The sequence below is a fragment of the Lasioglossum baleicum genome, chromosome 19 (genome assembly GCF_051020765.1).
Source record: "Lasioglossum baleicum chromosome 19, iyLasBale1, whole genome shotgun sequence".
In the NCBI taxonomy this organism is placed as follows: domain Eukaryota; kingdom Metazoa; phylum Arthropoda; class Insecta; order Hymenoptera; family Halictidae; genus Lasioglossum; species Lasioglossum baleicum.
In genome coordinates, this window is record NC_134947.1 from 8342689 (window position 1) to 8919404 (window position 576716).

The window sequence follows — 576716 nt, forward strand, 5'->3', positions numbered from 1 at the left end:
ATTTCAATGTAACAGTCAGAAAGTATCATACCTACAGGTGCCCGGTAGTGCCACCAGCCAAGTTTCTCCCACTACCTCCTTTCACACGAAACAACTTAGCCGTTTTTTAGAGGCTTATAACTGGGCACTGGAGGCAGATGGAGAGATGTAATTCCGTACACTTGTTAGATGCTATCATGTCTCAATATTGACAAAACATTAATCTTCCAACATTAGTAGGTTCCGAGATATAGGACCTCAAGAATCGCTAAATTTGTCACTGACTGACTGACTGACAGATCATCAAAACCTTTTGGGTACTTCCCATTGACCTACAAGCTTGAAATTTGGTACATATGTTCACCATAACAAACACTCAAAGGAATAATTATCAAAGTTTAAAATTGTACACCTTAAAGGGGTTGTATTAAAAAAAGAACATTACGAAGTAGGTTATGTATGGAGAAAATGAAATATCGCAACAAAAACATTCTGTAAACCTGAGCCAAGTTCTCATGGCCGTAAAAAGTTGTGAGATCAAACAAAATACGACCAAGGTCGTTAGCTTAGAAATACCTCTTGCCATTCTGAAAAAAGCGTTTGTAAAAATTAGTTTAAAAGAACGCTATTTAATTTTTAAAGAGTTACATGGAGGGCTAAATTATTCAAACTTGGCCGCTACCTAACACCTTTTATGGTCATTGGTTTAAAAAGTAACGGCCAAGTTTGAATAATTTAGCCCACCATGTAACTCATCTAAAATTAAATAGCGTTCTTTTTAACTAATTTTTACAAACGCTTTTTTCAGTATTGCAAGAGGTATTTCTAAGCTAACGAACTTAGCCGTATTTTGTTTGATTGTGTTATACAGGGTGTCTCAAAATTAGGTCCGGAGCCGAAAATGGGAGGTTCCTGAGATCATTTCAAGCGACATTTTCCTTTGAAAAAATGTCGGCCGCGGCTTCGTTAACGAGTTATTAACGAAAAACACGGACCAATCAGAGCGCGAGCTAGACGCGTGCAGCCCGGCGCGCCGGCAGCCGAGTGTCGGTGGCACGCCGCGATGTCGTAACGAACAAAAGTTTCTCGATGATGTGATTCCTCGCCAATTTCGATAAGCTTTGGATATGTTGTCAATACCATGATTCTGAACAACATTTCCCTTTACAGTTTCTGTCGATCGGCTTTAGTTTACGACATTATTGTAAAAATTTGTAATTGTAAATCGATCGATGTACTATTTCCTATCCGATTTCGATAATCTTTGGATATGTTGTCAATACCATAATTCTGAACAACATTTCCCTTTACAGTTTCTGTCGATCGGCTTTAGTTTACGATATTATTGTAAAAATTTGTAATTGTAAATCAATCGATGTACTATTTCCTGTCCGATTTCGATAAGCTTTGGATATGTTGTCAATACCATGATTCTGAACAACATTTCCCTTTACAGTTTCTGCCGATCGGCTTTAGTTTACGATATTATTGTAAAAATTTGTAATTGTAAATCAATCGATGTATTATTTCCTGTCCGATTTCGATAAGCTTTGGATATGTTGTCAAGACCATGATTCTGAACAACATTTCCCTTGACGGTTTTTGTCGATCGGCTTTAGTTTACGATATTATTGTAAAAATTTGTAATTGTAAATCGATCGATGTACATACTATCTCCTCGCCGATGTCGATGAGCTTCATTTCAAAGGAAAAAGATATTTAAAACATCGAATTTATAACATATTTCAAAGTCATCGAAATCGGTGAGGACCCACATCATCGGCAACTTTACCCGAACGATAGAAGAAGCACAAACTTATTGAATTAAAAACTCACTTATTCAGCCGTAAATCCATTTGACTACCACATACAACCACCACACTTTTACATAATCTTCGAATCGGTGTTTTCGAGAATCATATGATTCTCGAAAAATCAATATCTCCTTGGGAACGATTTCATTTGTTTTAAACGACGCCTTCATCGAATACATTGTACGCTGGGAGAGCACAGTTTCGCGCGGCATCGCAAAGAGCATCGAACTCTTTCCGCGTCGGAGTAAGTAATTTCGTTCGATATCGATACGAGTTATAAAAGTGTGCTACGAGTTCAACAATTATGTAAAAGTGTGGTGGTTGTATGTGGTAGTCAAATGGATTTACGGCTGAATAAGTGAGTTTTTGATTCAATAAGTTTGTGCTTCTTCTATCGTTCGGGTAAAGTTGCCGATGATGTGGGTTCTCACCGATTTCGATGACTTTGAAATATGTTATAAATTCGATGTTTTAAATATCTTTTTCCTTTGAAATGAAGCTCATCGACATCGGCGAGGAGATAGTATGTACATCGATCGATTTACAATTACAAATTTTTACAATAATATCGTAAACTAAAGCCGATCGACAAAAACCGTCAAGGGAAATGTTGTTCAGAATCATGGTCTTGACAACATACCCAAAGCTTATCGAAATCGGACAGGAAATAGTACATCGATTGATTTACAATTACAAATTTTTACAATAATATCGTAAACTAAAGCCGATCGGCAGAAACTGTAAAGGGAAATGTTGTTCAGAATCATGGTATTGACAACATATCCAAAAATTATCGAAATCGGATAGGAAATAATACATCGATCGATTTACAATTACAAATTTTTTACAATAATATCGTAAACTAAAGCTGATCGACAGAAACTGTAAAGGGAAATGTTGTTCAGAATTATGGTATTGACAACATATCCAAAGATTATCGAAATCGGATAGGAAATAGTACATCGATCGATTTACAATTACAAATTTTTACAATAATGTCGTAAACTAAAGCCGATCGACAGAAACTGTAAAAGGAAATGTTGTTCAGAATCATGGTATTGACAACATATCCAAAGCTTATCGAAATTGGCGAGGATTCACATCATCGAGAAACTTTTGTTCGTTACGACATCGCGGCGTGCCACCGACACTCGGCTGCCGGCGCGCCGGGCTGCACGCGTCTAGCTCGCGCTCTGATTGGTCCGTGTTTTTCGTTAATAACTCGTTAACGAAGCCGCGGACGACATTTTTTCAAAGGAAAATGTCGCTTGAAATGATCTCAGGAACCTCCCATTTTCGGCTCCGGACCTAATTTTGAGACACCCTGTATACGAACAGTATATACTATTGTAACTCACAACTGATAGACGTTCATTTCATTGTGTCGTAGAGTTTGAATAAATACTAAATATATAAGGTAATATTTGATCTCCCAACCTCGTTATCCCAACAAAACGCCCTCTCGCTAGGAGTGCGCGGGTTCCCGCATATACGGGTTCGGGTCGAGCCGGAGAAAGTCGAGCGAGCTCGAGCGAGTACTCGAGACATCTGAATGTTCGAGTAGCTTGATCGCATCGAGTAGCTTGATCGCATCGGGTAGCTTGATCGCATCGGGTAGCTTGATCGCGTCGGATGCTTGATCGTCACGGATAGCCGGAGACATTCGGATTACATTATTACATAGATTAGCCAAACTCGGACGCGATCTTTTTATACTCGTGATTAAATTTGATTTCGGTTTCGGCTATGATTCTGATGATTTTTTATAATGTTATACAAATCAACATTTTGAACAAATAATTACAAAAATTTGTATTATTATGTATTATTACCTATTATTATTCTTTATTTGAACAATTTTTTAAATAAGTAATCTTTTATAATATTTTTAAATAAGTAATCTTTTATAATATTTTTACAAGAACGCTAACGGTCGAATGATTTTAATGGCTTTGTTCACGCGACAGAAACGTGCAATTTCCGCACGTCGTTTGTTTTAGCCTTTCCTTTGTTTTGACGGTTAAAACGACTTTGTTGCATTTCAGATTATTGAGATACAGCTAATGTCCGATACTAGGTGCTGTCCGGGGCTAGGGGAACTCCCCCTATATAAATATATATATATTACAGATATTTATTTATTTAAATAATCGTTTTGACAATAAATCCTTATTGAAACAATAATTCAAATAATGTAAAATAAACAAGTTTCTATACATTATAAAAATTTATTTATTTAAAAATTGTTTAAATAAATAATAATAAATAGCTATATAAATAATAAGTATACAAACGGATTTGTATACATTATATTTTGCAGCATAAACATTTATTTAAATAATTGTTTAAATAATAAATACGTATTTAAATAATGAGTATATAAATAAAATTGTAAATATTACAAAAGATTACTTATTTAAAAAATTGTTCAAATAAAGAATAATAATAGATAATAGTTTAATAATACATAATAATACAAATTTTTGTAATTATTTGTTCAAAATGTTGATTTGTATAACATTATAAAAAATCATCGAAATCATCAGAACCATAGCCGAAACCGAAATCCACAACCGAAATATATATATATTGTATATTTCGTCTTATAAAACCGAGTACATAATTTAGGACCGCATTAGTGCGAATTACGAATCGTATGTTTAATCACGAGTATAAAAAGATCGCGTCCGAGTTTGGCTAATCTATGTAATAATGTAATCCGAATGTCTCCGGCTATCCGTGACGATCAAGCATCCGACGCGATCAAGCTACCCGATGCGATCAAGCTACCCGATGCGATCAAGCTACCCGATGCGATCAAGCTACTCGATGCGATCAAGCTACTCGAACATTCAGATGTCTCGAGTACTCGCTCGAGCTCGCTCGACTTTCTCCGGCTCGACTCGACTGTCGGGTTCCCGTAAATTTCGGGAACCCGCGCACTCCTACCTCTCGCGCATAAAGGAGCCTAACGGACATCGCGTTACGACTGGAAGTCGAGATCACACAGTTCAGTTTTACGCTCGAACGCCGCGATACTATATCCAGCCCTCGTGTAGACAAAGTACAACGCACGAGCCGTTGTCATTGTCAACCATTCATACGACTTACAAGACTTTGCACACCGGTAAATTCTCAAAATTTTCGATTTAAATGCGCCACGAACTTACCTGAAACTTCGCACACATTTTTTCCTCACGTAACGGAATAGTTCTGGATGGTGCAGTGCATTGTATCTCGATAAAAATTTTTCTCCAAGTATAGCTTAGGTCCACCCTATTACATATCCATCGAATAAAATTGCAGGCGCCCTCGTGCCCGTCGATACCGCGCTACGCCTGTCTTCTTGTCACGTGACGTGTCGCGAATTTCAGCTCGCGCGATGATCAACGATCAAAAAACGTTCCGCGCCGCGCGCCGTTCGCATAGATAAGCCCGCACGGTCGGGCACGTGCTCTAATTACGAAATTAACGTAATTGGAGAGTCGATGGTAAAACGGGAGGACAATTCGTCATCGCGGAAATTTATCGGTAGCGTACTTGCGCTCGTCCATCTATCAGAGTCCCGGTATCGCTGCATCCATCTTAATAACTTCATTTCGCGTCCGCGAATGACAAATGGCCGCCGAACGCTTCCGAACTATCTGGCGTGGAAAACCTCGGAACACCACAAAAATAAAAGTGAAAAGGATATGTATGTGGCACAGTGGCCCGAACAGCGATTCCAGCTAATAAAAAATCGTACAGCCAAGAACACGAGTGGCTGTTCTCGGATAGATGCTGGTGAGTGAATGGAAGAAACGGTCCTCCTCACCAGCATCCCGAGGAGAGATAAGGGAAGAACTAAAATCCCTATGGGAAGGAAAAAAAAGCTAATAAAAAATCACAAATCGAACGATCTGAAAGTCGGGACTTTCTGAGAATTACCTGTCTAGCATGACGTAATAGCATGATCTAATAATTTTACCGATTAAATTTCCAAAACAATGCCGTCAATCTCCTTCAATGATTGCATGTAATTAACCTTCCGAAGACCATGCCGAAGTCATTTTTGAATCATCGCAGCGCGCTCCTCGAGAGCGGTGCCGCACACATTGACGAAATGTGACGTAGTCGCTGATGATAGGTACAGTGGATAGCAAAAGTAAGTTAATACTCATATTTTCAATAATGAAATCACGATAACAGTAATATTTATTCACTTATTACATATTTAATGGTAATGTTGAAAACAAAATTTATCACGATAATCACTGTGATCTGAAGATTTCCCCGACGGCACACCGGCTCGGTTTCAGCCTGGCACCTGTGCACAAAAGGGCGCGATTTTCACCTGCCGAGGGCTCTAAGCCCAGGTCCTGCCGGCCGGGCTAGGATTCAGCCGATTTGCAAGATTGCAAGAGTGCGGGATTCGCGTTCTCATTGCGTGATAATACAAACACGGGTTTTTCAGTAGTCAAAAACGCCAGATAAAGGTCAATCTAGGCAGCAATCGCCCTCAAAGGTCTTATTTATTAACTTATTATACTTTTGTCGGTAACAAGGGAGACTGCTACGCATTTGCAAAGTACTGCCACATTGATGCAACCCGCCCTGTGTCGCGCATGCGCGAGAAAAGTTGGGCCCAATCGAAGCACTGATTGGCCACATTAGTGTGATACCGTGCTGCCCTCTCAAAAACAGGCTGAATCCCAGCCCGGTCGTCAGGCTCTGGGCTCGAGCCCCCGGCAGGTGAAAATCGCGCCCTTTTGTGCACAGGGGCCAGGCTAAATCGTCCTGATTTGGTCTCAACGCTGAGCCAAGCATTGCGTTAGCCCGTAACGTGTCGGGCTGGGGCTCGGCTAGCTGGGTCCGGCGGTGGGCTCGGGCAGACTGTGCCGTCGGGGTTATAAACTTTTTAATAAGTGCCCGTACCTTGCCTTTATGTTGTATTGTGGAAAATTCGTTAATTTCTTTTTTAATTTATTAGTTATATCGTTAAATTTCATTTTCTGCGAATAATTACCACAATACATATACATTCGTAAACAAATTTGGATTTTTGTACAAAATTTTGCCATTTGTCCGCCACAGAAAAATTGAATATTCGTGTATATCACGATATGAAATACATTTCTTTAGCAAAACATGCGTATTAGGGTGGAAATTGTTATTAATAATCATATAATAATCATTTTTATGCATAATACAATTTTGCAATAATTATACAGGGTGGACGATTTATCTGAAGAGATTGAAATATCTCGAGAAACGACAACAAAAAGCAAATCTTGCGATTTTACTGAAATTCATCAATATTTAATCAGAAATGTGCAAGATCACGGGATTGAATGATTCATTTTGGATCACATTCAAAGTACCGAGGATGACTCGGATAGCGAATAGCGTTTTGTTAAGTTTGTTAGTTTTGTTTATACTATTATAATTTGTCTAAGTTTATTATTATTAATATTAAATATGGTTCATTTATTATTAATTTCGTTTTAAATATGTTAGTTTTTAAAAATATATTTTTGTTTAAATAAAAATTGTTAATTTCTTAATAAATTTATTAATTATATTGGTAAATATCATTTTCTGTAAAAAAATTACCTATATATACATTAATAACCAAATTTAGAGAAGTGCCGAATATTAGGCCATTTGTCCGCACTGTGCGACGGCTCCACAGCAGGGAGCAGGGCTCCCTGAAAGAAAGGTCCCTTTCCCTAAAAGAGGTGGGGAGCCCACGGAGACCTTTTTTTCTGCCACGCACAGCAGGTAGCCCTGCTCCCTTGCCGCATGGTCGTCCATCGGTGGCTTTGGCCTTCCCGAGACTATCCGCGGCCTTCCCGCGACCCTCTAGTATGCGCTCACCTTTAGTCGATCGGCTACCACCAGTGAGGCCGGGGTTCGATTCCCGCGGCGGCGGTGCCCTCATTTTTCCTGAGATCCTACACAAGTAGTAAGAATGATTGACAAGACAAGGGCTCGTGCGTGTTGTACTTGTCTACCCGAGGACTGAAGAGTATCACTGCGTTCGAGCGTAAAACCCAACTGTGTGAACTCGACTTCCAGTCCTAACGCGATATGTTGTTCGTTAGGCTTCGCGATGAGGAAAGAAGATGCAGTGATTGGTTCCTGCAGAAAGTTGCATTTCCCAATCAGCACAGTTTTCACTGTTAGGACCTCCTTCCCGTAGCTCTGAATGAGGCCTTGGGAAGGAGGAGTGGTTCGATACCTAACTCGGTCGACGACTGGTCTCGGTAATTAGAAACCCTACTTAACGGTCGCGAGTGGTCCTTCGGAGGAACTAAATTTATGACCCGTTGTCCTTAAAGATGTACAAAAAACTAAATATCTGGCAGATGCCTCGAATGGGCGCCGAATGACCATAGTTTGCTTAATCCTCGAAGTAGATTTTTAGTCACGAACCCACCATAAATACTCAAATGCATTTTTTCAACATATTTTTTAGACATCATTTACTAAACTAATTCATCTAGCCGTGCAGAGAAACTGAAGTCGCGTTTGGTCCATTCATAAAAGAGTTATTCCGATTTAAAGAGAGAGTGTGCGTGGATTAGTTTTGCTCCTAACTAACGAAGTACTGTTGTGAGCTGACGAGAAGATCCCTGGCAGGAATGCGGTGACGTAGGCAAGAATGCGCACCCGATTGGTTGGCTTGGGGGGGGGGGCGCCTAGGCTCACACGCAGTTTCGACTAGAGCGTTCTATTGGCCGACGCAGTCACCCCCACTACTCGAGTCGCGTGACGAAGAGAGGGAATCAGACGTACCCTAGGGTACTCAGTGAGGGTACTCAACGGCGTAGGCACAAAATTCAGAATACTGCTGAAAAATTGTCATGACGTAAAACTTTCTTATTTTCCTATTCTTATTATAAAATGTTCAAATCAGTATTGACATTAACATTCTACAGCACATATTAATAATCGTATATATATTATAAGCTCTCTCTCTCCCGCTCTATCTCTCTCTCGCTCTCTCTCTCTCTCCCGCTCTCTCTCGCTCTCTCTCTCCCGCTCTCTCTCTCTCCCGCTCTCTCGCTCTCTGTCTCTAATGTAAAAAGCTAAAAAAAAAAGTATAAAAAAAGTTACCACGACGGGACTCGAACCCGAGTCCACGGCATAGCAGTTCAGCTCGCTGCCGCTACGCCACACCATTACTTACAATTAGTAAAAGAGTGAACTATGTAAACTGACATGTTGCGTCCACAAAACTTTAATTTGCAAATATCTTGAAAATTACTGAATAGTTGCCTCTATAATGGGGTATATTCGTAATCAGGGGAACGAGATCTGTAACTCTGTAAAGTCTCAACTAAATCTGTGACGCGAAGGCTTTGCATTCTTCTTGTGTAAATTGTCACTTTTCATGACTGCAATAGGATCCTCGTATTCACGGCATTGTATATTTGCTGTAAGTCGTGAAACATCGTAGCCCTCTGTAAATACGGGAATCCTACTACTATGCGTCGTGTGACGTAGCAGCTGAAAGGGCGTGGTCACGCGGCGAGTACGGGACCGTCAGAGGTGGGGGTAGGCGGCGCTAGCTGGAGACCCCTCTTGCCTCTGTGCCCCCCCGGGGATCTTCTCGTCAGCTCACAACAGTAGTTGCTTCGGTGGGGTGGTTATCCTTGATATTCAATCTCCTACATACTTGGTGGTATTTCCTGCATTCGAGGATCATGTGGTTGATGGTTATAGGAGTATTATATGTTTCTAATAGTTGTAGGGATTACTATCGAGGACATGTGGATGCGATAATCCGCTGTGTTCTGATACGGCCGAATGCCATTTGTTGCTTTTGATTAAATGTCAAGTTCGTTGTAAGGTGATGAAAATTATCAAATTCCAGGTCCTATTAGAAGAGTGCTCGAATTGGGCGAAGAACAACAGGATGCCCGGGTGTCTATGTTCAGTTTCAATAACGTTGGTATACAACAGAAATCTAGGTCTATGAACGAGCAGTTGTCGGAAGGAATGGGATTGGTCTAGAGAAATGAAAATCCACATTCGTAGAAATTCTGCGGAGTCGACGAGAATAAACCGTCGACGTCAGGCAGCGTCATCGTTCCTTTTCGATCCCGGCTCTGTATCAAATGTAATAAACCACTCCGGTGGAAATACACGAGCGCCGAGCGCCGCGCCGGAGCTGAAAAGAGTCCCGAGCGGAATTCATTATCCGGCACGTACGGGTTGTCAGCGCGTAGCTACTAACGAGAGTCCCGAAACAGGGGCGAAATACGTGGAAAACGAAAAATACCGGGCCGGAGGCACAGCCGAAACTAAATAGAAAGCAGCAGCCCGAAATGACGAGAAAGGAGGGAATTACGCGCGCGGTCTCGTCGTGTTCCTCAGGTCTCCGATATTTCGTACTGGTTGCGGCGCATGATCCTTGGGATCAAGGACGGTGGTTCACACGCGCAAATAAAATCAAAACTCTCCGGCGACGTCCTTCTTTTCATCGGGTTACGCGTGCGACCGCATTTTTCTATTTTTTTTTCTGTTCCTATTGAGCCCCGCGGCGCGGCGCGGTCAATATACACTCGCGTCGTTACGTTCATGTGCCTCACCGGTGCACGCGGGTTGCATACAACCCGGCCAGATTTGAATTCGCCATTGCACCTGCTGTCCCGCGAGAATCGCGCTTCGAATGCCCGACGATACTTTCGTACCACATGCTTTACTCACGTCAGATTTATTGTCTGAGGTATTGGTTCGCCGCGCCGATGCCATTTCTATTTGTCTTCGTTCTCTTCATCACTTTAATTTAATCTAAATTAAATGCAAATTCCCCCGTGAAAAGAAAGCCACCATACAATTTATTTCGCTGATCTAATTGGCTATTGTGCTACCTTTAATTTCGCGTCGCTCGTGAGTGAGATATTTATGTTTCAAAACGCGTACAGTGGTTGGTCTTCGACTTAAGGGGGAACTATACCCTCGGATTGTAACTAGAAAGGAACTATTTATCAATGTTATAAACCTCTGTGCAAAAAAAAAGTTTGCTAACATTGATAAACATGCAACTGCATAATGAATACGAGATGGAGTTGCTTGCTATTTCCATATTCTATTCAGCTCGTCGCGAATGCCGTTACACAGGGCAGGTCGCACTAATATTAGTGCCACCGATGAGAATATCTACCTCATCTGTGTCAGTTTTGCTATGATTCCACGATGACAGCAGTACAGCAGTGAAATGTTGCACAATATCACAGCACTGATTGACAGGCCTCCTGACTAGGCGCCATCTCGTCTAAACGAACTGAACTAAAATTGGCTCTAGACTGGCTCTGCATCCGGGAGGACCTCTGTCTTCATGGGGAAATCTATGCTAATGTGAATGAAATCACGCGCCTCGATTTTTTGACCTTATACGAGCATATTTTGAGCTGCACAAAGGTTCATTTGATAGAGGAAGGTTCATTACAAGGCGCTCTTCTCGTCATATCAGTCAAAAAAGTCTCTTTGAGACAGAAAAATACATTGAAATCTGCGGTTATTTTTCTAGATTTTTTCTCTACTTTGGGCACTCATATTATTAGATATAAACATAATCTCGTTAAATCATGAGAAGACCGCCCTGTATTTAACCTTCCTCTACAGAATGAGTCCTCACCCAGCTCAAAATATGCTCAAATAACGACAAAAAATCGAGGCGCGCAAACCCATGTTTCGACCAAAAATCTAGTAAGATTCTAGTTATTTTCTAGTTACAATCCGAGGGTATAGTTCCCCCTTAAGGGGGTAGTATACCCTCGATTTGTAACTAGAAAATAACTAGAATCTTACTAGAAAAATGGCTCGAAACGTGGGTTTGCGCGAATCGGTTGTTTGTCCTTATTTGAGCTAATTGTGGGCTGGGTGAGGGCTCATTCTAAAGAGGAAGGTTACATGCACAGCGCTCCTGTCATCTTATAAGTCAAAAAAGTCTTTTAGAGACAGAAAAATGCATTGAAATCTGCGGGTTTTTCTCTAGATTTTTTCTCTACTTTGGGCCCTCATATTATTACTTATAAACATAATCTCGTTAACCTCATGACCTAACCTAACCTTCCTCTTTAGAATGAGTGCTCACCCAGCCCAAAATTTGCTCAAATAAGGTCAAACAACTTCTGGGCGCAAACCCATGTTTCGACCCAAAATCTAGTAAGATTCTAGTTATTTTCTAGTTACAATCCGAGGGTGTACTACCCCCAAAGGTCATTCAAAGTCGTCACCACTGTTGAACTTGAACGATCTTGAATGACCTTGAGTCGAACGTCACTGTGCGCGTCTTGAAACGCGAAGTTGACCTTCATATGTTGCTCGCCCTGTGTATACTGTATGTACAGTGGATAACAAAAGTAAGTTAATACTCATATTTTCAATAATGAAATCACGTTAACAGTAATATTTATTCACTTATAAAAGTAAACAAGTTGATTACATATTTAATGGTAATGTTGAAAACAAAATTTATCACGATAATCACAGCGATCTGAAGATTTATCCAGATATTGATCTTTCTATACTAAATATACAAAATTTGGTGTGCCAAAAGTAAGTTAAAGTACCGTTTAATAACACTGTCCAACACCAAATTTGTTTCACAATTACATTGTGATGGTGGTACTTATAGAGTTTTATGTACTGATTCCAAATCTGCCCTTAATTTTTCTCCTAGACGAACAGTTCTTGAGAAACAAGACTTCGAAAAAAAAATATATTTTCCAACTTTAAACAAATATTGTGATGGTATTATAAAAGATATTGAATTGTTCTTTACAGCAAAAGATTCTGTAGACTTTCCCGAATACAGTGATATCTAATACCAATACATTATGAATGTTTAAACATGTTTAAACAATCATTAAAGGCGGAGAGACACCACTTTCGTGCCTACTTTTCAGGACATTTTTGAATTTATCTCAAAAAATAAGGGTTCAGAGGGAAATCGAACTATACCACGCGATAGAGCAGACTTTTATCTTGAGAAATCACCGTTTGAAGTTTGCTACGTCGCACAGTGTCGCGAAATGCCTGTTTTTTGGACAAAAATCAATAACTTTCGTTCTGTTCATGATAGAGACATGAAACAAAATGGGTTTTCTTCTTTATATTGAAAGCAATCTGAACATGTTATTATTATAAATATAGTAATTTATTTAAACAATAAAAAACGATTTTAATAAACAAAATTTAATTTTTTTGCGCGTTATTAGTACGTGATATTTACAATTTTTAAGTAGCATAATTAATATGTAAGTATAATAGAAATATAAGTATAATAGATAATAATAAATATATAAAAATAATAGATAATGATAAATACATAAAAATAATAGATAAAAATAAATACATATAAGTATAATAGAAAATATAGATATTAAAAAAACAATTGTTTCCCTTAAATTATTCATTTTATTATAAATTATTCATATAAATTATAAATTATATTTATATTTATTTACAATTATAAATTATAAATTATTCATAATTATTAGAATCTGAATCTTCGCTTTCTACAAGTGAACGACATACCTGATACCAGAATGCGTATAATACATTCATTTTACTGCGGGAAAATTTACACACGTTATCTGACTAGGAGAAAATGTGAAACGTGTTTTTAAAATATATAAAAAGTAGATTAATTTTTTTTGTTAATAACTTTTTTATAAACAATGACCAGCGAGTAACACCATTACAACATTATTCGGGGTGCTGACCTGGACAACATATTAAAAAATCAGCGTGATCAGAGGGTGTTACCTTTTTGTAAATAATTATCAATGATATTAGAACATTAATTTTTATTTATTTAATCATATCTGTAATTTATGTAATATAAACATTCTTTTATTTATTCAACAACCGTAGTCAAATCTCATATATCTACAAGAGGATATTCGCGTACTCGGCTGCTGACCGGTACTTGCTACATATTTTGTTAAATAACTCTGATGTTCGCCGGAAGTCGCAAATTAGACTTATATAATATCAAAATATACTATCTTAGGAATAGACACAACCAAAATCACCGATACGTTCGGATACGTTTTTTTTTATCCTCTGGTAAAGATTAGGGAAACCTATAAAATTTTATTGTTTCATTTCAGGTCAATTATTATGTTGCATATAAGTATTACAAAATTTTTAAAGTTGAATTACAATTAGCCAACCCCTAGCCATTATTTCCTAAAAAAATTATTTCCTAGAAACGTGTTTTGTTCATATCACAACGTAAACAAGTTACGCTGAGAATTGATGTACTATTTGATCTTCCTAATATTCGCTTATAAGATTCCCTGCAACTAATTTTCTACTGCATTTTTAAAATTTTTGTTTTCAAAAAATGATTATTTGGACATTTTAACATAGTATGAACATAGTTTTGAATCGATATCAAGATGTGACTTTTTCGATTTTTGTCCATGGCTTGCGACACTGTGCGTCGCGTCGACGTTTTTTCCCGAACCAGAAAGCAAAATATCTTCACCCGGCATGAGTCGGCCAATTTATGTTGAGATCGCGCTAGTGGTGAGCGCCACTGACGGCAACTTATTGTTAATGTTGTAATGGTGATGATATTTTGCTTTTTGGTTCGGGAAAAAACGTCGAAGTAGCAAACTTCAAAAGGTGATTTCTCAAGATAAAAGTCTGCTCTATCGCGTGGAATAGTATAAATTCAAAAATATCCTGAAAAGTTTCTGCAAAAGTGGTGTCTCTCCGTCTTTAATGATTCTTTAAACATGTTTAAACATTGGTAATGTATTAGTATTAGATATCACTGTGTTCGGGAGAGTCTACAGAATCTTTTGCTGTAAAGAACAATTCAATATCTTTTATAATACCATCACAATATTTGTTTAAAGTTGAAAAATATATATTTTTTTCGAAGTCTTGTTTCTCAGGAACTGTTCGTCTAGGAGAGAAATTAAGGGCAGATTCGGAATCAGCACATAAAACTCTATAAGTACCACCATCACAATGTAATTGTGAAACAAATTTGGTGTTGGACAGTGTTATTAAACGATACTTTAACTTACTTTTGGCACACCAAATTTTGTATATTTAGTATAGAAAGATCAATATCTTGATAAATCTTCAGATCACTGTGATTATCGTGATAAATTTTGTTTTCAATATTACCATTAAATATGTAATAAGTGAAAAAATATTACTGTTATCGTGATTTCATTATTGAAAATATGAGTATTAACTTACTTTTGTTATCCACTGTATAATCCCCAGTTTGTTCCTGACCACTCTAAAGGTTAAACATAAACAATTTTAGTAAGGTAAGAATTCCTTGAAACTCTAGTAAGGTAATTTCGATTGTGGCCTAAGAGCACGGGCGGATTAAGCGGTAAGCGAAAACTGGCTTGGAAGATTGTGCAACAGCCCTGGCCACCGTTAAGAAATAGTTTAGCTAAATAGAAAAGGTCATTCATTGTTCAATGTATAATGTATGGCCTCTAACGAAAATTGCACTCTGTGGGAATTCTGATTACTTTTCGTTTTTGGGTATAGCTTTATGAGAGTTTTTCTTGAAAATTTCTTTTAGGGGGACCCCGAAATTTTGACCGCTTAGGACAGCCAGTTGGCTTGATCCGCCACTGCCTAAGAGTCTCCAGACGATGTAAAGAAAGTGTTAACAATCACATTCCTGAGTACTGCGTCTCCGAATGGACCAGTGAATACAATTGCCAAGAATAACAATGTCGAGCGTGTGTCCCTTTGACAAATGAATGCAGCGCGCGCACTCGATATGCCATACGCATATCGAAACAATGTCGGCGTGCAACAAAGCAGCGATGAACAATTAATCCCGAAATAGTGGATCATTTGCCGATCGATCGTGCGAGGAATAAAAATAAGGGGATTTAGTAGGTACGACAGGGGTAGATGGAGCGGACGATAATAATCCCGGCAAACGAGCAATCATCCTCCTCTTCAGGAAATCCGCGGGCAAAGAAAAATCAGCGATCCATCAGCCCCGGTATTTTGTTCGATGTCTAGCCGAAAGGCACTGGCAAAAACACGGCCCTGCGTTTCACGAGGCCACTAATGCCGCCCGGGGCTCTTTTGCGTCGTTACGCGGTTAGCCCCCGTTTTCGTCCGCTACTTAAATATCCATTACTCTGAGCAGGAAGCCTGACCGGCCGCCCATGGCGAACAAAACAAGCCGTGGCTTGATATTCGGAAGGCCGGTTTCCACCTGACTTCTTCTCTACCCACAGTCGCCAGATTAAGACATTTCTCTCCACTCGAACTTCCCCTTCTACGACGCTACTCCCCACTAGGGTGGTCCAAAGCTATACCTGTGAAAATTTTTTATCGAGATACAAAGCACCGCACCCCCCAGAATTGTTCCTTTAGGTGAGAAAAAGATTTGTGCAAAGTTTGAGATCGATCGAAAAAAAAGGATCACGTGCCGCAAAGCGACTGAAAATTTTGAAAATTGTGAAATTCACCTCAACTATGGAACATGGCACATCGTTGGATTTGTCTTTTTGTTTCTGAATAGGAATATGGAAAAATTATATGACTTCCTTTAAATAATAATAACAATGACCTTGAAATTTCAAAAATATGATTTCCAAAAAATTTTTTTATTTTGCCATTATATTTACCTTATTGAACAACGCAAATTTCTCCTCTGACATTTTTTCGTACAATCACAAATAACAGAGATATTTCAACATTTCCATGTATTACATTTTATTTATACCTGTACTGAAACAAGACTTTAAGAAGCCTAAAGTGACAGTTTAGCTACATTAGCATTGAACAATAAACAAAATCAACTTGTACTTTCCATTACAAAGTACTTTTGTCAACTGTTAAGTAAAGTTGTTAAGTAAAACCATTTCTGTCACCACAATTTTTTGTCAATTGGCTTTGGTTTGCAAAATATGAGCTGAAAACGACTTTCGCAAGGCAGAAAACAGGTACAATTCCGTATCTGGGTACTGGGTACCCTCGATGCCGTCCATTAACATAAAACGCTATAAAACATTTCACCGGGATTAGGACCCCTCCAATGAGAGTAGCGAGGGGCAGCGGACCCGTTTACAACTCTCCGTACTGAACACTGGACCCATGACGCACAGTGGTCTAAACAGGCGATTTAGCTAGACAAAATTATTCTAGCATTATTTTAATACTTAAAGCCGTAGTTAAGTAGGTCATTGGATTCGTCTTGACACCAGCTACAACAATATGTAATAAAAAATACTTAGTGGTGTTTAAAAAATTAACATAAACATATTTTTACATTAAAAAAAAAAATTTTTGTAAAATTTTTTTATTGGGATTTATAGATGACTGAGTATCGATTAACTTTTGTTGGAAACATTTTCTTGCCAGATTATCCGAAATGTTCAAAACATCGTGGTGACAATTGGGCATTTGCGTCGAAAAGCTGATAGAACTACTTTTGCATCATTCTATTATTATTCTACTATCGCCTGTTGTCTCTTAATTGGTCGGCGTCTTTAATCGAAAAAATTTTTTTTTCTAAACAAAATCATTTTCAAAATTTAAAAAAAATTATAAATTTTCAAAATTGTTTGCATAAATTTTAGGGGCCCAAAAATACGATATCACTTTTACTCCAATCATGTTTTGATATCTTTTTGTCATTCGTGGCTTACGTAGAAGAGAATCATAGAGATGATTCGAAATATATCGACATTGAATTACTAAAAACTGTCTCAAATTCAAACGTGCAAGTTCGTGCAAATGAAATTGATTTTTTCGGACACTCTAGACTTCTATAAAGATGTTCCAACATGTTCCATCCTAAAGGTATTTAAAGGTTTTTTTTGCGAGACTGTCAAAGTTTGAATGCTATATACGTTTGAAGTATACTTTCATTTTTAAGCAAATAAACAATATATTTAAGTTTTATTTGAGTTTTGTCCTTTTGGTTCATGCTGGTATCCATCATAGAATGAAAAATTCCACAAATATTTCCACTACTAGATGTTCACAACGAGATATACTAATGAATAGTGAGGTGTCGAACGACGATGAAGAAATACGAAGTTGAAAAATGAGTTGTTCGTGGGGGTATATTTTATTGTGGGGTGATAAAAAGGGAAAAACAGCAGTGGTTCATCTTACCTGGTACCTTACCTCTCATTTACCGAAGCGGGAAATTTTCCTGCTGGATTTCCATTTTTTGGGTTTTGTCCAGCTAAATCGCCCGTTTAGACCACTGTGCGACGGTCAGGTACGAGGGACGTTTAGTACACGTGCACCCTCCAGGACAATTTCCCGTTGGTCTACCCCTGTTTTCCTGACACAAGGACGTGCCAATCAGAGACGCTACATCGCTTCGCGACACGAGGGGCACTTTCCAAGGTCCGCGCTCCTTCACGACTATTAGGCCCTTTCCGGACCCAGACAAAATTGTATAAAGCCCGTCCGAAAACGGATCATCAGTCATAGCTGATTTAACCACCGAACAGTGCACAGAAGTCCAATGGAGAGAGTAGAAATCACGGAAAACTGTTCTTATTAGAACATAACGAAAGTCAAATTGTAGGCGCTAAGTTGCCATCGATAGGACAAGTTTTAAGAGTTTTGTTTTACAATTTACGGAAAGTGAAATTGAACCTTCGATCTAGCTCATATCTTGCTGTGAAAGAAGTGGAAGTGTTGTGGGAAAAGGCAAATATTCCATTCAGGCAAAGCCATCACAGCATCGAGAAATTGGAGTCCTTATACCAGTCGTGGAGGCAGTTACAAAAGCATTCTACACGACGATCGCATCTACAAGATAACAAGGAACAACAGTTTCTTGATCAATTAGATGATCTTTTCAATATCGCACATGTTGATGCTTCGATCTCCTACAATCATCGATCCTGGTCGTCCTTTTTTTCTTTGGTTCAGAAGAAATTGTTTATCTTCATCGATCGTGATCATTTCTATGTACGCAATATGGGGGGTGCGGTAAAAAAAGCATGGAAAACAATAATTAAAATTAAATAATAAAAAAAAATAATAATAATTAAATTATAAAAATTAAATAATAAAAATAATAATAATTAAATTATTGTTTCCCATGCTTTTACGATGAGTATCATTCTGGGTCGTGTCATACTAACACGTAATTTTTTTTTTATTAAAAAAGGATGAGCAATAATAAAGTAAATATAACACTGTATTATTTTTATGTTTGATTTTTTTCAACACCCACAAATAAAAAACATGCATTTTCTATTTAAAAAATAATTGTTTAATGGCAGACTTCATTTTTAGGATTAAAACTGAAAAAAAGATTTTTTTTAAAAATACCGACAACAGCAAGACTCGAACCAGCGACCTACTGATTACCAGTTTTTCTCGTAGCGCCCTCGGCCACTGCGCTTTGTGTTCATAGGTTAACGGGAACTCCTTACGTACGCGTAAACCGAATTTTCAAATGCCATTTTCTCGGGAAATCTTGAGTATTGCGCGCTACTGCTTTGCTAAATTACATTTGGATACGTCATCTTTAAATGCTGCAAGTTTCAGGAAAATCCGGATTCCGACTACCCTGGACTCCCCTTGTTAGTACGACAGTAATGGTGTTTTAGAGTTATTAAAATTGAAATATCTCCTGAACCACTAACTTCTCGACATACATGGGTTAGTACTTTTTTATAACAAATTTCCAGCTGCATCGATTGATGTATTGAAAAATACCTCATTCCATTTGAAAAATATCGATGACCTTGAAAATGTTCTCCCTTACACCGTTACATGTGGCCTTTCAAACAGTGTAACTTTGTCCGAAGAAGTTTTTTTGTACAACGAAAAGTAACGGAGACATTTAGGTGTTCTGTTTCTTCGGCTCACCCTGTATAAATCGCGTGTCTCGCACGTATCACGTGTTCGAGTTCGCGAGAAACATACGGATCTGTCGATGAGACATCTCCGCGAGGAAGTTCTCCAATTTGCATTCAGGGGATCGGAATGGCCGAAGAGGAATCTGTAGTCGTTGGTAATACCGAAAGAATGAGGAGAGACTAGACCTCGTAGGAAACACGTTTGAAACTCGACTCGCCCGATCGACGAGCTCCTGAATCTCCATCGGTGGTGTGTTAAAGCCGAATAAGGGAACGCTGCACGTTCTATCCTGAGCCAGCCATCACTCCTGAAGCTCTGCCGAGGCTCGGAGCTGGGAACCGCACGTGCAATTCCGGCCTAGCGGCCTCTGAAAGCCTGGCGCATAGGTGCATAGGTGCAATTGCGACTCGCGGAGGATTCCACGGAAGGGGATTACAGCCCTCCCCGGGGAAGAGCTCTCGGAGCGTCTGACAGCGGGGACGAGGCACGATCCGTGCCGTGATTGCGGCGCGAATGCCAACGGTTAACGAAACTTGTTGACAAAACCAGCAGAATTCGCGTCGCGACGCGTTTCTTTCTGTTTTCAACGGCGCGGCGAGGTATGGCGCGGCGGTATCACGTGAAACACAGATAACTGTGGTATCTCCGCGTGCGTTCGCATTTCCGTGAAACTCTGCATGCGAACGCCCGTTGAATGCAGCTCGCACACCGGCTTTCCGCTCCAACCGGTGAGGATTATCGCGAAGCTCTGACATGAGCCGTATTCGCAACCTTATGCGGGGGGCTCGATATAATGGCCGCACGACACCATTGAAAAAGAGCCCGTTATCTCGTTCGGCTCCTTTCGCGGACTCACATCGATCCTCGGGGAGAATGGAAATCAGAGAAACTCGCAGGATTCTGAGAACGAAAGGTGAATGGAATTTGGTCCCGCGATAAGTAAAGAGTTTCAGAGCGCTGATTCGCTAGGGCTAGAGAATGGTTTAAACACCTGCGCGAAAGGATCGATGTTCCGTGGGCCAAACAGGAATAAGAAAATCGCACTCCTCGCCGGTAGTTTTCTATTGGGCCATTGGAACACTTGAGAGGTTATATCGTTATTTTTCTCAAATTTTTCAATATGTTTCCGCTGTGCGAACATTGCGTTCGTTTAAAACAATTGCAACATAAATACTGGAAGAATTTGTTCTCGACTGAAATAAGTTTTATCAGATACTTTTATGTTTGCGCTATAAAGGGCCCACAGACTTATTTCCATCGGCGTATTCATTGGTTTAGCCGTGTCATAATTTAACGATAAAGAGTTGACACTTTATTTTACACGTCTGTGAAACTAACAATTTCTAAGATTTCGAAAAAATCCTATGAGATACGCTCATATGTACATCATTAAAGAATACGACATACCCAAATTTGATGAAAGATTCGAGACACTACTGCGAAAAGTGTCCGATTTCCTGTGGAATGACTATTGCAGTCTTGTGACGGGGCAATTCTAAAGAGATTTCACGTGAACAAAATTTTCTTAGCAGTTCCCAGTTTAACCCTTGGAGCAGTGACGTACCCAGGATTTAATCTGGGGGGGGGGGGCGAGTTGAACGGATAAATTGTCGCGCAACGTGTCGCATATTACTCTGGTCGGGGCTGGCCCAGGGTGCTTTTCCGCGTGTTGTTGGCATAATAGGTGGTCCGGGACCCACCTTTATAAACAGTGCGCCCAAAAGGAAAAGAAAAAGAAAAAAGTTGGGAATTGATACGAACAACAAGGCCGGCGTAGCTGATACGGAGTCAATCCGAGGTGCAGCATTCCTCCTTTGAGGGGGATCGCCAATACTGAATGTAGAAGGGGAAGCATTTGCAGGGAGACGTTACAGGGGAATCTGACGGTGGATCTGCAAGCGGAAAGACTTTTTCTGGCAACCCCGTTTGCTTGGTGGTAGGGGCGGTACTGGCGCCTATGTAGGAATTTTTGTTCGCCACGATATGCACAGTGGGCCAGAATGGCTCGGTAGCTGTTCACGCCTGTGTCACCATTATTTCAAAACTTAAGGGGGCACTATACCCTCGGATTGTAACTAGAAAGGAACTAGAATCTTACTAGATTTTGGATCGAAACATGGGTTTGCGCGCCTCGATTTTTTGGCGTTATTTGAGCATATTTTGAGCTGGGTGAGGACTCATTCTGTAGAGGAAGGTTAAATACAGGGCGGTCTTCTCATGATTTAACGAGATTATGTTTATATCTAATAATATGAGTGCCCAAAGTAGAGAAAAAATCTAGGAAAATAACCGCAGATTTCAATGTATTTTTCTGTCTCAAAGAGACTTTTTTGACTGATATGACGAGAAGAGCGCCTTGTAATGAACCTTCCTCTATCAAATGAACCTTTGTGCAGCTCAAAATATGCTCGTATAAGGTCAAAAAATCGAGGCGCGTGATTTCATTCACATTAGCATAGATTTCCCCATGAAGACAGAGGTCCTCCCGGATGCAGAGCCAGTCTAGAGCCAATTTTAGTTCAGTTCGCTTAGACGAGATGGCGCCTAGTCAGGAGGACTGTCAATCAGTGCTGTGATATTGTGCAACATTTCACTGCTGCACTGCTGTCATCGTAGAATCATAGCAAAACTGACACAGATGAGTTAGATATTCTCATCGGTGGCACTGATATTAGTGCGAGCTGCCCTGTGTAACGGCATTCGCGACGACCTGAATAGAATATAGAAATAGGAAGCAACTCCATCTCGTGTTCATTAGGCAGTTGCGTGTTTATCAATGTTACCAAACTTTTTTTTTGCACAGAGGTTTATAACATTGATAAATAGTTATTTTCTAGTTACAAATTCCCCCTTAAGGGGGTACTATACCCTCGATTTGTAACTAGAAAATAACTATTTATCAATGTTATAAACCTCTGTGCAAAAAAAAAGTTTGGTAACATTGATAAACACGCAACTGCCTAATGAACACGAGATGGAGTTGCTTCCTATTTCTATATTCTATTCAGCTCGTCGCGAATGCCGTTACACAAGGCAGCTCGCACTAATATCAGTGTCACCGATGAGAATATCTAACTCATCTGTGTCAGTTTTGCTATGATTCCACGATGACAGCAGTGCAGCAGTGAAATGTTGCACAATATCACAGCACTGATTGACAGTCCTCCTGACTAGGCGCCATCTCGTCTAAGCGAACTGAACTAAAATTGGCTCTAGACTGGCTCTGCATCAGAGAGGACCTCTGTCTTCATGGGGAAATCTATGCTAATGTGAATGAAATCACGCGCCTCGATTTTTTGACCTTATACGAGCATATTTTGAGCTGCACAAAGGTTCATTTGATAGAGGAAGGTTCATTACAAGGCGCTCTTCTCAGCATATCAGTCAAAAAAGTCCTTTAGAGACAGAAAATGCATTGAAATCTGCGGGTTTTTTCCTAGATTTGTTCTCTACTTTGGGCCCTCGTATTATTAGTTATTGACATAATCTCGTTAACCTCGTGAGAAAAGCGCGCTGCGTCTGACCTTCCTCTTTAGAATGAGCCCTCACTCAGCCCAAAATTTTCTGAGATAAGGACGAAAACCGACAGCGCGCAAACCCATGTTTTGAGCCATTTTTCTAGTACGATTCTAGTTCCTTTCTAGTTACAAATCGAGCCTATACTAGCCCCATAAGGGGGTAGTATAGGCTCGATTTGTAACTAGAAAATACCTAGAATCTTACTAGATTTTGGGTCGAAAATATGGGTTTGCGTCCAGACGTTGGTTGACCTTATTAGAACAAATTGTGGGCTGTGTGAGGGCTCATTCGAAAGAGGAAGGTTAGACGCAGCGCGCTTTTCTCACGAGATTAACGAGATTATGTTTATATCTAATAATATGATGGCCCAAAGTCGAGAAAAAATCTAGGAAAAAATCCCGCAGATTTCAATGCATTTTCTGTCTCTAATAGACTTTTTTGACTTATGAGATGAGAAAAGCGCGCTGCGTTGAACCTTCCTCTTTCGAATGAGCCCTCACACAGCCCACAATTTGTTCTAATAGGGTCAATCAACGTCTGTGCGCAGATCCATGTTTCGACCCATTTTTCTAGTAAAATTCTAGTTATTTGCTAGATATTTGCTATTTACTAGAATCTTACTAGAAAACCCCCATAAGGGGGTAGTATACCCTCGATTTGTAACTAGACAGGGACTAGAATCTTCCTAGAAAAAGGGGTCGAAACATGGGTTTGCGCGGTTTCGTTTAATGCCCTCATACGAGTAAATTTTGGGCTGGGCGAGGGCTCATTCGAAAGAGGAAGGTTCACCGCATGGTGCTCTGGTCATGAGGTTAACGAGATTATGTTTATATCCAATAATATTAGTGTCCAAAGTAGAGTAAAAATCTAGGAAAAAAAAACCAGCAGATTTCAATGCATTTTTCTGTCTCTGAAAGACTTTTTGACTGCTAAGATGACCAGAGCACCATGCGGTGAACCTTCCTCTTTCGAATGAGCCCTCACCCAGCCCAAAATTTGCTCAAATAAGGACATTAAACGAAACCGTGCAAACCCACATTTTCGACCCAAAATCTAGTAAGATTCTAGTTATTTGCTAGATATTTGCGCGTCGATCTGGCCCACTGTGCGGTGTATCGCAACAATCTTCTCGGCAGGGGAGCGTGGAATTGCGGGCGAGAAAAACAGAGAGCCGAGAGACTACACCGTTCGTGTTCCAACGGTTTCGCCGCGCCCCTTCGCGCCCCGCCGTGCCGTTCCAAGCTGTTTGCCCACCTACAATCAACGCTGAAACGCTGAAAGGACCGCGTCGGCGAGCCATCGAAGCGCAAGTGAATTGCTCACGAGCAAGCGAGCATCGCGCCTCCACGAATGTTCCACGGATGACCGAGCAGCAGTCCGTGCCGTGTCGCGAACGTTCGCTCGTTCCCGGCGAACAGGAGGCCGTAAACAGTTGACAGGGACGCGATTCTGACCAGAATAGGAGGCCACAATGGCAACGAACAAACCGACAGTCCTTATCTGCGTGTACGCTGCCGGCCCTCGATCAGAGGCTGATGCTCATTCCGCTCTTGTACCGGCCTGACCGAACGCAATCATTATGAAGCCTGTCCGCAATTCTAATCGAACAACACAAGTCTGCTCGCGTTGAAACAAAGCTGAACGATGTTTGGTCTCGATGCAATAGGAGAAGACAATGCGAATAACTTGCTCCATGGTTCTCTACGCGAATTCCCATTGTTACGAATCAATTGTCTAATTTGGTTTAAGATTGTATGTGTTGCGAATCAATAGCTCAATTTGGTTACTACTAGAATGTCCTCTCTTCGTGCGAAATAACAGCGTGAAATGTAAGAGGCGAATTATGTATGTGTATACGTTGAACAAATATTGTAATAAATTAATAGCATGAATAAAGTTAAGTTCGTAGTGTAGCAATGGTGCGATGCGGAGCTACAGTCCAGTCAACGAAAAGTTGTAGAGGGAAATGGAAGGAACACTATTTTTACCACGCTTGTATTAGCTTGCCGAGTTTCGTTGTCGTTGTCGATGTTGTCGTTGTCGTTGTTGTATGCCTCAAATCTTGTAATCGAATTTTAAACCACTTCCTAATGAGGTAGAGACTTGAAGCTTTAAACATAGCTCAGAACTGGGTGACAATGCAATATTAAAAAACAAATTTTTTAAAAAACTATGCGTTTAGGAGATATATACTATTAAAAATTCAACCATTACACCTCCCCGCGCGACGCTCGGTAGTACGTCATCGCGGACAGCGAACCCCACTCAGGGGGTCCAAGCTGGCGTGTTAAAAATTTAACCAGTATTTCAGCGCCGCCTATGATCTGGGAACGGAACTAATAACAGTATATATAGATATAAACGCTATTCACTCATGCATGCTCATACACAGATACTCGCTTGACTCACACAACTCTATATGTCGTAGCTGTATTGAGCTGTATACAATAATACTTAAAGTGAAAAGGGAAATTAAAGGGAAAAGTAAATTTATACAGGTTCAAATGAAATTAAATGTTTATTGTAAATTTGGTATGCATAAACTATTTTGGTACACGTTTACGTTTACATTTACGTGTATAATAATTACATGCATTGTTAAATAGAGGATGTTGTGACGGTTCAACATTTTGTAATTTTCCAGTTAATAACTGGTTTACATGGTGTATGTACATATTTAAAATAATCTGTTCTCGAATTTTCTGTCCGAAGGAAATTTATGTAAACTGGTGTAATTGTCGGGGCAATTATGAACCATGCACCGTCTTACAACCATAGCTATTTTTTTATTCACTTTTAACAATTTTACGAAACGATATAAAGCCAAAAGCACGTGGACGCGTGGACGCGTGGACCAGAGACGCTAATCAACACTAATGGACGCCAATCAACGCTCATGGACTGTCATGGACGCTACATGTGATGCGCGTGGATCATCTGCGCATGCGACACCAACGCCGCCTGACATTCGGGATACGCAACTTACTGGTTAAACTATTCCCATTACAGCTTGGACCCCCTGACCCCACTCCGCGCGCCAGTGCTTACCTACTCCACTACGTGTTCCCACTCCGACTCATCCCCACTCCGACTCATCCCCACTCCACTGGCCCACTTCGCATCGTAGGACTGTAGGACCCAGTGATGCCATAATGAGCTCCAAACGGAGCTCCCGTACTCTCCTACATACCCCTTCCACTATTCCATTCCAGCAACGTGCGCAGGCGCACACTCCACGGTCCCCATCGCGCACGTGTAAGGGTACGCGCACAGTGGACCCGTTTTCGCCCGACGACCGACTTTTGCCCACACAGACGAGCGTTCGGGAAGCATGTGTTGGTGTCTTTTCGACCGATTTCGACCGAAAAGTGCTCACAGTGGAGCCGACATCGGGCAAAATGGTCAAGTTCAGCGGGGAGCCGAACCTTTTCGAGACCTTCGAGAAGGGTAACAATGGACAAACCCCATGGGGTCCCGACGCCGGTGGAGAATCAAATCATTTCGTTTTTCGCCCTACGTCGGACGGTGCAGCGTTCACTTTAAATAATTTTCATGTCGCCAATTTTCAAGTATCAGTATTTTTAAAAAGGGTCAGCACAGAGGACACTTGGGGCTATATTATCATTATTTTTATTTTTCCAATTTCCGGGCGGTATAATAGCAATGCGCCTGTTTAAAAAACAATTGCAAAATAAACTATGAAAATAAATATTTTTTCAACTGAAATAATTTTTATTAAACACTCTTATGGTTTCACTATGGGCACCCAAAACTAAAATTGTCATTGTTTTGTTAGTTTGGCCGTTATAATTTTATGAAAAAGTTGTGACACCTCATATTCCACCTCCGCGTAGAACCATCAATTTTCAAGATTTCAAAGAATTCTCTTTGAGATACGTTCATGACTTTTTCGGATTATAACGTTCATATTAAGGTCCAGTTCTAAACGAAAAAAATTAATAATTAGTTTTGTATTTTTTATAATTTAGAGTAATGCACTCACCGCACTGAATAATATCTACACTATAAATGTTTAGAAAATCAAGGAGTGCATATACATTATAACAACAAAGAAAGTAGAAAAAATTTTTTCCTTCAAATGGATGTCGCAGTTGTTTCCAATGTCAGCGTTTGTGCTTAGGCTCTATCTCTTATAATCTACATATGATCGATGTATTAATACTGTAATGTATTAATATTTTAATGTATTTCAGTACATATAGATTTTTGAAAATGACGTTACCATAGTAAACGAATTATTGCCACGTCTTGGGGATTTTGCACCACTGTGCGACGTACGATAGCGTAGCGGCTATCGGCACGTGCAATAAAACATTTGGCGCGTCCAATTCATAATTCTTTACTGTAAAGAAATTTTTAAATTACTTTACAACTGAGTTAAGTAAAGTACAACTCGTGTTGTCCGAGAAAGTGCCGACTTCCAGCTCAATAGTAATGATCTGTCATAAACCTCTTCATTGAGAACAGCCCCGGGAACGGCACATAAACAAATCGAGCCTATCATCTGTAGGTCTGCCTATCCCCCACCACAGCCGCGCCCGTGGTCCCAATGTTTTGACTTCGACGCTGTACGCTAGATAGTATGTGTGGCCGCCGTAGCCAATATTTCGACAACAGCCGAACATGCCTGTGAAACGAGGCCTGCCTCCTCCACTCTAATCCAATCGGGCGCGCATCGTACCTAGAGACACGTCACTGTGGTCCTGCCTGGGAACCTTCTTCTCACGCTCACAGCAATACAATGTCGCAAAGTCAGACCCATACGAGATGGCGCCTTGCCACCCCCTACAATCGTGTAGTAGTAGGCGGTAACGGTTTAATATCTTAACCCACTCAGAGTTGTGCTAATTCAATTACACTATTAAATTACATTATATTTCAATTATACAATAGTAATTCAACTACGTCATCACTGAATTACATATTACATGAAAATACAGCTCTCCAAATTATAGTCCAGAACTTTGAAGAAGTGCGGATACATTTTTATGTTTTTCTTTCATATGCTTGTTGGCTGTATATGCGGCGTAGTTTCTATTCCTCGTCCTCTATCCATTTCCTCTGCAAATGGTCGAGCCATTATAGAGCGATGGACAGCGAAGCTGTTTTTAAGAAAGCTGTTTATAGCTCGTCCAATGAATATTGTTGGGAAAAGTATGTTCCGTTCTGAGTTTTCTGCTGTAACTGTAAATCCTGGTACATATCATAAACCCCGAGTTTCCAAAAGGCTTCGCTGAACGTGGTTCGGCGGCCTACACAACTGTTCCGCGAGGGAAACACATCTGTTTCATTTATGATGTCAAGAAGCAAAGGTCTTGATTTATATGTCAAAATTGCGGGCCGGTTCCGAAATCTTTTTAACTGCTTTATGCCCACCGTAGCTCGACAACTGCATTCCAAAACGTCCTATAACCCGGACCTGCAATAGACCAGTGAACGACGACCGGCCATTAATCACGACATCGTCAACACGTGCGAATACGAAAAGTTTTTTATGACATTTTCCCACTGGCGGAAACTCATGTCGTGCGAAGATATTTTGCTTTCTGGTTCGAAAAAAACGTCGATGTCGCAAACTTCAAACGGGGGTTTTTCAAGATAAAAATCTGCTCTATCGCGTGGTATAGTTCGGTTTTCCGCTAGACCCTAATTTTTTGAGATAAATTCGAAACTATCCGCAAAAATTGGTGCAAAAGTGATATCTCTCCGTCTTTAATCATTGTTTAAACATGTTTAAACACTCATAATGTATTAATATTGGATATCTTTTGCTGTAAAGAACAATTCAATATCTTTTATAATAACATCACAATATTTGTTTAAAGTTGAAAAATATGTCTTTTTTTTAAACTCCATTTTCTCAAAAACTGGACGTATAGAAAAAAAATGAAAAACAGATTCGGAATCAGCGCGGAAAACTCTATAAGAATCGCATAGTGGGAATCGAAATACTTTTAAAAAGTTGAAATTTGTTGGACAGTGTTATTATCTTGTTCAAAGAGACAAATTCTTCACTACTTCGTCTATGTGTTTTCATTTAGTATATTAATATACCTATCCGCATTTATAATTCCGCCAATTTGTATGTGCTAGCAAATATTGCCCCGTTCCCGGGGCTGTACTCAATGAAGAGGTTTATGACAGATCATTACTATTGAGCTGGAAGTCGGCACTTTCTCGGACAACACGAGTTGTACTTTACTTAACTCAGTTGTAAAGTAATTTAAAAATTTCTTTACAGTAAAGAATTATGAATTGGACGCGCCAAATGTTTTATTGCACGTGCCGATAGCCGCTACGCTATCGTACGTCGCACAGTGGTGCAAAATCCCCAAGACGTGGCAATAATTCGTTTACTATGGTAACGTCATTTTCAAAAATCTATATGTACTGAAATACATTAAAATATTAATACATTACAGTATTAATACATCGATCATATGTAGATTATAAGAGATAGAGCCTAAGCACAAACGCTGACATTGGAAACAACTGCGACATCCATTTGAAGGAAAAAATATTTTCTACTTTCTTTGTTGTTATAATGTATATGCACTCCTTGATTTTCTAAACATTTATAGTGTAGATATTATTCAGTGCGGTGAGTGCATTACTCTAAATTATAAAAAATACAAAACTAATTATTAATTTTTTTCGTTTAGAACTGGACCTTAATATGAACGTTATAATCCGAAAAAGTCATGAACGTATCTCAAAGAGAATTCTTTGAAATCTTGAAAATTGATGGTTCTACGCGGAGGTGGAATATGAGGTGTCACAACTTTTTCATAAAATTATAACGGCCAAACTAACAAAACAATGACAATTTTAGTTTTGGGTGCGCATAGTGAAACCATAAGAGTGTTTAATAAAAATTATTTCAGTTGAAAAAATATTTATTTTCATAGTTTATTTTGCAATTGTTTTTTAAACAGACGCATTGCTATCATACCGCCAGGAAATTGGAAAAATAAAAATAATGATAATATAGCCCCAAGTGTCCTCTTTGCGGACCCGTTCTTAAAAATACTGATACTTGAAAATTGGCGACATGAAAATTATTTAAAGTGAACGCTGCACCGAAATACAAGCGCGCGGCGGGGGTCCTGTCGGTCGACGTCGGTCGAAGCTAGAAAGGTCTCACAGACGAGCCTACCCACACATTTGAAAGGTCGGGCCCGATGCCTCTGACGTCATAGTTCCGACCGATGTCGGCTCCACTGTGCCCGTACCCTAACGTGTCTCCCATTCGTTCCACTCATTCCCCGTCATCAGAGAGGGGGTACATCATTTCACCGTGACTCCCCGCAAATCACAATCGAACGCCTAACGCACTGAGCCAACTGAATTGTTGGAAACGTGATTTATATTTCTAGATGTAATGATTATACTGTAGAAATATTAATTAAGTTGATTTCATTTTTTAATTACTTCTGTAGAATGCTCAAGGTTTATCAGAGCCTGATAGACTTACAGAATAAATAGAACGTAACAATTTTAAGGTTAGCTTAGTTCTTCGCGGGAAAAACGTCGAAAAAATCGGTTTTTATTTTTTTTAACAACGGCGCACCAAACCGAAAAATCTGAAAAAATTCATGAACAATACTTATAACAATATACTGCTACTGTAAAAATATAAAAGTGGACACTCGAGAACTTCCATGTGAAATCTGCATTTTTTCGATTTTTTTGAGGTTTTTGATTTTTTACAAGCAGGATTTCCATTTTATCTTTACCATTTATAGATTTTTCGATTTTACCCCATAACTACCCTCCCGATCGAGATACAGGGTAGAAATTTTGCACAGTATGTTTTTTCTTGGTGCTCTATAGAATGGCACATCGTCGATAAAATTCGGTTCAAGGGCATTTTTGACTACCTTATCCGGCTATACCCTTAAAAAATATATAAAAAAACTTTTTAAAAACCACGCTTATATGAAATTGCACTAAAAAGGAGAAAATAAATTTTTTACACATTAGCGACAATAAATAAAAGCGTGGAGCGCCTACGAAGATTGCGTCAATACAGTTCAGCGCTCCACGCTTTTATTTATTGTCGCTAATGTGTAAAAAATTTATTTTCTCCTTTTCAGTGCAATTTCATATAAGCGTGGTTTTTAAAAAGTTTTTTTTTTTAGTTTGACTTTCTTTTTGAAATTACAATTTTTGTACAAATCCTACAATATGCTCGCCTGCGCTACAATTGACTCGGATACAATGGGCCAAGGTGTATCTATACATAGATATTTACTCTGTAGAAATATGGTCGCCCCGCTTACACCGATTCCACGGGCATGCAAGCGAACAAAGCGGCCGACTCATCGATGCATTCTATTGTCGTAATTACGCATTACATTGCATTACGCATACGACCGTGAGTACGTGATGTGGGTTATGGTGATTCTTGCTGTTTCGTAGCGCTCATTACCAAATTACGAGTAATTCCATCCACTTTGTCGTGTAGAAACATTATTCGCGTTCCTCTGCGTTCATTCGTTACGCAGCAAACAGCGAGCCATTACGCTCCCGATTTCGAAGCATTCTCAATAATCGCGTCAGCGCCGTTAGCCAGCCAGTCATTCCCAATATTTTCGACACGCTGCGTTGGGTCAGAGTAAATCGGATCTGAGTGCCCTCAGTTTTGAGCCGATCCATCCATTTTAATCGTATCACAAAAATTTTCGCGATAATGTTTATCGCATTTACGTGCCGCTAATGGCTTCCCTTTCAATCTTTGTATACTTCTTCCAACCCGGATATGCGCCTATTATCTTCTGCGAGGATTATTATGTTACAATAAAGCTCATCGAATTTCCAGCCCCATTTTTAAACTAGAGGGGTGTTGTTGCTCGCTCGCTTCGGGAGCTTCGCAAGTAGGGTTGTCGTAGCTCGCTCGCTCGACTCTCCAAGAGTCACACAAAGAACTTCCCGATTAGTTAGTTGTAGTATATTATTATCATTACTAAGTGTACGTTTTAATAAGATTATACGTTTTCAGGGAAATTCAATAGTTTTCTACTTATCAAAATGTTTGCTATATGGCGTCGCATTAAACGAACATCGCAGGCTCGTTGCTCGCTTGGTTCCTTGTTATAGCATACTAATGTTGCAAAATAAATTGTCTTAATTAGTTTTTCGCAAACGATATAACTCCTCATTATCCGGGTTTGCAGTATTGATCTTGGTTTTCTTCGATACTGTTAATTTAAATTGTCCCAAAATATATAAACCGCGCTCAATTTTGAAACTCTGCTCAGTGCTACATACAACATTTGTAAAGTTCGCCTTTTTGATTTTTTAAAATCCAAACATACTTTCTCCTATGTTTGTCCCTGACTTTTATGAATCGTAATCGCTTCAGCAGGAACCATTGGAAATTGACTACGTGTGATTTGATATTTTTCCTCACTCGACATATTTACTTGATTCGATATTTTTATTATTGGTGTTAAATTTTGATCAATATTTGCATTTTTCATATAATCACGATAACGAGTTCTTACTTTCACTCCTACTCTGGCCAATTGAAAATCTAACCACAATATAGACGGAATTTTAGTATTTTCTTGAAAAGTAATAAATTTTAATATTCCGCATGTGTGTGCTCCATTAACCAATCCGTTTTCAACATCAATGTTATTAATAATTATCATATAGTTTATATTATTTTTCAATTTAATCTCAGTTAATAATTCGTTTTGAACTGATTGTTTTTTTAAAGATTGTAATATCAATTGTTTTTGTACTTTCATCGATATTCTTTGAAAATGTATTCTCGGGAGTAGAGATGATTAACTCACTCTTGCATTGGGATAATTTTCGATTATTGTAAGCGGAAACATCATCGCAAGGTACAAAAAAAATTTTTTTTAATTTTTTTAAAAGGGTCTAGCCGGATAAGCATGGGCCAGCGGCCCCCGCTCCGATTTTCCTGATTCCTGTCGTGAAACGTCGCTTTATGTCTAAAAAAACATTGTGTAAAATTTCAAATGTCTACCCCTACCGATAGGGGTGATATTGAGGTAAACTCCCCCGCACTTAATTGCAATTTGCTCTAAAACGAGAAAAGATATCGACATGGGATAAACGGCAAACAAAAGATATAGATACACTCTATATTTCAGATTTTTTCAGAATTTTTTGCTAATTATTTATAGTTGAAAATAATTAATTAATTTTTTGGGAATTTTTTTCACTATCTTCCTCTGGGTTGACACCTACCAAAAAATTCTAAAATATTGCTATGATTTTAACCTATTTTGTAAAAAAATTTCAAGAGTGTCCGTTTGGTGGAACAGTGTCAAAAAACATAAAGTATGCCGGCGAACGCTCGGTTTGATCAGTAACGGCGCGGCGCAGCGGCCGAGTCCCCTTGCGGTGGCTAGTGACGGGAACGAACGAGAAGTCGGCGCGTGTACGGGAAAGCTGATACATGTAAAAATGCGACTAAATCTTCTAATATATGATTACAGTTGGAAGTCTAAACAAAAGCACGGAAACTAAATATTGTGTGTGAAAAAGGAGAAACCCAATCGTCAAAAAAACAGAGAAAGACTATGCATGTAAGCTGATTGAATCATCGACAGTTCGCAGACTCCGAATTTTCTGATATTACATATACCTGTTTACAAAATAAACACTAAGCTCGACCTTTTAAATACAGGAAGCGTTTAGCCGCGCTAACAATGAATATTCTACTAAATGATTCGTTTATCTGTTTTTTAATAGTTTTTCGGCTGACGTGATGCTATTATGGGAGCAATAGCGAGGCAGCAGACGACGGGAACGAGGCGTGCGAAGAATAAAATTTGTCTACAAATTCGTAATGGCGCGACGTGCATGCAAAGTGGCTTCCGGTGGGTACAGAACGACGTGTGCCGAGTATGCACTCGAGCATAAGTTTTCAAGTTTGAAGTCCCGGACCCGGTAAGTTTAAATTCGATCGGTAACTTTAAATTCCTCGTTAACTCGGTCTATCTATGGGTCGTGCATTATGCATTATTGTGCATTTCGTGCGAAAGGGCGTTCGGGAAGTAATGTAAAAAGAAAATTGATCCCGTCGAACGCTAACTAACTTTTGTCTTGAGAATGTACAATATTAGAGATTGCGAGTCTCTTTCGCGAGCTGTCGCATTTAAAATTCATTTAAAACTATTAGATTATGTAATTAAATAATCCGCACACTTTATATATAAATTAACTAAACGGAGTTTATTCAATAACGACAAAGGCAGCACAAGCAAAACACTGAAAATTGGACGATACTATAAACAAACAACCAACGGTTTCATAAACAAACTGAAATAAACTTATGTTCAATCGATCGTTCCTTGTGTGGAGTAAATTATACCCTCAGAGATTTTTGGGTATTTATCAGTATTACCAATCTCTGTTAGTCCAGTCAACGAAAAGTTGTAGAGGGAAATGGAAGTAACACAATTTTTAACTTTTGGTCTTTGTTTGGACTAGTTAGGAGGTAAACATACTAAAAGTCCCTACTCCTAGGTGGTGAGCGGAGTATAGGGGGGCACGTAGAAGGTTCCCTTTTCCGGTTTTCCGGTTATATCTCGGAAACTATGTGTCCTAGCGAGAAGACTATTCTACATAAAATTAAAGCTGACAAAATGTGCCACAAGATTGACTCTATTCAGTTTTTCGGTATCTTGCATAGTTTCCGAGATATCCGCGCTCAAAGTTCACTAATTGTGCTAAAGAGTTCTTTCTCACAATTAGTGAACTTTGAGCTCGGATATCTCGGAAACTATGCGTCCTAGCTATGGGACCATTCAATAAAACGGGAACGAGATGGGAAGCCTCGTATCATGTCGGAACGGGATCCCAAAAATCCTGAGTTTTTTCAGAGAATATTCGGGATTTCCGGTGGTGTTCGGGTTTCCCGTGAATTTTTTCGGGATTTCTGCAGGGGTGTGCAAGATTACCGAAAATGTTCAGAATTCGCGTAAAATATCAGGGAAAAAATGCAATGTTTTCATAGCAAGGGCATCTTTAATAATTTGAGACAAATTATAATTTAATTTAATTTACTACAATATATAATTTAGATCACCGATGTCTTTGTTTATAAATTTATGTATATTTCTTGACATTTATAAATTATATTACGAATATTTAGGATATGTTATCTGTCCTGCAAACAGATTTGTAAGTGCCAGCCCGTTCGCGTTCGTGCGCGCAAAAATGCGCGTGGCGGCGTTCATGGCACCGTTCGTGGCACCGTTCGTCGAAATGTTCGTCGAAATGTTCGCCAAAATGCGCGCGGCGGCGTCCCCATACCTGATGGATCGACCGTTCGCGTGAATGCGTGCCGAAATGCGTTCGTGGCGGCGTTCGTGGCAACGTTCGTCGAAATGTTCGTCGAAATGTTCGCCGAAATGTTCGTCGAAATGTCATAAAATATCCAAAAATTCAAGTCATTTAATCTCGAATCTGATGCTTCGTAGAGACCTGAACATTGCATCTAAATAAAGTGCCAACATTTTCGGTATTTCTTTGTGCAGTATACACCGCTGCAGCTCCCACAGTTGTTCGCAAGAAAATCTGGAAATAACACAAATCCGTTCCGATCGGCATTCGTCGAAACGTTCGTCGAAATGTTTGTCGAAATGCGCGGTTTGCGGCGCAGTTCGTCGGAATGTTCTAGTCTGTACGAAGCATAATGACATTGTGGATGGCTGACTAAAGCACGCCTCTGCTACTGACGCCGCGCCGCGCCGCTCGGAACCGGCCGATTCGTTCGTCATCAAACTAGCCGGGAAACAGCGTGTGTAACTTCCTTGCGCGACAGTGCACCGGCCCGGCCCGGCCGGCCCGACCAGTTTGCAGAGACAAAGTTTATGTAAGTGGACGCGTGCAGAATGCCGCCGGTAATTGAAACTAATTCTTATTCCTCGAACGTGTGCACCGTAAAGCCACCGGAGAGCCTGGTACCAACGGCAAACTCTCCAACGCTTCTTCCGCCCTCCCTCCGCCCCCCCGCCCCACCACATCACCTTCTCTTACCCGTCCGCGTTATGTTTATCGCCGTTCTTTTTGCTGTTCGCAATTCCCCGTTCGCTACTTTGTCTCCTGCCCCAGCTATATTCCTGTCCATGGGGCGGGAGAGTTCTCGCGAAACTCTCGCGTACCGAAAACACGGCAGATCGGTATGCAGAAGAGTTTTGTCTCTCAGGAGTCCTCCCTTCGTTTTGACAAACTGTAACGCGAAATATTGATCTGTCGATGAAGCTCTCTTCTGGCGAATCAATGCCTTTGCACACTAGACCGCCACTGTGCGGCGCACAGTGGGGAAACTTGACCTAACTCGATTCAAAATCAAAGAACTTTCGATAGACATGAGGTAGAGCGATGAATTGTTTTTAAATTAAAGCTGAAACTATGCAGAATATGGGAAAGATAGGGAGATTACGGTGTTACGAGCCAGGGCCGCGAGCAGCACGAGTGGCCGGCGAAGGGTTATTACCCTAGGAATATGATATAAATTTGTTAGTTAAGGAACGCGGACGAACCCAATGCGAAATTGGAGAGCCGCTAGGAATGGAGTCAAACGCAGACGAACCCGATGCAAAACCAGGGAGCTGCTAGGAGGTTGTATAATAGCACAGACGAACCTGATGCGAAATCAGGGAGCTGTTAGGATGCGGACGAACCCAATGCAAAACTGGGGAGCCGCTAGGTTGGATAAATCTCTGTTCGGACAATTGGAATGTCGCGAAAGAACCTGATGGTTAATCAGGCAATTGCTAGGATAATTAGTAAGCCTCGTAACTAGTATAATTTAATTGATACAATCCGAGTGGTAAGATTGTATCATGTGGGGACGTTCAATTACTTGGTTAGGATATTGGACGATAATTATGGGTTTAATGAATTTGAGTTAATTATCAAAGAAGACAAATATATTCTTACTATAGAATTTCGTTCTACAAGTGTATTTGTGTCGCGAATGGACTGAATTTGGAATATAAAGAATTGAAAGGTGATATTACCTAAGCTAAGACGCACGGTGTTGACGCACTGGCAATGCGGGGGACTCGGAGCAACCTTGTCACTGCCTAACAGATTTTAGACCGAACTCGCGGAATCTGTACGGTTAAACTTTGATTCAAAAGGAACGAACCTCCGATCTCACTGGTAGTTGACTTCCGAGATGCAGCACGACGCGACGCTATTCGTTATTACGACAGTACTAGCCCACGAGAGTAGAAATGTAAGGGCTTATATAGCCCTGCAATGACGGGTGGTACTTGTCAGTACCCTTCAAGTGAACATTCGTATTTTGTCAACGACCAGTTGGTCGTGCGTACGTTTGGGCCCTAAACTAACCTAAACAGTTATGTAGATTTATCTAGGGTAGCTCTGTTCGTTTATCTAGGACGGTTCCTGCCACAGATGATATTGAACACCTGTTCGTCATCCGTAACAACGGTACGAACGATTTTTAACCATGAGAAAGTTCGTTAAACTTGCACAACTTCAAGAAAATGTGGTTTCTCCGTTACCACGGGCGGAAAATTTTTTTTTTAACATGCTATATATCATTTCCCGTAGACTTTTTCACGCTGATTTCAAATCTGGTCTCAAAATTTGTCGACGACCTCTGGTTTTTTCAAGAAATCGATTTTTGCGACAAGAAATCATTTCAACGAAAACATGATTTCATTCATTTCTTGTCAATGTACATAATACGATGGCTTTGTCATAAAAATCGGTTACTTGTGTCAAACTTACAAAGAAAAACACTTGATGTCAGTAAAAACATACACGAGATATCTCGTCCATAGCATCGTTTCTTCGACATCGTGGAAGCGAGATATCTCGTTTACGGATGTCGAGATATCTCGGATTCCGGTAGATAAAGTGTTAAGAATTCACTTTTGCCCTGTGAGATGAAAATACATTTTCAGTTTGAAGGGATCTTTGTGGTGAGCTTGTTGATCCTTGCCTATTTCAACGGTATAAAAACGATTTGTGGAATGTTGAATGAAATCAACGCGCAGTGAACTGACCTGTCCGAGTCCGATTCAGAAATTTCGTTTGACGCGCGCATAACCAACCGTATTGTTCGTCGGGGCCGATTAACGAAGCCATTAATCGAGTCTACGTTTATAATACGGCGTCGTCGTACGATTCGCGAATCGCACAGAGCGCTGGCAGAACGAACGTCGCCGGAAGAAATATTACCCGGACGAGTATTATCGGGCCGTGTTACCGCGAAAGCACTTGATATTCGTCGGAATGGGGGAGGATCGGGATCGGGATCGGGCCGTGGACTACCCGTGGCAGAGCCCTCGTCATCCGACAATGACAAACGGCCCCGGACGCGTCGTCGAGCAATCGACTTTCCGAAACAACACGCCGATTAACCCATCAATGGGAATTACCGCTTTAATTGTCCCGTGGGTGTTCACGGGATTACGCCCGACCCGGCAGTTTTTCACGTTGACAGAGAAGATCACGACCTTTCCGGCCGGCCGACCGGAACAAATAAGCGGATTAATAAATTAGTTAATGGTCGTGACGATGAATCGACCGATTCCGGACAGGAAGTCCGCCGACTCGAAGGAAACGTCGTCGAGTCACGTGCCGGTCCAGTCGTGCTGAATTATCTCCCAGCGAAGACGTTCCTAATATCGATTTTATATTCTAGATAGCTCACAATTAAGTCTCATTCGTTGCTCATTCTTTAAATTTAACTTGCCCATTGTTCCTTATGGTAAATAATTAAGAAAACCACGCGCGGCAGAAGTGACACTTCTTGCAGTCTAGTAATGTTTAGAAATAAATTAAGATTGGAAAAGGTAAATAATCCTAATGAAGCAAAAAGAAGATAATGAACGATCAAAATTTGCGACGCAAAGAAGGAGAGCGTATGGGAAAGAAAGAGACATAGTTTATAGCATTTACAATACGCTCTCCTTCTTTGCGTCACAGATTTTGGTCGTTCATTACTATTTTATAATTATAATACTATTATAATAATATCTGAGCATATATTTCCGCATTTTGTGCGTCATGTATTTCGTACACGTTTGTTAAATATAATTATTACGATACAGTAATCGCGCGTTCACTGTCCAAGCTCTCCTTTTGTAACTCCTCAGTTGAGCATTGCTCCTCATAGATGAGGTTGGTGGAAGTTCAACAGATTTCCCTCAATCTTCGCTCAATATACCAAGTGGTAATACTTCCGGATTCAATCGACCTGAGAAGACAACTCCCTAAGAACACTCCCACTCCACAGAAAATTGTACAACAGTTTATCAATCCCTGTGACTTCAATTTTTTTTTACTTTGCCTTTTGTTTTTGTTTTTCATAAACCCACATGATTATATTCAACTATGTAAATAAAAAGCTTACCTTAAGGGGGAACTATGCCCTCGATTTGTAACTAGAAAATAACTATTTATCAATGTTATAAACATCTGTGCAAAAAAAAAGTTTGGTAACATTGATAAACACGCAACTGCCTAATGAACACGAGATGGAGTTGCTTGTTATTTCCATATTCTATTCAGCTCGTCGCGTATGGCCGCTATACAGGGCAGGTGGCACTAATGTTAGTGCCACCGATGAGAATGCCTACCTCGTATGTGTCAGTTTTGCTATGATTCCACGTTGACAGCAGTGCAGCAGTAAAATGTTGCACAATATCGCAGCACTGATTGACAGTCCTCCTGACTAGGCGCCATCTCGTCTAAACGAACTGAACTAAAATTGGCTCTAGACTGGCTCTGCATCCGGGAGGACCTCTGTCTTCATGGGGAAATCTATGCTAATGTGAATGAAATCACGCGCCTCGACTTTTTGTCCTTATACGAGCATATTTTGAGCTGCACAAAGGTTCATTTGATAGAGGAAGGTTCATCACGAGTCGCTCTTCTCATCATATCAGTCAAAAAAGTCTCTTTGAGACAGAAAAATACATTGAAATCTGCGGTTATTTTTCTCGATTTTGTCTTTACTTTGGGCACTCACATTATTAGATATAAACATAATCTCGTTAAATCATGAGAAGAGCGACCTGTATTTAACCTTCCTCTACAGAATGAGTCCTCACCCAGCCCAAAATAAGCTCAAATAGGGACAAAAAGTCGAGGCGCGCAAACCCATGTTTCGACCAAAAATCTAGTAAGATTCTAGTTATTTTCTAGTTACTTCAGTAGGGTATAGTTCCCCCTTAATGTTATTAGTATGCGTAATAATATAAAAAAAGATAATAAATAAATAATAACCTATGTAACCTAAATACATAGACCACATCGAAGAGTGCAATCCACTCAAACTACAAAAAAATAATGGCCAAATCATTTAAATTACATGAACTGCACAAACTTACCTCCATGAGTCGCGCGAATCGTACGATCCACGCGATTTTCCAACTTCGCTGCCGATCGCACGCGATTAGAATCGCGGCGATTTCAATGTGCGGCTCTTCATTTATTTTCATTGGAAATCACGTGGAGGCAGTGATGTGATCAGACCCACCGTAACTCGCGCATGCGCGGCCAAGACAGTAGCGTATCTACAATGACGCGCAGTGATGCGATCAGACTAGGAGTGCGCGGGGTTCCCGAAATTTACGGGAACCCGACAGTCGAGTCGAGCCGGAGAAAGTCGAGCGAGCTCGAGCGAGTACTCGAGACATCTGAATGTTCGAGTAGCTTGATCGCATCGGGTAGCTTGATCGCATCGAGTAGCTTGATCGCATCGGGTAGCTTGATCGCGTCGGATGCTTGATCGTCACGGATAGCCGGAGACATTCGGATTACATTATTACATAGATTAGCCAAACTCGGACGCGATCTTTTTATACTCGTGATTAAATTTGATTTCGGTTTCGGCTATGATTCTGATGATTTCGATGATTTTTTATAATGTTATACAAATCAACATTTTGAACAAATAATTACAAAAATTTGTATTATTATGTATTATTAAACTATTATCTATTATTATTCTTTATTTGAACAATTTTTTAAATAAGTAATCTTTTGTAATATTTACAATTTTATTTATATACTCATTATTTAAATACGTATTTATTATTTAAACAATTATTTAAATAAATTTTTATGCTGCGAAATATAATGTATACAAATCCGTTTGTATACTTATTATTTATATAGCTATTTATTATTATTTATTTAAACAATTTTTAAATAAATAAATTTTTATAATGTATAGAAACTTGTTTATTTTACATTATTTGAATTATTGTTTCAATAAGAATTTATTGTCAAAACGATTATTTAAATAAATAAATATCTGTAATATATATATATTTATATAGGGGGAGTTCCCCTAGCCCCGGACAGCACCTAGTATCGGACATTAGCTGTATCTCAATAATCTGAAATGCAACAAAGTCGTTTTAACCGTCAAAACAAAGGAAAGGCTAAAACAAACGACGTGCGGAAATTGCACGTTTCTGTCGCGTGAACAAAGCCATTAAAATCATTCGACTGTTAGCGTTCTTGTAAAAATATTATAAAAGATTACTTATTTAAAAATATTATAAAAGATTACTTATTCAAAAATATTATAAAAGATTACTTATTCAAAAATATTATAAAAGATTACTTATTTAAAAAATTGTTCAAATAAAGAATAATAATAGATAATACTTTAATAATACATAATAATACAAATTTTTGTAATTATTTGTTCAAAATGTTGATTTGTATAACATTATAAAAAATTATCGAAATCATCAGAATCATAGCCGAAACCGAAATCAAATTTAATCACGAGTATAAAAAGATCGCGTCCGAGTTTGGCTAATCTATGTAATAATGTAATCCGAATGTATCCGGCTATCCGTGACGATCAAGCATCCGACGCGATCAAGCTACCCGATGCGATCAAGCTACTCGAACATTCAGATGTCTCGAGTACTCGCTCGAGCTCGCTCGACTTTCTCCGGCTCGACCCGAACCCGTATATGCGGGAACCCGCGCACTCCTAGATCAGACTCACCGTAACTCGCGCATGCGCGGCAATTTCAGCCTCAGTAGCGTAACTATTTCGATGAAATCGTGTAGCTTGAGCACCCCGCAGACTTTTATAATTGAAACTTATTCTTTATTTTGAGGATGGGATAGGGAAAGAGCACTGCAATAACTACGCAAAAGAATACATAATCGTCTCTCGTCCATCAGTCGTCCCGCCAATAACACTGGTACATTCCCGCCAGAATAACTGCCTCAAGGCGTCAGGGCCCTGGCGGATCGGCTGTGTCATTGTAGATACGGTACTGTCTTGGCCGCGCATGCGCGAGTTACGGTGGGTCTGATCACATCACTGATGACGCGGTCAGGGCCCTGACGCCTTGAGGCAGTTATTCTGGCAGGAATGTACCAGTGTTATTGGCGGGACGACTGATGGACGAGAGACGATTATGTATTCTTTTGCGTAGTTATTGCAGTGCTCTTTCCCTATCCCATCCTCAAAATAAAGAATAAGTTTCAATTATAAAAGTCTGCGGGGTGCTCAAGCTACACGATTTCATCGAAATAGTTACGCTACTGACAAGGAGAACCCCCGCTCTGTCCCTCACGGATTTTGTTCAGACTTTACAGAGTTATAGATCTCGTTCCCCTGATTACGAAAATACCCCATTATCGGCTCAGACGCTCAATAGTTTTCAAGATATTTGCAATTAAAGTTTCATAACCGTAAAATATATACAGTTTAGTTCAGATTTTTACCAAGCAATGGTATGGCGTAACAGCAGCGAGCTGAACTGTTACCGCAGGCCCGGGTTCGAATCCATTCGTGGTAAATTATTTTTTATTGTTTTTTTTTCATGGAAAATGCATTTTCAATGTTAAACAAATTTTAAATAAAATATTTTTATTCGCTAAAGGACTAATTGAAAATGATACTTATCATTTTATAGAAGAAACACCAGATCTATTACTACATATACAAAAGATAATAATTATAAAACAATAATAATATTAAAATAATACATAACACACAGAAACAACAAATATAAATATGAATACAAATACAAAATAGAATAAATGCAATGAATAGTAATCAGAGCGGTTAATGTGGCTTGCCATCACGCTTCCTGTAGCTTGTATAATATAAACAATATACGTTACGTAGAGTACATATAGAAATCAAATACTTATAATTTTTGTTATGTGCAACAATGGTATTTATTTTAAAAGACAGTAATGTTAGTCGACGAAGATTTCGGTGTAGAGATCTATTGGCTACGATCTGGCAACGAGCTATGGGGCTTGCGCTCTTTAGAACTTTCGGTAAACTGTTGACGTTATCGTGAGATTTGATACTAGCTCTGCCTCTTGCATCTTTCAAATTCCAAATGCATATTTCGTTCGTCAGTCAGTTTCTTTTTATAGTCGTAGCATTTTGTGTTTTGTATTTTTCATATTTATTCCATTTTGTGTTTTGTATGTGTTGTTCTTATATTTGTTGTTTGTGTATTATGTATTATTTATTATTATTATTATTATTATTGTTTTATAATTATTATCTTTTGTATATGTAAATATGTAGTAATAGATCTAGTGTTTCTTCTATAAAATAATAAGTATCATTTTCAATTAGTCCTTTAGCGAATAAAAATATTTTATTTAAAACTTGTTTAACATTGAAAATGCATTTTCCATGAAAAAAAAACAATTAAAAATAATCTACCTCGAAAGGTTTCGAACCCGGGCCTGCGGCGTAACAGTTCAGCTCGCTGCTGTTACACCACACCACTGCTTGGTAAAAATCTGAACAAAACTGTATATATTTTACGGTTATGAAACTTTAATTGCAAATATCTTGAAAACTATTGAGCGTCTGCGCCTATAATGGGGTATTTTCGTAATCAGGAGAACGAGATCTATAACTCTGTAGAGTCTGAACAAAATCCATGAGGGACAGAGCGGGGGTTCTCCTTGTGAGACTGAAATTGTCGCGCATGCGCGAGTTACGGTGGGTCTGATCACATCACTGCGTGGAGGGGGAATCGCATGCGACTGTTCATGCGACGGACGCGATTTCAGTCGAGCCGATTTCAGTCGACCACGAATCGACCCGTGTGTGGCTCTCCATTCATTTGCATTGGTAGTCACGTGGAGGGGAATCGCATGCGACTGGAATCGCGTCGACCAAATCGACGATCGACCCGTGTGTGGAGGAAATCGCGTCCGCCGCATGAATCGTACATGACGAGCAAGACGTACGAACTTCACGACGCGATTACAATCGACCCGTGTGTGGACGGCCTTACTGTAATGGGTTGTCTCATCTCTTTGTTCCTGAGACTATAGTAAGGTGAAAGGCCATATTATGAGACAATGTCCCCATTTATGAAACATTAAAAACAAAAATGAAAGGGGATTATATTATAAATATATGCATATCACAATTTAAATAAAATTATATTTATATAAAAATATAACCCTTCAAATTTCTATGTGTACAAATATTAATGTTGATTTAACGTATTTAATATGAAAAAATGAAGTTGAAGTGTCCTCTCCAAGTTTGTATAAAATTACTTAGCTTACTCTGAGCTGAAGTACGAATACACTTAGCTTTTTGTTTTTAGCATATTTACAAATTTCAATGATTTTAAAAGATGTTAAATAACTTAATCGAAAGCTGAAAAGTCGTAGATTGTAATTAAATAAATACGATTAGGATTCTGGCGCAATTTTATTAATTATAAAGCTGTCTCATATTATGTACACTAGCCTTTTAGAAGTCCGTATTTATGGTACAATAATTTGGTTGTCCCATGTTCCATGGACCTGTTGATTCCCGCCTAGTGCCGATTTATGAGACAGCAATTTGAAGTTTGTGTAACTGTGTTATTTATTTGAAAATAGTTTTTAATTGTAAGTTTTTACCGTTTTCCTATTACTAATTACCTCATTCGACTTTTATTTCGTATTAAAGTTTTGAGTTGAAAATTGTAGACCTAACCTATAAAATATTGTCAATGTAAAATACAATATTTTTAATGTAGATTGAAATTTATATTTATTTATTAGAATAAGTTGTTTTAGGTACAGTTTTTTAGTATTTAAGTTTAGTATTAAGTATGGCAGGTACTAGAGAAACTAAAAAAAGGAGAGATAGGATAGAAGTTGGAAAAAAATCCCATAAAGAAAAGTGTGAATTGTAAGGTCAAAAAGAAGTCTACTGTATTAGTCAACAATTCAAATAAGAAGAAGATTAAGAGAATAAATTAAAGTTTAACAAATGCTATTAAAGCATTAGATACAGGCATTTCTCTCAGGAAAGCTGCTAATGCATATGGAGTTCCCGTAGCCACTTTAACCAGAAGGAAAAACAATCCAGATGTTAAAAAAATGAAAACTGGACCAGCAACTGTTCTAACAGAGGCTGAAGAACGTGAAATTGTTAACTGGATACTGTATCAAGCAGAAAGAGACTACCCGGTTAACAAAACAGATCTATTAGATTGTACTCAAAAATATATATATAATCAATGAAGAGAGGAACACCGTTTATTGAAAACCGTCCAGGTCGTCACTGGTACGAAGGGTTTAGAAACCGCCATAAAAATATATCAATTAGAACTGCACAGCACTTAAGTTTGAGTAGAGCTGCTGTAACAAGGCAAGATCTAAAAGAATGGTTTAACGAGCAAGAAATCTATTTAAATACTTATTATTTTATTTTACAGTTTATTTAATATTTCAGATACATTGTTATATTATATATTAAAAAAGGAATAAAAAACTAAAATATGAAAAAAAGAGTGATTTTTAGATTTTTTTATCTGTTCCATAAATAGGGTACATACAGTATGAGACACCAGGGACATGGTGTATCCAAGCTGTCTCATAATACGTACATGGACATTACTCCTATTTTTCAATCATATAATTATTTTTTAACGTTATAATTACATTACAAAAATTATTTGTACTTCAGAAAACACAAAAGAATGGAATAATGCACAAATTCGCAGCATTTTATGTTTTTAACTATTTAAAATCATTGAAAATATCATGTTCTTCTCTAGCATCTGTCTCATAATATGGCCTTTTACCTTACCTGAAAACAATAACAATACTAAATAATCAGGCGGACGGTGGTCCCAGGGGATACCGGACAGAGTCCGCAAGTTCTCCGGGTTCCCCTTAAACGGATTACCCCGTGGCCGGTGTTTGCCGTGGGGCCTGCGGATGGCGCTTCCGGTCCGCCGACGCTCGAAATTCAGCTGGAAACTTTTCGACTGCACGCCGCCGCGCCTCCGCGTTATGTGACGGCCCTTTGTGTCGAATCCCTTTGACCATCGGCTTATACCGTGCCGAAGAGAGACCAACCGGGGAGGCGAAATTGTTAAGGAAAATCAAGTCGAGACGAGAAACGGACGCGGGGGTTGGGTTGGGGCGCGGGACGAGTCGGGCCACACCGACAGAAGAATACCCGAAGACGACAACGACTCACGGATGGAACGGCGAGATATCCGAAGAAACTGCCGGAACCGGGAGGGGTGTGCTCGAGATGGAAATGAAAGGAGACGATCAGGGATGGGAAGACTGCGCGAGGCGAAACCCGTCGGACAGAGCTTTCTTTGGACTCCGCGGAGCCGCGAGCTTCTCACGACAAAAGCTCCGCGCGCTTTTCTAATCTATTTTCTCTCTCCGGCGCGGCGTGGAATCAACCGGAGGATTCCATATCCCCGATCCGATTTCTTTCCTATTTTTCGTCGGATCCCCGAGATGAAATTAATTTCCCGCGACTTCTCCGACGATCCTCCGCCGTTCGGACAAGGCCTAATTGCTCGCTCTAATTACGACATTCATGGGATCCGGCTGGTCTGACGTAGAGCCGCCGGAAAGTCCAGGGATGAGTGAAAAGCTCGGTGGGAGAAGGAAGTGTCTGCACATTGGCAAATAATTGACATTCCTAGATGATTGTAAGAAATAATTATAAGAAACTTAGAATAACTTTTGCGAAGTTTTATGATCGCGACATTATAACAACCAAGAAAGAAAATTTTTCCAAAGCTATTCTTAACTGAAAATAAGGCGGATTAAAGTTATCTTTGTATTGAGGTTAAGTTTTTGTTTTTTTTTTTTTTATAAGCAATAGCCGTGAGCAAAATATCACGATCCATTAAATCTTTTGCAAAACGCTTAAGTTCAAAAAAGACAGCTAAGAGTTCTAAACTGTTAATTTGTAATTGTTGATTCGTCTCATTCCAAACACCATGCATTTTTTCTCCCTTACTGTACACCCCCCATCCTGTTCGGGACGCATCCGAAAAAATTTCTAACTGGAAAGACGGTTTCCTGATAGGATTGAATGTTGTCGTAACCCAGGCATGGACACGGGTGGAGCTCCTCAAACGCCTGCTTCCCCCACCAAGCTTCCTTTCGGTGGCGCTCATCGTGGCTCCGATGCACGACGCCTGCGCACTGCTTGCGCAAGCGAAACGCATCCTTCCTACATAGTAACGACGGATGCTGGTGGGGGACAGTGGGCGCTATGGTGGGGACAGTTTTGCCTCAATTGAGGCAAATTTATTTATTTAAGTATTTAATCTTTTTAACTTACTTCTCATCAACAAATTCTTTAACTTGTGGTGATAAAAATAAGACTAAAGTATCACCACAAGTCAGTGGCGCACCCAGGGGGGGAGCCAGGGGGCCAAGTCCCCCACCAAGAAAAAAATGTTCAGCTTCCAAAATTAAAATCGCGGAATAGCCCTGGGTACCGTTGATAGATATTTTGGCTTAAAAAAAAGGTCATCACGCAAAACCTAGGGCTGGGTTCAACTCGGCCCCCCCCCAAGATTACATCCTGGGTGCGCCACTGCCACAAGTTAAAGAATTTGTTGATGAGAAGTAAGTTAAAAAGATTAAATACTTACCTTACTTACTGTGTAAATGAAAATATAATCATGGAAAATAGATATCTCATTTAAATTACATTACAGTCACACATAGCCTACAAGGAGTGCCAGCGGCAATCGCAGCGATACATCGGGTGATCGTTCGCGCGCGCGCGCGTCAAGTGATATACGTCAAATAAACGTTCAAATACTTCAGTATGTTTAATTCTATTGTGTTTTATATATGAGAATACAATATATACCTTCAAACTAGTGGGTTATCAAATTATTTCAACGAAAAATGATTACATTAGTTCTGTTCACAAAAATCGATTTCTTGAAAAAACCAGAGGTCGTAGACAAATTTTGAGACCAGATTTGAAATCAGCGTGAAAAAATCTACGGGAAATGATATATAGCAAAAATTGAAAAAATCTTTTTCTGCCCGTGGTAACGCAGAAACCACATTTTCTGGAAATTGTGAAAGTTCAACGAATTTTCTCAAGGTTAAAAACCGTTCGTACCGTAATCTCCCTATTTTTCCCATATCCTGCAAAGTTTCAGCTTTAATTTAAAAAAAAATCATCGCTCTACCTCATTTTTATCGAAAGTGATTCCTTTTTGAAGCGAGGTAAGTCATTTGTACCCTCCGTGCGGCGCACAGTGGGCCAGAGTGGCTCGGTAGCTGTTCACGCCTATTTCACCATTATTTCAAAATTTAAAGACCACATTAAATAGGTCATTGAATTCGTCTTGGCGTCAGCTATAATGTTATTGAATAAAAAATATATAGTTATAAATAAATATTGAAAGTGACCACAATTTTTTATTTAAAAAAAGAAATTATTCAAATTTTTTGTGTTGAGATTTGTAGAAGACTGAGTACTGATTACTTTTTGTACGAAACATTTTTTTGTCATACCACCGGAAACGTCTGAAAACTCGTGTGAATAATGAATAATATTTGAAAACTGGCTGTTCACCATTATTTCAAAACATAAAGACCACATTAAATATATCGTTGGATTAGTCTTGGCGTCAGCTATAATATTATTGAATAAAAAATATATAGTTATAAATAAATAATCAAGGTGACCACAATTTTTTATTAAAAAAAATTTTGTTTTTAAATTTTTTGTACTGAGATTTGTAAAAGAGGGTGTACTGATTACTTTTTGTAGGAAACATTTGTTTGTCACAGCACCGGAAATGTCTGAAAAATCGTGTGAATAATAAATAATAATTGGAAACTGGCTATTCAGGCATTCAAACAAGAGTAATCCATAATTTTTGAATGAATGAAGTTTATTACATTTAATGAAATAACAAAAATGTGTTATTACTGTCTTATATTTAAAGAATTACAAAAATTCAAACAAAATTAAGTATTATATTTTACAAAGTCACTGACTATATTCAATTGATCATACGAATTTTCCATTTGTAACTCTATTTATCTATGAATAAACAGAAATCTATACTATAATTCCTCTTAACAAAGGTAAAATACAGATCTTCAATATGGAAAAACTGCTGTGATGCTATACTACGATGCTGTTACTATAGTCTCTCAAATACAAATGCTTCAACTAAGCTAGCAACAAGTTCGAATGTTATTCAATGGCCGTATAATCAAAAAAATTCATAAGATAGGTCTGGGTTAGGTCTTTAGACCCCTAAGAGCCGCTGAGTGGTCGTCAATGCGTCTCGTGCAACGCGACTCGCCGCGGAATTGCGTGTCACGCGACCCTTTAAACCATCACAATTTTCACGTTGGTCTGAGGGGGGCCGCGAACTTTGCAGGATCATTTAGAGGAGATGTTGCTGAAAATGTTCCACGTTGTTAGAGCCATCACTTTTGATCACTTTTTAACTTATTCCTTGTCAAAGGTGAAAAACTTTGACGATTTTCCTCAGTTGACTCAGTATTTTTTTTTATAACAAAGTAGGAACAATAATGTTTAATTCCTGGTGCGTTCTCAACATAGATATACATTCTTCGTATAAAAAAAAATTGGGCACTTAATCATCAGTAGGTTTTTCAGAACACCGTTATGAAGAAAAGGAATTTTTTCGGCGATAAATCGTATCTGAAAAAGTTTGATCTTTGAACGCTTATTGTAACAAGAGTTTTTAATAACTTTAATTAATGTTATCGTTTTCGAATGTAATGAACATATAAGAATCACTGTAGTCCAGTCGCCAGGTACTTTTAATAGGAAAGTATTCTGAACTTAATGAAATTTTGACACGTCATTTAGGGGTACTCTGGGGTGTCGAATCTCAGTTTTCGACCTCGAGGACCCTGTGCTAACTTGTGGAGGGGGGAAAAACCACGATTTTTATTACCTTGTTTTGGTTTTTCGCCTATTACTCAAAAACTGTGGGTTCTATGAACTTTTGTCTTCCATTTTGGGAAAGAGCATTAAATTTCCTTCAAATTTCACCGGACAATCATTTTTTTCGACCAAATAGGCACCGAGAGACAGGCGTTCAAAATTAGGAAATTAAGTGGCAACTGACGAATATAGGGAAAGACGGAGCAAATTACACTGTCCAACAACAAAAATGTTTCCATATAACTGTTGGGTGTATCTTATACAGTTTTTAGCGCTGATTCCGAATCTGGTCTTAATTTTTCTCCTACACGCACAGTTTTTGAGAAATTTGAGTTTGAAAAAAAACACGTTTTTCGACTTTGAACAGATATTATGATGTTATTATAAAAGATATTGTATTATTCTTTACAGCAAAAGATTCTCTAGACTTTCCCGAATCCAGTGATGTGCAATAGTAACACATTATGATTGTTTAAACATGTTTATACAATCATTAAAGACGGAGAGCCTCACTTTTGTACACATTTTCGAGGATATTTTTCAATAAAAAAAAAAAAATAAGAGTCTAAGGGTCCAGCGGAAAATCGAATTGCACCACGCGATAGAGCAGACTTTTATCTTGAGAAACCACTCTTTCAACTTTCCAACGTTGACATTTTTTTCGATCCTGAAAGTCCAATCGCCAGGTCGAAAAGAGGGCGTCTACCTGCAAAGTATTCCGAACTTAATGAAATTTTGACACGTCATTTAGGGGTACTCTGGGGTGTCGAATCTGAGTTTTAGACTTCGAGGACCCTGTGCTAACTTTGGGAGGGGGAAAAAACCACGATTTTTGTTACCTGTTTTTGGTATTTCGCCTATAACTCAAAAACTGTGGGTCCTACGAACGTTTTTGTTTCGTTTTTGGAAAGAGCATTAAATTTCCTCCAAATTTCACTAGTCAAACGTATTTTTTGATCCAATAGGTACCAAGAAACAGGCGTTCAAAATTAGGAAATGTTTCTCAAAGTGTCATTTTGAGCCACACATTGTGACATTTAGCAGGAAATTGCAGGTTTTTGGCTCACAAATTTAGTTTTTCAACATATCTACAAATAATCTACATACCATGCACACTCCATACATTTTCACACCCCCCTTCGGACACCTCCCCCAACCCCCGGAACACGAATTTGAGAAATACGCAAAAAAAGTCTCTCTTTCTCCAAAAACCCTTGTACTCTTATCAATCTGAGTTCACATGGTTTGGAAAGCGGGGAAGGTGTCCGCTGACAAGTGCCTAATGTTATAATTGCATTTTATTCCCTATTCCGGGAGTTGGGGGGGGGTGTCCGAAGGGGGGTGTGAAAATGTAAGAGGTATACATAGTATGTAGATTATTTGTAGATATGTTCAAAAAACTAAATTTGTGAGCCAAAAACCTGCGATTTCCTGCTAAATGTCACAATGTGTGGCTCAAAATGACACTTTGAGAAACATTTCCTAATTTTGGACGCCTGTTTCTTGGTACCTATTGGATCAAAAAATACGTTTTAACAGTGAAATTTAAAGGAAATTTAATGGTCTTTCCAAAAATGAAAAGAAATAGTTCGTAGGACCCACAGTTTTTGAGTTACAGGCGAAATACCAAAAACAGGTAACAAAAATCGTGGTTTTTTCCCCCTCCCCAAGTTAGCACAGGGTCCTCGAAGTCTAAAACTCAGATTCGACACCCCAGAGTACCCCTAAATGACGTGTCAAAATTTCATTAAGTTCGGAATACTTTGCAGGTAGACGCCCTTTTTTCGACCTGGCGATTGGACTTTCAGGATCGAAAAAAATGTCAACGTTGGAAAGTTGAAAGAGTGGTTTCTCAAGATAAAAGTCTGCTCTATCGCGTGGTGCAATTCGATTTTCCGCTGGACCCTTAGACTCTTATTTTTTTTTTTTAATTGAAAAATATCCTCGAAAATGTGTACAAAAGTGATGCCTCTCCGTCTTTAATGATTGTTTAAACATGTTTTCGGGAAAGTCTAGAGAATCTTTTGCTGTAAAGAATAATACAATATCTTTTATAATAACATCATAATATCTGTTCAAAGTCGAAAAACGTGTTTTTTTTTCAAACTCAAATTTCTCAAAAACTGTGCGTGTAGGAGAAAAATTAAGACCAGATTCGGAATCAGCGCTAAAAACTGTATAAGATACATGCAACAGTTATATGGAAACATTTTTGTTGTTGGACAGTGTAATTTGCTCCGTCTTTCCCTATATTCGTCAGTTGCCACTTAAATTCCTAATTTTGAACGCCTGTCTCTCGGTGCCTATTTGATCAAAAAGAAAGATTGACCAGTGAAATTTGAAGGAAATTTAATGCTCTTTCCCAAAATGGAAGACAAAAGTTCATAGAACCCACAGTTTTTGAGTAATAGGCGAAAAACCAAAACAAGGTAATAAAAATCGTGGTTTTTTCCCCCCTCCCCAAGTTAGCACAGGGTCCTCGAGGTCGAAAACTGAGATTCGACACCCCAGAGTACCCCTAAATGACGTGTCAAAATTTCATTAAGTTCGGAATACTTTCCGAATAGACGCCTTTTTTTCGACCTGCCGACTGGACTACTGTGCATTGGTTAAAAATCGATATGAGGACTTTGATTTTTTGGTCCATGAACAGCTAGCGCGTCGATCTGGCCCACTGTGCGGCGTACCTACTACGCCTAATGGATAAAACAGGCTTAAACGAGTGTGCACGTGCTTTTTTTCCCTCGACTATTCGTTCGTAGGCGTTTGTGCGGCAGCGTCGGGCGGGGTTAATTGTGAAATTGACCTTAATTATCGGTCTTCCTGGATAGTCCATGCCTTCCGTACCAATTATCTAATTCGAACGGACGGCAATGTTGCAGGTTAATCCGGTGGCACCTGCGATTACGCCTTCCGTTGAAGGAGTAGCTTTGCTCGAGGATCTACACGGCGCTTACGCGTTACGTAAAACGACGAGGAGCTTTCCACCCCTCGATTCTTCGAGAGCTTTTCAGTATTCAGAGTTCACGCGCAAATGTGATCTTGTTAGTTCTATCTTTCTCGTCGCTTGGGAGCTTAACCGCGGCCGTTTTCAAAGGCATCCGGAATAAATTTGTTCATATTTTCATATCTGTCGGAATTTTGGATTGATTTTTTAACGCGTTCACTATTTTGGGAGTCACTGACGACACACTTACACAGAGGGTCGTCTAGGCGAAAATTTCACTTTTGAATCCGTGAAAATTTTATTTTTTCTTGATAACGGTATTAAAGAAGAGACTTGGATAATTATTCTAGAATTTATTCAGATATCTCTGGAAAGCCGAGAACAGAAAAAAATAGCATAAAAGTAAGTGTGCCGTCACTAGAGATGGTGTTCAAATTCACTCACGGTGATTTATCACATCGAAGTTATTGGACTTTGTAGATAAGGATTCTTGATTGTGAGAGTTAACGATTTTCGCGCAGCACGTCACCAAAGTATAGTCATTCACGAACATTTACAAAAAAATTCCAATTGAATCGATGGAAAACTGAGTTGTCGGCAGATTTTTGTCCAAAAAGATCGCGCAGTGGGCCAAACCGACAAAATCTGTGTCAAAATCAAAGAACTTTCGATAGAAATGAGATAGAGCCATGAAATTTTTTTAAAAAGAAAGCTGAAACTTTGCATAATATGGGATAATTATGGAGATTGTGGTACGAACGTTTTTTAACCTTGAAAGAATTCGTTAAACTTGCACAATTTCAAGAAAATTGTAATTTTTCCAATACCAGGCGCGGAAAAAATTTTTATTTAACATGCGACACATCATTTCCCTTAGATTTTTTCACGCTGATTTCAAATCTGGTCTCGAAATTTGTCTGCGACCTCAGGATTTTGCAAGAAATCGATTTTCGTGAACACAACTTATGAAATCATTTTTTCGTTGAAATGACTTGGTAAGCCACTAGTTTGAAGGAATATTGTATTCTCATATATAAAACATATTAAAAATAATCATAAAATAATCATACAGCGTGACTGTACTGCATTACAGTCAGGCATAGCCTACAAGGAGTGCCAGCGACAATCGCAGCGATATGTCAAATGATCACTAGTTCAAATACTTCATTATGATTATTTTTAATGTGTTTTATATATGAGAATACAATATTCCTTCAAACTAGTGGGTTACCAATTCATTTCAACGAAAAAATTTCATAAGTTGTGTTCACAAAAATCGATTTCTTGCAAAATCCTAAGGTCGTAAACAAATTTCGAGACCAGATTTGAAATCAGCGTGAAAAAATCTACGGGAAATGATGTGTCGCATGTTAAAAAAAAATTTTTTCCACGCGTGGTATTGAAAAAACCACAATTTTCTTGAAATTGTGCAAGTTCAACGAATTTTTTCAAGGTTAAAAAACGTTCGTACCACAATCTTCATAATTATCCCATATTCTGCAAAGTTTCAGCTTTCATTTAAAAAAAATTTCATCGCTATATCTCATTTCTATCGAAAGTTCTTTGATTTTGACACAGATTTCGTCGGTTTGGACCACTGTGCGCCGCTTAGCGGTGACGTCACAGCGAAGCTGTTTGGCTTTGTTCTACATATAGGTGGTGTGTTGGATAGGGCCGCACAGTGGTCCAAATCGAGAAATCCAGTGACTTTTTGTTATAACTTTTGTACCATAAGAGATATCGGGATGAAATTTGCACTAAAATTCATTTAAAAAATAGTCAATTTGAACTAAAGAAAAATTAATATTTTTAAAATTTTTTAAACAACAATTTTTAATTAATTTTCATTGATATTTTTCACTAAAAAAAAAATTGTTTAAATATAATCTTCCAAACCATTTTTTCTTTCTAAGTGTGTATTTTATATTTATGTTTCACACATGCAATGTTTAATGAATTGGGAAAAATGTAAATTTGAGGAGTCGGGTAAGGTAAAAACGTCACGTAACTGTGTCAAAAGATATTTTTTATAATAATTGATAATATTTGCAATATTGTATGTAATATAAAATAATTTAGTAACATTTTTGTAAATCTTTTGTGATAAAAATGTGATAACAATGATGGTTTTATAATATAATAATAATAACATGAAATATAAAAAAATAATATTTGTTTATACTTTGTCAGTCTCTTCATTCTCGAAAGGTTTTGTCTAGCATTATTTTTTATATTCCATCCATTTCAAAGCCTGCCTCTTCTATTATTTAATTATTAATAATTCAGCTTCTGGTAAGTAATATACAAAATAAGTAATATCTAAACTACAAAGAAGAAAATGTCAAATTTGGAAAACAACATACGTAAGAAATTTTTTAGTCATTTGTACTTACCAAAGAGAATATTAAAATTATATATTATATGGATGTAAAATTAAATAGTCCAAAAGAGTACAAAAAACACTAAATAATATAACTAAAATTTAAATCGCCCACAATAAAAACACTAATAAAACTTAAGTTTAGTTTAGAAAGTAAATTAAAACACTACGAACTATTAACACAAAACATAAAGTGATTAAAACGAAATAAAAATCAACAGCGGAAAATTGCTCCGAGAAGTCTCACTGTGGCAGCTCGAATGGTTCTGTCTAAACTAAATGCAGACAGAAAGTCGAAGACTCATTTGAAGCCTTATCTGCACCATAGCATAAACATTTCAAGTCCATTTCTAATCCAAACAGTTCGATGAAAAGAACTCTGTATTAGGGCTGTAACTTTTCCGAAGCTTCGAAGCTTCGAAGTTCCGAAGCTTCGAAGTCTTCCAAGTGCTCGAAATTTCAAAGTCTTCGAAACGTATGAAGTTGTAACTTATGAGTTCCATACCATGTCACGATTTTTGATAAATAAAAATATTAACTTTCAGTCACCGGTGACTGACACTGAACTTTCCGTTTTGATTTTTCGTAATTAAATTAAATTTAAAAGAGTGCATTCTATTAATAAATTTCGGGGTCATATCACGAATGTACTTAAAAAATAATACTTTGCAAACAAAATTTTAATGAGTTTTATTAAATTCGGTGAAATCGGATATCGCGGACTAAATGAAAAGAAAGGCAAGACAGGCTTGGCGCTTGACAAAACTCACGTATTCAGTAGGACTGTAACTTTCCTTCGAAGGTCGAAGATTTCGAAGCTTCGGAACTTCAAAGTATCTGAAATCGAAGCTTCGAAATTCGAAGCTTCGAAGCTTCGAAATCTTCGACCTTCGAAGGAAAGTTACAGCCCTACTCTGTATCGCTTTGGAAGTTTGGTCGGAGAATACAAGTGTAGTCCGTAAAACGTAAGGGGACGCGACGCGACGTAACATTGTCAGTTTTAAACTGCTATAGTTTGAAAAGGCGGAAGAGTGCGGAAATGATTTTTATACCATCATATAGAGGAAGGTGTACTGAAAATAGTCCAATTTGTTAGAAACTGGGACTTCCCGGGACTTTAAAGATATCCCTTACCGATTATAAAAATTTTTTTTAATTTTCTCCATTTAGTCCAGCATTAACTTTTAATACATTGTGCAGACTAATTAATAATGTAAGATACGATTTCTTATCGCAAAAATCTGCTCTTTAATTAAAAAAAAAAAAAAGCGCGAGAAAATATTAAATAGGAACGTCAGGGCATCGCATCAAAGTGAAGCAATTTTTCTCGTGAAAAATACTCTTCTGAAAATGTCCAACTTTCAACATTTATTACAACTATAATATTTAATAAATTGTACTAATTTCTCCATTCCCGAGGTCTATGGACATTTGGGAAGCAATGTTCATTGATCAGGTATCGATACAAGAAAGTTCATTTTCGGGCCAAAAGTCACTGGATTTCTTGATTTGGACCACTGTGGGCCGGCGAGGTGAGTTAAGAAAGATCCCTGGAAACCGTCCAAGTCGTTCTTTATTGTTTCATATTTATACACATAATAAGCATACGATTACATCGTATTATTAGGTACTATAGATCATTATATATATAGATTTATTTTTATATATATACATATATACCCAGATAGCAGCCAACGTCTCATAGACGTCTGTTTTACGTTGTTTTTACGTCTGTAGTGAGACAGGTTAGAGAGGTCTTTTCGTAGATCTTTCAGATGTCCGAATGTCTTGCGGCAGGCGTCTTGCAGATGTCTTCGAGATGTCTCAGTGCTATCTGGGTATATATATCGAGCATTCTGTACAATAAATAAAGACTCTAGAGCATTTTAAACATAACATGGCGCACCCTCTTGCGATTGCCGTCGAGTGTACAATAATTTAACGAGTTCCCCATATGTATATCATCATTTCCAAAATACTCGTCGGGCGCTGTGACTGCAACAGGCAATTCGATCCGAGGATATATATATACAGGACATCGTGTTCTCTCTTTCGTCGAATCATTAAACAAATCTTTAACGGTTACCCCACTCGTTTCTATCGAATATAATCGCATCGGCGCGAGAAGCTGCAGGTTTTAGAACACGTCGAACGTGTTTATTCGCCTTCGCGCGCGCGCGCGGACATCGAGGAGACATGCATATTGTACGTAACACGCTATATAAAATTTTACCATACCACCTGTGGGCTGCGCAGCTCGATATCGCGTCCCTGAAGTCGAATCTTGTTCCATTCGACTCGTATGTATCTCCATCACCTTTGACGACCGGGCTCGACGTTTTTCACGCCACAGTTGCAAAACAAACACCGAACTTCGAATTGCAGCTACTACATATTTCTTATCGTGAAATTATTCCGTCTATACACTGTTTCGTAATTATTTATTGTACAAAGAGGCACTCCTCTCCGACTTCGATGAAATTAACCCTTTGCACACTCGGAACTATTTTAGAATAATTCCATTCTGTATTATTCTTTCCATTTCATGCATGCATATACTTTCGTGTACATATACAGTGAACCACGGAAGTATTTGAAGGCACTTTAAAAAACAGCATAACTTTTTTATAATTCTACCAAACGACCTGATGTTTTGTAAGCAATTAGCAGAAAAGCATTTTTTCATTTTTATTTGGGCCCTTAATGAAAATTTAAAATATTGGGTAAACTTTACTCTACCGGACTCAAACTTTGTGCCTTTTCCCATTATAGATTATGATGTACAGTAGCGGACAAAAGTTTAAGACCGCTCTAAAGAAGACGATAACTTTTTTAATATTGTACTATACGATTTGAACTTTTTTGGGAAGCTAGAGCAATTAGTTTAAAGGATGTGAAAAGAAATTTTCTCAAAAATTGCAATCGATCGGAATTGTTGAAAAAATACTAAAAGTTGAATTGTTAACTTTTTTATGTGGGCCCCCATATTGAAAATTTAAAAAATACGTTTTGTAGATCTGTGTCAATTAAACATATTCTGAAATATTCGTCAAAATATGTTTAATTGACACAGATTTTTGTCATTTTTGATATGTTTAATTGAAACGTATTTTTTAAATTTTCAATATGGGCCCACATAGAAAAGTTAAAAATTCAACTTTTAGTATTTTTTCAATATTTCCGATCAATTGCAATTTTTGAAAAAATTTCTTTTCACATCCTTTAGTAAACTAATTGCTCTAGCTTCCCAAAAAAGTTCAAATCGTATAGTACAATATTAAAAAAGTTATCGTCTTCATTTAGAGCGGTCTTAAACTTTTGTCCGCTACTGTATTTCGTATGTAATCCAGTAGATTTAATTGACACAGATTTTTGTCATTTATGATATGTTTAATTGAAACGTATTTTTTAAATTTTCAATATGGGCCCACATAGAAAAGTTAAAAATTCAACTTTTAGTATTTTTTCAACATTTTCGATCAATTGCAATTTTTGAAAAAATTTCTTTTCACATCCTTTAGTAAACTAATTGCTCTAGCTTCCCAAAAAAGTTCAAATCGTATAGTACAATATTAAAAAAGTTATCGTCTTCATTTAGAGCGGTCTTAAACTTTTGTCCGCTACTGTATTTCGTATGTAATCCAGTAGATTTAATTGACACAGATTTTTGTCATTTATGATATGTTTAATTGAAACGTATTTTTTAAATTTTCAATATGGGCCCACATAGAAAAGTTAAAAATTCAACTTTTAGTATTTTTTCAACATTTCCGATCAATTGCAATTTTTGAAAAAATTTCTTTTCACATCCTTTAGTAAACTAATTGCTCTAGCTTCCCAAAAAAGTTCAAATCGTATAGTACAATATTAAAAAAGTTATCGTCTTCATTTAGAGCGGTCTTAAACTTTTGTCCGCTACTGTATTTCGTATGTAATCCAGTAGATTTTTACCCGGGGCGGCTGCAGATCGAAGTTTCGTTCCTCTAGGTTCAATGCTTCAGGAGTTATGCTTGCTTAAAGTTGAGCATTCTGCAGTGTTTTTTACGGGTAAGGCCGCCACCATATTGGTTTGTAGTGACGACCGCGAGCCGCTTACCGAGCAGAACCCCGACCTAATCCCAACCAACTCGGTAAGCGGCGCACAGTGAGGTATTTGGCCAGTTTAGCGCGCCAAAAGTCAATATTTTTAGTTTGTTCAAAATGACTAAAACTTCTTTCTCATAAACCTGAATATACAGGGTGTCCCAAAATTCGTGAAAATCCCGAGAGGGGGTGGTTCCTGAGACCATTTCAAGAGATATTTTCCTTTGCAAAAATGTTATCCGCGGCTTTGTTTAGGAGTTATTAACGAAAAACACGGACCAATCAGAGCGCGACCTAGAAGCGAGTTGCCACAGTCGGCCCGGCGCGCCAACTGTCTATTGGCCGACTGTGGCAACTCGCTTCTAGGTCGCGCTCTGATTGGTCCGTGTTTTTCGTTAATAACTCCTAAACAAAGCCGCGGATAACATTTTTGCAAAGGAAAATATCTCTTGAAATGGTCTCAGGAACCACCCCCTCTCGGGATTTTCACGAATTTTGGGACACCCTGTATATGCGAGTAATCTACAATAATATTTTTCCATAGAGAGCACTATTTAGTAACATTCAGATACATGAAAGTAACAGTTTTCGTGACCAAGAGAAGTGTCGAAAAACTTGTGTTAAAGAAATGATTTGTTTCACAAGTTTAGTGTATAAAATCGAGATAGGACCAAATCTAGGATGTAAAGGAAGGTGTATAGATTAAATTCATGGCTTTGTTTTATTCTCTTCGGTGGTTTTGATAGAATAAACAATCGAAAGTGATATATTTTTTTCAGAAAATTAATATAATGTAATAACTTTTTTTTCTCAGCATAACTCCCCTTTAATTTTTTGCGAGGTTAATCAGTAGACATTGCTTTATATAATCCATAAAAGTTTAGGTGCCAACAAGTGCCAACACAAAATATATTTAGCTTTTTGTGCGATACATATCAAAACTTTACCACAGCAAAGCGTTTGTTTGTAATAGTAATTTCTCTGAATCTGACGAAAAAATGTTTGAAATAAAAGTTTAACAGTATCAACGTAGGTATAAACTTCAATATATAAAACTTCGAAAAAATTTTGTTTAAAACAGAAAAACAAGGTCGCTTCGATTTTTTAAACATTAAGTTGTATTTTTGATTTGATAGTGTTGTAGCTGGTGTTGAGACGAATTCAATGATATATATAATAGTATGACCTTCACACTATTAATAACGTCGCAATAGTTTTGGCGCGCTAAACTGGCCAAATACCTCACTGTGCCACTGTGCGGCGCGCGACCGTCACTACCAATATGGCGGCGCCCTTACCTGTCAAAAACACTGCAGATTGCTCAACTTTAAGCAAGCATAACTCCTGAACCATTGATCCTACAGGATCGAAACATCGATCTGCAGCCGCCCCGGGTACAAATTTACTGGATTACATACCAAATACATCATAATTTATAGGAGAAAGGCAGAAATTCTGAGTCCGGTCAAGTGAAGAGCAGCCAAAATATTTGTTTTGTAGATCCATGTTAGTTATACACATGCTGAAAATTTCATCAAAATCGATTAACATACCCAAGAGCTACAAGTGGTTAAATATGGAGAAATTCATAGTTTTTTGCGGCTTTTGGTCAGTTTCTGCTTAAAATCCACAGATTCTTTTTTCTGCGTCAACCGATTTCGATGAAATCGACATCATGCGTATAACTAACGTATGTACAGCGACGAAACGCACATTTCAAATTTTCATTAAGGGCCGAAATAAAGAAGTTTAAAAAATTGCCTTTTTCATATTTGCATGTAACCTTGAAAATTATAATTTTTGGAAAATTTGTTTGCACATCATTTAGTAAACCAATGCTTCTAATTGCTTACAAAAGATCCGCTCGCGTTTGGTACAATTATATACAATTTATTCCGTTTTAAAGGGCGTAGGAACACTTTCGTGGGCCACCGTATACATATAACGGACGAATCTTTTAGAATCAATAATGAAATAGAGTTAATTTGGTCTATAAAAGATTTGACGACTGAAAAGATTTTGTAGGTACTAATCGAAGTTCTAACATTTCTTTTAGCACAACTTCATCTCCGAAAACCAACAATTTTTAACTTTTTTTATATATGATCTTGTAGATTTTGGCGAGAAAATGCCGTAAATCCATCTTTTAACGTTAGGAATTCACTGGTTGAAAAGTGATGCGTATGTAAATGTAAGTGATTTCAAGGGTTTTTAATAGGTAAAGACACCGCCATATTTTGTCCATCAAAAATCTACGCTATCGACATCACTGCGTGCTTGCGCTGCTATCTATCGGTGCCAGGTTGGTATTGAGTACATGCCAATATGGCGACGCCCTTGCCAGTCAAAAACACCTAAAATCGGTCAACTTTAAACACGGACAACTATCGAACTAGTGAATTCCTTACATTAAAACTTGGATGTTCGGCATGTTCTCGTTAGAATCTACAGGTCTAAATTTAAAGAAGTTAAAAATTTATGGTTTCCTGAGGTGAAGTTTATCTTTGTCCTTCCCGCGAGTCTGTTCAGTTGACGATTCGAGGCTGCGGGCTAATTTGTCTATCGGGCAGTCGTGTTTTGTTTGTGAAGCCCACAGGTATCGTGCTAACCGGTAGCGAAATAGAAACGTGTAGATAAAACGACGACAGTGGCGCAAGCATGAAAAAGTTTCTCGCAATCGAATTGTCTCGTGTAGGTTCGTATAAAAATGCATACAAGAAGACGGAAAACCGGCGGAATCGAAAGTTCATATAAAAAGATCGTCTGAACGAATCTCGATAAATATAAAAGGATACGATCAGCGGCGTGAATTCCCATTTGGAAAGCGAGTGCGATTTGAATCAACGACACGGCTACTCGATTCGATTAAACGATTGGGTCGCATCGGAGCGAGCTCTCGGGCTCGCCGGCGCGCGGCAGCTCGAATAACATCTAACGATAAGTTGAATTATCTTACAATCGTGCAACGCCTGTTCTTTTCCCCCGCGCCGAGAACTCTATCGGAAAAACAGAGTCCCCGCTATAATTGTAGCTCACGAGGAGAGATTGAAACGGCGGTTTCGCCAATTCCGATGGAACCTTTTTGCAGTGAATCTAGAGCGAGAACGAGAGGGAGCAGGTGCCCGAGCCTTTTACGCGAATGCGTGCCCTTAAATTTACAATCCGATCGAAAGTTGATGTATCGCCGTATAGCAGGGATGGGCACGGTGGCCACTATAGGAGTAATTAGGGACCTCTAATGGTGATTCTGAGGCACTGTTTGTACCCAAACCGCCGTTAGGGAAAATCCGGCTGGTGCAAAGGAAAGAGGGGGTCCGGCATAGCCTACCCCCAAAATTGGGTTAGGTTAGCTCCAACACAGCCTACACACGAGCCGAGGTTAGGATAGGAAATTTTTACTTTTCCGGCAAACTTTGGAAATACATGTTTAAGAGGGAGAGAGACGACCAAATAGGCAGATCTATGCGTGCGAGAGAGAGAGGCTAGACCACATAGAAGTCGTGACTTATAGCAAACGGTGCTAAAAAATAGCATCGTTTCTTCACTCGTGAGGAAAGGATTGGCAGGGACTGTAGGGTAACCCTTTCTGGCGAAACTAAAAAAAGGGTTAAAACATTTTTTATTGCTTTTTTGGACTTATATAAATTGGTGAGGGGGCGGGGGGAAAGTCGGAAATTTTTTTCGCTATCCCAGGACCCCCCGTGTGGGTACTCTTTCAACGGGTAATCACACGAGGAATCAATTTTAAAAATAATAATGAGGGGTTAATTATCCACTTAACGGAAAAGAATGGATTTTGAAGCATAAAAGATTAATACATCCCCTCGAGGAAATATTTAGGAAATCCTGCGTATCTGAATAATTTAGGCTAGCGATTAGAGGTTTTAAACTGTAAATAAAGAAAATAAGTGCGTGCGTTGATACTGACACAGGAGCATGTGAGAATATAGAGCGAGTAAGTAGTTATAAGGTGCCAGCGGGCTTAGGATAATATAGGTTAAAATTCTGTTATGTATTTGGTGTGATACTTTACTGTTCTGAAAGGTGTAATAAACGACGGGAAATTTTGCTAAAAAAAAAAGGGGGTGGGCACGGTAGGGGCCCCTCAAACTCCTGCTTCCCCCACCAACCTCCCTTTCATGCTACGCGCGCCTTTGCCGCGATGCACGAGCAGTGATGTCAGATAAGGGGAATCACGGTGAGATGATGTACCCCCTCTCTGATGATCAGACCAGTCTACGGCACGGGCGCCGTGGTCTACGGTCTTACAAGGAGAGGCCAAGGTAGTCGGGATCCGGAATTTCCTGAAACTTGCAGTATTTGGAGATGACGTATCCAAATGTAATTTAGCAAAGCAGTAGCGCGCGCTTCTCAAGATTTCCCGAGAAAATTGCATTTGAAAATCGGTTTATACGCGCGAGTTTTAAGAAGTTCGCGTTAAAAGGTTAACTAGAAGATGAGTAGTCGTGGGCGTAGCGAGAAATGCTAGTAATCGGTAGGTTGCTGGTTCGAGTACCCCCCCCCCGCTTCCGATATTGTTTTTGTTTCTTGAAATTGATACCTACCTCAATTTTAAGCCTTACAATCTATTATTTAGAAGTTATTTTTATTTTTTAACTAGAAATTGCATATTTACTTTATCATTGAAAATTCTCTCTCTGTATTAATTAGATGCCACAGATACCAGATGCTCTGTGATACTAGAGAGATATTTATAAATGTGAATGAAGCATGTTTTTCGCTAGAAATCACGAAAGCGGCGTGTTCTTGTACAAACGGTACATTTACAGTATGTGTGCTAGATGCCGAAAAAATTGTTTCCCATGCTTTTACGATGAGTATCACTGTGGGTCGTGTCATACTGACACGTAATTTTTATTTATTAATAAAGAACGTGCAATAATAAAATAAATATACATAACACTCTGTAATATTTTTATGTTCGACTTTTTTTTTTCAATACTCGCAAATAAAAAACATGCATTTTCCTATTTAAAAAATAATCGTTTATTGGCAGATTTCATAAATTTGAAGGATCAAAATTGAAAAAAAAAAATGTCGACAGCAAGACTCGAGAACCTACAGATCGCCAGTCTTTCTCGCAGCGCCCTCGCGGCCACTGCGGTTCTTATTTATAGGTTAACGCGAACTGCTTATGAACACGTAAACCGATTTTCAAATGCAATTTTCTCGGGAAATCTTAAGAAGCACGTGCTACTGCTTTGCTAAATTACATTTGGATACGTCATCTTCAAATACTGCAAGTTTCAGGAAAACCCAGATCCAGACTACTCTCCTTGTTAGTGGGGGACGTTGGAGTATGCACATGGTGCTGGAATGGGATAGTGGAAGACTGGCGGCACTGAGTCCTTTGTCCATGGTAACGAAGAATGCTAATAATAGGGGACACTGGGCGCTATGGTGGGGACGGTCTTGTCTGAATTGAGACTAAAATGCCCACCCCTGCCGTCTAGTTTCTTTCTAGACCCACCGCAAAAATGTTAGTCGAAATCGGTGGTGCGTCCACTGTCGCGAACCCTCCTCGCCAGTGAAAGTCGAAACTTCTTTACCCTAAACCAGCTCGAGATAGAAGAAAGACGTGTAGGACAGATCGCGATGGGATCGTTGCAAAACTACTATCTCTTTGTCAGTTTTGTTTTCTGTTGTTGGAATCCGAGAGATAACAAATTATCGATCGCAACAAACGCTCGATAGTCCGGTTGAACAGAACTCTGTGTACAAAATTGTAAATCCACGCAGACTTCCGTGGTTCTGTCGTGAATCTGAAGGGTCGATGTCTCCACGATCGATCCCACCGTCTTTTTGCGTTCGGATCCGGGCGCGGAGAAAACGCAGCTCCGGATTCCGCTATGCGTTTTCTGCGCGTTCGTTCGGCGAGTTTTAGTAGGACGAATCTTATAATCGGCTACTGTATCGATCTCCATAGAAGAGCGTGATCGCCTCGACACTGCTATTGTCTTCTTAAATCCATGAACCGAGATACATACAACATGCATTTCTATCTAACGCGACTAATGTTCAACGAGAACCGTTCCCTTCCGGATGAGGATCATCGTTTGCTGGAGGAACGGGCGATCAACTCTTTCAGCCCTGCGACGTTTACCCATCACAGACGAATCTCCGGCCCCGCCCCGTCTTTCACTATTTTCTTTACTATTTTCCTCTTCTGTTCATCGTCCTCTGAACTCTCTATCTTCCTAACGGTAATCAGGGGCGGATTCAGCGGTAAGCGGACTAAGCGGTCTGGGGGGCCCCCGTTCTTCTAGCAGAAAATGTTTAGCTTGGAAAATTGTGCAACAGCCCTGGCTACCGTTAACAGGTATCTTTGCTAAAAAAAAGGTGAATCATCGCTGAATGTATAATGTAACTTTATCAGAGTTTTTTCTTGAAACTTGTTTTTAGGGGGACCCGAAATTTTGACCGCTTAGGGCACCCGGTTGCCGCCACTGAGTCGGTAATCATTGCGCTGATATGTGTGTCGCTCCACGAAGGAAAGGTGTCGACGTTGTTACTCGCGGGAAAATATCCTGGACGATGTATACAGAGTGGGGCGTAATAAACAGTTCACCCGAATAACTCGCATGCTTTTCAAGCTAGAAGAAACTGCATCAGACTAACTTTTCATAGGTGAGGGGCGTCAAGGAGATACGAAGGTCAACTTTGTTTTTTTTTGTTATTTTAAACGGAACGGTATGTTTCAAGACGAATACAATGACTTATTATGACGGTCATACAAGGTCAACACAGGGTCATTCCATGCCGAATCGATCACTTTTTGCAGGCACCATCGCCGATTTTGTTCTAACTGAAATATGTTGTAGTCCATGCGAAATTGGGGGGGGGGGGTTTAAGTCATCATTTCGCCGGTTTCGAATTTTTTTAGAAATGGCAGGCCTTTCGGCGAAAACGGGCCTCACTTACGAATTTTTGTCTCAAGAACGGTTTGTCCGATTGGGCTAAATTTTTTTTTGTTTTATTCGGAAAGGCGTCCTTTACCAGCTCATTGTAACGCCAATTTTAAAGATACCATCTTGTTCAAGGGCTCATTTTAAAGGGGAAACTTCAAGGAATATAACAATATTTTTTCAAAATTTAAATCACTCCGCCCCATCATCGAAAAAAACGCAAAAGAAGAATTTGTTTAAATTTTTCGACATAAAGTTGATTGTCGAGGTTGAAAAAATTATTTTGTAATAGCCCAATCGTTTCCGAATAAAACAAAAAAAAATTTAGCTCAATCGGACAAACCGTTCTTGAGATAAAAATTCGTAAGTGAGGCCCGTTTTCGCCGAAATGGGCAAAAATTGAAAACTTTGAAGGCCTGCCATTTCTAAACAAATTCGAAACCGGCAAAATGATGACTTAAACCCCCCCTAATTTCGCATGGACTACAACATATTTCAGTTAGAACAAAATCGGCGATGGTGCCTGCAAAAAGTGATCGATTCGGCATGGAATGACCCCACAACTCTCCAAGAGTCACACAAAGAACTTCCCGATTAGTTAGTTGTAGTATATTATTATCATTATTAAGTGTACGTTTTAAGAAGATTATACGTTTTCAGGGAAATTCAATAGTTTTCTGCTTATCAAAATGTTTGCTATATGGCGTCGCATTAAACCAACATCGTAGGCTCGTTGCTCGCTTGGTTCCTTGTTATAGTATACTAATGTGGCAAAATAAATTGTCTTAATTAGTTTTTCGCAAACGATACAACTCATCATTATCCGGGTTTACAGTATTGATCTTGGTTTTCTACGATACTGTTAATTTAAATTGTCCCGAAATATATAAACCGCGCTCAATTTTGAAACTCTGCTCAGTGCTACATACAACATTTGTAAAGTTCGCCTTTCTGATTTTTTAAAATCCAAACATACTTTCTCGTATGTTTGTCCCTGACTTTTATGAATCGTAATCGCTTCAGCAGGAACCACTGGAAATTGACTACGTGTGATTTGATATTTTACCTCACTCGACATATTTACTTGATTCGATATTTTTATTATTGGTGTTAAATTTTGATGAATATTTGCATTTTTCATATAATCACGATAACGAGTTCCTACTTTCACTCCTACTCTGGCCAATTGAAAATCTAACCACAATATAGACGAAATTTTAGTATTTTCTTGAAAAGTAATCAATTTTAATATTCCGCATGCGCGCTCCATTAACCAATCCGTCTTCAACATCAATGTTATGAATAATTATCATATATTTTATATTAATTTTCAATTTAATCTCAGTTAATAATTCGTTTTGAACTGATTGTTTTTTCAAAGGTTGTAATATAAATTTTTTTTTTGTACTTTCACCGATATTCTTTGAAAATGTATTCTCGGGAGTAGAGATGATTAACAGAGTCTTGCATTGGGATAATTTTCGATTATTGTGTGTAAGCAGTAACATTAGCATTAGTTGCATAAATAAAAAAAATAAAATAAAAATTTTTTTTAAATTAAAAAAAAAATTTTTTATGTAATTACGTTTGTTTCTTCGGTGGAAAATTTCCGTCCTCTCGTATAAATCGCATTGTTGAATCAACTCCTTTCGAAAAAAAACTAAAAAACTACTTGACCAAAATGGACCAAAATCTAATCAGCTCTAAGTTACAGCGGGGCACATCGATTGCATCATTCATCATTCTGATCGCGCTGTTACTTTTTCAGAAAACGTTAACGAAAAATTTGATACCATACAAACATACAAACGCGCGCACACACACACACACACACACACACACACACACACACACCCACAAACATTTTGCTAAAAATAGACTAAAATCACTCCAATGACCATGCAACGTGAAGATCTGCTAGAAACTCGATTTTCGATTTTCGGGGTCATTACAGTAACTTCCCTATGAATCGGGAAGTTAATAAATTGTCTGAAAGCACTCTTCGAACACTTCGACGATTTACATATAACATTGAACACGGATACATAATCTGAACCGTGTCAATACTGATCGCGCAACTATCTGATGAGTATCATTTGCATCTATGACAGAGCAAGATCTTTATCAAGCATGTTCTTGCGTGTCAACTTTGGTTATTGGTTTTCCGCGGTACGAATAGAAATTTACAGGTGCCAGAATATTACGAAACCGTACTCTAATTCAGGCCTGGCCAACCCAAATGCTTTCACGGGCCACTTTGAACACGCGTAACGTTACAGCTGGCCGCACTTTAGGTAAACATGCTTTTAAAAAATCTGATTCATATACAAAATGAATAGAACTTTATTGTTATACGTCGCATTATAACAATGACGCATGCAAAAATTCATTTGGCCACACAATTTGACGTTGCGGGCCGCGTGTTGGCCAGGCCTGCTGTAATCGATAGTCGAACTACTAATAATATTTGTGGATACTTTTGTTTATGTTCTGTGACCTTTATCAATAATTACAGGAGCTGTATGTCAACAACCAGAGAAGTATACGAGTGCTTACAGACAGTTTATTTTTTATTGCAGTTGACCTTCAGTGACCTTGAATGATCTACATAAAATAGGTCATTGTATTCGTATTAAAACACTGTACCAGAATGTAAATAAATAACTATACCGTTCCATTTAAAAAACCAGAGTTGACCTTCATATGTCCTTGGCGTCTCCACTTATAAAAAAATCAGTGACATTAGGTTATGAGCATCTCGATACCAAGTAAGTTTGGTTGAACGCAATTTTTTCTATCTTGAAAAAAACATGCGAGTTATTAAGGTGACCTGTTTATAACGCCCCATCCTGTATACAGGGTGAGTCGGTTAAGATTTTTCAAACACAGCGTAATCTTGTCAAGTATTCGAGGAAGTCAAAGGATTCTGTTGGTATCTGTGCGAGCCTCATTTTACCATTCAACTTTTTCCGCAAGACATTTAATGTATTTTTGAAAACGATAAAGATATTTGAGGTACAAACGTTAGGTGACTCACCCTGTATATCGTAGAATAAAGGCGCAGTATTATTTTAAGCTGTTCAAAAATAATATATTTGCGGACTGAAAATAAATAATTCAACGCATATTGTATCTCCTTTTCCCATTTACGATTCCTTCGCGGTATATGTGCATAATATTTTATATGAACACAATGGTATCGTAAAAAATGTCGTTTCGAAAAACGCTGCGGATTTATGATACAGTGCGTTTATTTACAGCGTACGTAAATCGAGAAATTATTCGAATGTAATAACACATTCGCTACCAACAGAATTCAATCTTTCAAAACTGTCGACCCACCGTGCACTGAAAGTTATTGGGACGTATGTATGTAATACTCTCTTTGTAAGCGTGACAAGGTCGAAGTTATTTCGATTCTACAGGGTGTCACATAAATGTACTTCCTTGAAGAAGGTGGTTCTTGAGATCATTTAAAGTAACTTTTTCTATTGCAAAAATCTTCTCCCCCAGATAGCACAACGACGTCTTAAAGACGTCTGCAGTTGGACATTGAGACGTCTTCAAGATGTCCCGAATGTGCTACGAATGTCATCCGAACGTCTCCTGAACGCCTTGGGTTAGAAAACGGTACGTCTTAAATACGTCTTTGAGAAGTCTAAAAGACGTTCAGGAAACGTTCGTAGGACATTCGGGAGATCATTAATATGTTACTAAGATGTCTTAAAAGTCCAGAAATGTTAATTCAGTTAAAAGGAGGGAAGAGTAAAAATAGACTTCGGCAAAAACGAGTTTAAAGTTAAACCAATAAATATTTGGCTTTATCAGAAGGACGCATGTGGAAGTAATATGAAAAGTCTAATGAAAATAGCAGTTGCAATTAAAATCACAATAAACATAATAAAAATTAAAATTACAATTAAAATCAAAATGAAAATTGAAATTGGAATTGAAATTGGAATTGTAATTGAAATTGAGATTGGAATTGAAATTGAAATTGAATTTGGAATTGAATTGGAATGGAAATTGGAGTTGGAATTGAAATTGAGACTGGTATTTGAATTGGAATAGAAATTGGAATTGAAACTGGAATTGTAATTGAAATTGGAATTGAAACTGTAATTGTAATTGGAACTGAAATTGGAATTGGAATTGAAATTGGAAATGAGAATGGAATTGAGAATGGAATTGAAATTGGAAATGAGAATGGAATTGAAATTTCAATTGAAATTGAATTTGGAATTGAAACTGGAATTGTAATTGAAATTGGAATTGAAACTGGAATTGTAATTGAAATTGGAATTGGAATGCTATTGTAATTGAAATTGAAATTGAAATTGGAATTGAGATTGGAATCGGAATTGAAATTGAATTTGGAATTAAAATTGTAATTGAAATTGGAATCGAAATTGAATTTGGAATTGAAATTGGAATTGTAATTGAAATTGAGATTGGAATTGAAATTGAAATTGAATTTGGAATTGAATTGGAATGGAAATTGGAGTTGGAATTGAAATTGAATTGGAATGGAAATTGGAGTTGGAATTGAAATTGAAATTGCAATTAAAATTGAGATTGGAATTTGAATTGAAATTGGAATTGAAATTGAGACTGGTATTTGAATTAGAATAGAAATTGGAATTGAAACTGGAATTGTAATCGAAATTGGAATTGAAACTGTAATTATAATTGAAACTGAAATTGGAATTGGAATTGAAATTGGAAATGAGAATGGAATTGAGAATGGAATTGAAATTTCAATTGAAATTGAATTTGGAATTGAAGCTGGAATTGTAATTGAAATTAGAATTGAAACTGGAATTATAATTGAAATTGGAATTGGAATGCTATTGTAATTGAAATTGAAATTGAAATTGGAATTGAGATTGGAATCGGAATTGAAATTGAATTTGGAATTAAAATTGTAATTGAAATTGGAATCGAAATTGAATTTGGAATGGAAATTGGAGTTGGAATTGAAATTAAAATTGAAATTGAAATTGGAATTGGAATTAGAATTGAAATTGGAAGTGAGAATGTAATTGAAATTGAAATTGGAATTGAGAATGGAATTGTAATAGAAATTGGAATTGAAATTGGAATTGAATTTGGAATTGAAATTGGAATGCTATTGGAATTAAAATTGTAATTGAAATTGGAATCGAAATTGAAATTGAAATTGGAATTGGAATTGAGATTGAAATTCAAATTGAAATATATAAACACGTCTTAAAGACGTATTTTTAGGACGTAGACTTTGAGACCTAAAATGGACGTCTCTAAGACGTGTCGTGTGCTATCTGGGCCGCGGCCTTGTTACGGAGTTATCAAGGAACAACGCTGACCAATCAGAGCACGGCTGCAGCGGGATATGTCGCCTAGCCGGAATGCGTTTGCTGCAGCAGTGCTCTGATTGGTCCGTGGGGTTTTCGTTAATAACTCGTTAGCCCTTAGCCCTACAATATCATGTCTGACTCGTGATGAAGATTCTGAACAGAGTCTACTAAATATGGATGCTACTAGTTTCCGTTAAACCGTAATCAAATTCTACTTTGGTTTTATTAATGTACAGCTATTGGGGAATATACATATAAGCATACAATAGATATAAAGTTTCTCCTTTTTTTGGAAATTATTCGTACCACAAAAAAGTTCTAATCACTGAAACCGTAAAATATTCTATATCGTAGGGCAAGGGGTTACCGAAAAACGCGGAAAAAGTTATTTTAAATGATTTCGGGTATCACCCCTTTCAAGGAAATACAACATTTTTGGGACACCCTGTATATCATTTTTATTATAATATTTATTATATATATAATATTTATTATATATATATAATATTTATTATATATATATATATATATATATATATATATATATATATATATATATATATATAATATTTTATAATTGCTTGAATTGAAAACCTCAATACCATTTTTTCGAGAAATTCGTTTACGAAATGGTACGGGACAAGAGCTTTGCAGTCGCATACGTTACTGGATCACCGTGAACACTATGATAGAACGAAGCAGTGGTAGCGAACGCGTTAAGATCGACGGGTTTCGAAACTAGAAAGAATCGAGTCGCGTTTGAATTGCCGAACGATCCGGGGCTGACAGAGTGGATCCGCAATGACTTGAACACCGCGAAAGTCGCAATTCGATTCTGCATGGGAAATGAGACACGACTATTGTGGGTACACACGGTTTAGTTTTGAGCTCCGAGTACGTTTGTGTACACTCGAGGGACCGTTCTGTCGAGGAGGAAAAATGGTATCGCGATAACGGCAACGGAAAGAACTGGGACGACACGAGATCTACGTGATTCCGGACGAGACGGGACGAAACGAAACAGCATGCACTGTCCAACAGAATCGGTCCCGGTGGAACGACATTATCCCGGGAAACAGGAATTCGCGACGAGCTCGAGCAGCCGGAGCGCGGATCTTTGAATTTTCTTTCTGTACTTCGGAACGAGAGACGCAGAGAGAGAGGGAGAGAGAGAGATAGATACATAGATAGATAGAGAGAGGGAGAGAAACAGAGAAAGAGAGAGAGAAAGAGAGGGAGAGAGAAAGAGAGTGAAAGGAAGTCAGTAGACGTCGCCAGCATCGTGATTCCACGGCTGGTTCGCGTTTCTCGTTCGTTCGTCGGACAACCGAACCGAGATTCCTATTACGATTGCGTCGGAGACTAGGGCCGACCTCGTGGATTGGACACGAGACGCGGGATCGTTAGCTGCGTCGGCAATTAAGAGCTTTCTTTCGCGATCAAAAGCGGACTCGAGGATCCTGGTATATCGGCTACGTCGTTAAACGAGTCTGTCGCTTCGTAACAGATGCTTCCGCGCTGAATCCTTCTCTTCTTTCTTCCTTTGCGAGGAGAACTTCCCTTTCGAACGCGAGCAAGATCAACGTCTCAAGACAGCGCCGACAGACTCTTTTAGTAGATCCGACTCCATTGGATCCGGGAGAATGAACCTTGGAACCTTGTCTAATGATCTTTGTACCCGACCGGAAACACCAGTCTGCAGATTTGCCTAGCCAGCTAACGATCTTCCCCCGACTCGGGCATGCCTGAACCGGGGCTCGTGCGGGCCAAGAGCAAAGCGCGGAGCAAGCCCCGCTCCCCAGGAGCCAAGATACAAGCGAGGACCAGAGCCAGATGGTGAGGGGCTCGTGAGCAAGGCGCTGCCGCCAATTATTGCTGTCTCGCGATCCCTACCACTCGACTGGGCCCCTCGTGTGGCCCGCCAACCCCGGAAACAGCTCCTGCCCGCGAAAGCCCAGCTCTCTGGCATGCCTGCTCTATCTCGAAACCTCGAGAACCGTCGTCGCTTGGCGATCACAACTACCACGTGCCGAAGAGAACGGTCGTGTACAGGACACCTATCAGTGTCAACAAGCTGGTCAGGTTGAAGGACGCCCCCCTCCGTGCCGCGTTGTTCATACAGGTCTCCCGAATGCTGGAAATTTTCAAGCCCCGTCGGTTCAGGAGGTTGTGGACGCCTCGTTTGTCGCTCTTCTGCAGGATGTGCTCCCGCGCTAGCAGCAGAGAGTAGAGCTGATTATCCGGCCGTCCCGAGCAGAAAGTTAGCACCATGTCCGAGGACACCGCCTTCATCACGTGCACAGTCCCGGTGAACTGCTGGTACTTCCCCTCCCCGATGCTCGCCAGCGTTCCTGTCAACGATACCAACGATTCAATGCTTCAACCGAATCACTTACTTGTTAGCAGGGTTGTGCTAATTTAAATACATCGTAATTAAGTTAGATTGTATTTTATATACATATGTATGTATAAGGTTGAATGGTTTCGAGAGATGCATACTTTGGTGTTGTGAGTTTTTTTTTTTGTTGGTGCACGCGTAGTAGAGATGAAGGTCCATCAGTATTTAGTCCAGTCAATGAATGCTCATAAGGGAGGTATAGAGGGAAATCGAAGGAACACAATTTTTAACTTCGGGACTTTGTTTGGACTAGTGTTAGGAGGTAAAAATACTAAAAGTCCCTACTCCTAGGAGGTGAGCGGGATGCTTTTTCGGTTTCCCGCTTATATCTCGGAAACTATGCGTCCTAGCAATAAGACTATTCTATACAAAATTAAAGCTGACAAAATGTGCCATAAGATTGACTCTATTCAGTTATTCGGTATCTTGCATAGTTTCCGAGATATCCGCGCTCAAAGTTCACTAATTGTGCTGAAGAGTTCTTTCTCACAATTAGTGAACTTTGAGCCCGGATATCTCGGAAACTATGCGTCCTAGCTATGAGACCATTCAATACAAAATTAAAGCTGACAAAATTTGCCATCAGATTGATTCTATTCAGTTTTTCGCTATCTTGCATAGTTTCCGAGATATCCGCCCTCAAAGTTCACTAATTGTGCTGAAGAGTTAGCTAGTCAAATAAGGCAAAAAACTCGGAAACTATGCGAGATAGCGAAAAACTGAATACAGTCAATCTTGTGGCACATTTTGTCAGCTTTAATTTTGTATAGAACTAGTTTTCCCCCGCCACGCGTTGCTGTGGCTCAGTGTTTTTTAAAAGTATGCTTTTACCTGACAGATGTAAAATTGCTAAACATTAAATAAGGAAAAAACACGAACTAAAAAACAAAGAAATAACTTAATAATTTAAAAATACTAACCAAATATTTCAATTCAAACGCAGATCAATCTACTCAGCTGAATTCCAATGCAATGAGAAACTTACAGAACAAATCACTCCGAATAGGTCAATTTTTCTATTTTTACATATTCCACGATATAATTTGAAGCAGAATACTACTGAGGTGATTCTCGTCGTGACGCATTGGTGATAATAGAAATCAACACGAAGCCATAGCGGTTATTATACATCAGTGTTTTCGCAAACGCGCCACATTCACATAACTTGAAGTAAGCAGTTAGCGTTGTAACCGGTGCAAAAAGTCGTCAAAACTCTTGAACGAATGGACTTTTTCGCATAAACCTTCCCGAAGAAACGCGGCGTCTAATGGCTCAAACCCCAGCTTTTCACGTTCAGTCGTTACGGAGATGACCGATTACAAACAAACGCACATTTACATTTTTATTTGTATAGATAATTATTCCGTTTTGTCGTCAATATGATGGCGAGTTACAACAAAGTGGATAGCGCGAAAAAAATTCCTCGTGCTGAAATACCTATGCATATCAATTTTCATAGCGGTAGGTTCAACGGTATAGAAGTTGATGTATTGCAGCGCCATCTACAGCGGCGAGTTACAACAAATTGAATAGCGTAAAAACCTTCTATATGAAAAAATACATTTATGTGCCAAGTTTCATGTTGATCGGTCAAACAGTTTCGAAGTCTATTAATCATATATATACAAACATCCACTTTTATATATTAAGAAGATGATATCATCGCTAGGACGCATAGTTTCCGAGATATCCGCGCTCAAAGTTCACTAATTGTGCTGAAGAGTTCTTTTTCACAATTAGTGAACTTTGAGCGCGGTTATTTCGGAAACTATGCGAGATAGCGAAAAACTGAATAGAATCAATCTTTTGGCACGTTTTGTCAGGTTTAATTTTGTATGGTATGATCTTATCGCTAGGACGCATAGTTTCCGAGATATAAGCGGAAAACCGAAAAAGGGGACCTTCTACGTGCCCCCCCCCCTGCACCCCGCTCACCACCTAAGGGTGGGGACTTTCAGTATGTTTACCTCCTAACGAGTCCAAACAAAGTCCCGAAGTTAAAAATTGCGTTCCTTCCATTTCCCTCTACAACTTTTCGTTGACTGGACTAATTTGTTTAAATGGGATCTACATATGTATGTCTTTTCCTGCACTAATTGAAGAAGCTTCATATTCTCTACAAAAAAGTACTAACCTATTAATATCGAAAAACCACTAGTTAAGGAGATATACATGCACATACGATCCTATTTAAAGCAATATTGATGACCTTCATATCTCTTCCACGCGTCCACCTGCAAACAAACTCACAACTCCAAAGTATGCATCTCTCGAAACCGTTCAACCTTTTATACAGTGTGGACGATTTATCTGAAGACATTGAAATATCTCGAGAACTATGCATCGGATCAAAAAAAGTGGGTAATGAAAGTTGTTCGTCGCGAAGGTGGACATCCACAGTTTGAATAATTGAGCCCTCCATGTGACTCTTTAAAAATTAAATAGCGTTCTTTTTAACTAATTTTTTACAAACGCTTTTTTCAGTATTGCAAGAGGTATTTCTAAGCTAACGAACTTGGCCGTTACTTTTTAAACCAATGACCATAAAAGGTGTTAGGTAGCGGCCAAGTTTGAGTAATTTAGCCCTCCGTGTAATTCATTAAAAATTAAATAGCGTTCTTTTAAACTAATTTTTACAAACGCTTTTTTCAGTATTGCAAGAGGTATTTCTAAGCTAACGAACTTGGCCGTATTTTGTTTGATCTCACAACTTTTTACGGCCATAAGAACTTGGCTCCTGTTTACAGAATGTTTTTGTTGGGATAAACATCTACAGTTTACCGAAGACGCGGAGTGAAGTGTATGGTTGATTTCAACGTATCGAAGCGGCGCGGCGGCGCACAGTGGTGCGAAATGGCCATAGAGCGGAAAAAAATCTATAAAAACCAAACTACCCAACAAATCTGTTTGAAAATTTGTAGAAAGCATGCCGCAGGTACAACGGTTACGTGGCAACAATTAAAATTAAAAAATTGTATTAATTATTAACTAAAATGGGCTAATTGAAAAGCTTTGCATTACGCACATCCTTTATTGGATAAACTTCCGAAAAGCCGATACCTCCGATTTTTTTATACTCTGGATTCTTACGTATTTTGACGTGCTGATTACGAATATGATAGTGAAATTTGGCGCAATTGGCGTTTTTTTTATTTACTTCCGTAAATAACCCAGACCTAACCCGGACCTATCATTTTTCTCAGGAAGTATTATCTTTATGACAAAAATCAATAGGACATAAAATGTGTATTTTGATGAGGTCTACAACTTTTATCTGAAGTATTTTTCAAAATTCCCATTATTTACGGAAGTAAATAAAAAAACTATAATTTTTATTTGCGCCAATTTTCACTATCATATTCGTAATCAGCACGTCAAAATACGTAAGAATCTAGAGTATAAAAAAAATCGGAGGTATGGGCTTTTCGGATGTACACCCCTTTATTTCTTGAAGCATACAACAAATTCTTTATTACTAATTCTTTATTTTATTTCTTTATTAGAGTTGAACAAATCTCGACCACCTTCGGTCAATCTTCGCTGCAATTGGAGCGATAACTTCCCTTAATCCGTCATAATGGTCAGAGCCTCGGTACATTTATGTACGTTACGATTGCTTGTAAGTACAATCTCCACCAATTCTTCATTACTGATGTTGAAGGTTTCCATTATGTAAAATAAGCAACGCTACACAACACCTTAAAAAATACTATGCAACACTCTTCAGCACATTAACCTGACTATACGCCTTATATTAGGAGTCCTCTCCTCTAATTAGCGGTTGTCCGTTGTTTAATTTGCCGATGCCCGTCATTTTTTCATTAAAATGACCATAGAAGACTCGGACAAACTTCCGAGTGTTTTGCCCGTCGTTTTGGTAACAAATATTCCGAACATCGGAGCGTTGGCACAATAACAGTTGAAATATGCTAAAATAAATGATTTATTTTATTTATCATTTATTTTAGCATATTTCAACTGTTATTGTGCCAACACTGCGCATTCTCGAAAAGTAAAAATTTGAGTAATAAAAATTTGCATTGCGTAATAAAAAATTCTCAACTGTGACCCACTCACATTTAAAATTTATTAACATACACGTCTAATGTAAATGCTTTTCAAAAGTTTATTTATTTGGACCCGTAATGAAAGTTCAAAATATGCCTTTTGTAGATCTACGTTAGTTAAATATGTGCTGAATATTTCATCGAAATCGGTTGACGGTGGAAAGAACGACACGCATCGAAAGATGTACGAATCTGTGAATTTTGAGCAGGAACTGACCAGAAGCTGTACATACCAAGATTTTTACCACTTTTAACTTCTAACCGCTTATACCTCGTGTGTATGTTAATCGATTTCGATGAAATTTTCAGTATATATGTAACTAACATTGATATACTAAACATATATTTTAAATTTTCTTTACGGCGACAAATAAAAAAATTTGTAAAGTTCCTCTTTTTATGTTATTGCTATTTTTTTCAAAAAATTTGTTGCACGTTATTTAGTAAACAACTGCATCTAATTGATCACAAAAAATCAGGCCGTTTGGTAAAAGTTTAGAAAAGTTATTCCGTTTTAAAAGGCGTACACGGATACATGCGACTGACTATGGTTAGAAAAAATTGGTCGCAGAGCCAGGTTCGCAGGAGTTCGCAGCCAAAACCTGGTTGGATATATACTTTAAAGTGTGTTGCATGATTTGCAACAAGTTTTACCTTGGCGCGTTTTGGCGCAAACAAGTTATGTCAAATTAAACTTTAATTCTACAATTCAAAATACATCTTTTTCAATTTGTGTTTTAGATAAATAAATGACACTTACATTAATTAAAGCTACGTTAAATAAATCATCGATTATAAACATAATCAAATTATAATATTGTTCAAGTGTTTTAATGTTTTAGATTCTTGTGGCTGCGTTTATATGTAGACGCATTTATAAGCCAAAATCGCAGGTTTCCTGTTACCAAACTTTCATGTCATATCATTCCTAGAAATAAGTGATATTTATAAAAAATTTTTATTGGTTTAAATACTCGAACTATCTAGTAAACGAAATTGCAATGAAAAATCTATGTACCTAACATTCGAAAAATTGATTTTTTTCCCCGTCCGCACCACTGTGCGGCGCGGCGCACAGTGGGCCGGATTGGGGTAAACTGTGACATTCACCCCTAAAACGAACTTTCTCGTATTGATATCTAATATATGAATATTGCATCCCAAATGTCCATAGACCTCGGAAATGAAGAACATAGTACAATTTAATAAATATTAAAGTTGGAATAAGCATTGAAAGTTGGACGTTTTAAGAGGCGTATTTTTCACGAGAAAAATTGCTTCTCTTTGATGCGATGCCCTGACGTTGTTATTTGATATTTTCTCTCGCTTTTTCTTTTTTAAATTGAAGAGCAGATTTTTACGATAAGAAATCGTATCGTACATTATTAATTAGTCGGCATAATATATTAAAAGTCAATGCTGAAGTAAAAGTAATAAATTTAAAACATTCTTTATATTCGGTAAGGGAGATCTTTAAAGTCCCAGGATGTCCCAGGGTCTAACAAATTGGAATATTTTCAGTAAACCTTCCTCTAAATAATCGTGAAAGAATTAATTCCCTAGTCGAACCTATTCTCAAATTATTACTGTTTAAAGCTGTCAATGTTCGTATAGCGAGCGGAGTCGAAGCGGAGCGAAGCATAATTCATAGACGGGCGACGTGAGGTAGCGACGTAAGAGGAGCGCGCGAAAAGACGAATCGCCCTTAACGACTGTTGTTTATGTCACGTTCGCGGATAGTACCGAATTATTATAAACAGATGGTTGACGGAGGGACTCGGCCTTTATTCCCTAACGTTATCACTACAAGTGTGTGTCTATACAGGGTGTTTACCTACAGGTGGGAGAAAATTTAAGGGGTGGTTCTCGACGATAATATAAGACGAAAATGAAGAATAAAAAAATTGCGATTTCGGCTTTGTTATTTAGTTATTAACAATTAAAAATCCGCCTAAAATGCTGCAACACTTCTAACAAAAGTATACGTTGCGTACGTCAGACAGGCGCGCGACAGTCTCGTATCAAGTGACAAACGCATGCATACCTTGGTTCTCATTTGGAGCCCCAGCGAGGTGAAAATGTTTAAAAAATCGGTGGACGACATTGAACCTACCTACTCGTTAAAATCCACAAGGGCATTTCTAATATCCGCCCTATGGAATTATCGAGTAGAAGGGGTCAATGCCCTTTCACTTTTAAATTCTTCTCACAAATATCCACAAATCCTTATCCTGTACTATAATTGTTCATAACACCGTACTTAGTATACTGGAATAAACGCTCTAGCACTATTTACAATATCATACACACGCACTACGAGTTTACAGAGTCATGCGATTTCTGCGAACGGAAATCTTCGACGCGTGCGAGAAGAATCGTTCGTACAAGCTAGTATCCGTATGCACACTGATTCAAGACAGCTAATGTAGTCAATGCACACACATGAGATATTTCGCGGTCACAGACAGCATGAGAAAGAATCACGAAATTCGTGAAAACAGGATAGACAATGTATTGGTATAGCAACGCGCGATGTTTGGGCGGTAGTTTGCTGTAGATCTTCATTTGTTTTATCGATCTGGCATCGACCTCATCAGCTGTCTCGAATCAGTGTGCATACGGATGCTAGCTTGTACGGACGATTCTTCTCGCACGCGTCGGAGATATCCGTTCGCAGAAATCACACACGACCTCAAGATGTCCGTTTCGTCTGTGAGCGAGTCTCTCGCGACGTAGATCAAGTTCAATAAAGTGCAGTGTTTCAACATTAAAGGATTATACCAGTTCTTTACATTCTCCTCATTCACCTCAGTAAACTTGTACTCTGTAAACTCGTAGTGCGTGTGTATGATATTGTAAATAGTGCTAGAGCGTTTATTCCAGTATACTAAGTACGGTGTTATGAACAATTATAGTACAGGATAAGGATTTGTGGATATTTGTGAGAAGAATTTAAAAGTGAAAGGGCATTGACCCCTTCTACTTGATAATTCCATAGGGCGGATATTAGAAATGCCCTTGTGGATTTTAACGAGTAGGTAGGTTCAATGTCGTCCACCGATTTTTTAAACATTTTCACCTCGCTGGGGCCCCAAATGAGAACCAAGGTATGCATGCGTTTGTCACTTGATACGAGACTGTCGCGCGCCTGTCTGACGTACGCAACGTATACTTTTGTTAGAAGTGTTGCAGAATTTTAGGCGGATTCTTAATTGTTAATAACTAAATAACAAAGCCGAAATCGCAATTTTTTTATTCTTCATTTTCGTCTTATATTATCGTCGAGAACCACTCCTTAAATTTTCTCCCACCTGTAGGTAAACACCCTGTATATATATATTATTATTATTACTATTTATATATATATTATTATATATATGGTATAGTTTAAGTTATATTTAAAGTGTGTTGTGATTTCGTTTTGCTTCGATTTGGTAAGTATGGAAATGCTTAAAGATTTATTACAATATGTAACGTTTTAATATGTAAAACTTCTTTCTTTGCTATACATATAGACATTATTTGCTTAATATAAATGGAAGCTTATCGTAAAAATAAAGATTTATTCTTAATATTACGGAACAACAATAGAGATATGAACGATTACTTATTTCTATATGAGGAAATACAGAAAAATGTCCATATTTCTTCCATAGATTTGGGAAAGTTAAAAATTAGTTTGAAGAAGTTCGCTTTTAAATTGAAAGAAAAGTGGCGTAAATCTCGATTCACAGAAATACCATTTTTGCGAATGAACAACGATTGGTTACAAAAGGATTTTGTTTATCCGAGTGCAATATTATATGATATCCCTTCGACAAGTGCTGCAGTACAGCAAAACTTATCCACTGTGTCCATTTACAAAGGAAAAAAGCCATTGCTTGAATTGATCAAGAATTAATTAAAAGATTCTATATCATATTACAGGTATTTATTTTTTAAAAAACTTATATATTTTTAATATTATACGCAGAGAGAGAGAGAGAGAGAGAGAATACTCTGCAAATTATTTTATAATTTATTATGATTGATAATATTGACTTGTAATAAATTAATGTAATATTAATTTTAAAAATTCATATTTTATTGCAGATAATTTCATCAGTACATAAAATAGATATAGAAAAATTTCGACAGTATACGCAAGAAACGGCAAAATACTACGTACAAAAGTATAGCTGGTACTATATGCCACCATCTGTGCATAAATTATTAATGCATGGAGCAGATATAATTCAGCATGCATTAGTACCAATAGGGCAACTTTCTGAAGAGGCTCTTGAAGCACGCCACAAAGATTTCAAGGAAATTAGAACGAGAAAAACTCGGAAATCTTCCAGGATAAAAACGAACACGGACATATAATATCGCCTCCTTTTGACTTCAGATCCATACATGAGCACTATCAGAATGAAATCGCATACTAAAAAAATTAAGGAATTAGATACAGAGGCACAAGAATTAATAATTAAATAACAGGAAATATAATAATATTGATAATACAAATAATAATTTTGTAACACTAATGGCAATAATAATAATAATAATAATAATAATAATAGTAACATTGATGTATTTTTTCTTAACTAATCATTAATGTGTCATTACTACATTGTCTAGTCCAAATTTCGCATCCATACCTCTTACGAATCAAAAGTTACGAGGCAATGTCACAGTTCACCCCAATCCGGCCCACTGTGCGGCGCGCGGCAGCTGTTAACGGGAAAAGTGAATTTCCGCAATCGCGGCGCGCCTCGTCGAGTTCCACGTTCGAACAACGATGCAAAACGCAGTTTCGGAATATTTGGAGGTTCCGTGCCGAACTATGAAAATTCCATTTCGCTGGTGAAGCACGAGCGGCATTCGTCGTCGAGCGTATCGTGACAATTTGGAAGGGCGACGCGCTGCGCGATTCAGGTCGAATCACGGCGGAAATCAGCGAATCGGGGCTCTGATTATTGTCTGCGAGGCGGCTGGGAATGGCAGCGTGTCTCCCGTTGGAAATCTGTGGCATTACGCGCCATTATGTCGTTGACGATGTACTTACCGCGCTGATTAGGAATACGCGGAGACGGAATTATGGTGCGACACGTGCAGTTTACCGCGTGCGACGGGGGGCTCGTCGCTTCGCCACAGTGGAGTGCCATACACAGTACCTGCCATATTGTCATGTACAAAAGTTGTTGTGTTCTTACGCTAATAAAATATCTATTGTTCACGAATCCATCCTGAAAGGTTATCCACTGTCTAAGCCTAAATCCGTCAATAAGTTTTATTAATTCATTAATGTTGTAAACTCTAGCTATGGATTTGTGGTTAAGGAACAGAAGAGAAGATGTAACAAAGTATGGTTATAACAAAAGTGTTTAGCCGCGGAACTGTGGGTTCGCGACTGTTCCGGATCACTGCCCGCCAAGTTAATCTTGGGCAGCTAGTTCAAATGATAGAATGATCGCAAAAGACAATAATTGATTCGCTTGACTTGATATCGCATGAATACGTTAATGGAAGCGTTTCGTCCCGGACCTGCTAGTGGACTCGTCAGTAAGGCTGATCTAGCAGGTCCTGCCTTATACGCGCGCAGATGATGATATGAGGATTCGCGTTTGTGATTGAACGCACGCGAGGGATCTCGACTGATTTGATCCGGTTCGCGAGGGATTTCGACCGACGCGATCCCGGTTTGTCGGGTGTCCTGATCACTGGACGACGAACTACCGTGATGCTAACCTTGCACATGTAATGAACAATTGACAAGACAACGGCTCGTGCGTTGTACTTGTCGACCCGAGGACTGGAGAATGTCACGGCGCACAGTGGGGTATTTGGCCTGTTTAGCGCGCCAAAACTATTGCGACGTTATTAATAGTGTGAAGGTCATACTATTATATATCGTTGAATTTGTCTTAACACCAGCTACAACACTATCAAATCAAAAATACAACTTAATGTTTAAAAAATTGAAGCGACCTTGTTTTTTTGTTTTAAACAAAATTTTTTCGAAGTTTTATATATTGAAGTTTATATTGAAGTTAATACTGTTAAACTTTTGTTTCAAACATTTTTTCGTCAGATTAAGAGAAATTGCTATTGCAACGTTACTAATAGTGTAAAAACTATTGCAACGTTGTTAACAACGTTATTAATAGTGTGAAGGTCATACTATTATATATCGTTGAATTCGTCTTAACACCAGCTACAAGACTATCAAATCAAAAATACAACTTAATGTTTAAAAAATCGAAGCGACCTTGTTTTTTTGTTTTAAACAAAATTTTTTCGAAGTTTTATATATTGAAGTTTATATTGAAGTTAATACTGTTAAACTTTTGTTTCAAACATTTTTTCGTCAGATTAAGAGAAATTGCTATTGCAACGTTACTAATAGTGTAAAAACTATTGCAACGTTGTTAACAACGTTATTAATAGTGTGAAGGTCATACTATTATATATCGTTGAATTCGTCTTAACACCAGCTACAACACTATCAAATCAAAAATACAACTTAATGTTTAAAAAATCGAAGCGACCTTATTTTTTTGTTTTAAACAAAATTTTTTCGAAGTTTTATATATTGAAGTTTATATTGAGGTTAATACTGTTAAACTTTTGTTTCAAACATTTTTTCGTAAAAAAAAAAAAATATATTATAAATATTAATTAATTTTTATTAATTTTTTCTTATAATATAAATTAATATTCTAGCAATAATGACTTTCATTTTCCTTCATTTACTTCCAAGTATCTATCACCTACAGCTCAGTTATTTCATCATTATCAGTCATATGATATACGGTCGGTTCATGCCATACTGATCTAAATCGCATAAAAAGGTATGTTCCAGCACGAGATCGCACGCAAACTTTTCACGATTGTTTAAAGCAATGTCTAATGATTAACCCCTAAAAAAATTAGAGGGGTGTTTTGCGGAGAAAAAAAGTTATTACATGATACATATTAATTTTCTGAAAAAAAATTATATCACTTTTAATTGTTTATTCTATCAAAACCACCGAAGAGTATAAAACAAAAAGCAGTAAAATTACTCTATAAACCTTCCTTTACATCCTAGGTATGTTTTTATCTCGATTTGATACACTAAACTTGTGAGAAAGATCATTTCTTTAACACAAGTTTTTCCATGCTTCTTTCGGTCACGAGAATATGTTACTTTCAAGTATCTATAGGTTACTAAATACTACCGTTTATGGAAAAATATTATTGTAGATTACTTGCATATATATTCAGGTACATGGGTAAAAAGTTTTAGTCATTTTGAACAAAGTAAAAATTTCGACTTTTGGCGCGCTAAACAGGCCAAATACCCCACTGTGCGGCGTTAGAGCGTAAAACTCAACTGAGCGACTTCGTCTTCCAGTCCTAGCGCGATGCCCGTTGGATTCTCGAATATGAAATAAGATGCACTGATTGGTTCCTGCAGAAAGTTGCATTTCCCAATCAGTACACACTTTGACTTCTAGGACCTCCTTCTTCCCGTAGCTCTGAATGAGGCCCTGGGAAGGAGGAGTGGGGCGAGATCTTAGGCTGCGTTTATAGTTCCTGACTCGCGTGCTTTTCGTCTCGCGTGCTTTTGGTCTCGCGAGACAGCGGGTCAGAAATTTCGAGCGGGGTCGACGGGCCCACTGTGCCCCCCGCTGTGCGTGGCACAAAAAAAGGTCTCCTAAGATATCCTACCGCCTTAAAGGAAAGCTATCGGTAGTTTACCTAAACAAACCGTGAAGCCGTAGAGACCTTTTTTCGTGCCTCGCACAGTGGGCCCGTCGACCCCGCTCGAAATTTCTGACCCGCTGTCTCGCGAGACCAAAAGCACGCGAGACGAAAAGCACGCGAGTCAGGAACTATAAGGCTGCGTTTATAGTTCCTGTCTCGCGTGCTTTTCGTCTCGCGTGCTTTTGGTCTCGCGAGACAAGCGGGTCATAAATTTCGAGCGGGTCGACGGGCCCGCTGTGCCCCCCGCTGTGCGTGGCACAAAAAAAGGTCTCTACGGCTTCACGGTTCGTTTAGGTAAACTACCGATAGCTTTCCTTTAAGGCGATGGGATATCTTCGGATTGTAAGTAGCAAATAACTAGAATCTTACTAGAAAAATTGGGTTTGCGAATTTTCGCTTTATGTCCGTATACGAGCAAACACACCATCTAAAAATTTCATACGGTACACAGTGAGCAATTTGGACGAAATCTGTGTCAAAATGAAAGAACTTCCTCCTTATTTTTGCTATATTTTGCAAAGTTTCAGCTTTAATTTGAAAAGAAATTTCATCGCTCTATATCTCATTTCTAATAGAAAGTTCTTTGATTTTGGCGCAGATTTCGTCCAAATTGCCCACTGTGCGGCAGAAATGAGATGCGAAACACTCCAGTAACCACAAACAGCTGTTAGGTTTGAATTATTTGTTATTTCGGGTCCATAAGATTGCTGAATATTCTTTATTAACTTCCCGATTTTATAGGGAAGTTATTGTAATGACCCCGAAAATCGAAAATCGATTTTTTAGCAGATCTTCACGTTTCATGGTCATTGCAGTCATTTTAGACTATTTTCAGCAAAATGTTCGTATGTGTGTGTGTGTGTGCGCGTATGTCTGTTTCTATGTGATCAAATTTTTCGTTAACGTTTTCTAAAAAAGTAACAACGCGATCAGAATGATGAATGATGCAATCGATGTGCCCCGTCGTAACTTAGAGCTGATTAGATTTTGGTCCATATTGGTCAAGTAGTTTTTTAGATTTTTAGTTTTTTTCGAAAGGAGTTGATTCTACAATGCAATTTATTCGAGAGAACGTAAAGTTTCCATCGAAGAAACAAACGTAATTACACAAAAATTTTTTTTTTCATTTTTTTTAAATTTAAAAAAATTTTTTTAACAAAAAAAAATTTTTTTTCTGTACCTTACGCTAATGTTTCCGCTTACAATAATCGAACATTATCCCAATGCAAGAGTGAGTTAATCATCTCTACTCCCGAGAATACAGTTTCAAAGAATATCGATGAAAGTACAAAAAAAAATTTATATTACAATCTGTAAAAAAACAATCAGTTCAAAACGAATTATTAACTGAGACTAAATTGAAAATTAATATAAACTATATGATAATTATTAATAACATTGATGTTGAAAACGGATTGGTTAATGGAGCACACATGCGGAATATTAAAATTTATTACTTTTCAAGAAAATACTAAAATTCCGTCTATATTGTGGTTAGATTTTCAATTGGCCAGAGTAGGAGTGAAAGTAAGAACTCGTTATCGTGAATATATGAAAAATGCAAATATTCATCAAAATTTAACACCAATAATAAAAATATCGAATCAAGTTCATATGTCGAGTGAGGAAAAATATCAAATCACACGTAGTCAATTTCCAGTGGTTCCTGCTGAAGCGATTACGATTCATAAAAGTTGTATGTAGCACTGAGCAGAGTTTCAAAATTGAGCGCGGTTTATATATTTTGGGACAATTTAAATTAACAGTATCGAAGAAAACCAAGACCAATACTGCAAACCCGGATAATGAGGAGTTGTATCGTTTTCGAAAAACTAATTAAGACAATTTATTTTGCAACATTAGTATGCTATAACAAGGAACCAAGCGAGCAATGAGACTGCGATGTTCGTTTAATGCGACGCCATATAGCAAACATTTTGATAAGTAGAAAACTATTGAATTTCCCTGAAAACGTATAATCTTATTAAAACGTACACTTAATAATGATAATGATATACTGCAACTAACGAGTCGGGAAGTTCTTTGTGTGGCTCGTGGAGAGTCACACACCAAATCAAAAAAATCCTATCCGCGAGCTCGCGAAGCGAGCGAGCAAAAACAACCCTACTCGCGAGCGAGCGAAGCGAGCGAGCAACAATAACCTTCTAGTTGTTGTTGGGGTGTCTCGTACACTCCGAGTGTGCAGTGCAGCACAGGTTAATACCGTCCATAGAAATCGCCGGACGCGAAATGATTTTCTGATGAAATGTTGATTTAACAAATCGATGCAAATGGGTTTTTGGGAGTTTATAGTGAAAACATTTGACATCAGAATTCCTATCCGTAAAGACCTAACGATGATTTATCTCCTACATTGTTCAAAATCAATGGCTCCGAAAAGGAGTACTGCATTGATTATTCAGGTAAGTTCTTCCACTCGGCGAGGTATGGGGCACGTGGCAATAATGAAGGTAGAAGGCGTTGTACCGTTCGTCCGTTAGCCTCTGCCCTAAGCCCGTCAATTTTATTACGGGTAAGGACGGCTACTGGTGAGGCTGTTGTAAAGATTAGTTGCTTTGACGAGCATGAATTACTTTATGACCACCGTCCGACGAAAACACGAAGGAAAACGCGTGGCCAACGCGTGTTGGAAGGGACTTCCTCATACCAAATTATAATGCACATCGTATTGTTTATGTTCCGAGTAGTATGTAGTCGAATACATTGGCCCGTACGTGCGATAGCGAAACAGCAGTGGGCTAGGACCTAAGATATTAAACCGTTACCGCCCACTACTACGCGATCGTAGAAAGTGGTAAGACGCCATCTCGCATGGGTCCGAACTGTTGACATTGTATTGGCGCGTGCCTTTGAAGAAGGTTTCCAGGCAGGACAACGATGAACGGTCTAGGTACGAGTGCGCGGCCTATTGGACCAGAGTGGAGGAGGCAGGTCTCGTTTCACACGCATTTTCGGCTCTTGTCGAAACATTGGTTACAGCGACCACACATACTATGTAGCGTGCAACGTCGAAGTCAAAACATTGAGACTACGGACCTTATGATGGGCGCGATTTGGTTAGGTGTCGTTCCCAGGGCTGTTCCCTATGGAGAGGTTTATGACACAGGCACTTTTTTCGGACAACACGTGCTCACTGTAAAGTAATTTCTGTAGGCCCCGAGACTTCTCCGGCAAAATAAAAATGTGCTATATCCGCGCAATCTACGAAAAAGCACGTTCAGTAGTCCCTGTTATAAATATTCGCTGTTTCCACGTACCTGCAAAGTTAACTGTCAACCTTTTTTGATTGAATTATAACGGCTGTACATTTGCGGAGCTTCAAGTTGTTTCAGTTGAGAGCACATGTTTTTTTCGCCATTCACATTTGCCGAATATTTTAAACAGACTTGGTGTTTTCCTAGCAGGTAAGTATTTAACACGTTTTGACGACAGTTCGTCGTAGGAACATTGCTGGTCTGACCGTCAACCCAGGGCTGTTCTCTATGGAGAGGTTTATGGCACAGGCACTTTTTTCGGACAACACTTCTCCGGCAAAATTAAAATGTGCTATATCCGAGCAATCTACGAAAAAGCACGTTCAGTAGTCCCTGTTATAAATATTCGCTGTTTCTACGTACCTGCAAAGTTAAGTGTCAACCGTTTGCGGCGCTTCCCGCCCGGGAAATTTCACCCCCGCACCCGACGTCACTTAATGTATTTCAGCTGTCGAAAATGTATTTAAGAGACTGCGGAGCCAGATTCCGCACCATTTTTTTGGCCTCCGTCGAAACAGTAACCTCGTGCGCGTGTTTTCTCGATATGGATATGGATATGGATATGGATTTGGACTTGGACTTGGAATTGAATTCGGACTTGGACTTGGATTCTGATATGGATATAGATTCGGATGTGGATATGGATATGGATTCGGATTTGGATTTGGATTTAGATATGGATATGGATATGGATATGGATATGTGTATGGATCGTAGTAATGTGCTATGGCCAACCTTTCTATTAATGATATTGAACCTTTTACGCGATGATTACGCGGTGGACCAAGAGGATCCGCTCGAGGAGCAAGAGGGAGCAGGGCTAATACGAAGGCGAAGACGACGCTACGACGTGCATCCACTCTGGCAAAATCGAGGCGCCGAAGGCGATTTGCTGTTGTATAAACAGATGTCGATGAGCTACGAGGAGAAATTTTACGAATATTTCCGAATGAGTCGTGGCTGTTTTGATTTGTTGCTGAGCCAACTCAAAAACCAGCTGACTAAACCGACGAACAGCAAAAATCCAATTGGCCCGGATGAACGATTGGCCGTTTGCCTGCGGTAGGTGATTTTTCAATAATTGATTGCTATTAAGGCGGTAGACTGAGTTCCGTTAATTAATCATCTCTAATTGTTTTAGATACCTAGCAACGGGAGATTCGTTCAGGTCGATAAGCTTCGCTTTTCGGATAGGGGTTACGACCGTGCAAAAAGTCGTGAACGAGACATGTCGCGTTGTGACAGCCACGTTGCTGAAGAAAACGATTAGACTGCCCAACGGAGCAGGATGGGAAAAAATCAGACGCCAATTCTGGGAACAATGCAGGTTTCCCAATTGCGTAGGCGCAATAGATGGGAAACATGTAACAATTAAGGCTCCACCGAACTCGGGGTCGCTCTACTATAATTACAAGAAGACGTTTTCCACGGTGCTGATGGCCCTGACCGACGCCGATTATAATTTCCTTTCCGTGGTGGTAGGAGGGTATGGGCGAAACAGTGATGGGGGCATTTTTGCCAAATCAAAACTAGGGCAGCGACTCGAAAACGGTACGATACAATTGCCCGACGCCTGCTTGCCGGGCACAAATATTAGCGCGCCCTGCGTCATTGTTGGCGACGAGGCGTTTCCATTGAAGCCATACCTTCTCAGACCTTATCCGGGATCGCAAGCCGAGGAACATGAGGATAGAACAAATTTTAACACGTCCCTTTCCAGGGCAAGGCGCGTAGTGGAAAATACGTTTGGAATTATGGCACGGAAATTTAATATTTATAACCGCAGAATTGATCTAAGCCCCGATAACGTAGATTATGTAGTCTTGACCACATGTGTATTACATAATTTTATTAGGGCCTATGAAAGACCAGCATCAACGAGTAGGACAGAATCCCCACCCCCCCCAGAGAACCCCCGACGAGGCAACGGGGCTAGGGATGGTTTTGACGTCCGGAGGACGTTCAAAAATTTTCTATTTTCCCCCAATATTTGAAAACTCCGTAATTTTTATGTACTTCATTATTGTAAACTATATATGTAGCATTATATAAATAAATGTATTTCACAATTCCTTAATTGGGCTTATATTTATTAAGCGTGAAACTTTTTATTTCAGAGCGATTGAATACTTTCGTGACTCATCTTATGTTAGGATGCGGACGAACCCAATGCGAAACTGGGGAGCCGCTAGGTTGGATAAATCTCTGTTTGGACAATTGGAATGTCGCGAAAAGACCTGATGCTTAATCAGGGAATCGCTAGGATAATTACTAAGCCTCGTAACTAGTATAATTTAATTGATACAATCCGAGCGGTATGATTGTATCATGTGGGGACGTTCAATTACTGGATTAGGATATTGGACAATAATTATGGGTTTAATGAATTTGAGTTAATTATCGAAGAACACAAATATATTCTTACTATAGAATTCGTGTTACAATTGTGTGATTGTCGCGAATGAATTGAATTTAGAATAGAAAGAAATTGAAAGATAGCATTACCTAAACTAAGATGTACGGTGTTGACGCACTGGCAATGCGGGGGACTCGGAGCAACCTTATCACTGCCTAACAGATTTTACACCGAACTCGCGGAATCTGTACGGTTAAACTTTGATTCAAAAGGAACGAACGTCCGATCTCACTGGTAGTTGACTTCCGAGATGCAGCACGACGCGACACTATTCGTGATTACGACAGTACTAGTCCACGAGAGTAGAAATGTAAGGGCTTATATAGCCCTGCAATGACGGGTGGTACTTGTCAGTACCCTTCAAGTGAACATTCGCATTTTGTCAACCACCAGTTAGTTGGTCGTGCATACGTTCGGGCCCTAAACTAACCTAAACAGTTATGTAGATTTATCTAGGGTAGCTCTGTTCGTTTATCTAGGACGGTTCCTGCCAGAGATGATATTGAACACCTGTTCGTCATCTATAACACTCTATATGTATATGAAATTCTCGACGCTCGAAATACTTGCTGTTTCGCTCTGACCGTGGTAGGCCGCGACCTACCTTGCGTATGTATAGGCCGATCGCCACAACACCTACGTGCGAATCGGCTCTCGTATGGAGTTCGCGGCTGTCGCACCTTCGTCGCTTTCTCTCTCACACACACATTCACGCTCTCACTTTTTCGCACACGCTCGCTAGGGCATTCACCTGTCAGCTGTTTATTATTTCGTCGATACAATAAAGACAGGCTTTGAAAATATATCGAAAACTAATAACTTTTTCCATGGTACCCTAATCATTTTTTACGTAGAATGAATAAAAAGAAATTGAATAGCGCAACAAAAAATATGCATTCCTATTTAAAGAAATGATTATTATCAACTTTTTATTATTATCAACAAAATATTACCAACTTTTTATCTTAAATTATTTTTTCTTAGGAGGTACGAATACAGAAATGTATGGATTCGAGAGCCCCCGTTGGCAGTCCGAAAAGGATTGGAATTTGGGAGTGCTAGGGTCAAATAAACAATTCAACAACGCCTGTCTAGACTTTCAACTCTTTTTAATAAAATTTATTTCTTACGAATACATACGATGAAAAAGAAAATGTATTTTGAATAATAAGTTATTATTCGCGGTCGTGGAGTTCTCGTTGTCGTTCTTCTTCGTCCCGTTTCTCCGCTATATCCCGTAGGAGGTTCATTTTTATGGTGTCTTGCGTCCTCCGGCTCAATTGAAAAACTTCAAGCGCCATCGTCTTGAAAAACCTCACAAGCCTTACTTTGGCTTGGAAAGCTTGGCTCGCATTTTCGTCGTTCCCGGTTATCGATCTCTCGATTAAATCGGCACATCGATTTATGGTGTCCGATACATCCCCCCCTCTTCGTCCCCTTTTGGGCGGAGGTTCAAAATCGTCCTCCTCCCCCTCGCTTAGGAGGCCAGAAGCAGTGTCTGTGCTCGCGGTTGTAGCCGCTGTCACATCCTGGCTAAGGAAGCCAGAATCCGCGTCTTCGCTCGCGGTTGTAGCCGCTGTCACATCCTGGCTAAGGAAGCCAGAATCCGCGTCTTCGCTCGCGGTTGTAGCCTCTGTCACATCCTGGCTAAGGAAGCCAGAATCCGCGTCTTCGCTCGCGGTTGTAGCCTCTGTCACATCCTCACTAGTCCCGGAGATCTCCTCATCGTCCAGGCTGGACACCATAGCCCTCTCTTCAAAGGAAGGGGCCAAGAAATCGAGAATGTTCCCGAATTTGAATAGCCTCGCGTTGGCTGCCGCCTGCCCGCTCCGCGCTGCATTGTCGCGGGCGCGATGCTTTCTATAGCTGCCCCTGATGCACTGCCAGCGTTTTTTGCAATTGTCCGCTACAGAGAAAAATATTTTTTAATTAATCATCTGTCACTGTTTGTGGCTCATTGCAACGTCGACCGATTTCGATGAAACTTTCACAATGAATATTATTGATATCCATCTTTGGCAAAATCAAAGAACTTTCGATAGAAATGAGGTAGAGCAATGAATTAAAAAAAAAATTAAACGGACTTTTGCTAATCTCGAAAAAATTCGTTAAACTTGCACAATTTCCAAAATAATGTGGTTTATCTAACACCACGCATCCAAAAATTTTTTTGTCACATGCTATACATCATTTCTTGTGGATTTTCCCACGCTGATTTCAAATCTGGTCTCAAAACTTGTCAAGGAACCTCGCGATTTTGCAAAAAATCAATCTTTGTGAACAAGTAACCCACTAGTTTGAAGGTATGTTGTATTCTCATATACAGGGTGTCTCACCTGATTTTGACATATTGATTTTCTCGCTATTGTTACGCGTAGCAAAAAAATGTTTTTTACTGGAATGAGGTATTTTTGAATACATCAATCGATGCTTCTGGACATTCGTTATAAAAAAGTACTAACCTATGTATGTCGAAAAGTTAGTAGTTCACGAGATATTTAAATTTAAAAAACCCTAAAATACCATTACTGTCGTACTAGACGTTACATAAGTAAGTAAACACTAACGTCTAGTACGACAGTAATGGTATTTTAGGGTTTTTTAAATTTAAATATCTCGTGAACTACTAACTTTTCGATATACATAGGTTAGTACTTTTTTATAACGAATGTCCAGAAGCATCGATTGATGTATTCAAAAATACCTCATTTCAGTAAAAAAAAAAGTTAACCTTTATATGACCTTTACGCGTCCAATCACGAAGAAACTAATAACATCAAAATATGCTCCACTCGATACCATTCAAGCCTATGCTGCAAAATTTATTGCTACGATTAACAATAGCGAGAAAATCAATGTCAAAATCAGGTGAGACACCCTGTATAAGACACATTAAAAATAACAATAATAAGGTATTTGAACGTTTAGTTGACGTACAGTGGCTCACGAAAGTATTCGAACGCCCTTTAAAACAGAATAACTTTTTTATAATTGTAACAAACGACCTGATTTTTTGTAATCAATAAAAAGCACTGGTTCATGAAATTATATGCAAAAAAGGTTTTCCAAAAAATTACAAAGTTACATGCAAAAATAAAAAAGGCGGTTTTTTTATAACTTTTTTATTAGGGCCCTTAATGAAAATTTAAAATATATGTTTTGTAGATCTATGTTAGTTATACACATGCTGAAAATTTCGTCAAAATCAATTAACATACGCACGAGCTACAAGCGATTAAAAATGTTAAAAATCGTAGTTGTACACGATTTTTGATAACTTTCTGCTTAAAATCCACAAAATTATACATCTTTCGATGCATGTCATTTTTTCCTGCGTCAACAGATTTCGATGAAATTTTCAGCATGTGCATAACTAACATAGATCTACAAAGCATGTATTCTAAATTTTCATTAAGGGCCCTAATAAAAAAGTTAAAAAAATGCTTTTTCTATTTTTGCATGTTACTTTGTAAATTATAATTTTTTGGAAAATCTTTTTTGCATATCATTTCGTAAACCAGTGCTTCTAATTGATTATAAAAAATCAGGTCGTTTGTTACAATTATAAAAAAGTTATTCTGTTTTAAAGGACGTTCGAATTAATACAGAAAATCAAATTTCAAAAATAAACAATTTTCAAGCGCGATGCAGTACGGTTTCCCATTGCCCAATCGAACTAAAATTTTACACACATTTTTTCACCAAGTGTCATATTGGGACCTAAGGCCAAAAAAATTCGAAAGTTGCAAAATAAGGACCACCATAATGTATAAACGAAGTTGTTAATAAAATATAGTGAATACTGACCAGGCACACCCACTTCTTTCGCGATGTCTCTCCAGGCGAGATTCTTATATTTTGTATCCATGTATTTGGGATCTTTTAAAACGTACAAAAAGGGACGACGCCTCACTGCTTCTATCAATTTTTCGTCCTGCATGGCTTGCTGAGTTCACAGATATCGAGAAAACACGCGCACGAGGTTACTGTTTCGACGGAGGCCAAAAAAATGGTGCGGAATCTGGCTCCGCAGTCTCTTAAATACATTTTCGACAGCTGAAATACATTAAGTGACGTCGGGTGCGGGGGTGAAATTTCCCGGGCGGGAAGCGCCGCAAACGGTTGACACTTAACTTTGCAGGTACGTAGAAACAGCGAATATTTATAACAGGGACTACTGAACGTGCTTTTTCGTAGATTGCTCGGATATAGCACATTTTAATTTTGCCGGAGAAGTGTTGTCCGAAAAAAGTGCCTGTGCCATAAACCTCTCCATAGAGAACAGCCCTGGGTTGACGGTCAGACCAGCAATGTTCCTACGACGAACTGTCGTCAAAACGTGTTAAATACTTACCTGCTAGGAAAACACCAAGTCTGTTTAAAATATTCGGCAAATGTGAATGGCGAAAAAAACATGTGCTCTCAACTGAAACAACTTGAAGCTCCGCAAATGTACAGCCGTTATAATTCAATCAAAAAAGGTTGACAGTTAACTTTGCAGGTACGTGGAAACAGCGAATATTTATAACAGGGACTACTGAACGTGCTTTTTCGTAGATTGCGCGGATATAGCACATTTTTATTTTGCCGGAGAAGTCTCGGGGCCTACAGAAATTACTTTACAGTGAGCACGTGTTGTCCGAAAAAAGTGCCTGTGTCATAAACCTCTCCATAGGGAACAGCCCTGGGAACGACACCTAACCAAATCGCGCCCATCATAAGGTCCGTAGTCTCAATGTTTTGACTTCGACGTTGCACGCTACATAGTATGTGTGGTCGCTGTAACCAATGTTTCGACAAGAGCCGAAAATGCGTGTGAAACGAGACCTGCCTCCTCCACTCTGGTCCAATAGGCCGCGCACTCGTACCTAGACCGTTCATCGTTGTCCTGCCTGGAAACCTTCTTCAAAGGCACGCGCCAATACAATGTCAACAGTTCGGACCCATGCGAGATGGCGTCTTACCACTTTCTACGATCGCGTAGTAGTGGGCGGTAACGGTTTAATATCTTAGGTCCTAGCCCACTGCTGTTTCGCTATCGCACGTACGGGCCAATGTATTCGACTACATACTACTCGGAACATAAACAATACGATGTGCATTATAATTTGGTATGAGGAAGTCCCTTCCAACACGCGTTGGCCACGCGTTTTCCTTCGTGTTTTCGTCGGACGGTGGTCATAAAGTAATTCATGCTCGTCAAAGCAACTAATCTTTACAACAGCCTCACCAGTAGCCGTCCTTACCCGTAATAAAATTGACGGGCTTAGGGCAGAGGCTAACGGACGAACGGTACAACGCCTTCTACCTTCATTATTGCCACGTGCCCCATACCTCGCCGAGTGGAAGAACTTACCTGAATAATCAATGCAGTACTCCTTTTCGGAGCCATTGATTTTGAACAATGTAGGAGATAAATCATCGTTAGGTCTTTACGGATAGGAATTCTGATGTCAAATGTTTTCACTATAAACTCCCAAAAACCCATTTGCATCGATTTGTTAAATCAACATTTCATCAGAAAATCATTTCGCGTCCGGCGATTTCTATGGACGGTATTAACCTGTGCTGCACTGCACACTCGGAGTGTACGAGACACCCCAACAACAACTAGAAGGTTATTGTTGCTCGCTCGCTTCGCTCGCTCGCGAGTAGGGTTGTTTTTGCTCGCTCGCTTCGCGAGCTCGCGGATAGGATTTTTTTGATTTGGTGTGTGACTCTCCACGAGCCACACAAAGAACTTCCCGACTCGTTAGTTGCAGTATATCATTATCATTATTAAGTGTACGTTTTAATAAGATTATACGTTTTCAGGGAAATTCAATAGTTTTCTACTTATCAAAATGTTTGCTATATGGCGTCGCATTAAACGAACATCGCAGTCTCATTGCTCGCTTGGTTCCTTGTTATAGCATACTAATGTTGCAAAATAAATTGTCTTAATTAGTTTTTCGAAAACGATACAACTCCTCATTATCCGGGTTTGCAGTATTGGTCTTGGTTTTCTTCGATACTGTTAATTTAAATTGTCCCAAAATATATAAACCGCGCTCAATTTTGAAACTCTGCTCAGTGCTACATACAACTTTTATGAATCGTAATCGCTTCAGCAGGAACCACTGGAAATTGACTACGTGTGATTTGATATTTTTCCTCACTCGACATATGAACTTGATTCGATATTTTTATTATTGGTGTTAAATTTTGATGAATATTTGCATTTTTCATATATTCACGATAACGAGTTCTTACTTTCACTCCTACTCTGGCCAATTGAAAATCTAACCACAATATAGACGGAATTTTAGTATTTTCTTGAAAAGTAATAAATTTTAATATTCCGCATGTGTGCTCCATTAACCAATCCGTTTTCAACATCAATGTTATTAATAATTATCATATAGTTTATATTAATTTTCAATTTAGTCTCAGTTAATAATTCGTTTTGAACTGATTGTTTTTTTACAGATTGTAATATAAATTTTTTTTTGTACTTTCATCGATATTCTTTGAAACTGTATTCTCGGGAGTAGAGATGATTAACTCACTCTTGCATTGGGATAATGTTCGATTATTGTAAGCGGAAACATTAGCGTAAGGTACAGAAAAAAAATTTTTTTTTGTTAAAAAAATTTTTTTAAATTTAAAAAAAATGAAAAAAAAAATTTTTGTGTAATTACGTTTGTTTCTTCGATGGAAACTTTACGTTCTCTCGAATAAATTGCATTGTAGAATCAACTCCTTTCGAAAAAAACTAAAAATCTAAAAAACTACTTGACCAATATGGACCAAAATCTAATCAGCTCTAAGTTACGACGGGGCACATCGATTGCATCATTCATCATTCTGATCGCGTTGTTACTTTTTTAGAAAACGTTAACGAAAAATTTGATCACATAGAAACAGACATACGCGCACACACACACACACATACGAACATTTTGCTGAAAATAGTCTAAAATGACTGCAATGACCATGAAACGTGAAGATCTGCTAAAAAATCGATTTTCGATTTTCGGGGTCATTACAATAACTTCCCTATAAAATCGGGAAGTTAATAAAGAATATTCAGCAATCTTATGGACCCGAAATAACAAATAATTCAAACCTAACAGCTGTTTGTGGTTACTGGAGTGTTTCGCATCTCATTTCTGCCGCACAGTGGGCAATTTGGACGAAATCTGCGCCAAAATCAAAGAACTTTCTATTAGAAATGAGATATAGAGCGATGAAATTTCTTTTCAAATTAAAGCTGAAACTTTGCAAAATATAGCAAAAATAAGGAGGAAGTTCTTTCATTTTGACACAGATTTCGTCCAAATTGCTCACTGTGTACCGTATGAAATTTTTAGATGGTGTGTTTGCTCGTATACGGACATAAAGCGAAAATTCGCAAACCCAATTTTTCTAGTAAGATTCTAGTTATTTGCTACTTACAATCCGAAGATATCCCATCGCCTTAAAGGAAAGCTATCGGTAGTTTACCTAAACGAACCGTGAAGCCGTAGAGACCTTTTTTTGTGCCACGCACAGCGGGGGGCACAGCGGGCCCGTCGACCCGCTCGAAATTTATGACCCGCTTGTCTCGCGAGACCAAAAGCACGCGAGACGAAAAGCACGCGAGACAGGAACTATAAACGCAGCCTAAACGCAGCCTTACTCGGTCGACGACGCGACGGTTCCAGGTAATTCGAGACCCTGCGTAACGGTCGCGGACGGTCCTTCGGAGGGACAAAATTTATGACACCGTGTAATTTCGAGGGTGTAGAAAAACTGAACGTTAAACAGATGCCTTGGCTGGTCGCCGAATGACCCTAGTTTGTTTAATCCTTGAGGAGGATATTTAGGCATGTTCGCATCATAAATCCTGTCCGAAGGAAACCTACGAATTCTATTCCTTTGCGACGGAACAGCCCGAAAAGCTGGCCAAAAGTCAATTAAAAAATTTTGTCTACAATATATAATTTTTGCATTTTGAGATAGTTAAATATATACAGAATGATATTGCAATACTTTTTTTTAAATTTTATTCCCTCATGAAGTGTTATGCTTCGTCAAAGATGGAGAGTTTTCGTAGTCCTATTTCTCTCAACTAGTCTCTGTATTACTGTGCGCTCGTTAATGATTTTTCTGCACCGCAAAGAAATGAATGCCAACTTTTCCCTTTACAGATATTTTTTTAGGTAAGTATGTACTTTACTTCCATTTAAAAATTATGCGCTTTTTTACTTGTATTTTTGAGATTAGTGCTGTTAAAAACTGACCAATAATTCAGTGAAGTACATTAGAATTCGAAGAATTCAAATTGAATTTTAGTATGCTTCCAAGTGCGTCCAAGTGCTTGTTTTGGTGTCATTAGACGCGCCAAGGTTTCTAGTTTATTACATGAAAAAAATTGGCTGCCCCTTCGCGCCCCAGCGAATTTCCAAACGGTTTTTGTGGCAACGCTCGATACAATGTAGACCAGGCATGCACAGCTCTTTGCTCTCAGAGCAGCTCCCGTGCTCCCAAGTTGCTCCCCGTATGCTCTCAGAGCAGATCGGACGTATGGAAGGGGAACCCACTAAGCGTGACTTGTAAACAAAGCACGAGAGAAGACGAGTGGGAGGGGCGTGTGGAAGTGGAGAGCGCGCCGGAGTGGTCAGACTACAACAACGTAGACGCCGCCCCCACTCTCACACGCTTTCGTGGTCCCAAAGCGCTATTTCACTATTTTGAGAACGACAGAGCGAGTCCGATGTATACAAAACGGACGAGACAGAGCGAGCGATCAATCAATTGCCATGGTCGGCATAGGTGGCGTAGAAGTACATATACATATACAGTAAATGTTCTATAAACGCGAAAATCTTTCAACGATAAACGCGAAAAAAATATCCCCTCCAAACTAATACACCGACTCGGCTCGGTATATCGGTGTGAAATACTACAAACGCGACGCGGAGAGTTGCAGTTATCGGCAGAGTTCAAATGCGCCCGTGAGTCATCATAACATTACACCAACAGTCAAACTTCTTCATTTTCCATGATTCTGTTATGGGACTTTCACTACCTTATTTCTGGCATTTTTCTGATTAAAATGATACCAAACACGATATAATTTGAAAGAATTTAGTGGTTTAATTGACGGTACGTACATATGAAGTGACTTTAGAACATGAAAAAGAAAGAGAAATTGCGATCTCGACGCTATGCAAAGATTAAAAAACGAGAAAAATTACTTTATAAAATATGCTGAACTGTTTTATATTTTTATTATATTATTTTTTTGTCATTACACATTGGTTTACTTCATATCCTCATTACGGCACTGGTTGTTGTATCGCCTAAAAACAGAATGTTGTGAGGGCCAAGCGTTACGGTGGTCATAAAGTAACTAAACTTTCGACGGTAATTTCGGGATTAACGGTAAAACCTATTAAAAAGATTGCCGCGCGGAGTGCCAGATGTTTAACGTTCGGTTTCGCAAATATAAAGACGCGATGAACTATGACCGATCATGTCGCAAAACCGAACACCGTGTCAAGTCACGCGCGTCGCTCGCTCCATTACAATTTTTTGATAAGAAACAAAATTAAATAAATCTCAAATAAATCTTAAGTACATTACTTAAAACAGTTCAAAAACTACAAAAAGTGTGCCTTTTCCTGACGGATGCAAACGCTCCGATTCGATAGTTTTCCTTCGATGGTATTTAAACTGTAGAGGTTTAAATGACGATGGACGTTTCGGGCGCAAGGAAGGATAGCGCGTATAGAAAAGAAAGAGACGCGGAGAGTCGAAGTCGCCGGCACAGTTCAAAGGCCCGCGCGTGGTCTCGCTTTACACGCGCTGTCCTTCTCTACGTTCGGCTCGGCCTTTGAAGCTCGAAAAAAGTAGGACCACGATCGAAAAACGCGAATAAATCCCCCCGATGCGTTCGCGTTTATAGAACATTTACTGTAGTATGTTTGTAGCAATACCTGTTTCTACTCCTATAAACGGCGGAAGCCACGCGTGAGTCGAAAAGTGTGCGAGTGTCATCCGCGAGACTAGGGAGCGTAGACTCGTATTCGGTGTAAAGGAGCCCTCGGAAAGGGGCAACTGAATTAAATATATTTGTTCACAGTAAATCACAGTAAAAATATGTTGTTTAAATGTTTTTGAATACATTATTTTAATGTCACAGCTAAAGACATATACATATGTCATCATTTGAAGCAACATTTTCCTTTGCCAATTCTCAATAAAATGAGGTTCCTTGAGCTGCGTTCTGATTGGTCCGTGTTTTTTGTTAATAACTCCTTAACAAAGCTGCGAACGCCACTTTGGCAAAGGAAAATGTTGCTTCAAATGATGAAATATGTATATGTTTTTAGCTGTGACATTAAAATAATGTATTCAAAAACATTTAAACAACATATTTTTACTGTGAACAAATATATTTGATTCAGTTGCCTCTAGTCTCGCGGATGACACTCGCACACTTTTCGACTCACGCGTGGCTTCCGCCGTTTATAGGAGTAGAAACAGGTATTGCTACAAACATACTATACATATGTATACATATGTACTTCTACGCCACCTATGCCGACCATGGCAATTGATTGCTCGCTCGCTCTGTCTCGTCCGTTTTGTATACATCGGACTCGCTCTATCGCTCTCAAAATAGTGAAATAGCGCTTTGGGACCACGAAAGCGTGTGAGAATGGGGGCGGCGTCTACGTTGTTGTAGTCTGACCACTCCGGCGCGCTCTCCACTTCCCCACGCCCCTCCCACTCGTCTTCTCTCGTGCTCCGTTTACAATTGGTGGGTTCCCCTTCCATACGTCCGAGCAAGGTCACTGCTCCGACCCCTGCTCAGGAGCAGGGTCGATTGCTCCTGCTCCCAAATCGTCCACCTGTGCATGCCTGATGTAGACCAAGGATGAGCAACCCGCGGCCCGCCGCGCTTTCTCGTGCGGCCTGCAAATCGGAACGTTTTGAATAGACTTTTCTATCATCGGACCCATTCATATCTGGCTCCCGAAAAAAATTTCATAAAAAAGGAAAACCGTTTTCACCCGAAACATTACAACTTTTAATTTCAGAGGAACAAGAATCTAATACAAGTAGTAGAGACATAGAAGATGAGTAAGGATTAATGTAATACCTTAAAATAAAATAATATAAACAAAAATATGTTTATATAGAATTATAAATTTGTTTGCAAAGTTTCTATCCTACACATTCTTTGAATTGCAGAATATAATGGCATTATGTCATTCGCAAGAACTCTTAGCGTAATAAAAGCAAATAAAATAATTTTGTTTAAAAAAATGGTTTCAACAAAAGTTGAACAGTGTTCCGACATCTACAAACTTCGATATATAAAATTTCGAAGATATTTTCGTAGAATCGAAGAATTTAGGGACATTTGACCGAAAGTCGGTACCCTTACTCCGCCGCGGTAATTAGCACCGCGTCACGCTGGTACCTGCGCCACCTTTTTTAGCTGCTGATAAAACAATAAACGTCATGTAATCCAGTGGTATTGCTTAAAATACTACATACGTTTATACTAAATGCTTATATTTCGATAAAACAAGCCAGAATTCCCCCACACGCCAGGTGCAAGACTATATTCCATTATGCATAATTATTGTTAAATGGCAAAAAAAAGAAAATCCTGAAACATGTATCCCCTATTTTGGATCAAAGATCACGCACCCAAGTTTACATTAAAATTAACTAACAATAAATAAGAGAAACTACAAAAAGAAATCAAATTTTTAATATATTGTTTAAACAAAAAACTTTAGTTAAAATTTTCTTGCGCGACTACATTGCCCATTGAAAAACACACAATTTAAAAAAAAATTCAAATTTCTTCGACCTCTGGTTTCCGAGATATCTCAAAAAGTATGGTTTTGACCCCCAACTTTGAGGGCTGTTTTCACCCCTTCAAAGTGGATGGTTGCCGATAAAAAAAAATACGTGTGAAATATTTTTCAAAGAACTATAAACTCCCAAAGTTTGATCAAAATCCGAATTTCGCATCTGAATATGTTCCCTTGTCAGTAAGTAAACTGAGGTCCTATGGGGGATCGCTGTCCGCGGTGACGTACTACCGAGCGTCGCGCGGGGAGGTGTAACGGTTAAATTTTTAATGGTTTATATCTCCTAAACGCATAATTTTTTTTAAAAATTTGTTTTTTAATATTGCATTGTCACCCAGTTCTGAGCTATGTTTAAAGTTTCAAGTCTCTAGCTCATTGGGAAGTGGTTTAAAATTCGATTTCAAGATTTGACGCATACAACAACGACAACGACAACGACAACTCGGCAAGCTAATATAAGCGTGGTAATAAAAAGAGGCATAAACGAGGTTTTTCATTTGCCTTTTTGAGAACTCGACAGTGGTACTGTCGGCGCGTACGCGAGCGGAACGTTACGATATTAGATCCGAAAATGAATGTCACGCGTCTAGTACGTGCCAATCGCAATAACGTCGATGGGACGCGTACCGTCGCAATATTACAGCGCCGTCCATTAAACCCGTTTCTCTGTGTAAATGGGCACTAGCTCGGGGCGATATTGACGTTTAATCGCATGAAATTAATTGTATCCAGTTCGCGAGAACGCGCGAAATACTGATCAAGAGGCAACGTTTTCGTGTCCCCCCACTCTGCTGGCCCGGTCATTCAATCGTTTAACCATGCACGTATATTCCGTTGACTTTTGCCTGGCCGATGTAATCGGTCTGTAATTTATCCCTTTACTTCGCTCTGTTCAGCCGCCCTAATTGAAATCGCATGTGTCCCGCGACGTACAAATAACGAGACCATTAAAAGAATCGACTGTGGCGTGTTGCTCGGTCGCGTAGTAATGGCGAAGCACGAGACCGAGGTCCCGGTTCGCTCGTTTAACGACGAACCAGCGATTTTCGTGTTACTCGGCGAACGATACACCGCTGTTCACACCACGGTGCTTCATACAGGTGTTCCGACTAAGCACCTCTGTAACGTTGACGTTTTGTAATAGATAATTTTGTGCTAGTAAATTGGAATTTGTTGTGTATATACGTGGGTTTGTATAAATAATGAGCCGGTTATGTTCGTACTTTAGAACGTATAGTACTGTGCTTTTATTTAATGTCGGATAATGCTTACTAATTGACTGCTGACTACAGACCGTCTCGCGTATTACATTTTCTTTCTGCGTCGCTGCGCGCTACCGCCAGGTGGCGCACCGCCATCGTGGTTGCTCCTTATTCTGTCCTCGGACGCAACCACGCCAACAGAATTCTACTACTATTATACTTTTTCTCTAAATTGTCTTTTGAATGAATCGTTCGAGAAATGGGTTAAAATGCACTTGAAATAAATATTACGGAGGAGAAAATTCCCTAGTACTTCTCGTTCCGTAAAAGCAGCTTAAAAAGCCCTCATTGCTAACAATCGTACAGTCGCCAATAGACTGCGAATGTGTATGCAAAATAAAATTTTTCTTCATGTACTGCAACAGTCAGGATAGGGTGTCCCTTAAAAGACGAAGGTGCGATAAAATGTTAGGACGCCCTCTAATTTTATTCCTTTTCATGTTCTAAGTAAGTGTGTAAAATATTAGCCTCATCAGATTATTCTAAACCCTGCCTCAAGAGGCCCAAAGTTAGGAGATATATTCTGTAAAATTAAAAAATATTTAGTATTTTTGTCGTTTTGAGTGAAAAACTGCTTACAATAGATAAGTATCACAATAACAGAATATAATCACAGAATTTATTTATATAATACAAGATATAAATAAATTGTGTGATATAATTCTTGTTTTAAAAAACATTACAAACCCAACGATATATAATACTTCATAGTTACGACGAATTTCAAAATTTTCAGTTTAAATGCGCCACGTGATCCTTTTTTCCGATCGATCTCAAACTTTGCACAATTTTTTTTCACCAAAAGGAACCATTCTAGGGGGCGTCGTGCTTTGTATCTCGATAAAAATTTTTCGCCAAGTATAGCTTAGGGGTCATTCCATGACGAATCGATCACTTTTTGCAGGCACCATCGCCGATTTTGTTCTAACTGAAATATGTTGTAGTCCATGCGAAATTAGGGGGGGTTTAAGTCATCATTTTGCCGGTTTCGAATTTTTTTAGAAATGGCAGGCCTTCAAAGTTTTCAATTTTTGCCCATTTCGGCGAAAACGGGCCTCACTTACGAATTTTTTATCTCAAGAACGGTTTGTCCGATTGAGCTAAATTTTTTTTCGTTTTATTCGAAAAGGATTGGGCTATTACAAAATAATTTTTTCAACCTCGACAATCAACTTTATAATGTCGAAAAATTTAAACAAATTCTTCTTTTGCGTTTTTTTTCGATGATGGGGCGGAGTGAATTAAATTTTGAAAAAATATGGTCATATTCCTTGAAGTTTCCCCTTTAAAATGAGCCCTTGAACAAGATGGGATCTTTAAAATTGGCGTTACAATGAGCTGGTAAAGGACGCCGTGTACCTCCGTTTCAGGTAGAGGCGAGTCGTGCGCACGGCTATTATGGTCCGTTGTCTACAGGGTGTCCCAGAACAAGTGTCGTTCCTTGAAATGGGAGGTTCCTGAGACCATTCTAAGAGACATTTTCCTTTGCACCAATGTCAACTGCGGCTTTGTTTAGGAGTTATTAACGAAAAACACGGACCAATCAGAGCGCGCCCTAGCCCGGCGCGCCAAGCCGCGCCGGCAAGCGAGTGTCGCGGTACGCCGCACAGTGGTCCAAATCGAGAAATTTAGTGACTTTTTGTTATAACTTTTGAACCATAAGAGATATCGAGATGAAATTTGCACTAAAATTCATTTAAAAAATAGTCAATTTGAACTATAGACAAATGAAAATTTTTTTCATTTGTTAAACAATAATTTTTAATTAATTTTCATTCATATTTTTCATTAAAAAAAAAATTGTTTAAATACAATCTTCCAAACCCTTTTTCCTTCCTAAGTGTGTATTTTATATTTATGTTTCACACATACAATGTTTCATGGAATGGGTAAAATGTAAATTTGAGGAATCTGTTCTTAATCAACGTATACAAAAAGTACCAAGAAGGCAAAAACGCCTCATAACTGTGTCAAAAGATATTTTTTATATATAATTCTTATATATAAAAGATATTTTTTAATATGTAATGATTTAGTAACATTTTTGTAGATTTTTTGTTATAAAAATGTGATAACAATAACGGTTTTATAATATAACAATAGTAGCATACAACGAATAACATGAAATATAAAAAAAAACAATATTTTTAACAAAAAGAAAACAATAACAAATATCAATTTTATTTAACTGCATATCTTTTGAAGCTATTTAATAATTAATTTTATAGCTTCCGCATCTAATTGTTTATGTTCTTTCTTCAAGTTTATTCGTGCAGTGGATACATACGGATCAGATGTTAACAGAGAAGCCTATAAAATAAATCTTCATTCGTAATCAATCTGGAAAATTTTCTTGTATTTTTCAATCTAAATGTTTTAAAATCTTTGTGTCTGCTTTCTAAAGCTTCTTCCGTAAAAAAAAGAATCTAAACAAATCTTTCCAATGTCTTACGTCAATCTTTACAATGATCCAAACGTATACGCATAAGATGACATGCCGCGGATAGATTAAACTATAATAACTTTAACGCTGGGATAGCATGGGAAATGATATTTACACGATCTTATAGGGGAAGATCTACTGAAAATATTCTATTTTGTTACAATGCGCGATCCCCCGAGACAAAAAAGATACCCCTTGTCAACTGTAAAGCATTTTGAGATTTTTCTTTATTTCATTCAACATTATGTTTAAAAGACATTATATACAATAATTATTAATGACGTGCACGATTTCTTATCTCAAAGGAATGCTCTTCAAAACAAAAAAAAAATCGAAACCAAATATTAACTGAGCTCCTCAGGACACCACGAAGAAACAGAACAGTTTTTCCGCGTAAAAGATTCTAATTTTAAAATGTCCAACTTTAAGTGTTTGTATAATTTAAATCTGAATGATATTTGATTTATTTTCTTCATTTTCGAAATCTATGAACATTTAAGAAGAGATACATGTCGATCAGATATTAATATGAGAAAGTTGATTTTTGGCAGAATGTCACTGAATTTCTCGATTTGGACCACTGTGCGCCGTGACATCGCATCGTGACGGCGCGGCGCGGCGGCCCAGGGCGCGCTCTGATTGGTCCGTGTTTTTCGTTAATAACTCCTAAACAAAGCCGCAGTTGACATTGGTGCAAAGGAAAATGTCTCTTAGAATGGTCTCAGGAACCTCCCATTTCAAGGAACGACACTTGTTCTGGGACACCCTGTATATGTATACATATATCGCTGGTCTCAAGAAAATGCCAGCAGGCTGTATACGACTAAGGTACACGGCGTCCTTTACCAGCTCATTGTAACGCCAATTTTAAAGATACCATCTTGTTCAAGGGCTCATTTTAAAGGGGAAACTTCAAGGAATATGACTATATTTTTTCAAAATTTAATTCACTCCGCCCCATCATCGAAAAAAACGCAAAAGAAGAATTTGTTTAAATTTTTCGACATTATAAAGTTGATTGTCGAGGTTGAAAAAATCATTTTGTAATAGCCCAATCCTTTCCGAATAAAAAAGAAAAAAAAAGTTAGCTCAATCGGACAAACCGTTCTTGAGATAAAAATTCGTAAGTGAGGCCCGTTTTCGCCGAAATGGGCAAAAATTGAAAACTTTGAAGGCCTGCCATTTCTAAACAAATTCGAAACCGGCAAAATGATGACTTAAACCCCCCCCTAATTTCGCATGGACTACAACATATTTCAGTTAGAACAAAATCGGCGATGGTGCCTGCAAAAAGTGATCGATTCGGCATGGAATGACTCTTAGGTCTACCCTAATGCGCATTAACGAAACGGAACGATGTCAATGCGCGCATCGCATTGAATGCGATCTATGCGTCTGATGCGTGAAACGGAACGCACCCTTAGTCCACACTTTAAATGGGACACCCTGTACAACCGACCGGTGCAGAAGTTAAAAATGAAACAAAAGTCTATCAGCATTATACTAGAATAACCAGAACACCAATCATCAGACTAGCATTTCTTCGTCTAACCAACCACCCGTCGTCATCTTCATACAGTAGCTCTAAGGTAGCAGTCCCGCGTTGCACGTTCGCGCAGTCTCCGGGGAGAAATTTCGCGCGAATGGGACAGTGTCTTATCATTTTGTTCATCAGCGTAAAGTCTGGAGACTTGGAGGGTCCCTTCGCGACCTCGTTTCTCGCGCGGCAGACGCCATTTCTTCGAATAATTGAATGCCGAGCCGGGGGTTTCGGTTCTATGGTTCCGTAGCATACACATCGGCAGTGAAAACTCGTGCAATGAACGTCTCTGCATCTGCCTCGGGAGAATGAGAGAGAGAGAGAGAGAGATGAAGTGAAATGAACCAATACGATTCGAGGCAGCGAATTTCGCGTTCGGTTCTCTCTGTCGAGGTCGAACAGAGGAGGACGAGCTTGAAAGGAGCTTCGAGAGATCTCGATCCGCGACGGTAAACGGCGTCACAATGGCGCGGGGCATTCGCGGCATCCGGCCAGAAGAATGGGGTCGCGGGATTAAAAAAGAGGAGGGACGGCGCGCGGGTCTTTTGAAAAATTATTTTCCGCGTCGTCGGGCGCGTTGTCGGTTTCCCGCGGATTTTCTCGGCTCTCTCCTCCAACCTCTTCCTCCTCCTCCTACTCATCCTACTCCCGTTTTCCCGTTCAACGTCAGCCCGCCGTCCATAATTGGATGGGATGAGTTCGACGACGCGACTACCGACCCATCGCGCTGCTGACAGTTAACCGATAATCACGCCGGATACCTCGAATTCATTAAGATCCTCCTCGGGGCCACCTTACGACTTTAATTACCCGGGACTTGTTCCCACTTTGTTCGGCCCCGGCCGGTTAATTAACCGTTTATAACGCGGTCGTTTACGGCCAGCGCCGCGGAAACGGCTCCCCAACGACGATCATCGTTCCGTCGACCAATTCTCCCCACCAGTCGTCGGTCCTATTCTCGCCCTTCGGGAACTCCCGAATGCCCTCAAGACGCTCTGCTAAAAAGTTCTTACATAAACCTCATTTCGAACACTTGATTTGTCCCTTCGCCTTAACGACGCAGCGGCGAAATGTAAGGGACTGTCGCACTGTGGGTTGAAACACGAAAAACGCGGACAAAAGTCATTTTTCTGACTAAACGAAACATGTAAAATTGTATTATTAACTTGTCAGTAGATAAATGAGGCATCATTTTCTACATTTCATTTTCCAAAATTCCATTATCTATATCCTACAATTAAATGCTGAAGTTCAATAAAAATTCATGAGCTTATCTTCTCCTGAATTTTTTAGAATATCGTCTCATTTAGTACGTTATAACTTAATACACGTATGAGTAAGGATGTTTTGCATGTACTTAGCTGAAAGCGTGTTTCAAGACGAAAATAATAAGCATGGATTTGATATGCTTTTGTTGCGTATAGCACCTATAAACATTGATGAAACAAAGAGTAATTTTCAAGCTTTTTTTCTATTCAAATACAGTTATAAACCGAACGCCAACGATCGCCACAATAAAATTTATACAACGTTATTGGTAGACATGTGTACAATAAAACTAAAAAGGTTTCACCTGCAGATAGCAGCAGATGTGTATACTGTCTCACAAAAACGATGACGCGCGAGGTGAATGCGCGGTTGCGCCGCACAGTGGGTAAAACCGATGAATTCTGTGTCAAAATCAAAGAACTTTTGATAGAAACGAGATAGAACTATGAATTTTTTTTTTAAATGAAAACTGAAACTTTGCAGAATATGGGATAATTATGAAAATCGTGGCACGAACGCTTTTTTAACATTGAGAAAATTTCGTTAAACTTGCACGATTTCAAGAAAATTGTGGTTTTTCCAATACTAGGCACGGAAAAAATTTTTTCTTATCATGCTATATATCATTTCCAGTAGATTTTTTCACGCTGATTTCAAATCTGGTATCAAAATTTGTCTACGACCTCAGAATTTTGCAACAAATTGAATTTTTTGTGAGCACAACTTATGAAATCATTTTTTCGTTTAAATGACTTGGTAACCCACTAGTTTGAAGGCATATTGTATTCTCATATATAAAACACATTAAAAATAATCATAATGAAGTATTTGAACGTTTACTTAACGAATATCTATAACATACAGTAGCGGACAAAAGTTTAAGACCGCTCTAAAGAAAACGATAACTTTTTTAATATTGTACTATACGATTTGACAATAAAAAAAAAATCATAGGCCGAGTCCCTCCGTGAACCCTCTATTTATATAAATCCGTTACTATCCGCGAACGTGAAATCACATACACATACATACACATCGGTGAAGAAGACAACAGTGAAGAGGATGTAAATTATACTATAATTTATACTATAAATAGCTTAAAAATATACCATTATTAATAATAAAACAATTAATAACATGTACGTCCCAATTCGAGAAAACCGTTTCTAAAAAACCTTATATAACTTTTATGGGTTTGGAATTAAACAAAATCTGATTGTTAATTTGAATTCAGCACCTCAATATCTATAAAACGATACCATTTTTATTCATTTAAACTTAGAAATAGCTTCAGAAATGATTTTTGTCCGCGTTTTTCGCGTTTCAACCCACTGTGTGTCGTAAGGATTGAGACACGTTTTGATTTTTAGCTATAAAATTTCATAGGATAGGAATTACGCATAAAAAGCAGTACTACCTTTTCCTATTTAATTTTACCACGTTTTTATTAGCTCGCTTTCTTGTTTGTTTGTTTGTCTGTTTGTCTGTTCGGTGGCAAATTTTGCAATTGATTTTAAACTAACTTCCTGAAGAGCTAGAGACTTGAAATCGGTTACATGGCTCAGAACTGGATGACAATGCATTATTCAAAAAAAATTTTTTTTAAAGTCTATCCGTTTCGGAGATACAATTTTTTCTAATAATAGTCCACTCATCGAAAAGTTATAGAGGGAAATGGAAGGAACACAATTTTTTTACCACGCTTATATTAGCTTGCCGAGTTGTCGTTGTCGTTGTATGCGTCAAATCTTGTAATCGAATTTTAAACCACTTCCCAATGAGCTAGAGACTTGAAACTTTAAACATAGCTCAGAACTGGGTGACAATGCAATATTAAAAAACAAATTTTAAAAAAAACTATGCGTTTAGGAGATATAAACTATTAAAAATTTAACCGTTACACCTCCCCGCGCGCGGCTCAGTAGTACATCATCGCGGCCAGCGATCTCCACTCCGCGCGCAAGCGCTTACCTACTCCACTACGTGTTCCCACCAGTGTCGCCAGAAAGTGACCGAACCGTCACTCGAGGGGAATACAAGGTACCCCCTCTCTGATGACCAGAGTAATATGTGACACGTTGCGCGTGCGCGATGGAGACACAACAACGACTGACATTTCGCAGGTTTTAGGTTATTGCCGCATATCGTATCGTACCTATTATGTACATGTACCTACTTAATGAAATGAATCATGTGGGTCGTTCTAAATAGAGACTGTAAACATTCTTTATTATAAATAAAATTAATTGTAACATGTGGGAGTTTCAGTCGTGAAGCGAAGTATGAATGCTTACTATTTAGATGTACAATTGAAAAAATCTTGAAATCTGTATGTATGTAGTACTGAGTTACATTCCAGTAAAATCAATAAATCATAATATATTTTAACACTGTTAACCCACATACGCTCCACAAAAATAGTTGCATAAAAGAGACTGGGATAATAAATTCACTCATTTTTCTTCTACATGATAAATTGACAAATTATGTTTCATTTGTGTAACGTTACATTTTAAAGAAATACAACTCACAACATAGACATAAATGGATCAATAATTACATAGTATGTGAAATAAGTAAATGGGTGAATTTTACGCGGCAATAACCTAAAACCTGCGAAATGTCATGTCATTGTTGCGTCCCCATCGCGCACGCGCAACGTGTCTTCCATTCGCCCCACTAAATCTCCGTCGCGCACGCGCATGTACTCTGGTCATCAGAGAGAGGGTACATCGTTTCACCGTGATTCCCCTCATCTGGCAGCACTGGACTCATCCCCACTCCACTGGCCCACTTCGCATCGTAGGACCTCAGTTTACTTACTGTGTTGGTTAGGATCAAGTCGGGGTGGAGGGTGACAAGGACCGGCGATTCTGCTCGGTAAGCGGCTCGCGGTCGTCACTACAAACCAATATGGCGGCGCCCTTACCCGTCAAAAACACTGCAATAGTTCCTGAACTAATGATCCTACAGAATGGAAACTTCGATTTGCAGTCGCCATGACACAATATTTTTCCTTTTACAAAAGATGGTTGAATTTACAGGTTGAAGTGGTAATTAAAATCGATTACAAGATATGTAAAGACTAAAAAGTAGGAAATAAAAAAATATATAAAAAAACTTTTTAAAAAAATATATAAAATATATAAAAAAAATAAAAATATATAAAAAAACTTTTTATATTAAATTGCACTAAAAAGGAGGAAATAATTTTTCTAGACATTAGCGACAATAAATAAAAGCGTGGAGCGCTAAACTATATTAACGCAATCGTTGTTGGCGCTCCACGCTTTTATTTATCGTCGCTATCGTCTAAAAAAATAATTTTTTCCTTTTTAGTGCAATTTAATATAAGCGTGGTTTTTAAAAAGTTTTTTTATATATTTTTTTATTAACTTTGGGTCTTTGTTTGGACTAGTTAGGAGGTAAACATACTGAAAGTCCCCACTCCTAGGAGGTGAGCGGGGTGCAGGAGCGTAGAAGGGCGTAGAAGGTCCCCTTTTTTGGTTCTCCGCTTATATCTCGAAAACTATGTGTTCTAGCGATAAGACCATTCTTTACAATATAAAGCTGATAAAATGTGCCACGAGATTGATGGATTCAGTTTTTCGCTATCTTGCATAGTTTCCGAGACATCCGCGCTCAAAGTTTGCATTGGTATTATTTGTTCGAGTTAGTGTTTTTGCTTCAATTTCACTTTAACTTCAATTTCAACTTCAATTTCAAGTTCAAGTTCACTTTTTCAGTTTCCACTTCCATTTTTCAGTTTCAACATCAATTTCTCAATGCCAACTTCAATTTTCAATTTCAACTTTAATTTTTCAAATACAACTTCAATTTTCCAGTTTCAACATCAATTTCTCAATTTCAACTTCAATTTTTTTCAAGTTCAACTTCAATTTCCCAATTTCAACCTCAATTTTTTGATTTTATCTTCAATTTCAAAACTTCATTTTCAACTTCAATTTCAATAACAACTTTAATTTTTCAATTTTAATTTCAAGTTCACTTTTTCAGTTTCCACTTCCATTTTTCAGTTTCAACATCAATTTCTCAATGCCAACTTCAATTTTCAATTTCAACTTTAATTTTTCAAATACAACATCAATTTTCCAGTTTCAACATCAATTTCTCAATTTCAACTTCAATTTTTTTCAAGTTCAACTTCAATTTCCCAATTTCAACCTCAATTTTTTGATTTTATCTTCAATTTCAAAACTTCATTTTCAACTTCAATTTCAATAACAACTTTAATTTTTCAATTTTAATTTCAAGTTCACTTTTTCAGTTTCCACTTCCATTTTTCAGTTTCAACATCAATTTCTCAATGCCAACTTCAATTTTCAATTTCAACTTTAATTTTTCAAATACAACATCAATTTTCCAGTTTCAACATCAATTTCTCAATTTCAACTTCAATTTTTCAACTTCAACTTTAATTTCTCAGTTTCTACATCAATTTCTCAAATTCAACTTCAATTTCTCAGTTTCTACATCAATTTCTCAAATTCAACTTCAATTTCTCAGTATCAACATCAATTTCTCAAATTCAACTTCAATTTTTCAATTTCAACTTCAAATGCACGTAGAAGGATCCCCTTTTCGATTTTCCGCTTATATCTCGGAAATTATGCGTCCTAGCTATAAGACCATTCTATACAAAATGAAAGGTGACATAGTTTCCGCAAGCATAGTTTCCGAGATATCTGCGCTCAAAGTTCACTAATTGTGCGGAAGAGTCAGCTAGTCAAATAAGGCAAAAAACGTGAGGCAAAAATTTCTTTTTCACGATTAGTGAACTTTGAGCGCGGATATCTCGGAAACTATGCGCGATAGCGAAAAACTGAATGGAGACAATCTTATGGCACATGTTGTCAGCTTTAATTTTGTACAGAATGGTCGTATCGCTAGGACCTATAATTTCCGAGATATAAGCGGAAAACCGAAAAAGGGGATCTTCTACGTGCCCCTGCACCCCGCTCATCTCCTACGGGTGGGGACTTTTAGTATGTTTACTTCCTAACTAGTCCAAACAAAGTCGCAAAGTTAAAAATTATGTTCCTTCCATTTCCTTCGACACCTCCCTTATGAGCATTCATTGACTGGACTATAATTACTATTTACAAGAAAAACACTGGCTAGTGATAGTGTGAAAACACCCTTATACATATAAATATGTATAGATAGAATCTCCTGCAAAGAGTAATCTGCAATTTAAAAAAAATTCCAAAAGAAAAGAATACATTTTTCGCCAATACTTATCGATATAAAAAATGATGAAACTACAATTCAACTGTCAAATTTCAGAAAAAATTTTTGGATTTTGGTCCGACGTTTTTCTCGAATTTTTCGTAAAGCGTTTATTTTACGAAGAAAAGTGATACGACATAAAAGACACGGCTTATCCAGATCTACAGATTTTGTCTGACATATTTTTCAACGGGATAAATAGTTCAGAAGATATTCGTGAAAAACGATTTTACGAGCATTAAATTAATTGCGTTAACGTTTAAGCGCCTTGGGGCACGTTCTCCTATTATCCGATCGAGCACAAACTTTGCACAGATTGTTTTAATTATTTGGAACATCAATGTGGGGAGGGGGGGGGGGATGCGCGGCAAAAGAAACTTCACGCTCAATTTTGTGAGTAACTCTCGTAACGAACCTATTCAATCATCCTTTTGCGAATCCAAGAATGACTGTGATTGCTTCGGAACTAGCATTATCGAATGCAATGCAGGAATATTTTTACCAGATATTGGTCATTGATATCGACATCGGAAATGTAAAGTTACAAGAAAATTTTCAAGCTAGACGAACGAAAGACACACTTTACATTCGTGATTGGCAATTTAACCTGTTTCTTCGATCACATTGGTGTCGCTCCCGGCAGAAACGTCAACAAACACGACTCTCGTATAGAGGAAATGAAAGAATAATTCCCTCTCGAGTTTCCCAAGCTTCCTGAAAAAATAAGACTCGCAAGATTTCCGGCGCCGCGCCGCGCCGTCCCTTTCAGATTCGTTGCTACCTCCTCAAACTAACGAATGGGGTCTCGATAACTGTGAGCATCGGGTTCCAAGTTCTTTCAAAGGCGATTATCATAAGCCGACGAACCGCAGAATCGATGAACTTCGAGCCGACTTCCAGCGGAACAAATGAAAGGAAAAATTTGGTGAATCGGGTCCACTCAACCTCTTGACTCGGGTCGCGAGAGGAGGAAATTCGCTGTTAGCTGCTCGTTCTCCGCGTTCTTTCACTCTTCAAAGGCTCCTTTGCTCAAGAAGAATGACGATGACCCATGAAATTCTTCCGAAAGAAATTCCTTCTCGAATCCTAACGTTTACGGGAAAAGTGTACCTTTACTTTCTTGTTTAAGGACGAGAGTGTAGTTGTTGGCATTCGTTGAATTTGCCACGTGCTTGACACTTTCATTCTAGTCCAGAGTCAATGAATGCTCATAAGAGGGGGGGAGAGGGAAATGAAAGGAACACAATTTTTAACTTTGGGTCTTTGTTTGGATTAGTTAGGAGGTAAACATACTAAAAGTCCCTACTCCTAGGTGGTGAGCGGAGTGTAGGGGGCCACGTAGAAGGTCCCCTTATCCGGTTTTCCGCTTACATCTCGAAAACTATGTGTCCTAGCGATAAGACTATTCTATACAAAATTAAAGCTGACAAAACGTGCCATAAGATTGATTCTATTCAGTTTTTCGGGATCTTGCATAGTTTCCGAGATATCCGCGCTCAAAGTTCACTAATTGTGCTAAAGAGTTCTTTCTCACAATTAGTGAAATTTGAGCCCGGATATCTCGGAAACTATGCGTCCTAGCTATGAGACTATTCAATACAAAATTAAAGCTGACAAAATGTGCCACGTGGTTGATTTGATTCAGTTTTTCGCTATCTTGCATAGTTTCCGAAATATCCGCGCTCAAAGTTCACTAATTGTGCTGAAGAGTTCTTTCTCACAATTAGTGAATTTTGAGCGCGGATATCTCGGAAACTATGCGTCCTAGCGATAAGACCATTCCATACAAAATTAAAGCTGACAAAATGTGCCATAAGATTGATTCTATTCAGTTTTTCGGTATCTTGCATGGTTTCCGAGATATCCGCGCTCAAAGTTCACTAATTGTGCTAAAGAGTTCTTTCTCACAATTAGTGAAATTTGAGCCCGGATATCTCGGAAACTATGCGTCCTAGCTATGAGACTATTCAATACAAAATTAAAGCTGACAAAATGTGCCACATGGTTGATTTGATTCAGTTTTTCGCTATCTTGCATAGTTTCCGAAATATCCGCGCTCAAAGTTCACTAATTGTGCTGAAGAGTTCTTTCTCACAATTAGTGAACTTTGAGCCCGGATATCTCGGAAACTATGCGTCCTAGCTATGAGACTATTCAATACAAAATTAAAGCTGACAAAATGTGCCACATGGTTGATTTGATTCAGTTTTTCGCTATCTTGCATAGTTTCCGAAATATCCGCGCTCAAAGTTCACTAATTGTGCTGAAGAGTTCTTTCTCACAATTAGTGAACTTTGAGCGCGGATATCTCGGAAACTATGCGTCCTAGCGATAAGACCATTCCATACAAAATTAAAACTGACAAAATGTGCCATAAGATTGATTCGATTCAGTTTTTCGCTATCTCGCATAGTTTCCGAGATATTGTTTTATAATTATTATCTTTTGTATATGTAGTAATAGATGTAGTGTTTCTTCAATAAAATAATGAGTATCATTTTTAATTCGTCCTTTAGCGAATAAAAAGATTTTATTTAAAATTTGTTTAACATTGACAATGCATTTTCCACGAAAAAAAACAATAAAAAATAATTTACCACGAAGGGATTCGAACCCGGGTCTGCGGCGTGGCGCACAGTGGGACCTCATGTATTCTGCAAAGTTTCAGCTTTCATTAAAAAAAAATTTCATCGCTCTATCTCATCTCTATCAAAAGTTCTTTGATTTTGAATCGAGTCTGGTCCAAATTTTCCACTGTGTGCCGACGCACAGTGGTCGGAAATCGCCAAAATGTGGTCAAAATAGGAAGGAGTACCCCAATTTAGTTCAAAATTCATCATAGGTTTTTCGGGTCGCTGATTATAAATCTGAAGTCAAAATTACAAAAAACAAAATAGCGGCCGGTTATGTGAAAAAATTATTTATTTCCACAAATATTAAATTATTATCAGGTGACTTCAGATAGCAAAAAATGTAAGATTTTAGTGTTAAATATTGCATGCGAGGTAATTCTTTAGTACTAAAATGTAATAGAAGTTTCTCAGTTCTGTTTCGTTCTGATATTTCAGTCACCTCTAGTAAATTAAAAAGATATGTAAAAAAAAAAATTAAAATCTTACACTGTTGACTATCTGAAGCATTTTATTGTAATATATAACAAATATGTACCTTGCATTTGCGAAAATTAGTTTTATCTACGATTTAGGGCAAATTCGTCATTTCGGAACGTTACCGGTCGCTAAGGAAATGGCGATAATTCATAAGGTCGCAATAGGTCGCTGGAATATGAAACGTACACTTGTTTAATAGCCTTAACAGCTCCTTTTCCAAAAAAAGTGATTGCTTGATCGCGATTGATAAGCAACTTTTTCGTTAATGAAATGTACCAGATGTGTAGATTTCTCTTTTTCATCTACCAGAGTTTTAAAAAATTAAATAAAGCAATAAAATCAGAATATTATATTAAATTAGGACATGCCCAACAATAGCAAGAATGATAAACCAGCGTTACAGCGCTATAATAAGTCGCAGAGGTAATTTCAATTATGGTTGAAAATGCCGGTCTTCTAGAACTACTAACTTCGAACTTACGTATCTCCGACAGAAGTACGTATTAAATATTGGTTGTAACAAATGATTTGGCGATTTCCGACCACTGTGTGACGCGACGAACAGTGGGCCAAACCGACAAAATCTGTGTCAAAATCAAAGAACTTTCGATAGAAATGAGGTAGAGCGATGAAATTTTTTTAAAATTAAAGCTGAAATTTTGCAGAATATGGGAAAAGTAGGGAGATTATGGTATGAACGTTTTTTAACCTTGAGAAAATTCGTTAAACATGTAGAATTTCAAGAAATCGATTTTGCAATATCCTGAGGTCGTAGACAAATTTTGAGACCAGATTTGAAATCAGCGTGAAAAAATCTACGGGAAATGAAGTACAGCATGTTCAAAAAAAAATTTTCCGCGCGTGGTCTTGGAAAAACCACAATTTTCTCGGAATTGTGCAAGTTTAACGAATTTTCTCAACGTTAAAAAACGTTCTTACCATAATCTCCCTATTTCTCCCATATTCTGCAAAGTTTCAGCTTTAATTTTTAAAAAAATTTCATCGCTGTACCTCATTTCAATCGAAAGTTCTTTGATTTTGTCTCTGATTTGGACGAAAGGTCTCACTGTGCGGCGCGGCGCATTCTTTTTACATTTAATAAAGTAGATTTATTTTTTGTATAAATTTTCAACGGTGGTTTTATTTATTACTTGCATATAAAACTTCAAATTAACATATCTCGAGAAAGGCTAAAAATATCCTGAGATTTTGACATATTCGGATATATCACTTGTTGTAGTTTAAGAATTTCATAGTTTAGCCTGCAACTAACTGCTACTGTTAATTTTATAAACTTTTTAATAAGTGCCCGTACCTTGCCTTTATGTTGTATTGTGGAAAATTCGTTAATTTCTTTTTAAATTTATTAGTTATATCGTTAAATTTCATTTTCTGCGAATAATTACCAATACATACACATTCGTAAACTGGATTTTTGTACAAAATTTTGCCATTTGTCCGCCACAGAAAAATGCAATATTCGTGTATATCACGATATGAAATACATTTCTTTTGCAAAAAATGCGTATTAGGGTGGAAATTGTTATTAATAATCATGTAATAATCATTTTTATGCATAATACAATTTTGCAATAATTATACAGGGTGGACGATTTATCTGAAGAGATTGAAATATCTCGAGAAACGACAACAAAAAGCAAATCTTGCGATTTTACTGAAATTCATCAATATTTAATCAGAAATGTGCAAGATCACGGGATTGAATGATTCATTTTGGATCACATTCAAAGTACCGAGGATGACTCGGATAGCGAATAGCGTTTTGTTAAGTTTGTTAGTTTTGTTTATACTATTATAATTTGTCTAAGTTTATTATTATTAATATTAAATATGGTACATTTATTATTAATTTCGTTTTAAATATGTTAGTTTTTAAAAATATATTTTTGTTTAAATAAAAATTGTTAATTTCTTAATAAATTTATTAAATATATTGGTAAATATCATTTTCTGTAAAAAAATTACCTATATATACATTAATAACCATATTTAGAGAAAAGTGCCGAATATTAGGCCATTTGTCCGCACTGTGCGGCGTTGCAGTTCAACTCGCTGCTGTTAAAAACTGCTTGATAAAAATCTGAACTAAACTGATATTTTACGGTTATGAAACTTTAATTGCAAATATCTAGAAAACTATTCAGTGTCTACCCCTATAATGGGGTATTTTCGTAATGAGGGTAACGAGATCTATAGCTCTGTAAAATCTCAACTAAGTCCGTGAGGGACAGAGGGCGGGGGTTCTCCTTGTTCGAATATGACATTGCTGTACTTTCGTGATTTCAGTTCTCAACTATGAAAAATTGTAAAAATATCACTCGCATTAGGTTAGTATAATGTTCTCATATGAAATGATTGCCATTGTTGTGCCGAACTTCGATGCTAGAATACATTTTTGGTTCCGTTTTCACCTGACTATATCGAGCTTGCACTGTGTGTTTGCCATTTGTCTAGTGGACCAGGGGGTTGTATTTAGGTTCGTAGCTGGGTAACGATCGATGTGTCGCATGAATGCGATAGGACAATGAGAATCAGACAGGGTGAAACTGAAGTTAAGAGACGACGATTAAAACCGATACAGACGGGCAAGGGTACACAACTGATACGGAACTTGCGGCGTAAAGCTGGCATAACAAAGTTCAGGGGGTTAGACCGGAGTTGGTTCCGAGTAAGTCTGGGATTACTCGCAACTCGGCCGAATTAGGTCCGTACAAGATCCTGATTAGTTGGAAGTTCGCTTCGGGCAAACCTTGGCCCACCGAAAGCTACATTCGCGACGTTATCACATGACGTCTTTTATATTCACACTTGCTGGATGATTTCGCCATTAGTAATTGTTCACCTATTTTCTTTTCTACAAACATGTCCGCTCCCGACTTATTATTATTATTATTAAACCGCGGCTTTTTATGCAAAATAAAAACATGTAGTACTTTTCAATTGTAAGGTATGGGAGGGAACCATATTCTTTCTTTATAGTCCAGTCCACAGGTCGAAAAAAGGGCGTCTACCTGGAAAGTATTCCGAACTTAACGAAATTTTGGCACGTCATTTGGTATCCCCAGAGTACCTGGGGAGTCGAATCTGAGTTTTCGATCTCGAGGACTCTGTGTTAATTTGAGGAGGGGGAAAAAAACCACGATTTTTGTTACCTGTTTTTGGTATTTCGCCTATAACTCAAAAACTATGGGTCCTACGAACTTTTTCTTTTCATTTTTGGAAAAAGCATTCAATTTCCTTCAAATTTCACTGTTGAAACGTATTTTTTGATCCAATAGGTATCGTGAGACAGGTGGTCAAAATTGGGAAATGTGTTTCTCAAAATGACATTTTGAGCCACACATTGTGACATTTAGCAGGAAATTGCAAGTTCTTGGCTCATAATTTTAGTTTTTCAACACATCTACATATAATCTACATACTATGTATACCACTTACACTGTAAGGCTCAAAATGTCATTTTGAGAAACACATTTCCTAATTTTGACCACCTGTCTCTCGGTACCTATTCCGTCAAAAAATACGTCAGAACAGTGAAATTTGAAGGAAATTTAATGCTCTTTTCAAAAATGAAAAGGAAAAGTTCGTAGGACCTACAGTTTTTGAGTTACAGGCGAAATACCAAAAACAGGTAACAAAAATCGTGGTTTTTCCCCCTCCCCAAGTTAGCACAGGGTCCTCGAGGTCGAAAACTCAGATTCGACTCCCCAGAGTACCCCCAAATGACGTGCCAAAATTTCATTAAGTTACATTGTGTGGTTCAAAATGTCATTTTGAGAAACATTTCCTAATTTTGAACGCCTGTCTCTCGGCACCTATTGGGTCAAAAAATACGTTGGAACAGTGAAATTTAATGCTCTTTTCATTTTTGAAAAGGAAAAGTTCGTAGAACCCGTATTTTTTCAGTTATAGGCGAAATACCAAAAACAGGTAACAAAAATCGTGGTTTTTTTTCCCCTCCCCAAGTTAGCACAGGGTCCTCGAGGTCGAAAACTCAGATTCGACTCCCCAGAGTAGCCCCAAATGACGTGAAAAAATTTCATTAAGTTCGGAATACTTTCCAGGTAAAAGTACCTGGCGACTGGACTATTAATATCTTTAATTTGAGATTATACAAGTTGAGTCCGAAGAAACGGAACACCTAAATATCTTCGTTACTTTTCGTTGTACAATAAAACTTCTTAGGACAAAGTTACACTGCTTGAAGGGCCACATATAGCGGTGTAAGGAAAAAAATTTGGGAGGTCATTTTTTTATGAGATTTTAAGGTCATCGATATTTTTTTAAATGGACTGACGTATTTATTAATAAATCAATCGATACAACAGGACATTCGTTATAAAAAAGTACTAACCTATGTATGTCGAAAAGTTAGTAGCTCACTAGATATTTCAATTTAAATAACTCTAGAACACCATTACAGTCGTCCTAAGACGTTTAGCGTTTACTTGCTAGTGTAAATTGAAGAGTTGAAATTGAAATTGAAAAATTGACGTTGAAATTGAAAAATTGAAATTGAAGAGTTGAAATTGAAAAATTCAAGTTGAATGGTTGATATTGAAATTGAAAAATTGACGTTGAAATTAAGGAATTAAAGTTGAAAAATTAACGTTGAAATTGAAAAATTGACGTTGAAATTGAAAAATTGACGTTGAAATTGAAAAATTGAAATTGAAGAGTTGAAATTGAAAAATTGAAGTTGAATGGTTGATATTGAAATTGAAAAATTGACGTTGGAATTAACGAATTAAAGTTGAAAAATTAACGTTGAAATTGAAAAATTGTCGTTGAAATTGAAAAATTGACGTTGAAGTTGAAAAATTGAAACAGAAATATAAAAATGAAATGGAAGAGTTGAAATGGGAGAGTTAAAATTGAAGTTGAAATTAAAGTTGAAATGGAAAAAGTGAAATTGAAAACGGAGTTGAAGAGTTGATATTGAAATTGAAGTTGAAATGCAAAAATTGACGTTGAAATTGAAAAATTGAAATTGAAAAATTGAAATTGAAGAGTTGAAATTGAAAAATTGAAGTTGAAGGGTTGATATTGAAATTGAAGTTGAAATTGAAAAATTGACGTTGAAATTAACGAATTAAAATTGAAAAATTGACGTTGAAATTTAAAGATTGATGTTGAAATTGAAAAATTGTAGTTGAAGGTTTGATATAGAAATTGAAGTTGAAATTGAAAAATTGACGTTAAAATTGAAGAGTTTGAAATTAACGAAGCGGAATTGAAAAATTGATGTTGAAATGGAAGATTAAATATTGAAGTTGAAATGGGAGAGTTAATATTGAAGTTGAAATTAAAGTTGAAATGGAAAAATTGAAATTGAAAACGGAGTTGAAGAGTTGATATTGAAATTGAAGTTGAAATTGAAAAATTGACGTTAAAATTGAAGAGTTGAAATTAACGAAGTGGAATTGAAAAATTGATGTTGAAATTGAAAAAATTGATGTTGAAATTGAAAAAATTTATGTTGAAATTGAAAAAATTTATGTTGAAATTAACGAATTGACATTGAAAGAGTGAAGTTGAAATTGAAAAATTGACGTTGAAATTGAAAAATTTACATTGAAGGGTTGAAATTGAAGTTGAAGGGTTGATATTGAAATTGAAGTTGAAATTGATGTTGATATTAACGAAATGAAATTGAAAAATTGAAGTGGAAATGGAAGAGTAGAAATTTAAGTTGAAATGGAAGAGTAGAATTTGAAGTTGAAATGGAAGAGTTGAAATTGAAGTGGAAATTAAAGTTGAAATTGAAAAATTGAAGTTGGAGATGAAGTTGAAGAGTTGATATTGAAATTGAAGTCGAAATTGAAAAATTGACATTGAAATTGAAATTGAGGTTGTCGTTTACTTACTTGTGTAACGTATTAGTGCGACAGCAATGGTGTTTTAGAGTTATTTAAATTGAAATGTCTCCTGAACTACTAACTTTTCGACATACATGGGTTGGTACTTTTTTATAACAAATTTCCAGCTGCATCGATTGATGTATTAAAAAATACCTCATTTCATTTAAAAATATATCAATGACCTTGAAATCTTGTAAAAAAATTACCTTGAAAATTTTTTCCCTTACACCGTTAAATGTGGCCTTTCAAACAGTGTAACTTTGTCCGAAGAAGTTTTTTTGTACAATGAAAAGTAACGGAGATATTTAGGTGTTCTGTTTCTTCGGACTCACCCTGCACATACATATATCAGGCATGCACAGGTGGACGATTTGGGAGCAGGAGCAATCGACCCTGCTCCTGAGCAGGGGTCGGAGCAGTGACCTTGCTCGGACGTACGGAAGGGGAACCCACCAATTGTAAACGGAGCACGAGAGAAGACGAGAAGAAGAGCGTATGAGAGTGGGGGCGGCGTCTACGTTGTTGTAGTCTGACCACTCCGGCGCGCTCTGCACTTCCCCACGCCCCTCCCACTCGTCTTCTCTCGTGCTTTGTTTACAAGTCATGCTTAGTGGGTTCCCGTTCCATACGTCCGATCTGCTCTGAGAGCATACGGGGAGCACTTTGGGAGCACGGGAGCTGCTCTGAGAGCAAAGAGCTGTGCATGCCTGCTGTATATTGTTGAAAAATATGTATATTGGATTTCGAAGACGTGGTACAAAAATCGGCGAAGAAAAATTGATATACGTGAAGACTTGAATGGGTTTAACTATTGCTGCCATGAAATCGTCAAGACCGTTCTCCGTCCGTTGGTTAACGACAAAGGTTGTTCAGCCGACGTAGCTGTGAAAGAAACTGTAGAACAAAGGGGTTACGAAATAAAAGCAAATGGAGAACGCGGTCCCGATTGAAAAAAAAGCCATCCGTTCGATCAATTGACTTTCACGGGTAAGGAAATTCTATCGAACGGGAACGTATGACGAAGTTTTCCCGTGGTTCACTCTAGATTTGCAAAATTCGTCGAGGTGGAAGCGTATAGGACATGGGGGATACGCGGGATCCGAAATGGATCCCGACTCCCGATTCCCGATTCCCGTTTTCCCGAAGGGTCTTGCTCGCTCTTCGAGGTTCTCTTTCTCTCTCGAGGCCATAATCCTGAACGGTCTCTTACCGTTTTGCGTGGAGCTGGAGACCCAGACACCCGGGGTCCTGGATATGTCCGGTAACCGGAAAGTGTATTCGAGGTTCCCGACTTCCTCGGTCCACAAAAGCTTCAAAGAGGAGTACTTGAGGGCCGTCAGCTTGACAATCGGGCAGGAGTCGATGATGTACGTTCCGATGGCGGGCTTCTGCGAATCGGACCTGTGGTCCAACACTTCGACCACGTACCACTTGCCCATTATCTGAAATCAATAGAACCCGGCCTCTATGGATTTATTACGTTCACGCTCGGACGACACGTTATGACGCGTTCGAAATCGCTTTAATCTCGGCTCGGCTCGGCTCGGCTCGACTTGGACACGGATTGCGAGAGCAACAGAGGATTTCTATACTCGCAAACACGTTTGCCGCATCGCCGAGTAAATTATTATAAACCGACGAGCGGAGATTATAGTTCGTTTACCATGCCATTAACCTTTTAACCTAGCTCGTGGCGACCATTAACTCATTTCCATCGAATGGAAAGATGAAAAATAAAGCTGTTATCATCAATTTATTTTGTTATATTTGAACAGAAAAAAAAACAAAAAAGGACTGCAGTTTTTCACGATTTTCGGCCTCTAATTGCAATAAATCTAGGGATTCTTACATCTTCTAATGTCTGTTGTTTTTTTCTGCATCGACCATTAAATCATTTCTATCGAATGGAAGGATGAAAAATAAAGCTATTGTCATCAATTTATTTTGTTATATTCAAACAGAAAAAACAAAACAAAAAAAGATTGCAGTTTCTCACGATTTTCGGCCTCTAATTGCAATAAATCTAGGGATTCTTACATCTTCTAATGTCTGTTGTTTTTTTCTGCATCGACCATTAAATCATTTCTATCGAATGGAAGGATGAAAAATAAAGCTATTGTCATCAATTTATTTTGTTATATTCAAACAGAAAAAACAAAACAAAAAAAGATTGCAGTTTCTCACGATTTTCGGCCTCTAATTGCAATAAATCTAGGGATTCTTACATCTTCTAATGTCTGTTGTTTTTTTCTGCATCGACCATTAAATCATTTCTATCGAATGGAAAGATGAAAAATAAAGCTATTGTCATCAATTTATTTTGTTATATTCGAACAGAAAAAACAAAACAAAAAAAGATTGCAGTTTTTCACGATTTTCGGCCTCTAATTGCAATAAATCTAGGGATTCTTACATCTTCTAATGTCTGTTGTTTTTTTCTGCATCGACCATTAAATCATTTCTATCGAATGGAAAGATGAAAAATAAAGCTATTGTCATCAATTTATTTTGTTATATTCAAACAGAAAAAACAAAACAAAAAAAGATTGCAGTTTCTCACGATTTTCGGCCTCTAATTGCAATAAATCTAGGGATTCTTACATCTTCTAATGTCTGTTGTTTTTTTCTGCATCGACCATTAAATCATTTCTATCGAATGGAAGGATGAAAAATAAAGCTATTGTCATCAATTTATTTTGTTATATTCAAACAGAAAAAACAAAACAAAAAAAGATTGCAGTTTTTTACGATTTTCGGCCTCTAATTGCAATAAATCTAGGGATTCTTACATCTTCTAATGTCTGTTGTTTTTTTCTGCATCGACCATTAAATCATTTTTATCGAATGGAAAGATGAAAAATAAAGCTATTGTCATCAATTTATTTTGTTATATTCGAACAGAAAAAACAAAACAAAAAAGGACTGCAGTTTTTCACGATTTTCGGCCTCTAATTGCAATAAATCTAGGGATTCTTACATCTTCTAATGTCTGTTGTTTTTTTCTGCATCGACCATTAAATCATTTCTATCGAATGGAAAGATGAAAAATAAAGCTATTGTCATCAATTTATTTTGTTATATTCAAACAGAAAAAACAAAACAAAAAAAGATTGCAGTTTCTCACGATTTTCGGCCTCTAATTGCAATAAATCTAGGGATTCTTACATCTTCTAATGTCTGTTGTTTTTTTCTGCATCGACCATTAAATCATTTCTATCGAATGGAAGGATGAAAAATAAAGCTATTGTCATCAATTTATTTTGTTATATTCAAACAGAAAAAACAAAACAAAAAAAGATTGCAGTTTTTTACGATTTTCGGCCTCTAATTGCAATAAATCTAGGGATTCTTACATCTTCTAATGTCTGTTGTTTTTTTCTGCATCGACCATTAAATCATTTTTATCGAATGGAAAGATGAAAAATAAAGCTATTGTCATCAATTTATTTTGTTATATTCGAACAGAAAAAACAAAACAAAAAAGGACTGCAGTTTTTCACGATTTTCGGCCTCTAATTGCAATAAATCTAGGGATTCTTACATCTTCTAATGTCTGTTGTTTTTTTCTGCATCGACCATTAAATCATTTCTATCGAATGGAAAGATGAAAAATAAAGCTATTGTCATCAATTTATTTTGTTATATTCAAACAGAAAAAACAAAACAAAAAAAGATTGCAGTTTCTCACGATTTTCGGCCTCTAATTGCAATAAATCTAGGGATTCTTACATCTTCTAATGTCTGTTGTTTTTTTCTGCATCGACCATTAAATCATTTCTATCGAATGGAAGGATGAAAAATAAAGCTATTGTCATCAATTTATTTTGTTATATTCAAACAGAAAAAAACAAAACAAAACAAAAAAAGATTGCAGTTTCTCACGATTTTCGGCCTCTAATTGCAATAAATCTAGGGATTCTTACATCTTCTAATGTCTGTTGTTTTTTTCTGCATCGACCATTAAATCATTTCTATCGAATGGAAAGATGAAAAATAAAGCTATTGTCATCAATTTATTTTGTTATATTCAAACAGAAAAAACAAAACAAAAAAAGATTGCAGTTTCTCACGATTTTCGGCCTCTAATTGCAATAAATCTAGGGATTCTTACATCTTCTAATGTCTGTTGTTTTTTTCTGCATCGACCATTAAATCATTTCTATCGAATGGAAGGATGAAAAATAAAGCTATTGTCATCAATTTATTTTGTTATATTCAAACAGAAAAAAACAAAACAAAACAAAAAAAGATTGCAGTTTCTCACGATTTTCGGCCTCTAATTGCAATAAATCTAGGGATTCTTACATCTTCTAATGTCTGTTGTTTTTTTCTGCATCGACCATTAAATCATTTCTATCGAATGGAAAGATGAAAAATAAAGCTATTGTCATCAATTTATTTTGTTATATTCGAACAGAAAAAACAAAACAAAAAAAGATTGCAGTTTTTCACGATTTTCGGCCTCTAATTGCAATAAATCTAGGGATTCTTACATCTTCTAATGTCTGTTGTTTTTTTCTGCATCGACCATTAAATCATTTCTATCGAATGGAAAGATGAAAAATAAAGCTGTTATCATCAATTTATTTTGTTATATTCAAACAGAAAAAACAAAACAAAAAAAGATTGCGTTTTTTCACGATTTTCGGCCTCTAATTGCAATAAATCTAGGGATTCTTACATCTCCCAATGTCTGTTGTCCCTTTTTCCATCGACTGATTTCGATCATCTTTTCACAATGCATATAATTGACACAGGTCAATAAAATGTATTTTTTAAATTTTCTATGTAGACCGACATAAAAAAGTTGTAAAATGCAACTTTCAGTAATTTCTCTACAACTCCGACCAATTGCAATTTCTGGAAAAATTTCTTTTCACATCGTATACATTGTATAGTTAATTCACATTGTATAGTAAACACCACTTGCTCTAACTTCTTAAAAAAGTCCAAATCGTACAGTCCAATGTTAAAAAAGTTATCGATTTTTTGAGACCGTCTGAATACTAAAGTCTGTGCTAATGACGCAGATATGGGGGGAAGTTTATGTGTCCGTCTGTTTTAAAATAATTTCTCTAAGGCTGAATAATCAATAAGATTTATTAGGAAAATCATTTATAAAGTACACAGTGAAACATTTCGTACCCTATTTCTATACCGGGTATTTCACCTAACTTGACCACCTTAAATATCTTTGTTGTTTTCAAAGATACGTCAAATGTCTGAAGGACAAAGTTGAATGGTAAAGTGGGGCTTATACGACACCAAAAAAATTTTTTGTTTTTATGTAATATTTTTCAGAGATACGAAGGTTACCTTCATTTTTTTAAATGGAATGAGGTATTTTTTAATACATCAATCGATGCAACTGGAAATTCGCTATAAAAAAGTACTAAACCTATGTATGCCGAAAAGTTAGTAGTTCAGGAGATATTTCAATTTAAATAACTGTAAAAGTAATGGTGTTTTAGAGTTATTTAAATTGAAATATCTCCTGAACTACTAACTTTTCGACATACATAGGTTAGTACTTTTTTATAAGAAATTTCCAGCTACATCGATTGATGTATTAAAAAATACCTCATTCCATTTTAAAAAATGAAGGTGACCTTCGTATCTCTAAAGAAAATTACATAAAAACAAACATTTTTTTATGTATCGTATGAGCCCCATTTTACCAATCAACTTTGTCCTTCAGACATTCGACGTGTCTTTAAAAACAACAAAGATATTTAGAGTTGTCAAGTTAGGTGAAATACCCCCTATAATGTCATACAAAAAAGAAAGGAAGAAGAAAACGACTCGTGTAATTGTTCCAGCAGTGGATGGAATTATAAATATGTTAATATAACGGCCACGTATTTAACATAATATTATATAATACATGCAATACATACAATGGTCAATCAACGAATGAGAAATTTTTAAACAGAATGCTCCTTCGTGCACACTAATGTCTCACTTCATACATTTTTGCCTTTCATTCATTATGTTTCTTTCTCATTCTCGCCAGCAGACTGCGGATCTTTATGCATTTATAGCTTATGAAAATTTTCAAAAAAAAGGCTAGAATATAAAATTCTAAAGAATTTTGTACAATTTTTATTTGTTTTAGATTTAGAACGCTTTCTTGAAATTTGTCTAGAAAAATGAGGGAATGCATAAACATCTGCAGTCTACTCATCGCACCTATCCATCATTTCGTTTGCAATAAAAAGAATAAGTCTCATGCATAAGTTACTCCACAACAATAATTGATTTTCATAAATTACACGCACACTAGTGCACACTATTGCACACACATTACCTGCTATTATGCACACTCTGTTGCAAGAAACGTAATGAGAGGCAAAAATGTATGTATTGAATTTGGTTGGAAATTTCTCATTCATTGATTGATCATCGTTTGTGTTGCTTGTATTATGTTTTGTTGAATACATGGTCGTTAAATTAACATTTATAATTCCATCCACTGCTTGAACAGTAATCCTATTTTTGTTACATTCAGAGTTGGGCATTAATCCATTAAAATGTTAATCATGATTGATTGATTAACGTGTACGATTAAAAAAAGAGATCGTCGAAGAATCGACGATTGATTCAATCGATTGATAAAGTTAATCGTCAATCGTTGATGAAATGAAGAAATCGTCGAAAAATCGGCGATTCGTTCAATCGATTGATTTAATCGTCAATCGTTGATTAAAAAAAGGAATCATCGAAAAATCGGATGATTTAATCAATTGTTGAAGTTAATCGCCTCACGGTCTATCCATAAATTGTAATTAGGAGGGAGAGAGAGAGACAGAGAGAAGGAGCAGAGAGAGCGGATGGATAATTGATAGAAATAATAATATATTTCAACAAAAACATGTTTCAACAAAAACATGGTCGTAGTTTTCTAGGAATAATAACTTCAAACACATAAAAGCACGTGAACAGAGTTTGTATTATAGACCAAATGACAATACACCTAAACTCAGCTTACATTTTTTTTCAGTATTCATACAGTTCTGATTACGTATTTCATTTCGAAACAGCAGTTTATCATTAATCGATTATCCGATTGACGATTAATAACACTGTCCAACAGCCAAAAAGTATTTCGATTCCCACTATGCGATTCTTGTAGAGTTTTCCGCGCTGATTCCGAATCTGGTTTTAATTTTTTCCCTATACGTCCAGTTTTTGAGAAAATGGAGTTTAAAAAAAAGACATATTTTTCAACTTTAAACAAATATTGCGATGTTATTATAAAAGATATTGAATTGTTCTTTACAGCAAAAGATTCTTTAAACATGTTTAAACAATGATTAAAGACGGTGATGCACCACTTTTGCACCAATTTTTGCAGATATTTTCGAATTTATCTCAAAAAATAAGGGTCTAGCGAAAAATTGAACTATACCACGCGAAAGAGCAGACTTTTATCTTGAGAAACCCCCCTGTGAAGTTTGCATGGTCGACGTTTTTTTTCGAACCAGAAAGCAAAATATCTTCGCGCGACATGAGTTTCTGCCAGTGGCGCTCAGGACGGGATACGGCGCAGCGACGGGATACGGAGCGGCGAACGACCGTTCTGGTGGTGAGCGCCACTGGTGACAACTCATGTCGGGCGAAGATATTTTGCTTTCTGGTTCGAAGAAAACGTCGACCATGCAAACTTCACAGGGGGGTTTCTCAAGATAAAAGTCTGCTCTTTCGCGTGGTATAGTTCAATTTTTCGCTGGACCCTTATTTTTTGAGATAAATTCGAAAATATCCGCAAAAATTGGTGCAAAAGTGGTGCATCTCCGTCTTTAATCATTGTTTAAACATGTTTAAACAATCATAATGTATTAATATATATTCGGGAAAGTCTACAGAATCTTTTGCTGTAAAGAACAATTCAATATCTTTTATAATAACATCGCAATATTTGTTTAAAGTTGAAAAATATGTCTTTTTTTTAAACTCCATTTTCTCAAAAACTGGACGTATAGGAAAAAAATTAAAACCAGATTTGGAATCAGCGCGGAAAACTCTATAAGAATCGCATAGTGAGAATCGAAATACTTTTAAAAAGTTGAAATTTGTTGGACAGTGTAATTATAATCGTTAATCGTAATTAACGACTAAAGTAGAAATTTAATCGTTAATCGCAATTAACTATCAATAAGTATTTAATCGTTAACCACAATTAACGACTAAACGAGGAGATTAATTGTTAATTGCGATTAACGATTGAAGTAGAAATTCAGTCGCCAATCGTTGATTAAATTTTTGCCCAACTCTGGTTACATTTTCTTCTGGCAATGTTAAAATTAATTTCTCCAATGTTACAAAATGTTTCGCAGGGAAACAAAATTTTTGTAATTTTCATGTAAAATATTCGGTTTCAATCTTCGCGGGCATTCAAGCCAGTCCCTCCCGATACACGCCGCCTGATCGAATCTTTGAAATATAAAATTCGTCACGGAACGTCCGTATCTCGATCCCCTATCCCGACATTTCGTTGTTCCAATTTAAATATCAAGTTTTCTGGATCGGAAGGCGGGCCGCGCGAAATTTGATGCGTTTTTAAATCGGATATTAGCCCGAAATCAGATTCGTAGGCGTAATTTGCATAATTATTGGAACCGAATTTAATTCTACGGCTTCCTGGGATTACCGGTCGATCGACTGCGCCGCGCCGCGCCGGTCGACCGAGTAATTTCGCGGTTTCTCTCGTAGACAGTTCTGAGCTGTTTTCAATTGTAATTCCACGATCGACGATCGATACTCGACGCTTGAGTCGTATAGGGGAGACCGAGGTTGAAAGTTCGATTTTGATGTAACATTTAATTTTATTTTTATTTCATTTTATTTTTATCATTTTATAATGACGTAGAAATGGTACTAAGATAGCACAGGGCGTCTGAAAGACGTCCATTTTACGTTCATTGATTACGTTCATTCAATTACTTAATCCCCCCCCCCTAATTTCACATGGACTACAACTAGGGTTTGCAATACCGGACTAAAAATACAATACCGGTATTCGGTATTTTTTTAAACGTTGTACCGGTATTAGGAATTTTCATGAAGGTACAAAAACACAGTTGTTTAATAGAAAAAAACATTAACTAATTTATTAACTTCGTACTTTTGAAATGTGATTGTAAAAAACATAATGCATCTATTGAACTGTCATTAAGCCTTGAACGTATTTTTCTGCACAAATTATCTGCAGTTGAAAATGCTCTTTCCGCATCCACGCTGGTTGGTGGTACTGTTGATAATGAGCGATATACTTTCTCTTAATTTTTTCCTCGGTGACCATCATCTTCCAACAACTCGGTCTCTCGTCTGACGGATTTTGGATAAATCTATTTTTTGTATTATTGTTCGTGGCAATTTTTTTATTTATAGCTAATTGTAATTTCTTCTCGCGGGAGACAATTCTTTGTTGATATTAACATCAACATCATCTTCAACGAATTCTTCTGGATAGGTTTGTGTTTGGTTTTCGTAAATGTTTTTGTGGAAATTGACGACGAACTTAATTAAGTTTGACCTTGTTAGCTTCTTTTCTTCCTTTCCGTTTTCTTTTTTAAAGTCGTTATAATGATGTAAATACCTTAAAATATTTTCTAGTTCACTATGCCTTTCCTGTATACGAATTTTCGATGCACTGTATAATTCCTCAGACAGTGGCGTGTCCTGATCTTTAAGTGATTGCAACATAAAATTTATTGCTGCATTCGCTGTTAATAAGTTGGAATCCTTCCGACATAATGCTTCCACAGTCAGCTTTATTGGAAGCAGAGCTGATACAGTTTTTGATATTAAATCGAATTCACTATCGGAAAAATTAATTTGTAAATTTAAGTCAATTATTAATAACAAACTGTTCCAGCGTGTTTTAGAATCTAACATTAGCATAAGTTCTGTTTTTATTTCAGTAAGTATATCTTTTTGTAAAACGGAATTTTTAGTAGGGGAACGTTTAAATATTTTAACAACTTTTCAAATTTTCTTAATTATAGGAAGCAATCCTTGGTAAGTTAACCTCTTTTTTTATTTCAGTAAGTATATCTTTTTGTAAAACGGAATTTTTAGTAGGGGAACGTTTAAATATTTTAACAACTTTTCAAATTTTCTTAATTATAGGAAGCAATCCTTGGTAAGTTAACCTTGAATAAGTTCTCGCTGTTTCTTCAAAGATGGCAGTAGCAGTACCCCGTTCGTGAAATTTCGAATGGTAACACACATACAAGGCAGTAGTGTATCTAACCTTAAATTTCAGTGTATGGTAGTTCACTTTAGTGTAAACAAAGTAATTTTTTCTTAGTTCTGAAAATGTGTCTACTTTTGTGCCAAATAAAGTGTATTTGCGGGGAATTTTATTGCACTACTTTATTCAAAAGAAATCTGCAGCTGAAGCACATAGAATTCTTGTTGAGACTTATGGTGACAATGCTTTGTCGGATACGACATGCAGAGACTGGTTTCGACGCTTCAAAAATAATGATTTTGAACTTGAGGATAAAGAACGTTCTGGCGCACCGAAAAAATTTGAAGACGAAAAGTTGGAGGAATTACTCGATCAAGACCGATGTCAGACGCTAGCAGAACTTGGAAAAACATTACAAGTAGATGAGTCAACTGTTTCAAAACGTTTAAAAGTTTTAGGAATGATCCAGAAGCAAGGACATTGGGTACCGTATGAATTGAAGTCGAGAGACGTCGAACGGCGTTTTCTCACGTGTGAACTACTGCTTCAACGGCAGAAAAGAAAAGGTTTTTCGCACCGCATCGTGACTGGCGATGAAAAGTGGATACACTACGATAATCCAAAGCGTAGAAATTCGTGGGGTAAGCCCGGCCATGCATCAACATCGTCTGCAAAACCAAATATCCATGGTTCGAAGCTTCTTCTCTGTATTTGGTGGGATCAGCAGGGTGTAATTTATAAGGAGCTGCTCAAACCGAATGAGACTATCACGGGGGAGCGCTATCGACTTCAATCGATGCGTTTAAGTCGAGCCTTAAAAGAAAAACGGCCGCTATACGAGCAGAGACACGACAAAGTGATTTTGCTACATGACAACGCTCGGCCTCATGTTGCAAAACCAGTGAAAACCTACCTGGAAACGCTTCAATGGGAAGTTCTACCCCACCCGCCGTATTCACCTGACATAGCCCCTTCTGATTTTCACCTATTCCGTTCGATGGCACATGGCCTAGCTGACCAGCGCTTTCATTCTTATGAAGAAGCTAAAACATGGATCGATTCTTGGATAGCCTCAAAAGACATGTCGTTTTTCCGACGCGGAATTCGTATACTACCAGAAAGATGGGAGAAAGTGATCGCTAGTGATGGGCAATACTTTGAATGAAATGTTTTTGTTCCTTATAATTTAAATAAAGCTTTTATTTTGTAAAAGAAACAGCGAGAACATATTCAAGGTCCTAATAATATTTCGTCCTCGTTACTTTCAACAATTGTATTATTATTTTCTTCATTGTCACTCTCTTCGAAATCAGAATCAAAAGTTTCTAAATCCAGATTTCAGCGGCGAACGTATTTCAAATAAGAGTAGATGCCCCAAAAAAATATTTATTATTTATAGCTAATACCGAAAATACCGGTATTTTACCTTAGCAAATACCGGTTTCACGTAATTGCAAAATAGCACGAAATACCGATATTCGGGGTATACCGGTATACCGGTATTGCAATCCCTAACTACAACATATTTCATTTAGAAGAAAATCGACGATGGTGCCTGCCAAAAATGATCGATTTGGCATGGAATGACTCTGTTGCGATCTGTTAGCTGGAGAATCTCTGTTTGTCGCTGCGTGTGTCGAGCCAATCGTGGAATTTCGAGGAGCAAGAAGCCGAATTGTCGAGTAAAGGTCATTTCGAACGCTCAAGACGCATTAAAGTTAATTTATGATCGCGGCGAATCTGGGGACGTGCAGTATCGCCAGCAAGAGAGGGACCCTCTCTCTCTCTCTCTCTCTCTCTCTCTCTCTCGGCTTCGGCGAGATAATCCAGAGACTTCGGTGGCGGTATAGATAATTCCAGGAGGCGCTTAAACCCAATTAGGGACGATTTATTGGTCGGTCGGTCGCCGGTGATTAAGCCGAGGGAAATAATATCGGCCGGATCGAAGCCGCCTCAAGATTCCGGTCAGCAGCCAGCCTCGGTAGAAGTCCTCTCTCCTCTTTTCCCCTTTCCCGTCGGAAATTCCCACCGACGAAACGCGAACGAGAGTTTCAAGTTTAAAAGGAAACTCGCTGCTATTCCCTCGAGTGCCGCTCTACGCGGCTCGGTTATTTTTATTAATCGGCCCGAGACCGAGACTTTTCAACGTGGTTGCGAATTTGTAACTCCCCATAAATTCGAGTCGGAGCGGAGTCTTCGTCCGAATAATCCCATTTGCCTTAATGCTTTCATCCACGACCGAAACCATATAGTATCTACGGTGTTAGATCCCTCTCTTTAACATAATGACACTTCCGTAATTAGCTACTCGTTATAGATCTGGTTTTTTAAACTTTCGCGCAGTTTCGTCTCCTCGGCGAGACGCACTTAGAAGTAAGCACAAACATGTAGTGAGCTTACAAGGGAACATATTCAGATGCGAAATTCGGATTTTGATAAAACTTTGGGAGTTTATAGTTCTTTGGAAAATATTTGACACGTATTTTTTTTATCGGCAACCATCCACTTTGAAGGGGTGAAAACAGCCCTCAAAGTTGGGGGTGAAAACCATACTTTTTGAGATATCTCGGAAACCAGAGGTCGAAAAAATTTGAATTTTTTTAAAAATTGTGTGTTTTTCAATGGGCAATGTAGTCGCGCAAGAAAATGTTAACAAAAGTTTTTTGTTTAAACAATATATTAAAAATTTGATTTCTTTTTGTAGTTTCTCTTATTTATTGTTAGTTAATTTTAATGTAAACTTGGGTGCGTGATCTTTGATCCAAAATAGGGGATACATGTTTCAGGATTTTCTTTTTTTTTTGCCATTTAACAATAATTATGCATAATGGAATATAGTCTTGCACCTGGCGTGTGGGGGAATTCTGGCTTGTTTTATCGAAATATAAGCATTTAGTATAAACGTATGTAGTATTTTAAACAATACCACTGGATTACATGACGTTTATTGTTTTATCAGCAGCTAAAGAAGGTGGCGGAGGTACCAGCGTGACGCGGTGCTAATTACCGCGGCGGAGTAAGGGTACCGACTTGTATGTATAGCCAATTCGTCTGCGAATTTCTGCGGTCTAATAGACTTACAGAATAAATAAAACGTAAAAATTGAAAGGTTAACGTAGTTCTTCGCGGAGAAGACGTAGAAAAAATCGGTTTTTATTTTTTTTTAACTACGGCGCACCAAATCATAAAATCTGAAAAACTCATGAACAATAACTACAACAATATATCGGCACTGTAAAAATATAAATGTTGTCACTGTAGAACTTCCCTGTGATATCAGCATTTTTTCGATTTTTTTGAGGTTCTTGATTTTTTACAAGCAGGATTTTCAATTTAAAAATCTGAAACCGATTGCAGAATATGTATTTGGATCCTTGACTTGTGTCAGATTTTTCTCAGAATTTCTAAACATCATTAACTAGAAATAAAAAAATATATAAAAAAACTTTTTAAAAACCACGCTTATATTAAATTGCACTAAAAAGTGCACTAAAAAGGTGAAAATAATTTTTTTAGACATTAGCGACAATAAATAAAAGCGTGGAGCTCTAAACTATATTGACGCAATCTTCGTGGGCACTTTTGACCATCTTATCCATTGGAGTTTTTACTAGTAATCGGTAGGTTGCTGGTTCGAGTCCCGCTTCCGACATTTTTTTCTTCTTCTTGAAATTGATACCTACCTCAATTTTAAGCCTTAAAATCGATTATTTGAAAGTTATTTTTATTTTTGGATAAGGTATAATGAGTAAATAAGTATTTATTTGTGACCATCTTATCCATTCTAGTTTTTAATAGTAATCGGTAGGTTGCTGGTTCGGGTCCAGCTTCCGACATTTTTTTTTTCTTCTTGAAATTGATACCTACCTCAATTTTAAGCCTTAAAATCGATTATTTGAAAGTTATTTTTATTTTTGGATAAGGTATAATGAGTAAATAAGTATTTATTTGTGACCATCTTATCCATTCTAGTTTTTAATAGTAATCGGTAGGTTGCTGGTTCGGGTCCAGCTTCCGACATTTTTTTTTTCTTCTTGAAATTGATACCTACCTCAATTTTAAGCCTCAAAATCGATTATTTGAAAGTTATTTTTATTTTTGGATAAGGTATAATGAGTAAATAAGTATTTATTTGTGACCATCTTATCCATTCGAGTTTTTAATAGTAATCGGTAGGTTGCTGGTTCGTGTCCCGCTTCCGACATTTTTTTTTCTTCTTGAAATTGCTACCTACCTCTATTTTAAGCCTTAAAATCGATTATTTGAAAGTTATTTTTATTTTTGGGTCAGGTATAATGACTAAATAAGTATTTATTTGTGACCGACGAATAACTGGCCGCGGAATAAAATCGCGCGCCCGTTATTAGTTATTTACAAATTACCATAGTAGAAATGCATAGCAGCAATATCTGTTCCTACGCCTATGAACGGCGGAAGCGTCCGCAATGCCCTTCTTGCCCCGTTCCCGTCCCACTAGTTTACACTCTTTCTTACAGTAGTGTACTGTTGTGAGCTGACGAGAAGATCCCTGGCAGGAATGCGGTGACGTAGGCAAGAATGCGCACCCGATTGGTTGGCTTGGAGGGGGGGCGCCTAGGCTCACACGCAGTTTCGACTAGAGCGTTCTATTGGCCGACGCAGTCACCCCCACTACTCGAGTCGCGTGACGAAGAGAGGGAATCAGACGTACCCTAGGGTACTCAGTGAGGGTACTCAACGGCGTAGGCACAAAATTCAGAATAGTGCTGAAAAATTGTCATGACGTAAAACTTTCTTATTTTCCTATTCTTATTATAAAATGTTCAAATCAGTATTGACATTAACATTCTACAGCACATATTAATAATCGTATATATATTATAAGCTCTCTCTCTCCCGCTCTCTCTCTCTCTCTCCCGCTCTCTCTCGCTCTCTCTGTCCCGCTCTCTCGCTCTCTGTCTCTAATGTAAAAAGCTAAAAAAAAAAGTATAAAAAAAGTTACCACGACGACCCGAGTCCACGGCATAGCAGTTCAGATCGCTGCCGCTACGCCACACCATTACTTACAATTAGTAAAAGAGTGAATTATGTAAACTGACATGTTGCGTCCACAAAACTTTAATTTGCAAATATCTTGAAAATTACTGAATAGTTGCCTCTATAATGGGGTATATTCGTAATCAGGGGAAAGAGATCTGTAACTCTGTAAAGTCTCAACTAAATCTGTGACGCGAAGGCTTTGCATTCTCCTTGTGTAAATTGTCACTTTTCATGACTGCAATAGGATCCTCGTATTCACGGCATTGAATATTGGCTGTAAGTCGTGAAACATCGTAGCCCTCTGTAAATACGGGAATCCTACTACTATGCGTCGTGTGACGTAGCAGCTGAAAGGGCGTGGTCACGCGGCGAGTACGGGACCGTCAGAGGTGGGGGTAGGCGGCGCTAGCTGGAGACCCCTCTTGCCTCTGTGCCCCCCCGGGGATCTTCTCGTCAGCTCACAACAGTACACCTGTGTTGATATCAGGTTGCCGCATTTTGAGGATATTTTTAACTGTTAGTAACTAGAAAACGAATCCGAAATCGCAATTTCTGACTGTTCATTTTCGTTTTATAGTAGTATATTCGGCTCACCTGTGACCGAACACCCTGGATTAGTATTCTTATATTCTCTAAATGTTGTTACTGTTTCAAATTGCACCAACTCGTTTCTGTCGCGAGCGCATAAAATCCGGTTTACTTTTAATTTTGTCCAGCAGAGCCGTACTATGCGCAACTTTGATTCGCCTATCGCGGAGCAGGCAGTTCGAGTTTTCACAGTCGTCGGTGGTTGTTCGCGGCGGTACTAATCCGACAAGCGTAGAACATTTTCGGTAGCTGAGATTGCGGCCGACTCCGCGCATTAAAGACAACATTTGACCGCGCGTCCAGTATTCGCGAACAATAGCGAAGCCGCGGAATGGAACTCGGCGCGGGTAGTTACATCGCACGATATTCCGGTTAGGAACGACTGCGAGACGCTGCGCTGCGAGGACGCGGCATGCGGCAGTTACCCGGCTGAAAAATGTGCCCGGCCGCGTAACACGATATTGCGAAACATCCGCGAATAACGGAGGGCCCGCGCCTCGAAGGTATGCCTTTCATAAAACTGCGTCACGCAATTACGCGCGACTATGAACTCCGGTAAAGGTCCGTTTCCCGGCAGCAATTCCGCGCGGAACGAATTGTCGGGCTCTGTGTATCGGGGGCCCAGGCCGTGTCGCTTCCATAAATTCTACTGGTACTCGTATCTGAGTGTCGCCCCGCCCTAGCAACCTAGGCCATTTTCACCCCCGAATCACACCCCCTCCTCCCCCCGCGCCGGTATTTGTTATTTTAATTGTCGCGACACGCGGACACGAGCGTTTCGCCCCGACTCTTCTCGGCGCCCGATTCGAATAAGTTTCCGCGCGTTATCTCGCGCTCCCGGAAATAAGGGAAATTGGCTGGTCGGATTAAAATGGCGTCCACGGGACGATACAAGGGAGCGAGGAGAGATCTTTATCTCTTTCATCCCCCATGATTCACCCGTCAGCCTCAGCGAGGCTGCGCGCCATTGGGAAATGAAATTTTCGGATTATTAAAAAGCAACCGGCTGTGTCATCTGCCGCGAATGGCACAATACCGCGCTTGCCCTAATCCCGACGCTGACTGGTCCACTCGTTAATGCCCAGACCGGCTCTCCCGTTCTCTCTTTGATCGATGCTCGTTCATTCGATGGCCTGGAATCACGGCGCGGATGAGATTCCACGTTCCGCGGACCGTGTCCCAAACGACTTTTAATTACTATGCGCGGTGGCTCGTTGCCTTTGCCCGTCTCGCTTGCTGATTATGCAACTCGTTGTTGACGATTCTCGACACTCGAGCAGCTCTATGTCCAAACAATCAGCGACGAATGCGGATCGATCAGCCGGATTTCGATCTGAAATGGATTTTTAATGAGCAGCGGGACATTATTTGATTGGAGTGGCGCGCGCCCGCTTGGCTTTCGGACGACACGGTTTCAAAGAGTCGGATAGACTTTCAAGATGATTTCGAGGGGTTCCAATGCGAATTTTTAAACTGTCTCTACGTAAAGACTAACGTCTACAGCCGGTATAAGGAGGTGCCCCTAAACAAACATGCATTTGCAATAAGCCATTCGATAGCTTGTCCAAAGAAAATACTTTGTGCCAATTTTCAACCCCATTTGTCGACATTTCCCGTCATTTCTGTTATCCTCTTTCATTGAAAATTCTGCAAAAACATCAGGCATATTTCAGTCATTAGAACGCACATCTATGAATTTTTTCAGAATTTTTAGCTTCGAAACTGAACTTTCAATAATAAAAAAAACTTTTGAAATGCCGATTTCTGGTCCAGTCGGCAGGTCGAAAAAAGGCGTCCATTCGGAAAGTATTCCGAACTTAATGAAATTTTGACACGTCATTTAGGGGTACTCCGGGGTGTCGAATCTCAGTTTTCGACCTCGAGGACCCTGTGCTAACTTGGGGAGGGGGAAAAAACCACGATTTTTGTTACCTGTTTTTGGTATTTCGCCTATAAATCAAAAACTATGGGTCCTACGAACTATTTCTTTTCATTTTTGGAAAGACCATTAAATTTCCTTTAAATTTCACTGTTAAAACGTATTTTTTGACCCAATAGGTACCGAGAGACAGGTGGTCAAAATTAGGAAATGTTTCTCAAAATGTCATTTTGAGCCACACATTCTGACATTTAGCAGGAAATTGCAGGTTTTTGGCTAACAAATTTAGTTTTTCAACATATCTACATATAATCTACATACTATGTATACCCCTTACATTTTCACACCCCCCTTCGGACACCTCCCCCCAACCCCCGGAAGACGAGAAATACGTTTGAGAAATACGTAAAAAAAGTCTTTCTTTCTCCAAAATTAAGCCACCTAAATTGATAAGAATTTCCTGCTAAATGTCACAATGTGTGGCTCAAAATGTCATTTTGAGAAACACATTTCCTAATTTTGAACGCCTGTCTCTCGGTACCTATTGGATGAAAAAATACGTTGGAACAGTGAAATTTAATGCCCTTTTCATTTTTGAAAAGGAAAAGTTCGTAGAACCCGTAGTTTTTCAGTTATAGGCGAAATACCAAAAACAGGTAACAAAAATCGTGGTTTTTTTTCCCCTCCCCAAGTTAGCACAGGGTCCTCGAGTTCGAAAACTCAGATTCGACTTCCCAGAGTACCCCTAGATGACGTGCCAAAATTTCATTAAGTTACATTGTGTGGTTCAAAATGTCATTTTGAGAAACATTTCCTAATTTTGAACACCTGTCTGTCGACACCTATTGGGTCAAAAAATACGTTGGAACAGTGAAATTTAATGCTCTTTTCATTTTTGAAAAGGAAAAGTTCGTAGAACCCGTAGTTTTTCAGTTATAGGCGAAATACCAAAAACAGGTAACAAAAATCGTGGTTTTTTTCCCCTCCCCAAGTTAGCACAGGGTCCTCGAGGTCGAAAACTCAGATTCGACACCCCAGAGTACCCCTAAATGACGTGTCAAAATTTCATTAAGTTCGGAATACTTTGCAGGTAGACGCCCTTTTTTTCGACCTGGCGCCTGGACATTCAGGATCGAAAAAAACGTCGACGTTGGAAAGTTGAAAGAGTGGTTTCTCCAGATAAAAGTCTGCTCTATCGCGTGGTGCAATTCGATTTTCCGCTGGACCCTTAGACCCTTATTTTTTTTTTTAAATTGAAAAATATCCTTAAAAATGTGTACAAAAGTGATGCCTCTCCGTCTTTAATAGTAGTTTAAACATCTTTAAACAATCATAATGTATTACTATTGCACATCACCGGATTCGGAAAAGTCTAGAGAATCTTTTGCTGTGAAGAATAATACAATATCTTTTATAATAACATCATAATATGTGTTCAAAGTCGAAAAACGTGTTTTTTTTCAAACTAAAATTTCTCAAATACTGTGCGTGTAGGAGAAAAATTAAGGCCAGATTCGGAATCAGCGCTAAAAACTGTATAAGATACACCCAACAGTTATATGGAAACATTTTTGTTGTTGGACAGTGTAATTTGCTCCGTCTTTCCCTATATTCGTCAGTTGCCACTTAATTTCCTAATTTTGAATGCCTGCCTCTCGATGCCTATTTGGTCAAAAAAAAAACGATTGACCAGTGGAAATTTAATGCTCTTTCCAAAAATGGAAGACTAAAGTTCATAGGACCCACAGTTTTTGAGTAATAGGCGAAAAACCAAAACAAGGTAATAAAAATCGTGGTTTTTTCCCCCTCCCCAAGTTAGCACAGGGTCCTCGGGATCGGAAACTGAAATTCGACACCCCAGAGTACCCCTAAATGACGTGTCAAAATTTCATTAAGTTCGGAATACTTTCCTATTAAAAGTACCTGGCGACTGGACTATTCTTGTAGAACTTGATCAGTTGACCGTGACCTTGACTGACCTTGAGTAATTATATGTAGTGACTGAATTCGTAATGAAAGGGACTATCATTGAGGATGATTAAAAAAGAGTGGTTACATTTAAAAAAGCGAAGGTCACATTCACATCTCTAAAAGAATGACATGAAAACAACAATTTTTTTGGTGTCGCAGGAGCAGCCCCATTTTACCATTCAACTTTTTTGTCCTGAAGACATTTAATGTGTCTTCGAAAACAACCAAGATATGTGAGATGATAACGTTAGGTTAGGTTACCCTGTATGTTTTTCACAATAAAATATTTTTGTTTATTTACCAAATATATTGAATAGGTTTCCATGCTTACGCGCGTACGGTTGAGAAGTACTTAAGAAAATATATGTATACAGTGTGGTCATTTTATCTGAAGACATTGAAATATCTCGAGAACTATGCATCGGATCAAAACAAGTGGGTAATGAAAGTTGTTCGTCGCGAAGGGGGACATCCAATGATACCAAACTCGACCCCGCACACACACACACACCACACACACCGCCACCCCCTGGGGTGACATCTGTAGGACGTCTTGAATGTCCGACAACAGACGTCATTAAGACCTCTTTAAGACGTCTTTGTGCTATCTGGGTAACTAAATAAATGTCTCGTTAGAGATGAGGGCAGCTATACTATTTCTACGTAATTTTTTATATGTTTCTTCAAAATCGGAACTTGTAGCTCGGGTCTCCCCTACCGGTGACGACAAATTGGCCTAATTTCGAGACTGGTTACCCGTTAACGGGGCAAGATGCGGCTCCGCATCCGACACAATTGCGCTGTGAAGGGACGGAAATTTCAGTTGGCTACCGGTGCGGTGTCTTGAAAAAGACAAAGAGGCAAGGAAACCGTCGGGAACAAGCAAAGTATTATTGCGCGCACATTGCTCCGCGGACTATAAATTCCCACTCCCGTTGAATACTGTTGCATCGCAAGAAGCACCTTATTCTCTGGCGGTGGCGTTTCAGACAGCGGCCGCGCTCTTTTATGGAGGAAAAAGCGACCGGCGAAGCACGGCGAAACCGAGAGGAGAACAAGAAATAAAATTATTTAGAAATATTCGTGCGAACGGCCCGCGGAGCCCGGGCAGCCTTTTCGAAATTCAAATTCGGATAATGGGGATATTGCCGAGTATCCTTCTCATCTTCCCTTTGCAAAGGATAATGCATACCGCGTTTCGCATAGACATAGACGACCCACTGTTTCACGTTGAGGATGTTGTTCACATTCTTCGGCACCGAAATGGCCAAAATGGCGCGCGCGAGAGAGAGCCATTTTTCGTCGATATTGCTTCGCATAGAAAATCATCGTCCGCAATACGGTCAATTGTGTGCTTACTGGTTTGACAGGACAAGTGTTCATTATTTTAGTAAAATGCGAACATATACAGGGTGTAACAAAATTTAGTGTCATGGTTTTGGTAGATGGTTGTACACCTTCGGATCGGTGGTGATTTGTTAAAAGAAATTGTCACAAAATTGACTGACCTTGAAATTCAAGGTAAAATTTTTTTTATGTTTGTATCGCATTCTACTCACCATGGCGACCAAACTTGTCGAAGGAACCATAGGTCGCAACTCAACCGTTCTCTCATAAAAGAATGTTAAATGTTTTAACGTCGTTTTCCGTTCCTTGAATTGACAAACCATCATGGTTTATGGCTGTTAACAATCGTCCTTGAACAGCGGCTTCGATTTGGCCACCATTATTTTGTAAACGGAACGGATGTAAACAAATAGAGGACAGTAAAGCCGCGTAAATCCAAAAGAGTATGAGCACGAGCAAGTTCAATTATATCCTCCTCTTTCCTCCAATGAATATGAGGTCATTCTGCCCTCCGATGTCCAGGACTAGGCTAGTAAGAAAACGCTAACGTCTTTTAGTACGACAGTAATGGTGTTTTAGAGTTATTCAAATTGAAATATCTCCTGTACCACTAACTTTTCGATGTACCTAGGTTAGTACTTTTTTATAAAGAATATCCAGCTGCATCGATTGATGTATTAAAAAACACCTCATACGATTTAAAAAAAATGAAGTTGACCTTCATATGTCCTGTATGCCCCCTCGAAACCAAGCAATTTCCGTCTGATGCATTTTTTCCTAACACCAATAGAGCAGCCGAGTTATTCAGGCGACCTGTTTATAGTGCCCCACCCATTGTATATGTAGAAACCACACTGTTTACGGTCTTAAAGGCGTCTTTTTAGGACGTAAGACTTTCAGACCTAAAATAGACGTAAATGGACGTCTTGAAGACGTCGTGTGATATCTGCCCAAGTAGCCACGTGTAGCCACGTACGTCCCTAAAACGTACGCAGAATGGACGTAGGACGTTTGGACGTGAACTGGACCTGAAACGTACGTTTCAGGGACGTACGTGGCTACTTGGGTGGGAATGCATACTGTTGGATATACCGACAATTTCAAAATTGCCTCGACTTTCTAAAATGTCCTTGTAGTAAAAGAGGGTAGTATAGGGGCTGCCAGATGTGTCGCAGAAGGGTCTTGCCTGGAAAAACCCTTGACGCACCACGGCCACTAAAATAAGACAGAGGCCCGTAGATATGCTATACATATATATACATAGAACCCCGTTTCCTTTTTCGAGAGTCAAGTATCGTTCAGGTCAGTTTTAGTTAGTTCACTGCAGATCCTCTTCAAGGAAAGACGTTCTTTCTGTCGCCGATCAAATAAAGTAAATTTGAAAGGTTAAACTGCGTTTTAGTTGATTTCAACTTCCCATTAAAATCCAATACATACTTTGGAAGTTATTGAGGGTGAACAAGTTGCGTGGACCACCCTGTATAGTCCATAGCATCGCTTCTTCGACATCGCGGTAGCGAGATATTTCGTCCACGGTAGTGAAAGGGTTAATAATAACCCGCACTTTTTACGATTAGAGAACCGCTCCCTCGAGGTTAGTATGGGTTACAGCGGGGTGTCAGTAACCTTCCTCGGTTAACCGGGTTTGGGTTAGGATTAGGTGTCGGGTTAGAATCCCTGCTGATCATCTTGCTCAGATGATATCGCGTTCCGACGTTCCGACTCGAATAGACGACGAACCGACTTACGCCGAGGCGAGGGTGTCGTTCACGTTCTTGGCCATCGAAATGGCCAAAATGGCGCGCGCGAGCCATTTGTCACCGATATTGCTTCATTTACCGTGCAGCCGCGCGACGGGTCGTTCGAACAATGTTCTTTTATGGGCCGACTCGCGACAACGCCTCGTTGAAAAATTCACCGATGTTGGGTCGACACAGAACGGAACGGGCGTATGTGGTTACGCGCCTTTATTGCGCCGTAGAACTGGCGTAAATCAATGTCCACGTGCCGGACGGAGGAGCCACGTAGTTCACCCATGAACCGGCCTACCGGAATTAACAAGATAATAAATAGGATCCGCGTCGATTTACCCGCCCAGGAAGTCGAAATATCGTTTAGCCTCCTCCCTGGAACGTTTTCACCTCCGTTTGCCGGGGTGACGGTCCGAATTTGACCTTGGTCGAGCGACAGTGTGGTGGTACCCTTACACACCGCTAGACACTGTATACGTACACGAGGTTGCAAGGGTTCCGTACTTTTCAAACCATGTCTCGCTAATGCACATTTGGGGCCCCTACGTAGTCACAATCGATAGATAAAAGACCCATCAATTGCGGTCAGCTCCAAAAATGGCCTACTTTTGCGTTTTCGAGGCGTAATTTTCATTATTCGGCAGCATGCAGCGGAGTTCGACAAATATCGGGCGGCGCGACAGTGCTGCCACTGTCAAGACACATACATTTTCTTAAATATCGAGAGATTTAGGGTTTCTATAAAAAAAAACTGCCCGCATATTCAGAGACACATACAATGTCAATGCAACCTTTATTACGTTAAACTATACGTGTTTAAACACACAGTTTGATATTTACGAAGTACATCCCTAAACGGAGGGTTTCGGCACAAGTATCAGTTCCATGACATTTTTAGCTAGGATCGCTGGTGTATTTCTGAATTCGTACTCACCGTTTCACCGATCCAGTCACTGTATCGGTAAAATATCAAAGTAAAAATTCAGAAATACACTAGCGATCCTAGCTAAAAATGCCATGGAACTGATACTTGTGCCGAAACCCTCCGGTTAGGGATGTACATACTTCGTAAATATCAAACTGTGTGTTTAAACACGTATAGTTTAACATAATAAAGGTTGCATTGACATTGTATGTGTCCCTGAATATGCGGCCAGCTTCATTTTTTTTCTATAGAAACCCTCGGATTTACTTACTCGCGCGCGCGTCTCGCTCCCCGTGGCGGTCCTAGTTCGGAGCTCCTGAGAGGCGTGTTCCATACTCGCTATTAGTGGCACCTAAGAGAATTAGGGCCGCCACGGGGAGCGAGACGCGCGATCGGGTCGAAGAGGCGTAGCCCTCGAAACTCGGCAGTCACGAGTAAGTAAATCCGAGCGCTGCTCTAGGGTTACTGCGGGTTACAGTAACACCGTGCTTGGTAACCCAGATTACGATTCGGGTTAGGCGTTGGGTAGGATCCCTGTGACCGTCCGCTTTAACCTGCGTTTGTAAAATAAGAGTAGGCATTATCCCAGCCTTTTTCATGCCATTATCTCTGAGGAGATGTATTAACCCTTTCGAGTCCTTTGTCGAGTGTGACTCGACATCGGCGAAAGAAAAATTAAAATAAAACGGTTTTTTATTTTAATTTTTCGGAGTGTTATATTGAATACTAAAGGGAAGTTGTTGCTCGCTCGCCTCGCGAGTAGGGTTGTTGTAGCTCGCTCGCTTTGCGAGCTCGCGAGATAGATAGATAGACGAAATTAACTAACTGGCGAATGTTTATAATGTAGATAAAACAAAGGCGTCGATAATGTAAATTTCTATTGAAATATTGATTAAAAGCTGCGACGTTCTATTGAAATATTGATTAAAAGCTACGACGTTCGTTTTTTTTGTTGTATTGAAATACGATTCTAAAAGCACTTTTAGTTTTCCCCGAATTTTCATATTTCCGGGCAACTTTTCCAATTTTTTTAAATCTAAAAACCTGATTCGGACTACAACGAACATTAAAAAAAAGAATTAGCCAAATCGGTCCAGCCGTTCTCCCGTGATGTCGTGACCAACGAACAGCATTTGATTTTTATTATACAGGGTGTCCCAGAACAAGTGTATCTCCCGGAAATGGGAGGTTCCTTGGGTCATTTGAAGCGCCATTTTCCTTTGCAAAAATGGCGTCCGCGGCTTTGTTTAGCAGTTATTAACGAAAAACACGGGCCAATCAGAGCGCGCCCTGGGCCCCCACGCTCGCATCAGAGCGTTGGCGGTACGCCGCACAGTGGTCTGAAAGCGGCAAAAACCCCATATTTTCAAGTTTCTTAGAAAATCAAATTTTTTATATTTTTGACTAGTAGGTGAGTAAATTCAAACATTTCTAGGATGAATCAGTTCAAAATCCAAATTTACTTTGTTGTAGAACGTCTTAAAGTTGGCCATACCTAGGCATACCATTTGCATACCTAGTTTTCAGCATAAATTCAAGCGCATGTTTGAAGAAACCGTATGAGCCTGTAAAAATAGTAATGTAAATAATGTTTTCTTTTCTGACTTCCTTCAAGTACGAAGACCCGGAGTAAATCGCAATAAATGTTTATTTTTAATTTTTTCGAGTAGTTTTGCAGATAATGCTATTAAACGGGGAAAAGAGCAACGTTAATGAAGTATGAAAGACGATATCTCTCTTGCGCCAAACTGCGCCAAGGTGCCAATGGAAAAATAACGTTTGTAGATGTCTAAGTAAACAATAAATGCAAAGTTCATCTGCGGTAACCTGCGGCTTTGGGTTTTATCTCATGAAATGTCGGTGAGAACGCGTCAAAGAACGCTCCGCTTTCTGGAACACTTGACGTTCCGAACGTTGACAAAACTATTGTAGCGTTATTTGAAGGTTTAATGTTATATTATTATAGGTCGTTGGATTCGTCTTGATACCAGTTAAAATATTATGAAGTAAAAAATATATGTTAATGTTTAAAAAATTGAGATGACCTTCATTTTTTATAGAAAAAGAGATTTTTCTTTAATTTTTTGTATTGAAGTTTGTAGAAAAGTGAACACTGATAAACTTTCGTTTGAAAAATTTTTTGTCAGATCATCGGAAATATTTGAAAAATCGTGTTAACAATTCTCACAATGCATACTATTGAAAGAACCTGTGCGAACCCGTTACCCACTGTATGTAAAAGCAAGTGTAAAATGTATTATTTATCATTATTTTATTAATTACTTTTTAATTTATTTACTATTTTTCGTGACCAAAATGTAAATAAACCTTACCTGTATACTGTACATAATAAATTTCCATGAAATTATTTCATTTTATTTTAATTGACATGAAATTATTGTTTTTTAAATTAAGTAGTTATTTTATATGGAGAGGAATCATTTTTTATTATCTTTAATTTAAATTGAATTATATTTCATTTTAAATTTATTTTATATTTTCACAATTTAAGTGTAAAATTTATTATTTATTATTAATTTATTACTTATTTTTTAATGTATTTATTATTTTTCGTGACCAAGAACGGTTACAAACATTTTTTGTCGAGATTTTCCCCGAAATAAAGCTTTCCTAGGGTTTTTGCCGTTTTCTGCCGCTCTCAGACCACTGTGCGCCGTGACATCGCGCGGCGGCCCAGGGCGCGCTCCGATTGGTCCGTGTTTTTCGTTAATAAGTGCTAAACAGAGCCGCGGTCGCCATTGTTGCAAAGGAAAATGTCGCTTCAAATGACCCAAGGAACCTCCCATTTCCGGGAGCTACACTTGTTCTGGGACACCCTGTATAGAAGAAGAAAGAAGAAAGAAGAAGAAGATAATTAGTACAGAAAATTGTTTAAAATAAGTAGCGGTCAAGGAACTGTCCATTGAAGTAAATTTCAAAGAAAACACTGACATTAGTAGGGGGTTGTTGGCAGGAAAATTTAAAAATAATTTGGAGTACAAAGGGTTAACAGAGGTTAAAATCGGATTGCGGCGATAAAATTGCTACAGCACAAAGGGCATGACAGGAGGAACTCCTATCATCGTGGGAGTATCAATTCGGTAAAATGGCATCGGGATCGGGAAAAATAGTCGCATAAATAGACAACTCTATGTAGAAGCGCAGTTATGTCGTAACGTGGTCAGATTTATCGAGTCCGTTGCTCCCATTCGAAGCAGCGCCGCGCCGTGTCGTTTGCGACGATGTTTTCTATTAAAAGGGGGATCAATCGGAGGGAAAGAGGAAGCGACCATGACGCAACAGATCACTTATTTCCCCTCGCGGAAAACGTTTCCGTTCGCATTGCGGGAAAATGGATTCCGCGCGACCGTTTCGTTCCGGGGTTCGATTCTCAGCATCGCACGTTCTCTTTGAGCGGCTCTTTATGGACTTTTCTCTGCTTTGAGCTGAAGCCTCGATACTTGAGCAACGTTTGAACGCGTCTTTCATTGTGTAACTAAACTCTGATGGATTCGTAGACTATATACAGGGTGAGTCCGAAGAAACAGAACACCTAAATATCTCCGTTACTTTTCGTTGTACAAAAACACTTCTTAGGACAAAGTTACACTGTGTTTGAAGGGCCACATGTAATGGTGTAACGAAAAAAATTAGGGAGGTAATTTTTTTATGAGATTTCAAGGCCATTGATATATTTTTAAATGGAATGAGGTATTTTTTAATACATCAATCGATGCAGCTGGACATTCGTTATAAAAAAGTACTAACCCATGTATGTCGAAAAGTTAATAGTTCAGGAGATATTTCAATTTAAATAACTCTAAAACACCATTACTGTCGTATTAAGACGTTAGCGTTTACTTGCTAGTGTAAATTGAAGAGTTGAAATTGATATTGAAATTGAAGTTGAAGGGTTGATATTGAAATTGAAGTAGAAGGGTTGATATTGAAATTGATGTTGAAGGGTTGATATTGAAATTGAAGTTGATATTAACGAAATGAAATTGAAAAATTGAAGTGGAAATGGGAGAGTAGAAATTGAAGTTGAAATGGAAGAGTAGAAATTGAAGTTGAAATGGAAAAGTAGAAATTGAAGTGGAAATTAAAGTTGATATTGAAATTGCTGTTGAAATTGAAAAATTGACGTTGAAATTGAAAAATTGAAATTGAAGAGTTGAAATTGAAAAATTGAAGTTGAAGGGTTGATATTGAAATTAAAGTTGAAATTGAAAAATAGACTTTGAAATTAACGAATTAAAATTGAAAAATTGACGTTGAAATTGAAAAATTGAAATTGAAGAGTTGAAATTGAAAAATTGAAGTTGGAGGGTTGATATTGAAATTGAAGTTGAAGGGTTGATATTGAAATTAAAGTTGAAATTGAAAAATAGACTTTGAAATTAACGAATTAAAATTGAAAAATTGATGTTGAAATTGAAGAGTTGAAATTGAAAAATTGAAGTTGAAGGGTTGATATTGAAATTGAAGTTGAAATTGAAGAATTGACGTTAAAATTGAAGAGTTGAAATTAACGAAGTGGAATTGAAAAATTGAAGTTGAAATGGAAGAGTAAAAATTGAAGTTGAAATGGGAGAGTTAAAACTTAAGTTGACATTAAAGTTGAAATGGAAAAATTGAAGTTAAAATGAAGTTGAAGAGTTGATATTGAAATTGACGTTGAAATGGAAAAATTGATGTTGAAATTGAAATTGAAGAGTTGAATTTAACGAATTGAAATTGAAAAATTGAAGTTGATATTAACGAAATGAAATTGAAATTAAAATGGAAGAGTTGAAATTAAAGTTGAAATGGAAGAGTTGAAATTTGAAAAATTGACATGGAAATTGAAATTGATGTTAGCGTTTATACTTACTTGTGTAACGTCTTTGTACGACAGTAATGGTGTCTTAGAGTCATTTAAATTGAAATATCTCGTGAACTACTAAATATTCGACATACATAGGTTAGTACTTTTTTTATAACGAATGTCCAGTTGCATCGATTGATGTATTAAAAACTAGCTCATTCCATTAAAAAAAATATCGATGACCTTGTAATCTTATAAAAAATGACCTCCCAAATTCTTTTCCTTACACCGTTACATGTGGCCCTTCAAACAGTGTAACTTTGTCCTAAGAAGTTTTTTTGTACAACGAAAAGTAACGGAGATATTTATGTGTTCTGTTTCTGCGGCCTCATCCTGTATACAGGGTGTCCCAAAATTCCTGCACATCCCGGAAAGCATCATTATAATTTCAATAATTGTACGAGTAAAATGAAAAACCATAAACCGGTCATGGCTGACTGGCGGTGGTATGTTTAATGTTAAAGGTTTAACTGAATATGTATAACAGGTCTGGGCAACTAATTCCTCACGACCAGGGTTACCAGACGATGGTAAACTATTGTTTGAGGATATTCTAACTAGAGTGCGACTTCTCCTTTACAAGATATAAGGTAGTGCCATAATAGGGGACTATACCATATTTGGTCACTTTACCCTACTAACAATAAGAACAATAAAACTAAACGATGACTTGTTTCGAAAGAACGGTTGTGCCACTATTTCTACACACGATTGTGACATAAAAATCACGCTGATACATAAAAAGTCGCTGGAGCCGCAGAGAAACTGCGATGAAACTATATGAGAAAGCTTGTCACCGTATCAAACGAAAGAACAGGAGCAAAACTTTATCCAGCAAATAATCATTTCCACAGAGAAGTGTCTTATAACGGACACAATTGCACCTCGGATAGCTCCTGGTAGGAGAAAGCTCTCGGTTCTCGATAGCTCGGGGTAAATAAATCTTCTCTCTCTCCGGGAGCACAATATTGCCCCTTTAATCGGCAGCGAGGTCGCAAACAGACGTTCCTGACAGAAAACATCGTGTAACCGGAGAGCGTCGAAAATTCTGTCCTCGACAAGCGGTGGAAGCTGCTTTTTCCACGAGCTCCCTTTTTCTCGAATCGCCTGTCGTTGTTTCCCGCTATTTCTTTCTTTCTTTCCCTCCTTCGAACTATGCATAAACCACGCGTACTCGTTTCGGCGCGCTTTCCCGTTGGCCAGCGTGAACGCGTCGTAACGTTTACGTCGCGGCTTGGAAATAATTCCTGGAAAAAGGATACGTAGCGTAGGTTCGCGCAGACCCCTCGCAGCGCGCGACCGCCCGCGTATAAATTATTAACAATGGCTACAGAGACCGCGAACAATAAACGAAAATTTATCTGCAGCCCCCCGTTCCCAGGAGCGGCATCGGCACCGCTTGTTTATTCGCCTTCCATTATCTGCGGCCCGCTATAGACAAAAGGAATATTTATTACTTCCTCTTTTAACTGTAATTGCACGGCGTTGTTCGAACGATTCGACCGAAACTTTGTTTCCCACCGGCGCACTGTGGTCTAAAGGTCAGTTCTAGCGCGAATAAATTAAAATTACCAACTAACGTAAATCTGTTAAAATTTATACTCGTATGATAGTTTTTAACCGACTTCGAAAAAGGAGGAGGTTACTCAATTCGATCTGTATGTGCCTTTTTTTCGCTTTTTTTCCATGTATGTTCACCGATTAAGTACGCCGAGATGGATGGACCAATCGGAACGAAACCTTTTGCATCTTGTAGAGTATGTTCCCGGGATGGTCCTGTGCGAAAAAAAATTTTACATTTTTTTTTATTAATTACGATTTTATTTGCGGAAATGTAGGGTGGTGATACCGTTGTGAACTCCGCTGAATGTTAGATATTAGGAACAAACGTGGCATATCTCACTACACTTGTATATCACGATGTACGATAAATTCCTTTGGCATAACGATTTATTAGGTGGTAATTGATATTATTAATCATATAACAATCATTTTTATGCATAAATATTGTTAATTTTTTTTTTTAATTTATTAATTTTATTGTTACATTTTTTTGTGAATAATTACTATTGCATTGACATTAGTAACCAAATTTAGATTTTTATAAAAAAATTTTACCATGTGTCGCACCCTCTAGAGTCCCAAAAATCAAATAATATTACATTAATTGTAAATCAGTGTTGCAATAATAATTCTGTATAATGGAAAATGCTCGCCAAGGTATATGCATTCTTTTTACATTTAATAAAGTAGATTTATTTTTTGTATAAATTTTCAACGGTGGTTTTATTTATTACTTGCATATAAAACTTCAAATTAACATATCTCGAGAAAGGCAAAAAATATCCTGAGATTTTGACATATTCGGATATATTACTTGTTGTAGTTTAAGAATTTCATAGTTTAGCCTGCAACTAACTGCTACTCTTAATTTTATAAACTTTTTAATAAGTGCCAGTACCTTGCCTTTATGTTGTATTCTGGAAAATTCGTTAATTTCTTTTTAAATTTATTAGTTATATCGTTAAACTTCATTTTCTGCGAATAATTACCAATACATATACATTCATAACAAATTTGGATTTTTGTGCAAAATTTTGCCATTTGTCCGCCACAGAAAAATTCAATATTCGTGTATATCACGATATGAAATACATTTCTTTTGCAAAAAATGCGTATTAGGATGGAAATTGTTATTAATAATCATATAATAATCATTTTTATGCATAATACAATTTTGCAATAATTATACAGGGTGGACGATTTATCTGAAGAGATTGAAATATCTCGAGAAACGACAACAAAAAGCAAATCTTGCGATTTTACCGAAATTGATCAATATTTAATCAGAAATGTGCAAGATCACGGGATTGAATGATTCGTTTTGGATCACATTCAAAGTACCGAGGATGACTCGGATAGCGAACAGCGTTTTGTTAAGTTTGTTAATTTTGTTTATACTATTATAATTTGTCTAAGTTTATTATTATTAATATTAAATATGGTTCATTTATTATTCATTTCGTTTTAAATTTGTTAGTTTTTAAAAATATATTTTTGTTTAAATAAAAATTGTTAATTTCTTAATAAATTTATTAATTATATTGGTATATCATTTTCTGTAAAAAAATTACCTATATATGTATACATTAATAACCAAATGTAGAGAAAAAAGTGCCGAATATTAGGCCATTTGTCCGCACTGTGCGACGTCGCGTCGTTACCGTTATCGATTGCGGCTTGCAGATATTTATAAATTACGATTTGGAATGTGACGGATGACAGAGATAAAAAGTGTGAAAAAAGTGCGAAATAAAAAAAATTTTATAAAAAAAAAATTAAACCGACTTCGAAAAAACGCACTAAAAAGTATAAAATAATTTCCATTTAATTTATGTGAATACACACACTTAAATACAATAAAATCATTTCGGAGGCGGCGCAAAAATTAAAAATTTTCCAAATGACAGATGTTGCTGATTATGATTTCATTGGAATATGGTGGGCTTGGAAATCAGTAGGTGGAAAGAGAAGATATACATTAATATGTGAAAGCATGTAGAAGAATTTAAGGATTTTCGTAATTCCCAGTGTCGAAAATTTTCAATTTTGCTCCGCCTCCGAAAAGATTGTATTGTATTTAAGATTGTGTCTATTCAGCATTCACATCAATTAAATGGAAATTATTTTGTTACGAGCCAGGGCCGCGAGTAGCACGAGTGGCCGGCGAAGGCTTATATACCCAGGAATATGGTATCAATTTGTTAGTTAAGGTACGCGGACGAACCCAATGCGGAATTGGGGAGCTGCTAGGAATATAGACAGCGAGGACGAACCTGACGCGAAGTCAGGGAGCCTCTAGGAATGGAATCAGACGCAGACGAACCTGATGCGAAATCAGGGAGCTGCTGGGAAGGTGAAACTTCGTGAACGAATCCAATGGGAAATTGGGGAGTCACTAGGAAATGAAGCGCAGACGAACCCGATGCGAAATCGGGGAGCTGCTAGGAGGTTGTAGAACAGCGCGGACGAACCCAATGCGAAATTGGGGAGCCGCTGGGAGGTTGGATAAAAGCACAGACGAACTTGATGCGAAATCAGGGAGCTGTTAGGATGCGGACGAACCTGATGCGAAATCAGGGAGCCGCTAGGATGGTATAGTTTTCGTGGACGAACCCAATGCGAAATCAGGAAGCCACTAGGTAGGAAAAATCTCTATTTGGATAATTGGTAAGGCGAGGACGAACCTGACGCGAAGTCAGGGAGTCTCGAGGAATGGAATCAGACGCAGACGAACCTGATGCGAAATCAGGGAGCTGCTGGGAAGGTGCAACATCGTGAACGAACCCAATGCGAAATTGGGGAGTCACTAGGAAATGACGCGCAGACGAACCCGATGCGAAACCGGGGAGCTGCTAGAAGGTTGCAGAACAGCGCGGACGAACCCAATGCGAAATTGGGGAGCCGCTGGGAGGTTGGATAAAAGCAGAGACGAACCTGATGCGAAATCAGGGAGCCGCTAGGATGGTATAGTTTTCGTGGACGAACCCAATGCGAAATCGAGGAGCCACTAGGTAGGAAAAATCTCTATTTGGATAATTGGTAAGGCGCGAACGAACCTGATGCGAAATCAAGGAGCTGCTGGGAAGGTGCAACTTCGTGAACGAACCCAATGCGAAATTGGGGAGTCACTAGGAAATGACGCGCAGACGAACCCGATACGGAACCGGGGAGCTGCTAGGAGGTTGCAGAACAGCGCGGACGAACCGAATGCGAAATCGGGGAGCCACTAGGTAGGAAAAATCTCTATTTGGATAATTTGTAAGGCGAGGACGAACCTGACGCGAAGTCAGGGAGCCTCTAGGAATGGAATCAGACGCAGACGAACCTGATGCGAAATCAGGGAGCTGCTGGGAAGGTGAAACTTCGTGAATGAATCCAATGCGAAATTGGGGAGTCACTAGGAAATGGCGCGCAGACGAACCCGATGCGAAACCGGGGAGCTGTTAGGATGCGGACGAACCTGATGCGAAATCAGGGAGCCGCTAGGATGGTATAGTTTTCGTGGACGAACCCAATGCGAAATTGGGGAGTCACTAGGAAATGACGCGCAGACGAACCCGATACGGAACCGGGGAGCTGCTAGGAGGTTGCAGAACAGCGCGGACGAACCGAATGCGAAATCGGGGAGCCACTAGGTAGGAAAAATCTCTATTTGGATAATTTGTAAGGCGAGGACGAACCTGACGCGAAGTCAGGGAGCCTCTAGGAATGGAATCAGACGCAGACGAACCTGATGCGAAATCAGGGAGCTGCTGGGAAGGTGAAACTTCGTGAATGAATCCAATGCGAAATTGGGGAGTCACTAGGAAATGGCGCGCAGACGAACCCGATGCGAAACCGGGGAGCTGTTAGGATGCGGACGAACCTGATGCGAAATCAGGGAGCCGCTAGGATGGTATAGTTTTCGTGGACGAACCCAATGCGAAATCGAGGAGCCACTAGGTAGGAAAAATCTCTATTTGGATAATTGGTAAGGCGCGAACGAACCTGATGCGAAATCATGGAGTCGCTAGGATAGTTAGTAGGCCTCGTAACTAATATAATCTAATTGATACAACCCGAGCGGTAAGGTTGTATCGTGTGGGAACGTTCAATTATACTATACATATAAGGATTTTGGACAATAATTATAGGTTCAATGAATTTGCTCTAATTATCAAGAACACAAATATATTCTACTTATAAAATTCTGCAATACAAGTGTGTATGTGTCGCGATTGGAAATGAGAGTAAAAGATATAAAACGTGAAAGAAAGAATTTACCTAAACTACGGTGCTCTGTTTTCACGCACTGGCAATGCGGGGGACTCGGAAACAACTTCAAACACTGACTAATAGATTATAAACCGAACAAGCGGAATCTATAATGTTAAACTTTGATCCGAAAGGTACTTTAGCCCGATCTCACTAGAAGTTAACTTTCCGAAATGCAGCATGACGTGACGCGATACGTGTCTACTGAAGTACTAACCCCCGAGAGTAAGAATCTAAGGGTTTATATACCCCTACAATGAATAGAATACTCTGTTCATAATCTAATCGTGCTTAGAGATTAAGGCTTAGGGCCAGACTCTCATTTTTGTCACTTCTAATGAGATCGGAACCATAACTCGGTCCTAAATCAAAGGGTTCAATATGATATGAAAGGTTATCTAGGACGCTTCCCGCCAGAGACGATCTTGAAGAGATTCCTGATGAGAAAACGAACGGAATATATTCTCTATCCGTAACAATTTTATACTGTTTAGTGCGTTTTTTCGAAGTCGGTTTAATTTTTTTTATAAAAGTTTATATTTATAGTTTTTACAGTATGTCCTGTTTCGAAAGGGGAGGGGGAATGGGTTCCGAAGTTTTACCCTTGAGTCGGGTCGACTCGAATCAATTTAAAGAAGGTTAAATCCGTTTTGGCTTAGTCGACCGCTATCTATGACCCTCTCTCACTAACATTCCCGAGGTAGCGTTCGTCCAAGCTGTGTTTACATTGTCACCCGACGCTGGCGGTCGAGTGACAAGTCGGACTGAAACGAGCCCGAGCTTGAATTGGACCGATCGAACGAGAGCGCCGAACGGCTCAAGCAGAAAATGCTCAATGACCCATAACAATATTACTGCGGATATCGCTCGAACTTGAACGAGAAATAATCGAAACGAAAAAAGTCGGTAACACAAATACAGAATTCAGAGCCACATATGCGAATAGCTTTTCAATGCTCTTTGTTGGTTTTTTGGGAAGCAAGGTAATTTTATAATAAAGAAAACAGGCAGATATCTTTTAAACGATATTTATGTAGACGCTCTCTCTTCAGAAGTTAGGTTTAGACTGATGATGGTCCGGAACTTGCCGGTACATTTTATACCAAAACGTGAGTCATTGTCGTCATGCGGATTCAAAGGGCCGCCGCTCTATCTCTGTTTGTAAACCTAAGATATCGCAGAGATTAATGTAATAGGACCGGCAGAGATGGTCCCTGGAATGTTTAAAACAATGGTTCTCGGAACAGTATTCATTTCTGTATCATGACGTCACATATCGACACCCGAAGATATGGTTCCCCGAATGTATATGTACACAATAGTTCTAGGAACAGATAAACTACGTCATGTATCAATACTCTTCGACTTAAAACTCGTAAAATAAAAATGAAATCAGAATAAAGTAAATTAATTGTACATTCACGTCAAGAAAATATTCAACAAAAGGAGAACTCTGACAGAGTAAAAGTATCCCTTGCGAAATACCCTGTATATACATATTTGCAATATACAGTTTTGATATAAATGCATCTCGATGCAAAATTGTATTAATATGTTTCTACACTTCAGAACAACAGAGGCTAACAGCTTCGACTATACGGAAGAAAATCTGAAAAATCGAGACCCTGATCACCCTGCTTCTATCGTATTATAGTCCAGTCGCCAGGTCGAAAAAGGGCGACTACCTGGAAAGTATTCCGAACTTAATGAAATTTTGGCACGTCATTTGGGGGTACTCTGGGAAGTCGAATCTGAGTTTTCGACCTCGAGGACCCTGTGCTAACTTGGGGAGGGGGAAAAAACCACGATTTTTGTTACCTGTCTTTGGTATTTCGCCTATAACTGAAAAACTACGGGTTCTACGAACTTTTCCTTTTCAAAAATGAAAAGAGCATTAAATTTCACTGTTCCAACGTATTTTTTGACCCAATAGGTGCCGAGAGACAGGCGTTCAAAATTAGGAAATGTTTCTCAAAATGACATTTTGAACCACACAATGTAACTTAATGAAATTTTGGTACGTCATTTAGGGGTACTCTGGGAAGTCGAATCTGAGTTTTCGACCTCGAGGACCCTGTGCTAACTTGGGGAGGGGAAAAAACCACGATTTTTGTTACCTGTCTTTGGTATTTCGCCTATACCTCAAAAACTATGGGTCCTACGAACTTTTTCTTTTCATTTTTGAATAGAGCATTCAATTTCCTTCAAATTTCACTGTTCCAACGTATTTTCCTAATTCAAAATTAGGAAATGTTTCTCAAAATGACATTTTGAGCCACATATTGTGACATTTAGCAGGAAATTGTAAGTTTTTGGCTCATAATTTTAGTTTTTCAACATATCTACATATAATCTACATACTATGTATACCCCTTACATTGTAAGGCTTCGATTCGACTCTAATATTAATATTCTGGATTGAGCACGAAAGTCGAGCGACAGATCGAGCGAAACGTTTACACAAATGAACGTAAAGGGAATCAAAGCGAAACGAGTGTCGGTTTATCGAGTCAACAATGTACTGATCGAGCAGCTGGGCGCGTCGATCCACCGCGTCCGCTCCCCCTGCCGCGCCCGCGAGGCCCGAGCTGCTCGATCCACCCGTGGCGCTCGCGAGGAACGTCGGGGCGGTGCGGGACGGAGTCATTTTATTTAGACAATTAAGTAGTGTACAATGGGAAATACAAGAAAAATCTCAAACACAGGTAACAAAAATCGTGGTTTTCCCCCTCACCAAGTTAGCACAGGGTCCTCGAGGTCGAAAAAAGTCAGATTCGACTCCCCAGAATACCCCCAAATAACGTGCCAAAATTTCATTAAGTTCGGAATGCTTTCCAGGTAAAAGTACCTGGCGACTGGACTATTATGAAAACTGTTGCAGGCTATCTCCGAAAGCAAGCGACGTTCCAGCGGAGCGATTGAAAATTTATAAACAGGAAGCGCTTCTCACCGAAGCACACAGAATTTTTCGCAAGCTCCGTTGCGTACGTGTTTATCCGGTAACGTCGCGCCGCAGGCAATCCGCCTAGGCGCGGCGCGGTTCGATGCGACGCGGCAGCAATCCGCGAAACCCGATAAACGAAATCTTATTTTTTCGCATGCGATGCGCGTACCGGCAAGGAGCGTAAGTTGAACACGCTGCGCCGTGCACGCCAGCCTCGTCGCTATCGCCTTTTATCCTTCCCTACTCGGTGGTAATTAAATTTGCTCTCGAGGATCATTGAAAATTGTCTCGTTCGTTATTCTGTTTGGCGAACTTTTAATTGCTTCCTCCTCAATTTCTCCGGAGCCTTGGACACATCAACAATTGAACGCGCTCTTCGCTCACCTCTTTTTTCCTCTCGCAATACAACTTAATTTATTCCCGGCAGCCACTCTCGACGACTCGACGGGAACTTCAGTTACACCTGGCCCGCGACGACGCTCGAAATTGCTCCGTTATAACCCAGCCGGCGAATCACAGAGTTAATTAACATTCATTATATCCACCTTACCTCGTCGTTTCTCTTTTTTTCGTTTTGTTCAATCTCGTCACGGAAGCTCGGAGATCGGTCCGTCCGCTCGAGCAACAAGTATCAATCCGCGCTAGAGAAACAGAAAGAACGACCGAAGTCGTCCGGAGATAATTAATTAACCGTATCGAGTGTTCCCCGCATCCGGATAGAAATTTATCGCCGATGAGAAACTCCGAAGTTTCTAATTACTTTCGCTGCGGGCCAACCGAGCGAACGCCATCGACGCCGCGCCGCGCCGTCGTCGCGACGATAATACGCCGGAAGCCTATTTAATTTCCGCGAGGACTTATCGATTCGATGGGTTCGCAAGCGAGAATTTTGGAGGCTGCTTCGTCGCGTTCGAGCCGCGTTTTCGAAACGGATGCGGTCCCGGCCCTCGACGCGGAAACTTCGGTCATGTCGCCCGTCCGCTTCGATATCTGTGCTCGGTTCGTCGGATTTACTCCGCTCGATTATTATTCGCAGCAAAACTCTCTCTTGTAGCTGTTACAGCACAGCCGGCGCGGCGAGGCGATCGGACTGCGTCGATCGATCGAGCCTTCGCTCGCGATAGCTGCATCGTCGTTGGTAGCTAAGTACCTATCGCGGATCTAGTTGTTAATGGCTGTGTAACGCGATGCCCAACTAATCTAGATGTCCGCGGATAAGAAACTTTAACAATACCGGCTCCGAAATTGTAATGGATACACGATAGAACGTCAACTATGAGAACTAACACGAGAATTTGCGAGCACGTCAACCAACGAAAATAAACCTACCACGGTAATCTCGCCGTAACTGTTGAGCGGTTGAATCTCAAGGTCAAGATTGTTTTTTATTTCATCGTATAGTGCTCATTGCAACGAACAAAAATCTCAATTGAAACGTTTTCTTTAAAAAAAATATATAAAAACAACTTTTTAAAAACCACGCTTACATATACAGGGTGAGTCCGAAGAAACAGAACACTTAAATATCTCCGTTACTTTTCGTTGTACAAAAAAAACTTAGGACAAAGTTACACTGTTCGAAGGTGTACACATGTAACGGTGTAAGGGAAAAAATTTTCGAGGTAATTTTTTTATGAGATTTCAAGTTCATCGATATATTTTTAAATGGAATGAGGTAATTTTTAATACATCAATCGATGCAACTGGACATTCGTTATAAAAAAATACTAACCTATGTATGTCGAAAAGTTAGTAGTTCACGAGATATTTCAATTTAAATAACTCTAAAACGCCATTGCTGTCGTGTACGAAGACGTTACACAAGTAAGTAAACGCTAACAGCAATTTCAATTTCAACGTCAATTTTTCAATTTCAACTTCATTTTTAATTTCAATTTTTCCAGTACCACTTTAATTTCAACTTTAATTTTAACTCTCCCATTTCAACTTTAATTTTAACTCTCCCATTTCAACTTCAATTTCAACTCTTCCATTTCAACTTCAATTTTTCAATTTCTTTTCGTTAATTTCAACTCTTCAATTTCAATTTCAATTCGTTAATTTCAACTCTTCAATTTCAATTTCAATTCGTTAATTTCAACTGTTCAATTTCAATTCGTTAATTTCAACTGTTCAATTTCAATTCGTTAATTTCAACTCTTCAATTTCAATTTCAATTCGTTAATTTCAACTGTTCAATTTCAATTTCAATTCGTTAATTTCAACTCTTCAATTTCAATTTCAACATCAAATTTTCCATTTCTACTTCAACTTCAATTTTTCCATTTCAACTTTAATTTCAACTCCAATTTTTCCATTTCAACTATAATTTCAACTTCAATTTTCACTCTCCCGTTTCAACTTCAATTTCTACTTTTCCATTTCAACTTATATTCTTCAATTTCAACTTCATTTTCGATTTCAATTTTTCCAGTACCACTTTAATTTCAACTTCAATTTTAACTCTCCCATTTCAACTTCAATTTCAACTCTTCCATTTCAACTTCAATTTTTCAATTTCTTTTCGTTAATTTCAACTCTTCAATTTCAATTTCAATTCGTTAATTTCAACTCTTCAATTTAAATTTCAACATCAAATTTTCCATTTCTACTTCAACTTCAATATGAACTCTTCAATTTAAATTTCAACATCAAATTTTCCATTTCTACTTCAACTTCAATATGAACTCTTCAACTTCAATTTTTCCATTTCAACTTTAATTTCAACTTCAATTTTTCCATTTCAACTATAATTTCAACTTCAATTTTCACTCTCCCGTTTCAACTTCAATTTCTACTTTTCCATTTCAACTTATATTTTTCAATTTTTCAATTTTAACTTGAATTTTTCAATTTCAACTTCAATTTTTCAATTTCAACTTCAATTTTTCAATTTCAACTTCAATTTTTCAATTTCAACGTCAATTTCAATATCAACCCTTCAACTTCAACTTCAGCTCTTCAATTTCAATTTTTCAATTTCAACGTCAATTTTTCAATTTCAACGTCAATTTTTCAATTTCATCTTCAATTTTTCAATTTCAATTCGTTAATTTCAAATCTTGAATTTCATTTTCAACGTCAATTTTTCAATTTCAATTTCAACTCTTCAATTTACACTAGCAAGTAAACGCTAACGTCTTAGTACGTCAGTATGTAATGCTGTTTTAGAGTTATTTAAATTGAAATATCTCCTGAAGTTATATCTCCTGAAGAAATATCTCCTGTTAGTTCCTTTTTTTATAACGAATGTCCAGTTGCATCGATTGATGTATTAAAAAATACCAGACGAGTACGACCTTGAAACTCGCGAGGGGAATACAGTACTCCTTCTCTGATGACCAGCAATATGCGCAAGCGCGACGGGGATCGAGTAAGGCGTCAAGTGGGGCGAATGACGACGCGTGGCGCTTGCGCGATGGGGACGCAAGACGCAACAATGACAGATGACATATTTCACATATTACAAGTTTTAGGTTATTGCAGGTTATTGCCGCGTATCGAACCTATTACCTACATAATGAAATGAATCATATGAATCGTTCTAGATATTATCAACATTCTTTATTATAAATAAAATGAATTGTAACATGTGGGAGTTTCAGTTGTGAAATGAAGTATGCTTATTATGTATAATATGTATGTTGAAAAAAATGTTGAAATCTGTACTACTGAGTTACATTCCAGTAAAATCATAAATGTCCTAAAAATAAATCATAATCTATTTTAACACTTTTAAGGAATGGACATAGCAAGTTTTGAAACTACCTTTTTCAATGCATATCTTAAAAAGTTTAGTATTGGGAAGATGACACAAATTGTAGAACTAAAAATATTGTGTGAATATAATAAATTTATTATACATGATACAGTGATATACAATAAAATTGTAGGACAATATAGCCTATCAGCTAGACATATACGCTATGGCAAAGGATGACTGGCATGGGCGTTCAAATAAGAACTATTCAGTTATTGCCAGTGAAGCTCTCCGCCAAGAGTGAGATTTATTAATGAACTCTACGAACTGAACACTCAGAGCGTCACATAATACAATCATATACAATACGATACAATAAAATATAATAAACAAATACACACACACACACACCAAAATAAGCAAACAAATACTCAATATATATCACTGTCATTGCCGCTATTCTCAGTTTCACCAGCGAGCAAGGTTCCAGGTGATTTTTTTGGTATTTCTTCTCTATTGTACATTTGGACATTAAATAATTCTAACATCTGATCTGTTATTTGGAAGCTGGAAGCATTAATTTGTTTTGATTGCAAATATAATTTAATACGTGTAAGATCGCGAAGCGTGTGTGTATCTAACATGTTTCTTTTTTTATCTTTTATGTCTGTTATCATGGAAAAATATCTTTCCACATGTGCATTTGAATGCGGCAATGACAAGCATATAAACGCAAGTTTTGCAATTTCATCGTACAACAAATTATCAGATTCATCCTTTAAATTGCAAACGGTGCTCCAAAATTCAACAACGTCTAATCGTTTCAACTTATTTCTTTCTCGTCCGGTAGGTTTTATGCCTAATAAGAACCACTGGTGTAACGCTTTTTTAGCTATCACTTTGGATGGAAATTTATTTAAAAGAATGTCTATTTTAACTTCTGACTGTTTAGCGAAATATAAAGCTATTTCTGGACACACACGCTTCGCGATCTTACACGTATTAAATTATATTTGCAATCAAAACAAATTGATGCTTCCAGCTTCCAAATAACAGATCAGATGTTAGAATTATTTATTTAATGCCCAAATGTACAATAGAGAAGAAATACCAAAAAAATCACCTGGAACCTTGCTCGCTGGTGAAACTGAGAATAGCGGCAATGACAGTGATATGTATTGAGTATTTGTTTGCTTATTTTGGTGTGTGTGTGTATTTGTTTATTATATTTTATTGTATCGTATTGTATTTGATTGTGTTATGTGATGCTCTGAGTGTTCAGTTCGTAGAGTTCATTAATAAATCTCACTAACAACTTTTTAAGATATGCATTGAAAAAGGTAGTTTCAAAACTTGCTATGTCCATTCCTTAAAAGTGTTAAAATAGATTATGATTTATTTTTAGGACATTTATGATTTTACTGGAATGTAACTCAGTAGTATAGATTTCAACATTTTTTTCAACATACATATTATACATAATAAGCATACTTCATTTCACAACTGAAACTCCCACATGTTACAATTCATTTTATTTATAATAAAGAATGTTGATAATATCTAGAATGATTCATATGATTCATTTCATTATGTAGGTATGTAACAGAGTTGGGCAGTTGTAATTGTATTTCTGCAATTCCAATTCCAATTACATGTAATTGTAACTGTAATTGTTAGTAGCAGTTACAAGTAATTGCAGCTACCAGCTACAATTACTTGTAAGTCTTGTAACTGCTACTAACAATTACAGTTACAGTTACATGTAATTGGAATTGGAATTGCAATTACTTTCGCTCAACCAGTAATTGTAATTGCGGACCACAATTACAATTACAGTGATTCGTCAAGTAATTGCAATTACCAATTACAATTACATGTAATTGTAATTGTATTTCTGCAATTCCAAATTACAGTAATTGGCAAGTAATTGTAATTGTAATTGAAATTACATTTTGCCCAACTCTGGTATGTAATAGGTTCGATACGCGGCAATAACCTGCAATAACCTAAACCTTGTAATATGTGAAATATGTCATCTGTCATTGTTGCGTCTTGCGTCCCCATCGCGCAAGCGCCACGCGTCTTCATTCGCCCCACTTGACGCCTTACTCGATCCCCGTCGCGCTTGCGCATATTGCTGGTCATCAGAGAAGGGGTACTGTATTCCCCTCGCGAGTTTCAAGGTCGTACTCGTCTGGCCACACTGCCCTGTATAGCCTAAGTGAAATCAGCGGGTGCCTTTCAAAGAACGCGCGAATTCGCAATCCCCTCCGAATCGAACGCTTTAATAATCGGAGAGGGTCAAGATTTTACAACGCGATCGAAGCGATCCTATAGCGCCGAATACGCTGGAAAATTAAAAGTTTCCGTCGGTTTAAACGAGCAGTTCGGAAGTTGCGCGATTCGTATGGAAATCGTATAGAAAGGCCGCTCCGCGCCGCGGTGATTTTACGAAGCCCGGAGTCCGAATTAAACGAACCAAAGAATTAACGATTTCGTGGCTCTTCTTTTTTTTCGCGAGGACGTTCCAGAGAGATTCGACGGTGAATATACAGCCCGGGCCGGGAACCGCGACGAACAAAAGTTTCGCCGATACTTCTGCACTGATTTAATTGTTATTCCCGGGCTGATGGTGAATCTACGTGAAAGGGATCGCCATTTAAAAAAGGCAATATCGAACAACAAGGAAGATCCTCTCTTTTCCATGGACCGAGAGAGAGGGACAGAGGATTAGTGGAACTGTGTGGCCGGTACTAGTACTATGACCCGTGCAAAAGTCCGACCGGCAATTAAGTAGTACGGTCGTGTTGCAGTCAGAAATTATTTGCCAGTTGGTTACCAGAGGTATTTTCTCTAGATTGAAATGTTGGAGATAGTAGAAAAAGAAAACTTTTTAAAAACCACGCTTATATGAAAATGCACTGAAAAGGAGAAAATAATTTTTTTCCTGGTTCTCCATAAAATACCGAATCCGGTTAAATGATTGATAATATTTTTCCCGAAAATTTTAAGCAATTAGTTGAAAATTTCTTCCGTTATTAAATTAGTGTCGGAATAGATAGAAAAATTTCATATAAATTTCAATCAAATCACATGACATTAGTGACTATAAAAATAAAAGCGTGGAGCGCTAAACTATATTGACGTAATCTTCGTGGCCGCTCATGTCCGATGTAGGGTTATGATTTTCGACGAGAATATTTTTCCGGCGGCTGGTAGGCTCCACCATAGGCATCTCCTGGGGTCTAGAGGGGAGTAAAAAAGGTTCTGGGAACCTCTGGGGTTAGGGTAGCAAATGACACGATCTTTGGCACTTGGCCTTTGTGGCAGCATCTCGAAACCTCTCTCCTCAAGTTACCTCCGGACACTAACAGAAACGTATAAAGGTGAGCGCATACTAGAGGGTCGCGGGAAGGCCGCGGATAGTCTCGGGAAGGCCAAAGCCGCCGATGGACGTCCACGCGGGAAGAAATCTCTAGCGGGCCGACGGCTCCACAGCAGGGAGCAGGGCTACCTGCTGTGCGTGGCAGAAAAAAAGGTCTCCGTGGGCTCCCCACCTCTTTTAGGGAAAGGGACCTTTCTTTCAGGGAGCCCCGCTCCCTGCTGTGGAGCCGTCGGCCCGCTAGAGATTTCTTCCCGCGTGGACATCCATCGGCGGCTTTGGACGTCCATCGGCGGCTTTGGGCGTCCATCGGCGGCTTTGGGCGTCCATCGGCGGCTTTGGCCTTCCCGAGACTATCCGCGGCCTTCCCGCGACCATCTAGTATGCGTTCACCTTAAGGGTGCGTTTATAGTTCCTGACTCGCGAGACGTTGTCTCACGAGCTTTTGGTCTCGCGAGACAAGCGGGTCATAAATTTCGAGCGGATCGACGGGCCCGCTGTGCCCCCCGCTGTGCGTGGCACAAAAAAGGGTCTCCGAAGATATCCTACCGCCTTAAAGGAAAGCTATCGGTAGTTTACCTAAACGAACCGTGAAGCCGTAGAGACCTTTTTTCGTGCCTCGCACAGTGGGCCCGTCGACCCCGCTCGAAATTTCTGACCCGCTGTCTCGCGAGACCAAAAGCTCGTGAGACAACGTCTCGCGAGTCAGGAACTATAAACGCACCCTAAGTCAGCGGCAGATGTCTGGCTGGCTGCTATAAACTGGCCTTAACCCGGCAAACGGAGGTGGAAAAGTCCCAGGGAGGGCTAAACGATATTTCGACTTCCTGGGCGGGTAAAGGTCGTTGCCCACTAGACGCCTCCTCTGCCTACCTGCGCCATCGCTCCGTCCCCGTTTTGGGTTTCTTCTGTGTATTTCAATGGGACTGCGCCTACTATACCTGCCTATGGTGCCATTGCAGGTATAGCAGGCGCAGTCCCATTGAAATACACAGAAGAAACCCAAAACGGGGACGAAGCGATGGCGCAGGTAGGCAGAGGAGGCGTCTAGTGGGCAAAGACCCTAAATCGACGCGGATCCTACTTATTATCTTATTAATTCCGGTAGGCCGAGGAGCTCCGAACTAGGGCCGCCACGGAGAGCGAGACGCGTGGCCGGGTCAAGGGGGCGTAGCGCTTACTGTTATGCGGTATCATCCTTCCCGATAAGATTCCAAACTAATATTATCTTCGCCCTTTTTCCCAAAGCTGACTCAAATGCTTGGCTGGACTAAGAACGGCAGAGTTACATGTCCGGTGACACATTTGAGTGTAGACCAAAGGTCCTCATAGAGAATCCATATAAGGAACCCCCTCATTGAGCGGGACTCACTTTCGAGCCGTCAGTTATTTTGTAAAGACGTATACTTTCTGTAAGCGCGATTTTCTTGTGAACAATCTGTTGGTGTGGCCTACTCAATAAACTTCGAGTTATAAAGAAGAAAAAGGATTATTTCTCGAGGGAACCCCATCCTTTCCTTCTTCACGGCATAACACTACGAAACTCGGCCGTCGCGAGTAAGTAAATCCGAGCGCTGCCATAGAGTAATGGTTCCCAAGTAGCAACCAAAGCGGGTTACGCATCTTACAATTAATCCATAGTCCGGTTACGCCTCATTTTGTGTGACCCCAATTTACTCCTATTCACAGATTCGCCAGCCTAAGACTTGTCTCCCCATTTTACCTTCCCCTTCTATGACGCTATTCCCCACCACCACGGCCCGGTCACGTGACGTGTTCGATTGACCATTTTTTCGAGAAATGCGTTCCTCTCGATGAGTCGAACACGCTCAATCATTAAAAAATTTGGCCTTGAAAAAGTCTGACAAGGTCAATTTTGCACAAAACCTTCTTAACAGATCTTCGCCGCCCCTAAGCTGTAGAATCACGGTATAACGGTTTTTAAACATCATTTCTTGCCACCCTGTACGTATCGCAGTCTCATCTCTGTAAGTACAACTTAAAAGACAACTTGTCGTATCACCGGGTCTTCGTGTTGGAAATCAATTTTCCACTGTTAGTACAGTTTTTCTCGGTTCTTTTTCAGCAGTTCTCTGTGTAAAAACAGACTCGGATGCAAATTAACGTACTAACAAGCGAAAAAACTGCGAAGGGTCGGTCTTGTGCAATGTTCAGAACGCGCGGAACGACTCGTATGAAATCCTCGTGCGAACAGATGTGGCCTGTGGGGGCGGGTGAATTTTCCACGATCAAAATACAGCGACGATGAGAGCCGGGGGTCCCGAACGTGCTCGTCACGGACTTTTTTCGCCTTCCCTGGCGCAAAGTGCAGAACGATTCGCGACGATTTTTGTGAAATGCTCGTCAACGATCGCGCGGAGTCCTTTCTGGGAAACGTTTCGGGAGTTGAACCGTCGCGTCGCCCGCCGAAAACCGTCACGGAAACATCTCACTTCCAGCGACACGGCGGCATTTCCAGAGGAAAAAGTCACACGTACGATTCCCGCTAGTTCCGCCGTCCTTTCATTCCGAATTTAATGACCGGGGTCGCCGGGTTTTCGGGGAACAGGAAAGGGAACGCGATAAACTCGCATTCCGCGGGGATGAAATACGGTCGCGTATCATCCCCGAGGGCCGTTACCGTCGAACAAGAGCAGGATCGCCCGGCACACGCCGAGATTCCATCGACTTCGAGCTATTCCGAGAGCCCCCCGACAGCTGGCAATTTTTCCACGTAACGCGGCATTTGCATCTTTACGACTCGCCCGACGCGACGTTCCACCCCCAGTATTTTTTTGGTCCTACGCTTACGACGCGCGTCATGAATCCGATGACAAATCGCTGGTGAGAACCCGATCCTCCATGAGCAACATCCTCTTGTTCCGCAACGGAAGCAACTTTGCTATTTACTAGACCGAGCAGCTTCGTACAAACTGACTTTTTCAATTTTATTTGAGTCAACAATACTCAGCAAACCCATACAGGGTGAGGTACTTTAGACCAGGGGTGGCCAACCTGTGGCGCATTGGATCCTTGCGCCTATACTTACTCTTTTGAAGTAGGCGCCATAACTGAATCCATCTTCATATTTTCAACATCAGAGAGCGCTCAGTTGAATTTATACAGCCTTATTACTCATCGATTCGTCGCAATTTTTTGACAGTTTACAATTATAGGATTAGTCCAGTCAACGAAAAGTTGTAGAGGGAAATGGAGGGAACACAGTTTTCAACTTTGGGTCTTTGTTTGGACTAGTGAGGAGGTAAACATACTAAAAGTCCCCACTCCTAGAAGGTGAACGGGGTGCAGGGGGCACGTAGAAGGTCTCCTCTTTCGGTTTTTGCGTATATCTCGGAAACTATGCGTCCTAGCGATAAGACTATTCGATACAAAATTAAACCTGACAAAATGAGCCACAAGATTGATTCCATTCAGTTTTTCGGTATCTCGCATAGTTTGCGAGATATCCGCGCTCAAAGGTCACTAATTGTACTGAAGAGTTAGCTAGTCAAATAAGGCAAAAATTTCTTTTTCACAATTCGTGAACTTTGAGCGCAGATATCTCGGAAACTATGCGAGATAGCGAAAAAAAACTAAATGCAATCAATCTTATAGCACATTTTGTCAGTTTTAATTTTGTATGGAATCTAGGTGCACGGTAGTGCACCAGCCAAGTTCTTGCACTACCACCTTTTACACGAAACAATTTAGCCGTTTTTTAGAGGCTTATAACTCGGCACTGGAGGCAGATGGAGAGATGTAATTTCGTACAGTTGTTAAATGCTGTCATGTCTCAATAGTGACGAAACATTAATCTTCCAACATTAGTAGGTTCCGAGATATAGGACCTCAAAAATCGTTAAATTTGTCACTGACTGACTGACTGACTGACTGACAGATCATCAAAACCTTTTGGGTACTTCCCATTGACCTACAAGCTTGAAATTTCGCACACAGGTCTATCATAACAAATCATCGAAGGAATAATGGTCAAAGTTTGAAATTTGACACCTTAAAGGGGTGGTATTGAAAAAAAACATTACGAAATAGGTACGTAGGATAGAACATATAGAAAATGGCTGTATCTCGGGAAGGTGCGTCCTACCGCAAAAATAGCAAAATTTTCAAAAGGCTTAACCCAAAGCAAAAAAAAAATTTTTTTTTAATTTAAAAATGGCTGCATCTCGGGAACGGTGCGTCCTATCGCAAAAATAACGAAATTTTCGACAGACCTTACGCGGGGCATATGGGGTATGCCCAACCACATGACGTATGTGGTCTTTTGATTTTTCGAAAAAAAAATTATTAAAGATTAAAAAATGGCTGTATCTCGGAAACGGTGCGTCCTACCGCAAAAATAACGTAATTTTCAAAAGGCTTAACCGTAAACTTGATAATTGATGAAATTTCAACAAAAAGTGATGAAATCCCAACAAAAACATTCTGTAAACAGGAGCCAAGTTCTTATGGCCGTAAAAAGTTGTGAGATCAAACAAAATACGGCCAAGTTCGTTAGCTTAGAAATACCTCTTGGAATACTGAAAGAAGCGTTTGTAAAAATTAGTTAAAAAGAACGTTATTTAATTTTTAATGAGTTACATGGTGGGCTAAATTATTCAAACTTGGCCGCTACCTAACACCTTTTATGGTCATTGGTTTAAGAAGTAACGGCCAAGTTCGTTAGCTTAGAAATACCTATTGCAATATTGAAAAAAGCGTTTGTAAAATTAGTTAAAAAGAACGCTATATAATTTTTATAGAGTCACATGGTGGGCTAAATTATACAAACTTGGCCGTTACTTTTTAAACCAATGACCATAAAAGGTCTTAGGTAGCGGCCAAGTTTGAATAATTTAGCCCACCATGTAACTCATTAAAAATTAAATAACGTTCTTTTTAACCAATTTTTACAAACGCTTCTTTCAGTATTCCAAGAGGTATTTCTAAGCTAACGAACTTGGCCGTATTTTGTTTGATCTCACAAGTTTTTACGGCCATAAGAACTTGGCTCCTGTTTACAGAATGTTTTTGTTGGGATGGTATTATCGCTAGGACACATAGTTTCCGAGATATAAGCGGAAAACCGAAAAAGGTGACTTCTACGTGCCCCCTTGTAGCCTGCTCACCTCCTAGGAGTAGGGACTTTTAGTATGTTTGCCTCCTAACTAGTCCAAACAAAGTCCCAAAGTTAAAAATTGTGTTCCCTCCATTTCCCTCTACGCCCCCCTTACGAGCATTTATTGACTGGACTAATTGGCTAGTCCTACATGTACCCTTCCTACCTAGACTCAAAAATCTCTAAATCCAAACTCCTCTCAGTTCTCGTATCGCTGCCTGAACCTTGGCTCGTAACACTAGCATGATTACGTAGGGTCCCCAAATGTGCATTACGGAGACGTGATTCGTCGGAAGCCGGACCCTTGCAATCCTCGTGTACGTATACAGTATCTAGCGGTGTGTGAGTGTGCCACGACACTCTCGCTCGATCCAGAGCTACACCCTTACGGCTTATTAATTGAAACTTGCAAAGGACTGCCATGCCGTCGGACCTCTGACGGTGCGCGCAAAGGTTAGCGACGTGGACGGAGTAGCTGATAATCACAGAGTGAGTGACTTACTTTTTGTTTTCACGGTGATTGCCAACGCGTTGCGACGATCGCGGGACGCTGCTCGCGTAAAGGAACCGAAGAACTGTCATGTCAGCTCGGAGGTTGACGGCGCACCTGGCGTCCAGAGTGTCTAGGTTGATGGTTCGTGCGTGCAGCCGGAGCCCTGAATTTCAACTTAATAGCGAATACGCGCACCTGGGACCTGGCTAGGGTTAAAAATGGTAAAGATTCGAAAGGCCGTAGAGATACGGTGGTCCACCTCTCTAACTCTATCTTTCCCGGGATTGCCTTTTTATATTTAAATCGATACTTCACCGAGCGGGGAGCTCGGTCTTTTTTGTCGAGAGCGGGTCGGGAAATTTACCGCTCCTGTCTACCGCTCGTCTTTTTCCTCCGGCTTATCGACGTGCCTCTCTTCTCTCTCCTCCTCTAGACGGCTCTGAAGTCGAATCCTGTCCTTCCAGTTCACGGACAGCGCACTAAAGCAAACACTCCCGAGGAAATCCCGATTGCAAGGGTGAGTCTTTCTCACTCCCTCTTTCTCTCTCTCTCTCTCTCTCTCTCTCTCTCTCTGTCTGTCTCCCTCTCTCGGTTCGAGGAGAAGAGAGCAAGCTTTAAGGCTGTTTATAAACAGCAGCGAGCCTCTTGCACGCGACCCAGTAGCTTCATCGAGCTGGACGGAAGTTCCTCGAACTCCTTGTGCACTCGACCGAAGAGGAAGAAAGATTGCGGGCGTAAACGTGAGAACAAACAGCCTCCGCGTTCCAAGCGAAAGCACGAATAATTGTTCGCGCCGTTCATTTCCTCTTACCGTTTCATTTGAAGTCGACGGCCGGCGCGGCGGATGGTTTTGACGACTTCGTAGATTGCTGGCTCCTTCGAGGTACTTACTCGTCAATTTTCTTCTACCTCGTAACATTATTCCGTTTGCAGAAAGGTGTCGTGTCTCTACAGGGCTGGATGACCATTTCTATTGTAGATTCATTTTCTCCATTCTCTGAACCTGATATTGGATGCTCGCTTCGAAATGAATTACTTTTAAAGGTACCCTTTCTCTCTAAAACTTCCACAGCACTCTGTTGGACACATTAATCCGTTGACTTCGTTTCTTATCGCGAGGTTGCCGTCCTACTTTAAGAAATTGTAGTCAACCTGATTTTATTAACATACTAGCTTTTTCGCCCGCGGCTTCGCTCGCACAGGAAATCGTTTAATGCCCTCGGAAATTGATATTATTTCTCCATTTAACCCCCCATTCACCCCTATAGAGTTTTAATTTTATGTCAAGTCGCCATCTTAGATTTCAAAACCCCTTTTCACCCCCTTAGGGGATCAATTTTTTAAAATGCCGAAATAGGGGTTTGATTAATTATATCAAAGAGCATTAAGACTAAGTTTCGAGCAAATCCGACCACGAACAAAATATTCCTCATTCAAACGTTGCAACCACTTTTCACCCCCTCGGGGATTTAATTTTTTCAAATGCCGAAACAGGTGTTTGATTAACTATATCAAAGAGCATTAAGACCAAGTTTCAAGCAAATTCGACCACGAACAAAATATTCCTCATATAAACGTTGCAACCCCTTTTCACCCCCTTGGGGGTTGAATTTCGAAATATCCTTTCTTATCCTTTGTATAAATCATAAAGGAAACCCCTATGCAAAATTTCAGCTTTCTTGGTCCAAGGGTTTAAGCCTGGGCGTTGATCAGTGAGTGAGTGAATGAATCAGCACTGCATTTTTATATATAGAGATATAGAAGACGTTATAAACGTTGCATCCCCTTTTCACCCCCTTAGGGGTTAAATTTTTTAAAATGCCGAAATGTGTGTTTGATTAATTATATCAAAGAGCATTAAGACCAAGTTTCAAGCAAATTCGACCACGAACAAAATATTCCTCATATAAACGTTGCAACCCCTTTTCACCCCCCGAGGGGTTGAATTTTTTAAAATGCCGAAATAGGTGTTTGATTAATTATATCAAAGATCATTAAGACCAAGTTTCAAGCAAATCCGACCACAAATAAAATATTCCTCATTCAAACGTTGCAACCACTTTTCACCCCCTCGGGGATTGAATTTTTTTAAATGCCGAAACAGGTGTTTGATTAACTATATCAAAGAGCATTAAGACCAAGTTTCAAGCAAATTCGACCACGAACAAAATATTCCTCAAAAAACGTTGCATCCCCTTTTCACCCCCTTGGGGGTTGAATTTCGACATATCCTTTCTTATCCTTTGTATAAATCATAAAGGAAACCCCTATGCAAAATTTCAGCTTTCTTGGTCCAAGGGTTTAAGCCTGGGCGTTGATCAGTGAGTGAGTGAATGAATCAGCACTGCATTTTTATATATAGAGATATAGAAGACGTTATAAACGTTGCATCCCCTTTTCACCCCCTTAGGGGTTAAATTTTTTAAAATGCCGAAATGTGTGTTTGATTAATTATATCAAAGAGCATTAAGACAAAGTATAAAGTAAATCCGACCACGAACAAAATATTCCTGATACAAACGTTGCAACCATTTTTCACCCCCTCGGGGGTTAAATTTTTTTAAATGCCGAAATAGGGGTTTGATTAATTATATCAAAGATCATTAAGACCAAGTTTCAAGCAAATCCGACCACAAATAAAATATTCCTCATATAAACGTTGCAACCCCTTTTCACCCCCCTAGGTAAGTATGAAGTAAATCCGACCACAAATAAAATATTCCTCATACAAACGTTGCAACCCCTATATCGGATCAAAACAAGTGGGTAATGAAAGTTGTTCATCGCGAAGGGGGATATCCAATGATACCAAACTCGACCCCCAGGGGGTGGCGATGGGGAAGATAAGAAACTTAAATGGGAACCCCCATTTTTCATTGCAGATTTGGATTCTCCAGAAAGAAATACACAAATTCGACCTACAGTGGACGAAATTTCTATAAGAACACTACTGTTTTGAACAAAAAACAGTTAAGTATTTTGATAATACGATCAAATGAAGGCTAGAAAATAATTAAGGAACATAAGAATGCAGATATCAATATTCTGAATTCAAGAAAACTGCTTTATTTTTGTTGTAACCAAAATATTACAACTTAATGTACATAAGTATAACGAAATTTCTATAAGAACAGTCTAATAAATTCGAACAAAAAAACCAAGTTTATAATTATTAATATTTTGTACTTCCACCGTTACAGTTAATCACTTCAAATATTCTATTTTCCATACTGCAAACTAATTTTTGCAACGTTGTTTATGGATGTGATTCCACTCATATCTTACTGCGTTTTCTGACTCTTTAATGTTGTTATACTGCTTCCCATTTTGATATATTGCTCGTAATAGGATTCCCCATTTTTCTATTGGGTTTAGATTGGGGGAACGTGACGGCCAGTTCATTAGTTGCAAATTCTTTGGTCTAAACCACTCCCGAGTCTTCTTAGCATTGTGTATCGCTGCGTTATTTTGTTGAAAAATAACGTTGTCGTCATAATTTTCTTCGATGAAGCAAATTAAAGTGTCTTCTAATAGGGCAATGTATGTTTCTGCGTTCATTCCCGTACAAATTTTGCATATTGGTGTTTTTGAATTACAGCTAAACGCAGCCCACACCATTAAACTTCCACCGCCGAAATTCCTACTCATCGCTACGGCTTTATCATTACGTAAATCATGCCAATAGTATTTAAAACCGTTAGGACCGTCTAGATTACATTTTTTTTCATCGGAAAATATAACATTTTTCCACTCTTGACGCCAGGTCATGTGATCTCTTGCGAATTTTAATCTTGCAGTTTTGTGCTCCTGGGTAAGAAGTGGCTTCATTACTTTTTTACTCCATTTTAACCGTGTATCGTGTTGCAATATTTGCTGTACACGTCGCACAGTGAGGTATTTGGTCCGAAAAAGTGGAAAAAATTCGATTTCTAAATTTTTGCGTATGGGGCATAAAATTTTTGTTGTTCCTTGTAGTTAAAGGTCTGAAGAATGAGGCTGCAATATTATTTTTTCTATTTGTACACCCGTGAAGCAGAGTTGGGCAGGAATTAATTACATGAGTAATTAATTACATCTTCAATTACAATTACATGTAATTGCAATTACTTTCGCTCAACCAGTAATTGTAATAGCGGACCACAATTACAATTACAGTGATTCGTCAAGTAATTGCAATTCCAATTACAATTACATGTAATTGTAATTGTATTTCTGCAATTCCAAATTACAGTAATTGGCAAGTAATTGTAACTGTAATTGAAATTACATTTTGCCCAACTCTGCCGTGAAGTAGTAAAGTTCATCGAAAGTCGAGAGATTTTAAGCCGCGCTTGGCGTTCTTAAACAGTCTCTAAGACAGCGTCTGTTCATTGGCGATTTTCAAGTGTTTGAAGCAAAATTCTGTAAATTCTTGTATTACAAAAGTTGTTCAGGTAGGTATACAGAGCACTTTCGCATAGATTTTATTTTGTGTTATCATCTAAATTAGTATAGTTATTAATATTTGAATATTACCAATCATTCTGTAAGCTTTTTAAAAATGACAAAACTTTATTGACCTTTGTGTTATAGTATAAAGCTTTATTGAGTGCTCTTTTTGGTGTCATTACATTCGGTAAAGATTTGTGATTATAAGCCAACAAAGTTTGATTCCGGATATGTCCGGATTCAAATTTTATAGCTAATTTAGTATTAAGCGTTTAACAGCGTTTCGCGTACGCCTCCATGTTCGACTACGCTTGGCCTCAAATGAAGAAGAAATATTATCCGAGATAGAAATTTCTGATGTGTTTTCGGATGAAAATTAATGGTAACAATTTTAAAATGTTCTTATAATATATACCGGGTGAGTCATTCAAAGTGAAACAGACGTATATCTTCGAAATTAAGCATTTTGGTTAAAAAATGTTTCTGACAAAAGCTGTATGGTTTCGAGGGGGCCATAAAATGGCGTCATTGATTTGACCTTGGATAGTCGTTTGAAAATCACGCGAAGGTCATCTTCAATTTCTTAAATAGAAAACCCTATTTTTTTATTGCATATTCTTCTAGCTTGTTTTCAGAGTTTTCCAAAACGCTATAATGAAATATTTTTTTCTTAAATACTTTTAAAGTTACAATAGCGCAAATATTCCACTATCGCCTCGCTTTTTCAGGGGTTCTCGATAATCTGAGAAAAAAATGTTTCGAACAAAAGAGGAACAGTATTCAGTCGTCTACAAATTTCAATATATAAAAGTTAAAGAAATTTTTTTTTTTCAAAAAATTGAGGTAAATTTCATTTTTTAAACACTAAAATGTATTTTGGATTTCATAATGTTGTAGCTGATCTTAAGGCGAATCCAACGAGATATGTGTATAATATTATAACCTTGAGCCTATAAATAACGCTACAATAGATCTCTCCACTTTTTCAGGCCAAATACCCCACTGTGCGTCGTGTAGTCACTGGCAGATCCAAAACTCTTGTTACTTCACTGGCAGTGCTATTATTAGTTGATATTTCTTTAAAAATACGAGAACGATCACGCCTTGTGAGTTTTGTATTTCCACCTATATAATGGTTTTTGCCATATTTTTCACGCAATTTTAGAAAATGATGTATGCAAGTACTAGATCTATTAATTTTTTTGGCTATCTCTCGAATAGAGAAACCTGCATCGTGGTATGCATCTATTTTTATTCTTTCTTCGGAACTTAAAACTTTTCCGCGTGGCATTCGAATAAATAAAGAATTATTATATGTATGTGAAAAAATTTCGTATTTAAATTTCAATATTTACTCTGTCTGAGGTATGGACGATGTTTCTTGTAGTAATGATGATACAGAACTGAGAGAAACTTATCGTTCTTATACAAATTTCGTACTTACTATGATCAGCATTCAATTATTTTTGTTTACAACACTGAGGACTTTCGAATTTGTTTACATGCGATACTTTACGGTAATAATACATTGGTGTTCATAAGGTTTTCACACTATACTAACAACAAATTTACCGAATAAATGAACTTTTGGCAGTAAATTATGATGTTCTTATAGAAATTTCGTCCACTGTAAGAGGTTTTGCATTTTGGTTCACAGATGGCGCTGTAATGGACAAAAATCAAAATGGATAAGAAATCATTGAAAATTGGGGATATCTCGAGAAATAAACACCAGATCAGGAAAATAAAAGTAGACGTATTTGATATTTTTAAAAATGGTATCCAATAACACCATAATTGACCCCCCACCCCCACCTCCTGTGGGTGGGGGAGAGAATTATTTCAAAATCTTCAATGGGAAACCCTTTTTTACAGCAAATCTTGGTTTTCCATTGATTTGATATTATTGGTGTAATTTCTTTCACAGATGTCGCTGCAATCGAAATCAGTTGGAAAAATTCATTGGTTTGTTTACCAATAAATCAAAAACTACTTTTAGCGTTACCCAAGAACAACGACGTGGACGTCGTTGGTGTTATTGAATAGCATTTTTAAAAATATCTGTGAGGTTGTGAGATAAGTGACGATAGATGGCGCAGAGCGCGTCAGAGGAGGAGTTGCGATCGTCGACCATTGAGGGCGATCTTGTTGAGGCCTGACCGCCGAAGAGAGTGCAAGAACGTAAAGAGAGTACAAGCGTGAAGAGAAAAGCATTTATACATTTATACATTTTGTTCTTTTAATATATATATATATATATATATATATATATATATATATATATATTCACAGTATTTTGGTACAATATTACTGCTTCTCTGTTAATTACAACCACAATGTCAAATACGTCTACTTTTATTTTTCTGATCTGGTGTGTATTTCTCGAGATATCCCCAATTTTCAACGATTTTTTGCTCATTTTGATTTTTGTCCATTACAGCGCCATCTGTGAACCAAAATGCAAAAACTCCTAGGTCGAATGTGTGTATTTCATTCTGGAGAATCCAAATCTGCAATGAAAAATGGGGGTTCCCATTTAAGTTTTTTATCTTCCCCCACCCCCACCCCCAGGGGGTGGCGATGGAGGGTCGAGTTTGACATCATTGGATGTCCCCCTCCGCGACGAACAACTTTCATTACCCACTTGTTTTGATCCGATGCATATAGTTCTCGAGATATTTCAATGTCTTCAGATAAATCATAATGGTTCCTCCAAACCATTCAAATAGTACACAAAATATTTTTTGTAGCCCCACAATTGGAGGAGATATTTAGGTGGCCGTATTTAGGTGGACCACCCTGTATACATTAGTAACCAAATTTAGAGTAGTGCCGAATTTTGGCCATTTTTCCACAGTGCGTTGTAGGAATTCGCGTTACACCGTAGTGCTACCCTAATGGCGCAACATTGGATTTTCGAAGGCCAGGGACGAATTAGTTCGCCCACGTACGTGTGCGGGAGGATAGTGGCAACACTGGTCGCATCCAATTACTGTTCCCAACAAGTAAAAGCTCCATTGCTGTCTGTTGAACGAGACAGAAAGTTAGCGGGTCTCGTTGTTGTCTCTGTTCGCGGTTTAAGACGGAGTGGATATCGGCTTCGTTCGAAGTCTTAGAACATCGATTGCAAGATTGCACGATTCAAAATTAGCACGTTTCTTCGTCGAACCCGCCACCGCACCGCACCGCGTCGCGTCGCGGTGAATCTCTTATCGGATACGATTCTCACGCTCCGTTCTCTGATCACTTTCCAACCGAAAACCATCGGGCTCGTCGTTTTCGTTTTCCTACTCCCACGCTCGCCTCCTTGTCCTGGCACCGTTGAATTCCATTTCCGAAATACGTATCCTGAATACCGTGGCTTTCCACGGTTGCTTGTTGGCCTGGATATACAGTTTGATGGGAGATGGGTCGAGAAGCACGCCAAGAAATCCCTACTATTCTCGCGTTGCGGCGGCGCACAGTGGGTTGAAACGCGAAAAACGCGGACAAAAATCATTTCTGAAGCTATTTCTAAGTTTAAATTAATAAAAATGGTATCGTTTTATAGATTTTGAGGTGCTGAATTCAAATTAACAATCAGATTTTGTTTAATACCAAACCCATAAAAGTTATGTAAGGTTTTTTAGAAACGGTTTTCTCGAATTGGGACATACATGTTATTAATTGTTTTATAATTAATAATGGTACATTTTTAAGCTATTTATAGTATAAATTATAGTATAATTTACATCCTCTTCACTGTTGTCTTCTTCACCGATGTGTATGTATGTGTATGTGATTTCACGTTCGCGGATAGTAACGGATTTATATAAATAGAGGGTTCACGGAGGGACTCGGCCTATGATTTTTTTTTTATTGTCAAATCGTATAGTACAATATTAAAAAAGTTATCGTTTTCTTTAGAGCGGTCTCAAACTTTTGTCCGCTACTGTATGTTATAGATATTCGTTAAGTAAACGTTCAAATACTTCATTATGATTATTTTTAATGTGTTTTATATATGAGAATACAATATGCCTTCAAACTAGTGGGTTACCAAGTCATTTAAACGAAAAAATGATTTCATAAGTTGTGCTCACAAAAAATTCAATTTGTTGCAAAATTCTGAGGTCGTAGACAAATTTTGATACCAGATTGGAAATCAGCGTGAAAAAATCTACTGGAAATGATATATAGCATGATAAGAAAAAATTTTTTCCGTGCCTAGTATTGGAAAAACCACAATTTTCTTGAAATTCTACATGTTTAACGAATTTTCTCAAGGTTAAAAAACGTTCGTACCATAATCTCCCTATTTTTCATATATTCTGCAAAGTTTCAGCTTTCATTAAAAAAAAATTTCATCGCTCTATCTCATCTCTATCGAAAGTTCTTTGATTTTGAGTCGAGTCTGGTCCAAATTTTCCACTGTGCGCCGACGCACAATTGAGTTCCGATCCAATTTAGTTCAAAATTGATACTCATAGGTTTTTTGGGTCGCTGATTATAAATCTGAAGTCAAAATTACAAAAAACAAAATAGCGGCCGGTTATGTGAAAAAATTATTTATTTCCACAAATATTAAATTATTATCAGGTGACTTCAGATAGCAAAAAATGTAAGATTTTAGTGTTAAATATTGCATGTTATGTTATGTATTGCGAGTTAATTCTTTAGTACTAAAATGTAATAGAAGTTTCTCAGTTCTGTTTCGTTCCGATATTTCACTCACCTCTAGTAAATTAAAAAGATATGTAAAAAAAAAAATTAAAATCTTACACTGTTCACTATCTGAAGCATTTTATTGTAATATATAACAAATGTGTACCTTGCATTTGCGAAAATTAATTTTATCTACGATTTAGGGCAAATTCGCCATTTCGGAACGTTACCGGTCGCTAAGGAAATGGCGATAATTCATAAGGTCGCAATAGGTCGCTGGAAAATAAAACGTACACTTGTTTAATAGCCTTAACAGCTTCTTTTCCAAAAAAAAATGATTGCTTGATCGCGATTGATAAGCAACTTTCTCGTTAATGAAATGTACCAGATGTGTAGATTTCTCCTTTCATCTACCAGAGTTTTAAAAAATTAAATAAAGCAATAAAATCAGAATATTATATTAAATTAGGACATGCCCAACAATAGCAAGAATGATAAACCAGCGTTACAGCGCTATAATAAGTCGCAGAGGTAATTTCAATTATGGTTGAAAATGCCGGTCTTCTAGAACTACTAACTTCGAACTTACGTATCTCCGACAGAAGTACGTATTAAATATTGGTTGTAACAAATGATTTGGCGATTTCCGACCACTGTGCGACGCACAGTGTGACGAATGGCCTTTTTAGCTGGACAAAATTCTAAAAAAAAAAAATCGCCTATTTTTCTATATTTATCAATTGATATGTTTACAGTTGTATAAAATATGAATAATTATTAACTTTTTACAACATTTAGTTGGTTTTTGTTAATTAAACAATATATTTTAAGTGATTTATAATTAAATATAATATACAACGAAGTTAGTAATGGATCTATGTAACACACAGAATGATAACAAGTAGTAGATATTATCAAAGAAGACGTCATTTTTAATTATGGACAAAAAGAATGTTAATATAATTTACTAATTTACTTTTTGGAGATTCAGACATACGGGAAAGAATTATTCTTTGGTTTAGTATACGGTTTCAATCTATAAATAATCTGCTGCATATTATTGTTTATTATTTTAATATAATAGAAAATTAAAAATATAATAACATAAAAATATAAATAAAACAACAGAAATAACAGAGATCAAAATGAAAGTATTAAATAGGAGCGTTCGGTTGCTAGAAACTAATAACTTATAAACTAATAACTTATAAACAAATGTAAATTAATCTAAAAATTTGAAAAAAGGTATCACGTTTGATGTGATAACGTAACAAATAAAACACTAACAACAAACACAGTAATAATAACAATATCAATAAAAAACAACAACAACAATAAAAATAACGAAACTGAAAGATATATGAAAAACGCAAGGGAGATGTAGACTGCACGTTGATCGCTCGAAACTGAAGAAACCAATTTTCATAAGAAGAAAGTTCGGAGGAAAACCTGACGATTGTGTATTCATTACATTGTATATTCCTTAAATATACAATGAACGAAATCAATCCATAGGTTTCAACGAGTAGACTAAACAAACCGCTAAGTGATGACGGCATCGGCTGCGTTCGGGCCCGGCCCGGGCTGTGATTGTCACGAGCGTGAACGTAAAACGACGTAACTTCATTGTAAAAATTAGTATGCTATACCAACGTATAGCAATTTTATTTTGGTACTACAATAAACTAGAGAATCTCTACTTTATAATAATGTAAAAATCATCGCGTGGGGCGACGTGGGGCATATACTAATTCATTGACGAAGAGGAGTAACATGGGCGTTTCTGTGGCAAAATAAGTACCGTCTTTGACACTTAATTTACAAAAATAGAGGAATGTTATCGATAATTTGGAATTACTAAAATGAAAATACATGTTTTGAGATGCTATATCCATCATACATAGGAAATTTAAATACTCCTTCGTACATTTTAACATATTTCTAGCGCGTATGACAATGTGCCCATTCATTTATAGGTTAGGCGTCCGCCTTTTAGGTGAAGTTTACACGCTCTGTAAACATACAACAAAAGAATTTTAAGTTTTAATATTCAAGGGTTTTAATACATGGTTATTTTAGATAATATTGGCACAGTTAGTTTTTGTTTATTTGAAAGTTAATTTTGTCTAGCTAAAAAGGCCATTCGTCACACTGTGCGACGCGACGAACAGTGGGCCAAACCGACAAAATCTGTGTCAAAATCAAAGAACTTTCGATAGAAATGAGGTATAGCGATGAAATTGTTTTTAAATTAAAGCTGAAATTTTGCAGAATATGTGAAAAATAGGGAGATTATGGTACGAACGTCTTTTAACCTTGAGAAAATTCGTTAAACATGTAGAATTTCAAGAAATCGATTTTGCAATATCCTGAGGTCGTAGACAAATTTTGAGACCAGATTTGAAATCAGCGTGAAAAAATCTACGGGAAATGAAGTACAGCATGTTCAAAAAAAAATTTCTCCGCGCGTGGTCTTGGAAAAACCACAATTTTCTCGGAATTGTGCAAGTTTAACGAATTTTCTCAACGTTAAAAAAACGTTTTTCCCATAATCTCCCGATTTTTCCCATATTCTGCAATGTTTCAGCTTTAATTTAAGAAAAATTTCATCGCTCTAACTCATTTCTATCGAAAGTTCTTTGATTTTGTGGCGCACAGTGGGCTAAACCGACGAAATTAGGATCCTATCAGGAATAAGATAGAGTGATGATTTTTAAAAAGTTCAAGTTGAAATATTGCAGAATGTGGGAGAAATAGAGAGATTATGCTACGAACATTTTTTAACTTTGGAAATCGCTGTGTTAAACGTGCAGACTTTCAAGAAAAGTGTGGTTTGTCCAATACCATGTCTACCACCTTAGGATTCTACAAAAAATCGATTTTGTGAAAAAAAAACGAATGAAATCATTTTTCCGTTGAAATGATCGCCGTCTGGATAGAAGGTATGTATATTGCAGTCAGTGGTCGTCAACGGCAGTGACTTTTCAGCCCGATCTCTTCTCGCTACGCTTCCTTTCGCGTGCATTTCGAGCGTAGGGGTCGGTTTTTTAGATGAATTGACGGGATTACGCGTACACATTCGACTTCGAAACACGAGAAAAATGTTCGCACAACAAATGCATCGCAGCCAGTGTTCGAAATATTGAATACACGGTCCGTTGCTCGTGAAATTAATAAATCTCGCGAGCTTTTGGAATTTTTGGTCGGTTGACAATCGACGGGTGCAGGTCAACAGGATTTTCTGTAGGTCCCGGATGGAAATTTTCGAACATTATGCTGGGAGTCTAACCGCGGGGTAGCTAGGGACTACTACCGGTGATTTGATATACAATTTTGCGTAGGTTGTGCATAAATGCGGCGCGTTAGCAGGGCGGCTGAGACAAATGGCGGCTGCCACGCCACGGTTATATTTGCTCGACCGCGTACACGGCTAAACTGAAACCCATTGTTTTACGAGCCGCCTAATTATACATTGTGTAAACCGGCGTCACTTAACCGCCGTCGGTGTGTCGGTGACATAATCGAACAAGAAACGAGCGTGTCCGCATGATATTTTGTCCGACGCGACGCGGCGCGCGATTGTAATTCCGCGGCACGGTGGCCGCGCGCGAACGACAACTCTAATTAATAAACGCGTCACGAAGAAATTTGTGGACTTCGAAAATCGCGGTCGCGCGGCCAAATAGGGCTGGTCCGGCCACCGGATAAAGGTCAGTTTATAGTCGCCAGAACAAGCGAAGTGGGGGTATTCCATGAGAATGCCTGCTCGCGTGCTAGTTCTGGCCATGCCTGGTCTAATCTAGGTGCACGGTAGTGCACCAGCCAAGTTCTTGTACTACCACCTTTTACACGAAACAATTTAGCCGTTTTTTAGAGGCTTATAACTCGGCACTGGAGGCAGATGGAGAGATGTAATTTCGTACAGTTGTTAAATGGTATCATGTCTCAATATTGACAAAACATTAATCTTCCAACATTAGTAGCTTCCGAGATATAGGACCTCAAAAATCGTTAAATTTGTCACTGACTGACTGACTGACTGACTGACAGATCATCAAAACCTTTTGGGTACTTCCCATTGACCTACAAGCTTGAAATTTCGCACACAGGTCTATCATAACAAATCATCGAAGGAATAATTGTCAAAGTTTGAAATTTGACACCTTAAAGGGGTGGTATTGAAAAAAAACATTACGAAATAGGTACGTAGGATAGAACATATAGAAAATGGCTGTATCTCGGGAAGGTGCGTCCTACCGCAAAAATAACGAAATTTTCAAAAGGCTTAACGTAAAGCATATAGGGTATTCCCAACCACATGACGTATGTAGCCTTTTGTTTTTCTTTTTTTAAATTAGAAAATGAAAATTAAAAAATGGCTGTATCTCGGGAACGGTGCGTCCTATCGCAAAAATAACGAAATTTTCGAAAGACCGTACAGGATGCATATCGGGTATGCCCAACCACGTGACGTATGTGGTCTTTCGATTTTTCGAAAAAAAGAAAAAAAAGAAAAATTAAAAAATGGCTGTATCTCGGAAACGGTGCGTCCTACCGCAAAAATAACGAAATTTTCAAAAGGCTTAACCCGAAGCATATACGGTGTTCCCAACCACATGACGTATGTGGTCTTTTGATTTTTCGAAAAAAAAGAAAAGAATTGGAAATTAAAAATGGTATCTCGGGAACGGTGCGTCCTATCGCAAAAATAACGAAATTTTCGAAAGACCTTACGCGAGGCATATAGGGTATGCCCAACCACATGATGTTTGTGGTCTTTTGATTTTTCGAAAAAAAAATAATAAAAAATAAAGAGTGGCTGTATCTCGGAAACGGTGCGTCCTACCGCAAAAATAACGGAATTTTCAAAAGGCTTAACCTAAAGCATGTCAGGGATAAGAGTAATAATAACCGTAAACTTGATAATTGATGAAATTTCAACAAAAAGTGATGAAATCCCAACAAAAACATTCTGTAAACAGGAGCCAAGTTCTTATAGCCGTAAAAAGTTGTGAGATCAAACAAAATACGGCCAAGTTCGTTAGCTTAGAAATACCTCTTGCAATACTGAAAAAAGCGGTCGTAAAAATTAGTTTAAAAGAACGCTATTTAATTTTTAATGAATTACATGGTGGGCTAAATTATACAAACTTGGCCGTTACTCTTTAAACCAATGACCATAAAAGGTGTTAGGTGGCGGCCAAGTTTGAATAATTCAGCCCTCCATGTGACTCTTTAAAAATTAAATAGCGTTCTTTTTAACTAATTTTTACAAACGCTTTTTTCAGTATTGCAAGAGGTATTTCTAAGCTAACGAACTTGGCCGTTACTTTTTAAACCAATGACCATAAAAGGTATTAGGTGGCGGTCAAGTTTGAATAATTTAGCCCTCCATGTGACTCTTGAAAAATTAAATACCGTTCTTTTTAACTAATTTTTACAAACTCTTTTTTCAGTATTGCAAGAGGTATTTCTAAGCTAACGAACTTGGCCGTTACTTTTTAAACCAATGACCATAAACGGTGTTAGGTGGCGGCCAAGTTTGAATAATTTAGCCCACCATGTAACTCATTAAAAATTAAATAGCGTTCTTTTTAACTAATTTTTCCAAACGCTTTTTTCAGTATTGCAAGAGGTATTTCTAAGCTAACGAACTTGGCCGTTACTTTTTAAACCAATTACCATAAAAGGTGTTAGGTGGCGGCCAAGTTTGAATAATTTAGCCCTCCATGTGACTCTTTAAAAATTAAATAGCGTTCTTTTTAACTAGTTTTTACAAACGCTTTTTTCAGTATTGCAAGAGGTATTTCTAAGCTAACGAACTTGGCCGTATTTTGTTTCATCTTACAACTTTTTACGGCCATAAGAACTTGGCTCCTGTTTACAGAATGTTTTTGTTGGGATTGTAAGTATGCTTGAGCCCAAATAAGAAGGTACTTACTAGCCGACGAAATTAAGACTCTACTGCGCATATGACTCTAATAGTCCAGTCGTCAGGTACTTTTACCTTGAAAGTATGTATTCCGAACTTAATGAAATTTTGGCACGTCATTTGGGGGTACTCTGAGGAGTCGAATCTGAGTTTTCGAACTCGAGGACCCTGTGCTAACTTGGGGAGAGGGAAAAAACCACGATTTTTGTTACCTGTTTTTAGTATTTCGCCTATAATTCAGAAACTATGGGTCCTACGAACTATTTCTTTTCATTTTTGGAAAGAGCATTAAATTTCCTTCAAATTTCACTGTTCCAACGTATTTTTTGATCGAATAGGTACCGAGAGACAGGCGTTCGAAATTAGGAAATGTTTCTCAAAGTGACATTTTGAGCCACACATTGTGACATTTAGCAGGAAATTTCAAGTTTTTGGCTCATAATTTTAGTTTTTCAGCACATCTACATACAATCTACATACTATGTATACCCCTTACATTGTAAGACTCAAAATGTCATTTTAAGAAACATTTCCCAATTTTGACCACCTGTCTCACGGTACCTATTGGGTCAAAAAATATGTTTGAACAGTGAAATTTGAAGGAAATTGAATGCTTTTTCCAAAAATGAAAAGAAAAAGTTCGTAGGAAAGTGGGACCTTTCGTCCAAATCGGAGAACGCATACCCACTAAAACCCCACCGTCCAGGGGACTTAGAAACCCTTTCACCTCCTAACGTCCGGCGCACAGTGGGACCTTTCGTCCAAATCGGAGACAAAATCAAAGAACTTTCGATAGAAATGAGTTAGTGCGATGAAATTTTTTTAAAATTAAAGCTGAAACTTTGCAGAATATAGGAAAAATAGGGAGATTATTGTACGAAGGTTTTTTAACGTTGAGAAAATTCGTTAAACAAATAGAATTTCAAGAAATCGATTTTGCAATATCCTGAGGTCGTAGACAAATTTTGAGACCAGATTTGAAATCAGCGTGAAAAAATCTACGGGAAATGAAGTGCAGCATGTTCAAAAAAAAAATTTTCCGCGCGTGGTATTGGAAAAACCACAATTTTCTTGAAATTGTGCCAGTTTAACGAATTTTCTCAACGTTAAAAAACGTTCTTACCATAATCTCCCTATTATTCCCATATTCTGCAAAGTTTCAGCTTTAATTTAAAAGAAATTTCATCGCTCTATCTCATTTCTATTGAAAGTTCTTTGATTTTGTCTCCGATTTGGACGAAAGGTCCCACTGTGCGCCGGACGTTAGGAGGTGAAAGGGTTCCTAAGTCCCCTGGACGGTGGGGTTTTTGTGGGTATGCCTTCTCCCTAGTTTTATTTCGAGCAAGGTGGGCCCCATACTACACTCCCGACCGTTATCGGCAGGGGGGTGTGCGTGAATGCATTTCCTCCCCCTCCGCCCTTAAACAAAAATTAAAGGTCCGGGATTACAATGTCAGCAGTTTTTAGCTACGTCAGTATTTCAGGGCGCGCAGTCTGACAATGAATCTTCGGGAACATTTTCAGTCGAACTTACGAGCTGCGAACCTCCGGACGGTGATAAGGTTCCATGAAATAAACGTATCCCGTAGGATGGTCTGCGGCAGGCAAGCGTGAAACGGTTAAAGAAAACGCGCGTCCCTAATCGATGAAATTAATTTGACGGCGGTTATAAACGGGCTTGAATATCGTTCCGACACGCTTCAGAAAATTACGCATTCCCCCCACGCCGCAGAATGTGCACGGTATACGGTGCACCGTAAATTCTCCCCTTGCTGCGTGCAACCCCCGCTGCCACCTTAGATTAAACGCTCGAATTACTTTGGAATGATATTTACCCGTGAGTAATACGGCCCGATATCGACGCTGTCAATTCGCTGATCTGATTTCCACAGCCTGTCGTCCATACGATCCTACTCGAATCTTTACTCTATCCAGCCAGCTATTTAACCTTCTCTCTGTGTTATGGGGTATAAATGCACCCCAGGCTGATAAAAACGAAAATAAAAAGTTGTCGAATGGAAAATTCCCAAGAATTTTATTGGATTGCTATTTGAGATATGATTTAAAATTTTTAGTATTCTATGATCATCTTTCAAAAATCAATAAATGTTCAGAAATGCTTACGCAGACAAATTTTTTTAAACATAATAAAAGTCCCCACTCCTAGGAGGTAAGCGGGGTGCAGGGGAGGCACGTAGGAGGTCCACTTTTTCGGTTTTCCGCTTATATCTCGGAAACTAGGCGTCCTAGCGATAAGACCATTCTATACAAAATTAAAGCTGACAAACTGTACCACAAGATAGATTGGATTCAGTTTTTCGCTATCTCGCATAGTTACCGAGATATCCGCGCTCAAAGTTCACTAATAGTGCTGAAGAATTAGCTAGTCAAACAAGGCAAAACACTCGGAAACTGTGTGAGATAGCGAAAAACTGAATAGAATCAATCTTGTGACATATTTTATCAACTTTAATTTAGTATGGAATGGTCTTACCGCTAGGACGCATAGTTTCCGAGATATGTAGCCGGCTGTAGCCCGCTCACCTCCTAGGAGTAGGGACTTTTAGTATGTTTACCTCCTAACTAGTCCAAACAAAGTCCCAAAGTTAAAAATTGTGTTCCTTCCATTTCCCTCTACACCCCCCTTATGGGGGCCGTCTCCTAGCAGATGACGGTCGCGCGTGAACACTCACACACCGCTAGAGTACACTCACACACCGCTAGACCACGTATACGTACGCGAGAATTGCTAGGATCAGGGAAATGCGTTCTGATTTCTCGATAATGCAAAGACGGGGGTTTTTATTAGTCAAAATCGCTAGATAAAAGATCAATCTAGCGCGCTGTTTGCTTCAAAAGTCGTTCTTTTACGTTTCCGAGCAATGATTTTGCAATATTCGGCTGCATGTTGCCCGTCGCATGTTGCCCGTCAGAAGGCGCTACAGTCACGCCGGCGTACTAGCCTCTCCGACGGGCAACATGCAGCCAAATATTGCAAAATCATTGCTCGGAAACGTAAAAGAACGACTTTTGAAGCAAACAGCGCGCTAGATTGATCTTTTATCTAGCGATTTTGACTAATAAAAACCCCCGTCTTTGCATTATCGAGAAATCAGAACGCATTTCCCTGATCCTAGCAATTCTCGCGTACGTATACGTGGTCTAGCGGTGTGTGAGTGTACTCTAGCGGTGTGTGAGTGTTGACGCGCGACCGTCATCTGCTAGGAGACGGCCCCCTTATGAGCATCCATCGACTGGAGCACATGTTCAAATTCTAGAAAATATTAGGACCTTGAATAAGTTCTCGCTGTTTCTTCAAAGATGGCAGTAGCAGTACCCCGTTCGTGAAATTTCGAATAGTAACACACATACAAGGCAGTAGTGTATCTAACCTTAAATTTCAGTGTATGGTAGTTCACTTTAGTGTAAACAAAGTAATTTTTTCTTAGTTCTGAAAATGTCTACTTTTGTGCCAAATAAAGTGTATTTGCGGGGAATTTTATTGCACTACTTTATTCAAAAGAAATCTGCAGCTGAAGCACATAGAATTCTTGTTGAGACTTATGGTGACAATGCTTTGTCGGATACGACATGCAGAGACTGGTTTCGACGCTTCAAAAATAATGATTTTGAACTTGAGGATAAAGAACGTTCTGGCGCACCGAAAAAATTTGAAGACGAAAAGTTGGAGGAATTACTCGATCAAGACCGATGTCAGACGCTAGCAGAACTTGGAAAAACATTACAAGTAGATGAGTCAACTGTTTCAAAACGTTTAAAAGTTTTAGGAATGATCCAGAAGCAAGGACATTGGGTACCGTATGAATTGAAGCCGAGAGACGTCGAACGGCGTTTTCTCATGTGTGAACTACTGCTTCAACGGCAGAAAAGAAAAGGTTTTTTGCACCGCATCGTGACTGGCGATGAAAAGTGGATACACTACGATAATCCAAAGCGTAGAAATTCGTGGGGTAAGCCCGGCCACGCATCAACATCGTCTGCAAAACCAAACATCCATGGTTCGAAGCTTCTTCTCTATATTTGGTGGGATCAGCAGGGTGTAATTTATAATGAGCTGCTCAAACCGAATGAGACTATCACGGGGGAGCGCCATCGACTTCAATTGATGCGTTTAAATCGAGCCTTAAAAGAAAAACGGCCGCTATACGAGCAGAGACACGACAAAGTGATTTTGCTACATGATAACGCTCGGCCTAATGTTGCAAAACCAGTGAAAACCTACCTGGAAACGCTTCAATGGGAAGTTCTACCCCACCCGCCGTATTCACCTGACATAGCCCCTTCTGATTTTCACCTATTCCGTTCGATGGCACATGGCCTAGCTGACCAGCGCTTTCATTCTTATGAAGAAGCTAAAACATGGATCGATTCTTGGATAGCCTCAAAAGACATGTCGTTTTTCCGACGCGGAATTCATATACTACCAGAAAGATGGGAGAAAGTGGTCGCTAGTGATGGGCAATACTTTGAATGAAATGTTTTTGTTCCTTATAATTTAAATAAAGCTTTTATTTTGTAAAAGAAACAGCGAGAACTTATTCAAGGTCCTAATAAATGACAAAGTATGAAAGTGTATCGTGTCTAAAAATTTATCACAAATCACAAATCGTGTATAATCTATTTTAAAATATTCTTAGAGTCGGTGTGATTTACCGATGTCATCCCCGGAGGGTTAACATTAGAAGTACACAGAGAGTAAGTTAAAGAAAACACAAAATCTTTTACTATCTACTTATAAACTATTGTACCAGTCAATGACGTAATAACGATGACGCGAGTGGTCGTGCCAACAAAATTAATCAATACGCAGTAAGGTAACGTTGCAAGAAAATTTGCAATTTATCGACAAGACCGCAAATGAAAATGTCATCGCTTGAACAGTTACTCGAATTAGTCGAATTAATATTCGGACGCTCTAAACAAGACGATAATATTTTTAATATTGTACTATACGATTTGAACTTTTTTGGGGAAGCTAGAGCAATGAGTTTACTACAAGATATGAAAAGAAATTTTTTTCAAAAATTGCTATTGGTCGGAATTGTAGAGAAAATACTACAGTAAAAGTTGCATTTTACAACATTGTTATGTGCGCCTGTATTGAAAATTTAAAAGACACGTTTTGTAGATCTGTGTGAGTTATGTACAGTGACTCCCACAAATATTCGGACAGTCTTAAAAAGGCGATAATTTTTTTAATATTATACTATACGATTTGAACTTTTTTGGGGAAGCTAGAGAGCAATTAGTTTACTACAAGATATGAAAAGAAATTTTTCCAAAAATTGCAATTGATCGAAATTGTAAAAAATACTAAAAGTCGCATTTTACAACTTTTTTATGCGGGCATATATTGAAAATTTAAAAAATACGTTTTGTAGATCTTTGTGAATTAAACATATTCCGAAAATTACGTCAAAATCGGTCGACGTTCCAATGAGCTACAAACGTTTAAATATGGTAAAAATTGCAGATCTTCACGATTCTCGGCCTATAACTGCAGATTCTTACATCTTTCAATGCCTGTCGCTTTTTTCCGCATCAACCGATTTCGATGAAACTTTCACAATGCATATAATTGACACAGATCTACAAAACGTATTTTTTAAATTTTCAATATAGGCTCACATTAAAAAGTTGTAAAACACAACTTTTAGTACATTGTATACAATTCCGACCAATTTCAATTTTCAAAAATGTTTCTTTTCACATCCTGTAGTAAATTAATTGCTCTAGCTTTCCAAAACAGTTCGAATAGTATATTCCAATTGTAAAAAAGTTATCGGCCTTTTAAGAGTGTCCGAATATTTGTGGGAGTCACTGTATATGCATTGTGAAAGTTTTATCGAAATCTGTTGATGCGTTACTTTGATTTATCGCAGTTAGAGGCCGAAAATCGTGAAAAACTGCAATGTCTACCGTTGTTAAACGTTTGTAGGTCGCTACAACAGGCATTGTTGCGCAACATGCTTGAGGAACGGCTGCCGACCACTCGGAAACTGGAACGCACAGACTGTGAAACTATTCGGGGGATGATTGTTTGTTACCATCGTTGACGACGCAAGAAATTGGATAGGAAGCTCTCGTCCTAAGTGGCGCGGGTACTTTCGGATCTCCGATATCTGTCCCGGAGAATCTTCTCGGGGACTAATCATTAAAAGTTTCCCGGCGACCTCAAACAATGTCCTCCGACCCTGCCCGAGAGATACGGACCGCGGCGGACCCGAGTAACTTCCAAGGTTCTTGCGGCCGGAGGACGCTTAAAAGTCACCGAAAGTTCTGCGTAATTCTTATCGTCCTGGATGATCTTTTTCTCGAGAACAGGAATATCAGTTTATTAAAATGACTGACGGATCGTCGGAGTTCCGTAATCTTCGCGATTCCCGGTGTGTTGTTCCGCGATTCGTCAAATCGCTCGCCGGCGCGGCGCGGGGTGCAAATTGTAAATTTTCCCACGAAACCTCTGTCCAATGCAGCCGCAGGCTCTAAAGCCATTCGCCGACTCGAAGTTTTCCCAGTAACGTCACGAAACTCGACCGAGTTTCCGCCGGAAAAGCCGCTCGACTCGCCGCCAGTCTGCGCGTTTAATCAAGATTACGACTTCCCCGGGCTAGATCGAAATTCACCGTGATTAATTCCCGCCTACCAGCCATTTTACGTCCAACCGTCTATTTACTGCCGTGCCTCTACGATTTTTCGGAAATTTATAGTCCCTCGCAAACCTACTACCATGCTCCATTAACCCCTCATTTAATTATAATATCAAACAATTATAATATCGTAATATATGGTGCAGTGTTTCTTCGGACCCTAATTAATGATTCTTATCAGGAGATTAAGTCTCTTCTCGACCAAATAATCTCTTTTTAAACGCCTAGGCGTAGTTGGCCCATTCAGTTCACCACCGTGCGGTGTTACAAAAACTGAAAAACTTGTACGCGTGAGAGTTGAGAACGAATACATTCATCACAATGAAAAATTGATTACCCTAAAACTCCATTGCATCACGTTTCACACGAGAATTGTATAAAGTAAACATTTATCGCGGAAAGCACGAATTGCATTTTCATGCGACTACTTAATCTATGTACAGTGGGTGTACAAAAGTATTCGTACACTTTTTAAAAACTAATAACTCTTTTACAATTGTACCAAACGACCTGATTTTTTATAATCAATTAGAAGCATTAGTTTACGAACTGATATGCAAAAAAGATTTTCCAAAAATTACAATTTACAAGATTGCATAAGAAAATAAAAAAGGCATTTTTTGAAACTTTTTTATTTGGGCCCTTAATGAAAAATTAAAATATATGTTTTCTAGATCTATGTTCTTTACACGCATATTGAACATTTCATCGAAATCGATTGACACAGGTAAAAACAACAGGCATCGAAAGATGTACGATTCTGTGGATTTCAAGCAGAAACTGATCAAAAGTTGGGTGAAACTACGATTTTCACCATTTTTAACCGCTTGTAGCTCATGTGTATGTTAATCGATTTGAATGAAACTTCCAGCATGTGTATAACTAACATAGATCAACAAAACATATCTTTTAAATTTTCATTAAGGACCCGAATAAAAAAGTTTTAAAAACTGCCTTTTTTATTTTTGCATTTGACCTTGTAAATTATAATTTTTGAAGAATCTTTTCTGCATATCATTTTGTAAACCAAAGCTTCTAATTGATTATGAAAAATCAGGTCGTTTGGTAGAATTACAAAGAAGTTATTAGTTTTTAAAAAGTGTACGAACACTTTCTACACCAATAACTGTATATGTATTTACTACATTTTTCGTCACGTGTTCTACATAAAGAGACGGAACAACGCCAACAGTGATTGACTAATACATTGCAATTGGTAGGAATTATACAAAATTTTAAAAAATGATGTTTTGTCAACTTTTTTATCTGGGCCTGTAACGATAATTTAAAAAATGCGTTTAATAGATTTCGGTAACTTATATGCATACTGAAAATTTCATCGAAATCGGTCAACATTGCAATGAGCTACAAACGTTTAAAGATGATCACGTAAGGGCGAAATGCCCTGGCAAGGCTGAAAATCTGCGACTTTCTCCCTTAAGCTCTCATCTTTAAACGTATGTAGCTCATTGCAATGTTGACCGATTTCGATGAAATTTTCAGTATAGGGGAGAGTCGTGCAGTACCGACCGGCGTACTGTACCGACTAAAATTAGTTTATGACTTTCCAGGTCAAATGGCTACACTTCCTTTAAGAAAACAAATGAATATAACTATTGTGGGTAATATGTTTCGTTGCTACATTGTTCATTCGATTTTTGTTCGCAGTTCTGACACATTTAGCGTGAGCGTTGATATTTCGAGTGTTAAGAGTTATTTTCTAGATCTGATAATTTGTTTCTCAGGTAAGTAAACGACTTTGTTGAATTATGTATATTATATCTAGTCTATTAAGTATAATTAACGGGCCCTGTTTTGGAATTTTCTTTGTATATTATGTATACCATAACCTAAAATGTTTCCCCATGTTTGTCGTCCAGTACCGACCATCCAACTGTCGTGCAGTACCAACCAATCAACCGTCGACCAGTATAAGCCAAACTTTTCTTATCTGTAAGTTCAATCTGTTAGCATTTGAAATGAAGTTAGAAGATGTTTATTCAATCTTTATTCTACCTTTTACCACAGAAAAATGTCCGAAATTCCAAAGCAGAGAAAACCATCATCAGCGCTCACTTTAAATATTAACGATAATTTTTCATTAACTTCTTTACCTGGTGTAACTTCAAATTTCATGGAAATAGTGAAATCAATCTCTCCTAGAAACGACACATTAGAATCGCAAACAAAAAAGAGAAGACAACGGACGCAACAATCCGAAATCCTAACTTCGACCGTTTTTATAAACGAAGTTCAGAAAAAAAGGAACCTGGCTGAAGAAAAAAAGATAAATGCGGAGAAAAGAAAAGCTGCAGGAAACGAAAAAGCCAAAGGAGCAGAAAGAAGGAAAGCTGAAACTCAATTAAGGAAAGGAAATAAGGAAAGATGTAAAAACTAAAGAAAAAAATGACATAATATATAAAAATATATAATTATATTATTATTTGTATAAATAAAATTTGAATAAAAATGCGTATACTAACATCTAAATGTCTTTTTTTAACATTATTAATGATTTAGACTGAAAAATCTACTAAATACGTAATGGTCGGTACTGGACGACAATTCTTTGTTTCCTTCAAATTCTAATATCTTTATTCTTACAAATAATGAATACTAATTATTAAATTCCACAAAATTAATTTCTGGCCTTTTATTAAGTTCCCTTTGTGTTACAAATTCCTTTTTTTAATTTTAATTTTTACCGATTCTAGTCTACCTAATAACAAGAAAACTTAGAGCGGTCGGTACTGCACGACTCTCCCCTACATATAAGTTACCGAAATCTATAAAACGCATTTTTTAAATTATCGTTACAGGCCCAGATAAAAAAGTTGACAAAACATCATTTTTTAAAATTTTGTATAATTCCTACCAATTGCAATCGTAATAAATTTTTGTTTACTTATTCTCTAGCGAACTAGCCGGTCTAACATCTTAAAACAATTCAAGTCCTTTGGACCAATTTCTAAAAAGTTATGCGATTTTTAAGGGTGTCCACTTGTTATTGCCGCTGACTGTATGTAAACAGAACAGTTCAAAGGCCCAGTGCCGCATTCGCTTCCAGATCTCGCATTTTCAGATTTAAAGACCCGAAGACAAGATGTTGTTAGTTTCATTCATAATTTCTTCATTTTTAGTTCCACTTCTACGAAACTTTCATCAATAGATTTGTGAGATTTCCCTGTTTAAAAAAGACCAAACTCGACAGAGTTTCAATCGTATTTACCGATATCACAACGAGTTATCATCAGGCTTTAAATCAGTAAATATATGGTCCGAATTATGGCGTATTTAGACTCATTTTAATTAGAAAAATCTCCGAAATACGTTGGTAAAACTTTTGTAAAAAAACGAATGGGAAATAAGAACATTCCAATTTGCATTGACATTGTAATCGATACGCAGCCCTTTGAACTGTGCCGGCTGCCTCGACGTTTAGTCTCTCTTTGTTGTTTACGCGCTGTCCTTCTCTATGTTCGGCACACGTCAAAGAACGTAGTACCATTTCGTTTCCTGAGACTCGGTGCTACATAGCCCCGAGGTACTCACATCAATCGCGGGTACACTGTAATTTGTTCAAGTTATTGTACATTTGGAAAATAAATACTGTTCATTGAAAATACAACATTACCTTCTTTGATCGCCCCTGTGTTTCGAACACGCATTATCTTTAGACAATGAAGAAGTTATCGTAGTCATTCAATCTGTTTATTACCCTGCGTCACGTTCTTCACGAAATTCGCATTTCAGATAAACATTAATTGCGCAAAATCTATAAACACATTTTACAACAAGATGATGTCGCTGTCCACGCGTCGAAAGCGGCCACAAGAAATACTTTTCTTAAAAAATTATTCGCGTTTTGGAGTGGCCAGCAAGATCTCCAACCTCAACATTATTGAAAATTGTTGGGGACATCTTGCCAGAGCTGTGTACTAAAATGGCAGACAATTACAAAATATTAACGATTTAAAACATAATACATAGTGCATTTTGGACGAATGGGAGGATATTAGCCAAAACAGTATTAAAAAATTGTATAGATATTTACCAAACCGAATGATTAAAGTCGTTAGTTGTAAAGGAGGTCCTACAAAATATTGAGCATTGATTTTTGTGGATTAATTCTGTTATATTTCAAGTTTTTCGTTAAGTGTGCTATCATTTTGTACCTTTATATACAGGGTGTCCCAAAATTCGTGAAAATCCCGAGAGGGGGTGGTTCCTGAGACCATTTCAAGAGATATTTTCCTTTGCAAAAATGTTATCCGCGGCTTTGTTTAGGAGTTATTAACGAAAAACACGGACCAATCAGAGCGCGACCTAGAAGCGAGTTGCCACAGTCGGCCAGGCGCGCCAACTGTCTATTGGCCGACTGTGGCAACTCGCTTCTAGGTCGCGCTCTGATTGGTCCGTGTTTTTCGTTAATAACTCCTAAACAAAGCCGCGGATAACATTTTTGCAAAGGAAAATATCTCTTGAAATGGTCTCAGGAACCACCCCCTTTCGGGATTTTCACGAATTTTGGGACACCCTGTATTTCGTTAATAATTCTACTTCGTTCAATAAAAATAGATAAGTTAACGAAGCTTCCTTTCATTTCATTCATATATGTATGTTAAGAAAGACACAACAAAAATATGTGTTTAAACAAAATTAAATTTCTAATGTTTGATAATCAGAAATTACATTAATTTCAAAGTGTGCTATCTTTTCGTCCCGGAGTGTAACCGTAATAATAGGACTTCTGAGGGCAATCGCGGCCTAGATTGATCTTTTATCTAGTGATATTGACTACTGAAAAATCTTATCTTTGCAGGATTCGACTTTGCAACCATATGTATTGCTGAGAGCTGACAAGAAAATCCCTGGCAGGAATGTGGTGACGTAGGCAAGAATGCGCGCCCGATTGGTTGGCTTGGAGGGGGGGCACCTAGGCTCACACGCAGTTTCGACTAGAGCGTTCTATTGGCCGACGCAGTCACCCCCACTACTCGAGTCGCGTGACGAAGGAGGGAATCAGACGTATCCTAGGGTACTCAGTGAGGTTACTCAACGGCGTAGGCACAAAATTCAGAATACTGCTGAAAAATTGTCATGACGTAAATTTTCTTATTTTCCTATTCTTATTATAAAATGTTCAAATCAGTATTGACATTAACATTCTACAGCACAAATTAATAATCGTATATTATAATCCTATCTTTAATTAACACCATAAATTAAAATCTTTCTATTATATTATATTTATATATTTTTCTATTATATAAAATAGTTTTTCTCTCTCTCTCTCCCGCTCTCTCTCTCGCTCTCTCGCTCTATGTCTCTAATGTAAAAAGCTAAAAAGAAAGTATAAAAAAGTTACTACGACGGGACTCGAACCCGAGCCCACGGCATAGTAGTTCAGCTCGCTGCCGCTACGCCACACCATTACTTAGTAAAAGAGTGAACTATGTAAACTGACATGTTGCGTCCACAAAACTTTAATTTGCAAACATCTCGAAAATTAGTGAATAGTTGCCCCTATAATGGGGTATATTCGTAATCAGGGGAACGAGATCTGTAACTCTGTAAAGTCTCAACTAAATCTGTGACGCGAAGGCTTTGCATTCTCCTTGTGTAAATTGTCACTTTTCATGACTGCAATAGGATCCTCGTATTCACGGCATTGAATATTGGCTGTAAGTCGTGAAACATCGTAGCCCTCCGTAAATACGGGAATCCTGCTACTATGCGTCGTGTGACGTAGCAGCTGAAAGGGCGTGGTCACGCGGCGAGTACGGGACCGTCAGAGGTGGGGGTAGGCGGCGAGTAGGACCGTCAGTGGTGGGGGTAGGCGGCGCTAGCTGGAGACCCCTCTTGCCTCTGTGCCCCCCCCCCGGGGATCTTCTTGTCAGCTCTCAGCAATACTAACTCTTGTGGTCGCTAATGACATAGATGTTGATGCGACCTGAATAAATAAATAAAGTGAAAAAAAGACTAGGTCAAGGCCACAATGTCAGGGATATGAACGGTGGGAAAAGTGATTAGCGGACGACGGAATGAAAGAATTGGATACAAGGATCTCGAATACGAGGGAGAGGTCAGGAAGTTTGGGTACGCGAAGGAGCGGGATTACGCGAACGGATGAAGTAGCTAAATCTTTTACATTAAATTTCTTATTAGGCGAATGCTCGGCGAGTTTCCAGGACAGTGTTCTCGAGGGTGAAGCGGTGAAGGAGAACGGCGAAGAAAGAAGGTTCCTAGGTAATTCTGGCAGGCGGTACGCGACAAGATTTGCATTGAAACTCAGCCCGCGAACAGGCGGGCAAGTTTTCCACGGACCAAGGTGCCGGCAACACGGTAGACGATCCCATTACTCTGCACCGAGGCGTCATTATATTTTGTATTTAACCAAACTTAGATGGCTGTAAGTTCGTCGGAGTTACCATAACGATCCAGTGAAGAAGTTTCGCACAGCGGAAGTTCGAACGGCCGCCGCGCCGCGCCGTCTCGCTTCGATAACGAACGATTTCGGCGACGTTGCGTAAAACGATCTTCCTTTGACGCTGTGCATCTCGTGTCTTCGGCTGAGAGAGTGATAGGGTAAGATCTCGATACCGGTGTATCTCTACAATCTCTAGGTTACGACTTATCTCCTACTCTACCTTATTCCTTTCACAACTTTATTTCTCCTCAACTCTTCCATTTCAACTTCGGCTTCAATTTCCATTTCAACTCTTCGATTTCAACTTCAACTCGTCAATTTCAACTTCAATTTTTCAAATTTCGATTTCAACATCAATTTCAAGTTCAATTTCTACTCTTGTATTTCAACTTCAACTCTTCAATTTCAACTTCGCATTCAATTTCCATTTCAACTTCAATTCCAACTTCAATTTGCATTTCAACTTCATCGATTTCAACGTCAATTTTTCAAATTTCGATTTCAACATCAATTTCAAGTTCAATCTCTACTCTTCTATTTCACCTTCAACTCTTCAATTTCAACTTCGACTTCAATTTCCACTTCAACTTGAACTCTTCAATCTCAACTTCAATTCTTCAAATTTCAACTCCAATTTCAACTTCAATTTTTCAATTTCAACTTCGCATTCAATTTCCATTTCAACTTCAATTCCAACTTCAATTTTTCAAATTTCGATTTCAACATCAATTTCAAGTTCAATTTCTACTCTTGTATTGGAATACTCCAACTCGTCAATTTCAACTTCAATTTTTCAATTCCAACTTCAATATTTCAAATTTCGATTTCAACATCAATTTCAAGTTCAATTTCTACTCTTGTATTTCAACTTCAACTCTTCAATTTCAACTTCGACTTCAATTTCCATTTCAACTTCAATTCCAACTTCAATTTGCATGTCAACTTCATCGATTTCAACGTCAATTTTTCAACTACTCTTCTATTTCACCTTCAACTCTTCAATTTCAACTTCGACTTCAATTTCCATTTCAACTTGAACTCTTCAATCTCAACTTCAATTCTTCAAATTTCAACTCCAATTTCAACTACAATTTTTCAATTTCAACACTTCGATCTCAGCTTCAATTTTTCAAACTTAAACCTAGCTTTATCAGAAGAACACATGTGGAATTGACATAAAAGTGTACTAAAAATAACAATTGCAATTAAATCAATATAAAAATAATAAAAATTGAAGTTGAAATCGAAAAGTTGAAATAGAAATTGAAGTTGAAGATGAAATTGAAAGATTGAAGTTGAAATAGAAGAAGTTGAAATGGAAGTTGAAATTAGAATTGAAGTTGTAATGTAAATTGAAGTTGAAATTTGAAAAATTCAAGAGTTGAAATTAAAGTTGAAATCGAAGAATTGAAATTGAAGTTGAAATGGAAATTGAAATTGAAGTTGAAATGGAAATTGAAATTGGAAAAATTGAAGAGTTGAACTTGAGGTCGAAATTAAATAATTGAAGTTGAAACAGAAGAGCTAAACTGGAAATTTAATACGAAGTTGAAATTGAAAAATTGAAGTTGAAGTCGAAGATGAAAGTGAAAGATTGAAGTTGCAATGGAAATTGAAGTTGATATTTGAAAAATTGAAGTTGAAATCGAAGAGTTGAAATTGAAAAATTGAAGTTGAAGTAGGAGAGTTGAAATGAAAATTGAAGACGAAGTTGAAATTGAAAAATTGAAGTTGAAATCGAAGAGTAGATTGGTTGATTGACGAATGGTAGGGGCCCCTGAGCTGCCTGATACGGAAATGAAAATGTGTATAGAGTTGCATTGATAAAAAAAACTATGAAGCCTGGTGACAATGAATTTTGCAAAAAGGTTTATGAAAATAGAATGCTCGGTGCATTTAGGAATATATTGATTATTTTCAAATCAGAAGATATTATCTATGAGAATTATTGGTACAGTGAAAATCAATTTAGTAGAAAGTTTTTCATATAAACGCATGGAGTTGTACATTTTTCTGTTTTCTGAATGTTGCACGATGTTTTAGGATATCAAAATCCGAGCATGCACGCGAACTGCTGTGCGAGAGAAAGGAAGACATTGTCGCAGGGCTCGTTTGAAACAGGCGAACCTAACTCAAAAGCTCGGCCTAGCTCTGGAATAAAGAAATGGCTACGTGCCCCGTTGTCGATTCCCCTGCCGGCGGATTTCAGAATCCAATCTAAATGTGACTGGCAGTCACCGACAGATCCTCTCTCTCCAATTTTTTTGCGCCAGAGAAATGCGCATCGAGCGACCGACTGAAAAAAAGGGAAAAGTGGAGCGAGAAAATAAAATCATGCGCGGGAGCGCGACTACGGCATACAGAGGAAAGTTTCACGAGAGACTGCCGCCTAGATTTCGATTTTTATCGGTACAGTCTATCGCAGGCATGGAATTTAACAGCTCGATCCGAGGCTTTTTAGAAAATTTCAAAAATTATGTTTTCCATTGAGGTAACTGTACCGATTACTGCGGTATCATGCTTCGATCGTATTTTATTTTAATACTATTCCTAATTTATTATGGAATAACAATATGTGTCTCAATAAATGTATTATGAAAATATTTTCTGTAAAACTATTGTGTAGTTAAACGTGTAGAGTTGTCTATGGGTGTGAAATACATTCGATATTGACCCACAAGCCAGGTGGGGCATCTCTTATAAAGAAATATTATTTCTCCTGGCTTAAGCACTATCAGGCGATCGAAGGTTTCAGTTCTTCGAATGTCCGCTATTATTAACTTCCCGATTTTATAGGGAAGTTATTGTAATGACCCCGAAAATCGAAAATCGATTTTTTAGCAGATCTTCACGTTTCATGGTCATTGGAGTCATTTTAGACTATTTTTATCAAAATGTTCGTATGTGTGTGTGTGTGTGTGTTTCTATGGTATCAAATTTTTCGTTAACGTTTTCTGAAAAAGTAACAACGCGATCAGAATGATGAATGATGCAATCGATGTGCCCCGTCGTAACTTAGAGCTGATTAGATTTTGGTCCATTTTGGTCCAGTAGTTTTTTTAGTTTTTTTATTTTTTTTCGAAAGAAGTTCATTCAACAATGCAATTTATACGAGAGAACGGAAAGTTTCCAGAATATCGATGAAAGTACAAAAAAAATTTATATTACAATCTTTAAAAAAACAATCAGTTCAAAACGAATTATTAACTGAGATTAAATTGAAAATTAATATAACCTATATGATAATTATTAATAACATTGATGTTGAAAACGTATTGGTTAATGGAGCACACACATGCGGAATATTAAAATTTATTATACTTTTCAAGAAAATACTAAAATTCCGTCTGTATTGAGGTTAGATTTTCAATTGGCCAGAGTAGGAGTGAAAGTAAGAACTCGTTATCGTGATTATATGAAAAATGCAAATATTCATCAAAATTTAACACCAATAATAAAAATATCGAATCAAGTAAATATGTCGAGTGAGGAAAAATATCAAATCACACGTAGTCAATTTCCAGTGGTTCCTGCTGAAGCGATTACGATTCATAAAAGTCAGGGACAAACATACGAGGAAGTATGTTTGAATTTTAAAACATCAGAAAAATGAACTTTACAAATGTTGTATGTAGAACTGAGCAGAGTTTCAAAATTGAGCAGTTTATATATTTTGTGACAATTTAAATTAACAGTATCGAAGAAAACCAAGATCAATACTGCAAACCCGGATAATGATGAGTTGTATCGTTTGCGAAAAACTAATTAAGACAATTTATTTTTCAACATTAGTATGCTATAACAAGGAACCAAGCGAGCAACGAGCCTACGATGTTGGTTTGATGCGACGCCATCTAGCAAACATTTTGATAAGTAGAATGTCACGTCTGCCGACGTGTTGCCGTAGGTTATAAGCATAGCCAATAAGAGTAGGATATTGTAACCGTAATTATTAAGAACATTGATTAGTTATAAGTAGTCATACTTCGCTCCGTTCATCAGATCCGATTCTCACCTCATACCATATACCCATTCTTATCTTAACCCTTGTATAATAATCATATCTTAATGTATTCCCCGTAGCAGTATCACGTAGCATTCACCGTAATCATTAATCGCGCGCTTCTCATAACATCCATAGCGTTATGTCTAACGAGACATCCGGTAGAAAATAAGACACCTATGTATTCGACCTCACGATCCTAAAAAGGGTTCAGTTAGTTCAGTTCAATTCGGACAGCCAGTCTGACACGTTCGTTCAAGACTCCAGCGAGGTTCGCCGCCTCCTGGATGTCCCGGTCCAGACTCCGACGAGTCCTCGCTCTCATCCGCCTTTGAGGGGTCCTGCTATAACACGCGCTTCTAGTTCATTATAATTTCATTTCATACGTTACAAATATATTCCCAGTTATTAATTTAATAAGTGAGTCTCGCTTAGTTCTTCTCCCTACATCCTCGCGCTTGCAATACTCTCCTATTCAATTCGCGTTCATCGCTATCAATTACGAAAGCTCGTGCGCGTCAACGAACGCGAGACAGAGGACAACAGCGGGGTATCTCCCGCCAACCGAGGATCACCGACGACGTGATCTTCCCAGGACGAGTGAGGATCATCGTCCTCCCTACGACGATCCAGCCTGATTCGACTGCAGCCGTCAACGAGCAACGAAAGCAGTTCGCATAAACGAAGCCTGCCTGTATTCTCTCATCGATCGTCATACTCAACTGTCCGATAAGTCGCTAAATATTTCCCTGCGAAGATTCGCGCCGTCTCAGTTATCTCTGCTCTCGTCCGCCGCTTTGGGCGAATCTACTGTAAGCGTTAAGTAGAATACGCATGTTCGCGAAAGTCGTGGTTCCCAGTCAGACGTCGGACGTAACGTGTCGCGTGGACAAAAGGTTGTATCGCATTTGAGAGCGTCCAGTAAGGGGAATGGGTCGCGGAACGATAGTTTCGCGAAAGTCAGACTCCGGGACGTAACAAGAAAACTATTGAATTTCCCTGAAAACGTATAATCTTATTAAAACGTACTAAAAATAATGATAATAATATACTGCAACTAACGAATCGGGAAGTTCTTTGTGTGGCTCTTGGAGAGTCACACACCAAATAAAGAACATTAATAGCTGCAGGCCCTACTAGCCATGCGTACCACTAACACTCTCGCAAGAGCAGTCCTACCCGCGAGCAACAATAACCCTCTAGTTTTAATTCTAAATCAGTAGTGTAACTCAATGACAAGTTAGACGGGCGTAAATATTTGCGGAAATCAGTACAGTAAAAGCTCCTTCGTTGTCCAAAGGCCGGGGGTTTGAGCGGACAACGATCGTGCCCGGACACTATTTTTGATTTATGACTGTGTCTAGATATCGCGCCGACCGCGCCGAGCGAGACTTCAGTAGAGAGCCAAACATAGAGAAGGACAGAAAGGAATACGGATCGCGTGACCGAAGCGTGTCGCCGGCACAGTTCAAAGAATGTCCCATACGCTGTTCTTCGTTGCCTTCGAAACTTCCACCGTCGATTAAACCACTAAATACAGTTAAATTATATCGTGTTTGGTGTCATTTTAATCAGAGAAATGCCAGAAATAAGCTAGTCAAAGGCCCATAGAGGAATGATGAAAATTAAGAAGATTGAGCATTCGATACACTCGAGTCAATGTGTGGTGTTCACACCGATATACCCGAGCCGACATCAATCGTCGCCGCCCTGCGAAGCAACTCGGCGTTGACAGGCAGTGGAATGGGTAGGCACTGGACAACGATCGTGCCCACGATTCAGGACAATGAAGGAGCTTTTACTGTAGTCAGTGCGCCCAGATTCCACGCTTTTTTTCGCGCATGCGCGGCTATTCAGCCTCAGTAAAGTACGCTTCGCGAGGAAATGTGGCACCTTGAGCGCCATGCCGAATGGAACTGATTATGAAAAACGAATGAATGACAAGTGTATTTGTATATATATTCGTATATACATATGAAATATTGAAATATAATATATATATATATATATATATATATATTCAGATAATAATATAATTCCGACTTATTCTATTGTATTTAGAGGATGGGGAAGAGGGAAGGAGTGCTAAAATAATTAAGAACAATTACAACGAAACGTTTGTAGCTCATTGCAATGTTGACCGATTTCGATGAAATTTTCAGTATGCATATAAGTTACCGAAATCTATAAAACACATTTTTTGAATTATCGTTACAGGCCCAGATAAAAAAGTTGGCAAAACATCATATTTTAAAATTTTGTATAATTCCTACCAATTGCAATCGTAATAAATTTTAGTCTACTTATTCTCTAGCAAACTAGTCGGTCTAACATCTTAAAAAAATTCAAGTCCTTTGGACCAATTTCTAAAAAGTTATGCGATTTTTAAGCGTGTCCACTTATTATCGCCGCTGACTGTAGCTGCCTCAGGGCTCTGCTACATCATCGCATCGGCCGCAACATAGCTACGTTACCGTTTTGACGCGCATGCGCGAAAAAAAGCGTGGAATCTGGGCGCACTGACTGTAGTAGGGTAAAGTGCCCAAATATGAACCGCTTTTTGTTGATGTCAGTTTTTGATTATTATACCAAAATAATACCAATTGTAGATGTATTTCCTCCCTATAAGATTCTGGCGTCAAGCTTGTTCAAAAATTAATACAGCTTGGGAAAAATATTTTTTGTTGGTGGTGTGTGTGTCATTTGCAGGTTCCAGCGGAAGGGGACGAGCCAAGAACAGGTGTGGAGGAGAGCCCGAGCCGAAGCCGAGAGAAATGCGAGAAGCGGGGCCTCGGACTTCAACGGCTTGGGCACTAGAGAAGTAGAGGGGTGCCTCATGAATCGTCCCGGGAGTAGATTGGTTTTTTTTTTAGTGGGTATGCGAGCCCCGCACTACGTGCGTAATGCATTTTTTTGACCACTCCCTTATAAAAAAAAAAGGTTCCAGCGGAAGGGGGTCTTAATATGGCACACCTTGAATCCCTAATATGACACATAGTGCTATATTCATATCTATACCCATATCAGGGAACCCTTGGTAGTGTCATATTGGACTGATAATACTGGCTACTGACAAAGAGAAAATGGATTTCAGCCCAAACTTTTAACGGCTAAAAGAATACATTTGAATAAATAAAAGTTTTCCCGATAATAAATAACGATGACCTTTAAAAAACTATGGAAAAATAACCGCACAAAAAAAGTTGTTCCCTTATGATTCCTCCTTCGATACCATTTAAATTATGCCAAATATATTTTTTTTGTGCCATTGAAAATGAAGGAGATATTTACGTGGCCTCCTTCAGCTGGGACACCCTGTATAAAATAAGGTCGAGTTTATAAATCTTCAACAAAATGACGATTTGATGTTTAAACTTCATATTAGTCCAGTCAACGAAAAGTTGTAGCGGGAAATGGAAGGAACACAATTTTTAACTTTAGGTCTTTGTTTGGACGGCACGGGAGATGCGGGGGGGCACGCAGAATGTCCCCTTTTTCGGTTTTCCGCTTATATCTCGGAAACTATGTGCCCTAGCGATAAGACCATTCTATACAAAATTAAAGCTGACAAAATTTTCCATAAGATTGGTTGCATTCAGTGTTTCGCTACCTCGCATAGTTTCCGAGATATCCGCGCTCGAAGTTCACTAATTGTGCTGAAGAGTTAGCTAGTCAAATGAGGCAAAAAATTTCTTTTTCACAATTAGTGAACTTTGAGAGCGGATATCTCGGAAACTATGCGAGATAGCGAAAAACTGAATGCAATCAATCTTGTGGCATATTTTGTGAGCTTTAATTTTGTATGGAATAATCTTATCGCTAGGGCGCGTAGTTTCCGAGATATCCGCGCTCAAAGTTCACCAGTCGTGCTGAAGAGTTAGTGAACTTTGAGCGCGGATATCTCGGAAACTGTTCGAGATAGCGAAAAACTGAATAGAATCAATCTTTTGGCACATTTTGCCAGCTTTAATTTTGTATGGAATGGTCTTATCGCTAGGGCGCATAGTTTCCGAGATATCCGCACTCAAAGTTCACCAGTCGTGCTGAAGAGTTAGTGAACTTTGAGAGCGGATATCTCGGAAACTATGCGAGATAGCGATAAACTGAATGGAATCAATCTTTTGGCACATTTTGTCAGCTTTAATTTTGTATGGAATGGTCTTATCGCTAGGGCGCATAGTTTCCGAGATATCCGCACTCAAAGTTCACCAGTCGTGCTGAAGAGTTAGTGAACTTTGAGCGCGGATATCTCGGAAACTGTGCGAGATAGCGAAAAACTGAATACAATCAATCTTTTGGCACATTTTGTCAGCTTTAATTTTGTATGGAATGGTCTTATCGCTAGGGCGCATAGTTTCCGAGATATCCGCACTCAAAGTTCACCAGTCGTGCTGAAGAGTTAGTGAACTTTGAGCGCGGATATCTCGGAAACTGTTCAAGATAGCGAAAAACTGAATAGAATCAATCTTTTGGCACATTTTGTCAGCTTTAATTTTGTATGGAATGGTCTTATCGCTAGGGCGCATAGTTTCCGAGATATCCGCACTCAAAGTTCACCAGTCGTGCTGAAGAGTTAGTGAACTTTGAGAGCGGATATCTCGGAAACTATGCGAGATAGCGAAAAACTGAATAGAATCAATCTTTTGGCACATTTTGTCAGCTTTAATTTTGTATGGAATGGTCTTATCGCTAGGGCGCATAGTTTCCGAGATATCCGCACTCAAAGTTCACCAGTCGTGCTGAAGAGTTAGTGAACTTTGAGCGCGGATATCTCGGAAACTGTTCGAGATAGCGAAAAACTGAATAGAATCAATCTTTTGGCACATTTTGTCAGCTTTAATTTTATATGGAATGGTCTTATCGCTAGGACGCATAGTTTCCGAGATATAAGCGGAAAACCGAAAAAGGGGACCTTCTACGTCCCCCCTGCACCCCGCTCACCTCCTAGGAGTAGGGACTTTTAGTACATTTACCTTCTAACTAGTCCAAACAAAGTCCCAAAGTTAAAAATTGTGTTCCTTCCATTTCCCTCTACGCCTAATATCCTTATGAGGATTCATTGTCTGGATTATATCTCAAATGTCGCATTATCGGCGACAATGGGGTACAAAGGGTTAATTTACATTTGCAAAAGGGTGAATGTGAAACTGTGAAACCAGTATAACACGCGGGCTAGTAATTATTTTAGCTGGGCGATATCCTAAAAAATTCATAAAGATCTGCGGCCTAATCGCGAGATGTCGATACCCCTGGAACATTTTGGTTAGCGCTATTATTCTTGAATTAGACTGAAAGTTACGGCGCGGCGCCGCGCCGAGTGTACAAAACAACGAAAGCGGCCAACGAACGCGGACGCTTTGTGCTTACAAAGGACCTGCGAATGAAATGGAATCTCTTGTGCACCCACGGTCTGTGTATCTAATATTCAATTCAGAAGCAAATAGTGTACATAAATATGCGATTACAACAAGATCCGGTTTGTTCAAGGGACCAGCCGTAGACAATGGTCAAAAGTGTCCAAACCCGAGCGCGAGAATTTGCTGAATAGTGAGATAGAGGAACGCGCGCGAGGTTTTCATACGTACAAGTAGAATATCCCGTATTTGGTCAGACAATGTGTCTACATCGTCCCCGTGGAACACAGCTCCCTTAAATTGAATAGGTTTCTACGTAATACCTAGTAACCGTGTCCTCAAACACGCGAACCTTACCAATACTCGGGCAAGCATTGTTCGCGCTAAATATTCCGCGAGGTAAAAGCAGCAGAGTAATTTCATTCACGGAAGCTTCTATAATTAGAGGAGAGCACGGAATTAATTAACACGTTCGTTACCATCACACGTTCCACTCGCAGCCTTCAAAGTCATAATTATACGTCCTGCTTAGCGCAACACCAAGCGATCGGTGACTATGACTATCGTAGACAATAGCTTACTCCACAATGGACTCTATTTCATGTCTTTAATTGACCGCAAAAGTTCTTTATGGTCTCATTGTCAGTACGATGATGATCTGTTCCATCAGGTTCTGCTTCGGATCATTGGTTCACAATTAACAAAACGAACGAGAACCTCCAAAAGGATTAAGCGAAACAACGTAACCTAATTGCTCAAGCTTAGTAGCCGGTGCCGATAAAAAGATCAACGTGTCTCAATGACGTAGCTTGAACAATATGTCTCAAAGAAGTTTATTATTAACCGTTTAGCACTCGAGTGGTGACTCAGAGTCACCGCAAACATTGCTGTGCGATTCCCTCATAGCACTCGGACGTCTAAACAAAGGACAACATTTTTGGTCCCGGAGGTTATCTTCAAAATTTGAGTGCGCAGGTACTTCCTTGACCCACGGTGCAATTGCGCACACATAACCAAACAAAATAGTCAGGGGACACGTTAGCAGGTTAAGAATGACAATGATTAGATTTGCACACCTGCTGGTCACGGTAACGTAACTGTGACGAAGCTCGGGAGGATTCAGAAAACAGGATAAGGAATTCGGATGATGTGAAAAGGAGGAGACCAGGTATGGCTGCAATAAAAACAGCCTCGGAAAGCCGAGACGCGTTTAATGGCCGAGCGAACGTCGCCGGGAAGTGGTTTAAAAGAAACGTTTCGGCGGCGAACATTGTTAAACCCCTGGACGAAATTCTCGAGGTAATGGCCGCCGCGCAGCGCCGGTGCGGCAACGGTGGACGTTGTTTACAGGAAAGCACCGTACATGTCGGCACGGCTCGCTGCTCGCTGAGGGTTCTCTTACGGCGCGCTCACGCGTTTGCGGTAAATTTCGCACGGTGAAAGGATCTTGGCACCGAGTGCACCACGCTCATACCGAGCGAGACACACCGAAGATATTCCATTGGTCGTCCGATTTCGTTTTTTCGTGACCAGACGACATTCCTACGGACCTCCAGACCGAGCAGCCACTCTAACTTCTTCCTACGACCACGGCCGAAATCCTGACCGAAATTAATATCTCCACTTCCGGAATGATGAACCCTCCGTGGTCGTACCTGGTATTTCGAAATTATATGTATGCTGCGATATCACCACCGCGGATCTCTGCACCTTTGAATCGGTCGAGATTTTCGAGGTCGATTTCTTTTTCTTCCCACATTGCACACGACGTCTTGAAGACGTCCATTTTACGTCTATTTTAGGTCTGGAAGTCTTACGTTCTAAAAAGACGTCTTTAAGACCATAAACAGTGTTGTTTTTATATACCCATAATCCAGCAGTACTGGCATTGTTATTATTTGTTCGAGTCAGTGTTTTTGCTACAATTTCAATTTCAATTCCAATATGTACATATTTCAATTCCAATTTCAATTTCAATTTCAATTACGACTTCGATTTCAACTTTAATTTCAACTCTTCCATTTCAACTTAAACTTCAATTTCAACTTCACTTTTTCAGTTTCAACATCAATTTCTCAATTTCAACTTAAATTTCAACATCAATTTTTTAAATTCCACTTCACTTTCAACTTCCATTTTTCAATTTCCACTTCAATTCTTCAGTTTCAACATCAATTTCTCAATTTCAACTTATTCAATTCCATCTTTAATTTTTCATTTTCAACTTCAATGTTTCAAGTTCAACTTCAATTTTCCAATTTCAATTTCAATTTTTCGATTTTCTCTTCAATTTCAAAACTTCATTTTCAACTTCAATTTCCACTTTAATTTTTCAATTTCCACTTTAATTTTTCAATTTCCACTTCCACTTTTCAATTTCCACATCAATTTTTCAGTTTCAACATCAATATTTCAATTTCAACTTCAATTTTTCAAGTTCAACTTCATTTTTTCAATTTTCTCTGCAATTTCAAAACATCATTTTCAACTTTAATTTTTCAATTTCAACTTCAAATTTTCAATTTCCACTTCAATTTGTCAGTTTCAACATCAATTTTTCAATTTCAACTTCAAATTTTAAATTTCCACTTCAATTTGTCAGTTTCAACATCAATTTTTCAATTTCAACTTCAATTTTTCAATTTTCTCTGCAATTTCAAAACTTCACTTTCAACTTCAATTTGAACTTTAATTTTTCAATTTCAACTTCAATTTTTCATTGCTCAATATCATTTTTTCAATTTCAACTTCAAATTTTCAATTTCCACTTCAATTTTTCAAGTTCAACTTCAATTTTTCAAGTTCAACTTCAATTTTCCAATTTCAATTTCAATTTTTCGATTTTCTCTTCAATTTCAAAACTTCATTTTCAACTTCAATTTCAACTTTAAGTTTTCAATTTCAACTTCAATTTTTCATTGTTCAATATGAATTTTTCAATTTCAACTTCCATTTTTCATTGTCAATATCAATTTTTCAATTTCAACATCAAGTTTCCAATTTCCACTTCAATTTTTCTGTTTCAACATCAATTTTTCAATTTCATCTTCAATTTTTCACTTTCAACTTTAAATGCACGTAGAAGGTCCCCCTTTTCGGTTTTCCGCTTATATCTCGGAAATTATGCGTCCTAGGGATAAGAGCATTCTATACAAAATTAAAGCTGACAAAATGTGCCACAGGATTGATTAGATTCAGTTTTTCGCTATCTCGTATAGTTTCCGAGATATCCGCGCTCAAAGTTTACTAATTGTGCTGAAGAGTTAGCTAGTCAAATAAGGCAAAAAATTTCTTTTTCACAATTAGTGAACTTTGAGAGCGGATATCTCGGAAACTATGCGAGATAGCGAAAAACTGAATGGAATCAATCTTGTGGCATATTTTATCAGCTTTAATTTTGTATGGAATGGTCTTATCGCTAGGGCGCATAGTTTCCGAGATATCCGCGCTCAAAGTTCACCAGTCGTGCTGAAGAGTTAATGAACTTTGAGCGCGGATATCTCGGAAACTGTGCGAGATAGGGAAAAACTGAATACAATCAATCTTTTGGCACATTTTGTCAGGTTTAATTTTGTATAGAATGTTCTTATCTCTAGGACGCATAGTTTCCGAGATATAACCGGAAAACCGAAAAAGGGGACCTTCTACGTGCCCCCCTGCACCCCGCTCACCTTCTAAGAGTAGGGACTTTTAGTATGTTTACCTCTTAACTAATCCAAACAAAGTCCCAAAGTTAAAAAGTGTGTTCCCTCCATTTCCCTCTACACCCCGTTATAAGCATTAAAAAATGGTTTGCCGGCTTGTCGGGCAAGAAACAAACGAACGGAACGATCGCGCACATTTGCCGGAGAGCGTTCAGTAGCACGAGTCAATGTTATCGGGCCCAGGAAGCCGGCGGGTAATGTAAATCAATATTCTTGCAGCTCGCAGATAGGCTAGTGGTGTGCAGGTCAATGATTCCGGAAGCTTGGAGGTAATGAACACGGCAGTATGCTTCAGTTTCTACGAAAAGTACACGGGCTGTTAGTGTCCGCGGCAGCGGGCGACAATAATTTCATCGTTTGACGGTGGCTAGGGTCAATATTTAGTGTCTCCGAAGAGGAACAAGTGGAGCGAGTCAATGTTATCGCGTTCGCCGGAGATATATTCAGTAGCGCGAGTCAATATTATCGCGTCCTCGCGAGCCTGGCGGGTATAGCCTGGATCAATATTTTTACAGTTCGAGCGTAGACAAATAGCGCAACTTGGTAATTCGTGGTGTTAAGCGGACTCCGCCCCTCCCGGAATCAGAGGTTTCCCCAAAAACGCTCTCACGGGATCAAAGTCGCAAGATGAACGGGGACCTTTCAATGAACTCGGCGCGGCGCACAGTGGGCCCAGACTGGCTCGGTAGCTGTTCACGCCTATTTCACCATTATTTCAAAACTTAAAGACCACATTAAATAGGTCGTTGAATTCGTCTTGGCGTCAGCTATAATGTTATTAAATAAAAAATATATAGTTATAAATACATATTGAAGGTGACCACAATTTTGTATTTAACTAGAGGGTTATTGTTGCTCGCTCGCTTCGCTCGCTCGCGAGTAGGGTTGGTTTTGCTCGCTCGCTTCGCGAGCTCGCGGATAGGACTGCTCTTGCGAAAGGGTTAGTGGTACGCATGGCTAGTAGTACCTATAGCTATTAACGTTTTTTTTTATTTGGTGTGACTCTCCACGAGCCACACAAAGAACTTCCCGATTCGTTAGTTGCAGTATATTATTATCATTATTAAGTGTACGTTTTAAGAAGATTATACGTTTTCAGGGAAATTCAATAGTTTTCTACTTATCAAAATGTTTGCTATATGGCGTCGCATTAAACGAACATCGCAGGCTCGTTGCTCGCTTGGTTCCTTGTTATAGCATACTAATGTTGCAAAATAAATTGTCTTAATTAGTTTTTCGCAAACGATACAACTCCTCATTATCCGGGTTTGCAGTATTGATCTTGGTTTTCTTCGATACTGTTAATTTAAATTGTCCCAAAATATATAAACCGCGCTCAATTTTGAAACTCTGCTCAGTGCTACATACAACATTTGTAAAGTTTGCCTTTCTGATTTTTTAAAATCCAAACATACTTTCTCGTATGTTTGTCCCTGACTTTTATGAATCGTAATCGCTTCTGCAGGAACCACTGGAAATTGACTACGTGTGATTTGATATTTTTCCTCATTCGACATATTTACTTGATTCGATACTTTTATTATTGGTGTTAAATTTTGATCAATATTTGCATTTTTCATATAATTACGATAACGAGTTCTTACTTTCACTCCTACTCTGGGCAATTGAAAATCTAACCACAATATAGACGGAATTTTAGTATTTTCTTGAAAAGTAATAAATTTTAATATTCCGCATGTGTGCTCCATTAACCAATCCAAATGTTTTCAACATCAATGTTATTAATTATCATATATTTTATATTAATTTTCTATTTAATCTCAGTTAATAATTCGTTTTGAACTGATTGTGTTTTTAAAGATTGTAATATAAATTTTTTTGTACTTTCATCGATATTCTTCGAAAATGTATTCTCGGCAGTAGAGATGATTAACTCACTCTTGCATTGGGATCATTTTCGATTATCGTAAGCGTAAAATTCGTCGTAAGGTAGAAAAATAATTTAAAAAAAAAAAATTTTTTTTTTAGTTTAAAAAAAAAATTGGAAAAAAATTTTTTTGTGTAATTACGTTTGTTTCTTCGGTGGAAACTTTCCGTTCTCTCGTATAAATTGCATTGTTGAATGAACTTCTTTCGAAAAAAACTAAAAAAACTAAAAAACTACTTGACCAAAATGGACCAAAATCTAATCAGCTCTAAGTTACAGCGGGGCACATCGATTGCATCATTCATCATCCTGATCGCGTTGTTACTTTTTCTGAAAACGTTAACGAAAAATTTGATTACATAGAAACAGCCATACGCACACACACACACACACACACACACACACACACACACACACACACACACACACACACACACACACACACATACACGAACATTTTGCTGAAAATAGTCTAATATGTCTGCAATGACCTTGAAACGTGTAGATCTGCTAAAAAATCGATTTTCGATTTTCGGGGTCATTACAATAACTTCCCTATAAAATCGGGAAGTTAAAAATAGAAATTATTCAATTTTTTTGTATTGAGATTTGTAGTAGACTGAGTACTGATTACTTTTTGTAGGAAACATTTTTTTGTCATATCACCGGAAATGTCTGAAAACTCGTGTGAATAATGAATAATATTTGAAAACTGGCTGTTCACACCATTATTTCAAAACATAAAGACCACATTAAATATATCGTTGGACTAGCTTTTTCGCCCGCGGCTTCGCTCGCACAGGAAATGGTTTAATGCCCTCGGAAATTGATATTATTTCTCCATAAAACCTTTCAACCCCCCATTCACCCCTATAGAGATTTAATTTTATGTCATGTCGCCATCTTTGATTTTAAAATCCCTTTTCACCCCCTTACGGGGATCCATTTTTTAAAATGCCGAAATAGGGGTTTGATTAATTATATCAAAGAGCATTGAGACTAAGTTTCGAGCAAATCCGACCACAAATAAAATATTCCTCATTCAAACGTTGCAACCACTTTTCACCCCCTCGGGGATTGAATTTTTTTAAATGCCGAAACAGGTGTTTGATTAACTATATCAAAGAGCATTAAGACCAAGTTTCAAGCAAATCCGACTACGAACAAAATATTCCTCATATAAACGTCGCAACCCCTTTTCACCCCCTTGGGGGTTGAATTTCGAAATATCCTTTCTTATCCCTTGTATAAATCATAAAGGAAACCCCTATGCAAAATTTCAGCTTTCTAGGTTCAAGGGTTTAAGCCTGGGCGTTGATCAGTGAGTGAGTGAATGAGTCAGCACTGCATTTTTATATTAAATAGAGATTAGTCTTGGCGTCAGCTATAATACTATTGAATAAAAAATACATAGTTATAAATAAATAATCAAGGTGAACACAATTTTTTATTAAAAAAAATTTTGTTTTTAAATTTTTTGTACTGAGATTTGTAAAAGACTGTGTACTGATTACTTTTTGTAGGAAATATTTTTTTGTCACACCACCGGAAATGTCTGAAAAATCGTGTGAATAATAAATAATAATTGGAAACTGGCTATTCAGGCATTCAAACAAGAGTAATCCATAATTTTTGAATGAATGAAGTTTTTACATTTAATGAAATAACAAAAATGTGTTATTACTGTCTTATATTTAAAGAATTACAAAAATTCACAAACAAAATTAAGTATTATATTTTACAAAGTCACTGACTATATTCAGTTGATCATACGGATTTTCCGTTTATAACTCTATTTATCTATGAATAAACAAAAATCTATACTATAATTCCTCTTAACAAAGGTAAAATACAGGTCTTCAATATGGAAAAACTGCTGTGATGCTATACTACGATGCTATTACTATGATCTCTCAAATACAAATGATTCAACTAAGCTAGCAAGAAGTTCGAATGTTTATCAATGGCCGTATAATCAAAAAAATTCATAAGATAGGCCTGGGTTAGGTCTTTAGACCCCTAAGAGCCGCTGAGTGGTCGTCAATGCGTCTCGTGCAACGCGACTCGCCGCGGAATTGCGTGTCACGCGACCCTTTAAACCATCATAATTTCCGAACTGGGACGAGCTGGGACGAGAACTTTACAGGATCTTTTAGAGGAGATGTTGCTGAAAATGTTCTACTTTGTTAGAGCGCTTACATCCGGTTACATTCTAACTTATCCCCTGTCAAAGGTGAAAAACTTTTGCGATTTTCCTTAGTTGGCTAAGCATTTTTTAAAATAATAAATTATGAACATTAACGTTTAGTTCGTGGGGCGTTCTCAACATAGATATACATTATTCATAAAAAGAAAATTTGGGCACTTAATCTTCAGTAGGTTTTCCAGGACATCGTTATGAAGAAACGTAATTTTTTCGGTGATAAATCGTATCTGAAAAAGTTCGATATTTGAAGGCTTATTGTAACAAGAGTTTTTAATAACTTTAATTAATATTATCGTTTTCGAATGTAATGGACATTTAAGAATCACTGTGCATTGGTTAAAAATCGGTATGGGGTCATTCCATGCCGAATCGATCACTTTTTGCAGGCACCATCGCCGATTTTGTTCTAACTGAAATATGTTGTAGTCCATGCGAAACTAGGGGGGGTTTAAGTCATCATTTTGCCGGTTTCGAATTTTTTTAGAAATGGCAGGCCTTCAAAGTTTCCAATTTTTGCCCATTTCGGCGAAAACGGGCCTCACTTACGAATTTTTATCTCAAGAACGGTTGGTCCGATTGAGCTAAATTTTTTTTTATTTTATTCGGAAAGGATTGGGCTATTACAAAATAATTTTTTCAACTTCGACAATCAACTTTATAATGTCGAAAAATTTAAACAAATTCTTCTTTTGCGTTTTTTTCGATGATGGGGCGGAGTGATTTAAATTTTGAAAAAAATATGGTTATATTCCTTGAAGTTCCCCTAAAGGACGCCGTGTACCTCTGTTTCAGGTAGAGGCGAGTCGAGCGCACGGCTATTATGGTCCGTTGTCTACAGGGTGTCTCAAAATTAGGTCCGGAGCCGAAAATGGGAGGTTCCTGAGATCATTTCAAGCGACATTTTCCTTTGAAAAAATGTCGTCCGCGGCTTCGTTAACGAGTTATTAACGAAAAACACGGACCAATCAGAGCGCGAGCTAGACGCGTGCAGCCCGGCGCGCCGGCAGCCGAGTGTCGGTGGCACGCCGCGATGTCGTAACGAACAAAAGTTTCTCGATGATGTGAATCCTCACCAATTTCGATAAGCTTTGGATATGTTGTCAATACCATGATTCTGAACAACATTTCCCTTTACAGTTTCTGTCGATCGGCTTTAGTTTACGACATTATTGTAAAAATTTGTAATTGTAAATCGATCGATGTACTATTTCATATCCGATTTCGATAATCTTTGGATATGTTGTCAATACCATAATTCTGAACAACATTTCCCTTTACAGTTTCTGTCGATCGGCTTTAGTTTACGATATTATTGTAAAAATTTGTAATTGTAAATCGATCGATGTATTATTTCCTATCCGATTTCGATAATTTTTGGATATGTTGTCAATACCATGATTCTGAACAACATTTCCCTTTACAGTTTCTGCCGATCGGCTTTAGTTTACGATATTATTGTAAAAATTTGTAATTGTAAATCAATCGATGTACTATTTCCTGCCCGATTTCGATAAGCTTTGGATATGTTGTCAAGACCATGATTCTGAACAACATTTCCCTTGACGGTTTTTGTCGATCGGCTTTAGTTTACGATATTATTGTAAAAATTTGTAATTGTAAATCGATCGATGTACATACTATCTCCTCGCCGATGTCGATGAGCTTCATTTCAAAGGAAAAAGATATTTAAAACATCGAATTTATAACATATTTCAAAGTCATCGAAATCGGTGAGGACCCACATCATCGGCAACTTTACCCGAACGATAGAAGAAGCACAAACTTATTGAATCAAAAACTCACTTATTCAGCCGTAAATCCATTTGACTACCACATACAACCACCACACTTTTACATAATTGTTGAACTCGTAGCACACTTTTATAACTCGTATCGATATCGAACGAAATTACTTACTCCGACGCGGAAAGAGTTCGATACTCTTCGTGATGCCGCGCGAAACTGTGCTCTCCCAGCGTACAATGTATTCGATGAAGGCGTCGTTTAAAACAAATGAAATCGTTCCCAAGGAGATATTGATTTTTCGAGAATCATATGATTCTCGAAAACACCGATTCGAAGATTATGTAAAAGTGTGGTGGTTGTATGTGGTAGTCAAATGGATTTACGGCTGAATAAGTGAGTTTTTAATTCAATAAGTTTGTGCTTCTTCTATCGTTCGGGTAAAGTTGCCGATGATGTGGGTCCTCACCGATTTCGATGACTTTGAAATATGTTATAAATTCGAAGTTTTAAATATCTTTTTCCTTTGAAATGAAGCTCATCGACATCGGCGAGGAAATATGTAGTATGTACATCGATCGATTTACAATTACAAATTTTTACAATAATATCGTAAACTAAAGCCGATCGACAGAAACTGTAAAGGGAAATGTTGTTCAGAATCATGGTATTGACAACATATCCAAAGCTTATCGAAATCGGATAGGAAATAGTACATCGATCGATTTACAATTACAAATTTTTACAATAATATCGTAAACTAAAGCCGATCGACAGAAACTGTAAAGGGAAATGTTGTTCAGAATCATGGTCTTGACAACATATCCAAAGCTTATCGAAATCGGACAGGAAATAGTACATCGATTGATTTACAATTACAAATTTTTACAATAATATCGTAAACTAAAGCCGATCGGCAGAAACTGTAAAGGGAAATGTTGTTCAGAATCATGGTATTGACAACATATCCAAAGCTTATCGAAATCGGATAGGAAATAGTACATCGATCGATTTACAATTACAAATTTTTACAATAATATCGTAAACTAAAGCCAATCGACAGAAACTGTAAAGGGAAATGTTGTTCAGAATCATGGTATTGACAACATATCCAAAGATTATCGAAATCGGATAGGAAATAGTACATCGATCGATTTACAATTACAAATTTTTACAATAATGTCGTAAACTAAAGCCGATCGACAGAAACTGTGAAGGGAAATGTTGTTCAGAATCATGGTATTGACAACATATCCAAAGCTTATCGAAATTGGTGAGGATTCACATCATCGAGAAACTTTTGTTCGTTACGACATCGCGGCGTGCCACCGACACTCGGCTGCCGGCGCGCCGGGCTGCACGCGTCTAGCTCGCGCTCTGATTGGTCCGTGTTTTTCGTTAATAACTCGTTAACGAAGCCGCGGACGACATTTTTTCAAAGGAAAATGTCGCTTGAAATGATCTCAGGAACCTCCCATTTTCGGCTCCGGACCTAATTTTGAGACACCCTGTATACATATGTATATCGCTGGTCTTAAGAAAATGCCAGCAAACTGTATACGACTAAGCTACACGGCGTCCTTTACCAGCTCATTGTAACGCCAATTTTAAAGATACCATCTTGTTCAAGGGCTCATTTTAAAGGGGAAACTTCAAGGAATTTAACCATATTTTTTTCAAAATTTAAATCACTCCGCCCCATTATCAAAAAAACTCAAAAGAAGAATTTGTTTAAATTTTTCGACATTATAAAGTAGATCGTCGAGGTTAAAAAAATTATTTTGTAATAGCCCAATCCTTTTCGAATAAAACAAAAAAAGATTTAGCTCAATCGGACCAACCGTTCTTGAGATAAAAATTCGTAAGTGAGGCCCGTTTTCGCCGAAATGGGCAAAAATTGAAAACTTTGAAGGCCTGCCATTTCTAAAAAAAATTCGAAACCGGCAAAATGATGACTTAAACCCCCCCTAATTTCGCATGGACTACAACATATTTCAGTTAGAACAAAATCGGCGATGGTGCCTGCAAAAAGTGATCGATTCGGCATGGAATGACCCTATGAGGACTTTCATTTTTTAGCTCATGAACAGCTAGCGCGTCGATCTTGGCCCACTGTGCGGCGCGGCGAGTCGAATAATAATGTTTCAAGTTGCTCGGAGCGTTAATACGTTCCTGATGCTCGTCGTTAATTTAGTAACTTCCCGCCACGCCAGAAAGTACTTATCGCCCTTCGTCCCCCGCCTCTTCAAGGTTCCAGGCTGGTACACTCTTTCACCAAACCAGCGCGCAGCGTTTCGGAATGTCGTCAAGGAAGTTTCGCAATATCTGGCGCCGCTTAATTCTAGCCGTCGATTCGACGAGTATCTCGAGGGTTTCTCGTCGTTCGACTAAGAAGATTAGACGCGTTTCCGAGCGGCTCACTCTCTCGCTCGCTCCGATGAGAAACGATCGAATAAAAACGCGGTCCTTTGAAGTCGCTTGCAAAAGGAATGTAAATGCTCGCGCTATCCCAGGGGCACACGCGTCTCCGTGAGAGAGTGTGCCAATAGTTCTGCCCTCGTTTCGGGTCACCGGTACCTCTCGCGGAAACAACCCGCTCGGTTTTTGTTCCGACTCGCCTCTCGATTTTCGTTTCGCAGCGTTTCGCGAACGCCGCAACGCATCATATTTTTCCCACGCGCAATTACTGCCTCGCGCAACGCTGCTGCTTCGGAAATCGACCGGTTACCTCGAACGCCGTCCCATTTTTGTCGAGTAACGATCGTGACGGCTCGGCGTGTCGCTCGTAAAATCGCGACGGAATTGTATTCCAACGTTCGCCGCGATTCTTTACGATGTAAGACCGACTCGATCGAGGTGCATCGAGATCCGCGATATATGTATTGCGATATTTACTCCTTCATTCGTTTCAAAGCAGTCTCCATCATTTTCTGTGCGCTAGCTTTGCTAACCTATGCCCCGCCTTATCTAGGTTCACGGTAGTGCACCAGCCAAGTTCCTCGCACTACCTCCTTTCACACGAAACACCTTAGCCGTTTTTTAGAGGCTTATAACTCGGCACTAGAGGCAGACGGAGAGATGTAATTTCGTACAGTTGTTAAATGCTATCATGTCTCAATATTGACAAAACATTAATCTTACAACATTAGTAGCTTCCGAGATATAGGGCCTCAAAAATCGCTAAATTTGTCACTGACTGACTGACAAGATCATCAAAACCTTTTGGGTACTTCCCATTGACCTACAAGCTTGAAATTTGGTACATAGGTCCACCATAACAAACACTCAAAGGAATAATTATCAAAGTTTGAAATTTTACACCTTAAAGGGGTTGTATTAAAAAAAAAAAACATTACGAAATAGGTTATGTATGGAGAAAATGAAATGTGCCGATTTTTCCATGCGGAACCGTGTAAATTCCGGAAAGAATCATCCCAACAAAAACATTCTGTAAACAGGAGCCAAGTTCTTATGGCCGTAAAAAGTTGTGAGATCAAACAAAATACGGCCAAGTTCGGTAGCTTAGAAATACCTGTTGCAATACTGAAAAAGCGTTTGTAAAAATTCGTTAAAAAGAACGCTATTTAATTTTTAAAGAGTCACATGGAGGACTAAATTATTCAAACTTGGCCGTTACTTTTTAAATCAATGGCCCTAAAACGTGTTAGGTAGCGGCCAAGTTTGAATAATTTAGGCCTCCATGTTGTTCGGGATTCGAATTATGGGATTTGCCGGCCGTTACGCCAACCGTCGAGCTACACTTGCTCTGGCTGTTTTTCATAATGTTTAGAGTCGCGTAGCGATCGCTCGTTACCGTTGCGCACGGCCGCGAGTTGTTTGTAAGCGCCCATCACCGGTAACTCCCATAGTTTGAATCTCGAACGTTGCGTCTTCCCGGATCATGCGATCGATCCGGAACCAATCGCGTGCGACCCCGCCTGCCGTTTCGGAGAATATTTAAAGGCCCTCCTTCGACGGCGCCTCTTCTGTTCGATTCTCAGTTCTCCGAATCAAGCTTCTCGATCTATTTTCTGTACGTTCTGTGTGTTTGCGACAATCACTGCGCTTTCTATCTCGCAACTTTACTTCGAAGTTCTTTTTGAGTCGCCTTCGAGCCTTATTATTTCGCGTCGCGATCAGTGCGTCTGCCCGCGTCAAGATTTTCCTCCGAAAGCGGTGAAGATCTCCGTTCGCGGCGACCCTCATCAAGGAGTCGTACAAGATTTCCGTCGCGATTCAAAGGCAGAAATATCGCACGAGCAAGATTTCCGAATTGCGATTCGTCGGCGATTGTCGATCTCTCCATTTTTTCAATAAAGTGCAGTGTGAACCTCACTCTGAAACTAATCTCTCTCCCTCATTCTCACGATCCTTTTCATTGCCGTCCTCGCGCGCTCATTCCTGAGCGGTTCCAGCGTCAGGCGCCTCCGACCGTCGGTCGACGCCGAACACATGTGACTCTTTAAAAATTAAATAGCGTTCTTTTTAACTAATTTTTACAAACGCTTTTTTCAGTATTGCAACAGGTATTTCTAAACTAACGAACTTGGCCGTATTTTGTTTGATCTCACAACTTTTTACGGCCATAAGAACTTGGCTCCTGTTTACAGAATGTTTTTCTTGGGATTTCATCATTTTTTGTTGAAATTTCATCAATTATCAAATAGGTATCGAAGATTAACACTCTGCCGGCGAATTAGAACCCAACTTTACCTAGATTTTTTGTTATAATTTTAGTGTCATTTTCTACCTTATTGTAATCTAACAGTTTGAGCTTTTTGCCACTACCTCGCATGGCGCTATACGAACGTTTCAAGAGAGCAGATGATTCTTTCCGGAATTTACACGGTTCCTTATGGGAAAAGCGGCATATTTAATTTTCTCCATACATAACTTATTTCGTTTTTTTTTTAATACAACCCCTTTAAGGTGTAAAATTTCAAACTTTGATAATTATTCCTTTGAGTGTTTGTTATGGTGGACCTATGTACCAAATTTCAAGCTTGTAGGTCAATGGGAAGTACCCAAAAGGTTTTGATGATCTGTCAGTCAGTCAGTCAGTCAGTGACAAATCTAGCGATTTTTGAGGCCCCCTATATCTCGGAAGCTACTAATGTTGTAAGATTAATGTTTTGTCAATATTGAGACATGATCGCATTTAACAAGTGTACGAAATTACATCTACGAAATTACACTACCGTGCACCTAGATCTGCTCTCTTCAAACGTCCGTACAGCGCCATTGGAGGGAGTTGGAAAGAAGCTCAAACTGTTAGATTAGGTAGTTAATGAAACTAAAATTATAACAAAAAAAATCTAGGTAAAGCTGGGCTCTAATTCGCCGGCAGAGTGTTAATCTTTGATACCTACTTGATAATTGATGTAATTTCAACAAAAATTGATGAAATCCCAAGAAAAACATCCTGTAAACAGGAGCCAAGTTTCTATAGCCGTAAAAAGTTGTGAGATCGAACAAAGTACGGCCAAGTTCGTTAGTTTAGAAATACCTGTTGCAATACTGAAAAAAGCGTTTGTAAAAATTAGTTTAAAAGAACGCTGTTTAATTTTTAATGAATTACATGGAGGGCTAAATTATTCAAACTTGACCGCTACCTAACACCTTTTATGGCCACTGGTTTAAAAACTAACGGCCGAGTTTAAATAATTTAGCACTGCATGTAATTCATTAAAAATTAAATGGCGTTCTTTTAAACTAATTTTTACAAACGCTTTTTTCAGTATAGACCAGTCGCCAGGTCGAAAAAAGGGCGACTACCTGGAAAGTATTCCGAACTTAATGAAATTTTGGCACGTCATTTGGGGGTACTCTGGGGAGTCGAATCTGAGTTCTTTTCGACCTCGAGGACCCTGTGCTAACTTGGGGAGGGGGAAAAACCACGATTTTTGTTACCTGTTTTTTTGATATTTCGCCTATAACTCAAAAACTATGGATCCTACGAACTTTTCCTTTTCATTTTTGAAAAGAGCATTCAATTTCCTTCAAATTTCACTGTTCCAACGTATTTTTTGACCCAATAGGTACCGTGAGACAGGTGGTCAAAATTAAGAAATGTTTCTCAAAGTGACATTTTGAGCCACACATTGTGACATTTAGCAGGAAATTGCAAGTTTTTGGCTCATAATTTTAGTTTTTCAACACATCTACATATAATCTACGTACTATGTGTACCCCTTACATTGTAAGGCTCAAAATGTCATTTTGAGAAACATTTCCTAATTTTGAACGCCTGTCTCTCGGTACCTATTGGGTCAAAAAATACGTTGGACCAGTGAAATTTGAAGGAAATTTAATGCTCTTTCCAAAAATGGAGAACAAAAGTACTGAGGACCCACAGTTTTCGAGTTATAGGCGAAATACCAAAAACAGGTAACAAAAATCGTGGTTTTTTTCCCCCTCCCCAAGTTAGCACAGGGTCCTCGAGGTCGAAAACTCAGATTCGACTCCCCAGAGTACCCCCAAGTGACGTGCCAAAATTTCATTAAGTTCGGAATACTTTCCAGGTAAAAGTACCTGACGACTGGACTATTAGAGTCATATGCGCAGTAGAGTCTTAAATTCGTCGGCTAGTAAGTACCTTCTTATTTAGGCTCAAGCATACTTACAATCCCAACAAAAACATTCTGTAAACAGGAGCCAAGTTCTTATGGCCGTAAAAAGTTGTGAGATGAAACAAAATACGGCCAAGTTCGTTAGCTTAGAAATACCTCTTGCAATACTGAAAAAAGCGTTTGTAAAAATTAGTTAAAAAGAACGCTATTTAATTTTTAAAGAGTCACATGGAGGGCTAAATTATTCAAACTTGGCCGCCACCTAACACCTTTTATGGTCATTGGTTTAAAGAGTAGCGGCCAAGTTTGAATAATATAATTTAGCCCTCCATGTGACTCTTTAAATATTAAATGGCGTTCTTTTTAACTAATTTTTACAAACGCTTTTTTCAGTATTGCAACAGGTATTTCTAAACTAACGAACTTGGCCGTATTTTGTTCGATCTCACAACTTTTTACGGCCATAGGAACTTGGCTCCTCGTCCAGTCGCCAGGTACTTTTACCTGGAAAATATTCCGAACTTAATGAAATTTTGACACGTCATTTAGGGGTACTCTGGGGTGTCGAATCTGAGTTTTCGACCTCGAGGACCCTGTGCTAACTTGGGGAGGGGAAAAAACCACGATTTTTATTACCTTGTTTTGGTATTTCGCCTATAACACGAAAACTGTGCGTCCTCAGAACTTTTGTTTTCCATTTTTGGAAAGAGCATTAAATTTCCTTCAAATTTCACTGGTCCAACGTATTTTTTGACCCAATAGGTACCGAGAGACAGGCGTTCAAAATTAGGAAATGTTTCTCAAAATGACATTTTGAGCCTTACAATGTAAGGGGTACACATAGTACGTAGATTATATGTAGATGTGTTGAAAAACTAAAATTATGAGCCAAAAACTTGCAATTTCCTGCTAAATGTCACAATGTGTGGCTCAAAATGTCACTCTGAGAAACATTTCTTAATTTTGACCACCTGTCTCACGGTACCTATTGGGTCAAAAAATACGTTAGAACAGTGAAATTTGAAGGAAATTGAATGCCCTTTTCAAAAATGAAAAGGAAAAATTCGTAGGATCCATAGTTTTTGAGTCATAGGCGAAATACCAAAAAAACAGGTAACAAAAATCGTGGTTTTTCCCCCTCCCCAAGTTAGCACAGGGTCCTCGAGGTCGAAAAGAACTCATTGTCAGATTCGACTCCCCAGAGTACCCCCAAATGACGTGCCAAAATTTCATTAAGTTTGGAATATTTTCCAGGTAGACGCCTTTTTTTCGACCTGCCGACTGGACTATCCTGTTTACAGGATGTTTTTGTTGGGTACAGTAGACCGGGTCGAAGAAACGTTTTTTTTTACCGCGTCTATTATACAAGGTGAGTTATCGTATACAGGGCGAGTCACCTAACGTTATCACCTTAAATATCTTCGTTGTTTTCGAAGATACATTAAATGTCTTGAGGACAAAGTTGAATGGTAAAATAGGGCTCGTACGAGACCTAAACAATTTGTTGTTTTTATGTCATTTTCTCTTAGAGATATCGAGGTATCCTTAATTTTTTTTAAAATGGAACCACCCTTTTTCAAACATCTACAATGACAGTCCCTTTCATTATGAATTTAGTTAGTATTATTACTCAAGGTCATTCAAGGTCACGAACCGAAAAACGTATGTAACTAAAATATGGAAACAGAATACGTTTATTACCAGTGAGACCTGTAGTAAACATGCTAAGGTCCTTCAATGTTATGGAAAGTGGAAAAAGTCTGCAAACATCCTCTAGCCCAGGGGCCCAGGGGCAATCCGGCCCACTTTAATATTGTGCTTTACCTGAAAAAATTAAAATTAAAATAATCAGATAATCATTAAAAATAAAAATCAAATAACATAAAAAAAAAATTATGTAAAAATATCATTTCCTAGTAAGAGAATTCTGAACCTGTCTTTTTCTTTGCTCTAGTAGTAGTGTTACCCATGTAAATATTTATAAATGAAAACTTTACGATCTGGCCCTCTCCAAAAAAGTTTGCCGACCCCTGCTCTAGCCGATTACGCTGCGATTTATTTACGCAAATTAAAAAAAAAATTCTTGTTTTTATGTAATATTTCTAGAGAAGGTTACCTTCATTTTTTTTAAATGGAACCATCCTTTTTTAAACATCTACAATGATAGTCCCTTTCATTATGAATTCAGTGACTATAACGACTCAAGCTGGGAGGGGAGTTCACTGAAACGAAAGGGTGATGAAGTTTACCGCGTTTATGGCTTCCGTGTCCAGAGAGCGTTCCGAAGGGGTTGTGCGACGCCTATGGGGGTGTTACGCTTGTTCCTTGGTGTCTGTGACCAGCTATAAGATTTCGCGAAGTTGTACGATCGCAATCCGTCCCTTTCGTTTCAACGAGCTCTTTGCACTAGGCTGCGCACGCTGATTGGATTGTTCGGTAAGCTCTCTCCTTTTCTCTCTTCCTCCCATCCCCCGGTCCTCTCGCGATCGTTCTTGAAAAACTTGGTATACGAAGGTTCGGTGCGTTCTCCAGGGGTCTCGGGATTAAATAAATGGAAGTGGCGAGCAACAACGTGTTCCCATACAGCTGCGATCCGCTCGATCGCGCGCGAGCCTCTCGGAACATGTTTTCCCACGTGGAAATCGGCTACCGTCGATTATGTGTCGACGACGGCACATTTACTTTGCAACAACGGCTCGGCGGGCTTGTTATTAATATTCCCGAGATTGTTCCGTTTTTCTTGGTCGGTCGATTGATTCGCCGAGCCAAAGGAGAAGCAGCCGACCGGGGAAATTATACGAAAGTTTACAAGTACTGCTTCAAAGCGCCTTAAGTAGACGAGATGTAAAGCACCAGGCAGCGCCGAGATCTTAATAAGCTCTTAACCGAGAACTTGGGTCACTGTGCGAGACCGTATCAGAGATTACGAGTAGGTATAAATGAAAGTTCGCCGGGCGGGAATTTCGCGGAGAGCAATAAACGAAAAATCTAGAGCTTCCCTCGCTTCGTATTATTCAATGACATGCCGGCAACGTGACCGGCAAACGAATTCAGACAAATGACGCGACGACGCCACAGTGCGGACAAATGGCCTAATATTCGGCACTCCTCTAAATTTGGTTATTAATGTATATATAGGTAATTTTTTTACAGAAAATGATATTTACCAATATAATTAATAAATTTATTAAGAAATTAACAATTTTTATTTAAACAAAAATATATTTTTAAAAACTAACATATTTAAAACGAAATTAATAATAAATGAACCATATTTAATATTAATAATAATAAACTTAGACAAATTATAATAGTATAAACAAAACTAACAAACTTAACAAAACGCTATTCACTATCCGAGTCATCCTCGGTACTTTGAATGTGATCCAAAATGAATCATTCAATCCCGTGATCTTGCACATTTCTGATTAAATTTTGATGAATTTTAGTAAAATCGCAAGATTTGCTTTTTGTTGTCGTTTAACGAGATATTTCAATCTCTTCAGATAAATCGTCCACCCTGTATAATTATTGCAAAATTGTATTATGCATAAAAATGATTATTATATGATTATTAATAACAATTTCCACCCTAATACGCATTTTTTGCTAAAGAAATGTATTTCATATCGTGATATACACGAATATTCAATTTTTCTGTGGCGGACGAATGGCAAAATTTTGTACAAAAATCCAAATTTGTTTACGAATGTATATGTATTGTGGTAATTATTCGCAGAAAATGAAATTTAACGATATAACTAATAAATTTAAAAAGAAATTAACGAATTTTCCACAATACAACATAAAGGCAAGGTACGGGCACTTATTAAAAAGTTTATAAAATTAAGAGTAGCAGTTAGTTGCAGGCTAAACTATGAAATTCTTAAACTACAACAAGTGATATATCCGAATATGTCAAAATCTCAGGATATTTTTTGCCTTTCTCGAGATATGTTAATTTGAAGTTTTATATGCAAGTAATAAATAAAACCACCGTTGAAAATTTATACAAAAAATAAATCTACTTTATTAAATGTAAAAAGAATGCATATACCTTGGTGAGCATTTTCCATTGTACAGAATTATTATTGCAACACTGATTTACAATTAATGTAATATTATTTGATTTTTTGGACTCTAGAGAGTGCGACACATGGTAAAATTTTTTATAAAAATCTAAATTTGGTTACTAATGTCAATGCAATAGTAATTATTCACAAAAAAAAAATGTAACAATAAAATTAATAAATTAAAAAAAAAAATTAACAATATTTATGCATAAAAATTATTGTTATATGATTAATAATATCAATTACCACCTAATAAAACGTTTTGCCAAAGGAATTTATCGTACATCGTGATATACACGTGTAGTGAGATATGCCACGTTTGTCCGCACTGTGCGACGGCTGATCTTTTGCGCAGTCAATTTCACTGTCCAACGCCAAATTTGATTTCAATATACTGTTGGATCCTTCTTATAGAGTTTTTTGCGCTGATTCCAAATCTGCTTTTAATTTTTTCCCTATACGCACAGTTTTTGAAAATCATGGCTTTGAAAAAAAAACATATTTTTCAACTTTAAACAAGTATTGTGATGTTATTATAAAAGATATTGAATTGTTGTTTACAGCAAAAGATTCTGTAGACTTTCCCGAATACAGCGATATCCAATATTAATACATTGTGATGGTTTAAACATGTTTAAACAATGATTAAAGACGGAGATGCACCACTTTTGCACCAATTTTTACGGATATTTTCCAATTTATCTCAAAAAATAAGGGTCCAGCGAAAAATTGAACTATACCACGCGAAAGAGCAGACTTTTATCTTGAGAAACCCCCCTGTGAAGTTTGCATGGTCGACGTTTTTACCGAACCAGAAAGCAAAATATCTTCGCCCGACATGCGTTGACGCCAGTGGTGCTCTTCCACTAGCGTGGCTATAAGCGCGCAATTATGTTAGCTTACTTAAATGTAATATTTTATTAAATGTTATACTATTGTTATTTATTATTTATTAGTATATTTATTCTGTATAAATTATTTTATGTATTTTTTAATGTTAGTCTCTCGTTTATAGTATATTTAATACAAAAAATACCTTTTGTAACAAAGAAATAATTTATTCACACACTACACTATTACACTATTTACAATGCTAATATACATATATGTGTACACTATTCAGATATAATACACTATATCGATTTAATATGGAGCAAACTATTTTAATTATGTATTTAAGTCAACAAAAATAGTCCCATTTATATTGTGTTTGGACTTATTTTACTCGGACGAATCTCGAGTGTTCATTGGCACTATAATTACAATACATAGATAAGACGACAATTACTGAAAATAAAATTTTTCAGTCACCGCATTGCAGACTTTCCTTACATTGTATGTATTCCGTTGTCCGTAGACCGTCATTTATTTCAAAAAATCGTGTTGGTTCTTAAGGGGGCCGTCTCCTAGCAGATGACGGTCGCGCGTGAACACTCACACACCGCTAGAGTACATTCACACACCGCTAGATCACGTATACGTACGCGAGAATTGCTAGGATCAGGGAAATGGGTTCTGATTTCTCGATAATGCAAAGACGGGGGTTTTTATTAGTCAAAATCGCTAGATAAAAGATCAATCTAGCGCGCTGTTTGCTTCAAAAGTCGTTCTTTTACGTTTCCGAGCAATGATTTTGCAATATTCGGCTGCATGTTGCCCGTCAGATGGCGCTACAGTCACGCCGGCGTACTAGCCTCTCCGACGGGCAACATGCAGCCGAATATTGCAAAATCATTGCTCGGAAACGTAAAAGAACGACTTTTGAAGCAAACAGCGCGCTAGATTGATCTTTTATCTAGCGATTTTGACTAATAAAAACCCCCGTCTTTGCATTATCGAGAAATCAGAACCCATTTCCCTGATCCTAGCAAATCTCGCGTACGTATACGTGGTCTAGCGGTGTGTGAGTGTACTCTAGCGGTGTGTGAGTGTTCACGCGCGACGTCATCTGCTAGGAGACGGCCCCCTTAAGAAAACTGATGCCAGAGTTCAGTTTCGGCTTTTTGTTTGTTGAAATCAGTCGTGTCAAGCATTTCAAATCTGCATTGCTACGTATAAAACTTCATAAAAAACATTTATAGTTATTTATAGTATTTTAGTTGTTGTGTATATAATATATGTATTTTAGTAGTGTATTATATCTGAATAGTGTACACATATATATTAGCATTGTAAATAGTGTAATAGTGTAGTGTGTGAATAAATTATTTTTTTGTTACAAAAGCTATTTTTTGTATTATGGTATGGACATGATATTTGGTCCCCTCAGGGTTTCAAATTCATTTACCAATCCTCTTCCTTTTTCCACTCTCACCATCGCCTTTTCAGCGGGACCTACTGTTTATGGTGGGTTCCGAACCACCTTTTGCCAACAACACGTGAAAAACACCCCTGGTGGGTCACTTTCCGGTTTTTGACCAGACGGTCACCCATCCTAGTGCCGATCACGTTCCACGTTGTTTAACTTCGGTGATCTAACGAGAACCGGTGCTTTCAACGGGACTACGGTTGTTGGCATTTTTTGTATTAAATATACTATAAACGAGAGACTAACATTAAAAAATACATAAAATAATTTATACAGAATAAATATACTGATAAATAATAAATAACAATAGTATAACATTTAATAAAATATTACATTTAAGTAAGCTGACATAATTGCGCGCTTATAGCCACGCGCCGTTTCACCGCAGCGCGCCGCGCCGTATCCCGACGAACGACCGCGCTAGTGGAAGAGCACCACTGGCGTCAACGCATGTCGGGCGAAGATATTTTGCTTTCTGGTTCGGTAAAAACGTCGACCATGCAAACTTCACAAGGGGGTTTCTCAAAATAAAAGTCTGCTCTTTCGCGTGGTATAGTTCAATTTTTCGCTGGACCCTTATTTTTTGAGATAAATTCGAAAATATCCGCAAAAATTGGTGCAAAAGTGGTGCATCTCCGTCTTTAATCATTGTTTAAACATGTTTAAACAATCACAATGTATTAATATTGGATATCACTGTATTCGGGAAAGTCTACAGAATCGTTTGCTGTAAACAACAATTCAATATCTTTTATAATAACATCACAATATTTGTTTAAAGTTGAAAAATATGTTTTTTTTTCAAAGCCATGATTTTCAAAAACTGTGCGTATAGGGAAAAAATTAAAAGCAGATTTGGAATCAGCGCAAAAAACTCTATAAGAAGGACCCAACAGTATATTGAAATCACAAAAAAAGTTGAAATTTGTTGGACAGTGTTTTCAAATGTTCGTCAGAGTCGGCAGAGTGCGCGGGCGGCGCGGCGCACAGTGGTGCGAAATGGCCAAAAAGCGGTCAAAAATCCGTAAAACTGAAACTATCCAACGAATTTGTTTCAAATTTTGTGGACAGGTTGCCACAGGTACAACGCTTAAATGGCAAAAAAAAATGTTCAAAAAATTATTAAACATTAAGTAATATGGGCTAATTGGAAATCTGTGTTTTCGGCTCATTTTTTATTAATGGAAGCAAATCTTAAAAGTGTTAAGCAGCTTCGGTCTGGCACTAATCGTTTTGGCAAGGCATAATATTGAACTAACTTTGTGTAAAAAATCTTTGGCAACTTCGAACAACCTTGGTCACAATTTAAGTTTAAATATAAACTTTTAGAATTTCCAAGAATGAATCGCGCGGAAATTACGATTATTTGGGGTTTAGGGTAAAAATTTTTAAGGATATATTAGTTAGTATACAGTTAGTTAAAATGAATTGTGTAAATTAATTATTTTTAATAAATTGTTTAAATAAAAAAAGTTAATAATAATTTGTTATGCTAAATAAACAAAGTTTTCCTTCGTTGGATCTCTGTTTTTCCAAAAGGTGGCAAAAAATCCGTAAAGATGAAACTACGTTACTCGTACCGTAGAACCATCACTGGGATTTCCCCGCAATCTTCTCTAACAATACTTGGAAATTCAGAATAACTGGATTCTTGAATGTATCACTTTCAGGGAGTAAAAATTCATGTTTTAGGTGAAATTTTTAAGGGGCTGTTACGGATGACGAACAGGTGTTCAATATCATCTCTGGCAGGAACCGTCCTAGATAAACGAACAGAGTTTTTCCCTAGATAAATCTACATAATTGTTTAGGTTAGTTTAGGGCCCAAACGTACGCACGACCAACTGGTCGTTGACAAAATACGAATGTTCACTTGAAGGGTACTGACAAGTACCACCCGTCATTGCAGGGCTATATAAGCCCTTACATTTCTACTCTCGTGGGATAGTACTGTCGTAATCACGAATAGTGTCGCGTCGTGCTGCATCTCGGAAGTCAACTACCAGTGAGATCGGACGTTCGTTCCTTTTGAATCAAAGTTTAACCGTACAGATTCCGCGAGTTCGGTCTAAAATCTGTTAGGCAGTGACAAGGTTGCTCCGAGTCCCCCGCATTGCCAGTGCGTCAACACCGTGCGTCTTAGCTTAGGTAATATCACCTTTCAATTTCTTTCCTATTCTAAATTCAGTTCATTCGCGACACAAGTACACTTGTAGAACGAAACTCTATAGTAAGAATATATTTGTCTTCTTTGATAATTAACTCAAATTCATTAAACCCATAATTATCGTCCAATATCCTAACCAAGTAATTGAACGTCCCCACATGATACAATCTTACCGCTCGGATTGTATCAATTAAATTATACTAGTTACGAGGCTTACTAATTATCCTAGCAACTCCCTGATTAACCATCAGGTTCTTTCGCGACATTCCAATTGTCCGAACAGAGATTTATCCAACCTAGCGGCTCCCCAATTTCTCATTGGGTTCGTCCGCATCCTAACAGCTCCCTGATTTCGCATCAGGTTCGTCTGTGCTATTATACAACCTCCTAGCAGCTCCCCGGTTTTGCATCGGGTTCGTCTGCGTTTGACTCCATTCCTAGAGGCTCCCTGACTTCGCGTCAGGTTCGTCCTCGCTGTCAATAATCCTAGCGGCTCCCCAATTTCGCATTGGGTTCGTCCGCGTTCCTTAACTAACAAATTTATATCATATTCCTAGGGTAATAACCCTTCGCCGGCCACTCGTGCTCCTCGCGGCCCTGGCTCGTAACAGGGCATAACATAAATAATAAAAAAAATTGTGAAATTCATAATTAAAAGAATGTTTATTCTTTCTTTTTTAAAAATTGTTATTACAATTTTTTGTTAAATAAACAAAGTTCTCGTTTAATTTGCGACCACTGACGACGACAATATATAGTGACCTCTATAAAAATAATTTATGTAATATAAAAAAATTGTTATTAACATTTTTTATACAAAAAGGATTAATAAATCATATACATTTCACATTTTTCTTTTATTATTTAAAAATATTCCTTAAAAATTTTCACATTAAACCCCAAATAATCGTAAGTTCCGCGCGATTCATTCTTGGAAATTCTAAAAGTTGATATTTAAACTTAAATTTGAAGTTGGCCGACATTTTTTACACAAAGTTACTTCAATATAACACCTTAATAATACAAGTAGTGCCATACCGAAGCTCCTTAACACTTTTAAGGTTTGCATCCATAAATAAACAATGGGCGTAACGCAAATTGAAGCTTCCGATTAATCCATATTAGTTAATGCTAAACAACTTTATTGAAAAATTGTTTGTGCCAGTTAATAGTTTAAAGCATGCATAATAACCCCTATAAATTGCAGAGCTGTAAGTATTCAATTATAGACGCAATAATAATTAAATAACTATGGCGCTGAAAACTGATGATTTCCCAAGAGAGAAAAATAGGTTTACTTGCCATGCGTATATCTCCGTAAAAAAAATTTTTTTTTTAAATCGGACTTTGGCACATTATACATTCACTATTTGGTAATAAAAAAATAATATTTTCTTTTTTAAATCGAAAATTTATATATAAAATCGATTTTTGGCCGCCTCTGTACTACTGTGCGGCGCACAGTGAGACCTTTCGTCCAAATCGGAGACAAAATCAAAGAACTTTCGATAGAAATGAGGTAGATAGAGCGATGAAATTTTTTTAAAATTAAATCTGAAACTTTGCAGAATATGGGAAAAATAGGGAGATTATGGTAAGAACGCTAGAGGTTTACAGAAATATAATTTATTCGCGGCCGTGGTCGACGATAACAATAACAAAACAACGGTACCGTGCGTTGCGAAATCTGCTCGGCTAGATCGGATGCTGCGGAGACTTTAATATCAAATCCTTGGGAAGAGAGAGAGATGCAGAGAGCGAGAGAGTGAGAGAGGCGGAGGGGGAGAGCGAGATACGTGGGTGAACCCGAGGCGCTTTCTCCGAAAATCGGGCGGAACCTCAACGTTGAGCGCGTATGCAAATCGATTCGCATAAGTTAGCATAAATAAAGGACGGTTCCTGTGTACGCGGGGCCGGAGTTCAGACAACTGATTCCGCGATGAATAGGGGCAACTTTTCGCCGGTGGGATGGGGCAGATATCAAGCGCACGAAGACCGTCGTATCGCGAGCAGTGATTGAAACGCGAAATAATAACCGTTCTAGTTTGTGAACGTACAAACGCCCCGCAAAACTGCGCAACCGCTTGCTCGAATTTCACGATTAATTTGCATATTCTCTCTGATAATATGTTCCGCCATTGTGCATGGTCATATTTTCTGCAAACTGTCTTTCCACCACTTTATTCGGACAATTTGAACTTCGGCTAATACCTGAAATTATTTAATTCTGGCGAAATGTCTGTCATGATTTCTAAATGTTCATGATCGAAGAGTCGCACAGTTAAGGGAGGAGACCCGTCTCCAGGGTTGCAAAGATGGAGTTCTTCAGTAGTCAAAAGCACTAGATCAAATATCACTCTAGGCGGCGCGGTCGCCCTCAAAAGTTCTACTTTTACGATTACGAGGAGTAATTTGCATTATTCAGCAGCATGTTGCTGTCGTAGCTTTATGAAAATATTAGGTTGGCAACTAATGAGGAGACCTCGCATATCGAGAACGCCGGATCGCAACGAGTTTTTGTGTGGACATAGCTTACACACCCTCATGAACTATCCAATTGGTTTTAGCCACCAACGCTAACCCGCTTTCGAGAAAATCGATTTTGAAATGCGACATGTGCGTTATAGTCCATTAGTGAAAACCTCTTGTCACAGCAGTCGGTGACAAGATCATTTTTTATAAATATCTTTTTTTTCACTTTCTTTTTTATTTTTCTACGTGCTCTTCAATTTTTCAAATTTCAATTTCAGCATTAATTTCAACTTCGATTTCAATTATTCAATTTCGACCTCAAATTCAACTCTTCAATTTTTCAAATTTCAATTTCCATTTCGACTCCAATTTCAACTTCTTCGACTTCAATTTCAACTCCTCAAATTTCCCTTTCAACTTCAATTTCAACTCTTCAAATTTCCATTTCAACTTCAATTTCAACTCTTCGATTTCAAACTTCAATTTCAACTCTTCAAATTTCTATTTCAATTTCAACTCTTCGATTTCAACCAATTTCAACTCTTGAATTTTTCAAATTTCAACTTCAATTTCTATTTCAACTTGAATTTTCCAATTTCATCTTCGACTTCAATTTCCATTTCAACTCTTTGATTTCAACTTCAACTAGTCAATTTCAACTTCAATTTCAACTCTTCCAATTTCAACTTCAATTTCAACTCTTCGATTTCAAACTTCAATTTCAACTCTTCAAATTTCCATTTCAACTTCAATTTCAACTCTTCGATTTCAAACTTCAATTTCAACTCTTCAAATTTCTATTTCAATTTCAACTCTTCGATTTCAACCAATTTCAACTCTTGAATTTTTCAAATTTCAACTTCAATTTCTATTTCAACTTGAATTTTCCAATTTCATCTTCGACTTCAATTTCCATTTCAACTCTTTGATTTCAACTTCAACTAGTCAATTTCAACTTCAATTTCAACTCTTCCCATTTCAACTTCAATTTCAACTCTTCGATTTCAAACTTCAATTTCAACTCTTCGATTTCAAACTTCAATTTCAACTCTTCAAATTTCTATTTCAATTTCAACTCTTCGATTTCAAACTTCAATTTCAACTCTTCAAATTTCCATTTCAACTTCAATTTCAACTCTTCGATTTCAAACTTCAATTTCAACTCTTCAAATTTCTATTTCAATTTCAACTCTTCGATTTCAACCAATTTCAACTCTTGAATTTTTCAAATTTCAACTTTAATTTCTATTTCAACTTGAATTTTCCAATTTCATCTTCGATTTCAATTTCCATTTCAACTCTTTGATTTCAACTTCAACTAGTCAATTTCAACTCTTCGATCTCAAACTTTAATTTCAACTTCTTCGATTTCAACTTCAATTTCAACTCTTAATATTTCCATTTCAACTCTTTGATTTCAACTTCAACTAGTCAATTTCAACTCTTCGATCTCAAACTTTAATTTCAACTTCTTCGATTTCAACTTCAATTTCAACTCTTAATATTTCCATTTCAACTCTTTGATTTCAACTTCAACTAGTCAATTTCAACTCTTGAATTTCAACTTCAATTTTTAATATTTTTATAGTGATTTAATTGCAATTGTTATGTTTATTACACTTTTTATGTCAATTCCACATGCGTTCTGCTGATAAAGCTAGGTTTAACTTTGAAAAATTTGAAAGATTGAAGTTGAGATCGAAGAGTCGAAATTGAAAAATTGAAGTTGAAATGGAAATTGGAGTTGAAATTTGAAAAATTGAAGTTGAGATCGAAGAATTGAAATTGAAGATGAAATGTGTGTGTGTGGAAATTGAAGTAGAAGTTGAAACAGAAGAGTAGAAATTGAACTTGAATAAAAATAAATAATAAAAATTAAAGATTGAAAATTTCATGATAATTTATTTGATTTAGAATTTGAATATATTCCACTCTTGTCGGGACACCCTTTGGCAGCAAAGGCGACACCGTGACATTAATGGATTTGAGCTTTGCTTCAACAAAAACGAAAATCTGTAGGAGAATCTGGGAAAAGGGTGAATCTGGAGTAAAAAACCTGCAATCACCGAATTTCCCTGAACGGAACGTGAAGATTGGATGAAAAAGAAATGGTTGGCGTGGGCGGTTTAGTTGACGCGAGCACTGCCGTCGCATCGAGAACACCTGACGTGTGATATTAATCAGCCTAATTCGACTTCGTATCAATTGAATAGGACTCGGGTCGGTTGGCAGACCACCGGAAACGCGGACGGTTTTGTTTGGCCTGACCGCCGGCATCGCTCACGAGACACACGTGTAATTGCACGCGTTTGCCCGAAACGATGCGTTCGAACCGACGGGATTAATCAAATCTGGCCCGCGGGATTACGCTCCCGATATTTTCCGACCGATTAGGCGGGTTCAATTGGCCCTTTCACGAGCGGACTGTTCGCGGGTATTTTAATGTCTACGAATTAATGAATCCGCGATGCTTACCGGGAAACAACGCGGTCAAACACGCCGCTGTTCACCGTTAATTTAGACATTCGGCTACAAATGATGCGATCACCACTAGAGCGGTTTGCCTAGAATTTTTATCGCATTAAATTCCGTCCAATTAAGCCGCGCGGTCAATTAACCATTTCACTGTATACCTATACATTTCGTTTTGTTCCGTTATTAAAGTTCGATGCTCGGCCATCGGCGCGGCGGCACCGGACTTTTTAAAACGATCGTAATCGTTATCATACTTCTTCTCTCATTTCGTTCTATTCATACCCTTTTAAAACGTTGCGCCCCGTTGCTCGGTGAGCCAGAAACCGATCTTTTTCGACGAAAAATCTGCCGACAACTCAGTTTTTCATCGATTCTATTGGAATTTTTTTTTAAATGTTCGTCAAGGACTATATACATTCGATGACGTGCTGCGCGAAAATAATGAACGATCAAAATTTGCGACGCAAAGAAAGAGAGCGTATGGGAAAGAAAGAGACAGAGTTCATAGCATTCCCCATACGCTCTCCTTCTTTGCGTCGCAAATTTTGATCGTTCATTAGTTTTTCTATGATTTTCTACGATTCTATCATTGAAACAATTGGCTTGTGATAGCTAAAATATGATACAAATATTCTTGATTCCTGATCTTGTCGTCGCTTCATTAGGATTATCTTAAATTACTTCTAAGCATTAGTAGACTGCAAGAAGTTTCACTTCTGCCGCGCGTGATTTTCCACGCGTATGTTTTTTTTTTTTTGACATGATGTTTAATCACTATCTCTAGCTGTATCTTGACAACAAGCATGTACGACGCACGCAACACACGTGTCACACATTTAACATAAATTTATTTTCCCCAAAGCAAGTGAGTGTGTCTTTATGAACAACATTTCTTACATTCAATCATTCAATATTTCTGTTTTCTCAAAATTATTATAACATTCGCGATGCAAATCAATCTTGAGAAAGATCCAAACTAGGATCGAAACGTTGATTTTGTTTGACAATTAGCAAAATTGCTTTATAATTCGTAATAAACTGTTACGTACGGAGGCTTTGCCTACGTGACTTTTGCTCCCTTCTTGAAACCACGTGTTCATGCAGGAGGTCCAGCTCGCATGCCCAAATAAACAGTTTTTCCCCTTATGGGAAAGTGCATACATCTGGGGGAAACATAGACAATCTTCCAGATTTCCGCTTACCCCCACTACCATTTTCTGAGCAATTTCATTAGTATATAAAGGGCTCGAGCTTGGCCACCACGGGCTTAGCTGAAGACTGAACACGAATCTGTACGCGTCAAGTGAGATTGGGTCTGATTCCCTGTCGATCGTTTTAACTTGAAAGAAGTTTCGAAACGCGGTTCTTAAGTCAAGTCAATTAATTTACCCCCGCATTTCTCAGTGCGTGAAAACCTAGAAATCGGGAATTAGCTTCCGCGAATAATACAACACACTACAAGTGTATTCCATTTCTCTAGAGAATATCTTGTACTCTTTATATTAAATAATTGAGAGTCTTCAATATCTTTCCTACATCCTTTAAACTCCAGTAGCTAGCATTTCACTCATATCGATAAACCTTTACCGCTCGAGGTTTATCAACAATTCTATATAAAGTTACGAGAGAGAGAGAGAGAGAGAGAGAGAGAGATGAACTTCCTAATACCTTACCTCTTTTCGAAATCCTAGTGACACCCGGTGGGGAAACAGACATCGCACAGTGGGGTATTTCGCTGAAAAACGGGAATAAAATATTGTAGCGTTATTTATGGCCTCACGGTCACAAATAAGTAGGTCGTTGGATTCGTCTTGACACCAGCTATAAGATTATGAAATAAAAATTGTACTTTAATATTTAAAAAATCAAAATAATTCTTATTTTTTGGCGAAAAAAAATTTCTTTTTTAATTTTAAATATATAATTTTGTACATGTTTCAATACTGTTCAACTTTTATTCGAACCATTTTGTCGTCAGATTATCCGAACTCTTGAAAAGTAGTGATAATGGAATGCTTTGATTACTATGTACTGAGTTGAGATAGGTGTACAAAGTCTTCACAGATTTTATTCTGTTATCATCTAAATTAGTATTGTTATTAATATTTCAACATTACCAATCATTCTGTAAGTTTTTTTTCGATTTCAAAACTTTATTGACGATTTTGGTATACAATTGAGCTGAATTGAGCACTCCTTCTGGTACCATTACACTCTATAAAGCTTTGCGATCATAGTCCAACAAAAAAATCTTCCGAATTTTTCCGAATTCGAGAGTTATAACTAATTTAAGTAGAAATGAGCATGGAAAGTCGCAGCGTACGCGTAGTACACCTGCACCGCAAACTCTCGCGGTCGAACGCGTTCGCCCGATTCTCTACGAGATCTTACGAGGATCTTTGTTTACATTGTTGCTGCAAAGAAGCCTTCGATTCAATCGTTTCCTTGCAGTATTCAGTCAAAACAGTTCCATCATAGAGTGCTGAGCAAACTATTCAGAGCATCTATTATATTCTCTTATGTTATATTTTAGTTTTCCGTTAGACCGCGAGAGTTTGCGGTGCAGGTGTACTACGCGTACGCTGCGACTTTCCATGCTCATTTCTACTTAAATTAGTTATAACTCTCGAATTCGGAAAAATTCGGAAGATTTTTTTGTTGGACTATGATCGCAAAGCTTTATAGAATGTAAGGGTACCAGAAGGAGTGCTCAATTCAGCTCAATTGTATACCAAAATCGTCAATAAAGTTTTGAAATCGAAAAAAAACTTACAGAATGATTGGTAATGTTGAAATATTAATAACAATACTAATTTAGATGATAACAGAATAAAATCTGTGAAGACTTTGTACACCTATCTCAACTCAGTACATAGTAATCAAAGCATTCCATTATCACTACTTTTCAAGAGTTCGGATAATCTGACGACAAAATGGTTCCAATAAAAGTTGAACAGTATTGAAACATGTACAAAATTATATATTTAAAATTTAAAAAAAAATTTTTTTCGCCAAAAAATAAGAATTATTTTGATTTTTTAAATGTTAAAGTATAATTTTTATTTCATAATCTTATAGCTGGCGTCAAGACGAATCCAACGACCTACTTATTTGTGACCGTGAGCCCATAAATAACGCTACAATATTTTATTCCCGTTTTTCAGCGAAATACCCCACTGTGCGATGGTGAAACAGAGATTGGCTAGTCCACGACTAGGAGGGTCAGTGGCTCAGGTGGTAGAGTGTCTGATTCGTAGCAGGAAGGCCAGGGTTCGATTCCCGGGTGTGGCATAAATTTCCAAGGTGATTTTTTCTCCTGCTACGAACTCGGTACCTACTGTCGGGGTCATACGGCAACCAATGGCAACAATTTCCCCTTTATTCAGGGAATCGGTGAACTGTTGGAAGCCCAAGTTGACCATCCCGCCTCATAAGGGTACCCGCCGCTGCTCTATCTGCCCTGTTTGGAGGATAGAGTAAGGAAAGGGGAGTGGTCAGCGAACAAATGGTACCACTGTGGAAACTGGGCACGGACCCTACTAAAAATGGAATCAAGAAACGCAAACGGAATTTAAGAAACCTTTAAGGAAAAGGCCGGGTGGACGGAGCTAATTGCTGAACACCGACCAGAACCGAGGATGATGGTCACATCCAAACAATCAGCCATATTTTCTAGGATGTGTCAAGCCCACCCAAGAAGGAAGATCTCGATGAATCTGATATCAAAATCTCTCAGGAGACAGATTTCGGTGAAGTTGGTGAACCCTTCCTTCTCAACCCCATCGCGAAGTAGGTTCGACAGGTGAAGACCGAATGGAATTGATATCTCGGCGCAGCCGTGATTTCGTTGAAGTCGGATTGGATCCGAAGTAACAGTAACTTCTTCCCAATGGTCAAATAATACCCTGCATTTGTACTCCCAATAGACTCATAGCACAGGCGGAGGGGATTAACCCTAGGGGACGGTGTGGGCAGGTTTCTGGACTATCCGGAAACAGAGTAGAGACGGGCTTCAAGAACTTTACACATTCGACATGAAAATATGGTGAAGTGGGGGGGAGTCTGAAAGGGCAGGCGAGACACCCTGCAGGTCTGAAGGTGAGGGGGCCCGACGTTCATACCGACCCGTAAAACAGGTCAAAAACTGACAAATTAGGTAGCATGGCCCGTCATCATGAATGATGACCGACCCGTCTACTAAGTCGACGACTCTGAAAATGGCCCGAGCCGAATAAAACAGAGGGGACGGCTGAAAAACGTGGATAAATGTAACCCGCTAAAAAGGGCCGAGTGCCGGCAGCGCCAATTGTAATACTGGTGATCAGTGATGCCATATGAGGGGAGTCACGCTGAAATGATGTACCCCCTCTCTGATGACGGGGACTGAGTGGGGCGAATGGGAGACACGTTGCACATGCGCGATGAGGATCTTGAGTGGGGCGACTGGGAGCCACGTTGCGCGTGCGCGATGGGGACACGACGATGAAACGATGAAATGACATACATAATTGACATATCGCAAGTTTTAGGTTATTGCCGCGTATCGTACCTATCATGTACTTATACTTAATGAAATGAATCGTTCCACATAGAGATTATAAACATTGTTTATTATAAATAAAATGAATTTCAGTATATATTCTCATATGACACATGATTTTTCGAAACCCTACTTACAATTTTTGAAGTACATTTTTAACACATTTTAATCAATACAATCGCTTATTTCAATCGCACGATATTTTAGTACATCAACTTGCTGAAGATTGTAAAAAATGTATAGGATTCATAGGGACCCATTTCATTAAAACAGAATTTTTGGAGAAAGACAAATTTGGAACATTAAATGTGAATGATACAAACACATTATTACCATTACAAAGTATTTTTATTGGGCCAGAAGCGACCAAGTCAATACAAGAGTTAAGAGAAAGTAAGCCAGAGATAAATAATGAAATCGTAGAATTTTACAAAGTTATACAGAAGTTTTTTCAAACTGCGTATGTTGAGTCGATAAAAAGACTTCCATGTAATAATCAGTTTGTAGAGGCTTTAAATTTTTTAACTCCAGAGGTAGCTTTAGATTGTAGTAAACACATAGGTCAAATAGAAATTATTGTAAAACAATTTCCGTCCAAAGTCATAGCAGCAAAAGTGATTCGCCAATGGGTTTTATTAGCCACACACCCTTCCGGAGATGAAAGAGAATAGCTGAAAAAATTAAATGTCCCTGAATTTTGGTGCGCCGTTAGCGAATTAAAAGATACATTACGTAATTTATTGTACGATGAAGTAGCGAAACTCGCATTTATATGCCTGTCACTGCCGCATTCAAATGCAGATGTCGAAAGACTTAATTAGTTTCATCTTCCCAATACCAAACTTTTTAATATATGCATTGAAAAAGGTAGTTTCAAAACTTGCTATGTCCATTTCTTAAAAGTGTTAAAATATATTATGATTTAATTTTATGACATTTATGAGATTCTACTGTAATGTAACTCAATACTACAGATTTCAACATTTTGTTCAATATACCTTGTAATAAGCCATTCATACTTCAGTGCACGACTGAAATTCATTTTATTTATAATAAACAATGTTTATAATCTCTATGTGGAACGATTCATTTCATTAAGTATAAGTACATGATAGGTACGATACGCAGCGATAACCTAAAACTTGCGATATGTTAATTATGTTTGTCATTTCATCGTTTCATCGTCGTGTCCCCATCGCGCACGCGCAACGTGGCTCCCATTCGCCCCACTCCGCGCGACCAGTCTACGGCTAGAATGCTGGAACGGAATAGTGGAAGGGGTATGTAGGGGAGTACGGGAGCTTGAAACGGCGCTCAATATGGCAACACTGCTGGTGATGAAAGATCTGGTGTGCCTTGAGGAAGCGAGGGGCGGCCGAGCCGCCCCTCCCCGGCAGTAACTGTTACTACTACTACTACTAGTCCACGACTGGGGTACTTTCTCCTAACCTAGTGGCGACCCGGCGATGAAACAGGCATCGGCTAGACCACGAAAACCTATCCTGTGACACCCGGTGATGAAACAGGCATCGGCTAGTTCACGACTACCCCTTTCTCGTAACCTAGTGGCGACCCGGTGATGAAACAGGCATCGGCTAGTCCACGACAACCTATCCTGTGACACCCGGTGATGAAACAGGCATCGGCTAGTTCGCAACCTTCCATCTAGTGGCGACCCGGTGGTGAAACAGACATCGGCTAGTCCACGACTACCCTTTCTCCTAACCTAGTGGCGAACCGGTGATGAAACAGGCATCGGCTAGACCACGAAAACCTATCCTGTGACACCCGGTGATGAAACAGGCATCGGCTAGTCCACGACAACCCTTTCCCTATCTAGTGGCGACCCGGCGATGAAACAGGCATCGGCTAGACCACGAAAACCTATCCTGTGACACCCGGTGATGAAACAGGCATCGGCTAGTTCACGACTACCCCTTTCTCGTAACCTAGTGGCGACCCGGTGATGAAACAGGCATCGGCTAGTCCACGACAACCTATCCTGTGACACCCGGTGATGAAACAGGCATCGGCTAGTTCGCAACCTTCCATCTAGTGGCGACCCGGTGGTGAAACAGACATCGGCTAGTCCACGACTACCCTTTCTCCTAACCTAGTGGCGAACCGGTGATGAAACAGGCATCGGCTAGACCACGAAAACCTATCCTGTGACACCCGGTGATGAAACAGGCATCGGCTAGTCCACGACAACCCTTTCCCTATCTAGTGGCGACCCGGCGATGAAACAGGCATCGGCTAGACCACGAAAACCTATCCTGTGACACCCGGTGATGAAACAGGCATCGGCTAGTTCACGACTACCCCTTTCTCGTAACCTAGTGGCGACCCGGTGATGAAACAGGCATCGGCTAGTCCACGACAACCTATCCTGTGACACCCGGTGATGAAACAGGCATCGGCTAGTTCGCAACCTTCCATCTAGTGGCGACCCGGTGGTGAAACAGACATCGGCTAGTCCACGACTACCCTTTCTCCTAACCTAGTGGCGAACCGGTGATGAAACAGGCATCGGCTAGACCACGAAAACCTATCCTGTGACACCCGGTGATGAAACAGGCATCGGCTAGTCCACGACAACCCTTTCCCTATCTAGTGGCGACCCGGTGGTGAAACAGACATCGGCTAGTCCACGACACCCTCTGTCTTTCCTAAACTAGTGGCGACCCGGTGGTGAAACAGACATCGGCTAGTCCACGACTACACTTTCTCCTAACCTCGTGGCGACCCGGTAATGAAACAGGCATCGGCTAGTCCACGAAAATCTATCCTGTGACACCCGGTGATGAAACAGGCATCGGCTAGTCCACGACAATCCTGTTCACACGAACAAACCTCGGCCACGTCTATCCGCCAGCCCTCGGCTCGTAACAAAACGATCGAACCATTGCGCCGCGAAAACATTAAAAAATGTATTCGAGGTTATTCGCGAAATTTCGTCACTTCCGTAACGCTCCTGCGTCACTTCCGTTACACTAGAAAATTGTAGCCACCTCAGCAAAGAAGTTTCGCTTGAAAAATCGGCAGGCTAATTATTCGGGAATTATGGTAGAGAATAGGGTGGTGCGCTCGATTCGATAAAGTTCGACGATGAAGAGGTTCGCGATTCCGTTTGCAGACGCTGGACGATAATTCGAGCGTAAAGTAGCTCGCCGCGCCGACCGCGGCTGGACCAAAGATTCGCGAAAACACCGTTTATTTGACACCGGGCTTTGACTTCGTTCCTGGTTTGTAAGCTCGTTTAACCGGGTCCGCTATTGCACACTATTTCCCTCGGAATCAAATCCACGGGTTAACAAAGTTGCGCGTAATTCGATTACGTGACTCTCCAAGGCACCGTCATTGAATTCGCCGGTTTGCAGAGAACCCGGCGCGTTAAAGTGCGCCCGAGTCCCGGGAAACTCTTGCTAAATCGAATGAAAATGGAAAAGCAATATCTTCCTGACAGTACGAGCCGAGGAATTCATGTGTTCGCGCGCGTATAAATTCGCATTCACATGAAATTGAAAGAGACGTCCGCGGAAATACGGCGAGAACATTTTTAAAATGGCTTCGAAGCTTTCCGCCGCGGTCACGAAATATTTTAACATGCTGTTATTTTCAACTTTTCAAAGCACGCACGATTTCTCTTCGTAACAAGCTTCGTTTTCTGTCGGTGTAATAACCAATTCCCGAGTTATTGACGCTCGAACCTCGAACGGAACTTTTTCCTTATTCGTTCACTGTGTTTGTTTCGTTCGATCGGTCGGATCTCCTGTTTGCTTTCGTCCAAGATCTACACCACCCACGGTCTTAACACGTGCGCTGGTCAATGAGACACGCTGAGTCAGCGGCTTTTTACTATTACTAGAAACGTACCACCTGCGAATCCGCGATGAGTTCACGAAATCCTCGAAACTCTTACCTCGTCACGGCCAGAGACGCCAGATTAAGCTAGGTCTTGAAACTTCCCTTTTTGATCGTGCCGACACAGATTTTGCGAGAGTCATAGTCCAGTCAATGAATGCTCATAAGGGAGGTGTAGAGGGAAATGGAAGGAATACAATTTTTAACTTCGGGACTTTGTTTGGACTAGTTAGGAGGTAAACAATTAATAGTACCTACTACTAGGAGGTGAGCGGAGTACAGGAGGGCACGTAGGAGGTCCCCTTTTTCGATTTTCCGCTTATATCTCGGAAACTATGCGAGATAGCGAAAAACTGAATCGAATCAATCCTGTGGCATATTTTGTCAGCTTTAATTTCGTATAGAATGATCTTATCGCTAGGGCGCATAGTTTCCGAGATATAAGCGCAAAACCGAAAAGGGGGACCTTCTACGTGCATTTAAAGTTGAAAGTGAAAAATTGAAGATGAAATTGAAAAATTGATGTTGAAACAGAAAAATTGAAGTGGAAATTGGAAACTTGATGTTGAAACTGACAAATTGAAGTTGAAATTGAAAAATTGATGTTGGAATTGAAGTTGAAAGTGATGTGGAATTTGAAAAATTGATGTTGAAATTGAAAAATTGATGTTGAAACAGAAAAATTGAAGTGGAAATTGGAAACTTGATGTTGAAACTGACAAATTGAAGTTGAAATTGAAAAATTGATGTTGGAATTGAAGTTGAAAGTGATGTGGAATTTGAAAAATTGATGTTGAAATTGAGAAATTGATGTTGAAACTGAAAAATGGGAGTGTGGAAACTGAAAAAGTGAAGTTGAAATTGAAATTGAAATTGAAAGTGAAGTTGAAATTGAAGTGTTGAAATTGAAATTGAAGCAAAAACACTAACTCTAACAAATAATGCCAAAGTGAACTTTGAGCGCGGATATCTCGGAAACTATGCGAGATAGCGAAAAACTGAATCGAATCAATCCTGTGGCATATTTTGTCAGCTTTAATTTCGTATAGAATGATCTTATCGCTAGGGCGCATAGTTTCCGAGATATAAGCGCAAAACCGAAAAAGGGGACCTTCTACGTGCCCGCCTGCACCCGCTCCCCTCCTAGGAGTGGGGACTTTTAGTATGTTTACCTCCTAACTAGTCCAAACAAAGACCCAAAGTTAAAAATTGTGTTCCTTCCATTTCCCTCTACAACTTTTCGTTGACTGGACTATCAGTCTACTCAAACAGACATTGGAGGGATATCACATTGCAATAGTAACCTATCTCAATAAATGCACAAGTTATTCAGGTGATTTGTCATAGTTAACTCACCCTGTATATTATCACCCTGTATTTTTACATTTACTATTGTATTACTACATTCCGTGTGAATAAAATATGAACCTACACTAGGGTGGACCTTATTTTTCGACCATGAAATTTTGGGCACGACTCCCCCCAATATTGTCCCATTTCATGAAAAAATTATATATCCAAAGTTTTAGATCAATCGGACGTCGGAAAGACGTGCCACATTAGGGTGGACCATAGCTACACCTGGTGAAATTTTTTTCACGTCCCCTGTAAAATTGTGCCATTGTGTTAAAAAACTAGAGGGTTATTGTTGCTCGCTCGCTCGCCTTGCGAGCTCGCGGATAGGACTGCTCTTGCGAAAAGGTTAGTGGTACGCATGGCTAGTAGTACCTATAGCTATTAATGTTTTTTTTTAATTTGGTGTGTGACTCTCCACGAGCCACACAAAGAACTTCCCGATTCGTTAGTTGCAGTATATTATTATCATTATTAAGTGTACGTTTTAAGAAGATTATACGTTTTCAGGGAAATTCAATAGTTTTCTACTTATCATAATGTTTGCTATATGGCGTCGCATTAAACCAACATCGCATGCTCGTTGCTCCCTTGGTTCCTTGTTATAGCACACTAATGTTGCAAAATAAATTGTCTCAATTAGTTTTTCGCAAACGATACAACTCCTCATTATCCGGGTTTGCAGTATTGATCTTGGTTTTCTTCGATACTGTTAATTTCAATTGTCCCAAAATATATAAACCGCGCTCAATTTTGAAACTCTGCTCAGTGCTACATACAACATTTGTAAAGTTCGCCTTTCTGATTTTTTAAAATCCAAACATACTTCCTCGTATGTTTGTCCCTGACTTTTATGAATCGTAATCGCTTCAGCAGGAACCACTGGAAATTGACTACGTGTGATTTGATATTTTTCCTCACTCGACATATTTACTTGATTCGATATTTTTATTATTGGTGTAAAATTTTGATCAATATTTGCATTTTTCATATAATCACGATAACGAGTTCTTACTTTCACTCCTACTCTGGCCAATTGAAAATCTAACCACAATATAGACGGAATTTTAGTATTTTCTTGAAAAGTAATAAATTTTAATATTCCGCATGTGTGTGCTCCATTAACCAATCCGTTTTCAACATCAATGTTATTAATAATTATCATATAGTTTATATTATAATAATTTTCAATTTAAGCTCAGTTAATAATTCGTTTTGAACTGATTGTTTTTTTAAAGATTGTAATATAAATTTTTTTTGTACTTTCATCGATATTCTTTGAAAATGTATTCTCGGGAGTAGAAATGATTAACTCACTCTTGCATTGGGATAATTTTCGATTATTGTAAGCGGAAACATCATCGTAAAGTACAGAAAAAATTTAAAAAAAATTTTTTTTTTTTAAATTTTAAAAAAATCGAAAAAAAATTTTTTGTGTAATTACGTTTGTTTCTTCGGTGGAAACTTTCCGTTCTCTCGTATAAATTGCATTGTTGAATGAACTTCTTTCGAAAAAAACTAAAAAAACTAAAAAACTACTTGACCAAAATGGACCAAAATCTAATCAGCTCTAAGTTACAGCGGGGCACATCGATTGCATCATTCATCATCCTGATCGCGTTGTTACTTTTTCTGAAAACGTTAACGAAAAATTTGATTACATAGAAACGGCCATACGCACGCACACACACACACACACACACACACACACACACCCACACCCACACCCACACACACACACACACACATACGAACATACGAACATTTTGCTGAAAATAGTCTAAAATGACTGCAATGACCATGAAACGTGAAGATCTGCTAAAAAATCGATTTTCGTTTTTCGGGGTCATTACAATAACTTCCCTATAAAATCGGGAAGTTAAAAATTCCTGCAAAAGATAAAGTTGATCAGATCGGATAAGGGGAAGATGTGCCACATTGACGTTGAAGTTGCGAAAAACATGAAAAAATTTTATAGAAATGGTGTCATTTCATAAACCTCTAATTTCATACAATTTCATTTGTTACAATTATAAAAAAGTTATTCTGCTTTAAAGGGCGTTCGAATCCTTTCGTGAGCCACTGTACCTTCAAACTAGTGGGTTACCAAATCATTTCAACGAAAAATGATTACATTAGCTCTGTTCACAAAAATCGATTTCTTGAAAAAAAACCAGAGGTCGTAGACAAATTTTGAGACCAGATTTGAAATCAGCGTGAAAAAATCTACGGGAAATGATATATAGCATTTTCTTGAAATTGTGAAAGTTTAACGAATTTTCTCAAGGTTAAAAACCGTTCGTACCGTAATCTCCCTATTTTTCCCATATTCTGCAAAGTTTCAGCTTTAATTAAAAAAAAAATTCATCGCTCTACCTCATTTCTATCGAAATTTATTTCTTTTTGAATCGAGTTAGATCACTTTTCCCCACTGTGCGGTGTTGACGCGTGCGAGGTTACGGTGGAAGAGTGCGCGACCATCGTCGGGAATTTTAGAAAGCGGGTCCGCAAATGTATCGAATCAAAAAAGGTGGCAATTTTGAACATTTGTTGTAAATGTTTTTGGTTCATTTCATTGTTAATTGTTCAAAAACCTAAAGTCCGTTTTTGAAGAATTGCAAGGCTATCCCGAGCGATTTCTATTCTCGGCTAGTTACTTTGGACACAATCGACACCGGTGAGACATAAGAACGCGTTCGAGAGTTTTTGCTCATCGCCGCGGCGATATCAGCTGTGCGGATTTGACAACAACCGGCGAGGTGATCGACCGCCGATGTAAACCTTGCCGGATCGAAGCGTTCATCGAACCCGTCGAATTGTATCGTGGGCCATCGCATCATGTTTTCCTTACTCCAATTACGTTACCCTATTCGTTTCCCTCCTCCGCAGCACCGTGTATTAGGTCATTACCCTAACGAACGTTGCTGCGAATCTATACGTTTAATTTTACAGTCCCGTAATCCTTCCAAAACCGATGGCCCACGTGGGTATAAAAGTGAGCTACACGTGCCTATCGCCGAATTCTTGTAATTTCTTCTTGTCATACTGACACAAACATAGTATTCTTGCGCTCGTCATACTGACATTCATCACATTCGTGCGATCACTCATCGTTCATTATCTTCTTCTGTTAGTTTTCCTTTCGTATCTTTTGATCTTTCGTTAAACATATTTTCTTTTTGTTCCGTCGCACAGGAATAGAATTCGTAGGTTTCCTTCGGACAGGATTTATGATGCGAACGTGCCTAAATATCCTCCTCAAGGATTAAACAAACTAGGGTCATTCGGCGACCAGTCAAGGCATCTGTTTAACGTTCAGTTTTTCTACACCCTCGAAATTACACGGTGTCATAAATTTTGTCCCTCCGAAGGACCGTCCGCGACCGTTACGCAGGGTCTCGAATTACCTGGAACCGTCGCGTCGTCGCACTGTGGGGTATTTGGCCGATCTAGCTGGCCAAAAGTCGATTTCGTCAAACTCATCCGAGGTAAAAATGAGTTGTTACCTGGAAAAGTTGAATATTGGGGGGTCAATAAACCATCGGTGTTTTCCCGATTTGGCATTTCCGTACGGAGGTACGATCACTTGAAGTTTAGTCATTCAGTACAGTGCTTGTGCCTTTCGTCGTGTCGTCCGCATTAGCAACGTTCGAAGTGAAATATTTTTAATCACGAAAGTTATTTTAAGAAAACCGATGATGGATAGTGTTGTGGCAGGTAAGTGTGTGTATTTCACACAATTTTAATCAGATATGTGTTCATTTAAATAAATTAACATCAAGTGTAAAAGTCAATATGAAGGCAGGTTTAATCTCAATCTACATACAATCGGAAGGAATTAGTTGTACGCCAGGGTCCGTCCCGGTAATGTTTGTTTAGCCACTGTAAAGTGGAAGGTTTCAGCTTTATTTTAGTGTAAAAAAACAGTTGCGATAATTTGCGATTTCATAAGTTATCGTTAAAAGAAGATTTGTTGACGTGAATGATATTTTTTAAAGTGATGGTTTACCTGATTTAAATGCTTCATTTATTATTGTAGGACCATCTAATATTAAGATATTCATACGGAAGCAAATATGGGACATTATGCAGCATCTGAAAAATGCCAATCTAAATGCAAAATTGTCATACGCTGAGGACTACTTGTGTGATCAGGAGGATTATTCTGATGAATAGAAAGAGGAAATTCGAAGAAAATTTTCCCGTATAAAGTCAGAAATAAAGCATAGATGGACTGCAGCATCGAGAAGAGAAGGGGTTTTTTTAGAAACAAATCGAAATTGGCTTGACAAAACTTTTGAACTGCCACGCGTTGTAGTGAGACCGGGTCGGCCACCGAAGCAGTCATTCGATCAATCACGGGTAGCCCTCATAGACACGGAAAACACGACTGCCCCAGCAATATTATATATTATATTAGTTATTATATTATATATAATATTATATATATTATATTAATGTGGATGTATCATATGTTATATTATATTATATTCTATTATATTATATTATATGGTGAAATAGGAAATTTATATTATATTGTTTATATTATAGTAATTCGCGCATATTGTTAAGTCAGTGAAAAATAATACTTTCAATAAAAATTGTTCATTTTTATTTGTTTATAATTATTTTTTAAAGATAAAATACTATATATAAGTTAGTAGGTACATTTCAAACGCGTTAAGCAAAAAAAATAATTTTGGCCAGCTAGATTGATCAAATACCCCACTGTGCGTCGACCGAGTAAGATCTCGCCCCACTCCTCTTTCCCAGGGCCTCATTCAGAGCTACGGGAAGAAGGAGGTCCTAGAAGTCAAAGTGTGTACTGATTGGGAAATGCAACTTTCCGCAGGAACCAATCAGTGCATCTTATTTCATATTCGAGAATCCAACGGGCATCGCGCTAGGACTGGAAGACGAAGTCGCTCAGTTGAGTTTTACGCTCTAACGCCGTGACATTCTTCAGTCCTCGGGTAGACAAGTACAACGCACGAGCCGTTGTCTTGTCAATCGTTCATTACATGTGCAAAGTTAGCATCACGGTAGTTCGTCGTCCAGTGATCAGGACACCCGACAAACCGGGATCGCGTCGGTCGAAATCCCTCGCGAACCGGATCAAATCAGTCGAGATCCCTCGCTTGCGTTCAATCACAAACGCGAATCCTCATATCATCATCTGCGCGCGTATAAGGCAGGACCTGCTAGATCAGCCTTACTGACGAGTCCACTAGCAGGTCCGGGACGAAACGCTTCCATTAACGTATTCATGCGATATCAAGTCAAGCGAATCAATTATTGTCTTTTGCGATCATTCTATCATTTGAACTAGCTGCCCAAGATTAACTTGGCGGGCAGTGATCCGGAACAGTCGCGAACCCACAGTTCCGCGGCTAAACACTTTTGTTATAACCATACTTTGTTACATCTTCTCTTCTGTTCCTTAACCACGAATCCATAGCTAGAGTTTACAACATTAATGAATTAATAAAACTTATTGATGGATTTAGGCTTAGACAGTGGATAACCTTTCAGGATGGATTCGTGAACAATAGATATTTTATTAGCGTAAGAACACAACAACTTTTGTACATGACAATATGGCAGGTAAGTGCAGGGGGTGTCGACTCCTTTGTTAAAAAGTGGGAACGAATTTAGTCGTTTCTCGATCCTTACGCTTGGCCGCTTGGTGGCAGCACAGTAGCGCCCCTGGCGGTGGGGATAGAAGCTGTATCCCCACTTTGACGGCGTCCAGCTGTCCAGCTAAGTATTCAACCATTTTCCACGTGCTCATGTGCTCATCGACATCGCTGGACGCAATATTTGCCATTTCCGACTATTTTTGCGAATTCTTTCTACAGGGTTTGGCAGAAATAACTCCCACGTTTAGTTTTATTTGAGAAATAAAGTTTCTGGTAATACCTCGTACCACTATTTTCAATCCTCCTTTGAAATATGGGAGTTATTGCCGCACTCTGTATTTAATTCTTAGAATCTATGACTATTTTTATAATATCATAATTTTTTGAATAATTATACGTAGTATAATTTTTATACGTAGTATAACCTTTATACGTAGAAAATTAATTTTCTACGAAAACAGATTCATATAACCTTCAATAGCTAGCGAAGAATACGATTACACGTACATGCAAGGTTAACTATGTGTGAGTACACGTTTGTGTGATCACCACACACATATACGTTGTAGTTCGGCTTCCGATCTTAGCTGAGAGGGCGCCCTGAACAGTGCTTCGAAAAAGTACCAGAGTCGACACCCCCCGGGTAAGTGTAGAAGAACTGAGTAAGAAAAAAAATATAGAAGCAGCAACTGTGTAGAGCAAAAAGAACAGTACGCACACAGCGCCACATGGTGGTGACTCTATCAACTAATAAACTGACCAATAGCGATCACATATTCATATTAGGACAAATATCATTCTAACACTTATTATTCGGTCAAGTGTGTGGATTCATTCGTTTGTGCGGTATTTTTATGCTGCTGAGATGCTTGAAAAAACTCCGGGAACTTTTCAGCCACCCTGTAGAAGGATTACTGTATTACACATCAAGGAACGCTTGGGTGGATTGCAAGCAAGTGAGCAAACTGGCCGGCGCGGCGTGTCTGTGGTCGGAAACATTTAGCAGTGCTTTTGATTCGTGATTCAACGGGGGTTGTCTCGCGGCTCACAGTTTCGAATAAAGCTGGGTGGGTCGCCCCCGTGCGGGGGTGTACGGTTTCCGACGTTTTGCGCAACAACGCGGGTCGGCCTGTGCGTCGTCAGGTCGCGTCGTTGCGCGGCGAAGGGATAGTTTGTCGTCGTTACGTCCGCGTAACGCAATTGTCTCCGATGTCGTGGCAGGCTAAAAAGTTTCGGGGACGACCGGTGTACGGTTTGCGTTGGAATTACTACCGCGTAATTGCTCCCCGAGAGACCAATAAACGAGCGTGCACCGCGCGGAATACGCTCGCGGTCCCGAAATATCGGCGTCGAATCATTAACGAGGAAACTACGTTTCCGAACTCGGCGCCGTGGAATTAATCGGTGACCAACGGGGTACGGGGTCTCGTCGAGTTTGTAATCGCGCGTTCGCCGGCTTTCCCGGCCTGTTTGCTTTTTCATTGTCTCCACCTGAGTTTTTCGGAACAATGGCGCGTTTTCCGAGTTCTTTCCTTCCCATTTCACCGAACAATGCCAGAGACGCGCTTGTCCCTCTTTCTATCTCCCTCTCTCCCTTTCATCCGGCGAGCAGAACAATGCGAGAAGCACCTGCACTTTAACCTGTTCGAGTAAAAATACGAAAGGAAATAAAAAGGGCAAATCCGGTGCGGCGTAACACGCAAATCCTTTTTTCTTTCTTTCTTCGAATAGAATCCCGGCGCGGCGCCGCCGAATAATACGATTTCTCTCGTCGCGGGGGCAAAAGGTGCAGGAAAACCTAGACGGTGTTTCCTTTTCTAGCGTTTCTACACGCGGGGGTCGGTGCGGGGCGGTGTCGCGCGCAGAAATCTTCCAAGTTTCTTCCCGCGGAAAGACCGGCTAAAAATGCCTCGAGACTCGCGTGTGCCCGCGAACAAAGGTTTCGTCGGGGAAGAATGGCGAGTGCCGCGAGCGGACTTCGCGCTCGAAACAAACGCGTCTGGTTTGCCCGGGCGAGCGCGAGCGTTTATTAAAATTATAAATTAAAAGGAGCGCCGACCGCGGCGCCGCGCCGGTTTCGGTCGCGTTTCCGGTTGCTTCGCTATTCGGGTGTCAGCGATACGCTAAGATCCTTTGTGGATCGCCCGACTAACACGCCGCACCGCCTCGGGAAACCCTTTGAAATCGCCGCACAGAGGAAATTCATCTTACCTCTTTCGCTGAACGGAATATATCCACCGCGCCGCCGCCGCCGCCGCAGCTTAATAGAATTGATATTTCATGAATAACTCGATACGTCGACGGACCGATACACAGCTACCCTCATAAATATCGTACGAGTCCGTAAACCGCAGCCTGCGCCCGTTTAGTTCGCAAAACGAAGAAAACTTTCGAACAAAGATGATAATATTATACGCCGAACCAGCGCGCCGCGCCGGATTCTACGATCCACCGAATGCGGAATTTTAACGCGGGAGTTCCCCGTCAATTTTTCACGTTTCGGACTGTTATCAATTCACCATAAATATTATACAGGGTGGTCATTTTATCTGAAGACATTGGAATATCTCGAGAACTATGCATCGGACCAAAACAAGTGGGTAATGAAAGTTGTTCGTCGCGAAGGTTGTTTGTCCAATGATACCAAACTCGACCCCCCCCCCCGCCAGCTCGTGGGGGTCGGGGTGAGGGAAGATGAAAAACTTAAATGAGAACCCCCATTTTTCATTGAAGATTTGGATTCTCCACAAAAAAATACGGTAATTATTTACTTTCAGGGCTCTCTCACCGATTTTGATGAAATTTAAATATGTTATAGATTTCTACATTTGGAACAACTATTTCCTATACATATTAGCGCCGCTCGATTTTAGTTTTCGAGATCTTTGCGAAAAACTATCGCCAATAACACTGTCCAACACCAAATTTGATTTCAATATACTCTTGGGTCCTTCTTATAGAGTTTTTTGCGCTGATTCCGAATCTGGTTTTAATTTTTTTCCTATACGTCCAGTTTTTGAGAAAATGGAGTTTTAAAAAAAGACATATTTTTCAACTTTAAACAAATATTGCGATGTTATTATAAAAGATATTGAATTGTTGTTTACAGCAAAAGATTCTGTAGACTTTCCCGAATACAGTGATATCCAATATTAATACATTATGATTGTTTAAACATGTTTAAACAATGATTAAAGACGGAGATGCACCACTTTTGCACCAATTTTTGCGGATATTTTCGAATTTATCTCAAAAAATAAGGGTCCAGCGAAAAATTGAACTATACCACGCGAAAGAGCAGACTTTTATCTTGAGAAACCCCCCTGTGAAGTTTGCATGGTCGACGTTTTTACCGAACCAGAAAGCAAAATATCTTCGCCCGACATGCGTTGACGCCAGTGGTGCTCTTCCACTAGCGCGGTCGTTCGTCGGGATACGGCGCGGCGCGCTGCGATGAAACGGCGCGTGGCTATAAGCGCGCAATTATGTCAGCTTACTTAAATGTAAAATTTTATTAAATGTTATATTATTGTTATTTATTATTTATTAGTATATTTATTCTGTATAAATTATTTTTGTATTTTTTAATGTTAGTCTCTCGTTTATAGTATATTTAATACAAAAAATACCTTTTGTAACAAAAAAATAATTTATTCACACACTACACTATTACACTATTTACAATGCTAATATATATGTGTACACTATTCAGATATAATACACTATATCGATTTAATATGGAGCAAACTATTTTAATTATGTATTTAAGTCAATAAAAATAGTCCCGTTTATATTGTGTTTGGACTTATTTTACTCGGAAGAATCTCGAGTGTTCATTGGCACTATAATTACAATACATAGATAAGACGACAATTACTGAAAATAAAATTTTTCAGTCGCCGCATTGCAGACTTTCCTTACATTGTATGTATTCCGTTGTCCGTAGACCGTCATTTATTTCAAAATATCGTGTTGGTTCTTAAGAAAACTGATGCCAGAGTTCAGTTTCGGCTTTGTGTTTGTTGAAATCAGTCGTGTCAAGCATTTCAAATCTGCATTGCTACGTATAAAACTTCATAAAAAACATTTATAGTTATTTATAGTATTTTAGTTGTTGTGTATATAATATACGTATTTTAGTAGTGTATTCTATCTGAATAGTGTACACATATATATTAGCATTGTAAATAGTGTAATAGTGTAGTGTGTGAATAAATTATTATTTTGTTACAAAAGGTATTTTTTGTATTAAATATACTATAAACGAGAGACTAACATTAAAAAACACATAAAATAATTTATACAGAATAAATATACTAATATATAATAAATAACAATAATATAACATTTAATAAAATATTACATTTAAGTAAGCTGACATAATTGCGCGCTTATAGCCACGCGCCGTTTCACCGCAGCGCGCCGCGCCGTATCCCGACGAACGACCGCGCTAGTGGAAGAGCACCACTGGCGTCAACGCATGTCGGGCGAAGATATTTTGCTTTCTGGTTCGGTAAAAACGTCGACCATGCAAACTTCACAGGGGGGTTTCTCAAGATAAAAGTCTGCTCTTTCGCGTGGTATAGTTCAATTTTTCGCTGGACCCTTATTTTTTGAGATAAATTCGAAAATATCCGCAAAAATTGGTGCAAAAGTGGTGCATCTCCGTCTTTAATCATTGTTTAAACATGTTTAAACAATCATAATGTATTAATATTGGATATCACTGTATTCGGGAAAGTCTACAGAATCTTTTGCTGTAAACAACAATTCAATATCTTTTATAATAACATCGCAATATTTGTTTAAAGTTGAAAAATATGTTTTTTTTTCAAAGCCATGATTTTCAAAAACTGGACGTATAGGGAAAAAATTAAAACCAGATTCAGAATCAGCGCAAAAAACTCTATAAGAAGGACCCAACAGTATATTGAAATCACAAAAAAAGTTGAAATTTGTTGGACAGTGTAATCTATTGAATTTTCGGTAATTATACAGAAAAGTACTGCCCACTCCGATTTTGATAAAATTTAAATATGTTATAGATATTGACATTTTGAACAACTTTTTCCTTTTCCAATATAGGGGGGTCGCTTTTAGTTTTCGAGATGTTTGCAAAAAACTATCGCGAACACTGTATTGAATTTTGCGTATTCCTGCACGCTCCGCTGCAACGTAAACCTGTTTCGGTGCGGCGTTTGTTTACATTTTGACTCTGTAGACATGAGGTAGAAAACGGGAGGGTGGAACAGCCGGCCTGATACCACACACACCCACCCAGTGCTTAACACGCTCCCAGTGTTTCTAAATAGAAGGTTTCCGTTAAGAAATTAACGTTTGCGCAAATTTTCAATATTATATTCGTAATCAGCACGTGAAAATACGTATGTAAGAATCTAGAGTATAATTTAGAAACAGTGGGTGTGTGTGGTGTCAAGCTGGCCCTTTCCGCCCCCCTGTTTTCTCTCTCATCTCTACAGCGTCAAAATGTAAACAAACGTCGCACCGAAACAGACTTACGTTGCAGCGCAGCGTGCAGGAATACAAAAAATTCAATACGGTATTAGCGATAGTTTTTTGCAAATATCTCGAAAACTAAAAGCGACCCCCCTTATATTGGAAAAGGAAAAAGCTGTTCAGAATGTGTTGCTGCATAACATATTTAAATTTCATCAAAATCGGAGTGGGCAGTACTTTTCTGTATAATTACCGAATTTTCTGTATTCTCCTGCACGCTCTACGGCAGGCATGCACAGGTGGACGATTTGGGAGCAGGAGCAATCGACCCTGCTCCTGAGCAGGGGTCGGAGCAGTGACCTTGCTTGGACGTGTGGAAGGGGAACCCACCAATTGTAAACGGAGCACGAGAGAAGACGAGAAAAAGAGCGTATGAGAGTGGGGGCGGCGTCTACGTTGTTGTAGTCTGACCACTCCGGCGCGCTCTGCACTTCCCCACGCCCCTCCCACTCGTCTTCTCTCGTGCTTTGTTTACAAGTCACGCTTACAAGGGAACATATTCAGATGCGAAATTCGGATTTTGATAACACTTTGGGAGTTTATAGTTCTTTGAAAAATATTTGACACGTATTTTTTTTTATCGGCAACCATCCACTTTGAAGGGGTGAAAACAGCCCTCAAAATTGGGGGTCAAAACCATACTTTTTGAGATATCTCGGAAACCGGAGGTCGAAAAAATTTGAACTTTTTAAAATTGTGTGTTTTTCAATGGGCAATGTAGTCGCGCAAGAGAATTTTAACAAAAGTTTTTTGTTTAAACAATATATTAAAAATTTGATTTCTTTTTGTAGTTTCTCTTATTTATTATTAGTTAATTTTAATGTCAACTTGGGTGCGTGATCGTTGATCCAAAATAGGGGATACATGTTTCAGGATTTTCTTTTTTTTTGCCATTTAACAATAATTATGCATAATGGAATATAGTCTTGCACCTAGCGTGTGGGGGAATTCTGGCTTGTTTTATCGAAATATAAGCATTTAGTGTAAACGTATATAGTATTTTAAACAATACCACTGGATTACATGTCGTTTATTGTTTTATCAGCAACTAAAGAAGGTGGCGCAGGTACCAGCGTGACGCGGGGCTAATTACCGCGGCGGAGTAAGGGTGCCGACTGGTATGTATAGCCAATTCTCCTGCAAATTTCTCCGGTTGTTATTTGTTTCCTTGTTATTATTGCTGTGATATGTTTCCATCAAAATGTTTATAATGTTCATCAAACTATTTGAAGGATCCACAGTGTATTTGAAAAGGCTCCAGGTATATTTTGACCGAAAGCCCAACGACCGCAGAAATTCGCAGACGAATTGGCTATACATACAAGTCGGTACCCTTACTCCGCCGCGGTAATTAGCACCGCGTCACGCTGGTACCTGCTCCACCTTCTTTAGTTGCTGATAAAACAATAAACGACATGTAATCCAGTGGTATTGTTTAAAATATTATATACGTTTACACTAAATGCTTATATTTCGATAAAACAAGCCAGAATTCCCCCACACGCCAGGTGCGAGACCATATTCCATTATGCATAATTATTGTTAAATGGCAAAAAAAAAGAAAATCCTGAAACATGTATCCCCTATTTTGGATCAAAGATCACGCAGCCAAGTTTACATTAAAATTAACTAATAATAAATAAGAGAAACTACAAAAAGAATTCAAATTTTTAATATATTGTTTAAACAAAAAACTTTTGTTAAAATTCTCTTGCGCGACTACATTGCCCATTGAAAAACACACAATTTTAAAAAGTTCAAATTTTTTCGACCTCCGGTTTCCGGGATATCTCAAAAAGTATGGTTTTGACCCCCAACTTTGAGGGCTGTTTTCACCCCTTCAAAGTGGATGGTTGCCGATAAAAAAAATACGTGTCAAATATTTTTCAAAGAACTATAAACTCCCAAAGTTTTATCAAAATCCGAATTTCGCATCTGAATATGTTCCCTTGTTAGTGGGTTCCCCTTCCATACGTCCGATCTGCTCTGAGAGCATACGGGGAGCAACTTGGGAGCACGGGAGCTGCTCTGAGAGCAAAGAGCTGTGCATGCCTGCTCTACGGCAACGTAAGCCTGTCCCGGCCCACCATTTGTTTACATTTTGCTTGTAAACACGCTGCGGACATGAGAGAAAAACAGGGTCTCACTCTGATCATACATATATTGGGTGAACTTTCAGTTTTGAAAGACAACTCCTACATTTTCGTATGCGTGGTCGGGCCGGCCTGACGGCCGGCCCTCTCCGCACCCACCACCTAACCCTAACTAATTCTGATCTCATGATTTTTCCATTACCAGTTCAAATTCTGTATGACGGCTATATAGAATGAAAAGATTATGCCATCAGAATTAATTAGGGTTAGGTGGTGGGGGGGGGGGGGGGGGTCTTTCAAAACTGAAAGCTCACCCTATAGTATATGTATGGTCAGAGAGTGAGACCCTGTTTTTTCTCTCATCTCCGCAGCGTATTTACAAGCAAAATGTAAACAAATGGTGGGCTGGGACAGGCTTACGTTGCCGCAGAGCGTGCAGAAATACGGAAAATTCAATACAGTATTAGCGATAGTTCTTCGCAAATATCTCCAAAACTAAAATCGAGCGGCGCTAACATGTATAGGAAAAAGTTGTTCAGAATTATGAGTTTAACAACATACTTAAATTTCATCAAAATCGGTGAGGAAGCCCTGAAAGTAAATAATTACCAAAAATACACAAATTTGGTCCTAGGAGTTTTTGCATTTTGGTTCACAGATGGCGCCGTAATGGGCAAAAATTAAAATGGGTAAAAAATAGTTGAAAATTGGGGATATCTCGAGAAATACACATCAAGGTCAGAAAAATAAAAGTAGACGGATGTATTTGATATTTTTAAAAATGCTATTCAATAACACCACAATTGACCCCCCCCCCCCGCCTCACCTCATGAGGGTGGGTCAGGGAATTATTTCAAAATCTTACACATACATAGGTTAGTACTTTTTTATAACGAATGTCCAGCTGCATCGATTGTTGTATTAAAAAATACCTCATTCTATTTAAACAAATGAACGTTTGTCTTCATATTTCTAAAAAAAAATTACATAAAAACAAAAATTTTTTAGGTATCGTATGAGCCCCATTTTACTATTCCACTTTGTCCTTCAGACATTTGACGTATCTCTAAAAACAAGAAAGATATTTCAGGTGGCAACGTTAGGTGACTCACCCTGTATAGGGTGAGCAATATGTACGTACATCCTATTGTGTTATTTGAAATATACAAATACATCAAATGTGTTACCATTTTGTCCGGCAGTGTATCATCTCTCTTCACACCCTGTACAGGGTGTCACGAAATTATATGTCACGGACACCATAGCGCGATTCTACACCCCCGATCTAGTCGAAAATGACATAAGGAACCCCCGCGAAATTGACCTTGAACAAGAAAAACAAGGTAAAAAACAAATTTTCTTTAAGATTAGAAATCTTAAATCTTAAAAGTTAACTCTTTGATATAAAAATTTAAAAAATCTTAATCCTTAATAGTATCTGTGATTTTTAGGGTAGGGTATAGATCGATCAATCAGGGATCCTTAAGTTTTGTTTTTTTTTACCTTGTTTTTCACGTTCAAGGTCAATTTTGCGTGGGTCTTCTCACGTCATTTTCGACTAAATCGGGGGTGTGTAGTTTTGTGACACCCTGTATGTACAGTATCGGTAGTACCTACGTGTTCAAGTTTGCCAAAAGGAAACCGAGGGGGGTCTTAATCGAAAAAGGATCAGGATACGAGATGCTGGAAATGGAACGGAACAGCTGCAGATGCATTTCCAATAGCAGCGGCACCATAAATTGTCATAACGTCGGCTTTAATAATCGGAAGCTACTTAATTTGTAGAACCAGGTCATGGGTGCCAGGGCAATTGCATGGGCGCGCGCGTTAGTCTGCGACCTTATTAATGTATATTACTAGCGTGCACCGGGAGAGAGAGAGAGAAAGAGAGATATAATATTGTGTTGTAACGCGAGGGAGCAGACACCAGACCACAGCAAATGCATTTTTGTTTCCAGTTAAAAATTTTTAACGAATTCGGGCATTTCCGCCGAGCCTTCCTTAATTAATCCCACCGCGCCGCGCGCCGTGATTTACATTAACGAGGGAAGTCGAAGAATATTTTTAATCCCACGCGCGGGGGGGGGCCGTGCATGGCGCGCGTATTTAACACAGCATAAACGTTTATGAGTTATTCTTCAGCTACATCTACGTTTCTCCGCCAATTAATGAATTTTTATAAATATTTTTCATTAATCCCGCGAGACAAGCTCAGGTAAAAGTTGCTTTGCGAAAGCTTCGGCTTATCGTATTATTGTTATTGCCTGGTCTGCGTTCTGCAACGATTGCAGTACAGAGGATTTTTCAACAGGGTGGTACATCGGATATTACCACCTCGATTTTCGCCATTGTTATTATTCATAGCGAAGAATGGTTATACAGTAAATCCTCTATAGACGCGACAGCCTAGGGGGGATTTGGTCGCATCTATCGTATAGGGTAGCTATTTTTTATCTCCAAAGGCCGAGCCTTTAATCATCAATTAAACCATCATCGTCAATTAAACCACTAAATACAGTTGAAATTATATCGTGTTTGGTATCATTTTGCATTAGAAAATTGCCACGAATATGTTGGTGAAAGTCCCATAAGAAAAATAATGAAAAATAAGGAAGATTAAATATTGGTGTTACATTGTGATGACGCACGGGCGTTTGAACTGTGCCGGCGTCTGCGACTCTCCGCGTCGCGTTAGTAGTGGTTCATTAACATTTATTCAGAGCCATTTCCAAATATTACCCGAGGCCATGAAGAAACTGGAAACAATAGGATTACCTCTAACGGAATCTATAGATTTGGTAACTGTAGTTACAGAAAATTTAAAAATTATACCCGGTGATTATGGAGAGAAAAGGTTATGTACACATAAAATGGAATCTGTATTAAAACAAAATATACACTTTAATGTATTATTAAAAATAAGCAATATTGTGAAGGGTGAACACGTTGAAGGACCACGAGAGGTTCTGGCACATCATTGGGGTAAATTTAAATATGCCCCTGTAACATCATGTGATGTAGAACGTTCTTTTTCAGCGTATAAATTAATTTTAACAGACAAGAGGCATCAATTTACAATCGACACTGTAGAAAAAACTATTGTTCTATATTGTAATTTAAATTATAATAAATAAAACAATAAAATAATTACTATTTTACAGATCCGTACATGCATTCCCTATACATACAGGGTGGTCCACGCAACTTGCACACCTATAATGACTTCCAAAGTATGCGTTGCACGAAAAAGTTTTGTATACAAAAGTTGCATGGTCTGAAGGGGTACATTATGTAGTGTATTTATTTTTTTTACAGACGGACGCGTAGAGAGCATATGAAGGTTAACTTCATTCTTTTAAATGGAATGAGGTATTTTTTAATACATCAATTGATGCAGCTGGACATTCGTTATAAAAAGGTACTCACCTATGTATGTCGAAAAGTTAGTAGTTCAGGAGATATTTCAATTTAAATAACTCTAAAATACCATTACTGTCGTACTGAGACGTTACACAAGTAAGTAAACGTTAACATCAATTTCAATTTCAACGTCAATTTTTCAATTTCAACTTCAACTTCAATATCAATTCTTCAACTTCATTTTCAACTTCAATTTTTCAATTTCAACTTTAATTTCAACTTCAATTTCAACTCTTCCATTTCAACTTCAATTTCTATTCTTCCATTTCAACTTGAATATCAATTCTTCAACTTCATTTTCAACTTCAATTTTTCAATTTCAACTATAATTTCAACTTCAATTTCAACTCTTCCATTTCAACTTCAATTTCTATTCTTCCATTTCAACTTCAATTTCTACTCTTCCATTTCAATCTCAATTTGAAATGGAAAAATTGATGTTGAAATTGGAATTGAAGTGTTGAAATTAACGAATTGAAATTGAAAAATTGAAGTTGAAATTGAAAAATTGACGTTGAACATGAAAATTGGCGTTGAACTTGAAAAATTGAAATTGACGAGTGGGAATTGAAATTGAAGTTGAAGGGTTGATATTGAAATTGAAATTGAAGAGTTTTAATTAACGAATTGAAATTGAAAAATTGAAGTTGAAATTGAAAAATTGACGTTGAAATTGAAAAAATGAAATTGAAGAGTTGAGTTTAGTGTTTACTTACTTGTGTAACGTCTTAGTACGACAGTAATGGTATTTTAAAGTTATTTAAATTGAAATGTCTCCGGAACTACTAACTTTTCGACATACATAGGTTAGTACTTTTTTATAACGAATGTCCAGCTGCATCGATTGATGTATTAAAAAATACCTCATTCCGTTTAAAGAAATGAAGGTGACCTTCATATGTCCTTATACGCGTCCACCTGTAAAAAAAATAAATACACTACACAATGTATCCCTTCAGACCATGCAACTTCTGTATACAAAACTTTTTCGTGCAACGCATACTTTGGAAGTTATTATAGATGTGCAAGTTGCGTGGACCACCCTGTATTTTGCATATATTTTGCATATCTCGACATATTATAAATATATAAAGATCCGCAGTCTAGTCATCACAGTTTGGATATTTATGTATTCATTTTTCTTATAAATGCATAAAATCCGCAGTTATACAGGGTGTCCCAAAATTCCTTCAACAGCCGGGAATGGGAGGTTCCTGAGATCATTTGAAACAATATTTTCCTTTGCAAAAATGTTACACGCGGCTTTGTTTAGGAGCAGGGACTGAAACGGTTCTGGAAATAACAGTTTCAAACTGTTATACATCGGTTCTGATCGAAACAGTTATGAAGAACCGAAATGATGTTATAACTGTTACGAGAATATCGGTTCTGGTTACGGTTCTGGTTACTTATATCGGTTACGGTTACGGTTCTGGAGTAGGGATGCCGATTATTAATCGATTATTTAAAAAATCGATCATTTTCATAAAATAAATCGATTTTTAGAATCGATTCTTCAATATCCGATTTTTACAAATAATCGATTCTAAAATTGTATAAATAATCGATTTTTATGGCAAATTGTATGACTGTACGTGGAGACCGTGGAGTGTTTATGCGGAGACTGTATAAAGAGAATAAGAGATCCAACTAGCATCAAAAGTAACTATATAAGTGTTCCTAAAACACGAAAATTCTACTGCACATAATGATTCTAACGAAACTCGTTCATTGGTTAATTCTCTACTCGTACTCGGCCGACCACGCGACCATTGGTTGACGCGCAAAAATGTTCTTAACATCATTGCCCTTCGAAGATTGGTTATTATTAGACTGAATCTTTATGCAAAATAAAAATTTTCTACACCGGTAGCAAGAAATAGAAACTAAATTGAATGTTACCTCTTCCCGTAATGATCTTAATATATGTATAGAGGAGAAATTATATATTGATATCTTCAATTTTTTAAATTTTTGAACTTCTTCGATTTTCATATACTCAATTTTGCTATAAATGCATAAAGATCCGCAATATAATAATTATTATTACTTTATTTCTTTAATAAAAATGTCCAACAAAATTTTGATCTTCGTTTTTTTATCATTTTTAGACATTTCTAAAAAAAAATCGATTATTCAAAACATCGATTATTTGGAAACGATTTTTTAGTGGATCGATTCTTAAGCTTCGATTATAATCGATTCAGAAAAATCGATCTTTTTGAAAATAATCGGCATCCCTATTCTGGAGAAACGATATTATTTCGGTTCTATAACTGTTATTTTTCGGTTCTGGATTTCGGTTCTGGATTTCGGTTCCGGATTTCGGTTCCGGATTTCGGTTCTATCATTCTGTATTCTGTATTGTGTTCAGTTAGTTCGGTCTTATATATTTATTATGCAAGTAGATATTTTTCGTTATTTATAATTTAAACAATCTTTAAATAAATAAATTTTTATAATTTATTCCTATATTCGTTATTTAAATTGTTATTTCAATCATTTATTGATAAAAGAATTGTTTAAACAAATTTTTATAATTTGTTTCTATATTCGTTATTTGAATTGTTATTTCAATCATTTATTGATAAAAGAATTGTTTAAACAAATTTTTATAATTTGTTTCTATATTCGTTACTTAAATTGTTATTTCAATAATTTATTGTTAAAATAATTGTTTAAACAAATTTTTATAATTTGTTTCTATATTCGTTATTTGAATTGTTATTTCAATAATTTATTGTTAAAATAATTGTTTAAACAAATTTTTATAATTTGTACAAACTTTTATAATTTGTTTCTATTATTCGTTATTTGAATTGTTATTTCAATAATTTATTGTTAAAATAATTGTTGAAACAAATTATAAAAATCTGTACACAAAATTATTGAAATTCGATAAATTATTGAAATAACAATTTAAGTAACGAAAACAGAAACAAATTATAAAAATTTGTACAAATTATAAAAATTTGTTTAAACAATTATTTTATCAATAAATGATTGAAATAACAATTCAAATAACGAATATAGAAACAAATTATAAAAATTTGTTTAAACAATTATTTTAACAATAAATTATTGAAATAACAATTTAAGTAACGAATATAGAAACAAATTATAAAAATTTGTTTAAACAATTCTTTTATCAATAAATGATTGAAAGAACAATTTAAATAACGAATATAGGAATAAATTATAAAAATTTATTTATTTAAAGATTGTTTAAATTATAAATAACGAAAAATATCTACTTACATAATAAATATATAAGACCGAACTGACCGAACACAATACAGAATACAGAATGATAGAACCGAAATCCGGAACCGAAGTCCAGAACCGAATTCCAGAACCGAAAAACAACAGTTACAGAACCGAAATAATATCGGTTCTCCAGAACCGTAACCGTAACCGATATAAGCCAGAACTGATATTCTCGTAACAGTTATAACATCATTTCGGTTCTTCATAACTGTTTCGAGAACCGGAACCGATATCATAACAGTGTTCAGTCCCTGTTTACGAGTTATTAACGAAAAACACGGACCAATCACGAGTTGGCACAGTATACTCTATCCAAGGAGAGAACAGTACCGTGTGAAGACCAGTTTTCGTTCGTCGCTGCGCATCTTCGCCCTAATTGGTTCAAGAAAGTGGGGAGTGAGAGATGATAGGCTCGCTGCGCCCCACCATCTTCCAAGCTGCGCGTAACGGTACTGTTCTTTCGTTGGATATACATTAGTCATGGCGCGTCAACTGTCTATTGGCCGGCTGTGCCAACTCGCGTCTAGGTCGCGCTCTGATTGGTCCGTGTTTTTCGTTAATAACTCCTAAACAAAGCCGCGGATAACATTTTTGCAAAGGAAAATATTATTTGTAATGATCTCAGGAATCTCCCATTTCCGGCTGTTGAAGGAATTTTGGGACACCCTGTATTATGTCAGTGATATAATTTACCATTTCCGCGCCACTGTTCTACTTTCCCCGGAAGTGCATTTTTAGGGTGTTTCGAGGACTCCCGCCGGCTGTGCGAGGGAATCGATTGGGCAGTTCTCTCTCTCTCTCTCTCTCTCTCTCTCTCTGGCAAGCATCTCCTTTGATTAGATCCGGCCCTCGGCGTGCCTCTGCGTTCCTCGTCGCGTCGTTCACAGTCACAGGCCTGATCCGAGCGAAGAGTATCCCAGCGTATACAATGCGATGTCCGTACGCATCGGTGGCAACGCGGCCGATTGCATTTGCGGTGGGAAGCGGGCCGTATGTAGGCCATGGGACACAGCGAGTCCTTGTCCCTCTCTCGTACGATACTCGCCCTCGTGTCCCCCAATGTTCCTCTGTTCCCCGCGCCCCCAGCGTCGCCCAGCACCCTCGACAGAACCCCGCCGGGTATATTAGGGTGGTCAAAGTTGAGCTTCGCAGCGGCTAGAGATACGCTCGTTTCTGCGCGCCTCCCATCCGGTCGAATTTACGATTCAACTTCCGCGGTTTCGCGCCATTAAAAGCTGCTTTCACTGACGGAACTCGGGGGATCCCGATGGCCCGGACACGATACCGGCACGATTTATTATACCACCCCACCCCCGCTTTCGTCGCATGCTAACCCTCAAGAATTATGCAATTATCTGCAGCACGATATACATACCAAATAGGATTAGATAGAGGCGAAGGTGCTGTAGCTCTCTTTTACAGCGCCAACTAGTATCTCAGGAACCGAACTATACGTTTGAGTTCTATTCAACCCTTCTTATATTTTTCTTGTACACGCTGACTGAAATATGTACGCCATTTGTAATCAAATCGCTGTGAGTGGTTCATTGTTTCCTATATTTCCAAGTATTTTTGGTTTTGTGTTTTCGAAATTAGACAAAAATGCCTATACATTGCTGCATTTACAAGCAAAAAGTGGAGCATACCCAAAGAGTCACATATGTAAGTTGTGTCAATATGTATAAGTTGCTGTAAATATGTACATATGTATATACATATGTATACGTATATTTCTTTTGAGAATAAATGTAAATGTACTTTTCAATTGTATTTTATATTCTTCCCTCCTAACTATATAACATGTATGTATATGAATTAATGTTTTAAAATTTTTTAAATTGTATAGTCAGAAAAAAATTTAGTCTTAGAGTTTAATGTAGAGCGAACCGCAAAATGAGGTATTGAGGAGGGGACTGTTTTCGGGGTGCGGAACAAGGGGATAAATGAATAGTTCGGTTCCTGACGCGTGCTTTAGTATATCAAGCAGTAGAATCGGTAAGTCATGGTCAGACGCATCAGAGCATTCCGATCGAAACGATTTTCTTTCTTCTTTGGATAATATCTCATTAACTATTAGGTTTCGGACACTTTTATACTCAGAATTCGATACTCTATCGATCTGTGGTATAAAAAATAGGACATTCTATTTAAAAATGTTGATGTACACAGACGATATACACGAACAGATACACGGACAGCCCTAGCACACGAAGTTCTTTCCGTCTACCTGTATTTTATTGCAGATTAGGATGGACCTAAGCTATACTTGACGAAAAATTTTTATCGAGATACAAAGCACGACGCCCCCCAGAATGGTTCTCTTTGGTGAGAAAAAAATTTGGGCAAAGTTTGAGATCGATCGAAAAAAAGGATCACGTACGTGGCGCATTTAAATTGAAAATATTGAAAATTTTGAAATTCATCGTAACTATAAAGTATTATATATCGTTGGATTTGTAATTTTTTTAAAAATAAGAATATGGAAAAATTATATGACCTTAATTAAAAAAAAAATAACGATGACCTTGAAATTTCGAAAATTTGATTTTAAAAAACAAATTTTTTTGTGCCATTATATTTACCATATTGAACAGTGCAACTTTTTCCTCTGACATTTTTTCGTATAACCACAAATAACAGAGATATGTAATTTTGTATTGTACTATTGTACTATACATGTGAATGAATATTTTGAATATATTCTACAGAATAGAGTAATAAGGAACTATTTCTTATATTCTAATGTAAGACTATCCGCTTTTAGGATGGGAAGGACAGAGCGGGTCACCAAATTATACGCCGATCAACGGTGAAGCCGCTCGCCAAGAATGCATTTTATTAAATGAACAGACAAACAAAACAAAACCTAGAGAGAGAATCCAAACTTGACAACAGTCACTGGAAGAACGGGTCCTCAGACCCGAAGTGGCTGTAAGGACCCGCGCTGCCAGCGTATTTTATGACGCTACCCCTCTGGGTTTTTCCTGAGAGGGAGGTAGCTGTGTGGTTCGCCTGTGCTGCGGACCCTCGACGTTCGATTTACATGTTTTTCGTTATTATCGTTTTCGTTGCGTCAGGATATTGCTGGCGGTAATCTTTTACCATTTGCAGTACCAAGTGCTTTTCTTCTTCATTGCGAGCTAAAATTTGATTATAATCCTGCATTAGCTTAACGGCTCTTTCTGCCGAATCATTGACCACAGGTAAAGCCTTAACTATATCTAAACCTAGTTTGTAGGATTCTTCATCTTGCCAAACTATTGGATCTTTTTTTAAAAATTCTGTCAATATATTAAATCTACTAAAAAATTTTCGACTTTCGTCTGATATAAAACCTGAAATGTCCTCTTGCATGTGATCGGCCACATTAGTTGGTAAAATGACAAATTTTTTATAATAATCGCCGCTACTAAAAGATCACTAATTGATCAAGAAACTCTTGTTCCTGTTGATCTTGTATCTGGGATCGTCGTTTACAACTCTTTTGTAAGACCTTCCACTTGTGGTATAATGACTCCAATTTCTCGACGCAGCGACTGTTTAACTGAACTGGAATTTTGGCCTTTTCCCACAACACCTCCACTTCTTTAACAACAAGGTGTGCACTAGACCGAAGGTTCAATTTCACTTTCCGCAAATTATAAAATAGCACTCCTAAAACTTGTCGCTTCGATGGCAACTTAGCGTCAATTATCTGATTTTCATCATGTTCTAATAAGAACAGTTTTTCGCGACTTCTACTCTCCATTGGGCTTCTCAATTTATATAGAAATTGAGTAGTCTTCCTGTATGACTACTGTAACGTCTCGCGTCTGCCAAATCTGGATTGAACGACGATGATCACGAGTCCGATTTTGTAAGTTGAGGTGATAGTTGATCAAAGACAACACTTGGGGTTGTATGTTCGCTTACTCGATACTGATGATTACAGTTCGTTAGCTCAGACAGATCTAATCGGTGGTTCTCTGATACATCTAAATCTTACTACGATGTGGATGTCGTTTGTTTGAAAAAGCGTGATGATTGGTTGATGGAGTTGAAAGTAATTGGTGGAAAAACTTGTAAGGATAGGAGTAGGAATAGGAGTGGGAGTTTAAGTACGGGTTGTTTTAAAATTTATAACGAGGGTTTACATCTGTTTCCCGGGTGTGCGCTTACGAATTTCAAGATAGGTAAAATTGTAAAAAAGTGGACTTAAGGTCCACGGGGTACATCTGGAGGTAACGTAATAAATTATATTCGGTCACAGGTAATAAATGGATATGTTTAAATATCTGTTATTTGTGGTTCTACGAAAACATGTCAGAGGAAAAAGTTGCATTGTTCAATATGGTAAATATAATGGCATAAAAAAATTTTTTTTTTAAAATCAAATTTTCAAAATTTCAAGGTCATCGTTATTTTTTTAAAAATTAAGGTCATATAATTTTTCTATATTCTTATTTAGAAAAAAATTACAAATCCAACGATATATAATACTTTATAGTTACGATGAAATTCAAAATTTTCAATTTTTCAATTTAAATGCGCCACGTGATCCTTTTATCCGATCGATCTTAAATTTTGCACAAATTTTTTTCTCACCAAAGAGAACCATTCTGGGGGGCGTCGTGAAAAAAATTCGTTGGTCAAAAAATAAGGTCCACCCTATTGCAGATCTTTCCCTTAGTATAAAAAGACCCGCTGGAGACTAAGGATGGATTTATAGTGGAGCAGCGAGGTGAGCTGTGCGGTGAAAAAAAAAGAAAAACAAAGAAAATACATATGTACTTTTTCATTAGTATGTGTCGAAATGTTGTCACGAATGTTGGTTTCTTTTCACCGCGCCGCTATCATCGATGCTCGCAGCTCCACTATAAATCCATCCTAAGTGAGTGTTACTCCGAGGTCAGCCACAGTACAGCGCGTATCACGTCACTCACGATTTGTACATTCAGTATAATAAAGTACATACAGGATGAGTCCGAAGAAACAGAATACCTAAATATCTCCGTTACTTTTCGTTCTACAAACAAACTTCTTAGGACAAAGTTACACTGTTTGAACGGCCACATGTAACGGTGTCCGGTAAAAAAATTCAAGGTTATTTTTTTACAAGATTTCAAGGTCATTGATATTTTTTTAAATTGGATGAGGCATTTTTTAATACATCAATCGATGCAGCTGGACTTTCGTTACAAAAAAGTACTAACCCATGTTTGTCGAAAAGTTAGTATAGCTCACTACATATTTCAATTTAAATAACTCTAGAACACCATTACAGTCGTCCTAAGACGTTTAGCGTTTACTTGCTAGTGTAAATTGAAGAGTTGAAATTGAAATTGAAAAATTGACGTTGAAATTGAAAAATTGAAGTTGAAAGGTTGATATTGAAATTGAAAATTAATGTTGAAATTGAAAAATTGTCGTTGAAATTGAAAAATTGACGTTGAAAATGAAAAATTGAAACTGAAATTTAAAAATTGACGTTGAAATTGAAAAATTGAAATTGAAGTGTTGAAATAGAAATATTGAAGTTAAAATGGAAGAGTAAAAATTGAAGTTGAAATGCGAGAGTTAAAATTGAAGTTGAAATGGAAAAGTAGAAATTGAAAACGAAGTTGAAGAGTTGATATTGAAATTGAAGTTGAAATGGAAAAATTGATGTTGAAATTGAAAAATTGATGTTGAAATTGAAGAGTTGAAATTAACGAAGTGAAATTGAAAAATTGAAGTTGAAATGGAAGAGTAGAAATTGAAGTTGAAATAGAAGAGATTGAAATTGTAAAATTGACATTGAAATTGAAAAATTGAAATTGAAGCTGAAGGGTTGATATTGAAATTGAAGTTGATATTAACGAAATGAAATTGAAAAATTGAAGTTGAAATGGAAGAGTAGAAATTGAAGTTGAAATGGGAGAGTTAAAATGGAAGTTGAAGTTAAAGTTGAAATGGAAAAATTGAAATTGAAAACGAAGTTGAAGAGTTGATATTGAAATTGAAAAATTGAAGTTGAAGGGTTGATATTGAAATTGAAAAATTGACGTTAAAATTGAAGAGTTGAAATTAACGAAGTGGAATTGAAAAATTGAAGAGTTGAAATTGAAAAATTGAAGTTGAAGGGTGGATATTGAAATTGAAGTTGAACTTGAAGTTGAAATTGAAGAGTTGAAATTAACGAATTGAAGTTGAAATTGAAAAACTGAAATTGAAGAGTTGTAATTGACGAGTTGAAATTGAAATTGAAGTTGAAGGGTCGATATTGAAACTGAAGTTGAAATTAAAGTTGAAGGGTTGATATTGAAGTTGAAGTTGATATTAACGAAATGAAATTGAAAAGTTGAAGTTGAAATGGAAGAGTTGAAATTGAAGTTTAAATGGGAGAGTTGAAATTAAAGTTGAAATGGAGAAATTTGATATTGAAATTGAAGTTAAAATTGAAAAATTGACATTGAAATTGAAAAATTGATGTTAGCGTTTACTTACTTGTGTAACGTCTTAGTATGATGGTGTTTTAGAGTTATTTAAATTGAAATATCTCCTGAAGTACTAACTTTTCGACATACATAGGCTAGTACTATTTTATAACGAATGTCCAGTTGCATTGATTGATGTATTAAAAAATACCTCATTCCGTTTAAAAAAATATCGATGACCTTGAAATCTTATAAAGAAATGACCTCGAAAATTTTTCCCCCTACACCATTACATATGGCCCTTCAAATAGTGCAACTTCGTCCTAAGAAGTTTTTTTGTGCAACGAAAAGTAACGGAGATATTTATGTGTTCTGTTTCTGCGGCCTCACCCTTTATACACGGTGTCCCAAAATTCCTGCACATGAAAGCATCATTATAATTTCAATAATTGTACGAGTAAAATGAAAAACCATAAACCGGTCATGGCTGACTGGCGGTGGTAGGTTTAATGTTAAAGGTTTAACTGAATATGTTGAAGGGTTGATATTGAAAATTGAAGTTGAAGGGTTGATATTGAAATTAAAGTTGAAATTGAAAAATAGACTGAAATTAACGAATTAAAATTGAAAAATTGATGTTGAAATTGAAAAATTGAAATTGAAAAGTTGAAATTGAAAAATTGAAGTTGAAGGGTTGATATTGAAATTGATGTTAGCGTTTATACTTACTTGTGTAACGTCTTTGTACGACAGTAATGGTGTCTTAGAGTCATTTAAATTGAAATATCTCGGGAACTACTAAATATTCGACATACATAGGTTAGTACTTTTTTTATAACGAATGTCCAGTTGCATCGATTGATGTATTAAAAACTTGCTCATTCCATTAAAAAAAATATCGATGACCTTGTAATCTTATAAAAAATGACCTCCTAAATTCTTTTCCTTACACCGTTACATGTGGCCCGTCAAACAGTGTAACTTTGTCCTAAGAAGTTTTTTTGTACAACGGAAAGTAACGGAGATATTTAAGTGTTCTGTTTCTTCGGACTCACCCTGTATATGTATTTCACAAAAGATCTGTTCCTCACTTACAAATAATCAACAAAAAAAAATCTATTGATCTTCAGATCTCCTCCACCACTCCACTCTCAAGGAAATAATTAATACTACGTAATGTAGCCCGTGATACCAAACAACTTTTGTAGGAACACTTTTTTGATAACGACAACGTCTTCCGAGATATCCTGCTGATCTCACTTAAACAGGACATCCAGTTTTCATACATTACAAAGTTAATGAACTGGTTTTATCTTTTATTACTTTTACTACTTTCAAATAAGTATTTGATGTACATCCTTTCATTAAATAAAATGTTGAATTTCTTAGCAATTAATTAACATTTGATTTGACTTGTATAAAAATTTACTTTATAATGCTTTGTTCGAAAAAGGTTGAAACTGATTTGCAAAAGGGTGAAATAGATTTGCAAAATGGTGAATTTAGAGTGCAAACCCTGTATTCTTCAGTTTCGTCTCACCAATTGGTTGTCCATTGTATGCGGGACCCCTCGTATATACAATAGTTTGCCTGCGTCTGGTCCGAACTGCACAATTCAGGATGAAGTTTAACTCCTGCTACAGCTGACATTCTCCTTTGACGTTAATATTGTTTCCTATCTCTATGCTGTTCGTTAAATGAATCTTCTTGAAAATGACGTCTGGCTTCAATACATTTTATTCTACATTTTAAACTTGATCATACATTTTCGGAATTATAATCATTTTCTGAAATTCCTTTTGTGCCTTCGCGGTACATACTGTATTTCGTTCATATTCGTTCTTATAAATACATAAACTGCGCAGTCGAATTATTGAACACAATCAACCAATTAATTCTATTTCAATGGTTAAGCAGAATTATTTATAAATGAGTAAATTGTACGAAGTTCTCCATAATTAATCGGAATTAATTAAAAGCGTTTGTTCGAATAACGAATTGTACCCATAGCCATGCTGGAATTATCGGTTCGATAACGTTTTTTTTTTCTATAGCGTATTTTACAATTGAAGTCCAGATTTAGAAGATTAATTAACTGTTATTACCTCGAACAAATTTGTCCGATTGTTCCAGAGAATGATTATAGTAGAGATCGTGATTGTTAAATCCAATGAGAACAAAAGCGCAGCCAGTTTATAAGAGAAATTGCAAGATAGTCATTTTGATCATGTTGGTTTGGTAATTATTCTAGCGTTAAATCCGCGGTTTATGTCTTCCAGCTATCGCGTCAATAGAGAGCTTCTTATCGTTGACTGAGCCACAAACATCGCGTGTATCTATTCGCATAAGCGTATCATGGATGCCTTACCGGCAACCAGTTGCACACGCTTGTATGGACAGAGGAATTCCCGTGCTCTCGTCCGTGCTAAGCTGCACGCGATAACCTCCGACATGCGATCCCGAATAATCGCGATTAAACGAGGCTACCTTGTTTGATATTTGTCAGAAATGATGTTAGTCAATCCTGGGATCACGGTTCTTTAAACTTTAAACCTGTTAAGAATGTTCTGGAGGTAGGGTAACCGCACCAGTGAATGAACATGTAAGAAATTGTTCAGGAAGATATTTTATTTAAAAAAAAAATATGTGAATTAAAGGGATCTCATATATGCCAAATGGCTCCCTATAATTCATTTGTCAAAAATAAATGAACACAAATAAAATGAAATTATTATTATTTTTCTTTATTAAACGTTAAATATTGTATTGTATGTACTTTATTGATTCCCCTTAGGGTTACAATTTTCTTACATTTTCTTCGCAAACCATATTCCCTACTTTTCCCGTTTCCCGTCTTCCTAAAATATCTTCTATCCTACCTTATATCTATGCTTATAACTAAATTATCTATATATATATAGAGAGAGAGAAGCTTACTATATACAAAAGACGCTATGTACACTATTTACAATAATTTACAGATCTTAACCTATCCCTTATGCTTTAAATCTTACATACTAATCTTACATGCTAAAACGGACCTCCTCTTCCGGTTGCTTATCATTCATTCCATTCTTACCATTCTTACTCTCCATTCTTTCTCTCCATTCCTCAAATTTCCTCAACCACTCTTCCCCACCCCCTTCATCTTCTAGCACTTTCCCTATCCACTCCTGCCAGCCTTTTTCTTCATCCACTCTCATACAAACCTCCCATACATGTTCCCATGTTTCCCTCTCCCAACCACATATTCTGCATTCTTTCTCCTCTTCATCCTCCCAGTACTTCTCTTCCATCTACTCTCCCCCCACCCTTTCTTTAAATATCCCGGCAGCCCCTCCCCCTTAACCCTCCCATACCAACTATTAAAATTCGTGTTCCTAATTCTTTCCCATCTTTCTTCTCTGTGTTTTATTTTTTCCCTTCTTATTATTTCTTCACTTATGGACTCTTGCCTTTCCTCTATCAGTTTCGAAATCTCCTCTTCCGTCCACCCCCTCTCCCTAAAGAAATCCCATCTCTGTTTTTCCCATCCGTCCCTCTGCCCTCCCTTTCTATCTCTTCTTCTCAATTCCTCCCAGCATAGGCGCGCTAACTCCCCTCCCTTACCTTGCCCCAATTTACTCTCATACCCCCATGCCCTTATGCCTGCCCTCCCTCTAAGTAGTTCCCTTTCTAATTCCTCCCTTACCATGTATCCCGGCGTAAATTTACCTACTCCTAGCAGCCATCTCAAATATCTTTCTTGAAGTCTCTCTAGACCTGTCCTCTCCTTCCAGCCCCATATTTCTACCCCATAGCTTTTCACAGCCCATATTAATCTGTGGAACAGCCATAATCTCCTTCCCCAATCTTTGGAAAATCTCTTTTTTCCTATCGCCCATATTTGTCCCATAGCTGCCGCCCCTTTCCTTAACCTCTCCTCTACATGAGGTCTTTGACCCCCATCTCTTGTAATCGTGTAACCCAGATACCTGTATTCTTTTACCTCTTCTAACCTTTCCCTTTCCACCTCCAAGACATTTTTTTCCACCTCCCCCCCTCCTCTTCTGCATCTCATCACCTTGGATATTAAACGTTAAATAAAAAAATATAAAAAATACCAGTCAATGAACACTACATTCTAGTAATTGAACAATGATGGTCCAATGAATGAACAAATCACTAAATGATATTCTGCTATTTATTTAACTCTTTAATCACAAAAAATCCGCTAGAATTAATTTTCTTTGGCTCCGTTATCTTTGTTAAAACATCCTGTCTCTTGTACCAAACCGTATCTGGAATCTCTGGCCATTTCCATACCTTTCCTTTTTCACATTCTACCATTGTTGTCACTTCGTGAACACTCTGTTCATTTACTGGGCTATGAGTAATATCGTGGACCAGTGAATAGACACAACGAATTTTTAACGAACTATTCATTTTATAGCTATTTTTGTGATTTATATTCAATATTTAAACCCTCGTACATCTATATTGTTAGTAACTTTTATCTCATGTGTAAAAGAAAAGTATAAAGACTCATGTGTAAAAGAAAAGTTTTAGCTCTGTTGCACACACTCAACGCACTTAGCGAAAATAGGCCATCTTAGAAACTAATGGTAAATTGATCAATATAAACCAATATGAATACAGCTACGAAAAAAACGTCATACATTCCATTGGCCCAAGAGTCATTAAACATAACATACAAAAGCATTCATTTACTGGTGCCCGTTTATTCACTGGTGCAGTTACCCTACAATGGGAGACAAAATTGCAAGAAATTCGAAATCCATCAATATATTGCCAATGAAAACCATTCACGAGTATATTTTGCATTGAAAAAATAGATGAATTTAAAAATCTTTCGTTTAATTAGTGAATTTCATGTTATATTTATTTTCTAATCAAATTGTCTTCATATTATAAACAATTGTTAGTGGTACATACAGTCATTTGGTTCGAAAAAAGAGGTTACCTGGGAAGTTTTCCGGGAGTTTTGAGAATGGGTAATTTTATAGATTTCGATGTGCTCTTTCCGAATTTTAACTTTGCCACCTCGTACCAGTTTTTTGACAATATCTCCGTTCCGACTCATTTTACGATAAAAACATTTATATACAAAATTAAACTAGAGAAAATTTCCTACAATTTATGTAATAAAAATTTTTTTTGTAAAATCAATAGTTTTGGCGTACGAGCGCCGCAAAGTGTACTTCAACATGCGTTTTCGCTAAAAAAACTCATTTCATTTTACCATCTTATTGAGGTAGAGTAAGCGGCGCGTTTTTTTAATGCACAATTCTGAAATTTAGCGCAATCTTCTTCGCTTCGCTAAAAAAAGGCAAAAATCAAAAAATTCTTTTTTTTTAATTTTTTATTACGTAGCCCATCATACGCAACAATAACATTTGATTTTTATTACCCGCGCAACATTATCGGAGAAGCTGTTAAACAAAATTAAGAAATATTTTTATTCATGATTATTTATATCAATTATTACTAATGGCTGGACCACCGGAAGTGACACTTGCAATCCTGGAAAAAGGAGTCTACTCCCTTGTTACGGATAGAGAATACAATTCCGTTCGTTTTCTCACAGGAGTCTCTTCCAGATCGTCTCTGGCAGGAAGCGTCCTAGATAACCTTTCATATCATGGTTGATCCCTTTGATTTAGGACCGAGTTCTGAAGTGACAAAAATGAGAGTCTGGCCCTAAGCTCTAATCTCTAAGCGCGACCAAATTATGAATAGAGCATTTCATTCATTGTAGGGGTATATAAACCCTTAGATTCTTACTCTCGGGGGTTAGTACTTCAGTAGACACGTATCGCGTCACGTCGTGCTGCATTTTGGAAAGATAACTTCTAGTGAGATCGGGCTAAAGTACCTTTCAGATCAAAGTTTAACTACATAGATTCCGCTAGTTCGGTTCATAATCTATTAGGCAGTGTTGAAGTTGCTTCCGAGTCCCCCGCATTGCCAGTGCGTCAAAACCGAGCATCGTAGTTTAGGTAAATTCCTTCTTTTACATTTTATATCTTTTACTCTCATTTCCAATAGCGACACATACACGCTTGTATTACAGAATTTTATAAGTAGAATATATTTGTGTTCTTTGGTAATTAGAGCAAATTTATTGAACCTATAATTATTGTCCAAAATCCTTATATAGTAATTGAACGTTCCCACACGATACAACCTTACCGCTCGGGTTGTATCAATTAGATTATATTAGTTACGAGGCCTACTAACTATCCTAGCGACTCACAGTGGTTCCAAATCCCCAAAAGCTGGCCAAAACCCCAAAAATGAATTATGAGCTAGGACGTTTTTACCCATTGGGATGGGTACTCTAATAGTGACTCCGTAGTGGGGTAAACGGGAAAATGCTTGCATTTTTTTACCTGAGTTGCAGTCGTAGTCGAAACTTCGCTTTCGTTAGACAGGCATTTTTCACGCGCGTGAGCGTACGTACGAAATATAAGTGCAAAGTGTATAAGTTATATTGGAAGCTACTGATTTTTATACTACATAATGGATACAGTTTGTGGAGGTAAGTTCAATCGTTTTTAGTGCTGAATTGTTAATGTTAACCGGTTAAAAGTTACACGGAAGGGGAACGTAAAATTTGACGCATACATTTTAAAGATGTAGTGATAAGTTAAAACCTCCACACACCTCCAGCAAATAACTTACATAGGGTCTTAGATTATACTATTATCTTGCAAAATCTAAAATCTTAACTGCCGAGAACTGCCATTTCTCACGTACCACCATTTTATTTAACTCAGTGTAAGCATTTTATTAGCTTTCACCAAAATATCTCGGAAAGTATGAATGATACTAAAAAATGTTTCAAATAAAAATTTTACGGTCTGAAGGTACACATTTGACGATGGTATGCGTTTGACTTATTAGTGACCTTGAAACGTCCTGCGAAGGTCACGGGTCAATTTTTTAAAAAAAGGGTTATTGTTTTTATATATTCTTATAGCTGACATTCAGACAATTTCAAAACAATATAATAACATTATTTTTCGTTAATTTGTTACCGAGATATAAACGTTTTAATAAGAGAGCTAGAGAGGAAGCGACCTTTAAGGGACAGACAGGTTTAAGTAAATTAATTTATAGAAGTAATTAATTCACTTTTTAATTAATTCTTAGACAAAATGTTTCAAATATTGATTTCTATTATTTACTTTCAGGGTCTCGTGATAGCGAAATCCGATTGACGAGAAAACAGATTTTTCAAATAATTAAGTGTTATTTGAATAGTGATATTACTATAACATCTGAACACCTTCAGAATCAGATATGCGAACAGCACGGGAAATTAATTGATGTAAATCATGAAACAAAGACCGCATTAGGGATTTTAATTTCTAAAATTAAGACAAAATGCCAAAGTGTAAAGAGAACGGAAGATTTCTTTTTTAGAAAGTTTGCTACGTGGCTTAATGTATCTGTTGCATTCCGTATACCTGCAGACAGCGACAATCATGCGAACATCATTGGCCGTCCTTCTTTAGAATTTGAAACCTCCAGCGAAAGATCAAAGCGAAGAAAGACAGCAGATATTCGTGCAAATTTTTCAGATGATGCATTATCGTATGCAACTCAAATGAGTTTCCGAGCATCTTCTTGTGCTTTGTGGTCGCAATACGTACGATACACCTCGGAATGCCAATTTTTTAACAGAAGTAACAATTTTTTAACGTATGCGTTCGCCATATTGGATCCGCCATTTTGTTTTTTCGAATTTTGAGTCCAGATTTGTAATCAGCGGACCCGAAAACCATGGGATACCAATTTTTGGAAAAATTGAAGTACGTTTAGGGGTTTTGGCCAGCTTTTGGGGATATGGAACCACTGTGCGACTCCCTGATTTCGCATCAGGTTTGTTCGCGACTTACCAATTATAATTATCCGAATAGAGATTTTTCCTACCTAATGGCTCCCCGATTTCGCATTGGGTTCGTCCACGAAAACTATACCATCCTAGCGGCTCCCTGATTTCGCATCAGGTTCGTCTGTGCTTTTATCCAACCTCCCAGCGGCTCCCCAATTTCGCATTAGGTTCGTCCGCGCTGTTCTACAACTTCCTAGCAGCTCCCCGGTTTCGCATCGGGTTCGTCTGCGCGTCATTTCCTAGTGACTCCCCAATTTCGCATTGGGTTCGTTCACGAAGTTTCACCTTCGTACAGGGATCCTAACCAACGCCTAACCCGAACCGTAACCCGGGTTACCAAGCTCGGTTACTGTAACCCGCAGTAACCCTACAGGAACGGTTCCCAAGTAGCAACCAGAGCGGGTTACACATTTTCAACTGTACCCGGTTACAAGACGTGGGTTACTACGTATCTAGAGCTTGAAATGCAGGGAAATAGTATGTAATTGTAAAAATGAAAACATAATATTTAGCGTGTATGAACTGAACATAATATTAAAGCACACAAAAATACATAAATAGTTTACGAAACATACACCAAAAAAAATAATATAATACTACATTAATGCAAACAAAAATATGTACATACTTCACAAAAAATATATACAAACAGATACAAAAAAATAATATAGTAGAATATTAAAGCAAACAAAAATATGTAAATACTCGTGAGAGTCAAAAGTGAGTATACACTTTAAAAGAAGTCGCTAAGCATTAAGTTTTGCGATTAAAATTTGCAAAGCAATACCAAACTGAACCAGTGCAATATTGGAATTAGGCATTATTTATTCATAAGAGTAAGTTCGAAATTTTTTGGAAAAATAATTTGAAGCAATACAGGGTGTCCCAAGACCCCTTCGACTCCGGGAAATGGGAGGTTCCTTAGGTCATTTGAAGCAACATTTTCCTTTGCACCAACGTCAGCCGGAGCTTTGTTTAGGAGTTATTAACGAAAAACACGGACCAATCAGAGCGCGACCTAGACGCGCGATGGCACGTTCAGCCCGGCGCACAGTGGTCCAAACGGCCGATTTAGGAGTGCAAAAGTCTAAACGCTTCTAATAATCGATAATTCTGTGTTACATGTATTCTATACACATTAGATAAGTATAAAGAAGGCTAATTGAGTTCCGTAAGTTTTTTGAAATATCTTTTTTTCTTAAAATATAGCAAAGAGGAAGCAACATATTTCAATTTATAATGCCAGTTTTAATGTACAGTGTTAGAAAAGAAAAACTTGTGCACAATTCTTCATTTTTTACAAAAGTATAATTTTTAGAAATGAAATTTACGACAACAACAATAATAATACATATAAAAAACACAATAATAATAAAAATAAAAACAAAACAATATTTATATCTAGTTATACTATTATATTTACATCTAATTAGATATAATTATACAACCTAACACAATCCAAGCTGTTAACGATCTCTTCGACACAATAAGAATGGGAAACATTCATGTGGAAGGCCCATAATAATAGAAAATCAATCTCTTTTTGTTTACGCTCTCTACGACTCGCAAAAAGAACTGCCAATCGGCCCTCCAACAACAATGCCACAACACCAGGCATTCTTTGCACATTATTGCCTAATACGTCTATTAATCGTCTATTATATATTATTATAATAGTACGTCTATTATATATGTACGTCCTACGCGTACTCGTCATCGAACTGTACCAGAAAAAATAAAATAATTTACTAATCTGCATTTTTCTACAAATAAATTTGATGAAACCATAAACTACATATTTCATTCCTAATATTCATGCAAAAATTAACGCGAATACGGGCGAGTATCGTTAGTATTTCCTACCAACTTAAGAAATGAATTTCTTAAAACCTCTTCGTTCCACGCGCACTCGTCATCGAACTGTATCAGAGAAAATAAAATGACTTGCTAATCTGCAATTTCCTGCTAATAAATTTGATGAAACCATAAACTACATATTCCATTCCTAATATTGATGCAAAAATTAGCGCGAATACGGGCGAATATCATTAATATTTCCTACAACAAACTTAAAAAATAAATTTCTTAATACTTCCTTGAGGAACATTACTTAAACATTTCCGAAAAATTGTTTTATATTTTTTTTCATATCTTCCCAATGCTTCTGAACACGGCTATTATAATTAGAAATCAATATTATCGTTCTAGACAATAAATAAGAGTTGAAAAGGATGTCCTTTATATCGATGTACTTGTCATACTGCTACTTTCAACCTATGCCACACTTAACAATAATTGATTTGAGAAGTAATATTGTCGATTTCAGCTTCTACAGACATATGTGTTGATGTAAGAAACAGTATTAAATGCCTACTTCATGTTTGGTTTTTTGACTTTTGCACTCCTAAATCGGCAGTTTGGACCACTGTGCGGCGCGCCGGGAGACGAGCGTGGTGTAACGCCGCGATGCCGTAACGAACAAGAGTTTCTCGAGATTATGTGAATCCTCCCCGATTTGGATGAGCTTTGGATATGTTGTCAAGACCATGATTCTGAACAACATTTCCCTTTACAGTTTTTGTCGGCCGGCTTTAGTTTACGCGATAAATGTAAAAACTTTTAATTGTAAATCGATCGATTGTACTATCTTTTACCCGATTTGGATGAGCTTTGGATATGTTGTCAAGACCATGATTCTGAACATTTCCTTTAGACATTTTGTCGGTCGCGGAAGAACTTTACTTGTCAATTCATATGGGTGGATCTTTTTACCCGACTTACGGCAACGTTACCCGAACGAGAGAAGAAGCAGAAACTGATTGTATTGAAACCTCACTTATTCAGCCGTAAATCCATTTGCTGCTTCGAAATGTGTGTCACTGGGTCACTCGGTGACGAACTGTACAGATGTCTTCAGGTATACGACAGTACCGAAAGCTAAGGGACGTACGGCCAGGTCGACGAACTGCACAGCCGGTGGTAGAAGGCCTAAGGGATGCGCGGTCAAGTCGACGATCCAGAATTTCAGTTTCACTTTCGAATCGGTAAATAATTCGTATGTTTATTTCACACAGATGCCTTGAAATTTTTCCACACTCACAATCACTGTTCACATTTGTCAACACATAGTTATGCACTAATAATAATTGCTTAAACTAATTAAACGATTATTTAATCTAATCACTAGACTGCGGATCTGTATGTAAAATGAAAGTTGGCTGCCGCTATTACAAGGGACAGGAGCCAGACAGATATTTGATTCTTACTGTGATCATTTTAAGAAGTTGAAAATAATACATTGGTGTTCTGAAATTACTTTAATCTCTCTAGTGTCTTAAAATGCACCTACTCATGTTTGCTACAAATGCATGAAATCCGCAGTCTAGTGATTGCATTACCTGATTGTTGTGATTTGTGCAGCAGGACAAGGGATATGGCAATTATTATTAGTGCATAACTATGTGTTGACAAATGTGAACAGTGATTGTGAGTGTGGAAAAATTTCAAGGCATCTGTGTGAAATAAACATACGAATTATTTACCGATTCGAAAGTGAAACTGAAATTCTGGATCGTCGACTTGACCGCGCATCCCTTAGGCCTTTTACCACCGGCTGTGCAGTTCGTCGACCTGGCCGTACGTCCCTTAGCTTTCGGTACTGTCGTATACCTGAAGACATCTGTGCAGTTCGTCACCGAGTGACCCAGTGACACACATTTCGAAGCAGCAAATGGATTTACGGCTGAATAAGTGAGGTTTTAATACAATCAGTTTCTGCTTTTTCCCTCGTTCGGGTAAAGTTGCCGTAAGTCGGGTAAAGAGATCCACCCATATGAATTGACAAGTTCTTCCGACCGACAAAAACTGTAAAGGGTAATGTTGTTCAGAATCATGGTCTTGACAACATATCCAAAGCTCATCGAAATCGGAGAGGAAATAGTTCAGATAGTACATCGATCGATTTACAATTACAAGTTACTTATCGCGTAAACTAAAGCCGGCCGACAAAAACTGTGAAGGGAAATGTTGTTCAGAATCATGGTCTTGACAACATATCCAAAGCTCATCCAAATCGGGTAGAAGATAGTACTATCGATCGATTTACAATTACAAGTTTTTACAATTATGTATCTCGTAAACTAAAGCCGGCCGACAAAAACTGTAAAGGGAAATGTTGTTCAGAATGATGGTCTTGACAACATATCCAAAGCTCATCCAAATCGGGGAGGATTCACATAATCTCGAGAAACTCTTGTTCGTTGCGGCATCGCGGCGTTACACCGCGCTCGTCTCCCGGAGCGCCTGGCTGAACGTGCCATCGCGCGTCTAGGTCGCGCTCTGATTGGTCCGTGTTTTTCGTTAATAACTCCTAAACAAAGCCCCGGCTGACATTGGTGCAAAGGAAAATGTTGCTTCAAATGACCTAAGGAACCTCCCATTTCCCGGAGTCGAAGGGGTCTTGGGACACCCTGTATGTGTAAGATATATTGAATAAATTCTATGATTTCAGAATGTATACACTATATTCACTGTTAGCTCTCATTGTAAGTACATATGTGCATATCTGACCAAATTAAATAAAAAACTATAAAAAAAAATAGGAAACTTAGGCCGTCCACACACGGGTCGATTGTAATCGCGTCGTGAAGTTCGTACGTCTTGCTCGTCATGTACGATTCGTGCGGCGGACGCGATTTCGTCCACACACGGGTCGATCGTCGATTTGGTCGACGCAATTCCAGTCGCATGCGATTCCCCTCCACGTGACTTCCAATGCAAATGAATGCAGAGCCACACACGGGTCGATTCGTGGTCGACTGAAATCGGTTCGACTGAAATCGCGTCCGTGGCATGAACAGTCGCATGCGATTCCCCCTCCACGTGATTTCCAATGAAAATAAATGAAGAGCCGCACATTGAAATCGCCGCGATTCTAATCGCGTGCGATCGGCAGCGAAGTTGGAAAATCGCGTTGATCGTACGATTCGCGCGACTCATGGAGGTAAGTTTGTGCAGTTCATGTAATTTAAATGATTTGGCCATTATTTTTTGTAGTTTGAGTGCATTGCACTCTTCGATGTGGTCTATGTATTTAGGTTACATAGGTTATTATTTATTTATTATCTTTTTTTATGTTATTACGCATACTAATAACATTAAGGTAAGCTTTTTATTTACATAGTTGAATATAATCATGTAGGTTTATGAAAAACAAAAACAAAAGGCAAAGTAAAAAAAAATTGAAGTCACAGGGATTGATAAACTGTTGTACAATTTTCTGTGGAGTGGGAGTGTTCTTAGGGAGTTGTCTTCTCAGGTCGATTTAATCCGGAAGTATTACCACTTGGTATATTGAGCGAAGATTGAGGGAAATCTGTTGAACTTCCACCAACCTCATCTATGAGGAGCAAAGCTCTCCTTTTGTAACTCCTCAGATGAGCATTGCTCCTCATAGATGAGGTTGGTGGAAGTTCAACAGATTTCCCTCAATCTTCGCTCAATATACCAAGTGGTAATACTTCCGGATTAAATCGACCTGAGAAGACTTTGCCTTTTGTTTTTGTTTCTCATAAACCTACATGATTATATTCAACTATGTAAATAAAAAGCTTACCTTAATGTTATTACTATGCGTAATAACATAAAAAAAGATAATATATAAATAATAACCTATGTAACCTAAATACATAGACCACATCGAAGAGTGCAATGCACTCAAACTACAAAAAATAATGGCCAAATCATTTAAATTACATGAACTAAACAAACTTACCTCCATGAGTCGCGCGAATCGTACGATCCACGCGATTTTCCAACTTCGCTGCCGATCGCACGCGATTAGAATCGCGGCGATTTCAATGTGCTGCTCTTCATTTATTTTCATTGGAAATCACGTGGAGGGGGAATCGCATGCAACTGGAATAACGTCGACCGAATCGACGATCGACCCGTGTGTCGATGGTTCATGCGACGGACGCGATTTCAGTCGAGCCGATTTCAGTCGACTACGAATCGACCCGTGTGTGGCTCTCCATTCATTTGCATTAGAAGTCACGTGGAGGGGGGAATTGCATGCGACTGGAATCGCGTCGACCGAATCGACGATCGACCCGTGTGTGGACGGCCTTACTGTCAATTTTATATTGCATCCGTTAATAAGGCACGCGGACTTGTTGTCGTCTACGTTAAATGAGAAGTACTCACGCACAGGATGTTGCATTATTAAAATTAAATATAAATTGTAATTTTCAATATATATATATATATAATAGTCAATCTGTTATGTACGTCGCGACTTTGATCCCGTTAGTTCGCATACTGAATTTCACGGGATTGTCAACCAAAAACAAAATACGATCGGGAAACAATCCGGACGCTGAAGTGGGAGGTGCCAATGCGAGAGAGACACAGGTCTCAGGTGCAACAATGTCATTTGTCACGCTCGCGGAGGTCCCGAAGTGGCGTCTCTATATTTACAATGATATATTTAAGTGATGTATCACGGTAATAAATTGATTGTACTTTACAACGCAATATATACAATATATAGTTAAAGAATTATATAATATTATTATTGCACATTATTCCATATTAATATTATCATAATAGTAGACAGTAAATTTATGGTAAATATCCGCTACATGTTACATCTAAGAATCAGTATCAGTAACCCGCTTCGTAAGAGCGGGTTAACCAGGTTAACCAAACACCGATGTCTTCAGTAACCCGGTTATGCGGGTTACTCCCGGGTTACAAGAACCCGGAACCCGGTTACGGTTACGGTTAGGATCCCTGCCTTCGTAGCAGCTCCCTGATTTCGCATCAAGTTCGTCTGCTTTTGACTCCATTCCTAGAGGCTCCCTGACTTCGCGTCAGGTTCGTCCTCGCTGTCTATATTCCTAGCGGCTCACAGTGGGGTATTTGCCCGATTTCAGCGGTCATAACTGAATTTTAAAAATTTTAGATAAATTGTAAAATTTTTGTGGCTTGAGTTAGGCCGTCCACACACGGGTCGATTGTAATCGCGTCGTGAAGTTCGTACGTCTTGCTCGTCATGTACGATTCATGCGGCGGACGCGATTTCGTCCACACACGGGTCGATCGTCGATTTGGTCGACCGATTCCAGTCGCATGCGATTCCCCTTCACGTGACTTCCAATGCAAATGAATGGAGAGCCACACACGGGTCGATTCGTGGTCGACTGAAATCGGCTCGACTGAAATCGCGTCCGTCGCATGAACAGTCGCATGCGATTCCCCCTCCACGTGATTTCCAATGAAAATAAATGAAGAGCCGCACATTGAAATCGCCGCGATTCTAATCGCATGCGATCGGCAGCGAAGTTGGAAAATCGCGTGGATCGTACGATTCGCGCGACTCATGGAGGTAAGTTTGTTTAGTTCATGTAATTTAAATGATTTGGCCATTATTTTTTGTAGTTTGAGTGCATTGCACTCTTCGATGTGGTCTATGTATTTAGGTTACATAGGTTATTATTTATTTATTATCTTTTTTCATGTTATTACGCATGCTAATAACATTAAGGTAAGCTTTTTATTTACACAGTTGAATATAATCATGTAGGTTTATGAAAAACAAAAACAAAAGGCAATGTAAAAAAAATTGAAGTCACAGGGATTGATAAACTGTTGTACAATTTTCTGTGGAGTGGGAGTGTTCTTAGGGAGTTGTCTTCTCAGGTCGATTTAATCCGGAAGTATTACCACTGTTGAAATATGTCAAAATGAATCTATTGTTTCACTCAAGGAACGATCGATTTAATATTTGTATATTGTTCAGTTTATATTTATAAACCCGTTATTTATTTGTTCGATGTATCGTTCAATTTCTAGCCTGAATGATTCTCAATTGACGTGTGATATTTAAATAGAATAGACGTGTTTTCCTTGTGCTCATAGGTGTGTTAATTCAATGTGTTAATAAAAGTTCAATAAGTTAATTTGTTTAATTAAATATACATAATCTAATTATAACCTTTCGCCGGCCACTCGTGCTACTCGCGGCCCTGCCTCGTAACACCCTTATGAAGCAGCGTTTGCTCTCGAACGCAAACATTTAAAATTTCAAAGCGCGCACAATGGGCGATGCTCCTTGAATTTCCGGGGGCACAGCCGGGTGTATCTTTCATAACGTTGCATTTTAATTGGGCCCGATTATCGCTCTCGGAGCAGCAAGCGCGAAAAGCGTCGTGGCGGTCCGTGTCCATGCAAAACCGGACCGTGAAATTCCGTACTATATGTACAACGAGGTCTCGCCGTTATAAATATTCAGCCGCCAGCCGCAAAATCTATCTCCACGTGGGGACAGTTTTCGCGTTGGAACTCGGCAAACGTCCGGGAACGGGCCGTGTCACCGGAAAAACGACCAACGACCCAATTTTTCCGCGTTTCTTCCAGTTCGCGCGTCGTTAATGAAACATAACTTTCGCAACGGTGTCAGTCGAGCGACGACTCCGTGCTCGGGACACCAAAGTTCCTCCCGACGTCGCGTCGTCCGTTGTCTGACGAGATACGGGCTCGACTTTATGAAGAAAGTTGCGGGGGAATCGTCGGGCAATTCGCTCGCGATATTTTGGGCGGAACATCGCCGTTCACCCGGTTATGAAAGTTCCCGGTTTTACGATCGTCTCGACGCGAGAACGCGTCTATGGGAATCGTCGTAAATGCAAATCAGAAGCGTCTCCGCGACACGGTAGCCCGTTAAGTAGCTCTCCCTGCTCACATCTGCTCGCCGGCTGCAGTTACCATCATTTTACCGTCGATAATGACACCGCGTCTCTTCACCTCCCTCCCCCCGGTTCTCTCTCACGAAACTTGGATTGACTTCGCTGCTGCAAAACAAGTGGTCGATTGATATTCGTGCGTCGCCGCAACCTTTCCGACACCGAGCACGATTCGATTAATAAAATTGGGTTCGTCACATTGAGTCTCTCTCTCACATATCTCTGATAAAACATTTTCTCTTATAAGTAGGTGTTTAGAGGGGTAAACTTTTTTCGTAACCGTATACTATGGACTATGGACTATGGACATGATATTTGGTCCCCTCAGGGTTTCAAATTCATTTACCAATCCTCTTCCTCTTTCCACTCTCACCATCGCCTTTTCAGCGGGACCTACTGTTTATGGTGGGTTCCGAACCACCTTTTGCCAACAACACGTGAAAAACACCCCGGGTGGGTCACTTTCCGGTTTTTGACCAGACGGTCACCCATCCTAGTGCCGTCCACGTTCCACGTTGTTTAACTTCGGTGATCTAACGAGAACCGGTGCTTTTAACGGGACTACGGTTGTTGGCTCCGTAACCGTATACAAAAATGTAGAAATTATTCAGGTGGCTTGTCGTAGGTGACTCACGCTCAGTGTTGGGCAATAAATAAATTTATTTAAATTAGTAATTATTTAAATGAAAATTTAGATAACAAGTAATTCGTTATTTGGATATTCATATAAAACGCAAAATAATTATTTATTATTTGAGCAAGTCTCTGAATAGAATTATTTAAAATAATAAAGTTATTTATTTATTATTTACAAATACAATTTCAATTATAAACTTCCCGATTTTATAGGAAAGTTATTGTAATGACCCCGAAAATCGAAAATCGATTTTCTAGCAGATCTTCACGTTTCATGGTCATTCGAGTCATTTTAGACTGTTTTTATCAAAATGTTCGTATGTGTGTGTGTGCGTATGTCTGTTTCTATGGTATCAAATTTTTCGTTAACGTTTTCTGAAAAAGTAACAACGCGATCAGAATGATGAATAATGCAATCGATGTGCCCCGTCGTAACTTAGAGCTGATTAGATTTTGGTCCATACTGGTCAAGCAGTTTTTTAGATTTTTAGTTTTTTTCGAAAGGAGTTGATTCTACAATGCAATTTATACGAGAGAACAAAAAATTTTTTTTTCATTTTTTTTAATTTAAAAAAATTTTTTTAATTAAAAAAAATTTGTATTTGTACCTTACGCTAATGTTTCCGCTTACAATAATCGAAAATTATCCCAATGCAAGAGTGAGTTAATCATCTCTACTTCCAAGAATACATTTTCAAAGAATATCGATGAAAGTACAAAAAAAATGTATATTACAATCTTTAAAAAAACAATCAGATCAAAACGAATTATTAACTGAGATTAAATTGAAAATTAATATAAACTATATGATAATTATTAATAACATTAATGTTGAAAACGGATTGGTTAATGGAGCACACATGCAGAATATTAAAATTGATTACTTTTCAAGAAAATACTAAAATTCCGTCTATATTGTGGTTAGATTTTCAATTGGCCAGAGTAGGAGTGAAAGTAAGAACTCGTTATCGTGATTATATGAAAAATGCAAATATTGATCAAAATTTAACACCAATAATAAAAATATCGAATCAAGTAAATATGTCGAGTGAGGAAAAATATCAAATCACACGTAGTCAATTTCCAGTGGTTCCTGCTGAAGCGATTACGATTCATAAAAGTCAGGGACAAACATAGGAGAAAGTATGTTTGGATTTTAAAAAATCAGAAAGGCGAACTTTACAAATGTTGTATGTAGCACTGAGCAGAGTTTCAAAATTGAGCGCGGTTTATATATTTTGGGACAATTGAAATTAACAGTATCGAAGAAAACCAAGATCAATACTGCAAACCCGGATAATGAGGAGTTGTATCGTTTGCGAAAAACTAATTAAGACAATTTATTTTGCAACATTAGTATGCTATAACAAGGAACCAAGCGAGCAACGAGCCTACGATGTTCGTTTAATGCGACGCCATATAGCAAACATGTTGATAAGTAGAAAACTATTGAATTTCCCTGAAAACGTATAATCTTATTAAAACGTACACTTAATAATGATAATAATATACTGCAACTAACGAATCGGGAAGTTCTTTGTGTGGCTCGTGGAGAGTCACACCAAATAAAAAAAAAACATTAATAGCTATAGGTACTACTAGCCATGCGTACCACTAACCCTTTCGCAAGAGCAGTCCTATCCGCGAGCTCGCGAAGCGAGCGAGCAAAAACAACCCTACTCGCGAGCGATCAACAATAACCCTCTAGTTTAAATTGAAATATCTCGAGAAGTACTAACTTTTCGACATACATAGGTTAGTACTTTTTCATAACGAATGTCCAGTTGCATCGATTGATGTGTTACAAAATACCTCATTCCATTTAAGAAAAATATCGATGACCTTAAAATCTCATTAAAAAAATGACCTTGAAAATTTTTTCCCTTACACCGTTACATGTGGCCCTTCAAACAGTGTAACTTTGCCCTAAGAAGTTTTTTTGTACAACGAAAAGTAACGTCGATATTTAAGTGTTCTGTTTCTTCGGACTCACCCTGTATATTACTAATGCATGTTTATTTAATGCGTGATTTTGTTTTTGCTAATACATTAATTACTTCAGAAAAGTTACATTATTTTAGTTCTTGATCGTGTTGGGGCCCTCTCAATCGCGGGGCCCCGGTGCATAGCACCCGCCGCACCGCCCAGATGGCCGGCCCTGGTTCCATTGAACTTCTCATCTATACATATACAATAAAAGCGAAGTCCTCACTCACCTATCAACGCCCAGGCTAAACCCTTGGACTTAGAAAGCTGAAATTTTGCACAGAGGTTTCCCTTATGATCTATACAAGGGATAAGAAAGGATATTTCGAAATTCAATCCCCAAGGGGGTGAAAAGGGGTTGCAACGTTTGTATGAGGAATATTTTTTTCGTGGTCGGATTTACTTCGTACTTGGTCTTAATGCTCTTTGATATAATTAATCAAACACCTATTTCGGAATTTTAAAAAATTGATCCCCTAAGGGGGTGAAAAGGGGTTTTGAAATCTAAGATTGCGGCATGACATAAAATTAAAACTCTATAGGGGTGAATGGGGGGTTAGAAGATTTCATGTGGACAAGCAATATCAATTTCCGAGGGCATTAAACGGTTTTCTGTGCGAGCGAAGCCGCGGGCAAAAGCTATATTTCTTAAAAAAATGATTTTTTAACACTTTCTTGTAAATAATGTCAAGTTGTATTAAGTGGTGCAGTCAAAAATATATGTTTCCATTCAACAAAAGTGAATGACCTTCATATGTCCTGTACGCTTCGGCGGTCTGATGTAACCTACAGAATACGAGCGTGGGAGCTCTCAAAAAATTAAAGCCTGGAAAAGCATACCGTTCCCGTTTGGCAACCGTGTACAGTCGCGAAATCGAAACGGTCGACGATTAATTTTTCATACGCCCGTTGAACCAGCTTCGTCTAAATCCCCGAGACCCCGCCGATAATTATTCACGCTGATTAATCGTGCAGTAATTATGCCGCACGCTCGCGTCTCGACTTCGCCCGATAAAAGAAACGTTTGTCATTTTCTTCCCTTGACACCGTGAAATTAATAGATCCACTTCGTTCCGATTGTCTTGTTGCGCGATAGTAATTGTTTCGCTACTGGAGACCGATTAGTCGCTGGAGGAACGGTTGTGAAACCGTTCGATAGATCACTATGGCTCCGCATAACTTTGTTTCAATCATTGTCGTAATTAAACTGCCGGTGTTTATGCAAAATATATATCAAGATTTCGTGCATCTATTGTAAGAAACAGGAGCCGAGTAAGAAATTCTTTCCTTCTTTACTGACTTGATTTAACTGAAATTAGTGCATCTCGATGTTCCGAAATTTTTTAATAATTCCAACTATTTACTTTTATTCTATAATTCGTAACATAATATTAGTTCTAATTATTCGAAATTATTACGGCTGGAGATCTGTACGCAAAATAAAAATGGTGCGCATGGATTTGCAAGGTACAGGAGCTAAAGAGAAAGTGAGGCTAAACTTCATCTTAGAAGACCAAAAATTGTGGACTTTTTTTTTATATGTTCCAGTATATTTTGACGAGAAAGTGGAGGAAATTCAAGTTTTAATGTTAGGAATTCACTGGTTTAAAAATGATGGCTGTTCAAAGTTCAAAGAATGTTTAAAAATCATTAATTAGGGTCGTAAGAAACACGGCACGTAAATATGATACTATAAATGTTTATCCTGCTGGAGTTTGTTCATATAAAAAAATTCTAGAAGGTGCTATATGAAATAACAATGATAAATTAATTCTCGTTGTAGTCTATCACCAGGTTACACTTCGCAGGAATAGTCCAGTCAATGAATGCTCATAAGAGGGGTGTAGAGGAAAATGGAAGGAACACAATTTTTAACTTGGGATCTTTGTTTGGACCAGTTAGGAGGTAAACATACTAAAAGTCACCACCCGCAGGAAGTGAGCGGAGTGCAGGGGGGCACGTAGATCCTCTTTTTCGGTTTTCTGCTTATATTTCGGAAACTATGTGTCCTAGAGATAAGACCATTCTATACAAAATTAAAGGTGAAAAATTGTGCCGTAAGATTGATTCCATTCAGTTTTTCGCTATCTCGCATAGTTTCCGAGATATCCGCGCTCAAAGTTCACAAATTGTGAAAAAGAAATTTTCGCATCGCATTTTTAGCCTTATTTCATTAGCTAACTCTTCAGCACAATTAGTGAACTTTGAGCGCGGATATCTCGGAAACTATACGGGATAGCGAACAACTGTATGCAGTCAATCTCATGGCACGTTTTGTCACCTTTAATTTTGTATAGTATGGTCTTATCGCTAGGACGCATAATTTATGAGATATAAGCGGAAAATCGTAAAGGGGGACCTTCTACGTGCATTTTAAGTTGAAATTGAAAAATTGGAGTGGAATTTGAGAAATTGATGTAGAAACTGAAAAATTGATGTTAAAATTGAGAAACTGATATTGAAACTCAAATATTGAAGTTGAAATTGAAAAATTGATGTAGAAACTGAAAAATTGAAGTTGCAATTGAAAAATTGATGTTAAAATTGAGAAACTGATATTGAAACTTAAATATTGAAGTTGAAATTGAAAAATTGATATTGACAATGAAAAATAGAAGTTGAAAGTGAAGTTGAATTTGAAAAATTAAAGTTAAAATTTTAAAATTGAAGTTGAACTTGAAAAATTAAAGTTGAATTTGAGAAATTGATGTTGAAACTGATAAATTGAAGTTGAATTTGAGAAATTGATGTTGAAACTGATAAATTGTAGTTGAATTTGAGAAATTGATGTTGAAACTGAAAAATTGAAGTTGAAATTGAGAAATTGATGTTGAAATTGAGAAACTGATGTTGAAATTGAGAAACTGATGTTGAAATTGAAAAATTGAAGTGGAAATTGAAAACTTGAAGTTGGAATTGTAAAATTGATATCGACAATGAAAAATAGAAGTTGAAAGTGAAGTTGAAATTGAAAAATTAGAGTTGAAAGTGAATTATTAAAGTTGAAATTTTAAAATTGAAGTTGAAATTGAGAAATTGAGGTTGAAACTGAAAAATTGAAGTTGAAATTGAAAAGTTGATGTTAAAATTGAGAAACTGATGTTGGAATTCAAAAATTGAAGTGGAAATTGAAAACTTGAAGTTGAAATTGAAAAATTAAAGTTGAAATTGAAATTAAAGTTTAAAATTGAAGATAAAATCGAAAAATTGAGGTTGAAATTGGAAAATTGAGGTTGAACTTGAAAAATTGAAGTTGAGATTGAGAAATTGAAGTTGAGATTGAGAAATTGATGTTGAAACTGAAAAATTGAAGTTGAAATTGAGAAATTGATGTTGAAACTGAAAAATTGAAGTTAAAATTGAAAAATTGATGTTGGAATTGAAGTTGAAATTGAAAAATTGATGTTGGAATTGAAGTTAAAATTGAAGTTGAAAGTGAAGTGGAATTTGAAAAATTGATGTTGAAATTGAGAAATTGATGTTGGAACTGAAAAATGGGAGTGTGGAAACTGAAAAAGTGAAGTTGGAATTGAAATTGAAGCAAACACACTAACTCGAACAAATAATGCCAAAGTGAACTTTGAGCGCGGATATCTCGGAAACTATGCGAGATAGCGAAAAACTGAATGGAATCAATCTTACGGCACAATTTATCACCTTTAATTTTGTATAGAATGGTCTTATCTCTAGGACACATAGTTTCCGAAATATAAGCGGAAAACCGAAAAAGAGGATCTTCTACGTGCCCCCCTGCACTCCGCTCACTTCCTGGGAGTGGGGACTTTTAGTATGTTTACCTCCTAACTAGTCCAAACAAAGATCCCAAGTTAAAAATTGTGTTCCTTCCATTTCCTTCTACAACTTTCCGTTGACTGGACTAGAAGAAGACCAGACTATTTCGCATCTGTTCAACAGCTCCGATCACGCAGAAAGATGATCTCTTCGCGAGGTGACGGACGTATCTCCAGCCGTCAACGAGCGACGTTCAATTATCCATTCGATTCAGGGCACAGCCGCCATCAAAGGAACCGCGTACAGTAATTTCATGGCCCGTTCGAAATCTCGCCGGAAGTAATCCATGTAAGACGCCTGTTTCCCTCGATCGTTAAACGTCGAAACGCGACGACAACGACGTCTGGTACAGGTGACGTCACGGTGAAAATGCATTTCCACCGAGACCCGCCGGCGACCCACTTCGCTCCGTTACGTTCGCACAATATGTCGGAATTACCGTCGAGCAAACTCGTCTATGTCAGCGCTTCAACTTGATTTATTAATCGCTCGTAAAGTACTTCATGCTGTTGTTGTTGTTTGCCCGGTGATTCTATCCAACTCGAAATTAAGTGAACTTAAATCTGCTTCGAGCCGCATTCCTTACAAGCGATACAACTGTGTTAACCATAGTTACCGGAGGTGTGCGTGAACCCAATATTATCGAGACGAGTCGGATCGGGTCGAGTCGAACTCTCGAAAGTATAAACGTTGGGTAACTTCGGTAAATTTCGAGCACCCGATACTCGGATATCGGACCGGGAATTGTTTTTGTCGAGGTCAGTGTTTCGAAACAAGGAATTCGATATCCCATCTTTTGAAATTGTTCGCTCGACATCGGTCAGTAGCAGAACGAGAGGGTCATATTCTATTTGTTGCTAATTATAGGCACATTACTTTCCCGATTCGTCCGCGTCGTTATACAATCACCTAGCAGCTCCCCGGTTTTGCATCGGGTTCGTCTGCGTTTGACTCCATTCCTAGAGGCTCCCTGACTTCGCGTCAGGTTCCTCCTCGCTGTTTATAACCCTAGCGGCTCCCCAATTTCGCATTGGGTTAGTTCACGTTGTTTCACCTATGTAGCAGCTCCCTGATTTCGCATCAGGTTCGTCTGCGTTTGACTCCATTCCTAGAGGCCCCCTGACTTCGCGTCAGGTTCGTCCTCGCTGTCTATAATCCTAGCGGCTCCCCAATTTCGCATTGGGTTCGTCCGCGTTCCTTAAGGGGCTAGTATACCTTCGATTTGTAACTAGAAAGGAACTAGAATCTTACTAGAAAAATGGCTCGAAACATGGGTTTGCGCCCAGACGTTGTTTGACCTTATTTGAACATACTTTGAGCTGGGTGAGGGCTCATTCTAAAGAGAAAGGTTAGATGCACTGCGCTCTTCTCATGATTTTAACGAGATTATGTTAATAACTAATAATATGCAGGCCCAAAGTAGAGAAAAAATCTAGGAAAAAATCCCCTCAGATTTCAATGCATTTTCTGTCTCCAATAGACTTTTTTGACTTATGAGATGAGAAGAGCGCACTGCGTTGAACCTTCCTCTTTAGAATGAGCCCTCACCCAGTTTAAAATTTGTTGAAATAACGTCAAACAACGTCTGGGCGCAGATCCATGTTTCGACCCATTTTTCTAGTAAGATTCTAGTAAATAGCAAATATCTAGCAAATAAGGTCTGTGTGTATCTAACATGTTTCTTTTTTTATCTTTTATGTCTGTTATCATGGAAAAATATCTTTCCACATGTGCATTTGAATGCGGCAATGACAAGCATATAAACGCAAGTTTTGGAATTTCATCGTACAACAAATTATCAGATTAATCCTTTAAATTGCTAACGGTGCTCCAAAACTCAACAACATCTAATCGTTTCAACTTATTTCTTTTTCGTGCGGTAGGTTTTATGCCTAACAAAAACCACTGGTGTAAAGCTTTTTTAGCTATCACTTTGGATGGAAATTTATTTAAAAGAATGTCTGTTTTTACTTCTGATTGTTTAGCGAAATATAAAGCTATTTCTGGACACACACGCTTCGCGATCTTACACGTATTAAATTATATTTGCAATCAAAACAAATTAATGCTTCCAGCTTCCAAATAACAGATCAGATGTTAGAATTATTTAATGTCCAAATGTACAATAGAGAAGAAATACCAAAAAAATCACCTGGAACCTTGCTCGCTGGTGAAACTGAGAATAGCGGCAATGACAGTGATATATATTGAGTATTTGTTTGCTTATTTTGGTGTGTGTGTGTATTTGTTTATTATATTTTATTGTATCGTATTGTATTTGATTGTATTATGTGACGCTCTGAGTGTTCAGTTCGTAGAGTTCATTAATAAATCTCACTCTTGGCGGAGAGCTTCACTGGCAATAACTGAATAGTTCTTATTTGAACACCCATGCCAGTCATCCTTTCCCATAGCGTATATGTCTAGCTGATAGGCTATATTGTCCTACAATTTTATTGTATATCACTGTATTATGTATAATATATTTATTATATTCACACAATATTTTTAGTTCTACAATTTGTGTCATCTTCCCAATACTTTTTAAGATATGCATTGAAAAAGGTAGTTTCAAAACTTGCTATGTCCATTCCTTAAAAGTGTTAAAATAGATTATGATTTATTTTTAGGACATTTATGATTTTACTGGAATGTAACTCAGTAGTACAGATTTCAACATTTTTTTCAACATACATATTATACATAATAAGCATACTTCATTTCACAACTGAAACTCCCACATGTTACAATTCATTTTATTTATAATAAAGAATGTTGATAATATCTAGAACGATTCATATGATTCATTTCATTATGTAGGTAATAGGTTCGATACGCGGCAATAACCTGCAATAACCTAAAACTTGTAATATGTGAAATATGTCATCTGTCATTGTTGCGTCTTGCGTGCCCATCGCGCAAGCGCCACGCGTCTTCATTCGCCCCACTTGACGCCTTACTCGATCCCCGTCGCGCTTGCGCATATTGCTGGTCATCAGAGAAGGGGTACTGTATTCCTCTCGCGAGTTTCAAGGTCGTACTCGTCTGGCCACACTGATTATTCCGCCGCTGCGCCGTATCCCGTCCCGAGCGCCACTGGCGGAAACTCATGTCGGGCGAAGATATTTTGCTTTCTGGTTCGAAAAAACCGTCGATGTCGCAAACTTCAAACGGGGTTTTTCAAGATAAAAGTCTGCTCTATCGCGTGGTATAGTTCGATTTTCCGCTGGACCCTAATTTTTTGAGATAAATTGAAAAATATCCTCAAAAATTGGTGCAAAAGTGGCGTCTCTTCGTCTTTAATCATTGTTTAAACATGTTTAAACAATCATAATGTATTCATATTGGATATCACTGTATTCGGGAAAGTCTACAGAATCTTTTGCTGTAAAGAACAATTGAATATCTTTTATAATAACGTCACAATATTTGTTTAAAGTTGAAAAATATGTCATTTTTTTTAAACTCCATTTTCTCAAAAACTGGACGTATAGGGAAAAAATGAAAAACAGATTCGGAATCAGCGCGGAAAACTCTATAAGAATCGCATAGTGGGAATCGAAATACTTTTTGGTTGTTGGCCAGTGTTATTTTCGCCGAGAGTAAATACAAGATCCACCCAACTGTAGAATCATGTGATGCTGCTAACTGAATTTCGACCAAAATGTATTATAATATAGACCCTTATTCGAGATTCACATGCGATTGCCTATAAAGATCACGTTTATAATTTCAGTGGGTGATTGGAAACGATAAATCATAAATGTCGGACAACGTGAGAGCGATGTACCATACATATGTTGGCACGCGGTGTGCTGTGAATTAGTTTAGCGAAATAGCAAACGAGAGAAGTTAAACGTTTCGCATTCGATGGGACATGAGAGAGGTTAAATAAATTCGCCCGCCTCTAATATTATTTGAAAGCCCGTAACAATGGTCTCGCGACAGAAGCTATTCCGAGCAATTCGTTCAACAAACATTCGATATAAAGCGCGCTGTGAGGAAGACCGACCGTTTTATTCGGCGTTACAGTTTTTCAACGCCACGCGCGCGACGGTAGGTATACAGTCAAGTCAAAAATGAGTGTACACCCCATACATATGAGATTCTACATTATAAAAGGTTGGGGAAAAAGTTTCTTCGTATTCTCCCGATAGATGATGTTACCATGTCTTAATGACTAGAAGGTGATATACAGGGTGTCCCAAAATTCGTGAAAATCCCGAAAGGGGGTGGTTCCTGAGACCATTTCAAGCGACATTTTCCTTTGCAAAAATGTTATCCGCGGCTTTGTTTAGGAGTTATTAACGAAAAACACGGACCAATCACGAGTTGGCACAGTAGTCATGGCGCGTCAACTGTCTATTGGTCGACTGTGGCAACTCGCGTCTAGGTCGCGCTCTGATTGGTCCGTGTTTTTCGTTAATAACTCCTAAACAAAGCTGCGGATAATATTTTTGTAAAGGAAAATGTCGCTTGAAATGATCTCAGGAACCACCCCCTTTCGGGATTTTCACGAATTTTGGGACACCCTGTATATACAGGGAGGACCGTTTAAATACGAACACCTAAATATCTCTTCAGGTTATTGTGATGCAAAAAATATTTGTTACGTAATATGCATGGTGTCAATGGACCAAATATCTGTCAAGAATATTTTTTTTCAAAGGTCATGTTTTTCTGAGTTATGAAGGTCATCGATGTTTTTTGATACAAAACTACATTTTTATTTTATTGCATCGTGTAACTGATCGAAAAATGTATTCTGATATTTATAAAAACATGAACTTGAAATGACCTTGATCTTCGAAAATTGACGTTCCTTTGCGTGGTCCATGTCTTCAGGATATTGTGATGCAATAAATATTTATAACGTAATGTGCATATTGTCAATGGACCAAATATCTGTCAAGAATATTTTTTTTCAAAGGTCATGTTTTTCTGAGTTATGAAGGTCATTGATGTTTTTTGATACGAAACTACATTTTTATTTTATTGCATCGTGTAACTGATGGAAAAATACATTCAGATATGTATAATAACATTACCTTGACCTTGATCTGAAGCTAAAACTTTAATTTTCGAAGATCAAGGTCATTTCAAGGTCATGTTAGTACACATATCTGAATGTATTTTTCGATCAGTTATACGATGCAATAAAATAAAAATGCAGTTATGTATCAAAAAACATCGATGACCTTCATAACTCCGAAAAAAATGACCAATGGAAAAAAATATTCGTGCCAGATATTTGGTCCACTGATAACACTGTCCAACAGAATTCAACTTTTTAAAAGTATTTCGATTCCCACTATGCGATTCTTATAGAGTTTTCCGCACTGATTCCGAATCTGGTTTTAATTTTTTCCTATACGTCCAGTTTTTGAGAAAATGGAGTTTAAAAAAAAAGACATATTTTTCAACTTTCAACAAATATTGCGATGTTATTATAAAAGATATTGAATTGTTCTTTACAGCAAAAGATTCTGTTGACTTTCCCGAATACAGTGATATCCAATATGAATACATTATGATTGTTTAAACATGTTTAAACAATGATTAAAGACGGAGATGCACCACTTTTGCACCAATTTTTGCGGATATTTTCGAATTTATCTCAAAAAATAAGGGTCCAGCGGAAAATTGAACTATACCACGCGAAAGAGCAGACTTTTATCTTGAGAAACTCCCCTGTGAAGTTTGCATAGTCGACGTTTTCTTCGAACCAGAAAGCAAAATATCTTCGCCCGACATGAGTTGTCACCAGTGGCGCTCACCACCAGAACGGTCGTTCGCCGCTCCGTATTCCGTCGCTGCGCCATATCCCGTCCCGAGCACCACTGGCGGAAACTCATGTGGCGCAAAATTTGGTGCAAAAGTGGTGCATCTCCGTCTTTAATCATTGTTTAAACATGTTTAAACAATCATAATGTATTAATATTGGATATCACTGTATTCGGGAAAGTCTACAGAATCTTTTGCTGTAAAGAACAATTCAATATCTTTTATAATAACATCGCAATATTTGTTTAAAGTTGAAAAATATGTCTTTTTTTTAAACTCCATTTTCTCAAAAACTGGACGTATAGGAAAAATATTAAAACCAGATTCGGAATCAGCGCGGAAAACTCTACAAGAATCGCATAGTGGTAATCGAAATACTTTTTGGCTGTTGGACAGTGTAATATGCACATTACGTAACAAATATTTTTTGCATCACAATTGGCTAAAGCGATGGACCGCGCAAAGGAACGCCAATTTTCGAAGATCAAGGTCATTTCAAGGTCATGATTTTATAAATATCTGAATGTATTTTTCGATCAGTTATACGATGCAGTAAAATAAAAATGTAGTTATGTATCAAAAAACATCGATGACCTTGATAACTCCATAAAAATGACCTTCGGAAAAAAATATTCTTGCCCCATATTTGGTCCATTGGCACCATACATTACGTAACAAATATTTCTTGCATCACAATACCCTGAACAGATATTTAGGTGTTCGTATTTAAATGGACCTCCCTGTATTTAGCATATACCTTGCATACATCTTGCATATATTTTGCATATTTCGACATATTATAAATGCATAAAGATCCGCAGTCTACTAATAATTGTTAAATAAATGCCGCGTTCTCGAGGTGTATACTCACCTTTGACTCTCACTGTATATTTTTGTGCGTGGTTCGCGCGATCAGGGACACGCCTTGTTTTATAGTCGAGAATTAATTCGTGTCGTCCGAACGGCGCAACGCGGTGGTGCACGAGCGAATCGCAACGAATCACGACAAGTATTACATGTGCTAAACGGATGTGAAATACAATTACGTGAAATACAGCGTGAAAAAAAGATATACGATGAGGAGGAGGTGGAGGAGGAGAAACATGTGCTCGATTGTTCCGCTATTATATTCCGTAAAGTGTGTGTATTCACTGGTGGCAGACGATGTTCCACCGACGCGGCGCGGCAGGATGCGCGTTTTTCAAGCAAGCACAAAGCACTAATTAATCGAAGCGCGCTGCTAGTCGATAGACGGAAACTTGGTTGGAGCAAGGCGACTCGTACCCACTGCGAACCGTAAACATGCGAACTTAGCAATATTGTGCACACCGAATGTATTAACATTCATTAGTTTCACGAGGCAGCAACCGACACCCCGGGGGGGGGGGGGTCGAGAGTGTAAATTAATTATCAGTTGCCGCGAACGTCTGAGGCCGGGCGAAATGCTGCCAAGTTTCAACCGACGACGCGCACTTATCAACCTCGCGGTCCCTTGGTCCTATCGAAACAGTTGCGAAAACGGAAATGTATGTGGTATTACATAGGTTGTCCGGAAAGTTCGTGTCGATTTTTAACGAAAATTCTAGGACAGCATAATTTAATTTTGATTGTTGTAGGGAAGAATGGGGTAGTGACGGTCACTTAAGGGGGTAAACTAGTTTCTAAAATTCCAAGGGTCCGGGATATGCGCCTTCTCGTTTCTTGATACACTCCGGGATAAAAAGATAGCACATCGTCTATTTTTCCTCATTTAGTACATTAAACTGAAGAAAATGAATATTTTAATATTTCAACATATTTTGACATGGCTGTACATTAGGGTGGACATTATTTTTTGACCAACGAATTTTTCTCACGACGCCCCCCAGAATGGTTCTCTTTGGTGAGAAAAAAATTTGGGCAAAATTTAAGATCGATCGGATAAAAGGATCACGTGGCGCATTTAAATTGAAAATTTTGAAAATTTTGAATTTCATCGTAACTGTAAAGTATTATATATCGTTGGATTTGTAATTTTTTTCTAAATAAGAATATGGAAAAATTATATGACCTTAATTTAAAAAAAAATAACGATGACCTTGAAATTTCGAAAATTTGATTTTTAAAAAAAATTTTTTTTATGCCATTATATTTACCATATTGAACAATGCAACTTTTTCCTCTGACATTTTTTTGTAGAACCACAAATAACAGATATTTAAACATATCCATTTATTACCTATGACCGAATATAATTTATTACGTTACCTCCAGATGTACCCCGTGGACCTTAAGTCCACTTTTTTACAATTTTACCTATCTTGAAATTCATAAGCGCACACCCGGGAAACAGATGTAAACCCTCGTTATAAATTTTATAACAACCCGTACTTAAACTCCCACTCCTATTCCTACTCCTATCCTTACAAGTTTTTCCACCAATTACTTTCAACTCCATCAACCAATCATCACGCTTTTTCAAACAAACGACATCCACACCGTAGTAAGATTTAGATGTATCAGAGAACCACCGATTAGATCTGTCTGAGCTAACGAACTGTAATCATCAGTATCGAGTAAGCGAACATACAACCTCAAGTGTTGTCTTTGATCAACTATCACCTCAACTTACAAAATCGGACTCGTGATCATCGTCGTTCAATCCAGATTTGGCAGACGCGAGACGTTACAGTAGTCATACAGGAAGACTACTCAATTTCTATATAAATTGAGAAGCCCAATGGAGAGTAGAAGTCGCGAAAAACTGTTCTTATTAGAACATGATGAAAATCAGATAACTGACGCTAAGTTGCCATCGAAACGACAAGTTTTAGGAGTGCTATTTTATAATTTGCGGAAAGTGAAATTGAACCTTCGGTCTAGTGCACACCTTGTTGTTAAAGAAGTGGAGGTGTTGTGGGAAAAGGCCAGAATTCCAGTTCAGTTAAACAGTCGCCGCGTCGAAGAATTGGAGTCATTATACCACAAGTGGAAGGTCTTACAAAAGAGTTGTAAACGACGATCCCAGATACAAGATCAACAGGAACAAGAGTTTCTTAATCAATTAGTGATCTTTTAGTAGCGGCGATTATTATAAAAAATTTGTCATTTTACCAACTAATGTGGCCGATCACATGCAAGAGGACATTTCAGGTTTTATATCAGACGAAAGTCGAAATTTTTTAGTAGATTTAATATATTGACAGAATTTTTAAAAAAAGATCCAATAGTTTGGCAAGATGAAGATTCTTACAAAGTAGGTTTAGATATAGTTAAGGCTTTACCTGTGGTCAATGATTCGGCAGAAAGAGCCGTTAAGCTAATGCAGGATTATAATCAAATTTTAGCTCGCAATGAAGAAGAAAAGCAGTTGGTACTGCAAATGGTAAAAGATTACCGCCAGCAATATCCTGACGCAACGAAAACGATAATAACGAAAAACATGTAAATCGAACGTCGAGGGTCCGCAGCACAGGCGAACCACACAGCTACCTCCCTGTCAGGAAAAACCCAGAGGGGTAGCGTAATAAAATACGCTGGCAGCGCGGGTCCTTACAGCCACTTCGGGTCTGAGGACCCGTTCTTCCAGTGACTGTTGTCAAGTTTGGATTCTCTCTCTAGGTTTTGTATTGTTTGCCTTTCCATTTAATAAAATGCATTCTTGGCGAGCGGCTTCACCGTTGATCGGCGTATAATTTGTTGACCCGCTCTGTCCTTCCCATCCTAAAAGCGGATAGTCTTACATTAGAATATAAGAAATAGTTCCTTATTACTCTATTCTGTAGAATATATTCAAAATATTCATTCACATGTATAGTACAATAGTACAATACAAAATTACATATCTCTGTTATTTGTGGTTATACGAAAAAATGTCAGAGGAAAAAGTTGCACTGTTCAATATGGTAAATATAATGGCACAAAAAAAATTTTTTTTAAAAATCAAATTTTCGAAATTTCAAGGTCATCGTTATTTTTTTTTTTAATTAAGGTCATATAATTTTTCCATATTCTTATTTTTAAAAAAATTACAAATCCAACGATATATAATACTTTATAGTTACGATGAATTTCAAAATTTTCAATATTTTCAATTTAAATGCGCCACGTACGTGATCCTTTTTTTCGATCGATCTCAAACTTTGCCCAAATTTTTTTCTCACCAAAGAGAACCATTCTGGGGGGCGTCGTGCTTTGCATTGTATGTCGTACTGTACATACAATGTACTGAATATCATCCACAATATTTACTTCAATAGAATTTTCGAAATGAAAACGTCAACATTCGGGCCCACAAGCGGTACAAAATGATAGCACAAATAGCAGTTTTACATTTGTCTGTTGTGCAGAAGTTACTGAAGAGCAAACATTCATTGCAAAACGTAATTGACGAAGTGGGTACTAGCTTCTTTCGTGCTTATATCATAAAACAACATACTAAATCGTTAAGATTGGATCGTGGAAAAGAACTAACTGAAGGAAAAGAAGAGCAAGAGATTGAATTACACAAATATCGAAAACTGTAAATAGATGGCGAAAAGTTATTATGAGCTTGTTAAATAATCCTGAAAATTACGGAAAAGTGAAGAGTTCTGGGCGCTCACAAAGTTTAACTGCCCATGAAAAACGTGCAACATTGAGAACAGCATCAAATTCGAGGATGACTGCGAGACAAATATCCGAAAGTGTTGGCGTAAACACTAACGGAAAGAACGTACGTTGTGTCTTACAAAAATGCAAGCACTTAGCGCGAAGAGAATTGCAAAAGAAAGCTTGGTTAAAGATAGAGCAGAAAGCGTTCCGCTTACAATTTGCCGAAAAAGCATATAAATATGAGGACAAAGCGGTGAAGAGTCATATTTACTGACGAAAAGAGATTTAATTTGGATGGTCCAGACGACGTAGGCTATTACTATCATGATTTGAATGAAGAACAGCAATTTTTAATCGCCAAATGGGAGGCGGCTGTGTGATAATTGAGGCCGATATTGGATATTGGGGTAAAACAGAAATCAAATTTATAAAAGGACGAATGAATAGTGAACGGTATATTGAAATGATAATTGAACAACTAAACACTTATACTGTAAGAATTGCTGCAAATAAACACATTTTACAACAAGGTAATGTCGCGGTCCACGCGGCGAAAGCGGTCAGGAAATACTTTTTTTCAAAAATTATTCGTGTTTTGGAGTGGTCAGCAAGATCTTCAATCTCAATATTATTAAAAATTGTTGGGGGCATCTTGCCAGAGCTGTGCACGAAAATAGCAGACAATTCCAAAATATTAACGATATAAAATAGTGCATTTTGGACGAATGGAAGGATATTAGCCAAAACAGTGTTAAAAAATTGTATAAATATTTACCAAACCGAATGATTAAAGTCGTTAGCTGTAAAGGAGGTCCTACAAAATATTGAGCATTGATTTGTATCGACTAATTCTGTTATATTTCAAGTTTTTCGTTAAGTATGCTATCATTTTGTACCTCTATATTTCGTTAATAATTCCACTTTATTCAATAAATATAGATAAGTCAATGAAGCTTTGTTTCATTTCATTCATATATGTTGAGAAAGACACACTAAAAATATGTGTATAAAAAAAATTGAATTTCTAATGCTTAATAAACAGAAATTACATTAATTTCAAAGTGTGCTATCTTTTCGTCCTGGAGTGTAATGCAAAGATGCAGTTTGTTAGATAAAAGAACAATCTAAGTCGCGATCGCCCTCAAAGGTCCTATTTTTACCTATTTTTTAGTTATCGCAGCTTTATGTTGTTACGAGCCGAGGGTCAGGCAGTTATGCGTGAACAGAGGATAGTTTGGATTGAGAGATTGGTTGTGGACCTACCGGCAGGGTCTCCACTGCTAGTACGTTCGTACTAGATCTAGTACCTTTTATAAATTTTTAGTGTTCTAGTACGTTCACCACCAGATCTAGTACTTTCGTGAATTTGAAAAGATTTGTATGATTTGATTCTGAAAAATGAATGTATAACATGTGTATTTGTGTATATTTTGTAACTTGTAGGACACGTCCTAAAGTTTTTTTGTCCGGAACAGATTGTTTCGGTACTTTCGCGCCAATATAACTGTCTCAAGGCGCAGGGCGTAGGGCTCTACTACCTCGTCATCATAGGATCATAGATACGTTACTGCTTTTCCCACGCAGCGCCACCAGCGGCCATCCATCGTACGAAAAATCTTGTACGATATCGGAACACTGCTTCACGAACTCTTTTTTCTTGATAATAGAATAAAATAGAATTTAACAGTTTTATATTGAGTTTATCTGTAATATTATGGTACATAGGCATATAAGCGGTATATATAGTATATACAATGCCCCTAATTAGAATAAAACGTAAGGAATTCAAAATCTAGTACTTTTTTTCAAATCTAGTACCTTTTCTTGTATATTCTAGTACGAAATATTTTTTCTCGGTGGAGACCCTGCCTACTGGTGTCTGTTTCGTCACCGGGTCGTCACTAGGTAGGAAAAGTACACGAGGACTAGCCGATGTCTCTTTCACCACCGGGTCGCCTCAAGGGAACAAGGTAGTGGAACACAAGTTATACGCATGTAAAGTTAAGCAACTTCAAGCGTTTTTGACACGGAAGAGTGCCGCCATATTGGTGTTGACTAACCTGTCGGAATCAGTGAAAATCGCAGAACTCTAAACACGCATAACTTTCGAACCACTGATCTTCTAGGATTGAAGCTTGGATTTTCGGCATTTTCTCGTCAAAATCTACAGGATTGTATAAAAAAGATAAAAAATGTCTGGCTTCCTCAGGTAAAGTTTATCCAAAATACATATATTCTTCACGAAGGAGTTGCGCTTATTGTTGTTCTTAATTATTTTCTTTGATCGTAACAAATAATATTGAAATAAAATATATCACTGCAGTCTCCAGCTGTTCTCCGTTGGTTGTTGTTCTTTCAAATGCAGTATGAACAGATGTAACGTTAATCCACGTTGTCTGAGAAAGTCGAGAAGATTCAGGTTGTTCAATTGTTAAATGAATTCATTTGTTCGCGCCAAAAGTCTACATACAGCAGGAATTTTCATCGTTTTCACGATATTACTCGCCGCTTTTATCTCTCGACGGTAGCGCGGCTGCCGCGCCGTGTCAAAGAACCTTTTCCCCGACGAGCGAAAGAAACAGTGAATCAAATATGAATAGAAACCGATGTAACTTAGCCCCCCGGAAGACAAGTCATAAGTCAAACGATGTGCCTCGCGCGTTCATCCGAGGGCTGATGAATTGATAAGAACGTTGTAAAAAAGGAAATGGAGGCTGGTAAAATAGCGAGGCGGAAGAATGAAGGTATAGCGGAGCGGGGAATTATTAACAGCCTCTAAATTATTAGCCGGTGATTCAGCTCGAGGGGCACGGCAATCGGTCAGAGGCTCATCAAAAAGTCAGCGTAACACTTGCCGAGGCTGTTCCGACGGTGAAACGAATAGCCCCGCGCGGCGCGGTGCGGCGCGGCGTTGTTTTGGCGTCGAACGTTTTCATAAAACGGAGAAGCGGAAGAAGGAAAAGTCGGGTGCAACGTAACGCGCGTGGTAATTCGAAACTCCCACCGAAGCGCTCGTCCTATATCGTTGTTGTTGCAGTCCCGGACTTCTGGCGTGTGTACCTTTTTTGGCCGGAGCTCTTCGCCATTTGCCATGAAACCAGCGTTTCATGGATTTTGCCGCGCGCAAGATTTCGGCCAGGGTTTTCGCCGGAGCTCTCTCTCTCTCTCTCTCTCTCTCTCTCTCTCTCTCTCTCTCTCTCTCTCTCTCTCTCTCTCTCTCTCTCTTCCCCATTCTCTTCTATGTTCCCGCTTGCACTCCCGGGACAGCGATCGCGATATCGTCGGATTATGATCGTGTGCGGCAAACATGATGCTGCGCGTCCCGTCGCGTCCTGTAGTGTACGTGCATCGGCGAGCCCGGCCGCGGGACCATGATTCATTTGTATTCCGGCGACTATCCGCCCCGGCACCGGGAAAAACCGGGGTGGAAAAGCGCGCCGGTTTGATCTCTCGCGACCGCAGAAATAACACTGGCCGGGGGGGGAAAAGAGGATCGAAAAACGAGCAACGCCGGGAAATGAAGTCTCGTGAACCGAGAGAAACTCTGGAAATCTGTCTCGACGCCGCGCCGGGCCGGGCACCCTCCCAGAACTCCTGAAAATCTTTCGGTACCGTGTGTACCTACGCGCTGTTCATTCTTTCTCGAAACACAACTCTATCCGTCATGCTCCTATCTGGTAGGACGTATCCACCATTGCTCTGAAATATACAGAGTGTCCCAAAATTCTGAGACCATTTGAAGTAGCGTTGTATAAAGCTCGAGTCTTCGAAGCTCCAGAGTTCAGTCTTGAAGAGTTCTTCTATAGAAATTTTGTCTTTAAGACTGAGCTCTGGAGCTTCGAAGACTCGAGCTTAATACAACACTAATTTCAAGCGATATTTTCCTTTGCAAAAATGTTATCCGCGGCTTTGTTTAGGAGTTATTAACGAAAAACACGGACCAATCAGAGCGCGACCTAGACGCGAGTTTGCACAGTAGTCGGCCAGTCGACAGTTGGCGCGCCGCGCCGCTCAGTGTCACGAAATGTCTGTTTTTTGGACAAAATTCAATAACTTTTTCATTTATATTGAAAGCAATCTGAACATGATATTATTATAAATATAGTAATTTATTTAAACATTGTAAAACGATATTTATAAACAAAATTTTGTTTTATTGCTGGTTTTCAGTAGGTGAATTCTCAGTTCAGTTCTTACTCATCGTAATAGCATCATTCTCGGTCGTGTCATACTAACACGTAATTTTTTTTTATTGATAAAGAATGAGCAATGATAAAGTAAATATAACACTGTATTATTTTTATGTTCGATTTGTTTCAATACCCACAAATAAAAAACATGCAGTTTCTATTTAAAAAATAATTGTTTATAATGGTAGATTTAATAAATTTTAGGATTAAAACTGAAAAAAAGATTAAACAAAAAATATGTCGGCAGCAAGACTCGAACCAGCGACCTACTGATTACCAGTCTTTCTTGCAGTACCCTTGGCCACTGCGCTTCATAGTCATAGGTTAACGCGAACTGCTTATGAACTATGAACGCGTAAACCGATTTTCAAATGCAATTTTCTCGGGAAATCTTGAGAAGCGCGCGCTACTGCTTTGCTAAATTACATTTGGATACGTCATCTTCAAATACTGCAAGTTTCAGGAAAATCCGGATTCCGACTACCCTGGACTCCCCTTGTTAGTCTGCTAGACCCAGTAATGAAGCATGATACCGCAGTAATCCGTACAGTTACCCTAATTGATAATAACAAAAGCGACACGAGGCTCTCACTGAATGTCCGCCGGGCGTCGAAATATTGAAAAGTGGCAGTAGATTTCAGCGCGTAATGGTCGAAAGTTTTTCCTCGCCGTAGCGTGTGTCAGCAACGAAGCTTGTTCGGCGTTAAGCTTCGAAAAATTCCCTGAACGAGCGGAACAAGTCCTGCACATTTTTCGACCGTTCCGCTGATCCGTGAGCGATGCCGTGTGGTATCGATCGGCGATCGAAAAATTGCACGGAAGCGATGGGACGCGCGACGTGACGAGATCGAGCCGAAAAAAGGAAGAACAGATATCTTTAAGAGCCCCGAAGGAAAGAAAGGAAACATCCTCTCTCCCCCAGATGCCCCGCTTCTCGTTCGTCGATAGTTAAAAGCTCGCGAGGCCGACACGTCAGACACGCGCGCGCGCGGCTCGAAAAGGGAGAAACACAAGGGAAGGGACAGATTTTCCTGCCACACGAGTAACTCTATACGAGTCGAAAGTTTCTCCGCTGAAAGCCCCTCGGTGAGCTATGAAACATTTTCCAGGCGAGCTGGGAAGCACCGGAGCTTTTAGCTTCGGGTTTCCCGTCGGTTTCGAGCTCAACTTTTCACCACAGATGTGAACGAGAGGAAGGGGATACGACAGTCAAGGGCTTCCAGTTTAGATATTACGCGAGAAAGATTGTGCCGTGTTTGGATACGTTATCGCGCGCGGAGAGTTCGCTTGCTCTGGAGTTCCGCGACGATTGCGTTTCCCCTTTCACCCGGAAAATTACTCGGTTCTCGGTGGATTCCGCTCGGCACCGTCTAGCGAAATCGCCGAAAATATTGCGTTTGATCGTTCGCGTGCATAGGTCGTTTTTCGAAAGGGTGTAGCCCAGATAACAAGTAGCACACTGTATCTTTGCTAGGGGGTGTGTGCGTACCCGAAATTTCGGGTACCCGCGATTTTGGGTACTCCAGAAGGTGTCCGAAACAGGACGGATGGGAACACTAATTCACTAGACTGCGGAAGTTTATGCGCGATAAATATGCAAAATGCATATGACATTTATGCACGAAAATCATGCAAATATGCTCGAAACATATGCAAATTTTTCCGATATTAATTACATATTATGATACATTAAGTGTTAGGTACAATATTGAGTATTAACAGACATTTCACAGTTATACTGGAATATTTCGATTTATTTTCGGCAATATATATAAATCTCTCGTGAAAGTCTGCAATTTTTACCATCTTTAAACGTTTGTTGCTCATTGCAACGTCGAGAATTTTGACGAAATTTTCAGAATATATTTAATTGACACAGATCTACAACGTAGTTTTTAAATGTTCAATATAGGCCCACATAAAAATGTTAGAAAATCAACTTTTAGTATTTTCTCAACAATTCCAATCAATCGTAATTTTTGAAAAAATTTCTTTTCACATCCTTTAGTAAACTAATTGCTCTAGCTTCCCAAAAAAGTTCAAATCGTATAATACAATATTAAAAAAGTTATCGTCTTCTTTAGAGCGGTATTAAACTTTTGTCCGCTACTGTATATTCCTATTGATTCATTCAATGATAAACCTATATCGTAATATCTGCTTGATCGCTATTTTTTCTGTGCATGGAAGTATTAATATGTTGAATTAATTGCGATTTACTATCGCACTTTACACTTTTATTGCACATTTCACAGTAAATACTACTTTCATTATTTTCGTCAATAATGAAATTGGGATCGTCCTCGATCCAGCTTTTCATCAGTGAAACCCTACTTTTCCGAACTTTCGGCATTTCAAAAAATCGAGTATCACACTGAACTGTTCGAATTCTAAATAGCAACAGCTACATGTATTCTTATAGCTGATTCAGCAAGTAATACAGGGTGTCCCAAAATTCCTTCAACAGCCGGAAGTGGGAGGTTCATGAGATCATTTGAAGCAACATTTTCCTTTGCAAAAATGTTATCCGCGGCTTTGTTTAGGAGTTATTAACGAAAAACACGGACCAATCAGAGCTGCGACGTAGACGCGAGTTGGCACAGTCGGCCAATAGACAGTTGGCGCGCCGCGCCGCACAGTGCGGACAAACGTGGCATATCTCACTACACGTGTATATCACAATGTACGATAAATTCCTTTGGCAAAACGTTTTATTAGGTGGTAATTGATGTTATTGATCATATAACAATAATTTTTATGCGTAAATATTGTTAATTTTTTTTTTAATTTATTAATTTTATTGTTACATTTTTTTTGTGAATAATTACTATTGCATTTACATTAGTAACCAAATTTAGATTTTTATAAAAAATTTTACCATGTGCCGCACGCTCTAGAGTCCCAAAAATCAAATAATATTACATTAATTGTAAATCAGTGTTGCAATAATAATTCTGTATAATGGAAAATGCTCACCAAGGTATATGCATTCTTTTTACATTTAATAAGGTAGATTTATTTTTTGTATAAATTTTCAACGGTGGTTTTATTTATTACTTGCATATAAAACTTCAAATTAACATATCTCGAGAAAGGAAAAAAATATCCTGAGATTTTGACATATTCGGATATATTACTTGTTGTAGTTTATGAATTTCATAGTTTAGCCTGCAACTAACTGCTACTCTTAATTTTATAAACTTTTTAATAAGTGCCCGTACCTTGCCTTTATGTTGTATTGTGGAAAATTCGTTAATTTCTTTTTAAATTTATTAGTTATGTCGTTGAATTTCATTTTCTGCGAATAATTACCAATACATATACATTCATAACAAATTTGGATTTTTGTACAAAATTTTGCCATTTGTCCGCCACAGAAAAATTCAATATTCGTGTATATCACGATAGGAAATACATTTCTTTTGCAAAAAATGCGTATTAGGATGGAAATTGTTATTAATAATCATATAATAATCATTTTTATGCATAATACGATTTTGCAATAATTATACAGGGTGGACGATTTATCTGAAGAGATTGAAATATCTCGAGAAACGACAACAAAAAGCAAATCTTGCGATTTTACTGAAATTGATCAATATTTAATCAGAAATGTGCAAGATCACGGGATTGAATGATTCGTTTTGGATCACATTCAAAGTACCGAGGATGACTCGGATAGCGAATAGCGTTTTGTTAAGTTTGTTTTGGTTTATACTATTATAATTTGTCTAAGTTTATTATTATTAATATTAAATATGATACATTTATTATTAATTTCGTTTTAAATTTGTTAGTTTTTAAAAATATATTTTTGTTTAAATAAAAATGATTAATTTCTTAATAAATTTATTAATAATATTGGTAAATATCATTTTCTGTAAAAAAATTACCTATATATACATTAATAACCAAAAGAGAAGTGCCGAATATTAGGCCATTTGTCCGCACTGTGCGCCGGGCCGACTTTGCCAACTCGCGTCTAAGTCGCGCTCTGATTGGTCCGTGTTTTTCGTTAATAACAAAACGTGTTCTTTTTCAAACTCAAATTTCTCAAAAACTGTGCGTGTAGGAGAAAAATTAAGACCAGATTCGGAATCAGCGCTAAAAACTGTATAGGATACACCCAACAGTTATATGGAAACATTTTTGTTGTTGGACAGTGTAATTTGCTCCGTCTTTCCCTATATTCGTCAGTTGCCACTTAATTTCCTAATTTGGAACGCCTGTCTCTCGGTGCCTATTGGGTCGAAAGAAATGATTGACCAGTGAAATTTGAAGGAAATTTAATGCTCTTTCCAAAAATGGAAGACAAAAGTTCATAGGATCCACAGTTTTTGAGTAATAGGCGAAAAACCAAAACAAGGTAATAAAAATCGTGGTTTTTTCCCCCTCCCCAAGTTAGCACAGGGTCCTCGAGATCCAAAACTGAGATTCGACACCCCAGAGTACCCCTACGTGACGTGTCAAAATTTCATTAAGTTCGGAATATTTTCCAGGTAAAAGTACCTGGCGACTGGACTACATTGCTTTATCAGATTTCTATATAAATATGCATTTGCATAAACACCCGCAGTCTACTAATCACAATGTGACCTGACCAATGGCAAAGAGAGAGGGTAACTTTTTTCCCTCATGTGGCTACTCTAGGTGCAGCCAGTGTCGTCAGCTGAGGGGAGGGAGTAATCTATCCTCTATCTTCTGTCTCTTTGGAATACTTAGGACAGATATGGGTAACCTGCAGCTCGCGAGCCGCAGACGATCTATTAAGGTGCCTCTTATTTTCGACGTTTGAATTTCTTTAACGGCACCCCCAGGGTTGTTACAAATAATTAAAAAAAGTCTGTGCAAAGTTTGAGCCAGAAAAAATAGTGTCCAGTTTCGTTCGGTCTACGTCACAACACAGAATCGAGAATTCACTTAGAATGTGACATTACTGTACAATGGATTGCTAGAATACCTCATCAATGAGGTTAAGAAGATTGATTCTTTCAACGTACAGAATACTTCTTGAGATTCGACAAGAAATGATTACGACAAGGTTTCCCACGAGGGAAAGAAATGTACTGTCGCGAAGACGATGATCGGATCCCCGAAAGAGAGACCGCTAGGAAACGCGAAGTTATCGGTAGAGAAAAGCTTTCATGATGCATCACCACGATACGACCGCGTCGTCGCGTCGCGTCGACTTGCTACTACCGACAAATACTGGCAATAAAAGTTCGCTCGTTTCGTCCGATGCAAGGGTTAAGCAAAGAGTAAGTGGCTTCTCGTTTATTGATACGGTTCTATTTATTTCGATTCTTTCCGTTCGATAGAGGAACATCGAGGGGGTCCAACACGACGGATGCTGCGGCAAGTTTCCCGGATCGGACACAGGCGTAGATTCCTTGTATTATTTCGCGAATACGACGCGGAAAGTTGTTTGTCGGTGAACTTGGAAGATTTCTGTTCCCGTTTGATCGGTGCCCGCGTATCTTAGTCTCGCGAACAACCATTATCCATCCGTAAAGTTCGCCACACTTAGCTCGGTGCTTAGCGATTCGACAAGCTCCCGTCGCTTTTCTTTTTATGAGATTGCTCTCCGGACCCACTCCGTCAACTTCCCTTCCGCTTTCCCATTCCACCACCATGAGCATACTCCAACATCCCCCACTAAGACCGTAGACCAGCGGTTTCCAACCGGGGAGGCGCCAAAATTTTTAATAAAAAATTAATGTTCATACCATAATATCTACAAATAAATAAACTTCATATCGTAACGTAACGGTACAAATTCAGTGAAGTAATGTTTATTTTTATTTTTCCTTACATTTTTATACATTCATTTAAGCCCTATTAAAAAATTATCCGGAGCTGAAGATTTTAAAAATGACGCCTTCTGTTCGGCGAATCGTATGCAAAACAGTTGCGACAAATTCCGCTTGCTGATAATACAATCGGAAGAAGAATCAATCATATATCTGAAGATATTTGCGACCAATTAGTTTCTCGGCTGCGTACTTCGAAATTCTCCATTCAAGTAGATGAGGCAACTGATATAGCCAAGATGCCCATTTAATTGCATACGTTCGATATGTTGCGAAAAATAACATATTATTTTGTAAACCCATTCCTGGAAAGACCACATCCATTGAGATGTTTAATATAATAGACAGTTTTTTTTACGAAAACGACATAACGTGGAATAATTGCATTGGACTCTGTATCGACGGAGCTCACTCAATGTCCGGGCACAAAGCAAGTCTTCAAGCATTGGTCGAAAAGAAAGCATAACATGCTATCTGGACGCACTGTATGCTTCACAGAGCAGCTTTAGTGTCAAAATATATGAGCGAGGAACTGAACAACATTTTTACGAAAGTTATCAAAATGATAAACTACATTAAGAACAGTCATTTGAGAGCTAGGCTGTTTGCAAAGCTGTGTGTTGATATGGGAGCTAATTATACCTCACTTCTGTATTACAGTAATTCTTTGATCGGAGTCCCAACACCCGTGTTTTGAACGGACTTCGATAGTATGTCCTATGATAGGTTGCCCTATGACCCCGACAGTAGGTACCGAGCCCGTAGCAGGAGAAAAAACCACCTTGGAAATTTATGCCACACCCGGGAAACGAACCCTGGCATTCCTGCTACGAATCAGACACTCTATCACCTTCTTTTCTTTCTTTTTAATTGTTTATTTAAAGGCAATACAATGTTAACAGTTCTTAAACTAACTATAAAAATAAACGAAAAGTTTTCTCTAATAATTGTAGTAATACTAATGTATAAAGGCACATTAGCGGTATAAGGTCTTTTTTTTTTTCTTAGTCGGAGGAGTGGCGAATGCTCACCCCTCGTGTTTCTATTTTCGCAGTGAATAGAATGCGATTCACAGCCGCAACCATTTCGAATTATCACATGCTCCTGGAAACGCCCTTAACAAAAACAGGAACTCGCGTCAATTATTTTTAATCTTAGAACTAATTTTTATACATATGTACATGGATATGAATGATAGAGAGAGAGGGGGATGATGATGATATAATGGGGTGATGTTATTTACAGTTATGCTAGGTGAAGTACGCGTGGGGAAAATGCGTTTGTGAAGGTGAGGATGAAGTGGATATGGGATGAGGTGAGGTTGATGATGTCTTATTTACTAACTTATGATCTAGGGGTACTTTGGTACTATCGTCGAGGTCGACATGATTGCACACTTTTCGTGATTGCACAAGGTTCTTTGGTAATTGCAATTCATTAACAATATCTATAATGAACTTGTTCATTTCGCAGGAAACTAATGGGGTGCCAGTCTATCGGCTAACCACCAATATTTCTTATAATTTGTATTCTTAATTTCTATGAGATCTTTGTGTGGGATAGCTGCGCTGTAACGGTAACCATTTTCAGGTGTGATTAGATCATGCCCCTGGGGGGGGGGGCGTACGCTATGGCTTTTTTTCCTCTATGCCGTGCGATGTGGTACAATATCGGAACTCCATTTCTGTTTTGAATGTATCCTAACTTGTCTAAGTATACGAATGCTTCTGGAGGGATAAATCCTGAAGTTAGTGTTTCTCTGATATAATTGTCATCGGGGTATGCAATGGGGAATATTAGGCTATTGTTTGTGACGTGTCGTGTGTTGGCGAAGTAGTTTCGTGTTATTTTTATGATGAAGTTATCGATTCTGTTGATATTGGCTTTGTTGTATATAGTTTCGTTGTTTATGTGTCTTTTGTAGTTTGAGTGGGCTGACATGTACAATCCGAGGCAAGCTCTGAGGCATCGTCTTTCAAAAATGCGAATTTCTTCCATAATAGAGGCGCTAATGTTGTACCAAATCTCGCAGCCATATGTTATTATGGGTCTAATTAGGAGTTGATAACAGATTAATTTTGCTTTTCTACTGAGTGTGTGGGAGTGGAATAGTCTTGCACAAGCTCCGAAAGCTTTTCTAGCTTTTTGAAGTTGTATTTGTGGGTGGTTATTTAGTAGGAGCCTGCTGTCTAAAGTTAAGCCTAGGTATTTGACTGAAACATTGTGTGGGATTTTGTCACCGGATTGCTGGTTGCCTATGAGTTGAAATGTTTTGTGATTTCTTAGTTGGTTGCCTATTGATCCACTGAGTTTAGGCCTGAATAATATTGATTCGCATTTATCTATGTTTACCTTTAGTTTCCAGGATGTGTAGTATGTAAAGATGCTATTGATTGCATTTTGGAGTGTCGTTTGTACCTTTTTGGGATTTTTTCCTGCGTAATACATAATTTGGTCGTCTGCGTAGGATATTATGGAGCAGCTTGTTCGTTCCGGGCCAAATAGATTTAGAATGTCACTTGTGAATATGTTAAATAATATTGGTGAATTTATGGTGCCTTGTTGGAGGCCATTGTTTATCTTGAAGAGGCATGAGCAAATGTCGTTAGATATGCAAACTCTGAAAGATCTGTCACTTATCATGTTTTTAATTAGTTTCATTAGGATGAGAGGAAATGCTTTGCGCTTCAGTTTGCATATCAACCCGTCTATCCATACGGTGTCGAATGCTTTCTCCAGATCTATCAGACAAGCGCCCACGCAGGAACCATTACTCAGGGCAAAATTAACATCGGAGGTTAGTTTGTTGATAGCATGTACTGTGGAATGGTGTTTTCTAAAGCCATACTGGTTTTCGGGGATTATATCATTAGTATCGCAGAAATCTAGAATCATATCGTTGATGATGCGTTCATAGACTTTGCCAATATTTGGTAACAGGCTGATCGGCCTGTAGCTGTCTGGGGAGGACACTCTATCACCTGAGCCACTGACCCGCCTCGTCCAGACCTAACCCCAACCTAACTGATCCTAACCCTACAAAAAATGTTTATCGGTAAGGTATAGAGTGACATTAAAATGGTAAAGAATTATTTTTTCTGGACGCCAAAAATTCTTCTGACAATCCTCATTTTAGTCAAAAAGGAACCTATTCCCAAAATTTCATCCAGTTCTGAGCATGGACGTCATCGGAAGTTCAGCCCACAGATGTGGGCTATTATATCAAAATAAAATTAATTAATTTTAATCACGTCGTTCGTGGAAGAGCCGCACCCAAATAACCATAAGCGCTGCATGTGGCTAAGGTCATGCGTGTGTCACAATGTTATGTGACTAATCCGTTACTGGTAGAGAAAGGCTTTTTTCCCTCAATTTTTTCCCTCCCTCCCCTCATCTGGCGACTCTGTTCCGCACGGATCAGGCAGTAACAATATCGCTGGCAATTATCGAGCCATGATCGAATTGTTTTATTTCCACGCAGAGCGATCGTTTTCGATTTAACAACTTTAGCAACTTATTTTATAAATTGTCTTCCCTCCCGCCTTTCTCTCTCTCTCTCTTTCTCTTTCTCTGTCACTGTCTCTGTCTCTGTCACCGCGTGGACGCGAACGAACTCCGGAGAAACGAGATTCTGGAATAAACGGTTTTTCGCGTCGAACGAAGAGGCAATCCGAAACTTTTTCCGAGACTTGGGAATTTTATTTCGTCGATCCAACGCACGAGTGCTCGATTCATCCGTGCTCTTCGCTTCCCGGCGAGCCTGAAACGCTCGAAACCGATATCGGAGGGAGAAAAAGAAGATCGAAGTGTGTACAATTGGATTTCACAGGGACCGAATTATGGTTTTATTTCAGCCCGGAATTTATTCGGCCCGGCGAAAATACACGCAAGCGGGCGGGCGCGCGCGCGTCCGATCAGTGATTGACTCGTACCCGATCGAACACCGAATAAATAGAGTTTGATGTTTGCCATTATAAATCGCTAACCAGCCCCGTCAATTATGGACGAGTGTTCCCGTTTATTTAGCCAATCAGGTTTTGATTATAACGCAACGTAAATTGCGACAAACGCGGAGACGGGAAAGTTTCACCGATGAACGCTTCCGCGCACCTCTACATATAGGCCAATTAATTGTCTCTGCATACAGGGTGGTCCACGCAACTTGCACACCTATAATAACTTCCAAAGTTTGCGTTACACGAAAAAGTTTTGTATACAGCAGTTGCATGGTCTGAAGGGATACATTGTGTAGTGTATTTATTTTTTTTACAGGTGGACGCGTAAAGGACATATGAAAGTCAACTTCATGTTTTTAAATGGAATGAGGTATTTTTTAATACATCAATCGATGCTGCCGGACATTCGTTATAAAAAAACACTAACCTATGTACTGTTGTGAGCTGACGAGAAGATCCCCGGGGGGGCACAGAGGCAAGAGGGGTCTCCAGCTAGCGCCGCCTACCCCCACCTCTGACGGTCCGTACTCGCCGCCTACCCCCACCTCTGACGGTCCCGTACTCGCCGCGTGACCACGCCCTTTCAGCTGCTACGTCACACGACGCATAGTAGTAGGATTCCCGTATTTACAGAGGGCTACGATGTTTCGCGACTTACAGCCAATATTCAATGCCGTGAATACGAGGATCCTATTGCAGTCATGAAAAGTGACAATTTACACAAGGAGAATGCAAAGCCTTCGCGTCACAGATTTAGTTGAGACTTTACAGAGTTACAGATCTCGTTCCCCTGATTACGAATATACCCCATTATAGAGGCAACTATTCAGTAATTTTCAAGATATTTGCAAATTAAAGTTTTGTGGACGCAACATGTCAGTTTACATAGTTCACTCTTTTACTAATTGTAAGTAATGGTGTGGTGTAGCGGCAGCGAGCTGAACTGCTATGCCGTGGACTCGGGTTCGAGTCCCGTCGTGGTAACTTTTTTTATACTTTTTTTTTTAGCTTTTTACATTAGAGACAGAGAGCGAGAGAGCGGGAGAGAGAGAGAGCGAGAGAGAGAGAGAGAGCGAGAGAGAGAGAGAGAGCTTATAATATATATAGGATTATTAATATGTGCTGTAGAATGTTAATGTCAATACTGATTTGAACATTTTATAATAAGAATAGGAAAATAAGAAAGTTTTACGTCATGACAATTTTTCAGCAGTATTCTGAATTTTGTGCCTACGCCGTTGAGTACCCTCACTGAGTACCCTAGGGTACGTCTGATTCCCTCTCTTCGTCACGCGACTCGAGTAGTGAGGGTGACTGCGTCGGCCAATAGAACGCTCTAGTCGAAACTGCGTGTGAGCCTAGGCGCCCCCCCTCCAAGCCAACCAATCGGGTGCGCATTCTTGCCTACGTCACCGGATTCCTGCCAGGGATCTTCTCGTCAGCTCACAACAGTATGTCGAAAAGTTAGTAGTTCAGGAGATATATTTCCATATTTAAATAACTCTAAAATACTATTTTATGCTCTATGTTATCGTGCAAGAATCACATCCCGTTCGGCCCCGGTACACAAGTTATTATTGTTTAAAGCATATGTGTCGCCTGAATTGCGACCGAACCTCTGGCATTTTCATGATGCAGTCGAACAATTAATATTGAAAGATGTTGAAGAAGAAAGTGATGACAATAACGATTTGTCAATATAATATAATATAATGTCAATTGTTATTGTTGTTTATACAATAAAAATTATATTTTTGTCTTTTATCATTAATATTCTGTGTTTCGCACAGTTTTAAATAAAATATTTTTAATTATGTTCATAATATCCATCATTTCAAAAATGATTGATTATTGTGTTTATTTAAACCTTTAACCAGATTTATCAGGCAGTTCCGATAATCTGAGAAAAAAACTGTTTTAAACAAAACTTAATCAACATTTAGCATTCTACAAATTTCACAATCCAAAAAATTAAAAAAGAAATTTTTAATGCATAAATAATTAAAGTCAAGGTGGTTCGGAACCCACCATAAACAGTAGGTCCCGCTGAAAAGGCGATGGTGAGAGTGGAAAAAGGAGAGGATTGGTAAATGAATTTGAAACCCTGAGGGGACCAAATATCATGTCCATACCATACCATAATTAAAGTCGCCTCGAATTTTTAAAAGCCAATATGTACTGTTGATTTCATAATATTGTAACTGATATCAAAACGAATCCAACGACCTAAATTACTATACCTTTAAACTTTTAAATAGTGCTAAAATATTAATGAACAGCTAGATCGAGCGCGTGGACCAGTGTGCGACGTCTTGAAGACGTCCATTTTACGTCTATTTTAGGTCTGAAACTCTTACGTCCTAAAACAGGCCTAGCCAAAGCGCGGCCCGCCAGGCGATTTTATATTTCTATTCAAACTTTTGTTTCTTGTTGTATGTATACAAAAAATATTAAATAAACGAAGTGTCATTGTTATAATGCGCAAGTGCGACTATGACGTCCAGTTCTATATTTGATATCTTTGATATAATTGAGTTACAACGCAACAATGAAATGAAACAAATTTTTTGCGTCCACGTCAAAATTTAATTTTTACAATACTTATATTACATCCGAGAGATATTCCAACTTCAGATATTTTGCACAACAAGTTGTAAGTTGTAACTGCTTTTGAATCCACACATGTTTGTGAAACATTTTTTTTGGAAGATGAAATTTACAAAGAGTTCATCACGTGCTTCATTAACTGATGCCAATTTAGAGAACCAGCTAACAAAAGATGTGCAACGTCGAACATAAATATAGATTTACCAAAATTAAGTGAAAGAAAGGATAAACAAATATCTCATTCATTAGGACTCGAGAGTTATTATATCGAATCATAGTATAACAATAAAGTTTTATTCATTTTGTATTTGTATTACATTTTTTAAAAGCATGTTTACCTAAAGTGCGGCCCGCTGTCACGTTACGCGTCATCAAAGTGGCCCGTGAAACCATTTGGGTTGGCCAGGCCTGTCCTAAAACGACGTCTTTAAGACCTTAAACAGTGTGGTTTGTATACAGGGTGTCCCAAAATTCGTGAAAATCCCGAAAGGGGGTGGTTCCTGAGACCATTTCAAGCGACATTTTCCTTTGCAAAAATGTTATCCGCGGCTTTGTTTAGGAGTTATTCACGAAAAACGCGGACCAATCAGAGCGCGACATAGACGCGAGTTGCCACAATCGGCTCGGCGCGCCAAATGTCTATTGGCCGACTGTGGCAACTCGCGTCTAGGTCGCGCTCTGATTGGTCCGTGTTTTTCGTTAATAACTCCTAAACAAAGCCGCGGATAACATTTTTGCAAAGGAAAATGTCGCTTGAAATGGTATCAGGAACCAACCCCTTTCGGGATTTTCACGAATTTTGGGACACCCTGTATAATACCCACAATCTAGCAGTATTAGCATTGGCATTATTTATTTACGAGTTATAGTGTTTTTGCTTCAATTTCAGAGTTCCAATTTCAATTCTAATTTCAATTCCAATTTCAATTCCAATTTTAATTCCGATTTCAATTCCAATTTCAATTTTTATTCTGATTTTCATTGTAATTGTGATTTTTATTTTTATTATTTGAATTGTTATTATTAATTGCAATTGTTATTTTTATAACACTTTTTATGTCGATTCCACATTCGTTCTTCTAATAAAGCCTTTATTAGTTATTGGTTTAACTTTAAACTCGTTTTTGTCGAAAAATCTATTTTTACGCTTTCCTTCTTTTATTTTAGTTAACATTTATGTACTTTTAAAACTTCTTAGGGACGTCTTAAAGACCTACCGAATGTACTACGAAAGTCTCCTGAACGTCTCTCAGACGTCTTTAAGACGTACCGTTTTTTTAACACAAGACGTTCAGCAGACGTTCCGGAGAGGTTCGTAGGAAATTCGTGACATTTGTCCAACTGTGAAAAATCTGTGAAAATTATATGTTCACAAGCATAACGAGATGCTGAAACTGTAATAATATGAACCGAGTATTTCATAACTTCTACAAGAAGTGAAGATTTCAAAATTTCATTCAACATTTTGAAATTCGGTTTCGAAGCTAACAATTCTGTAAAAATTCATAGATGCGCATTCTAATAGCTGAAATATGACCGTCATTTTTCCGAATTTTCAATTGGAGAAGATTTAGAGAAATTACGGGAAAACCTGATATTCTTTGTCAAGTATTTTCTTTGGATAAGCTATATCGAATGGCCTATTGCAAATTCAATTGGTTTTAGGGCCACTTTTGATCCCCTTATCTGAAATAAAGTAGAAGTAATCCTGGTATTAAAACCTTTCGTCGGATTAAGGGGGACTGTGGAAAAGAATGAAATTCTATTGGAGCATCAATTTTACTCGGGCATAAAAATATTTTAAACGCGAGTTTAGAGCGAGCATTGGCGCAGGGTTTAAATAGAGGAAAAGATGGGAGTTCTCGGATATCAGAAAGCAGGTGTAGCAGAGCGCGCGAAGGACGTGCATGAAAAGGATGCTTAAAATTCGAATGTGTTCGAGTGTTGGGATTTGAAGGAGTGGCCTGGGGATCGAGTACAGTGAGCATCAAAGGAGTGAATAGAAAGATTTGCGTGAAGCAGGTTGTCGAGGTTCGAACTGGTTCTCCTCTGGCCATTATTCCCCGAACGCAGCGTCGAGTTTTCTCAAAAGTAATTGATTCGCGTCACGGTGATTGAACGCCGCGCCGCCCTACTTCCCGGCGCAAAATATCCTTGGGCGTGGCGGTACGTCATCAAACGAAAATTTGTCACCGGGTGAGATAACGGGGCCTGGGTAATTTCGGGAAACATTTCCATTCATCTTCGCGGCGCAACTGCGCCCTTATCGCGGCAAGAAATAAAGCTGAACGTTCTGTGGCGTTGCGTGCTACGCAACGTTCCCGTTCGAGCCGCGAACCGTCGAGCCGTGTACGTGCTGGCAAGTTATTACGTGCGAACGCAAAGAAAGGAATATAGGAGGGGCCCGTAAACGGGCGACAATATAAAATTTCCATATTCAAATTTCCCGCGCCGCGCCGCCCCGCGCCAACGTTCTCGCGATCCTCAGGTTTTACGGACATTCTATGTTTTAATTAAAATCGTCATTGCGCCCCGCGGCCTTCTATCGACCTCCCCCAAGTCCGAATTAGAAATTTTTTGTTCGCCCCAACCCTGGAACGAGGGAACTAATTTTTATCGTCTCGATTCGTAACTCCACGCTGCTCGCAACTTTCATTTGAATAAGAAAATTCGCGATTCCGTTGGTACGTTTACCGACATCCTCCGCTCCTTTTATACTTGAAACTTATGCTTCCCGGAGTCGAGAACATCCTCCTCAAAATTAGCATTTGACTGAATTAGACGATTCTTAGAATTTCCTTTTCTTTAGAATACTCGGAAGATCTTATCCTCGGATATGCTGAATATGTTGCAGACACTGCTGAGCATTTTTCTAATTTTATCTGCCTCTCGCCCACTTGGAACAAAAGGGTTTAGAACATGTCACTATTTTCTGTCTCTTTCGAATATTTAGGACAGGCCTGGACAACTTGCGAGACGCAGACGATCCTCTCCCTACTGCTGGGTCCACCGTATCAAACTTCTGTGGACTGTAGGAGGAGGTCAGTGCAGCCAGATGGCATCCAGCACCACGAGCACACTCCAATGTCCCCCACTAAGGCCGTAGACCACGGTGCCCATCAGTGCCCGTGCCATGGACTGGTCTGGTCATAAGAGAGGGGGTCCATCAGCTCACCGTGATTCCCCTCATCTGGCGACACTGCGCGTGACTGCTAGCATCAAACTTGATAGCACTATAAGGTGTTTTTAAGAGCATTTCAGGCATTCTTAATTATCTTAGTGCAGGCTAAAATGGTTAAAATACAAGGCTTTTTGGTCATACACAGTAGGATGGACCTTATTTTTCGATCATGAAATTTTGGGCAGGACGCCCCCCAATATTGTTCCATTTCATGAAAAAATTGTGTATCCAAAGTTTTAGATCAATCGGACGTCGGGAAGGGGTGGCGCATTAGGATGGACCTTAGCTATACAACGTGAAATTTATTTTGCCATTTTCTTTTACGACACCCCCTAAAATTGTGCCGTTGGGTAAGAAAATAATTCCTGCAGAAGATGAAGTTGATCGGGTAAGGGGAAGACGTGCCACATTGACGTTGAATGTGCGAAAAACATGAAATTCTATGTAGTCCACTCAACGAAAAGTTGTAGAGGGAAATGGAAGGAACACAATTTTTAACTTTGGGACTTTGTTTGGACTAGTTAGGAGGCAAACATATTAAAAGTCCCCATTCCTAGGAGGTGAGCGGTGTACAGGGGGGCACGTAGAAGTTCTCCTTTTTCGGTTTTCCGCTTATATCTCGGAAACTAAGTGTCCTAGCGAGAAGACCATTCTATACAAAATTAAAGCTGACAAAATGTACCACAAGATTGATATGAATCAGTTTTTCGCTATCTCGCATGGTTTCCAAGATATCCGCGCTCAAAGTTCACTTTGGTATTATTTGTTCGAGTTAGTGTTTTTGCTTCAATTTCAACTTCAATTTTAACTTCACTTTTTCAGTTTCCGCTCCCATTTTTCAGTTTCAACATCAATTTCTCGATTTCAACACCAATTTTTCAAATTCTACTTCACTTTCAACTTCACTTTTTCAATTTCCACTTCCATGTCTCAGTTTCAACATCAATTTTTTAATCTTGCCTTAAAATTTTCACTTTCAACATCAATTTCTCAATTTCAACTTCAATTTTTCAAGTTCAACTTCAATTTTCCAATGTCAACCTCAATTTTCATTTTATCTTCAATTTCAAAACTTCATTTTCAACTTCAATTTCAATTTCAACTTCAATTTTTCAATTTGAACTTCACTTTCAACTTCAATTTTTCATTGTCAGTATAAATTTTTCAATTTCAACTTCAAGTTTTCAACTTCCACTTCAATTTTTAAGTTTCAACATCAAATTCTCAAATTCAACTTCAATTTTTCAATTTCATCTTCAAATGCACGTAGAAGGTCCCCCTTTTCGGTTTTCCGCTTATATCCCGGAAATTATGCGTCCTAGTGATAAGACCATTCTACACAAAATTAAAGCTGATAAAATGTGCAACAAGATTGGTTGCATTCAGTTTTTCGCTATCTCGCATAGTTTCTGAGATATCCGCGTTCAAAGTTTACAAATTGCCTGATTTGACTAGCTAATTCTTCAGCACAATTAGTGAACTTTGAGCGCAGATATCTCGAAAACTATTCATCCTAGCGATAAGACCATTCTATACAAAATTAAAGGTGACAAAATATGCCATAAGATTGATTTGATTCACGTTTTCGCTATTTCGCATAGTTTCCGAGATATCCGCGTTCAAAGTTTACAAATTGCCTGATTTGACTAGCTAACTCTTCAGCACAATTAGTGAACTTTGAGCGCAGATATCTCGAAAACTATTCGTCCTAGCGATAAGACCATTCTATACAAAATTAAAGGTGACAAAATGTGCCATAAGATTGATTTGATTCACGTTTTCGCTATTTCGCATAGTTTCCGAGATATCCGCGTTCAAAGTTTACAAATTGCCTGATTTGACTAGCTAACTCTTCAGCACAATTAGTGAACTTTGAGCGCAGATATCTCGAAAACTATTCGTCCTAGCGATAAGACCATTCTATACAAAATTAAAGGTGACAAAATGTGCCATAAGATTGATTTAATTCACGTTTTCGCTATTTCGCATAGTTTCCGAGATATCCGCGTTCAAAGTTTACAAATTGCCTGATTTGACTAGCTAACTCTTCAGCACAATTAGTGAACTTTGAGCGCAGATATCTCGAAAACTATTTGTTCTAGCGATAAGACCATTCTATACAAAATTAAAGGTGACAAAATATGCCATAAGATTGATTTGATTCACGTTTTCGCTATTTCGCATAGTTTCCGAGATATCCGCGTTCAAAGTTTACAAATTGCCTGATTTGACTAGCTAACTCTTCAGCACAATTAGTGAACTTTGAGCGCAGATATCTCGAAAACTATTCGTCCTAGCGATAAGACCATTCTATACAAAATTAAAGGTGACAAAATGTGCCATAAGATTGATTTGATTCACGTTTTCGCTATTTCGCATAGTTTCCGAGATATCCGCGTTCAAAGTTTACAAATTGCCTGATTTGACTAGCTAACTCTTCAGCACAATTAGTGAACTTTGAGCGCAGATATCTCGAAAACTATTCGTCCTAGCGATAAGACCATTCTATACAAAATTAAAGGTGACAAAATGTGCCATAAGATTGATTTAATTCACGTTTTCGCTATTTCGCATAGTTTCCGAGATATCCGCGTTCAAAGTTTACAAATTGCCTGATTTGACTAGCTAACTCTTCAGCACAATTAATGAACTTTGAGCGCAGATATCTCGAAAACTATTTGTTCTAGCGATAAGACCATTCTATACAAAATTAAAGCTGACAAAATGTGCCATAAGATTGATTCGATTCACTTTTTCGCTATTTCGCATAGTTTCCGAGATATCCGCGCTCAAAGTTCACTAATTTTGCTGAAGAGTTAGCTAGTCAAATAAGGCAAAAATGTCTTTTTCACAATTAGTGAACTTTGAGCGCGGATATCTCGGAAACTATGCGAGATAGCGAAAAACAGAATAAAATGAATCTTATGGCACGTTTTGTCAGCTTTAATTTTGTATGGAATGGTCTTATCGCTAGGACGCATAATTTCCGAGATATCCGCGCTCAAAGTTCACCAGTCGTGCTGAAGAGTTAGTGAACTTTGAGCGCGGATATCTCGGAAACATATGCGAGATAGCGAGAAACTGAATTGAATCAATCTTGTGGCACATTTTATCAGCTTTAATTTTGTATGGAATGGTCTTATCGCCAGGACACATAGTTTCCGAGATATAAGCGGAAAACCGTAAAATGGGACCTTCTACGTGCCCCCTGTACACCGCTCACCTCCTAGGAGTAGGGACTTTTAGTATGTTTACTTCCAAACTAGTCCAAACAAAGGCCCAAAGTTAAAAATTATGTTCCTTCCATTTCCCTCTACACCCCCCTTACGAGCATTCATTGACTGGACTATTAGGAATGGGAATATTTGTTGTTTTTCGCAACTTCAACGTCATTATGGCACGTCTTCCCCTTATCCGATCAACTTCATCTTCTGCAGAAATTATTTTCTTACCCAATGGCACAGTTATAGGGGGTGTCGTAAAAAAATCTCGCAAAAAAAACTTCACGTGGTATACCTAAGGTCTAGGCTATAATGCGCCACCCCTTCCCGACGTCCGATTGATCTAAAACTTTGAATATATCATTTTTTCATGAAATTGGACAATATTGGGGGGCGTCGTGAAAAAGACCTCGCAAAAAACGTTCATCAGGTATAGCTAAGGTCCACCCTAGTAGTAGTACTAGTAGTAGTAGTAAGAGCGTTTGCCGGGGAAGGGCGGATTGGCCGCCCCTCGCTTCCTTAAGGCACGCCGGATCTTTCATCACCAGTATCACAATTGGCGCTGCCGGCACTCGGCCCTTTTGCGGGTTGCAGGTATCCACGTTTTTAGCCGTCCCCTCTGTTTTATTCGGCCCGGGCCATTTTCAGAGTCGTCGATTTACTAGACGGGTCAGTCATCATTGATGAGCGGGCCATGCTACCAAATTTTTTGCCAGTTTTTGAGCTGTTTTACGGCTCGGTGTGAACGTCGGGCCCCCTCACCTTCAGACCTGCGGGTGTCCCGCCTGCCCTTTCAGACTCCCCCCACTTCACCATAATTTTCATGTCGAATGTGTCACGTTTTGAAGCCCGCCCCTACTCTGTTTCCGGATAGCCCAGAAACCTGCCCACACCCTCCCCTAGGGCTAATCCCTCCGCCTGTGCTGTGAGTCTATTGGGAGTTCAAGATGCAAGGGACCGCGTATTATTTGACCATTGGGAGGAAGTTACTGCTACTTGGGATCCGATCCGACTTTATCGAAATCACGGCTGGGCCGAGATATCAATTCCATACGGTCTTCTCTTGCCGAGTCTACTTCGCGCTGGGGTTGAGAAGGAAGGGTTCACCAACTTCGCCGAAATCTGTCTCCTGAGAGATTTGATATCGGGTTCATCGAGATCTTCCTTCTTGGGGGGGCTTGACACATCCTAGAAAGTATGGCTGATTGTTTGGATGTGACCATCATCCTCGGTTCTGGTCGGTGTTCAGCAATTAGCTCCGTCCACCCGGCCTTTCCCTTAAAGGTTTCTTAATTCCGTTTGCGTTTCTTGATTCCATTTTTTTTAGTAGGGTCCATGCCCAGTTTCCACAGTGGTACCATTTGTTCGCTGACCACCCCCTTTTCCTTACTCTATCCCCCAAACAGGGGAGATAGAGCAGCGGCGGGTACCCTTATGAGGCGGGATGGCCAAGTTGGGCTTCCAACAGTTCACCGATTCCCTGGATAAAGGGGAAATTGTTGCCATTGGAAGGTCCACCCTAATGCACAGGTTGGTTTTAACATCCAATCGCCGTTAATCAAACAGTTGGGAGATCTTCCCTTCGAACGCGTACAAAATGTGACGGAGGAAACGGCACAGAAGGGTGTGAGGAAACAATGTCGTGAGCGTTTTGAAAACACGTTTAAATTGAATGCGATGCATCAGCCGGCAGTTCATTCGTTCGACACGCGTTATGCAAGTACTCGTTGAGAGATCAATGACATCGGCACACCCAGATTGTCAGTGAATAGGGTTCGAAGCAATAGAATCGGTATCGAGTATCAATTATATCGAAACAGTTGTTCGATGCGGAAGCTGGTCGCGACGTTGTCAAACGTATCGAGGAGAGACGAAAGTATTTACGGACTTGTTTGGCTTCTAGTTAGAGCTGTAAGAGAACCCGAACCTTGGTCAAGGACTTATGAAGGTCAACTCTCTCTCTTCGATTTTTTAAACAGAAACCATACATACAGTGTTCCCGCGATTGATGTGATTTTCGGGCATGCGGATGATGTGACTTTTTTTATCTCCGCTACTAGGGGGTTCCCCCTTGGGCGGTCGATCGCGCTACAAAGAAACACGATCCGAGCTCGCAGAGTCGCAGCGTTCGGCATAGATCAAAGGCCTACGTATCGATTGCAATGGTAACGCAAAATACAAAAACTTTTATTCTTCATTCTTTTCTTACAGAACTTTTACCACCACCGCCTTTGTACAGGGTGTCACAAAATTATATGTCGTGGACACCATATCGCGATTCTACACCCACGATTTAGTCGAAAATAACGTAAGAAACCCCCCGCAAAATTGACCTTGAACGTGAAAAACAAGGTGAAAAAACCAATATTTCTTTTAAGGATTAAGATTTCTTAAATTGTTATACCAAAATTTAGAAAATGTTAATCCTTAAAAAAAAAATGGTGGTTTTTTACCTTGTTTTTCACGTTTAAGGTCAATTTTGCGGGGGCTTTCTTACGTCATTTTCGGGGGTATACTAAAAATAATAAAATAATAAAAGGGTTTACTAAATCGGGGGTTTAGAATCGCGCTATGGTGTCCACGACATATAATTTTGTGACACCCTGTACATGTGTCCTGGCTATATCAATATTTACAAAAATCTGTCTGTGGCGGCCATCTTGTGATATCATGGTTGCTTCGGATGCCTCGTGACAGGCGGTGTATCTGCCGAATATTACAAATTATTCCTCGATAACGTAAAAATATGCATTTTGGGCACTGGTGAGACATACAGGGTGTCCCAAAATTCCTTCAACAGCCGGAAATGGGAGGTTCCTGAGATCGTTCGAAGCAACATTTTCCTTTGCAAAAATGTTATCCGCTGCTTTGTTTAGGAGTTATTAACGAAAAACACGGACCAATCAGAGCGCGATCTAAACGCGAGTTGACACAGTCGCCCGGCGCGCCAACTGTCTATTGGCCGACTGTGCCAAGTCGCATCTAGGTCGCGCTCTGATTGGTCCGTGTTTTTCGTTAATAACTCCTAAACAAAGCAGCGGATAACATTTTTCCAAAGGAAAATGTTGCTTCAAATGATCTCAGGAACCTCCCATTTTCGGCAGTTGAAGGAATTTTGGGACACCCTGTAGATTTGACTTTTAGGAATCAGAACTGACCGCTTCTGAACTCCTCATTGCAATGTTGAAGCGTCATTTTGTATTCTTTCAAACCTTGTAATTTCATATACGTATATGCGGATCTAGCGATGTGTGCGTGTGGACAACGCTGGACATCGCGTTTTGCATCCCTTTAAGTTTTTGTATCGCCTTGACATTTTAAATATCCATATTTTCAGTAGCATAGAATACGAATCTGAAGTCAAAAAATTTTTTGACCAACCAAAAAATTTTTTTTTCAAATTGTTGGAAATAAGGAAAAATGACTTATTTATTTAGAAAATTCGCTAAAAACAGGATGTATTTTTAATATACTTTTATATTATACTTTATTTTTAATATGTTAATATCATCAGATATCACTGATTCATTACATTTATAGAATTTAATTTTTGTCAGATAGGTTGTTGGTTTTAAAAAAATCAAAAAAACGTTGAAAAAAACGTCGGCTACCGAAACGCAACTCGAAATTCTGGACGAGAAATTATCAACTTTCTGTAGTCATTTAAAATTCTGGACGAGAAATTATCTACTTTATCATTTAAAATTTAGATGGACAAATAGCTTTAATAATAAAAAGCGCTTTTTGAAGAAGAATGGCAAATGGCTGTCGCAAATGTTTCCGTACCCTGATAAGGATAAGTATTTTGGTGGTTCGGAAGGTAAAATAGCACCCAAGTCATTTGGCGAGTGCTCAATGAGACACAAAATGCGTCGATTGGACGAATTAAGAAATTTTTCGAGCGAGAAGAACTCCTTTTTGCCGCTAAACTCAATTTAAGGAACGAAGGCCAAACGCTTAAGGCGAAAATAATAGAAAAAATTCTTAACAACCCTGAAGATTCTGACGAAATAAGAAAAATGGGCGGTGTACCAAGTATTTATAGTAAATCATGATTTTTTTAAAACCAACAACCTATCTGACAAAAATTAAATTCTATAAATGTAATGAATCAGTGATATCTGATGATATTAACTTAAAAATTCTTTTCTGAGGTTCAATAGTATAAATTGTCAACAGAACATATCCGAAAAATTATAGGATATAAAAATACATCCTGTTTTTAGCGAATTTTCTAAATAAATGAGTTATCCTTCCTTATTTCCAACAATTTGAAAAAAAAATTTTTTGGTTGGTCAAAAAACTTTTTGACTTCAGACTCGTATTCAATGCTACTGATAACATGGATATTTAAAATCTCAAGGCGATACAAAAACTTAAAGGGATGCTAAACGCGATGTCCAGGATTTCGATACATTCGTCCCACTGTGGTCGGGGACAAAAAGCTGATAAATAGGCTATCGGTCGGTAAAGTGTTAAGTGTCTATCAATAAGTACCTGTATCAAATTTAAACCCGATCGGAGTCAGTTAAGCCAGTATTAAAAGCAGTATTGCTTATTTGGAGGTTCCCGCCACTTTTTAAACCCAAATGGCGATCGCGGTCGAGTGTGGTCGGGTGTAATCTCAACGAATTTCTCTCACATAATACCAAAGGAAAAAGACCATGAAGCCCGTTTTTTGGCAAATCCTGGCGGACTCGTTAAAAATGAAAAAAAGACCATTTTCAAAAAATAAAAAAAATTTGCAAAGAAAAAACGAAACAAAATTTTCTATTGCTTCATAGATGTAGAACAAAAAAATTCATCAAAGTTTTTTTTTCTTTCCATTCACGGTTATTGTAATATAAACGTAAGAAAAATATAGAATTTTTTTTTCTTCGACTATAAAGCACATAAAAATTTTTTTTTTTCGATTTGCTATATGTGGATGACGCTCGTCAAGATGCACTAAAGCAAGTATATATGCCACCAAAGTCTTATAATAAACTTCAAATTTTAGTCAATGTCGCGGGTTTTCGTACATTCGTCCCACTGTGCGCCGCACAGCGCAGCGGTCGGAAATTGCCAAATCGTGGCCAAAAGTAAAAAATATTTTTCCGCTGTTTAAAAATCTGTGTAATAGTACTTTATTTATAAGGTTCCAGAGCACGTTTTTTTGTTACAGCCAATATTTAATACGTACTTCTGTCGGAGATACATAAGTTTTCAAATAAGTTAGTAGTTCTAGAAGACCGGCATTTTCAACCATAATTGAAATTACCTCTGCGATTTATTATCGCGATGTAACGCTGATTTATCATTCTTGCTATTGTTGGGCATATCCTAATTTAATATAATGTTCTGATTTTATTGCTTTATTTAATTTTTGAAGCTCTGGGAGCTGAAAAAGAGAAATCTACACGTCTGGTACATTTTATTAACGGAAAAGTAGCTTATCAATCGCGATCAAGCGTTCATTTTTTTTTTGGAAAAGAAGCTGTTAAGGCTATTAAACAAGTGTACGTTTCATTTTCCTGAAACCTAATGCGACCTTATGAATTATCGGCCAATTTGCCCTAAATCGTATAGACAAAACTAATATTCGCAAATGTAAGGTACATTGTTGTTATATATTACAATAAAATGCTTCGGATAGTCAACATTGTAAGATTTTAATGGCAAATATTGCATTTAAAACACCAATTACAATCACAATTTTAGAAAATACAAAATAATTTGTATACATGTAACTTTACAGTACTTCGTCACATGACATATCTTCATTCATATCAGGTTCTTCAAAAATTGTGTGACTTCGGGGGGATATTGTCTTATACTAGTTATGTATGGATCAGATGAAACACCATAGACCATAGTATACATTATATATTTATTTTACTAGAGGTGAGCGAAATATCGCAGCGAAACGGAATTGAGAAACTTCCATTATATTTTGGTACTAAAGAATTACCTCGGATGCAATATTTAACACTAAAATCTTACATTTTTCGCTATCTGAAGTCATCTGATATCAATTTGTACTAATAATATACCTCGCAAACATTCTATTACCAAATATATGGGGAAATAAATAATTTTTTCACATACCCGGCCTGCAGTTTGTTTTTTAATTTTGACATCAGATTCATATTCAACGACCCAAGAAACAGAGGAATTATATTCAAGAGAGTCCAATAAAGTCTTGGATTACGCATCCGCCCTATTGAGTCCGCCATTTTTTTTTGCAATTTTGACATCAGATTCATATTCACCGGCACGAAAAATATGGGAATACTAATTTTCAGGAGAGTCCAATAATTTTTTGCGTTACGGATCCGCCATATTGAATCAGCCATTTTGTTTTTTGTAATTTTGACCTCAGGTTCATATTCACCGACACGAAAAACCTGTGAGTATCAATTTTGACCTAAATTGGAGTACTTCTTCCTATTTTGACCACGTTTTGCCGATTTCCGACCACTTTGCGCCGGCACCCTTAAGAAACAAAGAAAGAACGAAGATTTTAAGAAATAAAAAGGAAGAAAATTTGACGAAGACAAAAGAGTTTACAGTTTAGATGCAATTATGAAATGTTGCAAACTTCAGAATTGTTTTAATTTAGAATAGTTTCAAACTAAAGACAATAAATATTACCCAAATATTTGTAAAAAGAATATATTTAGTTATTTTTGTGACGTTATATACTGCGGTGTTAAAATTAATAAAAGGTTTATTTATGATATTTAAAACGCAATAAATTATAAAAGTTTTTTGTTACTGTACTCAGGATTTATTTAAATTAATGCCTAGATACGTAATTTGTTTCCGTACGTTCGTATATTTCGAATTATAACCCGCAGTAATTGGGGTACATGGCTCTTTTTTGTCCACTGTAATACGTACTAAATGTTACCGATTTTATGCTTTAATATTTTCTTATGATGCATTAGGTTTTGGGGGCCATTATTTTTTGTTGTATTCAGAACACATCATTCTTCCATAAAATGCTTACGCATAATATTATTTCATGATAAATTAGTGATAATATTACACTAAAGTACGATCGAAGCATGATACCGCAGTAATCGGTACAGTTACCCGAGTCATTTTTAATAAAAGTTTTCTTAAAATAAATGGGTCTCATAGTAGGCTGTTTTACTCTATTCTCAGTTCACACCAGATCCCCGAACGTTCCGCGGAATGCACACAAATGAATCAAAGTGCAAATTTTCAGTAACTAGGGAAAATCGTGTCCGTCCAATCCCTGGACCGCTAACAAAGCACGGAATTCAGAACCCTTTGATCGAACCAGCCGTCCAGGCAGAGCCAGCGAAACATTAGTAGAATTGCAAATTGTCGTCAAAGGAAGAGTAATTCCACACAAATCTCTCTGTAATACAGCAACGGTGCGGTTTTCGGATTCGACCGCTGCCGCGTTTCTCAACACCTCCGGTAACCGCGAACAAATTTTCATCCGCTTCTTCATAGTGGCTTTAAAAGAGCAGCGGCTACATCTTTATCTTGCTCGCAATTTAACCCACCGGGTAAGCATGATGCATAGCGAACGTAGTGGCTGTAAAATTGTCAGATGGGTGTAGAACGAATAAATACATTGGACGTATCTGTGTAAACTTCATGTAAATGTTTAAGTAAGCTTGCGGGTAAACTTTATTTCACCGGACTCAATACCTATTGCCTTTATCGTGGAAATTATTATGTATTTAGTATGTGATACAGTAGATTTTTTCCCGGAGAACCTTTTTCTATATAAAATTTCTATAATATAAACTTTTTATATAAAATTTATAATATTACCCCTTAAATAATATTAATTCTATATTAATTTATAATATTAATTCCTCAATTAATATTAATTCTATATAAAATTTATATTACCTCAAATAATATTAATTTTATATAAAATCTATAATACTAACCCCTCAATTAATATTAATTCTATACATATAAAATTTATAATATTACTCTTCTCAAATAATATTAATTCTATATAAAATCTACAATATTAATTCCTCAATTAATATTAATTCTATATAAAATTTATATTACCTCAAATAATATTAATTTTATATAAAATCTATAATACTAACCCCTCAATTAATATTAATTCTATACATATAAAATTTATAATATTACTCTTCTCAAATAATATTAATTCTATATAAAATCTACAATATTAACCCCTCAATTAATATTAATTCTATATAAAATTTATAATATTACTCCTTCAATAATATTAATTCCTCAATTCCTCAATAATTCCTCAAAAGATCGAAGTTTCGATCCTGTAGGATCAATGGTTCAGGAGATATGGTTGCTTAAAGTTGATCAATTTGCAGTGTTTTTGATAGGTAAGCGGGCCGCCATATTGGTTTGTAGTGACGATCGCTTACCGAGCAGAATCGCTAGATGGCAGCACAGAATATCTCAGAAAATGTTTCAGAAGAAACATCACGGCAAAAATTTACAAAATGAGCGGGATACATCCTTCCCTAAAGCAGAGTCTAATTAGATCGTCCCGTACATCATGGAAAACGAAACATTCATTTTTATATTAATATGTTCTTTACAGACGACGAGCTCCATCATTCAATTTTTCTTTATCGTAAATCGAGATATTTTCAACATTGTGGCTACGAGTAATTAGAATGATATACAACTTGAGTTGTTTGATCGAATAATTCTTTCCAGAGGTAGTAGTCGTTGAGAAGTGAAAGATTTTCGACATCTAGATGCAAAGGAGTGGGCGAATGTTTACCCGAGAATCGTGCGAGGGTTAAATTGTGAAACGTTGTTGATCAGTATATCGGCATTAGAAGTTCGCATGTATGCAATTCTCTAATAAATCAAGTTACCGTACAGAAGCCCCACGAAGGTCCGTATTTCCCTCAGGACGGAATAACAAGTGTACATACAGCCTTGGAATCGAGTCGCAAGTTGCCGGTTGCAGGGTGGATCGTGAAGTTCAGTCGATCGAATCAGCGGGTTGATTAGGAAAGTTAAGCAAGATCGAGAAACAGAGAAAATGTTATGCAGAGCACCAGGAAAAGTCTGAGCCCTCGTCCTCCGATGTTATGGGCAAGCTGTTGCAGTACACCACGTTGGTTTAAGGGGACCATTTCATTCTTTCAGACATCTAAGGGAAGAGTATTATTTATTTATTATCGCATGACAATTTAATGTTGTATTTTTCACTAATTCTTTAAATTATTTTACCAATGAATATTTTATCGATGAATAACATTTTTGTATTTAGTTCTTTCGATGACAAACGGTATAAAACTACAGGGGTGAGACCGAAGAAACAGTACACTTAAATATCTCCGTTAGTTTTCGTTGTACAAAAAAACTTCTTAGGACAAAGTTACACTGTTTGTAGCGGCCACATGTAACGGTGTAAGGGAGAAAATTTTCGAGGTCATTTTTTAATGAGATTTCAAGGTCATCGATATTTTATTTTAATGGAATGAGGCATTTTTTAATACATCAATCGATGCAACTGGACATTCGATATAAAAAAGTACTAACCTATGTACGTCGAGAAGTTAATGGTTCATGAGACATTTCAATTTAAATAACTCTAAAACACCATTACTGTGGTACTAAGACGTTACACAAGTAAGTAAACGCTAACATCAATTTCAATTTCAATGTCAATTTTTCAATTGCAACTTCAATTTCAATATCAACTCTTCAACTTCAATTTCTCCATTTCAACTTTAATTTCAACTTCAATTTCTCCATTTCAACTTTAATTTCAACTTCAATTCTCCCATTCCAACTTCAATTTCAACTCTTCCATTTCAATTTCAATTTCAACTTTAATTTCTATTCTTCCATTTCAACTTCAATTTCTACTCTTCCATTTCAACTTCAACTTTTCAATTTCATTTCGTTAATATCAACTTCAATTCCAATATCAACCCTTCAACTTCAATTTCAATATCAACCCTTCAACTTCAATTTCAACGTCAAGTTTTCAATTTCAACTTCAATTTCTACTCTTCCATTTCAACTTCAATTTTTCAATTTCTTTTCGTTAATATCAACTTCAATTTCAATATCAACCCTTCAGCTTCAATTTCAATTTTTCATTTTCAACGTCAATTTTTCAATTTCAGCATCAATTTTTCCATTTCAACTTCAATTTCAATATCAACTTTTCAATTTCATCGTCAATTTTTCAATTTCAACATCAATTTTTCCATTTCAACTTCAATTTTTCAATTTCATTTCGTTAATATCAACTTCAATTTCATTTCGTTAATATCAACTTCAATTTCATTTCGTTAATATCAACTTCAATTTCATTTCGTTAATATCAACTTCAATTTCATTTCGTTAATATCAACTTCAATTTCATTTCGTTAATATCAACTTCAATTTCATTTCGTTAATATCAACTTCAATTTCATTTCGTTAATATCAACTTCAATTTCATTTCGTTAATATCAACTTCAATTTCAATATCAACCCTTCAGCTTCAACTTCAGTTTTTCAATTTCAACGTCAAATTTTCAATTTTCAACTTCAATTTCAATATCAACCCTTCAACTTCAATATCAACTTCAATTTTTCAACTTTAATTTCAACTTCAATTTCTCCATTTCAACTTTAATTTCAACTTCATTTCTCCCATTCCAACTTCAATTTCAACTCTTCCATTTCAATTTCAATTTCAACTTTAATTTCTATTCTTCCATTTCAACTTCAATTTCTACTCTTCCATTTCAACTTCAACTTTTCAATTTCATTTCGTTAATATCAACTTCAATTTCAATATCAACCCTTCAACTTCAATTTCACTATCAACCCTTCAATTTGAATTTCAATTTCTACTCTTCCATTTCAACTTCAATTTTTCAATTTCTTTTCGTTAATATCAACTTCAATTTCAATATCAACCCTTCAGCTTCGATTTCAATTTTTCATTTTCAACGTCAATTTTTCAATTTCAGCATCAATTTTTCCATTTCAACTTCAATTTCAATATCAACTCTTCAATTTCATCGTCAATTTTTCAATTTCAACATCAATTTTTCCATTTCAACTTCAATTTTTCAACTTTAATTTCATCTTCAATTTTTCAATTTCAACTCTGCAATTTCAATTTTTCAATTTCACCTCTTCAATTTCAATTTTTCAATTTCACCTCTTCAATTTCAATTTTTCAATTTCAACTCTTCAATTTCAATTTTTCAATTTCAATTTTTCAATTTCAACTTCAATTTTTCAATATCAATTCGTTAATTTGAAATCTTCAATTTCATTTTCAACGTCAATTTTTAATTTCAATTTCAACTCTTCAATTTACACTAGCAAGTGAACGTCTTATTGTTAGTACGACAGTAATGGTGTTTTAGAGTTTTTTAAATTGAAATATCTCCTGAACTACTAACTTTTCGACATACATAGGTTAGTACTTTTTTATAAAGAATGTCCCGCTGCATCGATTGATGTATTAAAAAATACCTCATTCTATTAAAAAAAATATCAATAACCTTGAAATCTTGTTAAAAAATGACCTGGAAAATTTTTTCCCTTACACCTTTGTATGTGGTCCTTCAAACAGTGTAACTTTGTCCTAAGAAGTTTTTTTGTACAACGAAAAGTAACGGAGATATTTAGGTGTTCTGTTCCTCTTCGGACTCACCCTGTATACATAGTATGCCCAACAATCTCCTGCAAAATAAAATTAGTTCCGCATGTTCGAAAGAAACACATTTTTCGCCTATAATATTCATCGACAAAAGGTAATGATAAACCACCGTTCAATTTTATAATTTCAGAAACAAATTTTTGGCTAAAGTCTTAATCTGGCGACACTGGTTCTAGTCGTACAGCAGCTGTCCCGCGCGGCCAGAGACGGTCTTCACTGGCCGGGAAAGAATTCGATGTTTCCGCGCCGCTGCATCGAAACGGCCGGTGCTTTCTTTGCAAGCACGATCGATCGGGATTACCCGAGAGATTTATTTGGGGTCTCTGGTCTTCTTTCGACGTGTGTCCCGAGCAGTTGAATAAGAAACTCTCTCCGCCACGATGAATTGTCCATCGTGCAAGAAGAAAGCTCGATATCCTCGTATCATTTTTCTTTTGTTCTCCTTCTCTCTCTCTCTCTCTCTCTCTCTCTCTCGCCTCAGCCATCTGTCCCTCTTCCTCCTCGGCTAGCCTTCTCGCGAAATATTTTCCCGATCAAACCCCCGCGGACGTAGCGAGCTTCTTAACCTTTCCGCTCCAGCACGATTCCGCGCGAAATCGCCGCTTGCGGACGACACCGACATCCGCAGTTGACTTCCGTCTCATCGATTATCACGCATGCTTACCATTTCCCCAGGACAAATATACAAGGTGTCAGATAAATCGCAGTAGACCAACTCACACACTCTACTTTAGTTGTCCGGCTTGGCAAATCAACGTTCATCAACGTTGTGCCAGTGTCTATCTTTTCTGATGAGTGTATGCAATCAAAACTATCCTTGAGCTTGCTTCTAACTGCTCTAATTATATTATGTTTTCATCTACTATGACTTTGTGCCTGCTCTAATACCACCAAGTAACTACTCGGGCAATGCTAAGTCCAACACTTTTCTTGATATCCATAATCTGATGAACTCCTACTTTCAAGAAATAACAAGGAAACTTCAAGAAATATGAACCATTTTTTTTCTAAATTTAAATCACTAAAGACGTAACATTCATGTTTGTTACACTTTGTTTAAAATCTTAATGACGAGTGTGACTCGTTAAAATGCAGCAAGGGGTTAAAAGAACGATTCAGTTTTGACCATTGATTCCTTTTGCATTTTTTATACGATGAATAGAATACGATGCAGTAAAAAAGAAATTGTTGACCTTTCGACCTTGAAGTTCAATTATGTATTATGTATGAATTGAAGCGAAAAATCACCTATCGACTCGGAGAAACGTAGAATGACGAGAGGATTACCGAGTTATGTACCCGCGATTGACCTTTCTCCGATTTTTTCTACGCGCTATTCCTGAAACATAAGACCGCGGATTTCGTTTTACGGACGTCTGCGCAATAACTTTGTTTTACTATCCAGCAATCTCAGTTTAATATTCTTGGAAGTTCGGTTCCGCAAAACTATGCGCTCGATCCGAAACAACAGGCGAGAGCCTTATTCCCCCGGAAATCTCGTCGAATGATTTTCATTTTCCGTCATGTACTCCTTTACCCTGTTCATCGTGCCCGACAAAGCTGATGCGGAGCCAGCAGCAACTTAGGGCAATTACTACGGGATCTGTTTTAAATTCCGTTTCGGAGCAGCCGGAAATCCAGAAAAGCGCTTTTCTTCGAGATATATGGCCGGCAGAGATTGCAGAAGATTTACGGTGTAGGAAGAGCGCGCGCGCCTTCATCGACGAGAAGATTTCTGGTTTAAACGGTGTCTGTTATTCCGTGCACGCGCGCGCACACCTTCGCGCCTACAATGATTCGTCTGGTTTTCATGTTCTTTATGGGTTCTTCGTCAGTTGGCTCTAAAGGATCGTTTTTTTTTGCGAGATTTTTGTCACGCCCTCTCCTCCCCAACAATTTTTCAATTTCAACTTCGTCTTCAATTTCCATTTCAACTCTTCGATTTTAACTTCAACTCGTCAATTTCAAATTTCGATTTCAACATCTATTTCAAGTTCAATTTCTACTCTTGTATTTCAACTTCAACTCTTCAATTACAACTTCGACTTCAATTTCCATCTCAACTTCAATTTGCATTTCAACTTTAATTTGCAGTTCACCTTCAATTTTCATTTCAACTTAAATTTTTCAATTTCCATTTCAACTCTTCGATTTCAACTTCAACTCGTCAATTTCAACTTCACATTTTCAATTTAAACTCTTCAATTTTTCAAATTTCGATTTCAACATCTATTTCAAGTTCAATTTCTACTCTTGTATTTCAACTTCAACTCTTCAATTTCAACTTCGACTTCATTTTCCATCTCAACTTCAATTTGCATTTCAACTTTAATTTGCAGTTCACCTTCAATTTTCATTTCAACTTAAATTTTTCAATTTCCATTTCAACTCTTCGATTTCAACTTCAACTCGTCAATTTCAACTTCACATTTTCAATTTAAACTCTTCAATTTTTCAAATTTCGATTTCAACATCTATTTCAAGTTCAATTTCTACTCTTGTATTTCAACTTCAACTCTTCAATTTCAACTTCGACTTCAATTTCTATCTCAACTTCAATTTGCATTTCAACTTTAATTTGCATTTCACCTTCAATTTCCATTTCAACTTTGTTACGAGCCAGGGCCGCGAGTAGCACGAGTGGCCGGCGAAGGGTTATAAACCCAGCAATATGGTATCAATTTGTTAGTTAAGGTAGGCGGACGAACCCAATGCGGAATTGGGGAGCCACTAGGAATATAGACAGCGAGGACGAACCTGACGCGAAGTCAGGGAGCCTCTATTAATGGAATCAGACGCAGTCGAACCTGATGCGAAATCAGGGAGCCGCTAGGATGGTATAGTTTTCGTGGACGAACCCAATGCGAAATTGGGGAGTCACTAGGAAATGACGCGCAGACGAACCCGATGCGAAATCGGGGAGCTGCTAGGAGGTTGTAGAACAGCGCGGACGAACCCAATGCGAAATCGGGGAGCCACTAGGTAGGAAAAATCTCTGTTTGGATAATTGGTAAGGCGCGAACGAACCTGATGCGAAATCAGGGAGCTGTTAGGATGCGGACGAACCTGACGCGAAATCAGGGAGCCGCTAGGATGGTATAGTTTTCGTGGACGAACCCAATGCGAAATTGGGGAGTCACTAGGAAATGACGCGCAGACGAACCCGATGCGAAATCGGGGAGCTGCTAGGAGGTTGTAGAACAGCGCGGACGAACCCAATGCGAAATCGGGGAGCCACTAGGTAGGAAAAATCTCTGTTTGGATAATTGGTAAGGCGCGAACGAACCTGATGCGAAATCAGGGAGCTGTTAGGATGCGGACGAACCTGACGCGAAATCAGGGAGCCGCTAGGATGGTATAGTTTTCGTGGACGAACCCAATGCGAAATCGGGGAGCCACTAGGTAGGAAAAATCTCTATTTGGATAATTGGTAAGGCGCGAACGAACCTGATGCGAAATCAGGGAGCTGTTAGGATGCGGACGAACCTGACGCGAAATCAGGGAGCCGCTAGGATGGTATAGTTTTCGTGGACGAACCCAATGCGAAATTGGGGAGTCACTAGGAAATGACGCGCAGACGAACCCGATGCGAAATCGGGGAGCTGCTAGGAGGTTGTAGAACAGCGCGGACGAACCCAATGCGAAATCGGGGAGCCACTAGGTAGGAAAAATCTCTGTTTGGATAATTGGTAAGGCGCGAACGAACCTGATGCGAAATCAGGGAGCTGTTAGGATGCGGACGAACCTGACGCGAAATCAGGGAGCCGCTAGGATGGTATAGTTTTCGTGGACGAACCCAATGCGAAATCGGGGAGCCACTAGGTAGGAAAAATCTCTATTTGGATAATTGGTAAGGCGCGAACGAACCTGATGCGAAATCAGGGAGCTGTTAGGATGCGGACGAACCTGACGCGAAATCAGGGAGCCGCTAGGATGGTATAGTTTTCGTGGACGAACCCAATGCGAAATTGGGGAGTCACTAGGAAATGACGCGCAGACGAACCCGATGCGAAATCGGGGAGCTGCTAGGAGGTTGTAGAACAGCGCGGACGAACCCAATGCGAAATCGGGGAGCCACTAGGTAGGAAAAATCTCTGTTTGGATAATTGGTAAGGCGCGAACGAACCTGATGCGAAATCAGGGAGCTGTTAGGATGCGGACGAACCTGACGCGAAATCAGGGAGCCGCTAGGATGGTATAGTTTTCGTGGACGAACCCAATGCGAAATCGGGGAGCCACTAGGTAGGAAAAATCTCTATTTGGATAATTGGTAAGGCGCGAACGAACCTGATGCGAAATCAGGGAGCTGTTAGGATGCGGACGAACCTGACGCGAAATCAGGGAGCCGCTAGGATGGTATAGTTTTCGTGGACGAACCCAATGCGAAATTGGGGAGTCACTAGGAAATGACGCGCAGACGAACCCGATGCGAAATCGGGGAGCTGCTAGGAGGTTGTAGAACAGCGCGGACGAACCCAATGCGAAATCGGGGAGCCACTAGGTAGGAAAAATCTCTGTTTGGATAATTGGTAAGGCGCGAACGAACCTGATGCGAAATCAGGGAGCTGTTAGGATGCGGACGAACCTGACGCGAAATCAGGGAGCCGCTAGGATGGTATAGTTTTCGTGGACGAACCCAATGCGAAATCGGGGAGCCACTAGGTAGGAAAAATCTCTATTTGGATAATTGGTAAGGCGCGAACGAACCTGATGCGAAATCAGGGAGTCGCTAGGATAGTTAGTAGGCCTCGTAACTAATATAATCTAATTGATACAACCCGAGCGGTAAGGTTGTATCGTGTGGGGACGTTCAATTACTATATAAGGATTTTGGACAATAATTATAGGTTCAATGAATTTGCTCTAATTACCAAGAACACAAATATATTCTACTTATAAAATTCTGTAATACAAGTGTGTATGTGTCGCGATTGGAAATGAGAGTAAAAGATATAAAATGTGAAAGAAAGAATTTACCTAAACTACGGTGCTCTGTTTTTACGCACTGGCAATACGGGGGACTCGGAAACAACTTCAAACACTGACTAATAGATTATAAACCGAACTTTAGCCCGATCTCACTAGAAGTTAACTTTCCGAAATGCAGCACGACGTGACGCGATACGTGTCTACTGAAGTACTAACCCACGAGAGTAAGAATCTAAGGGTTTATATACCCCTACAAAGAATGGAATACTCTGTTCATAATCTAATCGTGCTGATAGATTAAGGCTTAGGGCCTAACTCTCATTTTTGTCACTTCTAATGAGACCGGAGCCATAACTGAGCCCTAAATCAAAAGGGTTCAACTATGATATGAAAGGTTATCTAGGACGCTTCCCGCAAGAGACAATCTGGAAGAGATTCCTAATGAGAAAACGAACGGAATATATTCTCTATCCGTAACAAAGTTGAAATAGAAAAGTTGAAATTGAGGTCGAAATTGAAAAGTTGAAGTTGAAATAGAAGAGTTGAAATGGAAATTGAAGATGAAGTTGAAATTGAAAAATTGAAGTTAGAATCGAAGTGTTGAAATTGATGTTTAAATTGAAATTTTTAAAATTGAAGAGCACCTAGAAAAATAAAAAACAATGTGAAAAAAAATATTTATAGACTAGAGGGGTGTTGTTGCTCGCTCGCTTCGCGAGCTTCGCAAGTAGGGTTGTCGTAGCTAGCTCGCTTTGCGAGCTCGCGAGAGGGTTAGTGGTACGGATGTTATTTGGTGTGTGACTCTCCAAGAGTCACACAAAGAACTTCCCGATTAGTTAGTTGTACTATATTATTATCATTATTAAGTGTACATTTTAAGAAGATTATACGTTTTCAGGGAAATTCAATAGTTTTCTACTTATCAAAATGTTTGCTATATGGCGTCGCATTAAACCAACATCGTAGGCTCGTTGCTCGCTTGGTTCCTTGTTATAGCATACTAATGTTGCAAAATAAATTGTCTTAATTAGTTTTTCTCAAACGATACAACTCATCATTATCCGGGTTTGCAGTATTGATCTTGGTTTTCTTCGATACTGTTAATTTAAATTGTCCCAAAATATATAAACCACGCTCAATTTTGAAACTCTGCTCAGTGCTACATACAACATTTGTAAAGTTCGCCTTTCTGATTTTTCAAAATCCAAACATACTTTTCTCGTATGTTTGTCCCTGACTTTTATGAATCGTAATCGCTTCAGCAGGAACCACTGGAAATTGACTACGTGTGATTTGATATTTTTCCTCACTCGACATATTTACTTGATTCGATATTTTTCTTATTGGTGTTAAATTTTGATCAATATTTGCATTTTTCATATAATCACGATAACCAGTTCTTACTTTCACTGCTACTCTGGCCAATTGAAAATCTAACCACAATATAGACGGAATTTTAGTATTTTCTTGAAAAGTATTAAATTTTAATATTCCGCATGTGTGCTCCATTAACCAATCCGTTTTCAACATCAATGTTATTAATAATTATCATATAGTTTATATTAATTTTCAATTTAATCTCAGTTAATAATTCGTTTTGATCTGATTGTTTTTTCAAAGATTGTAATATAAATCTTTTTTGTACTTTCATCGATATTCTTTGAAAATGTTTTCTCGGGAGTAGAGATGATTAATCTCTCTTGCATTGGGATAATTTTCGATTATTATAAGCGGAAACATCAGCATAAGGTACAAAAAAATAAAAAAAATTTTTTTTTTTTAATTTTTTGTGTAATTACGTTTGTTTCTTCGGTGGAAATTTTCCGTTCTCTCGTATAAATTGCATTGTTGAATGAACTTCTTTCGAAAAAAACTAAAAAAACTACTTGACCAAAATGGACCAAAATCTAATCAGCTCTAAGTTACAGCGGGGCACATCGATTGCATCATTCATCATCCTGATCGCGTTGTTACTTTTTCTGAAAACGTTAACGAAAAATTTGATTACATAGAAACGGCCATACGCACGCACACACACACAGACACACACACACACATACGAACATTTTGCTGAAAATAGTCTAAAATGACTGCAATGACCATGAAACGTGAAGATCTGCTAAAAAATCGATTTTCGATTTTCGGGGTCATTACAATAGCTTCCCTATAAAATCGAGAAGTTAAAAATGACGACACGGGACACGAACCCCGACCAATCTCGTGGTAGACATTTGCTGAACCCGCGACACATGTTGCATTTCAAAATCGATTTTCTCGGAAACGGGTTCGCGTTGGCGGCTAAAACCAATTGGATAGTTCATGAGGGTGCGTAAGCTATGTCCACACAAATACTCGTTGCGATCCGGCGTTCTTGATACGCGAGGTCTCCTCGTAAGAGTTCACGATAAGTGTTCTTGTGTTACGAATGTGAACACACAAGTTATTGTGCGAATCTCGTACGGGACAACGCTCTAAACAACGTACGCCCGTTAGCACTGGGGCGATAGAATCGTGCACAAATTATAGGATAGGTACACCATCGTAAATTCCATATTTGACGCAACGAAATTAGCTTTTTAAATGTATAAAGATAACGATGATTTATGGACCAATATTCCGCGCAACACATTGTATTTTACGTTATATAAAATATTCAATCAATGCGTTAAAACGAAATTGCATGTACGTTGCACTTCTGGGCAGCATCGTTGAAATCCCGCGGGCAACGTTCCGCTACATCGTTAACACGCTAAACATTCATGTAAAGCAAATAAACAGTGCCGTCCGAAACAAACGTTTTAATTCAATACGCGGTGAAATATGCGTTTACAGCTGAGAAGCGGACAATGCAACATTGCAGAACGTATGCCCCCCCCCGCGCAGCATCGCCCACGTTGACATTAAAATAATCGCAGTTCAGCCTCCGTAAATTCGAGTCGACTCGAAAGCGAGATCGATTCGTTCGAACACGAGTGCAAGCATACCGCGGACGCAATGGAGAAGCTTCGAACCTCTTTCCGTGATACATTCTCCTCCCGAGACACGGATATACCGGCTCTTCGCAGTATCTAAATTGAAATGTTGCCGGGGTCGCTGCGCGGGCTAACATTCTTACTAATTTCGCTAATATAATTAATGTCTTTAATTAGTGTCTCACCGCCGCTCCACCTCCGAGCTAATTACGGTACAATTACGAGCGTCCCAAGTGTGCCTGAAAGTTGCATGTTCGTTAGCAATCCAAAAACAACCTAACGATATATTTATTCGCCGAAGAAGAGAGGCCGGCGAAGACTGCAACTGTAACTGCAGCCGCGTATTTTTCCCCGACGAGGATCCGTCGGGCCCGCGCGCAAATGATCTCATAAATCATCGGACGTAATTAAAGCTCCCGGAGAGCATAGTTGAAAGCTTTCCGAAGCGGTTTCGGCAAGAGAAAAAAATGAAAGATGCAACGAGCGGGTGGGGGGAGGTGAGACAACGGGCGATGGAAAGGAAAGCGAAGTTGTTACCCGGCTCGGAAAATTTCCCAGGACAGACTGATTGCCTTTTACACGCTCGCGAGAACGCAACCAGCCAGCGCAGCGTCGAAACCAATTCCGCAACAGCTTGCCCATAACTCCACGCAGTGGAACATGCTTGCTCGCAATATATTCAGTACATGAACCTTAAATGGAGTTTATGCTAATCGACGCGCCGCAACGCTGTCCCCTCCCCTCCACAAAGATGGGAAACAAAGACGATTTCCACCGAAAACTGGTGTGAAAAACGCGGACACGCGGCCTACCGATTCAACCAACTTCTCGATACCCAATTCGAGCCACGATCGATCCGAGACTGTTCTCTCACCGTTCGACGATGGTCAATTTGCACGAAAAACGCGGGCAAAATTGGGCAAATAAGTTCTTTGCTCGTAGAATTGAATTAACGTCAGTAGACTTTTTTCAGTAAAAAAAAACCGGTTTTAAATTTATACATAACATTTATATTAATCCGCTATAATGATTTTGATGTAATGAAAAAGTACACAGCTAGTGGTATAGCGGAGAAAGGTCTGGCAACATTGTTGGCTTAGTGGAGTGCGACTGCACGAGAACTGCAAGAACCTGAAGTTTCCTCCAGACCTCAAACACTAAAGAAGGAGTTCTTGGTCTTAGAGGCTACAAATAGAAGAACAAAAAATTTAGATTTATTATTTAATGCTTTAAAGACAATTAAGCCAAGTTCAGTAGCAAGTGAGCGAGTTTTTTCTATTTCTGAAAATTTTGTGTCCAAACTAAGGACACGACTAAGCAATAAATCCATTGACGTTCTTTGCTTTCTGAAGTCATACTTTATTAAACAAAGGAAGAAGTAACATAATAATTTACATAAATATAAAACATTTGTTAATGTCTGTGATTTTTTAAGGGTATTATTTTGTTAATATTTTAATTTAATAATTTTATGTATGTATGTATGTATATGTACCTTACTTTTTCCTTTTTTGTGTTTCTGAATTATTATCAATAAAAAAAATTAAAAACTTCTATTTTAAATTGTAAATATGTCTTGTTTTCTATCTGTAAAAATTTTTTTACAAGATTTCAAGGTCACCTTCATTTTTTAAAATGGAATGAGGTATTTTTTAATACATCAATCAATGCAGTTTGGACATTGGTTATAAAAAAGTACTTACGTATGTATGTCGAAAAGTTAATAGTTCACGAGATATTTCGATTTAAATAACTCTGAAACACCATTACTGTCGTACTAAGACGTTAGCGTTTACTTGCTAGTGTAAATTCAAGAGTTGACATTGAAATTGAAAAATTGACGTTGAAAATGAAATTGAAGATTTGAAATTAACGAAATTGAAATTGAAAAATTGACGTTGAAATTGAAGAGTAAAAATTGAAGTTGAAAAGTTGACGTTGAAATTGAAGTTGAATATACGAAGTGAAATTGAAAAATTGAAGTTGAAATGGAAGAGTAAAAGTTGAAATTGAAAAATTGAAATTGAAGTGCTGAAATTAAAAAATAGATGTTGAAATTGAAAAATTGACGTTGAAATTGAAGAGTAAAAATTGAAGTTGAAAAGTTGACGTTGAAATTGAAGTTGAATATACGAAATGAAATTGAAAAATTGAAGTTGAAATGGAAGAGTAAAAGTTGAAATTGAAGTGCTGAAATTGGAAAATAGAAGTTGAAATTGAAAAATTGACGTTGAAATTGAAGAGTAAAAATTGAAGTTGAAAAGTTGACGTTGAAATTGAAGTTGAATATACGAAGTGAAATTGAAAAATTGAAGTTGAAATGGAAGAGTAAAAATTGAAGTTAAAAAATTGAAATTGAAGTGCTGAAATTGAAAAATTGACGTTGAAATTGAAGAGTAAAAATTGAAGTTGAAAAGTTGACGTTGAAATTGAAGTTGAATATACGAAGTGAAATTGAAAAATTGAAGTTGAAATGGAAGAGTAAAAATTGAAGTTGAAAAATTGACGTTGAAATTAAAGAGTTCAAATTAACGAAGTGAAATTGAAAAATTGAAGTTGAAATGGAAGAGTTGAAATAGAAGTTGAAATGGAAGAGTTGAAATTGAAGTTGAAGGGTAGATATTGAAATTGACGTTGAAATTGAAAAATTGAAATTGAAGAGTTGAAATTGACGAATTGAAAAAATGAAGTTGAAATTGAAAAATTGACGTTGAAATTGAAGAGTTGAAATGGATGAGTTAAAATTGAAATTGAAGTTGAAGGGTTGATATTGAAATTGAAGTTGATATTAACGAAATGAAATTGAAAAATTAAAGTTGAAATGGAAGACTAGAAATTGAAGTAGAAAAGGAAGAGTTGAAGTTGAAGTTGAAATGGGAGTGTTGAAATTGAAAAATTGAAGTTGAAAATGAAATTGAAGAGTTGATATTGAAATTGAAGTTGGAATTGAAAAATTGACATTGAAATTGAAATTGGTAGCGTTTATTTACTTGTGTAACGTCTTATGTAGTACGACAGTAATGGTGTTTTAGAGTTATTTAAATTGAAATATCTCCTAAACTATACTAACTTTTCGACATACATGGGTTAGTACTTTTTTATAACGAATGTCCAGTTGCATCCATTGATGTATTAAAAAATACCTCATTCCATTAAAAACATATCGTTGACCTTGAAATCTCATTTAAAAAATGACCTCGAACATTTCTTTCCTTACACCGCTATATGTGGCCCTTCAAGCAGTGTAACTTTGTCTGAAGAAGTTTTTTTGCACAACGAAAAGTAACGGAGATATTTAGGTGTTCTGTTTCTTTGGACTCACCCTGTATACAGGGTCGTTTCCCCTTTCCCTACAGCCTTCTCCAAGTTTCATCACAGTCTGATACTTGGATGTGCGTTAGCAAAGATTTGTATAATTTTTCTTAGCTCGTTGGTTCGGATAAGCCAGCTCGCATTTAGGGTAAACGAAGAATGGAAAGGCCACGGAGCGTCTGGCTTCGATGAGCCAGCGAAGCCTTCGTTTCCCGACCATTGAAGTTTAAGGAGTCCTTAATTATACATTCTCAGCGTTCCAGCAAGGTAAACAAGCGCCCAAGATTCCCCCGGAAATTAGCTCCCGATTAAATTCAACGTGAAAGCAGTCGCAGGCACGTTTCCAAAGACTTCGGTCGCGGTTAATTGCCGGAATCGCCATAACCGAGAACGCCGCATCCTAGCGTTCGCGTTCTCTCGCTCCCTGTCTCTCTCCCGCTCGTTTGCTCGCTCTCTCTCTCACCACCCCTTATCGAGTTACTTAATTAGCGTGAACGATATTTCACCAAACAAGCCTGCTTTGTTGCGTGATCGCTAATGAATCAAAGCTCGGACCGGGACCCATTAAATTACTTCCCGTCGCGGTCTCCAATCAGGACACCATTATCTCCGAGCTGCGGTTCTTCCTCCTTAAAAAATGACCGTCGTTAGGGGGTCCATGGACGTCTGCCAAAACAGAATTAATTTTTCAATTCTTGGTCACCGGAACCACCCGTTTAGAGCCAGCCGCGCGTCCATCCCGGGAGAGTTAATTAAAATAAAATACGCCCGGTGATATTAAAAAGAAACCGGGCTCATCAGTTTTCCCGCGGGGCGACGACGCGGCACGGTGTCGGATAAAGTTTAACGACTTCGCAGGTCACCTTTCCCATGACCTTGCGTATCAGTATGTCAAACGTTCAAGCTGTAATACCCTCTATGGTTTAGTAAAAATGTAGGCTAACTATACCGATTGCTGCGGTATCATGCTTCGACCGCGTTTTATTTTAATTGTATTCCTAATTTATCATGAAATAATAATGTGTGTAATCGGTTTGTGGAAAAATTATGTGTTCTGGATACACAAAAAATTGGTGGCCCTCAAAACTTAATACAACATAGGAAAATATTAAAAGATGTAATCGATAACATTTTGTACGTATTACAGCGGACGAAAAAGAGCCATGTACTAATTACAGCGTACGCAATATGAGACCCATTTATTTTAAGAATCATAACTGTCGATTAAGAACACTTTTATTAAAAATAACTAGGGTAACTGTACCGATTGCTGCGGTATCATGCTTCGATCGCGCTTTACTTTAATTGTATTCCTAATTTATCATGAAATAATAATGCGTGTAAACGTTTTGTGGAAGAATTATGTGTTCTGGATACACAAGAAATTGGTGGTCCTCAAAACCTAATACAACATAGGAAAATATTAAAAGATGTAATCGATAACATTTTGTACGTATTACAGCGGACGAAAAAGAGCCATGTACCAATTACTGCGTACGCAATATGAGACCCATTTATTTTAAGAATCATAACTGTCGATTAAGAACACTTTTATTAAAAATAACTAGGGTAACTGTACCGATTGCTGCGGTATCATGCTTCGATCGCGCTTTACTTTAATTGTATTCCTAATTTATCATGAAATAATAATGCGTGTAAACGTTCTGTGGAAGAATTATGTGTTCTGGATACACAAGAAATTGGTGGCCCTCAAAACTTAATACAACATAGGAAAATATTAAAAAATGTAATCGATAACATTTTGTACGTATTACTGCGGACGAAAAAGAGCCATGTACCAATTACTGCGTACGCAATATGAGACCCATTTATTTTAAGAATCATAACTGTCGGTTAAGAACACTGTTCCGTCTCAAGAATCGTTGTCCCTCGCAAATATTCGATTTCTAACGAACGATTTATTAACGGGTCTTCCCTCGAAAATACATTACGATCGAGCCCCCCTTTACAATGTTTTTCCTTATAACAGCGACACGACGATGCAAGATCGGTATTTGTTTTTAGCAATCGCTCGTCCCCCCAAACATCAGAGACACGGAGAGTCGATTCTCGAATGTTCTGCAACATTGTCGTGCCCAGGAAACCGTTAGAGATTAAATAATTTGATATACCGTAACTGACCAAAAACAGTCGGCATTCGCTTCAGGTATTGCAACCTTCGGAACAACCCAATCGCGATATGGGTCGATTGTATGCACAGTCATAAAATATCTACAGTCTAAAGTCTAAAGAATCCTCGCGTTCGTTAATCTCGGTCAAGTATCCACGTTCACCCTCGACCATCTTGTTTCAAGGATGCGCGCTAGCTCGTAAATCTACGGAAAAGGGACACCATTAAATTCTTACAACATGCTTCCAAGGGTGCATCGGCCGACCCATACACAATTCTTAATATCGAAGATTTGTATACGTATATTTCGGACAGTAAACAATTCGCATGTATACGGTTCATCTGCACTGCTGCTCTCGTAAACCAAGAGATGGCATTGCCCTCGCAGGCCCGTCACATGGAAATGCTGCATGTTCATAAACAATCGAAAACCTCTCGTTCTCCAACTCGGGCATACTCCTACTCTTCTTTCCAATCGACCAATCGAAAGAAAGTGTAAAGAGTGATCGATGTCCTGATTGGAAGCGAAAGATCGACAGCACCAACCAGGTTGCTTACCATTAGAACAAAAGACGATACATTCTTTTCCCTACTCCAAAGCCAACCTCTCATCCACGAGGCGCTTCTCAAAAAACTCGTGTTGTATGGAAGTCGAGTTCACTCTCAGTTCGTTACGATCCTTCGAACGAGTGACACTAACCACCCAACCGAGCGTTACACTTCTTGCTACCGATATCGTGCAAGCGAAGTAATACAGATCAACACGGTTTGATCTGCGCGCGTATAAGGCAAGACTTGTCGGCACAGCCTTACTGACGAGTCCTCCGGCAAGTCTAGGACGAAACGCAATTCTTTCATTTTTTACATTTCCTTCATTCCATCCAATCCGATCCGATAAATTGAAATAGTTGTCCAAAGTTAATTCGGCGGACAACCAAACGATAGACTCGCGGACACGACGGTCGCGACAAAACAAACACTTTTATTAAAAATAACTAGGGTAACTGTACCGATTGCTGCGGTATCATGCTTCGATCGCGCTTTACTTTAATTGTATTCCTAATTTATCATGAAATAATAATGCGTGTAAACGTTTTGTGGAAGAATTATGTTTTCTGGATACAGAAAAAATTGGTGGCCCTCAAAACTTAATACAACATAGGAAAATATTAAAAAATGTAATCGATAACATTTTGTACGTATTACTGCGGACGAAAAAGAGCCATGTAGCAATTACTGCGTACGCAATATGAGACATATTTATTTTAAGAATCATAACTCTTGATTAAGGACACCTTTATTAAAAATAACTAGGGTAACTGTACCGATTGCTGCGGTATCATGCTTCGATCGCGCTTTATTTTAATATCATATTATTCCTAATTTATCATGAAATAATAATGCTTGTAAACGTTTTGTGGAAGAATATGTTCTGGATACACAAGAAATTGGTGGCCCTCAAAACTTAATACAACATAGGAAAATATTAAAAAATGTAATCGATAACATTTTGTACGTATTACTGCGGACGAAAAAGAGCCATGTAGCAATTACTGCGTACGCAATATGAGACATATTTATTTTAAGAATCATAATTCTTGATTAAGGACACCTTTATTAAAAATAACTAGGGTAACTGTACCGATTGCTGCGGTATCATGCTTCGATCGCGCTTTATTTTAATATCATATTATTCCTAATTTATCATGAAATAATACTGCGTGTAAACGTTTTGTGGAAGAATATGTTCTGGATACACAAGAAATTGGTGGCCCTTAAAACCTAATACAACATAGGAAAATATTAAAAGATGTATACATTTAGATTATAATCGATAACATTTTGTACGTATTACTGCGGACGAAAAAGAGCCATGTAGCAATTACTGCGTACGCAATATGAGACATATTTATTTTAAGAATCATAATTCTTGATTAAGGACACCTTTATTAAAAATAACTAGGGTAACTGTACCGATTGCTGCGGTATCATGCTTCGATCGCGCTTTATTTTAATATCATATTATTCCTAATTTATCATGAAATAATACTGCGTGTAAACGTTTTGTGGAAGAATATGTTCTGGATACACAAGAAATTGGTGGCCCTTAAAACCTAATACAACATAGGAAAATATTAAAAGATGTATACATTTAGATTATAATCGATAACATTTTGTACGTATTACTGCGGACGAAAAAGAGCCATGTAGCAATTACTGCGTACGCAATATGAGACATATTTATTTTAAGAATCATAATTCTTGATTAAGGACACCTTTATTAAAAATAACTAGGGTAACTGTACCGATTGCTGCGGTATCATGCTTCGATCGCGCTTTATTTTAATATCATATTATTCCTAATTTATCATGAAATAATACTGCGTGTAAACGTTTTGTGGAAGAATATGTTCTGGATACACAAGAAATTGGTGGACCTTAAAACCTAATACAACATAGGAAAATATTAAAAGATGTATACATTTAGATTATAATCGATAACATTTTGTACGTATTACTGCGGACGAAAAAGAGCCATGTAGCAATTACTGCGTACGCAATATGAGACATATTTATTTTAAGAATCATAATTCTTGATTAAGGACACCTTTATTAAAAATAACTAGGGTAACTGTACCGATTGCTGCGGTATCATGCTTCGATCGCGCTTTATTTTAATATCATATTATTCCTAATTTATCATGAAATAATACTGCGTGTAAACGTTTTGTGGAAGAATATGTTCTGGATACACAAGAAATTGGTGGCCCTTAAAACCTAATACAACATAGGAAAATATTAAAAGATGTATACATTTAGATTATAATCGATAACATTTTGTACGTATTACTGCGGACGAAAAAGAGCCATGTAGCAATTACTGCGTACGCAATATGAGACATATTTATTTTAAGAATCATAATTCTTGATTAAGGACACCTTTATTAAAAATAACTAGGGTAACTGTACCGATTGCTGCGGTATCATGCTTCGATCGCGCTTTATTTTAATATCATATTATTCCTAATTTATCATGAAATAATACTGCGTGTAAACGTTTTGTGGAAGAATATGTTCTGGATACACAAGAAATTGGTGGACCTTAAAACCTAATACAACATAGGAAAATATTAAAAGATGTATACATTTAGATTATAATCGATAACATTTTGTACGTATTACTGCGGACGAAAAAGAGCCATGTAGCAATTACTGCGTACGCAATATGAGACATATTTATTTTAAGAATCATAATTCTTGATTAAGGACACCTTTATTAAAAATAACTAGGGTAACTGTACCGATTGCTGCGGTATCATGCTTCGATCGCGCTTTATTTTAATATCATATTATTCCTAATTTATCATGAAATAATAATGCGTGTAAACGTTTTGTGGAAGAATATGTTCTGGATACACAAGAAATTGGTGGCCCTTAAAACCTAATACAACATAGGGAAATATTAAAAGATGTATACATTTAGATTATAATCGATAACATTTTGTACGTATTACTGCGGACGAAAAAGAGCCATGTACCAATTACTGCGTACGCAATATGAGACCCATTTATTTTAAGAATCATAACTCTTGACTAAGGACACTTTTATTAAAAATAACTAGGGTAACTGTACCGATTGCTGCGGTATCATGCTTCGATCGCGCTTTATTTTAATATTATTCCTAATTTATCATGAAATAATAATGTGTGTAAACGTTTTGTGGAAGAATTATGTGTTCTGGATACACAAGAAATTGGTGGCCCTCAAAACCTAATACAACATAGGAAAATATTAAAAGATGTAATCGATAACATTTTGTACGTATTACTGCGGATGAAAAAGAGCCATGTACTAATTACTACGTACCATTATTGCGGATTTGAATGAGAAATATACGAGTGTACGGAGACCAACTACGTACCTGGGCATCAATTTAAATAAATTCTGAGTACTCGAATGTCCTGAGTGTCCCGAATGTCCTACGAACGTCTTCCGAACGTATCCTGAACGTCTTGTGTTAGAATAAGATACGTCTGCTTGACGTCTAAGAGACGTTCAGGAGACTTCGCAGGACATTCGGGAGGTCTCTAAGACGTCCCTAAGAAGTCTTAAAGGTCCATATATGTTAATTACATTATAAAAGAAGGAAAGAGTAAAAATAAATTTCGACAAAAACGAGTTTAAAGTTTAACCAATAATTTCGGCAGTTTTCGGCGAAACAAAACCGAATTTCTGTATTCCAGCACTGAACTTTAATCGATAAAATATTTATTTATTCTTTTTGGCAAAAGATCATCGAACAAAAGGAAGAATATATCTTACTCATTAAAATTCATTGCTTGGTTAAAAGAAATTCGGCTCTATTTCTCCTTAAAATAAGCTAAATTACTTTCTTGCCAACCCAGTAGCTTTAACAGAAGACTGAATGTGGAGTTGCCATAAAAAGGGTAATAAAAATAACAATTGTTATTAAAATCACAATAAAAATAATAAAAATTAAAATTACAATTAAATTCAAGATAAAAATTGAAATCGGAATTGGAATTGTAATTGTACTTGAAATTGGAATTGAAATTGTAATTAAAATTTGAATTGGAATTGAAAATTGGAATTGGAATTGAGATTGGAATTGAAGCAAAACACTATAACCTCAACAAATAATACCAATGCTAATACTTACTGCTAGATTATGGCTATATGTATATAAAACCACTCTGCTTATGGTCTTAAAGACGTCTTTTTAGGACGTCAGACTTTTAAACCTAAAATAGACGTAAACTGGACATCTTTCATGAACTCAAAATTGATACAGTGGTAAAAGATCAATGAAATAACAAGGTAAAGAATTATTTTTCGTTGTCTTTTTATTCAACTTGACAAGTTAACATTTGCATCTTAGGTTTTCCGGTTGTGTTTCGCATAAAGCAGAATATAAGTCACGATGTTTCGGGCAAATTTACCTAAAAAAATAACAGAACAGTATAACTTATTTCGGGAAGACTGTGCCAAATTCACATGAGGGACGGATAAGGGTTAATCTCATTGGGAAAAACTACCGCAGTAATAGGTACATCTACCCTAATAGCCCCTCGGACTTTTAGAACCGCTAGAATCGTAGCTGTGCTCTCCTAGAAAATTATTGAACAATTTTCACTGATTGTGCGCCATTAAAGGCTCGGAATACGTGCTGAATAAATACGAAAGACAAGCAAATCGATTGAATGAGTAATGTAAGGATAAGCGACCAACGGGGAACAAGGTTAAACGATTTCACCTTGTAATTTGTATAAGAAATTCGAAACGGAATAGATGGAACAGTGTCGGTGATTTTGAAAGAAAATGTTTTGACCACGGCGGCGCGGCGTTCACAGCAGCGGTTTCGTTGTCGGTCGTCGATCAGAGAACAGAGGATCGAAACTGTAGAAATTAGGTTGGCCAAATGGCCGTCTCGTCAGGGCCGGGCTCTCAATGCTACTCCTATTACAGTCCCAAGTTCGTCGCTATGATTGAAGCCAATGTAACACATCGACGTACACACAAGCATTAGATAAACGACAGCGGGGCGCTTTACATGCACAATGCCGGACCCCAATTGCCCTGGCCGAGCGATCGATGCTGTTATAAGGCCGGCAGATTGAAAAGTTTACCGTGCTTAACAATGCCAACGGCGAAATTGCCACCGTTTAAGGAAGTTTGCGGTCGGCACGGCCTGCGACCAACTCGCTACACTTAATTCCCTCACGATTATTACCGTATTACGTCGACTGGAACCTCGCGGGAAAGCTTCAACAATTTTTTCTTCTCCTCCGCGAATGATCCGTTCGTCTTCCAGCAAGTTTCTCACCGAACTTTTCACGCCATCAGGGACTCGGTATCCGTGAAACTCTCGTTTTCTTAAAGCATCGATGCCCACAATTCATTTGCCGCTCGATAACGAAGCCAACTTTAACACAGATTCTCAAGGCTAAAAAAATATATTTAAAAGAAACGTTTTAAAAACCACGCTTAGGGGAGAGTCGTGCAGTACCGACCACTCTAAGTTTTCTTGTTATTAGGTAGACTAGAATCGGTAAAAATTAAAATTAAAAAAAGGAATTTGTAACACAAAGGGAACTTAATAAAAGGCCAGAAATTGATTTTGTGAAATTTAATAATTAGTATTCAATATTTGTAAGAATAAAGATATTAGAATTTGAAGGAAACAAAGAATTGTCGTCCAGTACCGACCATTACGTATTTAGTAGATTTTTCAGTCTAAATCATTAATAATGTTAAAAAAGACATTTAGATGTTAGAATACGAATTTTTATTCAAATTTTATTTATACAAATAATAAAATAATTATATATTTTTATATATTATGTCATTTTTTTCGTTTAGTTTTTACATCTTTCCTTATTTCCTTTCCTTAATTGAGTTTCAGCTTTCCTTTTTTCTGCTTCTTTGGCTTTTTCGTTTCTTGCAGCTTTTCTTTTCTCCGCATTTATCTTTTTTTCTTCAGCCAGGTTCCTTTTTTTCTGAACTTCGTTTATAAAAACGGTCGAAGTTAGGATTTCGGATTGTTGCGTCCGTTGTCTTCTCTTTTTTGTTTGCAACTCTAATGTGTCGTTGCTAGGAGAGATTGATTTTACTATTTCCATGAACTTTGAAGTTACACCACGTAAAGAAGTTAATGAAAAATTATCGTTAATATTTAAAGTGAGCACTGATGATGGTTTTTTCCGCTTTGGAATTTCGGACATTTTTCTGTGGGAAAAGGTAGAAGAAAGATTGAATAAACATCTTCTCTAACTTCATTTCAAATGCTAACAGATTGAACTTACAGATAAGAAAAGTTTGGCTTATACTGGTCGATGGTTGATTGGTCGGTACTGCACGACAGTTGGATGGTCGGTACTGGACGACAAACATGGGGAAACATTTTAGGTTATGGTATACATAATATACAAAGAAAATTCCAAAACAGGGCCCGTTAATTATACTTAATAGACTAGGTATAATATACATAATTCAACAAAGTCATTTACTTACCTGAGAAACAAATTATCAGATCTAGAAAATAACTCTTAACACTCGAAATATCAACGCTCACGCTAAATGTGTCAGAACTGCGAAAAAAATCGAATGAACAATGTAGCAACGAAACATATTACCCACAATAGTTATATTCATTTGTTTTCTTAAAGGAAGTGTAGCCATTTGACCTGGAAAAGTCATAAACTAATTTTGGTCGGTACAGTACGCCGGTCGGTACTGCACGACTCTCCCCTATATGTATATTAAAATGCACTAAAAGGAAGAAAATTTTTCAGACATTATAGTCACTATAAATAAAAGCGTGGAGCGCTGAACTATATTGACGTATATCTTTGTGGTTTTCTTTTTTTTTTTTTTAACCAGGTCGGGACCTGTTTCTCTATCATGGCGATTTTCAAAAGTTTTCTAGAGCTAAGTTTCCTAGAGCTACAGCGCTCTCTACACTTACAGCTGATTAAGATGGTCAAAACTGCCCTTAGAGCTTTTTCAATGGCTATTGATCCATTCGAAAGCTGACCAAGAAAGGCCGTCTGAGTAAAATTTCAGCCCTCTAGCTTGTCCGTGAGGGTAGTTACAGGGTAAAATAGATTTTGCGCTTTCCGGCGCATTTTCCGTTCTGAAATGCGTTCTAAAATTCGGAAAAAATGTGACACATTCCGGATCCTGAGGCGCATTCTTCAGAATTTTTTAAGATTTTTTTGTTGCAAACTGTGGTCGTAAAAAATGAAAAACCCCCAAAAAATTGGAAAAATATGAAAACATGCTATTCTACTGTTTGGTTCCCTGATAAAATACTATAACAGGCAGTGTCGTCAATTTTTTTCAGACTTTTTGTTCGGCTGCATCATTGTCAAAAGCAATAAAAACTGAATTTTTCGACGTTTTTGCTGTGAGGAGGATAGTCACACTTGTTGGCTTTACCGTGGGAGTATATTAAGTAATTTTTAGCGTTATTACACTGGCACAAGCAATTATTTCACTTAGAAAATGTGATTTGTGTGAGAGAAATAGAAAATTGTATTCTGTGCGATATATGTCTACCTGAATGTTCGCAACGCTTACAACATCGCCGGTTGGACTACGGAGCGAATGCTCTGGGGTTCGAATCCTGTCGATAGCAGTTTTTTTCCATACGTCAAACTTTATTCTTTCAATTTCTTATTATGTATATGGTTTATTCATATGAGTTTAATAATATTCTCTTAATGTTTTAAAAATATTTAAGTAACATTTTTATGTAAAATACATACAAAAATAGTTTCGGATCATGAAAAATATTATAAAACTCCAGAGAGTTGCCATTTTGCATCATGAGAGTGAGATTTAGTCATAGCTCCCATAGTATGTTAATAAACAAGAAAATTTCCAAACAACTTGTTAAGGCTGTTAGAGCTTTTTTAGAGCTCATTCACATCTGAGGAGAGGACCCTAATCGACAAGTTCACCAATACTCTTATTCCTGATGGAAAGTCGTTGAAAACGAAAGTTCGAAAGAGCTGCACCATTAATCCTGTATTAAATATTATGTGTATAAAAGCCATAAATCGAACTGAATAAAATTGAATGTTCTCTCCATGCATTCTTAATCGAGTAAAGCTGAGTTAAAATACTGATCGCCGTATTGTTGGATTAAGTTAGCCGATTTGTTGAAATGGGAAGATCGCTGTCGCATTACGAAAGCTCATTAATCAATTTCCGCTGACGATAATCGATTTCGGGAAGATTAGTAAATAATCGTTTGGCAAAGCGTCGACTCTTTCGTCCGGAGTTTCACTTTCCGAGCAATCCACAAGGGAGACTGAATAATTCAGTTTCCCCCGTGCCGAGAGTGTCGCTGTCCAAATTCGCACGACACGGGGAAAGACCGACAGTTATTGTGTACTAAATATGAATGCTATGTGCCGGCAGCTGTCGGCTCTGTATGTCCATAATAGTGGCGTTGGCAGTGTGCAATCATTTCGAAGAGGCAGGAGCACAGTACGCAGAGCGAGCATCAAATAGACTTTTATTGGTCAATGGAATCCCTTTTGTCTTGGTCACGTGCGCGGAACAATTTCCAAAAATATTAAATTTTTCGGTACACCGACCATCAAGTGCAGGGTGTAACAAAATTTAGTATCATGCTTTTGGCAGATGGTTGTACACCTTCGAATCGGTGGAGATTTGTTAAAGAAATTGCTGCAAAATTGACTAACCTTGAAATTCAAGGTCAAATTTTTTATGCCTGTATCGCATTCTACTCACCATGGGGACCAAACTTGTCAAAGGAACCACAAGGTTGCAACTCAACCGTTCTCTTATAAAAGAATGTTAAATGTTTTAACGTCGTCTACCGTTCCTCGAGTTGAGAACCATCATGGTTTATGGCTGTTAACAATCGTCCTTGAACAGCGGCTCCGATTTGGCCACCATTGTTTTGTAAACGGAACGGATGTAAACAAATAGAGGACAGTAAACATGAAAACTTTCAGATGTGGCCACTGCCAATATAATTATAGTCTTTTCTGGTCTTTCGTGTGTAGTGAGTGTTAGACGTCAGTCATGCAAAGTAGAAGAAGAAATTATAACGTGCGTCAGATGCTTCATGCTATTGATGAAGCATTTGGGAATTACACCTTAGCTCGCAGTATATACCGCGAATATTTAATTAATACCGGACAAGGAAATCCTAGGAATGTGCCAGACAGAAGGGATTTTCAAAGATTGGACCAACGTTTACAACATTTTTTTTGAATTTGCTATTACTCCTGGACATCGTAGGGCAGGCCGACCTCATATTCATTGTAGGAAAGAGGAGTATATGTATAATCATTTATATTTTATATTCTAATCATTGTTTTCTAATTTTAGGGCGTCGCTTATATAAAACAATCAGTAAAAAGACCATTTACAGCCATACTTTTAATGTACAATAAAAATTACAATTTCAACACATTCCGAGGTATTCGAAGCCATTTTAGTCGTCATTCACACTTCACACTCGGGAGGGGGCGGCAAGGACCGGCGCACAGTGGTCGATTTACTCCAAAACGTGGCCAAAAATAAAAAAAATGAATTTTCAAATCAAGAGTTTTGTATACTTGGGTTGGCTACCCTGATAGTTGGGCTATTGGATGGTTAATGGAAAAAGGGCCTGACCTTTCCACCTGAGCGAGAAATTCAGTCTGAAAGTGGCCATCGTTCAACTAGCAGCTACGCACAGTAAATCGTTGAGTGAGAAAAGTGCCCAGAAGTGAATATATTTGTATTATATCCTACTAATTTTTATTCTACAATATGGAGGGTGTCCCTGGAGATAAGTAAATCGTGTTTATACATTATATAAAATGCAAGTAATAATGGATAATGTAATATATAAAATATGACAAAATTTCATACGAAAATTTTGGAAACCTAGGAAAATAGTTATGATCTGGATCGATCTGAACTATGTGACTTGTACACACCTTTAGTTTACATTATCACCTAGTAGGATCAACAAAAAACGGCTGCCCCGATGTGCCCCCCCCCCCCGATTTTTTTGCTATTTTTGTAATGTACTGCATGGGCTGGAAACCCGCTTTTTGTGATTTAGACCTTATTTCATGGTTTAAAGTAATATTATTATAGGTCGTTGAATTCGTCTCGATACCAGTTACAATATTATAAAGTAAAAAGTATATGTTAATATTTAAAAATTTGAAGTGACCTTTTTTTTTTAATAAAAAATGATTTTTTTTTAATTTTTTCTATTAGAATTTGTAGAAAAGTGAATACTGATCAACTTTTATTGGAAACAATTTTTTGTCAGATCAAACATATTTGTAAAAACTTGTGAAAATACCGGTATCGTGCTTGTTCCTTAGTTCCTTCGCACGGAGGGTTTTACGACGGACCGTATTTCTATTGTATATACTTAGCTAGTTTAAGTGACCGTGCTTCTTGAGGCATCCATTGCATTGGAAAAACCGAGAAAGTACCGATATTTATTACGATGTCGGTAGAATATCGGTTATACCGAAACCGGTATTTTAACGATTTCAAGCATTTGCTGCTGGTTTCTTTGTCATTTCAGCTTCGACGTTTTCTGTTTCTGTATCCATTTTTCTACGTTGATCTCTTGTGTTTTCAAATTCTATTTCTGGCCTTCCGTATTGTCATTTCTGTCTCTTTTCTACTCTTCAGCTTCCGGTGTCAGAGTTGTAGAAATTTCCAGGAAGGAACTTTTTTTGTTTTAATAAAGGATCATTTACACGGCGAGTTCCAAATAATATTTTTAGTTATTGAAGCACTATTATCTAAGAAATTTAGAAGTTCTTATCAATTAACGGACCATAAAAAAGGAACGCTTCAAAATTTGATATATGTATTCAGGAAAAAGTGGTTGTGAAAGTTAACAGAACTAAAGTAAGATTTTACCAACAGTTCGACCAACGGCTGAACGGTTCCCTTACATTTGATCTAATTTATAACCTTCCATTCTTCAAAACACATATTTAAAACAAGAATTTCTTCTTCTACAATTTAGTAATTAGCCGGCTACTTGTGTTCTTTATATAATTTGATATTAGATTCACATTTAACAAGACAAAAAATCTTGAGGTATCAAATTTCAGCTGTATTTAATACTTTCTTACTACGTACATCCATCATATTGGTTCCGCCATTTTGTTTTCTGTTCTTTTAATTTCAGTTTCATAATTAACGACTTCAGGAACCCCAAAACACCAAGTTTTGTCCCATTCTGACAGTTTTCATAGGTTCAATCTCGATTTTACAGCCGCCATTTTACTTTTTTGCGATTTTGATTTTAGATTCGTAATCAGCGACCTCGAAAACCCCGAGATACCTAGTTTCGTATAAATCAAAGAAAGATTTGATTTTTGGCCACGTTTTGGAGTAAATCGACCACTGTGCGTCGGCGAGAATGGTGACCCCGTCCCATGCGAGATAAGAGTGGAATTTCCGCGACGTCAGCAGGGCCTGAGGAATACAGCGACAAAGAGAAGAATGGAGGGTGCGAGGAGTTTGATGGAGGATTTTTCGAAAATCGCTACGCGTGCATCCCGCGGCAGCTCCCTCGGGCGATAAGTTCCGCGGAACGAGAGAAAGATGAGGAGAAGGCGAGAGGAGAAAAACGAACACACGATTAAACAGTAACCTACTTGCGGCTGTAAATGCACTTGGGCTTGGTGTATTCGCGTGGCGTGATAGTATATCACCGGAGGGTGCAGCCAATCTAGCGTCACGACAGCACGCCTACGATTTAACTAACTGCCCTATTTCGTTTCCCCGGCTCGACGCGCCGAGTTTCCTCGCGTTCAACACGTTTCCGGCCGAGACTTTGCTAATCGCGCCTCTGTATTTTTACCAAAGCGCCGAGATACTGCTCTGTTCAAACAATTCGTAGAACGATTTTTTTACTGCCACCTCGGCAACGTTGATCCATTTGGTCAAGATACACAGGGTGTCCCAAAATTCGTGAAAATCCCGAAAGGGGGTGGTTCCTGAGACCATTTCAAGCGACATTTTCCTTTGCAAACACTTCAAAATGTTATCCGCAGCTTTGTTTAGGAGTTATTAACGAAAAACACGGACCAATCAGAGCGCGACCTAGACGCGAGTTGCACAGTTGGCGCGTCGCACAGTGCGGCGTTCTTATGGTTGGAGTGGACAAAAGTCTGTTCTTGACGGATTCTTATAGGAAATTTCACACGGTTCACGAATATACCATATACTAGGGGTTCCTGAATAGAATTTAACAGTTTCTTCTGCAAAATACCGTTTTTTTCGAAGTTTTTTTGAGTGTTTTTGCGTGAAAAACGGTTAAACTCCATTCAGTGACCCTTAATACATGGTATATTCGTGATCGGCGTGTTTCCTATAAGACCTCAAAGTATCTTTCGTTTGAGATCACACTGTATATTCCAAGTGATGGAAACAGGGGTCAGTTAAGAAAAGTTGCTCTTCAATGCATCATCTACAAAAATGAGGAAACATGACCAAAAATTAAATTGAATTTTATTCAAAATTGAATTTCAAATAATATTTTATAAACATTATAACAATAATAATGGACAGAATATGTAGGTAACTTCACAATAATAAAGGTATGCGAATTTACATAATATAGGCCATAGACTATACCTATGAAGTAGATATATACAATATATAAATATATATAAATATATATATATATGTATACATTATATATATTTATATAAATATATATATACATTATATATATTTATAATATTTATATAAATATACAGGGTGAGTCACCAAACGTTACCACCTCAAATATCTTTGTTGTTTCTAAAGATACGTAAAATATGGTAAGGACAAAGTTGAATGGTACAATGGGGCTGACACGATGCAAAAAAAAAAATTTTGTTTTTATGTCATTTTTTCAGAGATATGAAGGTGACCTTCATTTTTTTAAATGGAATGAGGTATTTTTTAATACATCAATCGATGCAGCTGGACATTCGTTATAATAAAGTACTAACCTATGTATGTCGAAAAGTTATTAGTTCAGGAGATATTTCAATTTAAATAACTCTAAAATACCATTACTGTCGTACTACGACGTCAGTGTTTACTTACTTATGTAACGTCTTATCACGACAGTAATGGTGTTTTAGAGTTATTTAAATTGAAATATCTCCTGAACTAATAACTTTTCGACATACATAGGTTAGTACTTTATTATAACGAATGTCCAGCTGCATCGATTGATGTATTAAAAAATACCTCATTCCATTTAAAAAAATGAAGGTCACCTTCATATCTCTGAAAAAATGACATAAAAACAAAATTTTTTTTTTGCATCGTGTCAGCCCCATTGTACCATTCAACTTTGTCCTTACCATATTTTACGTATCTTTAGAAACAACAAAGATATTTGAGGTGGTAACGTTTGGTGACTCACCCTGTATATATACATTATATATATTTATAATATTTATATAAATATATATATACATTATATATATTTATATTCATAGATAAAAATTTATTAAAACAAACAAAATATATACATAAAGAAAAAAATTTACATAAAATATATATGTGTACATAAAGTCTCTAATTATGTCTGTAATAAATAAACATAAATAATATATTTTTACTCTTGAAAAATAAAAAAAACATTGCAATGCACCGCATTTATAAAATGAAAATAAATTCGTTTTTCTCTGTAACGAAATTAATACATAGAATAAATAATTGTTTTTGACGTATATGGAGAAAGAAAATGCTGTGAGTAAAAAATGGTTTAAAAATGGTTTTTAAAAAGTTTTTTATATATTTTATTTTCTACTTTTATTGTCATCGCGGAAGCAAGTGTGTATATAAAATTTTAGTAAGATTGGTCTATGGGAAGAGGCTTAAAATTCGATTACAAGATTTGACGCATAAGCCTGGTAAAAAATGGCACACAGCCGTTCAAAGCAGTTTGAAGCAGCAAATGTTTACATATTTGTGATGTATAATAGTTGTGAAATCGAAATATATCAAAACCCCAGGATGTTTTCACCCTAACTTGAGAAAAGCTTATCTAAAGATCTTAACGTCTATAAAACTTGATTGAAACTTGTCGGGCCGATTGTGGCAACTCGCGTCTATTTTCGTTAATAACTCCTAAACAAAGCCGCGGATAACATATTTGCAAAGGAAAATGTCGCTTGAAATGGTCTCAGGAACCACCCCCTTTAGGGATTTTCACGAATTTTGGGACACCCTGTATTGTGTAGGGAAGAATGAGGCAATGACGGTCACTTAAGCAGTACTTATAATAACATGAAAATATGGGGCGAAATATTAATTTAAAGATGTGTTTCATAAACTTGACCTATTCATTTACTTGTAATACACTAGTATTTACATATCACATATTTACATATTACATACAGGGTGTTTATTTTATCTTGAACACCTAAATTATTTCCGCTACTATTAAAAGTAAGAAACTAGAGGGGTGTTGTTGCTCGCTTGCTTCGCGAGCTTCGCAAGTAGGGTTGTCGTAGCTCGCTCGCTTTGCGAGCTCGCGAGAGGGTTAGTGGTACGGATGTTATTTGGTGTGTGACTCTCCAAGAGTCACACAAAGAACTTCCCGATTAGTTAGTTGTAGTATATTATTATCATTATTAAGTGTACATTTTAAGAAGATTATACGTTTTCAGGGAAATTCAATAGTTTTCTACTTATCAAAATGTTTGCTATATGGCGTCGCATTAAACCAACATCGTAAGCTCGTTGCTCGCTTGGTTCCTTGTTATAGCATACTAATGTTGCAAAATAAATTGTTTTAATTAGTTTTTCGCAAACGATACAACTCATCATTATCCGGGTTTGCAGTATTGATCTTGGTTTTCTTCGATACTGTTAATTTAAATTGTCCCAAAATATATAAACCGCGCTCAATTTTGAAACTCTGCTCAGTGCTACATACAACATTTGTAAAGTTCGCCTTTCTGATTTTTTAAAATCCAAACATACTTTCTCGTATGTTTGTCCCTGACTTTTATGAATCGTAATCGCTTCAGCAGTAACCACTGGAAATTGACTACGTGTGATTTGATATTTTTCCTCACTCGACATATTTACTTGATTCGATATTTTTATTATTGGTGTTAAATTTTGATGAATATTTGCATTTTTCATATAATCACGATAACGAGTTCTTACTTTCACTCCTACTCTGGCCAATTGAAAATCTAACCACAATATAGACGGAATTTTAGTATTTTCTTGAAAAGTAATAAATTTTAATATTCCGCATGTGTGTGCTCCATTAACCAATCCGTTTTCAACATCAATGTTATTAATAGTTATCATATAGTTTATATTAATTTTAAAAAAATCGAAAAAAAATTTTTTGTGTAATTACGTTTGTTTCTACGGTGGAAACTTTCCGTTCTCTCGTATAAATTGCATTGTTGAATGAACTTCTTTCGAAAAAAACTAAAAAAACTAAAAAACTACTTGACCAAAATGGACCAAAATCTAATCAGCTCTAAGTTACAGCGGGGCACATCGATTGCATCATTCATCATCCAGATCGCGTTGTTACTTTTTCTGAAAACGTTAACGAAAAATTTGATTACATAGAAACGGCCATACGCACACACACACACACACACACACACACACATACGAACATTTTGCTGAAAATAGTCTAAAATGACTGCAATGACCATGAAACGTGAAGATCTGCTAAAAAATCGATTTTCGATTTTCGGGGTCATTACAATAACTTCCCTATAAAATCGGGAAGTTAAAAAATAACTAAAAATAGGATGTACATGGTTTAAAGACGGGCATCAGATGGTAATAAAAAAGAAATCCTTTGAACGACATTTTAGCAGTTTTTTCAAGGTCACTGTATTTTTTTGCATAGCAATATGTATTTTTCATAATGCAATGTTGTAGTCGGCGTCAAGATGAGTTCAACGACCTACACACCATGACCTTGGAGTGACCTTGACATTCAAGGTCAAGGTCAATTTTGCGGCAAATTTTTTAACAAATCACCACCGATCCAGAGATGGAGAATCACGCTAGAGTAGTCACGACATATGTATAATTTTTATACATCCCATACATATTGACGGTCGCTCGAGCTTATCCCCACCGCTACCGGGTCAGGTCACGAATGACGCCGGCTCACACTGGTCCAGGCGCTTGATCTAGCTGTTCAATAATATTTTAGCACTATTTGAAAGTTTAAAGGTATAGTAATTTAGGTCGTTGGATTCGTTTTGATATCAGCTACAATATTATGAAGTTAAAAATACATATTGACTTTTAAAAATTCAAGGTGACTTTAATTATTTATGCATTAAAAATTTCTTTTTCAATTTTTGCGATTGAAATTTGTAGACTGCTGAATGTTGATTAAGTATTGTTTAAAACATTTTTTTCTCAGATTATCGTAAGTAGCTGATAAATCAGGTTCAGGTTCTAAATAAACACAATAATCAATCATTTTTGAAGTAATGGATTTTATAAACATAATTAAAAATATTTTATTTAAAACTGTGCGAAAAACATAATATTAATAATAAAAAACAAAAATATAATTTTTATTGTATAAACAACAATAACAATTGACACATTATACTATATTATGGGGTTCACCGCATGGGGCTCTGGTCATCCCATCAGTCAAAAAGTCTTTTGGAGACAGAAAAATGCATTGAAATCTGCTGGTTTTTTTTCTAGATTTTTACTCTACTTTGGACACTAATATTATTAGATATAAACATATTCTCGTTAACCTCATGACCAGAGCCCCCTGCGGTGAACCTTCCACTTTCGAATGAGCCCTCACCCAGCCCAAAATTTGCTCAAATAAGGACACTAACTGAAAACCAGCAAACCCATGTTTCCACCAAAAATCTAGTAAGATTCTAGTTATTTTCTAGTTACAAATCGAGGGTATACTACCCCCTTAAATGTTTGTTCTAATCACAATTTTCAATAAATCTCATTAATTTCATCGTTTTCGAATGTCATGTACATTTAGGAAGCAATATACATTCAATAAACATCGATTTGGACAAGTTGCTTTTTTACCAAATGAACAGCTAGATCGAGCGCGTGGACCAGTGTGCGGCATGGCGCACAGTGGTACCGAGGTGGCCAAAAATCGATTTTATAAATTTTCGATTTTTAGAAAAAAAAACATAATTTTTGAATTACCAAATAGTGAATGTATAATGTGCCAAAGTTCGATTTAAAAAAAAAATTTTTACGGAGATATACGCACGGCAAGTAACCTATTTTTCTCTCTTGGGAAATCATCAGTTTTCAGCGCCATAGTTATTTAATTATTGCGTCTATAATTGAATACTTACAGCTCTGCAATTTATAGGGGTTATTATGCATGCTTTAAACTATTAACTGGCACAAATAATTTTTCAATAAAGTTGTTTAACATTAACTAATATGGATTAATCGGAAGCATCTTTGTGTTACGCTCATTGTTTATTTATGGAAGCAAATCTTAAAAGTGTTAAGGAGCTTCCGTATGGCACTCCTTGTATTAGTAAGGTGTTATATTGAAGTAACTTTGTGTAAAAAATCTCGGCCAACTTCGGCCAACCTTGGCCGCAATTTAAGTTTAAATATCCACTTTTAGAATTTCCAAGAATTAATCGCGCGGAACTTACGATTATTTGGAGTTTAATGTGAAAATTTTTAAGGAATATTTTTAAATAATAAAGAAAAATGTGAAATGTATATGATTTATTAATCCTTTTTGTATAAAAAATGTTAATAACAATTTTTTTATATTGCGTAAATTATTTTTATTGAGGTCACTATATATTGTCAGAAAAATGCCTATTCAATTTTTTGTGACTGTGGTCGCAAATTAAACGAGAACTTTGTTTATTTAACAAAAAATTGTAATAACAATTTAAAAAAAAGAAAGAACAAATATCTTTTAATTATGAATTTCGCCATTTTTTTTATTATATGTTATGCCCCTTAAAAATTTCACCTAAAACATGAATGTGTTTTATATATGAGAATACAATATTCCTTCAAACTAGTGGATTACAAATTCATTTCAACGAAAAAATGATTTCATAAGTTGTGTTCACGAAAATCGAATTCTTGCAAAATTCTGAGGTCGTAGATAAATTTTGAAACCAGATTTGAAATCAGCGCGAAAAAATCTACGGGAAATGATGTGTCGCATGTTAAAAAAAAATTTCTTCCGCGCGTGGTATTGGAAAAACCACAATTATCTTGAAGTTGTGCAAGTTTAACGAATTCTTTCAAGGTTAAAAAACGTTCATACCACAATCTCCATAATTATCCCATATTCTGCAAAGTTTCAGCTTTAATTTAAAAAAAATTTCATCGCTCTATCTCATTTCTATCGAAAGTTCTTTGATTTTTACAGAGATTTCGTCGGTTTGGCCCACTGTGCGAATGGAAAATCCACGAAACAGGAGGAATAACAAGCAAAAAATGATGCCAAGGCGCAACTACAAGAAGAAGAAGAATACAAAAATAACGCATCTGCAAATTAAATCAGGTAAATGTCTACTATTCATAACCATTTCCATCACTATACATTTCTATTTTTAATAAATTATATAATTGAATTATCTTATTCTTATATGATTGCAGTTACTTTTTGGAACGAATGGAAAATCCATGAAATAGGAGGAATAACAAGCAAAAAAGTGAGTATTATTTATGAAGTTGTTATGAAGATGTTATATTACGAATAAGTATGTTTATTGTGAATAAGTATGTTATATTGCAATAATAATACGTATGTACACATACATAACCGTTGTAAATTAATTTTTCTAAAAAACCCAATTCATAACTATAAATAGCTAGCGATGAATACGATTACACGTACATGCGAGGTTAACTATGTGTGAGTACACGTTTGTGTGATCACCAACACACATATACGTTTTAGTTCGGTTCGGCTCATCTTTAGCTGAGAGGGCGCCCTGAACAGTGGTTCAAAAAAGTACCAGAGTCGACACTCCCTGGCTTTTCTTGGGCGCAAAGCCTCGCGCGAAACAGTTATTCAATCTCCACAGTCTCGAACCATGAAAATAATATAAATCCGGATGAAGCGTTTGAAATGCAACTTCGATGAAAATATGTCCCCGCAGCTTCCTTCGAAAATTGTATTTCGTATCGTCGATTGTTCTTCCCAGCGGAGTGAGTCCCCGGCACGGCAAATCTTGGGAAAATTTATGCATTGGATATAAAATGATGGAGCGTCGAGGCGAGTTGAATTACGAGCGATCCGCCGCGCCGTGCCGCTCCGGTGGTGGCGCAAGATTGAATGCAACTTTGTCGTCGTGATGCATTACGACAGGCGCGTCCCATTCGCAGCTGCAACTGTAGCGCAAAATTTCAGGAGCCATTCTTTTCGTCATCCGCGTCTTATCCCGGCTGTTCGCAATCCGAAGCGCTCGCCGGTGGCGCGCGGTGGCGGCGGCTGCTCCCGTAAATTCTGAGATCATGGTCGATTAAGTTCTTACTAGCGAAAGACACTTACAAAGTTTTCAACAACCGTTTATCCGCTTCTTGGCGGCTCAATGCTTTAGAAAAATTGATTTGGTAGCCGGCTATCTCGGTAATTGAAAACTCGGAGGTTCCAACATGCGCACGGGGCTTCGGTAACAAGTTGCCCCGGGAAAAATTGGGTGCAGATTCTGCGAAACAACGTTCTCGAAGATGAGATAGGGTAGAGAGGAGCTAAAAGCCAGCAGGTACGACGACGCACAGTGTGCTGGATCGAGAAATTTAGTGACGTTTCACGAAAAAGTCGACTTTCTCGTATCGTTAGGGGAGAGTCGTGCAGTACCGACCGGCGTACTGTACCGACTAAAATTAGTTTATGACTTTCCAGGTCAAATGGCTACACTTCCTTTAAGAAAACAAATGAATATAACTATTGTGGGTAATATGTTTCGTTGCTACATTGTTCATTCGATTTTTTTCGCAGTTCTGACACATTTAGCGTGAGCGTTGATATTTCGAGTGTTAAAAGTTATTTTCTAGATCTGATAATTTGTTTCTCAGGTAAGTAAATGACTTTGTTGAATTATGTATATTATACCTAGTCTATTAAGTATAATTAACGGGCCCTGTTTTGGAATTTTCTTTGTATATTATGTATACCATAACCTAAAATGTTTCCCCATGTTTGTCGTCCAGTACCGACCATCCAACTGTTGTGCAGGAGCGACCAATCAACCATCGACCAGTATAAGCCAAACTTTTCTTATCTGTAAGTTCAATCTGTTAGCATTTGAAATGAAGTTAGAGAAGATGTTTATTCAATCTTTCTTCTACCTTTTCCCACAGAAAAATGTCCGAAATTCCAAAGCGGAAAAACCATCATCAGTGCTCACTTTAAATATTAACGATAATTTTTCATTAACTTCTTTACGTGGTGTAACTTCAAAGTTCATGGAAATAGTAAAATCAATCTCTCCTAGCAACGACACATTAGAGTTGCAAACAAAAAAGAGAAGACAACGGACGCAACAATCCGAAATCCTAACTTCGACCGTTTTTATAAACGAAGTTCAGAAAAAAAGGAACCTGGCTGAAGAAAAAAAGATAAATGCGGAGAAAAGAAAAGCTGCAAGAAACGAAAAAGCCAAAGAAGCAGAAAAAAGGAAAGCTGAAACTCAATTAAGGAAAGGAAATAAGGAAAGATGTAAAAACTAAACGAAAAAAATGACATAATATATAAAAATATATAATTATTTTATTATTTGTATAAATAAAATTTGAATAAAAATGCGTATTCTAACATCTAAATGTCTTTTTTTAACATTATTAATGATTTAGACTGAAAAATCTACTAAATACGTAATGGTCGGTACTGGACGACAATTCTTTGTTTCCTTCAAATTCTAATATCTTTATTCTTACAAATATTGAATACTAATTATTAAATTTCAAAAAATCAATTTCTGGCCTTTTATTAAGTTCCCTTTGTGTTACAAATTCCTTTTTTCAATTTTAATTTTTACCGATTCTAGTCTACCTAATAACAAGAAAACTTAGAGCGGTCGGTACTGCACGACTCTCCCCTATCTAATAAATTTCTATTGCTTCCTAAATGTCCATCAACATCGCAGCTGAAAAAGTTAATGTTTATCCACACAAGAACTATAGTTAACACTTTACCTACCGGAAGCCTATTAATAGGATTTTCAATAATTGTGCTGTACCAAAAGAAAACATAGAAATTTTCTTTTATATTACAATCTTAAATGAGAAACTATTAGATGACGTTATTGAGGGTGACTTGTTTGTTCACAATGAAAATTGCTGTTGTTATTGAAGGTTCCATTAAAAATTTGTGTTTAGCCACGTACCATAGATTTTTCAAAATTATGCAATATTCACCGGTCGGTAATGTGTTAATATAATTTCACAAAGATAGACATTTGGGGTGCAGTATTCTTCAGCCAAAAATTGCTTCTTTTCATCGAGGTGGACCGCAAAATTGATTTTGACCTTGATCCTCAAGGTCAACATTTTTCCCGAGACTGGTCACTTTCCAACACGCAACAGCAGCGGGCGAGGTTGTCGTTAGTATATAGGTCGTTGATTTTTATGCTTCCGGAGCAACGATTCATAGTTTTGTCTATCTGTCTGCTTTTGTTTCTTGTCTAGCGTTAATTTTAGAGGTCACTGTTGCGTTGCAGTGCCGCGATCACTGCAGTGACGACTCACAGAACAACCAGACATGCCCACAAAAATTCTCACATGTGAGGAAACCTGGATTGTCCAGTACGACCCAGAAACAAAGCGTCAATCGATGCACTAGAAAACGCCCCCGGATCGGCGCACAGTGGGCTGGTTCGAGAAATTTAGTGAAATTTCACGAAAAAGTCGACTTTCTCGTATCGATTTCTAATAAATTTCTATTGCTTCCTAAATGTCCATCAACATCGCAGCTGAAAAAATTAATGTTTGTCCACAAGAACTATATAATTAATATAATTTCACAAAGATAGACATTTGGGATGCAGTATTTTTCAGCCAAAAATTGCTTCTTTTCATCGAGGTGTCCCGATAGTAATCGTGAACGAGAAACAGTCCTTTGGGGTAACAATTAACGCTGTTAGTTGAGGATGTTTGCTCGCAATCTATTAAAAATTAATAATTAATGAAATGAATAAAATCTATATGCTTTCTAAGAATTTGCAAGGTATATCTTTTAATGGACCTAATTGGACCTCTTCGGACAAATTAGATAATTTTCATTAGACCTTCCTCTATATGTATATCCCCACAAAAATTATATCCGGACCAATCGGTTTGAACAAATTATGATTGTCTAAAGTTACCGGGACGTGTCACCTGACGTATAGCAACTCACATATGTATAGTAATACGTAAGTAATTAAATACCATCCAAATATGAATATTTTTGCAATTTGCATTAAAAGTTCATACCTACCTAAAACAAGTATGTCATTTTTAACAATAATATGCGAACCCGAAAAATTGCTCCCACTTTACGTGACCATAACCGAACACAAAGCAGGTCTTCAAGCATTGGTAAAAAAAAAGCACCACATGCTATCTAGACGCACTGTATGCTTCACAGAGCAGCTATAGTGTCAAAACATATGAGCGAGGACCTGTACAACATTTATACGAAAGTTATAAAAATTATAAACTACTTTAAGAACAGTCCTTTGACAGCTAGGCTGTTTGCAAAGCTATGTGTTGATGTGGGAGCTAATTATACCTCACTTCTGTATTATTGCGAAGTTCGCTGACTAGCTCGTGCAAAAGTGATTCAAAGGGTGTTTCAGCTCAAAGAAGAAATAGCAACCTTTCTCGAGGAAAATCACCATGAAGAGGCACATTTGTGGATAAACGATAATTTCATTGTTAAACTTGCCTATTTGGTTGAAATTTTTGGAAAATTGAGCGGTTTAAATCAATCAATGCAGGGATCACAAATGCATCCCCTTGTTCAAAAAGACAAAGTAAAAGCTTTCATTAAAAAGCTGGAGTTATGGAAGTCAAAACAAAAGAATGAGTTGGATATGTTTTCACTTTCAAAAGATTTCTGGGACACAGCCAATATTGAAGCGAGCAAAAATCTTTTTATCGAACAGTTGGATGGTTCAGTGCTGCATTTTTCAAATTATTTCAAAGACCTTGCGATTTCTCAAAGGTTTTGTGGATACAGAATCCATTTATCGACAAACAAGAAGACGAGTTTCAGCTGACAACCATCGAAAAGGAAAAATTTATAGAATTATCATGCGACAGCTCACTGAAACAAAAGTTTCAAAATGAAACCATAATTCAATTTTGGGTGAATCTTAGTGGTGAGTATGAATCTTTGTATTGCAAAGCAATACATGTGCTTCTACCGTTTGTAACGTCTTATTTATGCGAAACGAGCTTTTCGGCACTGGCTGCAATGAAAACCAAATATCGAACCAGGTTAATAGTCGAAAAAGAGTTACGAGTGGCACTCTCCACATTGCCCCTAAGATTCGATCAACTTTGTGCCAATAAACAACAACACTCGCATTAAATTTTGATGCATTAGATGTAGTTTAATTAGTAATTTAATCCCAACAAAAACATTCTGTAAACCGAAACCAAGTTCTTATGGCCGTAAAAAGTTGTGAGATCAAACAAAATACGGCCAAGTTCGTTAGCTTAGAAATACCTCTTGGAATACTGAAAGAAGCGTTTGTAAAAATTAGTTAAAAAGAACGCTATTTAATTTTTAATGAGTTACATGGTGGGCTAAATTATTCAAACTTGGCCGCTACCTAAGACCTTTTATGGTCATTGGTTTAAAAAGTAACGGCCAAGTTCGTTAGCTTAGAAATACCTATTGCAATATTGAAAAAAGCGTTTGCAAAATTAGTTAAAAAGAACGCTATATAATTTTTATAGAGTCACATGGTGGGCTAAATTATTCAAACTTGGGCGCTTCCTAACACCTTTTATGGTCATTGGTTTAAAAAGTAACGGCCAAGTTTGAATAATTTAGCCCACCATGTGACTCTATAAAAATTATATAGCGTTCTTTTTTTAACTAATTTTGCAAACGCTTTTTTCAATATTGCAATAGGTATTTCTAAGCTAACGAACTTGGCCGTTACTTTTTAAACCAATGACCATAAAAGGTCTTAGGTAACGGCCAAGTTTGAATAATTTAGCCCACCATGTAACTCATTAAAAATTAAATAGCGTTCTTTTTAACTAATTTTTACAAATGCTTCTTTCAGTATTCCAAGAGGTATTTCTAAGCTAACGAACTTGGCCGTATTTTATTTGATCTCACAACTTTTTACGGCCATAAGAACTTGGCTCCGGTTTACAGAATGTTTTTGTTGGGATTTCATCACTTTTTGTTGAAATTTCATCAGTTATCAAGTTTATGGTTACGCCTTTTGAAAATTTCGTTATTTTTGCGATAGGACGCACCGTTTCCGAGATACGGTCAGTTTTTAATTTTTCTTTTTTTCCTTTTTTTTCGAAAAATCAAAAGACCACATACGTCATGTGGTTCGGCATACCCTATATGTCTCGCGTATGGTCTTTCGAAAATTTCGTTATTTTTGCGGTAGGACGCACCGTTTCCGAGATGCAGCCATTTTTAAATTAAAAAAAAAAATTTTCAAAAAATTTTTTTTTTTGCTGCGGGTTGAGCCTTTTGAAAATTTCGTTATTTTTGCGATAGGACGCACCGTTCCCGAGATACAGCCATTTTCTATATGTTCTATCCTACGTACCTATTTCGTAATGTTTTTTTTCAATACCACCCCTTTAAGGTGTAAAATTTCAAACTTTGACAATTATTCCTTCGATGGTTTGTTATGGTAGACCTGTGTGCCAAATTTCAAGCTTGTAGGTCAATGGGAAGTACCCAAAAGGTTTTGATGATCTGTCAGTCAGTCAGTCAGTCAGTCAGTGACAAATTTAACGATTTTTGAGGTCCTATATCTCGGAACCTACTAATGTTGGAAGATTAATGTTTTGTCAATATTGAGACATGATAGCATTTAACAACTGTACGAAATTACATCTCTCCATCTGCCTCCAGTGCCGAGTTATAAGCCTCTACAAAGCGGCTAAATTGTTTCGTGTAAAAGGTGGTAGTGCAAGAACTTGACTGGTGCGCTACCGTGCACCTAGATATAAAAATAAATATGCATGTTCCTATTGTTATAGCAAAACCTTGTTATTATTCTGTTAATTGTAGTTTTCAGTATTTTAAAACGTGTCTGTATTATTATATCGATTAGAAGATAGGGAGGCGCGGAAAAATAAATTTTTTTTAGGGAGGCATAGTAGCATAAAGGTTGGAAACTGCTGAGCTAAAGTCCACCCCCTAATGTGGCAAGTCTTCCCCTTATTCGAGCAACTTCATCTTTTGCAGGAATTATTTTCTTACCCAATGGCACAATTTTAGGGGGAGTCGTGAAAAAATTGCACCAGGTATAGCTAAGGTCCACCCTAGTAAGTATTTGGTACTGGCAGAGAGAGGGTAACTTTCTCCCCTCAATTTACGCTCCTTCCCCTCATCTGGCACCACGGTGTTGTTCTGAGTTGATCCACATTCTGTTTAGAGTCTTCGCTTCCTTAACAACGCAGAGAAAAAGAGAGCGATCGCGCGCGAGGGAGAGAGGGAGAGAGAGAGAGAGAGAGCAGAAGGCCAATTTACTCGCGCGGAGTAAAGCTCGTACGGCGCAGGCTTAAAGTATCGTTAATTCAAAACAATTACGAGTTCCTGGCGCGCACGCGGTCTCTACGAGTCGTCGTTCTGACTTCTGGTTATGTGCGGGACGTATTAAGTGGCAGCTAGAATTTAAACGGTCGCTCGCGTCGAACGGCTCGTAATTCGCGTCTGCCTCTCCGTTATCGACGGAACCATTCGCCGCCGTCTTTCCGAAGCATTTTCCTCTTTCACGCGCGGCGATAAGCCACCGGAGAGAATAGAACGCGGCGGGAAACGCGATCGGAATCGTGGCAGATTGCGCGGAAAAATATTTATCGGAAAATCCTGTCCACCTCTCTGCACTGGATATCTCGGAATGCGCCCCGCCGCGACTCGACTCGAGCACACGCCTATTATTTTTAACGCTTTCGGATGCTTACGCGGTCTCCCATTTTTCCACGAAAACGCAAGAACGCAGCTACCAAACAGAACGCTTCTCTTTCGTAAACGGTTTCAACGTATAGTGAAAATCGAGGTTGGATTTATAGTAAACAATTTATATTGTATGTTATAATATATTTTTAACGGTATTTCTAACGCGGTTGTAGTTATACAGTAAAGTAAGGTGAACTGCCCTATGCCTGGACAGCATGTTTTTCTATTTTAAATTTTATCACTTTAAATAAACAAAAATAATTTTTTAAGAGTTTTAGCATACACAGTTCAGAGTTTGTAAAGTAATTTAAAATTTAAAAAATCATTGTTTAGGTTAATATCTTAATTGTATTAACAAGAATAATTCAAACCTATAGTTGGACATATTAGATCCAATCTAAGCTAGTACCTGGACAGAAGTAAACCCTACACCGGGACAAATTTAATTTACATATAATCTGCAACAGAGACACTATAGTTCTCCAAGCACTATGGCCGCCACGGGGAGCGAGACGCGCGACCGGGAGGAGTGGGGGTGTTCCTTGAGAATGCCTCCGATCGAACAAAAATTTGCCCATGCCTGATCTATAACATCGAACTTTATTAAATCTTTAATATGATGCACATATGAATATATTATTATTGTATATTACATTCTACCCTTAATTTGTTGTGTAATTATCTTCTTTCTTTCGTGTAAATTATTATTGATTTCTTGTTCCTGTTCTTTTTTAATTTTGTATCTCCCTTTTTCCTGCTTTTTTGACAAATGTTCTTCTTTTATAATTTTTTTTCTTGATCCTTTTTTCAAGATCTTTCTTCTGTCTTCGACAGTACAGTTAGTGGCCCTTTGTTAGCGCATCCACCGAACTTAAATTTTTCATTCTAGAATGCGTGCTTTTTGGAATCTTAAACTGGCCCACTGTATTGAGATATTCTTGATTTCTCTTCAATTTTTTATTTTTATTCAATCTTCTATTTTCCTTCAATCTGTCATTTTTAATAATATCCTTAGTTTTTATGTACACTTTTGGCTTTCTCTTACTTTAATCTGTCTTTTTATGATACTTATTAATTACTTTTTTCGACTGTAATCAAAAGTTTTGTTTCTAGTGATTGCCATTATCAAATTTAATTTTTAAAGCAAGTTTACAGTCTGGAAAACACATTTTTTTAAGAACTATATCGACATGAATAATTAATTATTGAGGTTAGGTATTAATACTGATAGATTTATGACATAAAAATTAAGTTTTATTAACGTCACAGCCGGAACACATTTTCTACATACGTTATACAAGCTAATAGAAGACTACTTATACGTACATTTAGTTAAATAATTTGCAAACAATGCGTCGATTTTATTCACAAACGTATCACTTTTGGACTGTCCAGACTTAGGGCACTTCACCTTAGCGATATTTTGCAAACGACTGTGTTCTGCACGGAGAAATAACGCCCAGGGACACTATTTTTTTTTATGACGGCGTCTATCGCGCCGAGAGTACAAGCGAAGCCGAACGTAGAAAAGGACAGCATGTAAATATGGATCGCGCGGCTAATCCAATTACAAAACTTCTTTATTGAAGTGAAACTTCTTTGCTGAGGGGGCTACAATTTTCTAGCGTTACGGAAGTGACACGCAGTCGAAATGTGGCAAATAACCTCGAATAGTTTGACAAGTAACATTTTCATAATTAATTTAACTTTTAGGATTGTAGAATGTAAAATGAATCCTTGGCTACATTCCCGTTTCAATTTTATGCAGGTTTGATGCTTAAATTGTTAGTTATTAACAAATTTTGGAGAATTGGTATGTTATGTATGTTTAATATGGGAACTTCCGAAACAATCAGCCCGCCCAACAATTGTTAATAACTAATTAACCAGAGTTAATTTGTGAACATTTGCAATTGGATAGCATAGAATCAACCTCCACCTACTTTCGCATGCAGTTTCTCGTCGGATTTTGTTCCGACTGAAAGATTTATAAACAATTATCTAAACCCTTGTTGTAAACTAACCTGAAAAATTTTGACGGGTGTCAGGTAAGTAAAAAAACATACGCGTGGAAAACCACGCGCGGCAGACGCAGTCATACAAAAAAATAATGTCAGCATGCGATCCTAGTCCATGCAGAACACAGCCGTTTGCCAAGAATCGCGACTTTACTGTAGTTCGTTTTTACTTTTCACTTTCAGCGTTCTGGTACCGAATGAAACAGCGATTCACGTTTTATACAGGGTGACAAAAAATAACGGAGTTAATCATTTCTTATTATAATTCTGTCAAACTGACGAATTTTGAAAAACCAAATAATAACAACCATAACATGGACCTTTAGCATTCATATATTTAAGAAGTTTCGAAATGGCCACCGTTTGCGCCGATACAGAGGCTTAAAAGTGTCTTGAAATTTTCGGCAATGGGCCGCAGCTCTTCTGGCGTTATTCGGTCCCACTCCTGGTACAGAGATTTTTTTCGATGACTCCAAATTTTTATGAGGCCGAGCACAGGCCCTGGCCTCCAAAATCGACCACACGCTGCAGTCCATCGGGTTGAGATTCAGTGAGTACGGCGGCCATTCCACAGATTTGATGAAACCTGGAAAATGGGCTTTGCATCACTCCGGAGTCGTTTTCGCCCTGTGGGCCGGCGCAGAATCCTGCTGCAACGTCCATTCCGGATCGCCGAGGTGCTGTTGAGCCCACAGAAGTACGACGCACAGTGGTCCGGATCGAAGAAGTTGGTGTCGTTTTGTAATAACTTTTGAACTATTAGAGATATCGTAATGAAATTTTCACCAAAAATATTTAAAAAATAGTAATTCTTACCTAGAGATAATTAAATATTTTTTGCATTTGTTAAACAATAATTTTTAATAACTTTTCATTGATATTTTTTATTAAAAAATGAATTTTCAACCTTTTTTTACTTGTTATGAACAATAATTTTTAGTGTTGGTCTTAATCTTTAACACATGAGAGAATGCTTTCCTGTGTAAAAAAAAGAAATATTTTAAATACATATTGCGACTAAAATAGTACTAACATTATATTCAGTCAATATTACCACAAATAAAAAAGTAGGCTAATAAAATAAACATACCATAATTTGTCTTTCGTGATGATGTATGGTGATCGATTGAATTAATTAATTAATAATTCTACTGCCTCAGGATTCAGTATTTTAGGATTTCTTTTACATGTTATTCTTAATTGTGACATGTACGGGTCAGATGTTAACAATAATTTCAATCTAAATAGAAGTGACTGTCGAAGTCAATTTATACAGGGTGACCCACCCGATTTCGACATCTTGATTTTCTCGCTATTGTTACTCGTAGCAAAAAATGTTTCACCAGAGACTCGAACGGTATCGAGTGGAGCATATTTTGACGCTATGAGTTTTTTCGTGACTGGACGCGTAAAGGTCATATAAAGGTCAACTTCGTTTTTTTAAATGGAATGAGATATTTTTTAATACATCAATCGATGCAGCTGGACATTCGTTATAAAAAAGTACTAACCTATGTATGTCGAAAAGTTAGTAGTTCAGGAGATATTTCAATTTAAATAACTCTAAAATAGCATTACTGTCGTACTAACAATAGGACGTTACACAAGTAAGTAAACACTAACGTCTTATTGTTAGTACGACAGTAATGCTATTTTAGAGTTATTTAAATTGAAATATCTCCTGATATTTAGTCTCCTGATGGTTAGTATTTTTTTAAAGCGAATGTCCAGCTGCATCGATTGATGTATTAAAAAATACCTCATTCCATTTTAAAAAAATGAAGTTGACCTTCATATGTCCTTTACGCGTCCATCTACAAAAAAGCTACTAACATCAAAACATGCTCCACTCGATACCGTTCGAGCCTCTGCTGAAACATTTTTTGCAACGAGTAACAACAGCGAGAAAATCAAGATGTCGAAATCGGGTGGGACACCCTGTATATGTATATATATATATATATATATATATATATATATATATATACTCTATTTATCTCTTATAATGTGTTATTGCAGAAACGTTCATATTTGGAACATTTCATCAGTCATACGAGCCTGTTTTACGCAAGCGAAACGCGTCGCGAAGTAACATTGACAGCTTTGAACGTTGATAACTTGCAAGGTAGGACGAGGTGGGACAAGATTTTTGCACGATTATATACGGGAAAGAATACTGAAAATGATTCAATTTGTTACAAACCGTGACTTTTTGAGACCCTGTAGATATTCCTTGTCAAATGTAAAAAATTTGGCCAATTTTTTTATTTCATTGAGTATTAACTTTTAACATATTGTGAACAATAACTTTTAGTGTCGATGTTAATTTTGTATCACAAAAGAGTGCTCTTCATCGTAAACAAAAAAAAAGAAGAAATATTAAGGGGGAACTATACCCTACTGAAGTAACTAGAAAATAACTAGAATCTTACTAGATTTTTGGTAGAAACATGGGTTTGCGCGCCCCGACTTTTTGTCCTTATTTGAGCCTACCTTGGGCTGGGTGAGGACTCATTCTGTAGAGGAAGGTTAAATACAGGTCGCTCTTCTCATGATTTAACGAGATTATGTTTATATCTAATAATGTGAGTGCCCAAAGTAAAGACAAAATCGAGAAAAATAACCGCAGATTTCAATGTATTTTTCTGTCTCAAAGAGACTTTTTTGACTAATATGATGAGATGAGCGACTTGTGATGAACCTTCCTCTATCAAATGAACCTTTGTGCAGCTCAAAATATGCTCGTATAAGGACAAGAAGTCGAGGCGCGTGATTTCATTCACATTAGCATAGATTTCCCCATGAAGACAGAGGTCCTCTCTGATGCAGAGCCATTCTAGAGCCAATTTTAGTTCAGTTCGTTCAGACGAGATGGCGCCTAGTCAAGGGGACTGTCAATCAGTGCTGCGATATTGTGCAACATTTCACTGCTGCACTGCTCTCATCGTGGAATCATAGCAAAACTGATACAGATGAGTTAGATATTCTCATCGGTGGCACTAATATTAGTGCGAGCTGCCCTGTGTAACGGCATTCGCGACGAGCTGAATAGAATATAGAAATAGGAAGCAACTCCATCTCGTGTTCATTAGGCAGTTGCGTGTTTATCAATGTTACCAAACTTTTTTTTTGCACAGAGGTTTATAACATTGATAAATAGTTCCCCCTTAAGGGGGAACTATACCCTCGATTTGTAACTAGAAAATAACTATTTATCAATGTTATAAACCTCTGTGCAAAAAAAAAGTTTGGTAACATTGATAAACACGCAACTGCCTAATGAACACGAGATGGAGTTGCTTGCTATTTCCAAATTCTATTCAGCTCGTCGCGAATGTCGTTACACAGGGCAGCTCGCACTAATATTAGTGCCACCGATGGTAATATCTAACTTATCTGTGTCAGTTTTGCTATGATTCCACGATGACAGGAGTGCAGCAGTGAAATGTTGCACAATATCGCAGCACTGATTGACAGTCCTCTTGACTAGGCGCCATCTCGTCTAAACGAACTGAACTAAAATTGGCTCTAGACTGGCTCTGCATCCGGGAGGACCTCTGTCTTTATGGGGAAATCTATGCTAATGTGAATGAAATCACGCGCCTGGATTTTTTGACCTTATACGAGCATATTTTGAGCTGCACAAAGGTTCATTTGATAGAGGAGGGTTTATTACAGGGCGCTCTTCTCGTCATATCAGTCAAAAAAGTCTCTTTGAGACAGAAAAATACATTGAAATCTGCGGTTATTTTTCTAGATTTTTTCTCTACTTTGGGCACTCATATTATTAGATATAAACATAATCTCGTTAAATCATGAGAAGAGCGCCCTGTATTTAACCTTCCTCTACAGAATGAGTCCTCACCTAGCTCAAAATATGCTTAAATAACGACAAAAAATCCAGGCGCGCAAACCCATGTTTCGACCAAAAATCTAGTAAGATTCTAGTTATTTTCTAGTTACAAATCGAGGGTATAGTTCCCCCTTAAGTAATGTGAACAGGGCACCTCGAAGAAGAGAGTCAATTTTCTTAGTGAAAAGTACTGTCTCTAAATGTCTACGCTTTAAGTATTCGACCTAATTACAATTCTTGGTAAACCGAATTAATTTTGTCATTTTCAAGGTTGATAGACATTTAGGAAGCAATACAAATTTGTTAGAAATCGATATGAGAAAGTTGACTTTTTAGCTAAATGGCACCAACTTCTTCGATCCGGACCACTGTGCGACGGCTTCGAGAATGTTCCGTCGATACACTTCTTGGTTGATTTTGACCCCTTGATCCACGAAAACCGTAGCAAATCCCATTTTCCAGGTTTCATCACATCTGCGGAATGGCCGCCGTACTCACCGGATCTCAATCTATGAACTCCAACGTTTGGTCGATTTTGGAGGCCAGGGCCTGTGCTCAGCCTCATAAAAGTTTCGAGTCGCTGAAAAAATCTCTGCACCGGGTGTGGGACCGAATGACGTCAGAAGAGCTGCGGCCCATAGCTGAATATTTCAAAACACGTTTGAGCCTCTGAATCGGCTCAAAGGGTGGCCACTTCGAAACTTCTTAAATGTATGAATACTAAAAGTCTATGTTATGGTTGTTATCATTTGGTTTTTCAAAGTTCGTCGATTTGACAGAATTATAATAAGAAATGTTTAACTCCGTTATTTCTTGTCACCCTGTAAATTACAAGTCGACTAAGTGCGCGTTTCTCTCATGCACCCATGCGAGCAATCCTGCGGAAGATTTCAGCCCCGCGTACAACATTCAACCCCCAACACGGTAGACGGTAGCAACTAATTTGTAAAGCAACTGACCACGATGCAAGAGACGTAAAGTGAATCTACCGCACGAGAATTTTAGTTCTGTCTCTTTCACCGCTACCGTTGTATCCGCGTACTGTTGGCGAGTGCAGGGAGTGGAAAGCGTGTCAGAGGCACCACCTGTGGACAGCTTCTAGCTTTTTCATCTTGGAGTAAACGTACTTTTAAACCACGCTCATATTAAAATGCACTAAAAAGGAGAAAATAATTTCTCTCCTGGTTCTCCATGAAATACCGAATCCAGTTAAATGATGAATAATATTTTTTCCCAACGTTTTAAGCAAACAGTTCAAAGTTTCTTCTGTTACAAAATTAGTATCGGGATAGATAGAAGAATTTCATATAAATTTAAATAAAATCATGACATTAGTGACTATAAATGAAAGCTATAAATATAACCAAAATTTACAATTTTACAAGGTTGCATGCAAAAATAAAAAAGCCATTTTTTAAAACTTTTTTATCTGGGCCCTTAATGAAAATTTAAAATATATGTTTCGTAGATCTATGTTAGTTACACACATGCTGAACATTTCATCAAAATCGATTAAATACCCAAGAGCTACAAGTGGTTAAATGTGATGAAAATAGTTTTTCGCGACTTTTTTTAGTTTCTGCTTAAAATCCACAGATTCTTACATATTTCGATGCGTGTCGTTTTTTTCTGCGTCAACCGATTTCCATGAAATTTTCAGCACGTGTATAACTAACATACATCAGAGTTGGGCAAAAATTTAATCAACGATTGACTACTAAATTTCTACCTCAATCGTTAATCGCAATTAACAATTAATCTCCTCGTTTGGTCGTTAATTGTGGTTAACGATTAAATACTTATTAATCGTTAATTGCGATGAACGATTATCAATCGTCAATCGGATAATTGATTAATGATTAACTGCTGAAATTTCGAAATGAAATACGTAATCAGAACTGTATGAATTCTGAAAAAAATGTAAACTGAGTTTAGGTGTATTGTCATTTGGTCCATGATACAAATTCTGTTTACGTGCTTTTATGTTTTTTCCGACGATTCCTTTTTTTAATCAACGATGACGATAACTTCATCAATCGATTGAATCAATCGCCGATTTTTCGACGGTTTCTTTTTTTAATCGTATACATTAATCAATCAATCATGATTAAAATTTTAATCGATTAATGCCCAACTCTGACATATATCTACGAAACCTATATGTATATCTTAAATTTTCATTACGGTCTCTAATAAAAAAGTTATAAATGGTGCCTCATTTACTTTCTCATGTAATTCTTAGCAATTGCAATTTCTTCAAAATCTTTTTTTCATGTCATTTGGGAAATCAATTCTTCTAATTGCTTATAAAAGTCAGGTCGTTTGGTCCGATGATAAAAAAGTTGGACTGTTTTGAAGGGGTCCCACGGAAATCATCGACACAGATTTCTCCGACACGGTTTTCACCGACAACATTTCATTAATTTTTTATTTATTAATTAATTAATTCAAGAACACTCGGTTTCATATTTCGTTTTTCCACTGATTTTCATTCAATCCACATTACTTACTTAATTAATAAATAAAGAATTAATGAAATGTTGTCGGTGAAAACCGTGTCGGAAAAATCTGTGTCGGTGATTTCCATGGGACCCGTTTCAAAGTGCGTAGAAACACTTTCGTGGTTCACTGTATATTAAAAGTTTTTCGTTAAGTGTGCTATATCATTTTGTCCCTGTACATTTCGTTAAATAATAGATAGAATAATGAAACTTGGTATCATTTCATTCGTATATGTTAAGAAATGCACACTGAAAATATGTGTATAAAAGAATATATAAAGAAAACATTTTAAAAACCACGCTTATATTAAAATGCACTAAAAAGGCGAAAATATTTTTTTTAGACATCAGTCACTATAAATAAAAGCGTGGAGCGCTAAACTATACTCGCGTAATCTTCGTTTATTGAAATTTATATGAAATTTTTCTATCAATTCCGACACGAATTTTATAACAGAAGAAATTTTGAACTAATTGCTTAAAATTTTGGGGAGAAATATTATTAATCATTCAACTGGATTCGGTATTTTATGGAGAGCTAGGAAATAAATTATTTTCTACTTTTTAGTGCATTTTAATATAAGCGTGGTTTTTAAAAATATTTTTTTATATACAGGGTAAAACAAGAAATAACGGAATTAAACATTTCTTATTATATGTAATTGTGTCAAATCGACGAATTTTGAAAAACCAAATGATGACAACCATGACATAGACTTTTAGTATTCATACATTTAAGAAGTTTCGAAGCGGCCACCCTTTGAGCCGATTCAGAGGCTCAAACGTGTTTTGAAATTTTCAGCTATGGGCCGCAGCTCTTCTGACGTCATTCGGTCCCACACCCGGTGTAGAGATTTTTTCAGCGACTCGAAACTTTTATGGGGCTGAGCACGGGCCCTGGCCTCGAAAATCGACCAAACGTTGGAGTTCATAGATTGAGATCCGGTGAGTACGGCGGCCATTCCGCAGATGTGATGAAACCTGGAAAATGGGATTTGCTACGGTTTTCGTGGATCAAGGGGTGAAAATCAACCAAGAAGTGTATCGACGGGACATTCTCGAAGCCGTCGTACTTCTGTGGGCCCAATAGCACCTCGGCGATCCGGAATGGACGTTGCAGCAGGATTCTGCGCCGGCCCACAAAGCCAAAACGACGCAGGAATGGTGCAACCCCCATTTTCCAGGTTTCATCACGTCTGTGGAATGGCCGACGTACTCACCGAATCTCAACCCGATGGACTACAGCGCACAGTGGGCTATTTGGCCCGAAAAAGTGGAAAAAATTCGATTTCTCAATTTTTGGGTATGGCATAAAATTTTTGTGGTTCGTTGTAGTTAAAGGTCTGAAGAATAAGGCTGCAATATTATTTTTTCCTATTTGTACACCCGTGAAGTAGTAAACTTCATCGAAAAAGTCGCGAGATTTTAAGGCGCGCTTGGCGTTCTTAAGCAGTCTCTAAGACAGCGTCTGTTCATTGGCGATTTTCAAGTGTTTGAAGGAAAATTCTGTAAATTTTTCTATTACAAAAGTTGTTCAGGTAGGTATACAGAGCACTTTCGCATAGATTTTATTTTGTGTTATCATCTAAATTAGTATAGTTATTAATATTTGAATATTACCAATCATTCTGTAAACTTTTTAAAAATGACAAAACTTTATTGACAATTTTGTTATAGTATAAAGCTTTATTGAGTGCTCTTTTTGGTGTCATTACATTCGGTAAAGATTTGTGATTATAAGCCAACAAAGTTTGATTCCGGATATGTCCGGATTCAAATTTTATAGCTAATTTAGTATTAAGCGTTTAGCAGCGTTTCGCGTACGCCTGCATGTTCCGCTACGCTTGGCCTCAAATGAAGAAGAAATATTATCCGAGGTAGAAATTTCTGGTGTTTTCGGATGAAAATTAATGGTAATAATTTTAAAATGTTCTTATAATATACCGGGTGAGTCATTCAAAGTGAAACAGACGTATATCTTCGAAATTAAGCACTTTGGTTAAAAAATGTTTCTGACAAAAGTTGTATGGTTTCGAGGGGGTTCGAGACGTTTGAAAATCACGCGAAGGTCATCTTCAATTTCTTAAATAGCAAACCCTATTTTTTATTGCATATTCTTCTAGCTTGTTTTCAGAGCTTTCCAAAACGCTATAATAAAACATTTTTTCTTAAATACTTTTCAAGTTACAATAGTGCAAATATTCCACTATCGCCTCGCTTTTTCAGGGGTTCTCGATAATCTGATTGTGAGAAAAAAATGTTTCGAACAAAAGAGGAACAGTATTCAGTCGTCTACAAATTTCAATATATAAAAATTAAAAAAAAAATTTTTTTCAAAAAATTGAGGTAAATTTGATTTTTCAAATACTGAAGTGTATTTTGGATTTCATAATGTTGTAGTTGATCTTAAGGCGAATCCAACGATATATAATATTATAACCTTGAGCCTATAAATAACGCTACAATAGTTTTTTCCACTTTTTCAGGCCAAATACCCCACTGTGCAGCGTGTGGTCGATTTTGGAGGCCAGGGCCTGTGCTCGGCCCCATAAAAATTTGGAGTCATTGAAAAAATCTCTGTACCGGGAGTGGGACCGAATGACGCCAGAAGAGCTGCGGCCCATTGCCGAACATTTCAAGACACGTTTGAGTCTCTGTGTCGGCGCAAAGGGTAGCCATTTCGAAACTTCTTAAATATATGAATACTAAAGGTCCATGTTGTGGTTGTTATTATTTGGTTTTTCAAAATTCGTCAATTTGACAGAATTATAATAAGAAATGATTAACTCCGTTATTTCTTGTCACCCTGTATTTTGTTTAGCCCATGAACAGCTATCGCGTCGATCTGGCCCACTATGCTAGAATTGAGTCTTCCAAGGCCAGAGGCAGTTCCAGGCGAATAGGAAGCTACGTTTCCGCGGAACTTCCGGCTTCCGGAAGTCTGCAGCTCGATCGGAGGTCGTGGCGGCTGAGGCCGTAGCTGATTCGTTCCAGTTTATTCCGACTTCCACGACCGACAGAGGCGAATATGCCGGTTCCCTTTCTCCGCCGCGTGATCAACGGTAACGTCACTCTTAACTTCTAACGTTAGGTTGCTCGCGCAGCTGCGCTCTTTCCGCGGAACTTCAGCCTCACCGCGTCACCGGCATCGTGCATTCGCGAAAGTCGGACACACACGCTGCTGCGAATAACGAGCGTTCTTTTATGGTTTTGCGCTTTTTGCGCGTCCCACGGTTTCATACGTTCACGGTTCGGATAGCTATAGCTAGGCTCTGGAGAACAGGTAACGAGGAAAAGTAAGACAACACCCCGCTGTGGCCGGAGTCAACTTTGGAAAACACTTTTTACGCTGTCTCCCGGGGGCATGAAACACGACTCTAAAAACCGTGTCGTGAATTATGGTAATGGGGGGGAATAGTAACGGGGTATTATGGTAATAACGATAGAACTTTATTGCCCGAACCCAGGCACGATTGGGTACGCACGCTGTACGCCGATAAAATTGTAGGAAAGTGCTGATTAGTGGTCTGCTGACGATGCCCCCTTTCGGCTCTTGAAATCGGATTGCCGAAGACATCAATTCCAAAATTATACTCGTCCTCGTAAAGAGTCTGAGAACCGTAGATAAAATAAAAATTCGACAATACCGGTAACGGCGTGAAGGCATCGCGACGTGCGCGCACCTGCTGTAACGATTCTAAGGACGCACACTGGTCCACTCCAGTGTTGAGATATTGCACGGTTTTTTCGCGCATGCGCGACGATTTTAGCGTCAGTAAAGTACAAAAGTTGGGCTAAAATGGAGTACCTTGGTCACCCCACATAATTTCGCAAAATTTTGTTTTCCGATTTTCAAATATGGATGTTTAACATGCGTATGTTATATTCAAATTTAATGTGTATGTACATACATATAATATATAATATACAATTCCGTACCATTCTATAAAAAATTAAAGCTGACAAAATGTGCCACAAGATTGATTCGATTCAGTTTTTCGCTGTCTCGCATAGTTTCCGAGATATCCGCGCTCAATGTTCACTTTGGTATTATTTGTTCGAGTCAGTGTTTTTGCTTCAATTTCAATTTCAACACATCAATTTCAACTTCAATCTCAACACTCCAATTTCAACTTCACTTTTTCAGTTTCCACTCCCATTTTTCAGTTTTCAACATCACTTTCAATTCCAACATCAATTTTTCAGTTTCAACATCAATTTTTCAATTTCAACATCAATTTTTCAAATTCCACTTCACTTTTTCAATTTCCACTTCCATTTTTCATTTTACAACATCAATTTCTCAATTTCAACTTCAATTCCAACATCAATTTTTCAATTTCAACTTCAAGTTTCCAATTTCCACTTCAATTTTTGAGTTTCAACATCAATTTCTCAAATTCAACTTCAATTTTTCAATTTCAACTTCAATTTCTCAATTTCAACATCAATTTCTCAATTTCAATATTAACTTTTCAATTTCAACTTCAATTTTTCAGTTTCAACATCAATTTCTCAAATTCAACTTCAATTTTTCAATTTCAACTTCAATTTCTCAATTTCAACATCAATTTCTCAATTTCAACTTCAATTTTTCAGTTTCAACATCCATTTCTCAATTTCAACATCAATTTCTCAATTTCAACTTCAAATGCACGTAGAAGGTTCCCCTTTTCGGTTTTCCGCTTATATCTCGGAAACTATGCGTCCTAGCGATGAGATCATTCTATACAAAATTAAAGCTGACAAAATGTGCCACAAGATTGATTGGATTCAGTTTTTCGCTATCTCGCATAGTTTCCGAGATATCCGCCAGAGTGAGCTCCAAACGGAGTGGAATTTGAAAAATTGATGTTGTAATTGATGTTGAAACTGGAAAATGGGAGTGGAAACTGAAAAAGTGAAGTGGAATTTGAAAAATTGAAGTTGAAATTGAATTTGCAATTGAGAAATTGATGTTGAAACTGAAAAATTAATGTTGAAATTGGGAAATTGATGTTGAAATTGAAAAAGTAAAGTTGAAATTGAAAAATTGATATTGGAATTGAAGTTGACATTGAGAAATTGAGGTTGAAATTGAAAAATGGAAGTGGAAATTGAAAAAGTGAAGTGGAATTTGAGAAATTGATGTTGAAACTGTGGAAAATGGGAGTGGAAACTGAAAAAGTAAAGTTGAAATTGGAGTGTTGAAATTGAAGTTCTGAACAGACTTCTGAACTCTTCCAATACTTTCCTTCCAGTAATACATAGTTCTTCACTACATTCCCCACAAACTTAGGAGATAATACATACGGTCATACGTTCCTGTACCTGGTCGCGCATGCGCGAACAAACCGTGCAATATCCCAACACTCTGGTCCACTCGCCCGATCTAGCTGTTCATTAATATTTTAGCCAGGGACCAAAAATAACAGATATTCTAAAATTTTCTATGATAAAAATCATTAATAGAAAGTTGATTGTTATCGAAATTTAAGACAATCTACGCAGAATATAAAGAAAAAATTCGAAGAAGAAAATCATTAAAAAATATCGATCTTCATACTTTTTTGTTAAAAGTAACAGTTATTAGTGTCCAAAAAATTGGATCTTCCTCGATAACTGTTATCCATGAAGAAAAACTGTTTCGATTGATAAATTTATTTCCATCGGTCATAACAGTTATCCATGAGAGTAACAAAAGTTTTAAAGACAAATGAACACCCGTTATTTTCCCTACCTTCTCCCACAGGCGGAAGAGTGGCAGAAGCGAAGGTGGCTTCGCTGCGCAGCTGGACGAGGGGAGGAAGGGTAAGGTGCCTGGCGGGACCAGTGTGGCCAGAATGAAGTTGGTTTCAACTCCATTTCCTCCTCCAGGCTCTCCACTTTATCCCCTTCCACTATCCTATTCCACCGTTCAGTCCCTATCGCGCACGCGCAACGTGTCTTCCATTCGCCTCACTCTGCCTCACTCTATTCTCGTCGCGCAACGTATCACATATTACTCCGGTCATCAGAGAGGGGGCACTTGTATTCCCCCCAATTCCTTTTCGATTACCCCTGTCTGGACACACTGGGCGAGACTCGCATATGGCAACCCTGCTCTAGACTGGTCTGGTCATCGGAGAGGGGGTCATTTCACCTTGATTCCCCTCATCTGGTGACACTGGTTGGGCGGCAGTAATGGCGCGGGGGGGGAACAGTGACGAAGTTCGACGGTAACAACGTATGCGTGTGCGTCTCGTCGTGCGTCGTGCGTCGTGCGTCGCGCGGCTATACATTGTATAACGACGAAGTCTAAGAGTGGGGGAAGAACGTAAGCGGGCGAGGTGCACTGATATACGGGTGTCCCAAAACCCCTTCGACTCCGGGAAATGGGAGGTTCCTTAGGTCATTTGAAGCAACATTTTCCTTTGCACCAATGTCAGCCGGGGCTTTGTTTAGGAGTTATTAACGAAAAAGACGGACCAATCAGAGCGCGACCTAGACGCGCGATGGCACGTTCAGTCCAGCGCGCCGGGAGACGAGCGTGGTGTAACGCCGCGATGCCGTAACGAACAAGAGTTTCTCGAGATTATGTGAATCCTCCCCGATTTGGATGAGCTTTGGATATGTTGTCAAGACCATGATTCTGAACAACATTTCCCTTTACAGTTTTTGTCGGCCGGCTTTAGTTTACGACATACATAATTGTAAAAACTTGTAATTGTAAATCGATCGATGTACTATCTTTTACCCGATTTGGATGAGCTTTGGATATGTTGTCAAGACCATGATTCTGAACAACATTACCCTTTACAGTTTTTGTCGGTCGGAAGAACTTTACTTGTCAATTCATATGGGTGGATCTTTTTACCCGACTTACGGCAACGTTACCCGAACGAGAGAAGAACCAGAAACTGATTGTATTGAAAACTCACTTATTCAGCCGTAAATCCATTTGCTGCTTCGAAATGTGTGTCGCTGGGTCACTCGGTGACGAACTGCACAGCCGGTGGTAGAAGGCCTAAGGGATGCGCGTCAAGTCGACGATCCAGAATTTCACTTTCACTTTCGAATAGATAAATAATTCGTATGTTTATTTCACACAGATGCCTAGAAATTTTTCCACACTCACAATCACTGTTCACATTTGTCACCACATAGTTATGCACTAATAATAATTGCTTAAACTAATTAAACGATTATTTAATCTAATCATTAGACTGCGGATCTTTATGTAAAATGAAAGTTGGCTGCCGCTATTACAAGGGACAGGAGCCAGACAGATATTTGATTCTTACTGTGATCATTTTAAGAAGTTGGAAATAATACATTGGTGTTTTGAAATTATTTAAATCTCTCTAGTGTCTTAAAATGCACCTACTCATGTTTGCTACAAATGCATGAAATCCGCAGTCTAGTGATTGCATTACCTGATTGTTGTAATTTGTGCAGCAGGACAAGGGATATGGCAATTATTATTAGTGCATAACTATGTGTTGACAAATGTGAACAGTGATTGTGAGTGTGGAAAAATTTCAAGGCATCTGTGTGAAATAAACATACGAATTATTTATCGAATCGAAAGTGAAAGTGAAATTCTGGATCGTCGACTTGACCGCGCATCCCTTAGGCCTTCTACCACCGGCAGTGCAGTTCGTCGACCTGGCCGTACGTCCCTTAGCTTTCGGTACTGTCGTATACCTGAAGACATCTGTACAGTTCGTCACCGAGTGACCCAGTGACACACATTTCGAAGCAGCAAATGGATTGACGGCTGAATAAGTGAGTTTTCAATACAATCAGTTTCTGGTTCTTCTCTCGTTCGGGTAACGTTGCCATAAGTCGGGTAAAAAGATCCACCCATATGAATTGACAAGTAAAGTTCTTCCGCGACCGACAAAAAGTCTAAAGGAAATGTTGTTCAGAATCATGGTCTTGACAGCATATCCAAAGCTCATCCAAATCGGGTAAAAGATAGTACAATCGATCGATTTACAATTACAAGTTTTTACGTTTATCGCGTAAACTAAAGCCGGCCGACAAAAACTGTAAAGGGAAATGTTGTTCAGAATCATGGTCTTGACAACATATCCAAAGCTCATCCAAATCGGGGAGGATTCACATAATCTCGAGAAACTCTTGTTCGTTACGGCATCGCGGCGTTACACCACGCTCGTCTCCCGGCGCGCTGGACTGAACGTGCCATCGCGCGTCTAGGTCGCGCTCTGATTGGTCCGTGTTTTTCGTTAATAACTTCTAAACAAAGCCCGGGTGACATTGGTGCAAAGGAAAATGTTGCTTCAAATGACCTAAGGAACCTCCCATTTCCCGGAGTCGAAGGGGTTTTGGGACACCCTGTATATACCATATACCATAAGACCATTTAGAACTCTTGTTTTGCGCAGTTAGAGGCAGAAGTGGGTGGTGCCCAAATCCGACAGTTTCGGGGTTTGTTTCCGCGTACAAGCGACTGCTTGTACGACATGATATTTCAATTAATACAGGAAACGTGAGGGCATTGGACAATACCAGAATATTAAATGTGTCAAGCGAACGAAAGAAAAGACGCGCAAGAATAGATAGATACGATATCAATGTTTACGACCAAGTTCATAATTTAAAAATACAAGAAGAGCACGGGCTGAGTGAGCATGTAGAACACACTGATGACTTCCCCGATATTACTGAATTTTTAAATTTCACATGGGCACAGTCCCCAAATATAAGTGAATTTTCCCAGCAAGCAATTGGATATATTGCTGGCTGGGTAATTTTATCTTTAAAAAAACACAAAAAAATTAATTGTATTGAATGTTTACTTGCGTGTGAGGAAATAGATAATAGTAACATTTCTGTACACAGGCAAGATCCAACATCGTATATAAAAGCAATTACGCGCGCGTAATTATTTAACTATACCGTCGCCGAGTGTTGTACAAATTTGTCTAAGCACAGAATCCCTTTTTCGAAGGGCATGTAATCTCAATTCCGGGAAACCACCCGTAGAGCAGAATTTCCCTGCTGTTTTAGCCGCTAAAGCTTTTCAAGTGATAGCAGAAAATAATAACATTTTTCAAGAATTAGAACAGCATAATATTGAAATGTTAAGCGCCGAAGAATTTGTTAGCCATTCGAATAAACTGGTAAAAACCATAGCTGCATGCTACATAGAGCTACGCATGTACGCGGAAACAAAAAAATATGATTTAGCTGTAACAGGAACAAATATGCGATATTTCTTAACGCGTTCTATAGTTTGGGCCCATCAGTAACGCTTTATATATTATAATAACTATAAATAAATAACATTTCGTCTTCTAGATAAGCATCCCTACTGTTTGTGAAAATATTACTATGTGTTGTATTACTGCTATGTATGCATGCTTACTTGTTTGTATCGCACATGTATATAAAATGATTTTTCTTATATTTTTACTATTTTGAGATTTTGCTTAGCTGTCAAATTTACCTTTCTCTATGTGGTAAGAAATAATAAAGTGAAAAGTTTAACAGACATTAAGATTCCTCTTTATTTACTAGATTTCTAGTCTACATCCCGTAATCACCAATAATAAAAGTGTGGATGAATGGTACTGAATTCTGCCTCCCTACTGACTTACAATTGCTTGGATGACAAAGATCATGGTTCATGATGGGACATCAGATAATAAAATTGAATTCATTCTGTTTATATAATTGTACATAAAAGAAATATCTATGTCACATGTATTATTTGATTGTAAAGTAATAAATAAATTTATTTCAGTATTATTATGAATCTAATTTCATTTACTCCTTCTCTTAAAACGTAAAAAATACATATCTCCACTTCCTTTATCTATAACAATGAAGTAAATGATAATAATGTTTAGAAACATTTTTAAAATTACTATTCACTTTCTGCGAATTCCAATAATCATTATTTCTGTTTCTTTTATATTATATTTATATATTTATTTCACTATTTTCATGAATATTATTTTTTGCAACCAGTTTTTTTAATTTTAACCTTCATACAAGCAGTTCGTATTATTCTGCTATATTAATACGCGTCCCTTGTAAAATCAATCTTTCAAACTTCGCGCTAGTTCCGTTAGTACACCGGTCAGAAACTACGCAGCGCTGGCATGTAAAGCCACTGAAAACCTCTTCAATTTGTTTCAACCGCTGTACGGCTGGCTTATGGGGGAACTATACCCTCGGATTGTAACTAGAAAATAACTAGAATCTTACTAGATTTTTGGTCGAAACATGGGTTTGCGCGCCTCGATTTTTTGTCGTTATTTGAGCATATTTTGAGCTGGGTGAGGACTCATTCTGTAGAGGAAGGTTAAATACAGGGCGCTCTTCTCATGATTTAACGAGATTATGTTTATATCTAATAATATGAGTGCCCAAAGTAGAGAAAAAATCTAGAACAATAACCGCAGATTTCAATGTATTTTTCTGTCTCAAAGAGACTTTTTTGACTGATATGACGAGAAGAGCGCCTTGTAATGAACCTTCCTCTATCAAATGAACCTTTGTGCAGCTCAAAATATGCTCGTATAAGGTCAAAAAATCGAGGCGCGTGATTTCATTCACATGAGCATAGATTTCCCCATGAAGACAGAGGTCCTCCCGGATGCAGAACCAGTCTAGAGCCAATTTTAGTTCAGTTCGCTTAGACGAGATGGCGCCTAGTCAGGAGGACTGTCAATCAGTGCTGTGATATTGTGCAACATTTCACTGCTGCACTGCTGTCATCGTGGAATCATAGCAAAACTGACACAGATGAGTTAGATATTCTCATCGGTGGCACTGATATTAGTGCGAGCTGCCCTGTGTAACGGCATTCGCGACGAGCTGAATAGAATATAGAAATAGGAAGCAACTCCATCTCGTGTTCATTAGGCAGTTGCGTGTTTATCAATGTTACCAAACCTTTTTTTTGCACAGAAGTTTATAACATTGATAAATAGTTATTTTCTAGTTACAAATCGAGGGTATAGTTCCCCCTTTAAGGGGGTACCCCCTTAAGGAGGTAGTATACCCTCGATTTGTAACTAGAAAGGAACTAGAATCTTACTAGATTTTGGGTCGAAAATATGGGTTTGCGCCCAGACGTTGATTGACCTTATTAGAACAAATTGTGGGCTGTGTGAGGGCTCATTCGAAAGAGGAAGGTTAGACGCAGCGCGCTTTTCTCACGAGGTTAACGAGATTATGTTTATATCTAATAATATGATGGCCCAAAGTAGAGAAAAAATCTAGGAAAAAATCCCGCAGATTTCAATGCATTTTCTGTCTCTAATAGACTTTTTTGACTTATGAGATGAGAAAAGCGCGCTGCGTTGAACCTTCCTCTTTCGTATGAGCTCTCACACAGCCCACAATTTGTTCTAATAGGGTCAATCAACGTCTGGGCGCAGATCCATGTTTCGACCCATTTTTCTAGTAAGATTCTAGTTATTTGCTAGATATTTGCTATTTACTAGAATCTTACTAGAAAAATGGGTCGAAACATGGATCTGCGCCCAGTCGTTGATTGACCCTATTAGAACAAATTGTGGGCTGTGTGAGGGCTCATTCGAAAGAGGAAGGTTCAACGCAGCGCGCTTTTCTCATCTCATAAGTCAAAAAAGTCTATTAGAGACAGAAAATGCATTGAAATCTGCGGGATTTTTTCCTAGATTTTTTCTCGACTTTGGGCCATCATATTATTAGATATAAACATAATCTCGATAACCTCGTGAGAAAAGCGCGCTGCGTCTAACCTTCCTCTTTCGAATGAGCCCTCCCACAGCCCACAATTTGTTCTAATAAGGTCAATCAACGTCTGGGCGCAAACCCATATTTTCGACCCAAAATCTAGTAATATTCTAGGTATTTTCTAGTTACAAATCGAGGGTATACTAGCCCCTTAAGCCCCCTGGGAGGTACGCCAAATGGAATGGTATGAACAGAGAATGTCAGTGTCAAAAACGTGTCAAACGATGAAACGGAAAGGTTAAAAATACATGGTTATGTAATGACCGGTGAAGAACTAAGGCTTTAGACCAGGTTAGGTCCATAAGCTGGTAATTATGATACAAAACTTATTAAATACATTCTATCCTTACGAACTAGGTTAACAGTACAAAAATAAAGATATAAAATACAATATTAATGGTAGTATTGGGTTAATAGAAAATACACAGTGATAACAATAACATTATATACAATAGTATTAATAGAGGTTAAAATCTTACAGCTAAAGTTTCTTTGGCAAAGTTATTGCACGTTAATTAATGCGTCGTCTAGTACTAATGAGTGATACGTTAAAATTATGTGCTTCTATGTATAGGATTCTAATGGCAAGCTCTGACTTAAATAAAATTGACATTTATTTTGGTTAGGAAGTAGCTAATTGATTTAAGTGCACTTGTGTCTAGATTTTTCACAAATGAATCAATGTGATATGGACCTCTCCATCCTTATATTTCTAATTTCCTGTGAAAGGATTATCTTTCTTCTGTGTACTTTGGGCAGTCCTATAGGATATGGTTAAGATCTTGCTCTTCATGTCCTCACTAACATTTTTTTCTATAAGTAATACCTAATGTATTGAGCGATGAGGCGAGGTTGTAGTCATTTGTCCTGTATCGACAAACCCATGATGTTGTGAAGCGTTATATATATAAATTACAAAATTCCATTCAAAAGAAATAAATTATATTCTATAAACAAACTACTTTTATATTAATTAAAGTTAATATAATTAAATATATTACAGAGAGAACACACACACTGTACCAGAGAATAATTTACATATCTATACGGACATATAGATATAATTTTGTATTCAACAAATTTGAAATCAATATGAATACATGTATGTATATTGCTGTAGGGAAAAAGAAGCAACAATATTAAAGGATGCTATACATGTAATATTTATACATAATATAAATAGTTGTAAAAGAAACAAATCCTATTATGTGTAAAAACTTATTGTACTTTTAATTACATTATAAGAAAACTACTTTATTACAACTACTTTTAATTATATTATAAGATACCACCTCTTTATTTTACAAAAATAATAAGATTTTGAAAATCTTTTTAAAAAATTTATAACATTCTTTTTCTTCAAATTTTGCGTATTTGCACGTCCTGTCATAACATAACCATATATTTCTAACCTTTCCGTTTCATCGTTTGACACGTTTTTGACACTGACATTCTCTGTTCATGCCATTCCATTTGGCGTACCTCCCCAATACGGGAACAAGTTTTGTCGCCACTTCCAAACTGTACAGATAGATCTCCTTACTCTTACTTCATGGTTCCCCCTTATGGGAATCTCGTATCCATAGTATATATGTATATCAGTGGCGAGGTGCCTGGAATCAGTGCTTCGATTGAAGCCAACCGTTTTGATACGATGGATGGCCGCTAGAGGCGCTGCGCGGAGAAACAGTAACGTATCTACTATTGGGTAGCAGAGCGGCCAGAGCCCTGAGGCAATTATATATTGGCGGGAATGTATCGAAATAATCTTACCGGACAAAAAGACTCCAGGACGTGTCCTACGAGTTACAAAATATACACAAATACACTTGTTATACATTCATTCTTCAGAATCAAATCATATAAATTTTTTTTAATTCTGTGGGGTGCTCAAGGAACCCCATTTCATCTACCCAATATACGTTAGTTTTTCCGTGCAGCGCCTCTAGCGGCCATCCATCGTATCAAAACGGTTGGCTTCAATCGAAGCACTGCTTGGAATAGCTCCGGAGCTACTAGTTGGAACTGCCTGCTCCAGGACATCAGTAAGAAAAGAGGTAATTTTTTCGGTGACAAATGAGATTGATAAAATGTTGATTTTTCAATGTGTGTGTACTAATACACAATTTTGTAATAAGTGAACAAGTCTCATTAATTGCATCGTTTTCGAATATTATGGACAGTTTAAGAAGCAATGTACATTCGATAAACATCGATTTGAGCAAGTTGCGTTTCAACCAAAAAGAACAGCTAGATCGGGCGAGCGGAGCAGAGTGTGAGTCGGGCAGAAATCGCAGCGTGAAGGCGATCGGTTTTTTTCCCATGCAAAAATATTCATATTCGACCAGATGTCGAAAATTGTTACACCATGGTCATTCATCGAAAGCCGCTCTCTCACCACGCACCGGTGGAGAAGCGACGCGCGATGTGTCCACTCGGAGAGCTCTCGACCAAATTCAAATCCGAAAATCCGATGATCCGAACGGCCTTCGCTTTGGAGCGCGCTGTGTCCTTTGCATTCTCTATTGAAGTTCCGGAGTCGTTTTTTGCCGGACAGAGAGGAGCATCCCTCCGATCTGGCGTGAAATGATTTTTTAATCAATCGACGGCGAAACGAAAAACTGGAACCCGACCGGCCCGGCCCGGTGCGGTGTGGTGCCGACGCGTTCTCGAAAACGGCCCGCGACACATTCCCGTTGTTATCGATATTACATTTATCAGGCTGGTCGCATCGAAAGCTGTCCGCTCGCTACTTTTTCGTTTTATTTTTTAGTTTTAATTCTGGCCCGCGATGGAATCGACGCGATCTCTTTCTGTCGCGATGACTGTCCCCCGCCTACCTTTCGGAAACGAACGCGAAAAAACAGAGGAGGCGGGAGCGAGAGGAGAGAGGCACACAGCTGTCGCGAATTCTGACTCTCGAATTCGCTTGCGAACCGCCACGGTTATCGGAATCGCATTAATCTGCGCGTGCACGCCGAGTCAGATCCGTATCTCCCTGGCGCGGCGGATAAACTTCGCGGCCAGCACAGAAGATACAAATCATTTTTCCCGGACGGTCTTTGCATTTTCATTGGACCGACGCGACGCGCGACGCGAGCTACGGTTTTTGTCACTGGAAACGATGAAGACCGCGCGCGTCTCCTGCTTCTCGTCCCACAACAAAAACGAATCGAACGAAAACAGTCTCGCGCGTCGATATTTCATCCCCCTCTTCGGCAAAGGCTTCCTCGAGAACCGCGCCGCGCCGCACAGTGTGCTCCCTGGTTTCCCGAAAGAAAACTGGCGAGAAAGCAATTTTCGAAGCACAGTATTCTCTTCGCGACTGTCGAAACTTCGGGTCGTCCGCCCAGCAACAGTTATTATTTATTATTATTATTTATTTATTATGAACGGACCGAGGTCCGTTTACACAAATGTTTACAATAGAACAAAGACTTACGAGGGTAGTCCCAGAAGTACCCGACCTTGGTATATAGCTGACGGTTGTTATTTGAAAAATTACTATAGCCAGAAGTACAATCTTTATAAAGCTTAAGTTTTTACCACGTTTTTATTAGCTCGCTTTCTTGTTTGTTTGTTCGGTGGCAAATTTTGCAATTGATTTTAAACTAACTTCCCGATGAGCTAGAGGCTTGAAATTTTAAACATAGCCCAGAACTGGATGACAATGCATTTTGAAGCCTGAAGACGCTACGTTGTTTAGTATTTGTTTGACAGCCACCAATAGCATTTAGCGAGTGTTACGGATGACGAACAGGTGTTCAATATCATCTCTGGCAGGAACCGTCCTAGATAAACGAACCGAGCTACCCTAGATAAATCTACATAATTGTTTAGTTTAGTTTAGGGCCCAAACATACGCACGACCAACTGGTCGTTGACAAAATACGAATGTTCACTTGAAGGGTACTGACAAGTACCATCCGTCATTGCAGGGCTATATGTATAAGCCCTTGCATTTTTACTCTCGTGGGCTAGTACTGTCGTAATCACGAATTGTGTCGCGTCGTGCTGCATCTCGGAAGTCAACTACCAGTGAGATCGGACGTTCGTTCCTTTTGAATCAAAGTTTAACCGTACAGATACCGCGAGTTCGGTGTAAAATCTGTTAGGCAGTGATAAGGTTGCTCCGAGTCCCCCGCATTGCCAGTGAAAGTCAACACCGTGCATCTTAGTTTAGGTAATATCATCTTTCAATTCTTTCTATTCTAAATTCAATCCATTCGCGACGCTTACACAATTGTAATACGAATTCTGATAGTAAGAATATATTTGTGTTCTTTGATAATTAACGCAAATTCATTAAACCCATAATTATTGTCCAATATCGTCCCCAGACGATACAATCTTACCGCTCGGATTGTGTCAATTAAATTATACTAGTTACGAGGCTTACTAATTATCCTAACGATTCCCTGATTAAGCATCAGGTTCTTTCGCGACATTCCAATTGTCCAAACAGAGATTTATCCAACCCAGCGGCTCCCCAGTTTCGCATTAGGTTCGTCCGCATCCTAACAGCTCCCAGATTTCGCATCAGGTTCGTCTGTGCTATTACATATACAACCTCCTAGCAGCTCTCCGGTTTTGCATCGGGTTCTTCTGCGTTTGACTCCATTCCTAGAGGCTCCCTGACTTCGCGTCAGGTTCGTCCTCGCCAGAGTTGTGCAGAATTACAATTGAATTACTCCAGAATTATAATTACAAAGTAATTGAATTAAATTGTAATTCAATTATGTTGCAATTTATAATTCAGATCTTCAGTCAATTAAATTACAATGTAATTCGTAATTGCAATGGAGTACAATTATAAAATACATTGTAATTGAATTACATTGTAATTCAGTTATATTGCAATTTATAATTCAGATCTTCATTCAATTAAATTATAATGTAATTCGTAATTGCAATGGAGCACAATTATAAAATACATTGTAATTGAATTAAATTGTAATTCAATTATGTTGTAATTTATAATTCAGATCTTCAGTCAATTAAATTATAATGTAATTCGTAATTGCAATGGAGCACAATTATAAAATACATTGTAATTGAATTAAATTGTAATTCAATTATGTTGTAATTTATACTTCAGATCTTCAGTCAATTAAATTATAATGTAATTCGTAATTGCAATGGTGCACAATTATAAAATACATTGTAATTGAATTAAATTGTAATTCAATTATGTTGTAATTTATAATTCAGATCTTCAGTCAATTAAATTACAATGTAATTCGTAATTGCAATGGAGAACAATTATAAAATACATTGTAATTGAATTACATTGTAATTCAGTTATATTGCAATTTATAATTCAGATCTTCATTCAATTAAATTATAATGTAATTCGTAATTGCAATGGAGCACAATTATAAAATACATTGTAATTGAATTAAATTGTAATTCAATTATGTTGTAATTTATAATTCAGATCTTCATTCAATTAAATTACAATGTAATTCGTAATTGCAATGGCGCACAATTATAAAAAACAATTTAATTGAGTTTTGAAAAATGAAGTAATAGGCAAGAAGAGGTTGAAAAATCCATGTAAAGGATTACACCTATCGTCGATTACACCACTAAATACAGTTGAAATTATATCGTGTTTGGTACCATTTTGCTTTAGAAAAATGCCACGAATATGTTGGCGAAAGTTCCATAAAACAATAATGAAAAATAAAGAAGATTAAATATTGGTGTTACATTGTGAAAAAAATGATGTCACTGCAGGAATACTGCCCGTGCAGAACACGGCTGTTCGACAGTAAACCCGCGGTTACTCTGTATATGAAAGAAGAATATAAAAATATATCGCAAGTTCTTCCAAGTTCTGGGCTATAATTTGGAGAGCTGTATTTTTATTGTATTATATTTCAATTATATTGTATTTCAATTATATTGTATTTCAATTATACTGTAATTCAATTATATTGTATTTCAATTATATTGTATTTCAAGTATATTGTATTTCAAGTATATTGTGTGTATTTCAATTATACTGTAATTCAATTATAAATTGCATTTCAATTATATTGTAATTCAATTATAAATTGCTTTTCAATTATATTGTAATTCAATTATAAATTGCATTTCAATTATATCGTATTTCAATTACATTGTATTTCAATTACATTGTGTTTCAATTATATTGTATTTCAATTACAAATCTGATTAAAATACTTAGTAATTGAATTACGTTGTATTTGAATTATATAGTAATTCATTTATTGAATTACTATTAATTGAAATACAATGTAATCGAATTACATAATTGAATTACAATGTAATTGAATTAGCACAACTCTGGTTCTCGCTATCCATAATCCTAGTGGCTCCCCAATTTCGCATCGGGTTCGTCCGCGTTCCTTAACTAACAAATTGATATCATATACCCTCGTAACATAAATTACAAAGAAAGGACATGCACAAAAAAAACTGTTGGTATAATGGTACTGATATTTTAAGTTAATCCTGCGTTATTTTTGTTTGAAAGTGTGTAACGACCCATTAAAATAATCAATACTATTGAGTGTGAGAGTGAGAGTGTTGGAGTCCGCAATAATTCGATTTATAGGATTTTTAGAGCATTATATTGGGTTGGCAAATAAGTTCGTTCGGTTTTTGTGATTTATTCCAGTGTAAAAAACCGAACAAACTTATTTGCCAACCCAATACATAGAGGACTTATACAGCGTGAGTCACCTAAGACCTAAGAGAAGCCACTTGAATAACTTCTACATTTTTTCAGATAGGCAGAAATATTTGAGCCCCTCAAAATAATTTAAATTCAAGTGTCAAAGCGCTTGGTTCAGTCATAACTTTATTTACAATAAATTACAGATTAACACCATTGGATGCAACATTTTTTTCGTCGCCGAATAATAGATAGTTTATTTCAGAAGCCGAATTCTGATTAACTCCGTACTCTAATGTAAATCGTTGCAATCGTGCCCAAAATTTCATGGTCGAAAAATAAGGTCCACCCTACTGTTGCACCGTGTATCGTGTCAGCGCACGGATTTTTCCGGCTAAACAAATTTCACGCACACTGCCACGCAACCCCGTTTTCCGATCTGTCCGCTGCGCTGGGAGCAGGGATCCTAACCGTAACCGTAACCGGGTTCGGTTCTTGTAACCCGGGAGTAACCCGCATAACCGGGTTACTGAAGACATCGTTGTTTGGTTAACCTGGTTAACCCGCTCTTACGAAGCGGGTTACTGATACTGATTCTTAGATGTAACATGTAGCGGATATTTACCATAAATTTACTGTCTACTATTATGATAATATTAATATGGAATAATGTGCAATAATAATATTATATAATTCTTTAACTATATATTGTATATATTGCGTTGTAAAGTACAATCAATTTATTACCGTGATACATCACTTAAATATATCATTGTAAATATAGAGACGCCACTTCAGGACCTCCGCGAGCGTGACAAATGACATTGTTGCACCTGAGACCTGTGTCTCTCTCGCATTGGCACCTCCCACTTCAGCGTCCGGATTGTTTCCCGATCGTATTTTGTTTTTGGTTGACAATCCCGTGAAATTCAGTATGTGAACTAACGGGATCACAGTCGCGACGTACATAACAGATTGACTATTATATATATTGAAAATTACATTTTATATTTCATTTTAATAATGCAACATCCTGTGCGTGAGTACTTCTCATTTAACGTAGACGACAACAAGTCCGCGTGCCCTATTAACGGATGCAATATAAAATTGACAGTAAGTTTCCTATTTTTTTTTATAGTTTTTTATTTAATTTGGTCAGATATGCACATATGTACTTACAATGAGAGCTAACAGTGAATATAGTGTATACATTCTGAAATCATAGAATTTATTCAATATATCTTACACATATTGCTTCAAATTATTTTTCCAAAAAATTTCGAACTTACTCTTATGAATAAATAATGCCTAATTCCAATATTGCACTGGTTCAGTTTGGTATTGCTTTGCAAATTTTAATCGCAAAACTTAATGCTTAGCGACTTCTTTTAAAGTGTATACTTCACTTTTGACTCTCACGAGTATTTACATATTTTTGTTTGCTTTAATATTCTACTATATTATTTTTTTGTATCTGTTTGTATATATTTTTTGTGAAGTATGTACATATTTTTGTTTGCATTAATGTAGTATTATATTATTTTTTTTTGGTGTATGTTTCGTAAACTATTTATGTATTTTTGTGTGCTTCAATATTATGTTCAGTTCATACACGCTAAATATTATGTTTTCATTTTTGCAATTACATACTATTTCCCTGCATTTCAAGCTCTAGATACGTAGTAACCCACGTCTTGTAACCGGGTACAGTTTAAAATGTGTAACCCGCTCTGGTTGCTACTTGGGAACCGTTCTTGTAGGGTTACTGGCGGGTTACAGTAACCGAGCTTGGTAACCCGGGTTACGGTTCGGGTTAGGCGTTGGTTAGGATCCCTGGCTGGGAGCAGAAACACGCTCGCCGGAAGAATATTCGCCGGCAGTTACCTTCGGCGGAAGTCGCGGAACCGGACGCGTATCGTGAATAATAAAATTCCTGCTCGTTAATCAACCCTTCATTGATCCTCCATGCACCTTAAGATGTTCACCTTGCTTTCATAACAATCTTAATCACTCGCTTTACAACATCGAGTCGGTAGCGGAAACTTTAAACTGAATTTGACGTACAGCAGATTCTACCCTGAAACAGGCTCTCTACCAGAGTATACGCTCGAATAATGGCGGCACGTGTCTCTCGTGTAATTTAAAAGCAAAATGTGTTTGTTCTGTAAAATTATGTATTTTGACATTCATATCCCTGTCTCTCGGCAACTACCGGGCCTATTAAAGGCTTCAAAATGAGTCTTGGCGAAATAATGGTTTCACTATCTGCTCTTGGCATAACCCAGAAAGATGCCAGAAAGATGGCAAAAGATCATCGAACAAAGTGGAAAATATTTTATTGATTAAAGTTCATTGCTTGCATAAAAAAATTGGACTATATTACACAGATAGTGAAAGCATTATTTCGCCGAGACTTATTTTGAAGGTTACATAAAGGACATAAAATGACATCTCTTGAAAAAATGTTTCAGACAAAAGTTTCTTGTTTTTTTCGCATAGAATCCGAATCCGTAATAAAAAATATCATGTTCCATTTGAAAAATGTAACTTCTCAATCATCTATTTCCGGCCGAAACCGGAAGTTAAAAATATCACCATTTGATAGAGCGCATCTGATTTATAAAAGAAACACTTTGAATTTTTGAAAATAACCTATTTTCTAGATTATAAATGGGTGGTAGGTGTGGTCTGACACACCCTGTATAATACATATAAAACTATATACTACTTGTGTAATGTTATGCGTCGCGTTTGAAAATACATAATTGATCTAGAAGGGACTTAATATCCTGATAAGAAACACTCTGCACTGTACATTATATACCATTATAATGACGTAATTTTTTATTTGTTTTTCAATATTTAACTATGTTCCACCAATCCGACCATCTTGAAACTTTTTTATATGTCAGATAAGCAACAGAACATTGTTCTTGAATTTTTTGGAAGTGATCACTCGAAGGGTTGCTTGCAATTCCCACCCCTAAAAAATTAAATGATTTTTTTCTACCCTTAATAATTTGATCACGATGGTGAAAAAAATGTATGATATGAAGGAGGTAAGTTCGAGTATTTTCGTTTTTTTTTATCTGAATATCTCAATTAACAATCGAGAAAAAAAATGATACAGTTAAGGGTATTTACCCTCATGTCAGCCTTATACGAAGGGTTAGCGACTTAAAATTTTAGGGGGTTATCTTCCAACCTAAAACTAACCTAAAACCATTGTTTTCCACATAATATCAATAAAAATTGTGGGTGGGACCGCTGGACCAATCTTAGTCTGCATTTAGTATTAAGAGTGGAACCTATTTTAGCCGAAGGCTTTCTTCGAATTCAGTCCACAACCGGATTTACAGTATCGTCTAACTTGAACGTGACAGTGCAAACGTGTCCACGCATTGATAGGGCTGTATCGTTTTTTCTATTCAGTATTTCGAGATTCTATTTGGCTAAAATGCACATCTTGTATTCGGAACCAGGTACTTCCAAAATTATAAGTTGCTAGCTGCTGATTTTTAGAAGAAGGAACACATGGCTTATTTTCTATGTACCGGAAAGAATATCTACTACCCTTAACATGATTACCTACCGAGCCTTAAAAGTAACTGGTACCAGCGCCCGCTCTAGTAGTAGTCGCCCCGGACAAAAAGACAAATTGCCGCCCCTTAAGAATATACATTTTTTAAATATTTACGATAGATTTTTTTCTTGACACGGTGAACATCATTTCCCGTCGATTTTGTCACGCTGATTACAAATCTGGTCGTAAAATTTGTCCACCACCTCAGGATTTTGCAAAACATCAAGTTTTGTGAAAAGAACTAATGAAATCATTTTTTCGTTAAAATGATGTGATAACCCACTAGTTTAAAGGTATATTGTATTCCAATATATGAAACACAATAGAAATGAATATAATGAAGTATTTGTACGTTTCGAGGTATTTACAAAGAATGACGAACATTCGTGTTTTGGACAGGGACTTAATACCGGTAAAATTTGTATACCGGTATTGCGACAGGGACTTAATACCGGTAAAAATTTTTATACCGGTACTACGAATACCGGTATCACGCCCTGTGACGTAATACCGGTATAATCTTGGTAACGGTATTGGGCCAACAGAATATACCGATAACCGATATGATATACCGGTAGTTTTCGGTTTGTTGGGGAAGGGGAAATGGGGCAAGTGGGATATTCCGCACGCTTCGCCCGATCCCCACTTTTCGACTCGCGCGTAGCTCCTGCCGTTCATAGGAGTAGGAACAGATGTCGCTACTACATACAATGTATTTCTACGGCGACTACGCCAATGGATTCCCGTTCACCGCATCGCTCGCTCTGTCTCGCTTGGTTTTATATAATAATAAAGTATATTTATCAAATGTAAGTTTTTATATGAATTTTGTAATATGAATTTGGTAAAATTTTAGATAATGTTAACGAGATTTCCCGCTTACAGTCACGAAACAATTAAGAATTATATAGCTGACACTGGAAAACTACACATAAACCAATAAACTAGTAATATATTAATTATACATTTACCGGTAATTTTTTCGGTTCCGTATTTCATTATTTACAACTTTTTAGTATCTAATTTATATTTCCAATTGTAAGATATTCTTATTTGCATTAAGATATTCTTATTTGCATTAAGAATAAGAATATCTTACAATTGGAAATATAAATTAGATACTAAAAAGTTGTAAATAATGAAATACGGAACCGAAAAAATTACCGGTAAATGCATAATTAATATATTACTAGTTTATTGGTTTATGTGTAGTTTTCCAGTGTCAGCTATATAATTCTTAATAGTTTCGTGACTGTAAGCGGGAAATCTCGTTAACATTATCTAAAATTTTACCAAATTCATATTATAAAATTCATATAAAAACTTACATTTGATAAATATATTTTATTATTATACAGGGTGTCCCAAAACAAGTAAAAATCCCGAAAGGGAGTGGTTCCTGAGACCATTCTAAGAGACATTTTCCTTTGCACCAATGTCAACTGCGGCTTTCTTTAGGAGTTATTAACGAAAAACACGGACCAATCAGAGCGCGCCCTGGCCCGGCGCCACAAGTCGCGCCGGCAAGCGAGTGTCGGCGGTACGCCGCGACATCGCAACGAACAAGAGTTTCTCGATAATGTGAACCCTCTCCGATTTCGATGAGCTTTGGATAGTCTTTGGAAGTCTAAAGAGAAATGTTGTTCAGAATCATGGTCTTGACAACATATCCAAAGCTCATCGAAATCGGAGAGGGTTCACAATATCGAGAAACTCTTGTTCGTTGCGATGTCGCGGCGTACCGCCGACACTCGCTTGCCGGCGCGGCTTGTCGCGCCGGGCCAGGGCGCGCTCTGATTGGTCCGTGTTTTTCGTTAATAACTCCTAAACAAAGCTGTAGTTGACATTGGTGCGAAGGAAAATGTCTCTTAGAATGGTCTCAGGAACCACCCCCTTTCGGGATTTTCACTTGTTTTGGGACACCCTGTATAAAACCAAGCGAGACAGAGCGAGCGATGCGGTGAACGGGTTATCCATTGGCGTAGTCGCCGTAGAAATACATTGTATGTAGTAGCGACATCTGTTCCTACTCCTACGAACGGCAGGAGCTACGCGCGAGTCGAAAAGTGGGGATCGGGCGAAGCGTGCGGAATATCCCACTTGCCCCATTTCCCCTTCCCCAACAAACCGAAAAATACCGGTATTTCATATCGGTTATCGGTATTTTACGTACCGGTATTGTATGTACCGGTATGAATCCCTGAATGCAACCATACCGGTATACGTCATACCGGTATATGAAAATACCGGTATGACGTCATACCGGTATTCTGATATTTCGGTTCTATAACGGTTAGGAAGAAATAACCGAAATATACCGGTATCATACCGGTATTTTACGTACCGGTATAAGTCCCTGGTTTTGGATTTGCCAGCGAGATGCCCGACCTCAACATTATAGCCAAGTCGCCAGGTCGAAAAAAGGCCGTCTAGCTGGAAAGTATTCCGAACTTAATGACACGTCATTTAGGGGTACTCTGGAGAGTCGAATCTGAGTTTTCGACCTCAAGGACCCTGTGCTAACTTGGGGAGGGGGAAAAAACCACGATTTTTGTTACCTGTTTTTGGTATTTCGCCTATAACTCAAAAACTATGGGTCTTACGAACTTTTTTTACATTTTTGTAAAAAGCATTAAATTACCTTCAAATTTCACCGTTCAAACGTATTTTTTGACCCAATAGGTACCGAGAGATCCGAAATGTGTCAGATTTTTTCAGAATTTTTAATTGTCAATAAATAGGGAAAATGGGCCAAAAACTGGTTTTCAGATTTTTCTCAATAACTACCCTTACAGATGAGATATGGGGCTGAAACTTGGCAGGGAGGGGTCTTTTTGGGTAGGCTATCGAATGGTCCAAGTTCGATTAAAATCCCGCCCGGGGGGACATTTCACCACCACACCCGAGTATAGCCTTTCCTTGAAACATTTCCTAATTTTGAACGCCTGTCTCTCGGTACCTATTGGGTCAAAAAATACGTTTGACCAGTGAAATTTGAAGGAAATTTAATGCTCTTTACAAAAATGTAAAAACAAGTTCGTGAGATCCATAGTTTTTGAGTTATAGGCGAAATACCAAAAACAGGTAACCAAAATCGTGGTTTTTTCCCCTTCCCAAGTTAGCACAGGGTCCTCGAGGTCGAAAACTCAGATTCGACTCCCCAGAGTACACCCAAATGACGTGCCAAAATTTAATTAAGTTCGGAATACTTTCCAGGTAAAAATACCTGGCGACTGGACTATTATTAAGTATTGCTGGAGACATCCTGCCAGAGCCGTGTGCCAATATGGCTGACAATTCCAAAATAGTAACAATTTAAAACAGTGCATTTTCAACGAATGGGAGAATATTAGACGAAACGGTATTAAAAAATTGTGTAAATCTTTATCAAACCGAATGATTGAGGTCATGAGATGTAAAGAAGATCCCACAAAATATTGAGCATTGATTTTCCTTGATTAATTGTGGTACACACAGTAAACCACGAAAGTATTTGAACGCACTTTAAAACAGTATAACATTTTTATAATTGTACCAAACTACCTGATGTTTTGTAAGCAATAAGAAACATTGGTTTACTAACTGATCTGCAAAAAAGATTTTCCAAAAATTACAATTTGCAAGGTTGCATGAAAAAATAAAGAAAGCATTTTTAAAAATTTTTTTATTTCGGTCTTTAATGAAAATTTATGATATTATGTTTTTTAGATCTATGTTAGTTATACACATGCTGAAAATTTCATGAAAATCGATTAACATATCCAAGGGCTACAAGTGGTTGAATGTGGTGAAAATCATAGTTTTTCGCGACTTTTGGTCAGTTTCTGCTTAAAATCCAAAGATTCTTACATCTTTCGATGCGGGTCGTTTCCTTTCTGCGTCAACCAATTTCGATGAAATTTTCAGCATGTGTATAACTAACATAAATCTATGAAACGTATATTTTAAATTTTCACTACGGGGGCTCTAATAAAAACGTTACAATTGTGCCTCTTTTACTTTCTCATGTATTCTTAGCAATTGCAATTCTTTCAAAATCTTCTTTGCATGTCATTTGGTAAATCAATTCTTCTAATTACTCAAAAAAAGTCAAGTCGTTTGGTGCGATCATAAATTAATTATACAGTTTTAAAGTCCGTTCAAATACATTCGCGGTTCACTGTAAATGTTCTCATATTGATCTATGGAAAATTTGTGTTAAGTTTTGAGAGGTTAAAAATTTGCTCATGATCCGCGATCAACCGTTGTTGAGTTCACTTTTTCATACCCAGCTTATTAACGATATACGATAGTGTCAATTATTCTCTGCAACTATTAATTACGAATAATGCGCAATTTTAATAGAACTAGTTACAGCGGGTTAGAATTAATAATTACAGAGTATAGCTGGCAACCAAGTTAGCAGTTGCATAATAATCATAAATGTGTAACTAGATGAAATTTCGTCGAACTATGGCATAATGGACATTTGCATTATTTAATCTCAATTAATATACTTAAAAGTATCTAAATAAAATTTATACAACATTTTAAATTTATACAACTGTTTTAATATTGGATAATACACGACTTGGATTTTTTGAGAAGTTAGAGCAATTAGCTCACTACGCACAGTGGTCGATTTACTCCAAAACGTGGCCAAAAATCAAATCTTTCTTTGATTTATACGAAACTAGGTATCTCTTTCGAGGTCGCTGATTACGAATCTAAAATCAAAATCGCAAAAAAGTAAAATGGCGGCTGTAAAATCGAGATTGAACCTATGAGAACTGTCAGAATGGGACAAAACTTGGTGTTTTGGAGTTCCTGAAGTCGTTAATTATGAAACTGAAATTAAAAGAACAGAAAACAAAATGGCGGAACCAATATGACGGATGTACGTAGTAAGAAAGTATTAAATACAGCTGAAATTTGATACCTCAAGATTTTTTGCCTTGTTAAATGTGAATCTAATATCAAATTATATAAAGAACACAAGTAGCCGGCTAATTACTAAATTGTAGAAGAAGAAATTCTTGTTTTAAATATGTGTTTTGAAGAATGGAAGGTTATAAATTAGATCAAATGTAAGGGAACCGTTCAGCCGTTGGTCGAACTATTGGTAAAATCTTACTTCAGTTCTGTTAACTTTCACAACCACTTTTTCCTGAATACATATATCAAATTTTGAAGCGTTCCTTTTTTATGGTCCGTTAATTGATAAGAACTTCTAAATTTCTTAGATAATAGTGCTTCAATAACTAAAAATATTATTTGGAACTCGCCGTGTAAATGATCCTTTATTAAAACAAAAAAAGTTCCTTCCTGGAAATTTCTACAACTCTGACACCGGAAGCTGAAGAGTAGAAAAGAGACAGAAATGACAATACGGAAGGCCAGAAATAGAATTTGAAAACAAAAGAGATCAACGTAGAAAGATGGATACAGAAACAGAAAACGTCGAAGCTGAAATGACAAAGAAACTACATAGCAGCAAATGCTTGAAATCGTTAAAATACCGGTTTCGGTATAACCGATATTCTATCAAAATCGTAATAAATACCGGTACTTTTTCGGTTTTTCCAATGCAAAAGATGCCCCAAGAAGCACGGTCGCTTAAACTAGTTAAGTATACACAATAGAAATACGGTCCGTCGTAAAACCCTCCGTGCGAAGGAACAAGCGCGATACCGGTATTTTCACACAAGTTTTTACAATATGTTTGATCTGACAAAAAAAGTTTCCAATAAAAGTTGATCAGTAATCACTTTTCTACAAATTGTAATATAAAAAATTTAAAAAAAAATCTTTTTTTATAAAAAATAAAAGGTCACTTCAAATTTTTAAATATTAACATATATTTTTTACTTTATAATATCGTAACTGGTATCGAGACCAATTCAACGACCTATAATAATATTACTTTAAACCATGAAATAAGGTGTAAATCACAAAAAGCGGGTTTCCAGCCCATGCAGTACATTACAAAATTGCAAAAAAAACCGCTGGGGCACATCGGGGCACCCGTTTTTTGTTGATCCTACTAGGTGATAATGTAAACTAAAGGTGTGTACAAGTCACATAGTTCAGATCGATCCAGATCATAACTATTTTCCTAGGTTTCCAAAATTTTCGTATGAAATTTTGTCATATTTTATATATTACATTATCCATTGTTACTTGCATTTTATATAATGTATAAACATGATTTACTTATCTCCAGGGACACCCTCCATATTGTAGAATAAAAATTAGTAGGTTATAATACAAATATATTCACTTCTGGGCACTTTTCTCACTCAACGATTTACTGTGCGTAGCTGCTACTTGAACGATGGTCACTTTCAGACTGAATTTCTCGCTCAGGTGGAAAGGTCAGGCCCTTTTTCCATTAACCATCCAATAGCCCAACTATCAGGGTAGCCAACCCACGTATACAAAACTCTTGATTTGAAAATTCATTTTTTTTATTTTTGGCCACGTTTTGGAGTAAATCGACCACTGTGCTACGTGACAGAAGATATTTTGAAAAGATTGCAATTGGTCGGAATCAAAAAGATAATGAAACTGTTGTTTACAAATTTTTTATGTGGCCATATATTGAATATGTAAAAACTACATTTTGTAGATCTGTGCCAGTCATACATATTCTGAAAATTTCTTCAAAATCGGTTAGAAATGCGGGAAAAAAGTACAGGCGTTGAAAGACGCAAGAATCCTTAGATTTATTACTGTTAAAAAATGCTATTTTCCATCACCATCTTGAAACGTTGACCATCTATAAAATGTATTATTAGAATTTTCAATGTAGACACATATCAAAGAGTTGTAAGCAACAGTTTCATTTGCTTTTCAATTCCGACCGATTGCAATTTTTTCAAAATTTCTTTTTCGCGTCATGCAATAAACTAATAGCTGTAACTTTTCAAATAAAAACCAATTCGCATGGTCCGATATTGAAACAGCGTCCTTTTAAATGTGTCCGCGTGTTACTGTGAACAATATACAGGCTGTAACAAAATTTACTGTCATGGTTTTGGCAAATGGTTGTACAGGGTGTCACAAAATTATATGTCGTGGACACCATAGCGCGATTCTACACCCTCGATTTAGTCGAAAGTGACGTAAGAAACCCCCCGCAAAATTGACCTTGAACGTGAAAAGCAAGGTAAAGAAACCAACAATTTTTTTAAAGGATTAAGATTTTTTAAATTTTGGTATAACAATTTAAATAAATCTTAATCCTTTAAAAAAATTGTTGGTTTCTTTACCTTGTTTTTCACGTTCAAGGTCAATTTTGCGGGGGGTTTCTTACGTCATTTTCGACTAAATCGGGGGTGTAGAATCGCGCTATGGTGTCCTCGACATATAATTTTGTGACACCCTGTACACCTTCGGATCGGTGGAGATTTGTTAAAAGGAACTGCCGCAAAATTGATCCTACAGGATCGAAAAACTTCGATCTACAGCCGCCCCGGGTACAAATCTACTGGATTACATACCAAATACACACATCATAATTTATAGGAGAAAGGCAGAAATTTTGAGTCCGGTAAAGTAAAGAGCAGTCCAATTACACTCTGTACACGGTTAACATTAGAATAGCAGTGCACAGAGAGAAGGTTGACGCTCCTTCCTCAAAATCGAAAATAAATATATTTGTACATAAATATAAAATAAATATATTTGTACATAACGAGATTGTTTATAATTTAATAGTTTATTACTTTTTGTATAAAACTAATAAATGTGGCAAAGAAACAACTGGGCTGCTCTTTGCATTACTGGACTCAAAATTTGTGCCTTTCTCCTATAAATTATGATGTGTGTGTGTGTGTGTATTTGGTATGTAATCCAGTAGATTTGTACCCGGGGCGATTGCAGATCGAAGTTTCGATCCTGTAGGATCAATGGTTCAGGAGTTATGTTTGCTTAAAGTTGAGCAATCTGCAGTGCTTTTGACAGGTAAGGGCGCCGCCATATTATATGGTTTGTAGTGACGGTCGCGCGCCGCTTACCGAGTTGGTCGGGGGGGGGGCGAGGACCAACGGTTCTACTGGGAAAGCGGTTCGCGGTCGTCACTACAAACCAATATGGCGGCGCACTTACCTGTCAAAACACTGAAAAATGCTCAACTTTAAGCCATCATAACTCTTGTACCATTAATCCTACAGGATCGAAACTTCGATCTACAGCCGCCCCGGGTACAAATCTACTGGATTACATACCAAATACACACATCATAATTTATAGGAGAAAGGCAGAAATTTTGAGTCCGGTAAAGTAAAGAGCAGTCCAATTACACTCTGTACACGGTTAACATTAGAATAGCAGTGCACAGAGAGAAGGTTGACGCTCCTTCCTCAAAATCGAAAATGGCGGTCATTGAAACGTGTCATTGCAGCGACGTCAGCGGAGCCCTTTTATCGATGTAAGCGATCAGGAAGTGTAATTAGAGGTTCGATACGTCCGACTACGTGTCTCTCGAACACCGATACCGCGTTACGGTAATCAAATAATCATTTGCACGGCTTTTTCGCCGGGAAGAAGAATTCGTTAGACGTCGATGTTCCTCCAGCTCTTTCACTCTCGGGCACGGAGAGATATTCCATGTCCCGGGAACTTCTTAATTGCGTCATTAAATTCGTGTCACGTAGGGTGGAGCGAACGATCAAGGCTTTTCCACTATTACCGCGAGATAATTATTCGGAGTGTTTCTAAGAAATGGTTGTTTGTATCTTTAATGAGAGGAATGGGAAATCTCATTCGGGGGCGAACCGACGTGCACGGGGAAAAATATATTTCCGCGGCGCGGCGTTCCCCCCCTGGAAAATCTGCGGCCATCGTGTTTGCGCGGATTTTTCCTCAATTAACCTTTTCCCCAGGAAATACATTCGAGATTTATATTGTCGATATCGTGGTTTGTAATTTGTATACCTGCGTGCTTTGCTATTGCAAAAAGACTGAGGAAAGGAAATTCTATTAGTGCGAATTTTAAAAGTGTTTCACCCAAAACAGACAATTGTCTTTAACACATTGCAGTATTTTGATAAGAGAAATTATTGTATAGATATCTTTAGTGGAGCACATATTACAATAGGAGCTGTACAAAATCTAAAGAAAATCAATCTTGTCAATTTTATAAGGGAACATGTATCCAGCAGAGCCCGCTCTAGGGGAAGGGGGGCGCCATTTTGGCTGTAACTGTGAGAGAAATATTGATGTGTTAAATACCCAATTAATAGAAAATTTGCTTTTATTAAAATAAATGCTTTTATTAAAATTTAAATAAAATGATTTGATTTTTATTAAAGATAAAAAATATGTTATTACGATAGGTAATACATGGTACTGAATAAACTACAATTTTCTTACAATTCTGCAAGTTTAACACAGATTTTCAAAGTTAAGAAAAGTTCGTACCATCATTTCTCTATTTTTCCCATATTCTGCAATAATTCAGCTTTGATTTAAAAAAATCATCGCTCTATCTCATTTCTATCGAAATTTCTTTCATTTGGAAAAACAAATTACTTGGGTTTACCGAAAAAATAGAATAGCATCAATACGATTGGGTCAATGTACGGAAAAATTTATATATTCCAGGGTTTTTGAGGTCGTTAATTATAAAATTGATGATCAATAATAATTAACAATGCAACACAAGTTATACTGTTTTAAAGTGTGTTCAAATACTTTCGTGGCTCACCGTATATCAAGATATTTTCTGGACGTCATGAAAAATTCAATGATAATTATCTTTGTAAGTAATTAGTATTGCCAAAAACGCTCCGGACATGGGTCGGCTTATTTCTGTTCTTGATTCGCCAGAAAAAGTTTAATGAAAATCGACAACTCCACCACCTTGTCAGTAAATTATATTTGTATACAGGCATGTCAGAAGATGTTGATATGTATATATTAAGATATATATTAAAACATCCATTCTCTTCGGTTTAATGTACCAAATGAGAACAAATAGAAGGTGTGCTGTCTTTTTGTTCCGCAATGTAAATTCGCAATCGCTCTCCAGACCTACGGTGGAAATATGCAAAATAACTTTCTGAATTCCTCTGTGATTTAAAGGTTTAAGAAAACGGTACATCTTTAAAACTGCTTGTGTATTGACCTACGTGTAGTTATAATTTGTATTGTATTATATATTAGAGAGGAGTTGTAGCTCGCGAGCTTCGCGAGTAGGGTTAATCGAAATTAACTAACTGGCGAATGTTTATAATGTCGATAATGCAAACAGACGTCGATAATGTAAATTTCTATTGAAATATTGATTAAAAGCTGCGACGTTCTATTGAAATATTGATTAAAAGCTACGACGTTCGTTTTTTTGTTGTATTGAAATATGATTCTAAAAGCTCTTTTAGTTTTTCCCGAATTTTCCATTCTTCCGTGATACTTTTCCAATTTTTTAAAATCTAAAAACCTGATTCGGACTACAAGGAACATTAAAAAAAATAATTAGCCAAATCGGTCCAGCCGTTCTGCCGTGATGTCGTGACCAACGAACAGCATTTGATTTTTATTATATAGAAGATAAAGTATCACAATGTATTCACAAAATAATGTACGGCAAAATAATCTCAACCTGGAGATTCAAATTGCATTCAATAAAAAAGAAAACGGAGAAAAACAATACTCGTCTTAATAAAACTAGCCGATGAAAGTTGCTCGGGGCCGAACGCTGGCAACGAAAACAACAGGTAACAATATATATTATACAACAAACAAAACTCTCCACAGATAATACAGTCTCAGATAAAATGACTCCCACTAATATTCGAACACTCTTAAAAAGACCATAACATTCTTAATATTGGAATATACGATTTGAAATTTTTGGAAATGTTAGAACGTTTGGTTTGCTACACAACGTGACAAAAATTTTTGAAAGAAACTGCAAGTTGTCGGAATTGCAGAAAAAATACTGAAAGTTATATTTTCCAACTTTTTTATGTGGGCTTACATGGAAAATTTCGAAAACACGTTTCATAGATCTGTGTCGATTAAACATATTCTGAAAATTTCATCAAAATCGGTCAACGTTGTAATGAGCTACAAACGTTTAAAGATGGTAAAAATTGCAGTTTCTCACGAATTTCGGCCTCCAACTGCAGTAATTTTAAGGATTCCTACATCTTTCAATGCCTGTCGTTTTTTCCCGCAACAACCGATTTCTATGAAACTTTCACAGTGCATATAATTGACACAGATCTACAAAACGTATTTTTTAAAATTTCAATATAGGCCCGCATAAAAAAGTTGTAAAATGCAACTTTTAGTATTTTCTCTACAATTTCGACCAATTGCAATTTTTGAAAAAATTTCTTTTCACATCCTGTAGTAAACTAATTGCTCTAGCTTCCCAAAAAAGTTCAAATCACATAGTCCAATATTAACAAAGTTATCGTTGTTTTGAGAGTGTCCGAATATATATTAATGGGAGTCACTGTATATCATGCCTCCATAGGCAAAAACAACATGTTTTGTTGCGGATCCCATCCCAACTCCAGGCATTTTGCGTAGTTCTTCAGACCAAATTTGAAACATGAAAATGTGAAAATATGTAACATTTTACCACGTTTTTTTTCAACATGAAAATGATTTGAATCACCTTTTCCTATTTTGTTTTTAGCAAAAATGTCTGTGATGTCAAAAATTGTTGCGGGGACCCCCGGTGAAGACTACGCGGGGACTACTCAGGGGTAGGGATGCCGATTATATTCAAAAAGATCGATTTTTCTGAATCGATTATAATCGAAGCTTAAGAATCGATCCACTAAAAAATCGTTTCCAAATAATCGATGTTTTGAATAATCGTTTTTTTTTAGAAATGTCTAAAAATGATAAAAAAACGAAGATCAAAATTTTGTTGGACATTTTTATTAAAGAAATAAAGTAATAATAATTATTATACTGCGGATCTTTATGCATTTATAGCAAAATTGAGTATATGAAAATCGAAGAAGTTGAAAAATTTTTAAAATTAAAGATATCAATATACAGGGTGTCCCAAAATTCGTGAAAATCCCGAAAGGGGGTGGTTTCTGAGACCATTTCAAGCGACATTTTCCTTTGCAAAAATGTTATCCGCGGCTTTGTTTAGGAGTTATTAACGAAAAACACGGACCAATCACAGCGCGACCTAGACGCGAGTTGGCACAATAGTCATGGCGCGCCAACTGTCTATTGGCCGACTGTGGCAACTCGCGTCTAGGTCGCGCTCTGATTGGTCCGTGTTTTTCGTTAATAACTCCTAAACAAAGCCGCGGATAACATTTTTGCAAAGGAAAATGTCGCTTGAAATGGTCTCGGGAACCACCCCCTTTCGGGATTTTCACGAATTTTGGGACACCCTGTATATTAAGATCATTACGGGAAGAGGTAACATTCAATTTAGTTTCTATTTCTTGCAATCGGTGTAGAAAATTTTTATTTTGCATAAAGATTCAGTCTAATAACCAATCTTCGAAGGGCAATGAATTTAAGAACATGATATTTGCTAATTTTTTGCTGGATATGTGGCACATCCCGGAAAATCCTGGAAAAAACGGAAACGAGTCTACTATATATTATATAGGTAGACTTGTTTCTGTTATTCCTTTCCTATACATATTCCTATATACATATATATGTCGTTGCGCGTCAACCAATGGTCGCGTGGTCGGCCGAGTACGAGTAGAGAATTAACCAATGAACGAGTTTCGTTAGAATCATTATGTGCAGTAGAATTGTCGTGTTTTAGGAACACTTATATAGTTACTTTTGATGCTAGTTGGATCTCTTATTCTCTTTATACAGTCTCCGCATAAACACTCCACGGTCTCCATGTACAGTTATACGATTTGCCATAAAAATCGATTATTTTTACAATTTTAGGATCGATTATTTGTAAAAATCGGATATTGAAGAATGGATTCTAAAACTCGATTTATTTTATGAAAATAATCGATTTTTTAAATAATTGATTAATAATCGGCATCCCTACTCAGGGGACTACTCAGGGGACCCTCCGCGGACCACATAGTTTAAGGGGTTACCATGGGTTCGTCGACAACTCATTTGACCGACACTGTTTTGATCGACACGATTTGGCCGACAGTAACTTTCGTCGACACTATGTTTTCGTCGACATTGTGAAATCGTCGACAAACGATTTGACCGACACTATGTTTTCGTCGACATTGTGAAATCGTCGACAAACGATTTGACCGACACTATGTTTTCGTCGACATATTAGAAAAATACTAGAGAGCCGAGAAATGTACAGTGATATGGATCTTTTAAAGGCTTTAGCACAAAATATACCGCTTCGATTTCATTACTTGATATTTATGTAATTATTGTACAATTTTGTTATGTTTTGTAATCTGAATACAGTCGGTGTACAAAGTATTCGTACATCTTTTAACAACGAATAAATTTTTCAAAATTGAGCAGCTTGAGTTTTTTGGAGGCATTAGAAGGGTTAGTTTACTAGGTAATGTGTAAATAATTTTTTTTGTAATTGTTATTGGTCGCAATTACGAAGGGAACAGTAAAGACCACGATTTTTAAATTTTTTATCTGTGCCTGTAATGAAAATTAAATACATGTATTTTGTAAATCTAAGTAAGTTTTATATATGTACAAAGTTTCTCATTGCAATTGGTTGACGGATAAAGAAGCTATGGGTATTGTAAGATGTAAAAATCTTCGAATTTACGGTTTGCGATTCATTTAAATCGCAGATTCTAACGATTTTTGCTATTTTCAATCAATTATATTTCGTAACACATCCTTGATCGATTTTGATGAAACTTTGTACAAGTATATAACTGACTCAGACCTACCAGAGGTCATTACAGGTACAGATAAAAAATTTAAAAATCCTGACCAATAACAATTTTTAAAAAAAGTTATTTACACATTAGCTAGTAAACTAATCCTTCTAACGTCTGAAAAGAAGCTCAAACTGTTGGGTCCAATTTTGAAAAAGTAATTCTTTTTTTTAATACAGGGTGTCCCAGGTAACTTGACCACCTGGGATATCTTTGTTGTTTCTAAAGATACGTCAAATGTCTGAAGGACAAAGTTGAATGGTAAAATAGGGCCCATAAGATACCAACAAAATTTTTTTTTCCATGTAATTTTTTTATGATATTCCAAGGTCACCTGCATTTTTTTAAATGGAATGAGGTATTTTTTAATAAATCAATCGATGCAGCTGGACATTCGTTATAAAAAAGTACTAACCTATGTATGTCGAAAAGTTAGTAGTTCAGGAGATATTTCAATTTAAATAGTTCTAAAATACCATTACTGTCGTACTAAGACGTTAGTATTTACTTACTTATATGTAACGTCTTAGTACGACAGTAATGGTATTTTAGAGCTATTTAAATTGAAATATCTCCTGATCTACTAACTTTTCCACGTACATAGGTTAGTACTTTTACAGCTGCATCGATTGATGTATTAAAAAATACCTCATTCCATTTAAAAAAATGAAGGTGACCTTGAAATCTCATAAAAAAATTACATGAAAAAAAAAAATTTGTTGGTATCTTATGGGCCCCATTTTACCATTCAACTTTGTCCTTCAGACATTTGACGTATCTTTAAAAACAACAAAGATATTCAAGGTGGTCAAGTTAGCTGGGACACCCTGTATATACGAATACTTTGTACACCGATTGTATGTATATGCGTAGCGTTCGTTCAGTTCATTCAAATTATGTATATGTATTTACACAATTATGTATGAAATTAAATGAAATATTATGATTTTTGTTCATTTGTGTGTACCTATTAATAAAGTTTGTTTATTTGAAGAAATGCTTTGTACTTCTCTTTATTTTTTATTATACAAGCAACTAAATGCGACTAGAACATAACAGTGATAATAACGATTAGTCAACATTAGAAAATACGAATCAAACCTGTCGCTAAACACGGACTGTCGCACAGTGGTCCCAAATCCCCAAAAGCTGGCCAAAACCCCTAAACGTACTTCAATTTCTCAAAAAATTGGTATCCCATGGTTTCCGGGTCCGCTGATTACAAATCTGAACTCAAAATTCGAAAAAACAAAATGGCGGATCCAATATGGCGAACGCATACGTTAAAAAATTGTTAGTTCTGTTCAAAAATCTTCCGTTCTCTTTACACTTTGCCATTTTGTCTTAATTTTAGAAATTAAAATCCCTAATGCGGTCTTTGTTTCATGATTTACATCAATTAATTTCCCGTGCTGTTCGCATATCAGATTCTGAAGGTGTTCAGATATTATAGTAATATCACTATTCAAATAACACTTAATTATTTGAAAAATCTGTTTTCTCGTCAATCGGATTTTGCTATCACGAGAGACCCTGAAAGTAAATAATAGAAATCAACATTTGAAACATTTTGTCTAAGAATTAATTAAAAAGTTAATTAATTACTTCTATAAATTAATTTACTTAGACCTGTCTGTCCCTTAAAGGTCGCTTCCTCTCTAGCTCTCTTATTAAAACGTTTATATCTCGGTAACAAATTAACGAAAAATAATGTTATTACATTTTGTTTTGAAATTGTCTGAATGTCAGCTATAAGAATATATGAAAAAAATAACCTTTTTTCAAAAATTTACCTGTGACCTTCGCAGAGCGTTTCGAGGTCACTAATAAGTCAAACGCATACCATCGTCAAATGTGTTCCTTCAAACCGTAAAATTTTTATTTGAAACATTTTTTAGTATCATTCATACTTTCCGAGATATTTTGGTGAAAGCTAATAAAATGCTTACACTGAGTTACATAAAATGGTGGTCCGTGAGAAATGGCAGTTCTCGGCAGTTAAGATTTTAGATTTTGCAAGATAATAGTATAATCTAAGACCCTATGTAAGTTATTTGCTGGAGGTGTGTGGAGGTTTTAACTTATCACTACATCTTTAAAATGTATGCGTCAAATTTTACGTTCCCCTTCCGTGTAACTTTTAACCGGTTAACATTAACAATTCAGCACTAAAAACGATTGAATTTACCTCCACAAACTGTATCCATTATGTACTATAAAAATCAGTAGCTTCCAATATAACTTATACACTTTGCTCTTATATTTCGTACGTACGCTCACGCGTGTGAAAAATGCCTGTCTAACGAAAGCGAAGTTTCGACTACGACTGCAACTCAGGTAAAAAAATGCAAGCATTTTCCCGTTTACCCCACTACGGAGTCACTATTAGAGAACCCATCCCAATGGGTAAAAACGTCCTAGCTCATAATTCATTTTTGGGGTTTCGATTTTTGGGGTTACTGTGTGTCGATGAAAGCAGCAGACGTCGACAATTTCACTGTCTCTATGAGGGTCCCATGGAAATCACCGACACAAATTTCCCCGACTCGGTTTTCACCGACAACATTTCACAGACTCTAGATTTGACCGACAACGATTTTGACCGACAACGAATTTGATCCACAACGACTTGAGACGACCACAGTATGATAATACATTTTATACAGTGGGTGTACAAAGTATTCGTACACCTTTTAAAAACTAATAACTTTTTTATAATTGTACCAAACGACCTGATTTTTTATAATCAATTAGAAGCATTGGTTTACGAAATGTTATGCAAAAAAGATTTTCCAGAAATTTTTAATTCACAAGGTTACATGCAAAAATAAAAAAGGTATTTTTAAAACTTTTTTATTGGGGCCCTTAAAGAAAATTTAAAATGTATGTTTTGTAGATCTAAAATAGTTACACACATGCTGAAAATTTCATCGAAATCGATTAACATACACGCGAGCTACAAGCGGTTAAAAATTGTGAAAATCGTAGTTTTATACGACTTTTGATCAATTTCTGCTTCAAATCCACAGAATTGTACATCTTTCGATGCGTGTCATTTTTTCCTACGGCAACCGATTTCGTTGAAATTTTCAGCATGTGTATAACTATTATAGATCTACAAAACAAATATTTTAAATTTTCATTAGGGACCCAAATAAAAGAGTTTCAGAAAATGCATTTTTTTATTTTTGCATGTAACCTTGTAAATTATAATTTTTGGAAAATCTTTTTTGCATATCACTTCGTAAACCAATGCTTCTAATTGATTATAAAAAATGAGGTCGTTTGATACAATTATAAAAGAATTATTAGTTTTTAGAAGGTGTACGAACACTTTGTACACCCACTGTACATATGATATTACATACTGTGGTCGTCTCAAGTGGTTGTGGATCAAATTTGTTGTCGATAAAAATTGTTTTCGGTTAAAGGCGTTGTCAGCCAAAGTTATGTCGGTCAAATCTGGAGACGTTGAAATGTTGTCGGTGAAAACCGTGTCGGGGAAATTTGTGTCGGTGATTTGCATGGGACCCGTCTATGAAAACATAGTGTCGGTCAAATCATTTCGACGAAAGTGATTGTCGGTGAAATCGTGTCGATCAAAACAGTGTCGGTCAAATGAGTTGTCGACGAACCCATGGTAACCCAGTTTAAGAACCACTGCCATAGACAGAAAACCGTTCGTTCAGTGTACTCGACATCTCATCCGAGCACCTAAATCCCCATTTAATTCGGATACGAGAGTGGATCCCGCCGGATCGTTAACACAGTGTCTCTTCGATTGCGTAACACGTCGCGTCGGTCCGGTCCAGCGCGAAATCGGAAAAGGATCTCTGTACTCACCTTGTCGAGATCGATCTCTTCCTGGGAGTTGAGCTTCGGGCACGTGAAAACCGAGTATTCCGAGTTGTTGACAGAGTTTTCGGCCCACGAGACACCGGCCAGAATCAGCATCACTAAACACCACTTCATCGTTCGCGAATAGATCCCGTCTTTCTTGAGGTTCTCCGAAATATCGTGATCGGGGTTCCGATCGTTCCGGCGTCGGGTCGAACGCGTGTGAACAGGATCGAATCAGGGAGAAAAGACGAATCACAGAGAAACAGACGACGAGGAGTCGAAAGAGAGTGAGCGCAAGAGATAAATAGAGAGAGAAATAGAAGGAGTGTGATCAGTCTAGCAGAGTTGTCATCGACGCGTCGATCGCGATCACGCGCGGCTCAGATATCCTCGAGCATGTCCCAGACTTTGACCCAATTTTTCGAACTGGCCGCCACGCTACTCGGTGCACTGAATTCCTCTTCAGAAATCCTGGGATGTGAAAGATTCCGGGTGCTGGGAGGAGATTAGGGTGTCGAAACTCTCAGCGCGACTGTCGTTCGGCGGACACGTTGATAAGAGGCAACATCGCACAAGCGCCTTGTCCTCTTCGACTAATATTTTCCGAGCGAGTCACGCGGCTCCGCTCCCCTAGTTCCTTCGCTCTCCGTCGCGCTTCTGGAACGCTTTAATTGAACGGCTGTGGCTCATCCCCGCGCGCGGTCGTCTGTGATCGATGCTTCAGCGCATCGCGCGCTCGCTCGCGTTCCGTTCCGTTCCTCTCGCTTCCCTCCGTGGATCTCCCTCTCGTTCTCGATCGCCCCGGCGGCTACGCGAGAGAGATCTGGTCACTCTGCTGGATCACGCGCGCACGGTACACGGCCGCGAAACTGTCGAGGACGTTTTTCTTCTCTAGGTGCAACGGATAAGGGTCTGGCAACGAGTGAACATCGTAGAGCACACACACGCTCGATGAATCTTGGTGCGGATCGATATTTGCACGGGCCTCGATAAACACGCTCGCAACACGTCAGTACACGCGCGCTCCTATGAAAACTCGCGGTTACCACGGAGGGATCAAACGACGATCGGATCTACTCGCGAATGTTTCGCGATGCTCGGAGCAGGTCCGTGGCGGGAGCGCTCGAACGCGACTCTGGATCTCTCGTCGAGAGGAACCGCGAACACTGAAACCACTCGGTTCTACGGAAGAATCGCTCGATATTCGACGGTGTTTCGAGGGTAAAAATCCTTGTGGATCACGGGGGTCGATTCCGTACACACCACTCGACACGCTCTACAGACGAGAGCCGAACGACGATCCAGAGGAGACCACGATCGAGCAGGCCGGGATGCGCACGCGACGCAGTCGTAGGGTACTCTGACGTTCCCAGTCTGCTCCGCTGGTCCTCGCCTACGTCCGTCCATCCGTCCGTCGCGACGCCCCCACAATCCGCAGGGAGAGGGGAGCTAAGAATGGACCGAACACGTGAAGGAGATCGAGAATTAGCTGCGGAACCACCGGACCGTTCACGTTTTTCACCACCGGAATCAATTTTCGCGAAAGGTGCGCAAGCTTCGGACAGGTGACACCACCGCTCACTGTACGGTCGCTGGACACCACGGGGCTCCCGGCGTACTTATGATCGTTTTACGGAAAGTAGACTCTCGGGAATGGTCATTTTGCTGACCGAAAGATTCCTCATTGTCGAAAGTAACCCCTCCGGGACGATGTCTGTGCGCGCCACAGTCGGGTAAATCGACGAATTTTCTGTCAAAATCAAAGAACCTTCGATAGAAATGAAATAGAGCGATGATTATTTTTTTAAACTAAAGCTGAAAGATTACGGAATATGGGAAAATAGAGAGATTATGGTAAGAATGTTTTTTAACCTTGAAAATCTGTGTTAACGCTGTTAACCTTGCAGAATCACATGGATATTGTGGTTTATCCAATACCATGTACGGATAGATTTTTTTCTTGGCATGGTAAACATCATTTCCAGACGCAGAATCTTGTAAAAAATCGATTTTTGTGAAAAAACTAATGGTATCAGTTTTTCGTTAAAATGATTTGATAACGTAGTTGTTTAAAGGAATATTGTATTCTCATACCAATGGAACACAATAGAAATAAAAATATCATATTTTTTTGTTGCATAGTTTGGTTCTTACGGATTTTTTCTGGTTTTTGTCAAATGGCATCACCGTGCGCTCCACAGTCGGGTAAATCGACGAATTTCCTGTCAAAATCAAAGAACTTTCGATAGAAATGAAATAGAGCGATGATTATGTTTTTAAACTAAAGCTGAAAGATTGCAGAGTTTGGGAAAATAGAGAGATTATGGTACGAATGTTTTTTAACCTTGAAATTCTGTGTTAACCTTGCGATATGCACGGATAGATTCTTTTCTCGACATGGTATGCATCATTTCCCGTAGATATTGTCACGCTGATTCCAAATCTGGTCGCATTTCTCCACCACCTCAGGATTTTGCAAAAAACCGATTTTTGCGAAAAGAACTAATGAAATCATTTTTTCGTTGAAATGATTTGATAACCCACTAGTTTAAAGGTATAGCATATTTACACATATGGAACATAATAAAAATAAAAATATCACATTTTTTGTTGGATAGTTTAGTTCTTACGGATTTTTTCTGCTTTTCGGTCACATGGCACCATCGCACGGTACACAGTGGGGTAAACTGATGAATTTTGTAACCAAATCAAAGAACTTTCAATAGAAATGAGATAAAACGATGACTGTTTTAAAAATTAAAGCTGAAATATTGCAGAATATGGGAAAAAAGAAAAGAAAGGACGAATGTTTTGTAACCTTGAAAATCAGTGTTAACCTTGCAAAATGTACGAATGGATTCTTTTCTTGACATGCTTTGCATCATTTCTCGTAGATCATGTCACGCTGATTCCAAATCTGGTCGCACAATTTCTCCACGGGAGTTTACAAAAATACGGTTTTTGTGAAAAATCTAATGAAATCATTTTTTCGTTGAAATGATTTGATAACCCACTAGTGTGAAAGTATACAGGGTGTCCCAGCTAACTTGACCACCTGGAATATCTTTGTTGTTTTTAAAGATACGTCAAATGTCTGTGAAGGACAAAGTTGAATGGTAAAATGGAGTTCATAAGATACCAACAAAAGTTTTTTTTCATGTAATTTTTTTATGAGATTTCAAGGTCACCTTCATTTTTTTAAATGGAATGAGGTATTTTTTAATACATCAATCGATACAGCTGGACATTCGTTATAAAAAAGTACTAACCTATGTATGTCGAAAAGTTAGTAGTTCAGGAGATATTTCAATTGAAAAAACTCTAAAATACCATTATAGTTAGTACTAAGACGTTACATAAGTAATTAAACATTAACGTCTTAGTACGACAGTAATGGTATTTTAGAGTTTTTTAAATTGAAATATCTCCTGAACTACTAACTTTTCGACATACATAGGTTTGTACTTTTTTATAGCGAATGTCCAGCTGCATCGATTGATGTATTAAGAAATACCTCATTCCATTTAAAAAAAATGAAGGTGACCTTGAAATCTCATAAAAAAATTACATGAAAAAAAAAATTTTGTTGGTATCTTATGGGCCCCGTTTTACCATTCAACTTTGTCCTTCAGACATTTGACGTATCTTTAGAAACAACAAAGATATCCCAGGTGGTCAAGTTACCTGGGACACGCTGTATTGTATTCTCATATATGGAACACAATAAAAGCAGTTAAGAATGGTGAATATCGTAGTCTCAGCTTAAAATCCAAAGCAGAAACAAGCATAACTCCTGAACCATTGATCTTACACGACCGCCCCGGGTACAAATCTACTGGATTACCAAACACATCATAATTTATAGGAGAAAGGCACAAATTTTGAGTCCGGTAAAGTAAAGAGCAGCCCATTCAAGTATTGTATGAGATATAATATCAATTTCGTATCTATACGAAATTTAAAGAGTCATTGAGAATGGAAATATTCTACGTCGAAAGAAATGTTTAATCTTCGATTTGAAATAGCTCCAAGTGCAAAAGTTTCATACCACCGAAAAATTGCATTAATTTCGATCTGTGCTATCTTTTTGTCCCGCAGGTTAAGTTTTTCCATTGTGCATTTCGACTTTTCTTGGATCAAAATTCAGATATAATATAACGATGCAAGTTGCTTGCATCGTGGAATATTCCTTCGTTCTTCCCGTTGCCTTGTGAAAGTTGGAAAGCCCTTAGTGCAGGTCTCGGAGCAAGCGCAGGAAATGCTGAACTTCGATAGAACTTTCATCAAATATATCAATCGATGAAATCTATCGGTTTGTGATCAAAGTTTACTTCTCCATTTTTCCACATATTCCTGCAACACTCGGAGAACGGAATCCGTCCGGAGCTGTACATTCCGAGTTTCCTATAACCATTGCGAGACTTTCGCGCGACCTCATCACGATTTCAGTAATAACATAATAAAAAGTTTCAAGTGGCCACGGCCAATCTTGTTATTGAACCGATTGTGTTGGTACGAACCACGTCCGACGGGCAATTCTCGGGATTCAGAACGAATCAAACCCATTTGTTATTCTTTTTTAATTACTCGGTCAGAGAGAGATAGATAGATAGAGAGAGAGAGGGGGGGGGAGAGAGGGAGAGAGCAATTCGCGAGCACCATGTTCCCAGCAAATTCCCACGAGAAATTTTCGGGACGAGATGCGAAAACAAGGCTCGCGAGTCGATGTGAAAATTCCGGAAAGTCGGTTTTCGCGACGGACGAGAGCGCATCCCGGTTTTTTGCCGAGTTTCACGCGAGGCAGAGTCGTAAGTTGCCTTGAAGGCTTCAGTTTGCTCGTTCCCCCTGACACGGTAGGTACGGCACGAGAAAAAAAGTGTTCATACACTGCTGGCGTTTTCTAACTACTGTTAACACTCTTCTCCAACGTGGCGTTGAGTGAACAATTACATGTGCCAGATTGTCGCACAGGAATTTCGCTTCCCGTCGAACTGCATACTCGAACGAAAATAAATGAACAGCTTCGACGTAACTCTGGGGTTCACGATTCGTCCCGTTTTCTTATAAAATGTCCCAGTGTCCCTACTGTGGATTATAGAATTTATTCTGTTTTCAATATCGGGCAGCGGTTTCCAACCTTTATGCTACTATGCCTCCCTAAAAAAAAATCTTTTTCCGCGCCTCCCTATCTTTTAATCGATATAATAATATAGAAACGTTTTGTATAATAATAACTTTATTACAGAAAACTATAATTAATAGAATAATAACAAGGTTCTGCTATAACAATACGAACATGCATATTTATTTTTATATTAATTACTAATTAAACTACATCTAATGCATCAAAATTTAATGCGAGTGTTGTTGTTTATTGGCACAAAGTTTATCAAATCTTGGGGGCAATGTGGAGAGTGCCACTCGTAACTCCTTTTCCGACTATTAACCTGGTTGGATATTTGGTTTTCATTGCAGCCAGTGCCGAAAAGCTCGTTTCGCATAAAAATAAGACGTTACAAACGGTAGAACCACATGCATTGCATTGCAATACAAAGATTCATACTCACCACTAAGATTCACCCAAAATTGAATTATGGTTTCATTTTGAAACTTTTGTTTGAGTGAGCTGTCGCATGATAATTCTATCAATTTTTCCTTTTCTATGGTTGTCAGCTCAAATTCGTCTTCTTGATTGTCGATAAATGGATTCTGTATCCACAAAACCTTTGAGAATTCAAGGTCTTTGAAATAATTTGAAAAATTCAGCACTGAACCATCCAAGTGTTCGATAAAAAGATTTCTGCTCGCTTCAATATTGGCTGTGTCCCAGAAATCTTTTGAAAGTGAAAACATATCCAACTCATTCTTTTGTAAATTTGATTTCCATAACTCCAGCTTTTCAATGAAAGCTTTTGCTTTGTCTTTTTGAACAAGGGGATGCATTTGTGATCCCTGCATTGATTTATTTAAACCGCTCAATTTTCCAAAAATTTCAACCAAATAGACAAGTTTAACAATGAAATTATCGTTCGTCCACAAATGTGCCTCTTCATGGTGGTTTTCTTCGAGAAAGCTATATCTTCTTTGAGCTGAAACGCCCTTTGAATCACTTTTGCACGAGATAGCTAGTGAACTTCGCAATAATACAGAAGTGAGGTATAATTAGCTCCCACATCAACACATAGCTTTGCAAACAGCCTAGCTCTCAAAGACTGTTCTTAATGTAGTTTATAATTATAACTTTCGTAGGGGAGAGTCGTGCAGTACCGACCGCTCTAAGTTTTCTTGTTATTAGGTAGACTAGAATCGGTAAAAATTAAAATTAAAAAAAGGAATTTGTAACACAAAGGGAACTTAATAAAAGGCCAGAAATTGATTTCGTGAAATTTAATAATTAGTATTCAATATTCGTAAGAATAAAGATATTAGAATTTGAAGGAAACAAAGAATTGTCGTCCAGTACCGACCATTACGTATTTAGTAGATTTTTCAGTCTAAATCATTAATAATGTTAAAAAAAGACATTTAGATGTTAGAATACGCATTTTTATTCAAATTTTATTTATACAAATAATAAAATAATTATATATTTTTATATATTATGTCATTTTTTTCGTTTAGTTTTTACATCTTTCCTTATTTCCTTTCCTTAATTGAGTTTCAGCTTTCCTTTTTTCTGCTTCTTTGGCTTTTTCGTTTCTTGCAGCTTTTCTTTTCTCCGCATTTATCTTTTTTTCTTCAGCCAGGTTCCTTTTTTTCTGAACTTCGTTTATAAAAACGGTCGAAGTTAGGATTTCGGATTGTTGCGTCCGTTGTCTTCTCTTTTTTGTTTGCAACTCTAATGTGTCGTTGCTAGGAGAGATTGATTTTACTATTTCCATGAACTTTGAAGTTACACCACGTAAAGAAGTTAATGAAAAATTATCGTTAATATTTAAAGTGAGCACTGATGATGGTTTTGTCCGCTTTGGAATTTCGGACATTTTTCTGTGGGAAAAGGTAGAAGAAAGATTGAATAAACATCTTCTCTAACTTCATTTCAAATGCTAACAGATTGAACTTACAGATAAGAAAAGTTTGGCTTATACTGGTCGATGGTTGATTGGTCGGTACTGGACGACAAACATGGGGAAACATTTTAGGTTATGGTATACATAATATACAAAGAAAATTCCAAAACAGGGCCCGTTAATTATACTTAATAGACTAGGTATAATATACATAATTCAACAAAGTCATTTACTTACCTGAGAAACAAATTATCACGCTAAATGTGTCAGAACTGCGAAAAAAATCGAATGAACAATGTAGCAACGAAACATATTACCCACAATAGTTATATTCATTTGTTTTCTTAAAGGAAATGTAGCCATTTGACCTGGAAAAGTCATAAACTAATTTTGGTCGGTACAGTACGCCGGTCGGTACTGCACGACTCTCCCCTATAAATGTTGTACAGTTCCTCGCTCATATGTTTTGACACTACACTATATCCAACGATAGAACAGTACCGTTGCGCGCAGCTTGGAAGATGGTGGGGGCGCAGCGAGCCTATCATCTCTCACTCCACTATCCCCTCCCCACTTTCTTGAACCAATTAGGGCGAAGATGCGCAGCGACAAACGAAAACTGGTCTTTACGCGGTACTGCTCTCTCGTTGGATAGAGTATATAGCTGCTCTGTGAAGCATACAGTGCGTCTAGATAGCACGTGGTGCTTTCTTTTTGACCAATGCTTGAAGACCTGCTTTGTGTCCGGATATTGAGTGAGCTCCGTCGGTGCACAGTCCAATGCAATTATTCCACGTTATGTCGTTTTCGTCAAAAAAACTGTCTATTATATTGAACATCTGAATGGATGTGGTCTTTCCAGGAATGGGTTTGCAAAATAATATATTATTTTCCGCAACATATCGAACGTATGCAATTAAATGGGCATCTTTAGCTATATCACTTGCCTCATCTACTTGAATGGAGAATGTCGAAGCACGCAGCCGAGAAACTAATTGATCGGAAATATCTTCCGATATATCATTGATTCTTCTTCCGACTGTATTATCAGCAAGCGGAATTTGTCGCAACTGTTTTGCATACGATTCGCCAAACAGAAACGGAGCGTTTGCAAAGGCGTCATTTTTAAAATCTTCAGCTCCGGGTAATTTTTTAATAGGACTTAAATGAATGTATAAAAATGTAAGAAAAATAAAACTAAACATCACTTCACTGAATTTGTACTGTTACGTTACGATATGAAGTTTATTTATTTGTAGATATTATGGTATGAACATTAATTTTTTATTAAAAATTTTGGCGCCTCCCCTGGCAATAGCCCGCGCCTCGACCCGGTTGGAAACGGCTGATATAGAGTAAGGTTGCTCAAGTCGTACCGCTGAAGAAGAAAAACCGTATAAAACTTTGGATGTATCAAATAAATAGAAATTAAATGTGTTATTCAAAACTTGTGTTAATATTGTTGTTATTTATTATAACGAAATTAGAAAATCTATATGCTTTCACGTAAAATAAACTAAATCTTGAAAAGCTTACATCGGTACGACTAAAGGAACCGGTTTCCTGTGGTACTACCTATAGTCTAAGTCGTACGTAAGAATTCAATTAAGCAACAATAATAATTAAAACGTCTTTTTCATTAATCCGTTTACATGACACATGGGTATTCAGTTAGTACAAACATCACATACAAATGTTTTTGTTCTTTTGTCAACTCCAGCGCATACATTGTGCACCCATGATTTGCATTTCGAGCATAAAACTCGTATCGAAAAAAGTAGAACAATTATTCTTCCTACACACGAATTTAGAATAAAATACTATTATTTCACACAATGTATTCTAAAAATTGATTACACTAAAAATACAAAAATCATTATCAACCTGCCAGTGAAAGTAAAACTATTTATACTTATATAAATACAACTTTAACTTCAAGTACCCGAATATGGCAAACTTTCGGGACCCGAAATCGCGGGTACCCGAACTGTGTAAACTATCGGGATCCCGACCCAAACCGACTCGATCATTGTCCGACTGAACCCGAGGCTCGGGTACCCGCACATCCGTAGAGAATATCTATACTATTTCTACATCATTTTATATGTTTCTTTAAAATCGAAACTTGTAGCCCCGGTCTCCTCTACTTCGAAAATTGTACAGTGAAGTCGCGATACTTGTCAACGACCGGGTACGCGATAGTTGTCAGGTGCGTACCCACTCCACTGACGGCCGAGGAAGGACAGCGTACGGAAAAGAAAGAGACGCGGACAGTCACCGCCGCACGGTGGGTACAAATGACTTACCTCGCTTCAAAAAGGAATAACTTTCGATAGAAATGAGGTAGAGCGATGAATTTTTTTTTTAATTAAAGCTGAAACTTTGCAGAATATGGGAAAAATAGGGAGATTACGGTACGAACGGTTTTTAACCTTGAGAAAGTTCGTTAAACTTTCACAATTTTTTGAAAAAACCAGAGGTCGTAGACAAATTTTGAGACCAGATTTGAAATCAGCGTGAAAAAATCTACGGGAAATGATATATAGCAAAAATTTAAAAAAATTTTTCTGCCCGTGGTAACGCAGAAACCACATTTTCTGGAAATTGTGAAAGTTTAACGAACTTTCTCAATGTTAAAAACCGTTCGTACCGTAATCTCCCTATTTTTCCCACATTCTGCAAAGTTTCAGCTTTAATTTAAAAAAAAATTCATCGCTCTACCTCATTTCTATCGAAAGTTATTCCTTTTTGAAGCGAGGTAAGTCATTTGTACCCACCGTGCGCCGCACAGTGGGACCTTTCGTCCAAATCGGAGACAAAATCAAAGAACTTTCGATAGAAATGAGGCATTGCGATGAAATTTTTTTTAAATTGAAGCTGAAACTTTGCAGAATATGGGAAAATAGGGAGATTATGGTACGAACGTTTTTTAACATTGAGAAAATTCGTTAAACATGTAGAATTTCAAGAAATCGATTTTGCAATATCCTGAGGTCGTAGACAAATTTTGAGACCAGATTTGAAATCAGCGTGAAAAAATCTACGGGAAATGAAGCACAGCATGTTCAAAAAAAATGTTTTCCACCCGTGGTATTGGAAAAACCACAATTTTCTTGAAATTGTGCAAGTATAACGAATTTTCTCACCGTTAAAAAACGTTCTTACCATAATCTCCCTATTTTTCCCATATTCTGCGAAGTTTCAACTTTAATTTAAAAAAAATTTCATCTCTCTAACTTATTTCTATCGAAAGTTCTTTGATTTTGTCTCCGATTTGGACGAAAGGTCCCACTGTGCGCTGCAGCGCCGCGCCGCGCCGGCACAGTTCAAAGGCCCGCGTGTTCTCTTTGATCCGTACTTACATGCTGTCCTTCTCAACGTTTGGCTTTCGATTGAACTCTCGGCCGGTCGGCGCGGTAGACGCAGTCATAAAGAAATAATGTCGGTACGCGATAGTTGTCCTTGCAGAACACAGACTGGTTGACAAGAATCGCGACTTTACTGTATATTGGCCAACTTTTTAGGAAAAGGGGCGACATGTGACAGTGTGTCGGCATGTCAACGATTTCGACGTGGATCACCAGCTGGATACTTGTCTCCGTCCGCTTATGGCACGGTCGCCGGATAAGCCCGAGAAAACCGAGGAGAAGGTAGAAAGAGATAAGAGGTCGAGGTGCTGCGCTGGATCCAGGATTACGGAAGGAAATCGAGGAACGTAGGAAATATGGGGAAACGATTGTCCCGCTGGATGAGTTTTCAATTTCGGTCGAGCCGAGGTACACGCTCTCCTCGGCCCGAAAGACTGCGAGAGATTGGTTCGGCTGAGGAATATTATTCATTCGTATTTTCCGCGTTGGCGAATTAATATTCACGGTTATCGCACCACGCCGCGCGCCGGGCTAATAAAATACGAAACCAGAAACGGAAGACTAGTTTCTCGTGCCGAAACGTCGTCGTTGATGCGAATTGTTCGATACAATATTTCAATATCTTGGTTGATGAAGGCGGCGGCGGCGCGGCGCATAAAATGGCCAGGCTAGAAATATAATTGGCTGTCGGAACTTCGTTGCGCTTTTAAGCTTCCTCTCTCCTCAAGTGGCGCCGCGTCTGCCCTACGTCGCTACTAATTAATCAAGTTTTGCGATGGTTACACAAATCTAAAACGTTCTCAACGTACTGCGATGACTCGGTGAGCTGCGCGATCCGTTTTCATAGCGATTACACCGTTTCGTTTCCTAGCAGTTCGCCTTTGTCGTCGGATTTCCATGCCCGGTAGAACCTCGATTAACCGAGCTAATTGGGAGACAGCCGGGTCGCGTGCATTGCCATCGGATAATAGAGTCTCGCGAAGAAATTGTCAACAGCCCGGTCGCGAAGCTCGCTGGTTTTCATTTACGCGAGACTGCACCTCCGCTCCGCTCGAAGCCATTCGAAGGTTCGATTCGAGCACGATCTTTTTCTTCGTATCATCGCGTAATGGAGACCTTCATTGACTGGCGCACCACGAGATTTTATGAATAGAATCGCGACCCTAAGTGTCAGGTTATTTTTATTGAGTCTGTGTGTGGTTGTGTGAGGTTAGCAACGTGAGGATACTCAGTGCAAAGAAGAAGCAGCCGATACCGATCGTCGAGCGCCGGTTGTTAGCGCGTGGCAGCGAGAAAGGACGCAGTGTGAAGGAATATGTAATACCACAGCGGGAATACTGGAATATAGTGGAGCCGCGAGGTGAGCGTTACCTTAAGGGGTAGACTCGTCTTCAGGATTGCAAGGGTGCGGGATGCGCCTTCTCATTTCTCGATATTGCAAAGATGGGGCCTTTCACTAGTCAAAAGGGCTAGACAAAAGATCAGTCTAGGCCGCAGTTACCCTCAAAAGTCTTATTTCTACGTTAACGAGGCGTAATTTACATTATTTGGCAACATATAGCTGTCGCAGCTTTGTGAAAATAGCTAGCTACATGCGCTGCTTTATGGATACCCGATAATGCAAATTACGCCAAATTCTTTGGGCCGTTGTCGTTCTGAAAGTCGTAGGCTGCTATTAGACTAGGCCACTTGTGGCGTAACCAAGTTGCTCCACCAGTCAGGGCCGGGTTAAGCCCCGTAGCAGAAGTAGCAAATGCTACGGGCCCCGCGCTTCTGGGGGCCCCGCACACGGGCGCTTCATCGAAGAGGCGCCGAAACATGAACGATATTTTTTCTAGAAAAAAAGGTCACTCATTGTGCCTGTTTAAGGGTGTCGGTCCTTAGTTGGCCTTGGTCGAGCGAGAGTGTGGTGGCACACTCACACCCGCTAGATCCAGGTATACGTAAACGAGTATTGCAAGGGTCCCGAAAATTTCAAATCACGTCTCGCTAACGCACATTTGAGGCCCCTACGTAGTCACAATCGCTGGATAAAAGACCAACCTAGCGCGTTTGGTGTCTAAGATGGCCTTCTTTTGCGTCTTCGAGGCGTAATTTTCATTATTCGGCAGCATGTAGCAGAGTTTGAGAAGCATTGGGCGGCGCGACAGTGCTGCCACTGTCAAGACACATACATTTTCTTAAATATCGACAGATTTAGGGTTCTTTATAGAAAAAGCATACACCAAGCGCACTTGCCGGGACACATACAATGTCAATGCAACCTTTATTATGTTAAACTATACGTGTTTAAACACACAGTTTGAAATTTACCGAAGTACACCCCTAGACGGAGGGTTGGGTGTGTTACGTCGCGATGCTTCCTTTCGGAAAGTAGGCGCAAGGAGGATGTGAAACAGACGAGCGGCTATCTGTTTCAGGCGGGAGACGTTATTTCGTCAGTGGAGGGGTCCAAAAAGCAACAGAGGCCCAAGAATTCAGCTCTTCCACAGTTCAATTTTAACAAGTTGATTTATTAAAAAAAGAAAGCAATTTACAAAAGAATTTTCAAGATACATACAAAATTATACTGTTGTCCGCGTAGGAGGATGGGGGAACAATAGATTCGCGTAATGTGCGAATCGGGGATCAGTTGTGGGGACGTTGCTAAGATTTGGGATAGCCTTTGGGACCTCGACGAGTTTAAGCTCCCATGAGCTTACGGACTGATGATCGACTATCTGAGTCGGCTCTGCTGGCGATGCTTCCTTTAGTATTAGCCCGTGGTCCTTGGCTGCCTTCCTCGATTTTTTGTGCTTCCTTCCTCCTCGTTTCACTCGTATCGGCCCAGTTGATACCTCAAGATCAAGGGGAATGGTCATCCCTCGAAAGATGGGGAAAACGTTCCTTTTTGAGGAGGTACGTCAGGTCGCACTCGTCTGTGACACGGATCTGTATTTGTACCAGCACTCGGAATCCTAGGATTCGTTGTGCGCGGATCTGTATTTGTACCAGCACTTAGAGGAACGACCCTAAAGCAGACGGCTTTATTCTCTTTTGACCAGTCCCAGCGGGTGGTCTTTATGTTCTACCCTGCATATTTTTACTTTCGAGAAAGCTTTTTGCAGGGGGTAGGTCTAATCCCTCTCAGTTTTACCTGTGAGAAAGTGTGGAAAAAAAAGGGGCCACCTAGGTACAGGTAGCGTATTAATGCGGGTGTGATTTGAGGGGTGTGCTGGTGAGTGAGAGAGACAGCGCTATGGTGCTGCCGGTGTGAGAAAGAGGGGTGCGCTCGGCTGGTGGAGCGTGAGAGACAGCGCTATGGTGCTGTCGGCGTAAAGGAACGTTCACCGTGCTAACTGCATGGGAACGTTACACCTCCCCCCTGACGAATAAAAAATGAGATTCGTAGGATCTCATTTTTTGCGATGGCTACAGCTGAGCTGGGATCCTGGATTTCCTGCATCTGTCCATGTGCAAAATTCTCAATCTTCCATTGATAGATAGTTTAATGTTATTGTTTGGAAGTATTTCCATTACCCTATATGGTCCTGCATAATGGTCGCTGAATTTATTCTGCTTTGTTGCTAGTATAAAAACACTATCTCCTACTTTTAATTGTTGCGGGTGGATCTTTTTGTCGTAGTAGTATTTCGACCTTTCCTTTGCTGCTATCAGGTTCTTCCTTGCTCTAGTTTGGAGGTCCCTTAGGTTTTTTACGTGTTGGACTAACCTATTTTCGTAAGTTTCCTCGGGTTCCTCTTCTATGATGTCGGATGAGAAGGGTGGGCGAGCGATTTCCCCAAATATTAAGTGGTGTGGCGAAAATCTTGTTCCCTCGTGAACACTCGTATTATAAGAAAATATTGCTGCTTCGATACATTCATCCCATTGAACTCTATTATTTATATATTGCTTCAAATATTCCACGAAGACATGGTGCGCTCTTTCTAATGACCCATTTGTTTGTGGGTGGTATGGTGAAGTACAAACGTGTTGAATTTTAAACTTCCGAAATAGCCTTTTCATTACTGTTCCCGTTAGATTCGTGCCTTGATCTGTCAAAATGCATTTCGGTGTTCCGAAGCGGTATAGAAGGTTGTTTGTGAATGCTTTTGCTATTGTTTGTGCTAGTCCGTCTGGTATTGGTATGGCTAGAGAATATTTCGTCAATAAATCTTGTATAGTGAGTAGATATTTGTTATTTCTACGGGTGGTTGGTAAAGGTCCAACCATATCTATTGATATTTTGTCAAATGCTTTGCCCGGCGTGTCTGTAAGCATCATTGGTTGCTTATTCTTGACGCGGACTAACTTTTTTAGTTGGCAACTTATACAATTTTGAATGTATTGTTGGATGTCCTTTTTCATGCTATCCCAGAAAAAATATTGACGAATTCTAGCGTACGTCTTTGTAATCCCTTTGTGCCCAGATATAGCGGATGTATGGAATTCCTCTAGTATCCTACTTCTTTTTGAAACCGGTGGAATTTTAACAAGGTTTCTACAAACTGTAATGTGAATTGGCGCATGTGAAAATCTTCCTTCTAATTGTTCATTTAAGGCGGTCCAATTTACTCTATCTGATTTTGAAGGCTTACTAATAGAAAATGTACTTATTGCTTCTTCGTAAACTATATTTTGTAAATTCTCGAAGCATTCCTTTAATATTTCCCTATTAACTGGATCGTGTGACTCTCTAACTATTGGGAGCGCGATGTACATCTTCCTATTTATTGTACGGACGTCTGGTCTCCCTAATCTTAAATCCTTATGTGAAGGTAATTTTGCAAAGTCCTGGATTTGACGTGAGCCCTCATCAAATGGATCCCCGTTGATGGTTACGAAATATACCACATTATCCTTTCTTAAATATAAACAATCCCTAGTTTCAATAATATTAGTCGTAGGGGAATCTTCTTCGACTTCTGATTCCGTTCCTGTGTATGTTTCTTCATCTATTTCTTCCTCTTCTATTTCTTCCTCCGTTTCTTCTGCTATTCCCGGGGGGTTAGGGGGGGTTTCTTCCTCTTCTGTTTCTTCCTCTTCTATTTCTTCCTCCGTTTCTTCTGCTATTCCCGGGGGGTTAGGGGGGGTTTCTTCCTCTTCTGTTTCTTCCTCTTCTATTTCTTCCTCCGTTTCGTCTATTATTCTGGGGATATTAGTGGGATTCCCGTCTTCTTCTATTCTTTCTTCTTCTATTCCTTCTTCTTCTATTCCTTCTTCTTCTATTTCTTCTTCTTCTAGGGGTTCCTCAGTATTCCCTCGGTTCTCCATAGGTTGTCGAGACCCTAAGGGCGACGATAGGAGGTTCTCGGGGGTACCAGAGGATCTTAAGGGATTTTCGGGGGTGGGAATTTCTTCGAAGGGTATTTGAAGGTCCGATATTTGCCGGGGTCCTAGGGACGGCGGTTGGAGTCCTTCTTGTGGAGGGTATTGAGGAGGTGTGAGGGGGAGTTCATCGTCTCGAAAAAGTTCAGCCAAACCAGCCCATGAGTCTTCGTCTATCTCTTCTTCTTCGCGGGTGTTCGTTACCAAGACTTGGGGGTTCCGTGAAAGCGCGTCCGCGTTACTATTAATTTTCCCCGGCTTATATTTGATTTTGTACTCAAATTCGGCGAGTTTAAGTCGCCAGCGGACGAGTCGGGATGTGGGATCTTTCACCCTATGTAGCCAAACTAAAGGTTGGTGGTCGGTTATTAATAAAAATTCCTTTCCGTAAAGGTAAGGGCGAAAATGTTGCGTGCAATATACGATGGCGAGGAGTTCCTTCTCTATTGTGGAGTAGTTCATTTCTGCTGTATTTAATGATCGAGACGCGTATGCTATAGGGAGGTCGTTACCGATTTCTCCCTGACTTAGTATACCTCCGATGGCATGATTTGATGCGTCTGTGGTCACTATGAATTGTTTGTTGAAATTCGGATACTGGAGAACCGGCTCCTGACAAAGTGCTTCCTTTAATTTACTGAATGATTGTTCCTGTTCGTTTTGCCAACTAAATTTAACACCCTTTTTGAGGAGTGATGTTAATGGTTTTGCTATACCAGAAAAATTTGAGATGAATCGTCTATAATATCCGCTAAGACCCAAGAACTGTTTAATATTGCGCGGAGTGCGCGGTTTTGGAAAGTTTTTAATTGCAGTGATTTTACTTGGGTCTGGCTTAATACCATTTTCTGAAATTATGTGTCCCAGATAATGGACTTCTTTGCGTAAAAATTTGCATTTGTCCGGTTGAAGCCGGAGGTTAGCGGATCGTAGACGTTCAGCTAATTTATTGAATTTAATAGAGTGTTCTTGCAGAGAACTCGCGTATAGCACTACGTCGTCCATATAAACGAACATTTCTGTTCCTTGTAATCCGGTTAATACAGTATCCATCAATTTTTGAAATGTAGCAGGAGCGTTCTTAAGACCGAAAGGCATTCGTGAAAATTGATAATGCCCATAGGGGGATGAAAATGCGGTTTTATGCGCGTCGGATTCTTCCATGGGAATCTGGTGGAAGCCGGATGCTAAGTCTAGGACGCTAAAATATTTAGCCCCGCCTAACTGGTCTAATATGTCGATGATATTTGGAAGGGGGTATGCGTCGCCTACAGTTTTTTCGTTTAGCTGTCGGAAATCAATAACCATCCTCCAACGTTTGTTGCCGGAGGAGTCTGGTTTTTTCGGAACTATCCAGATGGGAGAGTTATAAGGGGAGGATGACTCTACGATAATTTTCTGGTCGACTAATTCCGATATTTGTCGGTGTATTTCCTCTCGATGGATTGGGGGGAATCTATATTGTTTAATATTTACGGGGCCGCTATCGGTAGTGGTTATTTTATGCGAAGTTAAGTGAGTACATGGTAATTGATCATTTTTGCAGTGAAAAATGTCGTGGTGCTTCTGTATTAAATTTTCAACGTGCTTTCGTTCTTCAACATTTAAGTGATCTAAATCTATTGATTTGAATATTTCTGAAAAACGTTCGGAAGAGATTTCGACGGGAAGACAGGGGGTTTTGGGAATTTCTACCTCGTTCTTTGCGAGTTTAAGGGGGTTTTCCTCGTTCTTTGCGAGTTTAGGGGAATTTTCCTCGTTCCTTGCGAGTTTAGGGGGATTTTGGTTAATCTCCTCGATTTCTTCAAGGGATAACCAAGGGACTTCCACGTCAAATTCTACCTCCGACGTGTTAAATACTTTTATTAGAGCACGTCCATTTATATTTCTTACCACGCATTCTCCTGCGAAAATTTTGGGCCCGATATGCAGCCGAGGGAGATAACCCGTTCTAACTTGGGGGTTTTTTAAGAAAACCGGAACCGTCGTAACACTGCGCGGAGGTACCGTAATTTTTAGAGGATCGGAGAACCAAATTTTCATGGAATCTAATATAAGACAGCGGTCTTGGTATGATATGGTGGCATTAGATTTTCTTAAGAATTCCGATCCTAAGATCCCGGGGTAGGGAATTGGAAAATTACTTGGCACCACGTGAAATTCGTGGGCTTGATTTGATATTTGAATTTTTAAAGACCCCATTGTCTCAACTACTTCTGATGTAATGCCACTTAATCTTAGAATGATTCCATGGTTCAAGGGAAGATTCCCTATTTGACTTTCCTTAATTAAATTTGGCTCCGATCCGGTATCGATTAAGAATTTCGTTTTGCCGATTGGAGAAGCCAAGTTCATTTCGATAACGGGATCGAAATTACCTTTTATGTGGAAGGTTTTTCTTCCGCTGTAATCGTTAGTGTTGGACGATCTAGTTTCCCGTCTCGCCGGTCGTCCGTCGGCGAGCGGTTGTCGCGGTTTCCCGAGCCGAGTTGATTTTTCCTATAACACTGGGAAGCAGTGTGTCCGAATTTATTGCAATATGTGCAAGTTACCGGAGACGAGGGTCGATTTGAGGTATTACTATTTGTTCGATTCTGGGGGTTGTGGAAACACTGTGAGGCAGTGTGTCCAATCTTGTTGCAAATTGTACAGGTACTAGGTGGTACCCGATTATTTATGAAGTTCCTCGAGGGTGGGGGATTCCGCGGGATAAAGGGGGGCGCGGAAGAGTTTAGCAATGGTGGTGGCTTCATTCTAGCCTCCTCCTGCTCCATTTCGTTCGAAACGATGATTGCGTGATTATATGCTTCTGTGAGCGTTTGATACCCCTTGAAATTTAACAGGATTTTTATAGTGGACGGTAACCCACGGATAAAACAGTCCAACGTAAATTTATCGATCTCGGGGTCGGGCGATCGGCCCTCTTGTCGCTCCGCGTCTCGAACGGAAATTTTCAGGTCTTTCACCCTTTGTACGTAATCTATGATGTGTTCCGCGGGCTGTTTAAAGATATCCGCGAGTAATCCGCGGTAATGATAGGACGATTTTTGCGGTAATAGTTTAGACCGAAGGGTGGCTATTAGGTCATCTATTTGTCGGAACTCCTCTCCTTCTATTATGCAATACGCTCGCCCAAAAATTCGCGTTCTTATGGCTTTTACTAATTCCGATTCTTGAGAGGGTGATAGAGCATCCCGAGCTCGTCGGCATGCTTGAAAGAACCGGTCGATTGAAATGTTGGTTCCCGAAAAGGTTGGGATCTCCGAGAGGATGTCTCGAAGTCGCAGCGAAAAGGACTGCGGTGGTGCTTCTACTATCTTAACCGGTGCAACTGCTATTGGCTTTCCTTGGGACGAAGTTTCCGCGAGCTGTGCTTCTAAATTTTTCGTTTGTGCCATTAATGTATTGACAACAACCTCCAACTCCTCCTTTTCTTTTAGTTGCGCTTCTAAATGTTTTGTTCGTGCTTCTAATTTCTCGTTTGTACGTTCTAGTTCCTGTATCTTCTTTTTGTCCTCTAACCGGAGGTGAGCTCTTTCGTTCTCTAAAAACTCTTCAAAATTCTCTTGCGTTTCTCTGAATTTTTCTTCCTGTTCTCTAATTCGACTTTCTCTAGTTTTTAGTTGATTCGATAGTATTTCTAACTCGTCTTCACTAAGTGTGAGCGTCATCTTGAAAGATTTATTTTATAACTTTACTGGAAAAACTGATTTTTCTTGTCTCTGAAGCTGTAACCTCCACGAAATAACGAAAAATCCCACCGCTGTCACCAATTTAATAAATTCTCCTGTTACGTCGCGATGCTTCCTTTCGGAAAGTAGGCGCAAGGAGGATGTGAAACAGACGAGCGGCTATCTGTTTCAGGCGGGAGACGTTATTTCGTCAGTGGAGGGGTCCAAAAAGCAACAGAGGCCCAAGAATTCAGCTCTTCCACAGTTCAATTTTAACAAGTTGATTTATTAAAAAAAGAAAGCAATTTACAAAAGAATTTTCAAGATACATACAAAATTATACTGTTGTCCGCGTAGGAGGATGGGGGAACAATAGATTCGCGTAATGTGCGAATCGGGGATCAGTTGTGGGGACGTTGCTAAGATTTGGGATAGCCTTTGGGACCTCGACGAGTTTAAGCTCCCATGAGCTTACGGACTGATGATCGACTATCTGAGTCGGCTCTGCTGGCGATGCTTCCTTTAGTATTAGCCCGTGGTCCTTGGCTGCCTTCCTCGATTTTTTGTGCTTCCTTCCTCCTCGTTTCACTCGTATCGGCCCAGTTGATACCTCAAGATCAAGGGGAATGGTCATCCCTCGAAAGATGGGGAAAACGTTCCTTTTTGAGGAGGTACGTCAGGTCGCACTCGTCTGTGACACGGATCTGTATTTGTACCAGCACTCGGAATCCTAGGATTCGTTGTGCGCGGATCTGTATTTGTACCAGCACTTAGAGGAACGACCCTAAAGCAGACGGCTTTATTCTCTTTTGACCAGTCCCAGCGGGTGGTCTTTATGTTCTACCCTGCATATTTTTACTTTCGAGAAAGCTTTTTGCAGGGGGTAGGTCTAATCCCTCTCAGTTTTACCTGTGAGAAAGTGTGGAAAAAAAAGGGGCCACCTAGGTACAGGTAGCGTATTAATGCGGGTGTGATTTGAGGGGTGTGCTGGTGAGTGAGAGAGACAGCGCTATGGTGCTGCCGGTGTGAGAAAGAGGGGTGCGCTCGGCTGGTGGAGCGTGAGAGACAGCGCTATGGTGCTGTCGGCGTAAAGGAACGTTCACCGTGCTAACTGCATGGGAACGTTACAGGTGCAACTATAATTCCGGGATTTTTCGCTAGGAGCGCTAATGTCTGTTTCTCATCATCCAGTCACTGTTTTACCGATACAGTTTACCGATATTTAATTGTACTTGTACGATGGATACAACAGAATGAGATTCTTGATTTCTCTTCAATTTTTCATTTTTATTCAATCTTCTATTTTCCTTCAATCTGTTATTTTTAATAATATCCTCAGATTTTATGTACACTTTTGGCTTTCTCTTACTTTAATCTGTTTTTTTATGATACTTATTAATTACTTTTTTCGACTGGAATCAAAAGTTTTGTTTCTAGTGATGGCCACTATCAAATTTAATTTTTAAAGCTAGTTTACAATCTGAAAAAACATTTTTTAAGAACTATATCGACATGAATAATTCATTTTTGAGATTAGGTATTAATACTGATAGATTTATGACATAAAAATTAAGTATTATTAACGTCACACCCGGAACACATTTTCTACATTCGTTATACAAGCTAATAGAAGACTTATACGTACATTTAGTTAAATAATATGCAAACAATGCGTTTTGATTTTATTCACAAACGCGTGTCCGGCTTCAGGCGTAAGCACATTGCGTATAAGCTTAGAGTGGGACAGCTACTGTCATCGCGTCCCAGTATGGAGTACTTATATTTGAAAACAATCCTAATCTTGGACATCTAATATTTGAATTAATAATTATTATTCACGTTAAGTTTGATTGCCAATTTATTTTAAAATATCAATATTATTATGCGTGATAATTATTTTTTTTCTGAGGGCTTAAATTATATTTTTTTTTCTAACAAAAGTTCGAACTTTAAATGCACATGATTCGCATGTAAATAGACTATTTTGTATACTGTTTTCAGATGAACTTTGAATTTATTTTTAAATTTCAATTGATGTCATAATGAAATAATATTCACACCTACTTGTAGCTAAGAGAGAGAGAGAGAGAGAGAGAGAGAGAGAGAGAGAGAGAGAGAGAGAGAGAGAAAGAGAGAGAGAGGCCTCAGAATATATAATATATAATTAGTAGTAGTAGTAGTAGTAGTAACATGATATTTGGTCCCGTCAGGGTTTCAAATTCATTTACCAATCCTCTTCCTCTTTCCACTCTCACCATCGCCTTTTTCAGCGGGACCTACTGTTTATGGTGGGTTCCGAACCACCTTTTGCCAACAACGCGTGAAAAACACCCCGGGTGGGTCACTTTCCGGTTTTTTACCAGACGGTCACCCATCCTAGTGCCGTTCACGTTCCACATTGTTTAACTTCGGTGATCTGAATAATATATAAATATTTAATCTCTTAATTACTGATTTTACTATGAAAATTCAATTGTCCAGATTTAGGTATCACTTTTGGACTGTCCAGACTTAGGACATAGGTCCAGACTGTCCCCCTTATTGGGGGATCCGCCAATCTGATCCACCGAGTCCTACACTACCCCCACCTGAGGTGTATTTACAGGTATTTTTCCTCTTCATCGTAAACAAAAAAGAAAAGAGGTTAGGCTATGAGAGGGGAGGGGAGCAATGAAGTGATACTTGTGATTGTAAGTTTATATTACTGATGCAAATAATATGTTTCTTATTTATTCACGAATGTGTGTGTTTCGCGTGGGAGGTGTACCTTTCTTATTCACTACCTAGACATGTATATGCTTGTGGTATCTAGCAACAAACCAACAGAAATTTCGTACGGATTTCGGGTGAGATTCCGGTGCGGCAGACATACTAATCGTGGCTCCGGAGAACAAGAACGGTGGGCGATAGAGACCGTGGCTAATCGAGATCCTACGAACTTGTTCTGCGAATCTCTGGGTTTGTGAAAAAGGACACTGTGCGAATAGCAAGCAGATCGCGGGTACGAAACCCGGGGGACACCGCACCGGAGAGGAGCGGCGCGGCGCGGTGCGGCGACGAGACAGAGAGAATACGCTCGTCGAGTTGGCTCGCGAGGGAGACAAAGGAAACGTCAGCTTGTGTCACGTATCGGGCCAATGAAAACTTAATTCGTTCATTCAATCCGGCTGATGATTCAGGCTGCGGGCTGGTAAATGTCCGCCGACGCGCCGCGTGCACCAGCGGTCTTTTTATCGGAGAGCGAATTCCACTGAGAGAGACGCAGAGAGAAAGAGAAATTCGGTCCTCTCGAATCGACGTGGAAGAATTCGCCGGATGATTAATCGATTCGCGCGCGCGCTGCAAGAAGACTTATTTAGCGACGTCGTTTCGGGAAAACGCGATCCTCTCGTCTCCCGGGAACACAATGCGACCGCTGAAATGTTCTTGATGAAGAGCACTCTACCAATCGCGTCTTTTCAAGGATCCTCCACGCGATCGCGACTCGAAACTTTTTAATGGAACCGGCAGGGAATTTAAAAATCGTCCCGAACCACCCAGCCGTATACCGCTTTTCATATCTTGTCGTCGGAACATGCTTTAAGATAATCCCCGTGCGCCGCCCCGGTGCTCCGAGAGGAAACGCTTACCTTTGTGATTCCCTTTATAGTGATTCTACGGCTTGTCGCGTGCTCGATCGCCAATCCACAATGGAGTGCACGCTGGATGACACGAATAAAGAAAATGTACCTAGTAAGCGAAAGAGTGATTCTGAATTATTAGCAGTGTCACGTTTACTTTACTCTTATTTTATTATTTTAAATAGTGCTAATGATTTCTAGGCAAAATAAAGCAAATTAGGCTTACAAATCATCATCCGAGACACAGTTAATACACACATCTGATGCATTTTTCGTGAGCCCATTTGCTGCAACGTGTGCACTGCACTCAGTTTGTCACCACAAACGCAATCAGTGCGAGATTCATTGCAGATCAAGCATTCTGAATCATCTTCTGATTCCGAGGACAAGGAATCTTTCTTGAATGTCGTAAATCCTATGCTTAGACAAGTAGCCCCGTTCGACATTTTTATCATTGCAAGGGCTACACGTGCATAACCTCGATGCGCGCACCGGATAGAATAAAATACCTCAAATTATAGTCAATGTGTCATATCTCCATAAACTAATCATGACCAAATATCTTCGATCTCCTCCAATCATCGATCCTGGTCGTCCTTTTTTTCTTTGGTTCAGAAGAAATTGTTTATCTTCATCGATCGTGATCATTTCTAAAGCATCAACATGTGCGATATCGAAAAGATCATCTAATTGATCAAGAAACTGTTGTTACTTGTTATCTTGTAGCTGCGATCGTCGTGTAGAATGCTTTTGTAACAGCCTCCACTTCTGGTATAAGGACTCCAATTTCTCGATGCTGTGATGGCTTTGCCTGAATGGAATTTTTGCCTTTTCCCACAACACTTCCACTTCTTTCACAGCAAGATATGAGCTAGATCGAAGGTTCAATTTCACTTTCCGTAAATTGTAAAACAAAACTCTTAAAACTTGTCCTATCGATGGCAACTTAGCGCCTACAATTTGACTTTCGTCATGTTCTAATAAGCACAGTTTTCCGTGATTTCTACTCTCCATTGGACTTCAGTGCACTGTTCGGTGGTTAAATCAGCTATGACTGATGATCCGTTTTCGGACGGGCTTTTATACAATTTTGTCTGGGTCCAAAAAGGGCCTAATAGTCGTGAAGGAGCGCGGACCTTGGAGAGTGCCCCTCGTGTCGCGAAGTGATGTAGCGTCTCTGATTGGCTCGCCCTTGTGTCAGGAAAACAGGGGTAGACTAACGGGAAATTGTCCTGGAGGGTGAACGTGTACTAAACGTCCCTCGTACCTGACCGTCGTGGGTCCAGTGTTCAGTACGGAGAGTTGTAAACAGGTCCGCTGCCCCTGGCTACCCTCATTTGTGGGGTCCTAATCCCGGTGAAATGTTTTATAGCGTTTTATGTTAATGGACGGCATTGAGGGTACCCAGTACCCAGGTACGGAACTGTACCTGGTTTCTGCCTTGCGAAAGTCGTTTTCAGCTCATATTTTGCAAACCAAAGCCAGTTGACAAAAAATTGTGGTAACAGAAATAGTTTTACTTAATAATTTTACTTAACAGTTGACAAAAGTACTTCGTAATGCAAAGTACAAGTTGATTTTGTTTATTGTTCAATGCCAATGTAGCTAAACTGTCACTGTCTTGTTTCAGTACAGGTATAAATAAAATGTAATACATGGAAATGTTTAAATATCTCTGTTATTTGTGATTGTACGAAAAAATGGTAGAGGAGAAATTTGCATTGTTCAATAAGGTAAATATAATGGCAAAATAAAAAAATTTTTTGGAAATCATATTTTTGAAATTTCAAGGTCATTGTTATTTTTATTTAAAGGAAGTCATATAATTTTTCCATGTTCCTATTCAGAAAAAAAAGACAAATCCAACGATGTGCCATGTTCCATAGTTGAGGTGAATTTCAAAATTTTCAAAATTTTCAGTCGCTTTGAGGCACGTGATCCTTTTTTTCGATCGATCTCAAACTTTGCACAAATTTTTTTCTCACCTAAAGGAACAATTATGGGGGGTGAGGTGCTTTGTATCTCGATAAAAAATTTTCACAGGTATAGCTTTGGACCACCCTATTCCTCATACAAACGTTGCAACTACTTTTCACCCCCTCGGGGGTTGAATTAAAAAAAATGCCGAAACAGGTGTTTGATTAATTATATCAAAGAGCATTAAGACCAAGTATGAAATAAATCCAACCACGAACAAAATATTCCTCATACAAACGTTGCAACCCCTTTTCACCCCCTTAGGGGTTGAATTTCGAAATATCCTTTCTTATCCCGTGTATAGATCATAAAGGAAACCTCTGTACAAAATTTCAGCTTTCTAGGTCCAAGTATTTAGCCGGGGCGTTGATCAGTGAATGAGTCAGCACTGCATTTTTTATAGAGATATCGCGGAAAGCAACATCATCTACTTTATAGTATTACAATTAGAATCTTATTAGTCAACTAGCCCCGGTCTCCTCTACCTGTAACTACATAGAAACACCGTATTTTGTTGAACGATCGTGCTGGAAGTTTTACCTACAGCTTCGATAACCCACATCGGACTTAAACGGATATATCGTTAAAGGGGATGAACGGCGAAACGGTCGAGCAGCGGAACGGTCGTTTCGCGTTTGCTCGGGCGTATTTCAGATCCGTCTGGACCGTTAAATGTACACGAACAAATTGATTCGTCGAATGATTTAAGACGGGAGAAGCGGCTCGCCAGCTCGATCGATTGCGATGCAACGAATCCGAAATCGTTCAACGTTAATGGAAGGACGACGGGAACGGCGAAGGATCGTTTAAATATTTGACCAACGAAAATTCTTTCAATTAATACGTTATTCCACGAGCCTCGTAATTACTGCGTCTCTGTCTCTCTCTCCGACTCTTTGCCCTGGGCCGAAGAAAAAAATCGCATTACCCACCCCCTCAACGCTATTGAACCAATTAGAGAATTTATATCGAATCCCATTGAAAACATTAATCGGAGAAGAAACATCGAGCCGAGCCGGGACGCTCCACGTACTGCCAATACTTTTTTTCGTGATTGAATCGGCCCCAGGCACACCGTTTTTCCGTGTTTACAGCCGCCGATAAAATTGAATTCGAATATCGAATAAGTGGCTGTGTTATAAATTTCCGAACTTCTGTGAGATAACGCGGTTAGAAGTTACACCTGTTTATACTGCGTTTGATAGGTCTTCCGGACAGTCATCGATAACATGGACACCTAAGGTTTGCAATACCTGTATTCGGAATTTTTTTTAAATATTGTACCCGAACACCGTTATTAGGAATTTTCAAAACGGTGCAAACACACAGTTGTTGGGTAAACTTTACTTTACCGGACTCAAAATTGATGCCTTTCTCCTATAAATTATGATGTATTTGGTATGTAATACAGTATATTCGAAGTTTCGATCCTGTAGTATCAATGGATCAGGAGTTATGATTGATTAAAGTTGATCATTTTCTAGTGTTTTTGACGGGTAAGGGCGCAGCCATATTGGTTACCGAGCACAACCGCCGATCCTTGCCACCCCCCCTCTCGACCTTTTTTTTTTTTTTTTTTTTTTTTTTTTGTTTAAGGGCGGTGGGGAAATGCTCTTACGCACACCCTCTCCTCCGATGGAGGTCGGAGAGGGTAGTGTGGGACTCGGCTTCCCCCTAAGATGAAAAGTGGGGGAATCATATGGACTTAATCCTTCGCCTATACCCACTAAAACCCCACCGCCCGGGACCTAGGGACCCTTCCTCTATCTGTAAAAGCGATGCTTTTATACCTTCGCTGTCCCGCTTTCCGCATTCAGCGGAGGTATACTCATCGCCCCTATGTCCACGCCTGTTCTTGGCTATTACCCCCCCTCTCGACCTAATCCCAACCAACTCGATAAGCGGCTCGCGGTCGTCACTACAAACCAATATGGCGGCGCCCTTACCTATCAAAACCACTGCAGATTGCTCAACTTTAAATAAGCATAACTCCTGAACCATTGATCCTACAGGATCGGAAACTTCGATCTGCAACCGCCCCCGGTACATATCTAGTGGATTACATACCAAATACATCATAATTTATAAAAGGAATTATTTATTAGTTTTACACAAAAAATAATAAACTATAAAAATATAAACAATTTTGTTATGTACAAATATAAAATAAATGTATTTGTACATAACATAATATATATTTGTACATAAATATATTTGTACATAAATATATTTGTACATAAATATATTTGTACATAAATATATTTGTACATAAATATAAAATAAATATATTTTTGTACATAAATATAAAATAAATATATTTGTACATAAATAACGAGATTGTTTATAATTTAATAGTTTATTACTTTTTGTATAAAACTAATAAATGTGGCAAGGGAACAACTGGGCTGCTCTTTACATTACTGGACTCAAAATTTGTGCCTTTCTCCTATAAATTATGATGTGTGTGTGTGTGTGTATTTGGTATGTAATCCAGTAGATTTGTACCCGGGGCGATTGCAGATCGAAATTTCGATCCTGTAGGATCAATGGTTCAGGAGTTATGTTTGCTTAAAGTTGAGCAATCTGCAGTGCTTTCGACAGGTAAGGGCGCCGCCATATTATATGGTTTGTAGTGACGGTCGCGCGCCGCTGTCAAAACACTGAAAAATGCTCAACTTTAAGCCATCATAACTCTTGTACCATTGATCCTACAGGATCGAAACTTCGATCTGCAGCCGCTCCGGGTATAAATCTACTGGATTACATACCAAATACATCATAATTTATAGAAGAAAGGCACGAATTTTGAGTCCGGTAAAGTAAAGAGCATCCCCAATATCTCTTATGGTTCAAGAGTTATATTAAAATGTCACGAAATTTCTCGATCCAGACACGATACACGTGTTAATTATCTGAGTATCGCAGTCCTAATTCTTCGCTAGGAATGCTCAGCTCCGAAGATGACCACGGTGGGAACGGTTGCGTGGTTGTCCATTCGATTAAACCATCCGGCGAAAACCATCACGTTGGCCGATGCGCACGATGGAAGAAACAAGAAAAAGGCCGGCGGCGAGTTGTCGAAAAATGCGGAATTATCGAGGCGCAGCGGTTAATCGGAGGCGGGCAGGCGAGGAATTTCATTTTCCCAGCAATTTCGTTTTTTTTTCTGGTCCCTTCTGTCGATCGAGCGAGGCCGCATAATTATTGCGAACGGCCGAAGTTCGATAAATTCCGGCGAATTTGCGAGCGGCCGCGAAACGCGTTGTTCGCGCAAACAGCGCGGCTGAAGTTTCTTGTCCGCATAACATCAGAAGAAGCGACACAGTTTCTGCTGGGTGTATCGTACACTACTTACTGGATAAAATTGTAACTAACATACTATACAGGGTGAGGCACTAACTATTGCCACATACAATAACTCCGGAAGTATGATAGTAGTGGAAAAGTTTTTGAAATAAAAGTTGTATCGGACAACAGGGCCCCCGTAGCGTGGCGTTAATCTTTTCTTGCTAGGTGGAGTCACTTCAGAGATGTGAAGATCGCATTTGTTTTTTTAAGGGGACATTAGGGTAAAGTGCCCAAATATGAACCATTTTCTGTTGATGTCATTTTTTTAACTTCCCGATTTTATAGGGAAGTTATTGTAATGACTCCTAAAATCTATTTTTTAGCAGAACCTCCCGTTTCATGGTCATTGCAGTCATTTTAGACTATTTTCAGCAAAATGTTCGTATGTGTGTGTGTGTGTGCGCGCGTATGTGTGTCCGTTTGTATGTATCGAATTTTTCGTTAACGTTTTCTGAAAAAGTAACAACGCGATCAGAATGATGAATGATGCAATCGATGTGCCCCGCTGTAACTTAGAGCTGATTAGATTTTGGTCCATTTTGGTCCAGTAGTTTTCTAGGTTTTTTCGAAAGAAGTTGATTCAACAATGCAATTTATACGAGAGGACGGACATTTTCCACCGACAGTTTTCCACCGAGAAACAAACGTAATCATATATATTTTTTTTTAATTTTTTTTTTTTAATTATGCAACTAATGCTAATGTTATCGCTTACAATAATCGGAAATTATCCCAATGCAAGAGTGAGTTAATCATCTCCACTCCCGAGAATACATTTTCAAAGAATACCGATGAAAGTACAAAAAAATTTATATTACAATCTTTAAAAAAACAATCAGTTCAAAACGAATTATTAACTGAGATTAAATTGAAAATTAGTATAAAATATATGATAATTAATAACATTGATGTTGAAGACGGATTGGTTAATGGAGCGCATGCGGAATATTAAAATTTATTACTTTTCAAGAAAATACTAAAATTCCGTCTATATTGTGGTTAGATTTTCAATTGGCCAGAGTAGGAATGAAAGTAAGAACTCGATATCGTGATTATATGAAAAATGCAAATATTGATCAAAATTTAACACCAATAATAAAAATATCGAATCAAGTAAATATGTCGAGTGAGGAAAAATATCAAATCACACGTGGACAATTTCCAGTGGTTCCTGCTGAAGCGATTACGATTCATAAAAGTCAGGGACAAACATACGAGAAAGTATGTTTGGATTTTAAAAAATCAGAAAGGCGAACTTTACAAATGTTGTGTGTAGCACTGAACAGAGTTTCAAAATTGAGCGCGGTTTATATATTTTGGGACAATTTAAATTAACAGTATCGAAAAAAAGAAAGATCAATACTGCAAACCTGGCTAACGATAAATTGTATCGTTTGCGAAAAACTAAACAATTAAAATTATCATTCAATAATTTGGTCAATGAAAACGGATTAATAGTTATATATCAAAATATTGGTACTTTGACAAGTAAATTAATTCATATAAATAAAGATTCATGGTTTCATCGAAGCGATATATTAATTTTTAGTAAAACATTAATGAAAACCGATGATGAGTTGAATATTTTAAATAATGATATATTATTCCGATCCGACATTGACAACAACAGCCGCGGATTAATTTGTTATGGAAAAACAGAATTATCAATAGAAAAATTATTTGTTGAACAGGAATTTAGTTCACTTTTAAAATCAGAAATTATTATATAATAAGTGGTTATAAATCACCGAAAGCTACTAATTCTATATTTGGTAGCGTTGTACAACGAATAATGAATAAAATTACAATTGAAAGTGAAAAGATTTTGATAGGTGATTTCAATTAGAATATATTAAATTGCAAGGATAATGGTAATAATTATTTGATTAACCTTTTGAACAAGAGTACACAATTTAAAAACTAAATTACCATCCAAATGTATAACGACCAATATAAATACGCAAATAGATATCATTTTCTCAAATGTTGATGATAGATTGCGGTGTTTATGAAACATATTTCAGCTATCATAAGCCAATTTATGCAATCCTCGATAAGAAGGTTGTCAAATATAAAACAGAAGAGAATGTAGAGAAAACAGATATAACAATCACAAATTAAAAAATGAATCCTGAAAATTTTACCATTTTTGATGAATGTATAATGATCTCGGACCAGCATATCGAGCAAAATAATCATGAATATGCAGTGCCTGCAGAATGTTTCCTCAATGATGGTTATAACTATGCTTTATCGTCTATTGGCCGATTGTGCCAACTCGCGTCTAGGTCGCGTTCTGATTAGTCTGTGTTTTTCGTTAGCAACTCATAAACAAAGCCGCGGACGCCATTTTTTGCAGAGGTTTTGCTGCATAATATTGTTTCACATGACCTCAGGAACGTCCCATTTCCGGGTTCCGCAGGAGTTTCGGAACACCCTGTAGATCGATCCACGTCAAAAAGCAAGAAGAACGATGGGAATAAACTCGGCCGCGATGAATTCTTTCGCAAACAGTTTCATGTTTTTTCGCGTGCCAACCGTGTGAGAGATGCGTGCGGACTATATGTGTGTAACGGCTTTCGCCGCGCGATGTGAAGTAATGTGGAAAATTTGCAGCTGGCGCGGCACTTTCCTGATAAGCAAACTATGCAAATTCCTGTGGATCAGTTGAATATTGAGCTATACTCAGCTTTTTTGTAGTACTCGCTCCGCGTAAAAGAATTGCGTATAGTTGTATCCGAACGCAAGCTTTTTAGCGTTTCATCGCACGGAAAGTGAGGTGGTACGAGCGCGATAATTCCAGTTGTTAAAAAGTAATCCAGCCGAGACGAAAATCTCGCGGTGAGAAAGGCACATATCTACATGGCAGAACGGTCGGGGAAATGATTCATTAACGTCGGGAACAGAGAGAAGCGGTCGGAACGTCAGTAGTTCCGAAAGTAAATTTACATATGTCCACGGACTTTTCGAAAAATGGACTACCAGAAGGGAATGATATTTTTTCTGGTTGAACGTTAACATTTCGCGGAGATAACGCAACTGGTTTTCATAGACAGTTCTCTCTAAAGATTAATTCTTCTAGATAGAAGAATTAATTCGCATTCCCTTCCATTATTATTAAATTGAACGGCCTCGCTCTTAGAACGAGTTTGTCGATAATATTGGATGATAACGCAAATATGGTCGGGAATCTTCAATTTCCTTTTCGTTTATTAATTAACTACAGAATTATATTCAATCAATTCTGCAATTTCCGACTGCAAGTAATAACTTCTTTTCAATTGGGTTGGGTCTGAGTTAAGAGCGTTTTGCGATCCATACTACTGTTACGAGCCGAGGGCTGGCGGATAGACGTGGCCGAGGTTTGTTCGTGTGAACAGAATTGTCGTGGACTAACCGATGCCTGTTTCATCACCGGGTCGCCACTAGGTTAGGAAAGACAGAGGGTGTCGTGGACTAGCCGATGTCTGTTTCACCACTCGGGTCGCCACTAGATAGGGAAAGGGTTGTCGTCGACTAGCCGATGCCTGTTTCATCGCCGGGTCGCCTCTAGGTTAGGAGAAAGGGTAGTCGTGGACTAGCCGATGCCTGTTTCATCACCGGGTCGCCACTAGGTTAGGAAAGACAGAGGGTGTCGTGGACTAGCCGATGTCTGTTTCACCACCGGGTCGCCACTAGATAGGGAAAGGGTTGTCGTGAACTAGCCGATGCCTGTTTCATCACCGGGTCGCCACCAGGTTACGAGAAAAGGGTAGTCGTGAACTAGCCGATGCCTGTTTCGTCACCGGGTCGCCACCAGGTTACGAGAAAAGGGTAGTCGTGAACTAGTCGATGCCTGTTTCATCACCGGGTGTCACAGGATAGGTTTTCGTGGTCTAGCCGATGCCTGTTTCATCACCGGGTCGCCACTAGGTTAGGAGAAAGGGTAGTCGTGGACTAGCCGATGTCTGTTTCACCACCGAGTCGCCACTAGATGGAAGGTTGCGAACTAGCCGATGCCTGTTTCATCACCGGGTCGCCACTAGGTTACGAGAAAAGGGTAGTCGTGAACTAGCCGATGCCTGTTTCATCACCGGGTGTCACAGGATAGGTTGTCGTGGACTAGCCGATGCCTGTTTCATCACCGGGTCGCCAATAGGTTACGAGAAAGGGGTAGTCATGGATTAGCCGATGTCTGTTTCACCACCGGGTCGCCACTAGATAGGGAAAGGGTTGTCGTGGACTAGCCGATGCCTGTTTCATCACCGGGTCGCCACTAGGTTACGAGAAAAGGGTAGTCGTGAACTAGCCGATGCCTGTTTCATCACCGGGTCGCCACTAGGTTAGGAAAGACAGAGGGTGTCGTGGACTAGCCGATGTCTGTTTCACCACCGGGTCGCCACTAGATAGGGAAAGGGTTGTCGTGAACTAGCCGATGCCTGTTTCATCACCGGGTCGCCACCAGGTTACGAGAAAAGGGTAGTCGTGAACTAGCCGATGCCTGTTTCGTCACCGGGTCGCCACCAGGTTACGAGAAAAGGGTAGTCGTGAACTAGTCGATGCCTGTTTCATCACCGGGTGTCACAGGATAGGTTTTCGTGGTCTAGCCGATGCCTGTTTCATCACCGGGTCGCCACTAGGTTAGGAGAAAGGGTAGTCGTGGACTAGCCGATGTCTGTTTCACCACCGAGTCGCCACTAGATGGAAGGTTGCGAACTAGCCGATGCCTGTTTCATCACCGGGTCGCCACTAGGTTACGAGAAAAGGGTAGTCGTGAACTAGCCGATGCCTGTTTCATCACCGGGTGTCACAGGATAGGTTGTCGTGGACTAGCCGATGCCTGTTTCATCACCGGGTCGCCAATAGGTTACGAGAAAGGGGTAGTCATGGATTAGCCGATGTCTGTTTCACCACCGGGTCGCCACTAGATAGGGAAAGGGTTGTCGTGGACTAGCCGATGCCTGTTTCATCACCGGGTCGCCACTAGGTTACGAGAAAAGGGTAGTCGTGAACTAGCCGATGCCTGTTTCATCACCGGGTCGCCACTAGGTTAGGAAAGACAGAGGGTGTCGTGGACTAGCCGATGTCTGTTTCACCACCGGGTCGCCACTAGATAGGGAAAGGGTTGTCGTGAACTAGCCGATGCCTGTTTCATCACCGGGTCGCCACCAGGTTACGAGAAAAGGGTAGTCGTGAACTAGCCGATGCCTGTTTCGTCACCGGGTCGCCACCAGGTTACGAGAAAAGGGTAGTCGTGAACTAGTCGATGCCTGTTTCATCACCGGGTGTCACAGGATAGGTTTTCGTGGTCTAGCCGATGCCTGTTTCATCACCGGGTCGCCACTAGGTTAGGAGAAAGGGTAGTCGTGGACTAGCCGATGTCTGTTTCACCACCGAGTCGCCACTAGATGGAAGGTTGCGAACTAGCCGATGCCTGTTTCATCACCGGGTCGCCACTAGGTTACGAGAAAAGGGTAGTCGTGAACTAGCCGATGCCTGTTTCATCACCGGGTCGCCACTAGGTTAGGAAAGACAGAGGGTGTCGTGGACTAGCCGATGTCTGTTTCACCACCGGGTCGCCACTAGATAGGGAAAGGGTTGCCGTGAACTAGCCGATGCCTGTTTCGTCACCGGGTCGCCACCAGGTTACGAGAAAAGGGTAGTCGTGAACTAGCCGATGCCTGTTTCATCACCGGGTGTCACAGGATAGGTTGTCGTGGACTAGCCGATGCCTGTTTCATCACCGGGTCGCCAATAGGTTACGAGAAAGGGGTAGTCATGGATTAGCCGATGTCTGTTTCACCACCGGGTGTCACTAGATAGGGAAGGGTTGTCGTGGACCAGCCGATGCCTGTTTCATCACCGGGTCGCCACTAGATAGGGAAAGGGTTGTCGTGGACTAGCCGATGCCTGTTTCATCACCGGGTCGCCACTAGGTTACGAGAAAAGGGTAGTCGTGGACTAGCCGATGTCTGTTTCACCACCGGGTGTCACTAGATAGGGAAAGGGGTGTTGTGGACTAGCCGATGTCTGTTTCACCACCGGGTCGCCACTAGATAGGGAAAGGGTTGTCGTGGACTAGGCGATAACTGTTTCATCACCGGGTCGCCACTAGGTTACGAGAAAAGGGTAGTCGTGAACTAGCCGATGCCTGTTTCATCACCGGGTGTCACAGGATAGGTTTTCGTGGTCTAGCCGATGCCTGTTTCATCACCGGGTCGCCACTAGGTTAGGAGAAAGGGTAGTCGTGGACTAGCCGATGTCTGTTTCACCACCGGGTGTCACTAGATAGGGAAAGGGTTGTCGTGGACCAGCCGATGCCTGTTTCATCACCGGGTCGCCACTAGATAGGGAAAGGGTTGTCGTGGACTAGCCGATGCCTGTTTCATCACCGTGTCGCCACTAGCTTAGGAAAGACAGAGGGTGCCGTGGACTAGCCGATGTCTGTTTCACCACCGGGTCGCCACTAGATGGAAGGTTGTGAACTAGCCGATGCCTGTTTCATCACCGGGTCGCCACTAGGTTAAGAGAAAGGGGTAGTCGTGGACTAGCCGATGTCTGTTTCACCACCGGGTCGCCACTAGATAGGGAAAGGGTTGTCGTGGACTAGCCGATGTCTGTTTCACCACCGGGTCGCCACTAGATAGGGAAAGGGTTGTCGTGGACTAGCCGTTGTCTGTTTCACCACCGGGTCGCTACTAGATAGGAAATCGTGAACCAGCCGATGTCTGTTTCACCACCGGGTGTCACTAGGATTTCGGAAAGAAGTAAGGTATTACGAAGTGCAGCTCTCGTAACTTTATATAGAATTGTTGATAAGCGCCATGCGCGCCAACTGTCGATTGGCCGACTGTGGCAACTCGCGTCTAGGTCGCGCTCTGATTGGTCCGTGTTTTTCGTTAATAACTCCTAAACAAAGCCGCGGATAACATTTTTGCAAAGGAAAATGTTGCTTGGGACACCCTGTATATATATATAAATAATTTCAATAATACGCTCCAATGTACAAAAGAAGAACAGATCTAATATCGGAAAAAGAAGTTATTATGAATGTTATGTAAATTACGAAAAGAGGTGACATCAAAGTATTTCGTCTCGCATTTGCTGGCGGACTCGTCAGTAGAGCCCAGCAAATCTTGTCTCAATTCTTGATACAATTATGTATCCCAGATCTGCTTGTGGTCATTCGGTAAGACCAAGCAGATCCTGCCCTAGACGCAACTGTGGTAACCCTTACGAAATAATTCTAAAAAAACTCTCAAATAACAAGCAGTCTTCAATGAGTCTCAAAAATGCAATTAATCCTGAAAGGATTGATCAGGTGTTTCTCTCTATGTATATTAAAAAATCTTTAAAAATCCTTTGACAAATTCTGTTTTGTGGCGTAATTTACATAATATTCATAATAACTTCTTTTTCCGATATTAGAACTGTTTTTCTTTTGTAGATTGGAGCGTATTATTGAATTTATTTATATATATATATATATATATATATATATATATATATATATATATATATATATATATATATGTTGGGAGATCGGATACTAAGTTCTAAGAGGATCGTGGGTGATTGACGCAATACTGCACTTCGTTTAACAAAACACTTTAATGCAGTTAGTTAACAAAAGATGCGCTGAATTGCACTACACGATACGTGAGCTGCGATGCCACGAAAGTGTGAAGGCGAACCGAATAGCGTTTCGATGAATAGTGGTAAACACGATGTTGTCTTCGCGGTGGTCGTTAACCGAAGAACGAGTCCTCGATCAGCAGGTGCGTAACCGAAAATCACGCGTTCGGCGTATCGCGAAGTGGGGGGTCGCGCGGCTGACGTGACGTCATCCGCTCGGCTACGCGAAGCCGGTAAAAGCGGATCGGATGCGTGTCGGTTCGCCTGAACAATACAGGGTATCCCAAAATTCGTGAAAATCCCGAAAGGGGGTGGTTCCTGAGACCATTTCAAGCGATATTTTCCTTTGCAAAAATGTTATCCGCGGCTTTATTTAGGAGTTATTAACGAAAAACACGGACCAATCAGAGCGCGACCTAGACGCGAGTTACCACAGTCGGCCAATAGACAGTTGGCGCGCCGGGCAGACTGTGGCAACTCGCGTCTAGATCGCGCTCTGATTGGTCCGTGTTTTTCGTTAATAACTCCTAAACAAAGCCGCGGATAACATTTTTGCAAAGGAAAATGTCGCTTGAAATGGTCTCAGGAACCACCCCCTTTCGGGATTTTCACGAATTTTGGGACACCCTGTATACATATATACAGAACAAGTGTCGTTCCTTGAAATGGGAGGTTCCTGAGACCATTCTAAGAGACATTTTCCTTTGCACCAATGTCAACTGCGGCTTTGTTTAGGAGTTATTAACGAAAAACACGGACCAATCAGAGCGCGCCCTGGTCCGCCGCGCCGTCACGATGCGATGTCACGGCGTACCGCGACACTCGCTTGCCGGCGCGGCTTAGCGCGCCGGGCCAGGGCGCGCTCTGATTGGTCCGTGTTTTTCGTTAATAACTCCTAAACAAAGCCGCAGTTGACATTGGTGCAAAGGAAAATGTCTCTTAGAATGGTCTCAGGAACCTCCCATTTCAAGGAACGACACTTGTTCTGGGACACGCTGTATATAAGGGAGTAGACTCGTTTCCACTGTTGCAAGGGTGCGGGATTCGCCTTCCCATTTCTCGATAATACAAATACGGGGTTTTTCATTAGTCAAAAACGCTTGATAAAAGATCGATCTAAGGCGCTGTCTGCTTCAAAAATACTATTTTTTCGATTACGAGGCGTAATTTGTATTATTCGGCTGCGCGTAGCTATGGAAATAGCTACATGCGCAGTTGTATGCTTCCGAATAGTGCAAATTATGCCCCTCAATATCTCTGTCAGTTATGTATACATGAAAAAACACTTGAAACAAAAGTTGTAGTGTATAAGGAGGTGAATATAGTATCAAAGAAAAAAAAAATTTTCAAGGTCATTTTTTCAAGTTTTCAAGGTCACGGATGTTTTTTCTATTAACAACTGTTTATGCTATTTATGGATTCTTAAAGAGAAAAAGAGACAAATTCAACGCTATATATTAACGTCTATTTATATGTCAAGATTTAAAAAATTAAAAATTTTCAAATTTTCTGCGCGCCATTTTTCCATGATCCAATCGGCCCCAAATTTTTTCCAGATCGTTTTCTCAATATTTGTCACATTTCTGGGGGGTGGCCCCAAAAAAATTTCGCAAAATAATTTTCCTCAAGTATAACTAAGGTCCACCCTAATGTGGACACTGGGCGGGTCCCTCTGCCCGGGGTCCGGTTAGAATAGGTCGTGGGGGAGAGGCTAATCCCTTCCCCCGAGATGCATGTTTAGCTCAGTTGTGTCCTATTGAGTTCTCGCGAGATCCAGACAGCACCCCTTTAGCTTAGGTGGGCGTGTGTTTTTAGTGAGTACTCTTGTGGGAGGGGATCGCTTCGCTCAGCAACCCCACGCCCCGAGGAGAGCCCCACATAATCCCGGCTTCCCCCCAGGGTACCACGCGTATAAACCTGTAGTTGCTAATGATCCTTGCGAGTTTGACGCAACATAAAATATAAATTTCAAACAAATTATATTTCATCGTATTTCTATGTATATTTCATTGATTCCAGCGATCGCGCGATCGATGGATCGAGGGTGGAGGAAACAGTGTCGACGTTGGCCGCAGGACGAACGGTTCGGTGGTCGCGTGGCGCGTTGCGTCGGCTGAGACGGAATTAATCAGTTCTCCGGGAAACGAGGCTGGCGGGTCACGTTTTATGAAATTCCAGCGATTCGAGTATGACCGGGTATCCTCGGGTGGAGCGGTGCGGCGTGTCGCGTTGGGTTGTAAATAAGCGACGAACGGCCGAGTAATAAATCAGAGGAAATAAATTCATATCGGCGGTGCGTCGCGTCGGGCGAGAGCTTTCGTCGCTAAATAATCCAGATCGTAATCGTTCGCAGTGGCACGCCGCGCATTTAAATTCGCAATTAGAATGTTTGTTATCAGCGGGCCGGGACACGGGCCGGCATTTTTCAGTCGGCGGGCTGGTTTTAAGAGCGAATTGCAACGGTAGCGGAGGGATGGGGGGAGGGGGGGGGTGGCAGGGATGAAGAGAGGCGCGCGTACCCGTCCTCCTGTAAATCTCTTGGAAGCGCTTTCGAGGCCCGCTCGTTTTTCCCTTCCCACTTCCGCGTTCTCGTGCCATCCCCATTCCCCGTTTTTTCCCCCACCCGGTTTTCGTTCGTTTGTTCGTTTTAAACTGCCGTAATGGCGCCGAGCCCACCCGCTTATATCCTCGTCGTGTCCGTAATCAAGCTTTTCAATGATACTAATACACTCGCGCTCCGACTATCCTCGTCTGCACCAGATCCGAAATGTATCGCTACATTCGGTACGATCCCCCCACCCTGGACAATTTTATATGTTAAAAAGTTGCGCGCTCAGGCTATCGAGATTTTTCAATCTCTGCTTTATTGGGAGACCGACGCGTCGAATATTTAGAACGCACGAAAACGTTCAATACTGCGCAGTGAGTTTTCAACCTTTTCGATGATACTGATGCACGTCCACGTATCCCGGGGTACACAGGATCCAAAAGGTAATAATACATTCAATACTTTCCATCATGATTTCCGTGTTGAAAAGTAGCGTATCCGGATTTGTTTAATCTATCATGTATTGGCCTACGGATCATGGAACATTTGTAATACGGAAGAATATTAAAAAACTGGGTAATTATTGCGAACAGGTGTGCGTCCTCCGAGTTTGATGAAATTTTAATATGTTATACGGCAACACATTTTGAACAACTTTTTCCGTTTCCAATATAGGGGGGTCGCTTTTAGTTTTCGAGATATTTGCAAAAATCTATCGCTAATACTGTATTGAATTTTTCGTATTCTTGCACGCTCCGCGGCAACGTAAGCCTGTTCCGGCGCGGCGTTTGTTTACATTTAGCTTGTAAACACGCTGCGGAGATTAGAGAAAAAACAGGGTCTCACTCTGACCATACATATATAGGGTGTGCTTTCAGTTTTGAAAGACTACTCGTACATTTTCGTATGCGTGGTCGGGCTGGCCTGACGGCCGGCCCTCTCTGCCCCCCACCACCTAACCCTAACTAATTCTGATCGCATGATCTTTTCATTCTATATAGCAGCCGTCATACAGAATTTGAACTGATAATGGAAAAATCATGAGATCAGAATTAGTTAGAGTTAGGTGGTGGGGGCGGAGAGGGCTGGCCATATGGCCGGCCCGACCACGCATACGAAAATCCAGAAGTATTCTTTCAAAATTTAAAGCTCACCCTATACAGGGTGTCCCACTGTATCGAGAACGGCAGGATATCTCGGAAGACAGTGTCGTTATCAAAAAAGTGTTCCTACAAAAGTTGTTTGGTATTACGGGCTAAGTTACGTGGTATTAATTGTTTTGTTGTGGGTGGAGTGGTGGAGGACATTTCAAGGTCACCTTGATTTTTTTAAATGGAATAGTATATTTTTTCTTTAGAAAATAATAGCGGGTAGTGAGACGAATCCAAAGATGTGCTACATGATATTATTCTGATTTTGATGAAGGTAAATTGTTAGCTTGTGTTTACATCCTGCATCGGTCGACGGCCAACAGCCAGCAGCCGCTGCTAAGTGGCGTCGAATACGTCGGTATTAAATTACTGCGATAGGACTCGATACTGTAAACAAAGTTCGAATTTATCTTCCACGTGCTTCTTTCAGTAGTTCTTTCATGATCGACAAGTTAGTTTGAGACGTGCATTCAGTGAGCAAAAAAGTCAAAGCACTTTATTCTCTTCGATCTCTTACCATCTCAATTTTCCTCCTTATACCCCAATTTTATTCCGTATTGGAACAATTGTACTGCAGGAGGTTTGTCGGAAGAAAAGTCAGTATTTATTAACAAATTGTTCTCCTCCGCTGCTTGGAGCTAACTCAGCTAACTGCCCGAACGCAGTGCTCTGCCGATCTTTTTCGAATCGCGGCAACGCGGAGCCACGATCCGATCATTCGGCAATTGTTTGTGGGAATCTGTTTGAAAAACAGATTGCAGTCGCGAAAAAGCACAAAAAAATGAAATAAAAAAAAATTTTTTTTTTAAATTAGCAAAAAATTTTTTTTTTGAATTAGCAAAAAAAAAATTAGCACATCTTTGGATTCGTCTCACTACCCGCTATTATTTTCTAAAGAAAAAAATATACTATTCCATTTTAAAAAATCAAGGTGACCTTGAAATGTCCTCCACCACTACACCCACAACAAAACAATTAATACCACGTAACTTAGCCCGTAATACCAAACAACTTTTGTAGGAACACTTTTTTGATAACGACACTGTCCTCCGAGATATTCTGCCGTTCTCGATACAGTGGTACACCCTGTATATGACCAGAGTGAGACCCTGATTTCTCGGGTCCCATGGAAATCACCGAAACAGATTTCTCCGACACGGTTTTCGCCGACAACATTTCTCCGACTCCAGATTTGTCCGACAGCAGCTTTGGCTGACAACGCCTTCCACCGACAACGAATTTTATCGACAACGAATTTGATCCACAACGACTTGAAACACAGTAGGATAACGTATGATAATACTGTATGATAAAACATATGATAATACTGTACGATAATGCATACTGTGGTCGTCTTAAGTTGTTGTGGATCGAATTCGTTGTCGGTCAAATGCGTTACCGGCCAATGATATTGTCGGTCAAATCTGGAGTCGGAGAAATATTGTCGGCGAAAACCGTGTCGGAGAAATCTGTGTCGGTGATTTCCATGGGACCCGTTTTCTCTCTCACCTCCACAGCGTCAAAATGTAAACAAACGCCGCACCGGGACAGGCTTACGTTGCCACGGAGCGTGCAAGAATACGAAAAATTCAATACAGTATTAGCGATAGTTCTTTGCAAATATCTCGAAAACTAAAATCGACCCCCCTATATTGGAAAGGGAAAAAGTTGTTCAAAATGTCGAAATCTATAACATATTTACATTTCATCAAAATCGGAGGACGCAGACCTGTTCGCAATAATTACCAAAAGCTCTACTACAGAGCAAATTTTCAAACTTTTCCACATGATACCCGATACGTGTGCTCATGTTTCCCGACAGTTTTGCGTCAAAGATCAGTACACGCGTGCAGATGAAACATTTTTATCTCTCTATTATTTGCAGTGCCGCACAGTGGGCCAGATCAACGCGCTAGCTGTTCATGAGCCAAAAAATGAAAGTCCTCATATCGATTTTTAACCAACGCACAGTGATTCTTAAATGTGCATTACATTCGAAAACGATAATATTAGTTAAAGTTATTAAAAACTCTTGTTACAATAAGCCTTCAAAGATCAAACTTTTTCAGATACGATTTATCACCGAAAAAATTCCGTATCTTCATAACGATGTCCTGGAAAACCTACTGAAGATTAAGTGACCAATTTTTTGTTATATGAAGAATGTATATCTATGTTGAGAACGCCCCAAGAACTAAACGTTAATGTTCATAATTTATTATTTTAAAAAATGCTTAGTCGACTAAGGAAAATCGTCAAAGTTTTTCACCTTTGACAAGGGATAAGTTAAAATGCATGGAGAGGCAGGAACTCTAACAAAGTGGAACATTTTCAGTAAAGTCTCCTCTAAAAGGTCCTGTAAAGATCTCGTCCCACTTGGTCCCGGTTTGGAAATTATGATGGTTTAAGGGGGTAGTATACCCTCGATTTGTAACTAGAAAATACCTAGAATATTACTAGATTTTGGGTCGAAAATATGGGTTTGCGTCCAGACGTTGATTGACCTTATTAGAACAAATTGTGGGCTGGGTGAGGGCTCATTCGAAAGAGGAAGGTTAGACGCAGCGCGCTTTTCTCACGAGGTTAACCAGATTATGTTAATAACTAATAATATGATGGCCCAAAGTCGAGAAAAAATCTAGGAAAAAATCCCGCAGATTTCAATGCATTTTCTGTCTCTAATAGACTTTTTTGACTTATGAGATGAGAAAAGCGCGCTGCGTTGAACCTTCCTCTTTCGAATGAGCCCTCACACAGCCCACAATTTGTTCTAATAGGGTCAATCAACGTCTGGACGCAGATCCATGTTTCGACCCTTTTTTCTAGTAAGATTCTAGTAAATAGCAAATATCTAGCAAATAACTAGAGTCTTACTAGAAAAATGGGTCGAAACATGGATCTGCGCCCAGACGTTGATTGACCCTATTAGAACAAATTGTGGGCTGTGTGAGGGCTCATTCGAAAGAGGAAGGTTCAACGCAGCGCGCTTTTCTCATCTCATAAGTCAAAAAGGTCTATTAGAGACAGAAAATGCATTGAAATCTGCGGGATTTTTTCCTAGATTTTTTCTCGACTTTGGGCCATCATATTATTAGATATAAACATAATCTCGTTAAGGGGGCCGTCTCCTAGCAGATGACGGTCGCGCGTGAACACTCACACACCGCTAGAGTACACTCACACACCGCTAGACCACGTATACGTACGCGAGAATTGCTAGGATCAGGGAAATGGGTTCTGATTTCTCGATAATGCAAAGACGGGGGTTTTTATTAGTCAAAATCGCTAGATAAAAGATCAATCTAGCGCGCTGTTTGCTTCAAAAGTCGTTCTTTTACGTTTCCGAGCAATGATTTTGCAATATTCGGCTGCATGTTGCCCGTCGCATGTTGCGTGGTCTAGCGGTGTGTGAGTGTACTCTAGCGGTGTGTGAGTGTTCACGCGCGACCGTCATCTGCTAGGAGACGGCCCCCTTAACCTCGTGAGAAAAGCGCGCTGCGTCTAACCTTCCTCTTTCGAATGAGCCCTCACACAGCCCACAATTTGTTCTAATAAGGTCAATCAACGTCTGGACGAAAACCCATATTTTCGACCCAAAATCTAGTAATATTCTAGGTATTTTCTAGTTACAAATAGAGCATATACTACCCCCTTAAAGCGTCGCGTGACACGTAATTCCGCGGCGAGTCGCGTTGCACGAGACGCATTGACGACCACTGACGACCACTCAGCGGCTCTTACGAGTCTAAAAACCTAACCCAGATCTATCTTATGAATTTTTTTGATTATACGGCCATTGATAAACATTCGAACTTCTTGCTAGCTTAGTTGAATCATTTGTATTTGAGAAACTATAGTAACAGCATCGTAGTATAGCATCACAGCAGTTTTTCCATATTGAAGACCTGTATTTTACCTTTGTTAAGAGGAATTATAGTATAGATTTTTGTTTATTCATAGATAAATAGAGTTATAAACGGAAAATCCGTATGATCAACTGAATATAGTCAGTGACTTTGTAAAATATAATACTTAATTTTGTTTGAATTTTTGTAATTCTTTAAATATAAGACAATAATAACACATTTTTCTTATTTCATTAAATGTAATAAACTTCATTCATTCAAAAATTATGGATTACCCTTGTTTGAATGCCTGAATAGCCAGTTTCCACTATTATTATTTATTATTCACACGATTTTTCAGACATTTCCGGTGGTGTGACAAACAAATGTTTCCTACAAAAAGTAATCGGTACACAGTCTTTTACAAATCTCAATACAAAAAATTTGAATAATTTCTTTTTTTAAATAAAAAATTGTTGTCACCTTCAATATTTATGTATAACTATATATTTTTTATTTGATAACATTATAGCTGATGCCAAGACGAATTCAACGACCTATTTAATGTGGTCTTTAAGTTTTGAAATAATGGTGAATTAGGCGTGAACAGCTACCGAGCCATTCTGGCCCACTGTGTGCCGTAACGAAAGTATGATATCTAACTTGCGCCTCCCCGTAACCCAATAATGAAAAAGAAATTAAAAATTTTAATGTAACAACTTAAATTTTACTAAATGCAATATATAAAATACTATTAACCTCATCAAAATAAGATACCTGTATAATGTATTTGGGGTCATTCCATGCCAAATCGATCACTTTTTGCAGGCACCATCGTCGATTTTGTTCTAAATGAAATATATTGTGATAGCGGTGTGTGTGCGCTCGACTCGCCTCTACCTGAAACGGAGGTATTTACACGGCGTACTTTACCAGCACATTGTGACGCCAATTATAACGATACCATCTTTTTCAAGAGCTCATTTTAAAGGGGAAACTTCAAGGAATATTACCATATTTTTTTCAAGATTTAAATCACTGAGCCCCATCATCGAAAAGAAACGTAAAAAAAAGAATTTGTTTAAATTTTTCGACATTATAAAGTTGTTTGTCGGGGTTGAAAAAATTATTTTGTATTAGCCCAGTCCTTCTCGAATAAAACAACAAAAAATGTAGCTCAATCGGACAAATAGTTCCCGAGATAAAAATTCGTAAGTGAGGTACGTTTTCGCCGAAATGGACAAAAATTGAAACCTTTGAAGGCCTGCCATTTCTAAAAAAATTCGAAACCGGCAAAATGATGACTTAAACCCCCCCTAATTTCACACATGGAGTACAATATATTTCATTTAGAACAAATCGACGACGGTGCCTGCAAAAAGTGATCGATTTGGCATGGAATGACCCTTTGTCAAGGTATTTGTATGAATATGAATAAATAATCTATAACCTAAAGAAGAACAAATTTTTATTCATATTCAATGACGACAAAATAAAAGAAATACAAAACATAGGGATATGTTAAAATAATATAATAAAAACATAAAACAGTTCAGCATATTTTATCAAGTAATTTTTCTCGTTTTATCATTTGCAAACAGATCTATTATATCGTCATAATTTAATGTTTTGGCAACATCTTTTTCAATTGATATTATAGACGTGTTTGTTCATCGCTCTTGTCCAATAGAAGAACGAAGGTACGATTTTACAATTTTTAATTTGCTAAACAAACGTTTGCAGGGAGTTGTTGTTACAGACAGTGTTACGAAAATAGCTAATTCTATGTCTAGATTTGGATACGTGTTTTGTAACGGGAGTTAGTGATTTTTTTGCAAGATTTGAAAAGCGTCCAAGCGACCCTTAACCGGGTCGGTATCCTTTGTTTTGCGCCCGTGGCGGGCGCCTCTTTCGCCACGCCCTCGTTACGGGACTGATTATTTGACTGCTATTAAAAACTGTATGGTTTCCAAACTTTTCAGTGAAACTAATACACACACTCGGTCTCTTCTCCGCTGCAATCCGGCTGGCCTGGCCTGCACCAGGATCGATACTTTCCATGATCATTCTGTATCAAAAAGTAGCAGGCCCGGGCAATCGAGATTTTTTAATTTCTCCTTTATTGAACTTTGATTAATCGTCAGATATAATTTACAACCCTTCCGTTCCTGTTCATATCACTGCACTATCTATGCATAGTTTCTTCGTATCTATTTCCCGGAAATGCACGATTTCGAATGCAAATTTGCGTAATTACGTCGGCGCGGCGCGGCGTGCATCAAAATACGCACACTGCAGAATAAAACGATCCGTTAATCACGGAGGGACATTAATCGATTCGCGAAATGTTCAAATGACCAGCAATAAGTGCGCCATCGATTAAAAACCAGAATTCATTAATGCGAATGGCTCGGAAAAAGTAGCAAACGAAACGTTGCGTTACCGATACGTTTAATGAGCCGATAATCCCCTTGTATGCTTTGCATCGTCTAATTCTGCCGGTGTGAACATTCACGGTGAATATGTGTCTGTACATGTGTATACAGGGTGTCCCAAAATTCGTGAAAATCCCGAAAGGGGGTGGTTCCTGAGACCATTTCAAGCGATATTTTCCTTTGCAAAAATGTTATCCGCGGCTTTGTTTAGGAGTTATCAATCAGAGCGCGACCTAGACGCGAGTTGCCACAGTCGCACAGTGGTTCCAAACGCCCAAAAGCTGGCCAAAACCCCAAAAATGAATTATGAGCTAGGACGTTTTTACCCATTGGGATGGGTACTCTAATAGTGACTCCGTAGTGGGGTAAACGGGAAAATGCTTGCATTTTTTTACCTGAGTTGCAGTCGTAGTCGAAACTTCGCTTTCGTTAGACAGGCATTTTTCACGCGCGTGAGCGTACGTACGAAATATAAGTGCAAAGTGTATAAGTTATATTGGAAGCTACTGATTTTTATACTACATAATGGATACAGTTTGTGGAGGTAAGTTCAATCGTTTTTAGTGCTGAATTGTTAATGTTAACCGGTTAACAATTACACGGAAGGGGAACGTAAATTTTGACCCATACATTTTAAAGATGTAGTGATAAGTTAAAACCTCCACACACCTCCAGCAAATAACTTACATAGGGTCTTAGATTATACTATTATCTTGCAAAATCTGAAATCTTAATTGCCAATTCGCGCCATTTCTCACGTACCCCCATTTTATATAACTCAGTGTAAGCATTTTATTAGCTTTTACCAAAATATCTCGGAAAGTATGAATGATACTAAAAAATGTTTCAAATAAAAATTTTACGGTTTGAAGGAACACATTTGACGATGGTATGCGTTTGACTTATTAGTGACCTTGAAACGTCCTGCGAAAGTCACGGGTCAATTAAAAAAAAAAAGGGTTATTTTTTTATATATATTCTTATAGCTGACATTCAGACAATTTCAAAACAATATAATAACATTATTTTGCGTTAATTTGTTACCGAGATATAAACGTTTTAATAAGAGAGCTAGAGAGGAAGCGACCTTTAAAGGACAGACAGGTCTAAGTAAATTAATTTATAGAAGTAATTAATTAACATTTTAATTAATTCTTAGACAAAATGTTTCAAATATTGATTTCTATTATTTACTTTCAGGGTCTCGTGATAGCGAAATCCGTTTGACGAGAAAACAGATTTTTCAAATAATTAAGTGTTATTTGAATAGTGATATTACTATAATATCTGAACACCTTCAGAATCAGATATGCGAACAGCACGAGAAATTAATTGATGTAAATCATGAAACAAAGACCGCATTAGGGATTTTAATTTCTAAAATTAAGACAAAATGGCGAAGTGTAAAGAGAACGGAAGATTTCTTTTTTAGAAAGTTTGCTACGTGGCTTAATGTATCTGTTGCATTCCGTATACCTGCAGACAGCGACAATCATGCGAACATCATTGGCCGTCCTTCTTTAGAATTTGAAACCTCCAGCGAAAGATCAAAGCGAAGAAAGACAGCAGATATTCGGGCAAATTTTTCAGATGATGCATTATCGTATGCAACTCAAATGAGTTTCCGAGCATCTTCTTGTGCTTTGTGGTCGCAATACGTACGATACACCTCCGAATGCCAATTTTTGAACAGAAGTAACAATTTTTTAACGTATGCGTTCGCCATATTGTATCCGCCATTTTGTTTTTCGAATTTTGAGTCCAGATTTGTACTCAGCGGACCCGAAAACGATAGTATACTAATTTTTGAACAGAACTAACAATTTTTTAACGTATGCGTTCGCCATATTGGATCCGCCATTTTGTTTTTCGAATTTTGAGTCCAGATTTGTACTCAGCGGACCCGAAAACGATAGTATACTAATTTTTGAACAGAACTAACAATTTTTTAACGTATGCGTTCGCCATATTGGATCCGCCATTTTGTTTTTCGAATTTTGAGTCCAGATTCATAATCAGCGGACCCGAAAACCATGGGATACCAATTTTTGGAAAAATTGAAGTACGTTTAGGGGTTTTGGCCAGCTTTTGGGGATTTGGAACCACTGTGAGTCGGCCCGGCGCGCAAACTGTCTATTGGTCGACTGTGGCAACTCGCGTCTAGGTCGCGCTCTGATTGGTCCGTGTTTTTCGTTAATAACTCCTAAACAAAGCCGCGAATAACATTTTTGCAAAGGAAAATATCGCTTGAAATGGTCTCAGGAACCACCCCCTTTCGGGATTTTCACGAATTTTGGGACACCCTGTATACATATGTATGTATGTATGTATAATCTTTGAAAGAATTCATAATCGCACTCGTTCCGCTGGTTGCTACGGCAGCGCATCGATCGAGCTCGGATTATCGCAGACCGTTTCCATCCCCGGAGCTAACGAATCTACTATATAATTTCCAATACTCGACGGGGAACTCGGAAAAATGTTCCCGTAAAAGGCGTCAATTAAACAGCGTTCCTTCAAACGGAGCGAAGCCTTTTGAATCTCTTACTTGGTTTCCGTTCCGCGCCTGCCGTACCGCCGCGCCGCGCGCCGCAGGAATAAATCTATTCTCCCGGGAAGAAAGTGCCATTGAGAGAAATTTAATATTAATACACCGTCCAGAATTACGCGGCGCAGCTCCTTACTTAAAACTGTGCAACGCCGTTAGCCCTTTCGCGGTCTAAGATCTTTTATTCCGCTTCCGCATTAGCATTCGCGTTAATCAATACTCTCTCACACTCTGTCAGACAGTTGAACGTCAATTTCATATACATTCTCACAGGTTGAACGTGTATTGAGGATACACGTATCCACGTGTACTAATACATATAACGGGTATTTCACGTAACTTGACCACTGTACGAGATTGAACTCGATTAATGGTTCAATCGTAACCCCGCTACGCTCGACGTAAAATTGCAGGATGACTAGAAATAACGGAGTTAAACATTTCTTATTATAATTCTGTCAAATCGACGAATTTTGAAAAACCAAATGATAACAACCATAACATAGACCTTTAGTAAGGTGAAGTGCCCTATGCCTGGACAGCATGTTTTTCTATTTTTAATTTTATCACTTTAAATAAACAAAAATAATTTTTTAAGAGTTTTAACATACACAGTTCACAGAGTTTGTAAAGTAATTTAAAATAAAAAAATCATTATTTAGGTTAATATCTTAATTGTATTAACAACAATCATTCAAACCTGTAGTTGGACATATTAAATCCAATGTAAGCTAGTACCTGGACAGAAGCAAACCGTACACCGGGACAAATTGAATTTACATATAATCTGCAACAGACACTATAGTGCTCCAACCGAGGAGTGGGGGTATTCATTGAGAATACCTCCGATCGAGCAAAAATTTGCTCATGCCTGATCTATAACATCGAACTTTATTAAATCTTTAATATGATGCACATATGAATATATTATTATTGTATATTACATTCTGCCCTTAATTTGTTGTGTAATTATATTTTTTCTTTCGTGTAAATTATTATTGATTTCTTGTTCCTGTTCTTTTTTAATTTTGTATCTCTCTTTTTCGTGCTTTTTTGACAAATGTTCTTCTTCTATAATTTTTTTTCTTGCTCCTTTTTTCAAGATCTTTCTTCTGTCTTCGACAGTACAGTTGGTGGTCCTTTATTAGCACATCCACCGAACTTAAAATTTTCATTCTAGAATGCGTGCTTTTTGGAATCTTAAACTGGCCTACTGTATTGAGAGCTTGTACTTGTACGATGGATTCAACAGAATGAGATTCTTGATTTCTCTTCAATTTTTTATTTTTATTCGATCTTCTATTTTCCTTCAATCTGTCATTTTTAATAATATATCGTTAGATTTTATGTACACTTTTGGCTTTCTCTTACTTTAATCTGTTTTTTTTTTATGATACTTATTAATTACTTTTTTCGACTTGTTTCGGCTACGACCGACGGTCGGAAAGCCTGATTGCCAGGATCGCCCAGATATGGACGCGCGAGGAAAGGTGTAACGGTCGCGGAACAGAGGTTAAAGAAAACTCTCAACAAACGCCGTGATTTCGATCGAATACGCGCGGTGCTTTATTTGTGATTCGGTAGAAGTTGAGCGCGCACGGCACTGATTTGCGTAAGTGCTAAGAACGCGCGTTTGACAAGAGGTTTTGAATCGTTGTGTTCTCGGAGCGCCATGAACAGAGAGAGTCTCTCCGCTTCGCCGAGGGGGTTCCCGAATAGGCCCAAGTCGACGAACGCGGTGGTCCACGATTGGCGGATCGATCGCAGAGTCGATTGTTTCGGGATTCGAATCGAGGTAGTTTACGGGTCACGACGGCGAGCCGTTGAGAACGCGGTGTCGAAAATAATAACACACGGCGTGTGTTCTTGAAATAGGTAGAAAAACCCAGGGGTCTCAATCGACCAGTAAACTTCTCGATTTGAATCCCGAACACGACTGGAATCAAAAGTTTTGTTTCTAGTGATGGCCATTATCAAATTTAATTTTTAAAGCAAGTTCACAATCTGAAAAAAACATTTTTTAAGAACTATATCGACATGAATAATTCATTTTTGAGGTTAGGCATTAATACTGATAGATTTATGACATAAATAAAAATTAAGTATTATTAACGTCACAGCCGGAACACATTTTCTACATTCGTTATACAAGCTCATAGAAGACGAAGATATTTTGCTTTCTGGTTCGAAAAAAACGTCGACCATGCAAACTTCACAGGGGGGTTTCTCAAGATAAAAGTCTGCTCTTTCGCGTGGTATAGTTCAATTTTTCGCTGGACCCTTATTTTTTGAGATAAATTCGAAAATATCCGCAAAAATTGGTGCAAAAGTGGTGCATCTCCGTCTTTAATCATTGTTTAAACATGTTTAAACAATCATAATGTATTAATATTGGATATCACTGTATTCGGGAAAGTCTACAGAATCTTTTGCTGTAAAGAACAATTCAATATCTTTTATAATAACATCGCAATATTTGTTTAAAGTTGAAAAATATGTCTTTTTTTTAAACTCCATTTTCTCAAAAACTGGACGTATAGGAAAAAAATTAAAACCAGATTCGGAATCAGCGCGGAAAACTCTACAAGAATAGCACAGTGAGAATCGAAATACTTTTTGGCTGTTGGACAGTGTAATCAACTACTATGTACAAGTCTGTGGTGTGACAACGTAAGGTGACGTTCGTTCGGTGGTTGAGAAGAATCTGATTTTTTGAAAAACGCTTTGCCGTTGACTAGATGTCTTTTTGGGGGGTACAAGAAATGAGTGGTGGGGGACAGTGTTTAGGGAAAGGGAAAACTACAGAAGAGAGGGAAGGCTGGAAATGGTAACGAAGAAAGAAAATGCAGGGACAAGGATGACCTGAGGGTTGGTGAGTTGGAGAAAAACCAGATATGTTAAGGATGTGAAGGACTAGGGCATTCGCTCGGAGTTATTTATGATGGAGAAAGTCCTTGAAACTATGGGGGGGAGTTCGTGACAAATTGTAAAACTTGGGTTTAAGCACGGTTTAGAAGTTAAAGTGAAACGGAATTATAAAGAACTAAACGTGAGAATGACTGTTTGTCGGGTGTGCTAGCAATCCGGACAACCACCTTAAATATCTTTGTTGTTTTTTAAAAATACGTCAAATGTCTGAAGGACAAAGTGACAACGGGAGGATGGGTGACATAAAAGAAATTTTTACAAGAATTAGCAAGAGCCGCATTTGTGTTTACCCTCGTACTACTCTTAAGTGAGGGGTTGGCGATTAAAATGATTAAAGGGGGATTATCTTTCAACCTAAATGCATTGTTTTGCACACGATGTCAATAAAACATGATGTGGGGACCGCTGGACCATGATCCGTACTAGACCCTTTGTAACGTCATCGGATTTGCAAGGGTCGATAGCACGATAACTTTTACTTCTCTTTCGTCGTTTGTGCCGTCAGAAGAATAAAGAATCGAACTCCAATTTCCATGAATACCTACGGGCGAAAGCTTGGGTGGTGTCCATAAACTTTTCTTCCGGTTTATTCTCCAATTAGACTCCCCTTCCCCCCCCCCCCTCCTCGCCCGCCACCATTGGAAAAAACATAAATGAAATGATAAAAACGCGATCGTTTGAAAGGAGATCGTTTGTACGCAGTTTCCCTCGTGAATACTTCTGACCGTAAAATTAATACCGGCTCTCATGCGCGTATGATGGGATACGAATTCAATATTTATGTTGGCAGAGACGGTCGCTCGCAGATTTTATATTCCTCGCGGGCCACGAGCTCCAGATCGAAGAGGGGAACACGGGAAAACAATTTTACCGTAATTAGGGATCAGAGTGTACCCCCTTGCGAAACGTTTCGATCGTTATCGCGACGATTTTCTGGACGTCCTATCGCGAACTCCGTTCGAGAAGATCCGTCCCTGAGAAGAGGGCGGGAGAGGAGGGGGGGGGCACGTAAAAACTCGGGGAACACGCGAAAGAACAATAATTATTCCCTTCGAAAATAGCCGGGCGAGGGAACGTCGCGGAACGTGCCGTGCCTCCAGACTCGCGAGTAATACGAGTCAGTAACCAGTCAGCCGTTCCTTACAGGAGCGAAAACAGGAACGGAACGAGGAAGGAAGTCTGTTTGTTGGGTTAAATTAAACCGGGGAAAAACGAAATGTTTTCATTTGCTTAATGCGACCGTTCGCTTTAACGTTCTTCCTTCTGCGCGTTCCCTTTTTTCTTCTTTATTTGTGTTTTTATTAAATTACGTAACCGGAGGTTCCACAAAGAATCCAGTGGAAGTGGCTCGTTTGCGACCAGACACACCTTGACGCCTTCAACGCCGCGTCAGTCACCGTTGACCGATATAAAGCTACGCACTCATGCCTGCAATCGCTGTTTCACTAATTTTCTAGTTTTTAGCTGGCTGATAAAAATAATGGCCGAATTAATTTGGTTTATTCTTTTGGTTCTATTGGTTGCTGTATACCAGGGTTGCCTAACATCCGTATACCGGGTATTTTATCTAACGTTGCCACCTCAAATATCTTTGTTGCTTTTGAAGATACGTCAAATGTCTGAAGGACAAAGTTGAATGGTAAAATGGGGCTTAAAAATAACAGTTATTCTAAAATTTTCTACGATAAATATCATTAATAGAAAGTTGATTATTATTGAAATTTAAGATAATATACAGGAAATATAAAGAAAAAAATTCTAAGAGAACAAAATGATTAAAAAAATATCGATTTTTATACTTTTTGGTTACAAATACACCAGTCATTGGTGTCCAAAAAAATTTGTTTCTCATCGATAACTGTTATCGATGAAGAAAAACTGTTTCGATTGCACAAAGCAGTTATCGATGAGAGAAGTTCATTTCGATCACTCATAACAGTTATCAATTAAAGAAATTTATTTCTACCTCTCAGAACAGTTATCGACAAGAGAAATTTATTTCGATCGCTCGTAACAGTTATCGATGATCGAATGTCTTTTCACTTGTTCATAATAATTATTGATGAGAAAATTCATTTCTCGATTGCTTATTTAATTATTGAGTTGTCTACGCTTGGAATTCAATGTTAATTTTTTTGTAACAAATCTCCACCTATCTAGAGGGGCAGAATCACGCTACAGTGGCCGCGACATATAATTTTGAAACACCCTGTACATGTGAAAATAATCAAAAACAAGAAAAAACATTTGGTCATTTGACGCCTCGTTTTCGAGGAAGCAGTGTTTAAAGATCCGTCGGGTTTGCATGCTTTAGGGAACGCTCACAGTAGACCCGTTTACGCGCGACGCGGCGGCCATCCTGTCGGTCGAGGTCGGACGAAACTAGAAGGGTCTCACAGACGGGCCTACCCAAACATTTGAAAAGTCAGGCCGATGCCTCTGGCGTCACTGTTTCGCCAGATGTCGGATCCACTGTGAACGTATCCTCAGTAGCAATATGCAGGAAGTAGAATTGGTTGGTAATAATCAGACGCGTCAGAGGAATCCTATCTACAACCCCTGACAGAATGCTTCCGACCGGAGGCATTGATACGGAGATTTTCGAGAAAACATTCACAATTTAGAAGTATAAAATATTACTTTATGGAGTTAAAACTGATGGGAAATGAAAAGGGGCTTATCAAAGAATGAAAAACAACAAAATAACATAAGCTACCATTTATTATAACAAAGAAACGAGAAAATAAACAAAATTTTACACGGAAAGAAGTTCCCGATTAAAGAAAGTTTCCGATTCGATTATCACTGCCCATCACCAAATTTGTTCAACAATTACTGTTGGATGATTCTCATAGAGTTTCAAGCGCTGATTCCGAATCTGCCCTTAATTTTTTCTCTAGACGCACAGTTTTTGAGAAAAAAAAACATATTTTTCAACTTTAAACAAATATTGTGATGTTATTATAAAAGATGATATTATTATTATTGTTATTGTTATTGTTATTGTTATTGTTATTGTTATTGTTATTGTTATTGTTATTGTTATTGTTATTGTTATTGTTATTGTTATTGTTATTGTTATTGTTATTGTTATTGTTATTGTTATTGTTATTGTTATTGTTATTGTTATTGTTATTGTTATTGTTATTGTTATTGTTATTGTTATTGTTATTGTTATTGTTATTGTTATTGTTATTGTTATTGTTATTGTTATTGTTATTGTTATTGTTATTGTTATTGTTATTGTTATTGTTATTGTTATTGTTATTGTTATTGTTATTGTTATTGTTATTGTTATTGTTATTGTTATTGTTATTGTTATTGTTATTGTTATTGTTATTGTTATTGTTATTGTTATTGTTATTGTTATTGTTATTGTTATTGTTATTGATTTTTATTGTTATTGTTATTGTTATTGTTATTGTTATTGTTATTGTTATTGTTATTGTTATTGTTATTGTTATTGTTATTGTTATTGTTATTGTTATTGTTATTGTTATTGTTATTGTTATTGTTATTGTTATTGTTATTGTTATTGTTATTGTTATTGTTATTGTTATTGTTATTGTTATTGTTATTGTTATTGTTATTGTTATTGTTATTGTTATTGTTATTGTTATTGTTATTGTTATTGTTATTGTTATTGTTATTGTTATTGTTATTATTATTATTATTATTATTATTATTATTATTATTAATTAATAATAATAATAATATACGGACCGAGGTCCTTTTATACAGATGTGTACAGTTTTGACAGTATAACTGATATGACAAAAATCTTGACATAAAATCTTAACCTAAATCTTAACTAAAATTTACATAAAAATGGACCGTGCGAAACTAAACAAATACAGGTACGATTAACATATAGTATTGCGCAATTTTGTTTTGAATATTGGATATTGGATATTGGATTGTTCTTTGTAGCAAAAGATTCTGTAGACTTTCCCGAATACAGTGATATCCAATATTAATACATTATGAATATTTAAACGTGTTTAAACAACCGTTAACGATGGAGAGACACCACTTTTGCCTCAATTGTTGAGGATAGTTTTCAGTTTATCTTAAAAAATAAGGGTCCAGCGAAAAATCGAATTATACCACGCGGTAGAGCAGACTTTTATCTTGAGAAACCCCCCTTTAAAGTCTGAAACGTCGACGTTTTTTCGAACCAAAAAGCAAAATATCTTCGCCCGACATGAGCTGCCGCCAGTGACGGGATGCGGCGCGGCGAACGGCCGTACTAATGGCGAGCGCCACTGGCGGCAGCTCATGTCAGGCGAAAATATTTTGCTTTTTGGTTCGAAAAAACGTCGACGTTGCAAACTTTAAAGGGTGGTTTCTCAAGATAAAAGTCTGCTCTATCGCGTAGTATAGTACCATTTTCCGCTGGACCCTTCTTTTTTGAGATAAATTCACAAATATCGTCAAAAATTGATGCAAAAGTGGCGGGTCTCCGTCTTTAATGATCGTTTTTAAACATGTTTAAACAATAATAATATAATAATAATAATAATAATAATAATAATATTTTATTCTCTTTTCGGAGTACAAACGCGGACCTCCGCTCCGCTTACAAGCTTCTCCTTTCCTGACTCTTCATACTTAACTTAACTTAAACTTAATTTGTACTTAATCGAGAGAGAGAGAGCACACCGTTCACTCATTCCTCACACATTCACACATTCACACACACTGGACCCCCGGTTCCGCTGCTCACTCTTTCTCTCATCTCTTCCACTCTCTTCATCCATGCCTCCCCTTCCCCTTCCTCCCCTAACACCTCTGCCACCACTTCTTGCCACCCTCTATCTCTCCCCCAATCAGTACATTCCTCCCATATATGCTCCCACGACTCTATCCCTCTTCCACATATTCTACATCTCCTTCTATCCTCCTCCTCCCAGTACCTTCCCCCTTTCATTCTACTCCCCAACCTATGCCCTGCTACCAGTTGCCACCTCTCTTCCTCCCAATTTTTCTTCAAGTACCCTGGTATACCTTCACCTTTTATCACCTTATACCACCCGTTATACCTCGACTCCCTTATCCTTCTCCACCTCTCCTCCGATTGCATACTTTTCTCCTTTCCTATCAGATCCTCCCCTCTCAACCGTCCTTCACCCCTCAACTCCTCTACTACCTCTATATTCCACCCCCTACTCTCGTAAAACCTTCTCCTCTCCTCCTCCCATCCCTCCAATGCCCTACCTCCCCTTGCCCTTTCTCTAATCTCCATCCAGCACTTCCTCGCTAAAAACCCCCCAACATGTTTAAACAATCATAATGTATTAATATTGGATATCACTGTATTCGGGAAAGTCTAAGGAATCTTTTGCTGTAAAGGTCAATTCAATATCTTTTATAATAACATCATAATATTTGTTCAAAGTTGACAAATATGTAATTTTTTCAAACTCAAATTTCTCAAAAACTGTGCGCCTAGGAGAAAAATTAAGGACAGGTTCGGAATCCGCGCAAAAAACTGTATAAGAATTGCATAGTGAGAATCGAAATCCCCAAAAAAAAGTTGAAATTTGTTTGACCGTGTAATTGAACATGAAATTACGTGATCGATTGATCGTAACGAGGCGAACGGCAACGAGAGGACACTGCAACCGATCCTCGTTGGGGTTGACGTTGAATTTATACCGCGTCAAAACTGTAATTCACATTTTCCAAAGCATCGTTAAAATCGGTAACGGTACAACAGGTTCACAGAGGCGTGCGCACACAATACATACGTAGCGAGCTCCTGACACCCGCGCCGCGGCTCGAGCCGGCGCGTAAAATTTCGAGATTTTTGCCGGGCGATGATTTAAATTGTTTGCTTGGCCAAACACGAGAGGGGGTCGCCGTGAAATATTCTCGAAAATATTTTATAACCCTCTGCGCGCTTTGTCGCCGGTGAAATATACGCGGAAGGATTCGATAATCTTCGCGTACTGTCGCACCGGCAACGAATGGGCCGTAACGCACGCAAAAATAAACTATGTTAAACGATGGATTCGCGAGAGGAACGGTTACAGGTGTGTCCACATGATTTTTTACTATGCGCGACGCATGTATGCAGCTCGCTCGGAAAATTCAGCCGGCCGCAGAACTTTCGGACGCGTGCTCCCGCTGAAAAACTTGTTCGATAGGTTTTCCATTCTTTCGTTACGTTGTATGTATTTCGAGCATCGCGATAAAAACGAGCGTATTTCCCATTTTTATTGCACGGGATTAAACGTGAATCCTTTTTCTATCCGATAACGATGATTTCATTCCATTCTGTACTGGTATTGTGCGAGCTTTACAATACCGATTTTCGTTCGCAGACGGACGAACAACGATCGCCGATGTTATTTCGACTATCATTGGCACACGAGTTTTATCAATGCGCTCGAGTTTAGCATGGAATCAATGGAACCGCGGGAAAACCAGTCGCGCAAAAATCGCGTAGAGGGTTTATTTTCCCGTGTATTTCTTCATACCGGGACTGTGTACCGCCCAGAGGATGAAAATTCAATCGAACTGAACCATAGAACGAATTCGGTTCCATCTGTGATTGTGTCAAAATTAACGTTCCAATCTTTTTCACATCGAGGTGTCGCCCATTGTCCATTTAAACGCGACGAACGCGGATAAAATTATTTTCCAAGCTAACTGTAAGTTTAAATTAATCAAAATCGCGCAGATCACGTTTGATCAGATTTTGTTCACATTGAAACCCATTAAAGGGTATAAGCGTTTTTGATAAACAGTAATCTCGAATTTGGTCGGATATATGGTGTTAACATATTGATTATACGCAGGGACCCTAACTGTTATAATCAAAAAGAAAAAAAGTCATGGAATAACAAGTATTTCATCGACTAAAATCGTATTGATTACGAATAAGGATTATAAGTAACCGAAAATGTTTTCTCCTCTTGGTAAATGTTATCGTTGAGAGAAATCCATGTCGATCATTTATAACAGTTATCAACGAGAGAAGTTTATTTCGATCGCTCATAAGAGTTATCGATAGAAGTTTATTTTGGTCGCTCATAACTAGACTGCGGATTTTATGCATTTATGACAAAAATGAGTAGCTGTAATTCAAAGCAGGAAAAAGGTTAAAAGAGTTTAACAATGCCACAATGTACTATCTTTTAAATATAAAAATCATTAATGAGGAAAATCAATTTTTACTCAGCTCGTATATCTTGCAATTGATGTATAAAAATTTTATTTTGCATAAAGATCCGCAGTCTACTCGTAACAGTTGTCGATACGAGAAATTTATTTCGATCGCTCATAACAGTTATCGATGAGAGAAATTTATTTTTTGTTCGTTCATAACAGTTATCAATGAGAGGAGTTCATTTCGAACGGTCATAACAGTTATTGATGAAGGAAATTTGTAATAGTTATTAGTAAAATAGTAAAACTTTCAAATGGTAAACAATCAATTATTTCATAAATTTTTTATTCGTAAATTTAATTGGTATAATCAAAATTTAATGTGACAAACATGAGTTTATCCAAATTTTCTCCTGACAAATTACATCGCAAATCATCTACCTTTAATTTTAGAGCAGAAAAGGCTTGTTCAACGCTAATCTGAGTTATGGGCACAGCGAGAATTATGCACGCTGGTTTTGATAAATACGGGAGAGTCTATATTTCTGATTTTTCTAGTGTGATCTATATTGTATAAGTTACGTACGGAGGCTTTGCCTACGTGACTTTTGCTCCCTTCTTGGAACCACGTGTTCATAGAGGAGGTCCAGCTCGCATGCCCAAATAAATAGTTTTTCCCCTTATGGGAAAGTGCATACATCTGGGAAACATAGACAATCTTCCAGATTTCCGTTTAACCCCACTACCATCTTCTGAGCAATTTCATTAGTATGTAAAGGGCTCTCGAGCTTGGCCACCACGGGCTTAGTTAAAGACTGAACACGAATCTGTACGCGTTTAGTGAAATTGGATCTGATTCCCTTTCGATCGTTTTAACTTGAAAGAAGTTTCGAAACGCGGTTCTTAAGTCAAGTCAATTAATCTACCCCCGCATTTATCAGTGCGTGAAAACCGAGAGTTCGGGAATTAGCTTCCGCGAATAATACAACACACTACAAGTCTATTCCATCTTCAATATCTTTTCTACATCCTTTAAACTCCAGTAGCTAGCATTTCACTCATATCGATAAACCTTTACCGCTCGAGGTTTATCAACAATTCTATATAAAGTTACGAGAGCTGAACTTCCTAATACCTTACCTCTTTCCGAAATCCTAGTGACACCCGATGATAAAACAGGCATCGACTAGTTCACGAATTCCTATCTAGTGGCGACCCGGTGGTGAAACAGACATCGGCTAGTCCACGAAAACCTATCCTGTGACACCCGGTGATGAAACAGGCATCGGCTAGTTCACACCCTTCCATGTAGTGGCGACCCGATGGTGAAACAGACATCGGCTAGTCCACAACACCCTCTGTCTTTCCTAACCTAGTGGCGACCCGGTGATGAAACTGGCATCGGCTAGTCCACGAAAACCTATCCTGTGACACCCGGTGATGAAACAGGTATCGGCTAGTTCACGACAACCCTTTCCCTATCTAGTGGCGACCCGGTAGTGAAACAGACATCGGCTAGTCCACGACTACCCCTTTCTCCTAACCTAGTGGCATTCCGGTGATGAAACAGGCATCGGCTAGTTCACGAATTCCTATCTAGTGGCGACCCGGTGGTGAAACAGGCATCGGCTAGCCCACCAAAAACCTATCCTGTGACACCCGGTGATGAAACAGGCATCGGCTAGTTCACGACAACCCTTTCCCTATCTAGTGGCGACCCGGTAGTGAAACAGACATCGGCTAGTCCACGACTACCCCTTTCTCCTAACCTAGTGGCGTCCCGGTGATGAAACAGACATCGGCTAGCCCACGACAACCCTTTCCCTATCTAGTGGCGACCCGGTGGTGAAACAGACATCGGCTAGCCCACGACAACCCTTTCCCTATCTAGTGGCGACCCGGTAGTGAAACAGACATCGGCTAGTCCACGACTACCCCTTTCTCCTAACCTAGTGGCGACCCGGTGATGAAACAGGCATCGGCTAGCCCACCAAAAACCTATCCTGTGACACCCGATGATGAAACGGGCACCGGCTAGTTCACGACAACCCTTTCCCTATCTAGTGGTGACCCGGTAGTGAAACAGACATCGGCTAGTCCACGACTACCCCTTTCTCCTAACCTAGTGGCGACCCGGTGATGAAACAGGCATCGGCTAGTCCACGACTACCCCTTTCTCCTAACCTAGTGGCGACCCGGTGATGAAACAGGCATCGGCTAGTCCACGAAAACCTATCCTGTGACACCCGGTGATGAAACAGGCATCGGCTAGTTCACAACCTTCCATCTAGTAGCGACCCGGTGGTGAAACAGACATCGGCTAGTCCACAACACCCTCTGTCTTTCCTAACCTAGTGGCGACCCGGTGATGAAACTGGCATCGGCTAGTCCACGAAAACCTATCCTGTGACACCCGGTGATGAAACAGGCATCGGCTAGTTCACGACAACCCTTTCGCTATCTAGTGGCGACCCGGTAGTGAAACAGACATCGGCTAGTCCACGACTACCCCTTTCTCCTAACCTAGTGGCGACCCGGTGATGAAACAGGCATCGGCTAGTTCACGAATTCCTATCTAGTGGCGATCCGGTGGTGAAACAGACGCACAGTGGTTCGAAACCGTGAAAACGCGAACTAAATTCATAGCGTTGTTATGTTTACGTTATTTTTTTTTAGCAGGACATATTTAGGGGTTTCTTTGGTCGTAGAATCTGATTTTCGAGTAATTTTTTTACTACGATAAATAACAACAATTATAAACTACCTTTATACAGGATAAACATGGTTTTAAAGTGCCAAACTTTGTCAGTATATTCTATGGGCCTAAATAAGAAAAAAATGTTATATAAACATAGGTTGTTTAACGCTTTATTAAAAAGTTATTAACAAAAATAGGGAATCTTACGCCACTTGGCCTTTATGTTGGCAGAACTTGAAAGGAGAAAGTTTATTCTCACGCTCATTTGTATACATTATAAAAAAAAAATAAATAAATAAATAATATCCTTACCGGTTAGTTTTTCGTATAGTTCTCGAGTACGAGGTCTCGATGAGGTGTATGTAGGACGAGGAGGTTCCAACAGATTAATTTTTTAAGTTTGTTGTCTGAAATACTTATGATATTCGCTTGTAGTCGTGTTCATTTTTGTATTAATATTAAGAATGGAATATGTAGTTTATCTTCTGATCAAATTTGGGTACGGAAAACTGCAGAATCAATTGATTTGGCATGCAATGACCCACAAGTTCTTCACATTACGCGCGCGCCGCAAATTTCGGCATAGTGACTGCACATATATTGTTATAACTTTCGCGGATGCGAGTTGCTGCACGAAATTCTTGTACAGTCACCTTCAATAGGTTCTAACGAATACATCCGTGCAGGTTTTATCAATACCCGGCTTTAATTCCGTTTCGTAGGTCCAGTTGAATCTTAAAAAGCAGGAAATAGAGGGGATCCAGGAAAGAATATTGTTTAAGGGTTAAGATTATTGTTATTATTTTCATCTTTTGCGTACGTGTAACTAAAAGCCTGCTCTTTCACACTACATTAGTAGATTTAAACTATTTCCAATCAATCACAAAATATAACGAGGCCAAGTACGTCGATTTCAGCTCGATATATAATCCTTCCTTTTTCGCTCTTTTCAACTCTCTGGAAAAAAATTCTGAGTGACTTAAAGCCACCCGCATGCATGTCAAAACTTACTTTAGACATATAAGAATTTATAGTAAAAATTTCAAAAAATTTCGACGGAATTGAAAATTCGACTTTAGTTCACGTTTTCACGGTTTCGAACCACTGTGAGACGTCGGCTAGTCCACGACAACCCTTTCCCTATCTAGTGGCGACCCGGTGGTGAAACAGGCATCGGCTAGTTCACGAATTCCTATCTAGTGGCGACCCGGTCAAAACGAGACTCCTCGAAACAACTAGCTACGAACAAAATCAATACGGTTTTAGACGTGGTAAAAGCACGGTTCACGCTATGTATGAGATTACTAACAGATGGGACAAGGCCAGAGCAAAGTCCCATCATTGTGTACTAATTGCCCTAGACGTTAGAAATGCCTTTAATACCATCAAATGGCACAATGTAATAAAGGCTCTTGCTAAAAGAAAGCTACCGAGCAGACTTTTCAATATATTAAAAAATTACCTACAAGACAGAGCAATTGTACACACAAATAGCAATGGACAAAACGTGGAGACCAGTTTTTATGCGGGAGTTCCACAGGGATCGGTCCTAGCGCCAATGCTATGGAACTTGCAGTACGATGAACTATTAAAGATACCGCTCCCCAGAGGGGCCTACCTATATGGTTATGCAGATGACATCGCACTGGTTGTTACAGCCACTACCGCGGAAGACTTATCAAGAATTTCAACGGAATCACTAACAAAGATCAGTAGATGGTTTCGAGTTAACCAACTCACACTTGCCCACGAGAAAACAGATATGGTTCTCCTAACTGGAAGGAAAGCAACGAAAGACATTTGCATTAGACTTGAAAACACAACACTGGAACCCAAAAAATCCACTACGTACCTTGGACTGGTTATGGAAAGAAACCAATTTTACACTGGACACTTGAACTATGCTACCGGCAAAGCATCTAAGGTAGCTTGTGCCTTAAATGGCATTATGCCCAATATAGGAGGTGGTTCATTCCTCGCTCGTGTTTTATATTACAGAGTAATAGAATCTATCATTCTATACGCGGCACCAATTTGGGCCATAACCGCAAGAAGACCAACTAAAGCGAAGGTCCTTAACAGGATTAAAAAACAAACACTATCCAGAGTCATTCGTGCGTATAGGACCACATCACTGGACGCCTTATGTGTACTGGCGGGTATCCCTCCCCTCACGCTTCTGGCCGAGGAAAGACGCCGCATATTCATAAGACAAGTCAATACGGACAATATATCGGGAATAGACCACAAACGGGAATTGAAAGAAATTAAAGAAACAGAAAGGAAAAACACAATAGAAACATGGCAGACTCATTGGGACAATGCCACCCACGGACGCAAGACCCACAGCTTAATCCCGAAATTATGCGATTGGATCGAATGGGGCCCTAGAACGTTAGATTTTCACCTCACCCAGGTCCTTACAGGTCACGGGTGCTTTGCGGATTATCTCCACAAAATAGGGAAAAGAAAAGACTCCAACTGTATAATGTGCAGACAACTCCCCGACAGTCCCGAGCATACCGTGATGATGTGCCAAGCGTTGGACTCTGAAAGGAACGAACTAATCCGTGAAAATGGTCAGCTGCACTGGAATGAGCTAGTAGCATGGCTTAAGGACCCCATTAAGATGCCCAGACTCAGAATGTACATTAATACAATAATGAAGAAGAAAGAAGAGACAGAACGAGAAATCCAACAGGAAGAAAGAAGAGAAGAAAGAATATCAAGAACTAGATAGTTAAAATCCGGTAGATACCTAGAGCAACTCATACCCGTGCAGTAATGCTCTATATGCGGTTCCGCGGGGAAAGAGTTACTTTAGGGAATTTGTATCTAATCTGTGTTTCTTTTCAGGAAGAGGAGGGGTTTTTAGGGGGTAAACAACAACGGAGTCCCTCACAACGTACGCAAAGTATTTTCCCCTCCTCGTAAAAAAAAAAAAAAAAAAAGTGGCAATTCGGTGGTGAAACAGACATCGGCTAGTCCACGACAACCCTTTCCCTATCTAGTGGCGACCCGGTAGTGAAACAGACATCGGCTAGTCCACGACTACCCCTTTCTCCTAACCTAGTGGCGACCCGGTGATGAAACAGGCATCGGCTAATCCACGAAAACCTATCCTGTGACACCCGGTGATGAAACAGGCATCGAGTAGTTCACAACCTTCCATCTAGTGGCGACCCGGTGGTGAAACAGACATCGGCTAGTCCACGACATCCTCTGTCTTTCCTAACCTAGTGGCGACCCGGTGATGAAACAGGCATCGGCTAGTTCACGAATTCCTATCTAGTGGCGACCCGGTAGTGAAACAGACATCGGCTAGTCCACGACACCCTCTGTCTTTACTAACCTAGTGGCGACCCGGTGATGAAACAGGCATCGGCTAGTCCACGAAAACCTATCCTGTGACACCCGGTGATGAAACAGGCATCGGCTAGTTCACAACCTTCCATGTAGTGGCGACCTGGTGGTGAAACAGACATCGGCTAGTCCACGACACCCTCTGTTTTACCTAACCTAGTGGCGACCCGGTGATGAAACAGGCATCGGCTAGTCCACGAAAACCTATCCTGTGACACCCGATGATGAAACAGGCACCGGCTAGTTCACGATAGTCCTGTTCATACGAACAAACCTCGGCCACATCTATCCGCCAGCCCTCGGCTCGTAACATATAAAAAGACTGTCCTGACTCACTCACTGATCAACGCCCAGGCTAAACCCTTGGACCTAGAAAGCTGAAATCTTGCACAGAGGTTTCCTTTATAATCTATACAAGGGATAAGAAAGGATATTTCGAAATTCGACCCCTAGGGGGGTGAAAAGGGGTTGCAAGGTTTGTATGAGGAATATTTTGTTCGTGGTTCGATTTACTTCATACTTGGTCTTAATGCTCTTTGATATAATTAATCAAACACCTGTTTCGGCATTTTAAAAAATTCAACCCCCGAGGGGGTGAAAAGTAATTGCAATGTTTGCATGAGGAATATTTTATTTGTGGTCGGATATGTTTGAAACTTGGTCTTTATCCTCTTTGATATAATTAATCAACCACCTATTTCGGCATTTTAAAAAATTGATCCCCTAAGGGGGTGAAAAGGGGTTTTGAAATCTAAGATGGCGGCATGGCATAAAATTAAAACTCTATAGGGGTGAATTGGGGGTTAAAAGGTTTTATGCAGAAACAATATCAATTTCCGAGGGCATTAAACGGTTTCCTGTGCGAGCGAAGCCGCGGACGAAAGCTAGTCTACAATATTTTCGTCTACATATATCGATACGTTTTTCCCGAGTGGAACAGAGTCGTCCGTGAACAAAGACAGTCAACAAACAGATTTTGTGTTGTCCTTATGGTCTGTTGATTCGTCTTGTTGTACGAAACCTTCTCAATGAATTTCACAGGGTTGCTCCATCCGAAAAAGAGTAAACAACTCAATAATTAAATAAGCAATCGAAATGAATTTTCTCATCAATAATTATTATGAACAAGTGAAAAGAAATTCGATCATCGATAACTGTTATGAGCGATTGAAATAAACTTCTCTCATCGATAACTGCTTTAGGCAATCGAAACAGTTTTTCTTGGTCGATAACAGTTATCGAGGAGGATCCAATTTTTTGGACACTAATAACTATTACTTGTAACTAAAAAGTATAAAAATCGATATTATTTCTAAATCGTTATAACTCTTGCATATTTAGCCCTCCGCGGGCAATATCAACGATATAGTCATTCAAGGTAATTGAAGGTCATTAAAGGGCAGAAACGTAAAAAAGGTTGAAAAATATATATACATATATTCACTGTGAACGCGCTTACGTAATGGGGTATTCTTAGCTTTGCCATCTCCTGATGGAGATCAGTACTCTCTAGTTTCAGCTTAATAAAATATTTAACAGAAGAAAGATTTCTCTCTGAGAAATTTTACAAGTTTTGTTGGATTAAATATTCGCATGGATCTTTTCTGTGCAGGCTATTCAAATAAGGAACTTCCATAGGATATCTTTATAACGAGAAATGGCGATAAAGCAAGTTTACACGAATAATATCATAATAAAATAGTAGGTATACCCTCTTAAAGCTTCTGCAAATGTTTAACGATGTTATGCAAGCGTGTTGTGTAATATTATTGACGTTCCCTCGAGTTAATTCAATAAATAGTCCCGGTACGACCGTAATATCCTGCAATCGTATCGTGCAAATCGGAAATCAAATATGGTGCTATATAATTTAATGGAAAACGTTGAGACCTGCGTAAACAGACTGCGTATTAATTAAACGAGACAGAAAGGATGACGAGAAAGAGAAAAAAACATACGCGTGGAAAACCACGCGCGGCAGAAGTGAACCTTCTTGTAGTCTAGTATTATTTCGAAGTAAGTTAAGATTGGAAATGGTAAATAATCCTAATGAAGCGACAACCAGATCAGGAATATTTATATCATATTTTAGCTATCACAAGCCAATTGTTTCAATGATAGAATCATAGAAAATCATAGAAAAAATGATGAACGATACAGGAGACGTTCGGAAGACGTTCGTAGGACATTCGGGACATCTTTAAAACGTCTGAATGTTCAACTGCAGACGTTTTTAACGACGTCTTTAAGACGTCTTTGTGCTATCTGGGAGGTATGTTTCTTGCAGAGTTGGGGAAAATGTAATTTCAGTTACAATTACAATTACTTACCAATTACTGTAATTTGGAATTGCAGAAATACAATTACAATTACATGTAGGGGAAGTCGGGGTATTGTGAGCCACTTTTTTTTATTGCCAAAAAACTGCTATTAAATTAAGTTTTTCATCAAATTTCAACGCTATATGTTGTAGTATGAAGATTTACCTTTCTTTTAGACACTATAGTTTAATCGAATATCTGCAAATTAGATGATTTTAAGACTATTACAAAAAATTTGCATTTTCTTGAATTTGGAAAATCTCGGGGAATCGTGAGCCGCTTTCAAATCAAATAAAAATTACAATTTCTGTTATGAAATGTTTATTCATGTGTCTGAATGACAAAATAATTTTTTAATAATAAGAAAAGAAGAGTTAAAAATAACCACAATTAATCTGAAATGCAAAGCTCACAAGTCCAATTTCTTGCGGTCATTCCGGCGCATTCCAAATGGATGGCACGATCGCAGACGTTACAATGAAGAATTGAATCAGATAAAATATCTATTAGATATTGCCAAAAAATTTATATCGCCTGCTCGAATATTGCATAAACAATCATTGAGAAACATCACACACGTGAGGTTAGCTCGTTAAATGTCAAAAATCGGGTGGCTCACAACAATTCCCCGAGAAAAGTGGCTCATAATTCCCCGAACCCTTATTTTTACAACTTGGCCACAAACAAATAACACAAACCTCACCTAATTCAAATTTATTTATTTATTTCGAAAGCTTGAAGTCACACGAGTATTATAAACACAGTTACCTGCTTAGATCCACAGAAAAATGTATCAATAATAGACCAAACACGAAATGAAAATAATACTTCGAGCGCAGCGAATTTGTATCTGCTAACAGAGCAAAGTAATGATGCGGGTGCGTACTTCAACTGATCGTGGAAATATTACCTTATTATGAGACAACTCAAAAACAGTTGTTCGCAGCTGTCATTATTTACCAGTAAAACACAGATGGCGCTGGCTCACGATTCCCCGCGGCTCACAATACCCCGACTTCCCCTAATTGTAATTGGTAATTGCAATTACTTGACGTATCACTGTAATTGTAATTGTGGTCCGCAATTACAATTACTGGTTGAGCAAAAGTAATTGCAATTCCAATTCCAATTACATGTAATTGTAATTGTATTTCTGCAATTCCAAATTACAGTAATCGGTAAGTAATTGTCATTGTAATTGAAATTACATTACGACCAACTCTGCGCTAGTCCACGTATACGTACGCGAGAATTGCAAGGGTCCGAGATTCCACTTCTGATTTCTCGATAATGCAAGCCGGATTTTTTTAGTAGTCAAAATCGCTAGATAAAAGATCAATCTAGGCCATTGTTTGCCTCAAAGTCCTTCTTTTACGTTTCCGAGCAATGGTTTTGCAATATTTGGCTGCATGTTGCCCGTCGCATGTTGCCCGTCAGATGACGCTGCAGTCACGCCGCACAGTGGTCCAAATCGAGAAATTCAGTGACATTCTGCCAAAAATCAACTTTCTCATATTAATATCTGATCGACATGTATCTCTTCTTAAATGTTCATAGATTTCGAAAATGAAGAAAATAAATCAAATATCATTCAGATTTAAATGATACAAACATTTAAATTTGCACATTTTAAAATTAGAATCTTTTACGCGGGAAAACTATTCTGTTTCTTCGTGGTGTCCTGAGGAGCTCAGTTAGTATTTGGTTTCGATTTTTTGTTTTGTTTTGAAGAGCATTCTTTTGAGATAAGAAATCGTGCACGTCATTAATAATTATTGTATATAATGTCTTTTAAACATAATGTTGAATGAAATAAAGAAAAATCTCAAAATGCTTTACAGTTGACAAGGTGTATCTTTTTTGTCTCGGGGGATCGCGCATTGTAACAAAATAGAATATCTTCAGTAGATCTTCCCCTATAAGATCGTGTAAAAATCATTTCCCATGCTATCCCAGTGTTAAAGTTATTATAGTTTAATCCATCCGCGGCACGTCATCTTATGCGTATACGTTTGGATCCAGCGCCGAAACTCCGCAACGAACTAATGTAAGACATTTGAAAGATTTGTTTAGATTTTTTTTTTTACGGAAGAAGCTTTTTTAGAAAGCAGACACAAAGATTTTAAAAAATTTAGATTGAAAAATACAAGAAAATTTTCCTGATTGATTACGAATGAAGATTTATTTTATAGACTTCTCTGTTAACACCTGATCCGTATGTATCCACTGCACGAATAACCTTGAAGAAAGAACATAAACAATTAGACGCGGAAGCTATAAAATTAATTATTAAATAGCTTCAAAAGATATGCAGTTAAATAAAATTAATATTTGTTATTGTTTTTTTTTTGTTACACATATTGTTTTTTTTATATTTCATGTTATTCGTTGTATGCTATTATTGTTATATTATAAAACCGTTATTGTTATCACATTTTTATAACAAAAGATCTACAAAAATGTTACTAAATCATTATATATATGAAAAAATATCTTTTATATATAAGAATTATATATAAAAAATATCTTTTGACACAGTTATGAGGCGTTTTTGCCTTCTTGGTACTTTTTGTATACGTTGATTAAGAACAGATTCCTCAAATTTACATTTTACCCATTCCATGAAACATTGTATGTGTAAAACATAAATATAAAATACCCACTTAGGAAGAAAAAAGGGTTTGGAAGATTGTATTTAAATGATTTCTTTTTTAGTGAAAAATATGAATGAAAATTAATTAAAAATTATTGTTTAACAAATGAAAAAAATATTCATTTGTCTATAGTTCAAATTGACTATTTTTTTATGAATTTTAGTGCAAATTTCATCTCGATATCTCTTATGGTTCAAAAGTTATAATAAAAAGTCACTAAATCTCTCGATTTGGACCACTGTGCGGCGCACAGTGGTCTGTAGACCCTGTTTTCGTGGCCAATATTATTTTAGCATTATTTCAAGAGTTAATATCATAGTATTGCAGGTCGTTGAATTTGTCTTGACGTCAGCTATATGATTATGAAATAAAAAATATATAGTCACGTCTAAAAAATAGGGGTGGCCTTGATATTTGAAGAAAAAAAAATTTTTTCCAAATTTTTTATATTGACGTTTATAGAAAACTGATTAACTTTTGTTGAAACCGTCTTTTTGTCAGATCATCACATATAACTGAAAAATTGTGAACAATGCTTCTCGAAAGTAGTTTTTTCTTGGCTTACATTAAAAAGACGTACATACTAACATTTTTCAACATGTCTAAGCATCAAGTAATGCTACCAATATGAGTAATATATATACATATATATATTATGATTTTTGAATTACTAATTCTGATTCTAATTCTATATCCTCCAAATATTCAAGCACGGGCAAATCATATTCGTCCTCTTCTTCTAAATCTTCGTTGTCAATTGGTTCCGTTTCCAAACATAAAGGAGACAATAAGGACAATACCTCAGATGGTAGACTTGATTTTTTTGCATATTTTTGTCTTCGTTTCTTTAAGCTTATGCTTGATATTAGAGGATTCGATGTTACCATGGCTCTGTTCAAAATTTTCAAATAAATAAAGAATTAAATATAACTGAAAAATAACTAAAAAGAAGAAAACCAAACAACTTATAATGATTTAAAATTAGCAACAGTTATGCCTACCTATGGAATATATCGTGCAAATTATTTCTCTGTTCACTTCGAATACTGCACTAAAGACTAATGTGAACAATAGAAGCATCCTCAGACCAAACCGATTTCTATTGTTTATAAAACAAAACACTAAAGCGAACAAGACTGGCGTAGAAAAAACATATACATAAATTGTACTTCCCGGCTGCTATGCAAGATTCAAGTGGAACTGCGTATCCAGGCGTGGAATAACCACGGGCCCGTATTTGTTAAAATCCGTTTATAGTTCAAGATTGCGGGAGATTGCAGTTAAAATTTACATGACCTTCTTAGTAAATGTTCAAGCTTTCATATAAAACAAGTCCGATGCTTAGCGGTCTTAAACGTTTTTGTATAATTCTTTTCAAAGTTTGAATTGCTATTAATTTACGCTATTGGTGTATGGACTAAACAATGCTTAAAAATGGATTAAATATTTGAAATGCGCTTACTAACATATATAAAATCATCATTAAAATCTATTTTCTGATATTCGATGATTGAAATCTAAAACGTTTTATTTTACTTTGAATTTTCTGACTTTGTCTTTAGAACGCTGTATCTCATCACAGAATCATCTAAAATGAATAATATTTTGGATTTGGGAGGTTTGAAGGGTTGTTACTATATAGGAAAAAAATGTTTTCAATATATAAAAGTTGAAAAATTGAATTTTGGCCACGAAAACAGGGTCTCCAGATCACTGTGCGGCGTAGTAGCCTCTCCGACGGGCAACATGCAGCCGAATATTGCAAAACCATTGCTCGGAAACGTAAAAGAAGGACTTTTGAGGCAACCAGCGCACTAGATTGATGTTTCATCTAGCGATTTTGACTACTAAAAAACCCCGTCCTTGCATTATCGAGAAATCAGAAGTTGAATCCCGGACCCTTGCTATCCTCGCGTACGTATACATGGTCTAGCGGTGTGTGAATGTTCACGCGCGAGCGTCGTCTGTTTGGAAAGGAATTGCAACTACCAGTTACAATTACTTGTAATTGCAACTAACAATTACAATTACTTGTAATTGCATTAAAATTACTTGGGAATTGCAGAAATAAAATTACAATTACATGTAATTGGAATTGGACTTGCAATTACTTTCGCTCAATCAGTAATTGTGAAAGAAGTAATTGCAATTACTCAACACAATTACAGTAATTGTAATTGAGTCTAACAATTACTTCAGTGTAATTGTTCTTTTAAACCACTAATTTTTATGTTTTGGACCATTTCACCGTTTTCTTATTGTAATTATAGTCCACTTTTGTACATGTAATTGAAGATGTAATTAATTACTCATGTAATTAATTCCTGCCCAACTCTGAGTTTCTTGATATGGTTAGTACTGTCAGAGAGAGAGTAACTTCTCTTCCCCTCAAGTCATGCTCCCCCCTTCATCTGTTGACTTTACGTCTTTGCACGTCGAGGGGATAGGAAGGAAATCGATGATCCCGAGTATCGAGGAAGGAATCGAGCCCTGTACCGTCCGGTGGCCGAGAGCCTGTAAAATTCGTAAATTGGATGCATGTTCGAGGAGAAGATCAATCGTCCCCTTGGATCGTTTCAGCGAGTATGTCCGGCGCATTAACGATCCGCCGTATTTTCGGTGCCCACCTACCTCCAGGGACATGTTGGCCGAAGAACGAGAATCATGTTTACTCTGTTGGATCTCGGATCCTCTATATACGACTCCTGGACTGGTGTCTAGTGGGAAATATTTTCTCGGTGAAAGATGCTTGCAAGCCACTATTGGTTTTGCGGTTTCACGATGGCATCCTGGTTTTCTTTATCCCGGTACGTGGCTCGTTTATATTGCCACGAGTGTACAGGCCGCTTCAAACGAATAGGTCGTCGGATAATTTTAACGGGATCTCTTCGCTACAGGTGCCGTGTTATGTCAATACACATTTAGTTACCGTGTAATCAGTCTGCGCATCACAGTTCGGTGCTCCTCCCGAAGAAATTAAATTTTCACTTTACGAGAACACGAAATACATTTTGATGTGTTTGACGTCGTGACTGTGAATGGTGCGACGCGCATTACACGTACCGAAATGTTAGCTTGCTCTCGTCATTATCATTCTCCGGTGTCTCTGTTCGTTGTTTCAATGTTTCGTTAAATGAAAAGTACTCGAGCGCAGAAATTATGTCGGGGGATCGGGGTGGGGCTGCAATACTTTTGCACAATTATACAGTACTAGCTTTCCCCCGCCACGCGTTGCTGTGGCACAGTATTTTTTAAAAGCATATACGTATTGAACGTGTTTGTGATAATCGATTTTGTTCAATTCCATTTCGCTTTTCGCGTTGCTTTGTAGTTCTCTCTCTCTCACTCGCTCTTCTTGATCTCCTCGCTCTCTCTCTCTGTCTCTCTCTCCCTGTCTCTCCCCCTTCCACTCTGTTTCAATTCCCTCTTTCTCTCTCTCTCTTTTTCTCTGGCTCTCTCTCTTGCTCGCTCTCTGGCTCTCTTTCTTGCTCTCTCTCGCTCATTCTTGCTCTCTTGCTCTCCTCGCTCTCTTCCTCGCTCTATCCCGTTTTCTCTCTCGCTCTCTCACTGTCTCTCTCTCTCTATCTGTCCGTCTCTGACTCCCTCTCTCTCTATCTATCTGTCTGTCTGTCTCACTCTCTCTCTCGCTCTCTCTCACTCGCTCTCCTCGCTCTCTCTCGCGCTCTATATCGCTCTCTTTCAGTCTCTCTCTCTCTACCCCCTCTCTCTCCCTCTATCTATCTGTCTGTCTCTGTCTCCCTCTCGCTCTCTATGCCTATCTCTGTCTATCTCTCGCTCTCTCCCTCTCTCTCTCTCGCACTCACCTATGTAGAAAGCTGCGGTTTGAACCGTTAGACGCGGCGTTTCTTCGGGAAGGTATTAGAGCAAACCGCACTCGAAAAAGTCCATTTGATCAAAAGTTATAAGCAAAAACGTGCCCAAAAGAGAGCGAAAAAGTTGACTTTTTTCACTAATGACGTCACAACTTTTGAACCAATAGACTTTTTGAATGCGGTTTGTTCCTAAACCTTCCCGAAGAAACGCCGCGTCTAGTGGATCAAGCCCCAGCTTTCTACGTTGAGCCGTTCTCAAGTGATGCAGTTACAAACAAACATACATACATACATACATACATACAGACAGACACGATTTTCTTATATATTATATTATTTACATAGAAGATTCCTCGTTCTCAAATACCTATGTATACCAATTTTCGTAGCGATAGGTTCAACCGTATAGAAGCTGATGTATTGCAGCGCCATCTACAGCGGCGAGTTACAACAAATTGAATAGCGTAAAAACCTTCTCCATGAAAAAATACATATATGTGCCAAGTTTCATGTTAATCGGTCAAACAGTTTCGAAGTCTATTAATTATACAGGGTGTCCCAGAACAAGTGTCGTTCCTTGAAATGGGAGGTTCCTGAGACCATTCTAAGAGACATTTTCCTTTGCACCAATGTCAACTGCGGCTTTGTTTAGGAGTTATTAACGAAAAACACGGACCAATCAGAGCGCGCCCTGGCCCGGCGCGCCAAGCCGCGCCGGCAGGCGAGTGTCGCGGTACGCCGTGACATCGCACGTGACGGCGCGGCGGCCCAGGGCGCGCTCTGATTGGTCCGTGTTTTTCGTTAATAACTCCTAAACAAAGCCGCAGTTGACATTGGTGCAAAGGAAAATGTCTCTTAGAATGGTCTCAGGAACCTCCCATTTCAAGGAACGACACTTGTTGTGGGACACCCTGTATATATATATATATATACATATATATATATATACAAATATCCATTTTTATATATTAAGATATCTAGCCTAGTCGATTAAGATGATCAAATCTGCCCTTAGAGGTTTTTCAATGGCTCTTGAACCATTCGAAAGCTGACCAATAAAAACCCATCTGAGTAAAATTTCAGCCCTCTAGCTTGCCCGTGAGGGTACAGTGACTCCCATTAATATTCGGACGCTCTAAAAAAACGCGATAACCTTTTTAATATTGGACTATACGATTCAAACTTTTTTCGGAAGCTACAGCACTTAGTTTACTACAGGATGTGAAAAGAAATTTTTTTGAAAATTGCAATTGGTCGGAATTGTAGGGAAAATACTAAAAAATCCATTTTACAATTTTTTTATGAGGGCCTATATTGAAAATTTAAAAAATACGTTTTGTAGATCTGTTTCAATTAAACATATCCTGAAAATTTCGTCAAAATCGGTCGACGTTGCAATGAGCTACAAGCGTTTAAAGATGGTAAAAATTGCAGATTTTCATGATTTTCGGCCTATAACAGCAGTCAATCTAAGAATTCTTATATCTTTCAATGACTGTCATTTTGCCCCGCTTCAACCGATTTCGATGAAACTTTCACAATGCATATAACCCACACAGGTCTACAAAACATATTTTTCAAAATTTCAATATTGGCCCGCATAAAAAAGTTGTGAAATGCAACATTTAGTATTTCCTCTACAATTCCGGTCAAATGCAATTTTTGAAAAAATTTCTTTTCACATTCTCTAGTAAACTAATTGCTCTAGCTTTCCAAAAAAGATCAATTCGCATAGTCCAATATTTGAAAAGTTACGGTGTTTTTAAGAGTGTCCGAATATTAGTGGGAGTCACTGTATTTATAGGGTAAATTAGATTTCGCGCTTTTCCGCTCATTTTCCGCTCTCGGATGTTTTCTAAAATTCTGAAAAAAATGTGGCACGTGTCGGGTCTTAAGACGCATTTTATAGAATTTTTTCAGATTTTTTGGTTGCAAACTGTGGTCGTGAAAAAGGAAAAACACCCAAAACGTCGGAAAAATTAAGATTTCTCAAAAATATATGAAATAATGCTATTTTACTGTTTAGCGTCCTGATTAGCTACCATCAAAAGCAGTGTCCTCGATTTTTTTAAGATTTTTTGTTGTGGGAGATCATTGTCAAAAACAATAAAAACCAAAGTGCTTCGACGTTTTTGCTGCTAGGAGGAAAGCTAGACTTGCAGGTTTTAGCGTGGGGGTACATTAAGCTCTAATTAGTGTTAATATATTGAATTAAGCTTTTTTTTTCTTCAGAAATGCGATTTCTGGTAAAACCTGCAAGTCTACCTTTCCTTCTAGCAGCAAAAACTTCGAAGCAGTTTGTTTTTTATTGTTTTTGACAATGATCTCCCACAACAAAAAATCTGAAAAAAATCGAGGACATTGCTTTTGATGGTAGCTAATTAGGGCGCTAAACAGTAAAATAGCATTATTTCATATATTTTTGAGGAATCTTCATTTTTCCGACGTTTTGGGTGTTTTTCATTTTTCACGACCACAGTTTGCAACCAAAAATCTGAAAAAATTCTATAAAATGCATCTTAAGACCTGACACGTGCCACATTTTTTTCAGAATTTTAGAAAACATCCGAGAGCGGAAAACGAGCGGAAAAGCGCGAGATCTAATTTACCCTATAAACTACTCTCACGGGCAAGCTAGAGGGCTGAAATTTTACTCAGATAGGCTTTTATTGGTCAGGTTTCGAATGGATCAAGAGCCATTGAAAAACCTCTAAGGGCAGTTTTGACCATCTTAATCGGCAATAATTATTTTCCCGAACCAATCCACCCCGCGTCCAACTACAAAATAAGTAACAACCTTACAATAAACATTCTTCGCTACGAATAAAAAAAAACTTTTTAAAAACCACGCTTATATTAAAGTGCACTAAAAAAGGAGAAAATAATTTTTTTAGACATTAGCGACAATAAATAAAAGCGTGGAGCGCCCACGAAGATTGCGTCAATATAGTTTAGCGCTACACGCTTTTATTTATTGTCGCTAATGTCTAAAAAAATTATTTTCTCCTTTTTAGTACACTTTAATATACGCGTGGTTTTTAAAAAGTGTTTTTATATATTTTTTTATTTTCTTATTTTTAGAGTCTTTACATATCTTGTAATCGATTTTAATTACCACTTCAACCAGTAAATTCAACCATCTTTTGTAAAAGGAAAAATATTGTGTCATGGCGGCTGCAAATCGAAGTTTCCATTCTGTAGGATCAATCGTTCAGGAGCTATTGCAGTGTTTTTGACAGGTAAGGGCGCCGCCATATTGGTTTGTAGTGACGACCGCGAGCCGCTTACCGAGCATAATCGCCGGTCCTTGTCGCCCTCCACCTCGACCTGATCCTAACCATCTCCGTAAGTAAACTGAGCTCCTTCGATCACTGATGCCAAGGCTGTGGTACTGTGGTACTAAACCATACCCCCACCATAGCCTACTATTGCCCCTCCGTTGTTTTCCAACGCGCCCGCGCGCTACACTCACCAACTCACCAGCGTACCTTTACGGATACAGTAGAGTGATACGCTGGTGAGTGTAGCGCGCGGGCGCGTTGGAAAACAACGTAGGGGCAATAGTAGGCTATGGTGGGGGTATGGTTTAGTACCACAGTACCACAGCCTTGGCACCAGTGCCTTCGATGCGAAGTAGGCCAGTGGAGTGGGGATGAGTCAGAATGGGAACACGTAGTGTGGTAGGTAAGCGCTGGCGCGCGGAGTGGGGGTCGCTGGCCGCGGTGACGTACTACCGAGCGTCGCGCGGGGAGGTGTAATGGTTAAATTTTTAATAGTTTATATCTCGTAAACGCATAGTTTTTTTAAAAAAATTTGTTTTTTAATATTGCATTGTCGCCCAGTTCTGAGCTATGTTTAAAGTTTCAAGTCTCTAGCTTATCGGGAAGTGGTTTAAAATTCGATTACAAGATTTGACACATACAACAACGACAACGACAACTCGGCAAGTTAATATAAGCGTGGTAAGTAATAATGACGAAAATAGAGGTGGTAATATCTGGTGAACCACCCTGTAGAAACCATTCGGTAGCAGACTAGACCTAAGTGAAGTGTTAATAAAATTCGTTTAGCTCTCGAAAACTGGGTTCATCGACAGGATTATGCTGATCCCCGAGGAGTCGGAAGTTCTTAATTTCTCAACGAGATTTTTCTATTAGCAGGGGAAAAAGGGAAAGCGGGTAAAAGAGAAATGATGGAAGAAAGGGGTGCAGGAATAAAACTGCGCGTGAAGAATGAAAAGCCGAGGGAAATTTTCAAGTGGGTCGCAACGGGGGTCGACGACACAAGTTGGGGGAAGTTAGAGCACCGGTGGAGCAGGGTAATTAATATCAGTTAAGCAGGAACTTAGAAGACGCAATAAGTTAATAAGCAGGGCCACGAAGTTCAGCACGCCGATCCACGCTCGTCCGGTTCCTGCGGGGCCGATCTGACACATTTCCCACGATCGCTATCCGAACCTGAAGGCTAATTAACCGCGACCGAAAGATTTCCGACCTGTCATGTGAGTGTACACTCAAAAGTCACGATGATGAAAATGGTGTTGAAAATAACGGGTCCATAACGGACGCTCCCGATGCGCCGCACTATGGGCCAAACCGACGAAATCTGTGTCAAAATCAAAGAGAACTTTCGATAGAAATGAGACAGAGCGATGAAATTTTTTTAAATAAAAGCTGAAACTTTGCAGAATATGGGATAATTATGGAGATTGTGATACGAACGTTTTTTAACCTCAAAAGAATTCGTTAAACTTGCACAACTTCAAGAAAATTGTGGTTTTTCCAATACCACGCGCGGAAAACAATTTTTTTAACATGCGACGTAGATTTTTTCACGCTGATTTTAAGTAAACGTTCAAATACTTCATTATGTTTAATTTTATTGTGTTTTATTTTATATTATATGAGAATACAATATACCTGCAAACTAGTGGGTTAGCAACTCATTTCAACGAAAAATGATTACACTAGTTCTGTTCACAGTAATCGATTTCTTGAAAAAACCAGAGGTCGCAGACAAATTTTGAGACCAGATTTGAAATCAGCCTGAAAAAATCTACGGGAAATGATATCGAATACCACGCGCGTGGTATTGGAAAAACCACAATTTTCTTGAAATTGTGCAAGTTTAACGAATTCTTTCAAGGTTAAAATACGTTCGTACCACAATCTCCATAATTAGCCCATATTCTGCAAAGTTTCAGCTTTCATTTTAAAAAAAATTTCATCGCTCTATCTCATTTCTATCGAAAGTTGTTTGATTTTGACACAGATTTCGTCGGTTGGGCCCATAGTACGCCGTGCCGCGGCAGTTTTGACAGTTAGGGTCTTAGAACAAGGCCCATATACCATGCCTTGTTCCAAGATTACATCATCTACCAGATGACGGATGTGGGCAAAGTGCTTGTAGCCTGTTGAGAAGTCGCAGTATCGCGAGGCGGTCCGAATTTGACCTTGGCCGAACGCCAGTGTGGTAGTACCCTCACACACCGTTAGAAACTGTATACGTATACGAGGTTGCAAGGGTTTCGTAGTTTTCAGAATACGTCTCGCTAATGCACATTTGAGGCCCGTACGTAGTCACAATCGATAGATAAAAGACCCACAATTGGTGCTCTGGTCCAAAAATAGCCTACTTTTGCGTTTTCTAGGCTTAATTTTCATTATTCGGCAGCATGTAGCGGAATTCGACAAATATTGGACGGCGCGACAGTGCTGCCACAGTCAAGACACATACATTTTCTTAAATATCGAGAGATTTAGGGTTTCTATAGAAAAAAATGAACCAGAGCACCAATTCAGGGACACATACAATGCCAATGCAACCTTTATTATGTTAAATTATACGTGTTTGAACACACATTTTGAAAACTACGAATATGGTGGAACTACATCCCTAAACGGAGGGTTTCGGCACAAGTATCAGTTCCATTTTGGCAGTTTTAGCTAGGATCGCTAGTGTATTTCTGAAGTTTTACTCACTGTTTTACCGATATTTTACCGATACAGTGACTGAATCGGTAAAACACAGTGAGTTCCACCGTACTTCGTAGTTTTCAAACTGTGTGTTTAAACACGTATAGTTTAACATAATAAAGGTTGCATTGACATTGTATGTGTCCCTGAATATGCGGCCAGCTTCATTTTTTTCTATAGAAACCCTAAATCTCTCGATATTTAAGAAAATGTATGTATCTTGTCTGTGGCAGCACTGTCGCGCCTCCCAATATTTGTCGAATTCCGCTACATGCTGCCGAATAATGAAAATTACGCCTCGAAATACGCAAAAGTAGGCCATTTTGGAGCTGACCGCAATTGGTGGGTCTTTTATCTATCGATTGTGACTACGTAGGGGCCCAAAATGTTTGAAAAGTACGGAACCCTTGCAACCTCGTGTACGTATACAATGTCTAGCGTTGTGTGAGGGTACCACCACACTGGCGCTCGACCAAGGTCAAATTCGAACCCACACCCTTAAGTAGTGGGCGAACAGACTGATTGATGGTTGCGACCGTGTGGCTCGCAACAAAGAGGAAGTTGTACAGGCATCTGGAGGTCAACTTGAAAGTCAAACAGGGACTTTGAAGTGTTCGACAATCGCAAGAATAATTGAAATCCAAGGGATTTGTAGGCTAAAATAGCAATGTTCTCGTCTTGACGGCGCCGGAACCTGTAACAAAAATGTACACCTTGAAGGCACCTGACAAAGTTCCTTCCGTCGCGTCGACCCCGAAACTTTTCGAAGAAGCGGATTACCGCGCTAATGGCTTCGAAAGTTCTAATACAGTATTCCTAACGTTGTACAATTCCTCCCTCGTGCCTTTGGAATAATACACGAGGAAGATACATCGAGATTCTTGTCGCAACTCGACTTTCTAGCCTTCTTCGCTGACGCGGACTACCCGAAACTACATCTTCAACACCTAGAGGACGAGTGTCCACGTATTTGCACCTAATTCGTCAGGTGCAATCAAATAATTTGGGTATATTCATGATCTACTATAGTTCTCCGAGAGAACCCTTTTTAAACTTTGCCACGATTACTAAAAATATTAACTTTATCAACCTATCTACAACAGTTGGGAAATTCTATGATTGTTATCAGGTGTATCACGTAATTGCGGTATTATTAACGAATGTGGTACACAAATAAATCAGAGAAATAATTATAGGAGCAAAAGTCAATGTGGGCCTCGACACGGGACAACAAAGGGTTAATCCTTAATTGTAATTGGGGTTGCCAACTTTTTTCGAAAACAATTCCGGGACATATTGTCCAAAACTGAAATTTCGGCTGATTTATAATGGAACATAACGTAGGTACTGCGGAACACTTGCCGAGGCCGAAATAATTTGGTGAACTTTTAACTTCGATAACTTCTTAACGAATAAGTTTAAGGCATAAGTACGTTAGTACTTTTACGTAGAGCACAACAAACTGCATCGATTGGTGCAGTCAAACATGTATGTGTCCATTTAAAAAAAAAAGTGCAGTTGCATTTTTCTGATGCACCGATGCACAAAAGTGCATAAAATTAGTTGCGTAGTATGCACCGTCTACTTCTTCTTATAACATTTTCCTCTATTCCTGACCGTTTAGGACGTACAGCCTGTTCCAGTTGCTTGGAACACCCTGTATAACTCGCTGCATCGATAGCCCCGCTATGATCCGATTTTGAGTGAGCTCTCAGTTCTTAAATAGGCCCTCTGTTTCGACACATATCTCCGGAAGAGTCAAGAGTCATCAACGGTCGCGTCCGCATACGTAACAAGTTCGAGCAATTTAATAAAAAATCGCGTTTTCCATCGATTTAACGAAAGAGGACGCGACGCGACGCACAGTGGGCTCGATTGAAAAAGTACGCGACATTTTTGAATAACTCTTAAACCACTGAAGATATTGCAATGAAATTTTAACTGAATGTATAAAAAAATAATTCCTTTTCAATAATTTTTAACTTAATATATTTCACATTTGTTTAACCGTTTTTATTAATTTAAAACAGCTTTATAAATTATTTATTCTATAATGTATTTAATATTTTCGCTATTTAATGCAAATAGATACAATGTTTATAAATCAATTTATCAATGTTTTACATTCTTGAGAAAAATTTGTTAAGACCGAAAATATTGAAAAATTGCAATTTTTACCACTTTTGATCGTTTATAACTCGTAAACCAATTAACCAATTTCAATGAAATTTTCAGAGCGTATATAATTTATACCAGTTGACAAAACACATTTTTTAAATTTTCGTTATTGGACCAACTGAAAAAGTTGTAAAAATCCATTTTTAGTATTGTTTATTAGACGTCATTTACTAAACTAATTCTTCTAGCCTTACAGAGAAATTGAAGTCGTTTGGTCCATTCATATAAAAGTTATTCTGATTTAAAGTGTGTGGAATGAGTTATGCTCCTTACTGTTTATGAAGTTCTAAAAATAAAATATAATTGATATATATTAACTTACTTGATGTATTATATTAAATAATATACAGTGGGTGTACAAAGTATTCGTACACCTTTTAAGAACTAATAACTTCTTTATAATTATATCAAACGACCTTATTTTTTTATAATCAATTAGAAGCATTGGTTTACGAAGTGCCATGCAAAAAAGATTTTCCAAAAATTATAATTTACAAGGTTACATGCAAAAATAAAAAAGGCATTTTTTGAAACTCTTTTATTTGGGTCCCTAATGAAAATTTAAAATATATGTTTTGTAGATCTATAATAGTTATACATATGCTGAAAATTTCGACGAAATCGGTTGACGTAGGAAAAAATGACACGCATCGAAAGATGTACGATTCTGTGGATTTGAAGCAGAAATTGATCAAAAGTCGTGTAAAACTACGATTTTCACCATTTTTAACCGCTTATAGCTCGCACGTATGTTAATCGATTTCGATGAAATTTTCAGCATGTGTGTAACTATTATAGATCTACAAAACATACATGTTAAATTTTCTTTAAGGGCTCCAATAAAAAAGTTTTAAAAAATCCCTTTTTTATTTTTGCATGTAACCTTGTAAATTAAAAATTTCTGGAACATCTTTTTTGCATATCATTTCGTAAACCAATGCTTCTAATTGATTATAAAAAATCAGGTCGTTTGGTACAATTATAAAAAAGTTATTAGTTCTTAAAAGGTGTACGAATACTTTGTACACCCACTGTAAGCAGAAAACGTATAAAACTGAAAATAATATCGGAATCACTGTACTGCTCAGGCTGATAGTTCTGCTCTGACTGACAATATGTAATTCTGTTTCAATCCACAATTTGCGTCGACAAAACAAAACATTTGAAAAGAAATTTCAAAAGATTTGAAGATTGATGCGCGTAAACAATTACAATGCAACTTATATGCATATTACAATGAAAGACTGACTTATATACTGCAAAATATAAATTAATATTAAATAAAAATATAATATAAATATATAATATTCAATACAGTTCTCTCTGTCAGACTTTCAGAGGCTGCATACTTGACGAATTCAGCGCGTAGCGCGTGTCCGAGCGCCGACAAGATAACGCGACGCGGATGTCTTCAGACAATAATATCTTGAAAAAGGACTCGAAGGAGGAAGTCATTTTTGTCACATTAGATAGAGGAAGGTTCACTGAAAAGATCCTTACTTGTTAAAAACTGGGATCTCCTGGGACTTGAAAGATCGCACATGTCAAAGATACAAATTTTCAACGATTATTTTTATTTTGCTCAGTATTTTTTTTTAAATATGTTATTGTTATATATCATAATTGTCAATGAAAAGTATGATTTCTTATGAATAAAGTGTGCATTTTGATGTAGAAAAAGAATTCAGGACAAGAAGTTGATCACAGTTATCAGGACACTTTAAGGGGGAACTATACCCTCGGATTGTAACTAGAAAATAACTAGAATCTTACTAGATTTTTGGTCGAAACATGGGTTTGCGCGCCTGGATTTTTTGTCGTTATTTGAGCATATTTTGAGCTGGGTGAGGACTCATTCTGTAGAGGAAGGTTAAATACAGGGCGCTCTTCTCATGATTTAACGAGATTATGTTTATATCTAATAATATGAGTGCCCAAAGTAGAGAAAAAATCTAGAAAAATAACCGCAGATTTCAATGTATTTTTCTGTCTCAAAGAGACTTTTTTGACTGATATGACGAGATGAGCGCCCTGTAATGAACCCTCCTCTATCAAATGAACCTTTGTGCAGCTCAAAATATGCTCGTATAAGGTCAAAAAATCCAGGCGCGTGATTTCATTCACATTAGCATAGATTTCCCCATGAAGACAGAGGTCCTCCCGGATGCAGAGCCAGTCTAGAGCCAATTTTAGTTCAGTTCGTTTAGACGAGATGGCGCCTAGTCAGGAGGACTGTCAATCAGTGCTGCGATATTGTGCAACATTTCACTGCTGCACTGCTATCAACGTGGAATCATAGCAAAACTGACACAGATGAGTTAGATATTCTCATCGGTGGCACTAATATTAGTGCGAGCTGCCCTGTGTAACGGCATTCGCGACGAGCTGAATAGAATATGGAAATAGCAAGTAACTCCATCTCGTGTTCATTAGGCAGTTGCGTGTTTATCAATGTTACCAAACTTTCTTTTTGCACAGAAGTTGATAACATTGATAAATAGTTCCTTTCTAGTTACAAATAAGAATGAACAGCCAAATTATGTAGGGAAAATCGATATTCCTAAACTGTCTAACTTCATGCGTGTATCACAACTAGAACTGCTGTTATGATTTTCGTGGTTGGTGGACATTCAGAAATCGATATCAATTGAAAAAATATCAAAATTAGAATGTTGATTTTTTCGCAAAATGTCGCGTACTTTTTCAATCGAGCCCACTGTGCGACGGCTAGCGGCAATGGCGCGAGTGGATGAGAGGCGAAGTTGAAGGTGTTCGTTGTTCTTATATACGTGGGCGTTCACGGAAAAAAAAACGGTGGGCTAAATCGCGAAGGATATTTATAGCGAGGTTGGCACCGAAGGGAATAAAAACGTTGGCGTTCTAATGCGAAGCACCGTAATTATCCTTGCCTAAATCGGACCGATGCGATGGTTTAAAGCCACGCGCGTCCCCTGTCGCGTCACGATACGCTGCGCGGCATTCGTGTAACGTGACGTGCAAACACCCCGTTAGCCGCCTTAAGCTGGCGCCGAGCTCTTGTATAAGCCTCCCCCATGCTTCCTCGACGCCATCGCAGATCATACGTTACATGTTAGTTCGGCCGGAAAGCAGATTCGGTAGTACATCTACGGCTGGCAGGCACACCGACAATCGCCCACCCGGCGGCGTACCGTATTTATGCACGTGCTGTTTACCTATTAGCAACACGTCCGCTCTGCCAATCTACGCGCCGAGACCGATTATTGGCTGGGCCGCGATGATCACCGGTGTCGTTCGATCTCCGTGAAATTGGAGATTCGCGCGACACAGCAGACGCGCTTTCATCATTTCCATGCCACCGACACCGCCCCAGCCATCGAATCCAACAACTCCTTCTGCAATCGATCTGTGTTGGCCTCGCTGCAAAAGTCTCGATGCGATTCTCGGTTTATTTTTCATTTGTTCTTCATTTGTTCTTCATTACAAAATATGTTAGACTCATTGTCAGTCTATTAAGTACTTACCATCGCACAGTGAGCGTTGAAGAGAAACCAGATTTCAATTTTCAACTTCATCTAGATTGGTACGAAATCTTCGTGACAGATTCTTAAATGCATATACAGGTTGGCAATATTGTATTATACAGGGTGCTTCGTTTAAATAACGACATTTAAATATATCCAGGTTATTGCGATGCAAAACATATTTGTTACGGGGTCATTCCATGCCGAATCGATCACTTTTTGCAGGCACCATCGTCGATTTTGTTCTAAATGAAATATGTTGTAGTCCATGAGAAATTAGGGGGGGGGGTTTAAGTCATCATTTTGCCGGTTTCGAATTTTTTTAGAAATGGCAAGCCTTCAAAGTTTTCAATTTTTGCCCATTTCGGCGAAAACGGGCCTCGCTTACGAATTTTTATCTCGGGAACTGTTTGTCCGATTGAGCTACATTCTTTTTTGTTTTATTCGAGAAGGATTGGGCTATTACAAAATAATTTTTTCAACCTCGAAAATTAACTTTATAATGTTCAAAAATGGAAACAAATTCTTTTTTTACGTTTTTTTCGATGAGGGGCCGGAGTGATTTCAATTTTGAACTAGAGGGTTATTGTTGCTCGCTCGCTTCGCTCGCTCGCGAGTAGGGTTGTTTTTGCTCGCTCGCTTTGCTCGCTCGCGGATAGGACTGCTCTTGCGAAAGGGTTAGTGGTACGCATGGCTAGTAGTACCTATAGCTATTAATGTTTTTTTTTGATTTGGTGTGTGACTCTCCACGAGCCACACAAAGAACTTCCCGATTCGTTAGTTGCTGTATATTATTATCATTATTAAGTGTACGTTTTAAGAAGATTATACGTTTTCAGGGAAATTCAATAGTTTTCTACTTATCAAAATGTTTGCTATATGGCGTCGCATTAAACGAACATCGCAGGCTCGTTGCTCGCTTGGTTCCTTGTTATAGCATACTAATGTTGCAAAATAAATTGTCTTAATTAGTTTTTCGCAAACGATACAACTCATCATTATCCGGGTTTGCAGTATTGATCTTGATTTTCTTCGATACTGTTAATTTAAATTATCCCAAAATATATAAACCGCGCTCAATTTTGAAACTCTGCTCAGTGCTACATACAACATTTGTAAAGTTCGCCTTTCTCATTTTTGAAAATCCAAACATACTTTCTCGTATGTTTGTCCCTGACTTTTATGAATCGTAATCGCTTCAGCAGGAACCACTGGAAATTGACTACGTGTGATTTGATATTTTTCCTCACTCGACATATTTACTTGATTCGATATTTTTATTATTGGTGTTAAATGTTTATGAATATTTGCATTTTTCATATAATCACGATAACGAGATCTTACTTTCACTCGTACTCTGGGCAATTGAAAATCTAACCACAATATAGACGGAATTTTAGTATTTTCTTGAAAAGTAATAAATTTTAATATTCCGCATGTGTGTGTGCTCCATTAACCAATCCGTTTTCAACATCAATGTTATTAATAATTATCATATAGTTTGTATTAATTTTCAATTTAATCTCAGTTAATAATTCGTTTTGAACTGATTGTTTTTTTAAAGACGTAATATAAATTTGTTTTTGTACTTTCATCGATATTCTTTGAAAATGTGTTCTCGGGAGTAGAGATGATTAACTCACTCTTGCATTGGGATAATTTTCGATTATTGTAAGCGGAAACATCATCGTAAGGTACAAAAAAAATGTTTAAAAAAATTTTTTTGTGTAATTACGTTTGTTTCTTCGGTGGAAAATTTCCGTTCTCTCGTATAAATTGCATTGTTGAATGAACTTCTTTCGAAAAAAACCTTAAAAAACTAAAAAACTACTTGACCAAAATGGACCAAGATCTAATCAGCTCTAAGTTACAGCGGGGCACATCGATTGCATAATTCATCATCCTGATCGCGTTGTTACTTTTTCTGAAAACGTTAACGAAAAATTTGATTACATAGAAACGGCCATACGCACACATACACACACATACGAACATTTTGCTGAAAATAGTCTAAAATGACTGCAATGACCATGAAACGTGAAGATCTGCTAAAAAATCGATTTTCGATTTTCGGGGTCATTACAATTACTTCCCTATAAAATCGGGAAGTTAAAAAAATATGGTTACATTCCTTGAAGTTTTCCCTTTAAAATGAGTCCTTGAAAAAGATGGTGTCATTAAAATTGGCGTCACAATGAGCTGGTAAAGGACGCCATGTACCCCCGTTTCAGGTAGAGACGAGTCGAGTTCGTTTAGGATACCCATTCGATTCGGTTCAGAAATTGAAAGTAGAGGCAATCGTAGAAAGAAAAGAGTTTGAAATTGCCGGTTAGAAATTAGATCAAGAAAGCCAAAAGGTCTGGAGAAAAAAACCTTACCTCGTTCCTTCCTTCATATTTTCCTCTGGGTCGGAAGTAGGAAGGGGAAAGAGATAAGGGCCTTTTTTCCTAAAAAAGCGAACAGGCGATTAGAAAAAGGGGGTTAGGGCCATCCTAATAGCCAAATTTTGTAGCCGAGCGACCATTATAGGCCGAGCGCGGGCGTAGGTTAGGTTCGGAAATTTGACCTAAATGTCGAATTTTCGAAAATTCACGAGAGCAAGAGTGATAGCGCGAACGAACCCTAGAAAAGTGCAAGGGAGACGCAAAATAGGATAGTGGGCTTACTTACTCATCATTGAGGTAACGGACAATTTTTTGCAAAATTGACGGATCGCCCTCCAGATTTACAACCGGATTTTTGTTACATATTTTTTTAGTCGTTTTTTTTTTTAGTTTAAAAAAGAAATATTTTTTATTTTTTTTATAAAACTGAAAAAAGTTTCGGAGTTTAATAGCGTGCTCAGATTCCCTATTTGTCCTCCAAACCCCTCATGTGGGGTGTCAGGTGAAAGAGGAAGAAAAAGTAGGAACTCTGATCACAAAAAATAAATAGGTTAATTATATAAAAAATTATTTTTTGAGGAAAGTACCCCGAGTAGGTACGCAAACGAACGGGTTTAGAAGAAGAATTAGCGTTAGATATAAAAAATTAGGATTAGAAAAAGCGGTTAGGTTTTAAGATAAGAAGATCTGTAATTTTAGTTAATATGCGTGCGGATGAGGTTAGGGTATAGATTTATATATTGTAAGCGAGATTGTTATTTTCTTTATTGACACATGTTTTGTACATCAGTAATTCTGGACTAATAAATTAGGGCAATTCTGTTTAAAGAAAAAAAGGTAGAGACGAGTCGAGCGCACGGCTATTATGGTCCGTTGTCTATACCGCAGGTCTCAAGAAAATACCAGCAGACTGTATACGACTAAATAACCCTATTTATACCTGGAGAACAATATTAGTAACCACTCTTGGCCAACAACACCTTTTTAATCATGTGACTTCATTTGTAAATATTAGTTTTTATACGAATTTTATATGTTCTACAAAAAAGGTGTCGTTGCTCAATGGAAGCTACGAGAAGGTGGTGGTTTTCTTCCCTCGGGGAGGAATAAGGAGAGTTTATGGTAAGAAATATGAATAGGATCTCGGTGTTTGGGTAGACTTAAGGATTATGGAAAAAATATAAGAAAATCTATTTCATTACACTAAAAACAGAGCCATCATCATCGCACGAGCAAGTTTTGAATAGCAGTTCTTTATTCGATAATGGGGTAAAGCTATGAAAGCTTCTAGTGCTTCTAATTGGTAATGCTGTTGCAAAGCGAGCTTGTAAACAACCAGCTTATTTGTTATTGTAACCAAGAGTGGTTACTAATATTGTTCTCGAGGTATAAATAGGGTTATTTAGTCGTATACAGTCTGCTGGCATTTTCTTGAGACCAGAGATACAGACAACACACCATAACAGCCGTACGCTCGACTCGTCTATATCTGAAACGGGGGTACACGGCGTCCTTTACCAGCTCATTGTGATGCCAATTTTAATGACACCATCTTTTTCAAGGGCTCATTTTAAAGGGGAAACTTCAAGGAATATAACCATATTTTTTTCAAAATTGAAATCTCTCCGGCCCCTCATCGAAAAAAACGTAACAAAAGAATTCGTTTCCATTTTTCGACATTATAAAGTTAATTTTCGAGGTTGAAAAAATTATTTTGTAATAGCCCAACCCTTCCCGTATAAAACAAAAAAAATGTAGCTCAATCGGACAAACCGGTCCCGAGATAAAAATTCGTAAACGAGGCCCGTTTTCGCCGAAATGGGCAAAAATTGAAAACTTTGAAGGCCTGCCATTTCTAAAAAAATTCGAAACCGGCAAAATGATGACTTAAACCCCCCCTAATTTCTCATGGACTACAACATATTCCATTTAAAACAAAATCGACGATGGTGCCTGCAAAAAGTGATCGATTCGGCATGGAATGACCCGTAATGTGGGTTGTGACTCGTTACGTGACTACGTAATGTGGATGGTGTTAATGGAAATTATATCTGGCAAGAATATTTTCTTCCGAAGGTCATTTTTCGGAGTTATCAAGTTCATCGATGTTTTTTCATACACAACTACATTTTTTTTTATGAGAGGTGACATTCGTTTTTGCTGCGTCATAGAACGACTTTAAAGTTGGTGCGCCTTTCCAGATTAAGAGGCGAATTCGGGAGTTGTCGGGTCCCGTCGCTGTTTCTCGTTCGTTCTTCTTCATTCGTGTTTGACCGTTTTTCGAAGTAGTCAACCATGTTGTCGTTGTCGTAGCAAGTCGTTTAAAAGTCGTTTATAGAGAATATTCAAAGATGTGAAAATGTATTTTGATTTGATAATTATTGTGTCGCTGAGCAATCACAATGCTTATGCAATATATACATATACTTTCTGTTTGTTTAAATAAATTGTTCTTATACCTATTTCACGGCCAGTGCTTATTCAAATACGCACATGATTTCTAACATAACCTAACATTTTTAATTGCATTGCGTAACTGATCGAAAAATACGTTGTGTCTCAGCTGAAGGAGGCCACCTAAGTATCTCCTTTATTTTTAATGGCACAACAAATATTTATGGCGCAATTTAAATGGTATCGAAGGAGAAATATCATAGAAGAACAATTTCTTTTGTCAAGTTATTACTCCAGACACGACAAAATCATTCTTCTGCATGATAATGCTCGTCCTCATGTTGCGGCGCCGGTCAAAACCTACTTGGAAACACCTAATTGGGAAGTTTCACCCCACCCGCCGTATTCACCAGACATTGCTCCTTCTGATTACATATTACTTATTTCGATCGATGACGCATGGTCTGTCTGAGCAGCACTTCACATCATATGAAGATACCAAAAATTGGGTCGATTCATGGATAGCGTCAAAAGATGAAGCGTTCTTCAGATGGGAAAAGTGGTGGCCAGCGATGGTCAATACTTTGAATAAAACATAAGGTACCGTTCTTTTGCAATAAATGCCCAATTTAAGATGAAAAACGGCGGAGACTTATTTTCACTCCCAATATAAAAAAACAAACTTTTTTTGTGTGTTGTACAAAGATTTTCGCAATTTTCTTATCGTGTTAGAGCGAAACAGTGTTATGGGATGCCTTGTTGTGGGAGGGCTACCTGTATTCGAAGTTTAAGAGATGTTACGTACGAAGCTAGAAATTTGTTTGCTGCGGCAGCACCGTAATTAGATTATATAAATTAACGGAGCACGGTACAAGCCGTACGGAAAACCTATCGGAAAGTAATTCGAGCTCAGACCCGTGCGTGATATTAATACGCGCATTAGCGCCGCTAATATCCGCCCTGGAGCCTGCAAGTCGATTCAGGGCTCGCTAATAAAGATAAATCACTGTCGGTCGAACAAACACGGTATGTTTCTTGCGTTCCAGTCAAGTGGTCCTACAAGCAACAACTTTTCCCGGCGATAACGCAAGAAACTAACTTCCCCCAAGCAATGGGTCCGCGAAGTTCGCTACACTTATTTCGATTAACTTCGGAGACCGCCAACTTAGCTTATCTGTGCAATAGTTACGCCAAGAGTGTTTCCCGAAAATGCTATTTCTTTCGCCGACGCCGGAAATGTGCTTATGCCTGGGATAGATTAACATCGATAAATAGTCCAGTCAATGAATGCTCATAAGGGGGATGTAGAGGGAAATGGGAGGAACACAATTTTTAACTTTGGGACTTTGTTTGGACTAATTAGGAGGTAAACATACTAAAAGTCCCTACTCTTAGGAGGTGAGTGGGGTGCAGGGGGGCACGTAGAAGGTCCCCATTTTCGGTTTTCCGCTTATATCTCTGAAACTATGCGTCCTAGCGATAAGACAATTCCATACAAAATTAAAGCTGACAATATGTGCCACAAGATTGACTCGATTCAGTTTTTCGCTATCTCGCATAGTTTCCGAGATATCAGCGCTGAAAGTTCACTACTTGTGCTGAACAGTTAGCTAGTCAAATAAGGCATTTCTTTTTCACAATTAATGAACTTTCAACGCGGATATCTCGGAAACTATGCGTCCTAGCGATAAGACTATTCTATACAAAATTAAAGCTGACAAAATGTGTCACAAGATTGATTCGATTCAGTTTTTCACTATCTTGCATAGTTTCCCAGATATCCGCGCTCAAAGTTCGCTAACTCTTTAGCACAATTAGTGAACTTTGAGCGCGGATATCTCGGAAACTATGCGAGATAGCGAAAAACTGAATCCAATCAATCTTGTGGCACATTTTGTCAGCTTTAAATTTGTATAGAATGGTCTCATCGCTAGGACCCATAGTTTCCGAGATATCCGCGCTCAAAGTTTACTAATTGTGCTGAAGAGTTCTTTCTCACAATTAGTGAACTTTGAGCGCGGATATCTCGGAAACTATACGAGATAGCGAAAATCTGAATAGAATCAATCTTTTGACACATTTTGCCAGATTTAACTTTGTATAGAATGGTCTTGTCGCTAGGACGCATAGTTTACGAGATATCCGCGCTCAAAGTTTACTAATTGTGCTGAAGAGTTCTTTTTCATAATGAGTGAACTTTGAGCGCGGATATCTCGGAAACTATGCGAGATAGCGAAAAACTGAATCCAATCAATCTTGTGGCACATTTTGTCAGCTTTAATTTTGTATAGAATGGTCTTATCGCTAGGACGCATAGTTTCCGAGATATAATCGGAATAGCGGAAGAGGGGACCTTCTACGTTCCCCCTGCACCCCGCTCACCTCCTACGAGTGGGGACTTTTAGTATGTTTACCTCCTAGTCCTAACTAGTCCAAACAAAGATCCAAAGTTAAAAATTGTGTTCCTTCCATTTCCCTCTACAACTTTTCGTTGACTGGACAAATAAGGAATAGGGCATGGGTATGGATGGATGGGTGGAAGAATGGATGGATGGAGGGATGGATGGATGGGTGACATACAGAAAAGACCTTTATACATATGTACCAAGTCCGGAGGTCCTCGAGGTTGGCGAAGTCTTCCAAGGTGAGCAGCGTGGAGTGGAACAGGTGATAATCGGCAGCAGCATAGGGATTGCAATACTGGTATACCGGTGTACCGAATACCGGTATTTCATGCTATTTTGCAATTTCGTGAAACCGGTATTTGCTAAGGTAAAATACCGGTATTTTCGGTATTAGCTATAAATAATAAATATTTTTTTGGGGCATCTCTCTTATTTGAAATACGTTCGTCGCTGAAATCTGGATTTAGAAACTTCTGATTCTGATTTCGAAGAAAGTGAAAATGAAGACAATAATAATAAAATTGTTGAAAGTACCTCATTTGAATATGACCAAGATAATAGTAACGAGGACGAAATATTAACTTACCAAGGATTGCTTCCTATAATTAAGAAAATTCGAAAAGTTGTTAAAATATTTAAACGTTCCCCTACTAAAAATTCCATTTTACAAAAAGATATACTTACTGAAATAAAAAAAGAACTTATGCTAATATTAGATTCTAAAACACGCTGGAACAGTTTGTTATTAATGATGGAACGATTTTCGAAATTAAAAAATCCAATTCAGAAAGCAATAATTTACTTAAATTTACAAATTAATTTTTCCGATAGTGAATTCGATTTAATATCAAAAACTGTATCAGCTCTGCTTCCAATAAAGCTGGCTGTGGAAGCATTATATGTCGGAAGGATTCCAACTTATTAACAGCGAATGCAGCAATAAATTTTATGTTGCAATCACTTAAAGATCAGGACACGCCACTGTCTGAGGAATTATACAGTGCATTGAAAATTCGTATACAGGAAAGGCATAGTGAACTAGAAAATATTTTAAGGTATTTACATAATTATAACGACTTTAAAAAAGAAAACGGAAAGGAAGAAAAGAAGCTAACAAGGTCAAATTTAATGAAGTACGTCGTCAATTTCCACAAAAACATTTATGAAAACCAAACACAAACCTATCCAGAAGAATTCGTTGAAGATGATGTTGATGTTAATATCGAAAAAGAATTGTCTCCAGAGAAGAAATTACAATTAGCTATAAATAAAAAAATTGCCACGAACAATAATACAAAAAATAGATTTATCCAACACCGTCAGACGAAAGACCGAGTTGTAAGAAGATGAAGGACATCGAGGCAAATATTTAGAGAAAGTATATCGCTCATTATTAACAGTACCACCAACCAGCGTGGATGCGGAAAGAGCATTTTCATATGCAGGTAATAATTTGTGCAGAAAAATACGTTCAAGGCTTAATGACAGTTCAATCGATGCATTATGTTTTTTACAATCACATTTCAAAAGTATGAAGTCAATAAATTAGTTAATGTTTTTTTCTATTAAACAACTGTGTTTTTGTACCTTCATGAAAATTCCTAATACCGGTACAACGTTTAAACAAATACCGAGTACCGGTATTGTATTTTTAGTCCGGTATTGCAATCCCTACAGCAGCAATGCCGGAAGAATATGCTGGGGGCGCCCGGGCTGGAGGACTTCCCATTCCAGGTACAAAAGTCAATTTTAACAATTGTACATAAATTGCGTAAATGTTACGTTTAGTAGAAACAGCTCGGATTACCTTGACCTCGACATAATTTAATCTCTCTACTGTTATAAAATGCACCTACTCATTTCTGCTACAAATGCATGAAAACCGCAGCCTAACAGGGCTCAAGCCTTACAATCTTGAGTAATCTTACAACCTTGCACACACGCGTACATTTCATAGTTGGGAAATAAGGTCCACCCTAAAGTCAATTCTACGTTCGAGCACTCGAATGATCAATGGCGTACGTAAAATCTCTATCATCGAAAATGGGCCATGATTTTATACAGCCCCGTTAGAAACTTTCGAAATGGTTTAAATTCAAAATCCTGAGGGACTGAAGCGGCGCTTTAACACCCGCCGTAAAGGGTCTCGAATGTCTTCGAATGATTACGAATTCACAGGGTAAGGAACATTCGGACGTGAACTAATTAATGCACGTGTCGGCGAGCAATTACTGATCGTGCAACCTGCGTCCGTCCGCTCGCCGCAAGCCTCGGTGTACACGAGCTGACGTGCAAACATCGTCTTAGAGCCCATAAGCTGGGTAAATCCTGCGCGTGCCTTTCACGCCTCCTTAATGTCACTTCGATCCGTGGTTCGCGGCTGCTGGCCCATAAACGGACTCCTTCGACTCGGGTCGATAGAGTATCGGAACGGTTGCGTTACATTATCGGGGCAGATTTCACTCGCTTAGGGAACGGCCGTCGAAGCGCGTAAGCGCCGCACGGTGGGTACAAATGACTTACCTCGCTTCAAAAAGAAATAACTTTCGATAGAAATGAGGCAGAGCGATGAATTTTTTTTTAAATTAAAGCTGAAACTTTGCAGAATATGGGAAAAATAGGGAGATTACGGTACGAACGGTTTTTAACCTTGAGAAAGTTCGTTAAACTTTCACAATTTCCAGAAAATGTGGTTTCTGCGTTACCACGGGCAGAAAAAATTTTTTTTAATTCTTGCTATATATCATTTCCCGTAGATTTTTTCACGCTGATTTCAAATCTGGTCTCAAAATTTGTCTACGACCTCTGGTTTTTTCAAGAAATCGATTTTTGTGGACAGAACTAATGTAATCATTTTTCGTTGAAATGATTTGATAACCCACTAGTTTGAAGGTATACAGGGTGAGTCACCAAACGTTACCACCTCAAATATCTTTGTTGTTTCTAAAGATACGTAAAATATGGTAAGGACAAAGTTGAATGGTACAATGGTGCTGACACGATGCAAAAAAAAAAATTTGTTTTTATGTAATTTTTTCTAGAGATATGAAGGTGACCTTCATTTTTTTAAATGGAATGAGGTATTTTTTAATACATCAATCGATGCAGCTGGACATTCGTTATAATAAAGTACTAACCTATGTATGTCGAAAAGTTATTAGTTCAGGAGATATTTCAATTTAAATAACTCTAAAACACCATTACTGTCGTGATAAGACGTTACATAAGTAAGTAAACACTGACGTCGTAGTACGACAGTAATGGTATTTTAGAGTTATTTAAATTGAAATATCTCCTGAACTAATAACTTTTCGACATACATAGGTTAGTACTTTATTATAACGAATGTCCAGCTGCATCGATTGATGTATTAAAAAATACCTCATTCCATTTAAAAAAATGAAGGTCACCTTCATATCTCTGAAAAAATGACATAAAAACAAAATTTTTTTTTTGCATCGTGTCAGCCCCATTGTACCATTCAACTTTGTCCTTACCATATTTTACGTATCTTTAGAAACAACAAAGATATTTGAGGTGGTAACGTTTGGTGACTCACCCTGTATATTGTATTCTCATATATAAAACACAATAAAATTAAACATAATGAAGTATTTAAACGTTTATTTGACGTATATCACTTGACGCGGGCGCGCGTACGATCAGCCGATGTATCGCTGCGATTGCCGCTGGCACTCCTTGTAGGCTATGTATGACTGTAATGTAATTTAAATTAGATATCTATTTTCCATGATTATATTTTCATTTACACAGTAAGTAAGGTAAGTATTTAATCTTTTTAACTTACTTCTCATCAACAAATTCTTTAACTTCTGGTGATACCTTATTCTTATTTTTATCGGGACGGGATACGGCGCGACGAACGACCGTTCTGGTGGTGAGCGCCACTGGTGACAACTCATGTCGGGCAAAAATATTTTGCTTTCTGGTTCGAAAAAAACGTCAACCATGCAAACTTCACAAGGGGGTTTTTCAAGATAAAAGTCTGCTCTATCGCGTGGTATAGTTCGATTTTCCGCTGGACCCTAATTTTTTGAGATAAATTGAAAAATATCCTCAAAAATTTTGGTGCAAAAGTGGCGTCTCTCCGTCTTTAATCATTGTTTAAACATGTTTAAACAATCATAATGTATTAATATTGGATATCATTGTATTCGGGAAAGTCTACAGAATCTTTTGCTGTAAAGAACAATTCAATATCTTTTATAATAACATCACAATATTTGTTTAAAGTTGAAAAATATGTATTTTTCCAAAGCCATGTTTTTCAAAAACTGTGCGTATAGGAAAAAAATTAAGGACAGATTCGGAATCAGCCCAAAAAACTCTATAAGAAGGACCCAACAGTATATTGAAATCAAATTTGGTGTTGGACAGTGTAATTAACGGGCCCTGTTTTGGAATTTTCTTTGTATATTATGTATACCATAACCTAAAATGTTTCCCCATGTTTGTCGTCCAGTACCGACCAATCAACCGTCGACCAGTATAAGCCAAACTTTTCTTATCTGTAAGTTCAATCTGTTAGCATTTGAAATGAAGTTAGAGAAGATGTTTATTCAATCTTTCTTCTACCTTTTCCCACAGAAAAATGCCCGAAATTCTAAAGCCGAAAAAACCATCATCACCGCTCACTTTAAATATTAACGATAATTTTTCATTAACTTCTTTACCTGGTGTAACTTCAAATTTAATGGAAATAGTGAAATCAATCCCTCCCCTAGAAACGACACATTAGAGTTGCAAACAGAAAAGAGAAGACAACGGACGCAACAACCCGAAATCTTAACTTCGACCGTTTTTATAAACGAAGTTCAGAAAAAAAAGAACCTGGCTGAAGAAAAAAAGATAAATGCGGAGAAAAGAAAAGCTGCAAGAAACGAAAAAGCCAAAGAAGCAGAAAAACGAAAAGCTGAAACTCAATTAAGGAAAGGAAATAAGGAAAGATGTAAAAACTAAACAAAAAAATGACATAGCATATAAAAATATATAATTATTTTATTATTTGTATAAATAAAATTTGAATAAAAATACGTATTCTCACATCTAAATGTCTTTTTTTAACATTATTGATATAACATTAATGATTTAGACTAAAAAAATCTACTAAATACGTAATGGTCGGTACCAGGGTTCCCTGTTCCCGCAAAATATGGCAACCCTGGTCGGTACTGGACGACAATTCTTTGTTTCCTTCAAATTCTAATATCTTTATTCTTACAAATAATGAATACTAATTATTAAATTTCACAAAATTAATTTCTGGCCTTTTATTAAGTTCCCTTTGTGTTACAAATTCCTTTTTTAACTTCCCGATTTTATAGGGAAGTTATTGTAATGATCCCGAAAATCGAAAATCGATTTTTTAGCAGATCTTCACGTTTCATGGTCATTGCAGTCATTTTAGACTATTTTCAGCAAAATGTTCGTATGTGTGTGTGTGTGTGTGTGTGTGCGTATGGCTGTTTCTATGTTATCAAATTTTTCGTTAACGTTTTCTAAAAAAGTAACAACGCGATCAGAATGATGAATGATGCAATCGATGTGCCCCGTCGTAACTTAGAGCTGATTAGATTTTCGTCCATATTGGTCAAGTAGTTTTCTAGATTTTTAGTTTTTTTCGATAGGAGTTGATTCTACAATGCAATTTATACGAGAGAACGGAAAGTTTCCATCGAAGAAACAAACGTAATTACACAAAAAATTTTTTTTTTCATTTTTTCAAAATTTAAAAAAAGATTTTTTTAATTAAAAAAAAATTTTTTTTTGCACCTTACGCTAATGTTTCCGCTTACAATAATCGAAAATTATCCCAATGCAAGAGTGAGTTAATCATCTCTACTCCCAAGAATACATTTTCAAAGAATATCGATGAAAGTACAAAAAAAAATTTAGATTACAATCTTTTAAAAAACAATCAGTTCAAAACGAATTATTAACTGAGATTAAATTGAAAATTAATATAAATTATATGATAATTATTAATAACATTGATGTTGAAAACGGATTGGTTAATATTGGAGCACACACACACATGCGGAATATTAAAATTTATTACTTTTCAAGAAAATACTAAAATTCCGTCTATATTGTGGTTAGATTTTCAATTGCCCAGAGTACGAGTGAAAGTAAGATCTCGTTATCGTGATTATATGAAAAATGCAAATATTCATAAACATTTAACACCAATAATAAAAATATCGAATCAAGTAAATATGTCGAGTGAGGAAAAATATCAAATCACACGTAGTCAATTTCCAGTGGTTCCTGCTGAAGCGATTACGATTCATAAAAATCAGGGACAAACATACGAGAAAAGTACGTTTGAATTTTAAAACATCAGAAAAACGAACTTTACAAATGTTGTATGTAGCACTGAGCAGAGTTTCAAAATTAAGCGCGGTTTATATATTTTGGGACAATTTAAATTAACAGTATCGAAGAAAACCAAGATCAATACTGCAAACCCGGATAATGAGGAGTTGTATCGTTTGCGAAAAACTAATTAAGACAATTTATTTTCCAACATTAGTATGCTATAACAAGGAACCAAGCGAGCAACGAGCCTGCGATGTTCGTTTAATGCGACGCCATATAGCAAACATTTTGATAAGTAGAAAACTATTGAATTTCCCTGAAACCGTATAATCTTCTTAAAACGTACACTTAATAATGATAATAATATACTGCAACTAACGAATCGGGAAGTTCTTTGTGTAGCTCGTGGAGAGTCACACACCAAATAAAAAAAAACATTAATAGCTATAGGTACTACTAGCCATGCGTACCACTAACCCTTTCGCAAGAGCAGTCCTATCCGCGAGCGAGCAAAAATAACCCTCTAGTTTAATTTTAATTTTTACCGATTCTAGTCCACCTAATAAGAAGAAAACTTAGAGCGGTCGGTACTGCACGACTCTCCCCTACATTATACATATTTTGGACTGCGCGGATTAATTCGAATAATTCCGCAGCCGCGATCGAACGAGCAGCGTAGCTTCGAGTAATCAACGTTCCGGACGAATCTCGAACGGCACCGCAGATACGGAATGGTTCATTCAACAAACTTTATTGGAACAATGAGCCGCGCGACCGAGTCTCCAGGGTGTAACACCCGGCCAATCCTCGGCGGCTGAGCAACGTTTACGTAAATAACTCTACACTGATCGGATAATCAATGAGCTGGGATTACGACGCCCATACATCGTTGGTTCGTTAGCCGGGATATTAGGTTCCGGAGGTCGTGGAATTATGGAGGCTCCCCCGAGCAATCGTTAACCGGTTATTAACGGAAAGTCGATTGTTAGAATAAACGTTTAATTGCCCGGGAAATTTCTCGAACGCTCTTCCTGCTCTAAAATCCTCCTCTCATTTATCCGACATCCTCGACAATCCCCGGCGAAGTCATCTCTCGCAAACACGTGCTGCTTCGCGCCATTATTTCAAGGTCACTCATGCCATTCAAAGCACGGCCGCGCTGTACGTGGCGCGCTAATTTCTGCAAAGCACTAACTTCAAACAGAGCCGCCATAAGTAAAAAATTGGCGCAGCGAGTTCATGCAACACCACCTATACAGGGTGTTTAGCTACAGGTGGGAGAAAATTTCTCTTTACATTCTCCTCATTCCCCTCAGTAAACTTGTATTCTCTGTAAACTCGTAGTGCGAGTGTATAATATTGTAAATAGTACTAGAGTGTTTATTCCAGTATATTAACTACGGTGTTATGAACAATTATAGTGCAGGATAAGGATTTGTGGATATGTGAGAAGAGTTTAAAAGTGAAAGGGCATTGACCCCTTCTACTCGATAATTCCATAGGGCGGATATTAGAAATGCCCTTGTGGAATTTAACAAGTAGGTAGCCCGGATAGCACAAACACATCTCAAAGATATCTGCAAGATGTCTGTCGCAAGACGTAAATACGTCTGACAGATGTCTTTTACGTCTTCAACACGTCGTTGTCACGTCGCTGTCACATCTTTGTACGTCTTTAACACATCTTTGTTACTAAACTGGGAGACTTAAAGATATCTCTCACAGGTCTTTCTGACATCTTAAAGATGTCTTGTAAAGAGGTCTAAAAAATCGCCTGAAAGACGTATATCTTTAAGGCGTCTTTTTAGGCTTCTTTTATGCATCTTTTCGGAAGTCTTTCAGGCATCTTTTTCAGACGCACAAAATCTTCAAATTTAAGAAAAAGTTATTAAAAAAAATTAGAATCTACATTGTACATACATATATATTACTACTTTCATGCACTGCTTGAGAGAATATTCCACTTTGTCTTTGAAAAAACCGTATTACAATTTAGACATTTTTATCCAGTTGGGCGGGATTCGAACTCTGGACTTACCGTTTTAACTTCATGATGGCTTCCTCGCTGAGCCATGCGAACCTTTAGTGTTAGATCCATTACTTTTTATTCTTATAGGCTTAAATCATATCAAATCATATAATTATTAGAAGAGATAAACTTCTGTTAAAAAAATTTTTAGGTAAAAATCAAACTACTTTTTTTAATGAAGCATAGTATTAGTATAATAACGATTAAGAGATATACATATTTTCGTAAGTACTTCAATCGTTTCTGCCGTGAAAACAGCGTCTCCAAAGAAGCGGCTTTTACACGTCCAAAAAGGCGTACTTTTTCAGACGTAGTTTTAACGGTTGGAGGAAGGTGCCTTTTATGAGATGAAGAAATGAGATGCATAAAAGGCACCTTCCTTCAACCGTCAAAACTACGTCTGAAAAGGTACGCCTTTTTGGACGTGTAAAAGGCGTCTTTTCGAGACGTAAGACGTAAAGACGTAAAAATGACGAGAAAACGACATCTGTCAGACGTACTGTGCTACCTGGGGTATACATATTTTACGGATATTTGCGTATTACGTGTGGTTTGAACGACATTTTGCGATATTTATAGTCGTTTCAATTGTAAATAGGTATTATTAGTTAAAAATGGTTAATAAGCGTTGTGTACCTAAGTGTAATGGAAAATTATCTGCTGGTGATAATTCAAAATTGGATGTTTTTAAATTTCCGCGCGACGAAAAGATTAAACAGAAATGGGTAAACGCTATTCATCGAAAAGATTTCTGTGTCTCAGAACATTCCGTAATTTGTCATCGACACTTTGCGGAATCAGATAGTGAATTTACTCTGACGGCAGAGCACTGGAAAACTGGAAAAATAATAACAGCTCCTCTGGGCAAGCCTCGAATAAAGAGTGGTACAGTACCCTGCATCTTTCCAGAGTTTGCCCCGTATTTAAGCAAACGAAGAAATCACAGGAAATCCCCATCTGACAATGAGAAGAAAATCAGACGAGAAGCTGTAGCCATCCAGAATTCATTAATTGAAAGTGAAAAAACTTCTGCAGAACACATAAAACGTTTTTTCTTCAAAATTTTGAAGAATTATACCAAGCAGCCAAATTGGTGAGTATTAATGAAAATTGGACTCTTATGATTAAAAAAGAACATGTTATTTATCTTTATTTAAATTTAGAAAAAAATCATCACGATATAATGTACATTTTGATCGACTCTAACTTAAAGGTGTACACAATTATATGAATTTATGTATTACATGTTTCAACAGTTTATTAATTTTTACTTTTGTCACGTTACAGATGACGTTCATGCAGACTAGTTGGAACGTCGAGATGTGTCGGTGTTTGCAAGAATAAAAAATATTACAATTAATATGCTAAACAATAATGTCATTCAAACTGTACTTTGTAACGTAATGTAAATTACATCCAACTGCATAGACTCCATTTAGAGGTCTGGGAAAGTTTAAATAAAAAAAAATTTCTAGTTGTGTTATTTTTTGTGTATTGATTGAAAAATATGCAGCTGATGGTTAAAGAATATTAAAAAATAGGTAATTATTTACAAAAGTACCACCCTCTCCGATTTTGATGAAATTTATATATGTATGTTATAGATATGGACATTTTGAACAACTTTTTCCTTTTCCAATATAGGGGGGTCGCTTTTAGTTTTCGAGATATTTGCAAAAAACTATCGCTAACACTGTATTGAATTTTTCGTATTCTTGCACGCTCCGTGGCAACGTAAGCCTGTCCCGGTGCGGCGTTTGTTTACATTTTGACGCTGTGGAGGTGAGAGAGAAAACAGGGTCTCAATCTGATCATGTATACAATATAGGGTGAGCTTTCAATTTTGAAAGAATACTTCTGGATTTCCGTATGCGTGGTCGGGCCGGCCTTACGGTCGGCCCTCTCCGCCCCCCACCACCTAAACCCTAACTAATTCTGATCTCATGATTTTTCCATTACTGGTTCAAATTCTGTATGACGGCTATACAGGGTGTCCCAAAATTCGTGAACATCCCGAAAGGGGGTGGTTCCTGAGACCATTTCAAGCGACATTTTCCTTTGCAAAAATGTTATCCGTGGCTTTGTTTAGGAGTTATTAATGAAAAACACGGACCAATCAGAGCGCGACGTAGACGCGAGTTGCCACAGACGGCCCGGCGCGCCAAATGTCTATTCATGTCTATTGGCCGAGTATGGCAACTCGCGTCTAGGTCACGCTCTGATTGGTCCGTGTTTTTCATTAATAACTCCTAAACAAAGCCGCGGATAACATTTTTGCAAAGGAAAATGTCGCTTGAAATGGTCTCAGGAACCACCCCTTTCCGGGATTTTCACGAATTTTGGGACACCCTGTATAGAATGAAAATATTATGCTATCAGAATTAGTTAGGGTTAGGTAGTGGGGGAGGGGCGAGGAGGGTCGGCCGTTAGGCCGCACAGTGTGCCGGATGGCCTTTTTAGCTGGACAAAATTAACTTTCAAATAAACAAAAACTAACTGTGCCAATATTATCTAAAATAACCATGTATTAAAACCCTTGAATATTAGAACGTAAAATTCTTTTGTTGTATGTTTACAGAGCGTGTAAACTTCATCTAAAAGGCGGACGCCTAACCTATACATGAATGGGCACATTGTCATACGCGCTAGAAATATGTTAAAATGTACGAAGGAGTATTTAAATTTCCTATGTATCATGGATATAGCATCCCAAAACATGTATTTTCACTTTAGTAATTCCAAATTATCGATAACATACCTCTATTTTTGTAAATTAAGTGTCAAAGACGGTACTTATTTTTCCACAGAAACGTCCATGTTACTCCTCTTCGTCAATGAATTAGTATATGCCCCACGTCGCCCCACGCGATGATTTTTACATTATTATAAAGTAGAGATTCTCTAGTTTATTGTAGTACCAAAATAAAATTGCTATACGTTGCTATAGCATACTAATTTTTACAATGAAGTTACGTCGTTTTACGTTCACGCGCGTGTTCCGAACGCAGCCGATGCCGTCGACACTTACGGGTTTGTTTAGTCTACTCCAGTCTACTCGTTGAAACCTATGGATTGGTTTCGTTCATTGTATATTTAAGGAATATACAATGATACTATCGTCAGGTTTTCCTCCGAACTTTCTTCTTATGAAAATTCGTTTCTTCAGTCTCAGAGCGATCAGCGTGCAGTCTACATTTCCCTTGCGTTTTTCATATATCTTTCAGTTTCGTTATTTTTATTGTTGTTGTTGTTTTTTATTGTTATTGTTATTATTACTGTGTTTGTTGTCATTGTTTTATTTGTTACGTTATCACTGTTATTTCTTTTGTTTTATTTATATTTTTGTTATTATATTTTTAATTTTTTATTATATTAAAATAATAAACTATAATATGCAGCAAATTATTTATAGATTGAAACCTTATACTAAACCAAAGAATAATTCTTTCCCGTATGTCTGAATCTCCAAAAAGTAAATTAGTAAATTATATTAACATTCTTTTTGTCCATAATTAAAAATGACGTCTTCTCTTTGATAATATCACCGACGAGATATAAGGATAGACCTATCATCTTATGGGACTTCATGTCCACGCTATGAATTACCGACTGTGCAAAAAAACCAGAGGTTTTCGTATGCCCTCTACAATTTAGAGTGGTGAGTTTAGAAATCACGTATAATTTCAGATATCGATTGCGTAGTTGCCAAAACACATTCGAAAATATTCGTCGCATAGTTGCCAATTTACTGTTACTGCCGTGTAATGCACAGCGCGTATTTTTGCTATTTTCCACGTTACAGCATCGACGAATATATATATATACAGTCCAATTCTGAAAAAGTAAACGAAACGAGTCGAGTCAGTCAATACATGATTAATTCAATCTCAATATTTCATCTCTGTTTAAATATAATGCTTCCTGTTTCTATAATCATTTTAAAGCTGAATAAATGTTTTTTCGATTTAAATAAATAAACTGTTATTTATTGATAGCAAACAAAATAATAATTGTTGTTGAAAATTGAGTTTCCTATTAAACGCTATTTTTATCTTGAAATTTATTAATATAAAGTGTTAATTGTTGGTTTCTTTAAACCTTCTGCTATAAAATACAATTTTTCAAAGGACGGAAAAATATTCAGAAGATCGCAGTTAACAAAAAATTTTAAGGACAATATATTAAGTTGTTATACATATTCTTTATTATTGTACTTATAGTAATCATTCGTTTATTATTTATTCCAAATACAGAGAGGAAATTAACTAATCAAAACAACATTCTATGTATTCGCGAGACTGCAGTGGCTATAGCTATTTTTTAATTTTAATTCCTCTACCACCACCGACGAGATGTAACCTCGTCTGTGCTACCACTAATTGTAAGAAAGCTGTCAGCACAAATGGGATATAGGAATATGATTCCTATATCCCATTCGTGCTGTCAGCCTATTTTAGCTGTCAGCAGCCCCGTCGAGATCCTGCCTGGGGCTCCAAAACCGAGTTGGTAATACAGGAAATGACAAGAAAAAGAGGCCATGTGGCCTCAGCAAAGATGGCCACCAAAATACATTGGGTGATAGGTCTATCCTTATATCTCGTCGGTGATAATATCTACTACTTGTTAAATCATTCTGTGTTACATAGATCCATTACTAACTTCGTTGTATATTGTATTTAACTATAAATCACTTAAAATATATTGTTTAATTAACAAAAACCAACTAAATGTTGTGAGAAGTTAATAATTATTCATATTTTATACGACTGTAAACATATCAATTGATAAATATAGAAAAATACGCGATTTTTTTAGAATTTTGTCCAGCTAAAAAGGCCATCCGGCACTCTGTGGGCCGGCCCGACCACGCATACGAAAATGTAGGAGTAGTCTTTCAAAACTGAAAGATCACCCTATATATGTATGGTCAGAGTGAGACCTTGTTTTTTCTCTCATCTCCTCAGCGTGTTTACAAACAATATGTAAACAAACGCAGCGCCGGGACAGGCTTACGTTACCGCGCAGCGTGCAACAATACGAAAAATTCAATACAGTATTAGCGATAGTTTTTTGCAAATACCTCGAAAACTAAAAGCGACCCCCCTATATTGGAAAAGGAAAAAGTTGTTCAAAATGTCAATATCTATAACATATTTAAATTTTATCAAAATCGGAGTAGACAGACATTTTTTGTATAATTATTAAAATTTTATGTTCTACATGCTCACATGTTTAATTATTTCATATTCTATTTTATGTTAAAATGTTATGTTAAAATTTATCTTAAAAAGACCTCCTTGCCTGTGTTAACATTGCTTCGTATAGTAGAAATATAGGTTTATAATTTCTTGTGTACTTTTTGCGTGATAATTACACTGTCCAACACCAAATTTCATTTCAATATACTGTTGGGTCCTTCTTATAGAGTTTTTTGCGCTGATTCCGAATCTGGTTTTAATTTTTTCCCTATACGTCCAGTTTTTGAGAAAATGGAGTTTTAAAAAAAGACATATTTTTCAACTTTAAACAAATATTGCGATGTTATTATAAAAGATATTGAATTGTTGAAACAGCAAAAGATTCTGTAGACTTTCCCGAATACAGTGATATCCAATATTAATACATTATGATTGTTTAAACATGTGTAAACAATGATTAAAGACGGAGATGCACCACTTTTGCATCAATTTTTCCGGATATTTTCGAATTTATCTCAAAAAATAAGGGTCCAGCGAAAAATTGAACTATACCACGCGAAAGAGCAGACTTTTATCTTGAGGAACCCCCCTGTGAAGTTTGCATGGTCGACGTTTTTACCGAACCAGAAAGCAAAATATCTTCGCCCGACATGCGTTGACGCCAGTGGTGCTCTTCCACTAGCGCGGTCGTTCGTCGGGATACGGCGCGGCGCGGCGCGCTGCGGTGAAACGGCGCGTGGCTATAAGCGCGCAATTATGTCAGCTTACTTAAATGTAATATTTTATTAAATGTTATATTATTGTTATTTATTATTTATTAGTATATTTATTCTGTATAAATTATTTTATGTATTTTTTAATGTTAGTCTCTCGTTTATAGTATATTTAATACAAAAAATACCTTTTGTAACAAAAAAATAATTTATTCACACACTACACTATTACACCATTTACAATGCTAATATATATGTGTACACTATTCAGATATAATACACTATATCGATTTAATATGGAGCAAACTATTTTAATTATGTATTTAAGCCAATAAAAATAGTCCCGTTTATATTGTGTTTGGACTTATTTTACTCGGAAGAATCACGAGTGTTCATTGGCACTATAATTACAATACATAGATAAGACGACAATTACTGAAAATAAAATTTTTCAGTCACCGCATTGCAGACTTTCCTTACATTGTATGTATTCCGTTGTCCGTAGACCATCATTTATTTCAAAATATCGTGTTGGTTCTTAAGAAAACTGATGCCAGAGTTCAGTTTCGGCTTTGTGTTTGTTGAAATCAGTCGTGTCAAGCATTTCAAATCTGCATTGCTACGTATAAAACTTCATAAAAAACATTTATAGTTATTTATAGTATTTTAGTTGTTGTGTATATAATATATGTATTTTAGTAGTGTATTATATCTGAATAGTGTACACATATATATTAGCATTGTAAATGGTGTAATAGTGTAGTGTGTGAATAAATTATTTTTTTGTTACAAAAGGTATTTTTTGTATTAAATATACTATAAACGAGAGACTAACATTAAAAAATACATAAAATAATTTATACAGAATAAATATACTAATAAATAATAAATAACAATAATATAACATTTAATAAAATATTACATTTAAGTAAGCTGACATAATTGCGCGCTTATAGCCACGCGCCGTTTCACCGCAGCGCGCCGCGCCGCGCCGTATCCCGACGAACGACCGCGCTAGTGGAAGAGCACCACTGGCGTCAACGCATGTCGGGCGAAGATATTTTGCTTTCTGGTTCGGTAAAAACGTCGACCATGCAAACTTCACAGGGGGTTTCTCAAGATAAAAGTCTGCTCTTTCGCGTGGTATAGTTCAATTTTTCGCTGGACCCTTATTTTTTGAGATAAATTCGAAAATATCCGGAAAAATTGGTGCAAAAGTGGTGCATCTCCGTCTTTAATAATTGTTTAAACATGTTTAAACAATCATAATGTATTAATATTGGATATCACTGTATTCGGGAAAGTCTACAGAATCGTTTGCTGTAAACAACAATTCAATATTTTTTATAATAACATCACAATATTTGTTTAAAGTTGAAAAATATGTTTTTTTTTCAAAGCCATGATTTTCAAAAACTGGACGTATAGGAAAAAAATTAAAACCAGATTCGGAATCAGCGCAAAAAACTCTATAAGAAGGACCCAACAGTATATTGAAATCACAAAAAAAGTTGAAATTTGTTGGACAGTGTTATATGTGATATATCTATATCATAATTTTATTAAAAAGCAGATAATTTGTATTGTTTTTTGTAATAGTTAGAAAGGATTGAATACATATTATAAATTTGATATATATAAATGAAGTTACTGCTTATATAAATATATAATATGTATATATTATTTGAGTGAATCTTACTATTCCGAGTAAATCGTGAATGTCGCGCCTCTTACAATTAGCGATGACGTCACAGCGAAGTTGTTTGGCTTTGTTCTACAGGGTGTCCCAAAATTCCTTCAACAGCCGGAAAAAGGGAGGTTCCTTTTTCTAGGTTCCTTTGCAAAAATGTTATACGCGGCTTTGTTTAGGAGTTATTAACGAAAAACACGGACCAATCATAGCGTGACTTAGACGCGAGTTGGCACAGTCGGCCAATAGACAGTTGGCGCGCCATGACTACTGTGCCAACTCGCGTCTAGGCCGCGCTGTGATTGGTCCGTGGTTTTTCGTTAATAACTCCTAAACAAAGCCGCGGATAAATGATCTCAGGAACCTCCCATTTCCGGCTATTGACGGAATTTTTTGGGACACCCTGTATAGGTGGTGTTGGTTCATGGGGTACTCAATCGAATCGGCAGAATCTCTGCTTCAATCTGACGTTTGGATCGTGGTACATATTACGATCATTTCTCGCCGAGATACAGCGATTTAAAGGAAAAATGCAAATTTCGAAGGCCAGTCATTTTTAACAAAATTCGAAACCGGCAAAATAATGACTGAAACCCCCCCTAACACGGACTACAACATATTTCATGTAGAACAAAATCGACGAGGGTGACGTCAAGAAGTCGATCGACTTGGCATGAAACTCTTTTGCGACAATTACGGCGATAATTATACGTAAGATGCGTAATTGCTGGGGTCTACAGTCCCGAAAACAATTGACTCAATGTGGACAGCCCTTGATAGTTGAGAGTGGATTTCCGTAAGAGATTGACGAGCGCCCCGTGAAAACGACGAAGTCATTAAAGCTTGTCGAAGAAAGCGCGACAAGACCGGGGGAGTACAATGGTCTCGCGGGCTGGCAATATACCATGCCGCAGCCTGGGATTCATCGCCGGGAAGTCGGTGGTACGATAACAAACCCTCCATTGAATGGCGCGGCTTCTCTGCGACGAGCCTCTTGGAACACCATCGACGAAATGGAAGATATCCGAGAGCCCGTGGAGCTGCACTTTGTATTCCGGTGTTACCTCGGCAACCTGCACCGCCGCTCATAGTCAAGAGAGAGAGAGAGAGAGGGGGGGGGGGAATCGACGCCGTTTAATACTTTTAAACAGACCATTCCGACAAGAGATCTTTGACACTCGAGGTCCGATCAGATTCCGGCTCGGAGACGGATGACATTTTCCAACCGGTGACTTTAACCCTAAGCTATCTGCGAGTAGGGATTTGTCTTACTTTTTAGTGCATCCAGTCAGGGCCCGCTCTAGGGGGAGGGGCAACCCGAACATTTGTCCGGGGCGCGAAAATTTAGGGGCGCCATTTTGGCTGCAACTGTGAGAAAAATATTGATGTGTTAAATACCCAATTAATAGAAAATTTGCTTTTATTAAAATTTAAATAAAATGACTATTTTTATTGAAGATAAAAAATATGTACCTTTATTTAAAAAATATATATATATATTCCTAAGGGGTGGCAATTTGTCTTTTTGTCCGGGGCGACGTAATCGTTAGAGCGGGCGCTGATCCAGTGAAAACATTATTTCGCTAAGACTCATTTTGAAGGTTACTTGAAGGACATAGAATGACATGTTTTGGAAAAATGTTTCAGACAAAAGTTTCTTGTTTTTTCGCATAGAATCCGAATCTGTAATAAAAAATATCGTGTTCCATTTGAAAAATGTAACTTCCGGTCTCAATCACGTATTTCCGACCGGAAACGGAAGTTAAAAATATCACCGTTAGATAGAGCGCATCTGATTTATAAAAGAAGCACTTTGAATTTTTGAAAATAACCTATTTTCTAGATTATAAATAGGTGGCCTGAGACACCCTGTAGATAAAGGGTTTTTCGGCAATAAGAGCATCCGGAAGTTGTTTGTAAATAAACCATGTTTGAATTTAGAGAATTAGCAGAACTATTATTGGGAATTATAGTACACAATCATGTACAATTATGTATGAAATACAATACAATGTCGGATAAATGACCAGCTACACGTTTTTTACAAGACATCATTTTTTTCTCGAAATTTTCTATCTCATCTGCACACGAAGACTTCCGACTCCCATTTACAGTCCGTCGAATATTTTCCTTCAGTTTCTGTGATCTTTGTGTGGATGGTTCCGATAAACTTCTTCTTCGATGTAGCCGCCACCCACCCCCCCCCAAAAAAAATGTAATGACGTCAAATCGCATTTGACACTAGCGTTCTTTGACGGAACTCTGTCGCTAAACTCTGACCGTAATAAAGTTATGGTGCCGGCGGATGTATGGCATGTGGCTCCATCTTACTGAAGCCATATACTGCTTACATTGATATCGATCACTGTGGGCCACAAAAAAGTTCTGTAGTATCGTGCGATAACGGATAAAAATGTTTAGATGATCATTAGACTGCGGATCTTTAAGCATTTATAGCAAAACTGAATAAGTATGTGAAATTCAAAATTGTTGAAAAATTTTTTAAATTGAAGATGTCAATATATAATTTCTACTCTATTACAATCATTACGGAAAGAAATAACATTCAATTTAGTTTCTATTTCTTGCAATCGATGCAGACCATTTTTACTTACAACAATATTTTTAGTGACTTCCATTAATATTCGGACATTCTAAAGAAGATGATAATTTTTATTAGATGAGAACTATTTATTAGATGATTTTATAGATGATAACTCTTATTATTATATATATATGAATGTATTCTACGATCAGTTACACGATGCAATAAAAAAAAATGTAGTTATGTATCAAAAAAACATCGATGACCTTGATAACTCCGAAAAAAATGACCTTCGGAAAAAAATATTCTTGCCAGATATTTGGTCCATTGACACCATGCACATTACGTAACCAATATTTTTTGCATCACAATAACCTGAAGAGATATGTAGGTGGCCTTACTTAAACGGGCCACCCTGTATAATACAATATTATACGCAGCAGTGTTAGCAGGAAGACTGAGAAAAGGGGTGAAGGACTTTTTGTAAAAGGATTGTAATCCCCAAACGGAAACAATAAAGTTATATACAGGGTGAGCAAGAAGAAACAGAACACCTAAATATCTCCGTTACTTTTCGTTGTAGAAAAAAACTTCTTAGGACAAAGTTACACTGTTTGAAGGGCCACATGTAACGGTGTAAGGGAAAAAATTTTCAAGGTCATTTTTTTTACAAGATTTCAAGGTCATTGAAATTTTTTTAGATGGAATGAGGTATTTTTTAATACATCAATCGATACAGTTGGACATTCGTTATAAAAAAGTACTAACGTATGTATGTCAAAAAGTTAGTAGTTCACAAGATATTTCGATTTAAATAACTCTAAAACACCATTACTGTCGTACTAAGACGTTAGCGTTTACTTGCTAGTGTAAATTGAAGAGTTGAAATTGAAATTGAAAAATTGACGTTGAAAATGAAATTGAAGACTTGAAATTGAAAAATTGAAGTTAAAATTGAAAAATTGACGTTGAAATTGAAACATTGAAATTAAAGAGTTGAAGCTGAAATTAAAGTTGAAATGGAAAAATTGAAATTGAAAATGAAGTTAAAGAGTTGATATTGAAATTGAAGTTGAAATGGAAAAATTGATATGGAAATTGAAATTGAAGAGTTGAAATTAACGAATTAAAATTGAGAAATTGAAGTTGAAATTGAAAAATTCACGTTGAAATTGAAAAATTGAAATTGACAAGTTGAAATTGAAATTGAAGTTGATATTAACGAAATGAAATTGAAAAATTGAAGTTGAAATGGAAGAGTAGAAATGGAACAGTTGAAATTGAAGTTGAAATGGGAGAGTTAAAATTGAAGCTGAAATTAAAGTTGAAATGGAAAAATTGAAATTGAAAATGAAGTTAAATAGTTGATATTGAAATTGAAGTTGAAATGGAAAAATTGATGTTGAAATTGAAATTGAAGAGTTGAAATTAACGAATTAAAATTGAAAAATTCACGTTGAAATTGAAAAGTTGAAATGGTAGAGTTGAAATTGAAGTTGAAATGGGAGAGTTAAAATTGAAGCTGAAATTAAAGTTAAAATGGAAAAATTGAAATTGAAAATGAAGTTACAGAGTTGATATTGAAATTGAAGTTGAAATGGAAAAATTCACGTTGCAATTGAAAAATTGAAATTGAAGAGTTGAAATTGACGAGTTGAAATTGAAGTTGATATTAACGAAATGAAATTAAAGAATTGAAGTTGAAATGGAAGAGTAGAAATTTTGAAGTTGAAATGGAAGAATAAAAATTGAAGTTGGAATGGAAGAGTTGAAATTGAAGTTGAAATTGAAAAATTGAATTTGAGAATGAAGTTGAATAGTTGATATTGAAATTGAAGTTGAAATTGAAAAATTGACATTGAAATTTATTAGCGTTTACTTACTTGTGTAACGTCTTATTGTTAATTACGGCAGTAATGGTGTTTTAGAGTTATTTAAATTGAAATATCTCCTGAACTACTAACTTTTCGACATACATAGGTTAGTACTTTTTTATAACGAATGTCGAGTTGCATCGATTGATGTATTAAAAAATACCTCATTCCATTTAAAAAGATATCGATGACCTTGAAATCTCTTAAAAAATGACCTTGAAAATTTTTTCCCTTACACCGTTACATGTAGCCCTTCAAACAGTGTAACTTTGTCCTAAGAAGTTTTTTTCTACAACGAAATGTAACGGAGATATTTAAGTGTTCTGTTTCTTCGGACTCACCCTGTATTATTTTTGGAATAAGTAGCTTATCATAAAAAGAAAAATGTAATTGAATTCTTTTTAGAGCTCCGCTTTAACGGTTATGGTCGCTGATGGTATATATTATAGCTGCTCGGAGTATATCAAGAGTTATGTGTGATCCTAACGTTATCTTGTATTTTGGAAATTTGTAGTTTACCATAACTATAATATAATATAATATAATATATAATTTTCGGAATAAGAAGCTTAGGATTGATTGATTGTCGCAACAGCATCAATTAGAAAGAAAAATATAAGTGAATTCTTGTTGTTTAACACATTTTATTGGCGCAAATTGATACCGATCTACCGTGACGATTTTACCATTGAATAGCACGATCCCTCACTGTCGATTCTTTTCTATCAACGAAAAACGTCAACGTTCCCGAAACAAGCTGTAATTAAATTCTCTCAGTCATAGCATTAACACGGATTCGATCGATTTGTTTCTCATCAGCTCGATCGATCCTTATTTACGTCAAACGCGCCCGATCACGACCGGCTACGAACAAATTCATCAATTACCGACAAAGTGATAAATAGGTTGCGGATATTGTCACCACCGGTACAGACTTTCATCAGTTTTTAAACAGTCATCGATCTACTCAACATGGCACTTCGAATTTTAAGCTACCGTGTACAAACGCATAGACAACCGCGAGTTAGGGAAAATGCTATCGAGACGAAAACAACAAATCCGAAGAAAAGTCAATCAGGGATCGTTGCGTTTATGGAGCTGCGATCATCGGTGATGGGTCTCTGCAAGGTACGGACTTCTTATCGTGACAGCAAAGTGGTCCTTCGCTCTTCACACCAGTATACTTCCAGGCATCATTGTCGCAGACCTTCGCGTATACAGCAACCTAACAGACAAAGTCGTCGATATTTTGTAAAAAAGAAAAAATTAAGAAAGCAGTCTTTTGCAATTTTTTTAATGTTACGACACGTTTCCGAATTCGCCTTGAAATCCTCTAACAGATAGGCGTAAGAAAATTATATGTTTATTTGCAAAAAATTCAAGGTGACCTTGAAAAAACATAACAAAAAGGAGTTAACGAAAAATTTTTTATAGTCACGTTAAAGCTCTCTTGAAACCATGCAAAAGCTGATAGAAACATTTTCGATCGAACAGAGATACCATCTTTTTCAAGGGCTCATTTTAAAGGGGAAACCTCAAGGAAAACTACCATATTTTTTTCAAAATTTAAATCACTGAGCCCCATCATCGAAAAAAACGTAAAAAAAGAATTTGTTTAAATTTTTCAACATTATAAAGTTGGTTGTCGGGGTTGAAAAAATTATTTTGTAATAGCCCAATCCTTTCCGAATAAAACAAAAAAAATGTATCTCAATCGGACAAATAGTTCCGGAGATAAAAAATCGTAAATGAGGCACGTTTTCTCCAAAATGGGCAAAAATTGAAAACTTTGACGGTCTGCCATTTCTAAAAAATTTCGAAACCGACTAAATGATGACTTAAACCCTCCCTAATTTCACATGGACTACAACATATTTCATTTAGAACAAAATCGACGATGGTGCCTGCAAAAAGTGATCGATTTGGCATGGAATGACCCCAGAGTAATCTCTACTGATCACGATTCGTGGTTCACCCGGTATATTGATAGCAGTGTTGACTACTATCTACAGCGAGTGTGCGAACTACGAACAGAATTTTCAGTCACCGAACCTTTTCTTTCGTCTCCGTTTCCCCCTAAATGCTTTACAAAAAGAATTCCAAACTCTCAACTCCTGAGTCCTCCCCACCAAACTCCTTGGGAGTTTGTTCAGACTTCTGTCCGTCGCGACGAGTACTATGCTATACAATAAAAAACAATTTTGACCTTGGAATTCAATGTTAATTTTTTTGTAACAAATCTCCAGCTATCTAGAGTGGCAGAATCACGCTACCGTGGCCGCGACATATAATTTTTAAACACCCTCTACATGTGAAAATAATCGAAAACAAGGAAAAACATTTGGTTACATTATAAAAATTTATTTATTTAAAAATTGTTTAAATAAATAATAATAAATAGCTATATAAATAATAAGTATACAAACGGATTTGTATACATTATATTTTGCAGCATAAAAATGTATTTAAATAATTGTTTAAATAATAAATACGTATTTAAATAATGAGTATATAAATAAAATTGTAAATATTATAAAAGATTACTTATTTAAAAAATTGTTCAAATAAAGAATAATAATAGATAATACTTTAATAATACATAATAATACAAATTTTTGTAATTATTTGTTCAAAATGTTGATTTGTATAACATTATAAAAAATCGTCGAAATCATCAGAATCATAGCCGAAACCGAAATCAAATTTAATCACGAGTATAAAAAGATCGCGTCCGAGTTTGGCTAATCTATGTAATAATGTAATCCGAATGTCTCCGGCTATCCGTGACGATCAAGCATCCGACGCGATCAAGCTACCCGATGCGATCAAGCTACCCGATGCGATCAAGCTACTCGATGCGATCAAGCTACTCGATGCGATCAAGCTACTCGAACATTCAAATGTCTCGAGTACTCGCTCGAGCTCGCTCGACTTTCTCCGGCTCGACCCGAACCCGTAACCCGTATATGCGGGAACCCGCGCACTCCTACCGATGTCGGATCCACTGTGAGCGTACCCTCAGTACATAGCAATATGCAGGAAGTAGAATTGGTTGGTAATGATCAGACGCGTCAGAGGAATCCTATCTAGAACGCCTGGAAGAATGTTTCCGACCGGAGGCATTGATACGGATTTTCGAGAAAACATTCACAATCTAGAAGTATAAAATATTACTTTATGGAGTTAAAACTGATGGGAAATGAAAAGGGACTTATCGAAGAATGAAAAACAACAAAATACCATAAGCTTCCATTTATTATAACAAAGAAACGAGAAAATAAACAAAATGATCAGCTGGAAGAAAGTTTCCGATTCGATTACCACTACCCATCACCAAATTTGTTCAACAATTACTGTTGGACGATTCTTATAGTTTTTTTAATCTACCCTTAATTTTTCCCCTAGACGCACAGTTTTTGAGAAACTTGATTTTGAAAAAGAAAACATATTTTTCAACTTTAAACAAATATTGTGATGTTATTATAAAAGATATTGGATTGTTCTTTGCAGCAAAAGATTCTGTAGATTTTCCCGAATGCAGTGATATCCAATATTAATACATTATGAATGTTTAAACATGTTTAAACAATCGTTAAAGATGGAGAGACACCACTTTTGCCTCAATTGTTGAGGATATTTTTCAGTCTATCTTTAAAAAATAAGGATACGGCGTAAAATCTAACTGTATCACGCGATAAAGCAGACTTTTATCTTGAGAAACCACTCTTTAAGTTTGCAACATCAACGTTCTTTCTAACCAAAAAGCAAAATATCTTCGCCCGACATGAATTGCCGCCAGTGACGGGATGCGACGCGACGCGGCGAACGGCCGTACTAATGGCGAGCGCCACTGGCGGCAACTCATGTCGGGCGAAGATATTTTGATTTTTGGTTCGAAAAAACGTTGATGTTGCAAACTTTAAAGAGTGGTTTCTCAAGATAAAAGTCTGCTCTATCGCGCGATACAGTCAGATTTTACGCCGGACCCTTATTTTTTTAAGATAGACTGAAAAATATCCTCAACAATTGAGGCAAAAGTGGTGTCTCTCCATCTTTAACGATTGTTTAAACATGTTTAAACATTCATAATGTATTAATATTGGATATCACTGCATTCGGGAAAGTCTACAGAATCTTTTGCTGCAAAGAACAATCCAATATCTTTTATAATAACATCACAATAATTGTTTAAAGTTGAAAAATGTGTGTTCTTTTTCAAAATCAAGTTTCTCTAAGACTGTGCGTCTAGGGGATAAATTAAGGGCAGATTCGGAATCAGCGCTTGAAACTCTATAAGAATCATCCAACAGTAATTGTTGAACAAATTTGGTGATGGGCAGTGGTAATCGAATCGGAAACTTTCTTTAATCTTTCTTTAACTCGTTTCTTTGTTACAATAAATGGAAGCTTATGTTATTTTGTTGTTTTCCATTCTTCAATAAGCCCCTTTTCATTTCCCATCAGTTTTAACTCCATAAAGTAATATTTTATACTTCTAAATTGTGAATGTTTTCTCTAAAATCCGTATCAATGCCTCCGATCGGAAACATTCCGCCAGAAGTTGTACTAGCACGCGTATTCGTTGCATTTTCAAACTGAATTTTCGCAAAACCGGGGATTTGAATTAGAAAATATTAATAACAAATGTTTTTCTTGTATTTACATTTAGAATCACCCCCTATCCGGTTATACTACGATTACCGTCCCGTTTCCACGATTACTCCTCCAACCCTGATACTCTTCAGGTAAAAATTCATCCACTATCTCTCTCTTACTGAATACAATTATAAAATCTTGAATTTCCTTATGATATTGTATCCTAACTTAATACACCTGCTTCAAATACGTAATTATGTACGAAACGGAATTTGTCGAATTAAAATGTAAATTTCGCAGTCTTTTGTAAAAAGTATTACTCGTTAATAAATAAATGATCAATTTAATTTCGAACGAGGCGTGGAAAGAATATCGCGAATGGAATCTCGCGAACAAAAGGAGTGATCAAAGGACTCACCCGCATATTTTCGACGTGCGTGCTCAACTTCTCGCAGATGATTTGCGGCGCTTTGTCCTTCGCGCTCTCCGCCTGCACAGAATTTCCATTTCCCCGGTATAATTGCTGAATACATTCGCCCCGATTATTTACTTACCAGAGCGACGCACATTGCAAGACACTTGGCCTCCCCTTCATTGTCGCACGTGACGTCCATCTGAAGCGAACGTTCGATGATTGACTTCGACATCTCCACAACCGGGAACACAGCGCATTTGCACGTCCCCGTCGCTGTCGTTTGTGGCCTGCGATAATTAATGAAACTATTAATCGACAGAGATTTAGTCGGTAATATACCGTGAATGAACTGTTCGCGTCCTCTCAATCTCAATAGCAGCCGGTGTTCGGTGAACGGTTAGAACAACGGTAAACTGAATCAAGTCGTGAAATGACTGTACATTAACACTCTACTTAACGGAATCCTATTCATTAATTATCTGGCACTTTAATGGTTGAGCTGTATGCAAAAGAAGCTCATTGTCGAATGAAACGATTGGCGGTAATTTGTTACAAACCCATATGAAAAAGAATCAGTTGTTCAAAATGTGTAGCGGCATCATAAAATATTTAAATTTCATCAAAATCGGAGAGGTGTGCCTCTTTGTAAATAATTACCGTCACTCTTGAACAATGTATTAAGAAATTCTCAACTTTGGTTTTTGAAAAGTCTATTGATAATTGCCGGTAAGTAAAGTGTTAACATTAATACCAATCAAAGAAACTATGGCAAAATTGAAGTCGAATAAACGAAGCAAAAAGGGTATTATACGAATTGTTCACGTAATATGTTTACTGAAAACGTTAGCGTTCAAGTATCGCGTAACGACGGACATAATAACAATAAAAATGTTCGATAATACAAGGAAAACGTAGACCGGACGATATAATAATGATAAGATGTTCTATAATACGCGAGGAATGCAAGACGATCGTTACATAGCGCATGGAAAAACGACGAGGAACAGCACAAAGCACAGGAATCGATTCATGGCGAACACAACTTTGGAGCACAATTGACTTGCAAGATCACTGTCGAAAGACGAACGTTCGAACAAGACTCCTTATTTATATGCTCGAAATCTGCCCCTTCCCATTCTCTTTGAATGGGAATTGCATATCGGTTGGCACACATGCGATCACTGCATACCGTTCTTCCGTATCAAATTATCAATCGATAATGTTCGATTGTAGTCGAGTTGTAACGCGAGAGTTAATTCGGTGTCCGATATTGCCTCCGTTCTGAGCTGCTCGGCCGCGTCGCACAGTGGGACCTTTCGTCCAAATTGGAGACAAAATCAAAGAACTTTCGATAGAAATGAGGTAGAGCGATTAAATTTTTTTAAAATTAAAGCTGAAACTTGGCAGAATATGGGAAAAATAGGGAGATTATGGTACGAACGTTTTATAACCTTGAGAAAATTCGTTAAACTTTCACAATTTCAAGAAAATTGCGGTTTTTTCAATACCACGTGCGGAAAATTTTTTTTTAACATGCTACACCTCATTTTTTCACGCTGATTTCAAACCGGTCTCAAAATTTGTCTACGACCTCAGGATTTTGCAAGAAATCGATTTTTGTGAACACAACTTATGAAATCATTTTTTCGTTGAAATGACTTCGTAACCCACTAGTTTGAAGGGATATTGTATTCTCATATATAAAACGCATTAAAAATGATCATAATGAAGTATTTGAACGTTTATTTGACGTATATTGATACTTCATTCTTATTTTTACCACGCTTATATTAGCTTGCCGAGTTGTCGATGTTGTCATTGTATGCGTCAAATCTTGTAATCGAATTTTAAACCACTTCCCGATGAGCTGGAGACTTGAAACTTTAAACATAGCTCAGAACTGGATGACAATGCAATATTAAAAAACAAATTTTTAAAAAAACTGTCTAGGAGAAACAAAAATTTGAATATTAACCGTCTCACACCTCTTCGCGCGACACTCGGTAGTACGTGATTGCGTTCAGCGATCCCCACTCCGCGCGCCAGCGCTCCCTACTCCACTACTCGTTCCCACTCCAACTCACCCCCACTCCACTGACCCATTTCGCACCGAAGGAGTTCAGCCAGTGTGGTGTTCCGTTCATTCAGTTCCATTTCGGACAATTTCGGTCTCCATCATTCTATCTTGCGTTTCTATATCTTACTATTTCGTACCAGTATTACTATATCTTGCGTTCCATTTAAAAAAGACTAAAAAGTAGAAAATAAAAAAATATATAAAAAATGCTTTTTAAAAACCACACCTATATTAAAATTCACTAAAAAGGAGTAAACAATTTTTTTAAGCATTAGTGACTATAAATAACAGCGTGAAGCGCCCACGAAGATTACGTCAATATAGTTCAGCGCTCCACGCTTTTATTAATAGTCACTAATGCTTAAAAAAATTGTTTACCCCTTTTTAGTGATTTTTAATATAGGCGTGGTTTTTAAAAAGTTTTTTTTATATATCTTTTTTTATCACCAGAAGTTAAACAATTCGTTGATGAGAAGTAAGTTAAAAAGATTATATACTTACCTTACTTCCTGTGTAAATTAAAATCTAATCATGGAAAATAGATATCTAATTTAAATTACATTACAGTCACACATCGCCTACAAGGAGTGCCAGCGACAATCGCAGCGATACGTCGGGTGATCGTTTGTCAAGTGATATACGTCAAATAAACGTTCAAATACTTCAATATGATCATTTTTAATGCGTTTTATATATGAGAATACAATATCCCTTCAAATTAGTGGTTTACGAAGTCATTTCAACGAAAAAATGATTTCATAAGTTGTGTTCGCGAAAATCGATTTCTTGCAAAATCCTGAGGTCGTAAACAAATTTTGAGAACAGATTTGAAATCAGCGTGAAAAAATCTATGGGAAATGATGTGTCGCATGTTAAAAAAAAATTTTTCCGCACGTGCTATTGAAAAAACCGTAATTTTCTTGAAATTGTGAAAGTTTAACGAATTTTCTCAAGGTTATAAAACGTTCGTACCATAATCTCCCTATTTTTCCCATATTCTGCCAAGTTTCAGCTTTAATTTTTTAAAAATTTCATCGCTCTACCTCATTTTTATCGAAAGTTCTTTGATTTTGTCTCAGATTTGGACGGAAGGTCCCACTGTGCGACGCACAGTGTATCGGCCATGAGGAAAACAATTAAAAAATCGATTTTTTGTACAAGTTTATCCAGGCACTCGAAATTCACCCTTTTCAAGTCAAATACACCCTTCTGCAATCGAATTTCACCCTTTTGCAAATCAATTTCTCTTCAAAACTCTTCAAAACAAATGACAAGAAGGTCGATCATTGTTTAAATTTATAGCAGATATAACGTAATGTGATATGTCGTTGAATTCGTCTGGAAAAATGCTATCGTGTTATGACAAAAAAATATATGATTCCATTAAAAAATATTAATTTGACTTTGAAATTTCCTCCCCCACCATTCGAGTCCTGAAAAAATTAAACCATATGATTGTTCCGTTCATACCAAACAATTTTTGTAAACAAACTTTTTTCCTAATTTCAGTGCCTCACGAGATATTTCCGTTTTCAAATAAACGAAACACCCTGTACATCTGTTTACATGAATTTATTTTAAAAACATCATTTATTCCTGGACAATCTGACCATAAACATAAAGAAAACAGTTTCCCTTCATTATAATCTGACGACAAAATGTTTGAAATAAAAGTTGAACAGTATTTAGACATGTCCAAAGTTGTATATTTAAAGTTTCGAAAAAAATTTTTTTCGACGAAAAATAAGAATTATTTTGATTTCTTAAATGTGTGTGTGTGTGTGTGTGTGTGTGTGTGTGTGTGTGTGTGTGTGTGTGTGTGTCAAAGTGCAATTTTTATTTCATAATCTTATATCAGGAGTCAAAACGAATACAACGACCTACTTATTTATGGCCCTGAGCCCATAAATAAAGCTACAATAATTTATTCCCGTTTTTCAGAGATCGAGTTGACTGGTCTTTTGCCAAGGTTATGGTTAGGGAATTGTTTCGACAGTTTCAGAAAGGCTGAAATTTCTTCGTCACTTGGGCAGAGTACAATTATTATCAACTGAAACGTCGGTCCATCACGACTATGGGAGAGATCTATTCTCTTCGTGCAATTTCCTAATCGTAATTACCTTTCAGTGGCCCCGTAAGGAACAATTGTGAAACTCGTCGAGAAGAAAGAATGGAAAATAAAAATCGCTGAAGCAACTGCACCAGCTTGAATCACAAGTCCGAGGAAGTCGGAGCAATGGTCGCGACTGAGGGTAGCTCCTTGAACTGTGAGAGGGTGAAAGTTGCTCGCTTAGCAGTGAAAACTTTGAATGCTCTTTTCTTTGTTGCCAAGTCAAAAGCGATGCAGGATTATAAATGAACAAGTAGTTGCTTAAAAGCAAAGTTAAAGAAGAGATTGAGTCGGGCGAATATCGAATAGCAACTATATATATAACAACTGCGAATTAAACGCTCTGAACGACGACAAAAAAGATTCGAAGGATCGTTTTAATTGAATAAGTTCACAGAGTGTCCAACCGAGAAACTATTAATAGACTGATGCAGTGAATGTCCTCCGGCTATATCGAAGTGTAAAAAGTATTCGTACGCCCTTTAAACCAGAATAACTTTTCTCATAATTGTATTAAACGACCAGATTTTTTATAATCAATTATTTAAATCATTGTTACATTGTTCACATTCACGAATTTTTTCAAAATTTTTTGTCTGTACGCTACCCCGCAATAATACACAGAATATTTTAACGCAAAAAGCATTTGGAAGAAGTTTACAGAAAAAAATTTCTTCTATACAAACCATATAAAAACGTACACTATTATTGTTTATAAAGTTTCAAGAGACAAATTCCAAAAAAGGGCTCTGTACGAGGCACCGAGATAATACGGCGAACATTTGCAGAACAATTGCGAATAAGTTCATCGAAAAATCAAGCTGTTTCGTATTCTCTGTCTTTGTCTCTCGTGCGAGAAACATATCTCCCTCTCTGTCTTTGTTCGTAGTTCACCTGTTTGCCGATGGTGGTACATTGTGAATCAAATTTACGGGGATTCGAACAAAAATCTATGAATTTTTATTCAAATTTCATATTTTGTCACAATTATTTTAAACTCTTATATATATTCTCATATATTTGATCGAAATGATTAGTTAATCTATATATAGATCGTATCGTTTTCTTTGTTACATTGCAAACTTGATACGCATATTGAGCATTTCAAAGTGACAATTTTCTACTTATCCATCCAGCAATATATACGACGATGCGATCTATAAATCCGGTATAAAGAAATTAATTTTCTGATTTTCTGAATGCATAGAAATTGTAAAATATTATCCATTTCTTCAAATTTTTCATATTCCTTTTTGGAATTTTCGATATCGGCACGGAGTGGTTCCGGTGTGGTTCGCCTATAGAGCGCACCACAGTTTTACCATACAAGATGGCCGACAAGTTGTTGATACTCTTGCCTTATATGCACAGTCCTTTATTTTCCTCTCTGCCTTTATGTAAATAGGTACGTCAAAGTACGTTTACCTGCGTTTACCAGTTTACCAACTACAGCCAGAGAGTTACAGCTTACTGTTAAATTGAAACAGTTCAATAATTTCAGTTTTATTATCAATAATTGTTTCGACTTAGTTTTCTATAAAATGAATATTGTTTGTGTAATATGTACTGATTTGTTAACATCATCTTCTAATATATATCATACGCCTTGCGGACATATATTTCATTATGCGTGCTTAGATCGATGGTTACAGAGGTAAGAGATTTTGTTATCATTTAAAAAATAGAAATTGTATATTTTTCATGATTTTCTGTATAATGAAATACATACAGTAATTTGTATACAGTGATTCACAAAAGTATTTGAAAGTACTTACTAATGGTGTACATTTTACAATAAGTAACTTTAACATTCTGTCAGAACAACATAATTACTTTGCTCTATTATAATTTTGCTCATAACGACCAAAAACATCTGTAGTCGGGTATAATATGAAGGTATTGTGTCTAGCTAACAATAATGTACATTTTATGTACATAATTTAAAATATTTGATAAGCTCTACATTTTATACGAAGTAGTGTTCGACTTGGAAGTTACTTTAATATAAAGACTTGTGTTTTTCTATAATATCAAAGAGAAATCTTACGTTGGATATACTTAACTCTTAGCACACTCGAGTGGTAACTCTAAGAGAGAGCGACACCACTAATAATTGCTGTACCACTATTCAAAATATTGTTTGCATTATTGAATACGTTGGTATCTAACTGATTAGTAGACATTTAACACGTTCACTGCCAACAACGAGTTATCTCGTAGGTCGAAGTTTGTGTTTAGGCTGTCGTAAAACATTTTATCGCAAAAACTGACTACGATATAACTCGTATATTTAATAAAGCAATTCAAAATTATCTAAATTCAATATCTTTCCCATAAATACATGTTTTGTATTTTTATTTTACAATTAATTAAAATTTGTTGGCGTGGTGGAACCATTTTTGAAAATGTCGCTCAGCAGCAAACGTGTTAATTATTTTATCATTTCATATTCATACAAAGAAAATTTAGTAAACAGGGTGATTCACCAGATATTACCACCTTGATTTTTGTCATTATTATTATTTATAGCGAAGAATGTTTATATAATGTTGAATGATACGTACTGCGCGTGTTCACTTGAATCAGCCCAACTAATAGGAGGCATCCATGCCCTTATATACAAGGATAGTCCCAGAAGTACCCGACCTTGACATATAGCTGGCGGTTGTTATTTGAAAAGTTACTATAGCCAAAAGTACAATCTTTACAAAGCTTAAGTTTGAAGTCTGAAGACGCTACGTTGTTTAGTATTTGTTTGACAGCCACCAATAGCATTTAGCGAGAAAGAAAGTGTTGTTCTATCAAGACAATGCACCAGTTCACACATCCGGTATCGCGGTGGCCAAAATCGATGAGTTAAAGTTCGAATTGCTTCCTCACGCACCCTATTCGCCAGATTTAGCCCTCTCAGACTATTTTCTCTTTCCAAACTTGAAAAAATGGCTCAGTGGTAAAAGATTTGCCAACAATGAAGAGGTGGAGACTGCGGTTGATGGCTATTTTGAGGAGCTCGACGGATCTCACTATAAACAGGGTATCGAAGCTATTGAACATCGCTGGGAAAAGTGTATCGAGCTAAAAAAGGAGACTACGTTCTGGGACTAACCTCGTAGTACCCTAAATTGGGCCTGAGCGATGGTGGGGGCCACGGCTACTTCCGATTAGAACTGAATTCTTAGAAATTATATAACTCGCTGCATCGCTTGCAAGAGCCCTAGTATGAATTTTGAGTGAGCTCTTTGTTCTTAAATAGGCCCTCTGTTTCGACACATATCTCCAGAAGGATCAAGAGTTACCAACGGTAGCGTCTGCACTTTATTCTGCGTACAACGGATAATAACGAAACAGTGCAATGTAAGGCGCGTGCTCTTGCTTCAACGACTCGAGAGGATCTGTCTTCTTTCTTCTTGTCAACAACAACCTCGTTGTCCGGATACCGCAATATCGATCCGACAGACAACTTCTCTTGATCTCTGCGATATCTTCAGAATATCACAGGGGGAGGCAACTTCATCTCATGCCGTCGTAACAGTATGTTTTTTCCTGCACCAAGATGTGTCGATTAAGCTTCGTATTCTCTACAAAAAAAGTATTAACCTATTAATATCGAAAAACCATTAATTAAGGAGATATTTTAATTTCAGTATTGTTACAAAATCACAACTCTCTTAATAATGTTGTAATGATTTCATTCACAGAAAAGGTTTACTGTGGGGCGACCGTTTAAATCACTACATTTTTTGAATCGAGAAAGTAATGATTGTTTTACGTTATGTAATAAAACTGGCGGTACATTATTGCATTCAGTGATGATACAATCTTTCATATCAACAACTGTAATCAGAGCCTCAGTTTATACTTTATTTCTCGAGTGACCCCATAAGAAAAAGTTGAGGAGTGGTAAGTCAGGTGATCTTGCTGGAGAATGAATGGGACCACCTTGTTCTATCCAATGATTCGGAAATATTTGATTTAATGCATTTCTTGTTATTCTCTCATAATGTGCAGGACAACCATCCTGTTGGAGCCACATTGTTTGTCGAATATGCAATGAAAAATCATGTAAAAATGACCATAAGGTATTTGAATTAGTAACATCATCAAGAGAGTTGTGATTTCGTAACAACACTGAAAATAAAATATTTCCTTCACTAATTGTTTTTCGATATTAATAGGTTAATACTTTTTTTGTAGAGAATACTATATGAAACTTCATCGATTGGTGCTGGAAAAAATATACAATCCCACTAAAGAAAATACTGACGACCCTCATATCTTTTCTACGTGTCCACCTACGAAAGAACTCACAACATCAAAGTATGCATCTCTCGAAACCATTCAACCTTATATAAACATTCTTAAGTAAAATAGCTCTGAGTGCAATGGTTTAAGGGGGTAGACTCGTTTCTCATTTCTCGATAATGCAAAAAGATGGGGTTTTCCAGTAGTCAACTTGCACTATTCAGCAGCATGTAGCTGTCACAGCTTTATGAAAATAGCTACATGCGCAGCTTTATGATTCCGAATAATGCAAATTACGCCTTGTAAACGTAAAAATAGGACTTTTGCATTATCGAGAAATGAGAACTCCCTTAAGTGAGAGTACAGTGGGAGATATCATTAGAAGATTTTATCATTTATAATAACGATAGATATAAATAATGATAGATCCTACATAGAATATATAAAAATTAGTTGAGGCATTCTTCGCAAAGACTCGGAAGAAAGTGTATCCGTAAGTAATACATAAAACATTTATTGAAAGTGGTTACGATGCAAAAGTTCTTTAGAGAAAACTACATATTTGCGAACAAAACGAAAGATAGAAAAGACAGAATTTTCCAAGAGAATTATTGTTACAAAGTAAATTTAAAATATGATATACCAGAAGATGAATGAAAAATTTATATTGAAAAATACAAAATTCATTAATTAGTAATGATACAAGGAATAATGGTATAACACCAGTATGTAATGAAGAAAACCACAGAACAGATGGAAAAGATCGATATTACATGAATATTGTGAAGAACGTAGAACAAACTATTAACTCGGCAGTAGTCACGTGAACTTCTAAAACGAAAGTATCTGCATGGGATGCTCATGGAATCCCAGTGAAAAGTAATATGTATTGGATGATTGCAAAAGTTCGTACCCAATTTACCTTGTGACCTTCTTTGAAAATAAACATGTAATTTCTACGAAAAAGGAAATCAAGTTGTAACATATTCGGAGACAATTGTAGAAAATAGTGGTGACTATATAATTGATAAAGACTTATTTTTAAATATAATCGCTCGAATTTTATTTTCAAACAGGGTACAAATTTTTGCAATACCTAATACTTTTAATGTTTTATGCTTATCGTAAGATTTGTTCATTATATTTTTTAAAAATAACAGCATAAAATACATACAGGGTGTCCTGCTTAAGTGAGAACAGCAGGATATCTCGGAAGGCGTTGTTGTTATCAAAAAGGTGTTTGTACAAAAGTTGTTTGGTATGACGGGCATCATTATGTAATATTATAATAATTCTTTTCTTGTGGGTGGAATAGTGGAGAAGATCTGGAGACCAATCTACTTTTCTTAAATGGAATCTTATATTTGTTTTCTTCAGAAAATAATAGCAGGCACTTAAATTGTATTTAAATACAAATTTCGAATAACGAATAAAAGATACAAAATTTGTATTCGTTATTCGAAGGTTTGAATGCAAAAGTATCTTTTATTCGACTTTTATTTAAATAATATTGTATTCGCCGAGAATGTATTCGATGAATAATAGTTGCAAATTGTATTCAAAGCTTCGAATACATCCGCTTACAAAATTATTTAAATAAAAGTCGAATGAAAGATACTTTTTCATTCGAACCTTCAAATAACGCATAAAAGTTATATATCTTTTATTCCAATCTGTATTTAAATAATTTTAATGATTGGTTAATGGTTTATTCGTTACTCCATATCGTAATACAGAGATGGCGTGGTGGAGCCGAGGCTCTATTTGCCCAATTCAAGCCCGTCTACATTTCAAGTGGTACAGAAGTATTTAAATATGTACTGCCCAACTCTGACTGATCGTGAGACAAATCCAAAAAGGTGCTATATGATATTATTCTGAGTTGGTTAAAGGTAAATCGTTAGCTTACGTTCTGCATCGTCGAATGCGTCGGTACTAAATTACTGCGATAAGTCTCGATATTGTAAACAAAGTTCGAACTTATTTTTCACGTGCTTTTTTCATTAGTTCTTTCATGATCGACAAATTAGTTTGAGACGTGCATTCAGTGAGCTCAGAAGTCAAAATATCTGAATTTTTAGTTTAAAGTAATTATTTCTGTTCATTAGGAGGTTGAATAAGTTCACGCTGTTTTTTTTTCATTAACTTAATTCTTTATTTTTTAGAAATTAGTAAAAAACATGTCATTGAAAGTATTGTCCATCGCTAGCCACTACTTTTTCCACGTAAGAAAAACGACACGTCTTTTGAGGCTATCCAAGAGTCGACCTATTTTTTGGCATCTTCGTAAGAATGGAAGTGCTGCTTAGCCATGCCCTGCTTCATTGATCGGAACAAATGGTATTCGAAAGGGGCAATGTCTGGTGAATATGGCGGGTGGGGTAGGATTTCCCATTTAAGTGTTTCCAAGTATGTTTTCACCGGTGATTGCGATTGCTATTGCTATTGCTATCAAAAAATGTATTAAGTGCATTCCACTGTTCTAATACTCTATGTACGCATTCGGATAGTTCCAACCACCTGGTTTTGGATGGCTGAATCATCTTATGTTTCGCCAGATGCATCTCTGTCTGTATTTTTTCTAATTCTCCCTGTCTCTTTGGACTTCTTGAAAGATATGTATACAGTTTGTACAGTAATTTTTCCAAATTTCGTGGAAGACACTTGCATGCGTCGGAGGCAAGGAGGTCCATGTTATGGCAAATACATGGAAAAACTGCTACGTTTGATTTCTTTTTCCCCAATATGACACTCGCATAATCAATCGAAATTCCAATAATGTTTTTAGTAGACACTTGATATTTTTGCAGCGAATATTCTAAATATTTGTATAAACCTGCTGTTGAATCCTTTACTTTGACATAAGCTAATAAGTACGTATGTATATTAGCTTCATGCACATATAAACCGCACCAAAATGCATAAAGCTTTTACGCCAGCTATGTCTGTGCTTTCATCTATAAGAATAGTAAAGAATTTTTGCTATAATACTCTTGTTGTCCTTTCAGCAATTGTTTTGGTAAGGACATTTTTTATGATGGCTGCGATTTTCGATCTCTTGAAATGCATTTTCTTAAGACTAAGACAGTTGCAATCAGGATGTGCTGCATCAAGTATTTACTACAATATTTGTTCGACATATACACATACACATACTGTTGTGAGCTGACGAGAAGATCCCTGGCAGGAATGCGGTGACGTAGGCAAGAATGCGCACCCGATTGGTTGGCTTGGAGGGGGGGCGCCTAGGCTCACACGCAGTTTCGACTAGAGCGTTCTATTGGCCGACGCAGTCACCCCCACTACTCGAGTCGCGTGACGAAGAGAGGGAATCAGACGTACCCTAGGGTACTCAGTGAGGGTACTCAACGGCGTAGGCACAAAATTCAGAATACTGCTTAAAAATTGTCATGACGTAAAACTTTCTTATTTTCCTATTCTTATTATAAAATGTTCAAATCAGTATTGACATTAACATTCTACAGCACATATTAATAATCGTATATATATTATAAGCTCTCTCTCTCTCTCTCGCTCTATCTCTCCCGCTCTCTCGCTCTCTGTCTCTAATGTAAAAAGCTAAAAAAAAAGTATAAAAAAGTTACCACGACGGGACTCGAACCCGAGTCCACGGCATAGCAGTTCAGCTCGCTGCCGCTACGCCACACCATTACTTACAATTAGTAAAAGAGTGAACTATGTAAACTGACATGTTGCGTCCACAAAACTTTAATTTGCAAATATCTTGAAAATTACTGAATAGTTGCCCCTATAATGGGGTATGTTCGTAATCAGGGGAACGAGATCTGTAACTCTGTAAAGTCTCAACTAAATCTGTGACGCGAAGGCTTTGCATTCTCCTTGTGTAAATTGTCACTTTTCATGACTGCAATAGGATCCTCGTATTCACGGCATTGAATATTGGCTGTAAGTCGTGAAACATCGTAGCCCTCTGTAAATACGGGAATCCTACTACTATGCGTCGTGTGACGTAGCAGCTGAAAGGGCGTGGTCACGCGGCGAGTACGGGACCGTCAGAGGTGGGGGTAGGCGGCGAGTACGGACCGTCAGAGGTGGGGGTAGGCGGCGCTAGCGGGAGACCCCTCTTGCCTCTGTGCCTCCCCGGGAATCTTCTCGTCAGCTCACAACAGTACGGGACCGTCAGAGGTGGGGGTAGGCGGCGCTAGCGGGAGACCCCTCTTGCCTCTGTGCCCCCCCGGGGATCTTCTCGTCAGCTCACAACAGTACATTGCTTCTTACATTTCAGATTGTTATTTCGCACGAAGAGAGGACATTCTAGTAGTAACTAAATTGAGTTATTGATTCGCAACACATGCAATCTTAAACCAAATTAGACAATTGATTCGTAACATCCCTTTGCGGGGCAAGGAAGTGTTCTTTAGCATTCGCTAGCGCCAGTGCGGGGTACTCTTCCTGGCAATACCTTCAGACTAGCATTACTTAAACTGAAACAAACCTTAAACTAAAGAAAACAAACGCAAACTAGAAAACATTATTCTTTAACATGTAATGTTATCATATAAAGGGAATCGTATAACTCTAATTTAGCAAGTGAACCGCACGCATCATAAAGGGTGCGTTCCGTTTCACGCTTCAAGCGCATACACTGTATAGTGTAGTATAAGAGTCTCTATGCATACACTATACAGTGTATGCGCTTGAAGCGTGAAACGGAACGCACCCAAAGTGTATTTGCAGTAGCTCGCCAACTATCTGGAACATTACCAAATTCGTTCCAATCATAAATCGACCAATTATTGTGATCATCATCAATGACATGCTTCTGAAGTAATGGTAATGATTTAGGGGCGACTACCTCAGTACCCGTAACCTTGCAACCGTAAATGGCTAACATAGAAGCTTTCACCTCTGGGAGGATTGAAATCGCTCTAGGCGAAGTGCGAGTCTTAACGAATTGAACAGTTTCGTCTGAAGTCAACGGTGACAATTTTAATGTAGTAGCTAGCAATTCTGTTTGAACAGCTCTAATAGTTGACATCATTAAGTCCATATCTGGTGTGAAATCGCCGGCTTCATTCCAGCCAACCTCAGTCAACCACTGTACTTGCATCGGTGTTAAGCTCTTTGCAAGGTCGTAGCCCAGTAAGTTCGGTGTAGGTAATCCAGCATGACCTGCTGGACGAATATCGTCTGGTAACTGCCATTCGCGTGGCAAGTTCCTTTCACGAGTGTAGACTAAGTCCATCTGTATTCTGGCGAGATAGACTGCAAGGCATGGATATGACATGTACATCCAGTGGGTTGTGTGATCAACACGACCAAACCAACCGACAGAGCCATCATCATTAGATGTTAAATATTTTAAACTTTTAAACTTAACCTTGACTTCTATTCCATATAATTTGAAATTACCAAAACCGGTTAAATAATCATTTAACGCGGCTGGTATATGTAAATCAGCATTATAAATCGCGTCCATGAACACTCTCTCGCTATACTCAAGTATTGCGCCTGTTCGTTTTTTAAGTTTAAGTAATCGTGCGAAGGCGGCAACCGCACAGTAATAATGGAACACTGATTCAGGAACCCATAGACTGAAACCATAGTCCACAGTTTGATACAATTGCGTGGAGATGGTTGGTAAAGCAGTAAAACTAGGGTAGTAAACTTGCTGCTTTCCAGTAGGACGACCCGCAGCTTCAGTTAATGGGATTAGAGCATCTAGATGTAGCGGATCATTCTTAGGAGTAGTGCTAGTTGCAGCCACGTGTGTCAGTTTTGGAGGACCGGACACCTTCTCCCCTTCGACCCTCGGGGAACGAACGCTCGTCTGAGCACGAGGACGAACAGTTTTAGGTTTCATCTTCAATGGGCGGAGCAAGTCCTTCATACCTCGAATTACCATAATAACGAGGCTCTCGAGAGTTACGATCATAATTAGAGCCGCGCCCTCAGCCACGGCTACTTCCTCTACGTTGAGGATTAAATTCGTAATTTCTGCCAGACATTGTTCTCCTTCCGGATACCCGTTTTAAAAGTTTAGACAACCTATTTATAAAATGATATTTTATACGATACGTGCCTGTTTCATCACCGGGTCGCCAGTAGGTTAGGAGAAAGTGGTAGTCGTGGACTAGAGCCGATGTCTGTTTCACCATCGGGTCGCCACTAGATAGGAAATCGTCAACTAGCCGGTGTCTATTTCACGACCGGATGTCACAGGATTTCGGAAAGGGTGAGGTTTTTAGGAAGATCAGCTCTCGTAACTTTATATAGAATTATTGATAAACCTCGAGCGGTAAAGGTTTATCGGTATGGGTGAATTGCTAGCTACTGGAGTTTAAAGGATGTAGGCGCCCGTGCAAGAGTGTGCTGGCACACGTACACATCGCTATTTAGATCCGCATATACATACGTATAATATGTTAAGGACTCCTTTCTTGAGCAAAAACACAAGGTTGATTCGTCTAAAAATATAGAGCTTTATTATTAATCACATAATAAATAATTATTGCATACTTCCCACGTGTTACACTAACCTAAAAATATAGAGAATCAACAATTAAATGTTTGTGCTTCCCTGTATTCTCTAAACACAAGATTTTCTTATAGAAACTTGTACTCGTAGATTTTTGAACTTAAAGATTTCATTCATTCGTTTACTGACGAATTAACAAGGTAATTAATCATGAGTTGAACTATCACTCTGTCTATCTGAATATCTGTTTACTTTTTCCTAATGTGGGGTCGCGGCGGTCGCGCGTACCACTCCGCATCTGTGCGTAGTGGGGAGCTGCCGCGCCTGCGCACGACCGTATGCGTTACTCCGAACGACACGCTGATCGTGTCGATCGATCTTCTTCTTCGTGCGCTCGAACAGTTAGACGTGTTTGATTTAGCTCGTCTGATCCACCATTTGGGTGGCTCTCAGTTTATCTCAAGTTAATCTCCGACTATATGTTACTGTCTAACATGTATTTATGTACATCTCGTTTATTGTATCAACGTTAATAAATGTTCTACGTCTATACATTCATTCGGTGATTCGCGAGTGTACCAAATTCATTCCACGTGTTGATCTTTATCCGACCATTGAACACAGTATTGCATGTATCAACCGATGCATGCAAATACTTAATTTCCACACTAACCTCTCAAGTCCCGCCCTCTCTCGAGCATATATATAATATAATTCACCGGCCTATACACAAAGCTTACATACGTATGTATATGAAATTACAAGGTTTACAAGAACACAAAATGACGCTTCAACATTGCAATGAGGAGTTCAGAAGCGGTCAATTGTGATTCCTAAAAGTCAAATTTATGTCTGCCCGGTGCCCAAAATGCATATTTTTACGTTATCGAGTAGTCCAGTCAACGAAAAGTTATAGGGGGAAATGGAAGGAACACAATTTTTAACTTTGGGTCTTTGTTTGGACTAGTTAGGAGGTAAACATACTAAAAGTCCCCATTCCTAGGAGGCGAGCGGGGTGCAGGGGGGCACACAGAAGGTCCCCTTTTTCGGTTTTCCGCTTATATCTCGGAAACTATGTGTCCTAGCGATAAGACCATTCTATACAAAATTAAAGCTGACAAAATGTGCCACAAAATTGATTCGATTCAGTTTCTCGCTATCTCACATAGTTTTCGAGATAATTGTGAAAAAGAAATTTTTGCCTCACATTTTTTGCCTTGTTTGACTAGCTAACTCTTCAGTAGGGTGGACCTTATTTTTTGACCAACGAATTAAATGCACCACACCCCCCAGAATTGTTCCTTTAGGTGAGAAAAAGATTTGTGCAAAGTTTGAGATCGAGCGAAAGAAAGGATCACGTGCCCCAATGCGATTGAAAATTTTGAAATTCACCTCAACTATGGAACATGGCACATCGTTGGATTTGTCTTTTTTTTCTGAATAGGAATATGGAAAAATTATATGACTTCCTTTAAATAAAAATAACAGTGACCTTGAAATTTCAAAAATATGATTTCCAAAAAATTTTTTTATTTTGCCATTATATTTACCTTATTGAACAATGCAAATTTCTCCTCTGACATTTTTTCGTACAATCACAAATAACAGAGATATTTAAACATTTCCATGTATTACATTTTATTTATACCTGTACTGAAACAAGACTTTAAGAAGCCTAAAGTAACAGTTTAGCTACATTAGCATTGAACAATAAACAAAATCAACTTGTACTTTGCATTACAAAGTACTGCAATTTTTACCATCTTTAAACGTTTGTTTTACAACGTCGACCAATTTCGATGAAATTTTCAATACATGTTTAATTCATAGAGATCTACGAAACGTGTTTTCTAAATTTTCCATATAAGCCCACATAAAAAAGTTGAAAAATACAGCTTTTAGTATTTTCCCTGCAATTCCGACAACTTGCAGTTTTTTTTAAATTTTTCTCACACGTTGTGTAGCCAACCAATTCTTCTAGCTTCTCCAAAAATTTCAAGTCGTACATTCCAATATTAAAAAAGTTATGGTGTTTTTAAAAGTGTCCGAATATTAGTGGGAGTCACGGCAGGTCTCACCAGTGACATCTCACGTGAAAAATTTTGTGTTTTGTTTGTGTTTGTCCGTGACAAAATTGTACATATGTATAAACATTCAGATACCTTCATGAACCACTGTATACACATTTATACATACATACATAAAGGAATATTATTAAATGTGTAAATTGTTTTCCATTTTCTATGCAGTTCTCAAACGTGCCCACAATGCAGAGGACAGACCTCATTAAATCGAATCCAGAGGGTATATTTCAATTTTGCCGACGATGACATGGAAGATGCAAGTACTTTACAAAATAGAATTGACAGACTACGTGCAGAACTAAATTCGAAAGATAGAGATGCTAAACTACTTTCAAAAAAATGCGGCACCTTAGAATATACAACTAAGAATTTGAAAATGAAATTAAAAGAAAAGGATATGGAAAGGATGAAAATAGTTCATAATCTTAAAATGGAGGCTGACGCAAAGATGGTAGAAGTAAATACTGTCAGAAGAGAGAACGACCAACTGAGGGCACCGATAGAAGCCTGCAGAAAGTACATAACTATATTTCTTTTGGCATTATGTAATAGGTTACTAAATTAATCATGTAATTTGATCATAGATTTTTTTCCATTTTAATCACACCATTCTTTTAATCTTGTCACTACGTACAATGCCAAATAAATTATATTTGTATATATGTAATATCAGTATATCTTTTTTGTATTTATTTCTTTTTGTTTTTTTAGGAGCGGTGGGGAAAATGCGTTTACACAGTGGCTCCCCCCCTAAAGATGACAGTCGCCGGGGGGGGGGGGTCTCGCTTGCGCAATACCTACTAAAAAACCCCACCGCTCGAGGGCTTGCACCCGTTTCCTCCTCTAAAGTCAAGAATAGGTGCAGACAGGGTCCCACTATTCGTATTTCACCTGAATGCATTGAGGATTTCTTGTTGACTCCACACATGTTCTTATCTATTCTCACAATATCACAATAACCCAACCAATCCTATCAACCTGCCAGCCGCTCTTAAGCGGACCCTACACGGTCAGTCATATGAATAAATATAAATACAAACAGCATTAGAGAAACTGCTCGTTATTTACAAAGAAATTAAGCCCATAGCTGTAGTGAAGGACGTCACTAAAAAGTTGAATACATTACGTTCTAACTTTAGAGTTTAATAAAATTAAAAGTTCGACGAGTTCTGGATCTGGAACGAACGAAGTATACAGGCCTACTTCATGGGTCTTAAAATTTTTACTACTTTTGATCAACGAAAATGACAATCCACAGGTAAGTAATGCGTTTTTATTAAGTTTTATTGATTTTTTAAATATTTTTTTAGGACACAACATCATATGATATTTATATAAAGTCATATTTCGGATTCTTCGTGGCTCTGTAGTAGTACTCTACATATAGTAGTACTCAGCATAAGTGTTTGCAACAGCTTTGGCTTGCGAGGTAATGTTTTTATGTTCTGTTCTTTGCAATTGCACCAAGGACATCTATCCATTGTTCCCTCAATGTGTGGCAAATAATTAGTCTCATTCTCCTCTATAACAAAGTTATGTAGATGGCAGCACGCTAGAATTATAACACTGACGCGTACCACGTGGAGCAAGGTAAGTTAGCAGTACGCATCAGTGTTAGTGGGAAGAGTGGGGCGGGCTCAGCAGACAAGCTGGGCGAAGGGCGGAAGGGTAAGAGGCCTGGCGAGACTCGCATATGGCAACCCTGCTCAAGGTACACAGTACTTAACAGAACTCTAAACCGTGCTGCCAATATGCCGAAGGCATTTTTCACAACTGAACGAGCTGATGATAATTTCTTGTTGAAAACCACTTGTTTTTCATTATTCAAATCTTTTTTGGAATACGGTTTCATCAGATTTGTATGCAACGAAAAAGCTTCATCCGCTACGAAGACAAATGGAAAATTTTCGGAACTGTTTGGCATAGGTGAAGGAGTTGGAAGATTTAATTCCCCTGTTTGAAGTAGTTCACCAAACTTTGAGTGAAACATCACTCCTGCGTCTGATATTCGGCCATTAGTGCCTACGTCTACCATTATGAACTTTTTTCTAGCGCTGACTACCGCTAATAGGACTATACTGAAAAAAATGTTGTAATTGTAGTATCTTGAACCGGAATTTGTAGGTTTTTTATTATAGGCACATGCTTTCCATCAATTGCTCCAACGCAGTTTTCAATTTTGAATATAGCTTTGAACTCTTGGCTTACTGATTTCCAATCCCCAGGGGTGGTAGGCATCTGAAACACATAAATGTATCTATTAATAAAATAATGAATACTGTCACGTCGCTTTATTATATCGAATTTCCTAAGCCTAATTTCCTATTTCTAATTTCCTTTCCGCGTCTAACTGGCGTCGGACAACCACCAAAGTGTGGTCCCGCTGTCCGACTGGATTCGGAAATCTCCGGACGCCTCGCGATTACTCGGGTAACGCGGAAGTGGAGCGTTCCCGTCTGAGGAATTTTTTGTTTTTTGGAATTGTTTTCTTACTAATGAATTGATGTTTGTGGTACAGGAATCTCAGGAATTTGTATCACCAGGAACTTCGTACTCTACGATTACATCGTATCCACCGCCGGCAAAGAAAAAAAAAGTTCAAAACTCCATAGCCAAACAAAATGAACTCCTTCAAATGGCTTGTGATTATTTATCTCAATCTAATACGAACAATTCATCACAAGATGATGAATATTTGAATATAGCGAAGGTGTGGACGAACAAATTAAAAACCCTTGAGCCAATGCAAACGAAATTGGCAGAGAAAGCAATTAAAGATATACATACTATTTGAGGCAGAAATGGAAACCCTTCATAGGGACTCTGTACAGGGTGTCACAAAATTATATGTCGTGGACACCATAGCGCGATTCTACACCCCCGATTTAGTCGAAAATGACGTAAGAAACCCCCCGCAAAATTGACCTTGAACGTGAAAAACAAGGTGAACAAGCCAACATTTTTTTTAAGGATTAGGTACAGGTGACACCCTCTCTCTGTACAAATTAATCCCATAAAAATCCTACCTGGCTCGTCTGTCTCCACGTCGTCGACAGCTCAATATTTCGCGAATTACACTGATTAATCTTTGTTATTGTTGACTGTTTAATATAAACTGTTGTTGGTTTCTTTGAACCTTCTGCTATAAAATACAATTTTCAGAAAGACAGAAAAATTTCAAAAAATTAGTCAACTAAAAAGGAACGTAGGGGTAATAGTAGGCTATAGTGGGGGCATGGTTTAGTACCACGGTACCACAATTCTGGCATCACTGTTCTTGCCAGCCAACCACGTTGTTATACCTACTTTTCGTTATCGCGCAGGTATATCCGCTTCGTCAACCCGCTGGTACTCTTCGTTATCGTTTCCCCGCTGGTAAGTTTACCCCTTTTTTAACCGCTCTTTTAACGGTAACCGCTTATGTTCAACGTTTTGTTTACCGCCTTCGTCGTGTAGCGATAGTTGTTGCGTTGCTGTACAACTGTTTTAATTGAATCGTGTGTGTTAATCTAGTTTCAGGTGTTCCTCGCCCACTCACTGACCGATCTCAGATCCTCTTATCCCATCTCTAACAGCACGATTTTAGGTCGCGGAAGAAATGTTTAATTTTCAAGACAAAATAGCCCCGACTTCAAAGAGTCTTTACGAATAAAATAAGATAGAAATATCGCTTACACTATTTTTAGAATGACCTAGCATACGATCATATTACCCAGCGAAATTACAGAAAACAACTTTTAAGATAAACAATTTAAAGAAGAAGGAAGAAAACAAGCAGCTATCACAGCGCTCGGATAAAAACTGCTTAGTCTCAACGTCCAGCAGAGACGGAGGTTATCGCAAAGAGCTAGAACCGGTAAGCTGCGAAACACTGGTTAGACTTTGTAGTATCCAGCAGAGATTCGTCGACGTAGGATGACAGTCTTGTTACGTTGAAGTTACATTCGCTTGAATCTTTCGTAGACCGTGAAAACCCCAAATAAACGAGTTCCCAATAGTCAACAATGAAACTTCTTTGCACCATGATCATTCTAATATCACTCTTCATAACCTGGTCCATCGAATCCCCCTCAACCGTCACAAAAGCGGATGTAGTCTGTGCACTCTGTCATGCTCCTTATCGAAGAAGACAATGTGGACCTGGGCAGAAACCTGACCGACGTGGCAAATGTAGGATGGTTGTTTAAGACGGTGAGAATCATTTGCAAAGTTCGTAATCGTTCTCTGGAAACGGAGAGGCTTGTTCCTGAACGAATATCTCGCGCAATACCAATCTTCCAAGCTGACTAATCTTCCAACCATTATCAATGTTCCTATCAATTGTCCCTCGGATAGAGTGAGGATCGGAAACCGGTGCAAAGCGATTTTACTACGTTTTTATTAGCTTGCTTTCTTGTCTGTCTGTCTGTTCGGTACAAATTTTTCAATTGATTTTAAACTAACTTCCCGATGAGCTAGAGATTTGAAATTTTAAACATAGCTCAGAATGAATGACAATGCAATAGTTAAAAAAATTTTTTTTTAATCCTATGCGTTTAGGAGATATAAACTATTAAAAATTTGACCGTTACACCTCCCCGCACGACGATCGGTCTACCCACTCGGTTCCCACTCTGACTCATCCCCACTCCACTGACTCGCTTCGCACCGAAGGAGCTCAGTGTGTGTTCGAGCTCCGTGCGGTGTTTTACAAAGTTACTACGTATTATTATACTATAATGCGAAAGCGAACCCTTACCAAGCGAAAGAACAGTTACACCGAGATTCTCCGTCGAACCTTTATCTTTGACATTTTACCACGGCGTTTGTTTTCGATATGACGCGGTCACAATACCGTCTGAAATTTACTACATGTCTCTGTTATAATCTCATCAGCGGCCCCTACACGGTCAATCCTGACTGTGATCCTGACTTCAATCAAAATAAATTCATGTAAATTTGCTCCGTGAGATGTCGGTAACAAATTCTGATGATTATAAAAATTATTTTCGAATGGACGAAAACCTATTGAAGACTGTTAAATAGTTTCTCCTCCACTTCCTGTGATTGAAACTCGGATTTGTATGAAGTTGTAACTTATGAGTTCCATACCATGTCACGATTTTTGATAAATAAAAATATTAACTTTCAGTCACCGGTGACTGACACTGAACTTTCCGTTTTGATTTTTCGTAATTAAATTAAATTTAAAAGAGTGCATTCTATTAATAAATTTCGGGATCATATCACGAATGTACTTAAAAAATAATACTTTACAAACAAAATTTTAATGAGTTTTATTAAATTCTGTGAAATCGGATATCGCGGACTAAATGAAAAGAAAGGCAAGACAGGCTTGGCGCTTGACAAAACTCACGTATTCAGTAGGACTGTAACTTTCCTTTGAAGGTCGAAGATTTCGAAGCTCGAAATCTTCGACCTTCGAAGGAAAGTTACAGCCCTACTAAAAACCAGAAAATAATTATAAAAATACCACTTTTTAAAACGGGGACTAAAAGATACAAAATAAATTTTCCTAGCCCCACATACAGATTCTCAACCTCGTACAGATAGTCCTGAAAATTTGTGATTATGAATTTTGAGTAGCTATGAAAATACTTGTAAGATTTAAAACGAAAAACGTGGGGCGATTTAGTTGAAATTTGGTGCACTTATAGATCTCGATCTCCCTTTTACTAATATATACCATTGTAGGGGCAAACACTCAATTAATTGTTGAGATATTCATAAACAAAGTTCTTACATTAATGCTTAAATCTGCTATCGTAAATAAAGTATACAACGAATAATGTCCTGGTACAACAAAGACACTAATAACATAATCCCTCATAAAAAGGATGTTCGTTATTTATAGACGTTAAATTATAACGATCATGTTTATATCCAAATCCAAAAAGCGCAAATGGCATTTGCGGCGAACAGACGATTATTTTACTCTAAAGACCTCAACACGGAAGTCACGTTACTTTGTTACAAACTGCTAATAAGACCGATTATTACATACGGCATATCAATATGGTACAACAGAGAGTTCCAACTTTTAGCTCGCGAGTCATACGCAGCACCTTCCCAGCTTACTTAGGTTCTTCCCCCACTCTTAGACTTCATCGTTATACATATGTATAGTAACCGTCGAACTTCGTCCCTGTCCCCTCCCATGCCGCCACTGCCATGTCTGTCATCTCATTCGCTAACTCTACGGCTGTACGTAACAGTGGGAAGAGGTCCAAATGGTGGGGACCTTGCGGCTCTCGGAGGGGAATAAGTTGGAACTCCCTGTGGTACAACATCAGTGCCAGCACAATGGAGAAGATATGTTTACTCGAACGCAAATGCCTCAGAGCCTGCCTAAACGCATACCGCACCCCCGAATCAAACTATACAAAGTACATCAGTAACCACAAACTATTAAAGAAAGCTAATTTATTTACTCATCTTAATTAAAATGAATGTTGCAGACGCAGCGATGCGAAGCAGTTCCTTCGCCAAACCCACGAAAAGGGATTTCGAGGTGACACACAGTGTGTCGTCCAACGGAAAAATTGTCCTATCCTAAAATGTTCGTAACAAAACGTAGTTTCTGAAACTACCTTCGATTTTAACTGAATAAATCAATTTGTTATTAAAATTGAGGCTGAAAATTTACTGTCAAATTCCGTGTATTTTTTTAAACATGCATCCCTCGCAAGCTACTTGGTTTTTTAATTTGATTTTTACAGGGTGGGTTTAGTATTATAAGGTCTTCGATCTCCCAAATTTTTTTTTTAAATACTCACAATTTGTCCTAATTTTTTATGTTTAACATTTATCAACTTTGATTAGAGTTTTAAAAAAAGTACCCCGAGGCACACCCGTGAATTTTTTTACAGTAATTGGTGGCATATTAAACTTTGATTTCACGTTGGTTTAAATCTGCTCACATTTGCTAAAGTGTAGAAAATAATAAAAAACCATATTAAGACGCTCGCGCTCGGCGTCTTTCTGCATTGTCTTTCGAAGAAATTTGTTGCAATTATTTTTAAACGCATGCCATTTGATAAGTACTTACATATGTGCTCAATTTTATTCTTGTAAATTATATATTTGGCTTTAAAATTATTTACATATTTACTATCTTTCAATTCAGTATTAAAGAAAGTACCAAAAGGTTCCTTTGAGATTTTGTATTATATTAATTTGAAGCACATTAGACTCGATATGACGGTCGATCTTATGTGCATAAATATGCACAAATGTTAAAAATAGTAGAAATTTATGTTGACGTTGGGACAGGATTGCCATATTTTGCGGGAACCGGTCCCCTTACCGCTGCGCCCCTCGCCCAGATGCGCCACGGAGCCCGCCCCACTCTTCCCACTAACACTGACGCGTACCGCGTGGAGCAAGCTAAGTTAGCGGTACGCGTCAGTGTTAGTGGGAAGAGTGGGGCGGGCGCCGCCCCGCGGCACATCTGGGCGAGGGGCGCAGCGGTAAGGGGACTGGTTCCCGCAAAATATGGTAACCCTGGTTGGGACACGTGCGTTCGCCGTCCACGTAAATAGTCCAGGCATGGGCAGAAATAGCACGCGTGCTGGTGATTTTCAAGGAATACCCCCACTTCTCCCGGCCGCGCGTCTCAATCCCCTTGGCGGCCGTAGTTGCTCCGAGCACTATGGCCGCCACGGGGACCGAGACGCGCGTCCGGGAGAAGTGGGGGTATTCCACGGGTATTCCTTGAGATTTCCTAGCACGCGTGCTATTTCTGCCCATGCCTGACGTAGTCTATCGAGTTCCCACTTGAGTCCGCGCGAAACGATAAGACACTATGTTTACTGGTTTACACATTATGTTATTTTAAATATACAGTCCCTTATTTTCAATTATTTATACGATATCCGTCGTGGTCAGAAGTATCAGACGTGAAACTAAAGCCGAACATAGTCAATCGCAAACGCGTCCAAGTTATTAATAACACTGTCCAACAAATTTAAACTTTTTTTATTATTTCAATATACTGTTGCGTCCTTCATATGTAGTTCTTTGCGCTGACTCCGAATCTGTCCTTAATTTTTCTCATATACGCACAGTTTTTGAGAAATTTGAGTTTAAAAAAATGATATATTTTTCAACTTTGAACAAATATCGTGATGTTATTATAAAAGATATTGAATTGTTCTTTACAGCAAAAGATTCTGTAGACTTTCGCGAATACAGTAATATCCACTATTAATACATTATGATTGTCTAAACATGTTTAAACAATGATTAAAGACGGAGAGACACCACTTTTGCACCAATTTTTGAGGATATTTTTAAATTTATCTCAAAAAATAAGGTTGCAGCGGAAAATCGAACTGTACCACGCGATAGAGCAGACTTTTATCTTGAGAAGCCACCCTGTCAAGTTTGGATCGTTGACGTTTTTTTCGAACCAGAAAGCAAAATATCTTCGCCCGACATGAGTTGCCGCCAGTGG

At 38.1% G+C, this 576716-nt stretch overlaps 6 protein-coding genes and 1 long non-coding RNA gene across 16 annotated transcripts in view; 3 read left to right on the top strand and 4 right to left on the bottom strand.

Moving 5' to 3' along the window:
• Positions 1-72597: 72597 nt before the first annotated feature.
• LOC143218567 (uncharacterized) lies at positions 72598-435071 on the bottom strand. The gene is made up of 3 exons (XM_076443799.1): positions 433699-435071; positions 125751-125982; positions 72598-74390 (listed from the first exon to the last, which is right to left on the bottom strand). The coding sequence occupies exons 1-3, from the start codon at positions 433825-433827 to the stop codon at positions 74059-74061; spliced, it is 693 nt and encodes a 230-aa protein (XP_076299914.1). The 5' UTR covers positions 433828-435071; the 3' UTR covers positions 72598-74058.
• Positions 201530-202855, top strand: LOC143218299 (uncharacterized). Its single transcript, XM_076443420.1, has 2 exons — positions 201530-202308; positions 202378-202855. The coding sequence occupies exons 1-2, from the start codon at positions 202254-202256 to the stop codon at positions 202623-202625; spliced, it is 303 nt and encodes a 100-aa protein (XP_076299535.1). The 5' UTR covers positions 201530-202253; the 3' UTR covers positions 202626-202855.
• LOC143218292 (uncharacterized) lies at positions 246642-260479 on the bottom strand. Its single transcript, XR_013011014.1, has 2 exons — positions 247140-260479; positions 246642-247036 (listed from the first exon to the last, which is right to left on the bottom strand). It is a non-coding gene; the product is annotated as an uncharacterized LOC143218292 (long non-coding RNA).
• Positions 435072-546129: 111058 nt separating the features above from the next.
• Positions 546130-556391, bottom strand: LOC143218363 (uncharacterized). The gene is made up of 5 exons (XM_076443496.1): positions 556370-556391; positions 555486-555654; positions 551428-551575; positions 551292-551363; positions 546130-547502 (listed from the first exon to the last, which is right to left on the bottom strand). Exons 1-5 carry the CDS (start codon positions 556389-556391, stop codon positions 547368-547370), a joined length of 546 nt encoding a protein of 181 aa, XP_076299611.1. The 3' UTR covers positions 546130-547367.
• Positions 556392-556771: 380 nt separating this feature from the next.
• LOC143218240 (uncharacterized) lies at positions 556772-574889 on the top strand. Of its 9 annotated transcripts, none has more exons than XM_076443324.1 (8): positions 556780-557129; positions 558729-559006; positions 559174-559554; positions 559670-559792; positions 568427-568777; positions 568973-572452; positions 574477-574647; positions 574720-574889. In XM_076443324.1, exons 3-6 carry the CDS (start codon positions 559451-559453, stop codon positions 569013-569015), a joined length of 621 nt encoding a protein of 206 aa, XP_076299439.1. In that variant the 5' UTR covers positions 556780-557129; positions 558729-559006; positions 559174-559450; the 3' UTR covers positions 569016-572452; positions 574477-574647; positions 574720-574889. The 9 variants fall into 9 exon arrangements, with proteins under 9 accessions (XP_076299434.1, XP_076299439.1, XP_076299437.1 ...); XM_076443322.1 differs by lacking the exon at positions 574477-574647 and having other exon boundaries at positions 568973-571636; positions 571775-572452; XM_076443321.1 differs by lacking the exon at positions 574477-574647.
• Positions 561405-566868, bottom strand: LOC143218238 (uncharacterized). Of its 2 annotated transcripts, XM_076443314.1 has the most exons (3): positions 566239-566868; positions 566115-566166; positions 561405-565747 (listed from the first exon to the last, which is right to left on the bottom strand). In XM_076443314.1, the coding sequence occupies exon 3, from the start codon at positions 565632-565634 to the stop codon at positions 564369-564371; it is 1266 nt and encodes a 421-aa protein (XP_076299429.1). In that variant the 5' UTR covers positions 565635-565747; positions 566115-566166; positions 566239-566868; the 3' UTR covers positions 561405-564368. The 2 variants fall into 2 exon arrangements, with proteins under 2 accessions (XP_076299429.1, XP_076299427.1); XM_076443312.1 differs by having other exon boundaries at positions 561405-566166.
• A 1153-nt stretch (positions 574890-576042) lies between the features above and the next one.
• Positions 576043-576716, top strand: part of LOC143218239 (uncharacterized) — a 4856-nt gene continuing 4182 nt past the window's right edge. The window contains exon 1 of the mRNA XM_076443315.1: positions 576043-576716. This exon is cut by the window's right edge and continues 1843 nt beyond it. The gene's annotated coding sequence lies outside the window, so the exon portion shown is untranslated.

Coding starts and splice junctions, on each gene's coding strand:
- LOC143218299 (XM_076443420.1), top strand. CDS start 202,254: ATGAAAGAATTGGATACAAGGATCTCGAATACGAGGGAGAGGTCAGGA. Junction 202,309..202,377: donor GGAGAGGTCAGGAAGTTTGG/GTACGCGAAGGA, acceptor ATTTCTTATTAG/GCGAATGCTCGGCGAGTTTC.
- LOC143218567 (XM_076443799.1), bottom strand. CDS start 433,827: ATGAAGTGGTGTTTAGTGATGCTGATTCTGGCCGGTGTCTCGTGGGCC. Junction 125,983..433,698: donor AAGAGATCGATCTCGACAAG/GTGAGTACAGAG, acceptor TATTGATTTCAG/ATAATGGGCAAGTGGTACGT. Junction 74,391..125,750: donor CTCCAGCTCCACGCAAAACG/GTAAGAGACCGT, acceptor TATCGTTGACAG/GAACGCTGGCGAGCATCGGG.
- LOC143218363 (XM_076443496.1), bottom strand. CDS start 556,391: ATGTACCACCATCGGCAAACAG. Junction 551,576..555,485: donor CCTTACGGGGCCACTGAAAG/GTAATTACGATT, acceptor TAATTATCGCAG/GCCACAAACGACAGCGACGG. Junction 547,503..551,291: donor CGCACGTCGAAAATATGCGG/GTGAGTCCTTTG, acceptor TTTGTCTGTTAG/GTTGCTGTATACGCGAAGGT.
- LOC143218240 (XM_076443319.1), top strand. CDS start 559,451: ATGCATTTCTTGTTATTCTCTCATAATGTGCAGGACAACCATCCTGTT. Junction 559,555..559,669: donor CATGTAAAAATGACCATAAG/GTATTTGAATTA, acceptor CTTTTTTTGTAG/AGAATACTATATGAAACTTC. Junction 559,793..568,426: donor AAAGAACTCACAACATCAAA/GTATGCATCTCT, acceptor TTTTCTATGCAG/TTCTCAAACGTGCCCACAAT.
- LOC143218238 (XM_076443314.1), bottom strand. CDS start 565,634: ATGATCGTAACTCTCGAGAGCCTCGTTATTATGGTAATTCGAGGTATG.